At 41.8% G+C, this 538,051-nt stretch overlaps 3 protein-coding genes and 7 long non-coding RNA genes across 24 annotated transcripts in view; 2 read left to right on the top strand and 8 right to left on the bottom strand.

Annotated features, from left to right (window-relative positions):
- LOC309474331 (SEC14-like protein 1) overlaps nt 1-102,948 on the bottom strand; it is a 332,477-nt gene extending 229,529 nt beyond the window's left edge. The window contains exons 1-3 of one of the 5 annotated variants that reach the window (XM_082136816.1): nt 102,895-102,924; nt 102,361-102,575; nt 101,119-101,208 (exon numbers count right to left, since the gene is read on the bottom strand). In XM_082136816.1, the coding sequence (XP_081992942.1) occupies nt 101,119-101,181 (63 nt within the window). In that variant the 5' untranslated portion in view covers nt 101,182-101,208; nt 102,361-102,575; nt 102,895-102,924. Of the gene's footprint in view, nt 1-22,865; nt 22,963-96,011; nt 96,075-101,118; nt 101,209-102,360; nt 102,870-102,894 lie in introns of those variants that run through there. The other 4 variants (XM_082136817.1, XM_082136815.1, XM_082136819.1 and 1 more) reach the window with 4 other exon arrangements.
- On the bottom strand, nt 51,916-54,993 carry LOC309474478. The gene is made up of 3 exons (XR_014197310.1): nt 54,459-54,993; nt 52,836-54,256; nt 51,916-52,046 (listed from the first exon to the last, which is right to left on the bottom strand). It is a non-coding gene; the product is annotated as an uncharacterized lncRNA (long non-coding RNA).
- LOC309474833 (uncharacterized protein) lies at nt 81,697-88,717 on the bottom strand. Its single transcript, XM_082137456.1, has 2 exons — nt 85,731-88,717; nt 81,697-85,684 (listed from the first exon to the last, which is right to left on the bottom strand). Exon 1 carries the CDS (start codon nt 88,223-88,225, stop codon nt 87,218-87,220), a length of 1,008 nt encoding a protein of 335 aa, XP_081993582.1. The 5' UTR covers nt 88,226-88,717; the 3' UTR covers nt 81,697-85,684; nt 85,731-87,217.
- A 16,012-nt stretch (nt 102,949-118,960) lies between the features above and the next one.
- LOC309474036 lies at nt 118,961-119,627 on the bottom strand. The gene is made up of 3 exons (XR_014197197.1): nt 119,549-119,627; nt 119,391-119,465; nt 118,961-119,323 (listed from the first exon to the last, which is right to left on the bottom strand). It is a non-coding gene; the product is annotated as an uncharacterized lncRNA (long non-coding RNA).
- Nucleotides 119,628-146,027: 26,400 nt separating this feature from the next.
- Nucleotides 146,028-516,467, top strand: LOC309474430 (endonuclease V-like). 11 transcript variants are annotated; one of them, XR_014197286.1, is made up of 11 exons: nt 146,028-146,152; nt 284,973-285,144; nt 329,196-329,330; nt 353,374-353,413; nt 353,551-353,663; nt 401,988-402,051; nt 490,624-490,752; nt 505,175-505,247; nt 514,125-515,468; nt 515,610-515,699; nt 515,891-516,467. XR_014197286.1 is itself a non-coding variant. In XM_082137015.1 (9 exons), the coding sequence occupies exons 1-8, from the start codon at nt 146,115-146,117 to the stop codon at nt 505,232-505,234; spliced, it is 756 nt and encodes a 251-aa protein (XP_081993141.1). In that variant the 5' UTR covers nt 146,028-146,114; the 3' UTR covers nt 505,235-505,247; nt 511,224-512,060. The 11 variants fall into 11 exon arrangements, 8 of the variants coding, with proteins under 8 accessions (XP_081993141.1, XP_081993143.1, XP_081993139.1 ...); XR_014197287.1 differs by having other exon boundaries at nt 401,988-402,056; XR_014197285.1 differs by lacking the exon at nt 490,624-490,752.
- LOC309474475 lies at nt 193,508-210,551 on the bottom strand. Its single transcript, XR_014197307.1, has 3 exons — nt 208,136-210,551; nt 206,459-207,068; nt 193,508-194,955 (listed from the first exon to the last, which is right to left on the bottom strand). It is a non-coding gene; the product is annotated as an uncharacterized lncRNA (long non-coding RNA).
- LOC309474473 lies at nt 214,395-299,063 on the bottom strand. The gene is made up of 4 exons (XR_014197305.1): nt 298,972-299,063; nt 298,297-298,872; nt 297,786-298,235; nt 214,395-215,573 (listed from the first exon to the last, which is right to left on the bottom strand). It is a non-coding gene; the product is annotated as an uncharacterized lncRNA (long non-coding RNA).
- On the bottom strand, nt 473,088-490,258 carry LOC309474523. Its single transcript, XR_014197360.1, has 3 exons — nt 484,825-490,258; nt 475,702-476,963; nt 473,088-473,245 (listed from the first exon to the last, which is right to left on the bottom strand). It is a non-coding gene; the product is annotated as an uncharacterized lncRNA (long non-coding RNA).
- Nucleotides 516,468-522,430: 5,963 nt separating the features above from the next.
- On the top strand, nt 522,431-526,836 carry LOC309474468. Its single transcript, XR_014197299.1, has 3 exons — nt 522,431-525,424; nt 525,946-526,047; nt 526,672-526,836. It is a non-coding gene; the product is annotated as an uncharacterized lncRNA (long non-coding RNA).
- Nucleotides 526,837-534,738: 7,902 nt separating this feature from the next.
- Nucleotides 534,739-535,011, bottom strand: LOC309474041. The gene is made up of 2 exons (XR_014197200.1): nt 534,892-535,011; nt 534,739-534,859 (listed from the first exon to the last, which is right to left on the bottom strand). It is a non-coding gene; the product is annotated as an uncharacterized lncRNA (long non-coding RNA).
- Nucleotides 535,012-538,051: the final 3,040 nt, after the last annotated feature.

Genomic DNA, 538,051 nt, shown 5'->3' with positions numbered 1-538,051 from the left:
TAGCTATGGCGAGACGGCTCGCTCGCTCATTGGCTGCTCTGCAGCAACTGCATAAGCCTATCGAGCGAGGCCTGAGGTGACGTCAGGCCAATGAGGACGCTTCGCGCCCTCCTAGCCATTTCCCGCCGAGATGGGTGTGGCTAGCCTCTATATAAGGAGCTCGAGAAGGCTGATTCACTTGATTTTCATCTCTTCAGCGAAGCTCACGCATCGCTGGATCACGAGGAAGCAAGCGTCGTTTGAGGCAAGCATTTCAGCGGGACGAGCCACTCGAAGCTGCTGGCAACGCCGCCTTCTACAGCCGTACCTGCTGCGCTTTCCGGCGCTATATATCCTTTATTACTCTGTTTGTGTGTGTGTGTGTGTGTTCGCCGCCGCGACACTCACCCCCTAAAAGAGCTGCGTCTTTTTAAAGATGCCTTCATGTGGCTCGTGCCGAGCCCCACTCGCCCAGGGAGACCAACACGTCATCTGCGTTTCCTGTTTGGGTGAGAACCATGCAGCACTCGCGCTCGCTGACGGAGGCTGCCCTCACTGCGACCTTTTGCCGATGGTGACTCTGCGGACTCGCCTGGCATCCTTCTCAGAGTCTGCACTCCCCGCCGCGCTGCCGCGCCGTAAGAAGCGCCGCTCGCAGCGGGCCCCGGAACCCGCTCCAGCTCGACCAAGCTCGCCGGTTTGCCCGCCTGCTTCACCGGCTTCTCCTGTTTCACTTCCTGATGCTCAGCGCCCGCAGTCTGCCGCTGCTTCATCAGAGGAAGTCATTTCTGAGGCCGCGTCGAGAGAGAAGGATTCCTGCTCTCTGCTAGCTTCAGGCAGCGAGGACTGGGCGAGCTCTGAGGACCTCGCGCCTCCTGCCCGCAAGCCCACTACGAGAGCCAACATAGAGAAGGAGCTCATGCGAGTACTCGCGCTGGCCGCGGCGAGCCTCGGCCTCGAGTGGTCTGCACCGGAACTCCCTTCTCGTACCCGGCTGGATGGTAGCTTCCTCCCTGGTGAGCGCACTTCTCCGGAATCTAAGCCCGCCCCCTTTCTTCCTGAGCTTCATGAAGAAGTGGCGAAGGCTTGGAATGCGCCCTACTCTGCGCGAACGCGCTCGTCTCTGTCGCCAGCATTTTCCTCCCTGGATAATGCGAAAGACCGAGGCTACCTTTCACTTCCGCCGGTGGAACAGGCGATAGCGACCCACCTTTGCCCGCCCTCTGCTGGACGGCGGACTAAACCGGTGTTGCCTTCTAAAGCCTGCCGCATGACGTCGACGCTGCTCGAGCGAATCTTCTCCGCCGCTGGGCAGGCTGCGTCAGCGCTACACACCATGGCTAGACTGCAGATTTTCCAAGGTGATCTCCTCCGTAAGCTGGACGAGATGGGACCGGAGGCTATCTGCATCGCGGATCTGAGGAGCGCTTCGGATCTAACACTCCGCGCTACCAAGTCTGCTGCACAGGCCATGGGAAGATGTATGGCTTCCGCCACTGTTGCTGAGAGGCACCTATGGCTTACGCTCACGGAAATGGCTGATTCCGAGCGCAACGCGTTTCTCGACGCCCCGCTGTCTTCCGCTGGCCTTTTCGGTTCTTCTCTCTCCGAGTTCGTGGAGAGATTTACCGAGGCCCAGAAAGCGTCTCAAGCCTTTAAGCACTTCCTGCCGAAGCGCTCCGGTTCTGCAGCGAATCGCGAAAAACAGAATCCGCGAAGCTCTCAGCATCAGCCCCCGCCTTCCGCCACACCTTCTCAGCAGCGACAGCAGCGACAGCAGCACAGCTCTAGGTCCCGCTCTCGCTCTACCAGCCGACGCCCTGCTCAGCGCGGGCCTCGGCCGAGGGTTGTGGTGAAGCCGGAAGCCCCGAAGAAGTCCTAGCACTCCTAGGGAAGCGCAGGTGTGTGAGCCCCGCTGCGGCCGGTCTCTCACCCAAGCGCACCGCTGTTTCAGTCCCAAGACTTGCGACTGTTCCAGCGTTTTCTGCAAGACGCAAGCCTGCACAGTTGCCCGCTCGCCTGCACACAAAAGCCGTTTTACATTTACATTTACATTTATTCATTTAGCTGACGCTTATATCCGAAGCGACTTACAATTGCTATATATGTCAGAGGTCGCACGCCTCTGGAGCAACTAGGGGTTAAGTGTCTTGCTCAGGGACACATTGGTGTCTCACAGTGGATTCGAACCCGGGTCTCTCACACCAAAGGCATGTGTCTTATCCATTGCGCCACCACCACCCCAGCCGTTTTCACGGCTACCCAGATATATCCCGAAAAGAGTGTATTTTCTGGTGTCCCGGCCACGGCCGTTGGTGCTATAAATGTAGTGTCGATGCCCACTCCTCAGTGCCCATCCCTACACACAAGCACAGCCCTACACTTAGGGCTCGCGCACATAAAATCGACTCAGGTCGATTGCGCTTCCAATATAGTGAAAGTGCCCACTCCCCAGTGCCCACACACACTATGTCTCACAGACCACAGGCTCTCTGTAAAAACGAAACCTGTGCGCGCTCGCTCTGCTCAGACAGGCAGCGCGACCAAAGCAGTAAATGTGCCCGCTTCCCGCCCACGTTTACTCGCAGACATGAGTCCCGCGGGGCTCGCTCAGACCTCCCTCACTCAGTTAAGCACTGTAGTAAGGTCGAGGACGAGCGCTCTGCCCGCTGTATTAAGCGCGCCCCCGCCTCGAATGCCACAGGCATAACGCCTATGTTATCGCACCTCGAAGCACCTCTGTCGCACGGCGAACAGAGCGCGCTTCGTATCCAGCCCTTAGCCAGCCATGCAGAAGCATGGGCAGCGCTTCCAGGGGTGTCGGACTGGGTGCTAGGCATTATAAAGAGAGGCTTCTCGCTACAGTTTTGTCGACGCCCTCCCCGCTTCACAGCGCGCGTCAAGACTACGGTGAATTTAGAAGTAGCACACCTACTTCGCGCCGAAATATCAAAACTGATATGCAAAGGGGCGATAGAGCATGTACCCCTGGCTCAAAGCGAAGGGGGGCTATACAGCAGATACTTTCTAGTCCCCAAAAAGGACGGTGGTATCAGACCCATACTGGATCTAAGACGGCTGAACAAAGCATTAGTGAAACGCAGTTTCAAAATGCTCACGACCAGGAAAATTCTCGCGCAGGTTCGCCGAGGAGACTGGTTCATGTCAATAGATCTGAAGGACGCGTATTTTCAAATACAGATAGCGTCACGTCACAGGCGATACTTGAGATTCGCCTTCGAGGGTCAGATATACCAGTATACAGTCCTTCCGTTCGGCTTGTCCCTGGCACCTCGTACATTTACGAAATGCATGGACGCGGCGCTCGCTCCTCTCAGACTCAGAGGCATGCGAGTGCTGAACTATTTGGACGACTGGCTGATCCTAGCTCAATCACGATCACAGCTCGTGGAGCACAAAACCATTTTACTCGACCACCTCGAGAATCTTGGTATCACGGTCAATTGGACGAAGAGTTCACTGAACCCCAGTCAAACGATTTCGTTTCTGGGTACCATTCTGGACTCACAGTCTATGACAGCGCGGCTGTCGCCACAGCGCGTGCTGCACATTCAGCGCGTGGCGAGATCTTTCCGCTGCGGCGCGTCTACCCCGCTCAAGACGTTTCAAAGGATGCTAGGTCTCATGGCCTCAGCATCAACGGTTCTCCAGCTGGGCTTGCTCCGCATGCGCCCTCTGCAGTTCTGGTTGAAAGTGCGAGTACCGCGCGGAGCGTGGGTGTCCGGCCGGTTGCGTCTCAAGGTCAATCAGAGCTGTGTCACAGCCCTGACACCTTGGTTGGCAGACGACTGGTACCGATCAGGTGTAAGCCTGGGGACTTCCTCGGGAGTGAGGATGGTGTCGACAGACGCATCCACCTCGGGATGGGGAGCGCTGCTCGAGGGCAGACCGTTCTTCGGCCTGTGGTCGAAACGAGAAAAGCTCCAACACATCAACTGCCTGGAAATGCTGGCAGTGCACAACGCGCTAACGCGCTTTTATCCCCACATCAAGGACCAACACGTCGTAGTCCGCTCGGACAACACGGCCGTGGTGTCCTATATAAATCGCCAGGGCGGTCTGAGATCCACATCCCTGTACAGGCTGGCGAAACGCCTCCTAATATGGGCTCAGCACAGTTTGCGCTCGCTGAGAGCAGTGCATGTGCCTGGGCTCCAGAATGTGGGCCCAGACAGACTGTCCAGGAACAACATTCCCCTGGGCGAATGGTCTCTACACCCACAAACAGCCCGGCTGTTGTGGGAGAGATTCGGCAGAGCGGAGGTGGACCTATTCGCGTCCCGCGAAAACGCTCATTGCCCCGTGTTCTTTTCCAAGAACGACAGCGCGCTGTCCCACATGTGGCCGCGCTGCCCGCTTTATGCTTTTCCCCCCGTCTCCCTCCTGCCTCAGGTGTTAGAGCGGGTCAAGGAAACGAAATGCTCAATGCTGCTTGTAGCACCGTTCTGGAAGAACCAAGCATGGTTCCCAGTCCTGATGCAGCTAGCAGACATCGCTCCATGGCCAGTGCCATTGAGGAGAGATCTCCTCTCGCAGGCCGGGGGCTCGATTTGGCACCCGCACCCGGAGCTGTGGTCGCTTCACGTGTGGGCGCTCAACGGTTATCCGTTAACCTCGCAGAGTGAGTGATAAACACCATCACTCAGGCCAGAGCGCCGTCGACTCAGCGGCTTTATGCCTCGAAGTGGTCGGTTTTCTCCGGCTGGTGTACAGCTCGGAGCATATCACCTCTCAATTGTGAGGTGACGGAGGTTCTCTCCTTCCTACAGGAGCTGTTGGATAAGGGCAGATCCCCTTCCACGCTCAAAGTTTATGTGGCGGCTATTACAGCGTTTTCCAGAACAAAGCTGGGGCAGTCTCTAGGAAGGAACGATTTAGTCATCCGCTTCCTCAGGGGAGCTAGGAGGCTAAATCCTCCCAGACCTCCTTCAGTTCCTATGTGGGACCTTTCTACGGTTTTGGCGGCCATGAAAGGTGCCCCTTTCGAGCCTATCCAATCTATTAGCCTCAAGCATTTGTATTTCAAAACAGTGTTTTTGATGGCTCTCGCTTCAGTGAAGCGCATAGGCGACCTGCACGCGCTCTCTGTGAGCCCAACGTGCTTAGAGTTTGGACCTAATGACTCTAAAGTCATACTCAAACCTAAGCATGGATATGTGCCAAAATCCCTCAACACACCATTTCGGGCTCAGGTCATCTCCCTGTCTGCCCTGCCGGGATCAAGTGAGGAAGGGGACTCAAGTTTTCTCTGCCCCATTAGGGCTTTAAGAGCTTACGTGTCCCGCTCTGCTGTCTTCAGACAGACTGAGCAGCTCTTTGTCTCGTTCAGTGGACGTTCCAAGGGAATGGCTGTTTCGAAACAGAGCCTATCCAGATGGATAGTTGACGCCATAGCGCTGGCTTATACTGCCAAGGGCCTCCAGTGCCCGTTGGGAGTTAGAGCGCACTCCACGAGGGGTGTTGCCTCCTCGTGGGCTTGGTCCAGCGGGATTTCCTTACAGGATATATGTACGGCGGCGGGCTGGGCCTCGCCGTCTACATTTATTAGGTTTTACAACCTAGAGGTTCCCGCCTTGCAGGCTAAGCTACTATCGGTGTAGCCGATTCAGCTGTCTAACTAGAACACTGAAATCGCATGCGCAATGCGCTGCCGACTGTCTTATGGGCAGAATTGTGTAAGACCCACATTTCCCGCATTTAGCTCAGGTTTCCCCACCCTGTCTATGCTATGTCATATTCGCGTCTGCTGACGCAACCTTATAAGGACAGAGGAATCCCCTCTTGTCTCTAGACTCTCTCTGTGAGGTCATGTTTTACGTCCGTGGACGTTACAATATGGGGAATTATGTAATCAGACTCTTTGTGAGTCTATCTGGTGATTATGCACTGTACACCTGGTTCGCTTCCAGTGATTGGTGTCTTTATCCCAGCACGCACGGCGTTTTACAAGGGGTTCCCGTAGCGTTTTTACAAAACGCAGTACGAGAGGACTCTCGTAAGAGAACGTACTCGGTTACTAACGTAACCTCGGTTCTCTCTAGAAGAGGGAACGAGTACTGCGTTCTCTGCCATGCGTACGGTTCACTCTGGTTCGCTTCGGCGATGAAAATCAAGTGAATCAGCCTTCTCGAGCTCCTTATATAGAGGCTAGCCACACCCATCTCGGCGGGAAATGGCTAGGAGGGCGCGAAGCGTCCTCATTGGCCTGACGTCACCTCAGGCCTCGCTCGATAGGCTTATGCAGTTGCTGCAGAGCAGCCAATGAGCGAGCGAGCCGTCTCGCCATAGCTAAGCACTGCCGCAACGCGCTTTACATGTATGAAAATTAAGGATAATTTTTTGCTTCAGTATTTCGTGAAAAGAGACTTTTCCCGTAGCGTTTTTACAAAACGCAGTACTCGTTCCCTCTTCTAGAGAGAACCGAGGTTACGTTAGTAACCGAGTATGATTTTCTGCACTGAAGAAAATAGATACAGTATATGTGTATGAGTGAGACATATTCATCAGATATGTGGTATCGCTAGTGTGCATAATGGCATGATATTTACAATAAATGGAGATTAAATTTGAAATTGCACATTCTTTCCAAATTACTGTATAACTCTAGAACTACATGAAAAAGTTCATCAAGTCAGACTTGAGAGAGCCTACATTTTTAAGTAGTTTAAAAAGATTGAAGTTTGAAGCAGTTTTAGTTAAAAGACATAGATCATCCATATATTTTCTAAGTGTGAGGCCTTGTCTCAAGCCAACACAAACACTCACACTCTTGTAAGCAGAACTGCTGTGAAGTTTTTGCCCAACACATTGTGTCCTCTGGAAAAATCACTCCTCTCTGCTGCACATGAATTATGAAAAGCTCTAGGCTGTCCCGTGCAGCTTAAGGGTTTGAAGTACTTTTAAAAGTTTGAAATTTGAAGCAGTTTTAAAGGGATAGTTCATGCAAAAATTTAAATTATGTCATCATTTACTCACCCTGCTCCAGTTGTGAGTAAAAGATGACTGAATTGAATGACAATCATTTTAGGGTGAACTATCCCTTTAAAGGAGCTGTATGTAAGAAATGTATTTCAATTAATCATAAAATGGCCCTGATATGTCACTAGACATTAAGAAATCATGTTCATTGCAAATACTTATATCACTGACAACAGTAGTCCGGCCAGTATATTGTCATTTAAAAAGTGAAGTTGCAGCCCTCAACTGATGTTGATGTTGTCATCTTGTGTTTTGGCCTGAAGCGCCACCCGCAACCTATCTACCAATCACAAAGTCAGTAGTGTTTTGGCATTGGGGTTGCCAGCTCTGCTCTAGTTACCACAGCTACGTAGCAGCCTACGTTCCTGCTGGATCCTGCAGCCTATCTGGCAACCTCGAGTCAGGGGGGAGGGGGAGGGGATACACCGCTCTACAGTAATTTGAAAGTGATTGCAGTACCAGTTTTGGCCACAATCTTACATACGGCTCCTTTAAGTTTAAAGTATAAAGCAAAACGTTAGATTAAACTAAAGCATTGACGTCAAACAGTGCCGTTCATTTGTGCTGTTAAAATTAACAAATATATTTTGGGGCAGTAACGTCACAGTCAATACTGTGGCCATCCAAATTTCTGCTTGGTTTGTGCTGTAAAAAAAAACCTGTAACTATGACCCCTTTCTTAAATATAATGAAAAACCTCACTCTCCACTCCATTTCATCTAATACATTCCAAAATGGAGCCATTTGTTTGTGTTTGATTTGTGCCATTCAAATGAACATTGCATTCCCCCTTCTTAGAAAAAAACAAATGGCTAATTCGGGGCAGTCTCCACCCTATGCCATCCAAATTGCTCCAAATCGGTGCAGTTAATTTGTGCAAGTTTTGTGATGGTTCAAAGAAAATCTACCTGTAACTAAAATAAATTATTCTTAAATATTTATTTTAAACAGTTAAGTCATCCCATGTGGTCTAAATAGTTACTGGTGCAGTTCGTTTGTGCTAGATTTACGCCATTAAAGGTACAATATGTAATATTTTTGTAATAAAATCTCCAAAAATCACTTGTACAGTGTGATATATTTCCTGCAGTTGTGTACTTACAATATCCCAACAGTTCCCAAAGATTTTTAATTTCAGAGAAATTCAAATTTTAAATAATGGCTCGTAGGGTTGTGCCGATAGACGATAGTATCCAGCAGCCATATCACCCTGTAGCCCAAGACTGGTTGCCCACTGAAGCTAAGCAGGGCTGAGCCTGGTTAGTACCTGTATGGGAGACCTCCTGGGAAAAACCAGGTTGCTGCTGGAAGAGGTGTTAGTGAGGCCAGCAGGGGGCGCTCACCCTGTGGTCTGTGTGGGTCCTAACACCCCAGTGTAGTGACGAGGACACTATACTGCCAAAAGAGCACCGTCCTTCGGATGAGACGTTAAACCGAGGTCCTGACTCTCTGTGGTCATTAAAAATCCCAGGATGTCCTTCGAAAAAGAGTAGGGGTGTAACCCCGGCATCCTGGCCAAATTTGCCCCTTGGCCCCTGTCGATCATGGCCTCCTAATCATCCCAATATACTGATTGGCTTCATCACCGTCTCCTCTCCACCAGTAAGCTAGTGTGTGGTGAGCGTTCAGGCGCAATATGGCTGCCGTTGCATCATCCAAGTGGATGCTGCACATTGGTGGTTGGTTGAGGAGATTCCCCCCTTCTATGTAAAGCGCTTTGAGGTCTCAGAAAAAGCGCTATATAAATGTAACAAATTATTATTATTATCGTGTATTGATTATAGTCAGAGATATCGCTGATGGCAGATGTCTTTGACAATATCAGTACGATAATTGGCTCGTTTTACCATCAATGTATTAAATTATTAAATTATTGTTATTATAAAGCTAGTATTGTTATTAAATTAATATTAGGAACTACAATTAATTTGCCTTGCCTAAATTCATAACGACAAAAACGGCATCGTTGTTCGTCAGTATTTTGTTTCCATAGCAGATTAACAAAACATATATATAATAACTAATAACACTAAAAACAATACAATTACAAAATATTAATAATAACAATAATATCACTAAAATGATATAGGCCTAATAACAGTCTTTAGTTCACGAACGCAGCACAACTCTGCCATCTGTGAAAATCAAAAGCAGCTTCCAACACTTGTATAACAAGAAATATTCTTTACATTTTTTCACTGTCATTAATGTAGGTCCACAAGAGAAATATTAAGCCAGTAAATTAAGATAGTTGCTATACCGTTATATCCATCGTTGTCTCTGAGTGAATGCGGCGTTAATGCAGCTACAGATGCCGAAAGCTCAGTCCGTTTCTGCTTTCACTTTCAGGGAATGAGCATGTTTAGCCTACATGCACGTTCTTAACCCGATTATGCTGAATAAACTGACAATGTATGTTGGTCATGTAAACGCATTAACCCATTTTCCTTTATCGGAGTGAAGTCATAAGTTTAAGTATAAACCGATTGACTAAGCTATATTTTTGCCCCTTACTCTGATTTCTCCCGGCATTTAAAACACATAAACCCGCGTTCTTTGGGCTTATTGAAGTTCGCATACAGTATGTGAAATGCATCCAGACAGAGAGAGCACTGGTAGGAGGACATATATCACAAACTCCGACTCTTTCTTGACCAAAGAAATTATTAAAACGTGTTCTCATCTCGTGCAGAAGTACAGTCAAAATGCTGCATCTGTAACGGCATGAGAGGATAATGTGTGTCCGTACATTTCCCGCTGACATGTTGAAATACTCTTGTTGATCTTTTTTTACCTCACTATACTGGGAAATAACCTGATTTAGCCTATTAATAAACACTCCACCTTTGCTAGCTAAATAGAAAAAGTTTCTCATATATAAAACAAGTAATAAAACAAGCAAATTAATGAGTAAATAAGCAAGTTAATAGTCAAATAAGTAAGCCCCGCCCCCCTCACGATAATATCGTGTATCGCCGATCTCACAGGTGACCAAATGTACATAAAACTAGTCAATGTTAAATAGCTCAACATGATGAAATGTTAGAATATGATCAGTATGTTATTCTAATGTTGATCTAGCTTACTGCTAGTCTCATACAGCCAACAAACTAACACAGAATAACATTATAACTTTCAACAGGCTGCATTACCTCACAAGTTTAATTCGTCAAATAAACTGACCTGTGCGAGTAGTAATTCTGCACTTGCGGGTAGTTCGGTAGAATGAAATGTCCTTATTCCTTTATATCCACGTGTGGCGCTGATATCTGTCTCTCATTAGCAATCTTGCCATGCTTCATACCACAGTCATGTTAAAAACATCAATGTATTCACTCAAACATTATTAGATCCATCAGCATGACGACAAGTTCCATAATTCCGTTTAAGCGTCATCAACCTACGCCTTTGTTATTGTAAGAGGTTAGCGACCTAGCGGTGAAAAAAATGACATATTGTAGCTTTAAATCAAAATCTGTGATCTAACTGTTCCAAATTAATAGTTATTTCTGAGGGGAAAAGGTTCCCCTCAGAAATAACTATTAATTTGGAACAGTTAGTCTCCATCCTATGCTGTCCAAAATGCTCCAAACCAGTTCCGTTCGTTTGTGCTCGATTTGTGATTGTTCGTGCCGTTAAAGGTGAAGTTGGGTGAACACTGTTGATATTTGAAATCAACCCTCCCTTCATTGCTCTGCCCTCAAAATGCAATACAAGAGTGTCTCTTTTATCATAGAAGCGAAGCAAAAATATTCGCGAAAAATAAAGTGAAGATAACGAACGAACGACATGTAAGCACAAAAAAAATAATTAACATACAGTACACAGGAGTATACAGACATCCCAACCTGCAAAAAGTCATTTCAGGGAGGTTGAAAGAGGATCGGACCACAACAAACTTGTCAATTACTCCATACGTGAGTAACATTGGTTTTGAGTGTCAAGTCTGGAGCTGGTGTGCTGCTGGCGACTGACAACAAGCTTTTGCTTGTATATACTCAAGCATATGACATTTCACCACATTATAATCACTTATATCACTAAAAGATATAAAAGCATATAATTATTAGGGCTGTACCCGAATAATCGAATATTCGTTCTGTGGGTTGGTATTCGATTTGAAAATTTGACATTTGAATATTCTTTTTTTTTTCTTTTTTTTTCTTTTTTTTTTTGCACACCTGGGATCCCCCGCGAAACAGTTCTCATTCGCGCTTGAATAAGGCCGGCGACACACTAGCTGAGCGTCTGCGTGGCGTGTCCGTTTTTTTTTCGGCTCCCATGTTAAGGTTGGAGTTTGCATGCATTCTAGAAATAGAACCGACGTCTATGTTCCAGCAACGGGAGTGTTCTCTGGCTAGAGCGCAGAACAGCGGCATACGTTTGTATGGACCGAAGTTCATGCCTGAGCTTGTGTTTTGGGTTAAGCTGCGTTGCTTTGACATTGTGGAAAATAGAATAGGCTAATATAAACAAAAAGTATTAGCCTTTTTACCCGTTATTATCAATCTAAATTAATCTCGTTTTTAATTTAACTTAATTTCGTTTTTCTTTATTTAAATTTAGTTTTTCTTTATTTAAATTTAGTTTTTCTTTATTTAAATTACGTTTTACTTTATTTAAAATTCGTTTTTCTTTATTTAAAATTCGTTTTTTCTTTATTTAAATTTCGTTTTTCTTTATTTAAATTTCGTTTTTTCTTTATTTAAATTTCGTTTTTCCAAATGTTGCACCAAATGAGACACTGCACTCCCTTGTGAAGTCGATTGGATGAACGGTTCTCGAAATAATCAAAATGCAAACGGACATACAGACACATCGAGATTTCTGCCTTTATTAGAGAGAAGAATATTTTCAGCACCCTCTCTCCGAAGCTTCGAATATTCGATGTTCATTACTACCGAAGCTTCGAAGCTCAAAAAATGGTATTCGGACCAGCCCTAATAATTATATATATAATTTCTATAGGCCCATGAAATTACTTGTTAATTATGTTAAAATATGTAGATTACAGATTACTTTTACTATTTATATAAACTGCTTGTACTATTAATGTAAACTGCTTTTATTTATATTCCATTGCAGCTTTAAACAGGTCTAAGGAGTTTGTTGTTTTCATATAGCCTTGGCAACCAGCCAGCCTGAATAATATGCACATGAAATGAAACTTGTTGAACTCACCTCAACATGTCTTTTACAACCATTTAACCCGCCATGGGCAATGCTGAAGTCACTGTTACAAACTGTAAAGCGTGCAAGACTGTCATTATGTTTTACTCTTATAAGACAGGGGTACACTTTTGTGTAGTCTGGCGTAAATTGTGTCTTATACTTTCGTTTTTTTGTGGCACTCTCCCTCGGCCATGGCGCTCCTGTTTCTAGACACACTGAACTGATTATTAATTCGGTTCGGGAGAAGAGATAAAAGCCCGCCCACACTGACAATTGATTGGTTGATTTACCGAACCAGGGCAATCAGATGCTCTCTATCACATGCGCTTCATGATGAGGCACACTAGCACACACACGCAAGGTCTCTCGCTCCCTCTCCCTCTCTGCCGTGCGCGCGCTACACTGTCTTTGTCTCGCATGCGCGCTCTTGCTCGCTCGCTCTAGATTCCGGGAGATTTGAACTCATTTGCGGGCATCAGGGAGCCGCTATCAATATGTGGGAGACTCCCGGAACTTCCGGGAGACTTGGGATGTCTGAGTATATACAAGCAAAAGCTTGTTGTCAGTCGCCAGCAGCACACCAGCTCCAGACTTGACACTCAAAACCAATGTTACTCACGTATGGAGCAGTTTCCAGGCCTTCCTGCTTGTGTCTCTCCAGCACTGGAAAGCTTTTCTAATATTAAAGCTCTTGCATGATCAAAGCCTTTCTTTTCCCAGTGATATTCATCTCAGCTTTCTCTTTTGCAATGTCTCTCAGCCATCTCTCTTTCTAAAGTATTTCTTGAGATCTCCCACTCTCACTCCTCTCCAATCATGAGTGGACACGCCGCCTACTACTGATTGACAAGTTTGTTGTGGTGTTGTGGTCCGATCCTCTTTCAATTCATTTTACATTTAACCCTACTAATGCATTAGAGTCAGTTTTTTTTTTTTTTGTAAGAAAATACAACTTTGGATATGTGATAAAGCTGTCAAAATTTACATTTCTTATTATTTTTTTATATTTATAAAAATAATGAAAGGGACGCAATTTAAAGATCAAAAGTTCATAGACCAAATAGTCTACATTTGAAAAGGAAAGAGGGTTCGAAAAAGTCCACATTTCACCAATTTCACCTAAACCGCCACCTATTGATGAACCATTGCTGCATGAAAAGGATATTCAGGCTGTTTATCTTTTTTTTTTTTCATCTGAAAGTAAAAGTTATGCTAGTAAATTTAATATCATTTGTATGAAGAAAAAAAAAAAGCATTTTCATTAAAGTCAATGGAGTTTAAATCGTAATTTCTTATATAATATGCTCCGATAAATTTCAAATAATAATAATAATAATAATAATAACTTTTTATTTGTAATGCGCTTTTCTTAAACCCAAAGCGCTACAGTAAAGTAAACAAACAACAAGGGCAATACAACAATTAATTAAAGAAAAACAGCCTTAAATAGATGTGTCTTAAATCAACTTTTTAAAGTGTAACGTTGGTGCATTTCTGGTGGTAAGAGGAAGCACATTCCATAGCTTGGGGGCTTTGTATGAAGAGGCTCTTTACCCCATTGTTTTGAGCTTACATGTAGGCTGATGTAGCAAAAGAGAGTTAGCAGAATAGAGAATTAGCAGAATGGAGAGAACGTGATGGAGTGTAAGGGCTAATGAGATTACAAAGAAACTCTGGTGCAGTCCCATATAGTGCCTTGTATGTTAAAATAAGAATTTTAAAATCAATTCTCACATTTATGGGAAGCCAGTGCAACTGTGAAAGCACCGATGTAATGAGTTCACAAGGATAAGTACGAGTGAGCACACGGGCAGCAGAATTTTGAATATACTGTAGCCTGCTCAGAGATTTAACTGGAAGGCCAGAGAACAAGGCATTACAGTAATCTAACCTAGTTGTAATGAAGGCATGTATGAGCCTTTCTGTGTCTGCAAAAGAGAGAAAAGGTCAGAGTCGAGCAACGTTTCTCAGATGGTAAAAAGCAGTTTTAGAGATGTATTTTATATGTGCTTCAAATGTTAACTGAGGATCAACAATTACACCAAGATTCCACACCTGAGAAGTGGGAATTACCATGCTGGAGTCAACAATTAAACTAATCTGCTCGGCCTCACGAGTAGCCGCCACTGTACCAATCTGCATCAATTCAGTTTTGGAGCCATTCAGCTTCAGGAAGTTATTCTGCATCCATACTGATCTCTGCTAGACAACTACGCAAAGCTATTAATGAGCAAAGGACATCAGGACTAGTGGTGATGTAAATCTGTGTATCATCCACGTAGCAGTGATATCCAAGACCATATTTCCTGATGATCAGCCCAAGTGGAAGCATGTAAATGTTAAATCAAATTGGACCCATCACTGAACCCTTAGGAACTTCCTGTCAAACAGGCATGGTATCAGATTTGTAATTACCCAAGCTTACAAACTGGGCACGATTCGTTAAGACTGAAACCAACTGAATACTTCTCCAGAAAGACCCAGCCAATTTTCCAGCCTATCTACAGAAGAGAGTGACATATAGTATCAAAAGCAGCACTGAGGTCTAATAAGACCAAAATACTGCATGCACCAGAATCTGCCGCAATAAGAAGATCATTTACGACACTCACTAGAGCTGTCCCAGTACTATGCCCTTTTCTGAACCCAGATTGAAAAGGTTCAAAAAGACTGTTCAGTGCTAGGTGATGATTTAACTGAATAGCCACAACACGCTCTAGAACTTTAGCCAAGAAAGGAAGGTTTGAAATAGGCCTGCAATTGGACTAATCAGAAACATCATAACCAGGCTTCTTAGGGACTGGTGAAATGGCAGCTATTTTTAAATCTGGAGGAATAATTCCAGAACTCAATGATAAATTCACAATTGAAGTCATATGAGGGCAGATTGATGCAAGGCAGTTCATAATAACCGAGCAGGGAACCGGATCTAAAATACTGGTAGTTGAGTTCATGGACTTAACTGTACTTAGGGCTGGGCGATAAAACGATAACGATAATTATCGCGATATAATTCTTTCTCAATAAAACGATATCAAGAGTTCGATAAATGTTCGATAATGTTTATGCGCCAAAAGTGGAACGAAACTCATTTTAACAGTGCGCCACACGGACCATTTATCCGCTCGGCTCAAAGTCCAAACATCAGCGCAGCACAAGCTCACTAGAGCAGATGCGTTTACTCTGATCGGTCTCGGTCACGAGATCCAGTGAGAAGCACTTGAATTCAGCGAAGAACACAAATGTCTCAGTGATTTAAACCAGTTTAAAGGCAGATGAAACAACGCTGACAAACAGGAGAAACACTGTGTGCAACGATACAGTCAGAAGGCTTTTCCGTCTACAAAGTCCCATCATTTACCATGGATTTACTGTAACGTCAGCCTAGTAATATTAACTGCACCATGAAATGTGGGATATACATATTGAATTGTATTATTAATGTAGACAATGTATTAAAGGACTAATGGAATATAATTACAGTATTTAATAATGTATTTAGGCTACTGTTTTTCATAAAAATACCATAGAAACCATAAAGTTACATTTTGCCATGATAGTGAGGTGCTATAGGCTATGCCTGGTTTTATCTGTGGTTATCATGATCTAAATGCATGATACTGGATAACCAATGGTTAATTTTAATAAAACTCAAACATTCTGAATATTTTATTTTACCAAATAAAAATGAGGTCGTTAAATTTTTTTTTTAACAGATGTTACTGTTTTTGTTACTGAACATAAATTTAACAGTAAATCTGCATAATACTACTGTCAACTCACTGTCAAATATGCGTTTCGAGACAAAACGTAATATTAATATTGCAGCCTGCACTGCAAACTGTGCTGAAGATACATGCCATCAAAGTCAGGCAACACAAACCTGTTTCAAGACTTGAAACAATATCCCCCCCATTAGCACATGCAGAAACTAAAAAAATATATTTTCCAATAAAGATATTTATTTTGTTAAGGAAAAATGAAAAATGTTTGAATGTTCTACCTCAGATTTGTGAAATGTTCACCTGTTTGACAAGTGTTTGTCATGATATGTTCTGACAATAAAGAGTAGTTTAACCCTCTGAGGTCGAGAAACGCGCCGACGCGTTTTGCTGGATTTTTTTCACATAGCAGCAACATAAACTTAAATTACTCCGTCATTTATGGTTATACAGAAAAGAGAAATATAAAAAAATTATCTGTGATATTTCTACTTTTGTATGTGTCCACTTACAATCAAATCAAAACATTGTGCTTTTGTAAAATAAAGAAAACAAACAGGGTTTATTACCTCTCCGTCGCGGTGAACTTTTTTTCTTGAGCACGTCTATAAACTGAATCAAAACTCAGCGAATACTTCTCACACATTTATGAGCCATATACCTTTATACACATTTAAGTGTGTACTTTTAAATGATCGGATTCAAACTGAAAACAAATATTCTCTGTTTAAGTCATTTGTATAAAACCAACAGGATGTCCAGTATCTCAAACGCTTGCTAATTACTTTTTAATTCGACACGCCCACTCGTGCAAAAGAGATTCACATGCAAATCTCCACATGGGACGCGAACGCCCTCGTTACCTCAAACACAAAACACCAAAACACTTCACAAGTCTCTGCTTTTCGTCGAGTATGGAAGACACGTCTGAGCTTACATTGGATTTACCTAAGAAGAAGAAGAAGAACGCGATTTGAAGACAAGAAAGATGTAAGGTAAGAAATTCTTACTTATTAGTTTATGGTATTGTTGCATAAACTTCACATTGCAGTTGAACTGTTGCTAGATATATGGTGAATATTATACTATTTAGACCCGTGTTTACTGTTAAATACTGTTTGTGGATATCTGCTCAAACATAGATATGTATAACCATAATGTTTAATATTTTAGAGCGCGATGGCGTTTGAATGTATCATATTTTGGAGCGCGCTGTGGGTTTTAATGTATCATATTTTGGAGCGCGATTGCGTTTGAAAGGAAAAATGCACCAAACATTAGGCTTTATGTTTTTACTATTATCTCATTTCATATCATCATAACGAATGGAAACATTTGAAGTAACATATGATAATCAATATATTTTTCTCTAGCGTAGTTGTTCTTGAAATCTTTTGGAAGATTTAATTTATTGTTATTATTATTTTATGCAGCACTGCGTAGCCTATGCCTACAAGGCACAACAAACCTGGTGTTCATTATATATTGTTGGAAACGTGTGTGTGTATTCTGTGAATTTTAAAAAGAAATTTTAACCAGAAAAATCTCAAATCTATTACCAAAATCGTGCAGCCCTATAGTTTCTCTTGATATCAGTATGTTCACAGTTTTTTCTTTTTTTTTTTCTTTCAGGGACCAGATGCAACTGAGTCCTGCTGACTTCAACATTCACATGAGTCTCTGTACATGAACGTGGTAAAGTGAATATCAAACACCTTGGAAATGAAAGGTATGTACAATGTTTTTAGGAATGGCACAAAGGTCTCTGTCTTTGGATCAGTGACTACGTTTACATGCTGTCAAATATCGGGTTATGGTCGGGTTAAGGTCACTATTTGGGTTTCTGAAACATTCGGAATAACCCGTTTACATGCGTGAGTAGAGAGAGTTACTCCTCTATACATGGAATTTGTAATCAATTGGCAATATCCCGATGTAAACGGCGACGCACGGTTAGCATCTGGACGTACGGACAACGTTAAGACGCAATGTGCGTCATTTCCGATTCTTTTTCCTGTATCCAAAGGCAACAACAACAGCAGCAGCACGCGGATAATGAATAGGTCGGGGCAGATAGCGATCGCCTTTGTTTGCGATTTCCTCCTCGCTCCAAAAGTCTGGTGCTGTGCTGCGTCTCGCCATGTTTACCTCTACTTCTTGTTTACTTCCGGTATACTGCACGCGGGTTTTTGTATGCGCCGTCTCTACTCAAAATACCAAGATTCCTTGCGAATAGAACATGCGCAGAACACAAATCAATGTTCCTTTTGATGGGGATATGCCGATACGCGTTTACATGACCAAATATTCGGGTTAGAAAAGGGGTACCCCAGGGATAATATCCGGGTTTTTAAAAACCGGGATATGAGCATATCCGGGTTTTTGCCGGTGTTTACATGGCCGTGCGCGACCGGGTTATTGCTAATATCCCGGTTTTGAAAGGGTTATTGGCTGCATGTAAACGTAGTCATTGTTTTCAATGTGCTCTTTTGTCATTTGTATTTTTGGATTGTGTTGTGTTGTAAATAAATCCAAACAATCTAAAAGCCATTCTTTTTTAAATCTCCTCATTCTTTGTGCAAGGTTGCTCTGAATGACAGGGCCTGATCGCTCCTAATAGGGCAGTTAGGGGAGTGTCTTTGTCTTTCTCAGGTGTGAAAAGCTTACATATTCATGAGATGATCACGCCTTTTCGCATATGGCTTTGTCGCACAAAACACGTCTTAGAAATTTTAAATCAATATATTGTCTTATCTGAATGAGCAGTCAGGGTGATTTTCACATAGTTTTGGAGCAAATATTCTAGGCTATGTCATACAATTTTCAAAAGTCTTGTGAAGAAATAATCAGTATGGGTTTCATGGCCTTATTTCAGTGAGAATTTTTTTTTGTATTTTCACAAACCACGCATAAATGTGATTATCTCAAAACTACAAACTTGTACATACATGCTGCTGATATATTATTGTAGCAGAGTTTGTGCTAAATACAGTGTAATTAGACTTTAGCCATGAAAATATCACTAGTAACAGAAAAAAACACAAATGTCAGAGCATGTCAGACCACCTCCAGGGCCCAGAAAACAGCTCAGACCTCAGAGGGTTAAAACCACAATTAACACTCTGGTTTCTACAAATTTCACTTAGGAGCAAAAATCTGCCTTTAAACTTGAAAGAAATAAAGATTTGACATTTATCATGATAATTATCGATATCGACTGATATAAAACAATTATCATGATCCATTTGTTTGGCCATATCGCCCAGCCCTAACTGTACTTATAATAAAATCAACTCCAACCATGTCAAAGTTCGAAAAGGTAGTGGTCGGAGGATTTAAAGGCTGAGTATCAACTAGATCAACTGGGGTGATGGTGATTAAAGAGCTGTATATGCCCTCAATCTTTTCAGTGAAATAATAAAGAAACTTATTACACTGGTCAACAGAGGAGTTAAAAGATTTAGAATTAGTTGCACCCTTACCAATGATGCTTGAATAATAGTTCTTATGTGCAATATTCAGAGCAGAGTGGTAAGCAGACTGATGTTGAGTGTGGAAAAGCCTATGTACCGCCAGGTCAGATTTGTTGTACTGCCGTTCTAATTGCCTTCCAGCAGCTTTCATTAAACGTAACTCTGGAGTATACCATGGACAGGGTTTCCTAAATGTAACAACCCGTTCTAGCACAGGTGCAAACTCGTCCAGAAGTGCAGATAGCATGGAATTATAGTGCTCAACGGAGTTAGTTAGTAATGGGAAGCCAAATTGATATCACCAGTCAACACCATAGCAGGACAGAGTGGACTAAGAACAGAGTGTCAACAACTCAGTAAACTCAGAGAAAAATACATGATTTGGTTTTGGTGGACGGTAAATGAGCAGCACAAGAAAAGATGAAACACCATTGATTTTAAAAACCAGACATTCAAATGATGAAACACTAGGAGCATCAATAACATTAACTGATACAGTAGATCCAAATATTACAGCCAGGCCACCACCTTTACCAGAAGCTCGAGGCACGTCAATGTATTTATATCCAGATGGGACACACATATTTAGATTTAGATAGTCATTGTCTTTTGGCGCTTTTCCACTGCATGGTATGGCTCGGTTCGGCTCGGTACGGTTCGACTCGGTGCGGTACGGTTCGGCTCGCTTTTCCACTGCGTGGTACGACTCGACTTGGTACAGCACGGTTCGGTTCGCTTTAGCTCGGTTGCTTTTCCACTGCAGTTAGTACCGCTTCAAAAAGTGGGTGGGACTGATCGTTATAGTTGCCATCTCTACTGCCATGACATCATCATATTAAATGCGAATTTTTCATTCCGTGTTGCCCCATCCGCTCCTCGGCAACCAACGAGAGGAACGTCTGCACCTCGTCCACTGACCACGATTCAGCCATTTCTTTTTTTGAAGTTTATACTCTTTTTTTTTTTTTTAAGCAAATACTTTTAAAACAAGTGCTACAGCGTTGGCTACTGGCTATTTAAATCTAGCGGGTTTAGTGTCTCGTGTCGTAAATACAATGATGCTGGTAGTGATGATTCTGTCTGACCAATCAGTGATCTGCAGTGTTTTCACGTCACATTTTAGTATCGGTACGGTACGCTTGGAATCTCAACAGAGGTGGTACCATTTAAAGCGAGCCGTACGGTACCGTACCATGCAGTGGAAATGCGTCATAAGTGAGCCGTACTGAACGGAGCCGTACCGTACCATGCAGTGGAAAAGCGCCAAAGCGTGCCGTACCGAACCGAACCGAGCTGTACCGTACCATGCAGTGGAAAAGCGCCATTTGTGCCATGTTTCAGTGAGAGAAAGAATGTATATTTTTCTATCGAGAATAGTGTAAGTGATAAGTGCCGTTTTATTGTTTATTGACCTCGTGTTAAAATGAGCAATTTGCATAGTGCTGCAGAACACATTCGCCACAAACTTTTGAGAGAGAGCCTCTGGATAGCATAGATTCCCATGACAGATTCCACGGCGTACAAAAGTACGACGCAGTGTGCGTATGGAAGTAAAATAATGCCAAATGTTTTTGAAACAAAAAAGCCTGTTGAATTGCACTACTTGGAAAAAATAGGCATTGCATTAAGTACTAAATGGTTTAGCTCCCCAGTACTTGAGCGAGCTCTTAAAGCATTATAGTCCTTCACGTCTATTACAATCTCAAAACTATGGCCAGTTGATAATACCTAGAATATCAAAATCGACTGCTGGCAGTAGATTATTTTCCTATTTAGCACCAAAACTCTGGAACAGTCTTCCTAACACTGGAAGCAGACACACTCTGTCAGTTTAAATCTAGACTATAAACACATCTCTTTAATCTGGCATACAGATAGAAAATTATACATTCCTATTATTCAAATCAGTTAAATGATTATTAACCCTCTGAGGTCTGAGCTGTTTTCTGGGCCCTGGAGGTGTTCTGACATGCTCTGACATTTGTGTTTTTTTCTGTTACTAGTGACATTTTCATGGCTAAAGTCTAATTACACTGTATTCAGCACAAACTCTGCTACAATAATATATCAGCAGCATGTATGTAAAAGTTTGTAGTTTTGAGATAATGACATTTATGCGTGGTTTGTGAAAATACAAAAAAAAATTCTCACTGAAATAAGGCCATGAAACCCATACTGATTATTTCTTCACAAGACTTTTGAAAATTGTATGACATAGCCTAGAATATTTGTTCCAAAACTATGTGAAAATCACCCTGACTGCTCATTCAGATAAGACAATATATTGATTTAAAATTTCTAAGACGTGTTTTGTGTGACAAAGCCATATGCGAAGAGGCGTGATCATCTCATGAATAGTGTTGTCACGGTACCAAAATTTCAGTATTCGGTACCGATACCAGTGAAAATCCACGGTTCTCGGTACCAATTTCGGTACCAAAGCTTAATTTAGATTAAATTTACATAATTATATTAAAGTGTATATCACAAAGATGGAAACTGTAGTATTAAAAACACTTTACAATAAGATTCCATTTGTTAGATAACATTAGATAAAATGACCTAACAAAAAAAAACAATAGTTATATACTGTCGCAATTATTCTCCTTTAGGGGTTAATTTAAAAATACATTTTTAAAATCAAAAGTTAACATTATTTCTGTTAACATTATTTAATGCACAATGAATGAAGTGAACAAACATGACCAATCAAGTGTTTTGTATTAAATAACATTCACAAACATTAATTAATGTTGTAAACATATATTGTTCACTGCTTTTCTGACGGACTGATATTAATGACGGCTTTTTATTTCTCATCTCCATAAATATATCTAGTAGTAAAGCTAATGCAAGGGTTAGAAATCAATTAATAGGCCTATGTCACACTTCCTCGTCGTCATGGAGAGCGCAGTTCGCACAAGCGTTTGTACTCCCGTGGCGTCTGTCGTTGCTATGCATCCATGAACGCACATGGAAAAGCGAGCGCGCCGCTTCTATTATGAGCGCGCTTGACGCGCGCCATTTGAAATAACCATAGACAGTATAAGAAATAACGTATCTGCACGCGCAAAAACATCAGCACCACATCAGCAGCAGCACCGCCGATCGCCATCAGCGCTTTTATGAAGAGGACGCAACTGCACGCGTTTCGGGCATGCACGCGCATCAAGTACCGGGTTTGAGAAAACCTGGTACCGTGACGTTAAAAAAAAATTAGTACCGACTTGGTACCGAAGTACCGGGTCTTTTGACAACACTACTCATGAATATGTAAGCCTTCAACACCTGAGAAAGACAAAGACACTCCCCTAACTGCCCTATTAGGAGCGATCAGGCCCTGTCATTCAGAGCAACCTTGCACAAAGAATGAGGAGATTTAAAAAAGAATGGCTTTTAGATTGTTTGGATTTATTTACAACACAACACAATACAAAAATACAAATGACAAAAGAGCACATTGAAAACAATGATCCAAAGACAGAGACCTTTGTGCCATTCCTAAAAACATTGTACATACCTTTCATTTCCAAGGTGTTTGATTTTCACTTTACCATGTTCATGTACAGAGACTCATGTGAATGTTGAAGTCAGCAGGACTCAGTTGCATCTGGTCCCTGAAAGAAAAAAAAAAAGAAAAAACTGTGAACATACTGATATCAAGAGAAACTATAGGGCTGCACGATTTTGGTAATAGATTTTAGATTTTTCTGGTTAAAATTTATTTTTAAAATTCACAGAATACACACACACACACACGTTTCCAACAATATATAATGAACACCAGGTTTGTTGTGCCTTGTAGGCATAGGCTACGCAGTGCTGCATAAAATAATAATAACAATAAATTAAATCTTCCAAAAGATTCAAGAACAACTACGCTAGAGAAAAATATATTGATTATCATATGTTACTTCAAATGTTTCCATTCGTTATGATGATATGAAATGAGATAATAGTAAAAACATAAAGCCTAATGTTTGGTGCATTTTTCCTTTCAAACGCAATCGCGCTCCAAAATATGATACATTCAAACCCACAGCGCGCTCCAAAATATGATACATTCAAACGCCATCGCGCTCCAAAATATTAAACATTATGGTTATACATATCTATGTTTGAGCAGATATCCACAAACAGTATTTAACAGGAAACACGGGTCTAAATAGTATAATATTCACCATATATCTAGCAACAGTTCAACTGCAATGTGAAGTTTATGCAACAATACCATAAACTAATAAGTAAGAATTTCTTGCCTTACATCTTTCTTGTCTTCAAATCGCGTTGTTCTTCTTCTTAGGTAAATCCAATGTAAGCTCAGACGTGTCTTCCAAACTCGACGAAAAGCAGAGACTTGTGAAGTGTTTTGGTGTTTTGTGTTTGAGGTAACGAGGGCGTTCGCGTCCCATGTGGAGATTTGCATGTGAATCTCTTTTGCGCGAGTGGGCGTGTCGAATTAAAAAGTAATTAGCAAGCGTTTGAGATACTGGACATCCTGTTGGTTTTATACAAATTACTTAAACAGAGAATATTTGTTTTCAGTTTGAATCCGATCATTTAAAAGTACACACTTAAATGTGTATAAAGGTATATGGCTCATAAATGTGTGAGAAGTATTCGCTGAGTTTTGTTTCAGTTTATAGACGTGCTCAAGAAAAAGTTTTTCTTGAGCAGGCAGAACGCACACCCTGTTTATTTTCTGTATTTTACAAAAGCACAATGATTTGATTTGATTGTAAGTGGACACATACAAAAGTAGAAATATCACAGATTATTTTTTTATATTTCTTTTTTCTGTATAACCATAAATGACTAAGTAATTTAAGTTTATGTTGCTGCTATGTGAAAAAAATCCAGCAAAACGCGTCGGCGTGTTTCTCGACCTCAGAGGGTTAAGGCCAATTTATACTTCTGCGTCGAGTGTACGCCGTAGTGTACGTCGTAGGCTACGCACGTAGGTGACGCCATCGTGAGCATTTATACTTATGCGAATGTCTGTGTTGCTCTGCAGTTACACCGCCGAAACGCTAGTTGGCGCGGGTGGGTTTTAATGTTCCACTGTGTTTACATTCCTCGCGGCTGTTTTGAGTTTAGGTTTCTACGAGCAATGGCGACTGAAGGAGTCATACAGATGGCTGTATTTCCGCACTTCTTCAAGTAATCTCTCGGTCACTTGGTCTATTTCCATGGCTCTTCACTGATCTTCGGAATTTAAAAATGGCGGGCGGGCGGTGCAGAGTGCAGAAGATCATTCCGGAAATGCGTAGGAGGAAACGCGATGCTATCCAGCCGACCAATCACAGATCTTGCGGTCCGCGTCGCCGCGGCGCGTAGTTACATTTTTGAGGAGGTGCGCGTCAGGGTACGGCGAAGGGTACGACGTATGGTACACGTCAATGCGCATGCTACGCCGTACCTTCTACGCGCACCCGACGCAGAAGTATAAATTGGCCTTTAGGCTGCATAAATTAGGTCAGCCGGAACCGGGAACACTTCCTATAACACCCCATATATCCGCTACATCATAAGAAGAATGGCATCTACGCTAATGTTAGTCTTTCTGCTTATTCCGAGGTTCACTGTAATCAGCTGGATCCAGGCCATATCCAGATCAAATGGTTGACCTGCTCCTAGACACGACCACAACGCATCCCTGAAGTGTCAGCAGAGGTTGTGTCAACTAAACTCTCCTGTGAAGGCCTCATCGACACGACAGCCATCGTCACTGATCCTCAACAAACTCGTCCCATGCCGGCGTGACTCCGATCTTCAACCAGATGGAACTGGATAATATTCTGATTGGTCCAAATCAATCTGACTTCTGACCTATAATGCTGCCTGAATCATAATCATACACTGTTCGGTCATTGGCCAGAGGAAACTGGCCCCCTGACTGAGTCTGGGTTCTCCCAAGGTTTTTTTCTGTAATCTGATGGCCATCTGATGGAGTTTTGGTTCCTTGCCACTGTCGCCTTTTTCCATCTTTGTTGCCAATGGTTTTGGCTTGCTTAGTTGGGGACATTACATTTTACATTTAATTTAATATTCAACAATAATATTGATCTGCCTGCATTGACACTATTATACAAGAACTGAACTGAGCTGGACGATGACATCACGGTTTACTCCAGAGCGGCTATACATATATAAATTAACTAAATTAATAACTTTTTTAAAACAAAAATTAAACATCACTGAACTTACTTAAGATGGACTGTGATGCTATTTTCTTCTGGAAACAAACTTTTTTGCATTATTTTCCTGTTATCTCTGTAAAGCTGCTTTGAAACAATCTGTATTGTAAAAAGCGCTATATAAATAAATGTGACTTGACTTGTCTAAAACAAAATAAAAACGATTTACAGAGTTTCTATTATGCTTTAATAACAAATAATTTATCGGAAGCATTTAATGCTGATGTGTAGGTTGTGGCTAGGGCGACACAGACTAACTTGAAAGTATGGACGTACAGAAAATACATTATTTATACATTTATGCAGGCTTTTAACGCAGGAGCAGGACAAAACATGAATGTTGCGGGCGGGAGAAGGTAAAATTTTTGCGGGAGCAAGACAGAATCCTTCGGGAGCGAGACTGAAAAATTCGTCTCTACCCTCAACTGGTGTCACTAACACAGAACAAATTTTTTGCAAATTTGTTCATTAAAATCAATTCAGCCACAATGCAGAGAAAAAAGTGGACAGCAATGAAGGTGTTAAATTAAGGCCGTGTTCATTCATAAACACATGATTCATCCATATGTGGTGTTACACAACGCGATTAGAAGAGCAGATGGCAGAGAGGAGGGACTAGGTCAAATCAAAATCCCTGGGGGGAGTGGGATACATCGTGGAGAAAACATTTTATTTCAGCTCTATTTGTGAGCAAAGTAGGTCACTTATAAAACTAAGGCTGTCTGAATGAATGCAAAAACTGCTGCATCATCTGAACACGCCATCTACTTGTGAGAGGAATGTGAGAGGATTGACCAGTCTTCACCTAAACCTTTCCAAGAAAATTAAGTTTAAAACCAAGTTTAAATGAACAGATTGTTTAAAACGGATTATAATTCAGGCCTGTGAAGATTGATATATTTCAGAGGGCTATTCAAAGGAATTTTGTTTTTATTTTCTTTAAAGAGCATTAGTGTTTGTCAACATTATGGCATCAGTTGAAGAAACAGCATTTAGTCATGGAAAAAAAAATGAGACCACTACAAAACTAGCAGTTTATTATTATTATTATTATTATTCTACAAATTATTAACAACATTTCTTCTAAATTTCAAATAAAAATAGTCATTTAGAGCATTTATTTGCCAAAAATGACAGGGGTCAAAATAACGAAAAAAGCCATGTTTTCAGACCTTTAATAATGCAAAGAAAACAAGTTTATATTCATTTTAAACAACACGCTAATGTTTTAACTCAGAGAATTCAATATTTGGTGGAATAACCCTGATTTCCAATCACACCTTTCATATGTCTTGCCATGCTCCCTATCAGTCAGTCACATTGCTGTTGGGCGACTTTATGCCACTCCTGGTGAAAAAATTCAAGCACCTTGGCTTTATTTATTGGCCGGTGACCCTCTTGCTTACATTTAGGGCTGAACGATTAATCGCACTTTCCATGTAATCGCACTTAAATCGAGATGGCTTATCGCGATTTTAAAATCGCAAAGGCTGCAATTATTTTTTATGCGCAGCTTGTCATTGATGTACGGCTATATAAACGCTGCTCCATCTGAAATCACTGTGAGTTTGAGTCACTTATAACGTGCATTTGAAAAAAAACACGCGTCAAACATCTTTCCAAAACATGAGAAGCATTTATGAACCTCTTGTTCAACAACAGACAAGATTTAATAACATGCATTTACTCCAAACTCACTTCATAACGACAGTTGAGCATCCTTCTGTGAGATGTGCCTTCTTACACAGAATAAGGCAGTCGTGTATTTATAAGTCATGTTTAATCAAAGCGTTTCAATCTTCTGTTTATTCAGCTACAGCGATAGGGACTTCCTGGAATGATGCGCATTATTGTACTTCTGCGGTGGGGCATATTTATCGTGTTTGCATTAGAGCGCCCTCTGGCGTTCAAATGGGGCAGTATTTACTACCAATCAGCCGCACTCCACTGACAAGCTGCGCATAAAATAATCACAGCCTTTGCCAAATCACGTGCAGTTTTATTGCGATTAATCGTTCAGCCCTACTTACATTACAGAGGTTTCTAGTGGGGTTTAGGTCAGGAGATTGTGATGGCCATGACAGGGTCTTGATCTGGTGGTTCTCCATCCACACCTTGATTGGCAGGCTTTGTGGATTAGAGCATTGCTCTGCACAAAACTACCCAAACCTTCGAGTTGGGGAACATTGTCAGAGCAGAAGGAAGCAATTTTTTTTTCAGGATAATCTTGTACGTGGCTTGAGTTCCCTTTCAATCAGGCATGTTCGACGTAGTGATTGGGATCACGCTAGGGTGTCATCTTCGAGTACTGTAAAAATGAGCCAATGCACATTGGTGTGCGAGATTTGCATCTCACGCTCCGCAGCGTGGGTATAAATACAGAAGTGGATGCACGCGCCACTTGTCTTTCGCTTCGGAGCCGATCGGTCTTCATGTCGATGTATCTGAAGAGTGTGTTGTATTACAACGAGCGAGTGTGTCGGTGCTTCTTCAGGAAGTCTTTCCCGGTGCTGGTGTTTACAGGGCATGACAGAGGTGATTGCGAGCTTTCTAAGCTCTCAACTGCTGTTTTAACAGCAAAGCAAATCTGTCTGAAAGCCGGTTGAGGGTGAATAGAGTGAGTGCTTCACTGGTACAGGCTGCACCATCCCAGTCAGTGTTGCCTCAATTATTCCCCTGTGTGCTCCGGCACTGGTCAGAGCATTTATTTCCTGAAAGAGCAACAACGGATGCGTTTACGTCTTTTTCAAGATGTCATTCCGCCCATGCATTTCTGGATGCGGTCGTTCCCTGTCCCCCTGAGATGGTCACAATTGTTGCATCACGTGTTTGGGCTCAAAGCACGCTGAAGCAACTTGCATAGTTCGTGTTCTCATTGCGGGAACATGACTGTCTCGGAGTTGAGATCTAGACTCGCCTTCGTCCGCAAAGGTGGAATCCCCACTTCTACACCCCACCCCCGGGTGCCGTGTGATTTGGCTGATCGTAGGATAGTGATGGAGGTTCTGCCCGGTAACCAGTCCCCGTGGACTCCTCACGATTCCATCACACCGATACTAATGGATTCCTTTGTTGAGCGCACTGGCCTGTATGTAATGGATGAATGAATGAATGAATGAATGAATGGAGGCATTTATATAGCGCTTTCAAATGTACTACTGTACACCCAAAGCGCTTCACAATCATATCAGGGGATCTCTCCTCAACCACCTCCAGTGTGAGCATCCACTTGGATGATGCGACGGCAGCCACAGTACAACGGCGCCAGTGTGCTCACCACACACCAGCTATAGGTGGAGAGAGGAGAGAGAGTGATAGAGCCAATTCAATGTAAGGGGATTATTAGGAGGCCATGATTAGTAAGGGCCAATGGGTGGAATGTGGCCAGGACACCGGGGTTACACCCCTACTCTTTACGAGAAATGCCATGGGATTTTTAATGACCACAGAGAGTCAGGACCTCGGTTTTACGTCTCATCCGAAGGATGGGCCAGAGGTTCCATTGGAGGTACCCCAGGAGGATAGGATGCCGATTGCAACATCGAAGTGCTGAGCTGGACTCTGGAGATGAAGACTCAGCTGAGTTGTCGAGTACAACGTTGCCTGAGCCGGATCCACAGTTATCAGCTATGCTGAAATGGGCCGCCGCGGCTGTCGGGCTCGAGTGGAACCCTCCACCGTATCCCGCTCAGTCGCGGTTGTATGATTTGTTTCTCTGGGTGGGTCGTGCTGGTTCTCAGTCCGCCGCCCCAGTGCCTTTCTTTCCCATGGCATGCCGTTGCTCCAACATATCAACCAGCTGGGTCTTCGGGTCAACTGGGAAAAGAGCAAACTCATCCCCGGACAGAGGATCTATTTTCTCAGTATGGAGCTGGACTCGGTCAAACAGACGGCACGCCTCACAGAGGAACGTGTCCAGTCGTTGCTGAACTGCCTGAACACATTCAAGGGCAGGACGATGGTCCCAGTGAAATTTTTTCGGAGGCTCCTGGGGCATATGGCAGCCACACTAACGCTGCTCGGATTGCTTCATATGAGGCCACTTCAGCTCTGCCTTCATGGCCGAGTCCCGAGGTGGGCGTGGCAGAGCGGCCCGTGGTTAGACCCTTCGTTTCTCTGGGCCGGAGTGCCCCTAGAGCAAGTGTCCAGGCACGCTGTGGTCTTCACAGATGCCTCCAACACCGGCTGGGGCGCCACGTACAACGGGCATGCAGTAGTGGGGTTCTGGACAGACCCTCATCTGCATTGGCATATCAGTTGCCTCGAGTTGTTGGCAGTACACCTTGCTTTGAGACGCTTCAAAACACCGCTGCTCTGCAAGCATGTACTGGTCTGTACGGACAACACTGTGACCGTTGCAAACATCAACCATAAAGGTGATGCCATCAACCATCACAACTCGCCCGCCACCTCCTTTTATGGAGTCAGAAGCGTCTGAGGTCGCTTCATGCCACTCACATCCCCGGCCTGTTCAATCGTGCCACCGACGAGCTCTCACGACAGCATGTGGCCCCCGGAGAGTGGAGACTTCATCCCCAGGTGGTTCAGCTGATCTGGGACGACTTCTGAGCCACACAGATCGATCTATTTGCCTCTCCGGACTCGTTCCATTGCCAGTTGCTTTATTCCCTGACCGAGGGCACTCTCGGCACGGATGCACTGGCACACAGCTGGCCCCGGGGCTTTCGCAAATATGCGTTTCCCCCAGTGAACCTTCTTGCTCAGACACTGTGCAAGGTCAGGGAGAAAGAGGAGCAGGTCTTGCTAGTTGCCCCTTATTGGCTCAAACGGACCTGGTTCCCCGAACTTGTGCTCCTTTCGTCAGCCCATTCATCTGAGGGAGGACCTTCTCTCTCAGGGACGGGGCACCATATGGCACCCGCACCCAGACCTCTGGAAACTTCATGTCTGGTCCCTGGACGGGACGCAGAGGTTCTAAGTGATCTACCACAATCAGTCGTAGACACCATAGCTTCTGCGAGAGCCCCCTCTACGAGGGAGGCTTACGCATTGAGGTGGAACCTGTTTGTTGATTGGTGTTCTTCTCACAGGAAAGACCCCTGAAGATGTTCGATCAGGACCGTGCTTTCTTTCCTGCAAGAGGGGTTGGAGCAAAGACTGTCTCCCTCCACCCTCAAAGTGTATGTTGCCTCTATTGCCGCAAATCACGATGCAGTGGATGGGAAATCCGTGGGAAGGCACGACCTGGTCGTCAGGTTCCTTAGGGGAGCGAGGAGATTGAATCCGCCTCGCATCCCCTCCATACCTTCTTGGGACTCATTTCTGGTGCTGACCGCACTTCAGAGACCTCCCTTTGAGCCTCTGCAGTCAGTTAGGTTGAAAACTGTCGTTAAAGACAGTTCTCCTGCTTGCATTGGCCTCCGTCAAGAGGTTAGGGGACCTGCATGCATTTTCAGTCGGTGAATCTTGCCTGGAATTTGGGCCGGCCAACTCTCACGTTATCCTGAGATCCCAGCCTGGATATGTGCCCAAGGTTCCTGCCACTCCCATTCGGGACCAGGTGGTGAACCTGCAAGCACTGCCCCTGAAGGAGGCAGACCCCGCCCTGGCTTTCCTCTGTCCCGTCCGTTCCTTGCGGATATATTTGGACAGAACGCAAAGCCTCAGGACCTCAGATCAGCTGTTCATCTGTTCTGGAGGCCAGCAGAAGGGAAAGGCTGTCTTCAAGCAGAGGTTGGCCCACTGGATAGTGGATGCCATCATCTTGGCGTATGAATCCCAAGAGGTGTAGCGGCTTCATGGGCGTTGGCCCAGGGTGCATCGCTGACAGATGTATGAAGAGCTGTGGGCTGGGCGACACCTAACACGTTCGCTAGATTCTATAGCCTACGTGTCAAACCAATTGCTTCCTGTGTCCTCTCTTCGCATAGAAGCCAGTTAACACAGTAAGCACGCTCGATGTGTCGCTGCACCATTCCCCTCCTTGGACCGGATACGTGCGCCATTCTTGCTCCAGTTGAATTCTCATTAGAAACCTGTGAGTTCCTCCAAAACCCCTTTGGCATGTAAGCTAGTGGAAATTGTGCTAGGCTGGGTCCATATGTTGTATCGCTACGGGGATCCATATGTGTGTTTCCACGGTACGTCTCCCTAAAATTCGAGCCCGTGTCTGTCCCTCAGCAGTGTTTGCCCTGCCACTTCCTGATGGTTCGGTCTCCCCCGTTATGGCTGGAGCCACCTCAGTAAAATTCCATATGTTATACTGCCCGATAATTTGCTCAGTCCATATGTGTATTCTCCACTCAATTCTGGCTTTACTGGCAGAGGGATAGAGTGAGCGTCAGGTTGCTTCCATCCTTAAAATTTCAAAAGACATTGGTTCATAAGAACAAGGTCAAGCAGCAGACATTGGGGACAACAAAGCTACAGACCAGCAGAGGGTGAAAATGACTCTCTACTGACTGGGATGACCGCCAACTAGGGATGCACCGATCCACATTTTTTCACTTCCGATACTATTCCAATACCAGAGCTGTGTTTGCTTTAATATTATTATTATCATTATTGTTTATTTTATGATGCTGAAATAAACTCCTCTCAACAGGCAAGTATGATATGTACGTATGTATGCATGAATGTCCCAAAAGGCAACTTGAGGTAAGTATAAGGTCAGAAAAGGAAGTCAGAAAAACAGGAAATCCTGTTAACATGAAAAATCCCATTCTGAAAACAAATATGCAACTGTAAGGGTTTCAAATATATTGTCATGTCAATATTTATTGCATTCCCAAAATGTCAAATATTTGACTCTTGAAATATAAGAAAAGTGCAAGTGTAAACATCTCACACACACTATCTAAAGGGTGATCCTCGCTCCGATGCGGTAACTCTCTCGATGAATGCTCGATCAACATCAGCCATCTTGCAAACAGACAAGCAGATTTCGCCTCAGATGCGCGTCAATTTTGCTTCAAACTTTTGCTTTTTACGCGCGTCAATTTCGCTCTGGATGCGCGAATGGATTCAAAATATTCAAGCGTCCAACTAGACGCGGTAGACGTGAATTTGACGCGCTATTCTCGTTTGGTCTGAACGCACAGTAACATGGTGCGTTCGATGTGTTGTACGACGCAAGGGAGCTTCCGCCTCTCTGAATTACGACTTAGCAAACATTGCATTTTGCTGTCTTGCTCTGCGGTGTTTCCAGTGTGAAGTATTTCCACACAGTGGACATGTTGGCTAGCCACAATGCTGCTCAATGTTATCCTGCAAACTGCGGAATAGATTTTCTGAGCGTGTCTCATAACTCTATGTCTCATTGAGCCGCACCTCCGTTCAGGAAATCCATTCCGCAGTTTGCAGCCAGCTAGCAGACAAGCCGGCGGGAATCACTTTTGTTGTCATTTCAGCAGACAACGTTAAAGCGCAGACATGACTCATGGATATCGGAAATATCCGTAGGTTGGATCGGGAAAATCTGATACGTGAATTACGCTGGTATCGGTCCCGATACTGGATCGGATCGGCCCCATCCCTACCGCCAACTCATTCGAATGTCACTCAACAACCGCAGGATGACATCAAGTGACCTACAAAAAGAATGGCAAATGGCAGCTGGGGTGAAGTGCACGGCGAGGACTGTTCGAAACAGGCTCCTAGGGGCAGGGCTGAAGTCGTGCAAAGCCATTCATCAATGAGAAGCAAAGAAGAGCCAAGCTGAGGTTTGCAAAAGACCATAAGGATTGGACTGTAGAGGTGGTCATCTCTGATGAGTCCAATTTTCAGCTTTGTCCAACACCTGGTCGTCTAATGGTTAGACGGAGACCTGGAGAGGCCTACTAGCCACAGTCTCACACCTACAGTGAAATTTGGTGGAGGATCGGTGATGATCTGGGCGTTCTTCAGCAAGACTGGAATCAGGCTTGATTCATGCGTCCTTGGAACAACAAGGTTGTCGTGGAAGAAAACTTAATTCCTTCTGCTCTGACAATGTTCCCCAACTCTGAGGATTGGTTTTTCCAGTAGGACAATGCTCCATGCCACACAGCCGGGTCAATCAAGGTGTGGATGGAGGACCACCAGATCAAGACCCTGTCATGGCCAGCCCAATCTCCAGACCTGAACCCCATTGAAAACCTCTGGAATGTGATCAAGAGGAAGATGGATGGGCTTGAATTTTTGCACCAGGAGTGGCATAAAGTCACCCAACATCAATGTGAAAGACTGGTGGAGAGCATGCCAAGACGCATGAAAGCTGTGATTGAAAATCAGGGTTATTCTCTCCCTAAGTTAAAACATTAGTATTGTGTTGTTTAAAAATGAATATGAACTTATTTTCTTTCCATTACTCGAGGTCTGACAACACCTTTTTTGTTGTTTTGACCAGATGTCGTTTTCTGCAAATAAATGCTCTAAATGACAATGTTTTTATTTGAAATTTGGGAGAAATGTTGTCAGTAGTTTATAGAATAAAACAAATGTTAATTTTACCCAAACACATACCTATAAAAAAGTAAAAGTAGTAAAAAAAGTAGTAAAACCAGAGAAACTGATAATTTTGCACTGATCACTTTTTTTTTTTCAGAGCTGTATATATATATATATATATATATATATATATATATATATATATATATATATATATAAATATAATAAATATATAAAATATAATATAATATAATATATATATATATATATATATATATATATATATACACATATATATATATATATATATATATATATATATATATATATATATATATATATATATATATATATATATATATATATACAGTGAGGAAAATAAGTTTTTGAACACCCTGCTATTTTGCAAGTTCTCCCACTTGGAAATCATGGAGGGGTCTGAAATTGTCATCGTAGGTGCATGTCCACTGTGAGAGACATAATCTAAAAAAAAAAATCCAGAAATCACAATATATGATTTTTTAACTATTTATTTGTATGATACAGCTGTAAATAAGTATTTGAACACCTGTCTATCAGCTAGAATTCTGACCCTCAAAGACCTGTTAGTCTGCCTTTAAAATGTCCACCTCCACTCCATTTATTATCCTAAATTAGATGCACCTGTTTGAGGTCGTTAGCTGCATAAAGACACCTGTCCACCCCATACAATCAGTAAGAATCCAACTACTAACATGGCCAAGACCAAAGAGCTGGCCAAAGACACTAGAAACAAAATTGTACACCTCCACAAGGCTGGAAAGGGCTACAGGGAAATTGCCAAGCAGCTTGGTGAAAAAAGGTCCACTGTTGGAGCAATCATTAGAAAATGGAAGAAGCTAAACATGACTGTCAATCTCCCTCGGACTGGGGCTCCATGCAAGATCTCACCTCATGGGGTCTCAATGATCCTAAGAAAGGTGAGAAATCAGCCCAGAACTACACGGGAGGAGCTGGTCAATGACCTGAAAAGAGCTGGGACCACCGTTTCCAAGGTTACTGTTGGTAATACACTAAGACGTCATGGTTTGAAATCATGCATGGCACGGAAGGTTCCCCTGCTTAAATCAGCACATGTCAAGGCCCGTCTTAAGTTTGCCAATGACCATTTGGATGATCCAGAGGAGTCATGGGAGAAAGGCATGTGGTCAGATGAGACCAAAATAGAACTATGGAGAAGAAGAATGATGAGTACCATCCCAAGAACACCATCCCTACTGTGAAGCATGGGGGTGGTAGCATCATGCTTTGGGGGAGTTTTTTCTGCACATGGGACAGGGCGACTGCACTGTATTAAGGAGAGGATGACCGGGGCCATGTATTGCAAGATTTTGGGGAACAACCTCCTTCCCTCAGTTAGAGCATTGAAGATGGGTCGAGGCTGGGTCTTCCAACATGACAATGACCCGAAGCACACAGCCAGGATAACCAAGGAGAGGCTCTGTAAGAAGCATATCAAGGTTCTGGCGTGGCCTAGCCAGTCTCCAGACCTAAACCCAATAGAGAATCTTTGGAGGGAGCTCAAACTCCGTGTTTCTCAGCGACAGCCCAGAAACCTGACTGATCTAGAGAAGATCTGTGTGGAGGAGTGGGCCAAAATCCCTCCTGCAGTGTGTGCAAACCTGGTGAAAAACTACAGGAAACGTTTGACCTCTGTAATCGCAAACAAAGGCTACTGTACCAAATATTAACATTGATTTTCTCAGGTGTTCAAATACTTATTTGCAGCTGTATCATACAAATAAAGAGTTAAAAAATCATACATTGTGATTTCTGGATTATTTTTTTTAGATTATGTCTCTCACAGTGGACATGCACCTACGATGAAAATTTCAGACCCCTCCATGATTTCTAAGTGGGAGAACTTGCAAAATAGCAGGGTGTTCAAATACTTATTTTCCTCACTGTATATACACAAACACACTCGAAACAATTGACGTCACTTTCCCACTGGAACACTCCCTCAGACGGACTGAGTGGCAGAAGAGTGTAACGACTGAGACAATCAGACACAACTATTTTTTACATTTAATAAATAAGCTTTAAAGCCCACTCTTAGGAATGAAATATCCCCCCAAAAGAGGCAAGAGAGCAGAAAAGGGCCAGGGCGACCATCGGATAGCCTTACGGTACGTTCACACGGGGCGTCAGCGTCAACGCTTGACGGAAGGCGTGGCTGAAGTTTGGCACTGACGCCATGGTCATAGCAGCGTCAGCCAATGAAATTAGACAGGAACTCAACAACAAGCTTCATTGTCGTGATTGGCTGCCGCCTGGCTACTGTATTTGCATAGAGCGATCCTGATTGGCTGACGCTTCCGTCTGCAGCGCTTCACTGGCGTTGCTCGCGGCAGAAGTTGAAAAATTCTCAACTTCTGCCGCGAGCAACGCCAGTGAAGCGCCGCCGACGGATCCACAATTCTTTTCGGCAACGCTTGACGTCACCCATTCAAAGTCAATGGGAAGCGTTGACGCTGACGCCCCGTGTGAACGTACCGTAAGATGGTTTTATTGCTCTGAAAAATGTGGTCATGGGATAAGACAGAGGGCATAAGAAAGACAGAAACAGACCTTAAAACAGACTTTCCTGCATTCATTTATAGACAAACAGATCTATAAATGAACATGCATCCCAGAAGATTGTGTGAATGATTTACTGTCTTGTGTAGTGTCTTTTAAAACTATTCGTATTTGTCATACTGTGTATTTTACGATAGAACCAATGGTCAATGTAACCTCACCTATACCACGTTTGGTCTCTATAAATTGGTACTTTGAAGATCAAAATGATCGTGTATATTTGTTATGTTGATAGCTGCACAACATATTAGTATTACAAGAATCTTTCATAGTTTCTTCATCAGCAACCAATCCAGCTGCACATGCAAATGAGCACGCTTGAAACAAAGATCCATAAATCGCCAACAAAGGCAACAATCTGCACTCCAGCCATGTGAACAGAGTCAAACAAACCATGCAAGTTCATCACTATTTCTTCATTCAATGCAGAAGAAATCGATTCAGACTCATGGAATCATCAAAATCCTTCTTCAGGAACTTCACGAAATGCTTTCACTGCAAAGGCCATGCAAGTACACATTTAATAAGGTGATCTGAAAATAATAAGCTGATGGTTCTTTTCATTGTTAAATGGATCTTTCCCATAGTTCCATTTCCTGCTCCCGGTTTCATTCTGTCACTTACCATTTTACCAATGTATGTGTGATTGTATGCAAGTTGTGTGTTTAGATTAGTCATGTTTGTGATTTAGTTAATAAAACTAGTGCACAATACGTATTTGGTTCTGATTTTCTGCTTGCAACAAGTTTATTTTACAATTTAGATTTTGACTACAGGCTCTTAGTAGTACTGTACAGTAAGAAAGACATTTCCCTCCCCGGAAATGAACATTTCTTAGAATTAATGAACAATTAACACTAAGTTTCCATGGGACGAACGGGTTGATTGATTGTAATATTCATTTTACTACATTAAATTAATTATATTAACTGATCCAAATATTCATAATTAATTATTGCAAGTTATGATTAATTAATAATATTTATTTTGAGCTAATTTGCTACAAGAGCTGCTGTATGACTTTAATAGGGGAAACTGTAAAAACGCAAGTAAAAAAAAAAAAAAAAATATCAGTTTAAACTAAAGGTTGGACTCGTTATATAGGAAATATAGGACTACATATATGGGAAAAAAAACACCTAACCCTAAAAAAAATTCTAACAAAAGGTTTCGCAGCTGTTTTTTGTAGTATTAGGTGTCCTTAATAACATACTAAAAGTTTACCAAAGTTTGACCACTAGAAAGGTGTAATTTTCAAGATGGCGTCCAAGATGGGCAGGAAGCCCTTAAAATATCCTAACTCCTTCGTTATTTGACCTAGCCAAGTAATCTTGGTGTCTAACCCCATGTTTTCTGGGTCTATGAATCCATTGGACTTGTCTAAATTGCACTGACATGATTACATACTTATGGAATACATGATTTTGTGAGATAACTGTAAGGTTTTATCTTTGTTTGGGGTTAACCAGAGATGTAAACGATTTAGCCTATGTCATGTAACTCCTACTCAATACGTGTTTTTGGACACATACCCTTTTTTTTGCTAAAACACAGACTTGACATTCAATGTAAAAATGATTGCACCCAAAAGTAACTTAAATTGGAGTTGTATAACTTTGATCATAAACAACTCTGAATTAGCCCGAACAGAGGCCTGTGTGTGAACCCTCTAAAATGGTCACTCATTTCAATTTGAATAAGGTAATACATATGTAATACATCCTCTATAGATGTTTTTGAGTATAAAGGTGGCATTATACTAAACCTCAGGTTAGATACGCCTTTGGGGGAAAGGCGTATCAGTATCGGGTCCTTCCATTTGGTCCAGCTTTGGCTCCGCGGACATTCTCCAAGTGCATGGATGCAGCTGGCTCCAGGGCATCCTTGTACTAAATTATCTAGACGACTAGCTCATTCTGGCTCATTCCACAGAGTTGGTGTTTCGTCACAGGGACGTCATTCTCCACCACCTCATTCTCCACCACCCTTGGTCTCAGGTTGAATGCTCAGAAGAATGTCTTAACTCCTTCTCAGCAGACCACTTTCATGGGTGTCCAACTCGATTTTCTCCCGATGCAGGCCCGTCTGGCCCCTGTTCCAGTTTCCAGTCTCCGTGCGTGCTTGGCCCGTTTCAGGCTCTGCCATCATGTAGCGGTGGGCATATGTCGCAGGCTTCTGGGGCTCATGGCAGCAGCCTCTCCTGTGCTGCCCTTGGGTCTCCCTCATATGAGACCATTCCTGTGCTGGATGAAACTCAGGGGCATCCGCCCTTCTTGGTCTGCCTTCCGCCTGCTGAGAGTGTCGTGCAGTTGCCTTCACGCTCTTTGGAGGTGGAAAGACTCCCCCTTTTTACTTCAGGGGGTCAAGATGGGTGTAGTTTGCCGTTGGCAGGTTGTCATGACGGACGCCTCTTTGACTTGTTGGGGAGCAGTCTTCGAGGGCAGACCAGCGTACGATGTTTGGATGGGCGAGCTTCTCTCGTGGCAAATAAATTGCCTCAAGTTGCAAGCTGTCTCTCTGGCCCTGGATCAATTTCTCCCGGCCATGATGGACTCATGTCATTGTCAGGAGGGACAACATGGCAGTGGTGTCCCATGTAAATCGGCATGTAAAAAATGGGGGGCTCGTGGTCGCGCACCCTCGACAAGCATGCCCACCACCTCCTCCTTTGGGCTCAAGACAGGTTTCTTTCGCTGAGAGCAGCTCACGTTCCAGGGGACCTGAACATCGCAGCGGACTTTCTGTCGAGACAGAAGCTCAAGTCGGGGGGAATGGATGTTGCACTGCTAAACAGTGGCTCTAATTTGGAGCATGTTTGGCGAGGCAGACCTCTTTGCGTCGCAGAGCTCGACACAGTGCCCCCTATGGTTTACCCTGTCTCAGCTCATCCGACACCTCTGTGGAGAGATGCCCTCGCTCATCCATGGCTGGAGTTGAGACTGTATGTATTCCCTCTGGTCAAGCGAATCCCTGCAGTCCTTTGCAGTGAAGGAGTGTGGGATCCGCCACCTCCTGGTAGCCCCATTCTGGCCATCCCAGACGTGGTTCTCGGAACTGAGCTCCCTGGTGGAGGAGTCCCCTTGGCAGATTCCTATCAGGAGAGATCTGCTGTCTCAGCTCCAGGGCAGGAATTGGCATCCTTGACCCGAGATATGGAGGCTGTGGGCGATAAGAGGCAATTGCTAGCGACAGTGGCGTCTGGTCTTCCCGCTGATGTTTGGGAGACCATTGATAACGCTCGTGCGGCTTCTACTAGACTGCTGTATTTCTCTAAGTGCAAGGTTTTTGAGTCTTGGTGTTCGGCTCATGCAGTGGACCCTGTCAGCTGCCCAGTCGGTTCAGTGCTGGAATTCCTGCAGGATAAATTTGTGGCTGGAGTGGCTGCAACTACCTTGAGAGTTTATGTCAGCTATCGCTGCCTATCGGGAGTCAGACGAGGTCCCCTTAGGTAAACACTGTCTGGTCTCCTCGTTTAAGCGTGGAGTTAGACACTTGAGGCCTGCACGTCCTATTAGTGTCCCCACCTGGGATTTATCAGTTGTTCTGGAGGGGTTATTAGAGCCTTCCTTTGAACCCTTGGAGTCAGCTCCGGACCGGATTCTTACTCTCAAGGTGGCACTTTTGTTAGGGTTGGCCTCTCTCAAGCGTGTGGGGGATCTGCAGGCTCTTTCTGTGAGTGAGCCTTGTATGGAGTTTGCCAGGTCTTGTGAAGGTGTTTCTATGGCCTAGACCTGGTTATGTCACCAAAGTTTTGTCCACGTCATTCCGCTCTCAAGTTGCGCCACTGAGGAGGCGCCCACGCCATCAGCCAATGAATTGGTGTGATTCTATACGGGTTCAGACAATCAGCACATGCCTTCACGTGGCAGCCCTGTTTTGACTAATTTGACAGTACCACACAGTTCTAATGAATTTATTCTTTATTGGAATCAAAAGAATGGTTATGAATAGGGTTGGGTATTGGTTGGGTTTTATCCGATACCAGTACCTACTCGGTATTTTTCAAATGGTTCCGGTGCTTAAACGGTTCTTAAACCGGTACTTAAGAAAACGAAACCGCACACACTTTATAAAAAAAATTAATACCTGTGTGTGTTTTCTGAAAAAGATTTTCTGATTTCTGATTAAATAAAAAATTGTGCCATTTAAAAGGCTACTGATGTTAAGATAAAAATTTTGTCTTCTCATATTATTTATATATATTATATATTATATTACGTATTATATATTATAGACTTTTACAAAACAGAGAAATATCTGACACTGAGCAGAAATATTTAACACACATAGTATAGCCTCATATAAATATACTTGATATACTTCATACTTGATATGCAAGATTTGCAGTTGGCATTAAAATACTAGACTTACCCGAAGAGGAACACTGCAGCTGAACTTGAACTTTAGTCAAGAGTGTCAGAGGTTTTGGGTTCTAATCCGCATTCGTAGTTTTTTGTTTGTTTGTTTGTTGTTGTTGTTTTTAAACCGATTATGCTCATCAGTGGTTGTATATCAAGCAGAGACACTTTGTGTGCATTAGGCTATATTTTTTTATTTCACCAGAACTAATAGATATGAGGCGCCGTCTAGGGCTTAAATCGAACTTCATTCACGCACACATAAAACGCTTGCATACACATATACTAAGTAGTCACACATACATGTAGCAGTATACTGCTGAATGCTCCAACTATATGAAATGCACAACGTCACATCTAAAGTCGCTCACGCACACACACACAAACTCTACACACACGAGACGCGCGGAACTCTCCGCACACATACTCATCTGAGACGCGAGCACGCACACACACACACACACACAAACTCGCGCACATACTCATCTGAGACGCGAGCGCACACACACACACACAAACTCACGCACATACTCATCTGAGACGCGAGCACACACACACACACACAAACTCGCGCACATACTCATCTGAGACGCGAGCACGCACACACAAACTCTCCGCGCACATACTCATATAGACGACGCCTCATAAATAGATCGATCTCTGCAACGTATTGAAGCGCGCGTCCGAGTGAAGAAAGTGCGGTGTGCGCGAGCCACAAGAGAAAACACTGTATCCGCGCCACTGATCGCAGCGGCAACGAACACTTTGATCATTTAAAAAAACACAGCTCAGCGCTAGATCGTCTCTTATTTAACAAACGAACTAAATGAATGCTCTGCTGGTTAACTGGAGTTGTTTTGTTATTGGATCATTCGTGCCGCGAGATGTTTTATAGGGGGCGGTGAAAGTTGCGTTCTTATTCGGTCTCGATACTACCGTTTACGTCGGAACCGGTTCTCTATTGGAACTGGGTTTCGGTACCCAACCCTAGTTATGAACCACAGAAACCACCAACACTAGGCAAAACGATATGAGAAAGGAGAAATATGCAATTACTTAAGGCGAGACACGGCAGGCAAAAGCATGTTTTTTTTTTCACTGGTCAATTTTAAGATTTTGGGATATTTGTCTTCAATAACATGTCTTCTTTCAGACTTGTGGCGAAAAAGAGTCTGAAATACACATTTAGGTCTTTATTTTACTACACGTTGTCTGTTTGCGTCTGTAGATTTCTCATAAATGCAACAAAAGTTGGCGTTCTAAATCATCCCGCTGCTCCGCGATTGCTGGAGCACCCTACACCCTGTCATCACATACACCGTAATTTTTTTCCCATCTAATATGTGAACACAATGAACAAATTATTTTGCACCTGGCTTTATCCAATACTCAGATTTCGTTTTATTTTTTTATATATATGCAAATAAGCGCATATTTAATTAGATAATGCCTAATTTGCATATTTAAACATTAAATTACAGAAAACTTGTAATACATTTTTTTCTCATCTTAAAGTAGACAATCAACTGGGAAAGTTTCATGGTGATATCTGCTAGTTAAAAATGTTACCCTATTCACCTGTAGTGTCTCGCCTTAAGGGAAATTTTACTTATTTTCCGCATAAATATGCTTGTAACCAATTACTTTAATATATAATTGTACTTGTAATCACTTATCTATCATGCAAATATGTTAATTAGAATATTACATGGCCCAAACATGTATCAGGCACCAGTATTCCTGGTCTAGGAGGAATACAAAGGAGTAATGGTCATTTTGGGTCCTGACGGCCGCCATTTTGAAAATGGGGCCTTTCTTGGAGTCAAACTTTGGTAAACTTTTAGTATGTTTTTAAGTACATCTGATACTACTGTAAACCACTGAGAAACCTTTTGTTAGAATTTTTTTGGGGTCAAGCCATATTTGCAGCTGACTAATAGTGTTCCTTACAACTTACCAAAGATCCAGTGATCTGTGGATATTGACATGCAGCCAGGAATCGCGTTTCCTGACATTTATACAGTGGAGAAAATAATTATTTGATCTCCTGCTGATTTTGTAAGTTTGTAGTTTCATGGTAGGTTTGTTTTAATGGATAAAGACAGAATATCAACCAACAAATCCAGTATATTGTATCCAGGATTATTCTAGATTGATACAATGCCAATTTAAATTTTATTTTCATGAAGATATTTCAATTTTTTTTATTTCTAATAACTTTACCAAACTTTGAAGCTATTTATAACTATTTTCTTCATTATGAAAATAATTAATTCTAAATTTACAATAAACTGCCAAGTGTCAGCTTTCAAATGAGATCTTACTTGTCCTTTTAGTGCAAAGGGTTCATGTTTAGTTTGGGTATGCCATTTCTGGGGATTTTTCAAAAGTGACTAACAGGTTAAGTTCTTGACTAAAAGAATTGTCCACACAAAAAAAAGTCAATATTTACTCACCATTAAATTTGTAATTGAAATATTAAAAATGAAATATGCGAGGTTTATCTTTTTATAAAAACTTTTTTGTCAAAACTTTATTTGAACTTGTACATGTTAGTAGATAACATGTTGCAAGACACTCCTTTAAAATCTGGCCATCATTTTTAATGTTATTATTTTAATGTTTATGTAAACAAAAAGTGCATATTGATGCTAAGTTTATTTGTTATTTGCTGGTTTTAGACATAAAACTTGGTGAATTGATTTTATTGTGTAGTATTAGTACTTTTTGAACAGGATTCTGTGATAACCGTGATCAGTTTGGTCACTATAATCATGAATTTTCATGCCATTTCATCTCTAGTTATCATGCACTATAAAAATGTGTTTTACAGTATAATATGCAAAGTACAATTTTCTATAATTTTTTTTTATCTCTGATTCTGTTCTTTTCTCTGACATTTAAGGGTGACATATATAGGCCTACAAAAACTATTTTAGGTCTAAAACAGTTTGGATAGTTGTTAATATGAGAGTTATGAGACATTATTTAAGAGATTTAAGTATTGTATTACATGAGTAGCTCTCGGCCACTTTCATTTTTAAAAAGTAGCTCTCAAATGAAAAAAGGTTGGAGACCCCTGCCTTAGCGGGACCTAAAATGCCATAGTCCAGGGTGTGTTATAAGCCTATTTAATTTGACTTTATAATTTGAAAATCCACCGTGTTGAGCAATATTGTTTTATAGAGTGACAACATAAAAAAAATAAAATAAAAAAAAATAATAATAATGACAATAATAATAATAATAATAATAACAGTGATACTGTAAATATTGTAAAATATATTATTTTACTGTGCGTTGAAAGCTTCTGGGTTGTCCTTTTATTTTACAGCACATGCACCACATGTACTTACAGCGTTCTTACCTACGAAAGTACTGGGTAATATAAGGCAACTATATGGGTTAAGGTTAGGTTTAAGGGTGGGTTCAGGGTTAGTACCTAGTTATTACACAGTTATTGTTATCACTATAAAAAGTACATAATGTGAAAATGTGGAACAGGACTGTAAAATAAAGTGCTACCAACTTCTGCCATCAAGAATTCTTCCTTGTGTGCAAGCACACTCGGCAATAAAAGCACATTCATTCATTAACTCATTGTTATGTATTTAGTATCTAGTCTAGTGTCTCCATTATAGTGTACAGCTGTCACAACAAATTAAAGTAGGGACTTGAGAGGTAAACTAATAATTTCTATTTCCTGTACATAGCCTAAGCATCTGTCATGTGACAAACAAATGACTCGGACCAGAAGACTACATTCCTGTACAGGAAACAGAATAAATAAGTTAAATAAGTTAAAGTGAGATAAATCTCTCTTTTGGCCCATTTTAACTGTAAAAGAAAACCTGCTTAACCCCCTGAGGTCGGCTATCGCGCCGGCGTGATAGGCTCGTTTTTTTTTTCAGATCAGTGCAAAAGAGACTCAAAATACTCTGTTGATTTTGATCTTACATGCTTGTGTTGTACATAATTCAAAACTGTTAAATGTCTTCTTTTATTTGTGTACACTCATAATAAAAACAAAATGTTGTGTTTTTCGTAAAACAAAGAAAATAAACATGATGCGCGTTCTGCTGTCTCTCTCAATGTGAAACTCATTCTGAAACGTGAAAGAAAATGACCTGTAACTCAGCGAATGTTTGTCACATAGACTTGAAACGCATGTCTATACAACGCTTGGAGTCTCTATTTTTAAAGTATGTAAATTATTTAAAAAACAAATATTCTCTTTTTAAGTAATCCGTATGAAAGCAGCGGCATGTACAGTTTCTCAAACGCGTCCTAATTAACTCTAATGTGACCACGCACACGAGCGATTGACATGCTAATGATCCACGCGGACGAAGGCAGACCTGTAAACGCCCTCATTACCTCAAAACAAAGAGGCTTCGGTAACTTACTCTGCTTTTCATCGAGTTTGGAAGACTGTGTTTGTGCTGTGCTCTGCTGTTTCACTTGGATTTACCTCAGAAGAATTAGAAGAACCCGATTTGAAGACAAGAAAGATGTAAGGTAAGAAATTCTTAATTATTAGTTTATGTTATTGTTGCATAAATTTCACATTACAGTTGAACTGTTGCTAGATATAAGGTGAATATAATAATATTTAGACCCGTGTTTACTATACTGTGTTTGTGGATATCTGCTCAAACGTAGATATGTATAATATGGTAACCATAATGTTTCATATTTTGGAGCGCGCCGTGCGTTTCATGTATCATATTTTGGAGCGCGCTCTGCGATTGAATGTATCATATTTTGGAGCACGCTCTGCGTTGAATGTTTCATATTTTGGAGCGCGCTCTGCGTTTGAATGTATCATATTTTGAAGCGCGCTGTGCGTTTGAATGTATCATATTTTGAAGTGCGCTCTGCGTTTGAATGTATCATATTTTGAAGCGCGCTCTGCGTTTGAATGTATCATATTTTGAAGTGCGCTCTGCGTTTGAATGTATCATATTTTGGAGCGCGCTCTGCGTTTGAATGCATCATATTTTGGAGCGCGCTCTGCATTTGAATGTATCATATTTTGGAGCGCGCTGTGGGTTTGAAAAGCAAAACGCACCAAACAAAGGCTTCATGTTTTTACTCTAATCTCATTTCATATCATCATAACGAATGGAAACATTTGAAGTAACATATGACAATCAATATATTTTTCTCTAACGTAGTTGTTACTGAAATATTTTGGAAGATTTATAGGCTGCTTAGGTTATTGTTATTATTATTTTATGCAGCACTGCGCGCTACGCCTACAAAGCACAACAAACCTGGTGTTCATTATACATTATTGGAAACATTTGTGTGTGTATTCTGTGAATTTTAAAAAGCAATTTTAACCAGAAAAATATAAAATCTATTCCCAAAATCGTGCAGCCCTATAGTTTCTCTTGATATCAGTATGTTCAAGGTATTTTTTTTTTTTTTGTGTGTTTTTTTTTACAGGGACCAGATGCCCCACGGATGAGTCCTGTTGACTTCAACATTCACATGAGTCTCTGTACATGAACATGGTAAAGTGAAAATCAAACACCTTGGAAATGAAAGGTATGTACAATGTTTTTAGGAATGGCACAAAGGTTTCTGTCTTTGGATCATTGTGTTCAATAATGTGCTTTTTTGTCATTTGTTGTGTATCTTTGGATTATGTTGTGTTGTAAATAAATCCAAACTATCTAAAAGCTTCTTTTTTTTTCTTTTTTTCTCATTCTTTGTGCAAGGTTGCTCAGAATGATAGGGCCTGATAGCTCCTAATAGGACATTAGGGGAGTGTCTTTGTCTTTCTCAGTTGTGAAAGCCATACATATTAATGATGTGATCACGCCTCTTCGCATAAAGCTTTCTTACAGAAAACACGTCTTACAAATTTTAAATCCATATATTGTCTTATCTGAATGAGCAGTCAGGATGATTTTCACATAGTTTTGGAGCAAATATTCTAGGCTACGTGATACAATTTTCAAAAGTCTTGTGAAGAAATAATCAGTATGGGTTTCATGGCCTTATTTCAGTGACAATTTTTTTTTGTATTTTCACAAACCACGCATAAATGTCATTAACTCAAAACTACAAACTTTTACATACATGCTGCTGATATATTATTGTAGCAGAGTTTGTGCTAAATACAGTGTAATCAGACTTAAGCCATGAAAATGTCACAAGTAACAAAAATAAGCACAAATGTCAGAGCATGTCAGAACACCTCCAGGGCCAGAAAACAGCTCAGACCCCAGAGGGTTAAAGGGATACTCCACTTTTTTTGGAAATAGGCTCACTTTAGCCAATCTCCGGGTCTGGCGGTACCACTTTTAGCATAGCTTAGCATCGGTCATTGAATCGGACAGGACCATTAGCATCTCTCAAAAAAATGACCAAAGAGTTTCGATATTTTTCCTATTTAAAACTTTACTCTTCTGTAGTTACATCGTGTACTAAGACCGACGGAAAATTTTAAGTTGCGATTTTCTAGGCTGCTATGGCTAGGAACTATACTCTAATTCCTGCGTAATAATCAAGAAACTTTGCTGCCGTACCATGGGTGCAGCAGGCGTAATGATATGACGCAGCGCCTGGATTCGAAAATGGTAAGACTCAACTGTTTAACTCTGGGGGAGTTGTAAAATGAGCCTATTTCCAAAAAAAGTGGAGTATCCCTTTAATAATTATGCACACCTGAATATAAAGCGTTTTTCACTTCCGGCCTTCAGTAACAATTACATATCACTTATAAATGATTAAATACAAAATTAATAGTAGTTATCAAGATTAATGTGGTTTGGAATGGGTAAAATGTGCTTGGGAACTAAAAAATATGATCAGAATATCTACTTGCATAATAATTATGGATGCACTGTAAGCGCGACAACAGCCAGTCAGCTTTTTAGCTTGCACTTCAAAGTATGTCATTTCCTACTGCACATTGTAAACTACTGGCAAAGAGAACTCAAACACGAGGAGGAAAAAATTTGTGTATGCAGTGACGAAATAAAAGCGAAAGTGAAACTAACCTTGAGTTATCATCCAAAGATAAAAAAGGTAGCACAAATTCAGTTATATACTCATTTGAACCGCACCAGACAGACTATTTACAAGTTTGTCCGACTGCGTCCGACAGTACTACAAACCACGCCCCTACAAATTACACCCCCTACAATGCCATCAGAGCCCCTACCTCTGGGGCGTTTCTCAATATCAAGTACGCAAAGTTCATTTGCGTCCTGGTTAGTTTGGACTTGACAAGTTTGACTCAGGAGAACAAACTCCCGAGGACGGAAGGATGCAAGTCCGGTAATTCTGCAAATGGAACAACATCATTTTTTAAAGCGTCATTCAACTCGCTCTGGCTACTCCAGTTATGTCCATGTACAGTGCATACAGAATTATTAGGCACATTCATTTTCTGATCTTTTTTTTTTTTTTTTTGCCACATTTGACCAATTCCAAACCACATTAATCATATTTTGGATTTTTGATTTATGAGATCGCCGTTAGATACACACATACCAGTATCGGTACCATGCCCGATACTGCGCGCGTGTACTCATAAAAATGCTCGCAGAGTGTGTACAGTGTTTGTGTCCAGACAAAGAAACACTGACAACAAAGAGTATAATGGGGATAAAAGAGAAGATTGTCTATGAGGTAAATGTATCTAATAAGTGAAATATGAAACAAAATATAGTAACACTTATATAACGGTGCTGCGTGAGCTGATAAGTGAAAAACGCACAGTGGATTGATCGCGCAGCGACACAGACGTGCAAGCTTGTCGAGCGCATCCCTTTTTCACAGACATCAGTGGGAAGTTTGTAGTTCGGTCGGATAAATACATAGTAGGGGTGGGCGATATAGCCTCAAAATTATATCACGATATTTCAAGAATATTTGCGATAATGATATTTATGAAGATATAAAAAAAAAAAAAATGTAGACAATTTTTTTTATTACATTTATCTCACCTAAATGTTTGCTCACTCATTGTGTTTTTACAATTGGGTAATTTTGTTTTTAAGAGTTTACACAACACAAGGAAGCTTGATTTCAATCTTTGAATTAAATTGAAAAAAGTAGCAAAAAATATATACAAAATAATAAAGATACAAATAAAGAGAAAAGTTTTTGGGTAGGTCTAACACTATTCAGAAATACTACAGAAACTGAATAAGGTAATCAAATGTAAAATAACACTAGTCCTGAGTCCTGACTAAATTAAATACATAGGCTATTAATTCTGATTCCTTACAATGAAAGCTATCTTTTGTTGTTTTGATAACAACATTAATGACAGACACATGGCTGCTGTCACTTTTAGAGCTAGTGCCCGGATCCATTACTGTTTTACTGTCTGTCACACTGTCACACGCGTTTTATGCTTATTTCAGACATAACCGACTGTTTACGAATATACTAACCATGACCGGAATTTTTACAAAATTTTGCGTGTTTTTTCCCCCGTTAAAGCGATATAATCCGCGAAAAAGAACTTTTGTTACTCGCGAGCTGTTTGTGAGACGGCTTTACTGTATGTATGTACGCAGAGTAAACATCTCTCCGAGAGCGTGCGAAAGTACTGAATAGTTTAAAATCGCAAATGTTTAAACTGATAAGACTTAAAAAGAAGTGAAAATGATAAACTTTAGTTACGATGCAAGTGACAAAAGACAATTCCGTCATGTCCTGACTGCTAAACACAAGAGTGTGGTATTGACGCTTGACTTGTGCAACCCATTTTGAGAGCGAGAGAGAGAAGACACGGCACCGCTGAACACTCACGCGGTTTGTAAAATCAATGTTTGAGGGGGAATTTCCCGCATTATAAGTGGTAGACCTGCGGGAATTATTAAAATACTATTGAAGTAGCTCCTTTTTAGGTACTAAGTCGTCATTGGAGGCTGACTTGCTGCTCTCACGCTCAGACAGGTGTTGTTATTGTGCGTGCTAGGGAACGTAATGCGCCATACGTCATTGCGTCACTATATCAGTGATTTCACGATATGACACTTTTTTATCATGTAAAAATGTATACCGGTATTATCGTGGACGGTATGATATGGCACACCCCTATAGATATTTTAACTTTTCTTAGACACCAATAAAACACATTTTTCAAGTTTCCAGACACAAATATAATGCTATTCATTTAAAATGAAGAGACAGTTTGCTTTTTTTACTTAAATTTTTTTTATTTTGATATAAAATTTCTATAAAAGACATTTATTGTTGTGGTATGAATAATAAAACAAACATTTGTGTGTTAAAACTGCAGGCATAAGCATATATCTCTATCAGTGTTGTTTTTGGCAGCCCTTTTAGTTTTAGTCTTATGGACGAAAATGCTTTTTAGTTTTAGTCACATTTTAGTCACTTATAAACTTGATAGTTTTAGTCAAGTTTTAGTCGAGGAAAACACAAAAAGGTTTTAGTCAAGTTTTAGTCAATTTTGGTAAAAAAAAAAAAATAGTCTTTAACAAATTAATTTAGGTTAAAAAGTATTGGAAATGGGCTTAGGTTTGACAGGTTGTAGCAAGTGTTGCAATTCGAGTGTTGTAACTCAATTCAATTTGAGCTACTACAACATTACACACAGATAAAGTGGTAACAGTGGAATCACTGTTTTACTCCAAAAAAGCCAGGAATAAAAACATTCTTACTTTGGCAATTGTGGCTTTATTATATAATTAGTTAAATAATAATTTATGTTATAATCTAAGTTATATAATAATTATATATTACTTTGTACCAATTAGCATACTAAAATAATGCTCGGACACACTCGGTCTCTCTCGCGCGCAGACACACTCGGTCTCTCTCGCGCACTGTCGCTCGCTCGCGCAGTTCGTTTCGCTTTTGTCCAGTCCGGCGCCTCATATCGAAGATGTGTGGCGAGTGACTAGCCGCAGCCGCAGTGTTGTTGTGTGGAATCTGGTGCGCGGCATGGCGGCAGCCGGGTGGTGGGCGTACCCAAAACAAGGATAGGAAGCGGCAGCATTGCTGATACTTTTTTAGCTCAAAACAGACAGATTTCACGCAAAATAGGCAGAAATGACATGCATTGTGAACGTCAGACTTAAAATCATTTTCGTTCCGTCTCGTCTCGTCAACGAAAACGTCTCGTCGTGTTTTAGTCACCTTAGAGCCATTTTTAGCTAGTCATCATCGCGTTATCGTCATAAAAAAAAAAGATGCGTCACGAAAACAACATTGATCTCTATAGCCGCAAGTGCCACAGAGACAACGAACGCATGCAAAATCTGAGGTAAAATTAAATTTGGTTTTCCGCTCCAGATACTTTTCTAAAATAATATTTACATTTTAAAATGTAACATTAAAGCAATAGTTCATATTTGTTTTATGAATGAATTTCTTCTGGTGAACACAAAAGAATATATTTTGAAGAATATTTTCGGTAACCAAACAGTTGATGTTGTACATTGACTTCCATAGTATTTTTTTTCCTACTATGGAAGTCAATGGGGTCCATCAACTTTCTGGTTACCTACATACTTCAAAATATCTTCAGGGCTCTCAAGTGTCACGCATCGACCGTGACAGTCACTCATTTTGGTCTTATGTCACGCACTCCCGCCACACATTGTATTTCTCACGCGGAAAAACTATTTATAACATATTTTAACTCTCTGTGGTCATTAAAAATCCCAGGATGTCCTTCGAAAAAGAGTAGGGGTGTAACCCCGGCATCCTGGCCAAATTTGCCCCTTGGCCTCTGTCGATCATGGCCTCCTAATCATCCCCATATACTGATTGGCTTCATCACTGTCTCCTCTCCACCAGTAAGCTGGTGTGTGGTGAGCGTACTGGCGCAACATGGCTGCCGTCGCATCATCCAAGTGGATGCTGCACATTGGTGGTGGTTGAGGAGATTCCCCCCTTCTATGTGAAGTGCTTTGAGGTCTCAGAAAAAGCGCTATATAAATGTAACAAATTATTATTATTATTATTATTATTATTATTATTATATTTAATATGCCGCAGCGCCCAAAATTTATCTGGCTCTCACTATGGAACCGGCAGGAATCAAAGCGCGTCTCCCCTGGAATTCTTAGTTGACCCTGCCACTTATCAGCCTATCAAAAAAAAGAAAGGGGCTACACAATAGCCAATCAGAAAATAGCACTATTGTATCTAGTGATGCTCCGATCAGCATTTTTGGGGCCGATCACCGATTACCAAAATCATGATCTGCCGATTGCCGATCACTGCCGATCACAGAATGGAAATATGCTAGAGTCAAGAAAATCTTGAAGAACCACCAATATTTATTTAATTGTAGTTAGAAAACAAGATAACATAAGGCTACTGTAGGCCACCTTTTCCAAATAAGGCACAGTATAATTTTTCAAAACAAAGAGGGGTCAGGCAGACTACAATGGATGTAGTTGAGGAACTAACTACATCAGATCCAAAAAATAAAATAATGACAATGACATTTGAGGTTATTAAAACAGTAAGTCCCGCCCCTCGACTGCCAAAAATAAAAGGGTTCGAGCGAGCAAAATCAGCAGGCGAGAGGAGATCAAGCGCGAGAGTGTGGGGAATGATCATGCGTGCGCGCGAGGGCAGAGATGTCATGCGCCTGCGCAGGGTTTGAATGAGCTCGCGAGTTCCCGTTTCCTCGCGCGTAGATCTCTTATCCTCTCGCGAATGTCATTTACCGCGCGCGCCAGCATCAGTTGTGCGCTCGTTTATAATTGCCATTGAATTGCCGTCATTGGAGAACTCATTTTGCCACTGTTAAGCAAGCTCTGCTCTGCTGTTGTGTTGCCGCGCATGCGGAAAAGTTGCGTGAGTTATTTACGTCACGTGATCGGCTTTTTTGATCGGCGCTTTTGGGGGTTGCCGATCAAGCAATTTTTTGCCAATATCGGCCGATCATGATCGGCGGCCGATCAATCGGAGCATCACTAATTGTATCTGGGTAAGATTTAACGCAACAACCAATGAAAAAAAAAAGCATATCCTGGAATTGTTCATGTGATTCTGCTACAGTCTTCTGAAAGTTTCGTTCACAGAGGAAACCACTCCGAGCATCACTTTGAGCAGAGTAAGCACAGGATCTCCTGTTTTAATGTTACAACAAATTCACAACTTGTTTGACACAAACAGTGACAACTTGACTGCTGTTAGAGAATGTTTCCCAGATAATTAGCATCAGTTTTTCATGACTGTCTGTAACTTAGCCAACAGTTTTACAGCCTGTTCTCTGACAACACCTGCTCAGAACAAATAGTCTAGGCCTAGTCATATTTTCGTTATCACATGATGACTGACATATTGTCACATTATAAACATCTCTCTCTCCAAATAGGCTTAATAATTTTATTAGCACTAAATAAATAAAAGTTTATTGCATAGTCGATGTTATAGGTCACTTTTAAAATCATGTCATATTTTATAATTATATCCTGGTCATGGATGCATTAATCATTGCATCTGTCTTTCAAAGATGTCAGGTAAAAAACAATTAAGCATCCTCTTATTCGCCCTCAGAGGAAAGTCCCCTAAAAAGGCCAGGTTAGAGGATGCTGGCCCAGAGAAGGTGGCGAAAAGGGTAGGCCCATTAGAGGAGGAGACAGAGGAATAGACAGTGCAGGTGGAAGGCAACAAGTCCAAAATGGCAACAAACACTTACAATAAACAACACCAGTCATTCTCCCTCTCCCTCTCCCTCCAAAATATCCAAAAATCACCTGCACAGTGTGATATATTTCCTGCAGTTGTGTACTTACAATACCCCAAAAGTTCCCAAAGATTTTTAATTTGTCAGAGAAATTCCTATTTTAAATAATGTTTCGTCCCTGGTCATTGTCGCCTGTCAATGACGTAATATCCGCGTTACCCCTGGTTTCTGCTCGTACTGCCAAAGTAACCATGGCGACAGATGTGGACAACTGCGTTACGTCTAGCGGCACACTCACGCTGTTGTTGTTTCGTTCAAACATTATGGACCATGGCAAGCAGACTTTGGGACAAAAGGAGAACTAAAACGAGGATCAATATTGCTGTGGCGTTTTCGAGTTGCTGACACTAACTTAGACTTGACAGAGATGCTGTTCTTGCATGTACTTTATTAGACAGGTGAGCAAATGTACATAACACTAATCAATGTTAAATAGCTCAACATGATTAAATGTTAGAATATGATCAGAATGTTATTCTAATGTTGATCTAGCTTACTGCTAGTCTCATACAGCTAACAGCTTAAACTAACACACAGAATAACATTATAACTGTCAAGACACTCAAATGCAGTTTAGTGTGATAGTGTAGACCAAGTGAAACAGCGCTGCGTTACCTCACAAGTTTAATTCGTCAAATAAACTGACCTGTGTGAGTAGTAATTCTGCACTAGCGGGTAACGTTCAGAAGAATTAAATGTCCTTATTCCTTTATAGGAATCGCTTTATAGGAAAATTCCTTTATAGGAATTCCTTTATAGGGACTTGCGTGTTGCGCTGATATCTGTCTCTCATTAGCAATCGTGCCATGCTTCATACCACAGCATGTTAAAAACATCAATGTATTCACTCATCCATAAAAAATATTAGATCCATCAGCATGACAACAAGTTCCATAATTCCGCTTATGCGTCATCAACCTACGCCTTTGTTATTGTAAGAGGTTAGCAACCCATAGCGGTGAATTTTTTTAACATATTGTAGCTTTAACTTAATCAACATCCACAATTCGACATATAGGCATCCACAAAAACAAGTTTATGTTTTTGCTGAGACAGAGAGAGGATTCAGGAAGAGAAATCTGAATGGAGTGTACACATCAGACAGCATTCTCACTGACATCAGCATTTTGGAAAAGCCATGACAAACTGTAAATAATAGGGCTGTTTATATCAGGTTAACAATAATGACCATTGTTTCAGCCTTATATGGGCTTCAACACATGCTGGACATCTCTGGCTCAATCTGAGGACAATCTCACACAAACCATTCCACAAAAAAACAAAAAAAAAACAGGACGAAATCTGACACCATTTGCCCATTCCATTCCTTCTTAAAAGCATACAGATAAAAAAAACGGTCAAAATGCATGTATTTGAAATGGGTACTGTAGCAACAATGACATCCGGCCAGCTGCTTTTCACATTAAGTGAATCATGAGGGTGTCGAACACATCTTCTTTGTCCTTAGGAAGACGAGCTCTGGTTATTATTACTCCCTACGGGGCAATTCACCAGCCCAGTGTGACTGGGATCCCCCCCAGTTCAGCGTGAACTCCCCGTGACTTTATAGACTCGTGACTAGGGATGTCCCGATCCGATCCACGGCATCGGTATCGTGCCGATACTGGCCCAAAACGCTAGATCGGATATCGGAGGGGAGAAAAAAAAATTATCCGATACCTTTGATCCGATACCCATTAGGGGTGGAACGGTACGTATTCGTACTGAACGTACGTTCGGTGCATGGATTTACACAGAGCTTTGGACGCGCGAATGGATTCAAACTGTTCAAGCATCGAACTAGACGCGATAGACACGAATTTGACGTTCTATTCGCGTTTGGTGTGAACGCAGCAAAATGAACAGGCTGCGATGTCAAGATTGCAATGCTGGTGTGTGTGTGTGTGTGTGTCAGAGAGAGAGAGGCACGGGCGCGATCGAACAGTGGAAACATAAAAACATACTCCGTCATTTTCATACAGGACATCATTAAAACGGCAAAAAGTGTTTAGCCTACTTATATTTGTGTAAAACACAACATTGTGCTTTTGTCAAACTGTAAACTCTTGTCAAACTGACTGTCACCCAAAATCACACACACACACACACACACACACACACACACACACACACACACACACACACACACACACACACACACACACACACACACACACAGTTTAAAAGCAAAAATGATCTCATCTTTTGGACATTCATCATATTGCATTGGTTTTCATTTCTTGTCCTAAAACAGCACAAATCTGTTTATTTTTAAGTTACACATTCTACATTGAATAAAACAGAAAATCAAATCATGTTTTTAATGGTAGTATTATTTTATACAGAAATAAATTATTTATAATTCAGATGAGAATAAAGTTAAAGTTAATTAAAATTTTAAGGAAACAAATATATTGATCTGAAATATAGCAAATTAATTTTAAATTCATTCAGGTTAACAAACATATCTCAAGGTCTTTTGAATAAAGGGTGGCAGTCTTTCATTATCAACTGTTGTTGTGGACTATATGGAGAAGTATTTGTTCTCCATTTGAGTGAGATGTTTTTATGTGGCTAATTGTGCAAAGTGCTTCCATATATTTTCCATATATTAGTAGTATTAGTTCAAGAATAAAATAAAAATATCGGATTGATATCGGTATCGGCAAATAGCCAAAGCTGCGGCATCGGTATCGGTAGTGAAAAAGTGGTATCGGGACATCCCTACTCGTGACATTCCAGATACTCCACACACACACACACACACACACACACACACACACACACACACACACACGGACTTTGAAACTGACATTTCCACACATGTGATCCAATAGCAATGTTTTTGATATGTATTTTTATGTGTGTATAATTGGCCAGATAATGTCTGAGGTATCTATGCAACGTTATTATGATAATCAAAATCACTATGCTAGTGATTATGAGGAAATTATGTAACCCTGTATTTCTCTCATGCAAAAACGTCATTCGAGGTGTCAATGTAATGGGAAAAACATGTCTGAGTCGAATCTTGACTGCAAAGTACAATAATATGCATTTATTCCAGGAAATACCATATTTCTAAATATGAATGTTATTTTCAATCTCTCACATGACAGTCAAAGTAGGCGTTTCTTCACAAACAAAGAAACCTCTTTCCCGCTTCAGATCAGAAGATCCGATTCGCTGTTGCCACGAAAAAGGGGGCGTGGGACACTGCTCACGGGACACTGATAAAAGTCCAAACTTTCAGTTTGCTCTCAACTCTCAACCCTCATCATCTTCTTCTCCACGCGCAGCGCTTCTCCTCCCAACGCAACCAGCTGGACAGGCCTTGCCTTCTCCTCTGGGACGCATACCCTCGCGTCTTGTAGAAGCTGCCGTTCTTTTGCAACTAAGTTCCTACTCGCCTTTCCCCTCCACAAGGGAAATGATCGGAACTTTCTCGGTAACGTTAAATTCAAGTGAGCCTTTACATCGTCTTGCGAAACGACCCAGAAGACGAAGCTAGACGCAAACCAGCCGGACACGCGCACACGCGCGCCCCCTCTTCAGCACCACACTGAAAGAGCACAGAATCTTGCAAGTAACGTTATCTCTCTCTAAAAGCTGATTTCAGGTGTCCAGCTCTTAGGTCTGTGAATTAAGTTACCCTCTATCTCTTCTTTCTCTCTTTCTTTCTTTCTTTCTTTCTTTCTTTCTTTCTTTCTTTCTTTCTTTCTTTCTTTCTTTCTCTCTTTCTTTCTCTCTTTCTTTCTTTCTTTCTTTCTTTCTTTCTATTTATTCTGACCACGCGATGTTTTATGTTTGGTTAAATGTTGGTTTGTTTTATTGTTTGCATTCTTACGTACGTTTATATTTGTAGCCCATATAATCTCTCTAGTTTACATCTATTAAAATCCATTTATACTTTAACTGTCTCTGTGTGTGAAAACCCACCTTATAAGTCAATGAAATCAAAGATCTAAGCTACAAGCTCGATATTATAGACTACCTTGAGTAGTTTTCAATTCATAAACTCAGAAAGTTTGATGTTCGTGGCCAGAAGATAACACTTTCTTGGAGTTTGTAAACAGGGATACTCCTTCTTAACTGTGATAGTCTTACATTTATTCGCTGGACGAATATGACCGATGACGAGACCAGTTACAGAACGAGGTATTTCCGAAAATTGATAAAGTAATGTATATGCGATTTATGAATTATGACCATGAGTTATGATTAGTAATATTTCCCAAATTCCCTATATTCTTGAGCTAATTCGCATTGACCCAGAGTAATTTACGTTACAGTACTGTGAAATTTATTAATTTATGACAGAATTCATTGAAATATTCATTAAACAATGAAATGGGATGAACTAATATTGGATGAATTTAGTTTCAATATTATTCATAAATAAATGCATAATAGTAGCCTGGTTAAAACCAGACCATTCTCAGTAGTAACTGAGTTATGGTCTGGCAAAGCTCCATTAATAACTCATTTCCAAAGCGGCGTCACCAACGGACGTCGCTCAAATGCCTCTGGGCACAATTGGATAGACCTAAAACCAATCAGAGTGATCGTCATCGTGTAAAGCCATATGCTGCGTCCCAATTCGCCTAAGTTACACTACGCCATAAAAGTATGTACTCTTTTTGTGAAAAGGTATTTACTTTTGAATGTGTAGCAAAAAAGTAGGCAAGCTTTGGGACATACTACTTCGTCATCTTTATCGGACGGATCTGTCGCGTGCACCCTGTCACGTAAACTGCCCTGTCAATCATCTTGTCACAGTTAAAATCCTCTATTAAATCTAATTTCATTTCCTACCGTTTCGGAGAGAAATGTAGTAGCACGTTCATCTGCCAGTGGGTCTTTCATGGAGACTGTCCTCATGTGTTTGCAATTTTAATATAATAATGCATTTAAAAGTTGCTGCGCTTCACCAACGAACGTCGCTCAAATGCCTCTGGGCACAATTGGATAGACCTAAAACCATTCAGAGCAATCGTCATTGTGTAAAGCCCGCCCCAGCATTTCTGATTGGTGCCGCGATTTCGAGGGATTAGAAATGGGCTTGAATAGGCTCTTTGCCAGACTACTTGCAGAGCAAATCTAAATTTGCCGGAAGTTGTCTGGGTTTTCCCAGGCTAGCATAATAGCCCATGAAACTAACTATTACACAGGCTGTTTATTTAATTTTTTTCATTAAAATGTCTGAAATTAATGTGTTCATTGAACAATTTTACAATTGATCAGTTTAAAAAAATAGTTGACTGACAGCCCTTTCTGATATGCATAAGAACTACACATACTATACATACATAATAACAAAACATTAACATTAAAGGGCACCTATTATGCAAAATTCACTTTTACATGGTGTTTGAACATAAATGTGTGTTGGCAGTGTGTGAGCAAAACCACCCTAGAATGATACAAATCCGCCCAGTGGTTTTTTTACAATCTCAATAAATCATAAGCACTGTCTCAGAATTCAGCGCAATGTGACGTAGAATTGTGCAGGCCCCTCCCACGACTGTTGAGTGAAACTTCAGTTTGAGCATAGACCCGCCCTGAGTGAGCTGGACACAGTCCGCCATTGTTCGACGCTTGAGCAGCTGTAGACAAGAATGTCTCCTAAGCGATTGAGGTGTTTTGTTGTTGGATGTCAGAATGAACATATCAGTCTTCATTTACTCTCGTTCTTACTCGAGGATGGATCTGTACCAACTGTTCGTGATCCAGATTACACTCTCCGGAGCGACAGGACTAACGTTACTGACCACGGCAGAAATGAAAGTGAGAGCGCGCACTTTATGACAGCTCATCGAATAGTTTTACGGATTTACAGTGTACCAGTTTATTAAGCACAGACTGAAAAGGTGTGTATATATTTGTTTGCTGTTAGTTGTAACGAGTGTTTTGTGTACTTCGCTGTGTATGTTCCATGATAATGAAAGGGAGAGAGAGAGAGTTTATGGATAAGACTTTAATGCTCACATCTTATACTGTGTTTATTTAGCTGTTCTTACAGTGATTCTCTGGAGTAAAACTAACGCTTCATCTTTTGTGTGATGTACAATAAACTTAACTGAACTCATCAGTATATTTTGGTCATCATTCGGACGAGGTCTGCTACAGCAGGCTTGTATTAATAGTGGATAAAAGCAGATGACAAATAAGTTATAACCATAATTAAGCTAAACTATACCTGTTTAATCTCCATACAATATATATTCTCTGGCGCTGTGGGCATTATTGTCCGACTCCGAGTCAAAATGAACACGCTACTGAGAGTTTCTGTTTTGATATTATCAGATGAGATTGTCCTGACTGAAGCGCAAGCTTGTGAGGCTCCGCCCCCTGGGCCGGCAGCAGCAGTTAATTTGCATTTAAAGGGATACACACTAAAACAGCTCGTTTTTCTGAGCCCCAAAAAATGACAATTTAAACATGCTGTAAAAAAATATCTGTTTGGTATTTTGAGCTAAAACTTCACATACATACTCTGGGGACATCAGAGACTTATTTTACATCTTGTGAAAAGGGTCATAATAGGTGCCCTTTAAAGGTGCAATGTATTATTTATGTGTTGCTAGCAGTATCAAATGCGATCAGAAAAAATTATAATTTTTTACAACTATACAGAAAACCAAAGAAGCCAAACATTATTTTATTGACTTGATTGCTGAGGTTCACAATTTATTGTATGTCCTCTAGCTTCGTATGTCCTCTACCTTTATATGGTTTGGAAACAATCTTTAATTGTGCTGCTATTGCCATTGCTGCTAGTGGGGCTCTGTCTACACTGGGGGATTTGACAAAAAAAGGGCACAGATCAGGTTTTTCCTGGTGCACATGCTGTACTAAGGGTATTAATTTTGGAGCCAATGGTGTGGTCTCTTTGAAGATTAGTGAGGTCTCATATGGGTGGGTGAGGAAGGCTTAGGGAGGTAATGCTTGGGATTGTGGGATGATGAGAAACACAGGATAGGGGCCTGTGTCTGGACACCATGATCCACAAGATGCTGGGATTCCAACTGAAAGCCATGCTCAAAATACAGTTGTGATCTAAATTCACACAGGTGAGAAGCTTGACACAGAGCAAATTGGGTTTTGTTCTAAAACAAAAATGAGTTTTCAATTTAATTCAATTAATAATAATAATAATAATAATCTTTATTTTATAAAGCGCCTTTAAAAGCAGATTCTCAAAGTGCGTTACACAAAATAAGCAACACATAGCTTAAAGGGCACCTATTATGCAAAATTCACTTTTACATGGTGTTTGAACATAAATGTGTGTTGGCAGTATGTGTACACAACCACCGTATAATGATAATCCACTCAGGGCTATTTTTTTAAATCCCCATAAATCATTAGCAGTGTCTCAGAATAAGCCATTTTCAGATTCTGGGCAATGTGGCGTCCTTTTGCAAAAGCCCCTCCCACAACTGTTGACTGACACTGCCGTTTTAGCATAGACCCGCCCTGAGTGAGCTGTACACAGTCCGCCATTGTTTTGATGCCGGAGCAGCTGTAGACAAGAATGTCTCCTAAGCGATTGATGTGTTTTGTTGTTGGATGTAAGAATGAACATAGCATTCATCATTTACTCCTGACATCTCAGCTGCTGAAGACGCACGCGGTGGATTACTTTTGTTTTTGAAGGAAATGTGCCCCCCAATCTACCTAAATGCGTTTATGTTTGCGCAAATCATTTTACACCAGACTGCTTTGTGAACGAGTGTCAGTACAAAGCAGCCTTTGCTAAAAAGTTGTTACTCAAGGATGGATCTGTACCAACTGTTGTGTTCATATAACAAATAAGTTATAACTGTAATTAAACTAAACTACACCTGTTCTATCTCCATGCAGCATATATTCTCTGGCTCTTTAGGCATCATTGTTCGACTCCGGTTCGATCTGAACACCGCTACTGAGAGTTTCTGTTCTGATATTTTCATTCCATGAGATGAAATTGTCTTGACAGCATGAGCCCTTGAAGCTCCACCCTCTTCTTGAAAGTGGGCCAGAGGCACCAGTTCATTTGCATTTAAAGGGACAAACAAAAACAATAGGTTTTTGCTCACCCGCCAACAGCTGCAATTTTAACATGCTGTAAAATATATATCTGTGGGGAATTTTGAGATAAAAATACTATTAAGGTAAATGGCAAGCTTTAAAGCAGAATTATCTTAAGGAACACGCCGACTTTTTGGGACTTTAGCTTATACACCGTATAACAATAGGATTTTTAAGAATAGCAAGCGTGTATGCAGCATTGTTGAACTGCTTTAGCCATAACCTCTGGTTATCTATCAGACTGGCGAGTTTGTGTTCATGAGATCCGCGTAAACGCCCGGCACGAGACTCTCTGAGACATAGCTTCCTAATGAACGGGTAAAATATAAAAATAAAGAGTGAAAGGGTTAGTTCACCCAAAAATGAAAATGATGTCATTAATGACTCACCCTCAAGACCTCCGTTCATCTTCGGAACACAGTTTAAGATATTTTAGATTTAGTCCGAGAGATTTCTGTCCCTCCATTGAAAATGTATGTACGGTATACTGTCCTTGTCCAGAAAGGTAATAAAGACATCATCAAAGTAGTCCATGTGACATCAGTGGGTTAGTTAGAATTTTTTTAAGCATCGAAAATACATTTTGGTCCAAAAATAACAAAAACTACAACTTTATTCAGCATTGTATTCTCTTCCGGGTCTGTTGTCAATACGCGTTCACGACTCCGCAGTGACGCTTCTGACGTAAGACGCTGCTGACGTGTTATCTGGTGCGCCCGAGCGAATTTTTATATAAAAAATATAGCAATACCAAAATACAAACAATGTAGAATAGCTTGAATACAGCGTGCGTCTCCCTCAGACTGTAAACGAAGCTCGGGCGCACCAGATAACACGTCAGCAGCGCCTTACGTCAGCAGCGTCTTACGTCAGCAGCGTCACTGCGGAGTTGTGAACGCGGATTGACAACAGACCCGGAAGAAAATACAATGCTGAATAAAGTCGTAGTTTTTGTTATTTTTGGACCAAAATGTATTTTCGATGCTTCAAAAAATTCTAACTAACCCACTGACGTCACATGGACTACTTTGATGATGTCTTTATTACCGTTCTGGACATGGACAGTATACCGTACATACATTTTCAATGGAGGGACAGAAAGGTCTCGGACTAAATCTAAAATATCTTAAACTGTGTTCCGAAGATGAACGGAGGTCTTACGGGCTTGGAACGACATTAGGGTGAGTCATTAATGACATCATTTTCATGTTTGGGTGAACTAACCCTTTAAATAGAACAATCAAATGTATTGCTAAACTATTATATAATTGACCAATAACCAATTGGCAGTCTAACCTAAATTCGAGGTCTTTATAAAATGGAGTCAGAAAAAAGCTTAAATGGAATTAAATTACTTTGCCACACGGAAAGACAGTAACGCACAGAGACCTTCACCCGTTCTATCAGAAACCGCCATTAGACCGATTTAGACGGGCTTACAGCAGCTCTACAGTGTGTTCATGCTTTCATTCGCAAGTCACGTCTGACCTCAACATACTGAACAGGAGAAATTAACTGGAAAAACATTTCCATGTGAAAGAAGGCGGAGCTTCCATGCACATCTACCTAATATGTAATCGCCACGAACCAATGGTAGAACATAAGGGTTGAACAACTTCAGATTTGTTCTACATTTATGTGATGAAAGCCGAATCGAAGTCAACTAGTTGCTGATGACTTCATTAATGAACAAAAAAAAGCCTGAACCTCGAGCTGAGACCCCAGTGTGGTGATTTGGACACTATACTGTCAAAAAGCACCGTCCTTTAGATGAGACGTTAAACCGAGGTCCTGACTCTCTGTGGTCATTAAAAATCTCAGGATGTCCTTCAAAAAAAAGTAGGGGTTTAACCCGTGCATCCTGGTCAAATTTGCCAATTGGCCTCTGTCCATCATGGTCTCGTAATCATCCCCATATATATATATATACACTGATTAGCTTCATTACTCTGTCCTCTCTCCACTAATAAGCTGGTGTGTGTGGTGGGCGATCTGGCACAATATGGCTGTCGTAGCATCATCCAGGTAGATGCTGCACATTGGTGGTGATTGAAGAGATTTCCCCCTTCCATATGTAAACCGCTTTGAATTATAATAATTATTGAATTATTAAAACAAATTATTATTATTTATGTAATCACTCAATCAGTGTTTCAACCACGGAAAGATGTCAATAAAACAGCTTGTGAACAATGTCCCTTAAAGATTAACTGAACTGGAATTTGAGTAAAGGTGATATAACAGATGTATTTTATTTATTCTCATTGGTACAATTATTAAAATGGCAGAATTTGTTAAAAGGGATAAAATGGTACGTTGAAAATGTTGTTGTTGTTACACGGGCGGCGCCATGTTGGATTTCAACATTCGGCTACGTCACTGGCATGGTAAGCTACTCCGTTGCTAACCAACACTAGCAGAGCAGCCATAGCATGTACATAGTCTGAGGCTAGCTGACATGGCTGAGGAAACAGAAACCAACAGGTCTAGGGGGGGTTCATACTGTATTGCCCCTGGCTGTAGTAATGAACTGTATAGGGCTAAGGCAGCTGGGGTTACGATACATTTTCACAGGCTACCTTTGACAAGGAAACCAGCCCTCAAGTCATGGCTAGCTGCCTTAAAACTGGCTAGCCCTCCGACAGCCCCTGGATTTTGAGTCTGTAGTAAAGGGTTACAAATTTAAGAATCTATTTCAGATATGCTTCCTTACATAACATCACAGTGAAGAATACTGATTTTAGCATTTGAGGTTTTAATTTAGATTCCAATATAAACTGAGAAAGTTTAGCAGCTGTTATGAATGTTATATCAAGAGATTTCCTCCTGTTTCTCTAAATGAGTAAATTCCTGAGACTCTCACCCTCACCCTTTGTCCTTATGCATTTCCTGACCAGTAAGCTCAATGTACAGCTGTGCTTTTGTCTCTATGATAATGTTAATGTATGGGCGATCTAGTCAGGCTGATTGGATCACTGTTATGCTGATGAGATCAGAGCTGCGGAAATTCTGGTAACGAGCTGACGCCTATATTGTATTTGCATACTTTGTAAAAAGAAGGTCTCCACCCCCAAAAGTCCCTCCTCCTAAAATGCCTATAAGATACCATGTACCGTTACATACTTTAGATTATGTTGGACGAAACCGCAGCCACGTACAGCAGAGTTCTCAATAAAGAATAACTTCTGTTGAACGCGATCCCAACTGTCTCCTGGTCTCTGCTTCGATAAAAGAAAACTTTCCAACAGATGGTGCCCTGTGACCCGGATGGAGAAAAAGGAAACTGAATCTTGAAACTTCAAGCTCAAAGATCTCAACAAAGCCTGACTAAGTTCCAGACTGAATCTTCTGAATCCAGATTGAAAACTTCAAGCTCCAAAAAGATCTCAAAGACTGAATTTTTCCAGACGGAATCTTTCTCTACAAACGAAAGACTTGGTGAGTTTCACTCCATTCAAAGAACCTTTGCAGACCAGTACAAAATAGTTTTCCTCTGCGACGACAGAGAAGTAGTTAACAAACAGCTGCAGGGTTTTGTTAACTAAGTTATCCTCTAAAGTTGTCTTTTAGAGATGAAATTTATCCTTTGTTGTTCAGGCAGGGAAGTTTAACAGTTACATGTTAATATTGTGTGTATCCTCTTGCTAGAGAAGGCCTGTCCTTTGTAAGCTAGAGAAGATTAGCGTCATGTGCTAATAAGATTGTACCCTCTGTTTGTAAGACAGTAGAGAGAAGTTTAGTGTTTGTTTGTGTGGTAACATAGAAATTCACAAAATGTTTAGGAAAAGTACTAGACTGATTCCCACAACTGAGAAAGCTGGACTAGCTACACCTTTAACAGATAGTGAATTCAAGTCTTTGTTATCAGAGCACATGGACTCCATCGTGACTGAGCAAGTCGGATTGAATTTAACAAAGATATTTAGCATTGATGCCGACAAAGTGTGGTCAATTGAAGATTGTAAGAAGGTACTAGGAGAAAGTATTCGCAAGAACGATGTGAAAGCCATTATCTGTTGTCACAGAGAATTTAGCTTATCCATTGCACAAGAACAAGCTCGTTGTATTGCTACGTTAAACGATCAGAACAAACAATTGCAGACTCACATGTCCTGTCTCAAGACAAAGGTGGGCCAAGACAAAGGTGGGCCATAACAAAGCCTCAACCAAATGTGATTTAGAAGACCAACAGTCAGATGAAAGCTATCCTGATTTACAGTCTTTTGATAGTATAGAGGACAATGTCAATGCAGATGTAAATGCAGTTGAAGTGTGCGTAGCTAGACAAAAGCCTCAGGGAAAAGGTATTGATACAGTTTCATTTGCAACCCCCATATTGCAGCCACAAGCAGTCAAATCATCTTTAGGTCCTAAAGATATTGAGAGAATTTCTGAAAGTTTACCATCAGTGCAAAGAAATTTTTCTGAGTTTAGCAGAGAGTTGTCCAAAAAGATGCGGCTCTATGATATGACTTTAGCTGAAGTCACTCAGCTAATATCACAGATCTTGACTGAGTCAGAATTCAATGATTTTGAAAGTGCTGTAAACCATTCTGAACTGCAACAAGCCAGTAAAGATGAATTGAGAGAGGAAGTTCTGAAAGTGTTAAAGGACATTGTTGGACCGAAAGTGGACTGGTCGAAAAAGTGGACTGTTTTTTTGCAGAATCTGTTAGTTGAGATCACGAAGAAGCCTCTCCATGTTTGAGATAGCAGTATTGGTATATTTAAAAGCGTACATTTTGATGTTGAAATCAGCTTGTTTTTCGGAGATTCTAGCACGCAGTAGGGGCGTGTCATTGTCGGTGTGTATTTCCATACTGAAGCCGGCGTGGCTACTTATTATGCAGCGCTCTGGCCGGCTCTATCTGATTTCAAAATTCAATGAAGATGGACGCCAATAACATTACGATGTCCAGCAATCGATTTAAAGAATAGGTTACATGGGGTTTAATTTGAGATGTAGCCTAATACATGTTGTCAGTGTCAATATATAGATCCGCCTATGTGATTAACGTGCATATGAATGGTACAGTTGGTAGAGCGTTCGCCAGCAGTGTCAGAGGTTGAGAGTTCGAATCCGCCCTTGTATAGGTTTTTTTTTTTCTCGTAGTTTTTTTCTCTCATCAAAACGATTATGTTCATCAGTGGTTGTATATCAAGCAGGGACACGCAAACGTTTGAATTATTTTGTTATTTCAACAGAACGAATAGAGAGTATCCGCAAGCAACGCAACGGATTGAAGCGCGCGTCGAGTGAAGACAATGCAGTGTGCGCGCGAGCCACACAGCCCCGTTCACTGTATCTGCGATCGCCGCGGCAACGAGCACTTTGATCACTTGATTTAAAAAAACACATTTCAGCGCTAGTATCTTATTTAAAAAATTAACGAAATGAATGCTCTGCCAGTTAACTGGAGATGTTTTATTTAGAGAATTTGTAGAATTGGTACATTCAGGGGGGAGGGGGAGACGGGGGAGCTTTACAGGGGGTATGACTTATCTTAATGAGATGTAAATGAGCCCTATTGTCACTCCCAGCAGGAGAGAGAGGTGAGAACAATTGGCAATCTTTAGAAGCAGATTTCTACCATTTCAGGTTTTTTTTGAGTGCCTACCTTCAAATGGCCACAACTTCTCCAAATATTATCAGATTTCCATGTGTTACACATCGTTGGAAAGCTTGAATACTACACTTTCAGAATATGTGAATAACTCAAAATGCCCCAGAACCGACTTGTGTCCCTACTTTCCGTGACTGGTCACATATACTGAGAGGTTCTGTCAGGTAGCTGCAGTGTACAGTGGAATTGCAGATACTCCAGAAAAAGTGCTAGGTGATAATGGTCCCCTAGTTCGCGCATGGTTTCAGGGTCTTCTGTCAGAACATAAAAAGGTGTTGCCTTACTTAAACATCACATGGTGTACAAGAACCCTGCAAGACAACTTGGACAGTTTAGTTACTTGGGAAAGAGACTCTGATGTCAAAGAGAGAGTAAGAATTGCAGCAGTTTCTGTTATGGTCAACTCAGAGAAGAACAAGAAACGCAAATGTCCTAGAGAAGCCAGTTGTTCTTACTGTGGCAAGCACGGACATTTTGGAAAAGAATGTAGGAAAAACAAAAATAACTTAAGACAAGTTAGCAATGTTATGCAGCTTTTACTACATTTGTTTGCTACTTTGAAGCAACCCCTCCCCTCGTCATTGGACTCGTGGGTAAGCTTTTTGAGGTGTTAACCATTTGGGCTGTGATTGCTTAATCTCCCCAGTAACTTACAACAAATATGAAAGACTTATTGACTGTCACAGCCTTTGTTTGGGGGACATTCAGTACACTCACAGCCTTAAATGTTATACTGCAGAACATTACAATCAGACACCATCCTCTGTTATGATGCCTACTAGGACTGATGTTTCTCTGGAGAATGGAAATGTGCCAATTTTCTCACACACTGTACAGTGTGCACTAGGGGTGACCCCGAATAGTCGAAGATTCGATGCTTCGATAGGAGGAGCCTGATTCGACTACCGATCTCACGGTCGAATCTTCGCAGAGGTGTTATGAAACGAGGATCATGCCACTTTGGCTATATGAGGGCGCTCAATGTCTGATTTCACATAAAACTAGCTTTTATGTCAATACGTTAATATTCAGCCTATTATGATAATGCTGTAGGCCTATATAAAAATGTGCAAAGAAAGAAGCTTTTAATAAATATTTTTTAACGTGCGTGAATAAATCCAAACTCCCCGTGACAGATTTAAGTTTCACTTTCAATCCGTGACCGACAGGAGCGTCTTCGCGGCAAGGATTTAAATCTTTAACAATGTCTGGGATAAGAAAATCTAAAGTGTGGATGTACACCATCAGAAAGGATATTCTCCAAGGCTGGATATAGCATTAGGAAAACCATGATCGCACTTCTGCCGGCCAACGTTAACATGTTTCACGCATAGACTGGGTTTCACGTTAGAATGTATTTTATCTGCGCGCACAATTTGAAAAGACTCCAACGGACAGACAGAGTGAAAGACGTTCAGGATTTGTTCTCTCGATCAGGTAGGCTACAAGTGATTTCAAAACTTTTCAGCCGGTTCTAATTTTATTTTTGGATGCTGTGAACATTTTTAGCTAAAAAGACTGCCTCTCCAGTTTAGCATTTATTGTTGTTTCAGTTAAAAAGACAAAGTTGAAAATTCTGGCTACTATCGTTATTTTAATAATTTCTTTATTTTTATTTTATTTATTAATCTGTCAGGGTTATCTAATCTAACTATTTGTGGCTTGTGTTTTGAATATATGTTCCCCTGCACTTTAGGCATTTTGCACACATTTGCTCCTCATCTTGTGACTTGATTCTGATTTATTTCGTTTTGTATTTTTATTTATTAGAAAGGTATATTCTGTTCTAATTTAATTTAGTAAATTAATTGTTTATTTTTTCGGTGCATCGATGTTGTGCTGTAGGCTGGCCTGCTCGCATAGGTAATTTAGCCGATTTAATTTGATTTGCATGTGAAATGCAAATCTGCAGTGTGGCCTTTCTGGAGTTATTTATGTTATTTCTTAGTTTTATTGATCAAAAATGTTTTTATACATTTTCTTCTATATCTTTGTGTGATTTTCTGTACATCGCGGCTTTGAAACGTTAAAGCCCCGCCCCCAGCCCCACCCCCATACACATGATTCGACTATTAGTCGACTATAGGCAAGACATGACGATTCTGATTCGACTATGAAAATCCATAGTCGGGGACAGCCCTAGTGTGCACACAACAGGGACAGAATAGGACACAGACCAGTGCGGTGCCCTGGGAAGAACTGAACGCAACAGGCTTCGGGGGTGAACCCAGGGTGAAGACACTACCTCATAGGCCTTTCCCCATTTAGTCCATCCTTACCTCACTGGTCCATAGGTGTCAAATAAATTAAGAAATAGGGAAAGAATGAAACAACAAAAGCAGACTCTAAAAACCATACAACCCTAGTGTTTGAAGAAATACTGCTCTGTTTTCTTTCTTCCTCTGTACAGATACCACTTGATGGCTGGTTCCAAAAATCCATATGCAACGACGTCTCACCTGCATATGAAGCCACAACCTCAAGAAGACAACTAGACCTACTGCTGAACGAACTATCACAAAAGAAAAAGAAAAAAAATACACAACGCGGACCCTAATTGCATGTTTTGTTTCTGTGTCAGCATGCAATTACAGATGAACAACACAGATCATGCTTGTGCCTGTAACTTTTTCAAGTTACAAGAATGAACTTTTAAGTGTACTTTGATAAAAGTTAGACTTAAAACCACTATACGATCAAATGACTTATGGAAGAATGAAGTCTATGCATGAATATTGCTGTTCTGCCGTTTCTTTGTTTTCTACAGGAAACAGATTTCACAGCTATTCAGGAGCCATGGACTTTCAAGACTTCCACTCTTATGCTACATGGTTTTCTGTGCAATCATGTAGTTTATACGACATTTTACACCCTGCGTCGTATGTGTCAACAGTTATGGTTTTGAGAAGAACTATGACACAGAATAAGTTATATGTGCCTGTGACGATCAAAAGTTACAAGAATGAACTTAAGTATTTAAATTTGTATATTATGTGAGTTTTTTTAAGAACTCTCAATCGGGGGACTGAAGGGCTACAAATTTAAGAATCTATTTCAGATATGCTTCCTTACATAACATCACAGTCAAGAATACTGATTTTAGCATTTGAGGTTTTAATTTAGATTCCAATATAAACTGAGAAAGTTTAGCAGCTGTTATGAATGTTATATCAAGAGATTTCCTCCCAGTCCTGTTTCTCTAAATGAGTCAATTCCTGAGACTCTCACCCTCACCCTTTGTCCTTATGCATTTCCTGACCAGTAAGCTCAATGTACAGCTGTGCTTTTGTCTCTATGATAATGTTAATGTATGGGCGATCTAGTCAGGCTGATTGGATCACTGTTATGCTGATGAGATCAGAGCTGCGGAAATTCTGGTAACGAGCTGACGCCTATATTGTATTTGCATACTTTGTAAAAAGAAGGTCTCCACCCCCAAAAGTCCCTCCTCCTAAAATGCCTATAAGATACCATGTACCGTTACATACTTTAGATTATGTTGGACGAAACCGCAGCCACGTACAGCGGAGTTCTCAATAAAGAATAACTTCTGTTGAACGCGATCCCAACTGTCTCCTGGTCTCTGCTTCGATAAAAGAAAACTTTCCAACAGTAGTGAGCATTTTTTAGCGACAGACTATTTAGAGAGTTGTACTTTCGATACAACAGGTTCACTGGTGAGGGTTAAGTACAGGGCAGACCGATAGATCAACGACGAGTACTAACACCACCGACGCTATCTATGTTACCGCAGAGACAGGGCACTGAAACGCTCACGTCAGGCAGAGAACAGATAAGTATGTTAACTGTTATCATGCTAGCAAGTCTAGTAAGCAAAGGGCTGGATGTAACGTTGTCACATAAACAAAACATGTACATATTCACATTCAGATATAACGTGTAACGTTAGGCTTTATAGAGTTCAACAAAACTGAGACTGACACACTTGGCATTAATTGAAATTGAGTCACAAAACCAAGCTAGATACCAAACAATCCAACCTAGGTAAAGGGCTAGCAGCTAAACACGTTGGAATCCCTTTTATCAAACTCCACAAGCTAGCCACCACTGCGACCATATAAACTGTATAAATAATTCATGACTCCGAGGATATCACAGATCGATAATAATGCGTTTACTAGCTGCTAACTAAACCACAGCAGATCTGTAAACAGAATCCAATGTCCCTCTCTACTCACCCTGAAGCTAGCTGATGTTCATCGTCTCAGGGCACATTGTTGATGCAGAGGGAGTTAAACTCGCAGAACTAGCTGCTAGTTCCATAGTAAGAGGTATCTGTGCAGTATCCATCCGTGCAGTATCCATCAACATCCACAAGGAACAAATCTGCTAACTCTGCACTAGTCTAAAGTAAACGGCAAAACTGGTGAATCATCCGTGCATCTATGGTCAACCTGGGGTAACTCCTACGCTCAGCTAACTTTTTTTTTTTTTTCAACTTTATTTATTTTGGTTTTAACATTTTGCGTGCAGTTAACTTAACAAGCGATCCCATTGGATGAATTCGTCCAATCACTTTTTCCCTTTATCTGCCTCAATTTTCTAAAACGCACAGGACCTCAACCATGTTTTTGTATTTTCTCTAAATGCACACGACATATATACAACATATATAAGCAGTCTCTATTTCCTAAAATTCATAATGTGCTTGGATTAGAGCTTAGATTCTCTGCCCGAGCCCGAACTTGACCGGGCTCCGCTCGCATGCATCACACCGGGCCCGGGATAATAGGCTTTAAAAATATTTATTTTGTTTAAAAAAATATTCTTTATTCTAAAACCTTGTTGATTTATATTAGAGTAGTAGCCTAGGCCTACTCCTCCTAGGCCATCCAAAGTTCATTCTTGCTCATTTTCTGTGTTCATCATTGTTCACTTTTTTTTCTTCTTTTTACGTTTCTTTATTCGGATCCATTTGCGATCCATTCCATTCTGAATAAACAAACAACGCAGTTTACATGCTTCGTCCTTGTTGCATTATTCATTAAGATAATAATTAATAAATGCACGCACAATTATCCGTTAACTTGATAAATGTTGCAGATATGTTTTACTATGCACAAACAAATGCCTTTCAACTTATGTGTGCAAAATTCAGAAGTAAATGTGCAGCAATTTGTACAAATAGAGAGTCTGTAGGCCTACTATACGTGTTGCAGCCATTAAATAAGCTCATTTAGTTTCATATTTGTTAAAGGTCCCATGACATTAAATTTCCACTTTCTGAGGTTTTTTAACATTAATATGAGTTCCCCTAGCCTGTATATGGTCCCAAAGTTTCTAAAAATTTTAATCGGTGTAAATCGAGCTTTTGCTATTTTTCTCTGCCTTTGAGAAAATGGATGCTCAACCGGGCTGATCTTGAATCTCCTCCTTATGACGTCATAAGGAGAAATGTTACCTCCCCTTTCTCTGCTTTGCCCGCCCAGAGAATATTTCTCGCCCATGAGAAAATGAGCTAGGAAGTAGAACGCGCGTGCGCGATTTTAGTTTGTCCACGAGAGATATCATGGCTTTTGAGCGAGCGAAGCATAATAATTGCTCAATAATTGGATGTACAAATGAACATCGAATGGTCAATACAGAGCTGGGCTTGCTGAACGTCAGACAAGTAAGTCAACAAATTATATATAAGTGTGTTGCTTTACTGTTTATGGTTACCTAGCTTCTTACACGTAGAATGTGGCTGTCACATTAGCTATGCAGCTATGCAGTTACTTGTGCTAATGTAAAGGTAGACAGCATCAAGTTACACATACTGTAACGCGAGTGTTGTACATTTCTTTGTTATTTGGATAACCGTTTTCCTGTTGGTTATATGGCGCTCGCGATATCCGCATTTCAAGATCGCAGAGCTTGATGTAATTGTAATAAGATAAATTACAGACGTTACAGATCTCTCATGAAAAGGCAACAGTAGGTTCGCGTTAGCTACATGATGATAACTGTAAACCATCCGAATAAAGTACCGTATCCAGACATTATATTTTAAACGAACCATTCGGAAACGTCCTGCTGGAGCCGCTGAGTTGCAACTTCTTCATCCGTTGCTTCTCCATCTGGATCAGATTCTGGGTCAAACTGAAATGCTTGAACGACTGCGTGTCTTCGTGCCATTGCAATATATCCAACATAAACAAACATGCATGGTATTGTTGCGCAAGATGGTCAAGGCCACACCCACCCTCCACCTTGCGCCGCCTTTCTCCTCCTCATTAGTATTTAAAGCTACAGACACCGAAACGGCCCGTCTGAAGGAAGCTCATTCTGGGACTGGCTTGTAGTGGCTATAATTCTGCACCGAGGCTGAATTTTTGGAAAGAGATTTCAGATACAGTACTAAGGACCACTAAGGACTATATTAAAGCCTACAAAAAGTAGCATGTCATGGGACCTTTAAAATATTATAATGTTATTTTTTTCCATCTTTGTTGAATATGAAAAGTGAACAGCATGAGTAAGATATGATGCGCTATATATCGAGAGACATGGAGTGGGTCAGACATGATTTTGACCACTTTATTAAGTTTTGTTTTATAGAAAACCTTTCTTTAAAGTGAATTTCGTTTTGTATAAATTGTATCTTAATTTTAATAAATTTTTCATCAACGAATTGCCTGTATTTTATAAATAAGAAGCAAATATAGCAGACAATATAATCATGGAGGCGCCGGAGCGCCACGTCACTTGCATTGCACTTGAACTGGAGCGCATCTCATCATAAATTAACCAAAACTCAGTGTATGCCTCACAGACATGAGAAATATATCTAAAGAAAGCTTGAAAAATGTCTTTAAACGAAACAATTCAAAACTAAAAGAAATAGGTTACTCTCTGATTATGTAATCCATGATGTGCATTTCTCTCTATAGGCGTGTTCACTACGAATATGGCGATCGTCAACTTCATCTTTGCAGCCGACACTGTTTATTAATATAAATCAATGCACGTGTGTCACCGGATATACACAAATGCACATCTTGCTTGTTGCACGCACACATATTATGTACATATTACGAAAGAACGAGATATTATGTTGAAATAACATTATTAATAATAATAAATCTTTAAGAATATTTGATTGAATGCTGAATGTTGTGCTTGTTCAATTTAATAAAATACTTTAATTGTGATAATTAAAATAATTGAATATTAAATATTAAGTGGCCTATGCTTGCTCATTTATTAATACTATTTATATATAATATATCTAGCACCCCCTCAGCACCTGCATAAAAAAATAAAATAAATGGCGCCACCCCTGGTTATAACGGCCCACGTATTAAAAAATGGTCGGGTTTAACCCTCTGGGGTCTGAGGTGTTTTTGGGGTCCTTGAGATGTTCTGACATGCCCTGACATTTGTGCTTTTTTCAGTTGCTTATAAACATATTAATGGCAAAGGTGTAATTACACTATTTAGCACAAACAGGGCTACCATTATATGTGAGCAACATGTATGTACATGTTTTCATTTTTGAGAGAATAATGTTTATGCATGGTTATTGAAAAAACTAAAAACTAAAGTTTCTGAAATAAGGCCACAAAACACATACTAAATATGTGTCAATAAGACTTTTGACTAATGGATGTCGTCGCCTAGAGTATTTTCTTCAAAAGGATGTGAAAATTTCATGAAAAGTTGTTGTAAGTTGTTGTGAAAAGTTCACACCCATAATGAGCCTTTCATTCAGGTGTGTCACTGAGCCACAGGAATATATATATATATATATATATATATATATATATACACACACACATACATATATATATGTATGTGTGTGTGTGTGTGTGTGTGTGTGTGTGTGTGTACACATATACATACACACATATATACATATATATACATACATACATATATATAAGAAAAAAAATAAGTATTTGAACACCCTGCTATTTTGCAAGTTCTCCCACTTAGAAATCATGGAGGGGTCTGAAATTTTTATCGTAGGTGCATGTCCACTGTGAGAGACAATCTAAAAAAAATAATCCAGAAATAACAATGTATGATTTTTTAACTATTTATTTGTATGATACAGCTGCAAATAAGTATTTGAACACCTGAGAAAATCAATGTTAATATTTGGTACAGTAGCCTTTGTTTGCAATTACAGAGGTCAAACGTTTCCTGTAGTTTTTCACCAGGTTTGCACACACTGCAGGAGGGATTTTGGCCCACTCCTCCACACAGATCTTCTCTAGATCAGTCAGGTTTCTGGGCTGTCGCTGAGAAACACGGAGTTTGAGCTCCCTCCAAAGATTCTCTATTGGGTTTAGGTCTGGAGACTGGCTAGGCCACGCCAGAACCTTGATATGCTTCTTACAGAGCCACTCCTTGGTTATCCTGGCTGTGTGCTTCGGGTCATTGTCATGTTGGAAGACCCAGCCTCGACCCATCTTCAATCCTCTAACTGAGGGAAGGAGGTTGTTCCCCAAAATCTCGCAATACATGGCCCCGGTCATCCTCTCCTTAATACAGTGCAGTCGCCCTGTCCCATGTGCAGAAAACACCACCAAAGCATGATGCTACCACCCCCATGCTTCAAAGTAGGGATGGTGTTCTTGGAATGGTACTCATCATTCTTCTTCCTCCAAACATGTTTAGTGGAATTATGACCAAAAAGTTCTATTTTGGTCTCATCTGACCACATGACTTTCTCCCATGACTCCTCTGGATCATCCAAATGGTCATTGGCAAACTTAAGACGGGCCTTAACATGTGCTGGTTTAAGCAGGGGAACCTTCCGTGCCATGCATGATTTCAAACCATGACGTCTTAGTGTATTACCAACAGTAACCTTGGAAACGGTGGTCCCAGCTCTTTTCAGGTCATTGACCAGCTCCTCCCGTGTAGTTCTGGGCTGATTTCTCACCTTTCTTAGGATCATTGAGACCCCACGAGGTGAGATCTTGCATGGAGCCCCAGTCCGAGGGAGATTGACAGTCATGTTTAGCTTCTTCCATTTTCTAATGATTGCTCCAACAGTGGACCTTTTTTCACCAAGCTGCTTGGCAATTTCCCCGTAGCCCTTTGCAGCCTTGTGGAGGTGTACAATTTTGTCTCTAGTGTCTTTGGACAGCTCTTTGGTCTTGGCCATGTTAGTAGTTGGATTCTTACTGATTGTATGGGGTGGACAGGTGTCTTTATGCAGCTAACGACCTCAAACAGGTGCATCTAATTTAGGATAATAAATGGAGTGGAGGTGGACATTTTAAAGGCAGACTAACAGGTCTTTGAGGGTCAGAATTCTAGCTGATAGACAGGTGTTCAAATACTTATTTGCAGCTGTATCATACTAATTAAATAGTAAAAAAAATCATATATTGTGATTTCTGGATTTTTTTTTTTAGATTATGTCTCTCAGGGTGTACTCACACTAGCCAGTTTGAACCGTGTCCGAGTGCGTTTGACCACCAAAGCGCGGTTCGTTTGACTAGTGTGAGTGCTCCGAACCGTGCCCGGGCGCGGCTCGATTAGCCGGCCCTGGCCCGCTTGGAAGAGGTGGGCCAGAGCACGGTTCAGTTGGACTCGGGCGCGGTTCGCATGCAGTGTGAGCGCTAACCGTGCTGGACTCCATTGTGTTCAGTGAGAGCGCCGCTCTTCCTGTTTATCCCGAAACCGTCGCACCATAATGAAGTAAGCGTGCTCCGGCACGAATGCTGAAACCCTATGTGAGTGCAGGCCAGAGGGGGAGTGGGGAGGGGGGACAATCGTACTCGGGCCCGGTTCATGGCAACCGTGCCTAGTGTGAGTACACCCTCACAGTGGACATGCACCTACGATGACAATTTCAGACCCCTCCATGATTTCCAAGTGGGAGAACTTGCAAAATAGCAGGGTGTTCAAATTATATATATATATATATATATATATATATATATTAGGGGTGTAACGGTTCACAAAATTCACGGTTCGGTTCGATACGATACACTTGTGTCACGGTTCGGTACGTTTTCCATAGGCTACAGCAAAAATAAATAAATGCCAGAGAAATTTCCTTGAAATATTATTTTTTATTTAATGAAACTAACATCATAAAGTAATTTTTTTATTTATATTTTTTGTTGCTTTTTTTACTGAGCAATAATGGAGCTATACTTGACTCTTCTTATGAGCATATAAAACAAAACAGCTCCTTGGACAAAATGAAATGTAATATTGTAGTAGTAGGCTAGTTATAAAACAAAGGTTTATTTTAGTTCAGATTAACATTTGAGGGCAGCAATTGTATTCATAATGTCAAAATAAAACAGACGTAACGTTACTTGAAAGCATTATAGCCCACTATTCCTGACAAACTTCCATACCTTGCAGTTAGTGTTACTACAGCAAATCCATTCCACGGTGAATGTTGCTGATCTGTGGACACCAGCCAGTTCATTCATGGCACGATGTTTCTTCCTGGTTTCCACGTCAGCGCTGTTTGATCCGTTAATAACAGAGAAATGTGCATGTTTCTCACTAGATCTCGCAGCGATGTTATTACTTCAGTGGCGAATTCAAAAAGCATTTGAAATTCAAATGCTTTCTTTACTGGTCTGGATCTCTTAGCGCTGTGTGGTGTTGCTTGATCAGGCTCGCGAGTCCCGCTTCACAGGTCAAAACTGATAAACGGTCCACACAAACACAATAAGAGTAGCTCAGTTTCGTTCCTTACATTGCATTTGCCAGTTGATGTTGTGGTCGTGCCAGCCTCTATGAGCGCGCTTGCCACCCGCGACGCGCCTTCATTTGAAATAACGAAATTTTGGTCGGCAGAAAATATATATATAAAATTGGTTCACAGTTGGAAACACAGTTGTTATTGTTTTTTTTTCACAAATTGTGCTTGCAAATTGTATAATATCCAAGGTAAACATTTCTAGTAATTGTGCAGTTAATTCTCATGCTGTATTTTCAGAAAGTTTTGGAATATATTCTCTACCCAAATGTGTCACTAATAATACATTAACAATAATCTGCTGGACGGCGGACTAAGACGGCGCTACCATCAAAAGCCTGCCGCGCTACTTCTACCCTGCACAGTCGCGCTTACACCGCCGCTGGGCAGGCTGCATCAGCGCTACACACTATGGCCACTCTCCAGATCTTCCAAGCTAACCTTCTCCGAAAGCTGGACGAGGAAGGCACGGAAGCAGTCAACGTGGCGGATTTAAGGAGCGCTACGGACCTCGCTCTCCGCGCTACAAAATCCGCTGCACAGGCCATAGGGCGGAACATGGCCTCTCTCACCGTTGCTGAGAGACACCTCTGGCTGACGCTTTCAGAAATGCCGGACTCGGAGCGCTCTGTGTTCCTCGACGCCCCCGTTTCTGCTACTGGCCTCTTCGGATCGTCCGTCAAAGATTTCGCGGACAGATTCGCCGAGGTACAAAAGACGTCGCAGGCCATGAAGCACTTTTTGCCAAAGCGCTCTAGCTCCGCATCAGGCCGCTCTAAACAGCCGTCTGCCCGCAGCTCGCAGCCGCCGCCCCCCGCCGCCGCCTCACAGCGTCGACAGGCCCGGGACCAGAGACCACGCTCTCGCTCTGCCGGCCGCCGCCCCCCACCGCGTGGGACTCGGCCGAAGATTGAGATGAAGCCCGAGGCCTCAAAGTCTTCCTAGCCAGCTTAGGAAAACGACGGTGTTCAAGCCCCGCTGCGGCCGGGCTTCCACCAAAACTTCTCGCTCGTCCAGTTCCATTACATGGAACTGTAATATGGAACTGTAATATGGAACTGTAACATGGCTCTCTGTTCCAGTGTACTCTACAGTAAACAAGTCGGTTACATTACCCGCTTGCCTGTACACAAACGCCGTTTTCACGGCGACCCAGATAAATCCTGTAAAGAGTGTATTTTCTGGTATTCCGGCCACGGCCGACGGTGTTATGAGTGTAGTAAAAATGCCCACTGCCCAGTGCCCATTCCTACACACAGACACAGCCCGCCCCACAGGGCTCGCGCACATAAAATCGACTCATGTCGATTGCGCACAGAATGTAGTGAGCGTGCCCACATCCCAGTGCCCACAAACACTACACACTGCATGTCTCTCGGTTTCTGTAAAAACGAAACCAACACACATACAGCCGACTCAGGTCGATGGTGTGTTCAGTGCAAATGTGCCCGCTGTCCTGCGCCCACATTCACACACACTTTCCCCCACGCTCGCCGTCTCTCAGCTACCTTCCGTGAGAGAGCCGAGCGCGGGCGAACCGCCCGCTGTGATCAACACACTCCCCGCCTCGAGCGCTGCAAATGCGGTGTCTATAATACAGCATACCGAAGCTCCCCGGCCGCCACTATGTCACGGCCAGAGCTCGGATCTCATTCAACCCTTAGCTATGCATGCAAATGCGTGGGCAAAGCTTCCCGGTGTATCAGAATGGGTGCTGAACATTATAGAAAGAGGCTATTCGCTACAGTTCGCTCGACGTCCCCGCCGTTGTGCGGCGCGAATCGAAACCACGGTAGAAAAGGAAGTAGCAAACGTACTTCGTACCGAAATTGCGAAACTGTTGAGCAAAGGGGCAATAGAGCCTTTATCTCAAGCTCAGTGCGAAGGGGGGCTATACAGCAGATATTTTCTGGTTCCGAAAAAAGACGGGGGTCTCAGACCCATTCTAGATCTAAGACAACTGAACGAAGCGCTTTCAAAACGCCGGTTCAGAATGCTCACAACCAAGAAAATCCTCGCGCAAATTCGCCACGGGGACTGGTTTGTGTCAATAGATCTGAAAGACGCGTATTTCCAAATACAAATAGCGTCACGTCACAGGCGATTTTTGAGATTCGCCTTCGAGGGCCAGGCTTATCAATACACAGTCCTACCGTTTGGCCTGTCCCTAGCACCCCGTACATTCACGATGTGCATGGACGCAGCCCTCGCTCCCCTGAAACTTCGGGGAATGCGAGTTTTGAACTACTTGGACGATTGGCTGGTTCTAGCTCAGTCACATACAGAGCTCATAGAACACAGAACCATTTTACTCGAACATCTCGAGAATCTGGGTCTCAAAGTCAACTGGGCGAAAAGTTCACTGTCTCCCAGTCAGAGAATATCTTTTCTGGGCACAGAACTGGACTCGCTGTCAATGACAGCTCAAATATCGCTACAGCGCAGATTCAGCGCATGACAGAAACCTTCCGCCGCGGCACTATAGTCCCGCTAAAGAAGTTTCAAAGGATGCTCGGTCTCATGGCAGCAGCATCTACAGTTCTCCAGCTGGGTCTGCTTCGCATGCGCCCACTGCAGTTCTGGCTACAAGCGCGAGTACCGCGTCGAGCGTGGACTTCAGGTCTCTTTCGCCTCAAGGTCGATCAAAAATGCGTCTCAGCACTGATACCCTGGAGAGCGACCGACTGGTACCAGTCAGGTGTAAGCCTGGGGACTTCCTCGAGTGTGAAGGTGGTGTCCACGGATGCCTCCACCTCGGGATGGGGAGCACTGCTCGAGGGCAGACCGTTTTTCGGCCAGTGGTCAGAACGGGAAAAGCTTCTGCACATAAACTGCCTGGAAATGATGGCAGTCGACAACGCGCTGAGGCGCTTTCGTCCCCAAATAGCAGGACACCACGTCTTGGTCCGCTCGGACAACATGTCAGTGGTAGCCTACATAAATCGCCAGGGAGGCATCACATCCCGAAACCTGTACAGGTTAGCGAAACGCCTCCTGGTATGGGCTCAGCACAATTTGCGCTCGCTCAGAGCAGCGCATGTGCCTGGCCACCTGAATGTGGGACCAGACAGACTGTCCAGGAACAATGTTCCAGCAGGAGAATGGTCACTGCATCCGCAGACAGTCCAACTGCTGTGGCAGACATTCGGCAGAGCAAAGATAGACCTGTTTGCGTCTCAAGAAAACGCTCACTGCCCGGAATTTTTCTCCAAGAGCAGGGATGCGCTGGCCCACGTCTGGCCCCGCTGCCCGCTCTATGCTTTTCCCTCCGTCGCGCTCCTACCTCAGGTATTAGAGCGGATCAGGGAAAGCAGATGCTCAGTGCTACTGGTGGCTCCGTTCTGGAAGAACCAGGCTTGGTTCCCAGTTCTTATGCAGCTGACGAGCGCTGCCCCATGGCCAATACCAGTGAGGAGGGACCTCCTCTCTCAAGCCAAGGGCTCGATCCGCCCCCATTGGTACTGACGTCACGATAGGGCCTTATCGATAGGCTGCTGCAGTTGCCGCAGGGCAGCCAATAGGCGCGCAAGCTGTCTCGCCTATGTCTGCATGCTGCCGCAACGCGTTTTACATTATTTCAAAATTAAGGATAATTTTTTGGCTTCAGTATCTCGCGGAAAAGAGATTTTCCCCTAGCGTAAGACTTACGCAGTACTCGTTTCCTCTCTAGAGAGAACCGAGGTTACGTTAGTAACCGAGTACGTTTTCTTCTTATTATTATTCCGTAAATGGAAGTCTATGGCAGCCCTATGAACCGTACATAGGAAAATGATGAAATTTGGCACACTTGTAGTGATGGTAATGAAAAGTAATTGTAGCAATTTTTGAGTCTCTAGGACCAACTCTATAGCGCCACCACCAGTACAAAAATTCAACATTGAAATGGTTATAACTTTTGAACCCTTTGATCTACAGAAATTAAACCTGATTCCTCTCATCATGCTGATCACAACCAATATTACATTAAGACTCCGCCCATTACAGTAGTAGCCATTTTGAAAAGTACAGTATTCTGTTTTTTCGCTACTCCTCCTTCAAATTGTGTCCAATTTTGTCCAAACATGTGCTCAAATGATCTTCGGACTGAGCCGCATAGAAATGACTGAACAGAATTTTTTTTTATTCTGGAAAAAAAAAGTTATGATGTCGCAAACTTAACGAGGTCCACCCAAAATCGTCTAAGAGGCTGTATCTCGGCCAAAGTTTGATCAAGCGAAACGAAAATTGGTACACTTCAACGGAAGCATGATCTGAGGTTCCATGCCAAAGTTGGGAACAGCACCACCTACGGGTCATGAGATATGGAAAAATGCTATTTTTGTCAATAACTTTTGAACACTTTGTCAGAAAATCATAAATGTGGTATCTATGGATTCCTTGGGTCATGCCGAATCCGTCGATACTGATTTTGCCAGGATGAGATGGACCACGTGTCCGCCATTTTGAATTTTGTCATAATTTGCAATAACTTTTAAACTATTTGACATATCTTCACAAAATTTAGTATGGATCATCGACACAATGTCCTAAAGGTACATGAGAAGATTGAACACAGCACCACCTAGTGTTCCAGAGATATAAGGTCTTTTGCAAATAACGCTTCTAACTTTTGAAAACATTGTTCAAATTTTGATTTCTTTATGTCATTATATTCCTTGGCTTATGCCGATTCCGACGATATCTCATTTGTCATTTTCCAACAATGTGACTGTCCGCCATATTGGAGCAAATGAAAAAACGTTTTTTCGCTACTCCTCCTTCAAATTTTGCTCAATTTTGAACAAAATTTGATCAGATGTTCTTTGGACCGAGCCGCACAGAAGTGAGTGAACAGATTTTCGATACTCGCTACCGTTCCTGAAATATTTGTCTCCAAAGTTGACCTAGCCTGTGTTTGTTGCCTTATGCTAGTTAGCTTAGCATAATAATTGGTAAGCATGCTAACCAGATGCCATTCTTTCTAATGTGGCCCTTCAGCTATCAGGTTAACCATAAGCTACATTAGCATTAAGCTATCTTAGCATGCTAATCTAGTTAACATGCTTTTTTGTGCTTATTCTTACACTGAAGCCTCTCCTCTGCAGCTTTGCAATTCACATCCTCTGAGTGGTGCAATGTGCTAAACCACGCGTCATGAATCCCGAACCATTCTGGTCGTGGGTTCGAGTCCTGTGTGGGACAACTTTAAAATTTTGTATAAAGTTGTCATTTAAATTCCTTCTGGCTCTGCACTGCTGTTGGTGCTTAAATGCTCGCTGCGCTGCTGTGCTTGATGTACATGTATATTCAATTTGTGCTGTTTTTGTTCTTGCGGCTCTGCACTGCTATTGGTGCTTAAATGCTTGCTGCACTGCTGTGCTTAAAGGACTTGATGTGCTGCTGTGCTTGCTGTACTTGTAGCTTGCTGTACCTGTTCTGCTTGCGGTGCGTTTAAGGGCTTGGCCCCTGTATTGCTGCTTGCAGCTATATTCTGAGAATGTGATTGCAATGCATAGTAGGGTTGGGTATCGAGAACCGGTTCCATTTTAGAACCGGTTCCAAAATGCCAAAAACCGGGGATTCGATAAGACGCGCACATTTAAATTCCGCTTATTGATTCCTGACTTGTTCAGTGATGCTCGCACGGTGAATGGCAATGAGCGCTTTTTTAAAATTTATTTTCTACAGTTGTATTGATCTGCCGGGACCTGGTTACATTTACCATGGCGGAGCGAAGCCAACGTTCGAACGTTTTGGTTAAGCTTTTCAAAAAAGATGACAATACAGCAAATTGCATCATATGCAACAAAGAAATTTCGTGCAAGGGAGGAAGCACCTCCAATATGATGAAACATTTGCTTCAACACAGGGTTAATTTGAAGTAATGCACCGCATTTGATTCGGTGCGATCTCTCAGCAGCAACAACACCATACAGCTATTAGCAGCAATAGCAGTCTCTCACACTCAAGTACAAAACACAGATGAGCGGACATTCATCTTAGAATTAGAGCCGCATAATTCTGGATAAATAGAGAACCAGTTTTGTTTAAAATTGTTTGTTGATTTGTTTTGTTTAAAATAGAGATCATGATTAAATATATCAGGCAACTACACAGAATAACATATAACATGTTCGAGTCTATTAAAAAAAAAAAAATCTTTTGAATCATTCATTCAAAATGTATTTATTCAGAGTCTCCATAAATACTTGCTTAGTTAATGGATGATTCACCATTTCTGAACAAATCTTTTGAATGAATGATTCAATGAAAAAAATACACTCACAACACTCACTTGCTGCCACCTACTGGTGTAATGTAATCAACACAATGTTTATTTGAAGAGACTCCATTCAATTTAGCCATGAAGGGGAAGATGAGCAAGGAGAAAGTGGATGAATGTCACAGGGCGGTGACAAGATTTGTGGTGAAAGGGTTACATCCTTTTGCTATGGTTGAGACGCCTTCATTTAGGTATGCAAAATACTTTCTTGATTAGGTTCTCAGTTTTTCACAGCAATATCAATGGATTTGAGCCTTCTTTGATATTCTCCTGTGTCTCAAAGCACATCAGAAACAGAGCTAGCAGAACATTATATTCTACAGTAAACTATGATTAGCAGGGATGCAAACACAAGTATGGTCAAAAAAGAGAGAGGTTATCGAAGCCCTCGCCCCGCGGCAAATATCCAGATACTTACATAATTGTGATGAATTTAATCATTTGTAAGTTATCATTTTGCAGTGTAAGTTTACAGTTAACACCATTAAATATTACATAAATGTATTATATATTTTTATTAAACTTAGTGAGTGTATAAATCAGCAGTAGGGGTGTCCCCGACTATGGATTTTCATAGTCGAATCAGAATCGTCAAGTCTTGCCTATGGTCGACTAATAGTCGAATCATATGTATGGGGCGGGGCTTTAACATTTCAAAGCCGCGATGTACAGAAAAATCACACAAAGATATAGAAGAAAATGTATAAAAACATTTTGGATCAATAAAACTAAGAAATAACATAAATAACTCCAGAAAGGCCACACTGCAGACAGGATTTACATTTCACATGCAAATCAAATTAAATCAGCTAAATTACCTGTGCAAGCAGGCTCTAAGTAGGCTACAGCACAATATCGATGCATCATGCACCGAAAAAATAAACAATTAATTTACTAAATTAAATTAGAACAGAATATACCTTTCTAATAAATAAAAATACAAAATGAAATAAATCAGATTAAGTCACAAGATGAGGAGCAAATGTGTGCAAAATGCCTAAAGTGCAGGGGAACATATATTCAAAACACAAGCCACAAATAGTTAGATTAGATAACCCTAACAGATCAATAAATAAAATAAAAATAAAGAAATTATTAAAATAACGATAAATTTTCAACTGTCTTTTTAACTGCAGAAACAACAATAAATGCTAAACTGGAGTGGCAGTCTTTTTAGCTAAAAATGTTCACAGCATCCAAAAATCAAATTAGAACCGGCAAAGTTTTGAAATCACTTGTACCCTACCAGATCGAGAGAACAAATCCAGTCTTTCACTCTGTCTGTGTCCGTTGGAGTCTTTTCAAATTGTGCGCGCGGATAAAATACATTCTAAAACACTTAACGTGAAAAACGTTTAACGATATAATCTCCTAAAATAGTTAAATTAAAATATGAAAACGCATTGCGTTCATATTCTGGGTTCATCTGCTTATCTGCACATAGTATGGTTTCTTAATAAAGTGTGTACTGTGTACATACATTAAGCCACATTAAAGTGCCTTTTAAGCGTTTTAAAAGCTTTTTTCACGTTAAGCATTTTAGAACGTCCTGTGGAAAACCAACTTGTTAACGCTGGCCGGCAGAAGTGCGATAATGGTTTTCCTGATGCTAAATCCAGCCTTGGAAAATATGCTTTCTGATGGTGTACATCCACACTTTAGATTTTCTTATCCCAGACATTGTTAAAGATTTAAATCCTTGCCGCCAAGACGCTCCTCTGTCAGTCACGGATTGAAAGTGAAACTTAAATCTGTCACGGGGTGTTTGGATTTATTCACGCACGTTAAAAAAGATTTATTAAAAGCTTCTTTCTTTGCACATTTTTATATACAGCATTATCATAATAGGCTGAATATTAACGAATTGACAGAAAACGTACTCGGTTACTAACGTAACCTCGGTTCTCTCTAGAAGAGGGAACGAGTACTCGCGTAAGATATCTTACGCTAGGGGAAATCCTCTTTTCCTCGAGATATTGAAGCCAAAAATTATCCTTAATTTTGCAATAATGTAAAACGCATTGCAGCAGCATGCAGACATGGGCGAGACAGCTCGCGCGCCCATTGGCTGCTCTGCGGCAACTGCACCAGCCTATCGATAGAGGCTCCTCATGACGTCAGAACCAATGAGGGCGCTTCGCGCCCATTACGTCATGTCCCGCCGAAATCGGGTGGGGCCAGGGCTATAAATACGGCCAAGAGAGGCTGGTTTGGTCAGTTTTTCATCGCTGAAGCGAATCAGAACATGACGCATGCACGGCAAGATACGCAAGTACTCGTTCCCTCTTCTAGAGAGAACCGAGGTTACGTTAGTAACCGAGTACGTTCTCTTACGAGAGGTCTCTCGTACTTGCGTAAGATATCTTACGCTAGGGGAACACAATGTAAAACGCCGTGCGTGCTTGAGACATAACACTAAAGTCCCAAGGGCAGGTGCCCGGGGCTCATACAGTGCCTAATCACAAGGGACTCACAAAGAATCCGGGAAGAGGGGCTAGAATAGCATCATTCCTGTAATATTGAGCTCTGATAAGAGCATGTTATATCAAGTGTTCCACACAGCCAGGGCGAACTCAGCCTGGACTGGTAAATATGGGGGACTTACGTACTGCCCACAGAAGTATATAGGCGATCAGTGATCGACGCTCTAGCAGTTTCAGCATCCCGAGCCGATAGCATCGGGCGGGCAATACTGAAAAATTAAACCGAGAGCAACCTAGCTTGCAAAGCGGGAACCTCGAGGTTATAAAACCTTATAAATGTAGACGGGGAGGCCCAGCCTGCCGCCATACAGATATCTTGCAAGGCAATCCCACTGGACCAAGCCCACGACGAGGCCATGCCTCTTGTGGAGTGCGCTTTGACACCTATCGGGCATTGCAGGCCCTTGGATGTGTAAGCTAGCGCTATAGCATCAACTATCCATCTGGATAGACTCTGTTTTGACGCAGCTAGTCCCTTAGAACGTCAGCTGAACAAAACAGAGAGCTGCTCCGTCTGTCTGAAAACAGATGAGCGAGACACATAGGCTCTTAACGCCCTGACCGGGCAAAGGAAGCCTGCGTCCCCTTCCTCCTCAGATACCGGCAGGGCCGACAGGGAGATAACCTGTGCCCTAAACGGTGTGTTGAGGGATTTAGGAACATATCCGTGCTTTGGTTTGAGTATGACTCTCGAGTCATTCGGCCCAAACTCCATACACGTCGTGCTCACTGAGAGCGCTTGCAAATCCCCTATGCGCTTCACTGAAGCGAGAGCCAGAAGAAACACTGTTTTGAAAGACAAGGGTTTCAGGTCTATTGACTGTATTGGCTCGAATGGGGCACCTTTCATGGCTTCCAGAACCGTGGAAAGGTCCCAAACGGGAACTGAGGGTGGTCTGGGAGGGTTCAGCCTCTTAGCTCCTCTAAGGAAGCGAATGACCAGATCGTTCCTTCCTAATGACTGGCCAAGCGGTGGTTCAGCGAACGCTGCTATGGCCGCCACATAAACTTTGAGCGTGGATGGGGTTCTGCCCTTATCCAGAAGCTCTTGTAAAAAGGAGAGAACCTCCGGCACCCCACAGCGTGAGGGTGAAGTGCCACTCGCTGTACACCAGCTAGTGAACACAGACCATTTTGAGGAATAGAGCCGCCTCGTAGATGGAGCTCTAGCCTGCGTGATCGTGTTTAACACTCCCGCTGGGAGGTTAACGGGTACCCGTTGATGGCCCACACATGTAGGGACCAAAGCTCCGGGCGAGGATGCCAGATCGAGCCGTTCGCCTGCGAGAGGAGATCCCTCCTCACCGGTATCGGCCACGGGGCGGGACTCGTCAGCTGCATCAGGACTGGAAACCAGACTTGGTTTGTCCAAAATGGGGCGACGAGTAGCACTGGGCATCTGCTCTCCCTGATTCGCTCTAACACCTGGGGTAGGAGCGTGACAGGGGGAAACGCATAGAGCGGGCAGCGGGGCCAGCGTGAGCCAGCGCATCCCTGCTCTTGGAGAAGAATTCCTGACAATGAGCGTTCTCTTGAGACGCAAATAGGTCTATTTCCGCTCTGCCAAATGTCCTTCATAGCATTTTGACTGTCTGTGGATGAAAAGACCATTCTCCTGTCGGCAGATTGTTTCTGGACAGTCTGTCTGGTCCCACATTCAGATGGCCGGGCACATGCGCTGCCCTGAGCGAGTGCAGGTTGTGCTGAGCCCAGACCAGGAGGCGTTCCGTCAGCTTGTGAAGGATTCTGGATCTGATACCTCCTTGGTGATTTATATAAGCCACCACTGACATGTTGTCCGAACGGACCAAGACGTGGTGTCTTTTTATCTGGGGACAAAAAGCGCCTCAGCGCGTTGTCGACTGCCATCATTTCCATGCAGAAGCTTTTCCCGTTCCGACCACTGGCCGAATAACGGTCTGCCCTCGAGCAGCGCTCCCCATCCCGAGGTTGAGGCGACCGTAGACACCAACTTCACACTCGAGGAAGTCCCCAGGCTTACACCTGACCGGTACCAGTCGGTCACTGTCCAAGGTTTCAGAGCTGCGACACATTTCTGATCGACCTTGAGGCGCGCGAGACCAGAGGTCCAAGCTCTGCGCGGCGCGCGCTTTCAACCAATACTGCAGCGGGTGCATGCGAAGCAGACCCAGCTGAAGCACTGAGGATGCTGAAGCCATGAGACCCAGCATCCTTTGAATCTTTTTGAGCGGGACTAAAGTGCCGTGGCGAAAAATCTCTGTCATGCGCTGAATACTTAGTCTGCGCTGCGGCGACAGCTGTGCTGTCATAGACAGCGAGTCCAGATCTGTGCCCAGAAAAGATATTTTCTGACTGGGAGACAGTGAACTCTTTGCCCAATTGACTGTGAAACCTAAATTCTCGAGGTGATCGAGTAATATGGTCCTGTGTTCTATGAGCTCCGACTGTGATCGAGCTAGAACCAGCCAATCGTCCAAATAATTCAGCACTCGTATGCCTCGGAGCCTGAGGGGTGCGAGCGCTGCATCCATGCACATCGTGAATACGCGAGGTGCCAGGGATAGGCCGAATGGCAGGACTGTGAACTGATATGCCTGGCCCTCGAAGGCGAATCTCAAAAATCGCCTGTGACGTGACGCTATTTGTATTTGAAAATAAGCGTCTTTCAGATCTATTGACATGAACCAGTCCCCTTGGCAAATTTGCGAGAGGATTTTCCTGGTCGTGAGCATTCTGAACCGTCGTTTCAGAAGTGCTTTGTTTAGTCGTCTTAGATCTAAAATGGGTCTGAGACCCCCGTCTTTTTTTTTTTTTTTTTGGTACCAGAAGATATCTGCTGTACATGCCCCCTTCGCTCTGAGCTTGTGATAGGGGTTCTATAGCCCCTTTGCTCAGTAACTTCGCTATTTCGGCCCGAAGTAGGTGTGCTACTTCCTTTTTCACCGTAGTATCGATTCGCGCCGCTTTGCGTTGCGGGCGTCGACCGAACTGTAGCGAATAGCCTCTTTCTATAATGTCTAGCACCCACTTCGAAACCCCGGGTAGCCTTGCCCATGCGTTTGCACGAATGGCTAGGGGTTGAATGCGAAGCGCGCTCTGGTCGCTCAGCGACAGAGGGGCTTCAGTGTGCTGCAACATAAGCTTATGACATTTGAGGCAGGGGGCGCGCTGATAACAGCGGGCAGATTGCCCGCGCTCGACTCCTCTGCGGTGGTCAATCGAGAGGGGGAGGGCTGGGCGAGTCCCGTAAGACCTGTTATGTCTATGTGTGAATGTGGGCGTGGGATAGCGGGCACATTTACAACACTGAGAGCATTGTCTGCCTGAGCAGAGCGAATGCATGTTGGTTTCGTTTTACAGAAACCTTGAGACATGCAGAACGTAGTGTTTGTGGGCACTGGGCAGTGGGCACATTTACCACATTTAATGCGCAATCGATCTGGGTCGATTTCATGTGCGCGAGCCCTGTGTGACGGGCTGTGTTTCTGTGTAGGAATGAGCACTGGGCATTTTGTCTACACTCATAACACCATCGGCCGTGGTCGGAACACCAGAAAATACACTCTATGGGATTTATCTGGGTAGCCGTAAAGCGGCGTTTGTGTGCAGGCAAGCGGGCTGTGTCGCCGACTTGTTTACTGCAGAATACACTGGAACAGTCGCATTTACTGGAACTGAACGAGCGAGAAGTTGCCATAGAAACAGAGAGCGTCAACACGCTGGCGTTTGTTTGCAGGTGTGCGTGTATTACAATAGACTCGTCCACTGCAATATTGACATTTTCCAGAGAAATGTGTGAGAATGGAGGTAGTGACGCACGGAAACCATAGAAACGGTGCTTGGGTGCAGGCGAGCGGGTTGTACAACGCGCTCGTTGGCTGCAAAAATACACATCTGCAGTCGCCTTTTCAGGGAACTGACAGAGCGAGCATTGACGGTAGACCCGGGGATCGAACACGGGTCTCTCGCGTGAAAATCGGAAAATCTGCCACTGGGCCACAGGGGAAGACACAAAGGCTTTTATATAGCGCGAATATTATCAGAGAAACCTGTGTTTCTGTGTAGGAATGAGCACTGGGCAGGCAGTGGGCATTTTGTCTACACTCATAACACCATCGGCCGTGGCCGGAACACCAGAAAATACACTCTAGGGGATTTATCTGGGTAGCCGTAAAGCGGCGTTTGTGAGCAGGCAAGCGGGCTGTGTCGCCGACTTGTTTACTGCAGAATACACTGGAACAGTCGCATTTACTGGAACTGAACGAGCGAGAAGTTGCCATAGAAACAGAGAGCGTCAACATGCTGGTGCGTGCATTACAACAGGCTCGCTCACTGCAGTATGACATTTCCAGTCGCCCGAACTTCAGAGGGGAATGAGAAATAGAATTCGGCCCGGCCGCAGCGGGACATTAACCCCCTGAGGTCTACGGTATCGCCGGCGATACCAGCTCGCTTTTTTTTTATTAGTGTAAAAGAAACTCATAAATACTCTGTTGACTTTGATTTTCCATAGGAGTTTCATACATCAATCGATTCTGTTAAATGTGTATTATTTTTGTGTATACTCACAATAAAAACAAAGTGTTGTGCTTTTTGCCAAATAAAGAAAAATAAACATGAAGCGAGTTCTGCCTTCTCTCTGCCAGTGAAGTCCATTCTGAAACGCGTCCGAAAATTAACAATAACTCAGCGAATACTCAGTCAAACAGACATACAGGCACACAGGCATGAAGCTTGAATTATCTTCTTTTAAATGAAGTAATTTATATAAAAAGCTAATATTCTCATCTTGTGAAATCTGTATTAAAAGAGAGCGATTCCAGTCGAGCTCATCTCATCTCATTACGTTATAATCGGCCCCGCCCACGGAGAGCGCGCGCTATTCAAACGCAAATGGCTGAGGCAATCCTGTGAACGCCCCCATCAGCTCGAGAAAACACACAAGTTTATTTAGATCATTGTTTACACCGTCTTGCAGCGCTGTGAGGAATAATACTAATGGAAAATGTCCCTCAGAAGTGCGGGTATATCGAGGAGCGAGCTGAGGAATACTAGTAAGTTTTTTCCTTCTCACGTGAATTTCTTCACGTGGGTTTCTGTTTATGAATGAATGAACGGCACAGATGCGCGCTGTTTACCACAGCTGGCAAAGACAGTTTAAATTTAAATCGCGTGTGTGAATGAATGATGATGTTTTAGCAAACTGCATTGCTATACTGAGATAAGTAAACATCGACTGAATGTTGAAATAAAATGTAGGCTATTTGTATAAGCAACGTATTAAACTGCAAATTAACAATATGCCCTAATATTTCATGAAAACAACGTTACAGTCAGACGAAATATGAAAGACAACATTTTGTTGACTAGATTTGGGTACAGTTTTTACTGTAGAATATACTGCCTCATCAAATAAGCTTTTGTTTAGCAATTTCTATATATAAAATACTATTTTTGTCAAAAATAAAGTCATCAACTAAGATGTTAGCTGTGCCAATGTTGGTTATATTCAAACTAATGAATACATAGATAAAATGTAGGCCTAATCATTTTTTTTACAAAGAAAGAGTACACTTGAAATATTGTTGAAATTGTAATTATTGTTGTAATTGTAACCGTTTTAATAAAATAGCAAAACATATTTACAAGATAGATGTAAGCAAAATCTTAAATGGTCAATATAAGTCTTCTTCTAAATATATCTTTTGTCATTGCATTGTGGCTCAGTCAGTGTCACACCTGAGTGAATGGCTAATTATGCAGAGTGGGTGTATTCTAAGGTGTAAACCACTCCTCGTTCACGCCCCCCTCGCATATTGGCTTTCCAAGCAAAACCTGTTTTACATCAATTTAAATCAATGTATGGTTTTATGTGAACGATAAAGCAAGACTATTTTCACATAATTTTGAAGAAAAAACTATAGGCGAGGACATCCATTAGTCAAAAGTCTTATTGCCACATATTTAGTATGTGTTTTGTGGCCTTATTTCAAAAACTTTAATTTTTAGTTTTTTCGATAACCACGCATAAACATTATTCTCTCAAAAATGAAAACATGTACATACATGTGGCTCACATATTATTGTAGTCCTGTTTGTGCTATATAGAGTGATTTACACCTTTGCCATTAATATGTTTATAAGCAACTGAAAAAAGCACAAATGTCAGAGCATGTCAGAACACCCCCAGGGCCCAAAAAAACGCTCAGACTCCAGAGGGTTAACACTCTTTTCTCCTTTCGCCAGTGACGCACGGGAACCATAGAAACGGTGTTTGGGTGCAGGCGAGCGGGTTGTACAACGCGCTCGTTGGCTGCAAAATGCACATCTGCAGTCGCCTTTCAGGGAACTGACAGAGCGAAGCATTGGAGGCATAATTAATCTGCCGTTAGACCGAGATTCGAACTCCGGTCTCTCGTGTGAAAAACCAAAGATTCCGCCACTGAGCCACAGGGGGGAACACAAAGGCTTTCAGATGCACGAGCATATAATAGCGTCAACATGTTTTCTTCGGCGTTTGCTTGCCGGCGCTGCAATATTTATATTTCCAGTCGCCTGATCAGGGAACTGAGAAATGTGTGAGAAGTTTCAGGTCAGTCCAGCCTCGGCGGGACTAAAACGCTATTTTCTCCTTTCGCTGGTGATTGACGCGTGAATGGGGCGCAGAGGCAGGGTAGCTTTCTTGTACGTAAAGAAAAACTAACCCCGACCGTCCGCTTCCAGCCTCCCCTGTGAACGGCGCATTTTGCGCGGCTCGAACAGAGGGAGAGAGAAAGCTAGCCCCGTGACCGTCCGCTCCTGACATCCCCTGTGAACGGCGCGGTTTGCGCGGCTCGAACAGAGGGAGAGCAGGTATCATCCTCCAAGCAGGCAAGGCAAGCGGGCGCACCGGCGAGCTTTGCGGGTTGGGGGGGAAAGGGGGCGTCTTGAAAAAGACGCCCGGCTCTTTTAGTGCAATGAGAGTGTGTGTCGCGGCGGCGAACACACACACATACACAAAACACAGTAGAAGAGAAAAGGATATGTACGCCGGAAAGCGTCAGCAGAAACGGCGACTGAAGGCGGCGAGATGTCGACCAGCAGCTTCAGATGCACTAATCCCGCTGGGTGCTTGACTCAGACGGCGCGGCTTCCTCTCAGGATCCAGCGATGCGAAGGCCCGCTGAAGAGATGAAAAACTGACCAAACCAGCCTCTCTGGGCCGTATTTATAGCCCTGGCCCCACCCGGTTTCGGCGGGACATGACGTAATGGGCGCGAAGCGCCCTCATTGGTTCTGACGTCATGAGGAGCCTCTATCGATAGGCTGGTGCAGTTGCCGCAGAGCAGCCAATGGGCGCGCGAGCTGTCTCGCCCATGTCTGCATGCTGCTGCAATGCGTTTTACATTATTGCAAAATTAAGGATAATTTTTGGCTTCAATATCTCGAGGAAAAGAGGTTTTCCCCTAGCGTAAGATATCTTACGCAAGTACGAGAGACCTCTCGTAAGAGAACCGGTAGTTCTATGTGAAATCACATTGAGCGCCCTTATATAGCCAAAGTGGCATGATCCTCGTTTCATAACACCTCTTCGAAGATTCGACCGTGAGATCGGTAGTCGAATCAGGCTCCTCCAATCGAAGCATCGAATCTTCGACTATTCGGGGTCACCCCTAATCAGCAGCAAAAAGTAATTCTTGAAAAAATCTGCACAGTAATTTTATAAAATCTAAACATGTAAATAAAAACAAAATACTTATAAAATTCAATCAGTCAATTATACATTTCACAATTTTATATTTATATATGAATGTCAAGAATTCAGAAGTGTATATATTTATATAGCCTACACTACACTACACTACACTACACAGAAATAATATACAATTAAATTATGCTTATTTTAAATGTATTGAGCGGGCTAGGTATAAAAAAAAATATAGGCTTTTAATAATCTTTCAGTGCGCAAAACCATGATAATATGAAACGCTTCAAACCAGAGCGCACAAAGCGCGTATGCGCATCGCGGGTGCAGAATGATGTGCTCAAAGCAACATAGAGTCAGGAGAGCTGCGCTGCACAAGTGCGCATTTAAAAGTTCACGGCACAAAGCGAAGAAATGTCGAGCGCACAAATCCTAGTGTATATCTGTCCAACAGTTTATTGATCATTTGTTTCTTCACAGTTTTAAATTCCAGTTATTGTGCGTTTGTATTTATAGTCCTTGTGATGTGTGTGATCTAACAGGCACACGGTAGCGAGTCGTTTAAAAACAGCAACAAACTCCAACAAAATAAAGTCATTTTATGCAAATTCACAGCCTTTTCTCTACAGATCAAGCATTATAATGTGAATATATCATATTGGAGAGAGTTTTACCGTGCATCCTGCTGTAACCGGAGGAGGCGCGCGCTGTTTGAATACTGAATGGAGAATGATTGACAGCCGCAGAGGAGGGAAAACGAGTTTCCGTAAAATTTAATGATGTAAATAGACTTCTGTCCCTCACATTAAGCTTTGGAATGGCTTCAGATGACTGTCACCCAAACTGACGTGAAAAAAGCGTGAGGCGCCGAAAAGCGCACTTGTTTGCATCCCTGGATTAGGCAAGGGAGATGAAAAAGGCCCTAAATCACAAATACAACCCGTCCTCCAGGGATACTCTGTCTAATCATTTGATACCAGCCTGGTACAACATAGAAAATAAAAAATTAAATCAGAACTGGAAAAGGTCAGCAGAATCGCAGTTACCAGTGATTGCTGGACAAGCATTTGCCAGGACCATTACATTACAGTTACATCACATTATATCACTGAGGGAAAGATGAATCAGAAAGTCCTTAAAACAAAAGCTGTGTACAAAGCACAAACAGGGGCAGTGGTAGCAGAAGAAATTGGGGATATTTTAGATGAGTTTGGGATAAGGAGCAGAGTTGCAGCTATTACAGTGGATAATGCATCCAACATGAAAGTGGCAGTACAAAAGCTTCACCTCATTAAAATAGGCTGCTTTGCGCACACACTTAATCTTGGGGCCCAAAGTGTGTACAAAATTACCTCAGTGGCAAAATGTACAGCAAAGATTCGGGACGTGATTGTGTGGATGAAGAGGTCAACCATGGCCAAAACTGTGCTCCAGGAGAAGCAACACATTCTGAGTAAGAATCATTACTCATCATCATCATGATTTAGTTAATTAATATTAGATATTTTTGTGTATGTGTTAGTAAGATAGACTTATAAGAACTGTTTTTGTTATAGATCTGCCCCAGCACTCTCTCCTTCTCGATGTCAGAACTCACTGGAACTCTCTTTACCTCATATTTGAAAGGTTCCTTGAGCAGTATCCAGCAATTCAGGCAGCCTCTTTGGATCTACGGCTAAAGAAAAACAATGGAGGGGGAAGGTATATGACAGCTTTTGGAATGCTGATTGAAGAATAATTCATAATTTTCTGAACTTTTTTTTGTCCTAAACAGACTTGCAAGAGTAACAGATGAGGACTTTAGAAAAGCAGAGGACTTTGTCCAACTCATGCGAGTTATGTACACATCCACACTCTGTGTCTCAACTGAAAAGAGTCCAAACTGCAGCCAGATCCTAGCCCATACTGCAAAAGTTAAGAGAACATTTCACTGTGCATGAAGGAGATACAGTGTTTGTGTCCACTCTTAAAGGGAAAATTTTGGTATGTTTTAGCTTACCTCAAGGGCATCCAAGATGTAGGTGTCTTTTTTTCCGCAGTAGTTTCAATTTTGATATTTTTAGGTCAAACCGTTCTTGTCTGTCAGTCATATAATGCAGGTCTATGGTCACCGCCTCAAAGAGCATGCACAGAGTCCAAATTAAAAACCCCTTAGCGGTCACCCCCCTTTTTGAGAATGGACATTAAAATGCACTATTCAAGCTTAAATGGTTGTAATTCAAGAATGCTTTGGAGTATAGACCCAAGTTTGGTCTTGTTTTAAAGGGGGGATTATTACTGAGGTGAAAGCACTTCAAAAAATTAAAGTATGAAAAAGTTATGGAAGTTTAAATTTACATTAAATAAAATATAATTTATTTAATATTTTTCTTTTATATAAAATATAGATTTTACAAAATATGTTTTACAAAAAAATTACTATAAAATCAAAGCCATATATCTAACCAAGTTGTGTTCCAAATTTGAAGTTGATATCACAAAAATTGAAGTTCCCATGAGATTTTGTTTAGGCGTATTACCAAAAATAGCCACCGGGTGTTATTGAATTCCATTGAATTTAACTGTATGCATTCTACCATAACAAATTAATACATTTCTGTCCAAATATCACTTCTGTCACAAAATATGCAACCTTGAGACTCAGACCTTTCTGACAATATGTGTTTTGTCAAGATTAGAAAATATTTTGATCATAAATTATGAAACATGACGACGCCCAAAAGGGGAGGAGCCTGATAAAATAATTTAGAGTACCGTTTCTATGGTAACACAATGTCCAATTTCAAAACAGTTTTCACAGGATGAATTCTGAGATCGTAAGCTTTCAAATGATACCTAATTTATGATAACTACTAAAATATGTGATGTAATAAAAAAGGCAATAAAAAATATATTATATTTTAGAGGATAATATGTATATTATACTTTTTAGAGGATAATATTTTATTTTATTTTTTTATTGACAAATACTAGATTAAATGTTTTATTATGAACTTTTAGCATGAAAACCAAAGTTTCAATTATTAAAAGTGTGTGTGTCGACTTTTTGTGACAAACGTCAGAAACGCCTGTTATGATGTAGATTTTTTGAGGTGCGCTCTTGTCATAAATTCATCTATTACTGTTCCGGCATAAATTGTAACAAAAAACAATGCTGAAATATCTATTAAGGAGTCTTAGACCTTTCCAACGATATATAGTTTGTCATGACTAGATTAGGATTTAATAGTAATATAGTGAAGTAAATTTAGGTTGCCCGTATACGGGCAGGTGACAGTTAAGGGGTTAAAACAATTCCCCATCGTCCAAATTAAACAATTCCCCATCGTAAGTACACATTGATGGCCTAAGACACGAAACGAGCGGTTTGTGTGAGAAAACGAACAGTATTTATATCGTTGTTACCTCTTGTACACAGCCACGTCCAAGTGATCTGAGAGCACGGGCGGGTATAGATATATACAATAGAAGTCGCCTTGGCTACTGCAGTTCATTGGAACGAAACCGTAGCCAGGGAGACATCTAGTGTATATGTCTATACCCGCCCGCGCTCTCAGATCAATTGGACGTGGCTGTGTACAAGAGGTAACAACGATATAAATACTGTTCGTTTTCTCACACAAACCGCTCGTTTCGTGTCTTAGGCCATCAATGTGTACTTACGATGGGGAATTGTTTAATTTGGACGATGGGGAATTGTTTTAATTTGGACTCTGTGCATGCTCTTTGAGGCGGTGACCATAGACCTGCATTATATGACTGACAGACAAGAACGGTTTGACCTAAAAATATCAAAATTGAAACTACTGAGGAAAAAAAGACACCTACATCTTGGATGCCCTTGAGGTAAGCTAAAACATACCAAAATTTTATTTCAAAGTGAACTATCCCTTTAAGACAACAGTCTGGTCTGATCTGTCACAGCGTTATCAGGTAAAAGAATAATTAAAATGAATACCACTTATAACAAGAATTGTGTTATGTTTTGTTATTCTAATTATATATCTACATTTCATAGAGTGTCAATGTCAGAGCCTTCCTTGAAGAGGCAACTGCATTGGATCCTCGGTTTAAGCATAAAGTGGAGAATGAGACAGTCTGGCACCGAATAAAGGACAAAGTACTGGCAGCAGCACATCCTATGGAAACAGAGCAGGTATTCATTATGAACATGAATGTAGTGTGAAATTAATTTAGACCTTAAGTTATCAAATACTAATTTCCTGCATCATGTTCTATGTATTTAGTCCTTTGTTTCTTCAAATTGCTTATTACATTTTCAGCTAACAGAGCATGGCGATGGAGAGAGGGACATGGGGACAGTCAAGCAGGATGAAGAGGAGACTCTACTGCTGGTGAGCACAGCATGGTATAAAATTGCAGGGATAAACTACGCAAATGGCTAAAGTTTTTAATTGTTTTCTTTTGTTCATTGTAGATTCAAAAGTGCAAGAAGACCAAGATGACTCCCTTGGAGGAGCTTTTTGCTGAAGATGATGACCTTAAGGAGAACCTAATTCAGAGCACCTTGTCCATCCAGGAAAAAACTTCCAAAGAACTGGAGATGTATAGGGACATGCTGCCTCTAATGACCGCTGAAGACCCTGCACTCTGGTGGTGGAACAGGAGAGACACATATCCTTTCCTGTCTGACCTAGCCCACTCATACCTTTGTGTACAGGCCTCCTCTACCCAGTGAAAGTTTTTTTTCTACTGCTGCGGATACAATTAGCCAAGACAGATCACGTATACTTGTCCATTGCATGTCTGTTACATATTTTATGTTCTATTTTTTGTGTTAAAATGAAATAGTTTTGTAATTGTTTTTATTGATAATTCCTCAAAGTGTTATATATATTTTTGTAAATTAAGACACATTGTCACAGTTTTATTGGTAATAGCCTAAATGTGACAAGAATAAAAGGTAGAATTTTTTTTTCTCTCCAAAAAATATTGGAATCGGAACCAAGAATCGTTAAAGGGGTGGTTCAGGATTTTCGACATCGGACCTCATTTTCAAGTGAGCCTGGTTGTTATTCATCAGTGGAGACAGTTTTCAAAAAAATTCATCCAGTCCTTACTTTTGGATAGTTCGCCGGTGCTAGGCTAGCGCAAGTCAACGGTGCACGTTAGCCTGCCATTAAAAACAGTTTTACCCACTCCACAGTACACCAAAAGCAAATAAATTATAACGCCAGACTATCGATGTAAATGTCTGTTGAGAGAATAATGTTTGAAATCAAACTACCCTTTCATCACATTGCATTAGTTATAATTTGTTCCCTGTATTTATAAGCAGTCTACAGCAGCGGCTGTAGGTATTTGTTTACCTAGGAAACCGAGAGAGCCGGTCCACATAACAATCACGCAAGTGTATTTACCTGCCGATGATGATGAGACTTTTGCCTGAGATGCAAGAGTACTTTGATTTCAAACATTATTCTCTCAACAGACATTTACATCGATAGTCTGGCGTTATAATTTATTTGCTTTTGGTGTACTGTGGAGTGGGTAAAACTGTTTTTAATGGCAGGCTAACGTGCACCGTTGACTAGCCTAGCACCGGCGAACTATCCAAAAGTAAGGACTGGATGAATTTTTTTGAAAACTGTCTCCACTGATGAATAACAACCAGGCTCACTTGAAAATGAGGTCCGATGTCGAAAATCCTGAACCACCCCTTTAAGAACCGGATTCGATAAGCGGAATCGGAATCGTTAAAATTGAAACGATACCCAACTGCATAGTAACCTCTGCAAAACAGAGCACCTTCTTTCACACTTCACATTCATGTGCATAGACTGCCAAAACAAGACAGAAGCTACATTTATATGGACACTTTTTGTTTCAATTGGAATAAAATAATTTTGATTGATGAATCCGAACATAGCCTTTACATGAACGCTAAATAAAGTGATCGGGTTGATGTGCGCATTTATATGAGACAAGCTTCAAATCGGATTTTGACATAAAGGGAAAGCATGAATATAGACTTTCCTGCTGTTGGTACATACTAACCATCATCCTGTCATCGCTTCTTTTCTTTGTTTTAAAAAGCAGACTTAATATTTATCTACTTCGGGTCCTGATTATGAGACAACAAGCAAATGAAACTTTGTGCCATGCTGCTTATATTTATCAAGCAGTAAAAACACCCTTCCCTCACTCAAAACAAGGCACCTGTGGATGAGAGTCCAAAGCAGACGACTGCTGGGATGACACTGTCCTGCAGCACTCCACAGACGATGAGTGGAATGAGAATTTTAGAATGAAACGACATTTATTACACTGTATTCAACAACAACAGCTTGTTCCGTGTGTCATATGTCATTAAGCCATTTCAGTTTTTCAGTCCAATCAAGTGTTTAGAAAAACTATCGAATGGATTAGAAAAGGTTTAAACCAGCCCTTACAATCCGAATGAGATTTCAATCGGATTTGGCCAAATCATTACTATTGACATGGTTACATGTGACTTTTTTTTTTTTTTTTGGACTGTGCTACTAGTCTGATTACAAACAGATTATTAGGGTCCATGTAAACGCAGTGATCCAGCTTTAGGGAAGCTTTAAATTCAAGGAAAACAGATTGATGTTTTGCCTGTAGCTTGGTAGCTATAAAATATATAATTATCATTGTTGTGGCCACAATAAAAGTAGATAAAAAAGTTTTTCAACAATAAAATTAACTGTTGAGTGTTAAGACTGTTTTACACTTACTGCCATGACCAGTTCAAAAGGATGTTTGTACACCCTCACAGGGGACTGATACTTCTGCACCATGGCGAAGACTACGGCGGTGCTGACAATCTAAAAACAAAAGACAAAGCCAGGAAAGCAGTCAAACATTCCATCTTATGTAATGAACCCAACAGATTTGGGCAGATTTCTCACAATTAGTAATATTACATCACACATGCAAATCAGCACAAAGTGGACAGACACAAATCACTTTCTATAAACAAATCTGACTACACATTACAAAAGTCTTAAACTTCAATATGTAAAGAATAGTATAGAGGCATGTGGGTAGGAATTCCAGGCATGTCCAGTTCATGCAGTCAATTATACGTTGATTCCGCAGCCTGAATACACAAACATTCAGAATAAGAAAATGTTGAAAACATCTTTAGGGGGTTGTTGTTTCCCAATGTATTTAGACACAGAGAATGCAAAGTATCCTCTAACGTGTCCTTTACTAATTTACAAGTAAATGCTGTTCAAGTTTTAAACTGTTTTATTTTTTACGTCTGTCCCATTAAATAACAAACCAAGGTAAATGTTATAACAGCAATCCTACTTGCCGAATACATTACCAACACGTATCATTCTGTAATAAATAAAACCCATATGCACTGACATTAAACTAGATTAAATTGTATTTACCAGCATGTTAATGGATGTGTTGTGTAAGTTATAATACACAACACAAAACAAAATGACAATTACATTAAATCATAATTAAAACGTGCCTTCTCTAACCTAGAGGCGAGAAACATCTATAAACAAACTATCCAAAACACTTGCTTATCGGGTATTAAAATAGTGTCTCTGGATAAATGTAACGTTTGCTTATTTCTTCGCATTTAAATGTTTTGTCTTACGAATGACGTCTCTGATCTCTGCAGCTAACGTAATTAGCATGTTAGCACAACCATTTACGACTCACATTAAACTCAAACACGCCAATACCTTCACATTAAACTAAATATAATACTCCTTTAATCCAAATTACTCTATAATTTAATTTATTATTACCAAAACAAAGAATGTAAGTTACATGTATAAACGGTTATTATAGGAGACGGCCGACGTAACTTAACTTACAGTGTTAGCAAACAGTAACGAGTTTAGCGCTAATGACAAAATGACGTTATTAACATTGTTCGATCATTATCTAATTCTAATTTCAGACACATTCTGTAGCGCATTTTAGAAAGTGTGTTTTGTAAATGTACTTACTAAAACAAACTGAATAACTGAAAACAGATTCGTAGCAGCAGATAAAGCAGTATAGTTAAGACTGTAAAGGTTGTTCTTCAGGTTCTAAATGCTGGAATTGGTTGGTTCTGGATCTGCATGATATGAATATGATCTCTCTGAATCAATGCCGAACAGTGACTCCGATCAAACGCGGTCCGGACTCTCTGACGCTGCCGAATCTTCTCCATCACAAACTGCAGAGGACAGAAGAACAGTCTGCGCCTCCTCCTTATCTCTGTATTTTTCCGAACAGTATGCTGTTGGGACACCACAACCATATTTACCCCCTGAAAACCTTTTAAAATGTACATTTATGCGCTCACCCATCCACATTCATTGAAAGAAATATAAATTATTGAGGACATTTTAAATGTGATTTTTGAGTAAAAAGGGGAATGAAGCCTTGACTGATTGTGGGGTAAAAAAAAATGTACAGGGGTGTATGAGGTTCCACTTGTGTCAAAAATTGCTTTGTACTAGGCTATATATTTTTCCTTGTCCGTAATTGCCTACCTGTTCAGATAAATATGTTGATGTGTATGTTCTCCGTGTGTTTCCGGAAGTCCCGTTCTCTTACGAGAGGTCTCTCGTACTGCGTAAGATATCTTACGCTAGGGGAAAATCCTTTTCCGCGAGATATTGAAGCCAAAAATTATCCTTAATTTTGTAATAATGCAAAACGCGTTGCAGCAGCAATGCAGACATAGGCGAGACAGCTCGCGCGCCTATTGGCTGCTCTGCGGCAACTGCAGCAGCCTATCGAGCGAGGCCGGGCGTGACGTCAGACCCAATCAGGGCACTTCGCGCCCGCTGCGTCACGTCCCGCCGAAATGGGCGTGGTCTAGGCCTATAAATATCGCTGGCAGGCAGCTATTATCTGATTTTTCATCCTTCAAGCGAAGCACACGCATCGCTGGAGCTGGATAAGAAGCCGCGCCGTCTGAAAGAGAGCACCTTCAGCGGGACGAGTCACTGAAGTCGCTGGCCGCGGCGCCTTCCTTGCCTTCCTGCTGCGCTATCCGGCGTTATATCCTTTCTCTACTACTGTGTTTATGTATGTGTGTGTGCTCGCCACCGCGACACACACTCCCATTGCACTAAAAGAGCTGGGCGTCTTTTTCAAGACGCCCCTTTTCCTGATCACGCAGCTCTCGCACTCGCTGACGGCGACTGCCCGCACTGCGAGTTAGTTACTGCCTATGGTGACTCTGAGGACTCACCTGGCATCCTTCTCCGAGACTGCTTCTCCGCCCCCCCCCCCCAACCCGCAAAGCTTGCCGGTTCGCCCGCTTACCTTGCCTGCTTGGGGGACGATACCTGTTCTCCCTCTGTTCGAGCCGCGCACACCGCGCCGCTCACAGAGGATGTCAGGAGCGGGCGGTCACGGGGCTAGCTTTCTCTCTCCCTCTGTTCAAGCAGCGCAAACTGCGCCGCTCACAAGGGAGGCTGGAAGCGGACGGTCGGGGTTAGTTTTTCTTTACGTTATAAGAAAGCTACCCTGCCTTCTGCGCCCCATTCATGCGTCACTCACCGGCGAAAGGAGAAAGGTGTGTTTTTAGTCCCTCCGAGGATGGACTGACCTTCAATTTCTCATACATTTACCAGTTCCCTGATCATGCGACTGGAAATATCAATATTGCAGCAGGCGAGCCTGTTTTAATACAAGCGCGCCTGCAAGCATACGCCGAAGAAAGCATGTGACGCTCTTATATGCTCGTGCATCCGAAAAACCTTTGTGTTCCCCCCCTGTGGCTCAGTGGCGGAATCATTGGTTTTCCTCACGAGAGACCGGAGTTCGAATCCCGGTCTAGCGGCAGTTAAAATTATGCCGCCAATGCTTCGCTCTGTCAGTTCCCTGAAAAGCGACTGCAGATGTGCATTTTGCAGCCAACGAGCGCGTTGCACAACCCGCTCGCCTGCACCCAAACACCGTTTCTATGGTTTCCGTGCGTCACTGACCAACCTCCTTTTTCCTATACATTTCCCATTCCCCTCTGGAATTCAGGCGACTGGAAATGTCAATATTGCAGTGAACAAGCCTGTTGTAATGCACGCAGGCCTGCAATAAACGCCAGCATGTTGACGCTCTCTGTTTCTATGGCAACTTCTCGCTCGTTCAGTTCCAGTAAATGTGACTGTTCCAGTGTATCCTGCAGTAAACAAGTCGGTTCTGTCACCCGCTTGCCTGCACACAAACGCCGTTTTTACGGCTACCCAGATAAATCCCATAAGTGTGAATTTTTCTGGTGTCCCGGCCACGGCCGATGGTGCTTTATGTGTAGAAAGAATGCCCACTGCCCAGTGCCCATCTCTACACACAAGCACAGCCCGTCACACAGGGCTCGCGCACATGAATCGACTCAGATCGATTGCGCTTCAAACATGGTGAATGTGCCCACTAACACCACGTTATGCATGTCTCACGGTTTCTGTAAAAACGAAACCAACGTGCATTCGCTTCACTCAAGCGAACGATGCTTTCAGTGTGGTAAATGTGCCTGCTGTCCCGCGCCCACATCCACACATAGACATGACAGTTCCTACGGGAACCGCCCAGCCCTCCCCCTCGCGGTTGACCACCGCAGAGGAGTCGAGCGCGGGCAATCTGCCCGCTGTTATCAGCGCGCCCCATGCCTCAAATGTCACGAGCGCGACGCTTGTGTTACAGCACTCCGAAGCCTCCCCATCGCTGAGCGAGCGGAGCGCGCTTCGTATTCAACCCCTAGCTATTCATGCGGACGCATGGGCAAAGCTGCCCGGGGTTTCGAAGTGGGTGCTGAACATTATAAAAAGAGGCTATTCGCTACAGTTTCGCCGACGCCCTCGCCGCTATGTGGTGCGCGTCGAGACCACGGTAAAAACAGAAGTAGCACATTTACTTCGAGCCGAAGTGGCGAAACTATTGAGCAAAGGGGCCATAGAGTTCAGAGCGAAGGAGGGCTATACAGCAGATACTTCCTGGTACCGAAAAAAGACGGGGGTCTCAGACCCATACTAGATCTAAGGCAACTGAACAAAGTGCTTGTGAAGCGACAGTTCAGGATGCTCACGACCAGACAAATCCTTGTGCAGATTCGCCAAGGAGATTGGTTTGTGTCAATAGATCTGAAAGACGCGTATTTTTCAAATACAGATAGCGTCCCGTCACAGGCGATATTTGAGATTCGCCTTCGGGGGCCAGGCATATCAGTACACAGTCCTGCCGTTTGGTTTGTCCCTGGCACCCCGTACATTTACGAAGTGCATGGATGCGGCGCTCGCACCCCTCAGAATGAGAGGCATGCGAGTACTGAACTATTTGGACGATTGGCTGATTCTAGCGCAATCTCGCGCAGTGCTCATAGAACACACGACCATTTTACTCGATCACCTCGAGGATTTGGGTCTCAGTGTCAATTGGGCGAAGAGCTCTCTGTCACCCAGTCAGAAGATATCTTTCCTGGGCACAGAATTGGACTCGCTGTCCATGATAGCGCGACTATCACCACAGCGCGCGGTAGACTCGTTTCGCTGCGGCGCGTCTGTCCCGCTCAAGAAATTTCAGAAGATGCTAGGTCTCATGGCCTCAGCATCATCAGTGCTCCAGCTGGGCCTGCTCCGCATGCGCCCGCTGCAGTTTTGGCTGAAAGCGCGAGTCCCACGCAGAGCGTGGGCATCCGGTTCGCTTCGCCTCAGGGTCAATCAGAAGTGCGTCACAACTCTGAATTTGAAACACCTGTCTTTCAAGACGGTGTTTTTGCTGGCTCTCGCTTCAGTGAAGCGCATAGGGGATCTGCACGCGCTCTCTGTGAGCGCGGCGTGCATGGAGTTTGGCAGAGGTGGACGAAGTACACAACTTCCTTACTTGAGTGAAAGTACAGATACTACTGGTCAAATATTACTCCGTTACAAGTAAAAGTTGTAAAGACCTATTTTTACTTAAGTAAAAGTACAGAAGTACTCGTTTTTAAAAATACTTAAGTATCAAAAGTAAAAAGTAAATGTCAATGCATTGTTTTATTATTGTTGCATTGTTGTATGTAATACTTAAAGTACCGTATGCCTCTGAATCTATGCCTGCATACCTACCCTCATATCAATATCACATTTATTTCTAGAACACAGTTCCAGTAGTGGGATTGAATGTGAGACTGAATAAGTGCACTCAATAACGTCCACAATGGTTTCGGACACCCAAATGGCTGTTCCCTCAAATATTGCCCTATTTAAAGTTTTTTGGCTTTTAGTATGAATATGTTAGCCTTACTGTTATCTATAAGCTAGTGTGCTCCAAAAAAGTGAAAAAATTCGCATTTAGAAAACTAAACCCAACGTTGAAAATGAAAATCAGGTTTATGTCAGAATCCAATGTCAGATTGACGTTGATCTCCAACATTGGACAGACGTTGTATTGTGGTTGAAAATGAAAATCGGGTTGACGTCAGAAACCCACATCAGTCGGGTTCTGACGTCAACCCGACTTTTATTTTCAATCAATATCCAACGTCAATCTGACGTCGGGTTCTGATGTCAATCAGATGTCAATCAGAATTCTGACGTCAACCCGACTTTAATTTCCAACCAAAATGCAACCCCTGCAACCAAAATCATCCACTGACTGATGTTACTTTCTACTCAAGGACATTGACAGAATTGTAGTGGAGTAAAAAGTACGATATTTGTCTTTCAAATGTAGTGAAGTTAAAGTAAAAAGTTTCCAGAAAAAATAATACTCAAGTAAAGTACAGATACTCAAAAAGTGTACTTAAGTACAGTACTCAAGTAAATGTACTTTGTTACTGTCCACCTCTGGAGTTTGGGCCCAATGACTCAAAAGTTATACTCAAACCTAAGCACAGTTATGTTCCAAAATCCCTCAACACACCGTTTAGGGCGCAGGTTATCTCCCTGTCAGCCCTACCGGTCCCTGATGAGGAAAGAGACGCGAGCCTCCTTTGCCCAGTCAGGGCATTACGAGCTTATGTGTCTCGCTCGTCTGTTTTCAGACAGACGGAGCAGCTTTTTGTTTCGTTTAGCGGACGTTCTAAGGGACTAGCCGCGTCGAAACAGAGCCTATCCAGATGGATAGTTGATGCTATAGCGCTGGCATACGCCTCCAAGGGCATGCAGTGCCCATTGGGTGTCAGAGCGCACTCCACGAGAGGCATGGCCTCTTCGTGGGCCTGGTCAAGTGGGATTGCCTTGCAAGATATTTGTATGGCGGCAGGCTGGGCCTCCCCGTCTACATTTATAAGGTTTTATAACCTAGAGGTTCCCGCCCTGCAGGCCAGGCTGCTGTCGGTCTAAATTTACCAGTATTATCTGACCTGATGCGATCAGCTCAGAATGCTGCGTCTGCTGAGCACAGCTCAATGTTCGACAGTATAAAGCTGGGCAAACTGTGTAAGACCCACATTTCCCCATCAGTTCAGGCCGTACCCCGCCCTGTCTGTATGATGAAATTTGCGTCCCATCGACGCTACTATATGTGGAAGAGTGAGGCTGCACCCCTCCCTCTTCCCGGACTCCCTGTGAGTTCCCTGAGTGATTGTGCACTATATGTACCCCGGGTTTTCGCCCTTGGGTTTTTTGGTGTCAGATCTCAGCATGCACGGCGTTTTACATTGGGTCCCCTAGCGTAAGATATCTTACGCAGTACGAGAGACCTCTCGTAAGAGAACGTACTCGGTTACTAACGTAACCTCGGTTCTCTCTAGAAGAGGGAACGAGTACTGCGTATCTTGCCGTGCATGCACACGCTCTGGTTGCTTCGATGATGAAAAACCAGATAATAGCTGCCTGCGAGCGATATTTATAGGCCTAGACCACGCCCATTTCGGCGGGACGTGACGCAGCGGGCGCGAAGTGCCCTGATTGGGTCTGACGTCACGCCAGGCCTCGCTCGATAGGCTGCTGCAGTTGCCGCAGAGCAGCCAATAGGCGCGCGAGCTGTTTCGCCTATGTCTGCATTGCTGCTGCAACGCGTTTTGCATTATTACAAAATTAAGGATAATTTTTGGCTTCAATATCTTGCGGAAAAGGATTTTCCCCTAGCGTAAGATATCTTACGCAGTACTCGTTCCCTCTTCTAGAGAGAACCGAGGTTACGTTAGTAACCGAGTACGTTTTCACTGTTGCACTGTTGTTCTTGATTTTTTTTTTTTACTTTTTCTCATTTAGGGTCATGAATGCATGCAAACTTCAATACACTTATGTGTTTTGACATATACACACAAATGTACTATTATGTTCATGATGTTCGCGGGTCAAAGGCAACTGTAGCCTACAGACCCAAAATAATAACATTTCTTGATTATATATTATTTTATTTTATTTATTTTTTACTACCCAATAAAGCAAACAAAATAGCTTTTCCCCACATTTCAATGCAGAAAATATTTTGTCAGCCACGTATGGTAAAAAATTTGATATAGGCCTAGTTTATTTTTTCAATCTATCTGAAATACAATTAAACCTATGTTGTTTTCATTGAAATTTTGTGACTTTTTCTCATTTAGAGTCATGAACATGCTTGCAAAGTTTCAACACGCTGATGTGTTGTCAAATGTGCATACAGAAATTTTATATGATTTTACTCTATGTGGGTCAATTTGAAAAAAGCAACTGTACAGACCCAAAAATATGAAACACTTCTTTGTTGAATGTCTGAGCTCTCCAACTAGTCCTGAGATGCCAGTGTCTTGCTGAGTTTAACAACTTATTATTTTCAAAGTTTGTGAAAATAAAAAATGTTTTACCTGTTAATTGTCTATCCCATTTATTGTGCATAGACTTGAAAATGCCTTTTCAAACTTAAATTGTTAAAAATCTTGATTACTTCAGAGCACAGACTTAAAGGCCCCTAAAGTTTTTTTTACCTCTTAGTATGAATATGTGACAAAACAATGACAACATTTGCACTTAGGAGATATAAGAATTCAAAACTTACAGTCTCTCACTTCCGCTAAAATGTATCACAGATTTTTATGACATCATTGCGGACTTCAGCTTCTCATCACATCTTTCTGTCCAATCAAATGCTCTCTAGAATGTAAAGCGTCCCACCCCCTATGCTATAAATACCACCTGGCCAAAGCGACTGTGGCCTGTACCTGTACGTTCGGAAGTACACGCATGCTCAGTATCAACTACTCGTGCTCATCAGTTCTCTCAGTATATCTTTAGTTGGACCTCAGTACTATTTCTGGATAACTAAAATGCATTAAGCATACAATTATTTGTTCCAATTTAGCAGACTTTAAGTATACCAATTTAGTATACCAACAGTACAATTTCAGGGTATTTAGTACATAAATATGTAAATGTATTGGTACGTAGCATAAAATAAATGTATTTCAGATATGGCCAGCATCCATATCACCCTGTAGCCCAAGACTGGTTGCCCACTGAAGCTAAAAGCAGGGCTGAGCCTGGTTAGTACCTGGATGCTGGATGGGAGACCACCTGAGAAAACCAGGTTGCTGCTGGAAGAGGTGTAAGTGAGGCCAGCAGGGGTTTCCCATGGCACCCATGGCACTTCTAGTAAAATTATGTTTCATAAACAAAGTTTGGAAGGAGCATGTTCAAATAATCAATCCAATCAACTTGTCATCAAACAATTGCCAAAAACAGATATAATACAGATGAACAAATGATAAAGCTTGGGTTGCTGAATATTCAATCCCTTTCTTCAAAAGCACTTATTTTTAATTATATGATTTCAGATCATAACCTAGATGTGCTGTGTTTGACAGAAACCTGCTAAAACGTACTCGGTTACTAACGTAACCTCGGTTCTCTCTAGAAGAGGGAACGAGTACTTGCGTAAGTATCTTACGCTGGGGAAAACCTCTTTTCCTCGAGATATTGAAGCCAAAAATTATCCTTAATTTTGCAATAATGTAAAACGCATTGCAGCAGCATGCAGACATGGGCGAGACAGCTCGCGCGCCCATTGGCTGCTCTGCGGCAACTGCACCAGCCTATCGATAGAGGCCCCTCATGACGTCAGAACCAATGAGGGTGCTTCGCGCCCATTACGTCATGTCCCGCCGAAAGCGGGTCGGGCTAGGGCTATAAATACGGCCCAGAGAGGCTGGTTTGGTCAGTTTTTTCATCGCTGGAGCGAATCAGAACGTGACGCATGCACGGCAAGATACGCAAGTACTCGTTCCCTCTTCTAGAGAGAACCGAGGTTACGTTAGTAACCGAGTACGTTCTCTTACGAGAGGTTCTCTCGTACTTGCGTAAGTATCTTATGCTAGGGGAACACAGTGTAAAACGCCGTGCGTGCTTGAGACATAACACTAAAGTCCCAAGGGCAGGTGCCCGGGGCTCATACAGTGCCTAATCACAAGGGACTCACAGAGAATCTGGGAAGAGGGGCTAGAATAGCATCATTCCTGTAATATAGAGCTCTGATAAGAGCATATTATATCAAGTGTTCCACACAGCCAGGGCGAACTCGGCCTGGACTGATAAATATGGGGGACTTACGCACTGCCCACAGAAGTATACAGACGATCAGTGATCGACGCTCTAGCAGTTTCAGCATCCTGAGCCGATAGCATCGGGCGGGCAATACTGAAAAATTAAACCGAGAGCAACCTAGCTTGTAAAGCAGGAACCTCGAGGTTATAAAACCTTATAAATGTAGACGGGGAGGCCCAGCCTGCCGCCATACAGATATCTTGCAAGGCAATCCCACTGGACCAAGCCCACGACGAGGCCATGCCTCTTGTGGAGTGTGCTTTGACACCTATCGGGCATTGCAGGCCCTTGAATGTGTAAGCTAGCGCTATAGCATCAACTATCCATCTGGATAGACTCTGTTTTGATGCAGCTAGTCCCTTAGAACGTCCGCTGAACAAAAACAAAGAGCTGCTTCGTCTGTCTGAAAACAGATGAGCGAGACACATAGGCTCTTAACGCCCTGACCGGGCAAAGGAAGCCTGCGTCCCCCTCTCTTCAGATACCGGCAGGGCCTACAGGGAGATAACCTGTGCCCTAAACGGTGTATTGAGGGATTTAGGAACATATCCGTGCTTTGGTTTGAGTATGACTCTCGAGTCATTAGGCCCAAACTTCATACACGTCGCGCTCACTGAGAGCGCTTGCAAATCCCCTATGCGCTTCACTGAAGCGAGAGCCAGAAGAAACACTGTTTTGAAAGACAAGAGTTTCAGGTCTATTGACTGTATTGGCTCGAATGGGGCACCTTTCATGGCTTCCAGAACCGTGGAAAGGTCCCAAACGGGAACTGAGGGAGGTCTGGGAGGGTTCAGCCTCTTAGCTCCTCTAAGGAAGCGTATGACCAGATCGTTCCTTCCTAATGACTGGCCAAGCGGTGGTTCAGCGAACGCTGCTATGGCCGCCACATAAACTTTGAGCGTGGATGGGGTTCTGCCCTTATCCAGAAGCTCTTGTAAAAAAGGAGAGAACCTCCGGCACCCCACAGCGTGAGGGTGAAGTGCCACTCGCTGTACACCAGCTAGTGAACACAGACCATTTTGAGGAATAGAGCCGCCTCGTAGATGGAGCTCTAGCCTGTGTGATCATGTTTAACACTCCCGCTAGGAGGTTAACGGGTACCCGTTGATGGCCCACACATGTAGGGACCAAAGCTCCGGGTAAGGATGCCAGATCGAGCCGTTTGCCTGCGAGAGGAGATCCTCACCGGTATCGGCCACAGGGCGGTACTCGTCAGCTGCATCAGGACTGGAAACCAGACTTGGTTTGTCCAAAAATGGGGCGACGAGTAGCACCGGGCATCCGCTCTCCCTGATTCGCTCTAACACCTGGGGTAGGAGCGTGACAGGGGGAAACGCATAGAGCGGGCAGCGGGGCCACGTGAGCCAACGCATCCCTGCTCTTGGAGAAAAATTCCTGACAACGAGCGTTCTCTTGAGACGCGAATAGGTCTATTTTCGCTCTGCCAAATGTCCTCCATAACAGTTTGACTGTCTGTGGGTGTAAAGACCATTCTCCTGCCGGAAGATAGTTTCTGGACAGTCTGTCTGGTTCCACATTCAGATGGCCGGGCACATGCGCTGCCCTGAGCGAGCGCAGATTGTGCTGAGCCCAGACCAGGAGGTGTTCCGTCAGCCTGTGAAGGATTCTGGATTTGATACCTCCTTGGTGATTTATATAAGCCAACACTGACATGTTGTCCGAACGGACCAAGACGTGGTGTCTTTTATCTGGGGACAAAAAGCGCCTCTGCGCGTTGTCGACTGCCATCATTTCCCGGCAGTTTATATGCAGAAGCTTCTCCCGTTCCGACCACTGGCCGAATAACGGTCTGCCCTCGAGCAGCGCTCCCCATCCCGAGGTTGAGGCGTCCGTAGACACCACCTTCACACTCGAGGAAGTCCCCAGGCTTACTCCTGACCGGTACCAGTCGGTCACTGTCCAAGGTTTCAGAGCTGCAACGCATTTCTGATCGAGCGCGCGAGACCGGAGGTCCAAGCTCTGCGCGGCGTGCGCTTTCAACCAATACTGCAGCGGGCGCATGCGAAGCAGACCCAGCTGAAGCACTGAGGATGCTGAAGCCATGAGACCCAGCATCCTTTGAAACCTTTTTGAGCGGGACTAAGGCGCTGTGGCGAAAAATCTCTGTAATGCTTTGAATACTTAGTCTGCGCTGCGGCGACAGCTGTGCTGTCATAGACAGCGAGTCCAGATCTGTGCCCAGAAAAGATATTGTATGACTGGGAGACAGTGACAGTGGTCCTGTGTTCTATGAGCTCCGACTGTGATCGAGCTAGAACCAGCCAATCGTCCAAATAATTCAGCACTCGTATGCCTCGGAGCCTGAGGGGTGCGAGCGCTGCATCCATTCACATCGTGAATGCGCGAGGTGCCAGGGATAGGCCAAATGGCAGGACTGTGTACTGATATGCCTGACCCTCGAAGGCGAATCTCAAACAATCGCCTGTGACGTGACGCTATTTGTATTTGAAAATAAGCGTCTTTCAGATCTATCGACATGAACCAGTCCCCTTGGCAAATTTGCGAGAGGATTTTCTTGGTCGTGAGCATTCTGAACCGTCGTTTCAGAAGTGCTTTGTTTAGTCGTCTTAGATCTAGAATGGGTCTGAGACCCCCGTCTTTTTGGGTACCAGAAAATATCTGCTGTACATGCCCCCTTCGCTCTGAGCTTGTGATAAGGGTTCTATAGCCCCTTTGCTCAGTAACTTCGCTATTTCGGCTCGAAGTAGGTGTGCTACTCCCTTTTTCACCGTAGTATCGATTCGCGCCGCTTTGCGTTGCGGGCGTCGACCGAACTGTAGCGAATAGCCTCTTTCTATAATGTCTAGCACCCACTTCGAAACCCCGGGTAGCCTTGCCCATGCGTTTGCACGAATGGCTAGGGGTTGAATGCGAAGCGCGCTCTGGTCGCTCAGCGACAGAGGGGCTTCAGTGTGCTGCAACATAAGCGTCGCGCTTATGACATTTGAGGCAGGGGGCGCGCTGATAACAGCGGGCAGATTGCCCGCGCTCGACTCCTCTGCGGTGGTCAACCGAGAGGGGGAGGGCTGGGCGAGTCCCGTAAGACCTGTCATGTCTATGTGTGAATGTGGGCGTGGGATAGCGGGCACATTTACAACACTGAGAGCATTGTCTGCCTGAGCAGAGCAAATGCATGTTGGTTTCGTTTTACAGAAACCTTGAGACATGCAGAACGTAGTGTTTGTGGGCAGTGGGCACATTTACCACATTTAATGCGCAATCGATCTGGGTCGATTTCATGTGCGCGAGCTCTGTGTGACGGGCTGTGTTTCTGTGTAGGAATGAGCACTGGGCATCAGAAAATACACTCTTATGGGATTTATCTGGGTAGCCGTAAAAGCGGCGTTTGTGTGCAGGCAAGCGGGCTGTGTCGCCGACTTGTTTACTGCAGAATACACTGGAACAGTCGCATTTACTGGAACTGAACGAGCGAGAAGTTGCCATAGAAACAGAGAGCGTCAACATGCTGGCGTTTGTTTGCAGGCGTGCGTGTATTACAATAGGCTCGTCCACTGCAATATTGACATTTCCAGAGAAATGTGTGAGAATGGAGGTAGATCCAGCCGCAGCTGGGACTAGGAACACACTCTTTTCTCCTTTCGCCAGTGACGCACGGAAACCATAGAAACGGTGCTTGGGTGCAGGCGAGCGGGTTGTACAACGCGCTCGTTGGCTGCAAAAATGCACATCTGCAGTCGCCTTTTCAGGGAACTGACAGAGCGAATATTGACGGCATAATTTGATCTGTCGGTAGACCCGGGATCGAACATGGGTCTCTCGCGTGAAAAACCTGAGAATCTGCCACTGGGCCACAGGGGAAGACACATAGGCATTTAGTTAGCGCGAGTATTATCAGAGAGCGTCAACATGCTGGCGTTTGTTTGCAGGCGTGCGTGCATTACAACAGGCTCGTTCACTGCAGTATTGACATTTCCAGTCGCCTGAACTTCAGAGGGGAATGAGAAATGTGTGAGAAATAGAATTCGGCCCGGCCGCAGCGCGACATAAACGCTCTTTTCTCCTTTCGCCAGTGAGCCATAGAAACGGTGTTTGGGTGCAGGCGAGCGGGTTGTACAACGCGCTCGTTGGCTGCAAAATGCACATCTGCAGTCGCCTTTCAGGGAACTGACAGAGCGAAGCATTGGAGGCATAATTGATCTGCCGTTAGACCGGGATTCGAACACCGGTCTCTCGTGTGAAAAACCAAAAGTTCCGCCACTGAGCCACAGGGGGGAACACAAAGGCTTTCAGATGCACGAGCATATAAGAGCGTCAACATGTTTTCTTTGGCGTTTGCTTGCAGGCGCTGCAATATTTATATTTCCAGTCGCCTGATCAGGGAACTGAGAAATGTGTGAGAAAATTCAGGTCAGTCCAGCGGGACTATAAACACTCTTTTCTCCTTTCGCCGGTGAGTGACGCGTGAATGGGGCGCAGGGGCAGGGTAGCTTTCTTGTACGTAAAGAAAAACTAACCCCGACCGTCCGCTTCCAGCCTCCCCTGTGAACGGCGCAGTTTGCGCAGCTCGAACAGAGGGAGAGAGAAAGCTAGCCCCGTGACCGTCCGCTCCTGACATCCCCTGTGAACGGCGCGGTTTGCGCGGCTCGAACAGAGGGAGAGCAGGTATCATCCTCCAAGCAGGCAAGGCAAGCGGGCGCACCGGCGAGCTTTGCGGGTTGGGGGGGGGCGGAGGCGCAGTCTCGGAGAAGGGTGCCAGGTGAGTCCGCAGAGTCACCATAGGCAGTAACTAGCTCGCAGTGAGGGCAGTCGCCGTCAGCGAGCGCGAGAGCTGCGCGTCCTCAGGAAAGGGGCGTCTTGAAAAAGACGCCCGGCTCTTTTAGTGCAATGAGAGTGTGTGTCGCGGCGGCGAACACACACATACATAAACACAGTAGCAGAGAAAAGGATATGTACGCCGGAAAGCGTGAGCAGGAACGGCGACTGAAGGCGGCGAGTTGTCGACCGGCAGCTTCAGATGCAGAACAAATCCCGCTGAGTGCTTGAATCAGACGGCGCGGCTTCCTCTCAGGATCCAGCGATGCGTAGGCTCGCTGAAGAGATAAAAAACTGACCAAACCAGCCTCTCTGGGCCGTATTTATAGCCCTAGCCCGACCCGCTTTCGGCGGGACATGACGTAATGGGCGCGAAGAACCCTCATTTGGTTCTGATGTCATGAGGGGCCTCTATCGATAGGCTGGTGCAGTTGCCACAGAGCAGCCAATGGGCGCGCGAGCTGTCTCGCCCATGTCTGCATGCTGTTGCAATGCGTTTTACATTATTGCAAAATTAAGGATAATTTTTGGCTTCAATATCTCGAGGAAAAGAGGTTTTCCCCAGCGTAAGATACTTACGCAAGTACGAGAGAACCTCTCGTAAGAGAACCAGACAATTACATTACTTTAAATAAATCCACCCCCCAAGATTATTGTAATAAACATGAGCCTCGTCTGAAAGGCAAAGGGAGAGGTGTTGCTGTAATTTATTGTAATATCTTCAGTATTACCGAGAAGTCTAGTTTCAAATATAATTCTTTTGAAGTGTTGGTGCTTAATGTAACACTAAATCTAGTGTAAATGATAAATCCTGTTTGACATTTGTGCTGGCTACTGTATACAGACCACCAGGGAACCATACAGACTTTATCAAAGAATTTGTTGATTTTCTATCAGAGTTAGTACTGGCTGCAGATAAAGTCATAATTTTTGGTGATTTTAATATCCATGTAGACAATGAAAAAAACGTATTAGGGTATGGCATTTAGAGACATTCTAAAGAGTTAGGCAACACGTGTCAAGACCCACTCATTGTCGTAATCATACTTTAGATCTAATATTGTCACATGGAATCAATGCGGATGCCGTCGAAATTCTGCAGCAGAGAGATGACATCTCAGATCATTATCTAATCTTGTGTGTACATTTAGCCAAGGCTGCAAAGCTGGCAAGATGTCTCGGTAGACCTATCACTTCTGCCACTAACGATTACTTTATAAATAATCTTCCTGATCAGTTTAATCTCCTCAGAATCTCAGATAGCTTAGAAGAACTCGATATTGCAACAGAAACCATTGAATCTCTCGTTTCCAGCACTTTAGGCACAGTTGTTTCTTTGCGTTTTATTTATAAAAAAAATTTCAGAGGGAAAATACATACATTTATCAAGGCAGAAATGCTTCTTTACAATAAAACAAAAAATATACATGTCAATACAAAGACAGCATTACAACCCATCATCTCTGCCAATGGTCATGGAAATTAAATACTCAAGTATTATTTTAATCAGTCCATTTTCTCCATATTGAACAAAAATCTTCTATCTGGGTTCTTAAGGAAAAGGAAAGCTTTTCCATCACATATATATTGTGTAATATGTCAATCCATTCATCAAGTGTAGGTGGCTCTGGTTTTAGCCATTTCCTTGTAATTACTTTTTTACTGGCCACCAGAAGCATTAACTTCAGCTTCTTATCTTTGTTATTCCACCCCTCAAAAGAAACATTAGCCAGATATAAAGATTCACAATTAAAAGGAATCGACACCTCAAAAACTGCCTCCAAATCTCTTTTAATCCCTAGCTAAAACTGGGTTAATTTCTGAGACTCCCAAAAAAATATGATAATGGTTAGCTTCCCTATCCCCACAAAATCTCCAACAGCTAGCACCCTTCCCTTTGTATCTTTTCTGTGTTGGCGTAATAAAAAACCTAATAACATTCTTCCAACAAAATTCTCTCCACATGGCTAAGCTTGTAGATTTCCATTGTATCTTACAAATTGTTCCCCAATCGTCATGTGAGATATTTAGAGATCCCTCCCTCCTCCATTTGTCTTTAACATATATTGTATTATCAGGCATTGCTTGGAGAAATCCTTCATATAATATTGAAATAATTTTACTTCATGATTCAGCCTTACTTACTGCTAAGAACACATTTAATATTCCTGTCTCTGCGATTTCTAATACTGGTTTGATATTACAATCAATATAATGTCTTACTTGAAGGTATCTATAAAAATCATTTTGATTAAGCCCATATTTTACCTTTAATGATTCAAAATTGGATTTTACCTTTACTAAAGAAAGTGTAATAATTAGAAAACCACTTAACCCTGATTCAGAATATATCATATTATGTAGGTGATTACATGATCCTGCTTGAAAACAGGGGCTATGCCTGCAGCCAGTATTTTGACACCATTCCCTGACCCAAATCCTTTACAACGCAGCTCTGGCCAGGACAAGGACATGAATTGAAATTGACCTTGGGCAACAAAAGGGAAGATTTCAGTGTCTGAAAAGTCTGAGGGTTGCACCTGACAGGGCCTGTGACATTATTGTTGCATGTGCCATACTCCACAACATTGCCACCATCAGAAAGGAGAGGACTCCTAGGGTGGAGGTCCAGCAGGATGATGACCTCCAGTCAGTGCAATTGGACCAACCTAGTGGCAGAGCTGCAGGGGACAGAATTGTGTAACACCATTTTTTTAATTCATTAAATGTTTAATAAAAGACAAGACAAATATGCTTAGTTCCTTTTTTATTTCTGTGACCTAAACTTGGTGGCTGTTAAATTGTCGACCAAATTGACTACGCCACCCCCACGTTCTGGGATGGGGGACCCTAACAATGATCTTTTTGCACAGGCAGTTCAAATAAATGATCTAGAAGCCAGAGTACAAAAAAAAGTTGATTTACTTTATTAAATGACAAGTACTGTTCTTCTCTTATGGCTGAAATGACTTGGTTGGTAACAATGTTATTCATAACACAAAAAAACTAAAGAAAAATAAACAAACCACAACAATTCAACTTTATGGATTTAAAGTAAACTTAACCAAAATAATTTTCAAAAGAAATGAAAACAATGCTCCAATGCTTCAAATTAAAGGAATACAATTAAAGAAATAAATCATTAATCTAAAATTCAGATTAATTAAACAAACAAATCACAATTTAGATCAAATAATAAAGAAAAGACAATGATAAGAATGACACCCAATAACACAAATCAACCTGGAATCATAAAATGGGAAATACACCACATGGGAGGAACAAATCAAACCCCCCAAAAATCAAAACCAATCAAACCATAATATGTAAAACACAAAACCCAACAAGACCTCCCATACAGTGATATACCACTAAATAAGACAGGCAGACCTCGCAAAAAAAATGAATGCCACAAAAATCAAAGTATAACAAATAAACAGAAAATAAAGCAACCAAATCCCAAGTTCGGTGGGGGAAAAAACGATGGTCACTTGCCAAGAAGGTTTTGACCTGTAATCGAAACCATTTAATTTTTATTACACATACAACATTCTACATTTAAAAACAATCATATAAAAATACTCACGTTGCTCACTTAATGGATGATTAAGATGCATAAGTCTCAATGAAAGGCAGAAGTATTGCAACGCAGTCGTAACTCGGCCAACTAATAATGCTCCTAAAAATACACATTTTTATATTTTAACAATTTAAAATAAAACAAACAAACTTGATCGTTCACTCACGTCAGGTGGCCGAAGCCAAGCGCAAAATGACACGCGCGCTATGTTCTCACATCAGTCATTGGTGCAGGAGAAATCCTAGAACACATTTACTATAGTGAATGCAATTTATACTAACATACATCTCCTTTAAGATTGACTATTAAAACTTGTTTACTCACTCTGAATTGTCGGGCACAGTGGGTCAAACTGTTCTTTCAACGCGCCAGCAGAGGAAGAAACAAACTCGCTCAGAGCGTAGAACGAGAGCAAACGCTGTTTCCTTGACACCATCATAACCATTCTAATCCCAAGGTCTAAAAAGGGCCATAGAGGGAACTTACTGAGGCTGAATTTGGGGGCACTTGATTTTCCAAGGATCGTACCGGCCTTGGTAGATTGAATAAATTTGAATACTGGCCGGCCCTCTTTCTAACCGACCGGCGTAACCAAAGTTCTGCCCATTCCGGCTCGGATTCTCGTTCTAGGTGATCGTGGGAGCCAGGTGCCGGCTCTAGGGGGCCTGATGAATCAAGTACCTGCTCCACTGGACACTGGAAATCTGGGGGATCAATGACTTCAGTTAAACACTGGTCCAACTCCAGCTCACCCAAATCCTCCCTAACAGCTTCTGCTGGACCTCCCTCCTGGGCTACATGTAAAACCACAGTCTCCTCCTCTGACATTTCCTCTTCCTCAGCTAATGGTCTCTGATGGCCATACTCTAGCAGCAAGCCTGCCGGAGGCGGGGTATTTACCTCACCCTCACTTTTATCCAAGGGTACATACCCATCAGGAAGCTCTCGCAAGTCCGAGCGGTGGACATTCTTCACATGCGCCATTGTGTCTTGCTGTCTTACCTTATACACAGTGCCTACCGCATCCAAACACTCTACCACCTCATACACCTTGGAGCCCCACACATCTTGGATCTTATGCCGGCCTGGGAAATGATTCTTACACAGAACCAACGTACCAACTGGCAAAATAGGCACAGACTCTGGATGGTGACGTGCTCACTGGGCTGCTGCCACTCCCAGCTGTTCCCTAGTCTTAACATATACAGAGGCCAAATGGTTCCGATGACTCACCACCCAATCTTGGGCAGTCACTGGAATACCTCCTTCCTCCATCCCTAAAAGGGCATCCACAGGAAGCTTTGGCTTCTGGCCAAACATAAGTTCATAAGGGGAGTAGCCAGTGGATTGATGGGCGCAGGTATTATAGGCAAAAAGTAACTGAGGTAAAGACTGCGGCCATACCCTTTTCTTTTTGATGGGCAAAGTACGCAATAGATCATGCAAAGTGCGATTAAACCTTTCGCACTGCCCATTTCCCTCGGGATGATATGCTGTAGTCCTACTCTTCTGAACCCCATAAAGGTGGCACAGTCGTTTAAGCAATTCTCCTTCAAAATTCCGCCCTTGATCCGAATGGATGCGTTTTGGCACACCATAAACCTAGAACCATCTCTCTGTCAGGATGCGGACCACAGTACTCGCCTTTTGATCTCGAGTTGGGTAAGCTTGGGTAAATTTAGAAAACACGTCAGTAACTATAAGCACATTCTCACATCCGTTATTTGCCCGCTCCAAAAGTGTAAAATCAATTGCGAGAATTTCCAAGGGCTTTGAAGCCATCAAATGCCCCATGGTTGTACGAACTTTAGGGCGTAAGGCTTTAGTGACCACACAACGCTCGCATTTGATACACCATTGCTCAACATCATGGCGCAAATTAGGCCAAAAACATCTCTCCCTCACCAAGGTGGTTGTCCTCTCTATACCTTGATGCCCGTGATGGTAATGAAGGCCCTCCAACACTTCCTTCCTTAAAACCCCAGGCAATAAAACCTGAAGCACTCTAACCTTTCCTGGAGCCAAGAAGACTTCCCTATACAAAACTCCATCTACCTGTCGAACACGTTTCCACTGGCGAACCAACTCCATTACTTCCCTAGACTCTCTAGCCCTTTCATAACGAGTAGGGACCACTCCTCTTTGCCAATATTTCAGAAATGCAGCAATATGCATGTCTGCTGCCTGAAGAGCTTGCATATCTGCCTTCTCACGAGAGGGCAGAGCTGCTATTTCTGAAACTAGAGTACAGTTCGAAGCAGAGCTTAAACACTGAACTAATGAAAGTTTGTGGGGCAAGGTTATACCAGAAGCAATTTCCCTGACCCTTTTAGGAGCTGGATTCACAGGAAGGTGGGAGAGTGCATCCGCATTGCGATTGGCTGTACCAGGACGATATTTCAGCTCAAAATCAAACAACGCCAACTGTGACGCCCACCGCTGCTCTACGGCAGCCAACTTGGCAGTCTGCAGATAACTCAAGGGATTGTTATCTGTAAACACCACGAACTTGACACCCAGCAAATATTCCCGAAACTTCTCGGAGACAGCCCACTTAAGGGCCAGGAGCTCCAGTTTCATTGAACTGTAATTTCACATATTTCTTTCTGCAGGGCGCAGGCCCGACTGGCGTAAGCGATAGGCCTCCGCTGCCCGTCCTGTTCTTGAGACAATACGGCACCAAGACCGACCTGACTTGCATCTATCTCTAACACGAATGGCTTAGTGAAATCAGCATAGCCTAAAACTGGGGCCTGTACCAGCAAAACCCTCTACAAACCTTCTGTAGTATGATGCAAAACCCAAAAAGGAGCGTAACTCCAAAAGATTACTGGGTCGCTTCCAGTTGGCTGATTTTCTCTGGGTCAGTGGACACTACCTGGGAGGAAATTATGTGACCAAGATACTTAACCCTTGTAACGACAATGACTATGACATGCGGTCACATGCTGTTCAAATGAGTAAATCCCGATCTCCAAACACGGCGCCTCCAAGTCTGCTTGAACGGTCACAATTGCATCTTTGTGGCTCCCCCGAGGGACATTTGAGTCACATAAGGAAACCCTGTTTTGGAGAATACCCTCTAAAACGTACTCGGTTACTAACGTAACCTCGGTTCTCTCTAGAAGAGGGAACGAGTACTGCGTAAGATATCTTACGCTAGGGGAAAATCCTTTTCCGCGAGATATTGAAGCCAAAAATTATCCTTAATTTTGTAATAATGCAAAACGCGTTGCAGCAGCAATGCAGACATAGGCGAGACAGCTCGCGCGCCTATTGGCTGCTCTGCGGCAACTGCAGCAGCCTATCGAGCGAGGCCTGGCGTGACGTCAGACCCAATCAGGGCACTTCGCGCCCGCTGCGTCACGTCCCGCCGAAATGGGCGTGGTCTAGGCCTATAAATATCGCTCGCAGACAGCTATTATCTGGTTTTTCATCATCGAAGCAACCAGAGCGTGTGCATGCACGGCAAGATACGCAGTACTCATTCCCTCTTCTAGAGAGAACCGAGGTTACGTTAGTAACCGAGTACGTTCTCTTACGAGAGGTCTCTCGTACTGCGTAAGATATCTTACGCTAGGGGACCCAATGTAAAACGCCGTGCATGCTGAGATCTGACACCAAAGACCCAAGGGCGAAAGCCCGGGGTACATATAGTACACAATCACTCAGGGAACTCACAGGGAGTCCGGGAAGAGGGAGGGGTGCAGCCTCACTTTCCCACATATAGTAGCGTCGATGGGACGCGAATTTCATCATACAGACAGGGCGGGGTACGGCCTGAACTGATGGGGAAAATGTGGGTCTTACACAGTTTGCCCAGCTTTATACTGTCGAACATTGAGCTGTGCTCAGCAGACGCAGCATTCTGAGCTGATCGCATCAGGTCAGATAATACTGGTAAATTTAGACCGACAGCAGCCTGGCCTGCAGGGCGGGAACCTCTAGGTTATAAAACCTTATAAATGTAGATGGGGAGGCCCAGCCTGCCGCCATACAAATATCTTGCAAGGCAATCCCACTTGACCAGGCCCACGAAGAGGCCATGCCTCTCGTGGAGTGCGCTCTGACACCCAATGGGCACTGCATGCCCTTGGAGGCGTATGCCAGCGCTATAGCATCAACTATCCATCTGGATAGGCTCTGTTTCGACGCGGCTAGTCCCTTAGAACGTCCGCTAAACGAAACAAAAAGCTGCTCCGTCTGTCTGAAAACAGACGAGCGAGACACATAAGCTCGTAATGCCCTGACTGGGCAAAGGAGGCTCGCGTCTCTTTCCTCATCAGGGACCGGTAGGGCTGACAGGGAGATAACCTGCGCCCTAAACGGTGTGTTGAGGGATTTTGGAACATAACCGTGCTTAGGTTTGAGTATAACTTTTGAGTCATTGGGCCCAAACTCCATGCACGCCGCGCTCACAGAGAGCGCGTGCAGATCCCCTATGCGCTTCACTGAAGCGAGAGCCAGCAAAAACACCGACTTGAAAGACAGGTGTTTCAAATCGATTGACTGTAAAGGCTCCAATGGCGCACCTTTCATGGCTTCCAGAACCGTAGAAAGGTCCCATACGGGGACTGAGGGAGGTCTGGGAGGATTCAGTCTCTTAGCTCCTCTAAGGAAGCGGATGACTAAATCGTTCCTTCCTATTGACTGACCAAGCGTTGTTTCTGAGAACGCTGCTATAGCCGCCACATAAACTTTGAGCGTGGAGGGGGCCCTGCCCCCATCCAACAGCTCTTGTAGGAAGGAAAGCACCTCCGTCACACCACAGTTTGTGGGTGACACACCACGGGCTGTGCACCAGCCCGAAAACACCGACCATTTCGAAGAATAGAGTCGTCTTGTAGACGGAGCTCTAGCCTGCGTGATCGTGTTTAATACTCCTTTAGGGAGTCCAACATGTACCCGTTGATGGCCCAGACATGAAGGGACCATAGTTCCGGGTGAGGATGTCAGATCGAGCCGCGGGCCTGTGAGAGGAGATAATAATAATAATAATACATTTTATTTAGAGGCGCCTTTCATGGCACTCAAGGACACCTTACAAAATTCATAAAAAAGACATTAAACAATCAAACCAGTACAGCAAAAACATTAAATCACATAAAAGCCTGCCTAAACAGATACGTTTTAAGACGAGATTTAAAAACTGAGAGACTAGAACTGTTGCGAACTTCTACTGGAAGAGAGTTCCATAAATGGGGAGCAGCATAGCCAAAAGCTCGTGAACCCATAGAAGTTGTCCGAGTGCGTGGCAGAACAAGTGAAAGTGCAGAAGCAGATCTTAGAGTGCGGGAAGGAGTATGTATATGAAGAAGATCTTGAAGATATGAAGGAGCCAAGTTATTAAGTGCTTTGTAAGTTAAAAGTAAAATTTTAAAATTCACACGGAATTTAACTGGAAGCCAATGCAACATCTGTAAAACAGGAGAAATGTGTTCAAAGGTGGAAGTTTTGGTAATGACTCGAGCTGCAGCGTTTTGTACCAACTGTAATTTATGAAGAGATTTGGAGGGAAGCCCATAAAACAAAGCATTACAATAGTCTATTCTTGATGTTACAAGAGCATGCACAAGCGTAGCAGTACTCTTGAGTGAAAGGACCGGGCGCAGACGATTTATATTGCGAATATGGAAGAATGCAGAACGGGTAACTCTATTAATGTGAGATTCAAAAGACAGAGTTGTGTCAAAAATGACACCCAAACTTTTGACCTGATTCGACAGAGGAACAGAACAGTTATCTATTTCCACAGAAGAGATATTCGACTTACTTAATGTATTTTTTGAACCAACAAGAAGAATTTCTGTTTTACTGCTGTTCAATTTTAGAAAATTACTTGAAAACCAATTTTTTAATTCACTTAAGCACTCACCAAGAGCAGAAGAGGGAAACTTTGAAGAAGGTTTAGAAGACAGGTAAAGTTGGGTGTCGTCGGCATAACAATGAAAATGGATATCATATTTCCTAAAAATGCTGCCAATAGGTAAAAGATAAATAATAAACAGAAGAGGTCCTAAAACAGAGCCCTGGGGAACACCAGTGACAACATAAGTGGGTTTTGATTTAAACTGTTTAAGTTGTACAAATTGAATGCGATCTGTGAGATAAGAACGAAACCAGCTTAAAGCCATACCAGTAATTCCAATAGATTCCAGCCTGCTCAGAAGTATGGGATGTGAAATGGTGTCAAACGCTGCACTAAGGTCAAGTAGTACAAGTATTGATAGAAGACCAGCATCAGCCGCTAGTAATAGATCATTAGAAATCTTTACAAGTGCAGTTTCAACACTGTGGAAAGCACGAAACCCTGATTGTAACTGCTCATATAAACTATTGCAAGAGAGATGTTCGCGAAGCTGAAGAGCAACAATTTTTTCCAGAATTTTTGACAAAAACGGCAGATTTGAAATAGGTCGAAAATTAGCAAAATTCTTTGTGTCAGTCCCAGGTTTCTTAAGAATAGGTGTTATAACAGCAGTTTTAAGTGCAGTAGGGACAGTACCAGTAAGAAGTGATGTATGCATAATATCAGTGATTAAAGAGGAAAGAAATGATAAACCAGCTTGAACCAAGTGAGTCGGTAATGGATCCAGTTGACATGTGACAGATTTAGATTTTTGTACAATGGAACAAATGTCCCCAACTGTTGGAATTTTAAAAGCAGAAAATGAAAATAAGGGAGATGGCGCAAAGCTAGAATGAGTTTTGTTCCGATCAGGGTTTGGTGAAACCAATTGCTGGTGGATGTGTTCAATTTTCTTATTAAAAAAGAGCATAAATGCTTCACACAATTCTGTGGAGTTTATATGCCAGTTAGAACATTCAGGTGGCTTTAAAATAGTGTTAACCACAGAGAATAGAGATTTTTGGTTTCCTACACCAGATCCAATTAAACCTGCATAATAATCTGATTTCGCTGTGGAAAGTGCAGTCTTATAAACTTGCATGTGATCAGCATACAAATCTTTATGAACTACAAGTCCAGTCTTGGAATACAATCGTTCTAAACGACGCCCCTTGACTTTTAGCAGGCGAAGATCCGATGTAAACCAGGGTGCAGAGTTGACAAACGAAACATTCCTGGTTTTCAGTGGGGCACAAGTGTCAAGGATCATTTGAAGATTGTCATTGTATTGCTTGATTAAATCATCAAGATTCCCAGAATGGTCTTTGTAGGGAAGTGTGGACAAACATTCCCCAAGAATTGAGGGATCAATGTTCTTAATATTACGAAATGTGATTGTACGACTCAGATTAGGCTTAAACACAGATAAAGAGACATTGAAAGACACCAGCAAGTGGTCTGACAATGATAAGTCAGAAGTAGTGCAATTTCCAGGAAACACCCCTGAACAGCAGACCAAATCAAGAGTATGACCTTTTGAATGAGTTGGGACATTGATAAATTGCTGTAGTCCAAAACTATCTAGGCATGATAAAAACTCTCTAGAACATGAATTTTCAGTATTATCCACATGGATATTAAAATCACCAACCAAAACCACGTTTGGAGACAATGAACAAAGAGAAGTTAAAAATGTTGAAAATTCCTGTTGGAATACAGAATTGGCCTTCGGAGGCCTGTATACAATAGCTATGATAGTTGGTATGAATCCATTGATTTGCAAAGCAACAGATTCAAAGGAAGTATAATCAGTTTCAGGAAGAGTTGTAACTTTCCATTTTTCCTTATATAGTACTGCAAGCCCCCCGCCCCGACCAACAGTGCGTGATTTACAGATAAAAGTATATCCAGGAGGAACAGAATGATTCAAATGGTAAAAGTCATTACTTTTTTGCCAAGTCTCAGTAAGACAAAGAAAGTCGAACTTACGATCAAGCAGCAGATCATTCACGAAAGGACCTTTATTAGAGATTGATCGAATATTCCATAGTCCAAATGAAAGATCGTTCTTACCGTTGATAGAGGTGATCGTCTTTGTTGGCTTGACTAAGACACTGTGATCGATAGTCCGAACATGTTTCCTTGGAGGACGAGGTTTCTTAGACCAAATGGAAGAAATTCCACTTGGAGAGACAACCTTAAAACTCCGGCGAGATCCACGATGAACATATTTACGGCGTGGTGTAAAAGCAATATCCTGATGTAGGTTTAAAGCAGACGGAGGCTCGCCAAAGTGCACGCGTAGCTGCAACAATTCCGCTGCCGAGTAGTGATAAAGCGGATACACAGGATGGAAGATTGAGCAGAGGACAATCCACACAATTGAAATCCAGATAGACAGTTTGACGATCATCATTGCCGCAGCTGAAGGAGGATAGAAGAGAAGTCCGGCAGCCTCGAACCAAATTGACAGGTGAGCAGGAATCCAGCAGTGCCGGCAACAGTCTCAGGTAGCAAGTGAATCTCGGTGAATCCAAAATCGTGTACAGACGTACAAAAAAATTGTATGCAGTCCAGGCAGGTGAATAAAACACAGTGAACTAAAAAGGTAATCTAAAAACTAGAAACGTTAAAAACGTTCAATCGTTCAAAGTTCCTCAGAGCAGCGGCTGCTAACAGCGCCAGCGTTCGCTCCACCGGAAGATCTCTCCCCATTGGTACTGGCCACGGGGCAGTACTTGCTAACTGCATCACGACTGGGAACCAAGGTTGGTTTTTCCAGAACGGTGCTACCAGCAGTACTGAGCATCCTTCTTCCCTGATCCGTTCCATCACCTGAGGCAGGAGAGAGACGGGGGGAAAAGCATAGAGCGGGCGGCGGGGCCACACATGGGCCTGCGCGCTCCTGCTCTTGGAGAAAAATTCTTGACAGTGAGCGTTTTCTTGAGACGCAAACAGGTCCACTTCCGCTCTGCCAAATTTCTTCCACAGCAGATGGACTGTCTGTGGGTGTAGAGACCACTCGCCTGCCGGAACATTGTTCCTGGACAGTCTGTCCGGTCCTATATTCAAGATCCCTGGCACGTGCGCTGCTCTGAGCGAGCGCAGGTTGCACTGAGCCCATACCAGGAGGCGTTCTGCCAGCCTGTACAGTTTCTCGGATCTGATGCCGCCCTGGCGATTTATGTAGGACACCACAGACATGTTGTCCGAACGGACCAAGACGTGGTGACCTTTTATTTGGGGACAAAAACGCGTCAGCGCGTTGTCTACTGCCAGCATTTCGAGGCAGTTTATGTGCAGGAGCTTCTCCCGTTCTGACCACTGGCCGAAGAACGGTCTGCCCTCGAGCAGCGCTCCCCATCCCGAGGTGGACGCGTCCGTGGACACCACTTTCACCCTCGAGGAAGTCCCCAGGCTTACACCTGATTGGTACCAGTCGTTCGCTTTCCAGGGTTTCAGAGCTGTAACACACTTCTGATTGACCCTGAGGCGAAGCAAACCGGGTGCCCACGCTTCGCGTGGGACTCGCGCTTTCAGCCAAAAACTGCAGCGGGCGCATGCGGAGCAGACCCAGCTGGAGCACTGACGATGCTGAGGCCATGAGACCTAGCATCTTCTGAAATCTCTTGAGCGGGACAGACGCGCTGCAGCGAAAAGAGTTTGCTGTGCGTCGAATGTCTACCGCGCGCTGTTGTGATAGTCGCGCTATCATGGATAGTGAGTCCAGTTCTGTGCCCAGGAAAGATATTTTCTGACTGGGTGACAGGGAGCTCTTCGCCCAATTGACACTCAGACCCAAATCCTCGAGGTGATCGAGTAAAATGGTCGTGTGTTCTATGAGCACTGCGCGAGATTGCGCTAGAATCAGCCAATCGTCCAAATAGTTCAGCACTCGCATGCCTCTCATTCTGAGGGGTGCGAGCGCCGCATCCATGCACTTCGTAAATGTACGGGGTGCTAGGGACAAACCGAACGGCAGGACTGTGTACTGATATGCCTGGCCCTCGAAGGCGAATCTCAAATATCGCCTGTGACGTGACGCTATCTGTATTTGAAAATACGTGTCTTTCAGATCTATTGACACAAACCAATCTCCTTAGCGAATCTGCACAAGGATTTGCCTGGTCGTGAGCATCCTGAACTGTCGCTTCACAAGCACTTTGTTCAGTTGCCTTAGATCTAGTATGGGTCTGAGACCCCCGTCTTTTTTCGGTACCAGGAAGTATCTGCTGTATAGCCCTCCTTCGCTCTGAACTTGAGAGAGAGGCTCTATGGCCCCTTTGATCAATAGTTTCGTCACTTCGGCTCGAAGTAGATGTGCTACTTCTGTTTTTACCGTGGTCTCGACGCGCGCCACATAGCGGCGAGGGCGTCGGCGAAAACTGCAGCGAATAGCCTCTTTCTATGATGTTCAGCACCCACTTCGAAACCCCGGGTAGCTTTGCCCATGCGTCTGCATGGATAGCTAGGGGTTGAATACGAAGCGCGCTCCGCTAGCTCAGCGATGGAGAAGCTTCGGTGTGCTGTAACACAAGCGTGGCGCTCGTGACATTTGAGGCATGGGGCGTGCTGATGACAGCGGGCAGATTGCCCGCGCTCGACTCCTCTGCGGTGGTTAACCGCGAGGGGGAGGGCTGGGCGGTTCCCGTGGGAACTGTCATGTCTATGTGTGGATGTGGGCGCGGGACAGCGGGCACATTTATCACACCGAAAGCATCGTTCGCTTGCGTGAAGCGAGTGCACGTTGGTTTCGTTTTTACAGAAACCGTGAGACATGCATAACGTGGTGTTAGTGGGCACATTCACCATGTTTGAAGCGCAATCGGTCTGAGTCGATTCATGTGCGCGAGCCCTGTGTGACGGGCTGTGCTTGTGTGTAGAGATGGGCACTGGGCAGTGGGCATTCTTCTTACACATAAAGCACCATCGGCCGTGGCCGGGACACCAGAAAAATTCACACTTATGGGATTTATCTGGGTGGCCGTAAAAACGGCGTTTGTGTGCAGGCAAGCGGGTGACAGAACCGACTTGTTTACTGCAGGATACACTGGAACAGTCACATTTACTGGAACTGAACGAGCGAGAAGTTGCCATAGAAACAGAGAGCGTCAACATGCTGGCGTTTATTGCAGGCCTGCGTGCATTACAACAGGCTTGTTCACTGCAATATTGACATTTCCAGTCGCCTGAATTCCAGAGGGGAATGGGAAATGTATAGGAAAAAGGAGGTTGGTCCGTCCGCAGCGGGACCAGAAAAACTCCCTTTTTTCCTTACGCCAGTGACGCACGGAACACCATAGAAACGGTGTTTGGGTGCAGGCGAGCGGGTTGTACAACGCGCTCGTTGGCTGCAAAATACACATCTGCAGTCGCCTTTTCAGGGAACTGACAGAGCGAGCATTGACGGCATAATTTTATCTGCCGGTAGACCCGGGGATCGAACGCGGGTCTCTCGCGTGCAAAAACCTGAGAGTCTGCCACTGGGCCACAGGGGGAGACACATTGTAACTCAGTTAGCGCGAGTATTATAAGAGAGCGTCAACGTGCTGGCGTTTGTTTGCAGGCATGCGTGTATTACAACAGGCTTGCTCACTGCAATACTGACATTTCCAGTCGCCCGAACTTCAGAGGGGAATGAGAAATGTACGAGAAAGAGGAGGTCGGTCCGTCCGCGGGGGGACCAGAAAACGCTCTTTTCTCCTTTCGCCAGTGACGCACGGAAACCATAGAAACGGTGTTTGGGTGCAGGCGAGCGGGTTGTGCAACGCGCTCGTTGGCTGCAAAATGCACGTCTGCAGTCGCTTTTCAGGGAACTGACAGAGCGAAGCATTGGCGGCATAATTTTAACTGCCGCTAGACCGGGATTCGAACTCCGGTCTCTCGTGAGAAAAACCAATGATTCCGCCACTGAGCCACAGGGGGGGAACGCAAAGGTTTTCGGATGCACGAGCATATAAGAGCGTCACATGCTTTCTTCGGCGTGTGCTTGCAGGCGCGCTTGTATTAAAACAGGCTCGCCTGCTGCAATATTGATATTTCCAGTCGCATGATCAGGGAACTGGGAATATGTATGAGAAATTGAAGGTCAGTCCATCCTCGGAGGGACTAAAAACACACCTTTCTCCTTTCGCCGGTGAGTGACGCATGAATGGGGCGCAGAAGGCAGGGTAGCTTTCTTATAACGTAAAGAAAAACTAACCCCGACCGTCCGCTTCCACGTGACCGCCCGCTCCTGACATCCTCTGTGAGCGGCGCGGTGTGCGCGGCTCGAACAGAGGGAGAACAGGTATCGTCCCCCAAGCAGGCAAGGCAAGCGGGCGAACCGGCAAGCTTTGCGGGTTGGGGGGGGGGGGGGGGGGGGCGGAGGAGCAGTCTCGGAGAAGGATGCCAGGTGAGTCCTCAGAGTCACCATAGGCAGTAACTAACTCGCAGTGAGGGCAGTCGCCGTCAGCGAGTGCGAGAGCTGCGTGATCAGGAAAAGGGGCGTCTTGAAAAAGACGCCCAGCTCTTTTAGTGCAATGGGAGTGTGTGTCGCGGCGGCGAGCACACACACATACATAAACACAGTAGCAGAGAAAGGATATAATGCCGGAAAGCGCAGCAGGAAGGCAAGGAAGGCGGCGCGGCCAGCGACTTCAGTGACTCGTCCCGCTGAAGGTGCTCTCTTTCAGACGGCGCGGCTTCTTATCCAGCTCCAGCGATGCGTGTGCTTCGCTTGAAGGATGAAAAATCAGATAATAGCTGCCTGCGAGCGATATTTATAGGCCTAGACCACGCCCATTTCGGCGGGACGTGACGCAGCGGGCGCGAAGTGCCCTGATTGGGTCTGACGTCACGCCAGGCCTCGCTCGATAGGCTGCTGCAGTTGCCGCAGAGCAGCCAATAGGCGCGCGAGCTGTCTCGCCTATGTCTGCATTGCTGCTGCAACGCGTTTTGCATTATTACAAAATTAAGGATAATTTTTGGCTTCAATATCTCGCGGAAAAGGATTTTCCCCTAGCGTAAGATATCTTACGCAGTACGAGAGACCTCTCGTAAGAGAACCCCCATTTCAGCATGGACTCCCTGTGACTTTGCAGCCTCATGACATTCCAACGCAGACACACACACACACACACACACACACACACACACACACACACACACACACACACACACACACACACACACACACACACACACACACACACACACACACACACACACCAAGAGACCAACATTTGTGTGAAACTCAGGATAAGCAATATTTCTTTTAAATATATGTACAATTCCATTATGCATGTGTGATTAATGTTGTTTTGATCATATAGTTATGATCTTCGAGTGTTTGGCTCTGAAATGTATTTCTGAAGAATGTTCTCCCAGTAGAATCGCATCCCGTAACCCGAGCTCATTGGCAGGTCATAAAATTTGACCACAGAGCTATCCAGCCCTATGCATGAGATAACAGGGTCGCAACATTCCAACACACACACACAAACACACTCTGGACTTTGAAACAGAAAGCCCCTACAGAAAAGGACTTTTACCCATAAAGTCACTCTTAAATGTAATAAATATATATATTTGTGTGTTAAGAGGTGTGTGTAAACCATAGGAAAGCATATGTCCTATTTGTAACATTAATAGAACTGCTAATGCCCATATTTCTGCATATCTCACTGTAACTTTGCATTGCTACAACCTTCATGTGATGCGTTTGATATCTCTGTAATCCTCTCCAGCAAACGGAGTTGAATTCCGATAGCAGAATTCAGTGATGCGCATTGTTTTATAAGTTCATATGTCTGGAGAAAATCCTCTCCAGTTAAAGTCAATCATGACTCATTCGAGTGGGCGTGTCTAACCGGACAAAGGAATCTTCCCGCTCGAAAAAATCTCGACAGCTGATTCGTCCTACACGAAGGAGGGGACGGCACATGGGACACTGATAAAAGTCCAAACCTTCAGTTTAACACTCTCTCTCTTCCAACTCAACTTCCTCTCTTCGGACCTTCTTCTCCCCGGCGCAGCGCTTCTCCAAGGAACATCTGGAGGAGGCCCTGGCCTTCTCCATCAAGCGAGCACATGTTCGAGTCGTAGCTGCGTCCCTTGCAACAAAGACCTTAAACCTCTCCCATCCCAGGAGATGAACTTTATTTTCCGGTAACATTACATTCAGTGAGCCTTTCAAGCTTCCCGCGACACCGGAAGACGCAGCAGAAACAGGACACCATCCTCGCTTCCTGCATCAGCTTCAGCCTGACCAGAAAGAGCACTCGCAAGTATATTGATTCCTATAAAAGCTGTTCCAGGTGTCTAGGTCTTAGGTCTGTGAACTAAGTTACCCTCTATCTTCCCTCTATATCTTTCTCTCTTTCATTTCATTTTCATTCTGATCACGCTATGTTTATGTTTTTGTTCGGTTAAATGTTTATTTGTTTGTTTGCATTTTTACGTACGTTTATGTTTGTAGTTTATATAATCTCTAGTGTGTGCCATTTTATTAATAAATCCATTTATACTTTTAATTGTCTCTGTGTTTGAAAACCCACCTTATAAAGTCAATGAAATTTTAAAGATCTAAGCTACAAGCTCGATATAAACTACATTTAGTAGTTCTTAATTCAGAAACTCAGTAAGTTTGATATTCGTGGACAGAAGATAAAACTTTCTTGGAGTTTGAAAAGGGATACCCCCTTCTTAACTGTAATGATCAGACAGTACAGAACAAGGTAATCTCGATAATTGATAAAATAAATGTACATGCGACTTATGAATTATGACCATGAGTCATATTTATTAATATTTCCAAAATTCCCTATATTCTTGAGCTAATTCACATTTACCCAGAGTCGTTATTGTTACACCCTTTTTTGGAAAAAATTGCATTTTTGGAACTTCAATTTCAGATTATTTTGTCGAAGACGCCCCAAAACCATCTCAAACCACTGAAGATGTTGTTCAAAGGAACCAGAAAAGATGACGATGTCATCCAAATATAACAGAAGGGACTGGAAACGTTGGTCACCGAAAATCCTCTCCATAAACCTCTGGAAAGTACTGGGTGCATTGCACAAACCAAAAGGCATTCGATTGTATTCAAAGAGGCCAAAAGGAGTGCAGAAAGCAGTCTTCTCCTTATCCCGTTCAATCACTGGAACTTGGTTGTACCCACTCGCCAAGTCAAGAGTAGAAAACCACTTAGCACCTGTTAGCGCATCAAGCGATTCCTCAATCCTTGGAAGTGGGTAAGCATCTTTCCGTGTTTTTGCATTGAGTTGGCGGTAATCAACACAAAGACGGATACTCCCATCACAATAGGTGATGAGTAGGGACTACACTAGGCCAAACTACACCCTGTTCAAGCAGCTCACCAATATGAGTTTTGACTTGCTCATACTGAGAGGGGGGCAACCGACGATAAAGCTGCCGAACAGGAGCATTGTCTAGCACTGGAATCTCATGTTGGACTAGGTGAGTACACGCCAAGTCACCCTCTTTTTTACTAAACACGGAACTAAAACGTGTCAAAAGGCATTTAGCCTGCTGAGACTGTGCAGCGGATAACGATGGCCATGACGCCTCATTGAAATCCAAGGATGGCCCGCTACCTGCCTCCATGACCTGATTACAACTCACCATATCCTGACTATTCACACTCTCCTCCAACTCAGGTTCCAGAGCTGACTGCAGATTGACCATATACAGCTGGCCAAAAAAAGTTTTTGGCCTAATCCATTGGTCCTTCTCTCCCAAATTTACCACAGGAACATGAACTACACCCTGCTCTACTGGTAATAAACACTTTGAGATAAGGATATTCGCAGGTAGTGCACCTCTCTCACCTATTGGGGGCTCCAAGAATACAGAAGTAATAACACGTGCCATACCTTGACAACCATTTATAGGAACCCATTGAAGGGAACCCGCTGGCACTCGTATAGCCGATCCTGCCCTTACAACTGCCTTCCCTAAGAACCCAGACTCACCAGTAAGTCAGTAACAATAAATATGAATTATTGTTATGAACGTCTCTGAATGGTATTAAATAAGGAAATTAGTAAATACGGACCCAAAAGTGAAATGCATAGTAGAACTAAACAAAGGCAGTATAAAATCAAACAGCCATACTGGAATAATGAACTGCAGAGTGTGTGGCAAAGTCTTCGTATGGCTGAGAAAAAATACTTGAAATGTAAAGATCCCTCCTCAAGGCAGGAGTTATACAGAGCTTTTAGAAGTGGTCAATCTGAATTTGATAAAAAGCTCAGAGCTTACAAAAGGAGCTATAGGAGGGGGAAAGTTCTTCAGTTGGAACAGTTTCATAATAGTAATTCTAAATACTTCTGGCAAGAAATAAATAAGCTTGGACCTAAGAAGAAAAAAACTATCCCACTCGAAATTATCACAGAGAGTGGAGAATCTGTCTTTCAAACTGATCAGGTGTTGGAAAGATGGGAGGCAGATAGCAACTTGTTTGCTGGTAGCTGCTCCTATCAGTTTGATGACCAGTTTTTTATAAATACCTGTAAGGCCAAGGCAGTTCTCGAAGGGAACAATGTTAGTCCACCACTGCTTTTAACAAATTACTTGTTAAACAGTGATATTACAGTGGCGGAGGTACAGAAGGTAATTGAAAAAAAATTATTACAAAAAGCTGTGGGAGAAGATGAATTGACAAATGAAGTTCTTAAATGTCCCAAGCTTTTGAATACTCTGCACTGTTTGTTTACCAATTGTTTTTGTAGTGGTGTCATTCCATCAGGATGGTATAAATCAATCATCAAGCCAATCCCTAAGTCTTGTCAGGCCGACCCTAGAATACCTCTAAATTACAGAGGCATAAGTTTATTGAGTACAGTTTATAAAGTTTATTCTGCCATTTTGAATAATCGGCTTTGCGAGTATATTGAAGAGAATCAAATATTGGTTGATGAGCAGAATGGATTTAGGAAAAATAGGGTATGTATTGACCATATTTATGTCCTATCATCCGTGATGAGAGCGCGGCTACAGGTGGGAAAAAGTACATTTGTTTGTTTTGTTGATTTAAAAAAAGCGTTTGATTGGATAAACAGAGACCTCCTGGAGTATAAATTAATTAATTATGGGATTAATGGTAAATTTTATAAATCAATTAAAGCCCTGTATAAGGCACCAGTAGCTTGTGTTCAGGTGAATGATTTAAGGACTGGTTGGTTTCCTACTCCGTTTGGGGTAAAACAAGGAGATGTTCTCTCTCCAACGTTATTTGCTCTTTGTGTTAATGATTTAGCACAAGAAATTAAAATGGCAAATCTGGGAATAACTATTGAAGACCTTAATCTTAGTATTCTTTTATACGCTGACGATATTGTATTGATTGCAGAAAAAGAAATTGATTTGCAAAATTTTTTGAATATTATGAATGATTGGTGTACCAAATGGAGACGTACTATTAATTTAGAGAAAACACAAATTGTGCATTTCAGAAAGCCATCTACTTGCCAAAGTGATTATGCATTTTATTTTGGTCAATCATTGTTGAGCTATTCTGCAACATATAAGTATCTTGGCTTTGTTTTTCAAGAAAAGATGAGGTTTTCTGTGGGCAGGAGAATTTTGGGGGAATCTGCTGGAAGGGCATTGGGGTCTGTGGTTAATAAGATGAAGGTATGTCCTGATTTGAGTTTCCCTATATTCACGCGGCTGTATGATTTTATGGTTGCACCTGTGTTGTTTTATGCTGCTGGGGTGTGGGGATTTATGGAGAGTCCTGAGTGTAACTCTGTTCAGCATAGAGCTTTACGTTGTTTTCTCGGTGTTCATAGGTTCGCCCCTAAGGTAGCTGTAGAGGGAGACATGGGTTGGGAGCCTTGTGTGGTGAGGCAAAGGGTTGAAGTGATTAGATTGTGGAATCGTTTGGTGAGCCTACCTGACTATAGACTTACCAGGAAAGTCTTTAACTGGGATAAAGTCAATGGGCATCCCTGGACTAAAGATGTTCATGAGATCTCATATAAAGTAAACTGTCAAATTTTTTTTCAGAATAATTTACAATTTAAAATACCTACTATAAAAGACACATTACTTGATATTTATAAAAAGCAGTGGGAGTTAGAAGTGTTAAATAAACCTAAACTGAGAATTTATGTGCAGTTCAAGGTCTGCTTTTCCACAGAGCCCTATGTGAATTGTTATATGAAAAGGAGACAGAGATCCCTGTGTGCACAGCTCAGAGCAGGAGTGCTGCCTTTGGAGGTGGAAGTGGGTCGTATAAAGGGGTTCCTGAGGAAAACCGGCTTTGTGCTGTCTGTGATTTGAGTTTGGTTGAGGATGAATTTCATTTTATGTTTTACTGTCCTTTGTATAATGATTTGAGAAATGTTTTGTTTGAAAAGATTCAATGTAAGAATCCTGATTTATTTTGGTTATCTGAAGGGGATATGTTGAGCTGGTTGTTTAGTAATGACTGGTTTAGTGTGGCAACATTTGTGGAGAAAGCTTGGACTTTAAGGCAAATAACGCTCTATCCCAAGATGTAATGGTATTGTCTATAATGGTATAAGGTCCGCTTTTTATTTGAAATGTCAGTGTCTTATAAGCCATGTGGGCTGGGCACAAATTCTGTGCATGACACTTAAATAAAATAAAATGAAAATGAAAATGAAAATGAAAATGAAAATATAAATTTCTGAGCAACTTCAAAAAAATCATGACCAATAATAGTCCAAAAACTTTTATAAAAATTCGGCAGGAAGTCCATCAATTCCTGGTGCCCGCCCTGATGAGAGATCCATTACTGCTGAGGTCAGTTCATTAGAAGTAAGTTGTGCTTCCAAAAGTGTTTTTCTTTTTTCTTTTTCTGTAGATAGCTCAGGAAGATCTTCTAAAAGTTCATGTCTACATTGATCATTTAAGGAATCAGCAGAATATAGTTCAGTATAAAAGTCCACTGCAAGTCTACGCATCCTTTCCGGGTCTGAAACAAGGTGTCCATCCTTATCTTTTAAAAACAACATATTTTTTCCATGTTTAGTTTTCCGTTCTAAATTAAAAAAGAAGGACGTAGGAGCATCTATGTCTCTTTTTGTTAGAAAACGATTTTTTTACAAGTTCTCCTTTGACTTTTTCATCAAGGATTAAATTCAAACAGTCTTTCTTTTCAGTCCACATATCCTTCAAGTTAGGAGAAGCATTTACAATCATATTCCCTTCAATAGTCTTAAGTTCTTGCTCCAAACTCTCTAATGTTTTCTTTAAACACAAAGCAGAATGAGAAGAATATTGTTGGCAATACTCCTTAATAAACACTTTCCCAATCTCCCACCATTGAATAATATTGTCATATCTTCCTTTCTCAGTCTTCCAAACTTCCCAAAAATTCTTAATTTTCACAAAAGAATGTGTCTTCCAACAATTTAACATTAAAATGCCAATAAGAACTCTTATAGGTTTTTGTTATGAGACTACATTCAATTGTGATTAGTTTGTCGTCTGAAAAAGGGACAGGAGTAATAGTTGAATTCAGGGTCCTGTTCCTCATATTATGAGATAGGTAAAACCTGTCTAAACGAGCAGCAGAAAGTGTGTCATTATTAAAACTCACCCAAGAGTACTGTTTAACTAAAGGATTGTTTTCTCTCCTTACATCTGATAGGTGAAATTTTTTTACCAATCTTGCAAGACAAGTGGCTGACATTTGATGTGGTTCTTCCCCATTCCTATCTATTATGAAATCTAAGGTGCAGTTCCAGTCTCCACCAAAAACAACAAAATCTCCATCATGTTGTTGTCTTAAAAACTGTTCTAATTTAGAAAAGAGCCTTATTCTCTCAATGCCTAAATTTGGAGCATAAATGTTCACAAAAATTAAATTCATATTATGTATTTCAGCTCTAACAATCAAGAGTCTTCCAGGTTCCAATTCATTTTTCCACAAAATATTGAAATTGAGAGAAGGAGCAAAGAAAAACTGAGTTTTAGGCAGCCGACATCACAGTATGCGACAGAACTTGCACCTGTGTCAAAAGTGCGACCAGAAAGAGGAAGTGATTCGTTGCTGTTGTTGCTATTTTCGGGATTCTGATTGGCTAACGTGGGCTTGAGTTTTTCGTTACACTGTCACTAACAGATTTGGCATGCTCTTGATGGCATATATACATGGGTTCGTGTAAACGAACACTTTTCTGAAAACGTACAGGTGTGCACAATGTTATTTTTGAAAACAGAGAGGGTGAAATGTACGTTTATGAAAACGTACTCGGTTACTAACGTAACCTCGGTTCTCTCTAGAGAGGAAACGAGTACTGCGTAAATCTTACGCTAGGGGAAATCTCTTTTCCGCGAGATACTGAAGCCAAAAAATTATCCTTAATTTTGAAATAATGTAAAACGCGTTGCGGCAGCATGCAGACATAGGCGAGACAGCTCGCGCGCCTATTGGCTGCCCTGCGGCAACTGCAGCAGCCTATCGATAAGGCCCTATCGTGACGTCATCACCAATGGGGCGTTCATACGTCATTTATAAAACCTTATAAATGTAGACGGGGAGGCCCAGCCTGCCGCCATACAGATATCTTGCAAGGCAATCCCACTAGACCAAGCCCACGACGAGGCCACGCCTCTCGTGGAGTGCGCTCTGACACCTAATGGGCACTGCAAGCCCTTAGAGGTGTAAGCCAGCGCTATAGCATCGACTATCCATCTGGATAGGCTCTGTTTCGAAACGGCGAGTCCCTTAGAACGTCCGTAGAGTGAAACAAAGAGCTGCTCCGTCTGTCTGAAAACAGACGTGCGGGACACATAAGCCCTTAGCGCCCTGACTGGGCAAAGGAAGCTGGCGTCCTTCTCCTCGTTAGAGACCGGCATGGCAGACAGGGAAATTACCTGGGCCCTGAACGGTGTGTTGAGGGATTTAGGGACGTACCCGTGCCTTGGTTTGAGTATGACTTTCGAGTCATTTGGCCCAAACTCCATACACGTCGCGCTCACTGAGAGCGCTTGTAAGTCCCCTATGCGCTTCACTGAAGCGAGAGCCAGAAGAAACACCGTTTTGAAAGACAAGTGTTTGATATCTACTGACTGGATAGGCTCAAATGGGGCACCCTTCATGGCCTCCAAGACCGTAGAAAGGTCCCATATGGGGACTGAGGGAGGTCTGGGAGGATTTAACCTCTTAGCTCCTCTAAGGAACCGAATGACCAGATCGTTCCTTCCTAGTGACTGACCAAGCGTTGGTTTGGAAAACGCTGCTATAGCCGCCACATAGACTTTGAGCGTGGATGGGGCTCTGCCTTCATCCAGTAGCTCTTGTAGGAAGGAGAGAACCTCCGTCACTCCACAGTCCAGGGGTGAAAAGCCGCGTGCTGTGCACCAGCTGGAGAACACTGACCATTTTGAGGAATAGAGCCGTCTCGTAGAGGGAGCTCTAGCCTGCATGATCGTGTTTAACACTCCCTCTGGGATATCAGAGGGTACCCGTTGATGGCCCACGCATGTAGGGACCAAAGCTCCGGGCGAGGATGCCAGATCGAGCCCCTGGCTTGAGAGAGGAGGTCCCTCCTCACTGGTATTGGCCATGGGGCAGTGCTCGTCAGCTGCATAAGAACTGGGAACCAAGCCTGGTTCTTCCAGAACGGAGCAACCAGTAGCACTGAGCATCTGCTTTCCCTGATCCGCTCTAATACCTGAGGTAGGAGCGTGATGGGGGGGAAAAGCATAGAGCGGGCAGCGGGGCCAGACGTGGGCCAGCGCATCCCTGCTCTTTGAGAAAAATTCCGGGCAGTGAGCGTTTTCTTGAGACGCAAACAGGTCTATCTTTGCTCTGCCGAATGTCTGCCACAGCAGTTGGACTGTCTGCGGATGCAGTGACCATTCTCCTGCTGGAACATTGTTCCTGGACAGTCTGTCTGGTCCCACATTCAGGTGGCCAGGCACATGCGCTGCTCTGAGCGAGCGCAAATTGTGCTGAGCCCATACCAGGAGGCGTTTCGCTAACCTGTATAGGTTTCGGGATGTGATGCCTCCCTGGCGATTTATGTAGGCTACCACTGACATGTTGTCCGAGCGGACCAAGACGTGGTGTCCTGCTATTTGGGGACGAAAGCGCCTCAGCGCGTTGTCGACTGCCATCATTTCCAGGCAGTTTATGTGCAGAAGCTTTTCCCGTTCTGACCACTGGCCGAAAAACGGTCTGCCCTCGAGCAGTGCTCCCCATCCCGAGGTGGAGGCGTCCGTGGACACCACCTTCACACTCGAGGAAGTCCCCAGGCTTACACCTGACTGGTACCAGTCGGTCGCTCTCCAGGGTATCAGTGCTGAGACGCATTTCTGATCGACCTTGAGACGAAAGAGACCTGAAGTCCATGCTCGACGCGGTACTCGCGCTTGTAGCCAGAACTGCAGTGGGCGCATGCGAAGCAGACCCAGCTGGAGAACTGTGGATGCTGCTGCCATGAGACCGAGCATCCTTTGAAACTTCTTTAGCGGGACTATAGTGCCGCGGCGGAAGGTTTCTGTCATGCGCTGAATAGTCAATCTGCGCTGTAGCGATATTTGAGCTGTCATTGACAGCGAGTCCAGTTCTGTGCCCAGAAAAGATATTCTCTGACTGGGAGACAGTGAACTTTTCGCCCAGTTGACTTTGAGACCCAGATTCTCGAGATGTTCGAGTAAAATGATTCTGTGTTCTATGAGCTCCGTATGTGACTGAGCTAGAACCAGCCAATCGTCCAAGTAGTTCAAAACTCGCATTCCCCGAAGTTTCAGGGGAGCGAGGGCTGCGTCCATGCACTTCGTGAATGTACGGGGTGCTAGGGACAGGCCAAACGGTAGGACTGTGTATTGATAAGCCTGGCCCTCGAAGGCGAATCTCAAAAATCGCCTGTGACGTGACGCTATTTGTATTTGGAAATACGCGTCTTTCAGATCTATTGACACAAACCAGTCCCCGTGGCGAATTTGCGCGAGGATTTTCTTGGTTGTGAGCATTCTGAACCGGCGTTTTGAAAGCGCTACGTTCAGTTGTCTTAGATCTAGAATGGGTCTGAGACCCCCGTCTTTTTTCGTAACCAGAAAATATCTGCTGTATAGCCCCCCTTCGCTCTGAGCTTGAGATAAAGGCTCTATTGCCCCTTTGCTCAACAGTTTCGCAATTTCGGTACGAAGTACACTTGCTACTTCCTTTTCTACCGTGGTTTCGACTCGCAACCGCACAACGGCGGGGACGTCGAGCGAACTGTAGCGAATAGCCTCTTTCTATAATGTTCAGCACCCATTCTGATACACCAGGAAGCTTTGCCCACGCATGTGCATGCATAGCTAAGGGTTGAATGAGATCGGAGCTCTGGTCGTGACATAGTGGCGACCGGGGAGCTTCGGTATGCTGTATTATAGACACCGCATTTGCAGCGCTCGAGGCGGGGAGTGTTTTGATCACAGCGGGCGGTTCGCCCGCGCTCGGCTCTCTCACGACAGGTAGCTGAGAGACGGCGAGCGTGGGGGAAACCGAGGGATTCGTCATGTCTGTGAGTGAATGTGGGCGCAGGACAGCGGGCACATTTGCACTGAAAACACCATCGACCTGAGTCGGTTGTATGTGTGTTGGTTTCGTTTTTACAGAAACCGAGAGACATGCAGCGTGTAGTGTTTGTGGGCACTGGGACGTGGGCACGTTCACTACATTCTGTGCGCAATCGACATGAGTCGATTTTATGTGCGCGAGCCCTGTGGGGCGGGCTGTGTCTGTGTGTAGGAATGGGCACTGGGCAGTGGGCATTTTTACTACACTCATAACACCGTCGGCCGTGGCCGGAATACCAGAAAATACGCTCTTTACAGGATTTATCTGGGTCGCCGTGAAAACGGCGTTTGTGTACAGGCAAGCGGGTAATGTAACCGACTTGTTTACTGTAGAGTACACTGGAACAGTCGCATGTAATGGAACTGGACGAGCGGGAAGTTTTGGTGGAAACCCGGCCGCAGCGGGGCTTGAACACCGTCGTTTTCCTAAGCTGGCTAGGAAGACTTTGAGGCCTCGGGCTTCATCTCAACCTTCGGCCGAGTCCCACGCTGTGGGGGGCGGCGGCCGGCAGAGCGAGAGCGTGGTCTCTGGTCCCGGGCCTGTCGACGCTGTGAAGCGGCGGCGGGGGGCGGCGGCTGCGAGCTGCGAGCAGACGGCTGTTTAGAGCGGCCTGATGCGGAGCTAGAGCGCTTTGGCAAAAAGTGCTTCATGGCCTGCGACGTCTTTTGTACCTCAGCGAATCTGTCCGCGAAATCTTTGACGGACGATCCAAAGAGGCCAGTAGCAGAAACGGGGGCGTCGAGGAACACAGAGCGCTCCGAGTCCGGCATTTCTGAAAGCGTCAGCCAGAGGTGTCTCTCAGCAACGGTGAGAGAGGCCATGTTCCGCCCTATGGCCTGTGCAGCGGATTTCGTAGCGCGGAGAGCGAGGTCCGTAGCGCTCCTTAAATCCGCCACGTTGACTGCTTCCGTGCCTTCCTCGTCCAGCTTTCGGAGAAGGTTAGCTTGGAAGATCTGGAGAGTGGCCATAGTGTGTAGCGCTGATGCAGCCTGCCCAGCGGCGGTGTAAGCGCGACTGTGCAGGGTAGAAGTAGCGCGGCAGGCTTTTGAAGGTAGCGCCGTCTTAGTCCGCCGTCCAGCAGAGGGCGGGCAAAGATGGGCTGCTACTGCCTCCTCCACTAGAGGGAGAGCGAGGTATCCTCTGTCTTTGGCACCGTCCACCACGGAGAATGCCGCCGAAGCAGAGGAACGCAGCCTGGCTGAAAAAGGGGCGCTCCAAGACTTTGCCAGTTCTTCATGAAGCTCAGGAAGAAACGGGGCGGGTCTTGAGGGCGTGGAAACGCGGTCCCCTTGCAGAAAACAGCCGTCCAGACGGTTGCGTGTAGGCTCGGCGGGCGCGGACCACTCGAGGCCGAGGCTCTCTGTGGCCTGTGTGAGCAGACGCATCAGCTCAGCTTCAATGCTGGCCCGTTTTCCTGACGACTCGCGGGCAGAAGAAGGGGCGAGGTCCACAGAGCTCGCCCAATCCTCGCTGTCCGAAGCCAGGATAGAGCAGTTGTCCTCCTCGAAAACTGCCGCTTCTTCCTTGTCATCTCCGGCGGAAGCGGCGGCCAGCGGCGGCCACTGTCCGGGAGTGAGAGACTCGAGAGAAGCAGACGGCGAAGCTGGCAGGCGCACCGGCGAGCTTTTCTCGGTGGGAGGCTCAGGGATCCGCTGAGCACGGCGCTTTTTACGGCGCGGCGTCGAAGCGGGAGGTGCAGGCTCGTGGAAAGTTGCCATGCGAGTCCTCAGAGTCGCCATAGGCATAAGCTCGCAGTGAGGGCATCCGCCGTCAGCGAGCGCTAGAGCCGCATGTCCTTCACCCAGGCAGGAAACGCAGATGACATGGCGGTCCCCGTCGCTGAGTGGGGCTCGGCACGAGCCACAGGATGGACGAGACATCTTGAAAAAGACGCTCTGCTCTTTTAGAGAAGGAGTGTGAGTCGCGGCGGCGAACACACACAATGCAATAAAAGGATATAACGCCGGATAGCGTAGCAGGAACGGTGGTTGAAGGCGGCGCGGCCAGCGACTCCAGGTACCGAACTCGTCCCGCTGAAATGCTGTTTCCACGGCGCGGCTTCTTCTCTCTGGATCCAGCGATGCGTGAGCTCCGCTGAAGAGATGAAAAATCGGTAAGCTAGCCTTTCGATGCTATATTTATAGCCCCAGGCCACGCCCGTTTCGGCGGGACGTGACGTATGGGGCGCGAAGCGCCCCCATTGGTGATGACGTCACGATAGGGCCTTATCGATAGGCTGCTGCAGTTGCCGCAGGGCAGCCAATAGGCGCGCGAGCTGTCTCGCCTATGTCTGCATGCTGCCGCAACGCGTTTTACATTATTTCAAAATTAAGGATAATTTTTTGGCTTCAGTATCTCGCGGAAAAGAGATTTCTCCTAGCGTAAGATTTACGCAGTACGAGAGTACCTCTCGTAAGAGAACAGTCTTCCACATGTAAACGTAGCCATATGTCACTATTGCATTTCTGAACCCTCAGTTTCCCGGATTTCCCTGAGTTACCTGCCTTTTATTTGTTTTTGGATGGTTTATGTGTTTTGACCCTTTGCTTGCTGTATTGACTACGATTCTGGACTACCCTCAAATAAAGCTGCCCTTGGATCTTCACTCTTCGTGTCTCCATGCAGAATGTGACATCATAGTATAATTTTATCTTTCAGATAAATCTCTTTTACTGGGATTCTGATTTGTCTGTCATTAGTTATTTAATTCAACTAAATTGTCAAAATAAAATTTTAAATAGAATAGATGATTTAGTATTTTACATTAATGAAATGGATAAATATTAACAATTATATCAAAAGTAATTTATACATTCTGTAAAAGTTTATTCAGGGAGGGCTACTTACCTTAGTAGGGGCCACCCAACCCCTCTTTTAATATTTTACATTTTGTGCCATAACTAAATTATCAAATTATTCTATTTATTTCCTACACTATTGGTTGATGCATCATCATCCTGCATATGCTAAACTTATTTCTAAATGTTACAGCTTAAATGTAAATCCACATTGTTCTTAAGGGGTATCTTAAGAACTATCTTTCCTAAATGTGCACCTACAGCACATATTGATGCACACACTCTGATGTTCTGCATGTCTAAAATACATAGAAAGAATAAACCTGTCTTATAAACTCCTTGATTTAGCTTAACAACTTAAAATATAATCTGCATGCACAATAAATCATAATATAATGTTACATATATTGACAGAAAGATGCAGGTTTAAATAAATTACATTTTATAATAGTAGGCATAATAATCATAATTCCAGAACGTGCCGCCCTCAGGCTTGCGTAGTATCGTCAATTCCCTCATCAGACTCGGCAATCCTCGGCAAACTTCGACAGATGGTTTTACTGGTGTCATGACAAGTTCATTCGGTTCTTTTTGAGTCTGACGTGCAACTTCGGCTGTGCGTCTTGCGTCATCAACCCGGAACTAAAGTTTGATTACGGCTCAAAAGAACGATACATTCAAAAATCGGACATCACAATGGCTGTTGAAGGAGAGATGGTGTTGAAATGGGAAAGGTTAGAAAATCATGAATGTATTGTATTGCTTGCGTAATTATAACTGATCTACGGCATGCCACTGAATCATTTGCTCAAGCGATTACAATAGCGAGCAATACGTCAACATCATCACTTGGCTCACTGTACAGGGAAATAGTTCGCTATCTTGACAATGTGGAGCCAGAACAGATCACTATCATTAAGTTAACCAAATTAACTATTTAGGATATATATATATATATATATATATATATATATATATATATATATATATATATATATATATATATATATATTAGCCATAAGATTGAGTTTAGTGAAATGTTGCTGAATTATTGCTAAATTAAAGTAGTTTAAAACCTAGTGAGACATAGAATGCATTAATGGGCACCATTATCCTCATATACATAGACGCCATGTTTTGGACCCTGCAACTTGTTAACTTTCATTAGTGGACCAAAGAAAAGATGCCTGACTAGTTTGGGTTAAAAAAAAGAAAAAGAAAGAGGTGGCACAATCCAAAGCAGATATCTGGGAATAACCTTTCACAGGTAAGCCTGCCTGGAAATGCCAAAGCTGACATAATAATAAATAAATACATTAAAAAAAATACTAAGAAATGTAAAAAAAAAAAAAAAAATACATAAATAAATAAATATAGCCAACAAAGAAATGTGAAAAACTAAAATAATAAATAATTATTAATATTAACAATAATAAATTAGTATTTATTATTTATAATTTTACTTCCTTATTTATGTATAATTGTATTATTTCCACATTTATTTCTTTTTCCATTTATTTCTTTATTTATTTCCTATTTTTTCTCCCCACATTTATCTATATGTATTTATTTATTTCCACATTTATTTACTTATTTCTACATTTATTTATTAAGTTGGCTTGAGAAAGCCAACTTACTGAAATCCTATTTAAACGTATTAAGTTGGCTTGAGAAAGCCAACATATTGAAATCCTATTTAAACTTATTAAGTTGGCTTGAGAAAGCCAACATATTGAAATCCTATTTAAACTTATTATTATTCTTCTTACTAAAACTGTTGACTCAAACTCGCCCTAGAGCTTTAACTCTACATACTCCAAACTCGGCTCAGACACTCAAACTGATCTGAAGTTATATGCTATATCTTTTCAGACTGATCGGACTTACGGTTTTCCTACAAATGACGATCAAAACTCGGAAAAACTCCCATTGACTTAACATTGGGCATTCTAAAAAAATTCAAACTCACCAACCGACAAAAATTTAAATCTAAATCCCTTGAAGACTAATTCAAACTGCCATTCTATATATATTAGCCAATGAAACTCATTTAAACTAATAAACTCTAATCTCATACACTTATAAACTAATTAACTTAAATTTAATAACTAATTAACTAATAAACTCATGAATTCATAGACTTATGAACTCTTAAACTCATAAATTAATAAACTCTGAACTCTAAACTCATTTAAACTTATAAACTCTAAACTCAAAAACTTGTACACTTATAAACTCATCAATTTATACACTTATAAACTCTAAACTCATAAACTCTGAGTGTGTGTGTGTGTCTGAGTGTCTGAGTGAGTGTGTGAGCGAGGTAGTCTGTTTGAGTGTGTGTGTGTGTGTGTGTGTGTGTGTGTGTGTGTATCTATCTATCTAACTTATTTATCTATCTATTCTCTGTCATAAACTTCAAACTACTTTAAACTTTAAACCAATTTAAACTTCTTAAGTTTAAAGCTTCCAGCTCCCAAGCAACTCCATAGCAACCAAACTTGAGTATCCTAGCAACCGTTTTGCAAGACCTATATCTCTGTATCAGAACATCGTATAGAGATGAGGTTTGGCTCTTTTGACTCATGCTAGCAAACAGCACTTTCAACATGCTACACATGCTAGCAGTGAATAGCTACATGCTAATAGCGATTAGTTAAGTAAGAACTCTATAAAAACTCCATAGTAACCATCTTTGACAACTACCAACCACCTAGTAACACCATATCAACCGCTCTGAATACCATAGCAACCACCCAGAACACCCTAGCAACCACCCAAAAGACCCTAGCAACCACACAAAATATCCTAGCAACCACCCAGAACATCCTAGCAACCACCTAGCAACCACCCAAAACACCCTAGCAACCGCCTAGCAACCACCCAAAAGACCCTAGCAACACCATAGCAACCACACAAAACATCCTAGTAACCACCCATAACACACTAGCAACCGCCTAGCAACCACCCAGAACACCCTAGCAACCACCTAAAACACCCTAGCAACCACCCAAAATATCCTAGCAACCGCCTAGCAACCACCCAGAATACCCTAGCAACCACCCAAAACACCATAGCAACCACCCAGAACACCCTAGCAACCGCCTAGAAACCACCCAAAAGACCCTAGCCACCACCCAAAATACCCTAGCAACCGCCTAGCAACCACCCAAAAGACCCTAGCAACCACCCAAAATACCCTAGCAACCGCCTAGCAACCACCCAAAAGACCCCTAGCAACCACCCTAAATATCCTAGCAACCGCATAGCAACCACCCAGAACACCCTAGCAACCGCCTAGCAACCACCCAAAAGACCCTAGCAACCACCCAGAATACCATAGCAACCACCCAGAATACCCTAGCAACCGCCTAACAACCACCCAAAAGACCTTAGCAACCACCCTAAATATCCTAGCAACCGCATAGCAACCACCCAGAATACCCTAGCAACCACCCAAAACACCCTAGCAACCACCCAGAACACCCTATCAACCGCCTAGCAACCACCCAAAAGACCCTAGCAACCACCCAAAATATCCTAGCAACCGCCTAGCAACCACCCAGAATACCCTAGCAACCACCCAAAACACCCTAGCAACCACCCAGAACACCCTAGCAACTGCCTAGCAACCACCCAGAACACCCTAGCAACCACCTAGCAACCACCCAAAAGACCCTAGCAACCACCCAGGACACCCTAGCAACCACCTAGCAACCACCCAGAACACCCTAGCAACCTCCCAAAATACCCTAGCAACACCATAGCAACATCCTAGCAACCGCCTAGTAAAAAATGTTCTGCTCCAAACTTTCTCAAGCCAACTTAAAGTTTGTCTCGACGAACTTTCGCATCTAGTTAAGTTGGCTTGAGAAAGCCAACATATTGAAATCCTATTTAAACTTATTAAGTTGGCTTGAGAAAGCCAACATATTGAAATCCTATTTAAACTTATTAAGTTGGCTTGAGAGAGCCAACATATTGAAATCCTATTTAAACTTATTATTATTATTATTAAGTTGGCTTGAGAAAGCCAACATATTGAAATCCTATTTAAACTTATTAAGTTGGCTTGAGAAAGCCAACATATTGAAATCCTATTTAAACTTATTATTATTATTCTTCTTACTAAAACTGTTGACTCAAACTCGCCCTAGAGCTTTAACTCTACATACTTCAAACTCGGCTCAGACACTCAAACTGATCTGCAGCTATATGCTATATCTTTTCAGACTGATCGGACTTACGGTTTTCCTACAAATGACGATCAAAACTCGGAAAAACTCCCATTGACTTAACATTGGGCATTCTAAAAAAATTCAAACTCACCAACCGACAAAAATTTAAATCTAAATCCCTTGAAAACTAATTCAAACTGCCATTCTATATATATTAGCCAATGAAACTCATTTAAACTAATAAACTCTAATCTCATACACTTATAAACTAATTAACTTAAATGTAATAACTAATTAACTAATAAACTCATGAATTCATAGACTTATGAACTCTTAAACTAAAAAATTAATAAACTCTGAACTCTAAACTCATTTAAACTTATAAACTCTAAACTCATAAACTCTGAGTGTGTGTGTGTGTGTGTGTGTGTATCTATCTATCTACCGCTCTGAATACCATAGCAACCACCCAGAACACCCTAGCAACCACCTAGCAACCACCCAGAACACCCTAGCAACCACCCAAAAGACCCTAGCAACCACCCAAAATATCCTAGCAACCACCCAGAACACCCTAGCAACCACCTAGCAACCACCCAAAACACCCTAGCAACTGCCTAGCAACCACCCAAAAGACCCTAGCAACCACCCAAAATACCCTAGCAACACCATAGCAACCACACAAAACATCCTAGTAACCACCCATAACACCCTAGCAACCGCCTAGCAACCACCCAGAACACCCTAGCAACCACCCAAAACACCCTAGCAACCACCAAAAATACCCTAGCAACACCATAGCAACCACACAAAACATCCTAGTAACCACCCATAACACCCTAGCAACCGCCTAGCAACCACCCAGAACACCCTAGCAACCACCCAAAATATCCTAGCAACCGCCTAGCAACCACCCAGAATACCTTAGCAACCACCCAAAACACCCTAGCAACCACCCAGAACACCCTAGCAACCGCCTAGCAACCACCCAAAAGACCCTAGCAACCACCCAGAATACCATAGCAACCACCCAAAAGACCCTAGCAACCGCCTAGCAACCACCCAGAATACCCTAGCAACCACCCAAATCACCCTAGCAACCACCCAGAACACCCTAGCAACCGCCTAGCAACCACCCAAAAGACCCTAGCAACCGCCTAGCAACCACCCAGAATACCCTAGCAACCACCCAAAACACCCTAGCAACCACCCAGAACACCCTAGCAACCACCCAGAACACCCTAGCAACCGCCTAGCAACCACCCAGAATACCCTAGCAACCACCCAAAAGACCCTAGCAACCACCCAAAAGACCCTAGCAACCGCCTAGCAACCACCCAGAATATCCTAGCAACCACCCAAAACACCCTAGCAACCACCCAAAAGACCCTAGCAACCACCCAGGACACCCTAGCAACCACCTAGCAACCACCCAGAACACCCTAGCAATTGCCCAAAACACCCTAGAAACACCATAGCGACCACCCATAACATCCTAGCAACCGCCTATCAAAAAACTTTACGGTCCAAACATTCTCAAGCCAACTTAAAGTTTGTCTCGACGAACTTTCGCATCTAGTTATTATTAATATTATTATTATTCTTCTGTGAAAAACCGTTGACTCAAACTCCTCCTAGAGCTTTAACTCTACATACTCCAAACTCGGCTCAGACACTCAAACTGATCTGAAGTTAGTTGCTTTATCTTTTCAGACTGATCGGACTTACGGTTTTCCTACAAATGACGATCAAAACTCGGAAAAACTCCCATTGACTTAACATTGGGCATTCTAAAAAAATTCAAACTCACCAACCGACAAAAATTCAAATCTAAATCCCTTGAAGACTAATTCAAACTGCCATTCTATATATATTAGCCAATGAAACTCATTTAAACTAATAAACTCTAATCTCATACACTTATAAACTAATTAACTTAAATTTAATAACTAATTAACTAATAAACTCATGAATTCATAGACTTATGAACTCTTAAACTCATAAATTAATAAACTCTGAACTCTAAACTCATTTAAACTTATAAACTCTAAACTCAGAAACTTGTACACTTATAAACTCATCAATTTATACACTTATAAACTCTAAACTCATAAACTCTGAGTGTGTGTGTGTGTGTGTGTGTGTGTGTGTGTGTCTGAGTGTCTGAGTGAGTGTGTGAGCGAGGTAGTCTGTTTGAGTGTGTGTGTGTGTGTGTGTGTGTGTGTGTGTGTGTGTCTATCTATCTAACTTATTTATCTATCTATCTCTCTGTCATAAACTTCAAACTACTTTAAACTTTAAAGGTGAACTAAGTAACTTTTTTACCTTAACCGAACAGCTTTGGAGTCATTGTAATGGTTATATTACTGATTTCGGGTTGAATGGTGGTCGTCTCGCACCCCCCTGGTGCCTGTGAGCCGCAAAACCACCCTTGCAACTTTGGGCCGGCGGGCCGCCGGCCTCAGTGTTAGGAAGTATCGTGTGATATCAGGTCTCGCGAGGTAACGAATTGCTTTACGGCACTGCACACGTACACGCCCTCATCCATCCAGTATCCGGCTAGCTATAAGAACAAGGTAACACTAGATATTGAGTTCTTCAAGTTTTCATAATGGCTGAACATGTAAAAAAGAAGCAGAAAGCTAGGAAATCTTTGTCAGAGGACCAAAGAAAGAGGAAACGGGAGACTGACCGAGCGTGAAGTCAGACTAGAGTTAATATTGGACCGGCTTTTTCAGAATGGAGAGAACTGAAAGAAACCGAAGCCTGCAAAACCGATGCTGACCTGGCCTTCTTGCTGTTGCACTTGTATCTTTAGAATAAACTGTGTTTAATGTTTGTATTTCTTGTAATTGTGACCTCAGGATGTTTGTTATTGTCTGTTTAGGTTTTTATTATGGTCGCTGTCTGTTACGGGCTTACTAGTACGCTACTGTAACTTAGATGTTAGCATTTTCAGTAGTAAACAAACGTGTTTGTTTTCTGTAGTGTTTTGTCCGTTCCTCTATCAGGTTTTATTTGTGTTACTGAGATCGCCTATAAATCGATATGAAATTCTTCAAATTATGCTTTAGTTTAGCTTGCCGCCTGCCTCAGAATTAGTAACGTTATATGTTGCATGTTCACAGATCTAGCATGTTAGGATGCTAGCTAGCAATACAACTTATTATGAAATTTCAAACCAAACGGTATGAACGAATAAATTATAGCCTTATACCATACACGTATTCTTGCAAAATAAATAAACAAACTAGGCTACGTGTTTGACTTCGTTTGGTCAATCGTTATGATGGACAACTCGGATCACCGTCAAAATTATAAAAGAATGTAACGTAACATTTATTTTGATAATGTATAATCTAAGTGTCTATAGCTATAGTTCAAACTTAAATAGAAATAAATAGCGGAATATTTCTTATAGTATTGTTTTTCGCCATAATGTTACTGATTACGTTTGGCAACACTATACAAATATACACTATCTCAACATTTATATGATATTCTTCTGAGAATCATACATACTTCAGTTGACATGGCTCCGTTTGTTCGCCGGCTTCTCTGAAAACAAATGCACATGGCCTGAGCGAGATGGGAGGGGTGAGTGTTGACAACGAGTTTACGACAGTTTTCTCATAATATATATATACTCCGAAACTGTAGGGGGAGCTCGAGAGAGAAACCTGCGAGAAAACAGCCAGTCTTACTGAGCGCTGCTTTAAACCAATTTAAACTTCTTAAGTTTAAAGCTCCCAGCTCCCAAGCAACTCCATAGCAACCAAACTTGAGTATCCTAGCAACCGTTTTGCAAGACCTATATCTCTGTATCAGAACATCGTATAGAGATGAGGTTTGGCTCTTTTGACTCATGCTAGCAAACAGCACTTTCAACATGCTACACATGCTAGCAGTGAATAGCTACATGCTAATAGCGATTAGTTAAGTAAGAACTCTATAAAAACTCCATAGTAACCATCTGTGACAACTACCAACCACCTAGTAACACCATATCAACCGCTCTGAATACCCTAGCAACCACCCAGAACACCCTAGCAACCACCCAGAACACCCTAGCAACCACCCAAAAGACCCTAGCAACCACCCAAAATATCCTAGCAACCACCCAGAACACCCTAGCAACCAACTAGCAACCCCCTAAAACACCCTAGCAACCGTCTAGCAACCACCCAAAAGACCCTAGCAACCACCCAAAATACCCTAGCAACCACCCAGAACACTCTAGTAACCACCCAAAATACCCTAGCAACCACCCAAAACATCATAGTAACCACCCATAACACCCTAGCAACCGCCTAGCAACCACCCAGAACACCCTAGCAACCACCAAAATACCCTAGCAACCGCCTAGCAACCACCCAAAATACCCTATGAACCACCCAAAATATCCTAGCAACCACCCAGAATACCCTAGCAACCACCCAAAACACCCTAGCAACCACCCAGAACACCCTAGCAACCACCCAAAAGACCCTAGCAACCACCCAAAATACCCTAGCAACCACCCAGAATACCCTAGCAACCACCCAAAATACCCTAGCAACCGCCTAGCAACCACCCAAAAGACCCTAGCAACCACCCTAAATATCCTAGCAACCACATAGCAACCACCCAGAATACCCTAGCAACCACCCAAAACACCCTAGCAACCACCCAGAACACCCTAGCAACCGCCTAGCAACCACCCAAAAGACCTTAGCAACCACCCAAAAGACCCTAGCAACCACCCAAAATATCCTAGCAACCGCATAGCAACCACCCAGAATACCCTAGCAACCACCCAAAACACCCTAGCAACCACCCAGAACACCCTAGCAACCGCCTAGCAACCACCCAAAAGACCCTAGCAACCACCCAAAAGACCCTAGCAACCACCCAAAATATCCTAGCAACCACCTAGCAACCACCCAGAATACCCTAGCAACCACCCAAAAAACCCTAGCAACCACCCAGAACACCCTAGCAACCGCCTAGCAACCACCCAAAAGACCCTAGCAAACACCCAGAATACCATAGCAACCACCCAAAATACCCTAGCAACCGCATAGCAACCACCCAAAAGACCTTAGCAAACACCCAGAATACCATAGCAACCACCCAAAAGACCCTAGCAACCACCCAGAATACCCTAGCAACCACTCAAAATACCCTAGCAACCGCCTAGCAACCACCAAAAAGACCTTAGCAACCACCCTAAATATCCTAGCAACCGCCTAGCAACCACCCAGAATACCCTAGCAACCACCCAAAACACCCTAGCAACAGCCTAGCAACCACCCAAAATACCCTAGCAACCACCCAAAATACCCTAGCAACCACCCAGAATACCCTAGCAACCACCCAAAATACCCTAGCAACCGCCTAGCAACCACCCGAAAGACCCTAGCAACCACCCTAAATATCCTAGCAACCGCATAGCAACCACCCAGAATACCCTAGCAACCACCCAAAACACCCTAGCAACCACCCAGAACACCCTAGAAACCGCCAAGCAACCACCCATAACACCCTAGCAACCGCCTAGCAACCACCCAGAACACCCTAGCAATCACCCAAAACACCCTAGCAACCACCCAAAATATCCTAGCAACCGCCTAGCAACCACCCAGAATACCCTAGCAACCACCCAAAACACCCTAGCAACCACCCAGAACACCCTAGCAACCACCCAGAACACCCTAGCAACCACCCAGAACACCCTAGCAACCGCCTAGCAACCACCCAAAAGACCCTAGCAACCACCCAGAATACCATAGCAACCACCAAAAATACCCTAGCAACCGCCTAGCAACCACACAAAAGACCCTAGCAACCACCCAAAATACCCTAGCAACCACCCAAAATACCCTAGCAACCACCCAGAATACCTTAGCAACCCCCCAAAATACCCTAGCAACCGCCTAGCAACCACCCAAAAGACCCTAGAAACCACCCAAAAGACCCTAGTAACCGCCTAGCAACCACCCAGAATACCCTAGCAACCACCAAAAAACACCCTAGCAACCACCCAGAACACCCTAGCAACCGCCTAGCAACCACCCAAAAGACCCTAGCAACCACCCAAAAGACCCTAGCAACCGCCTAGCAACCAACCAGAATACCCTAGCAACCACCCAAAACACCCTAGCAACCACCCAAAAGACCCTAGCAACCGCCTAGCAACCACCCAAAAGACCCTAGCAAACACCCAAAACACCCTAGCAACCGCCTAGCAACCACCCAAAAGACCCTAGCAACCACCCAGAACACCCTAGCAACCGCCTAGCAACCACCCAAAAGACCCTAGCAACCACCTAGCAACCACCCAAAAGACCCTAGCAACCACCCAGGACACCCTAGCAACCACCTAGCAACCACCCAGAACACCCTAGCAACCTCCCAAAATACCCTAGCAACACCATAGCAACATCCTAGCAACCGCCTAGCAAAAAACGTTCTGCTCCAAACTTTCTCAAGCCAACTTAAAGTTTGTCTCGACGAACTTTCGCATCTAGTTAAGTTGGCTTGAGAAAGCCAACATATTGAAATCCTATTTAAACTTATTATTATTATTATTTTTATTCTTCTTACTAAAACTGTTGACTCAAACTCGCCCTAGAGCTTTAACTCTACATACTTCAAACTCGGCTCAGACACTCAAACTGATCTGCAGCTATATGCTATATCTTTTCAGACTGATCGGACTTATGGTTTTCCTACAAATGACGATCAAAACTCGGAAAAACTCCCATTGACTTAACATTGGGCATTCTAAAAAAATTCAAACTCACCAACCGACAAAAATTCAAATCTAAATCCCTTGAAAACTAAACCAAACTGCCATTCTATATATATTAGCCAATGAAACTCATTTAAACTAAAAAAACTCTAATCTCATACACTTATAAACTAATTAACTTAAATTTAATAACTAATTAACTAATAAACTCATGAATTCATAGACTTATGAACTCTTAAACTCATAAATTAATAAACTCTGAACTCTAAACTCATTTAAACTTATAAACTCTAAACTCAAAAACTTGTACACTTATAAACTCATCAATTTATACACTTATAAACTCTAAACTCATAAACTCTGAGTGTGTGTGTGTGTGTGTGTGTGTGTGTGTGTGTGTGTGTGTGTGTCTGAGTGTCTGAGTGAGTGTGTGAGCGAGGTAGTCTGTTTGAGTGTGTGTGTGTGTGTGTGTGTGTGTGTGTGTGTGTGTGTATCTATCTATCTACCGCTCTGAATACCATAGCAACCACCCAGAACACCCTAGCAACCACCTAGCAACCACCCAGAACACCCTAGAAACCACCCAAAAGACCCTAGCAACCACCCAAAATATCCTAGCAACCACCCAGAACACCCTAGCAACCACCTAGCAACCACCCAAAACACCCTAGCAACCACCCAAAAGACCCTAGCAACCACCCAAAATACCCTAGCAACACCATAGCAACCACACAAAACATCCTAGTAACCACCCATAACACCCTAGCAACCGCCTAGCAACCACCCAGAACACCCTAGCAACCACCCAAAACACCCTAGCAACCACCCAAAAGACCCTAGCAACACCATAGCAACCACACAAAACATCCTAGTAACCACCCATAACACCCTAGCAACCGCCTAGCAACCACCCAGAACACCCTAGCAACCACCCAAAAGACCCTAGCAACCACCCAAAAGACCCTAGCAACCGCCTAGCAACCACCCAGAATACCCTAGCAACCACCCAAAACACCCTAGCAACCACCCAGAATACCCTAGCAACCACCCAAAACACCCTAGCAACCACCCAAAACACCCTAGCAACCACCCAAAAGACCCTAGCAACCACCCAGAATACCCTAGCAACCACCCAAAACACCCTAGCAACCACCAAAAAGACCCTAGCAACCGCCTAGCAACCACCCAGAATACCCTAGCAACCACCCAAAACACCCTAGCAACCACCAAAAAGACCCTAGCAACCGCCTAGCAACCACCCAAAAGACCCTAGCAACCACCCAAAACACCCTAGCAACCACCTAGCAACCACCCAAAAGACCCTAGCAACCACCCAAAAGACCCTAGCAACCACCCAGAACACCCTAGCAACCGCCTAGCAACCACCCAGAATACCTTAACAACCGCCTAGCAACACCATAGCAACCACCCAGAACACCCTAGCAACCGCCTAGCAACACCCTAGCAACCATCCAAAATACCTTAGCAACCGCCTAGCAACAACATAGCAACCACCCAGAACACCCTAGCAGCCACCTAGCAACCACCCAGAATACCCTAGCAACTGCTTAGCAACACCATAGCAACCACCCAGAATACCCTAGCAACCGCCTAGCAACACCATAACGACCACCCATAACATCCTTGCAACTGCCTAGCAAAAAACATTCTGGTCCAAACTTTCTCAAGCCAACTTAAAGTTTGTCTCGACGAACTTTCGCATCTAGTTAAGTTGGCTTGAGAAAGCCAACATATTGAAATCCTATTTAAACTTATTAAGTTGGCTTGAGAAAGCCAACATATTGAAATCCTATTTAAACTTATTATTAATATTATTATTATTATTCTTCTGTGGAAACCGTTGACTCAAACTCGCCCTAGAGCTTTAACTCTACATACTCCAAACTCGGCTCAGACAATCAAACTGATCTGAAGTTAGTTGCTATATCTTTTCAGACTGATCGGACTTACGGTTTTCCTACAAATGACGATCAAAACTCGGAAAAACTCCCATTGACTTAACATTGGGCATTCTAAAAAAATTCAAACTCACTAACCGACAAAAATTCAAATCTAAATCCCTTGAAAACTAAATCAAACTGCCATTCTATATATATTAGCCAATGAAACTCATTTAAACTAATAAACTCTAATCTCATACACTTATAAACTAATTAACTTAAATTTAATAACTAATTAACTAATAAACTCATGAATTCATAGACTTATGAACTCTTAAACTCATAAATTAATAAACTCTGAACTCTAAACTCATTTAAACTTATAAACTCTAAACTCAAAATCTTGTACACTTATAAACTCATACATTTATACACTTATAAACTCTAAACTCATAAACTCTGAGTGTGTGTGTGTCTGAGTGAGTGTGTGAGGGAGGTAGTCTGTTTGTGTGTGTGTGTGTGTGTGTGTGTGTGTGTGTGTGTGTGTGTGTGTATCTATCTATCCACCGCTCTGAATACCATAGCAACCACCCAGAACACCCTAGCAACAACCTAGCAACCACCCAGAACTTCCTAGCAACCACCCAAAAGACCCTAGCAACCACCCAAAATATCCTAGCAACCACCCAAAAGACCCTAGCAACCACCCAAAACACCCTAGCAACCACCCAAATGACCATAGCAACCACCCAAAAGACCCTAGCAACCACCCAAAACACCCTAGCAACCGCCTAGCAACCACCCAAAAGACCCTAGCAACCACCCAAAAGACCCTAGCAACCACCCAAAACACCCTAGCAACCGCCTAGCAACCACCCAAAAGACCCTAGCAACCACCCAAAATATCCTAGCAACCACCCAAAAGACCCTAGCAACCACCCAAAACACCCTAGCAACCGCCTAGCAACCACCCAAAAGACCCTAGCAACCACCCAAAACACCCTAGCAACCACCCAAAATACCCTAGCAACACCATAGCAACCACACAAAACATCCTAGTAACCACCCATAACACCCTAGCAACCACCCAAAACACCCTAGCAACCACCCAGAACACCCTAGCAACCGCCTAGCAACCACCCAAAAGACCCTAGCAACCACCCAAAACACCCTAGCAACCGCCTAGCAACCACCCAAAAGACCTTAGCAACCACCCAAAATACCCTACCAACCGCCTAGCAACCAACCAAAAGACCCTAGCAACCACCCAAAATACCCTAGCAACCGCCTAGCAACCACCCAAAAGACCCTAGCAACCACCCAAAAGACCCTAGCAACCACCCTAAATATCCTAGCAACCGCATAGCAACCACCCAGAATACCCTAGCAACCACCCAAAACACCCTAGCAACCACCCAGAACACCCTAGCAACCGCCTAGCAACCACCCAAAAGACCCTTGCAACCACCCAAAATATCCTAGCAACCGCCTAGCAACCACCCAGAATACCCTAGCAACCACCCAAAACACCCTAGCAACCACCCAAAACACCCTAGCAACCTCCCAAAATACCCTAGCAACACCATAGCAACCACCCATAACATCCTAGCAACCGCCTAGCAAAAAACGTTCTGGTCCAAACTTTCTCAAGCCAACTTAAAGTTTGTCTCGACGAACTTTCGCATCTAGTTAAGTTGGCTTGAGAAAGCCAACATATTGAAATCCTATTTAAACTTATTATTATTCTTCTGTAAATAACTGTTGACTCAAACTCGCCCTAGAGCTTTAACTCTACATACTCCAAACTCGGCTCAGACACTCAAACTGATCTGAAGTTTTATGCTATATCTTTTCAGACTGATCGGACTTACGGTTTTCCTACAAATGACGATCAAAACTCGGAAAAACTCCCATTGACTTAACATTGGGCATTCTAAAAAAATTCAAACTCACCAACCGACAAAAATTCAAATCTAAATCCCTTGAAAACTAAATCAAACTGCCATTCTATATATATTAGCCAATGAAACTCATTTAAACTAATAAACTCTAATCTCATACACTTATAAACTAATTAACTTAAATTTAATAACTAATTAACTAATAAACTCATGAATTCATAGACTTATGAACTCTTAAACTCATAAATTAATAAACTCTGAACTCTAAACTCATTTAAACTTATAAACTCTAAACTCAAAAACTTGTACACTTATAAACTTATCAATTTATACACTTATAAACTCTAAACTCTGAGTGTGTGTGTGTGTGTGTGTATCTATCTATCTACCGCTCTGAATACCATAGCAACCACCCAGAACACCCTAGCAACCACCTAGCAACCACCCAGAACACCCTAGCAACCACCCAAAAGACCCTAGCAACCACCCAAAAGACCCTAGCAACCACCCAAAACACCCTAGCAACCGCCTAGCAACCACCCAGAACACCCTAGCAACCACCCAAAACACCCTAGCAACCACCCAAAATACCCTAGCAACACCATAGCAACCACACAAAACATCCTAGTAACCACCCATAACACCCTAGCAACCGCCTAGCAACCACCCAGAACACCCTAGCAACCACCCAAAAGACCCTAGCAACCACCCAAAAGACCCTAGCAACCGCCTAGCAACCACCCAGAATACCCTAGCAACCACCCAAAACACCCTAGCAACCACCCAAAACACCCTAGCAACCGCCTAGCAACCACCCAGAATACCCTAGCAACCACCCAAAACACCCTAGCAACCACCCAGAACACCATAGCAACCGCCTAGCAACCACCCAAAAGACCCTAGCAACCGCCTAGCAACCACCCAGAATACCCTAGCAACCACCCAAAACACCCTAGCAACCACCCAAAAGACCCTAGCAACCGCCTAGCAACCACCCAAAAGACCCTAGCAACCACCCAAAACACCCTAGCAACCGCCTAGCAACCACCCAAAAGACCCTAGCAACCACCCAGAACACCCTAGCAACCGCCTAGCAACCACCCAAAAGACCCTAGCAACCACCCAAAAGACCCTAGCAACCACCCAAAATATCCTAGCAACCACCCAGAATACCCTAGCAACCACCCAAAACACCCTAGCAACCACCCAGAACACCCTAGCAACCGCCTAGCAACCACCCAAAAGACCCTAGCAACCAGCCAAAAATCCCCTAGCAACCACCCAGAACACCCTAGCAACCGCCTAGCAACCACCCAAAATACCCTAGCAACCGCCTAGCAACCACCCAAAAGACCCTAGCAACCACCCTAAATATCCTAGCAACCGCATAGCAACCACCCAGAATGCCCTAGCAACCACCCAAAACACCCTAGCAACCACCCAGAACACCCTAGCAACCGCCTAGCAACCACCCAAAAGACCCTAGCAACCACCCAAAATATCCTAGCAACCGCCTAGCAACCACCCAGAATACCCTAGCAACCACCCAGAATACCATAGCAACCACCCAGAACACCCGAGCAACCGCCCTAAATACCCTAGCAACATCATAGCAACCACCCATAACATCCTAGCAACCGCCTAGCAAAAAACTTTCCGGTCCAAACTTTCTCAAGCCAACTTAAAGTTTGTCTCGACGAACTTTCGCATCTAGTTATTATTAATATTATTATTATTCTTCTGTGAAAAACCGTTGACTCAAACTCCTCCTAGAGCTTTAACTCTACATACTCCAAACTCGGCTCAGACACTCAAACTGATCTGAAGTTAGTTGCTTTATCTTTTCAGACTGATCGGACTTACTGTTTTCCTACAAATGACGATCAAAACTCGGAAAAACTCCCATTGACTTAACATTGGGCATTCTAAAAAAATTCAAACTCACCAACCGACAAAAATTCAAATCTAAATCCCTTGAAAACTAATTCAAACTGCCATTCTATATATATTAGCCAATGAAACTCATTTAAACTAATAAACTCTAATCTCATACACTTATAAACTAATTAACTTAAATTTAATAACTAATGAATGAATAAACTCATGAATTCATAGACTTATGAACTCTTAAACTCATAAATTAATAAACTCTGAACTCTAAACTCATTTAAACTTATAAACTCTAAACTCAAAAACTTGTACACTTATAAACTCATCAATTTATACACTTATAAACTCTAAACTAATAAACTCTGAGTGTGTGTGTGTGTGTGTGTGTGTGTGTGTGTGTGTGTATCTATCTACCGCTCTGAATACCATAGCAACCACCCAGAACACCCTAGCAACCACCCAGAACACCCTAGCAACCACCCAAAAGACCCTAGCAACCACCCAAAACACCCTAGCAACCACCCAAAAGACCCTAGCAACCACCCAAAACACCCTAGCAACCGCCTAGCAACCACCCAAAAGACCCTAGCAACCACCCAAAACACCCTAGCAACCACCCAAAATACCCTAGCAACACCATAGCAACCACACAAAACATCCTAGTAACCACCCATAACACCCTAGCAACCGCCTAGCAACCACCCAGAACACCCTAGCAACCACCCAAAACACCCTAGCAACCACCCAAAATAGCCTAGCAACCACCAAAAATACCCTAGCAACCACCCAAAATACCCTAGCAACCGCCTAGCAACCACCCAGAATACCCTAGCAACCACCCAGAACACCCTAGCAACCGCCTAGCAACCACCCAAAAGACCCTAGCAACCACCCAAAAGACCCTAGCAACCGCCTAGCAACCACCCAGAATACCCTAGCAACCACCCAAAACACCCTAGCAACCACCCAGAACACCCTAGCAACCGCCTAGCAACCACCCAAAAGACCCTAGAAACCACCCAAAAGACCCTAGCAACCACCTAGCAACCACCCAGAATACCCTAGCAACCACCCAAAACACCCTAGCAACCACCCAGAACACCATAGCAACCGCCTAGCAACCACCCAGAATACCCTAGCAACCACCCAAAACACCCTAGCAACCACCCAGAACACCCTAGCAACCGCCTAGCAACCACCCAAAACACCCTAGCAACCACCAAAAAGACCCTAGCAACCGCCTAGCAACCACCCAGAATACCCTAGCAACCACACAAAACACCCTAGCAACCACCAAAAAGACCCTAGCAACCGCCTAGCAACCACCCAAAAGACCCTAGCAACCACCCAAAAGACCCTAGCAACCACCCAGAACACCCTAGCAACCGCCTAGCAACCACCCAGAATACCTTAGCAACCGCCTAGCAACACCATAGCAACCACCCAGAACACCCTAGCAACCGCCTAGCAACACCCTAGCAACCAACCAAAATACCTTAGCAACCGCCTAGCAACAACATAGCAACCACCCAGAACACCCTAGCAACCGCCTAGCAACCACCCAGAATACCCTAGCAACTGCTTAGCAACACCATAGCAACCACCCAGAATACCCTAGCAACCGCCTAGCAACACCATAACGACCACCCATAACATCCTTGCAACTGCCTAGCAAAAAACATTCTGGTCCAAACTTTCTCAAGCCAACTTAAAGTTTGTCTCGACGAACTTTCGCATCTAGTTATTATTATTATTCTTCTGTGAAAAACTGTTGACTCAAACTCCTCCTAGAGCTTTAACTCTACATACTCCAAACTCGGCTCAGACACTCAAACTGATCTGAAGTTAGTTGCTTTCCCTTTTCAGACTGATCGGACTTACGGTTTTCCTACAAATGACGATCAAAACTCGGAAAAACTCCCATTGACTTAACATTGGGCATTCTAAAAAAATTCAAACTCACCAACCGACAAAAATTCAAATCTAAATCCCTTGAAAACTAAATCAAACTGCCATTCTATATATATTAGCCAATGAAACTCATTTAAACTAATAAACTCTAATCTCATACACTTATAAACTAATTAACTTAAATTGAATAACTAATTAACTAATAAACTCATGAATTCATATACTTATGAACTCTTAAACTCATAAATTAATAAACTCTGAACTCTAAACTCATTTAAACTTATAAACTCTAAACTCAAAAACTTGTACACTTATAAACTCATCAATTTATACACTTATAAACTCTAAACTCATAAACTCTGAGTGTGTGTGTGTGTGTGTGTGTGTGTGTGTGTATCTATCTATCTACCGCTCTGAATACCATAGCAACCACCCAGAACACCCTAGCAACCACCTAGCAACCACCCAGAACACCCTAGCAACCACCCAAAATATCCTAGCAACCACCCAAAAGACCCTAGCAACCACCCAAAACACCCTAGCAACCGCCTAGCAACCACCTTAAAAGACCATAGCAACCACCCAAAACACCCTAGCAACCACCCAAAACACCCTAGCAACCGCCTAGCAACCACCCAAAATACCCTAGCAACCACCCAAAATACCCTAGCAACACCATAGCAACCACACAAAACATCCTAGTAACCACCCAAAACACCCTAGCAACCGCCTAGCAACCACCCAAAAGACCCTAGCAACCACCCAAAATACCCTAGCAACACCATAGCAACCACACAAAACATCCTAGTAACCACCCATAACACCCTAGCAACCGCCTAGCAACCACCCAGAACACCCTAGCAACCACCCAAAACACCCTAGCAACCACCCAAAATATCCTAGCAACCGCCTAGCAACCACCCAGAATACCCTAGCAACCACCCAAAACACCCTAGCAACCACCCAAAACACCCTAGCAACCGCCTAGCAACCACCCAAAAGACCCTAGCAACCACCCAGAATACCATAGCAACCACCCAAAATACCCTAGCAACCGCCTAGCAACCACCCAAAAGACCCTAGCAACCACCCAAAATAGCCTAGCAACCACCCAGAATACTCTAGCAACCACCCAAAATACCCTAGCAACCGCCTAGCAACCACCCAGAACACCCTAGCAACCACCCAAAACACCCTAGCAACCACCCAAAATATCCTAGCAACCGCCTAGCAACCACCCAGAATACCCTAGCAACCACCCAAAACACCCTAGCAACCGCCTAGCAACCACCCAAAACACCCTAGCAACCGCCTAGCAACCACCCAAAACACCCTAGCAACCACCCAAAATATCCTAGCAACCGCCTAGCAACCACCCAAAACACCCTAGCAACCACCCAGAACACCCTAGCAACCGCCTAGCAACCACCCAGAATACCATAGCAACCACCCAAAAGACCCTAGCAACCGCCTAGCAACCACCCAGAATACCCTAGCAACCACCCAAATCACCCTAGCAACCACCCAGAACACCCTAGCAACCGCCTAGCAACCACCCAAAAGACCCTAGCAACCGCCTAGCAACCACCCAAAAGACCCTAGCAACCACCCAGAACACCCTAGCAACCGCCTAGCAACCACCCAGAATACCCTAGCAACCACCCAAAAGACCCTAGCAACCACCCAACAGACCCTAGCAACCACCTAGCAACCACCCAGAATATCCTAGCAACCACCCAAAACACCCTAGCAACCACCCAAAATACCCTAGCAACACCATAGCAACCACACAAAACATCCTAGTAACCACCCATAACACCCTAGCAACCGCCTAGCAACCACCCAGAACACCCTAGCAACCACCCAAAAGACCCTAGCAACCGCCTAGCAACCACCCAGAATATCCTAGCAACCACCCAAAACACCCTAGCAACCACCCAAAACACCCTAGCAACCGCCTAGCAACCACCCAGAATACCCTAGCAACCACCCAGAACACCATAGCAACCGCCTAGCAACCACCCAAAAGACCCTAGCAACCGCCTAGCAACCACCCAGAATACCCTAGCAACCACCCAAAACACCCTAGCAACCACCCAAAAGACCCTAGCAACCGCCTAGCAACCACCCAAAACACCCTAGCAACCGCCTAGCAACCACCCAAAAGACCCTAGCAACCACCCAGAACACCCTAGCAACCGCCTTGCAACCACCCACAAGACCCTAGCAACCACCCAAAAGAACCTAGCAACCACCCAGAACACCCTAGCAACCACCTAGCAACCACCCAGAACACCCTAGCAACCACCCAAAATATCCTAGCAACCACCCAAAAGACCCTAGCAACCACCCAAAACACCCTAGCAACCGCCTAGCAACCACCTTAAAAGACCATAGCAACCACCCAAAACACCCTAGCAACCACCCAAAAGACCCTAGCAACCACCCAAAATACCCTAGCAACCGCCTAGCAACCACCCAAAAGACCCTAGCAACCACCCAAAATACCCTAGCAACACCATAGCAACCACACAAAACATCCTAGTAACCACCCATAACACCCTAGCAACCGCCTAGCAACCACCCAGAACACCCTAGCAACCACCCAAAACACCCTAGCAACCACCCAAAATATCCTAGCAACCGCCTAGCAACCACCCAGAATACCCTAGCAACCACCCAAAACACCCTAGCAACCACCCAAAACACCCTAGCAACCGCCTAGCAACCACCCAGAATACCATAGCAACCACCCAAAATACCCTAGCAACCGCCTAGCAACCACCCAAAAGACCCTAGCAGCCACCCAAAATAGCCTAGCAACCACCCAGAATACCCTAGCAACCACCCAAAATACCCTAGCAACCGCCTAGCAACCACCCAGAACACCCTAGCAACCACCCAGAATACCATAGCAACCACCCAGAACACCCTAGCAACCGCCTAGCAACCACCCAAAAGACCCTAGCAACCACCCAAAATATCCTAGCAACCGCCTAGCAACCACCCAGAATACCCTAGCAACCACCCAGAATACCATAGCAACCACCCAGAACACCCGAGCAACCGCCCTAAATACCCTAGCAACCGCCTAGCAACCACCCAAAAGACCCTAGCAACCACCTAGCAACCACCCAAAACACCATAGCAACCACCCAGAACACCCTAGCAACCGCCTAGCAACCACCCAAAAGACCCTAGCAACCACCCAGGACACCCTAGCAACTGCCTAGCAACCACCCAGAAGACCCTAGCAACCACTCAAAATATCCTAGCAACCGCCTAGCAACCACCCAGAATACCCTAGCAACCACCCAGAACACCTTAGCAACCGCCTAGCAACCACCCAAAAGACCCTAGCAACTGCCTAGCAACCACCCAGAATACCCTAGCAACCACCCAAAACACCCTAGCAACCACCCAAAAGACCCTAGCAACCGCCTAGCAACCACCCAAAAGACCCTAGCAACCACCCAAAACACCCTAGCAACCGCCTAGCAACCACCCTAAAGACCCTAGCAACCACCCAGAACACCCTAGCAACCGCCTAGCAACCACCCAAAAGACCCTAGCAACCACCTAGCAACCACCCAAAAGACCCTAGCAACCACCCAGGACACCCTAGCAACCACCTAGCAACCACCCAGTACACCCTAGAAACCTCCCAAAATACCCTAGCAACACCATAGCAACATCCTAGCAACCGCCTAGCAAAAAACGTTCTGCTCCAAACTTTCTCAAGCCAACTTAAAGTTTGTCTCGACGAACTTTCGCATCTAGTTATTATTATTCTTCTGTAAAAAACGATTGACTCAAACTCGCCCTAGAGCTTTAACTCTACATACTCCAAACTCGGCTCAGACACTCAAACTGATCTGAAGTTTTATGCTATATCTTTTCAGACTGATCGGACTTACGGTTTTCCTACAAATGACGATCAAAACTCGGAAAAACTCCCATTGACTTAACATTGGGCATTCTAAAAAAATTCAAACTCACCAACCGACAAAAATTCAAATCTAAATCCCTTGAAAACTAAATCAAACTGCCATTCTATATATATTAGCCAATGAAACTCATTTAAACTAATAAACTCTAATTTCATACACTTATAAACTAATTAACATGAATTCATAGACTTATGAACTCTTAAACTCATAAATTAATAAACTCTGAACTCTAAACTCATTTAAACTTATAAACTCTAAACTCAAAAACTTGTACACTTATAAACTCATCAATTTATACACTTATAAACTCATAAACTCTGAGTGTGTGTGTGTGTGTGTGTGTGTGTGTGTGTCTGAGTGAGTGTGTGAGCGAGGTAGTCTGTTTGAGTGTGTGTGTGTGTGTGTGTGTGTGTGTGTGTGTGTATCTATCTATCTACCGCTCTGAATACCATAGCAACCACTCAGAACACCCTAGCAACCACCCAGAACACCTTAGCAACCACCCAAAAGACCCTAGCAACCACCCAAAATATCCTAGCAACCACCCAGAACACCCTAGCAACCACCTAGCAACCACCCAAAACACCCTAGAAACCACCCAAAAGACCCTAGCAACCACCCAAAATACCCTAGCAACACCATAGCAACCACACAAAACATCCTAGTAACCACCCATAACACCCTAGCAACCGCCTAGCAACCACCCAGAACACCCTAGCAACCACCCAAAACACCCTAGCAACCACCCAAAATACCCTAGCAACACCATAGCAACCACACAAAACATCCTAGTAACCACCCATAACACCCTAGCAACCGCCTAGCAACCACCCAGAACACCCTAGCAACCACCCAAAAGACCCTAGCAACCGCCTAGCAACCACCCAGAATACCCTAGCAACCACCCAAAACACCCTAGCAACCGCCTAGCAACCACCCAGAATACCCTAGCAACCACCCAAAACACCCTAGCAACCACCCAGAACACCATAGCAACCGCCTAGCAACCACCCAAAAGACCCTAGCAACCGCCTAGCAACCACCCAGAATACCCTAGCAACCACCCAAAACACCCTAGCAACCACCCAAAAGACCCTAGCAACCACCCAAAACACCCTAGCAACCGCCTAGCAACCACCCAAAAGACCCTAGCAACCACCCAGAACACCCTAGCAACCGCCTAGCAACCACCCAAAAGACCCTAGCAACCACCCAAAATATCCTAGCAACCACCCAGAATACCCTAGCAACCACCCAGAATACCCTAGCAACCACCCAAAACACCCTAGCAACCACCCAGAACACCCTAGCAACCGCCTAGCAACCACCCAAAAGACCCTAGCAACCACCTAGCAACCACCCAAAAGACCCTAGCAACCACCCAAAAGACCCTAGCAACCACCCAGAACACCCTAGCAACCGCCTAGCAACCACCCAAAAGACCCTAGCAACCACCCAGGACACCCTAGCAACCACCTAACAACCACCCAGAAGACCCTAGCAACCACCCAAAATATCCTAGCAACCGCCTAGCAACCACCCAGAATACCCTAGCAACCACCCAAAAAACCCTAGCAACCACCCAGAACACCCTAGCAGCCGCCTAGCAACCACCCAAAATACCCTAGCAACCACCCAAAAGACCCTAGCAACCACCCAGGACACCCTAGCAACCACCTAGCAACCACCCAGAACACCCTAGCAACCTCCCAAAATACCCTAGGAACACCATAGCAACCACCCATAAAATCCTAGCAACCGCCTAGCAAAAAACGTTCTGGTCCAAACTTTCTCAAGCCAACTTAAAGTTTGTCTCGACGAACTTTCGCATCTAGTTATTATTATTATTCTTACTAAAACTGTTGACTCAAACTCGCCCTAGAGCTTTAACTCTACATACTTCAAACTCGGCTCAGACACTCAAACTGATCTGCAGCTATATGCTATATCTTTTCAGACTGATCGGACTTACGGTTTTCCTACAAATGACGATCAAAACTCGGAAAAACTCCCATTGACTTAACATTGGGCATTCTAAAAAAATTCAAACTCACCAACCGACAAAAATTTAAATCTAAATCCCTTGAAGACTAATTCAAACTGCTATTCTATATATATTAGCCAATGAAACTCATTTAAACTAATAAACTCTAATCTCATACACTTATAAACTAATTAACTTAAATTTAATAACTAATTAACTAATAAACTCATGAATTCATAGACTTATGAACTCTTAAACTCATAAATTAATAAACTCTGAACTCTAAACTCATTTAAACTTATAAACTCTAAACTCAAAAACTTGTACACTTATAAACTCATCAATTTATACACTTATAAACTCTTCTGAGTGTGTGTGTGTGTGTATCTATCTACAGCTCTGAATACCATAGCAACCACCCAGAACACCCTAGCAACCACCCAAAAGACCCTAGCAACCACCCAAAATATCCTAGCAACCGCCTAGCAACCACCCAGAATACCCTAGCAACCACCCAAAATATCCTAGCAACCGCCTAGCAACCACCCAGAATACCCTAGCAACCACCCAAAACACCCTAGCAACCATCCAGAACACCCTAGCAACCGCCTAGCAACCACCCAAAAGACCCTAGCAACCACCCAAAATACCCTAGCAACCACCCAAAACACCCTAGCAACCACCCAGAACACCCTAGCAACAGCCTAGCAACCACCCAAAAGACCCTAGCAACCACCCAAAAGACCCTAGCAACCGCCTAGCAACCACCCAAAATACCCTAGCAACCACCCAAAACACCCTAGCAACCACCCAGAACACCCTAGCAACCGCCTAGCAACCACCCAAAAGACCCTAGCAACCACCCAAAAGACCCTAGCAACCGCCTAGCAACCACCCAGAATACCCTAGCAACCACCCAAAACACCCTAGCAACCACCCAGAACACCCTAGCAACCGCCTAGCAACCACCCAAAAGACCCTAGCAACCACCCAAAAGACCCTAGCAACCGCCTAGCAACCACCCAGAATACCCTAGCAACCACCCAAAACACCCTAGCAACCACCCAAAAGACCCTAGCAACCGCCTAGCAACCACCCAAAAGACCCTAGCAACCACCCAAAACACCCTAGCAACCACCCAGAACACCCTAGCAACCGCCTAGCAACCACCCAAAACACCCTAGCAACCACCCAGAACACCCTAGCAACCGCCTAATAACCACCCAAAAGACCCTAGCAACCACCCAAAACACCCTAGCAACCGCCTAGCAACCACCCAGAATACCCTAGCAACCACCCAAAACACCATAGCAACCACCCATAACATCCTAGCAACCGCCTAGCAAAAAACGTTCTGGTCCAAACTTTCTCAAGCCAACTTAAAGTTTGTCTCGACGAACTTTCGCATCTAGTTATTATTATTCTTCTGTGAAAAACTGTTGACTCAAACTCGTCCTAGAGCTTTAACTCTACATACTCCAAACTCGGCTCAGACACTCAAACTGATCTGAAGTTAGTTGCTATATCTTTTCAGACTGATCGGACTTACGGTTTTCCTAAAAATGACGATCAAAACTCGGAAAAACTCCCATTGACTTAACCCTCTGGGCGCCACGGTCGAGTTTACTCGACAAGATGCGGCACTGAATAAAACGGCCGATTTTGTCAAATAGGGTGTCAAATTTCGTTCGACCTCCCCTCCACTAGTTGGCAGACATGTCATACTTCATCCCCGACTCAAAAAAAAGTCATGCTTCTATACAAAATATTCGAGCTAGAGCGCATTGAATCAGTGCGAACAAAAGCGGAGCTAGTGTGCGAGTGAGCCATTTTATCAGAGCAATATTGTCAACGTCAGCGAGTATTTGCATTAGATTATTATTATTATTATTATTATTATTATCTAATGGCATCAATAAAGCTTACCCGCAATGAAGTGTTGGGTCTTCTATTCGCGGACCCTGATTCTGAAGGGGAATAACGTTATCTGCCTTCAGAAAATGACGGTGATTCTGAAAGTGAAAGTATAGCCCTACACCAAGCACAAACGGTGAATCCTTTGCCCAATATAACGTTAGATGGTCCTTTGCCCAATGTCAGTGGTGGGAACAATGTTTCCCGGGGTCGGAGTGTTCATCGCGAAGTTAGCAGGCGTGTTAGTGTTGTGGGGAACGAGGCGGCCGCGGGAGATTTTAACCGCGCGAGCCATGGTGACCGTGTGCCTCTCCGCAATCGCGGCGACAGTATTGTGGTGGAGACTTTGTCTAATGCCACTGGGTATGTTAGACGAGGTCGAAGTATTCATAGGACAGTTAGGGGGCAACGTGGAGGCAGGGTGGGGAGTCGCAATGACAATGACAGTAGTCCGAGCTGTGCACACTCTGCGCGCGCGCGAGACAGATCTGGCCGCGCCCGCGCTGCTGCTCGTAGCAGGAGAAGAGGCGATGTGACACGGGGCAGAGGGGCTATTATGCATAGTCTATCGCAAGACCACACCATGAAACACTACAAAAAATGTCACCTGGATGAATAGGGAGTCATTATCTCTACAGCAAAAGCCCTGCAACAATTGTTTTTGTCTGCCATTTATTACACTGTTGATTTACTATCTATTTCCCTGACCATTTAGTAGTGTACAATATGTGTTCTTTTTTGTGTGTTCATGTCCTTGTGATGTGTGCGTCTTTGTCAGCTAAAAAACAAAAAAAAACAACCAAATAAACATCAACAAAAACCATAAAAATTCTATAATCCAAGATGACCGCCACCATATGACGTCATAATATGCAAATTAGATGGGAAAATGTAATCCCTACATAAACTTTGGGTCATCCTTAATATTTCTCTAATTTACAGAAAGTCTCTATCTTTTATCACTTTTAAGATAAAGCCTTTTGAAATTAAGATGTCAAAATCGAACGTTTTAGGAAAAAACGTACTCGGTTACTAACGTAACCTTGGTTCTCTCTAGAAGAGGGAACGAGTACTGCGTAAGATATCTTACGCTAGGGGAAAATCCTTTTCCGCGAGATATTGAAGCCAAAAATTATCCTTAATTTTGTAATAATGCAAAACGCGTTGCAGCAGCAATGCAGACATAGGCGAGACAGCTCGCGCGCCTATTGGCTGCTCTGCGGCAACTGCAGCAGCCTATCGAGCGAGGCCTGGCGTGACGTCAGACCCAATCAGGGCACTTCGCGCCGGCTGCGTCACGTCCCGCCGAAATGGGCGTGGTCTAGGCCTATAAATATCGCTCGCAGGCAGCTATTATCTGGTTTTTCATCATCGAAGCAACCAGAGCGTGTGCATGCACGGCAAGATACGCAGTACTCGTTCCCTCTTCTAGAGAGAACCGAGGTTACGTTAGTAACCGAGTACGTTCTCTTACGAGAGGTCTCTCGTACTGCGTAAGATATCTTACGCTAGGGGACCCAATGTAAAACGCCGTGCATGCTGAGATCTGACACCAAAGACCCAAGGGCGAAAGCCCGGGGTACATATAGTGCACAATCACTCAGGGAACTCACAGGGAGTCCGGGAAGAGGGAGGGGTGCAGCCTCACTCTTCCACATATAGCAGCGTCGATGGGACGCAAATTTCATCATACAGACAGGGCGGGGTACGGCCTGAACTGATGGGGAAATGTGGGTCTTACACAGTTTGCCCAGCTTTATACTGTCGAACATTGAGCTGTGCTCAGCAGACGCAGCATTCTGAGCTGATCGCATCAGGTCAGATAATACTGGTAAATTTAGACCGACAGCAGCCTGGCCTGCAGGGCGGGAACCTCTAGGTTATAAAACCTTATAAATGTAGACGGGGAGGCCCAGCCTGCCGCCATACAAATATCTTGCAAGGCAATCCCACTTGACCAGACCCACGAAGAGGCCATGCCTCTCGTGGAGTGCGCTCTGACACCCAATGGGCACTGCATGCCCTTGGAAGCGTATGCCAGCGCTATAGCATCAACTATCCATCTGGATAGGCTCTGTTTCGACGCGGCTAGTCCCTTAGGACGTCCGCTAAACGAAACAAAAAGCTGCTCCGTCTGTCTGAAAACAGACGAGCGAGACACATAAGCTCGTAATGCCCTGACTGGGCAAAGGAGGCTCGCGTCTTTTTCCTCATCAGGGACCGGTAGGGCTGACAGGGAGATAACCTGCGCCCTAAACGGTGTGTTGAGGGATTTTGGAACATAACCGTGCTTAGGTTTGAGTATAACTTTTGAGTCATTGGGCCCAAACTCCATGCACGTCGCGCTCACAGAGAGCTCGTGCAGATCCCCTATGCGCTTCACTGAAGCGAGAGCCAGCAAAAACACCGTCTTGAAAGACAGGTGTTTCAAATTGATTGACTGTAAAAGCTCAAATGGCGCACCTTTCATGGCTTCCAGAACCGTAGAAAGGTCCCATACGGGGACTGAGGGAGGTCTGGGAGGATTCAGTCTCTTAGCCCCTCTAAGGAAGCGGATGACTAAATCGTTCCTTCCTATTGACTGACCAAGCGTTGTTTCTGAGAACGCTGCTATAGCCGCCACATAAACTTTGAGCGTGGAGGGGGCCCTGCCCCCATCCAACAGCTCTTGTAGGAAGGAAAACACCTCCGTCACACCACAGTTTGTGGGTGACACACCACGGGCTGTGCACCAGCCCGAAAACACCGACCATTTCGAAGAATAGAGTCGTCTTGTAGACGGAGCTCTAGCCTGCGTGATCGTGTTTAATACTCCTTTAGGGAGTTCAACATGTACCCGTTGATGGCCCAGACATGAAGTGACCATAGTTCCGGGTGAGGATGCCAGATCGAGCCGCGGGCCTGTGAGAGGAGATCTCTCCTCATTGGTACTGGCCACGGGGCAGTACTTGCTAACTGCATCACGACTGGGAACCAAGGTTGGTTTTTCCAGAACGGTGCTACCAGCAGTACTGAGCATCCTTCTTCCCTGATCCGTTCTATCACCTGAGGCAGGAGAGAGACGGGGGGGAAAAGCATTGAGCGGGCGGCGGGGCCACACATGGGCCAGCGCGCTCCCGCTCTTGGAGAAAAATTCTTGACAGTGAGCGTTTTCTTGAGACGCAAACAGGTCCACTTCCGCTCTGCCAAAATTCTTCCACAGCAGATGGACTGTCTGTGGGTGTAGAGACCACTCGCCTGCCGGAACATTGTTCCTGGACAGTCTGTCCGGTCCTATATTCAAGATCCCTGGCACATGCGCTGCTCTGAGCGAGCGCAGGTTGCACTGAGCCCATACCAGGAGGCGTTCTGCCAGCCTGTACAGTTTCTCGGATCTGATGCCGCCCTGGCGATTTATGTAGGACACCACAGACATGTTGTCCGAACGGACCAAGACGTGGTGACCTTTTATTTGGGGACAAAAACGCGTCAGCGCGTTGTCTACTGCCAGCATTTCGAGGCAGTTTATGTGCAGGAGCTTCTCCCGTTCTGACCATTGGCCGAAGAACGGTCTGCCCTCGAGCAGCGCTCCCCATCCCGAGGTGGACGCGTCCGTGGACACCACTTTCACCCTCGAGGAAGTCCCCAGGCTTGCACCTGATTGGTACCAGTCGTTCGCTTTCCAGGGTTTCAGAGCTGTGACGCACTTCTGATTGACCCTGAGGCGAAGCAAACCGGGTGCCCACGCTTCGCGTGGGACTCGCGCTTTCAGCCAAAAAGTGCAGCGGGCGCATGCGGAGCAGGCCCAGCTGGAGCACTGACGATGCTGAGGCCATGAGACCTAGCATCTTCTGAAATCTCTTGAGCGGGACAGACGCGCCGCAGCGAAAAGAGTTCGCTGTGCGTCGAATGTCTACCGCGCGCTGTTGTGATAGTCGCGCTATCATGAATAGTGAGTCCAGTTCTGTGCCCAGGAAAGATATTTTCTGACTGGGTGACAGGGAGCTCTTCGCCCAATTGACACTCAGACCCAAATCCTCGAGGTGATCGAGTAAAATGGTCGTGTGTTCTATGAGCACTGCGCGAGATTGCGCTAGAATCAGCCAATCGTCCAAATAGTTCAGCACCCGCATGCCTCTCATTCTGAGGGGTGCGAGCGCCGCATCCATGCACTTCGTAAATGTACGGGGTTCCAGGGACAAGCCGAACGGCAGGACTGTGTACTGATATGCCTGGCCCTCGAGGGCGAATCTCAAATATCGCCTGTGACGTGACGCTATCTGTATTTGAAAATACGCGTCTTTCAGATCTATTGACACAAACCAATCTCCTTGGCGAATCTGCACAAGGATTTGCCTGGTCGTGAGCATCCTGAACTGTCGCTTCACAAGCACTTTGTTCAGTTGCCTTAGATCTAGTATGGGTCTGAGACCCCCATCTTTTTTCGGTACCAGGAAGTATCTGCTGTATAGCCCTCCTTCGCTCTGAACTTGAGAGAGAGGCTCTATGGCCCCTTTGCTCAATAGCTTCGCCACTTCGGCTCGAAGTAAATGTGCTACTTCTGTTTTTACCGTGGTCTCGACGCGCGCCACATAGCGGCGAGGGCGTCGGCGAAACTGTAGCGAATAGCCTCCTTTTATAATGTTCAGCACCCACTTCGAAACCCCGGGCAGCTTTGCCCATGCGTCCGCATGAATAGCTAGGGGTTGAATACGAAGCGCGCTCCGCTCGCTCAGCGATGGAGAGGCTTCGGAGTGCTGTAACACAAGCGTCGCGCTCGTGACATTTGAGGCATGGGGCGCGCTGATAACAGCGGGCAGATTGCCCGCGCTCGACTCCTCTGCGGTGGTCAACCGCGAGGGGGAGGGCTGGGCGGTTCCCGTAGGAACTGTCATGTCTATGTGTGGATGTGGGCGCGGGACAGCGGGCACATTTACCACACTGAAAGCATCGTTCACTTGAGTGAAGCGAATGCACGTTGGTTTCGTTTTTACAGAAACCGTGAGACATGCATAACGTGGTGTTAGTGGGCACATTCACCATGTTTGAAGCGCAGTCGATTCATGTGCGCGAGCCCTGTGTGACGGGCTGTGCTTGTGTGTAGAGATGGGCACTGAGCAGTGGGCATTCTTCTTACACATAAAGCACCATCGGCCGTGGCCGGGACACCAGAAAAATTCACACTTATGGGATTTATCTGGGTAGCCGTAAAAACGGCGTTTGTGTGCAGGCAAGCGGGTGACAGAACCGACTTGTTTACTGCAGGATACACTGGAACAGTCACATTTACTGGAACTGAACGAGCGAGAAGTTGCCATAGAGACAGAGAGCGTCAACATGCTGGCGTTTATTGCAGGCCTGCGTGCATTACAACAGGCTTGTTCACTGCAATATTGACATTTCCAGTCGCCTGAATTCCAGAGGGGAATGGGAAATGTATAGGAAAAAGGAGGTTGGTCCGTCCGCAGCGGGACCAGAAAAACTCCCTTTTTTCCTTACGCCAGTGACGCACGGAACACCATAGAAACGGTGTTTGGGTGCAGGCGAGCGGGTTGTACAACGCGCTCGTTGGCTGCAAAATACACATCTGCAGTCGCCTTTTCAGGGAACTGACAGAGCGAGCATTGACGGCATAATTTTATCTGCCGGTAGACCCGGGGATCGAACGCGGGTCTCTCGCGTGCAAAAACCTGAGAGTCTGCCACTGGGCCACAGGGGGAGACACATTGTAACTCAGTTAGCGCGAGTATTATAAGAGAGCGTCAACGTGCTGGCGTTTGTTTGCAGGCATGCGTGTATTACAACAGGCTTGCTCACTGCAATACTGACATTTCCAGTCGCCCGAACTTCAGAGGGGAATGAGAAATGTACGAGAAAGAGGAGGTCGGTCCGTCCGCGGGGGGACCAGAAAACGCTCTTTTCTCCTTTCGCCAGTGACGCACGGAAACCATAGAAACGGTGTTTGGGTGCAGGCGAGCGGGTTGTGCAACGCGCTCGTTGGCTGCAAAATGCACATCTGCAGTCGCTTTTCAGGGAACTGACAGAGCGAAGCATTGGCGGCATAATTTTAACTGCCGCTAGACCGGGATTCGAACTCCGGTCTCTCGTGAGAAAAACCAATGATTCCGCCACTGAGCCACAGGGGGGGAACGCAAAGGTTTTCGGATGCACGAGCATATAAGAGCGTCACATGCTTTCTTCGGCGTATGCTTGCAGGCGCGCTTGTATTAAAACAGGCTCGCCTGCTGCAATATTGATATTTCCAGTCACATGATCAGGGAACTGGGAATATGTATGAGAAATTGAAGGTCAGTCCATCCTCGGAGGGACTAAAAACACACCTTTCTCCTTTCGCCGGTGAGTGACGCATGAATGGGGCGCAGAAGGCAGGGTAGCTTTCTTGTAACGTAAAGAAAAACTAACCCCGACCGTCCGCTTCCAGCCTCCCTTGTGAGCGGCGCAGTTTGCGCGGCTTGACCAGAGGGAGAGAGAAAGCTAGCCCCGTGACCGCCCGCTCCTGACATCCTCTGTGAGCGGCGCGGTGTGCGCGGCTCGAACAGAGGGAGAACAGGTATCGTCCCCCAAGCAGGCAAGGCAAGCGGGCGAACCGGCGAGCTTTGCGGGTTGGGGGGGGGGGGGGGGCGGAGAAGCAGTCTCGGAGAAGGATGCCAGGTGAGTCCTCAGAGTCACCATAGGCAGTAACTAACTCGCAGTGAGGGCAGTCGCCGTCAGCGAGTGCGAGAGCTGCGTGATCAGGAAAAGGGGCGTCTTGAAAAAGACGCCCAGCTCTTTTAGTGCAATGGGAGTGTGTGTCGCGGCGGCGAGCACACACACATACATAAACACAGTAGCAGAGAAAGGATATAACGCCGGAAAGCGCAGCAGGAAGGCAAGGAAGGCGGCGCGGCCAGCGACTTCAGTGACTCGTCCCGCTGAAGGTGCTCTCTTTCAGACGGCGCGGCTTCTTATCCAGCTCCAGCGATGCGTGTGCTTCGCTTGAAGGATGAAAAATCAGATAATAGCTGCCTGCGAGCGATATTTATAGGCCTAGACCACGCCCATTTCGGCGGGACGTGACGCAGCGGGCGCGAAGTGCCCTGATTGGGTCTGACGTCACGCCAGGCCTCGCTCGATAGGCTGCTGCAGTTGCCGCAGAGCAGCCAATAGGCGCGCGAGCTGTCTCGCCTATGTCTGCATTGCTGCTGCAACGCGTTTTGCATTATTACAAAATTAAGGATAATTTTTGGCTTCAATATCTCGCGGAAAAGGATTTTCCCCTAGCGTAAGATATCTTACGCAGTACGAGAGACCTCTCGTAAGAGAACCTCTGGCGCCTAAAGGGTTAACATTGGGCATTCTAAAAAAATTCAAACTCACCAACCGACAAAAATTTAAATCTAAATCCCTTGAAGACTAATTCAAACTGCCATTCTATATATATTAGCCAATGAAACTCATTTAAACTAATAAACTCTAATCTCATACACTTATAAACTAATTAACTTAAATTTAATAACTAATTAACTAATAAACTCATGAATTCATAGACTTATGAACTCTTAAACTCATAAATTAATAAACTCTGAACTCTAAACTCATTTAAACTTATAAACTCAAAAACTTGTACACTTATAAACTCATCAATTTATACACTTATAAACTCTAAACTCATAAACTCTGAGTGTGTGTGTGTGTCTGAGTGTCTGAGTGAGTGTGTGAGCGAGGTAGTCTGTTTGAGTGTGTGTGTGTGTGTGTGTGTGTGTGTGTGTATCTATCTATCTAACTTATTTATCTATCTATCTCTCTGTCATAAACTTCAAACTACTTTAAACTTTAAACCAATTTAAACTTCTTAAGTTTAAAGCTCCCAGCTCCCAAGCAACTCCATAGCAACCAAACTTGAGTATCCTAGCAACCGTTTTGCAAGACCTATATCTCTGTATCAGAACATCGTATAGAGATGAGGTTTGGCTCTTTTGACTCATGCTAGCAAACAGCACTTTCAACATGCTACACATGCTAACAGTGAATAGCTACATGCTAATAGCGATTAGTTAAGTAAGAACTCTATAAAAACTCCATAGTAACCATCTGTGACAACTACCAACCACCTAGTAACACCATATCAACCGCTCTGAATACCATAGCAACCACCCAGAACACCCTAGCAACCACCTAGCAACCACCCAGAACACCCTAGCAACCACCCAAAATACCCTAGCAACACCATAGCAACCACACAAAACATCCTAGTAACCACCCATAACACCCTAGCAACCGCCTAGCAACCACCCAGAACACCCTAGCAACCACCCAAAACACCCTAGAAACCACCCAAAATATCCTAGCAACCGCCTAGCAACCACCCAGAATACCCTAGCAACCACCCAAAACACCCTAGCAACCACCCAGAACACCCTAGCAACCACCTAACAACCACCCAAAAGACCCTAGCAAACACCCAGAATACCATAGCAACCACCCAAAATACCCTAGCAACCGCCTAGCAACCACCCAAAAGACCCTAGCAACCACCCAGAATACCATACCAACCACCTAGAACACCCTAGCAACCACCTAGCAACCACCTAGCAACCACCCAAAAGACCCTAGCAACCACCCAAAATACCCTAGCAACACCATAGCAACCACACAAAACATCCTAGTAACCACCCAGAACACCCTAGCAACCACCCTAAATATCCTAGCAACCGCCTAGCAACCACCCAGAATACCCTAGCAACCACCCAAAACACCCTAGCAACCACCCAGAACACCCTAGCAACCGCCTAGCAACCACCCAAAAGACCCTAGCAACCAACCAAAATACCATAGCAACCACCCAAAATACCCTAGCAACCGCCTAGCAACCACCCAAAATGCCCTAGCAACCACCCAAAATACCCTAGCAACCGCCTAGCAACCACCCAAAATACCCTAGCAACCACCCTAAATATCCTAGCAACCGCATAGCAACCACCCAGAATACCCTAGCAACCACCCAAAACACCCTAGCAACCACCCAGAACACCCTAGCAACCGCCTAGCAACCACCCAAAAGAACCTAGCAACCACCCAAAATATCCTAGCAACCACCTAGCAACCCCCCAGAACACCCTAGCAACCGCCTAGCAACCACCCAAAAGACCCTAGCAACCACCTAGCAACCACCCAAAAGACCCTAGCAACCACCCAGGATACCCTAGCAACCACCTAGCAACCACCCAGAACACCCTAGCAACCTCCCAAAATACCCTAGCAACACCATAGCAACCACCCATAACATCCTAGCAACCGCCTAGCAAAAAACTTTCTGGTCCAAACTTTCTCAAGCCAACTTAAAGTTTGTCTCGACGAACTTTCGCATCTAGTTATTATTATTCTGACCCAAAATGTTCTGACACTAACTCCTCCTAGAGCTTTAACTCTACAAACTCCAAACTCGGGTCAGACATTCATACTGTTCTGACTTGAGTTGCTATATCTTTTCAGACTGATTTGACTTTCAGTTTTCTTAAAAATTAATATTAAAAATCATAAAAACCCCATTGATTTTCATTGCAGACTGCTCAAATTGAGCCAAGACTACGGTGGCCCATTAGTGCACAACCCAAAAACTCAAATCTAAATTCTCTGAAGCCCTAGACTCAATTAAACTACCATTCAATGTACTTATAAACTTATCTATCTATCTATCTATCTATCTATCTATCTATCTATCTATCTATCTTTCTTTCTTTCTTTCTTTCTTTCTTTCTTTCTTTTTAACTAATCTATCTTTCTTTCTTTCTAACTAATATATCTTTCTAACTAATCTATCTATTTATCCTTCTATCAAATCTATCTTTCTTTCTAACTAATCTTTCTTTCTAACTAATCCATCTTTCTTTCTAACTAATCTTTCTTTCTTTCTTTCTTTCTTTCTTTCTTTCTTTCTTTCTTTCTTTCTTTCTTTCTAACTAATCTATCTTTCTTTCTTTTTAACTAATCCATCTTTCTTTCTTTCTTTCTTTCTAACTAACCCATCTTTATTTTTAACTAACTAACTAACTAATCCTTTCTTTCTTTCTTTCTTTCTTTCTTTCTTTCTTTCTAACTAATCAATCTTTCTTTCTAACTAACTAATCCATCTTTCTTTCTTTCTTTCTAACTAATCAATCTTTCTTTCTTTCTTTCTTTCTTTCTTTCTTTCTTTCTTTCTTTCTTTCTTTCTAACTAATCCATCTTTCTTTCTTTCTTTCTTTCTAACTAATCCATCTTTCTTTCTTTCTTTCTTTCTTTCTAACTAATCAATCTTTCTTTCTTACTAATCCATCTTTCTTTCTTTCTTTCTTTCTTTCTTTCTTTCTTTCTTTCTTTCTTTCTAACTAATCAATCTTTCTTTCTTTCTAACTAACTGTTCCATCTTTCTTTCTTTCTTTCTTTCTTTCTTTCTTTCTTTCTTTCTTTCTTTCTTTCTTTCTAACTAATCAATCTTTCTTTCTTACTAATCCATCTTTCTTTCTTTCTTTCTTTCTTTCTTTCTTTCTTTCTAACTAATCAATCTTTCTTTCTTACTAATCCATCTTTCTTTCTTTCTAACCAACTAATCAACCGTTCATTCTTTCTTTCATTCTAGCTAATATATCTTTCTTTCTAACTAATCCATCTTTCTTTCTTTCTTTCTTTCTTTCTTTCTTTCTTTCTTTCTTTCTTTCTTTCTTTCTTTCTTTCTAACTAATCCACTTCTTTCTTTCTTTCTTTCTTTCTTTCTTTCTTTCTTTCTTTCTTTCTTTCATTCTAGCTAATCTATCTTTCTTTCTAACTAATCCATCTTTCTTTCTTTCTTTCTTTCTTTCTTTCTTTCTTTCTTTCTAACTAATCAATTTTTCTTTCTTTTTAACTAATCCATCTTTCTTTCATCTAAATAACTAATCCACCATTCTTTCTTTCTTTCTTTCTTTCTTTCTTTCTTTCTTTCTTTCTTTCTTTCTTTCTTTCTAATCAATCAATCAATCAATCAATCAATCTTTCTTTCTTTCTTTCTTTCTTTCTTTCTTTCTTTCTTTCTTTCTAACTAATCAATCTTTCTTCCTCTTTATTTCTATCTATCTATCTATCTATCTATCTATCTATCTATCTATCTATCTATCTATCTGTCTGTCTGTCTGTCTGTCTATCAAACTATTTAAAAAAAAAAATGTATCTGTTTCTTTTTTTCTAACTATTCTTTCTTTCTTTCGAACTAATCTATCTATCAAACTTTAACCTACTTTAAACATCAAACTACTTTTAACTTCTTCAAACTCTCTGGTCCGGCTTTCTCAAGCCAACTTAAAGTTTGTCTCAACAAACTTTTTTTTCTAGTTTATTTCTACATTTATTTATTTCTACATTTATTCCTCTGATTTCCTCCTCGCCGTGCATTAAGACAATATAGACACACTTCCTCTTCCAGGCAGATTTGTAACATCTTTAGTTGATTGGAACTTCTTAATTATTGTCCTGATGGTCGAAATTGGAATTTTCAATGCTTTAGCTATTTTCTTACAGCCACTTTCTATTTTGTGAAGCTCAACAATCTTTTGCTGCACATCAGAACTATATTCTTTGGTTTTACTCATTGTGATAGATGATTGAGTGAATTTTATGGGATTATTTTTGTGCCTTTAAAATTAAACAAACTTTTCAAGAAATGAATGAAAATATAAATTGAAACTAGGGATGGGGCCGATCCGATCCAGTATCGGTATCGGGATCCGATACCAGCGTAATTCACGTATCGGATTTTCCCGATCCAACCTGCGGAGATATCCGATATCCATGAGTAATGTCTGCGCTTTAACGTTGTCTGCTGAAATGACTCCAAAAGTGATTCCCGCCGGCTAGTCTTCTAGCTGGCTGCAAACTGCGGAATAGATTTCCTAAACGGAGGCGCGGCTCAATGAGACAGAGTTATGAGACACGCTCCAGCTCAGGAAATCCATTCCGCAGTTTGCGGCTAGCCAACAACGTCCGCTGTGTGGAAATACTTCACACACTGGAAACACCGCAGAGCAAGACAGCAAAATGCAATGTTTGCGAAGCCGTAATTCAGAGCTCTTTGAAGCTCCCTCGCGTCGTACAACACAACGAACGCAATCAAACATTTACAAAAACACCACGTTACTGTGCGTTCACACCAAACGCTAATAGCGCGTCAAATTCGCGTCTACCGCGTCTAGTTGGACGCTTTAATATTTTGAATCCATTCGCGCGTCCAGAGAAAAATTGACGCGCATAAAAAACAAAAGTTTGAAGCGAAATTGACGCGCGTCTGAGGCAAAATCCGCTTGTCTGTTTGCAAGATGCTGATGTTGATCGAGCATTCATCGAGAGAGTTAACGTTACTGCATAGGAACGAGGATCACCCTTCAGATAGAGTGTGTGTAAGATGTTTACACTTGCACTTTTCTTATATTTCAACACTCAAGTATTTGACATTTTGGGAATGTAATAAATATTGACATGACAATAAATTTGAAGCCCTTACAGTTGCATATTTGTTTTCAGAATGGGATTATTCCTGTTTTTCTGACTTCCTTTTCTGACCTTATACTTACCTCAAGTTGCCTTTTGGGGTATACATGCATACATACGTACATATCATACTTGCCTGTTGAGAGAAGTTTATTTCAGCATCATATAAAATAAACAATAATGATAATAATAATATTAAAGCAAACAGCTCTGGTATCGGAATAGTATCGGTATCGGCCGATATCCAAATTCAGGTATCGGGATCGGATCGGAAGTGAAAAAATGTGGATCGGTGCATCCCTAATTGAAACTTAATAAAATGTCTTTGAAACTGTAAAAGAATAAATCGCAGGCAAAAATTGACTTTGTTTTTAATACACTGCATGTTTTTACAATTGTTTTCTCTTTTTTCTTTCGCTGATCTGTACTTACAAATGCGCTTCCAGAATTTTCATTTACGCTTTTGAAGTTTTCATTTCACCATTCAGGCACATAACTCTCGTGGGGGCGGGGCTAACAGTGGTGTGTTCTCATTGGCTACTGAGTTTTAGTTGGTTGACGTACAACCTCTAGAGCAGTTTCAGTTTACTCTCAGTTTCGTTTCTGCCGCCATCTTCTACAAGTGGTAAATGTGCGTGCATGAGTGTATGTTTATTTATCCTTATATTAACACTTTCATGTCGCAGCTGTATATCCGATTGTTGTTATGTTCATATCGTGATTAATGTGTTAGGAAGTGAGTGATGCCAGTGTAATTCACGTGCACGTTTAGCGCCAGTTGCCGTGCTGTGGACAATATAAACATGTATAGATGATGTATACTGAAGTGAATCTTTATGTTTACTGTATTCAGATATATTCTGATATATTTATTTGTTTATTTCATACTAAACCACATTTTACCACCTCAGTTATGGCCAGGCACGGCGCCAGGATTCCAGTTTTGGATGGGCCAGACCAATTGTGGGTGGGCCTTAAATTAAAAACGTTATCCAATCACTGTTTAACCTAATAAAAAAATATTGACTAATATACTGTTATATTATCTGTGCGTATACATAATATAGATTTTTATAGCTTGATGCTCTTTAAATTTTTTGTTGCATTGTAAAAAGTTTCGGTGCATAGGACGGACCTCTCCGCGATCGCTCTCCGTGGTTCTGACCAAAGAAGAGCGCTTTAGAATCTCCATTACGCATCATCATACACATCATTCCCGGGCTGCATTTTCCGATAACGTTGTCTCTTAGCGCGCTACGAAAGACTCTAAAGGTATAACTTAACTAAAGGTATACTTCCACTAAAGGTATACCATTGCTAGGCGTCTTCAGGGCTATCATCCACTCGCGAGGCAGAGGTGCTGAGAGGCAGAGGCGCTGGCGCCCTCCTAGCAACGGAGCTGTTTTTGGTAAAACATGATTTTGACCACTTCATTAAGTTTTGTTCCCTTTCAAGGGAACTCGCGTTGCGTCGAAACTGACGCTATGGGGAACGCTTTGCGTGATGACGTCTTGAAGCACATGTAAAATCAGTCCAGTGGTGTGGCGGAACGTCAGAGGCGGGTGACGTCACGTACCAGGAAGCTATAAAAGCCAGCCCGAAACAGAAAACGAAAGCTTTCTGAGTCTTCAGTTGCGCTCTGTGTGAAATCTGTCCCTGTTATTTGGTGTTGTCTGTCTATATTATATTATATTATATATTCAGTATGGCGAGCAAGCAGCAGTTTAGAGTGTGTGTCCATCCCTGCCCGCGTTATTTAACGGGAGGTGATACTCACACTCTTTGTGTTGTTTGTTTGGGTAAGGAGCATGCCCAGTCAGCACTCGAGGGTGGTGACTGTGTGCATTGCGAAGCGCTTCCATTGCGTACGCTCCGATCCCGCTTGGCTCGGTTCAATCCCGATCACGTTCCCCAGGGCTTTGGTCCCGCCACTGCTGAGGCACGGCGTCGATCTCAGACCTGGGGTTCGCAAATGGATTTATCAGTGGATGTTGAGACGGGCTCTGCCTTATCTCAGCCTCCTTCTGATAGATCCAGTGCCTCTCATCAGGGTGTGGAAGCACGCGCTGCGGTTTCTTCCCCCCCCCCGATGGAGGCACCAATACTGCAATTGTCCAGCTCTGAGGAGCTGGACGTTGTTAGTATTGAAGCTGAGTCTGAGGATTCGCCACCTCAGTCTCATGCTTTTGAGGAATTGCTTGATGTTCTCACGAGAGCAGTTCAGAGATTATCTATTGAGTGGCCAGAGGATAGGCAGGACGTTCGTTCGAAAAGTAAGCTCGACGAACGCTTCCTGCCATCTCGTACACAGCCTCAGCGCAGAAGCCTTCCGTTTTTCCCCGATCTCCACACCGAGGTGTCGAGATCGTGGGAGAAACCAGTGTCTTACAGAGTATACACACCACAAACATCTCACTATTCTTCCATTTATAAATATAAAGAATATGGTTATGGGGAGATGCCGAAGGTGGAGGAGACGCTTGCGAGCTATCTCTCTCCAGCAACGGCATCTTCCTTGAAGGCTCCTTCACTTCCCTCTAAGCCAGTTAACCCCCTGAGGTCTACGGTATCGCCGGCGATACCCGCTCGCTTTTTTTTTATTAGTGTAAAAGAAACTCATAAATACTCTGTTGACTTTGATTTTCCATAGGAGTTTCATACATCAATCGATTCTGTTAAATGTGTATTATTTTTGTGTATACTCACAATAAAAACAAAGTGTTGTGCTTTTTGCCAAATAAAGAAAAATAAACACGAAGCGAGTTCTGCCTTCTCTCTGCCAGTGAAGTCCATTCTGAAACGCGTCCGAAAATTAACAATAACTCAGCGAATACTCAGTCAAACAGACATACAGGCACACAGGCATGAAGCTTGAATTCTCATCTTTTAAATGAAGTAATTTATATAAAAAGCTAATATTCTCATCTTGTGAAATCTGTATTAAAAGAGAGCGATTCCAGTCGAGCTCATCTCATCTCATTACGTTATAATCGGCCACGCCCACGGAGAGCGCGCGCTATTCAAACGCAAATGGCTGAGGCAATCCTGTGAACGCCCCCATCAGCTCGAGAAAACACACAAGTTTATTTAGATCATTGTTTACACCGTCTTGCAGCGCTGTGAGGAATAATACTAATGGAAAATGTCCCTCAGAAGTGCGGGTATATCGAGGAGCGAGCTGAGGAATACTGTAAGTTTTTTCCTTCTCACGTGAATTTCTTCACGTGGGTTTCTGTTTATGAATGAATAAACGGCACAGATGCGCGCTGTTTACCACAGCTGGCAAAGACAGTTTAAATTTAAATCGCGTGTGTGAATGAATGATGATGTTTTAGCAAACTGCATTGCTATACTGAGATAAGTAAACATCGACTGAATGTTGAAATAAAATGTAGGCTATTTGTATAAGCAACGTATTAAACTGCAAATTAACAATATGCCCTAATATTTCATGAAAACAACGTTACAGTCAGACGAAATATGAAAGACAACATTTTGTTGACTAGATTTGGGTACAGTTTTTACTGTAGAATATACTGCCACATCAAATAAGCTTTTGTTTAGCAATTTCTATATATAAAATACTATTTTTGTCAAAAATAAAGTCATCAACTAAGATGTTAGCTGTGCCAATGTTGGTTATATTCAAACTAATGAATACATAGATAAAATGTAGGCCTATAGGCCTAATCATTTTTTTTTACAAAGAAAGAGTACACTTGAAATATTGTTGAAATTGTAATTATTGTTGTAATTGTAACCGTTTTAATAAAATAGCAAAACATATTTACAAGATAGATGTAAGCAAAATCTTAAATGGTCAATATAAGTCTTCTTCTAAATATATCTTTTGTCCTTGCATTGTGGCTCAGTCAGTGTCACACCTGAGTGAATGGCTCATCATTATGCAGAGTGGGTGTATTCTAAGGTGTAAACCACTCCTCGTTCACGCCCCCTCGCATATTGGCTTTCCAAGCAAAACCTGTTTTACATCAATTTAAATCAATGTATGGTTTTATGTGAACGATAAAGCAAGACTATTTTCACATAATTTTGAAGAAAAAACTCTAGGCGAGGACATCCATTAGTCAAAAGTCTTATTGCCACATATTTAGTATGTGTTTTGTGGCCTTATTTCAAAAACTTTAATTTTTAGTTTTTTCGATAACCACGCATAAACATTATTCTCTCAAAAATGAAAACATGTACATACATGTGGCTCACATATTATTGTAGTCCTGTTTGTGCTATATAGAGTGAATTTACACCTTTGCCATTAATATGTTTATAAGCAACTGAAAAAAGCACAAATGTCAGGGCATGTCAGACCATCTCAAGGACCCCAAAAACCCCTCAGACCTCAGAGGGTTAAATTTACATCAGCACTGGTTCATAAATCGTATGCAGCCGCTGGTCAAGCTGCAGCGTGTCTGCATACGATGTCCCTTATGCAGGCTTATCAAGCAGAATTATTGGGGGATTTAGAGGAGGGCGGGGGAATTGGTCCTGACACGGTGGCCGAACTACGCAGAGCCACAGATCTGTCTCTCAGGGCCACCAAGGAGACCGCTAAATCAATCGGGCGGTCTATGGCAGCCCTGGTGGCCACTGAGAGGTATCTGTGGCTCAATCTGAGCGATATAAAAGATAAAGAGAAACACGTTCTCTTAGATGCTCCGGTCTCCACTGTTGGTCTATTTGGTGATGCAGTTAACAGTGCTGTAGCTAAATCACAAGAAGCTTCTAAACAGGCAGCTGCACTGCAAAAACTTCTCCCCCGCCGTTCTTTCATTGAGGCTGCTGAGCGGGAGCAGCCTCACTCCTCTAAAAAGAGCGCTGAACATCGTGCCACTCAAAAACAGAGTGTGTCCTCCCGTGCTCCCCCACAAAAATCTCGGGGACACGGAGGGCGCTCTCAAACCCAGCAGCCTTCGAGGGGTAAAACGGATCTGCGGACCGTTATTACCGCCAAGAAGGCTGCTGGGAAAAAGTCCTGACGTCCGAGGGCTCAGGACAAATGAGGGTAGTCCCCCCCGAAGCAGAGCGGTTAACACCTCTTTTCACGGTGCCCGTCTCTCTTCGGTGCCCTCAGGGGACCGTTCTGCCAACCCTGCCGCCTCCGGTGTTACAGGGCGCAGCGGTCTCCGGCGAGCACATATCTCAAGGTCCACCCAGAAACGTAGTGGCCTCGGGATGCCCGCCCCCTCTGAGGAGGGTGCTAGAGCAGTCTGTTCGGTCGTCCCCTGCCGGTGCGCCGTTACAGAGAGGCTGGTACCTCTAGTAGAATCTTTGACAGCGTGGAAGCTACTGTCAAATGTTTCTCGTTGGGTCCTGCAGACCGTGGAAAAAGGGTATCGGATACAATTCAAGAAACGCCCACCGCGGTTTATGGGGGTCCTGCCCACAGTGGTGGGCCCCGAGCAGGTTCTGGTTATGGAACAGGAAGTAAACACTCTGTTAGAGAAAGGGGCCATAGAATATGTACCCCCCTCCAACAGGGAAACCGGGTTTTACAGCCGGTACTTCATAGTTCCAAAGAAGGACGGGGGATTGCGTCCCATTTTAGATCTTCGGGTTCTGAACGAGTCAGTCATGCAGCTCAAGTTCAAAATTTTAACATTGAGACAAATCGTGCCACAGATCAGGTCCGAGGACTGGTTTGTCACGATAGACCTCAAGGACGCATATTTCCATATTTCCATATTTCCATCTGTCCGTGTCATTGGAAGTTCCTGAGGTTTGCTTTCGGGGGCAAAGCATACCAATATCGAGTTCTTCCATTCGGCCTGGCTTTATCACCCCGCACTTTCACCAAATGCGTGGATGCAGCTCTGGCGCCCTTGCGCCTTCAGGGTATTCGCATATTGAACTACATCGACGATTGGTTGATTTTAGCTCAGTCGCATCAGGAGGCGATTCGGCATCGAGATGTCGTCCTCGCCCATATGAAAGAGCTGGGGTTACGGCTGAACGCCAAGAAGAGTGTGCTTTCTCCACTTCAGACTTTTTTAGGCGTGGTTTGGGATTCAGTGTCGATGCAGGCGCGCCTGTCACCGCCACGTGTAGATTCCATCCTTGCAGCTGTGAAAAGTGTAAAGCTAGGCCAGCTACTCACTGTCAAGCAGTTCCAGAGACTGTTGGGTCTCATGGCAGCAGCTTCCAACGTGATACCTTTTGGACTACTGCACATGAGGCCCATGCAGTGGTGGCTCAGGACCAGAGGGTTTTCCCCGAGGGGCAACCCATTTCGCACAATCAAGGTCACGCGGCGATGCCTACGTGCCTTGGTTATGTGGAAGAAACCTTGGTTCCTGTCCCAGGGCCCAGTGCTGGGAGCTCCTTGTCGTCGCAAACTGCTAACGACGGATGCTTCCCTCACGGGTTGGGGAGCGATCCTAGAGGGTCGCTCATCTCAAGGTCTGTGGGAAGACCATCATCGTTCCTGGCATATCAATCGCCTAGAGATGTTAGCTGTCTTCCGGGCTCTGAGGAGCTTTATCACAGATCTCAGGGGACACCATGTGTTAGTGCATACGGACAACACGTCGGTAGTCGCCTATATCAACCACCAAGGGGTTTTGCGCTCGCGCCCATTATCCACTCTGGCACGCCATATCCTCTTGTGGTCCCAGGGGAAGTTGCTGTCACTCAGGGCAGCCTACATCCCCGGGGTCCAGAATATAGGAGCAGACACTCTGTCGAGACAGGGGCCGAGGCCCGGGGAATGGAGGCTCCACCCCGAGGTGGTGGAGCTGATATGGAGGGAGTTTGGCCAAGCACAAGTGGATCTGTTTGCGTCTCGAGAGACGTCTCACTGTCCACTTTGGTTCTCCCTCACGCATCCAGCTCCTCTGGGACTGGATGCTATGGTACAGACGTGGCCGAGGCTACGTCTGTACGCTTTTCCCCCAGTGGCTCTGCTCCCGGGAGTTCTGGAGAGAGTTCGCAGGCACCGGATTTGCCTGCTTCTTATAGCCCCGCGCTGGCCGGGCAGAGTATGGTTTCCCGATCTTGTGTCCCTCCTCGACGGTCAGGAGGGACCTTCTGTCCCAAGCAGGGGGCTCGATTTTTCACCCCCGGCCAGAACTGTGGAACCTGTGGGCTTGGCCTCTGAGGGGGCCCAGCTCATAGAGTCAGGTCTCTCAACTGAGGTTGTTGAGACCATTCTACAGTCCAGAGCTCCCTCCACGACGAAACTTTATGCCCTGAAGTGGAGAGTATTCACTTCTTGGTGTAGTGACCGTCGGTTGGATCCAGTCAACTGCCCAATTGGTACAGTTCTGACCCCGTCCACTTTAAAGGTCTATGTGGCGGCCATAGGTGCTTACCACATTCCTTTGGGTGGAATGTCTGTGGGGAAAGACCCTCTGGTATCTCGTTTCCTTCGTGGCACTTGGAGGCTGAGGCCTGCAGTTCGCTCTAGGGTGCCACCTTGGGATTTGTCCATTGCGCTGCAAGGCCTTTCCCTGGCCCCCTTTGAGCCTATTGAGGAGGTTCCTGAGAAATTCTTGACTTTGAAAGCTCTGTTCCTTCTAGCCATTTCTTCTCTAAAGAGAATAGGGGATCTCCAAGCATTGTCGGTTGCTCCGTCATGCTTGGAGTTTGCTCCGGGTAAGGTCAAAGCTTTTCTTCACCCTAGTCCGGGCTATATCCCCAAGGTCCCCACTAATGTGGCTAGACCTATTGTTCTGCAGGCCTTCGGTCCTCCTCCCTTTCAAAATGCGGACCAGGAGGCGAATAATTTGCTTTGCCCTGTTCGGGCGTTAGACGCATATGTCCACAGAGCTGCCCTGTGGCGTAAGAGTGATCAATTGTTTGTTTGCTTTGGGTCCCCTAACAAAGGAGGTCCAGTGTCTAAGCAAAGGATGAGCAAGTGGGTGGTTGAGGCTATCTCACTTGCTTATGAGGCGGCTGGGCAGCCTTCTCCTTTGGCTGTCCGGTCGCACTCTACTAGGAGTATGGCGGCCTCTAAGGCCCTTATATCAGGAGTATCTTTGCAGGACGTTTGTGATGCTGCAGGCTGGTCCTCACCGCACACCTTCGTCAGGTTCTACTCTTTAGACCTAGACTCTACTCCAGGGTCTCAGGTTTTGTCTTTCTAGTGCTGCTCACTTGATTACACACAGGACAGACATTTGTAGCTATGGTGGCGTTGGTATAGACGTTCCCCATAACGACGCAACGCGAGTTCCCTTGAAAGGGAACGCCTCGGTTACGACTGTAACCTCGGTTCCCTGAAGAGGGAACGAGCGTTGCGTCGCCTTGCCATATCTCCTTCATGCCTGTCAGCACGACTTCAGACTCTACGAAGCTTTCGTTTTCTGTTTCGGGCTGGCTTTTATAGCTTCCTGGTACGTGACGTCACCCGCCTCTGACGTTCCGCCACACCATTGGACTGATTTTACATGTGCTTCAAGACGTCATCACGCAAAGCGTTCCCCATAGCGTCAGTTTCGACGCAACACTCGTTCCCTCTTCAGGGAACCGAGGTTACACTCGTAACCGAGGCGTTTTGTAGAAAGACTCTTTTTAAAAGATTTTCGTTTTGTACAAATTGTATCTTAATTTTGATCAATGTTTTATCAACCAATTGCCTGTATTTAATAAATAAGAAGCAAATATATAGCAGACAATGTAATAAGGCGCCGGCACGATTACTTGCATTGCACGTGAACTGGAGGGCGCCGACACTCAGCTTGTGCCTCACAGATTTGAGAAATATAGGCTGTCTATAGAAAGCTTGAAATGTCTACTTTTAAAGCAACACTATGTAGCTTTTCAACCTTCAAAATATATTTCCAAGACCCTTGTGATGGTACATCGACTTACAATAGGTTGAATGACACGTCTGCCATAGCCTGACGGGGTCTGTATCGCTTTTACTGGCACTACGTAACTTCAGGGTTCGGGTAGTAACCCGAGCACAAAAAGAACTACAAAATTCGACTGCTTTACGGCATACGTCACTTCCCCCACCACTTCGTCAAATTTGGACGTGAGAGGCTAACCAGTGTTTGTTTTCCGGCTTTCGTGCGTATGTTTTTGTCACACGGACACAAAAAAAAGTCAGAAGTAAGCCTATGTCTAAACAGCGTGTAGGAGTTTGGTAGGAGCTACATTCTTGCAAGTAAATAATACATGATTAGACTAACAAAATTATACTTTAGGCTAAGTAGCCTAATGACTGCAGACTGATAGTCATGTTTGTTATTTATTTTTCTGGTGAAAGTGTCTTGCCTCAGGCAAGCGGTGGCTGCATATCTCTGCCCGCCCATCGCCATCGGATAGAGGTCTAAAGTGATGCATCCATCTAAGCCATCAGGACCACTTCAGCTCTCGTCGGCCGAGCTTACACTTCCGCTGGTCAAGCTGCCTCAGCCCTGCACACTATGGCGGTCCTCCAGGTATTCCGGGCAAAACTCCTCCGCTCCTTGGACGAGTCTGGACCGGACCCCACGGCCTGCACGGATCTGCACAGCGCCACTGACCTGGCCCTGCGCGCCACGAAGACAACCGCCCAGGCCATTGGAAGAAGCATGGCCAGCCTGGTAGTACTAGAGCGCCACCTGTGGCTCAATCTCACGGAGATAAGACTGCCTTCCTGGACTGCCCTATATCTACCACTGGTCTCTTCGGTCCTGCGGTGAAGGGTTTTGCTGAGCGTTTCACTGAAGCACAGAAGTCCCACCAGGGCACCATACAGACTTTATCAAAGAATTTGCTGACTTTCTATCAGAGTTAAAAACGTGGTCGAATCATCGGTAAGGAGCAACATGGCTCAAGTCCTCCGCACCGAATTGTCAAATCTAATAGCGAAAGGAGCTGTCGAGACAGTTCTCCTGTCACAAAGCGAGTCAGGCTTTTACAGCCATTCCTTCCTGAAAAAAGATGGTGGCCTCAGGCCTATTACAGATCTCAGACACCTGAACAAGGCCCTCATGAAACGGCCATTCAGGATGCTAACAACCAAACAAATCCCTGGCAGGTTCGCCCAGGAGACTGGTTTTTGTCAGTGGATCTGAAAGATGCTTACTTTCACATCCAGATAGCCCCCCATCACAGGCCATTCTTGAGATTCGCTTTTGAGGTGCGGGCTTATCAGTACACAGTCCTACCATTCGGACTGTCACTGACACCTTGTACATTTACGAAATGCATGGACGCAGCTCTCTCCCCCCTGAGACAGCGGAGAATGGGCATTCTGAACAACCTCGACGATTGGCTCGTTCTGGCCCAGTTACAGATACGGAGGCCGAGTTACAATCCCACAGGCCTACTGCATATGTGTCCCCTTCAGCGCTTGCTGAAGCCCCGAGTCCCGGCTCATGCGTGGCGGTTCGGCCTCTTGCGCATCAGGGTAAACCACTGTAAACCATTGTAAACATAGCTGCAGAGGACGCTTATTGGCTATTTTCACTCCCTAATATCTATTTTGTCACTCATTTTGCTTTTGAATTAATATTAAGACATTATGAATGATAATAATTAAAGTTAAAGGGATACTCCACCGTTTTTTAATATTAAACTATGTTATTCCCTTAACTAAGACGAGTTGATACATACCTCTCTCATCTCAGTGCGTGCACTTAATCGCTCTGGCGCGCGGTGACACTTTGATAGCACTTAGCTTAGCCCAGTACATTCAATGGTATCTAACAGCAATACATTTAGAAGTGACCAAACACATCAACGTTTTCCCTATTTAAAAACAGTTACACGAGTAGTTATACGACCAAGTATGGTGACACAAAATAAAACGTGGCGCTTTTCAAAGCGGGTTAACCCTCTGGGGTCTGAGCTGTTTTCTGGCCCTGGAGGTGTTCTGACATGCTCTGACATTTGTGCTTATTTCTGTTACTTGTGACATTGTCATGGCTAAAGTCTTATTACACTGTATTTAGCACAAACTCTGCTACAATAATATATCAGCAGCATGTGTGTAAAAGTTTGTAGTTTTGAGATAATGACATTTATGCGTGGTTTGTGAAAATACAAAAAAAATTGTCACTGAAATAAGGCCATGAAACCCATACTGATTATTTCTTCACAAGACTTTTGAAAATTGTATCACGTAGCCTAGAATATTTGCTCCAAAACTATGTGAAAATCACCCTGACCGCTCATTCAGATAAGACAATATATTGATTTAAAATTTCTAAGACGTGTTTTGTGTGAAAAAGCCTTATGCGAAGAGGCGTGATCATCTCATTAATATGTAAGGCTTTAACACCTGAGAAAGACAAAGACACTCCCCTAACGGCCCTGTTACGACCTGTGTTTAGCTTGTTTTTTATTGTTCTGTTCCTTTTCTCTTTCTTGTTTTCTCTAATTTCAAACAGGTTATCCAATCATGGGTTGTAAGCAGCCATTGGTTGCCCAGTCGGGGCGTGGTCTTTATAAGGACGCTGCTAGCACTCATCGAGGAGCTCATTGTTGGTTCGGTCGCACGTGGGTTGAGAGCTCCGGAATCCCTCCTCCGGCCGATGATCAAATTGTGTATTAGAGACTTTAATTCGTTTAAGTGAAGGTGCATCTGGTGATAACCTCTGAACCGTTCTCCTATGTTTAAACCATCTTAACAGTGTGGAGTGTAGGGGTGTCCTGCCTTGTTTATTTTGTAATTGTTTGATCTCTGTTTTTTGGGCAGGGAGTTAGGTAAGATAAATGTATTTTCTTTTGGTATTTGATTAGGTTATTCATTTCTCCTCTTTTCTTTTTATATTCGTTTTGTTTGTTATTTTGGCCTTTTGGACACCCTGAAGATTTGCTCTTTATTTCACTTGTTATTCTTTAATAAATGTATTACTTTTTGCTTTAATTTTTTGTATGAGTTTGATTATCGACCGGAGTGATGCGTGCTGGGATTCCATTTCCACATCCCAATTATTATTTATTACGCCTCTTTAGTGATTTATATTCCCCTAGAGTCGGGGCGTAATAATTGGGGGCTCGTCCGTCCAATTCCATTTGGTTGATTTGGAAATTTGCCCGATCCAAATTGAGAAGTTTTCGGCTTTGCTGGTGAGTACCATTTATATTTTTATGTTTTGATTGGCAGTTTTTCATGTGTATTGGGGAAGTGGTAGGTTAATAGATGGAATTTAGTATTGAGGCGTTTAGACAGGCTCCTTCATGTGATGTTTTGGAGTCCTGTCGGAAAATTGATTTATATTTAATCGCTGATTTCTATGATATTGCGATTATTAAAACTGATAGAAAGAAGGAACTGAGAGACATAATTCAAGCTGCATTAATTAAGCAGGGTATTTTGCAGTCTAGTTCTAACGTTGAGGTAACTGATGAAGATCACGTTGATGTTGCGAGTTCAGATCCCGTGTTACGCTCACTTAGTGGTGTAAACTCTGAGGATTTAAAACTAGCTATTCAGTTAAAGCAATTAGATCTCGAAATAAAACGTCAGGAACATACCACTCAACTGTTACGTTTTAGGCAGTGCGAACTAGAAATGTGTGCTGATGATCGTCGTCCCAGTTCAGTTAAGACTCCTTTTGATGTACCCTCTACTAGTGTTGACTATCATTCACCCTCTGTGCCTTTGTCTGTGGCTCCTGGTCATTCTGCTGATTTTGATGTTAGTCGTCATCTAACCCTAGTGCCCGCATTTAGAGATAGTGAGGTAGATTCATACTTTGGCGCATTTGAGCGTATAGCTGCTGCGTTGCGCTGGCCGAGAAAGGTTTGGTCTCTTTTGATACAGTGTAAATTAACTGGGAAAGCCCAAGAGGTTTGTTCTACCTTATCTGTGAGTGATAGTTTGGACTATGATAAACTGAAAAGTGCGGTACTAAGGGCGTATGAATTAGTGCCAGAGGCGTTTAGGCAGAAGTTTCGTGCACATGTTAAAAATGCCTCTCAAACTTATGTGGAATACACGCGGGAGAAAACTGTGCTTTTTGATAGATGGTGTCATTCCAGCAGAGTCGCTAACTTTGAAAATCTCCGTGAGTTGATTTTGATTGAAGATTTTGAAAATTCATTGCCAGACAGAGTTGTTGTCTATTTGAACGAAAAGAGAGTTTTGACTCTTGCCGAGGCTGCCGTCTGTGCAGATGAGTTTACTCTGACTCACAAAAATGCGTTTGTTGTACGTCGTGAATTTTATTCTCCGTCCTCAGAGAAAAACGCTCAAATCTCTAAAGTAGGTCTGCCTAAGCAAGCAATGCCGGTTGAAGCCCGTGAATGTTTTTACTGCCACGGACTTGGTCATTTGATTGCGAATTGCCCTTCACTGAAAAATAAAAATAAAGGGAAGTCAGGTCCCTGTTGGTTTTGTTGAGAAAATAGGCAGTCAACTTAGTTCGAATATTGATGCCGCGTATGATCCTTTTGTGTGTCAGGGGATGATTTCTCTTAGTGGATCTGAGCGAGACTTGGTTCCTGTAACCATGTTGCGGGATACAGGGGCCAATCAGTCGTTTGTGCTGGCTAGCATGTTGCCATTTTCTGAGAAAAGTTATTGTGGATCTGATGTTCTCATTCAAGGAATTGAGTTGGGGGTGTTGAAAGTACCGTTGCATAATGTGTACATTCGATCCGGTTTAGTAACAGGTTGTGTAAAATTGGAAGTGCGACATAAGTTACCTGTGAATGGCGTGGCCTTAATTATAGGTAACGATCTCGCTGGAGGGAAAGTACTCCCATTTCCCGAGGTCATTGAAAACCCTGTGTATGATTCTGTTACTTCCGGTGAGTTGGCATCAGAGTTTCCTTCAGTGTTTGCGGCGTGTGGTTAGTTACGCGGGCTCAAGCGCGTAAATTTGGTGATTCGATTGGTATTTCGGATACCTTCTTGGCAGCTGAGGACCAAGTAAAAGGTGAAGTTCGCATTGTACAACCTGAGCTGTCTGATTCCGAGTCGCTGTCCGCGACTAGTGGTGCTGAACTAGAATCAGCTGATTTGTCGTTGTCCATTAATAAAGATGTGATTTCCGCTGAACAGAAAAAAGACATTTCTCTGTTGCGTTGCAGGAATGCAGCGTTCAATTTGAAGGAGATTGAGAATAAATCGATAGGTTACTTTTGGGACAACGAGGTGTTAAAGAGAAAGTGGACTCCAGCAGGGTCTGATGGTTTAGGTTGGGATATTGTTTTTCAACTGGTTGTGCCTAAATGCTTTCGAAATTTTTTCTGGCCCGGCATTAAATCTGATGTGGCGCAGTATTGTCGCTCGTGCCACGTGTGTCAGGTTGTAGGAAAACCTAACCAGATTATACATCCTCCACCACTTAAACCTATCCCTGTTATGGGAGAGCCTTTTGCACGAGTAATCTTGGACTGTGTTGGACCGTTACCGCGAACAAGATCTGGACATGTTTATCTGCTTACGCTTATGTGCGCGACAACTCGCTATCCGGAGGCAGTCCCGTTGCGTTCATTAAAAGCGAAGGCTGTGGTGAAAGCCCTAATCACGTTCTTCTCTACCTTTGGCTTTCCACAGGTGATCCAAACGGATCAGGGAACAAATTTTATGTCACGACTATTTAAACAGGTACTGTCCCAACTGAAAATTAAGCACATTACATCTAGTGCCTATCATTCAGAGTCCCAAGGTGCTCTCGAAAGGTTCCACAAAACCTTGAAGTCCATGCTGGGTAAATATTGTGCCGAGTCAGAGAAAGACTGGGATGAGGGGTTGCCTTTTCTTATGTTTGCTGTCTGTGAGAGTGTTCAGGAGTCATTAGGATTTAGTCCTGCAGAATTGGTTTTTGGACGCACGGTAAGGGGCCCACTCAAAATGTTGAGAGAGAACTGGCTGACTGAGGAAAAATCGGATTGTAATCTACTAGAATATGTCAGTTCTTTTAGAGAGCGATTGCATAATGCTTGTAAATTGGCTCAGACCGCACTGGAAAGTACCCAAGTGAAAATGAAAAAGCGTTTTGACAAGAATGCTGTTTCTCGTTCGTTCTCTGAGGGGGACAAGGTCTTGGTTTTATTGCCAAGGGTGCTGCATTACAGGCTAGATTCTCTGGTCCGTATGTCATTGATAAGAAGCTGAATGAGACGAATTATGTTGTTCGGACTCCTGATCGGCAAAGAAAAACTCGTGTGTGTCATGTAAACATGCTGAAGTTGTATGTGAGTCGTGGGGAAAATATGGAGTTAAAAAGCTCTGTTATCACTCCAGTAGCCTCGATCGTGATTGCTTCTGACAGTGATGTTGATGAAGATGGACTGAATCTACAGAGTACTCTGATGTTGGGTGGTAGATTGAATAATTCCATGATTTTGGAGAATTTAAATTCTCATCTGGCGCATTTATCTGACTCTCAGCGCACTGATATAGTAAAGTTGATTAATTCATTCTTGGGGTTGTTTTCAGACGTTCCTACCTGCACTCAAGTCCTGAAGCATGATATTGACGTAGGTGATCATTCACCGATTAAGCAACGTGCTTATAAAGTGAACCCAGTTAAACGTAAAGTCATGGAGGCTGAGGTAAAATATTTAGTTGTGAATGGATTTGCAGTTCCGAGTTTCAGCGCCTGGAGTTCACCCTGTTTATTAGTTCCGAAATCGGACGGAACACAACGGTTCTGCACGGATTATAGAAGAGTAAATGCCGTGACAAAACCAGATTCGTTTCCCCTCCCGCTTATGGAGGATTGTATCGATAACGTAGGCTCTGCGCGCTTCGTCACGAAACTCGACATGCTAAAGGGGTACTGGCAAGTTCCCTTGACGGAGCGCGCGGCCGAAATATCTGCGTTTGTTACTCCGGATGATTTCCTTAATTATAGGGTGATGGCGTTCGGACTGCGCAACGCTCCGGCTACGTTTCAGCGCTTGATGAGTCAAGTGCTGGGCGGTGTTTCAAACTGTAAAGCTTACCTCGATGATATTGTTGTTTATTCGAATAAGTGGGATGAGCACTTGACAACATTAAGTACTGTTTTTAATCGTTTACTGGATGCATCTCTTACTCTTAACTTGTCTAAGTGTGAGTTTGGCAAAGCGACAATTACCTACCTAGGGAAACAGGTGGGGCAAGGGCAGGTTCGACCTGTTGCTTTGAAAGTACAGGCTATTACAGAATTTGCAGTGCCCCGTACGAAACGTGAACTCAGGAGATTCCTAGGAATGTCTGGCTATTATCGGGGATTTTGTAAAAATTTCTCAGATGTTGTGTTGCCTCTAACAAATCTGCTTCGTGTATCACAAATTTTTGAGTGGACTGAGGAATGCCAGACTGCATTCGATTCTGTTAAAAACCTTTTGAGTAGTGGTCCTGTATTAACGGCTCCAAATTATTCATGTGCATTTCAGTTGGATGTTGATGCAAGTGCTACTGGTGGTGGTGCTGTCCTTCTGCAGGATGATGAAAATGGGATTGAGCATCCTGTTGGGTACTTCTCAAAGAAATTCCTGAAACATCAGTTAAATTACAGCACCATTGAGAAGGAGGCGTTAGCCTTTTTAATGGCTTTACAACACTTTGAGGTGTACATTGGCTCTAGTTCGCTTCCGGTGGTTGTATATACAGACCACAACCCATTAGTCTTTTTGTCTCGGATGAAAAACTCAAATCAATGCGCTGGTCTCTCTCTGTCCAGGATTTTAACCTGGAAATTCGTTTTAAGAAAGGCAAAGATAACGTGTTGGCTGATGCACTATCACGGTCGTTTGATTCCGAGTAAATCTACTGTACTTTATTGTATGTAGATTCTTTGTGTGTGAGGGTGTTACGACCTGTGTTTAGCTTGTTTTTTATTGTTCTGTTCCTTTTCTCTTTCTTGTTTTCTCTAATTTCAAATAGGTTATCCAATCATGGGTTGTAAGCAGCCATTGGTTGCCCAGTCGGGGCGTGGTCTTTATAAGGACGCTGCTAGCACTCATCGAGGAGCTCATTGTTGGTTCGGTCGCACGTGGGTTGAGAGCTCCGGAATCCCTCCTCCGGCCGATGATCAAATTGTGTATTAGAGACTTTAATTAGTTTAAGTGAAGGTGCATCTGGTGATAACCTCTGAACCGTTCTCCTATGTTTAAACCATCTTAACAGTGTGGAGCGTAGGGGTGTCCTGCCTTGTTTATTTTGTAATTGTTTGATCTCTGTTTTTTGGGCAGGGAGTTAGGTAAGATAAATGTATTTTCTTTTGGTATTTGATTAGGTTATTCATTTCTCCTCTTTTCTTTTTATATTCGTTTTGTTTGTTATTTTGGCCTTTTGGACACCCTGAAGATTTGCTCTTTATTTCACTTGTTATTCTTTAATAAATGTATTACTTTTTGCTTTAATTTTGTGTATGAGTTTGATTATCGACCGGAGTGATGCGTGCTGGGATTCCATTTCCACAACCCAATTATTACTTATTACGCCTCTTTAGTGATTTATATTCCCCTAGAGTCGGGGCGCAATAGGCCCTTTTAGGAGCGATCAGGCCCTGTCATTCAGAGCAACCTTGCACAAAGAATGAGGAGATTTAAAAAATAATGGCTTTTAGATTGTTTGGATTTATTTACAACACAACATAATCCAAAGATACACAACAAATGACAAAAGAGCACATTGAAAACAATGATCCAAAGACAGAGACCTTTATGCCATTCCTAAAAACATTGTACATACCTTTCATTTTCAAGGTGTTTGATTTTCACTTTACCATGTTCATGTACAGAGACTCATGTGAATGTTGAAGTCAGCAGGACTCAGTTGCATCTGGTCCCTGAAAGAAAAGAAAAAAAGTGAACATACTGGTATCAAGAGAAACTAGGCCTGCACGATTTTGGGAATACATTTTAGATTTTTCTGGTTAAAATTGCTTTTTAAAATTCACAGAATACACACACACACACACAAATGTTTCCAACAATATATAATATAATGAACACCATGTTTGTTGTGCCTTGTAGGCACAAGCTATGTGCAGTACTGCATAAAATAATAATAACAATAACCTATAGCAGCCTATAAATTTCCAAAAGATTTCAGTAACAACTACGCTAGAGAAAAATATATTGATTATCATATGTTACTTCAAATGTTTCCATTCGTTATGATGATATGAAATGAGATAATAGTAAAAACATAAAGCCTAATGTTTGGTGCATTTTTCCTTTCAAACGCGATCGCGCTCCAAAATATGATACATTCAAACGCGATCGCGCTCCAAAATATGATACATTTAAACGCGATCGCGCTCCAAAATATGATACATTCAAACCCACAGCGCGCTCCAAAATATGATACATTCAAACACGATCGCGCTCCAAAATATGATACATTCAAACGGGATCGCGCTCCAAAATTTTATACATTCAAACGCGATCGCGCTCCAAAATATGATACATTCAAACGCGATCGCGCTCCAAAATATTAAACATTATGGTTATACATATCTATGTTTGAGCAGATATCCACAAACAGTATTTAACAGTAAACACGGGTCTAAATAGTATAATATTCACCATATATCTAGCAACAGTTCAACTGCAATGTGAAGTTTATGCAACAATACCATAAACTAATAAGTAAGAATTTCTTACCTTACATCTTTCTTGTCTTCAAATCGCGTTCTTCTTCTTCTGAGGTAAATCCAATGTAAGCTCAGACGTGTCTTCCAAACTCGACGAAAAGCAGAGACTTGTGAAGTTTTTTGGTGTTTTGAGGTAACGAGGGCGTTCGCGTTCCATGTGGACGATTTGCATGTGAATCACTTTTGCGCGAGTGGGCGTGGTCGAATTAAAAGTAATTAGCAAGCGTTTGAGATACTGGACATCCTGTTGGTTTTATACAAATTACTTAAACAGAGAATATTTGTTTTCAGTTTGAATCCGATCATTTAAAAGTACACACTTAAATGTGTATAAAGGTATATGGCTCATAAATGAGTTTCAGTTTATAGACATGCTCAAGAAAAAAAAGTTTACCGCGATGGAGAGGCAGAACGCCCTGTTTATTTTCTTTATTTTACAAAAGTACAATGTTTTGATTTGATTGTAAGTGGAGACATACAAAAGTAGAAATATCACAGATTCCTTTTTTATATTTCTTTTTTCTGTATGACCATAAATGACGGAGTAATTTAAGTTTATTGTGCTACAATGTGAAGAAAATCCAGCAAAACGCGGGGGCGCGTTTGCCGACCTCAGAGGGTTAAAAAGGATAACTATAATGTATGGCGGAATAGCACTTTCGGGAGTTCTTCGACTCGGCGCAGTAAAAAGTCACGCCTGATCCTCTTCTCACTTCTAGTGGGAAGAGGATCAGGCGTGACTTTTTACTGCGCCGAGTAAGAAGAGGATCAGGGGTGACTTTTTACTGCGCCGAGTCAAAGTACTCCCGAAAGTGCTATTCCGCCATACATTATAGTTATCCTTTTTAACCCGCTTTGAAAAGCGCCACGTTTTATTTTGTCTCACCATACTTGGTCGTATAACTACTCGTGTAACTGTTTTTAACCCTCTGAGGTCGAGAAACGCGCCGACGCGTTTTGATGGATTTTTTTCCACATAGCAGCAACATAAACTTAAATTACTCCGTCATTTATGGTTATACAGAAAAAAGAAATATAAAAAAAAATCTGTGATATTTCTACTTTTGTATGTGTCCACTTACAATCAAATCAAAACATTGTGCTTTTGTAAAATAAAGAAAATAAACAGGGTGTGCGTTCTGCCTCTCCGTCGCGATGAACTTTTTTTTCTTGAGCACGTCTATAAACTGAAACATAACTCAGCGAATCCTTCTCACACATTTATGAGCCATACACCTTTATACACATTTAAGTGTGTACTTTTAAATGATCGGATTCAAACTGAAAACAAATATTCTCTGTTTAAGTAATTTGTATAAAACCAACAGGATGAACGCCCTCGTTACCTCAAACACAAAACACCAAAACACTTCACAAGTCTCTGCTTTTCGTCGAGTTTGGAAGACACGTCTGAGCTTACATTGGATTTACATCAGAAGAAGAAGAACGCGATTTGAAGACAAGAAAGATGTAAGGTAAGAAATTCTTACTTATTAGTTTATGGTATTGTTGCATAAACTTCACATTGCAGTTGAACTGTTGCTAGATATATGGTGAATATTATACTATTTAGACCCGTGTTTACTGTTAAATACTGTTTGTGGATATCTGCTCAAACATAGATATGTATAACCATAATGTTTAATATTTTGGAGCGCGATCGCGTTTGAATGTAGGCTATCATATTTTGGAGCGCGCTGTGGGTTTGAGTATCATATTTTGGAGCGCGCTGTGGGTTTGAATGTATCATATTTTGGAGCGCGATTGCGTTTGAAAGGAAAAATGCACCAAACATTAGGCTTTATGTTTTTACTATTATCTCATTTCATATCATCATAACGAATGGAAACATTTGAAGTAACATATGATAATCAATATATTTTTCTCTAGCGTAGTTGTTCTTGAAATCTTTTGGAAGATTTAATTTATTGTTATTATTATTTTATGCAGCACTGCGTAGCCTATGCCTACAAGGCCTATATTCATGTTCATTATATATTGTTGGAAACGTGTGTGTGTGTGTGTATTCTGTGAATTTTAAAAAGAAATTTTAACCAGAAAAATCTAAAATCTATTCCCAAAATCGTGCAGCCCTATAGTTTCTCTTGATATCAGTATGTTCACAGTTTTTTTCTTTTTTTCTTTCTTTCAGGGACCAGATGCAACTGAGTCCTGCTGACTTCAACATTCACATGAGTCTCTGTACATGAACATGGTAAAGTGAAAATCAAACACCTTGGAAATGAAAGGTATGTTTTTAGGAATGGCACAAAGGTCTCTGTCTTTGGATCATTGTTTTCAATGTGCTCTTTTGTCATTTGTATTTTTGGATTGTGTTGTGTTGTAAATAAATCCAAACAATCTAAAAGCCATTCTTTTTTAAATCTCCTCATTCTTTGTGCAAGGTTGCTCTGAATGACAGGGCCTGATCGCTCCTAATAGGGCAGTTAGGGGAGTTTCTTTGTCTTTCTCAGGTGTAAAAGCTTACATATTCATGAGATGATCACGCCCCTTCGCATATGGCTTTGTCACACAAAACACGTCTTAGAAATTTTAAATCAATATATTGTCTTATCTGAATGAGCAGTCAGGGTGATTTTCACATAGTTTTGGAGCAAATATTCTAGGCTATGTCATACAATTTTCAAAAGTCTTGTGAAGAAATAATCAGTATGGGTTTCATGGCCTTATTTCAGTGAGAATTTTTTTTTGTATTTTCACAAACCACGCATAAATGTCATTATCTCAAAACTACAAACTTTTACATACATGCTGCTGATATATTATTGTAGCAGAGTTTGTGCTAAATACAGTGTAATTAGACTTTAGCCATGAAAATGTCACTAGTAACAGAAAAAAACACAAATGTCAGAGCATGTCAGACCACCTCCAGGGCCCAGAAAACAGCTCAGACCTCAGAGGGTTAAATAGGGAAAACGTTGATGTGTTTGGTCACTTCTAAATTTATTGCTGTTAGATACCATTGAATATACTGGGCTAAGCTAAGTGCTATCAAAGTGTCACCGCGCGCCAGAGCGATTAAGTGCACGCACAGAGATGAGAGAGGTATGTATCAACTCGTCTTAGATAAGGGAATAACATAGTTTAATATGAAAAAACTGTGGAGTATCCCTTTAACTTTATCTACACGCCTCAAATTAAGCTCCGTGCTTTGTCATCCCACAGTGCTACCAAATACTTTCTGTAGAACTTAGTGCTGCTGCCCTCAAATGTTAGTCTGGTGCCCTGTGAACTTAAAATAAAAATGCACATTGTAATTTCTGTACGTTAAGTCTATTTATTATCAAAGCATTTGTCAGTAATACAGTTATTTTTGGGGAAAATGTGAATAATTGCATTGCAAGGTGATTTAAGGTGTGCCCCTATATTTCCTGCTTGCGCTCCTAAAATTTTAAGTCAGGGGCTACAGCGCTCCTAATCAAAAAAAGTCATTCTGGAGCTCTGACGCTTTCTGCCTTGAGTTTGGGCCCAACGACTCCAAAGTTGTCCTCAAACCAAGACATGGCTATGTACCCAAGGTGCTCTCGACTCCGTTCAGAGCCCAGGTCATTTCGCTAGCGACCCTTCCCCTATCGGAAGACTATAGAGAATCGAGTCTACTCTGCCCTGTTAGGGCTCTCAGAGTTTATTTAGAGCGTTCTGCCCCGTTCAGACAGTCGGAACAGCTCTTTGTATGATTCGGTGGCCGCACCAAAGGGCTCCCGGTCACGAAGCAGAGATTGTCATGATGGATATTGGACGATATCTCTTTAGCCTATGCCTCAATGGGTCTTCAATGCCACATAGGCGTCAGGGCCCATTCCACAAGGGGCATGGCCTCTTCATGGGCATGGTCCAGTGGCGTACCAATTGAAGACATTTGTGCGCCGGCTGGTTGGTCTTCACCGTCTACATTTGTAGGATTTTATAACTTGGAAGTGCCGGCTCTGCAGGCATGAGTCCTTTCTATCTAGGAGATCTTGGCCCCTGGGATCAGGCCTACGTTCTGACGTACAACCCAGAAGCGCTGCGCTGTTACACTACGTGAATTCACTCAGAGGCCCACACAGAAGAAAATGGATAGTTAAATAAAGTCGCCACTGTAGTCACTTGGACTATTTTAACGATGTCTTCACTAACTTTTCTGGGCTGGCAGATATCAATTACCTAGCAGCCTATGAAGGAGTGAGCCAGCTCTCAGATTTCATAAAAAATATCTTAATTTGTGTTCCGAAGATGAACGAAAGTCTTACGGGGTTGGAACTTAATGACAGAATTTTCATTTTTGGGTGAACTAACCCTTTAAATGCATATTACCTAGGGATGCACCGATCCACATTTTTTCACTTCCGATCCGATCCCGATACCTGAATTTGGATATCGGCCGATATCGATACTATTCCGATACCAGAGCTGTGTTTGCTTTAATATTATTATTATCATTATTGTTTATTTTATATGATGCTGAAATAAACTTCTCTCAACAGGCAAGTATGATATGTACGTATGTATGCATGTATGTCCCAAAAGGCAACTTGAGGTAAGTATAAGGTCAGAAAAGGAAGTCAGAAAAACAGGAAATCCTGTTAACAGGAAAAATCCCATTCTGAAAACAAATATGCAACTGTAAGGGCTTCAAATTTATTGTCATGTCAATATTTATTACATTCCCAAAATGTCAAATACTTGAGTGTTGAAATATAAGAAAAGTGCAAGTGTAAACATCTTACACACACACTATCTGAAGGGTGATCCTCGTTAACTCTCTCGATGAATGCTCGATCAACATCATCATCTTGCAAACAGACAAGCGGATTTTGCCTCAGAAGCGCGTCAATTTCGCTTCAAACTTTTGTTTTTTTATGCGCGTCAATTTTTCTCTGGACACGCGAATGGATTCAAAATATTAAAGCGTCCAACTAGACGCGGTAGACGCGCTATTCGCGTTTGGTGTGAACGCACAGTTTGATTGCGTTCGTTGTGTTGTACGACGCGAGGGAGCTTCAAAGAGCTCTGAATTACGGCTTCGTAAACATTGCATTTTGCTGTCTTGCTCTGCGGTGTTTCCAGTGTGAAGTATTTCCACACAGCGGACGTTGTTGGCTAGCCGCAAACTGCGGAATGGATTTCCTGAGCTGGAGCGTCTCTCATAACTCTGTGTCTCATTGAGCCGCGCCTCCGTTTAGGAAATCTATTCCGCAGTTTGCAGCCAGCTAGCAGACTAGCCAGCGGGAATCACTTTTGGAGTCATTTCAGCAGACAACCGCAGACATTACTCATGGATATCGGATATCTCCGCAGGTTGGATCGGGAAAATCCGATACGTGAATTACGCTGGTATCGGATCCCGATACCGATACTGGATCGGATCGGCCCCATCCCACCTGTCATGCACAGTCTCTCTAAAGCCTCCGAGGGGGGCGGTGGCGCCGTGGCTTGGGCCAGTCATCTCTGCTTGCAGCTATATTTAATGTCCAAGCCCTGAAAGGGTGAAGGCCATATTTTTTTTCCTTAGGATTCTTCTTCTTTTCCGTCAAGGTTTTGGGGCGCTCCGCCCAACAGAAGGTGGGTGTTGGAAAATGTTCCTTCGTCGAAGCAGAGACCAGGAGACGTTGGGATATCTTTCAAGCAGAAGTTACTCTTTATTGAGAACTCGCTGTGCGTCGCTGTAGTCATCCAAGTCTGACTAGGGAACTTTACATTGTAGTTTATATAACTTTCAAGGGGGAGGGATTTACATAGAGATGGAGACACTCTGAACAAAGCATGTAAATTAAGTACATGAGTCAGCTCGTTACCGAAATTTCCCCAACCCTGATCTCATCAGCATAACAGTGTCATTAAAATGCATTGATGCTAATCCAATCAGCCTGACTATTCAATGACTGGAACAGGGGCTCCAAGAGCCATTAAAGACAAAGGGTGAGAGTCTCAGTAATCTGACTCATTTAACTTACAATAGAGAGAACAGGAACGGGCAGGAATCTCTTTGCTGGACACTCTGTTTAACAAGTCAAGTCAAGTCATCTTAATTTATATAGCGCTTTTAACAATGTAGATTGTTCCAAAGCAGCTTTACATTGATAATAGGAAATTTAAAGTAAAGTGTTTTGGCTTTATAGCAGCTCTAGAATAAAGTTATTGTCTAGCTAAAGTTAGTTTGATTGATTCACTTCTGTCGCAACGATCATTAGTTATTGACTTAGGGGCCGGGCCGTTAACACGACACCGTTTTAACAGAAAACTCTTAAGTTCTTTCTGCGCAAACTTCAAAAACACGAACCAGTGAGAACACAGATGGCGTGCACATGCGTATTACGAGTTCAGTCTATAAGTCTGTGCGTTTGAATATATGCACGCAGGCATGTAGTCCTTCCCTTACAAATCAACCCTCAACATACAACTTGTCTGGCCTTAAAATGAATAATACAGAATTTTTATCGCTTCCATGTAGCCACACAAACCGGAATTATCCCGACAACGCTTTATCTCTAGATAGGTAAAGGGAGGGGAGGGAGGCCTTCACAGGGAACAGCCTAGTTGACATTTCAGGACTGCACTGTCGTGATACCAGGCGATTCCAAGCGCAGGTCCTTCATCAGATTTGGATACAGCCTGGATCCGTCGGACTGCGGTAAACCTCGGGATAAACAGAGAGACTAATATTAGCGTAGATGCCATTCTTCTTATGAATGTAACGAGTACATCAGGATTTATGGGAAGTGTTCCCGGTTCCGGCTGACCTAATCTATGCAGCCTAACATTGAATTATAAAAGTCTATAATGTGTTATGTGTATGCTAGGTCAAAGAGATGTGTTTTTAGTCTAGCTGAATGTGACAGAATGTGTCTGCTTCCTGGACAATGTTAGGAAGACTGTTCCAAAGTTTTGGTGCTAAGTAGGAAAAGGATCTACCGCCAGCAGTCGATTTTGATATTCTAGGTATTATCAACTGGCCGGAATTTTGAGATCGCAATAGACGTGAAGGACTATAATGTGTTAATAGCTGTTAACCCTCTGGGGTCTGAGCTGTTTTCTGGCCCTGGAGGTGTTCTGACATGCTCTGACATTTGTGCTTATTTCTGTTACTTGTGACATTTTCATGGCTAAAGTCTGATTACACTGTATTTAGCACAAACTCTGCTACAATAATATATCAGCAGCATGTATGTAAAAGTTTGTAGTTTTGAGATAATGACATTTATGCGTGGTTTGTGAAAATACAAAAAAAAATTGTCACTGAAATAAGGCCATGAAACCCATACTGATTATTTCTTCACAAGACTTTTGAAAATTGTATCACGTAGCCTAGAATATTTGCTCCAAAACTATGTGAAAATCATCCTGACTGCTCATTCAGATAAGACAATATATTGATTTAAAATTTGTAAGACGTGTTTTCTGTAAGAAAGCTTTATGCGAAGAGGCGTGATCACATCATTAATATGTATGGCTTTCACACCTGAGAAAGACAAAAACCCACCCCTAATGCCCTATTAGGAGCTATCAGGCCCTATCATTCTGAGCCACCTTGCACAAAGAATGAGGAGATTTAAAAAAGAATGGCTTTTAGATTGTTTGGATTTATTTACAACACAACATAATCCAAAGATACACAACAAATGACAAAAAAGCACATTATTAAAAACAATGATCCAAAGACAGAAACCTTTGTGCCATTCCTAAAAACATTGTACATACCTTTCATTTCCAAGGTGTTTGATTTTCACTTTACCATGTTCATGTACAGAGACTCATGTGAATGTTGAAGTCAACAGGACTCATCCGTGGGGCATCTGGTCCCTGTAGTGTTGTCACGGTACCAAAATTTCAGTATTCGGTACCGATACCAGTGAAAATCCACGGTTCTCGGTACCAATTTCGGTACCAAAGCTTAATTTAGCTTAAATTTACATAATTATATTAAAGTGTATATCACAAAGATGGAAACTGTAGTATTAAAAACACTTTACAATAAGATTCCATTTGTTAGATAACATTAGATAAAATGACCTAACAAAAAAAACAATAGTTATATACTGTCACAATTATTCTCTTTTAGGGGTTAATTTAAAAATAATTTTTTTAAATCAAAAGTTAACATTATTTCTGTTAACATTATTTAATGCACAATGAATGAAGTGAACAAACATGACCAATCAAGTGTTTTGTATTAAATAACATTCACAAACATGAATTAATGTTGTAAAAATATATTGTTCACTCAATGTGTTATGTTAGATAACGCATTAAGTGATATTAATGAATGGTATCTTATTGTAGCATTACCAAACTATACAGGAGATAAAATATGTTTTATTTGACTTGACTATACTTTTATTTAATCCAAAACTGTATTCATATTTAACTTTAAAAGGGCTTTTTAAACCTGCTAAGAGTTATCCAGCCAAGAATAAGACTAGAACTGCTTTTCTGACGGACTGATATTAATGACGGCTTTTTATTTCTCATCTCCATAAATATATCTAGTAGTAAAGCTAATGCAAGGGCTAGAAATCAATTAATAGGCCTATGTCACACTTCCTCGTCGTCATGGAGAGCGCAGTTCGCACAAGCGTTTGTACTCCCGTGGCGTCTGTCGTTGCTATGCATCCGTGAACGCACATGGAAAAGCGAGCGCGCCGCTTCTATTATGAGCGCGCTTGCCGCGCGCCATTTGAAATAACGTATCTGCACGTGCAAAAACATCAGCACCACATCAGCAGCAGCACCGCCGATCGCCATCAGCGCTTTTATGAAGAGGACACAACTGCACGCGCATCAAGTACCGGGTTTGAGAAAACCTGGTACCGTGACGTTTAAAAAAAAATTAGTACCGACTTGGTACCGAAGTACCGGGTCTTTTGACAACACTAGGTCCCTGTAAAAAAAAAAAAAAAAAAAAAAATATATATATATATATATATACCCTGTGAACATACTGATATCAAGAGAAACTATAGGGCTGCACGATTTTGGGAATAGATTTTATATTTTTCTGGTTAAAATTTCTTTTTAAAATTCACAGAATACACACACAAATGTTTCCAATAATGTATAATGAACACCAGGTTTGTTGTGCCTTGTAGGCATAGGCTACGCGCAGTGCTGCATAAAATAATAATAACAATAGCCTAAGCAGCCTATAAATCTTCCAAATATTTCAGTAACAACTACGTTAGAGAAAAATATATTGATTATCATATGTTACTTCAAATGTTTCCATCCGTTATGATGATATGAAATGAGATTAGAGTAAAAACATGAAGCCTTTGTTTGGTGCGTTTTGCTTTTCAAACCCACAGCGCGCTCCAAAATATGAAGCATTCAAACGCAGAGCGCGCTCCAAAATATGATACATTCAAACGCAGAGCGCGCTCCAAAATATGATACATTCAAACGCAGAGCGCGCTCCAAAATATGATACATTCAAACACAGAGCGCTCTCCAAAATATGAAACATTCAACGCAGAGCGCGCTCCAAAATATGATACATGAAACGCACGGCGCGCTCCAAAATGTGAAACGTTATGGTTACCATATTATACATATCTACGTTTGAGCAGAGATCCACAAACACAGTATAGTAAACACAGGTCTAAATATTATAATATTCACCTTATATCTAGCAACAGTTCAACTGCAATGTGAAGTTTATGCAACAGAAAGCACACCCTGTTTATTTTCTTTATTTTACAAAAGCACAATGTTTTGATTTGATTGTAAGTGGACACATTTCTTTTTTCTGTATGACCATAAATGACGGAGTAATTTAAGTTTATTGTGCTACTATGTGAAAAAAAATCCAGCAAAATGCTCATAATATGAAACATGAAACATAATATTCAACATAGTATACACTCATACTAGCCTACTTTTATCATGCTGTGTTTTATTATAGAATATAAAAACATCCTCGTGTCGAACATGTACATTTAGCACTGAAAGGTTTCCTACCGGTCTAGTTCACATTTCAACATGTTTCTGTCTATATATAGATACATATACATGTACGATATTAGGCTTAGTTCATGTTTTTACTCCAATCTCATTTCATAACATACATTTTAATCTGGCACCACCAGTTTAACATCTTACCTTAAAAATCGTCTCATCTTCAAATCGCGTTCTTCTAATTCTTCTGAGGTAAATCCAAGTGAAACAGCACAGCACAGCACAGCACAGCACAGCACAAACACAGTCTTCCAAACTCGATGAAAAGCAGAGGAGTAAGTTACCGAAGTCTCTGATTCTTTGTTTTGAGGTAATGAGGGCGTTTACAGGTCTGCGTTGGTCCGCGTGGATCATTTGCATGTCAATCGCTCTTGCGCGCGGGCGTGGTCACATTAGAGTTAATTAGGACGCGTTTGAGAAACTGTACATGCCGCTGCTTTCATACGGATTACTTAAACAGAGAATATTTGTTTTTTAAATAATTTACATAACTTTAAAAATAGAGACGCCAAGCGTTGTATAGACATGCGTTTCAAGTCTAAGTGACAAACATTCGCTGAGTTACAGGTCATTGTCACATTTCAGAATGAGTTTCACATTGAGAGAGAAGGCAGAATGCGCATCATGTTTATTTTCTTTGTTTTACGAAAAACACAACATTTTGTTTTTATTATGAGTGTACACAAATAAAAGAAGACATTTAACAGTTTTTATTGATGTACAATACAAGCATGTCAGATCAAAATCAACAGAGTATTTTGAGTCTCTTTTGCACTGATCTGAAAAAAAAAACGAGCCTATCGCGCCGTCCTCAGGGGGTTAAAGGGATAGTTCACTTTGAAATTAATTTTTGGTATGTTTTAGCTTACCTCAAGGGCATCCAAGATGTTGGTGTCTTTTTTTCCGCAGTAGTTTCAATTTTGATATTTTTAGGTCAAACCGTTCTTGTCTGTCAGTCATATAATGCAGGTCTATGGTCACCACCTCAAAGAGCATGCACAGAGTCCAAATTAAAACAATTCCCCATCGTCCAAATTAAACAATTCCCCATCGTAAGTACACATTGATGGCCTAAGACACGAAACGAGCGGTTTGTGTGAGAAAACGAACAGTATTTATATCGTTTTTACCTCTTATACACAGCCATGTCCGAGTGATCTGATCTGACGTGTACGCAGACTGGTGCATAGATATATACACTAGATGTCGCCTTAAAGACATTCGTTCCAATGAACTGCCATAGACAAGGCGACATCTAGTGTGTATATATCTATGCACCAGTCTGCGTACACGTCAGATCAGATCACTCGGACATGGCTGTGTATAAGAGGTAAAAACGATATAAATACTGTTCGTTTTCTCACACAAACCGCTCGTTTCGTGTCTTAGGCCATCAATGTGTACATACGATGGGGAATTGTTTAATTTGGACGACAGGGAATTGTTTTAATTTGGACTCTGTGCATGCTCTTTGAGGTGGTGACCATAGACCTGCATTATATGACTGACAGACAAGAACGGTTTGACCTAAAAATATCAAAATTGAAACTACTGCGGAAAAAAAGACACCTACATCTTGGATGCCCTTGAGGTAAGCTAAAACGTACCAAAAATTAATTTCAAAGTGAACTATCCCTTTAAGTACTGCGGAGCTAAACCATTTAGTGCTTTGTAAGTAATCAGGAATATTTTAGAATGTATACGATGTTTAATAGGGAGCCAGTGCAGTGTTGACAGAACTGGGCTAATATGGTCAGACTTCCTGGTTCTGGTAAGAACTCTAGCTGCTGTGTTTTGGACCAGCTGTAATTTGTTTATTAAGCGTGCAGGGCAACCACCCATAATAGCATTTCAATAATCTAGCCTTGATGTCATGAACGCATGGACTAATTGTTCCACATTTGTCAATGAGAGCATATGACGTAATTTAGATATATTTTTAAGTTGAAAAAATGCGGTTTTACAGATACTAGACATGTGACTTTCAAATGAAAGATTGGTATCAAAGAGCACACCCAGGTTCATTACCGACGACGAAGACTTGACAGAGCAGCCATCAAGTGTTAGACAGTGTTCTAGATTATTACGTGAGGACGTTTTTTGTCCAATAATTAGAATCTCTGTTTTTTCAGAATTAAGTAGTAGGAAATTACTAGTCATCCAATTTTTTTATATCACCTATGCATTCCGTTAATTTTGTGAATTGGTAGTTTTCGTCTGGGCGTGAAGAAATATAGAGCTGAGTATCATCAGCATAACAGTGAAAACTAATTCCATGCTTCCTAATGATATCTCCCAAGGGTAGCATGTACAGAGTGAAAAGCAACGGTCCTAGTACTGAGCCTTTTGGTACGCCATACTGAACTTGTGATTGATGAGACATCTCTTCATTTACTGCTACAAACTGATAACGGATAACGGATAACTGATAACCATGTTAATGCAATTCCACTAATGCCAACATCATTTTCAAGTCTATTTAAAAGAATTTTGTGGTCAATAGTATCAAATGCAGCACTAAGATCGAGTAACACTAATAGAGAGATACAACCACGATCGGATGATAAGAGCTAATCATTTGTGACTCTGATGAGAGCAGTCTCAGTACTATGGTATGGTCTAAATCCTGACTGAAAATCCTCACAGATATAATTTCTTTCTAAAAAAGCAACATAGTTGTGAGGATACCGCCTTTTCTATTATCTTTGACAGAAAAGGTAGATTCGAGATCGGCCTGTAATTGACTAATTCTGTACGATCAAGTTGCGTTTTTTTAACAAGCGGTTTAATCATAGCCAGCTTAAACGTTTTTGGAACGTATCCTAATGACAAAGATGAATTAATGATATTAAAAAGAGGATCTATGACCTCTGGAGGCATCTCTTTCAGTAGCTTAGTTTGTATAGGGTCTAACATACATGTTGTCGATTTAGATCAGTGGTTCTCAAAGTGTGGTACGCGTACCACTAGTGGTACGCAGGCTCTGTCTAGTGGTACTCAGAGGAATCACTGAATTTCGCACGCAAGATCAAACCGGTGTGATCTTTTACTGTCTATTTTGTGATCAGTCTTGGCTGGTCCCTGGAGCGTACGATACGATTACACCGGTGTGAGTAGAACGGCCAGTGCATCCCGTGATCAACTGCTAAATTCAAATGTGCTTTCGCAGTTGGCTGGCGCTGAGCCACAGACGGACGCGCGCCACCCAGGCGCTGTCAAATATCACAATTATTCAGTGTTAAACCACATGATGTTAATTTTAGGTTTCAGACATTTAAATTCACATAACTATTAAAAAAACAACAATACATTTAGAATTTGTAAAATACACACTGATGTCTATGGAAGCGGAAATAATAATAATTCCCATTATAATTTGACGACACATTTGATTCATATCAAATTGTGTAAGTAACTTTAAAGTTAACTCTATTCTTTTCCCAGTTCACCGGCCACTTACTTTCATGTATTTCGGGAGAAGTGGATGAATTCACGTTCTGTAAATCCAACAGATCCGATTCTCTGAACAGTGGCACAAACTAACATGACGACGCATGTAAATAACCATAAGTTTGTTACAGAAGAGGTGACAAAAAAAAAAAAGGTATTTTATTTTGAAATTGTGTTGAGGTGGCTGACTTCCGGTTTTGAGCTGCGCGCTTTTGTTTTTCTTTTTGAACGCACGCTCTCTAGCTAGCGCAGTTTATAGCATATAGCAGCTTGTCATTCCAAATAGCAGCTACGGCACTTCGACACGGAGACCTGATAAACATTGATTTTCATGCTTGCAGCCCCTCCGAAGAGGCAAAAGGTGTGTTAATGTAAATCAGTTGAGCAATTTGTCTGTAAATATGTTCGTTTTTGCACAAATGTAAGACCATATGAATGTGAACAATGTTAGCTGATCAGTTATATCATTTGTATACATTTCAGCTCTTACGTTGGTGATATGGTGAACGGAGTAAAGTTTATAAAGGATTAAACATCATAAAACCATCAGTAAAAGTCTCATCCTTGTTCGGGGGGCATGCTACAGTAAGAGCTTCACCTCAGAGTGCTAACGTTACGTCGAGCGGCCCGTGAATTCAAAGGACAACGGCAACAGCACAGGCAGCGAGCTAACGTTACGACAACACGGAAAATGGACGACATTGAAGAGCAAACACGTAAGCTACAAACTGAAATCAATGAAACGAGAGCTTTATTACATCAAGGAGATACAGAGAGCAGGTCAAGGCAGGAATTAAAGGACGATATTGAACGCAAAGAAAAACAATTAGCTGAACTACATAAAATGGAGGCTGCGACCGAGTTATCATTACCCAGGCGTTCAGAGCGGCCTAGTGTGTTAACGGAGAAAATGCTAGTCTACCAAAAGGACGAACTGATTAAAAAGGACAAAAAACTGCTAAGTCTCTATGAACAATGGAAAGGGCTAATCAGAACATCCAGAGAAAGCCTAAAGACTGACTTATCAGAGCACGAGTTGTGTGAAATGGCCGATGACATTGAAAAGGGTCTGAACAACATGATGAAGGTGTACAATGAAATAAGGGAACGTACTATGCCATCTTCTGACACAAGACGCAAAATGGACTCTTGTGAAGCAGTAACTAGAGACATTATGAAAATACTTAATGAACGTATAACAGCAATAGATGGTGATTTTGAAGCAGATAGAGAAAGACAACGCCTTCATCAGCTACTGTCACACCAGTACGCCCGCTCCATCTACGGTACCGCCTCTCAGTCTAGTGTCGGTAAGCAGTCAGACACTTCAAGCATCGCAGCCAAAAGGATTGATGCAGCTGCGGAGTTGGCTGCAAAGGAAGCAGAATATAAAATTGTGCAGGAGGAAATTAAACAAAAGGAAAAAATGAAAGATATAGAATCTGAACTTGAGCGTTTAAAGGCAGAAAGGGAAATGCAAGCTGCTCGCGCAAAACTTGAGATCTACGACAGAGAAATGAACATGGATATGGACAATCCGCAAATTCAACCAAATAATATGCCTTTCTCTGTTGACCACCAATCTGTTAATGAAGCACCAGCTCTCTCTAGTGGCTTACCACCATTAATGCCACAAAACATGTCTATCCATATGTTAAATCCCACGGTGAACAATCCAAACCCTCAAATTGTCACTCAAGCACCTCCCACGGACATTTCCCAGTTGGCCCAAGCAATTCAAAACAGTATAACCATAAACAGAATCCCGGTGCCAATGCCCACAGTGTTCAGCGGAGATCCAATTAACTACATTGAATGGAAGGCTTCATTCTCTTCACTTGTGGACTGCAAAAGCATCTCACCTGCTGATAAGCTTCACTTGCTCAAAAGGTATGTCACAGGCCCAGCACAAAAATGTCTTGAGGGCATATTCTATCGCAGTGATGAAGAGGCATACAAGGATGCATGGCGAAAGCTTGACCAACGTTATGGACCACCCTTTGTTGTCCAGAGAGCTTTCAGAGACAAGCTGTCAAAATGGCCTAAAATAAGCTCAAAGGATGCGGAAGGATTAAGGACATTTTCAGACTTTCTAAATGCATGTCTCCAAGCCACACCATATGTAAAAGGTCTAGAAATACTAAGTGACTGTGAGGAAAATCAAAAGATGTTGCAGAAAGTTCCTGACTGGCTGGCAGCCCGTTGGAATCGACAGGTCACAGTTACACTTATGGATGGCAAGGATTTTCCCTCTTTCAAAGACTTTGCACAATTTGTGGCAGTCGAAGCAGAGATCGCATGCAACCCGGTCACTTCTTCATATGCTCTTCACTCATGCAGCTCATCCTACGAAAAAAGGACCACAAAGGACTTTAAACCAAACAGATCCTCACAAGTCTTCACAACGCAAACCACGGTACAAAACAACAAGGCAAGGACAAGCAACACAAAATTAAAGGTACCCTGCATGTTTTGCAAAGATGAAAAACACCAGTTGTCAAAGTGCCCTAACTTTTCAGATCAGCCCTTAGAAGAGAAGCGCACATATGTTAAGGACAATAAACTGTGCTATGGATGCTTAAAGGTGGGCCATAACGCCAAAGATTGTTGCCATCGCCACACTTGTGACATTTGCAAAGGAAGGCATCCCACTTGTCTGCACAATGACAATCACAAGGCATATGAAAGATCTCGCAGCTCTGGCAACACCGCTCCAAGCACTCCAAATGAAACCGCGACAGTCACAGCTCTCAACGTTACTAAAGTGGGTGAGTCAAGTAGCACATCCATGATTGTTCCTGTTTGGGTGTCTACAGTTCAGAGCCCGTCTAAAGAGCAGTTAGTTTATGCACTATTAGACACACAAAGTGACAGCACATTTGTCTGTGAAGAATTAAGCAACCAGCTACGCGCGGACACTCACCCTGTAAAGTTAAAATTAACTACCATGCTGGGTGTTCACTCTATTGTCAAGAGTAACAGAGTATCTGGTCTGCGTGTGAGAGGTTATGACTCAGACATTTGTATCGACCTACCCCTCTCATACACCAAAGACTTTATTCCAGTTAACTATGACAACATTCCCACTAGTGACACAGCAAAACAATGGCCCCACCTGACCGAAATTGTTGATAAGATACCACCTCTTCTGAGTTGTGATGTTGGACTTCTTATCGGATTTAACTGTCCCAGAACTTTAGCTCCAAGACAAGTTCTATTAGGAGAAGGTGAGGAGCCATATGCCATCCGCACTGACCTAGGGTGGAGTATCGTTGGAGGCTCCACACCAGCGCTCAATGAAACTCAGTCAAGTTTGTGTCATAGAATCACAATAAAGGAATTACCCCCTGTAACTCCCATGGACGTGATTAACGTGCTAGAGTTAGATTTTAAGGACACAAAGGCAAGCGACAAAACAGTCTCACAAGAGGATCTCATCTTTTTGGACAAGCTCAAGGAGGGAATAAGGAAAAACGAACAAGGACACTGTGAGATGCCACTACCATTCAGACAAAGGCCACACTTACCCAACAACCGAAAGCTTGCTGAAATCAGACTCGAACACTTAAAGCGAAAGTTCAACAAAGATGAAAAGTACAAAAGAGACTATATAACCTACATGAAAGACATTATTGAAAGGGGTGACGTCGAAGAAGTACACAATGAAGGGAAACAAGGTGAACAATGGTACCTTCCCCATCACGGGATTTATCACCCCAAAAAGCCCACTAAACTTCGTGTTGTATTCGATTGTTCCGCCAAACACAATGGTACAAGTCTAAACGATCATCTTCTCCAAGGGCCAGACCTGATTAACAATCTTACAGGCATCCTCCTACGGTTCAGACGACATCATATTGCTCTAATGTGCGATATAGAGAAGATGTTCCACCAGTTTCACGTCCAGCGGTGCGACAGAGGTTACCTGAGTTTTCTGTGGTGGAAAAACGGCAACACAGAGACACAGCCACGGGTATACAGAATGAAGGTACATCTTTTCGGTGCGACATCATCTCCAGGGTGTGCAAATTACGGTCTAAAGTATTTAGCTAAAGAACACTGTCACACACATCCTGTAGGATCTGAGTTCATGGAAAGGGACTTTTATGTGGACGACGGAGTCACAAGCACAGACACAGTTGAAAAGGCAATACAGCTCGCACAAGAGGCCACAGAGATATGCAAGCAAGGAGGGCTCCGTCTACACAAATTTATCTCAAATAGCCCTGCTGTTCTACAAAGCATCCCTCCGTCTGAATGTGCAGTAGAGACAAAAACAAAGGACTTAACATTCAAAGACATGCCACAAGAAAGGGCCTTAGGCATCCAATGGAACGTTGAAAGGGACTGCTTCAGATTTGACAACACTTTAAAAGACCAACCAGCAACACGTAGGGGCATCTTATCTACTGTTGCATCCATCTACGACCCCCTTGGCTTCCTGGCGCCATATGTGCTTCACGGAAAAAGGATCCTGCAGGAAATGTGTCATCAAGGTATCAACTGGGATGACTCTCTGCCAGAAGCACTGAGGCCAAGGTGGGAGAGCTGGCAACGTGACTTTGCCAACTTAGACAAGGTAAACATAACTCGTTGTTACTTTCCTGCTAGTTTTGGTGAGCTTAAAGAAATAGAGTTGCACCACTTTTCGGATGCGAGCACGAGTGGTTATGGACAATGCACCTATTTAAGAGCCAAAAACGTTAAAGAGGAGATTCACTGTTCGCTGGTAATAGCCAAAGCCCGTGTTTCTCCTACCAAGTTGACTACAATTCCCCGACTTGAGTTAACTGCAGCTGTAGTTTCAGTCTCAGTTAGTAACATGTTGCGAGATGAACTCTGCTACGCTCAAGTCAAAGAGTATTTCTGGACTGATTCGAAGGTAGTTTTGGGCTACGTAAACAATGAGGCGCGTCGTTTCCATACCTTTGTAGCGAATAGAGTCCAAAAGATTCGCCAAAGTACAAACCCTCAGCAATGGTTTTATGTGCCATCGGAAGAGAACCCAGCCGATAGTGCGTCTAGGGGTAAATCGGTCACTGAGCTTCTCTCATCCAACTGGTTCACCGGCCCCTCCTTTCTCTGGGAGAGGGACCTGCCCACAACACAAAGTGTAGAGCTGGAACCGTCCCTTGGAGATCCAGAAGTCAGAAGAACACAGACAATGTTAACCAAAGTTACAGTGACATTTAGCATTGCAGAAAGTTTGTCCAAGTTCTCGTCATGGTCCAAAGCAGTCAAAGCTGTAGCACGTCTCATAAGAAGGGCCAAGAAAGTCAAATCAAATGCACCGGCTACAGTGAGTGAACAAGAAAGTGCAGTGCATGTCATCATTCAGGATGTACAAAAACAAACATATGGAAAAGAGATAAAACTGTTAACCAAAGGCAACCAGCTTCCACATCACAACAAACTGTTCCACTTAGACATTTTCAGGGACACGGACGGTCTCATCAAGGTCGGAGGGAGACTTTCATCTATCAAGGACTCTTTCAAACACCCTATTGTGATTCCAAAGGAACATCATGTGACCAAACTCATAATAGCTCACTGTCATGACAAAGTAAAACACCAAGGAAAAGGATTCACCATTAACGAAATCAGATCCAGTGGCTACTGGATCCCAGGGATGAGCAGAACCGTTGCTTCTTTCGTCCGCCAGTGTGTCATCTGTCGCAGACTCCGCAAAGCTCCGGAAGGTCAGAGAATGAGCGATCTACCTGCAGAGCGCGTAGAGCCCTCTCCTCCCTTTACATATTGCGGCATGGACTGTTTTGGCCCTTTTGTAACCACAGAAGGCCGAAAACAACATAAACGGTATGGACTTTTATTCACTTGCTTTTGCTCTCGCGCCATTCACATTGAGCTATTAGAGGACTTATCCACTGACACTTTCATTAATGCATTAAGGTGTTTCATTGCTATCAGAGGTGCAATTCGCCAAATCCAATGTGATCAGGGAACAAACTTTGTTGGTGCAAAGAATGAGTTTAAGGCTGCCCTAAGTGAACTGGACACCCAAAGACTGAGTACTTATCTGTCCCAAAAACAGTGCGACTTTGTGATGAATGCACCACACTCCAGTCACGCAGGTGGAGTGTGGGAGCGTCAGATAAGAACTGTCAGGAGTGTATTGAATACTACTCTGTCCCTTGCGCATGGCAGACTTAATGATGCTTCATTAAGGACTTTATTCTATGAAGCGATGGCCATAGTCAATAGTCGCCCACTGACTGTAGACAACCTTAACAACCCTGACAGCTTGGAACCACTTACCCCCAACCACCTGCTCCACATGAAATCCAGCACAATACTACCTCCACCTGGTGCCTTCCCAAAGGAGGACCTCTATGGAGCAAAGAGATGGCGTCGTGTTCAGTTCTTGACTGAGCAGTTCTGGTGCCGGTGGAGGCGTGAGTATCTGCACAACATTATTGCTAGGCAGCGCTGGCACTCCCCAAAAAGAAATCTAAGAGTAGGTGATGTTGTGTTGGACATTGATGAACTGTCACCCAGAGGTGAATGGAGACTTGCCAGAGTCCTGGAGACTGTTACCGGAAAGGACGGTCTCGTGAGAAGAGTGAAAATCTCCTTTGGAGATAAGAGACTGAATAACAAAGGTCAACGCAGTAATAAGCTTTCTAGTGTAGAGCGTCCTGTGCAAAAGCTAATTCTGATATTAGAATGCTCATAAGTTGATTTAAGAGAAATGGTTATTTCATGTTGAAAATTCTTCGTTGTTGTTATCCTGATATAACAAACTCTCATAATTTGGTGGGAGTGTAAATAACCATAAGTTTGTTACAGAAGAGGTGACAAAAAAAAAAAAGGTATTTTATTTTGAAATTGTGTTGAGGTGGCTGACTTCCGGTTTTGAGCTGCGCGCTTTTGTTTTTCTTTTTGAACGCACGCTCTCTAGCTAGCGCAGTTTATAGCATATAGCAGCTTGTCATTCCAAATAGCAGCTACGGCACTTCGACACGGAGACCTGATAAACATTGATTTTCATGCTTGCAGCCCCTCCGAAGAGGCAAAAGGTGTGTTAATGTAAATCAGTTGAGCAATTTGTCTGTAAATATGTTCGTTTTTGCACAAATGTAAGACCATATGAATGTGAACAATGTTAGCTGATCAGTTATATCATTTGTATACATTTCAGCTCTTACGTTGGTGATATGGTGAACGGAGTAAAGTTTATAAAGGATTAAACATCATAAAACCATCAGTAAAAGTCTCATCCTTGTTCGGGGGGCATGCTACAACGCATATAGCTTAACTAACGCGATCGTTATAAAGGTGTTTAAACAACATAACACTTCCACTTGCATATATTTGACAATCGGAATATCAAATATTTCATGCCATAGCTAACAAATTTGTGAATATTTAGAATGAAAAAAATGAAATAAAAGCAGATCATTAGTCATTCAGCGCTATTGTGGCTGCGGTGTGTCACGTGACAAGCAATGACGCGTCACCATGGAAAAAATAAAGTGATCAGTTCTAAATAATGATCGCCTTGAAAAACTCACAGGGGTCAGCCAGAATATTTTAAATGTACGTTTAAAAATGTTAAATATCAATACACAGCCTGTGTTTTTTTTTATTTTTTTTTATTAAGTACAGTACTTTTTTTTACTTAATATTTTAAGTACAGTAAGCTACAGTTTTTATTTCACTTTTAGGTGCAATACATTTGAATTGAATCATTATTCAAGTTTTTTATTTACCTGTATGCAAGCAGCACAGTGCAGTGTTAATTAGGGCCCGAGCACCGATGGTGTGAGGACCCTCTTGGAATTGCTCTGTTTATTATTATTAGGGCCCAAGCCCTGAAAGGGCGAAGGCCCTATTGTTTTCGGTAGGATTATTAGGGCCCAAGCCCTGAAAGGGCGAAGGCCCTGTTGTTTTCGGTAGGATTATTTATTATTATTATTATTAGGGCCCAAGCCCTGAAAGGGCGAAGGCCCTATTGTTTCCGGTAGGATTATTTATTAGGGGTTCAAGCATGAAATGCTGAAACCCTATTGTAATTGTAAGGATTCGTAAAACGCATCGTGCAGGACAAACCGTAAGGCCTAGAGACGTGAAACCTGGCCAGATGGTAGGCCTCAATTTGGGGACAACCTATCAGAGTATGACCCCAATTGGCCCATAGGTGGCGCTACAGCAACCAAAAGTACTAAATCGCTCATAACTCTTAGACCGTTTGTCCCAGGATCAAGTGTCTTATATCGTTGGAATCCTTGGCTCAAGGCGGACAAGATGGCTATCTCCGATTTGGATGTAGGCAGGGGAAATTTTCTGCTATGTCGGATTTTGTCCAAAACCTACTTTTGCGAACTAGTCCCTGGTTTTTGGCCCGATCGGAACCAAACCAGTCTAGGGCAATTCTCTGGACTCTCTAGATCAATAATTATCGAAAAAAAGTTGAACTTTTGCATTTGGGTGGCTGTAACAGGGTCATTTAGAAAAGGGGCGTGGCAAAATACACTAAAAAGCCTATAAATCCCAAATGAAAACTCAGAACTTCACAAAAATTGATGAGCATATGTGTCAGAACATGGTGAGGAAGCATGCAGAGTTTCATGGAGATCGGACCATAGGTGGCGCTATAACTGGCAAAAAGCCTTCATTCTTATTAGGGGTTCAAGCATGAAATGCTGAAACCCTATTGTAATTGTAAGGATTCGTAAAACGCATCGTGCAGGACAAACCGTAAGGCCTAGAGACGTGAAACCTGGCCAGATGGTAGGCCTCAATTTGGGGACAACCTATCAGAGTATGACCCCAATTGGCCCATAGGTGGCGCTACAGCAACCAAAAGTACTAAATCGCTCATAACTCTTAGACCGTTTGTCCCAGGATCAAGTGTCTTATATCGTTGGAATCCTTGGCTCAAGGCGGACAAGATGGCTATCTCCGATTTGGATGTAGGCAGGGGAAATTTTCTGCTATGTCGGATTTTGTCCAAAACCTACTTTTGCGAACTAGTCCCTGGTTTTTGGCCCGATCGGAACCAAACCAGTCTAGGACAATTCTCTGGACTCTCTAGATCAATAATTATCGAAAAAAAGTTGAACTTTTGCATTTGGGTGGCTGTAACAGGGTCATTTAGAAAAGGGGCGTGGCAAAATACACTAAAAAGCCTATAAATCCCAAATGAAAACTCAGAACTTCACAAAAATTGATGAGCATATGTGTCAGAACATGGTGAGGAAGCATGCAGAGTTTCATGGAGATCGGACCATAGGTGGCGCTATAACTGGCAAAAAGCCTTCATTCTTATTAGGGGTTCAAGCATGAAATGCTGAAACCCTATTGTAATTGTAAGGATTCGTAAAACGCATCGTGCAGGACAAACCGTAAGGCCTAGAGACGTGAAACCTGGCCAGATGGTAGGCCTCAATTTGGGGACAACCTATCAGAGTATGACCCCAATTGGCCCATAGGTGGCGCTACAGCAACCAAAAGTACTAAATCGCTCATAACTCTTAGACCGTTTGTCCCAGGATCAAGTGTCTTATATCGTTGGAATCCTTGGCTCAAGGCGGACAAGATGGCTATCTCCGATTTGGATGTAGGCAGGGGAAATTTTCTGCTATGTCGGATTTTGTCCAAAACCTACTTTTGCGAACTAGTCCCTGGTTTTTGGCCCGATCGGAACCAAACCAGTCTAGGACAATTCTCTGGACTCTCTAGATCAATAATTATCGAAAAAAAGTTGAACTTTTGCATTTGGGTGGCTGTAACAGGGTCATTTAGAAAAGGGGCGTGGCAAAATACACTAAAAAGCCTATAAATCCCAAATGAAAACTCAGAACTTCACAAAAATTGATGAGCATATGTGTCAGAGTTTCATGGAGATCGGACCATAGGTGGCGCTATAACTGGCAAAAAGCCTTCATTCTTATTAGGGGTTCAAGCATGAAATGCTGAAACCCTATTGTAATTGTAAGGATTCGTAAAACGCATCGTGCAGGACAAACCGTAAGGCCTAGAGACGTGAAACCTGGCCAGATGGTAGGCCTCAATTTGGGGACAACCTATCAGAGTATGACCCCAATTGGCCCATAGGTGGCGCTACAGCAACCAAAAGTACTAAATCGCTCATAACTCTTAGACCGTTTGTCCCAGGATCAAGTGTCTTATATCGTTGGAATCCTTGGCTCAAGGCGGACAAGATGGCTATCTCCGATTTGGATGTAGGCAGGGGAAATTTTCTGCTATGTCGGATTTTGTCCAAAACCTACTTTTGCGAACTAGTCCCTGGTTTTTGGCCCGATCGGAACCAAACCAGTCTAGGACAATTCTCTGGACTCTCTAGATCAATAATTATCGAAAAAAAGTTGAACTTTTGCATTTGGGTGGCTGTAACAGGGTCATTTAGAAAAGGGGCGTGGCAAAATACACTAAAAAGCCTATAAATCCCAAATGAAAACTCAGAACTTCACAAAAATTGATGAGCATATGTGTCAGAACATGGTGAGGAAGCATGCAGAGTTTCATGGAGATCGGACCATAGGTGGCGCTATAACTGGCAAAAAGCCTTCATTCTTATTAGGGGTTCAAGCATGAAATGCTGAAACCCTATTGTAATTGTAAGGATTCGTAAAACGCATCGTGCAGGACAAACCGTAAGGCCTAGAGACGTGAAACCTGGCCAGATGGTAGGCCTCAATTTGGGGACAACCTATCAGAGTATGACCCCAATTGGCCCATAGGTGGCGCTACAGCAACCAAAAGTACTAAATCGCTCATAACTCTTAGACCGTTTGTCCCAGGATCAAGTGTCTTATATCGTTGGAATCCTTGGCTCAAGGCGGACAAGATGGCTATCTCCGATTTGGATGTAGGCAGGGGAAATTTTCTGCTATGTCGGATTTTGTCCAAAACCTACTTTTGCGAACTAGTCCCTGGTTTTTGGCACGATCGGAACCAAACCAGTCTAGGACAATTCTCTGGACTCTCTAGATCAATAATTATCGAAAAAAAGTTGAACTTTTGCATTTGGGTGGCTGTAACAGGGTCATTTAGAAAAGGGCCGTGGCAAAATACACTAAAAAGCCTATAAATCCCAAATGAAAACTCAGAACTTCACAAAAATTGATGAGCATATGTGTCAGAACATGGTGAGGAAGCATGCAGAGTTTCATGGAGATCGGACCATAGGTGGCGCTATAACTGGCAAAAAGCCTTCATTCTTATTAGGGGTTCAAGCATGAAATGCTGAAACCCTATTGTAATTGTAAGGATTCGTAAAACGCATCGTGCAGGACAAACCGTAAGGCCTAGAGACGTGAAACCTGGCCAGATGGTAGGCCTCAATTTGGGGACAACCTATCAGAGTATGACCCCAATTGGCCCATAGGTGGCGCTACAGCAACCAAAAGTACTAAATCGCTCATAACTCTTAGACCGTTTGTCCCAGGATCAAGTGTCTTATATCGTTGGAATCCTTGGCTCAAGGCGGACAAGATGGCTATCTCCGATTTGGATGTAGGCAGGGGAAATTTTCTGCTATGTCGGATTTTGTCCAAAACCTACTTTTGCGAACTAGTCCCTGGTTTTTGGCCCGATCGGAACCAAACCAGTCTAGGACAATTCTCTGGACTCTCTAGATCAATAATTATCGAAAAAAAGTTGAACTTTTGCATTTGGGTGGCTGTAACAGGGTCATTTAGAAAAGGGGCGTGGCAAAATACACTAAAAAGCCTATAAATCCCAAATGAAAACTCAGAACTTCACAAAAATTGATGAGCATATGTGTCAGAACATGGTGAGGAAGCATGCAGAGTTTCATGGAGATCGGACCATAGGTGGCGCTATAACTGGCAAAAAGCCTTCATTCTTATTAGGGGTTCAAGCATGAAATGCTGAAACCCTATTGTAATTGTAAGGATTCGTAAAACGCATCGTGCAGGACAAACCGTAAGGCCTAGAGACGTGAAACCTGGCCAGATGGTAGGCCTCAATTTGGGGACAACCTATCAGAGTATGACCCCAATTGGCCCATAGGTGGCGCTACAGCAACCAAAAGTACTAAATCGCTCATAACTCTTAGACCGTTTGTCCCAGGATCAAGTGTCTTATATCGTTGGAATCCTTGGCTCAAGGCGGACAAGATGGCTATCTCCGATTTGGATGTAGGCAGGGGAAATTTTCTGCTATGTCGGATTTTGTCCAAAACCTACTTTTGCGAACTAGTCCCTGGTTTTTGGCCCGATCGGAACCAAACCAGTCTAGGACAATTCTCTGGACTCTCTAGATCAATAATTATCGAAAAAAAGTTGAACTTTTGCATTTGGGTGGCTGTAACAGGGTCATTTAGAAAAGGGGCGTGGCAAAATACACTAAAAAGCCTATAAATCCCAAATGAAAACTCAGAACTTCACAAAAATTGATGAGCATATGTGTCAGAACATGGTGAGGAAGCATGCAGAGTTTCATGGAGATCGGACCATAGGTGGCGCTATAACTGGCAAAAAGCCTTCATTCTTATTAGGGGTTCAAGCATGAAATGCTGAAACCCTATTGTAATTGTAAGGATTCGTAAAACGCATCGTGCAGGACAAACCGTAAGGCCTAGAGACGTGAAACCTGGCCAGATGGTAGGCCTCAATTTGGGGACAACCTATCAGAGTATGACCCCAATTGGCCCATAGGTGGCGCTACAGCAACCAAAAGTACTAAATCGCTCATAACTCTTAGACCGTTTGTCCCAGGATCAAGTGTCTTATATCGTTGGAATCCTTGGCTCAAGGCGGACAAGATGGATATCTCCGATTTGGATGTAGGCAGGGGAAATTTTCTGCTATGTCGGATTTTGTCCAAAACCTACTTTTGCGAACTAGTCCCTGGTTTTTGGCCCGATCGGAACCAAACCAGTCTAGGGCAATTCTCTGGACTCTCTAGATCAATAATTATCGAAAAAAAGTTGAACTTTTGCATTTGGGTGGCTGTAACAGGGTCATTTAGAAAAGGGGCGTGGCAAAATACACTAAAAAGCCTATAAATCCCAAATGAAAACTCAGAACTTCACAAAAATTGATGAGCATATGTGTCAGAACATGGTGAGGAAGCATGCAGAGTTTCATGGAGATCGGACCATAGGTGGCGCTATAACTGGCAAAAAGCCTTCATTCTTATTAGGGGTTCAAGCATGAAATGCTGAAACCCTATTGTAATTGTAAGGATTCGTAAAACGCATCGTGCAGGACAAACCGTAAGGCCTAGAGACGTGAAACCTGGCCAGATGGTAGGCCTCAATTTGGGGACAACCTATCAGAGTATGACCCCAATTGGCCCATAGGTGGCGCTACAGCAACCAAAAGTACTAAATCGCTCATAACTCTTAGACCGTTTGTCCCAGGATCAAGTGTCTTATATCGTTGGAATCCTTGGCTCAAGGCGGACAAGATGGCTATCTCCGATTTGGATGTAGGCAGGGGAAATTTTCTGCTATGTCGGATTTTGTCCAAAACCTACTTTTGCGAACTAGTCCCTGGTTTTTGGCCCGATCGGAACCAAACCAGTCTAGGACAATTCTCTGGACTCTCTAGATCAATAATTATCGAAAAAAAGTTGAACTTTTGCATTTGGGTGGCTGTAACAGGGTCATTTAGAAAAGGGGCGTGGCAAAATACACTAAAAAGCCTATAAATCCCAAATGAAAACTCAGAACTTCACAAAAATTGATGAGCATATGTGTCAGAACATGGTGAGGAAGCATGCAGAGTTTCATGGAGATCGGACCATAGGTGGCGCTATAACTGGCAAAAAGCCTTCATTCTTATTAGGGGTTCAAGCATGAAATGCTGAAACCCTATTGTAATTGTAAGGATTCGTAAAACGCATCGTGCAGGACAAACCGTAAGGCCTAGAGACGTGAAACCTGGCCAGATGGTAGGCCTCAATTTGGGGACAACCTATCAGAGTATGACCCCAATTGGCCCATAGGTGGCGCTACAGCAACCAAAAGTACTAAATCGCTCATAACTCTTAGACCGTTTGTCCCAGGATCAAGTGTCTTATATCGTTGGAATCCTTGGCTCAAGGCGGACAAGATGGCTATCTCCGATTTGGATGTAGGCAGGGGAAATTTTCTGCTATGTCGGATTTTGTCCAAAACCTACTTTTGCGAACTAGTCCCTGGTTTTTGGCCCGATCGGAACCAAACCAGTCTAGGACAATTCTCTGGACTCTCTAGATCAATAATTATCGAAAAAAAGTTGAACTTTTGCATTTGGGTGGCTGTAACAGGGTCATTTAGAAAAGGGGCGTGGCAAAATACACTAAAAAGCCTATAAATCCCAAATGAAAACTCAGAACTTCACAAAAATTGATGAGCATATGTGTCAGAGTTTCATGGAGATCGGACCATAGGTGGCGCTATAACTGGCAAAAAGCCTTCATTCTTATTAGGGGTTCAAGCATGAAATGCTGAAACCCTATTGTAATTGTAAGGATTCGTAAAACGCATCGTGCAGGACAAACCGTAAGGCCTAGAGACGTGAAACCTGGCCAGATGGTAGGCCTCAATTTGGGGACAACCTATCAGAGTATGACCCCAATTGGCCCATAGGTGGCGCTACAGCAACCAAAAGTACTAAATCGCTCATAACTCTTAGACCGTTTGTCCCAGGATCAAGTGTCTTATATCGTTGGAATCCTTGGCTCAAGGCGGACAAGATGGCTATCTCCGATTTGGATGTAGGCAGGGGAAATTTTCTGCTATGTCGGATTTTGTCCAAAACCTACTTTTGCGAACTAGTCCCTGGTTTTTGGCCCGATCGGAACCAAACCAGTCTAGGACAATTCTCTGGACTCTCTAGATCAATAATTATCGAAAAAAAGTTGAACTTTTGCATTTGGGTGGCTGTAACAGGGTCATTTAGAAAAGGGGCGTGGCAAAATACACTAAAAAGCCTATAAATCCCAAATGAAAACTCAGAACTTCACAAAAATTGATGAGCATATGTGTCAGAACATGGTGAGGAAGCATGCAGAGTTTCATGGAGATCGGACCATAGGTGGCGCTATAACTGGCAAAAAGCCTTCATTCTTATTAGGGGTTCAAGCATGAAATGCTGAAACCCTATTGTAATTGTAAGGATTCGTAAAACGCATCGTGCAGGACAAACCGTAAGGCCTAGAGACGTGAAACCTGGCCAGATGGTAGGCCTCAATTTGGGGACAACCTATCAGAGTATGACCCCAATTGGCCCATAGGTGGCGCTACAGCAACCAAAAGTACTAAATCGCTCATAACTCTTAGACCGTTTGTCCCAGGATCAAGTGTCTTATATCGTTGGAATCCTTGGCTCAAGGCGGACAAGATGGCTATCTCCGATTTGGATGTAGGCAGGGGAAATTTTCTGCTATGTCGGATTTTGTCCAAAACCTACTTTTGCAAACTAGTCCCTGGTTTTTGGCCCGATCGGAACCAAACCAGTCTAGGACAATTCTCTGGACTCTCTAGATCAATAATTATCGAAAAAAAGTTGAACTTTTGCATTTGGGTGGCTGTAACAGGGTCATTTAGAAAAGGGGCGTGGCAAAATACACTAAAAAGCCTATAAATCCCAAATGAAAACTCAGAACTTCACAAAAATTGATGAGCATATGTGTCAGAGTTTCATGGAGATCGGACCATAGGTGGCGCTATAACTGGCAAAAAGCCTTCATTCTTATTAGGGGTTCAAGCATGAAATGCTGAAACCCTATTGTAATTGTAAGGATTCGTAAAACGCATCGTGCAGGACAAACCGTAAGGCCTAGAGACGTGAAACCTGGCCAGATGGTAGGCCTCAATTTGGGGACAACCTATCAGAGTATGACCCCAATTGGCCCATAGGTGGCGCTACAGCAACCAAAAGTACTAAATCGCTCATAACTCTTAGACCGTTTGTCCCAGGATCAAGTGTCTTATATCGTTGGAATCCTTGGCTCAAGGCGGACAAGATGGCTATCTCCGATTTGGATGTAGGCAGGGGAAATTTTCTGCTATGTCGGATTTTGTCCAAAACCTACTTTTGCGAACTAGTCCCTGGTTTTTGGCCCGATCGGAACCAAACCAGTCTAGGACAATTCTCTGGACTCTCTAGATCAATAATTATCGAAAAAAAGTTGAACTTTTGCATTTGGGTGGCTGTAACAGGGTCATTTAGAAAAGGGGCGTGGCAAAATACACTAAAAAGCCTATAAATCCCAAATGAAAACTCAGAACTTCACAAAAATTGATGAGCATATGTGTCAGAACATGGTGAGGAAGCATGCAGAGTTTCATGGAGATCGGACCATAGGTGGCGCTATAACTGGCAAAAAGCCTTCATTCTTATTAGGGGTTCAAGCATGAAATGCTGAAACCCTATTGTAATTGTAAGGATTCGTAAAACGCATCGTGCAGGACAAACCGTAAGGCCTAGAGACGTGAAACCTGGCCAGATGGTAGGCCTCAATTTGGGGACAACCTATCAGAGTATGACCCCAATTGGCCCATAGGTGGCGCTACAGCAACCAAAAGTACTAAATCGCTCATAACTCTTAGACCGTTTGTCCCAGGATCAAGTGTCTTATATCGTTGGAATCCTTGGCTCAAGGCGGACAAGATGGCTATCTCCGATTTGGATGTAGGCAGGGGAAATTTTCTGCTATGTCGGATTTTGTCCAAAACCTACTTTTGCGAACTAGTCCCTGGTTTTTGGCCCGATCGGAACCAAACCAGTCTAGGACAATTCTCTGGACTCTCTAGATCAATAATTATCGAAAAAAAGTTGAACTTTTGCATTTGGGTGGCTGTAACAGGGTCATTTAGAAAAGGGGCGTGGCAAAATACACTAAAAAGCCTATAAATCCCAAATGAAAACTCAGAACTTCACAAAAATTGATGAGCATATGTGTCAGAACATGGTGAGGAAGCATGCAGAGTTTCATGGAGATCGGACCATAGGTGGCGCTATAACTGGCAAAAAGCCTTCATTCTTATTAGGGGTTCAAGCATGAAATGCTGAAACCCTATTGTAATTGTAAGGATTCGTAAAACGCATCGTGCAGGACAAACCGTAAGGCCTAGAGACGTGAAACCTGGCCAGATGGTAGGCCTCAATTTGGGGACAACCTATCAGAGTATGACCCCAATTGGCCCATAGGTGGCGCTACAGCAACCAAAAGTACTAAATCGCTCATAACTCTTAGACCGTTTGTCCCAGGATCAAGTGTCTTATATCGTTGGAATCCTTGGCTCAAGGCGGACAAGATGGCTATCTCCGATTTGGATGTAGGCAGGGGAAATTTTCTGCTATGTCGGATTTTGTCCAAAACCTACTTTTGCGAACTAGTCCCTGGTTTTTGGCCCGATCGGAACCAAACCAGTCTAGGACAATTCTCTGGACTCTCTAGATCAATAATTATCGAAAAAAAGTTGAACTTTTGCATTTGGGTGGCTGTAACAGGGTCATTTAGAAAAGGGGCGTGGCAAAATACACTAAAAAGCCTATAAATCCCAAATGAAAACTCAGAACTTCACAAAAATTGATGAGCATATGTGTCAGAACATGGTGAGGAAGCATGCAGAGTTTCATGGAGATCGGACCATAGGTGGCGCTATAACTGGCAAAAAGCCTTCATTCTTATTAGGGGTTCAAGCATGAAATGCTGAAACCCTATTGTAATTGTAAGGATTCGTAAAACGCATCGTGCAGGACAAACCGTAAGGCCTAGAGACGTGAAACCTGGCCAGATGGTAGGCCTCAATTTGGGGACAACCTATCAGAGTATGACCCCAATTGGCCCATAGGTGGCGCTACAGCAACCAAAAGTACTAAATCGCTCATAACTCTTAGACCGTTTGTCCCAGGATCAAGTGTCTTATATCGTTGGAATCCTTGGCTCAAGGCGGACAAGATGGCTATCTCCGATTTGGATGTAGGCAGGGGAAATTTTCTGTTTGCGAACTAGTCCCTGGTTTTTGGCCCGATCGGAACCAAACCAGTCTAGGACAATTCTCTGGACCCTCTAGATCAATAATTATCGAAAAAAAGTTGAACTTTTGCATTTGGCTGGCTGTAACAGGGTCATTTAGAAAAGGGGCGTGGCAAAATACACTAAAAAGCCTATAAATCCCAAATGAAAACTCAGAACTTCACAAAAATTGATGAGCATATGTGTCAGAACATGGTGAGGAAGCATGCAGAGTTTCATGGAGATCGGACCATAGGTGGCGCTATAACTGGCAAAAAGCCTTCATTCTTATTAGGGGTTCAAGCATGAAATGCTGAAACCCTATTGTAATTGTAAGGATTCGTAAAACGCATCGTGCAGGACAAACCGTAAGGCCTAGAGACGTGAAACCTGGCCAGATGGTAGGCCTCAATTTGGGGACAACCTATCAGAGTATGACCCCAATTGGCCCATAGGTGGCGCTACAGCAACCAAAAGTACTAAATCGCTCACAACTCTTAGACCGTTTGTCCCAGGATCAAGTGTCTTATATCGTTGGAATCCCTGGCTCAAGCCGGACAAACTGGCTATCTCCGATTTGCTCGCCCTTCAGGCGCCAATTTCGAGTAAATTGCATTTTTTTTAAAAACCTATTTTTGCGAACTTCTCCTAGGTTTTTGGCCCGATCGGAACCAAACCACTGCAGGGATATTCTCTGGAGTCTGACAATCAATAATCATCCAAACAATTCAAAATTTCAATTAACGGTCGATAAGGGGAACCAAAATATTTGATGGCACCAGGGCCACTTTCACTAAAACGGTTATAAATTGTGAACGGAAAGATATTTTTTTGCTAAACTTGGGGTACATCTTCCTGAGCTCAATCTGAGATCACTTGAAAAAAATCGCAACAATTGGCCACTTGGTGGCACTATAAAACGGTTATAACTTGTGAACGGAAAGAGATATTTTCGCAAAACTTGGGACACATGTTCATGAGCTCATTCTGAGGTCATGTGAAAAAAATCATGACAATTGTCCACTTGGTGGCACTATAAAATGGTTATAACTTGTGAGCGGAAAGAGATATTTTCGCTAAACTTGGGACACATGTTCATAAGCTCAATCTGAGTTGACATGAAAAAAATCGTGACAATTGGCCAATTGTTGGCGCTATAACAGTGAAAAAAATCATGAAAATAGCTATAAGCGCACCCAACTGTTAGTCTACTGAAAATTGGCACGCAGTGTCTTTGTCCAGGGTGCCATAATAGTCTATGAGAACATTGGTGTATCTCAAAAAACTCAGTATACGTCATTGACACAATGCCAGTGTTTTTTCACAGGAGTGACCTCCTAAGACTCCTGAATCCTTGTCGAGTCCAACAATACCAAACATGCCAGGTTTCGCCTAATGGTTTTTGTAAGTGTCATTTAGAGCTTTAAAAAATTGTGTTTATCTTCAAAGCCGTTAGTCCGATCGAGACAACAACAAAAAAACAAAGGAAATTTGAAAACATAGGTAAATAGCTAAACAATAACGCCAAAATGTTAAAATTATGATAGGAACTGACAAAAAAAAAGATTTCACCCATGGATCATTTTGATGCTCTCACATGTTTGAAACGAACAATGATTGGAAATTTGTTTTGAATTGGGACTGGCGAATCCCCGTCCATACTGTCAATGACCATTCGCAAAGACCCGCTCACTTTAGTTACTGTTGCTATGTCTGACAAGCGACGCCACTCTCACACCACACCAAGTTCTCACGCAGTGAAAAATACATTGCGGATCAGAGAGGAGACTGCGCGCTGACAGACAAGTACTTTTGATATGAAACAAATGGCGCTTTTCCACTACACAGTGTAACACAGTGTACTTTTTCCACTGTGTAAAAGTTGTACCTGTACCTGCTTCCAGGTACTCTTTATCGTACCACCTCCGGCGAGGTTCTAAGCGAGCTGAGGCGAGCTGAGGCAATACTAAAATGTGACGTGAAAACACGGCAGACTGCTGACTGGTCAGAGAGAATCGTCACTATTCACTGTGTCATCATTGCACGCGCCAGACGGAGTATCCTGAATAAAAAACAGCAAAAACAAAAACATCCAAAAACAGCATACACTCGATTTCCTCCTTTGTCCTGTGTGTGTGGCAGCGGATGTATCTCGCGTAGAAGATGAAGTCACAGCAGTTTCCTGCGGCGTCGCTGTGACGACCAGGTACTATTGTGGAGGTACTATCTGCAATGGAAAACGGAGCGAAAAGCGAGGCGAGTTGAGCCGAGTCGAGTCGAGTCGAGTCGAGTTGAGCTGGTACTGGTGGTACTGGTAATGGAAAAGCGGCAAAAGTCTCACCTTTCAAATGTAGTCACTTTTTAGAGACATTTAAACAATAAATACTGTTTTGTGACTCTTTAATGTGTCTGACAGATCGCTGTAGACTCGAGGCTCAGTTAAAGCTGCTCGTGAACCAATCATCTCTTCCTTCTAGTTAATTTAACATATCATCAAAATAACATATTTACAACAAATTTGACATATATATATGGGCACACTTTGAGTACTACTAATAAAAGTGGTGGAGATCAGGCAAGACTGTAAGAAGACTCAGGCAAAAAGGTGCTATAACTGTCAAAAAGCTTTGAAAACCATATATTTCCTATGTTAAATGGCCTGTATTGGCTGTAAATGGTCTTTTCCATCATATATGTCAGTGGTTAAATGCTTGCTAAATAAAACTTAATAACTTTTGATGCTTTTGTTCTTAAAGGCCTTAAAGGCCTTAACTGCTTGAACCCCGATAAATGCTGCTTGCAGCTTTAATTATTATTAGGGCCCGAGCACCGATGGTGTGAGGACCCTCTTGGAATTGCTCTGTTTATTATTATTATTATTATTATTATTCTCCGCATTTAATCACATTTTTGAGGGCCTAAACATGCTCGAAAACTCACGAAACTTTGCACACGCGTCAGAACTGGCGAAAATTTACATCTGATATAGGTTTCAGAATTGGGCGGGGCAAAATGGCTCGATAGCGCCACCTATAAAAGTTCAACGGAGTGCGCCTCCCGCTATGTTCCACGTACGTTTACGAAATTCGGTACATACATGTAAGGACCTAATACCTACAAAAAAGTCTCTTGGAGCGTAGCCCTAAACACAATAGGAAGTCAGCCATTTTCAACTTCCTCTCAGATTTTTGTGCAGTTTTTGCCATTTTCATGCCTCGTACTTTAACGAACTCCTCCTACAGTTTTAATCTGATCATCTTCAAATTTGGTGAGTGTAATCTTAAGGCCTTTGCGACGTTAAATTGCGAAGATCTTGAGTTTTCGTCGAAGGGCGGGTCCTCGGCGGCCTGACAAATTTCGATGTTTCGCCATGAAACAGGAAGTTGCTGAAACTCAGGCATGGAATGTCCAATCTGCGCCAAACTTCACACGTTTGATAAGCGTTCTGTCCTGAACACATGACCATGCTCATATTCAGTTACAGTCATAGCGCCACCTGCTGGCAACAGGAAGTGACATGTTTAACACTGTTGTGAACTCCTGATAACATATAAAAAAGTGCCAGCAAGTGCTAAGCATGCTAACAACATATTAGACACATGCTAAAACATGCTAGCAAACACTTAGCTAATTGCTAAAGCATGCTATTACTGCAATTAAATAGGAATTTGCTGTAACTCAGGCACGGAATGTCCAATCTGCCCCAAACGTCACACGTTTGATAAGAGTCATGGCCTGAACACATCTACATGAGAATATTCAGTTATAGTAATAGCGCCACCTACTGGTAACAGGAAGTGTCATGTTTAACACGTTGATGCCGTTCTAGCAACATGTTAAAAATGCCATTGACTTCTAAACATGCTAGAAACATGTTAAAACATGCTAGCAAAACTTAGCTAAGTGCTAAAGCATGTTAATTCAATGAAACAGGATGTTGTTGTTACTCAAGAAGGCAATGTCCAATCTGCGCCAAACTTCACACTTTTGATAAGTGTTCTGTCCTGAACACATGACCATGCTCATATTCAGTTACAGTCATAGCGCCACCTGCTGGCAACAGGAAGTGACATGTTAAACACTGTTGTGGACTCCTAATAACATATAAAAAAGTTCCAGCATGTGCTAAACATGCTAACAACATACTAGAAACATGTTAAAACATGCTAGCAAACACTTAGCTTAGTGCTAAAGCATGCTAATACTGCAATTAAATAGGAATTTGCTGAAACACAGGCACGGAATGTCCAGTCTGCCCCAAACGTCACACGTTTGATAAGAGTCATGGCCTGAACACATCTACATGAGAATATTCAGTTATAGTAATAGCGCCACCTACTGGTAACAGGAAGTGTCATGTTTAACACGTTGATGCCGTTCTAGCAACATGTTAAAAATGCCATTGACTTCTAAACATGCTAGAAACATGTTAAAACATGCTAGCAAAACTTAGCTAAGTGCTAAAGCATGTTAATTCAATGAAACAGGATGTTGTTGTTACTCAAGAAGGCAATGTCCAATCTGCGCCAAACTTCACTCTTTTGATAAGCGTTCTGTCCTGAACACATGACCATGCTCATATTCAGTTACAGTCATAGCGCCACCTGCTGGCAACAGGAAGTGACATATTAATCACTGTTGTGGACTCCTAATAACATATAAAAAAGTTCCAGCATGTGCTAAACATGCTAACAACATACTAGAAACATGTTAAAACATGCTAGCAAACACTTAGCTTAGTGCTAAAGCATGCTAATACTGCAATTAAATAGGAATTTGCTGTAACACAGGCACGGAATGTCCAGTCTGCCCCAAACTTCACACGTTTGATAAGAGTCATGGCCTGAACACATCTACATGAGAATATTCAGTTATAGTAATAGCGCCACCTACTGGTAACAGGAAGTGTCATGTTTAACACGTTGATGCCGTTCTAGCAACATGTTAAAAATACCATTGACTTCTAAACATGCTAGAAACATGTTAAAACATGCTAGCAATACTAAGCTAAGTGCTAAAGCATGCTAATATAATGAAACAGGATGTTGTTGTTACTCAAGAAGGCAATGTCCAATCTGCGCCAAACTTCACACTTTTGATAAGCGTTCTGTCTTGAACACATGACAATGCTCATATTCAGTTACAGTCAAAGCGCCACCTGCTGGCAACAGGAAGTGACATGTTAAACACTGTTGTGGACTCCTAATAACATATAAAAAAAATGCCAGTAGGTGCTTAACATCCTACCAACATACTAGAAACATGCTAAAACATACTAGTAAACACTATAAGTACTAAACCATACTATTACTACAATTAAATATGAATTTGCTGTAACTCAAACATACAATATCCAATCTGCCCCAAACTTCACATACTTGATAAAAGTCCTGCACTGAACACATCTACAAAGCAATATTCAGATGTATAACCCCACCTACTGCCAACAGAAACTGAACTGGTTAACACAGTAATGCAGTACTAGCGGCAGTGGCTCAGTGGTTCATGTAGATTGTCTACAAACCGGAAGGTTGGTGGTTCAATCCCCGGTTCCACCTGACCAAGTGTCGAGGTGTCCTTGAGCAAGACACCTAACCCCAGCTGCTCCCGACGAGCTGGATCGCCTTGCATGGCTGACACCGCCGTCGGTGTATGAATGAGTGAGTGAATGGGTGAATGTGAGGCAATATTGTAAAGCGCTTTGGTGGCCATTGGGTCTGTGAAAGCGCTATATAAATGCAGTCCATTTACCATTTACCATTACTAACCACATACCTATTGTGTACTAAGCATGCTAAAAACATACTAAACATGCTAGCAACTACTATATACTGTATACCTCCTTAAATGCACATTGCCCAACCATGCTCTGTCTTCCTAAAGCCAACGAGTGACGATGGCACGGGTGCGAGGGCCCTTTCATCGCTGCTTGCAGCTTTAATTATTATTATTATTATTATTCTTATTTTTCTGTCAACCTTTCGGGCATTTTTGGGGCCTTTAACATGCTCGAAAACTCTTGAAATTTTGCACACAGGTCAGAACCTGCGGCCATCAGGGCCGGGCTGAAGCTGGTACCCGGGCGTGGCAGGGGGGCTCAACAGCGCCCCCTTGAACGGGGTCCGAAAGTTTGGTCCATAAATCAGACACGCTTGCATGTAATAATATGAAACTCAATACACATATAGATCTCATCGGGCCAAACAACTTTCGTACTTTTACTTTTTACGCCAGCCCAACAGGAAGTCGGCTATTATGGGTTGTTTGGAAACGCATGCTGTGGAATTGAATGTACTCCTCCTAGGGAATTCATCCATTCGCCTCCAAACTCAGTCAGCATGAAGTCAAGACATTGAGGATGCTAAATTGCGAACAGATTTTTGATATCTCGAACGGTTTGGCCGTGGCGAGGACACGAATTGATGGCGAATAATGGAAACAGGAAGTGTGTTATAACTTCTGCATACATTAACTGATCTTGATTAAACTTCAGCAGTGTGTTCGTTGTAAGAGGCCGATCACATGGATGTGACTATTGTGAGTCAAAGTTAGATGCTTTTGAGACTCTTAACATACTTGAAATTGGATGAAACTCGACAGACACATCACATTTATTAGCCCGTAGACATGTGCAAAGTTTCAGAAACGGGCGTGGTGAGGGGCTCAGTAGCGCCACCTTTAGTCATAAGTGGGGGGGTTAGTTTTATCAACAGCAACAAAACTTGGTATGTGTATTGTTCTCATCAAGACGGACAACTTTTTAATTTACATTAACGATCTCCGACCAACAGGAAGAGGTTTGAATGTGGATTTTCTGAAGAATTTTCTCTCCCTCTCTCTGTGTCTCTGTGTGTGTGAGGGGAGGGGGGATTTGACTATTGCTTTTATATTGTTAATCAAGGTTTCAGGGGCTTTTGGGGTCCTTAACGTGCTCAAAAACTCTTGAAACTTTACATACAAGTCGGAACCCACGGCCATCAGGGACGGGTTGAAGCTGGTACCCGGGCGTGGCAGGGGGGCTCAACAGCGCCCCCTGGAATGGGGTCCGAAAACTTGGTCCATAGATCAAACTAGCTTGCATGAATTAATATGAAACTCAGCACACATATAGATCTCATCGGGCCGAAGAACTTTCGTGCTCTAAGTTTTGCGCCAGCCCAACAGGAAGTCGGCTATTATGGGTTGTTTGGAAAACGCTTGCTGTGGAATGTGAAATACTCCTCCTAGAGAATTCGTCCAATCCCCACAAAACTCGGTCAGCATGAAGTCAAGACATTGAGGATGCTAAATTGCGGACGGATTTTTGATATCTCGAACGGTTTGGCCGTGGCGAGGAAACGAATTTATGGCGAGAAAAGAGAAACACGAAGTGTTGTAACTTCTGCACACATTAACTGATCTTGATTAAACTTCAGCAGTGTGTTCGTTGTAAGAGGCCGATCACATGGATGTGACTATTGTGAGTCAAAGTTATAGCGCCACCAACTGGCAGCAGGAAGTGTGTCACTTTCAAAATGCTTTGAAATCACCCTCTTATTTTTACCCGATTTGCTTCAAACTGTATGTGTATAATGTAAACACACGGCAGATGTAGACCTGTGAAAGGATTATTGATATCTTTAATAATGTTGCCGTGGCAACGCATCAAACTTTAATATTCTTTTCGGATGCTTTTGAGACTCTTCACATACTTGAAAATGCATGAAACTCAACAGACACATCACATTTATTATCCAGTAGACATGTGCAAAGTTTCAGAAACGGGCGTGGTGGAATGGCTCAGTAGCGCCACCTTTAGTAAAAAATGGGGGCTTAGTTTTACAAAGAGTCACAAAACTCGCTACGTATATTGTTCTCATCGAGCCGGACAACTTTCTAATTTACACTCATTAGCTAAAAGCAACAGGAAGTCAGATATTTTTGTTTGAATGTGATTTTTTGGAGAATTTTCTCTCTCTCTCTCTGTCTCTGTGTGTGTGAGGGGTGGGGGTGATTTGTCTGTTCAGTGAGATTTACTTTTTCATTTGTTTTTCAAGGTTTCTGGGGCTTTTGGGTCCCTAAACGTGCTCGAAAACTCTTGAAACTTTGCACACAGGTCAGAACCCACGGCCATCAGGGCCAGGCTGAAGCTGGTAGCCGGGCGTGGCAGGGGGGCTCGACAGCGCCCCCTGGAACGGGGTTCGAAAACTTGGTCCATAGATCAAACACGCTTGCATGAATTAACATGAAACTCGGTACACATATAGATCTCATCAGACCGAACATCTTTCGTGCTCTAAGTTTTACGCCAACCCAACAGGAAGTCGGCTATTATGGGTTGTTTGGAAAACGCATGCTGTGGAATGTGAAGTACTTTTCCTAGAGTATTCACCCGGTCCCCTCCAAACTCGGTGTGTATGAAGTCAAGACATTGAAGATGCTAAATTGCGGACGGATTTTTGATATCTCAAACGGTTTGGCCGTGGCGAGGAAACGAATTTATGGCGAGAAAAGAGAAACAGGAAGTGTGTTATAACTTCTGCATATATTGACTGATCTTGATGAAACTTCAGCAGTGTGTTCGTGGTCAGAGGCCGATCACATTGATGTGACTATTGTGAGTCAAAGTTATAGCGCCACCAACTGGCAGCAGGAAGTGTGTCACTTTCAAAATGCTTTGAAATCACCCTCTTATTTTTACCCAATTTGCTTCAAACTTTATGTGTATAATGTAAACACACATCAGATGTAGACCAGTGAAAGGATTGTTGATATCTTAGATACTGTTGCCGTGGCAACGCATCAAACTTTAATATTCTTTTCAGATGCTTTTGAGACTCTTATCATGCTTGAAATTGGATGAAACTCAACAGACACATCACATTTATTATCCAGTAGACATGTGCAAAGTTTCAGAAAGGTAGGCCAATATTGTATTTAAATATACATTTATTATGTGTCTGAGGATATTTTCCACCGGTATTTCCGACATTGATAATGGTCACACACAAATCACACACACGTTGGAAAGAATGATGCTTTTAAACAACACTAAACCGCCATTAGGTGTCGCCAAGCAGTGTTGGGTAAGTTACTTAAAAAAAGTAATTAGTTATAGTTACTAGTTACTTCTCACAAAAAGTAACTGCGTTAGTAACTGAATTACATCATTACAAAAGTAACTAATTACCAGGGAAAGTAACTATTGCGTTACTTAAAAAAAAAAAAAAAAGTTTAAATATAAGAAATTTCTTGGATACCCCCAATATGAAATGTTAAATGAATGAAATTGACACTAAATAGAACATCTTATTATTATAAAACATTGTACACTAATCTACACTATTTAAATGTTGCTGTGGGACAATGTGAGAGACACCTATTAAGGCTACGTTCACACTGCAGGGCTAAATGCTCAATTCCGATTTTTTGAAAAAATTCGATTTTTTTGCAAGGCCGTTCACATTTCCAATTAAATGCGACCTTTTGTGATCTCCTGTGTGAACGTGAAATGACCCAGAAGTGACCCGCATGCGCAGAAGAGTACTCAACGGTCAACGACGTCACTTGTTGTTTGCGGAAGTAGGCAAGTAGCTAAACTTTAACTGTGATTCTCTCTCACACACACACACACACACACACACACACACACACACACACACGAGCACGCGCAGCGACCGTTACACAAGAGCCAGACAGCAGCCGCTGACCTATCTAATATCAGATTCAGCACAAATAAGTTAACATAACGTATATATAATGGCCGTGGGATTTTTTTTTTTATTATTAACGGGCTCGTCGAGGTCGACCCGTTCGGCAGATTTACCTCAGCTCGACGAATATGCAGTCCGTTTTCAAACCGACGACTACTTCAACGCAGAATTATGACGTTTTCCGCGTATCAATGACGTGCGGGTCGGATACATGCGACCTGGCCGTTCAGACTGAAGTCGCATTTCAAAAGATCGGATATGTATCGGATTTGGGACCACATACCCAAGTGGCCTGGGTCGCATTTGAAAAGATCGGATCTGTGTCGTTCAGACTGTCATGAAAAGATCAGATACAGGTCGCATAGGGGCAAAAAAATCGGAATTGGGTCGTTTCAGCCTGCAGTGTGAACGTAGCCTAACTTAAATATTAAAATATTATCATTACTATAGTGCAACAATAAAACAATATGGTTTAGAACTTTTAATATTTATTGCACAGACCACAACTGGCCAACAAATAAGTCTAAAAATAAATTATGCTTCTTAAGAAATGTACCAAAAATAAATAAATAGTAGCCTAATAAAAATATACATACACATACACTGGTGCATATAATTAAAATGATAAAACTCACACACCTTTACAACTGGTAGACATTCTGTATAGCCTACTTCAAGTATTTTCTTCCTCACAATAGTAAGTTTAACAAAAAGTGCTCTCAATATAATACTGAACAATGTATCAACATAAATAATAATAATACAATATAATCTTTTGAGGGGTTTATTTTTATAACCTACAGAGAACTTCATCATCAGAGGTTATTTTAGCCAAATTAGTCGTGTTTGCCACAGGAGCTCACAACCGTCAAACAAATATGTTTGAACGTTCCCTGCAGGTTATTTTGGAGTTTATGTTATATAAACTAATTAAAATATTGCATATGATACCATATGCTACAGAGATTATTCAAATGCTGATATGTGTAATTTATTTATAAATAAAGTATTTATGCTCGGACACATTCGGTCTCTGTCGCGCACTGTCGAGCGCGTTCTCGGACACACTCGGTCTCTCTCGCGCACTGTCGAGCGCGTTCTCGGACACATTCGGTCTCTCTCGCGCACTGTCGAGCACGTTCTCGGACACACTCGGTCTCTCTCGCGCACTGTCGAGCACGCTCGCGGCATTCGCCTCGCTTTTGTCGAGTCCCGCGCCTCATAAACACTCACAACACCAGAGAAAAAACTTTGCAGCTCCTATGGCTGAGAGAGAGCCTACTCGGATGAAAACCGCTTCAGTGAGCTCAATTATAGTAACGCCGCATTTTTATTGACAGTAACGGTAACGGCGTTGTAATGGAGGAAGCAGTAATTAGTTTGATTACTCGTTACTGAAAAAAATAACGCCGTTAGTAACGCCGTTTATTTATAACGCCGTTATTCCCATCACTGTCGCCAAGTGACCGTCTTAATGAGCGAGTCATTGATTCTTTCGTTCAAACGATTCGTTCGAATGAGTCATTCATGATTAAGACAGATGTTTATGGATTGATCATTCAATCTTTGAGTCAACCGATTCGTTCAAAATGCTGAATCATTCAGTTATGAGAAAACACGTTCCTGTGAGATGCGTTCTGCTGTGATCTTTGTTTAACTATTTTCGCTGCTGAAACAGAACAAAAACAGGCAATATTGCATCTAAAATGTAAGTGACTTAATTTTAACTGTTTATTAACCTGTTGTATGAAATCAATGTCACAGTTTGAGAGCGAGCGATTTCAATGAATTCCTATGGAAATACGAATGAACTAAAAAAAACGTACGCTCTATTCTGTTCGTTCCTCGCTGTGGATGCGCACCGTTATGAATGCATGTTTAGCCGTAAACACACATCAGATGTAGACCTGTGAAAGGATTGTTGATATCTTAGATACTGTTGCCGTGGCAACGCATCAAACTTTAATATTCTTTTCAGATGCTTTTGAGACTCTTATCATGCTTGAAATTGGATGAAACTCAACAGACACATCACATTTATTATCCAGTAGACATGTGCAAAGTTTCAGAAAGGTAGGCCAATATTGTATTTAAATATACATTTATTATGTGTCTGAGGATATTTTCCCACCGGTATTTCCGACATTGATAATGGTCACACACAAATCACACACACGTTGGAAAGAATGATGCTTTTAAACAACACTAAACCGCCATTAGGTGTCGCCAAGTGACCGTCTTAATGAGCGAGTCATTGATTCTTTCGTTCAAACGATTCGTTCGAATGAGTCGTTCATGATTAAGACAGATGTTTATGGATTGATCATTCAATCTTTGAGTCAACCGATTCGTTCAAAATGCTGAATCATTCAGTTATGAGAAAACACGTTCCTGTGAGATGCGTTCTGCTGTGATCTTTGTTTAACTATTTTCGCTGCTGAAACAGAACAAAAACAGGCAATATTGCATCTAAAATGTAAGTGACTTAATTTTAACTGTTTATTAACCTGTTGTATGAAATCAATGTCACAGTTTGAAAGCGAGCGATTTCAATGAATTCCTATGGAAATACGAATGAACTAAAAAAAACGTACGCTCTATTCTGTTCGTTCCTCGCTGTGGATGCGCACCGTTATGAATGCATGTTTAGCCGTGAGCTTTTTACTTTCATTTTAAAATTAGGGAGTATGTTTTACGTGTCTACTGTTCAATCGTGCCCGCGCCACACACACACACACACACACACACACACACACACACACACACACACACACACACACACACACACACACACACACACACACACACACACACTGACATCGCAGCCTGTTCAGTATAGCCTTAATAAAATATAAAAATAAAATCTCAAACGGTTTTGCTATAGTGAAGGATTAAAGTAATTTTAAAAAAAGGAAACACTAAAAGCCTCATATCTTCTAAAAGTGTAATTATACACCATTTATTTCTCTATAAAATTATACAAATATCAGAACTAAACCCAATTTTTTATTTTTTTTTTATTTAAGAATTATGTTTGAGTTTAAAAACAGCCAGAATGTTTTAGTCCAGAATATAAATAAATCATGTCATGTCATGGATTGCTTGAATTTTTTTTTTTTTTTTTTTTGCTTGTTTATAGTTATTTTTCTATTCTTGTTCCGTTTTGAATATCATTACATTTAAAGGATTTGTTGTGGAATTATTTGAGTGTATCATATAATCAAAATAATTCTCCCGATTTAGTGATTCCCTAGTTATCTTTTTTTTTTTTTTTTGTTCTAATCAGGTCAGGCAAGTAAAATTCTCTGTGTCTTGTCCCTTATATATATATATATCCATTATTTATATATGTACATGTGTACGTGTGTATATATATATATATATATATATATATATATAAATATAGCTGCGAGCAGCGATGAAGGGCCAAAGCCGGCGGCACCGCCACCCCGGTGCCTTTAGGCACCAGGGTGGCGGTGCCACCGGCTTGGGCCCGCAAGAAGCCCAAGGCCATTAGGGCCGGGCTGAAGATGGTACCCGGGCGTGGCAGGGGGACTCGACAGCGCCCCCTGGAACGGGATCCGAACACTTGTCCATAAATCAAACACACTTGCATGTAATAATATGAAACTCGGTACACATATAGATCTCATCGGGCCGAACAACTTTCGTGCTCTAAGTTTTACGCCAGCCCAACAGGAAGTCGGCTATTAAGGGTTGTTTGGAAACGCATGGTCTGGTATTTGAAACACTTCTCCTAGGGAATTCACCCAATCGCCACCAAACTCGGTGTGTATGAAGTCAAGGCATTGAGGATGCTAAATTGCGGACAAATTTTTGATATCTCGAACGGTTTGGCTGTGGCGAGGAAACGAATTTATGGCGAATAATGCAAACAGGAAGTGTGTTATAACTTCTGCATACATTATCTGATCTTGATGATACTTCCGCAGTGTGTTCGTTGTAAGAGGCCGATCACATGGATGTGACTATTGTGAGTCAAAGTTATAGCGCCACCAACTGGCAGCAGGAAGTTTGTCCCTTTCAAAATGCTTTGAAATCACCCTCTTATTTGTACCCGATTTGCTTCAAAGTTTATGTGTATAATGCAAACACACGGCAGATGTAGACCTGTGAAAGGATTTTTGATATCTTTAATACTGTTGCCATGGCAACGCTTCAAACTTTAATATTCTTTTTTTGATGCTTTTGAGACTCTTAACATACTTGAAATTGGATGAAACTCGACAGACACATCACATTTATTAGCCCGTAGACATGTGCAAAGTTTCAGAAACGGGCGTGGTGAGGGGCTCAGTAGCGCCACCTTTAGTCATAAGTGGGGGGGTTAGTTTTATCAACAGCAACAAAACTTGGTATGTGTATTGTTCTCATCAAGACGGACAACTTTCTAATTTACATTAACGATCTCCGACCAACAGGAAGAGAGATATTTTGGTTTGAATGTGGATTTTCTGAAGAATTTTCTCTCCCTCTCTCTGTGTCTCTGTGTGTGTGAGGGGAGGGGGGATTTGACTATTGCTTTTATATTGTTAATCAAGGTTTCAGGGGCTTTTGGGGTCCTTAACGTGCTCAAAAACTCTTGAAACTTTACATACAAGTCGGAACCCCCTGCCATCAGGGACGGGTTGAAGCTGGTACCCGGGCATGGCAGGGGGGCTCAACAGCGCCCCCTTGAACGGGGTCCCAAAACTTGGTCCATAGATCAAACACGCTTGCATGAATTAATATGAAACTCGGTACACATATAGATATCATCGGGCCGAACAACTTTCCCCCGGTCAAGTTTTACGCCAGCCCAACAGGAAGTCGGCTATTATGGGTTGTTTGGAAAACGCTTGCTGTGGAATGCGAAGTACTCCTCCTAGAGAATTCATCCAATCCCCACCAAACTCGGTGTGCATGAATTCAAAACATTGAGGATTCTAAATTGCGGACGGATTTTTGATATCTCGAACGGTTTGGCCGTGGCGAGGAAACGAATTTATGACGAGAAAAGAGAAACACGAAGTGGAATAACTTCTGCATACATTAACTGATCTTGATGAAACTTCAGCAGAGTGTTCGTGGTAAGAGGCCGATCAGATGGATGTAACTATTGTGAGTCAAAGTTATAGCGCCATCAACTGGCAGCAGGAAGTGTGTCACTTTCAACATACTTTTGACAAAAGTGGGCGGGTTAGTTTTAACTACAGTAAAAAAAAAATAGTTTGTATATTGTACTCATCAAGCCGGACAACTTTCTAATTTACATTCATTAGCTCCGGCCATCAGGAAGTCAGATATTTTGGTCTGAATGTGGATTTTTTTGCAAAATCAGCCTCTGAATTTTTAGCCACTCCTCTTAAACTATTTATTTTATTCCCACCAAACTTTTTCAACATGATGAAAATACATTAAATATGCTAAATTGTGTACAGATAGTAAATATCTCAAACGGTTTTGCTATGGCGAGGGATTAAAGTAATGTCAAAAAAGGAAACACTAAAAGCCCAATATCTTCTAAAAATTTAATTATACACCATTTATTTCTATATAAAATTATAAAAATATCAGAACTAAACCCATTTTATTCTTATTTTAAAAAGATTTTTATTCTAATTTTATTCTAAAATTAAAAACAGTAAAGTAAAAAAAAAAAATCAAGTCATACATAGGGCTATACTGCCCTCTTGTGTTCAAAATCAGGTAGGCCTATTGGATCTATATAAAAAATATACTAGGTATGTGACGGTGAGAATATTTTACCACCGGTTAATCGACGTGTGACACCGCAGGGGGCTTTTGAATCGCTAACTTAACAACGAAAGTAAAATATGTTTGTCTGCACAGACATTGATAATGGTGCAGAGTAGAGCGAGTGTTGTCAATGAATTCCTATGGAAGTTGGAATGAAATAAAAAACGTTGACTGTTCTGCTCGTTCCTCGCCGTGGAAATGCAGTCGCACACCGTTATGAATGCCCATGCAGCCGTGAGCATTTTAGTTTCATTTTAATAAAATAGTCAACCTATTTGCAGCGAATTATAGTAGATTTCAGATCAATATATTTGTTTTCCTTTCAATTTTAGTTAACACTAACTTTATTCTCATCTGAATTATAAATAATTTATTTCTGTATAAAATAATACTACCATTAAAAAATACATTTGATTGTCTTTTTTAATCAATGTAGAATGTTTGACTTAAAAATAAACAGATTAGTGCTCGGTTTGAGGACAATCAATTAAATCCAATGCAATATGATGAATGTCCAAAAGATGGCAACGACAGACTGTTTTTAAATGGGGTTGGATACATTTTTTTTTTTTTTTTAAACTGTGTGTGTATGTGTGTGTGTGTGTGTGTGTGTGTGTGTGTGTGTGAGAGAGAGAGAGATTTTAGTTGGGTGACAGTTGTAGGTTACAGTTTGACAAGAGTTTATAGTTAGACAAAAGCGCAATGTTGTGTTTTATTGCGAGTGTACACAAATATAAGGAAACACTTTGCAGTTTGAATGATATCCTGTATGACAGACTATGTTTTTATGTCTCCATTGTTCGATTGAGCCTCACACACACACACACACACACACACACACACACACACACACACACACACACACACACACACACACACACACACACACACACACACACACACACACACACACACACACACACACACACACCAACAACAACAACATATTGTGCATTCCAGCATTGCAATCTTGACATCGCAGCCTGTTCATTATAGCCTTAATAATAAAATAGTCAACCTAACATATAAAAACACTGCTCTGTTTAAATATTCAGTGGTACAATTCATACTATTCACAGTAATCACCGCTCAACTGTGATGTTTCCAAGCACATTTTTGCGCATGTGAAGAGGATAATTTTTCCCTTCAATATTGGAACGTGAGTGAAGTACAAAGCTTATAATAAACAATAGTTTAGCATCCAAAAAATATAATAAAATATATATATTATTATTATATGTATAATAATAATATATATTAAAAATAGGCGAAAAAATAATATACATATACATATATATATACATATATATATATATATATACACACACACACACACTTAAATATATATATATATATATATATATATATATATATATATATATATATATATATTATATATATGTTCATTAATTTATATATCTATATCTATCTATCTATCTATCTATCTATCTATATATCTATATATATATATGATATATATATATATATGTATATATATTTTTATATATATATATATATATATATATATATATATATATATATATATAAATATAGCTGCGAGCAGCGATGGAGGGCCCAAGCCGGTGACACCGCCACCGCGGTGCCTTTAGTGTAACTAAAGGCACAAGGGTGGCGGTGCCACCGGCTTGGGCCCGCAATCGCTGCTCGCAGCTATATTTATATATATTTATTATTATTATTATTCTTCTCCGCATTTAATCGCATTTTTGAGGGCCTAAACATGCTCGAAAACTCACGAAACTTTGCACACGCGTCAGAACTGGCGAAAATTTACATCTGATATAGGTTTCACAATTGGGCGGGGCAAAATGGCTCGATAGCGCCACCTATAAAAGTTCAACGGAGTGCGCCTCCCGCTATGTTCCACGTACGTTTATGAAATTCGGTACATACATGTAAGGACCTAATACCTACAAAAAAGTCTCTTGGAGCGTAGCCCTAAACACAACAGGAAGTCAGCCATTTTCAACTTCCTCTCAGATTTTTGTGCAGTTTTTGCCATTTTCATGCCTCGTACTTTAACGAACTCCTCCTACAGTTTTAATCTGATCATCTTCAAATTTGGTGAGTGTAATCTTAAGGCCTTTGTGACGTTAAATTGCGAAGATCTTGAGTTTTCGTCGAAGGGTGGGTCCTCGGCGGCCTGACAAATTTCGATGTTTCGCCATGAAACAGGAAGATGCTGAAACTCAGGCATGGAATGTCCAATCTGCCCCAAACTTCACACGTTTGATAAGCGTTCTGTCCTGAACACATGACCATGCTCATATTCAGTTACAGTCATAGCGCCACCTGCTGGCAACAGGAAGTGACATGTTAAACACTGTTGTGGACTCCTAATAACATATAAAAAAGTTCCAGAATGTGCTAAACATGCTAACAACATACTAGAAACATGTTAAAACATGCTAGCAAACACTTAGCTTAGTGCTAAAGCATGTTAATACTGCAATTAAATAGGAATTTGCTGTAACACAGGCACGGAATGTCCAGTCTGCCCCAAACGTCACACGTTTGATAAGAGTCATGGCCTGAACACATCTACATGAGAATATTCAGTTATAGTAATAGCGCCACCTACTGGTGACAGGAAGTGTCATGTTTAACACGTTGATGCCGTTCTAGCAACATGTTAAAAATGCCATTGACTTCTAAACATGCTAGAAACATGTTAAAACATGCTAGCAAAACTTAGCTAAGTGCTAAAGCATGTTAATTCAATGAAACAGGATGTTGTTGTTACTCAAGAAGGCAATGTCCAATCTGCGCCAAACTTCACACTTTTGATAAGCGTTCTTTCCTGAACACATGACCATGCTCATATTCAGTTACAGTCATAGCGCCACCTGCTGGCAACAGGAAGTGACATGTTAAACACTGTTGTGGACTCCTGATAACATATAAAAAAGTTCCAGCATGTGCTAAACATGCTAACAACATACTAGAAACATGTTAAAACATGCTAGCAAACACTTAGCTTAGTGCTAAAGCATGCTAATACTGCAATTAAATAGGAATTTGCTGTAACACAGGCACGGAATGTCCAGTCTGCCCCAAACTTCACACGTTTGATAAGAGTCATGGCCTGAACACATCTACATGAGAATATTCAGTTATAGTAATAGCGCCACCTACTGGTAACAGGAAGTGTCATGTTTAACACGTTGATGCCGTTCTAGCAACATGTTAAAAATATACCATTGACTTCTAAACATGCTAGAAACATGTTAAAACATGCTAGCAATACTAAGCTAAGTGCTAAAGCATGCTAATATAATGAAACAGGATGTTGTTGTTACTCAAGAAGGCAATGTCCAATCTGCGCCAAACTTCACACTTTTGATAAGCGTTCTGTCTTGAACACATGACAATGCTCATATTCAGTTACAATCAAAGCGCCACCTGCTGGCAACAGGAAGTGACATGTTAAACACTGTTGTGGACTCCTGATAACATATAAAAAAGTGCCAGCAAGTGTTAAACATGCTAACAACATTCTAGAAACATGCTAAAACATGCAATTAAATAGGAATTTGCTGTAACACAGGCATGGGATGTCCAATCTGCCCCAAACTTAATATGTAACATGCAAGAAACATGCTAGCAACACATAGCTAAGTTCTAAAGCATGTTAGAAATGCTAAAGGAAGTTGTTGTAACTTAAGCATACAATGTCCAATCTACCCCAAACTTCACACGTTTGATAAGCGTTCTGTCCTGAACACATGACCATGCTCATATTCAGTTACAGTCATAGCGCCGCCTACTGGCAACAGGAAGTGACATGTTTAACACTGTTGTGAACTCCTGATAACATATAAAAAAGTGCCAGCAAGTGCTAAACATGCTAACAACATACTAGAAACATGCTAAAACATGCTAGCAAACACTTAGCTAAGTGCTAAAGCATGCTATTACTGCAATTAAATAGGAATTTGCTGTAACTCAGGCATGCAATGTCCAATCTACCCCAAAATTAATATGTAATATGCTAGAAACATCATAAAACATAATAGAAATGCTAAAGGAAGTTGTTGTAAGTCAAACATACAATATCCAATCTGCCCCAAACTTCACATACTTGATAAAAGTCCTGCACTGAACACATCTACAAAGCAATATTCAGATATATAACCCCACCTACTGCCAACAGAAACTGAACTGGTTAACACAGTAATGCAGTACTAACCACATACCTATTGTGTACTAAGCATGCTAAAAACATACTAAACATGCTAGCAACTACTATATACTGTATACCTCCTTAAATGCACATTGCCCAACCATGCTCTGTCTTCCTAAAGCCAACGAGTGACGATGGCACGGGTGCGAGGGCCCTTTCATCGCTGCTTGCAGCTTTAATGTTCAAATTGTGTTCTTACAATGTTTAAAGTGGCTGACAATAATAAATATTCTTATTAAAAATTAAGCTGCCTCATTTTTGAGCTGTGCATAACCGTAGCTGAATAGTTTGGCCTACTACGCTACTGTATTTTCATATTGGTCATTATGGTGGTACTTGGAGAGCCAAATATTTTCTGAGGTGGTACTTGGTGTAAAAAGTTTGAGAACCACTGATTTAGATGATTTAACAAGTTAAAGAATTCTTCCTCTTCTATAGCAATGAATTAATAAAATGTTTCCTTAGGGACACTACAATGCACTGCCTGATGCGATAATTTAGTAGACGGTTGCATTATAATTTTCTCCCTGATATTATCAATCTTATAAGTGAAGAAGTTCATAAAGTCATTACTGATGTGCTGCTTGGAAACCTCTCGGCTTGAAGCTTTATTTTTCGTTGGTTTAGCCACTGTTTCAAATAAATACCTTTTAAGTTTGTTTGTTTATTTTCTTCTAATAGGGTTGAAAAATAAGCAGATCTAGCAGCTTTTAAGGCCTCTCTGTATGCAATCGAGCTCTCTTTGCATGAAATGCGAAATACCTCTAGTTTTGTTTTCTTCCAGTTGCGCTCCATTTTTCTGGCTGCTCTCTAAAGGGCCCGAATGTGCTCGTTGTACCACGGCGTTGGACTATTTTCTTTAATCTTCTTTAAGCGCAATGGAGCAACTGTGTCTAAAGTGCTGGAAAAGAGAGAGTTAAAAGTTTCTGTCGTAATATCGAGTTCTTCTAAGCTATCTGGGATGCTGTGATGATGAAACTGATCAGGAAGATTATTAATAAAGCAATCTTTAGTGGCAGAAGTGATTGGTCTAACATATTTGTAACACAGAGTCGGCTTTGCAGCCTTGGCTAAATGAAGTTTACACAAGACTAGATAATGATCTGAGATGTCATCGCTCTGCTGCAGAATTTCAACGGCATCAACATTGATTCCGTGTGATAATATAAGGGCGTTTTTCCACTGGGTTCGTTTGCTGCGGTCCGAACCCGAGTGCGCTAGTTCCCGGCGCCCCCCGCAGCGTTGGTCTGGTTTCACACTCAATTAGTTGTATCGAACCCAGGTGCGTTTGCAGTGATCTTACGTCATCGCAAACGCACACGGAAAACGCATGGAGAATACAACTCGACTGAGCATAGCTGTAATTTGTCTGTTTTTTTGGTGCTATTATGCACAACATAGTGAGAGACAACTACGTTTATGTTCATTACATGGTGTAATTCAGCACATATCCAGGGGACGCCGTGTTTCTGCTGCTCGCAGAAGATTTTTCACTGATGCGACAGTGATACGCATGCGCAGGATACTATACTTCCTGAACAAGCACGCACCCGAGTCCGTGTTGCTTGCACATTAACGCGAACCGCGCCACGGTTCGGGAGCAACCGAGCTCAGACCACCTCTTCCAGGTAGTCTCGGGTTCGGTACTCTAGTGCGCACCCGGGTCCGATGACAGCGTTCACATTAGCGATTTTTCATGCGAACCGTGCCCCGGTCCGCACTAAACTGCCAGTGTGAAAGCGCCCTTAGATCTAGGGCAGTGGTTCTCAACTCCAGTCCTCGGGACCCGCTGCTCTGCACATTTTGTATGTCTCTCTTATCTGACACACTCAAATCAGTTCATGGAGTCTCTCCTGATGAGCTGATGATCTGGTTCAGGTGTGTTAAATAAGGGAGACATACAAAATGTGCAGAGCAGCGGGTCCCGAGGACTGGAGTTGAGAACCACTGATCTAGGGTATGATTACGACAATGAGTAGGTCCTGACACATGTTGTCTAACTCCAATAGAGTTAAGAATGTCTTTAAATGCCAGTCCCAATGCATCTTTTTCGTTATCTACATGTATATTAATTATGACTTTATCTGCAGCCAGTACTAACTCTCAAACGTGATTTATCATTTACACTATATATTGCTATATTAAGCACCAACACTTCAAAAGAAATATATTTGAAACTATTCTTCTTAGTACTTATTACTATAAATTACAGCAACACCTCCCCCTTTTCCTTTCAGACGAGGTTCATGTTTATAACAGTAATCTTGCGGGGTGGACTCATTTAAAATAGGGTGACCATATTCCAGGTCATGTCCGGCCGGGATTTCGAGATCGCCCAAAATATCCGCGATTCGGCTTTTGCTTTCTCGTCGCCATTCATTTTGTTTACATGTACACCTTTTGATTCAGTAGTACTGAATTAATTCCGATTGGTTAATCTGAATGTAGTGTTTACATGAACGCTAAAAACAAGTGATCGGTTGATGTGCGTGTAAGCATTGCTAAGAAAATTCCTGTGTTTTCGTCTCGATCGGGATCCGTGTGAATCAGAATGCATGACCTGCAAAGCTGGCACGTACGTGTCAGTGTCAAATAACGTAATAATGTAAACATAATGAATGGTGACTGTAGAAAGCAAAAGCCGAATCCCGGGCATCTTGGGCGATCTCGAAATCCTGGCCAGATATGTCCTGGTTAAACAGGACGTATGGTCACCCTATTTAAAGTAATGTAATCGTTTGGTTTTAGCCAGGTTTCTGTCAAACACAGCACATCTAGATTATAGTCTGTAATCATATCATTAACAATAAGTGCTTTTGAAGTAAGGGATCTAATATTCAGCAACCCAAGCTTTATGATTTGCTCATTTGTATAATATCTGTTTTTTATTTGTTGAACATCAATTACATTTTTACCCTTAGATGGGTTTGGAAGTTTTTTGTATGTCCTAATTCGGGGAACAGACACTGTCTCTATATGATGATATCTAGGTGAAAGAGGCTCTATGTCAGTGGTTCCCAAACCTGTCCTGGAGGACCCCCAACACTGCACGTTTTCTTTGTCTCCCTAATCAAACACACCTGATTCAACTCATCAGCTCATTATCACATGGGTTAATGAGCTGATGAGTTGAATCAGGTGTGTTTGATTAGGGAGACAAAGAAAACGTGCCGTGTTGGTGGTCCTCCAGGACAGGTTTGGGAACCACTGCTCTATGTGATGGGATTTATCTGACCTTGGTGACGTGAGACAGCTAGCAGATGGTCGGTTTAGCCAGTCTGTCTGCTTCCTGACCTGAGCCCCAGATTGTCATGTTTGAGCTCTAAGACTATGTGCCATATTACTAGAGAGAAGAGCAGCACCATCCCAGGAGGGATGAATACCATCTCTTTTTATCAGGTCAGGTTTGCCCCAAAAACTTTTCCAATTGTCTATGAATTCTATATTGTTTTGCGGACACCACTTAGACAACCAGCCATTGAGTGAGGACAATCTACTAAGTATCTCATCACTCCTGCGAACAGGAAGGGGGCCAGAGCAAATTGATTCTGTCAATTTAATATAATTGTAGCGACAATGGGTATGAACCAATACGCAGACTAATCTTCGTCCAGAATATTAATTCAAACTCTCTGTGAACAAAGAGGAAGATTTGGTCAGGACTTCTCCATCCTCATCAATCTTGTCATGGGGTCCAGGCGCCAACCAGTCGGGCTATTTAAAAGAGCCCCCAGCACTAACACATAACTGGTCAATGACTAGCTTTGTTGCCAAATTACTGATTGGTTAAGAGCTATAAATCACCCAGGCTCCAGAGAGTCTGTAACCAAAGACTTTTATTGTTTAACTGAAGGCAGAACTGGTCAACTTTGATAGTTTGCAAGATGGATCGATACCAGCAGATGTTGTTTTCCCCCACAACATTCCTGACCCCTTCCCCCTTAATGGTGCGTTCACACCGGACGCGAATAGCGCGTCAGGCGCGAGTGATTTCAATGTTAAGTCAATGCAAAGACGCGTTACGCGCGTAAAAAATTCCTGCGGCGCGAATGAGGCGTAGAGCGCGGCGCGCAAGACGCGAATACGCCTCATTCGCGCGTCAAGTTCGCGCGAATGGCGCGAATTTAGCGTCTGGCGCGTTAAGCGCGAATGTTTTATGTAGTGCTTTTTGTGCATTCTCGTGTTTGACGCGAATTCGCGTCTGCCGCCCGAGTTGAAAAATCTGAACTTCTGCGTCAATTCGCGCCGCGTTAACCAATCAGGAGCCTGCTTGCTGCTGTCACGTGGTGAAGTGACAGTTTATAATGTTATTTTATGTTTGGTCTCGATAAATTATTTTGTAATATGACTAAAATGCTTGGTGTGCAAAGCAAATCTTTCACATAAAAACTCGATTTCAATATATGAGAGATACTCATTTTGTATTGAAAGCTATTTATTCCATCTATTCTAGATTATATGAAACATTATTCTAATGTAAAGACAACAAACACAATTTAGTGTATTAAAACTTTAAAAAAAATCACAGGACAGGTTTCACTTTTGGAGGCTGGCTCCATTTATTATCAAAACAAACATAAATGACAGATTAGGTGGGTGCGGGCGAGGGGAACCTCGCGCCGGGCTGTAGAGCGCGGGCTCGACAGGCAGCGACCACTCGAGGCCGAGGCCTTATACGGCCTACGCTGTCCTCGTCAGCGTCCTCACCGTTAGGTCCACCAAACCTAGCTCCTGGAGCAAATTGTGAAACTCCTGAAACCCTCCGGAGGGTCTGGTGGACCCGAGTACAGCGACGATGTCCCCTACGCAGCTGTTTCTGCTCTCCAGAGCATATACGAGCGGTGACTCTCTCGATTAATGCTAATGCTAATGTTCGATAAACATCTAAAAAAGATGGCCGGCAAAACTTTCACCTCTGACGCGCGTAAATTTCGCTTCAAACTTTTGTTTTTACGCGCGTTAGACACGCGAATTAACACAAAGTGGTCAAGCGTCAAACTAGACGCGGCAGGCGCGAATTTGACGCGCTATTCGCGTCCGGTGTGAACGCAGCATCAGACCTCTGAACGAACAAACAGAGTCCGTTTCTCTCTAAACCAGAAAACGGAGATTTTTCCTACAGTATGTATAAAACTCATTCAAGAACAATTTTCAATGGACTTACAATCAAACATCATGCAACTACATAACTCTATTTTGTGTCTGCAACTTATATGTGTGTTTAATATGCTTAGATACCCTATAACTCATGTAATGTTATAACTATTAGAAGTATGAATGAAAGTGTGTACTGTTTCATATCAATGCTATCTTACGAACACAACTAGCAAGATGACTTGATTGAAATCTGTGTAAAATGTTTCGTATTCTTATAATACTGATCATGTCTAAACTGTGGCATCTGTTCTCTCTGTTAGCAAGAAAACCTCCCAGATAAGATAATTTACGATCAGAACTGAAAAGAACGCCACCTCTTAAAGTTAGCCAGTGTCTAATTGGCCAGAACTCATCCTTGGAGGTCGGACAACTTTGAGTTTAAAATCTTAGACCCAAAACAAAGTTCTCTCTCTTAACTCTTCTCTTAACTCTCTCGGCTCTCTAACTCTAGCTCTCTGGGTTCACCCCCAAGAAACGCTCTGCTACCACTCTCAAGAGAGATGGGCAGAAAAAGGATGAAGATCTCAATCAGACGAGTAACCATGTAAACGCAGAGACAAAGAACCCAAATTAAGATCAGAAGAACGGGTTCAACAGCTTTATTCAAGCCATCTTACTACTCTCGTCTAAGTTGTCTTTTCTTTTCTAAAGTTTTCCTTTAGTTTCCGTTGAGAGTCTCGGTTTTAAGTTAAGTTTTGCTGCAAAGTTTCGGTCCACGATTCATGGCTGCAACACACGCTTTCAACTTCAAAGACTTTTCAACCATCCGACATCAACGCCACAGACATTTATCCAAGCACGAGGAGGCCAGCCGACGAACGGACCGGGAAAACCCCTTTCACGCAACAAAAGGGAATCCCCAAAGCAAAGACCAGCAAGTATAGTACCTCCAGACTAAAAGCTGAACTGGTGTAGTAGGCTACTGATATAAATTTAATAACCTGTCTAAGAAACGATAGAAGGGTTAAATTAATGATTTGATGGTTCGTTCCAGGTCATGGCTTATAAGTGCATAAACTTGAGATTTCATCATCTCACTCTTAAACTCACTCTTGACACTTAATCTTTCCTTACTCTTTTTCCTTCTGCAACTCGTATGAATGTGTGTGTGTGTGTGTGTTTGTGTTAGATATTAGCTTTTATGTTAGTATATAATCAATAAAGTATTGTTTGTATTTGAACAGAGAGATTACTTGTGTTAATTTGTTTAATACATTTTATTGTCTTGAACTTCGATCTAAGCTACCGATGCTTTTACCCGTGATTATTTCTTATTTTATTGTTAGCTGGGGATTAATTCTTTCTTGGCCAGGAAGATATTATATTTCCTAGAGTTAATAACTGTTTATGCTTTCTGTTCATGGGATGAACTGATAGACTAATCATACAATTGATTCTGCTACAGTAAATTCTGAAAATAATTTAAAATAATTAAAATATTAATTATTGATCATAATCCGTTATGAATAATCATTAATTATATTTATACGTGGGCGTATAAACGCTGCATGTTTGGTGGAGACAAATGCGGGAAGTTTAACCTAAAATTGTAAGCATATACGAAGTAATTTATCTGTTCATATTACGCGGATGAGAAATCCGAACATCTGAGAGTCTGTGTGTGACGTATGGAGAGCGCGCCGCGCGCGCCCTGTTTGAATGAATGCTGCCCGAGCTGTCTACTCTAATCTAGTCTGCCTCCCTTCCCATGTTATTTTAATTTAACTGCAGTAAAATAACCCAAGATATAAAATCTCCCACTACGATAAGGTAAGAATTGAGCGTGTCCCTCAATTTCTGAAATACTTCGATTATAGCCTACTGACGTCTGCATGTTCCAGCGTTTTTCAAAGCTATATGTGTGTGTATCAGCCAGAGTGCTTAATGAAATTATACTGCAGTAATTAAAATAATCATATAAGAACGAATATTCTCCTCACAGAGCGACGAGCGTGTTTCTAACGTTATATATCTGATTCACCGTGCGTGTTCCACGGCGATCAGCGATAAACATCATAGCCGCGTTTCCACTGTCGGGCCAGGGCCGGGCCGTGCTAGTGCGTGCCAGGGCCAGACGCGTTTCCACTGTCACTTCCGGGGCTTGATCGGGGCTTACTCGGGGCCAACGGCCAGGATTTCTGGCCCATCGAATACCTTGGGCCAGCTCGGGCTAGAGGCGTGGTCAAGGTAAAAGGCGGAGTTTATCGGTGTTAGGGAAAGTTATGGTCTGCGGCAAGATGCACATTTCACTTTTTATATCGCGAAAATTAAACGCTGCTCGAAATGGAGAATCGCCTGTACTGGTCTGTCGAAGATACCAAAGCTCTTCTGAGCATTTGGGCAGAAGAAAGGGTACAACGTCAATTTGACGGCGTGTGCAGAAACGAGGACGTTATAAAATACATCATTGCTGAACTTGCTAAGCTAAGCATTCAGTGAACAACGCTTCAAGTTCGGGAAAAAATAAAAAAAGTTGTGGGCGCAGTACAAGGCGATTAAAACGCACAATGGACAAAGCGGTGCCCAGAGAAGGAACTTTCCATGGTTCGACTTGATGGACGGTGTGCTGGGTCACCGTCCATCTGTTAGTGGAGAGACAAGTCGGGACACTATAGCAGCCGCGGACGGTGAGTTAATACACGCTATCTTCTTAAAATCTAAGTTTTCTAACTTCCTGCCTGAATGAACATCATAATTCCCGCTGAAATGGGTGGGGTTGTATGACGTTTGATCCAGGAAGGCGTGTTAAGGGCGGGGGTTTAGGGCAGCGCTGCAGGGCTAATGGCCCGGCAGTGGAAACGCAAGCCCGGTGCTTGAGGCCCGAGGCCACTGGCCCGGCTCGGCTCGCTGTTAGCCCTAGCCCGGCCCTGGCCCGACAGTGGAAACGCGGCTATAGAAGCCATATACTTTGTCTTACTGGCAGTGCGAGTTCCACTGCTAAGACAAATATTCCCTTCAGTTAGTTTTAGTTCTCAGGATTGTCAGTGCGTGTCCCACTACAATCCCCGTGAAAACTATAACTGTTAAGCTTATCTGTTTGTGTCTGTAAAATGAATCCTCGTGTAACACTGCGCGTCCAAGTGTAACGGTTAAATTGAATAACGTTAGTCATTTAAAGTCGTGTTCAAGTAAAGCTTGACATTGGAAACCTAACCAACAGTTAAAAACCCTGTTGTTTTAGTGTGCTCAGATAACATTGCACAGAGACGATCCGCCGAGATCGCTATTGTTCCATCTATTACAGCGCAGAGCTGTCCTTTAAAGTTAATCACTCTTAAACAACCGAGTTAAGCCCCACGTCGTAAAAACAGCTACGAGTGGTGTCTGTCCTTTATTTGTAGTTTTGAAATGCGCCGACATTTCACGTAATATGATCGACTGTACGTGCAATATTCTTTAAACAGTGTTGAAATGCGCCGACATTTCATGTAACACGCATAACTGTTTACAGAACTGCAATTCACAAGTTCGCCCACTAGCGTTTGTTTTGTCGCCATAGTTACAATCGTGACACGGAAGTCTTAACCAACGCTTCCGGGGGAACTCTGACCCCTCGCTTGATTACACAGTGTAAACAAACTGAAACAAACCCTTGTGGCTAAGCTAAGCTAAAGCTAAGCTAGGTAGTTGTTTACATTGAGGCCTAACCTATATGCTAAAGCCTTAAGCATTAGTTACGGTTATCATTGTCATTAACATCAGTGGTTAAATACAGTGTCTGTTTGAACAACGTTAAAGTGATTTAACCATTTAAACACCTTGATTTTTACACCTGTTGGTCTTTTCTTCTTTCCTATTTTTCCTGTCTCATATTATACTTTACCCATATTTTTTCTGTGAAAAGGAAATTTCGGTTCACAATTATTAATTTCATTTACCTGCATTTTACTTGGGAAAAGAAAATACTGGTTTATGATTATTAATTGTCAAATTCTAATTTGATTTAAAAAAGGGAAATACTAAATTAAAGGCACAATATGTATTTTTTTTTATTTAAAAATATAAAAAATCACTATATCTATGTTATATATTTTTTAAAGTTGTGTATTTACATTATCCCGACAGTTCCAATTAACTTCTAAATCCAGAGAAATTAATATTTTAATTCGAAGACACGGACCGTGTCTTTATTTCCGTTTTGTCGCCGTCAATGGCGTCATATCCGTGTTGTCTCTGGTTTCCGCTCGTGCTGCCATGGCAACCAGAGCTATGAACCAGAGCCCTCTGATAGTAACCAAACTGACGCGGACAACTGTGTAGTTCGCAATGTCTATTTGCACGCTGTTGTTGTTTCGTTCAAACATTATGGACCATGGCAAGCAGACTTTGGATAAAAAAGGAGAACTAAACCGAGAATCAATATCAGCGCGGTGTTTTCGAGATGTCGAGAGCTCCCATGGACACTATATAAACGAGAGCTCCACGTCCGAGACTTCGACAACTCCTACATGTACTTTATTAAACAGGTGAGCACATTTACATACAACTAATCAAGGTTATATAGTTCAACAATGATAAAATGTTAGAATAGGATCTGTATGTTATTCTAATGTTGATCTAGCTAGCTTACTGCTAGTCTCATACAGACAAACTGACGTTAACACATACATTTCAACACATTCAAATGCAGTTTAGAGTGATAGTGTAATGTTAGAGCAAGTGAAACAGCGCTGCGTTACCTCTCAAGTTTAATTTGTCTAATAAACTGACCTGTGAGTAGTAATTCTGCGTGTAGTTCGGTAGAATGAAATGTCCATATTCCTTTTATATCCGCGGGACTCGCATCGCGTGTGGAGCTGATAGCTGTCTCTTAGCAATCCCGAACTGCTTCATATCACAGTCATGATAAAAGCATCGATGTATTCAGTAATCCATATACATTATTAGATCGGTCGGCTTGACGTTGACGACAAAATCCATAATTCATAGCAAATGTTGCGTCATCAATCTACGCCTTTGTTATTGTAAATAGGTTAGCGACCCCTTGTGGAGAAAAAATCCCATATTGTGCCTTTAAGATGGAAGTTTTATTATCCTAAACAGGTAATTTCTAATGATTTCTAGATTTATTTTTAATAAATCTAATTTCATCATTTTCATAATTTCTAAATTTCTCTTTTAGATTTAATCACTTCAGGTGAATAAGTCTTAAACTTTGAAAGTTAAGTAAACTTATTCAACCAACATTTCCCTATTACAAATATTGTTAGACTCATACATGCTCATTTATTGTTTTTGCGTTATATCCTCCGTTTCTCCTTTCTTTTGTTACGGTTATAAACTTAACCATTCTATTTGATTTATTCACTTACCTCTTATTGTTGCTGTGGAGCGACACACCTGAGCCTCAATAGGAGACATTGGTATCTCACTACAAGTTTCAAATAAACCAGAGATAACCCTCTCTTACAAAGTTTTATTTTTGAATGTTTAGTTGTTGGCAACTATCAATTCTATACTCGTAGTTCGACAAAGGCTCCAGAGCCATTTGTGGATCCAATCTCCTTCCCTCCTTTCCTTCTTACATCTTTCCTGTTCTGTCCTGCTTTATCCCATCTCATTCTTCACATTTGTAGGGAACAAACCTGGAAGAACCATTTAATCGAGTCTAAAGAAAGAGAAAGATAATCTTTCCAAAGAAAACAATCATTAGGTATTTGATTTTTAATCAAACCCTCTCAGTTCTCCATACTCTCCCTGCATCTGTAAACGCAATTTACAATTTGACATCTTATCCAAGACCTATTAACAGAGACAAGCGTTGAGCAACCGTCGCCTTCAAAGCATCCCAGCTGTAAGCGGTCCAACTGACGGCGTGTGTTGTCAAAACTCAGAAAAGAGGTATCAGCATTATTATTGTATTATTTTACCTTGTAAACATAAACAATAATATTGTTTACCTTGCTGGAAACAGATTCTCACCGATAGGAAGCATTTATGAGAAAAATAATATTTCTCCTACTTAAGAATTTTCTTTCCTGTTTTATTGAAATTGTTTTAACCTCTCTCTCTTTTTCCCTTACGCAGTGAGTGACGTAGTCCTCACATCACAAGTTGAAACCAGCTTTTCATTGATAGAAAATATTTCTAAAAAAATATTTCTCCCATTGAAAAACTTTTCCTTTCAATTGAGATTTGTTTGAACCTTTTTCTCTCTTTCCCTCACTTAGTTGAGTGACAAAGTTTACACATCACTAGCCTACCTGTCTACACTGAGACCAACACTTAGACATTACAACACTTCACTATTGTTGTACAGTCACTGAAACGACACTTAGCTGTTCAACCACCTAGGCTTACACCCCACACAGATCTGTGTCAGTCTCTTCACCCCAGCGTGCCAACATGCCGTGGACGACGAACCCCACTGACGTGGACGCCTGGCTCAGAGGCATTACAGACTGCCTCACACCAAAGACAATTGAACTGTTATTATTTTTAATAATAATCATAACGCTGAGAAGATTCCTGACACATGATTCAAGCCAGAATCAGAACCACAACCAAGTGGAACTAACCAAGATTATCTGTTCCCTAAGCAATGCCTTCACAGCCCAGCTGACACTAAGCGACAAGCACATCACCCACCTTCAGGAGGAGCTGACATGTGCCCAGAGCCGCATAGACAAGCTGGAAGTGAAAGTCCAGGACGACTTCAAACGTCAGACCACTGAGTTCCTGAGAGAGCTGATGCACACTCAACACTGCACAGACCAGCTCAAAGCGAAAACTCAAGTGCCTGACAAAGTGGAGCAAGAAACAAAGAACCAAGTTGACAAGCTCCAAGAAGCCCTTGCAGTCACTGAACGTGACAAACAAGAATTAAAGACTGTCCAGAAACACCTGGTAAACCAACTCCAGTCTGCTGAACATCAGCTAGAGAAAGCTAAAGCTGATATTAAAGATAAGAACTCTGAAATCAATGCTCTGAAAGACCACCTGGAAAGGTGCAGTGCTGAAATCGACCATCTGACCCAACAGCGAGATGACGGCAACGACGAGCTCTACGTGGTCAGAAATGAACTCCAGCACATTTTCCAACAGGAACCAGAGCCAAGAAGGGAGAGACCTCCCTCAGCATCACCACTGCTGAGCAGAACAGAGTCCTCCATCCAAGAACTGCCATACAACAGAACAGGTGAATGGCCGCAACCCAAAACATCACCAGCCTTCCCCACAGAACTGTTCACTGCCAACAAACAAAGAGAGCTCATCCAGGCAGACTCCAAAGCTGCACAGGGGATGACCTTTAAAGATCTCAACCAGCTGATTAAGAATATCACTCAGTTCCACCCGAACTCCATGGAGGGCCAAGACATTGAAGCCCACATCCGAGATATCAACTTCCACCTAGAGGTGAGACCTCATGTGACTGACAGAGACAGGTTCTACCTCCTCCGATCCACATCCAGTCCAGAGGTAAGAAGCTTCCTAGACCGACAACCTGCTCATGTAATGTCAAACTACCAGCTACTATGTGAGACACTGATAAAAGAATTCACAGGCCCAGAGTCAGAACATGGTGTGTTAATCGCCTTGGAAACCAAACAAGGTCGACACGAGACTCCCCAAGCCTACTACCACCGTTTTCGACAAGCCTTCTTTGGTGCACATAACTCACCTGAACATGAAGAGGATGTGAACTTCAAAACCCTCTTCCTGAGAAACCTGCACCCCGGATTAAGTCATCATCTTGGTCTCGAGGCCTGCGCAGACACAATGACAATCCAACAGCTACGTGACCTGACACACAAGGCCCACATCAAACAAAAGATGTCCTCAAAGAAAGGTTTGAAAACATCCACAGTTTCAAACTCCTTCAGCCAAGACACAAGCCTTGCACTGGAAGACAACCAGTGGCATGACAACACCACAGTTCTTCGTAAGAAGCACAGAGAACATGACTCCCATGCTGATGACAGATACCACACCAGCCGCATGGAAAAGACATGGGACCAGCCACGCTTCTCAAGTAACCCGCCTCGGCACCACTCAGTTAAGCACAGCACTGAGTATGCCCAAGAACCAGACAGTTTACCCTCAAAAGACATGGAGCAACTAATGAGGCGACTGGAAGTGTTCCTAGAAAACAGGCTGAACACGGAAGACCACTGATTCATCTGATACACCTTCATAAGGAAGATGACAACCACTTGTTCTACAACAACACAGAACAAAGTGGTCTCTCACAGTCAACCACTGACAAACACCCAGAGGTACCAGGAAACACCATCCTGGCTACCCATCACTCATAAAGAAACCACCAAACGAGCTCCAAACTCAAGAACCGTATGTGTGCTACAGCAACAACAGTAAGCACAGAAGGTCAGAAAGTCTGTCACAACCAGAAGGCATCATCGGAGGAATGCAACAACGGAGACCAAGTTTTGCACCACAGCTTCACGCAGCCATGCCAAACTGCCTCCCAATGTCTGCCAGAGAACTTCCTGCCTTACTGGTTTGACCCCCAGCAGATCACAGAAGACCCCTTTTCCAAGGCAAAGAGGCAACAAGCTCATCAAAGCTAAGCCATCAAGCAAAGGGGGGAGCGAAACAGACTGAAACAGATCTGACCATACATACATACATACATGCATACATGCATACACACATAAATGCTCTACACAACACCCCTAACATACTCACTAACATACAGAAGTTAACCGCCTCTACTGTGCAAAACATGCAACAAACATGTTTTCCCCCACAGGTAGAAACTAACTTCAGAAACTAGCTTAACAACTTAGCTACACTTACCATAGGAAACATGGTAACTAACTACCCATCCAACAAGTACACCTGAGAACAACTCTCATTACATCATGATCCCTGACACCTTAGCTGTGCAACGGTAGTTACAAGTCATATCCGGAGGAACACTCAACTGCTTTGTTTTGTTTTACCTCTTCCTTCCTTCCTTTCCTTCTTTTATTAGGTAAAATGCCTGTCCGCCCCATAAGGGTCATAGGTCACAATAATAGGATTGACACACCACGCCTAATATTTGTAAGTCACCTCAAAACGAATGTGAGCCAGAGAACTCCCTGCATCATTCGTATCACAAATTGAAAGGTAAATTGGTCTAAACCTAGAACAATTTAGAAGAGAATAAATCAAACAAATCAAACTTAGTCACAAAATTGATTAATCACCGTCCCAAAACAAATTAGGATAACGGTCCTAAAATTGAACTAAACTTTATTCAACGTGATTAACTATATTGAGAGAGTGAACCTGTTTATGCCTAGGTAATCTAATGCCCTGCACCAGTAAAGTGACCAGTCATGGAGGTGTTGTCTTGTTGTTTGCTGTGTTGTTTGCTTCCTCTACCCATTTCTCCAGCGTTCACCGATGTCTTCTACTCAACACATCGTCGACCGAAGGGGGGATATGTAGCGACAATGGGTATGAACCAATACGCAGACTAATCTTCGTCCAGAATATTAATTCAAACTCTCTGTGAACAAAGAGGAAGATTTGGTCAGGACTTCTCCATCCTCATCAATCTTGTCATGGGGTCCAGGCGCCAACCAGTCGGGCTATTTAAAAGAGCCCCCAGCACTAACACATAACTGGTCAATGACTAGCTTTGTTGCCAAATTACTGATTGGTTAAGAGCTATAAATCACCCAGGCTCCAGAGAGTCTGTAACCAAAGACTTTTATTGGTTAACTGAAGGCAGAACTGGTCAACTTTGATAGTTTGCAAGACGGATCGATACCAGCAGATGTTGTTTTCCCCCACAACATTCCTGACCCCTTCCCCCTTAAGACCTCTGAACGAACAAACAGAGTCCGTTTCTCTCTAAACCAGAAAACTGAGATTTTTCCTACAGTATACATAAAACTCATTCAAGAACAATTTTCAATGGACTTACAATCAAACATCATGCAACTACATAACTCTATTTTGTGTCTGCAACTTATATGTGTGTTTAATATGCTTAGATACCCTATAACTCATGTAATGTTATAACTATTAGAAGTATGAATGAAAGTGTGTACTGTTTCATATCAATGCTATCTTACGAACACAACTAGCAAGATGACTTGATTGAAATCTGTGTAAAATGTTTCGTATTCTTATAATACTGATCATGTCTAAACTGTGGCATCTGTTCTCTCTGTTAGCAAGAAAACCTCCCAGATAAGATAATTTACGATCAGAACTGAAAAGAACGCCACCTCCTAAAGTTAGCCAGTGTCTAATTGGCCAGAACTCATCCTTGGAGGTCGGACAACTTTGAGTTTAAAATCTTAGACCCAAAACAAAGTTCTCTCTCTTAACTCTTCTCTTAAAGCCCATGTTGCAGGTTTTTTTACATTTTTTTTATTAATATAACCTTGTATGAAAATACCATATGAAAAGTAAATGCAGGATTAAAAATTGTTTTGCAAGACATAAGGGCACAAATTTAATAGAAAACGTGACAGTTTCCTTGACCGTGTTGAAAAAACGCTTTTTTTCACCATCGCGTCATATGACGCCACATGAGGTAGTCGTTTGGCTCTGCGTTCGCGCTCAGTGCAGAGATAGGTTGGTATTCAGTTGGAGCGGTCATGATTCAGTGTGTTTTCGGTGCTTATTGTATTTCAATTAATCATCGTCGTGGTAAATGATTGTGAATTATGGCCTGTCAGGACATCGAGTCCACAGGTTTCCGAATAAAAGGACGGTGCGATCTTCCGTGCCTGTGTGCGTTTTGTGCCGGGTAAGAGACGGGACTTCACTTCTGCTTCTGCTTTGAAAAACGCGGTAGTGTGTAGCGTTCACCATAGACCGGATGATTATAATCCCGGCGATATGTGGACACTGTCCCGGCTCCTTCATCGGGTCGCCCGCGGTGACGGTCCGCCATCAGCATGTGGTTCGGCCGCCGGCGGGAAACATGACGCTCACGGATCCGTCAGACATTGTACATCTGTTTTACACAATGTGCCTTGTCTTAATTTAATTAATTAACATATCCTACATAAACTTGTAATGTACTGCATTTATGTGTTTGTTATTAGTCTGCAGAAGACACTATTATTATTATAAATATAATATATTATGTTCTATAATTCATTTTCAATCTGTAAAAACCGACTTTAATGTTTGTGTTGGCTGTTTCTACATATAAAGTTTTTGTACAGTAAGACAGTTGTGATTGTGATCATTTTTTTTATTCATCGTCACCAAATGGGTCAATTCAAAGCCTTTATAAAGTCCCCCTTCCTCTGGAAACTGTCTCCTAATGGCTGACACACATAACACATGCAGGTAAGGGTCTAAGTACTAGCTTTGCTATTGCCTGATACATGATGATAATAATCTGGACAGTATTATGATCTGAGCATAGTGTTGTACATATCGTCGGCTAACGTGAATACATCTATAAGCTAACACTGTTCTCTCGCCCTGTTCTCCTCACACCACAACTCACAGTTGTTCTGTCTAACCCTGGCCTGTCCTTCTCACTTGGCTTCATTTCAGGCTCATAATTATATGATATCATCATATATATGAATTATATATACGTTATATATATATATATATATATATATATATATATCATACGACATACGAGTAAACATTTAGACTACAATTCCCCCAGCTTTCCGAGCTGTCATGGCGATCCATTGCTTTCCTATTGTTTACTTTGACCGCTCTACCTCATGTTACGTCACTTCCGGTTCGGCGGTTTTCAAATGCGGAAGTAAAAATTTCTCACAAAAACGACTCCAGAAGCCTAAATAGCGTTTTATAAGTATATGTTTATATTTAAATATAGTTCCTACATAATTTTTCTATACATTGGCTTACTGGGTACTCTAACCTGCAACATGGGCTTTAACTCTCTCGGCTCTCTAACTCTAGCTCTCTGGGTTCACCCCCAAGAAACGCTCTGCTACCACTCTCAAGAGAGATGGGCAGAAAAAGGATGAAGATCTCAATCAGACGAGTAACCATGTAAACGCAGAGACAAAGAACCCAAATTAAGATCAGAAGAACGGGTTCAACAGCTTTATTCAAGCCATCTTACTACTCTCGTCTAAGTTGTCTTTTCTTTTCTAAAGTTTTCCTTTAGTTTCCGTTGAGAGTCTCGGTTTTTAAGTTAAGTTTTGCTGCAAAGTTTCGGTCCACGATTCATGGCTGCAACGCACGCTTTCAACTTCAAAGACTTTTCAACCATCCGACATCAACGCCACAGACATTTATCCAAGCACGAGGAGGCCAGCCGACGAACGGACCGGGAAAACCCCTTTCACGCAACAAAAGGGAATCCCCAAAGCAAAGACCAGCAAGTATAGTACCTCCAGACTAAAAGCTGAACTGGTGTAGTAGGCTACTGATATAAATTTAATAACCTGTCTAAGAAACGATAGAAGGGTTAAATTAATGATTTGATGGTTCGTTCCAGGTCATGGCTTATAAGTGCATAAACTTGAGATTTCATCATCTCACTCTTAAACTCACTCTTGACACTTAATCTTTCCTTACTCTTTTTCCTTCTGCAACTCGTATGAATGTGTGTGTGTGTGTGTGTGTGTTTGTGTTAGATATTAGCTTTTATGTTAGTATATAATCAATAAAGTATTGTTTGTATTTGAACAGAGAGATTACTTGTGTTAATTTGTTTAATACATTTTATTGTCTTGAACTTCGATCTAAGCTACCGATGCTTTTACCCGTGATTATTTCTTATTTAATTGTTAGCTGGGGATTAATTCTTTCTTGGCCAGGAAGATATTATATTTCCTAGAGTTAATAACTGTTTATGCTTTCTGTTCATGGGATGAACTGATAGACTAATCATACAATTGATTCTGCTACAGTAAATTCTGAAAATAATTTAAAATAATTAAAATATTAATTATTGATCATAATCCGTTATGAATAATAATTAATTATATTTATACGTGGGCGTATAAACGCTGCATAATATAATATAATCAGCATGATAACAGCTGATATAATCATCTATACCTCAAAATGTAAAATTCAATCTACTTTATATAGGATTGCATTGGAACCTAGATTTAACATTTTATAAATTTGTAATACAACATGGGCTATTTAGGGTTGTTTGAAAAACGCGTTCTCTGGAATTTGATATATTCCTCTTAGGGATTTCATCCAATCGCCACCAAACTCGGTCAGCATTAAAGCAAGACATTAAGGTTGGTAAATTGTGAGCGGATTTTTGATATCTCGAAAGGTTTAGCTGTGGCGTTGAAATTAATTTATGGGGATAAAAGGGAAACAGAAAGTGTGTTATAACTTCTGCGTCCGTTAACTGATTTGGATGAAACTTCAGCTGTGTGTTAGTTGTAGGAGGCTGATCAAATAGATGTGACTATTGTGAGTCAAAGTTTTAGCCCCACCAACTGGCAGCAGGAAGTGTATCACTTTTCAAAATGCTTTGAAATCACTCTCTTATTTTTACCCGATTTGGTTCAAACTTCATCAGTATAATGTCAAAACACAGCAGCTATAGACCTGTGAAAGGATTCTTGATATCTTAAATACTTTTGCATAGGAACGTCAAACTTTAATAACATTCTTGGGTGTTTTTGAGGCTCTTACCATGCTTCAAATTGCATGGAACTCGACACACATGTCAGAGATGTCAGCCCCATTAGACATGGGCAAAGCCTTAGAAACGGGCGGGGAGTAGGGGCTCTTTTGATAAAAGTGGGGTGCTTAGTTTTACCTACATTCACCAGACTCGGTACACATACTGATCTCATCGAGCCGGACAACTTTCTAATTTACAGTTATTAGTTCCGACCAAAAGGAAGTCTGCTAATTTGGTTTGAATGTGCATTTAAAAAAAAAATCAGGCTCTGACTTTTTAAGCACACCTCTTAGCGGATTCATGCAATCACCACCAAACTCGGTCAACATTGAAACAAAGACACTGAAGATGCTAAATTACTAACGATTATAGGATATCTCAGATGGTGTTGCTATGGTGAGGGATTAAAGTAAGGACAAAAAAATGGAAGTGTCTCATACGTCGTAAAATCATAGTTTGATTTAAATTAAATTAAGATGGCATATTTGGTAATTGAACCTGAATGAATTTAAAATGTACTGTATTTCAGATCAATGTATTTGTTTTCTTTACAATTTTGTATTTTAAGATTAATTCATGACACTAAACAAGGTTCTCCTCTGAATCATACACAATTTAATTCTATATAAAATAATACTTACATTAGAAAAAAACACATTTGAGTTTTTTTGTTTTTTTCAATCAATGTAGTATGTGTAACTTACAGATGGCAGCATACAGATGGTACCCAACCAGAATGCCTATTACCGCCGCGAGAAAATAAACCAGCCGCAATTCAAAGTCGTTCCCGAAATGACCGCCAGGTGGCGCAAAGGGACATTGTGCAAAACAGCAGCAATTGCCGTATTTTAAAATGTAAGTTGGTTAAATATAAAACCCTAAGCCTAATAGGCATATTTTTCATATATATAAATAGGCCTATTAGGCTACAACAGAATAGAACCAAAGATAGAATCAATTTTAGAACTGAAAAAATAGAATCAAAAGTTAAAAATAGAGACGATATTAGGAGCAATGACGCTGAATATTTTTACTATTCTATTGAGGAATTAGATAAATGAAGAGCTCTCATGAGCGATACAATTGCATAGTAATTTATAGTGATTTCAAAAGCAGTCCTTAAAAAAAAAAACTACATGGAGTAGTGTGGCATAATTTTTGAGAGATTACGCGGAATGCGTTTTAGTTAAGATCCTGGTTTCAATGCCCTTAATGTATATAGGCTAGGCTACTGCTTTAAAAAATGTCACAACGTGTTTTGAGATTGTTTTGAATTAAACATTGAAGTTTAAAATGTAGTGTTTTGGCACACCAGGCCGAGTGGCGTTACGCATTGTTCAAAAATCAGGTTTTATTCTGGCATGTTGAATTGGCGTTAGAATTTTTTTTAGATTTATTAGATTTAGATTTTAGATTTCGTTAGATTTATTTTTCTCATAACAGCTAAAATAACTTAATATACGCCTTGTCTTAATATGACCTTCTTAATATAGGCAATAGGCATATAATAGCCTATATAATAAATTAGCAAAACTTGGCCACTAAATATTTAATTTTTAATTATCACAATTAAAGTTTTAATTTTATTAAATTGAACAAGCGCAACAATCAGCATTTAATCAAATATTCTAAAAGATGTATTATTAATAATAATGTTATTTCAACATATCTCGTTTTTTCGACATAATATGTGTGCGTGCAACAAGCAAGATGTGTATTTGTAAATCCGGTGATGCGTGCATTGATTTTTATCAATAAACTAGTGTTTTCTGACAGTGTCGACTGCAAAGATGAAGTTGATGATCGCCATATTTGTAGTGAACGCACCTAGAGAGAAATGCACATAAAGACATAATCAGAGCGTAGCCTTTTTCTTTTCGTTTTGAATTATTTAGTTTGAAGACATTTCAAGCTTTGTGTATTTTATGTATTTATCATGTCTGTGTGAGGCATACGCTGAGTTTCGTTAAGTTAGGAGGATGAGATGCGCTCCAGCTGACGTGCAATGCAAGTGACCGTGCGGGCGCCTCCATGATTAGTGTCTGTTATATTTGCTTCTCTTACTTATTAAATCCAGGCAATTGGTTGATGAAAAATTGATTAAAATTAAGATACAATTTATAGAAAACGAAATTCACTTTAAAGAAAGGTTTTCTACCAAACAAAACTTAATGAAGTGGTCAAAATCATGTCTGACCCACTCCATATCCATCTCTCGATATAACGCATCCTATCTTACTCGTGCTGTTCACTTTTCATATTCAACATAGATGGAAAAAAATAACATTATAATATTTTAACAAATATCATACTAAATGAGCTTATTTAATGTCTACAACAGTATAGTAGGCCTATAGACTCTATTTGTACAAATTGCTGCACATTAATTTAATTTAATGAAACCTTGTAGTTAAACGAATTCACACTGTAGACTGTGTACAGTTGAGACACCTTAAATAACTTGCGTTCGCAGCAAGCACAATTGTGATTTTTGCTGTGCACTTGCATATTAGTGTCAGCTGGGAAGGAAATATAGAGACCAGACCTCTTGGAACTTTAATTGAATACATAGCGTTGGTAAAGCATACTGAAATTACATCCCTACACATTTATTAGGCCCTACTGAAAATAAATGTATCGAATTTAAGCAAAGTAGCCTAAATGTTAAGACTGTAAGCCCTTTGCTTTTTTACGTAGCCTATAAAGGACTCTTATAGCCGACTTTGTGTTAATTTAATTTGTAGAGGATTTTTTAACTCAAACATTAACACTGAAATAAATGAAACTAAATTATTGTAAATTAATTCAAACATTGACTTGCTATTATTTAACATATGCCAGTAAGCAGCATTTGGATTTTGCGTTATGTATGATATTTAAGAATGAAATACAGTAGTCCCGCGTTGTTGTGGTCAGCATAGGTTTCTTTAATGAATGAAATATAAAAATACAACACATTTCAATAGAAAAATATTGAAAACAATTCAATAGGCCTATTTTACATTTCTACATTCCAGTAGAACCCCCTACGGCTGTACCACCGCCGGCAAAACCTTCTGAAGGTGATCGATGTAGTTACTGCACGCTGTTTTTGTCAGGCGATCTCTCCAGAAAGTCACTATGGCCTGAAGAATGTCTCCAGAAAGTCACTATGGCCTTTGGCTTGCTCAGTTGGGGATATTTTGGGGATATTTAATTTAATTTTATCAATCAATAAATTCCTCTTGAAACAAACTTTGTTGTATTATTTTAATTTAATACTGTGAAGCTGCTTTGATACAATCTGTATTGTGAAAAGCGCTATACAAATAAACTTGACTTGACTTGACTTGACTTGAAGAAGCTCGTCTTTGTTCCATGGCTTAGCCTCACGTCTGACGAACTCTTTTAGTGCGAACCAAACCAAGCCAAACCAGTTCGATTGGGTTGAGATCTGGTGATCTGCGGGCAAGGTACAAGTCAGAGGATATTTGTCTTGTGCACATTTCATAGAAAAGTTAATCTAAAATAACTCAGGATGTTAGAAACATACTCTGCAGGGGTTTTCACCCAGTTGATCCCCGCCTCGGCAATACACTGTCTCGATGCTGCATGTTTTGGGTCATTGTCTGTGTTATAGAAATGGCAAAATGTCACAAGCTCGTTATTATTTTTTACTTTGGAAGAAGCGATGAGGTCCTTCGAATGTTTTCTGAATGTATGGCGCCAACGCAGATTTTATTATGCTGTCTTGATAATAGTAACGGTCCATAATTCCTGTAAAATTTAGTGTATTAATAAACAATTCAGCTAAATTGTGAAGAAAAAAATCAGTTGTGCTATAGGCTAGGCTATAACTCACCTTCGAATACAACTATTGGTCCTGGTCCCTGACGGGATATGGCCCCCCAAACATGAAGTTTAATGGGATGCTTGGCCTTAGGTTTTGCGATGTGCCGACCCTTTTTCTTGTAGCACATCAAAGCAAATCGCTCCAAAGCAACAGTTGTTTCGTCTGCAAAGATTACGTTGTCAAAGGTCTCTTTGTCAGCCATCCACTGCTGAACTTGGCTAATACGCAGTGTCTTGTTGTTATCCCGGATCATAGGGTCTGTACTGTAATTAAATAAACAGCATTATTACAATAATAAAACCAATTACTCTGTTAAACTATACATTTGCAATATAGCCTACAGCTACTAATAGTCACTTACCGGGCTTTTCCATAAGTCCATCCAAGTTTCTTTATGGACCTTCTGATCGTGCTGATTGATACTTTTAACTGCATTCGGGACTGAAGCTCTTTTTGAATTTTTTTTGGAGACTGTTCATCGTCCTCATGTAGTATTTCTTCAATGCATTGAAGTACCGCACTATACAAATAAGAATTACATTTTATGCGATGTCAGCTTAATGTAGATTTTATATGAAACAAAAATGAATATGATAATAGCTTAATGTAGATTTTATCTGAAACAAAAATTAATAGGATAATAGCCTACCTGGTAACTTTCAACACAGTTGGTTATAGCCTAAAAAGAGACCGCCCCTGTCATTTATTATGTTTTAATTTCCTGGATTTGTGTTAATAGGGCGATTAAATGGCGATTTGTGAGCTAATGTTAAGCGATTAAAACGTAATGGCCTAAAGTAGAGGTGTTTGTTTAACAGTTATGCAACTATCTAGCTATTAAATAGGCTATAAAGCAAACATGATTGCAATAACAACCCAAATCATGCTAATGATCAGTTAATTTCCCAGGTACTGTATAGGCTATTATGCACTTTGAAATAATGGTTCTTATATGGCTCTTTGTCTGGCTGAATGGTTCCATGACAACCCTGTAAATGTACATGTAAAATGTACATGTTTTGTATTTTGTAATGTATCATGAGCTATTAGTCATACAATTGGTGGTCTTTTCCCCCTTTTTAATTTAACAAGAATAATTAGCGAGTGGGGCTGATGTATCTCCAATTGACTAAAATATGAATTACATTCCTTTGTGTAACATAAGATGCGATATGGCCCTGAATGTGTTTTTTGAAATCATGAAAAGTGTTGGCGTTGCCGCTATCAGTTCAGTGGCAATGGCTCATCATCACAGACGAGCGCCTCACAGATGGGGTAAAATCACAATACCAAATGCACACTGTCCCTGTTCGTGAAAAAAGTGTGTATCAAATGCACGCGAAAACTGCGTCATATGCACGTTAAAACTCATTTTCGCGTATAAATTGCACGATAAACACAATGCGTGCAATCACACACACTTAAAACACACATTTTACGCACATTTTACGCCATTGAGTGCATGTCACACATTAGGAAAGAAGACTTTTGAAATATGTACGTTAATATTAATGTTAGTAGGCCTATATATGGTGATCCTTCATCCATGTGCTTCCAATGAAGCATGCTTGGGAGCTCAGTTGTGAGTCGGAACCCGAACAGTATTTGTAGCCAATGCGACATCTAGTGTATATAGCTACTGTATACCCGCCCGCGCTCTCAGATCACTTGAACGCAGCTGTGTTAAAGAGGTAAAAACGATATAAATACTGTTCGTTTTCTCACACAAACCGCTAGTTTCGTGTCTTGGGCCATCAATGTGTACTTACGATGGGGAATTGTTTAATTTGGACGATGGGGAATTGTTTTAATTTGGATTCTGTGCATGCTCTTTGAGACAGTGACCATCGACCTGCATTATATGACTGACAGACAAGAACGGGTTGACCTAAAAATATCAAAATTGAAACTACTGCGGAAAAAAAGACACCTACATCTTGGATGCCCTTGAGGTAAGCTAAAACATACCAAAATTTTATTTCAAAGTGAACTATCCCTTTAACGTGTGTCTACTTTGTTTAAATTTAATGAATTTGAATTCGTTTAAACGGACAGTATGGAATTTTTCGCCACTAGGGGTCGCTAACCTATTTACAATAACAAAGGCGTAGTTTGATGACGCAACATTTGCTAAGAATTATGGATCTTGTCGTCAACGTCAAGCCGACCGATCTAATAATGTTTATGGATGACTGAATACATCGATGCTTTTATCATGACTGTGATATGAAGCAGTTCGGGATTGCTAAGAGACAGGTATCAGCTCCACACGCGACGCGAGTCCCGCGGATATAAAAGGAATATGGACATTTCATTCTACCGAACTACACGCAGAATTACTACTCACAGGTCAGTTTATTAGACAAAACAGCGCTGTTTCACTTGGTCTAACATTACACTAGCACACTAAACTGCATTTGAATGTGTTGAAATGTATGTGTTAGTTTGTCTGTATGAGACTAGCAGTAAGCTAGATCAACATTAGAATAACATACAGATCATATTCTAACATTTTATCATTGTTGAACTATATAACATTGATTAGTTTTATGTAAATGTGCTCACCTGTTTAATAAAGTAACGTTACATGTAGGAGCGGTCGAAGTCTCGGACGTGGAGCTCTCGTTTATATACTGTCTATGGGAGCTCTAGGCATCTCGAAAACACCGCGCTGATATTGATTCTCGTTTTAGTTCTCCTTTTGTATCCAAAGTCTGCTTGCCATGGTCCATAATGTTTGAACGAAACAACAACAGCGTGCAAATAGACATTGCGAACTACAAAGTTGTCCGCGTCAGTCGCTTTGTTTGGTTACTATCAGAGGGCTCTGGTTCATAGCTCTGGTTGCTATGACAATACGAGCGGAAACCAGGGACAACGCGGATATGACGCCATTGATGGCGACAAAACGGAAATAAAGAAACGGGACGTTTCTTGAATTAAATTACAAATTTCTCCTGGTTTGAAAGTTGTTGGAAACAGTCAGGATAATGTAAGTACACAACTAAAAAAAATATATAACATAGATATAGTGATTTTTGCTATTTTTAAAGCAAAAAAGATACATATTGTGCCTTTAACCACAATATTTATCTTGAATTTATCTGTGACCTCAGCTCAGATTACTGCCGCGGCAGATTACGTCATAAAGAGAAACTGACACTTTTCAAAGTCTGTGATTACAGCGCCACTCAGCGGTAAAAGGCAGCAAATACACATCCCAATTTTGCCGCCACGGGAACGGCGATGTATTTTTATTTTTAGACGTTCACATAAAGGTCTAAAAACGCGTGGAAAGCGCGACTGTGCCGCTGTGTCCTTCTTTTCCAAAGCGCTTGCGCTCTGTGGCGTCTGTCGTTGCTATGCAACCATGAACTGCACACTCCACATCATGTTGTCTGAAGGTGCGTTCCATTCGACCGTAAGTGGACTGTGAAGTTAAAGATGGCGCGATCACCACAACGTTGCCCAACATCAAATGGCAAACGTAATGAAAGCAGAACGAAACTGCGCTACTCATTTTTTTGTGCTTCACGGACCGTTTATCAGTTTGGAGTCGGACCAATGTCAGTGCAGCGCGAGCCGATCTTGATCAAGCGACACTGTTACTACACAGCGCTAAGAGATCCAGTAAAGAAAGCATTTGACCATTTGAATTCGCCACAGAAATAATAACATCGCTGCGAGATCTAGTGAGAAGGTCTTATTAATGGATCAAACAGCGCTGACGTGGAAACCAGGAGAAACATGCATGAATTAACTAGTTATAGGCTTTAAGTCCATAGATCAGCAACATTCACCATGGATTTAATGTAGTAACACTAACTGTATCCATGGAAGTTTGGCAGGAATAGTAAAATGCTTTCAAGTAGGTCACACATCTTTTACCATCACTCAAATATTAGGCTATCATATTTAAATGTTATTTTTAATGTGATGATCAAAACATTATTTGTTCATCCTTTAAACATTACCCCCATTTATAAAACTAAAAGTTTCAAGATGTAGGAAAACTAACACTTATTTAAAAAAAAATTTTAATCAAGGAAATTTATCTGTTATTTCTTTCTTCTTCTGTATCGAACGTGTAACGTGACACCAACCGAACCGTTACACCCCTACTTATTACAGATTTTGATCTACCTCAAAGTTTGCCTTGATTGTTCTACGTTTACACTTTTACATAGCACACATTTTGTAACATTTTATTGAAGTTCAAGAGTTCCTTTAACACTTACTCTTTTATCTTAATATAAGACATAAAGAAGATATGTTTTGCTAAAACTAATATAATTGGTTGTTTGCCATAATAATGTGGATAAAAAAAACAAAAAAAACAGGGGTTTAAATTCAAACTTTTCTACTTGTCAAAAAAAAAAAAAAAAAAAATTATAAAAAATGTCCATAATTATCATACCGAACGATATGAAACATATCGTGATATATTTTTTGGCTATATTGCACAGCCCTAAGTTTAATTATTAATAAACAATTAAAATGCCTCCTTGTTACTTTTTTTTTCACATTTATTATCATTAGACTACTTTTACCAGTGCTTTGCGGCAAGCTTTATGCATGTGCTTGAGCGCGGAATAGGCTGTATTCCTCCATGCACCCAGTATTGAAGCAGCCTAATTAAATTAATGTGTGCGATTAGTCGACTAATTAATTGCTTAATGACCATTAGTCGACTAGAAAAATCTTTAGTCTGGGGCAACTCTAATTAGTTGTTAAACTAATAAACTATATAAGATAAAATAAAATAAAGATGAAATTAAGATGTTAACCATATGTCTCTATCTATAGCATTGCTTTTTCCCTTTCACCTCCACACAAAGGACTGTTTTTAAGGTGACAATCTGTTAAAAATATGAAGATTGTACTGTGTCTTGAAGATTGTTGAATTGTATCTTCTATTATAAAGATGAAGATTGACATTTCGTTAATAAAAAAAAAAAAGAAGCACTTTAATGTTATAAAAAATTAACAACTTGTTGTGTTAGATGTGTTTTGACTACTTTTTACTAGGAGCAAGAGAAAGAGCTAAAATAATGAGGTTAAAGACAGAAAAATTCATTTCCGCAATGAAAAATGTTATGCATGTACAGTACATTTCATGTAAGTTAAATTATATTACATTTGGAATGACTCCACAATTATCAACAAAGAAAAATAAACCAATTCTATGCTTTACAAGCACAAGTTTTCACAGTTCTATGACAATGAATAATTTATCTAAATCTAAATACCAAGATTCTAATTAATTGAAGACAGAACTTTTTTTGTACTCCACCCTGGATATAAACCAAAATTAGTTGAGAAATGTAAAAATGTTGTTGGGCTTTTTTTCTAGAAAAAAACTCACCATTTTCTTGCATTTGTTTAAAGGCCTGCCATATGGTGGACAGACTTGTTGGAAGTATCGAAGAGTCTTTGTATTTATATGTCTATTATTAACCTGCCTGTGAAGCTCAGAAAAAACTTTAAATTAAACATTCATTATACCAGTGGTTCCCAAACTTTTTGAAAGCATGGCACCCCTTTGTAGTGTTTTTTTTTTCCACGGCACCCTAACCCAATTAAACTAAACAGACATATGTGCATACATATATACAATTATATCCAGATGAGCAAACAACCAATGAAGCATAAACAGCAGCATGAATTTATTATGAATGCATTACAACAGACATAATATGAGGCGAAACAACCCCTTCAGATGAATCATCAGTCCATTAATAACTGGACACACGTCAACAGACTGATTTTAACCAATAAGGCTACTGTATGTGAGAATCATTGGAATAAAACAGATTTAAAGATACTTAACTCTTTAAATAATAATAAACAACTCCAAATATTTTTGCATATGTTGGTGTTTTGATATGATTTTAAAATATGCTGTAAACAGGGTTAGCCTATTATAGGTTTTGCATTTTTTCATTAGTTTTTATTTTTATTTCGTTTTGACTTTTTGTTTTCAAATTCAGTTTAGTTTTAATTAGTTTTTAAAGTGGGTTTGCTAGTTTAGTTTAGTTTTTAGTTTTTGAAAATGCTTAGTTTTCGTTGAGTTTTTATTAGTTTTAGTCTTTTTTTTTGTGTGTAATTTGGGTTATTTGTCAGGGGCAAGATTCAAAAAGACATAATGACATAACATTATTTAATATTTGAATCACAGCTTATATAGTGTTTTGACATCGACAACCACAACCAAAAAGTGCATTTTTCCTCAAACTTGCGACTAGTTAACCTTCCAAAGAAGGCGCAATCGCTTCTCGGGTCGACAATAACACACTGACAAAATTATATTCAGAATTTAAAATATTTTTATACCACTTTTTAATGTGTGATTGTGTAAAGGTGTTCACGAGATAGAGAGACCAACCTTTCGCGAACTTGCTTTCAACGTTGAACGAACACTCGTTCTCATGGAGACGCGGTGTGCACGGAGGGGAGGAGGTGTGTGTGTGTGTGTGTGCGCGCGTACCGTGCGCATGTGAGAGACGCATGAGTGACAGAGAGAGCAGGGAAAGGAAATGCAGCTGAACGAATACGCTGCTTTTTAAATAGCGTTTTTTCCCACCTAGTTTTCGTTTTTTCGTTAACGATTATAACCTTGGCTGTAAAAGGTTATTATATGGTACGATAGTTATTTTAGGCTGTTTAAATTGGAAAATAAAGCTGAGATTCTGCGGCACCCCTAGCCAGTTGTCACGGCACCCACTTTGGGAACCACTGCATTATACTATTAGGGCTGTTAAATGATTGATTCTGATTGGTTCATGAATGTTCTAAGGCAGGGCTATTCAATTGGCGGCCCGCCAATCATCTCCATCCGCCCCAAGGGACCCCAACCTCCCTCCTTTCTTTTTTTTCCTGGCAGTGCGGCTAAATTTGGTTTAAATGCGCGTGGCGGTGGCAGTGGCGTCGGCAGCTGTACGGTTATACCAGGCGGGTAATCCATCGACCGGAAGTTGAAGCCGGCCGCGTGCCGCCATCTTGTAGCAGAACTTCACTTGCGTTAGCATTCCATTGACTCCCATTCATTTTGGCGTCACTTTGACAGCGAATAACTTTACATCTGAGGCGTTTAAAGCCCATAGATATATTATACTGTCAAAATAATTAATCAGAATACTTACTCCTGCTCACTCACGCCAAAGAACTCTTTGCTGAAGCTCGCCGTCTCTGCAAGATTAACGTTGGCAGTTTGCACGCACAGCTACTAGAAGATTTACATCTGTCAGACAGGTTGCTCAAGTCATCAAGCTTAGTTTGAGTCTGCGCGTCAGGAACGGAAGTGCTAAAAAATCGCTAAAAAAAAGGGCTTCACTGGTCTCAATTGAGTTGCAATGAGATGGCTCTGTCCACTTCTTATACTGTCTATGGGTTACACGCACTGTGCGTAACATGAGCGCTCCGACTGACCTGAGAAACATTTCCGTGCAAATATTTCAGCAGTTATGTGTGTCCTGAATTTCTGTCGGCTGAACCAGCGATACCAGTCATTTGTGAATTAATTTGATTCGATTCTTTTCTTTCCATGAACTGGCCAAACGCGCTTGCATAATGGTCTGAAACTATTCGGGTTCATTCGGACCGCTCTGTCACTAGCTGCGTTTACATGGACACTTATAATCGGATTGACGGCTCAATCGGACTAAAAAACCTTCATGTAAACACCTTAATCGATCCGATTGAGCTCGATCCGAATGAAATTTCGATCGGATTGAAAGGGGTGGTTTATTCCTTTTGTAATCCGATTGAGAGAACATGTAAACACTTGATCGGATTGAAAATCGAAACTGAAAGGACTGCGCATGTGCAACATTCCCAACACGAAGCTAGAAGACTTTAAATCCCTAAGCACCACCCTTATAAACATTTACCATGAATGTACTGTAGTAATTTACCATGGTTTGTGCAGAAATGTGGAATATTTATATTGAATACTATGTTATAGTCATTTATATTGCATTAGATTTATTAGGTGGGTACTAGGAATATATAATTAATTGTATGTATAGTTTTTACCTGTTTAGGCTTTTTGTTTTTTTTGTTTTTTTGTACAGTGGTAGTGAGTGAGTAGCCATGCATGGTTACCAAGCCAAACCAAGCCATGCACCTGTGGTTACCAAGTCTCACTGTCAGAATATTTTAATTTAAGCCTATAATAATAATAAATAAAGTAATTCCAATCGCTGTGATCTTGTATAATTCATATTTGTACATAGCTGTAAATAAGTTATTTATTATGGTCTTATAAATCTGCATACTGTTGGGCAGGCTACCACATTTTCAAGTAAATACAATACTTTTTTTTTTAGGTTTACTTTAGCTTATTTATTGATACTGTTATGTTTCAATAAGTAATAAATAATTTTTCAATAAATAAGCTAAACCCACCGGCCCTTCTCAACTTTTCGATTTAATAATCCGGCCCTCGAATTAAGCTCGAATAGCCATGTTCTAAGGTATTAGAAAAATTGTTTTAAAAAGAAATAAAGCACAGCTCACTTCGCTTCGTGGCTGCATTACCACCTCTAGTGTGCATTATTTTTCTTAGATTTAAACGGCCCAGTGTCAATTATTCCTTACACAATATTTGTTTAAATATCTCTACAATGTATGTGTATTTGTGTGTGTGAAGGGAGCAGGCACGCCTTAGGGAGAGTGTGAAGGAGGAGGACACAGAGGATTGGCAGAGGAGTCCAGACTTCAGTGGGCTGGAGCGAGTGGGAGGAGTCGATCTGTCATTCATTAAGGACAATGATATCAATGCCTGTGCTCATCTTGTGGTGCTCACATACCCACATATGAAGGTACATATTTTCAATCCACATTGCTCCAAGCCTCCAACTGTAAAATTCTTAGCAATTGCCCATTGTTGACATTTACAAGCATGGCCATATGGATGGTTTTAGAAATACAGAGGTCAAAAAACTGAGCAAGCTTTCTGTATTTCTAAAACCCTCCATTCTACTTGGGGGTTCTATTGATCTACATGTGCATTTTAAGACATCTTGGGCCTGTACCATGATGGTAGTTCAACAAACTCAGGGTTACGGGATTAGTTTCGAGTTGACATAACCAAACCAATCCAACCAGGCTTTGTTGGTACCATGATGCTGATCATCAACTTTCTCTGTCAACTCAGGCTTTGATCCTGAGTTTAGGAGTTTAGGTGTGACATCAGTAGCGAACAGCCAATCACATGCTGAGAAAGAGTGAAACTGCGATTCATTTTTTTGCAAGAGAAGCAGCGCAATTCACTTCTCTCTTCTGCAGAATATTACGAGATTGAAAAATATGACTAATTTAAACAAATTTGCACAGCAAGAAGAAAATAGCTGTCTCTGAAAGAGGACAACTAAAATAAAAAGTCTTGCTATATCAGTGCAAGTAAAAGCTGTGAAGTTAGTTTATACAGTTGATAATGGTATAGAGAGAATTGAACATTTAAGTCAAGTCAAGTCACCTTTATTTATATAGTGCTTTTTACAATAGAGATTGTATCAAAGCAGCTTCACAGTGATAACATGAAAATAATACAACAAAGTTTGTTTATAGAATAAAATTGTGTCATCGTCCACCTTAAGTAAGGCAGATCAATAATATTGTTGAATATTAAATGTCACCAACTAAGCAAGTCAAAAGCCAAGGCAACAGTGGCAAGGAACCAAAACTCCATCAGGTGACAGAATGGAGAAGAAAACCTTGGGAGAACCCAGGCTCAGTTGGGGGCCAGTTCTCCTCTGTGTCATGGATGGGTCCAGGTGCAGGTCCACCATCTGATCTGGATACGGCTGGGATCCAGCTGACTTCAGTAAACAGGGAGGGACTGGTTGACACTTCAGGACTGCGTTGTCATCATGTCCAGGCGCAGGTCCTTCATCGGATCTGGATATGGCCTGGATCTGGTGGACTGCGTTAAACCTCGGATAAACAGAGTGTCTAATATTAGCGTAGACGCCATCCTTATTATGATGTAACAAGTACATCAGGATTTATGGGGGGTGTTCCCGGTTCCGGCTGACCTAAAATATGCAGCCTAACATTGAATTATAAAAGTCTATAATGTGTTATGTGTATGCTAGGTCAAAGAGATGTGTTTTTAGTCTAGATTTGAACTGACAGAGTGTGTCTGCTTCCCGGACAATGTTAGGAAGATTGTTCCAAAGTTTTGGTGCTAAATAGGAAAAGGATCTACCGCCTGCAGTCGATTTTGATATTCTAGGTATTATCAACTGGGCAGAATTTTGAGATCGCAATAGACGTGAAGGACTATAATGCGTTAAGAGCTTGCTCAAGTACTGTGGACCTAAACCATTAAGTGCTTTGTCACAGGGTAAGCCTGTGACTATGCATGGACTGAACACGCGCACACACACACACACACACATTTCATACATACACCGGCGTCATGTTAACACGGTCTGTTTGCCGGCACTGACAATCATGTATACACGGACTTGTGTAGAATTTGATGTTATTGTATGTTTAAAGGTGTGTTGTGGTGTATTATGTCCTGTATGTTGATATTACCTGGTTTACGCGAGATATATGGGGAATCAGTGGCTGTAACATCAGCGCATATAACATGATAGGATTGTTGTCTTATGTACAGAAATAAATCACCCCACCATTATTATTTGATTTATATAGTTTATTAAGTACAGTGTTAAGAGTGATACAAATATACTTACAACATTTAACGAGTCATTTGCCAAACCTGTTCAGTTAAAAATCCGGTCTAGTTATACATGGTGTTCGCGCCATCTTGGTAGCGCGTGCGTCCGGGTGTGTGACGTCACCGGGGGTTCCATCCGTCATAGCTGTACAAAAGAAATGTTTTAGGAGTTATTTGTTTTATTATTTGTGTGTACATAATGTGTGTGTTATGTGTGTATCTGCAGATATAAGTTATTGTATTTATTATTGTTATTATTATATGTATATGTGATTTATGTGAAACATAGTTACCTTTCAAATGGTATGTCCCGGACCAGGGGAGGAGTTAGGCCTATAAAAAGGCTCCAGAAATTTAGCATGGAGTTGGGGAAGTGCTGTTTGTGTCGTGCGATTGCACGTACAGCGTCTCATTGTGTGGCAAATAAAAAAAAAAGCTCTCTTGAACTTGACCAATGGCTTCCTCTGTCACTTTGGGCCTCCATCCGCTACTGCTATCGTAACAGTTGGTGTCAGAAGTGAAGGAAACAAATAGCGGTAAAAGTGACAGTGAATCAAAATGCCACCGAAGACCAGGGGTCAGGTGACTACAGATGTGGAAACGGAAGATGAAGGTGCAGTGGGTGGCGTTCCAGAGGAAAGTTTCCAACCTGCTGAGGTTCCAACCACCACAGGTGATGCAGCTGTGACAGCCCTGGCAGGGATGTTTCAGGCCTTCCTGCAGTACCAGAAGGAGAGGGATGAGAGGCAAGAGAAAGAGTCAGCTCGACGGGAGCAGCAATATAAGGTCCTCAATCATCAGGTTACGCAGATACAGATGGATGTGGAGCGTACCAGGCATAGAGCTACCTGTTCAGATCAGCCAGTTACACGAGTGCTGGATCATGTGCCTCCATTGCCAAAGCTACAAGACAGTGATGATGTTGAACATTTTCTGACTACGTTCGAGAGACTGGCAGAGGTGTACAGGTGGCCAAAGGAGGACTGGGCTGTTCATCTGATTCCTTTGCTCACTGGAAAAGCGAGAAGTGCTTTTGTCGCCATGGCGCCTGCCTTTACCTCTGACTATGATAGAGTGAAAGAGGTAATTCTCAAGAAGTATGAGATTAGTCAAAAGACTTATAGACTGAGATTTCGTTCATTGAACACAGCCTTTGATGAGTCCCCGACGGAGTTGTATATCCGCTTAAAGGACTTGTTCTCAAAGTGGGTCCAGCTGGAGGTGAGCAGCAAGACAGAAGTGATGGAGACCTTGGTGTTGGAGCAGTATATGAAGGTGCTGTATCCAGAGGTGAGGACTTGGGTGAAGGAGAGAAACCCCAGCACTGGAGGAGAAGCAGCCAACCTGGTAGAATCCTATCTAGCAGCGAGGAAAGGATCTTCTGGGACCTTTCGGTATTCTGGTATCTTTCCGGCAGCAAGAGGTAAGTCTGTGGGGTCAGGGGGTAGTTCGTTCTCTCAAAGTCAAGCCCAAATTTTGAAAACCACTCACCTGAAGCCCACACTACCGGTAGCCACACGCCAGACTTTGTCTAAAGACGATATAGTATGTTACAATTGTGCAGAGGTAGGGCATACTAGTCCACATTGCCCTTTGAGAAAACCTAAATCTGCTAGATTGTGTTATGTGCCCCAATCCAGTCCTAAGGTAGTAGTTAAGCCAGATAAGGAACCCATCATTTCAGTGTTGTTGAATGGTAAGCCACTAACAGCGTTGGTAGACACAGGTTGTGTACGTACTCTAGTACAGTCACAGTATATAGCCAGAGAGTCATGGACTGAGGAGACTGTAACAGTTTGTTGTGTACATGGAGACAAGTCAGAATTGCATACCGCTGAGGTGTATTTGGAGGTTAACAATCAGCTATTTTTGATGAATGTAGGTGTTGCCACAAATCTGCCATATCCAGTGTTGCTAGGGACTGATATGCCCATATTAGCAGACTTAGTGCAGGAGACAGCTTGGTGTGGAGTAGTTACTCGAGCGCAGGCTCAAAAGTTCACCCAGGTGTCCCAATCTCAAGATTCTGTAGATAGCACCCTTCAAGAGATGGTATTTTTTATAGAGGAAAGTTTAGGTGAAGAAGGGTTGTCCGAGGAAGATAGATTGGACAGACGCAGAAAAAGGATTGCAGACTTGATGGATAGCACAGAACAGACAAAGTATGAGTGGGATGAACCTGAGATTGGTGAGTCAGATTTGGCCATACCCAGTGAACTAGGGCAGCTTCAGAAAGAGGATGTCACCTTGTCTGCATGCTTTGAGAAAGTTGGCAAAGATGAGACTGTGTGTTCATTTTATGGCGAGAGGTTCCTGGTGAAACAAGGTCTTCTTTACAGACAGAGTGAAGAAGGCACACAGTTAGTGGTACCCAAAGCACAGCGCAGGAAGGTGTTAGAACTCAGCCATTCTATTCCCTGGGCAGGTCATATGGGATTCATGAAAACGTTAATGAGAATTTCCAAACGATTTTATTGGCCCGGTATGTATAGCGAAGTGAAGGAATATTGCAAGACTTGTCCTGAGTGTCAGTTGACAGTTGGCAGAACACCTGCAAAGGCACCTCTTATTCCGATACCTGCAGTTGATACACCTTTTGAGAGGATAGGGGTTGACATTGTCGGACCTGTAGAGAGAAGTCAAAAAGGGAACCGGTTTATTCTGGTAATTTGTGATTATGCAACCAGATACCCAGAGGCCTACCCCTTGAGAGAGGTCACTTCAAAACAGATTGCATCCGCACTTTTAAACTTTTTCTCGCATGTAGGAATCCCTAAAGAAGTGTTAACTGACCAAGGTCCCAATTTCATGAGTCGCACCCTGCAGCAGGTCTATCAGTTACTGGGCATTAAGAGAGTTCGAACTACTCCATATCACCCCCAGACTGATGGTCTGGTAGAAAGATTTAATCAGACCTTAAAAGGCATGTTGAAGAAGTTTGTGTCTGAAACCGGAAAAGACTGGGACAAGTGGCTGCCTTACCTTTTGTTTGCTTACCGTGAAGTTCCCCAAGCATCCACTGGGTTTTCTCCTTTCGAGTTACTTTTTGCTCATCAGGTTCGAGGTCCATTGGATGTCTTGAGAGACAGTTGGGAAGCTAGTGGCAAGCTACCCAAGAAAAACATCCTTTCTTACATCCTCAAAATGAGAGAACAGTTACAACTGGCATCTACCCGAGCACGAGAGAACTTGCAACAGGCACAAGTGAAGCAGAAGGTATGGTACGACCAGAAGGCCAGGGCCCGAACATTTCAATCAGGAGAGCAAGTTTTATTGCTGCTACCGACATCAGAGAACAAACTGTTGGCCAAATGGCAAGGTCCTTACCAGGTGAGGAAAAAAGTTGGTCCTGTCACGTATGAAATCGAAATGCCATCTAGAAATAAACCTTTGCAAACTTTCCACGTCAATATGTTGAAGAAGTGGCACAGTCCGTCTTCACTGCCAGAACCAGCAGGGGCAGCCGTGAAAGAGCTCTTGGTGAGGGCAGTGCTGGAGGAGGACGAAGTAGAGGAGCAGTACTTACCTGTTCATCAAAGTGAGTGCCCTTTAAATCTTCAGCATCTGACAACTGAACAAAGAAATCAACTTCAAGAATGCATACCTGACAAACTGTTCCTGGACACACCTGGGAAAACAGACCTAGTACAACATTACATCTACTTGAAGGATTTGAAACCGATCCGACAACCAGTTTACCGAGTTCCAGAAAGGCTGTTGCCCATCATGAAGCAAGAATTGGAGATGATGCAGAAACTGAAGGTTATAGAACCATCGTTCAGTGAGTGGAATAACCCCATCGTGCTAGTACCTAAGAAAGATGGGTCCATCAGATTCTGTTTGGACTTCAGGAAACTCAACTCAGTGAGCAAATTTGATCCTTACCCTATGCCCAGAGTGGACGATTTGATTGAGAAACTTGGTAGTGCAAAGTATCTTACAACTCTTGATCTGTGCAAAGGCTATTGGCAAGTGCCCTTAAGTCCAGATAGCAAAGAACTTACAGCATTCAAGACACCGTTTGGGCACTATCAATTCCGGGTCCTTCCTTTTGGGCTGCATGGGGCACCTGCGACCTTTCAGAGGATGATTGATCAGATCCTTCGGGGAACTGAGAATTTCGCAGCAGCATATTTGGATGACATCATTATTTATAGTAGGACATGGCAGAGTCATCTGGAACATCTCAAGGAAGTGTTAACCCGAATAAAGAATGCTGGACTTACCATTCGCTCAGACAAGTGCACTATAGCTAAGACGGAGACCTGCTACCTTGGTCATGTGCTGGGGCATGGAATCATACGCCCTCAGGTTGGGAAGGTTGAGGCCATTAAACAGGCTGAGCGGCCTGTAACAAAGAAACAGGTGCGATCCTTCCTTGGCCTGGTGGGGTGGTATAGACGCTTCATCCCAAACTTCTCTGCGAGGGCCGTAGCCCTTACTGAGCTGACAAAAAAGAACAAACCTAATAAGCTTAATTGGACGACAGATTGTGACCGTGCTTTCATGGATTTGAAGGATGCTTTGTGCAAACAGTCGGTGTTGCAAAGTCCAGATTTTGAACAACCCTTTACAGTTCAGACTGACGCTTCACAATTTGGCCTTGGGGCTGTGCTTTTACAGGGAGAGCAAGGGCACTTGAGACCCATTGCTTTTATCAGCAGAAAACTCCTTCCACGAGAAACACGGTATTCAACCGTAGAGAAGGAGTGCCTAGCTGTCAAATGGGCCTTAGACTCTTTCAGGTATTACCTCATGGGTAGGAAGTTTAAGTTAGAGACTGATCATCGGGCACTGGTGTGGCTTGGCCGAATGAAGGACACAAATGCCCGTATAACACGGTGGTTCCTGGCTGTGCAGCCATTCGATTTTGAAGTTTTGTATCGGACTGGCCCTGAGAACTGCACGGCAGATTTCCTCTCCAGGACACCACGAGTGGTGTCTAGGGAAGGGGGAGGAAATGTCACAGGGTAAGCCTGTGACTATGCATGGACTGAACATGCGCACACACACACACACATTTCATACATACACCGGCGTCATGTTAACACGGTCTGTTTGCCGGCACTGACAATCATGTATACACGGACTTGTGTAGAATTTGATGTTATTGTATGTTTAAAGGTGTGTTGTGGTGTATTATGTCCTGTATGTTGATATTACCTGGTTTACGCGAGATATATGGGGAATCAGTGGCTGTAACATCAGCGCATATAACATGATAGGATTGTTGTCTTATGTACAGAAATAAATCACCCCACCATTATTATTTGATTTATATAGTTTATTAAGTACAGTGTTAAGAGTGATACAAATATACTTACAACATTTAACGAGTCATTTGCCAAACCTGTTCAGTTAAAAATCCGGTCTAGTTATACATGGTGTTCGCGCCATCTTGGTAGCGCTTGCGTCCGGGTGTGTGACGTCACCGGGGGTTCCATCCGTCATAGCTGTACAAAAGAAATGTTTTAGGAGTTATTTGTTTTATTATTTGTGTGTACATAATGTGTGTGTTATGTGTGTATCTGCAGATATAAGTTATTGTATTTATTATTGTTATTATTATATGTATATGTGATTTATGTGAAACATAGTTACCTTTCAAATGGTATGTCCCGGACCAGGGGAGGAGTTAGGCCTATAAAAAGGCTCCAGAAATTTAGCATGGAGTTGGGGAAGTGCTGTTTGTGTCGTGCGATTGCACGTACAGCGTCTCATTGTGTGGCAAATAAAAAAAAAAGCTCTCTTGAACTTGACCAATGGCTTCCTCTGTCACTTTGGGCCTCCATCCGCTACTGCTATCGTAACATGCTTTGTAAGTGATCAGCAATATTAAAAAATGTATACAATGTTTAATAGGGAGCCAATGCAGTGTTGACAGAACCGGGCTAATATGGTCATACTTCTGGTTCTAGTAAGAACTCTAGCTGCTGCATTTTGGACCAGCTGTAGTTTGTTTATGGTGTGCAGTGCAACCACCCATAATAGCATTACAATAATCTAGCCTTGATGTCATGAACACATTAACTAATTGTTCTGCATTTTTCATTGACAGCGTATGACGTAATGTAGATATATTTTTAAGTTTTTACAGATACTAGACACGTGACTTTCAAATGAAAGATTGATATCAAATAGCACACCCAGGTTCCTAACCAACGACGAAGGTTTGACAGAGCAGCCATCAAGTGTTAGACAGTATTCTAGATTATTACGTGAGGAAATTATTTGTCCAATAATTATAATCTCTGTTTTTTCAGATTTAAGTAGTAGGAAGTTGCTAGTCATTCAGTTTTTTATATCAGCTATGCATTCCGTTAATTTTGTGGACTGGTAAGTTTCGTCAGGGTGCGAAGAAATATAGAGCTGCGTATCATCAGCATAACAGTGAAAACTAATGCCATGCTTCCTAATGATATCTCCCAAGGGTAGCATGTACAGAGTGAACAGCAAAGGTCCTAGTGCTGAGCCTTGTGGTACGCCATACTGAACTTGTGATCGATAAGACATCTCTTCATTTACTGCTACAAACTGATAATGGTCAGATACAGTGGGGAGAACAAGTATTTGATACACTGCCGATTTTGCAGGTTTTCCCACTTACAAAGCATGTAGAAGTCTGTCATTTTTTATCATAGGTACTCTTCAATTGTGAGTGACGGAATCGAAAACAAAAATCCAGAAAATCACATTGTATGATTTTTAAGTAATTAATTTGCATTTTATTGCATGCCATAAGTATTTGATACATCAGAAAAGCAGAACTTAATATTTGGTACAGAAACCTTTGTTTGCAATTACAGAGATCATACGTTTCATGTAGTTCTTGACCAGGTTTGCACACACTGCAGCAGGGATTTTGGCCCACTCCTCCATACAGACCTTCTCCAGATCCTTCTCCAGGTTTCGGAGCTGTCGCTGGGCAATACGGACTTTCAGCTCCCTCCAAAGATTTTCTATTGGGTTCAGGTCTGGAGACTGGCAAGGCTGAGATGCTTCTTACGGAGCCACTCCTTAGTTGCCCTGGCTGTGTGTTTCGGGTCGTTGTCATGCTGGAAGACCCAGCCACGACCCATCTTCAACGCTCTTACTGAGGGAAGGAGGTTGTTGGCCAAGATCTCGCGATACATGGCCCCATCCATCCTCCCCTCAATACGGTGCAGTCGTCCTGTCCCCTTTGCAGAAAAGCATCCCAAAAGAATGATGTTTTCACCTCCATGCTTCACGGTTGGGATGGTATTCTTGGGGTTGTACTCATCCTTCTTCTTCTTCCAAAAACGGCTAGTGGAGTTTAGACCAAAAAGCTCTATTTTTGTCTCATCAGACCACATGGCCTTCTCCCATTCCTCCTCTGGATCATCCAGATGGTCATTGGCAAACTTCAGACGGGCCTGGACATGCGCTGGCTTGAGCAGGGGGACCTTGCGTGCGCTGCAGGATTTTAATCCATGACGGCGTAGTGTGTTACTAATGGTTTTCTTTGAGACTGTGGTCCCAGCTCTCTTCAGGTCATTGACCAGGTCCTGCCGTGTAGTTCTGGGCTGATCCCTCACCTTCCTCATGATCATTGATGCCCCACGAGGTGAGATCTTGCATGGTGCCCCAGACCGAGGGAGATTGACCGTCATCTTGAACTTCTTCCATTTTCTAATAATTGCGCCAACAGTTGTTGCCTTCTCACCAAGCTGCTTGCCTACTGTCCTGTAGCCCATCCCAGCCTTGTGCAGGTCTACAATTTTATCCCTGATATCCTTACACAGCTCTCTGGTCTTGGCCATTGTGGAGAGGTTGGAGTCTGTTTGATTGAGTATGTGGACAGGTGTCTTTTATACAGGTAACGAGTTCAAACAGGTGCAGTTAATACAGGTAATGAGTGGAGAACAGGAGGGCTTCTTAAAGAAAAACTAACAGGTCTGTGAGAGCCGGAACTCTTACTGGTTGGTAGGTGATCAAATACTTATGTCATGCAATAAAATGCAAATTAATTATTTTAAAATGTGATTTTCTGGATTTTTGTTTTAGAAAAAAAACAACAACCGTCTCTCACAGTTGAAGTGTACCTATGATAAAAATGTGCTTACTGGTGGAGAGGAGACATAGCGATGAAGCCAATCAGTATATGAGGATGATTAGGAGGCCATGATAGACAGAGGCCAAGGGGCAAATTTGGCCAGCATGCCGGGGTTACACCCCTACTCTTTTTCGAAGGACATCCTGGGATTTTTAATGACCACAGAGTCAGGACCTTGGTTTAACGTCTCATCCGAAGGACGGTGCTCTTTTGGCAGTATAGTGTCCCTGTCACTATACTGGGGCATTAGGACCCATACAGACCACAGGGTGAGCACCCCCTGCTGGCCTCACCAACACCTCTTCCAGATAGTGTCAAATGCAGCACTAAGATCGAGTAACACTAATAGAGAGAAACAACCACGATCGATGATTAGAGCAAATCATTTGTAACTCTAATGAGAGCAGTCTCAGTACTATGGTACGGTCTAAATCCTGATTGAAAATCCTCGCAGATATCATTTCTTTCTAAAAAAGAACAAAGTTGTGAAGATACTGCCTTTTCTAGTATCTTTGACAGAAAAAGTAGATTCGAGATCGGCCTGTAATTGACTAATTCTTTAGGATCAAGTTGTGTTTTTTTAACAAGCGGTTTAATCATGGCCAGCTTAAAAGCTTTAGGTACGTATCCTAATGACAAAGATGAATTAATGATATTAACCCTCTGAGGGGTTTTTGGGGTCCTTGAGATGTTCTGACATGCCCTGACATTTGTGCTTTTTTCAGTTGCTTATAAACATATTAATGGCAAAGGTATAATTACACTCTATTTAGCACAAACAGGGCTACCATAATATGTGAGCAACATGCATGTACATGTTTGTATTTTTGAGAGAATAATGTTTATGCATGGTTATTGAAAAAACTAAAAACTAAAGTTTCTGAAATAAGGCCACAAAACACATACTAAATACGTGTCAATAAGACTTTTGACTAATTGATGTCTTTGCCTAGAATTTTTTCTTCAAAATGATGTGAAAATCATCCTGCCCTTATCATTCACATAACACAATACATTGATTTAAATCTTGTAAAACACTTTTTGTTTGTAAAGGCAATATGCGCAAGGGGCGTCAACCATTCAACAGCATCATGCATATGTAGTGGTTCACACCTCAGGAGACAATGGGGCCCGCATACCTAATGAGCCATTCATTCAGGTGTGTCACCTATAGCCACAAGAAAGAATGCAAGAGCAATATATATACAGTATATATATATATATATATATATATATATATATATTCTACCAAATTGGTTCACAGTTGGAAGCATGTCAATTTTTTTTTTTTTCACAAATTTTGCTTGCAAATTGTATAATATCCAAGGAAAACATGTCTATTAATTGTGCAGTTAATTCTCATACTGTATTTTCAGTTTTGGAATATGTATCCTCTCCCCAAATTTGTCAATAATAAAACACAATAAAAATTATTTAAAGAAAATGCTTATATTTACCTTTTAAAATTTGTTTACATCTACCTTGTAAATATATATTTTTTTATTAAAAAGGTTACAATTACAACAACAATTGAAGTGTAATCTTTCTTTGTAAAAACTAAAGTATACATTTTATCATACATATTTCAAACTTCGAATATAGCCTACATTGACAAAACATACTATATTTAACATATTAGCAAAAATTGGCAAACAAAAGCTTATTTGAGGTGGCAGATATTTTACAGTAAAAATGTGTAATCTATCCAAAACTAATCAACGAAATGTTGTCTTTCATATGTCTGTAACATAGGTCTTTCGTTTTTATTATAAGGAATATAAATGTTAATTTGCAGTTTAATACGTTGCTTATACAAATACATTTTATTTCAACATATTTCAATCGATTTTACTCAGTATAGCTAAATAGTTTGCTAAAAGCAGATCATTTATTCACACACAGAAACGCAATTCAAATTTAAACCGTCTTTTTGCGAGTTGTGGTAAACAGCGCATCTCTGCGTTCATTCATTCACACAGAAACGCGATTTACTTGAGAATGAAAAAAAAAAAACTTACTACATTATTCCATCCGTTGCTCCTCGAAATACCAGCACTTCTGAGGTAAGTTTTCCATTATTATTATTCCTCACAGCGCTGCGAGACAGTGTAGACAACTACACTTATCTGAATAAACTTGATGTGTTTTCTCGAGCTGATATGGGGGCGTTCACAGTTTGTATGGGATCGTCTCAGTCATTTGCGTTTGAATAGCGCGCGCTCTCCGTGGGCGGGGCCGATTATAACGTAATGAGATGAGATGAGCTCGACTGGAATCGCTCTCTTTTAATACAGATTTCACAAGATTAGAATATTTGTTTTTTATATAAATTACTTCATTTAAAAGAAGAAAATTCAAGCTTCATGCCTGTGTGTCTGTATGCCTGTTTGACTGAGTATTCGCTCAGTTATTGTTCATTTTCGGACGCGTTTCAGAATGGACTTCACTGGCAGAGAGAAGGCAGAACTCGCTTCGTGTTTATTTTTCTTTATTTGGCAAAAAGCACAACACTTTGTTTTTATTGTGAGTATACACAAAAATAATACACATTTAACAGAATCGATTGATGTATGAAACTCCTATGGAAAATCAAAGTCAACAGAGTATTTATGAGTTTCTTTTACATTGACAAAAAAAAAGCGAGCTGGTATCGCCGGCGATACCGTAGACCTCAGGGGGTTAAGAAGAGGATCTATGACCTCTGGAAGCATCTCTTTCAGTAGCTTAGTCGGTATAGGGTCTAACATACATGTTGTTGATTTAATTACATTGTTTGATTTAACGAGTTTAGGAAATTCTTCCTCTCCTATAGCAATGAATGATTCGAATTTTTCCTTACGGAGACTACAGTGCACTCCCTGATGCGCAACTGTAGTAGACGGTTGCATAGTTATAATTTTCTCCCTGATATTATCAATCTTATAAGTGAAGAAGTTCATAAAGTCATTACTGCTGTGCTGCCTTGAAACTTCTAGGCTTGAAGCTTTATTTTTCGTTAGTTTAGCTACTGTTTCAAATAAATACCTAGGGTTTTGTTTATTTTCTTCTAATAGGGTTGAAAAATAAGCAGATCTAGCAGCTTTTAAGGCCTCTCTGTATGCAATCGAGCTCTCTTTCCATGAAATGCGAAATACCTCTAGTTTTGTTTTCTTCCAGTTGCGCTCCATTTTTCTGGCTGCTCTATTAAGGGCCCGAGTGTGCTCGTTGTACAACGCCGTTGGACCAAGCGCAACGGAGCAACTGTGTCTAAAGTGCTGGAAAAGAGAGAGTTAAAAGTTTCTGTCACATGATCGAGTTCTTCTAAGCTATCTGGGACGCTGAGAAGATGAGACTGATCAGGAAGATTATTAATAAAGCAATCTTTAGTGGCAGAAGTGATAGGTCTAACATATTTGTAACATGGAGTCAACTTTGCAGCCTTGGCTAAATGAAGTTTACACGAGACTAGATAATGATCTGAGATGTCATCGCTCTGCTGCAGAATTTCAATGGCATCAACATTGATTCCGTGTGATAATATTAGATCTAGAGTATGATTACGACAATGAGTAGGTCCTGACACGTGTTGTCTAACTCTAATAGAGTTACGAATGTCTTTAAATGCCAATACCAATGCATCTTTTTCGTTATCTACATGTATATTAAAATCACCAACAATTAGTCCTTTATCTGCAGCCAGTACTAACTCTGATAGAAAATCAGCAAATTCTTTGATAAAGTCTTTATAGCTCACATGTAGTTCATTTTATAGCTTTATTTATTGATTCTAAAGCGTATTTATATTACCTTTATATATTAATTTATTTAAACTGTGCGTAATGATTTAAGCTCACATGTAGTCATTTTATAGTTTTATCTATTGATTCTAAAGCGTATTTATATTACCTTTATATATTTATTTATTTAAACTGTGCGAAATGATAATTGATTAACTAAAACTGTACATGTGTGATTGATTTAAGGGTATGATAATTACATAATATCTAAATCATACAAAATTATTATTCTAAATAAGCATTACTTAACCTTTCACGCATACAGTGGACAGCTATTAAAAAAGCATTTTCTTGAATTTGCACGGGTTTTTATGGCAAAGTTGCACTTCAGCCTCTTCATTGGACCCTGGTGCATCATCCTATAAATTGCAACCAAGTGGCAAGCCGTTGTGTTTCGATTTTTTCCCCCTCCACACCAAGATGGCCAAGGGTCAGTCAGACATGCCAAGTTGCTCCGGAATTAGGCCTGTCGCGATAGTCAATAAATCAATTGAATCGCACGATAAAAAAAAATGAGCTCGATAATTTTTTCCGGCCGCGATAATTCCATTTGCATGCTTGTTTGTTTTCCTCGTCTCTCTCTCTCTCTACCAAATAGACTGGATGACCACTCTCGGTTCCTTAGCGTATAGGAGGAGTGAACCCTCTTGTAAGTTGCATGGTCTTTGTGTGGGGAGGCGCCGGCGGGACTGCTTGCGGCGACTGCCGGGAGAGAGAGAAGACGCTAGTTGTGAATTGGAGAAAAAAAAAAGAAGAAAAAGATGGAATTGGTTTCAAAGCCAAACGCGACAGCGAGCCCGATCTCATGAAAATGCGTATCTATACCACGAATGTTATTTCTCGTGCCATTTAAACACCAAAAATAGTTTTTGCGTGCATATGATACGCACTTTATGGCGTGTAATACGCACGCACTCCTCACCCCTAATCCTAACCAAGTGTTTTCAGTGCGTAGCATATATACGCAATAAAGTGCGTATCCGTCTTCCCGACAGTAAGTTACACAATCACTCAGGCGTTTGTTTAGTCGACAAAGTAACAGGAGGACAGTGCAAAATGGTGTGATATGGCCTGTTGAGGCTTTTTTCTATTTGTTTACAAAAGTCCTAACCTGCAGTTTTGCCTGTTATGGAATGCATCACTATTTATGTCTGAGCCTAATGTTTAATATTTTTTGAAGTGCAATTTTGTTTACATCCATTTTATTTATTGTTTTTGGTATTTATTCAAGTGAATTTTTTTGTTAACAGACACTGAGAGTCCATTGCTTTTATTGTTTTTGGTTGTTTTGTTCATTTTTTGTGGATATTTAAAATGTTTTCCGTTTTCAATGTTTAATATTCTTAAGAAATACAAGTTTATAGATCTTTGAAAAGGTGAACCTGCATTATTATGCCATTATCATTATATTAGATGAAAATGGCCTCGAACGACAATATTATCGTTTATCGCAATCATTTCTTGGACAATTTATCGTCCAGCAAAATTTGTTATCGTGACAGACCTATCCAGAATATCCACCCATTCCTTCTATCCTAGGAGACTCTAGGTAAAAAAAATATTGCAGCATCAAGCAATATCTAATGAGTCATATCACAGTAAAATTTTCCAAGTTTTGATTTTAGATTGAGAGAAAACTCTGATTAATCACATGTCCACTGTAGTGGACGTCATGCATCAATTGCTATATTTCAGCTACAATTCATAATTTTAATGTGAATATTGTTTTTGAAACTTAAAACTTAATCTGCAGTGACTTTTTTTACTGTAAATAAATGTATTTGTATTATTAGAATGTAATTTTCATTGGCATCGAAAAAAGTCATGTGATTACATAATGTATGACACTTGTAATGCATTACTTTACTTGTTAGATCAAAACGTAATCTGATTTCTTAATGCACGTTATTGTAATGCGTTTCCTTACTCATAACATCAAAAAGTAATCTGATTATGTAATGCGCGTTATTGTAATGCGTTTCTTTACTCATAACATCGAAAAGTAATCTTATTGTGTAATGCATGTTACTTGTAATGCGTTTCTTTACTCAACATCAAAAAGTAATCTGATTATGTAATGCATGTTACTTGTAATGCATTTCTTTACTCATAACATCAAAAAGTAATCTGATTACGTAATGCATGTTACTTGTAATGCGTTTCTTTACTCGTTACATCAAAAAGTAATCTGATTAGGTAATGCACATTACTTGTAGTTAATTACTTGTTAGATCAAAAAGTAATCTGATTAGGTAATGCATGTTACAATACATTACTCGTAACATAAAAAACAAATCTGATTACGTAATGTATGTTACTTGTAACACATTACTTTACTTGTAACATCAAAAAAGTCATCTGAATGTGTTATGCATGTTACTTGTAATGCGTTACCCCCAACACTGATAATTTCAGATGAGATTGAAAAAACGTATCGCTAGGTTTTCTCAGAGGAGGGCTATGATAGAAATGTGCATGTCCATCTTAAACATAATCAGAATTATCAGCTAATAAGGGTAAATCTCAATACTCTGGTGCACTGGAGGGAGCATCTGAGTGGTTTTCACAGTTGTACCTTGACAGGCTGTAGAAAATTCTGATGGAATCACGTCCTCATGTTCTGATATCAAAGATACGCGAAGTGCAACTTGTATGAACTTGCATATATTTTATAGTTTTCACATGATTTGATATAATTGTATTGATTAGTTTGTTAAATTCACATACTTTATCTGTTTGATTATTGTCTTATATTTAATACAGTATATCTTCAGTTTAAACCATAACCGCATGCTGTCCACTCAAGTGGACATCTGAAGATCTCTTTGAAAAATGTGTAAAAACATAAAATAAAAATCAATTCTTGTTTTTCATGTCCTAAGAGCAATACAAACACACAGGGAAAAAATCCTGACTGAGGTTATCATAATTCATGCATGAAAGGGTTAAAGCCAGACGATTTTGTCTTTAAAAAATTATTTATGTAGTGACCCTTAACAGGTGGAGTGACTTTATCGCATCAGACGTGTCACTTTGCTCACAGCCGATTGGTCCAAGTTCGGTTTGCAACACCTTACCTGGAACAAAACCTGCCCCGGACCAGGTTAGCCATGGAGTGTAAGGGCGGGCGTACACGGTGTGCGAGTTCGGACACTCGGGAGGTCGTGAGATATTGCACACGTTGCGAGTCAGTTTAACTGATAATCGCGTCAAAGCAGCTGGTACACGGCACGACAGCCCGATCTCACGGGAAAACGTACAAATTCTACAAAGTGGCTTATTCGTACGAATTCATACGACCTGACTCGTACGAATTAGTACGATTTTTGCAAAATCGTACATATTTGACGAATTGGCCAATTCGTATGAATTCATACGAATGACCTACCCCTGACCCCGCCCCTAAACCTACCCATCACGTGGGTTTAGACAAATCGTACAAATTCGTACGAGTGAGGTCGTACGAATTAGTACGAATTAGCCAACTTTTTATCATTCGTACGAATTCGTACGAATTGGTCGTGAGATAGCGTTGGGCACGACTGTCCTGCACGAATTTTATCCCGAGCCGGCAGCAATCACGTGAGCTTTCGCGCTAAACACAGAGACCGTCAATGTTGCATGCAGGCAAAGCTTCAGATAGAAAAATGACAGAAATGTGTGTGCAAATGATTTGTTGAAAAGCAGAGAACAGTAGCCATTCCTTTCAACATAAAAACGAGAGAGAGGGAGAGGTGTGTGTGTGTGTGTGTGTGTGTGTGTGACAGTGTATGCGCACGCTGTCAGGGTTGCCAGATTGGGCGGTTTAGCAATCTATTTTGCGGGCAAAAATGGGTTTGGGCGGGTGGATAAAAATTGGGCTGGTTTCGGATCAGTTCGGCGGGTTTTTGTTGCCGAAACACCGGCACTTCAGATCCTTATTCCTGCGACCCAATGTTCAGCAGGCAGTCTCACTCACTCACACACACGCACGCACACACACACTACAACTCTGGCTTATGGCGCTCACTGGCTGAAGTGAGTTCACAACAGACAACAGACACTCCCTCCCACTACCTTAAAGTGACGCACGCCGGCATCGCCCGCCCCTCAAACAACATAGTAGATTGCGGGGTTTTCAAACTTAGGTAGCTGTCAATGCGGTTCATGACCTGTTCATGACACTCTTTCTTGGTCAGCGGCAGCGCCAACACAGATTTGAATATGATTTTGTCAAAGGTTTAATAGACAAACGAATATGATTTTGTCAAATAAGGAATAAGATCGCTTGGGTGTTTGAATCGAGATCACAGACTTTTAAAGATGAATCGTGCAGCTCTGTAATGACACATTTCATCCTCTATTGAATCGAAAGTGGCTAACTTCTGTCAACCTCATCTATAAGCAAGGGCAAAAATAAAGCAATTTAATTTGAATTAATATCTGTAATATTATGTAAAAAACAAAAAAAAAATCGATTAAAAAAAAAACAAAAAAAAACGCGATATCTAGGTGAATCGATTTTTTCTCCCAGCCCTAATATGCATGTTTCATGTTGCCATTTGAAATAACTGAAATGTTAAAGTGGGTTATTTTTTATGTCCATATCTACTCTATGTTTTTATGTTACTGAATGCTTTTGTTCCAAGCGAGTTTTAGTGACAATAAACAGACTCATTGATAGCCTAAGTTGATCGCATTATTTTCCATAACATAAGCTTATAGTTTAATAGTAGGCCTAGAATAGTCTGTCTGAAGTCAGTGTAGCCTACTTTTGCGTTCATTTAATTGAATATTGTTTCTAAAATCGGATAGGCTACACCGTGTCCTAACTACACGCGACGCCGCGACACGCGATAAAAGATATCTTTTCCATATCAGAGTTCTCTTACGAGAGGTCTCTCGTACTGCGTAAGATATCTTACGCTAGGGGAAAATCCTTTTCCGCGAGATATTGAAGCCAAAAATTATCCTTAATTTTGTAATAATGCAAAACGCGTTGCAGCAGCAATGCAGACATAGGCGAGACAGCTCGCGCGCCTATTGGCTGCTCTGCGGCAACTGCAGCAGCCTATCGAGCGAGGCCTGGCGTGACGTCAGACCCAATCAGGGCACTTCGCGCCCGCTGCGTCACGTCCCGCCGAAATGGGCGTGGTCTAGGCCTATAAATATCGCTCGCAGGCAGCTATTATCTGATTTTTCATCCTTCAAGCGAAGCACACGCATCGCTGGAGCTGGATAAGAAGCCGCGCCGTCTGAAAGAGAGCACCTTCAGCGGGACGAGTCACTGAAGTCGCTGGCCGCGCCGCCTTCCTTTTGCCTTCCTGCTGTGCTTTCCGGCATTATATCCTTTCTCTGCTACTGTGTTTATGTATGTGTGTGTGCTCGCCGCCGCGACACACACTCCCATTGCACTAAAAGAGCTGGCCGTCTTTTTCAAGACGCCCCTTTTCCTGATCACGCAGCTCTCGCACTCGCTGACGGCGACTGCCCTCACTGCGAGTTAGGTACTGCCTATGGTGACTCTGAGGACTCACCTGGCATCCTTCTCCGAGACTGCACCTCCGCCCCCCCCCCCCCCCAACCCGCAAAGCTTGCCGGTTCGCCCGCTTGCCTTGCCTGCTTGGGGGACGATACCTGTTCTCCCTCTGTTCGAGCCGCGCACACCGCGCCGCTCACAGAGGATGTCAGGAGCGGGCGGTCACGGGGCTAGCTTTCTCTCTCCCTCTGTTCAAGCCGCGCAAACTGCGCCGCTCACAAGGGAGGCTGGAAGCGGACGGTCGGGGTTAGTTTTTCTTTACGTTATAAGAAAGCTACCCTGCCTTCTGCGCCCCATTCATGCGTCACTCACCGGCGAAAGGAGAAAGGTGTGTTTTTAGTCCCTCCGAGGATGGACTGACCTTCAATTTCTCATACATATTCCCAGTTCCCTGATCATGCGACTGGAAATATCAATATTGCAGCAAGCGAGCCTGTTTTAATACAAGCGCGCCTGCAAGCATACGCCGAAGAAAGCATGTGACGCTCTTATATGCTCGTGCATCCGAAAACCTTTGCGTTCCCCCCCTGTGGCTCAGTGGCGGAATCATTGGTTTTTCTCACGAGAGACCGGAGTTCGAATCCCGGTCCAGCGGCAGTTAAAATTATGCCGCCAATGCTTCGCTCTGTCAGTTCCCTGAAAAGCGACTGCAGACGTGCATTTTGCAGCCAACGAGCGCGTTGCACAACCCGCTCGCCTGCACCCAAACACCGTTTCTATGGTTTCCGTGCGTCACTGGCGAAAGGAGAAAAGAGCGTTTTCTGGTCCCCCCGCGGACGGACCGACCTCCTCTTTCTCGTACATTTCTCATTCCCCTCTGAAGTTCGGGCGACTGGAAATGTCAGTATTGCAGTGAGCAAGCCTGTTGTAATACACGCATGCCTGCAAACAAACGCCAGCACGTTGACGCTCTCTTATAATACTCGCGCTAACTGAGTTACAATGTGTCTCCCCCTGTGGCCCAGTGGCAGACTCTCAGGTTTTTGCACGCGAGAGACCCGCGTTCGATCCCCGGGTCTACCGGCAGATAAAATTATGCCGTCAATGCTCGCTCTGTCAGTTCCCTGAAAAGGCGACTGCAGATGTGTATTTTGCAGCCAACGAGCGCGGTGTACAACCCGCTCGCCTGCACCCAAGCACCGTATCTATGGTGTTCCGTGCGTCACTGGCGTAAGGAAGAAAAAGGGAGTTTTTCTGGTCCCGCTGCGGACGGACCAACCTCCTTTTTCCTATACATTTCCCATTCCCCTCTGGAATTCAGGCGACTGGAAATGTCAATATTGCAGTGAACAAGCCTGTTGTAATACACGCAGGCCTGCACACAAACGCCGTTTTTACGGCTACCCAGATAAATCCCATAAGTGTGAATTTTTCTGGTGTCCCGGCCACGGCCGATGGTGCTTTATGTGTAAGAAGAATGCCCACTGCCCAGTGCCCATCTCTACACACAAGCACAGCCCGTCACACAGAGCTCGCGCACATGAATCGACTCAGACCGATTGCGCTTCAAACATGGTGAATGTGCCCACTAACACCACGTTATGCATGTCTCACGGTTTCTGTAAAAACGAAACCAACGTGCACTCGCTTCACGCAAGCGAACGATGCTTTCGGTGTGATAAATGTGCCCGCTGTCCCGCGCCCACATCCACACATAGACATGACAGTTCCCACGGGAACCGCCCAGCCCTCCCCCTCGCGGTTAACCACCGCAGAGGAGTCGAGCGCGGGCAATCTGCCCGCTGTCATCAGCGCGCCCCATGCCTCGAATGTCACGAGCGCCACGCTTGTGTTACAGCACACCGAAGCTTCTCCATCGCTGAGCGAGCGGAGCGCGCTTCGTATTCAACCCCTAGCTATCCATGCAGACGCATGGGCAAAGCTACCCGGGGTTTCAAAGTGGGTGCTGAACATTATAGAAAGAGGCTATTCGCTGCAGTTTCGCCGACGCCCTCGCCGCTATGTGGCGCGCGTCGAGACCACGGTAAAAACAGAAGTAGCACATCTACTTCGAGCCGAAGTGACGAAACTATTGAGCAAAGGGGCCATAGAGCCTCTCTCTCAAGTTCAGAGTGAAGGAGGGCTATACAGCAGATACTTCCTGGTACCGAAAAAAGACGGGGGTCTCAGACCCATACTAGATCTAAGGCAACTGAACAAAGTGCTTGTGAAGCGACAGTTCAGGATGCTCACGACCAGGCAAATCCTTGTGCAGATTCGCCAAGGAGATTGGTTTGTGTCAATAGATCTGAAAGACGCGTATTTTCAAATACAGATAGCGTCACGTCACAGGCGATATTTGAGATTCGCCTTCGAGGGCCAGGCATATCAGTACACAGTCCTGCCGTTCGGTTTGTCCCTAGCACCCCGTACATTTACGAAGTGCATGGATGCGGCGCTCGCACCCCTCAGAATGAGAGGCATGCGAGTGCTGAACTATTTGGACGATTGGCTGATTCTAGCGCAATCTCGCGCAGTGCTCATAGAACACACGACCATTTTACTCGATCACCTCGAGGATTTGGGTCTGAGTGTCAATTGGGCGAAGAGCTCCCTGTCACCCAGTCAGAAAATATCTTTCCTGGGCACAGAACTGGACTCACTATCCATGATAGCGCGACTATCACAACAGCGCGCGGTAGACATTCGACGCACAGCGAACTCTTTTCGCTGCGGCGCGTCTGTCCCGCTCAAGAGATTTCAGAAGATGCTAGGTCTCATGGCCTCAGCATCGTCAGTGCTCCAGCTGGGTCTGCTCCGCATGCGCCCGCTGCAGTTTTGGCTGAAAGCGCGAGTCCCACGCGAAGCGTGGGCACCCGGTTTGCTTCGCCTCAGGGTCAATCAGAAGTGCGTTACAGCTCTGAAACCCTGGAAAGCGAACGACTGGTACCAATCAGGTGTAAGCCTGGGGACTTCCTCGAGGGTGAAAGTGGTGTCCACGGACGCGTCCACCTCGGGATGGGGAGCGCTGCTCGAGGGCAGACCGTTCTTCGGCCAGTGGTCAGAACGGGAGAAGCTCCTGCACATAAACTGCCTCGAAATGCTGGCAGTAGACAACGCGCTGACGCGTTTTTGTCCCCAAATAAAAGGTCACCACGTCTTGGTCCGTTCGGACAACATGTCTGTGGTGTCCTACATAAATCGCCAGGGCGGCATCAGATCCGAGAAACTGTACAGGCTGGCAGAACGCCTCCTGGTATGGGCTCAGTGCAACCTGCGCTCGCTCAGAGCAGCGCACGTGCCAGGGATCTTGAATTAGGACCGGACAGACTGTCCAGGAACAATGTTCCGGCAGGCGAGTGGTCTCTACACCCACAGACAGTCCATCTGCTGTGGAAGAAATTTGGCAGAGCGGAAGTGGACCTATTTGCGTCTCAAGAAAACGCTCACTGTCAATAATTTTTCTCCAAGAGCTGGAGCGCGCTGGCCCATGTGTGGCCCCGCCGCCCGCTCTATGCTTTTCCCCCCGTCTCTCTCCTGCCTCAGGTGATGGAACGGATCAGGGAAGAAGGATGCTCAGTACTGCCGGTAGCACCGTTCTGGAAAAACCAACCTTGGTTCCCAGTCGTGATGCAGTTAGCAAGTACTGCCCCGTGGCCAGTACCAATGGGGAGAGATCTCCTCTCACAGGCCCGCGGCTCGATCTGGCATCCTCACCCGGAACTATGGTCCCTTCATGTCTGGGCCATCAACGGGTATATGTTGGACTCCCTGAAGGAGTATTAAACACGATCACGCAGGCTAGAGCTCCGTCTACAAGACGACTCTATTCTTCGAAATGGTCGGTGTTTTCGGGCTGGTGCACAGCCCGTGGTGTGTCACCCACAAACTGTGGTGTGACGGAGGTGCTTTCCTTCCTACAAGAGCTGTTGGATGGGGGCAGGGCCCCCTCCACGCTCAAAGTTTATGTGGCGGCTATAGCAGCGTTCTCAGAAACAACGCTTGGTCAGTCAATAGGAAGGAACGATTTAGTCATCCGCTTCCTTAGAGGAGCTAAGAGACTGAATCCTCCCAGACCTCCCTCAGTCCCCGTATGGGACCTTTCTACGGTTCTGGAAGCCATGAAAGGTGCGCCATTTGAGCCTTTACAGTCAATCGATTTGAAACACCTGTCTTTCAAGACGGTGTTTTTGCTGGCTCTCGCTTCAGTGAAGCGCATAGGGGATCTGCACGCGCTCTCTGTGAGCGCGGCGTGCATGGAGTTTGGGCCCAATGACTCAAAAGTTATACTCAAACCTAAGCACGGTTATGTTCCAAAATCCCTCAACACACCGTTTAGGGCGCAGGTTATCTCCCTGTCAGCCCTACCGGTCCCTGATGAGGAAAGAGATGCGAGCCTCCTTTGCCCAGTCTGGGCATTACGAGCTTATGTGTCTCGCTCGTCTGTTTTCAGACAGACGGAGCAGCTTTTTGTTTCGTTTAGCGGACGTTCTAAGGGACTAGCCGCGTCGAAACAGAGCCTATCCAGACGGATAGTTGATGCTATAGCGCTGGCATACGCCTCCAAGGGCATGCAGTGCCCATTGGGTGTCAGAGCGCACTCCACGAGAGGCATGGCCTCTTCGTGGGCCTGGTCAAGTGGGATTGCCTTGCAAGATATTTGTATGGCGGCAGGCTGGGCCTCCCCATCTACATTTATAAGGTTTTATAACCTAGAGGTTCCCGCCCTGCAGGCCAGGCTGCTGTCGGTCTAAATTTACCAGTATTATCTGACCTGATGCGATCAGCTCAGAATGCTGCGTCTGCTGAGCACAGCTCAATGTTCGACAGTATAAAGCTGGGCAAACTGTGTAAGACCCACATTTTCCCCATCAGTTCAGGCCGTACCCCGCCCTGTCTGTATGATGAAATTCGCGTCCCATCGACGCTACTATATGTGGAAAAGTGAGGCTGCACCCCTCCCTCTTCCCGGACTCCCTGTGAGTTCCCTGAGTGATTGTGCACTATATGTACCCCGGGCTTTCGCCCTTGGGTCTTTGGTGTCAGATCTCAGCATGCACGGCGTTTTACATTGGGTCCCCTAGCGTAAGATATCTTACGCAGTACGAGAGACCTCTCGTAAGAGAACGTACTCGGTTACTAACGTAACCTCGGTTCTCTCTAGAAGAGGGAACGAGTACTGCGTATCTTGCCGTGCATGCACACGCTCTGGTTGCTTCGATGATGAAAAACCAGATAATAGCTGCCTGCGAGCGATATTTATAGGCCTAGACCACGCCCATTTCGGCGGGACGTGACGCAGCGGGCGCGAAGTGCCCTGATTGGGTCTGACGTCACGCCAGGCCTCGCTCGATAGGCTGCTGCAGTTGCCGCAGAGCAGCCAATAGGCGCGCGAGCTGTCTCGCCTATGTCTGCATTGCTGCTGCAACGCGTTTTGCATTATTACAAAATTAAGGATAATTTTTGGCTTCAATATCTCGCGGAAAAGGATTTTCCCCTAGCGTAAGATATCTTACGCAGTACTCGTTCCCTCTTCTAGAGAGAACCGAGGTTACGTTAGTAACCGAGTACGTTTTTGTCCTTACCAGGTGCGACGGCGACACGCGACGATTCTAATTTAGAAACGGTTTCTATTTTTCTGCGACGTCGCGCTGGAACATCAAACACAAAGTGTGGAAATGATAATCTCAGGTACTGTTTATGTGCTTTATTTAATTTTAAAAGCGTGAAATGTGACTTTGAATATAATTTAGTGCTCCAGCTTTGTAGCTGTAAAAGCAACAATGGATATAATTCACCTCAGATCTTGAAATTAAACAAATGGAAACATGAACGTTCAAGCTGTGAACAAACAAGTGTATAATTTGACAGATTGTTTTAGTAACTCAGTAGCCTATGTATTTTTTAAATGGTGTCATTAAATGGTGTCATATTGCCAGATTGGGCGGTTTAGCAATCTATTTTGAGGGCAAAAATGGGTTTGGGCGGGTGGATAAAAATTGGGCTGGTTTCAGATCAGTTCGGCGGGTTTTTGATGGGTGAGAGAGTTTTCTGTCAGCTAACGTGTGTCCTCACTTCAGAATCGATTATAAAGATCTTCGGGAGATCTTCGAGAATAACCTGGAAACGGTGCGATCGATACTGTGATGTTTGTGTTGATTCGACATTGACCCGAACGCTTGTGTTTGAGGAGCATGCAACGTGACAACGTGCCCAAGGAGGGTTTGTGTATTCAGCCAGAGGAAACAGGATTACTGAACTCAAAGGATTGGATGGTTTTTGAAAGAGCTGATATTTGACGGATCATAATCAGCCTTGGCCTTCCTCCTATTGAGTGATTTTGCCTGAGTGGATCACCTGGCCAGGCCTCTGGCCTTTCTACAATCCACAATAATCCAACAAAACAGGTAATCATGTCACGAAGTAGCAGTAAGAAAGCACTTCATAATGAAGAAGACTATGTTACTATGGACATTTTGAAAGATATGTTGGAAGAACAAAGGAAATTTTACACTAATATGCTCGATAGACAAGAATCAAGCTTCTTGTCTTTTACAAAAACAATGCTGGATTCTGTAAACACTAGAATTGATGGGATCATTAAAGATGTGCAGGAGGTGAAGACCAGCCTTCAGTTCTCTCAAGCTCAAATTGACGATCTTAGGGCAATAGAGAAGAAGGCGGATTCATTTGAATCTCAATTGCAGCAACTGTCCTCACTGTGCACTAACTCTGAAGTGAACGATCTTGCCTTAAAAATTGATTCCCTTGATAATCAGAGTCGCAGAAATAATCTGATAATTGATGGCTTAACCCAGGATAACGCATTTGAATCGTGGCCAGACTCTGAGAAGAAGGTGAGGGAATTTTTTAATGACAAGCTTAAAATTTATCCGAAATGTATTGAAATTGAAAGAGCTCATCGTATTGGAAACTTGAAACAGCAAATAACCACAAAACCAAGACCAATTGTTGTAAAATTTCTACGCTACAAGGACAAAGAACTTATTCTCACAAAGGCGAAAGCTCATCTCAAAAACACTGGTGTCTATGTTAATGAAGATTTTTCTGATCGCATTAGGAAGAAGAGGGCCGAACTGTTTCCAGCTATGAAGGAGGCCAGAGAGAGGGGAAACTTTGCTGTTATTAGCTATGATCGGCTCATAGTTAAACCCCGTCAATAACATCAGATGGCAACTACCAGTGAAGTTCAAATAATTCCTCCTATGTACATGCATGACGATTTATTTTGATCTAGTCCACATGCATGATGATTTCTCCTGATCCAGACCGAAACAATATTCTCCAACTACAACAGAATTATTTTGGCACCTCTGAATACTATTGTGAAAGTACTTTTAAAACTTTGATAAATTCTCTTAGTACTGGAAATTATCTTTCTTTCCTTCATATTAATGTTCGTAGTTTGTCTAAAAACTTTGAGGGTTTATCCACTTGCCTTGAAAATTTAAATTATACCTTTAATGTGATAGGGCTTACTGAAACATGGCTGACTGACAAAACAGCTGGGAATTTTCATTTAGAAGATTACAAACATATTTTTAGATGTAGAGAGGGAAGGGTGGGTGGAGGGGTTTCTCTGTTTATCAATTCTAGTCTACATTATAAAGAAAGATGTGACTTTGAAAAGCTTTTTAATTCTTCTTCGGAAGTAGTAGCAGTAGAAACTAAATTAGCAATAATTTTATGTATCTATAGACCACCTAATTGTGACCTCTCTGCATTTATTACAGACATCTCAAATGTACTGGATATCATTTCTAATGAAAGGAAAAATTGTTACATAATGGGTGACTTTAACATTAATATTGAAAATAGTCAGGGAAATATGTTAATTAAAGAATTTACTGATACTATGTATTCTTATAGCTTTAATCCTATGATTTCAGTTCCCACCAGAGTGACTAATACCTCAGCAACTCGTATAGATAATATTTTTACTAATGTGTATAATAAGACTTTGAAATCCGGTGTCCTGTGCATTGATGTGGCTGATCACTGTCCCATATTTTTGATCACTGTTGATGAGACTGAAAATTGCCCCCCTTTACAAAACGTTAAATATAGACGAACTTTTTGTGATAGAAATTTGATAAATTTCAGACATGCTGTAAGGCAAATATCATGGAGTGAAATCTATCAAAAAGTAGATACTCAGAAGGCCTTTTCATTGTTTATAAAAAATTTTACTCAGGTTTACAACTCATGTTTTCCACTCCAATCAGTGCCTTTGAAGCGCAAATTGTCCAAACCGTGGATAACTCCAGTTTTTATAAAGTCCCTGAAAATCAAAAATAAATTATATAAAAAATACATTCTTTGTCCTACTCCATTTCATCTGTTGCAATTCAAAAAATACAGAAACAGATTAAATCATGTCATAAGAGGAGCAAAAACCCATTATTATAATAGGAAATTAGTCGAAAATAAAAATAATGCATCTTCTTTGTGGAGAACCATTAATTGTATTCTTAATAAAACACATTCTAAAAAGCAGTTACCAAATGAATTTAAGATTGACGATTCTATTGTTTCAGATCCGCAACAAATTGCCAAAAGATTTAATGCCTTTTTTTCTGATGTAGGTCCAACGTTAGCTTCTAAAATTCCACCTAGTCATTTTGGACCACTAGAATACATGAATTTTCCAGTGTCTGAGGATTTTAACTTTACTTTTGTTACCGAGGATGAGATCAGAGATATAATTATCAATTTAAAAGACTGTTCACCCGGACATGATATGATTGACAGTAAAATATTAAAAGCAATTTATCCTGATATCATTCAACCATTACTTTATATTTATAATCTTTCCCTAGACCAAGGAATTGTACCTGTAGAGTTGAAAATAGCAAAAATTACACCAGTTTATAAAGAAGATGACCATGCTATTTTTAACAATTATAGACCAATTTCTGTGTTACCAGCCCTGTCCAAAGTTCTTGAAAAACTTGTTTACACAAGATTAATTAAACATCTGGACAAAAATAATATTTTATATGCACACCAGTATGGTTTTAGGAAACAACATTCCACTTACATGGCACTCGTCCATTTTTTGACTGAGATATATAAAGCAAAAGATAGAAATGAAAACACTATAGGTATTTTTCTGGATCTTTCAAAAGCATTTGATACCATTGACCATTCCATCCTGTTAAAAAAACTTTCACATTATGGTATACGAAACAAGTCACTACTCTGGTTCACCAGTTATCTTTCAGACCGATATCAATCTGTTAACTATAATGGGACAGAATCCCCTTTCCTTCTCCTTCAGTGCGGCTTACCACAGGGCTCCATCTTGGGTCCTTTGTTATTTTTATTATATGTTAATGACCTCCCTAATGTCTCAGATAAACTTTCTAAAATTTTATTTGCAGATGATACAAGTGTATTTTATTCTCATAAAAATCCAGAAATTTTAATAAAAGTAGTTAATGAAGAACTTGACAAGTTATCTACTTGGTTCAAGTCCAACAAATTGTCACTTAACATAAAAAAAACAAGTTATATATTGTTTGGTATTAAGTCTGACACATTTAAATTTTCAATGAAAATTCAAATTGATAATATCTCCATTAACAATGTTAGATCTGCTCGTTTCCTCGGCGTTATACTAGATGACTCTTTATCTTGGAAACCTCAAATTAGTGCCATAAGTACAAAAATAGCCAAAGTGGTCGGTATATTAGGAAAAATCTGGCACTTGATTAACAAAAAAGTTGCAATTATGTTGTATTATTCAATGTTGTATCCATATATCAATTACTGTAATGTTGCTTGGGCTAGTACCCATCCAACTAAACTAGAATCTATTTTTCGACTTCAGAAGCGAGCTTTAAGAATAATATTTTGTGTAAATCGTAGACACTCCTCCCAATCACTGTTTGCTCAGGCAAGTATTCTTAGTGTTTACCAAGTGAATCAGCTTCAAATTGCTTTATTCGTTTATAGCTCTATAAAAAAGTTATTTCCCCAGCATTTTTGTAATATTTTTATTTTTAATAATGAATTTCATCAGTATCCGACTCGTAGTAGTCGTCTTATTAGGCCTCCCTACTCTCGTACGACTCAAACACAGTTTAGTATATTATACAGAGGGTCAAAGGTATGGAATAGTCTCCCCCCATCATTTGTTGAGGTTTCTAAAGAACAGTTTAAACAGAGAGTAAAATTATTGTTACTAAGTTGTTTGAATTTTCCATATGGGTTTGTGCTTTAAATCCAATTTTAAATTGTATTACAATATGTTTTTAATTTGTTAAATATAATTGTTTCTATGGAAATTGCCACTAATTAAGCCCCTTGAGGGTTTTTTGGCAATTGTCCATCACATTCTTTTTGTGAAATGTATAACACTGTTTTTTTCTTGTTTTTGTTTTTGTTTGTTTGTTTGGTTTTTTTTTAATGTTTTTGTTGTGAAAATAAAATAAATCAAATCAAAATATTTGTGAATTTGATTATGTAGCCTACGTTAGCTACTTATCCATTTTCTTGCGAGTGCCGTCAAGTTTACTCTCTAGTGCTGTGCACTTGCCGCGAGACTCCGCCCACACGCTGTTCTGATTGGCTGTGATTTTTGATTGACGATTGACGCGTCGCACCTAGTGTGGACAGACACACTGCCTGTTGCTGGAATTTTATTACACGTCGCGTGTAGTTAGGACACGGTGTAAGTCGAAAAATGGGTCATTTTAAAGCTTGTTAATGATTTCAATGTGTTTAAACGAGAAACAAGCCACAAAAAAAATTGGGCGGTTTTTTGTGCTTTCTCGCGGTTTTTGACGAGGTTTTGGGCTGGAAAACCTTGCTGGCACCTGGCAACCCTGCACACTGTATGGTTGCTGAGGTATAGCCCCATCGACGTGGTTGTGTATGATTTGGCAATAGGGGACAGCTGGTGAAAATCGGGCCGACTGCCCACATTTTTTAAACATGTTTAAAAATTATCGGGAGGTCTGGATGGTGCTCATAACGTGCTCAGCTCGGCTCGTAATTCCTCTCACATGCTGCGAGCCGCGACCATGTGAGCATCACCGATTCCACTCGATTTCTCCCGAGTGAAAAAAATCATCTGCGAGCTCGTAAAAACAGCAAAAATCGCACCGTGTACGCCCGCCATAAGTTACTATAGCGATGAACACTGCTAAAAGCCAAACCACTTTCATGGTGTCTAAAACCCAGGGTTGGCGCAAACTAAACTGAAACATACCTGGCTAGCCACCTTAACCGGCTTCATGGTATAGGCCCCTGGAGGGCAAAGATTGGATGACAATGGCTTTTCAGTGGGGGAAAAAGATTTCAGTCTTTGAATTAAATTGAAAAAAGTAGCAAAAAATCTATATAAAATAATAAAGATACAAATAAAGAGAAGTTTTTGGGTAGGTCTAACATAGTATTCAGAAATACTACAGAAACTGAATAAGGTAATCAAATGTAAAATAACACTAGTCCTGAGTCCTGACTAAATTAAATACATAGGCTATTAATTCTGATTCCTTACAATGAAAGCTATCTTTTGTTGTTTTGATGACAACATTAATGACAGACACATATGCCTGCTGTCACTTTTAGAGCTGTTTACGAATATACTAACCATGACCGGAATTTTTACACAATTTTGCGTATTTTTCCCCCCGTTAAAGCGATATAATCCGCGAAAAATAACTTTTGTTACTCGCAAGCTGTTTGTGAGACGGCTTTACTGTATGTGTGCACGCAGAGTAAACATCTCTCAGAGAGCGCGCGAAAGTACTGAATAGTTTAAAATCGCAAATGTTTAAACTGATAAGACTTAAAAAAAAGTGAAAATGATAAACTTTAGTTACGATGCAAGTGACAAAAGACAATTCCGTCATGTCCTGACTGCTAAACACAAGAGTGTGGTATTGACGCTTGACTTGTGCAACCCATTTTGAGAGCGAGAGAGAGAAGACGCGGCACCGCTGAACACTCACACGGTTGGTAAAATCAATGTTTGCGGGGGAATTTCCCACATTATAAGTGGTAGACCTGCGGGAATTATTAAAATACTATTGAGGTAGCTCCTTTTTAGGTACTAAATCATCATTGGAGGCTGACTTGCTGCTCTCACGCTCAGACAGGTGTTGTTATTGTGCGTGCTAGGGAACGTAATTCGCCATACGTCATTGCGTCGCTATATCAGTGATATCGCGATATGACACTTTTTTATCATGTAAAAATGTATACCGGTATTATCGTGGACGGTATGATATGGCACACCCCTAATATCCAGAAAACGGCTCAGGTTGAGTTGTTTGCTTTTAGACATTAACATTTCTATCATTACACAGTTGACAAATATTAAATGTTTAGCTACATCTTGCATCTCACTTTTTGACCGTTAATTCTAAAGTGTAGTGAATTGACTCTTGGCTTCGATAAACAGTAATGGTAAATGCCTGCCCACTTTCATTTAATTGGCTATATCAGTCATTTTGACAGTGACGAGCATTGTTAAACTACTGATCAGCTCATTTGACAAAGATGATTATTTTTGCGTTGTACGATAACTTTGCAATACAGTTATAAGTAGGCAATTATTTCACAACTTTTATTATACACCTTGGAAAAATACTAAAGTTAACGGTGGGTATGACCATGTATGCAGGGTGCCTTGCTATTTTTGGTTTACAGAATAAATATGAGATGGGATGCATAGAGTTAAAGCCCCACTTTCACTATACAGAAGGAGACAACACAGGTCGTAATGAACTGGTATTTATTGATATAGCAGGTACTGGAGAAGAAACCATGCGAGTAGAACAGGTAGGTGGTCAGGCTGGTGTGGGGTAGGAACGACGAGAGCAGACAACTGTGGTGAGGATGGTGACTGCTGATATAGGGAGTGCTGATGAGTGATAACGAGGGTGATGGTTTGCAGGTGATTGAGGAGTGTGTGCAGGTGGTGAGCAAGAGGGATTCTGGGAAGTGTAGTGCTGAGGATGACTGAGCTGGTGACTGTGACATTACTTCCCCCTCCCGTAAAGCGCCATTCAGGGTGGGAGTGTCCTGGATCTGTGTCAGGTGGCAGGCAGCTAATTTGGGATACCTCCAGGACGGCACCGGCAACCCAGGAAGCCATGGCGGTGCAGGTAGCTCAAGAAGCCCTGGCGGTACAGGTAGCTCAGGGGCCCATGGCGGAGCAGATAGCTCAGGGGACCATGCTGGTGCAGGTAGCTCAGGATAGCATGGCAGGTTGGCCTTCCTGACAATTCGGAAGAGCATTCTGGAGTGGACTCGGGAGAGCATTCTGAGAGAATGAATTCATTATTGAACTCAGGGGCTTTCATAGCCACTGGACTCAGAAGTGGTGAACCATTAACGGAAAACGCAAAGTGAACATAGTCAATAAATCTCCCTTAATGATCATTTTGTCTTTTAACTGTTCATTCAACCCTGCATGAAAAAAGGAAATAAATTATTTGTCAGAAAAATGGGTCTGAGGGGCAAGTTCCAAAAAGTTTGCAGTGTGGGTTTCAAGAGGACGGTCATCCTGCGTGAGGAGGATTAGATGGAAGCAGGCTGTAGTTAAATCCTGAACTTGCTGGTTCATGGTGACTGGAGCGGACTCTAGACTGAGTTGTAGGGTAGGAATGAACTCAGGAATTTCACTCATGGGAACGGACTGGGGAAGAGGACTCCCTGGAAATGACTGGGGAAGATTTCTCAATGGAACAAACTGGTGAGTTTCTCTCACAGGGACTGATTCTGGACATGAGGATCGAAGATGGGAAATATTCTGAAGGCCGCCTTCTCATGTCTTGAAGGCCATGATAGGTGGGTCCGTTAGCTTTGCCTGAAGGTCAGCGCTGTTTGAAACAGCCTGCCTTGCCCGAAGAAAAAACAAAGGACTTGCCGTGATGGAATTGGAAGCTGCAATTGCATAATCGTGAGAGGTGAAGCTGGGGTTGGTTTCACCCACAGTGAAGGACGAACCACTAAGCAACAGAACATAATCAAGATAATACTCCAGGGAAAAGGTGGTAGCTGAAGTCTGCATTTTTTGATAAAGATGATCATCTAAGCCGCCCCATAAGATGGTTTTCAAGGTTTTATCACTCCTTTGCATGGTGGCTGCTTCCTCTGACGAAGCTTCTTTCACAGGGTTTTGGCTGTTTTATTTTTGCTAAACACCAGATGGTGCTGTTTTCAACACTCAAAGCTTTGAATCTATTCCCGAAACAATCAGGGGGAAGCCTCAGTGCTTCATGAGGCTTCTTTTTCCCATTCCTAATCACAGCAGTCTGATAATTTGATGATGACTTAGCTGGATGATAATGGGGATCTTACTATAGCAGATGGAGAATGGAGTCCCACAGGAACCAGAGGATGAAGACTGAAGACTGAAGATGGCGATCACTGGTAAGTAGAACAGGTAGGTGGTCAGGCTGGTGTGGGGTAGTAACGGCGAGACCAGACAACTGTGGTGAAGACGGTGACTGCTGATATAGGGAGTGCCGATGAGTGATAATGAGGGTGATGGTTTTCAGGTGCAGGTGGTGAACAGGAGGGATTCTGGGAAGTGTAGTCCTGAGGGTGACTGAGCTGGTGATTGTGACACACATACGTAAAGTTTTTTCAAAATCATTATTAATAGATTATGATTATGATTCAGGCTAGGGATGAGCATTTTTGTCAATTTCTCATTTCGATCATTGATAGGTCTCAAAATACTGGGGGATAGGGCATGTGCGAGGGAAGGGACGTAGTCAAAGAGATAATGAAAATATTTTTAAACTGTGTAGCGTTTATACGCCCACGTATAAATATAATTAATTATTATTCATAACGGATTATGATCAATAATTAATTATTTAATTATTTTCAGAATTTACTGTAGCAGAATCAATAGTATGATCATTTTATCAGTTCATCCAAGGAACAGAAAGCATAAACAATTATTAACTCTAGGAAATAAAATATCTTCCTGGCCAAGAAAGAATAATCCCCAGCTAACAGTAAATAAAGAAATAGCCTAAATCAAGGGTAACCGCATAGGTAACTTAGATCGAAGTTCAAGACAATAAATTCTTAAGCACATAACACAAGTAACACTTCTCTTTAAAATACAAACAAGACTTTATTGATTATTCTAACACATAAAACTAATATCTAACACAAACACACGCACACACACATTCATACGAGTTGCAGAAAGGAAGAGAGTGAGGAAAGAGTGAGATGATGAGTGAGATGATGAAATCTCAAGATTCTATATGCACTTATAAGACATGACCTGAACTAACCATCAATCATTAATTAACCCTTCTATCGTTTCTTAGACAGGTTATTAAATTTATATCAATACACCAGTTCAGCTTTTAGCCTAGAGGTTACTTGCTTGTCTTTTGCTTTGGGGATGTCTTTTGCCTTCGAAGTTTGTTAAGAGAAAGGGGTTTCCCAGGTCCGTTGGTTGGTGTCCTCGTGCTTGAATAGATGTCTGGGGCGGCCAATCACGTGGTGTTGGCGGATGAATGAAACATCTTTGAAGTTGAAAGCGTGCGTTGCAGCCGTGAATCGTGGACCGAAACTTTGCAGCAAAACTTAACTTAAAACCGAGACTTTCAATCGGAAAAGAAAAAGGAAAACTCAGAAAAGAAAGAAAATTGAGATGAGAGTAGTAAGATGGCTTGAATAAAGCTGTTGAACCCGTTCTTCTGATCTTAATTTGGGTTCGTTGTCTCTTCGCGTCTACATGGTTACTGTTCTGTCTTAGATCTTCATCTCCCGCTGCATTTTTGTTCTGCTCTCAACATTGTTGCTTTTTTCTAAGAGCACGCAGAGAAAAGAGAGCAAAACTTAACTTAAAACCGAGACTTTCAATCGGAAAAGAAAAAGGAAAACTCAGAAAAGAAAGAAAATTGAGACGAGAGTAGTAAGATGGCTTGAATAAAGCTGTTGAACCCGTTCTTCTGATCTTAATTTGGGTTCGTTGTCTCTTCGCGTCTACATGGTTACTGGTCTGTCTTAGATCTTCATCTCCCGCTGCATTTTTGTTCTGCTCTCAACATTGTTGCTTTTTCTAAGAGCACGCAGAGAAAGAGCAACGAGCTTTGTTTCGGGTCTAAGATTTTAAACTCAAAAGTTTGTCCCACCTCCTGAAGAGATCGGACCAATTAGACACTGGCTTTATTTGTTTCATCGTAAATCATGCATTATCTGGGATCTCAGTCTGCAAGCTCTAGCAGAGAGTACAGAGGCCACAGTTTAGACATCATTACTATTATAAGAATACGAAACATTTTACACAGATTTCAATCAAGCCATCTTTTGAATTAAGAACATACGATCGTACTGATAGGAAGCACGACACACTTTCATTCAAGCATCTAATAGTTATAACAATTACATGACTTACATGGGATCTAAGCTTATTAAAAATGCATATAATTGGTAGAACAACGTAGGATTATGTTGTTGCATGATGTTTTATTATAAGTCCATCGAAAATTGTTCTTGAATGATTTTATGTAGTTATAGGTAAAACCTCAGTTCTGTGGTTTGAAAAGATTTTACACCCTGAGGTCATTCAGAGGTCCTTAAGACAGATGGGGTCTGTTTTGTTCATTGCTCATGGGACCTTGATCCTTAAGAAAGACGGGGTCTGTTAGTCGCAGGGGTCAGGTGACCTCTTGGTAGGGCCCTGAGCAGTACCATTTCTGAACAGATCCGTCTTGCAAAATTATCAGACGTTGACAACGTTCTTCCTTAAAGTTAACCAATAAAAGTCTTTGGTTAGCCGACTCTCTGGAGCCGGTGGGTGATTTATGGCTCTGGGTTGCTGATTTGAGTTTGGAATGTGAAGACTCTGTGTGGGACCTTGGTCTCTGTCTTGTAACGACAATGACTATGACATGCGGTCACATGCTGTACAAATTAGTAAATCCTGATCTCCAAACACATCCTTCGTTGTCTCCTTAGACAACGAGTTTGTTCATGGCGCCTCCAAGTCTGCTTGAACGGTCAAAATTGCATCTTTGTGGCTCCCCCGAGGGACATTTGAGTCACATAAGGAAACCCTGTTTTGGAGAATCCCCTCTAAAACCCCCATTTCAGCATGGACTCCCCGTGACTTTTATAGACTCGTGACATTCCAGATACACATACACACACACACACACACACACACACACACACACACACACACACACACACACACACAAACATCCTTTGTGTAACTTAACATCCTTTAATGTATGTAACTCAGAGTTGTATCTGAACTTCCTGTATGCATGTGTGATTAATGTTGTTTTGATCATATAGTTATGATCTTCGAGTGTTTGGCTCTGAAATGTATTTCTGTAGAATGTTCTCCCAGTAGAATCGCATCTCGTAACCCGATCTCATTGGCAGGTCATAAAAGTTGACCACCAACCCACACACAAACACACTCTGGACTTTGAAACAGAAACCCCCTACAGAAAAGGACTTTTACCCATAAAGTCACTCTTAAATGTACTAAATATATAAATTTGTGTGTTAAGAGGTGTGTGTAAACCATAGGAAAGCATACATGTCCTATTTGTAACATTAATAGAACTGCAAATGCCTATACAAATGCATAATAATGTATCTTTGCATTGCTACAACGCCTATATTCTATTTTTGATATCTCTGTAATCCTCTCCAGCTAACGGAGTTGAATTCCGATAGCAGAATTCAGTGATGCGCATTGTTTTATAAGTTCATATGTCTGGAGAAAATCCTCTCAAGTTAAAGTCAATCATGACTCATTCGAGTGGGCGTGTCTAACCGGACAAAGGAATCTTCTCGCTCGAAAAATCTCGACAGCTGATTCGTCCTACACGAAGGAGGGGACGGCACATGGGACACTGATAAAAGTCCAAACCTTCAGTTTCCTCTCTCTCTCAACTCAACGCTCTCAACCCTTCCTCCTCTTCTCCCCGGCGCAGCGCTTCTCCAAGGAACATCTGAAGGAGGCCCTGGCCTTCTCTATCGACGAACACGTTCGAGTCGTAGCTGCGTCCCTTGCAACAAAGACTTTAAACCTCTCCCTGCCCGGGAGATGAATCTGAACTTTCTCGGTAACGTTAAATTCAAGTGAGCCTTTACATCGTCTTGCGAAACGACCCAGAAGACGAAGCTAGACGCAAACCAGCCTGACACGCGCACGCGCGCCCCCCTTTTCAGCACCACACTGAAAGAACACAGAATCTTGCAAGTAACGTAACCCTCTCTAAACGCTGATTTCAGGTGTCCAATTCTTAGGTCTGTGAATTAAGTTACCCTCTATCTCTTCTCTCTGTCTATCTTTCTTTCTTTCATTTCATTTCATTCTGATCACGCTATGTTTTATGTTGTGTTTCGGTTAAATGTTTGTTTGTTTGTTTGCATTTTTATGTACGTTTATATTTGTAGTTTATATAATCTCTAGTGTGTGCCATTTTATTAATAAACCCATTTATACTTTTAATTGTCTCTGTGTTTGAAAACCCACCTTATAAAGTCAATGAAATTTAAAAGATCTAAGCTACAAGCTCGATATAAACTACATTTAGTAGTTCTTAATTCAGAAACTCAGTAAGTTTGATATTCGTGGCCAGAAGATAAAACTTTCTCGGAGTTTGAAAAGGGATGCCCCCTTCTTAACTGTAATGATCTTACATTTATTCGCTGGACGAATTGAATGGTGATTAGACAGTTACAGAACAAGGTAATCTCGATAATTGATAAAATAAATGTACATGCGACTTATGAATTATGACCATGAGTCATAATTATTAATATTTCCAAAATTCCCTATATTCTTGAGCTAATTCACATTTACCCCGAGTCGTTTATTGTTACAGTCTTTCTCTTAACCAATCAGTATTCGGCAACAAAGCTAGCATTGACCAGTTATTTCGTCAGTGCTGGGGGCTCTTCTAAATAGTCAGACCGGTGATGCCGGATCCGATGGCAAGATTGATGATGATCATGAGACGTTCTGAACAAATCTTCCCCCTTCATTCGCGAGAAGCAGAGAGTTTGAATTAATCTTCTGGAAGAAGATTAGTCTGTGTTTGGTTCATACTCGCAGTCGTTACAACTGTTACGAAAATTGATGTTGACAAATAAAAATATTACATTAAAACATGTCTATGAAAATATGACCATGTGACTAGAAAAAATAATACTGCTAGATTATAAAGCATCAATGTTTTTGACTGTCTCAAATAACCCGGTCAAAAATATAATAAGCAGTTGAAACTGAATAAACACCACCCTGCAGCGATTTGCTAGAGGGTAAATAAACTCAACCAAACGCATCCTATATTAGATTAATCAGATATATACCTTTTACAATTTACAACTTACATATGCACAAAAGGACGCGAATGCGCACGTGAACTTGACCGTGCTAGTTTGAAAGGGTTAACTCATCATTGTGGATTTGCTCTTCCCTTAATAACAACACTGATACACGGGCAACTAAAGCACAAATAATTTACAACATTCTATTACAATTTTGTTCTCATTATAATGTGATGTATATGTTAGATATGTGCCGCACATCTTGCGCGGTATTTCACTGTATTTCATGATCAAAGTGATTCCAGGCATCACTGCCTTTCAAATACAGTTTCACTTTATTTCTGCGGTCTGAAAGGTGTGCTGTCTAACTCTAACCAGACAAATATATTTTTTGTGTATAAGTCAGGGCAATCATCGTTTTCATGATCGATCATCGCTGTCACGTCCAAAGGACTTGAGTACTCGTGCCCATACCTAATTCAGGCAGCATTACTGGTCAAAAGTCAGATTGGGAGTCACGATTTAGGGGGGAAAACAAATTGCAATCTTTCTGGTTAAAATTGTGATTTGATGTCCCCTTATATTGATACACATCTGATATTGTCTTAACTGTTTATGTTCACTTAAGATTGTGTTTACGTAGATAATTAGGGGCCAAGCACTGAAAGTGCATATAGGCACCTCTTGAAATCCTTAGTGTTCTTCATCTTCTTCCGTTTGGAGGTCTATGGCAGCCCATAGAACTGCTTGCGGGAAAGTTTTGAAATTTGAGCACTGATAGAGGACAGTCTGAACAGTCACCATAGCAAATTTGGAGTCTCTAACTCAATCCCTCTAGCGCCACCAACTGTCCAAAGTTTCACTCATGTTTATGCTAATAACTTTTGAACCGTAAAGGCTAGAATAAAAATCTTGTTTCCTCTGATTACGTGACTCATGCCGATTCGAATGCACCCTATGACTTCATTTTCTGTCATGGAAATCTTTCCGCCATTTTGAATTCTCAGAAAAAACTACTTTTTTCGAATTCCTCCTAGACGGTTGCTCAGATTTTCACGAAAATGTAACCAGATCATCTTGAGACCATGCTGACGAAAAGTTCTGGAATTCAAGTTGATTCGTCAAACCGTTCTCGAATACCGCGCAAACAAATATTACGTAGCGCTTGCAAAAACAGTCTTAAAGCCCATGTGCAGGTTTTTTTCTTTTTTCAAAACTAATATAACCTTGTATGAAAATACCATATGAAAAGTAAATGCAGGATTAAAAATTGTTTTGCAAGACATAAGGGCACAAATTTGATAGAAAACGTAACAGTTTCCTTGACCGTGAAAAACCGTTTTTATTTTTCACCATCGCGTCATATTACGTCACGAGAGGGAGTCGTTTGCCGGCCCTGCATTCGCTCAGTGCTCAGTAGGTTGGTATTCAGTTGGAGCGGTCATGATTCAGTGTGTTTTCGGTGCTTATTGTATTTCAATTAATCATTGTCATGGTAAATGATTGTGAATTATGGCCTGTCAGGACATCGAGTCCACAGGTTTCCCAATAAGAAAAAGGACGGTGCGATCTTCCGTGCCTGTGTGCGTTTTGTGTAGGGTAAGAGACGGGACTTCACTTCTGCTTCTGCTTTGAAAAATGCGGTAGTATGTAGCGTTCACTATAGACCGGATGATTATAATCCCGGCGATATGTGAACACTGTCCCGGCTCCTTCATCGGGTCGCCCGGTGACGGTCCGCAGTCAGCATGTGGTTCGGCCGCCGGCGGGAAACATGACGCTCACGGATCCGTCAGAGATCACTTATTGTACATCTGTTTTACAAAATGTGCCTTGTCTTAATTTAATTCATTAACATATCCTACATAAACTTGTAATGTAATGCATTTATGTGTTTGTTATTAGTCTGCAGCCGACACTTATTATTATTATTATTATTATTATTATAAATATAATATATTATGTTCTATAATTCATTTTCAATCTGTACAAACCGACTTTAATGTTTGTGTTGGCTGTTTCTAAATATAAAGTTTTTATACAGTAAGACAGTTGTGATTGTGATAATTTTTTTTATTCATCGTCACCAAATGGGTCAATTCAAAGCCTTTATAAAGTCCCTCTTCCTCTGGAAACTGTCTCCTAATGGCTGACACACACAACGCATGCAGGTAAGGGTCTAAATACTAGCTTTGCTATTGCCTGATACATGATGATAATAATCTGTACAGTACTGTGATCTGAGCATAGTGTTATACATATCGTCGGCTAACGTGGATATATCTATAATAAGCTAACGCTGTTCTCTCGCCCTGTTCTCCTCACACCACAACTCACCGTTGTTCTGTCTAATCCTGGCCTGTCCTGCTCACTTGGCTTCATATCAGGCTCATAATTATATGATATCATAATATATATCAATTATATGAATTATATATATATATCATACGAGTAAACATTTAGGCTACAATTTCCCCAGCTTCCGAGCTGTCATTGCGATCCATTGCTTTCCTATTGTTTACTTTGACTGCTCTCCCTCCCGTTACGTCACTTCTGGTTAGGCGGTTTTCAAATGCGGAAGTAAAATTTTCTATCAAAAACGACTCCAGAAGCCTAAATAGCATTTTTATAAGTATATGTTTATATTTAAATCTAGTTCCTACATTATTTTTCTATACATTGGCTTACTGGGTACTCTAACCTGCAACATGGGCTTTAAGGCTGTATATCCACAACGCTTTATCGCATTCAGACCAAACTTGGAACACGTCATCACAAGCATGCTTTTTGCTTATAACTTCTGAACGATTTGTCCAAAAATCATAAAAGGGGTCTCGTTAGATTCAGGGCGTCATGCTGAGTCGACTGATATCCAATTTTCCCATATCAACCATTTTAGGCATTGGCCATTTTGAATTTTGTACTTAAATGCTGTATTTTATTAACGTATCGTTACGAAGCTCAGTATGGGTCATCAGTACGATGCCCTGAGGAGCCTGAGAAGTTTTGAACCAGTGCCACCTAGTGGCAAAAAATATTTTTCAAATGCTTATAACTCTGTAGTTGACTTATTTTCACGGGATCATCTCCTTAGGTTCCTCAATCTTTTCCGAGTCCAACAATACCAAACATGCTAGGTTTGGCCTTACTGTTTGTGTAGCGTTGTGATTTAGCGCTTAAAAAACATTTGCCAATATCTTCGAAACCGTTTTTTGAGACGAAACCACCGTCAGAAGTTTGGAAACATAGGCCGTTGGCTAAACGTTAAAGGGATACTTCAGGATTTAGCATTAAGCTTTGTATTAGTAGAAAACCTGTAGTATTTTCGAATTACCATGCTTTCCACCCTCATATCCCCCTGAGACAAGAGATTTATGTATTTTTTGTCTGGAAAAAATCCTCCGATGACGCAAAAATCGTCATTTTGCGTCATCTGAGGATTTTCTGGCCAGAGGCAAAAGACTACAGCCAGTAGATGGCGTTGTTCCGCATGTTTTCAGCCCGCCCATAGAGGGATCTCACTCACAGAATGTACACAGTATCAGCCGTCTTTCTTTGGAAGCTAAGCTAGCAGGCTCTTGTTCTGTGGAGAAAGCTGAATAGTAGGAGAAAGCTGAGTAAGTAGGGGTTACCATCCTCCTTTTCCCGGACTTGTCCGGCGGGCGAGATCGTTCAAAATGTACGGGATTCAGCTTTTGCGTTCTGCAGTCGCCATTCATGTTTACATGCACACCTTTTGTTTCAATCTAACTGAATTCATTCCGATTGGTGAGTCTGAATGTAGTGTTTACATGAACGCTAAACAAGTAATCGGTTGATGTGCGTTTTACCATTGCTAAGAAAATTCCCGCTCCTCCGTGAGAGATGCAAGACCCGGCGCGTCTCAGTAATGACGCCACCGGCCTCGCGCCGTTCTCCCGCGGCCGTCAGCCTCGTCCTGCTCGCCACAGTAAACATAATGAATGGCGACTGTAGAACGCAAAAGCCGAATCCCAGACATTTTGGGCGATCTCTAAATCCCTGGCAAACTCATCACGTAGGCTAGCCTAATAGCCTTGTTGTTTTCAACTGCGCTCTCTTACCGGTAGGCGTGGCCTCCTAGGGCAGCGAAGCAAGTGCATACTGGGAGTTGTTGTCTTTCATCCACATAAGCCAAAAATACATTTTCTGGCTTTTCTCAGTCTAGAAAGCTCCAAATTCAAAAATTTCTTCACATTTCTTCTACTTAAATGACCTATTTTAAATACACATTCATCTTCCCAGAGGTGAAGTATCCCTTTAATGCCCAAATGTCAACATTTTGACAGTAAGTGGCAAAAACATCCAATCAAAGTTGCCCATGGGTAATTTTTTATGCTCTCATACATATAAATGTCTATAACTCTAAAACAAAATGAGATATTTTCACCAAATTTGACACACACATGTATGGGCTCACGCTGAGAACACATAAAAAAAGCGGTGGAACTGCACCACTTGGTGGCGCTATAATATAATAAAACAAGAACATTGCCATTAATTACAATATAATATCATGATATGAAATGCTACACTTTAATGAATGCATCGTGGCTCTTCAGCTATCAGGTTAACCATAAGCTACATTAGCATTAAGATGTGTGTGTTAATTCTTACATTGAAGCCTCTCCTCGGCAGTTTGGTAAGTCAGCGTCAACTAAGTGGCGCAAGCTGCTAAACCACGTGCCATGAGCCCCGAACCATTCAGGTCGTGGGTTCGAATCTTGTGTGGCACATTCCCAGACCGCAATAGGTACTGTGGCCAGAAGTGGTCCAAAGATGCTTCAGTTCCAGACATGGCATCTATCTGAGAAGGAACTCAATAAATAAGATTAAAATACATGTGGCGCATATAAAAATTATTCATTTTGAGTTGATTCTCATTTGAATTATGGAACATTGGCATCTTGGTGAATGCACCTCTTCCCAGTGGCGCAACGAGATAAGTGACAGGCATCTGATCCAGAGATAGTGGGTTTCAGTCCTGCATGGGATGACTTTAGAAAAATTATGTGGAATATTGTGTCATTTCGATTCCTTTATTTTTCAGCTATATTTTTGTGTGTATTTGCTTAAGAAGACGCAAATGATAACTCGGTACTTGTGTGCTGTCTGAGAGGCGTGCTTCTGGTGTAAAAATGATAAACTTTCTTGAGGAAGCACCACTGGCCTGATCATTAGATATGTGATTATAGTTTTAGGGGGGGCTGAGACGACTGATATGCGGGCTGAAACCCCCATAAAAAGGGCCTAGAACCGCCCCTGCTTCACTGTATTCACAATGGCCTCTCATAGCTTATTTCTTACATATTTACTTACATACTGTATATTTTCACTAAAACATCTTTAGTAAATGAAAAATACCACACAAAAACTTGTAAACATTTTCGAGTGAACCAGTTCAGTGAAACAGGCTAAACAGATTAAAGGAAACTCACTGTTTTGGGGGAAAAAAACCTTTACTACTTATAATGTGATTACATTATGAATATGAAATATATTTAATAGTTTGTTTTCCCAAATACTAACTCAATATAATTTTTTTCCCCCCATAGCTTCTGTATGAGGATTGTAAGATGGTGACTCTTAATGTCCCCTATGTGGCTGGTTTCCTGGGCTTCAGAGAAGCACCACCTCTGCTGCAGGCCCTGGAGAAACTGAAGAATGAACAGCCAAATCTTATGCCACAGGTTAGAGTCATGATCATATCTATTGCCTCAGCTTAAACCTGATATAGCGTCATTTACTTTTCCTGCAAAACATGCCCTGGTGAAAATGACCATTATCCCAATGCTTGACTTCAGTGATGTTGTCTATAGAAGTGCTTCAAATTCCCTTCTCAAGGAATTGGATGTTGTTTATCATAGTACCATTTGTTTTGTGTCTAATGCCCCATACAACACTCACCACTGTGTCCTCTACTCACTAGTGGGATGGCCTTCGTTGCACACCCGGCGCCTAAATCATTGGTATAATTTAATCTATAAGTCCTTATTAGGCAAAACACCATCTTACCTAAGCTCTTTAATATCTATAGCAGTACCTACACTCAACCAGAGACAATTTATATAAGAGACATGCCACTTCCTCAATCCTCAATACAACTATATAAGGAAAACCTGTAACGGCAAAGATGGCGGTTGTATGCACATGTCCCGCCCCTCCCGCTGGAAAGCCAATCATCTGCTTTTAACAGTCAAGCCGGGAAACATTTAAGCCTATCGTCTGGTTCCACTGACGCATGCGCACAGTTGAGGTTTTGCGACAGTCAGTTTTTTGGTTTTTTTCCCCGGTCGCGCGCGCGCACTCTCACTCTCACTCTCACTCTCTCTCTCTCTCTCTCTCTCTCTCTCTCCGGAGCCAGGCGAAAGTGTAAACAAGACTTCACCGTCTCCAAATTAAGCTCTGTCTCCCGCACGCATATTAGTCAAAATAAAACGACATGATGGTAAAAGGTCGAAAGACCAAAGTTTCATGTGGAGCATTCTGAATTTTTTCCCCCCTGAATTACCGCTGGGTGTGAATTGTGCTAAAATACGTTGCCTTATCTTCTCTGAAATGCGTTCCGCACATTCAGCTGACATAAAATTACTCTCTAAATAAACGAAAAAACGTATCCAGTGATGTAATGTTTTCTGTGTTGACACTAACCTTGTGGGATGTCCATGTCCTAACTGCTGGGATAATCACACAACCGTATGACACGTCCAATTCGCGAACTAATGACTCCTTTGAACCGATTCATTTTAATGAATAGTTAAAACAACTGATCTATACAATACATTGTTATTACTGATAAAGTGCAAACCTGCTTATATTTAAATAATGGTGAACAATATTGACATTGAATATTGCACAACACTGGCATTCTGGATAGAGACATAAATGAAGCTGGTGTCGTGAACCCTTGCGCATGCGTAGTAAAAGTATAACCTGTGGGGAAAAAGGCGTTTTAAACCTTATTTTGGGGCAAAGTCATCAAACTTTACTGCTATTTCTATACATGTAGTTTTTATGTCCCGGTGACCAGTGAAAGTGCAGTTCTGACTCTCTCATTCATTTAGATAGGAGCCTGGTCTTGTTAGTCCGAAATAGCTGCCCGGAGGCGTTGCCAAGATGGCGGCCGAGTGGCACGACTTGCCTAAAAGGACTTTGACTCAACCTACGCTCAAGTAGATACATATCCCTAGTCGCTACAAAAGCCCATACCTCATTTGGCCGCCTCTTTCCAATTTTCTGCTGCAAATGCCATCCATCCATCTTCTTCCGCTTATCCGGGGCCGGGTCGCGGGGGCAGCAGTCTAAGCAGGGATGCCCAGACTTCCCTCTCCCTAGACACTTCCTCCAGCTCTTCCGGGGGGACACCGAGGCGTTCCCAGGCCAGCCGGGAGACATAGTCCCTCCAGCGTGTCCTAGGTCTTCCCCGGGGTCTCCTCCCGGTGGGACATGCCCGGAACACCTTCCCGGGAAGGCGTCCAGGAGGCATCCGGAAAAGATGCCCGAGCCACCTCAGCTGGCCCCTCTCGATGTGGAGGAGCAGCGGCTCTACTCTGAGCTCCTCCCGAGTGACTGAGCTTCTCACCCTATCTCTAAGGGATCGCCCAGCCACCCTGCGGAGAAAGCTCATTTCGGCCGCCTGTATCCGGGATCTTGTCCTTTCGGTCATGACCCACAGCTCATGACCATAGGTGAGAGTAGGAACGTAGATTGACCGGTAAATCGAGAGCTTCGCCTTGCGGCTCAGCTCCTTCTTCACCATGACAGACCGGTACAGCGACCGCATTACTGCAGAAGCTGCACCGATCCGTCTGTCAATCTCCCGTTCCATCCTTCCCTCACTCGTGAACAAGACCCCAAGATACTTGAACTCCTCCACTTGAGGCAGGAACTCTCCACCAACCTGAAGCGGGCAAACCACCCTTTTCCGACTGAGAACCATGGCCTCGGATTTGGAGGTGCTGATTCTCATCCCAGCCGCTTCACACTCGGCTGCAAACCGTCCCAGTGCATGCTGAAGGTCCTGGTCTGATGGGGCCAACACGACAACATCATCCGCAAAGAGCAGAGATGAAATTGTGTGGTCCCCAAACCTGACCCCCTAGAAATTCTGTCCATAAAAGTTATGAACAGAACCGGCGACAAAGGGCAGCCCTGCCGGAGTCCAACATGCACCGGGAACAAGTCTGACTTACTGCCGGCAATGCGAACCAAGCTCCTGCTCCGGTCGTACAGGGACCGGGTAGCCCTTAGCAAAGGGCCCCGAACCCCATACTCCCAGAGCACCCTCCACAAGATGCCATGAGGGACACAGTCGAATGCCTTCTCCAAATCCACAAAGCACATGTGGATTGGTTGGACAAACTCCCATGAACCCTCCAGCACCCTGTAGAGGGTATAGAGCTGGTCCAGTGTTCCACGACCGGGACGAAAACCACACTGTTCCTCCTGAATCCGAGGTTCTACTATCGGCCGGATTCTCCTCTCCAGTACCCTGGAATAGACTTTCCCGGGGAGGGTGAGAAGTGTGATCCCCCTATAGTTGGAGCACACCCTCCGGTCCCCCTTCTTAAAAAGAGGGACCACCACCCCGGTCTGCCAGTCCAAAGGCACTGTCCCCGACCGCCACTGCTGAGTCCCTGGACGCTGCTGCAAATGATTGGAATAATTTACAAACATCTCTTAAACTCGAATCCACCATTCCTATCACTACTTTTAAAGCATCTCTTTCAAAATGACTGACGGACCGCTACACATGTTGACATTCTATGCCCTTTAATTGCCCTAGCACTTTCAACAAAGCTTTAACGCATCTTGCACATATCCAAATGAATAGCTGTCTTTGAAACAATTTGCACATTACCATATTAGTTATGTTGCTTCATGCTATCTATCTATCTATCCTTATGTTATTCCGCTTGTACTGCCATTTTATATTTTTAAAAATGTATCTTTCAAATTTTAAATTTTTGCACTTAATGTCCGGTACCTTCTAATTTAATCTGAATATTTTTATATATGTGACTGCATATTTGAATGTTTGTACACTATGTGTCATTTTATGTTGCCTTGCACCTTTCGCCTTATCTTGGCCAGGTCGCGGTTGCAAATGAGAACTTGTTCTCAATCGATTAACCTGGTTAAATAAAGGTGAAATAAAATAAAATAAAATAACTGAATAAACCACTTTTGTGAGGCAGCACCTTATCATTTAAGTAATCGACAGCCTGTATGCTAATGCTCAACATGTTTTACACTAAACAATACTTTTGTTGGGAACGATATGTAGTTTTTACTATAATATGAATGGTTATTTTATAAGGGAAGGCAGAGAAGGTAATATCGCGACAGGCAGGACTCATTTACGGCATTACCATAGTATTTACCGTTTTTATTTATTTATTCGCTTTGGTACTATTTTCACAAGTAAGGGTTTACATTTTCAAAACTCTTAGTACAAAAATCTAAACTGATCACACTTGTAACACAGCTAGTCATTGTTTCAAAACCTGATCCCATGTTTTCATTACAGTTTTACACTTTTTAGTCCACATAATCATTGTTTCAAACACAAGATTATTGTAATATGTAATGAGAACATTTGGTTTAATCACCGAAACACAACAATATGGTCTTCTTTCAATTTAGTACTTTTAACAATCAGAGGTGGGTAGAGTACCCAAAAACTGTACTCAAGTAAAAGTACAAGTACTTATAGAAATATTTACTCAAAGTAAAAGTTAAAGTAAAAGTAATAATCTTAATAGTTACTTGAGTAAGAGTAAAAAAGTATCCAATGAAAAAACTACTCAAGTAGCGAGTAACTTACTTCGGATCATATAGGCCTCTATTTTATATATATATATATATATATATATATATATATATATATATATATATATATATATAGGCTACAGTATATATATATATATATATATGAAGACTTCAGATGCAAAAGCCTCTGAGTGCCATCTGAAACTTTCTTCTAAAACAAGCATTTTTATCAAGCTTGTATATTTAAGTTCAGTAATTTCACTTTAATGACAATTAATAGGTACTTTTCATTGCCATTTAAGTGAAATAACTGAACATAAACATACAAACTTGATAAAAATGCTCTTTTAGAAGAAAATTTCAGATGGTACTTAGAGGCTTTTGCATCTGAAGTCGTCATATATATATAAAATAATATTATTTAGATTTTTTTTATTTAAATGACTATTATTTTCATAAGTAGATTGGCTCTCTTTGCAACAAAAAACATTATTTCTGCCATCTGTAGCCCGAAAATCATTGCCTGTCCTTTGGTTTGTATAATAGTAACTTATACAACTACATTTGGATTATTAGACAATGTCGAAATAAAGTGAATCTGCAGAGTGTTGCATTCAAAGGCATGTAATTGACACAGAGAAGAAAGAGTTAAAACTCTTCACATGTGCTCGCGCTCATGACTGCTACTGAACATCTGAACACAAAAAAACAAACACAAGTACATCGACGGATCTTTTTCTGTCTGTTCTCCAAAATATAATCAAATGTTTATTTCTGCAAGCATGTTTAAACTGGTTAACTGTGTGTACGGCAGGCAAAGGCATTCGTTTTCAAGTCGAGTTCGTACGCCACTGCGCAACAAACACACAAATACCGCAGGATGGCGGGTGTTCATAAACTGTGAACAATGGTAGCTTATTTAATGTAGAAATTAATGTATTATGTCCAAAAAACGGGTAATGTCATCCTTTCTAGTAGTGCTATCATGGCATAATAATCTGTTTGGTTGTAAAATGTATTACCTGAGTTAAATGAAATCGAATGTATCGTCCTGTGGAATCATTCATTCACAGACAGCTTACGAAGATGTTCAACTAATAAAGATCTTCATCGCTGGCAAATATATGATGCATTTGAAGATTTGCTCTCACTTGACTGTACTGTAGGTCCACGGCCACTTCATCCAACGCTCTTGATGTCCTTAAATCTTCCTGTTACGACTCAGAGTCGAGTGTGAATTGCAATCGCTTCAGACGATTCAGTGCATGCAGGAACTGAACAGAATCAGGAACTGAATCATTCAAACTGATTCGCGAACCGATTTAGACAGATCTACCAACTTGTTTGATGAAGTCTTTGAACAGAATCGACTCAAAAGAGTGATTCATTTGTGAATTGAGCATCGCTCAAGCCCAGAAAAAAAAGATACATCGCGCTTGGAATAAACTACGCATTTAACAACACATTGCATTAAAATAAAGTAACGAGAAGGACGTCGCCCAACGTAACGAAGTAAAAGTACAGTTTTTTCATTTGAAATGTACTCGAGTAAAAGTAATAAGTACCCACATTCAAATCTACTCTTAAAAGTAAAATTTTTCCAAAAAAATACTCAAGTAAATGTAACGAAGTAAATGTACTTCGTTACTACCCACCTCTGTTAACAATCAATTAATTCAACAGCAAACAATGCAAGATACTGTCACGAATCACCAGAGGTGTCAAAAGTATTCACATTCATTACTCAAGTAGAAGTATAGATACTAGGGTTTAAAAAGACTTCTGTAGAAGTTGAAGTATCAACTCAAGCTTTTTACTCAAGTAAAAGTATAAAAGTACTGGTTTCAAAACTACTTAAAGTATAAAAATAAAAGTAATGTAAGGAAAAAAATGCCATTAAGGACAAAAGCTTAGGCCGCGCCACAGGGGCCTATATAGTTTGGCCCCACACACAACTTTCTAAAGGCCATATTTGAATATAATTATATTAAAACGTTGATGTTGAAAAATTTGGGATGATGCACTAGGCTACCTGTTTCAGGCCGTATATATGTTCAGGCCCATAGAAAATTAATTTTCTAAATAAATAAGCTAAATAAGCTGAGGAATCAGGAAATTAATAGGGTAATGTATTAAGGTTTTTAGTATACTATAGCACTACCCCAGCTCCTCAAAAAAACACAACTTTCTAAAGGCCATATTTGACTATAATTATATTAAAACGTTGATGTTGAAAAATATGGGATGATGCACTAGGCTACCTGTTTCAGGCCGTATATATGTTCAGGCCCATAGAAAATTAATTTTCTAAATAAATAAGCTAAATAAGCTGAGGAATCAGGAAATTAATAGGGTAATGTATTAAGGTTTTTAGTCTATATTGACCTTAACAATACGTAAATTATTTAATTCTGTAATGTTACAAATAACTAATAAAGACATGGTGACAGTTTAACAGAGACTTAACTTTACTCCGCTCATAGTGCAATGCAATAGTGCAATACTGTCTTGTTCCTTGCTTTTTGAAGAAGCCAAACACATGTCTGCATCTTTCATTAAGGGATATAGTTATAGGAAAAAAAAAAATACAATGGAAGTCAATGGCTACCATCAACTGTCTGGTTATCGACATTCTTCAAAATATCTTCTTTTGTGTTCAGCAGAAGAAAGAAACTGGTTTGAAACAACTCAAGAGTGAGTAAATGATGACAGAATTTTCATTTTTAACTAAGTGAACTAATCATTTAACAGAAATGAACTGTTGGCATATATTTCACATCAATACTGTCCAGTTTGTCCTGTTGGACACGACACACAGCAATACTGTCGTGTCACTTGTGACCTCTGAGCCATGTTTTCAGTGTCCTAAGAGCACTGAAACTTCTTTCAGTCCAGCTGATGAGACTGGGATGATTTGATCAACAGGCCTCTCATTTCAACAAGACCAGCCTTCAACAGACCAAGCAATGCTATTTTTTCATGTTTTATGGGGACTTTCCATAGACATAATGATTTTTATACTGTACAAACAAACTGTGTATTCTACCCCCCTATAGACTAACCATACCTATCACAGAAAACGCCTCGGTTACGACTGTAACCTCGGTTCCCTGAAGAGGGAACGAGCGTTGCGTCGAAATTGACGCTATGGGAACGCATTGCGTGATTGCATCATGAAGCACTTGTAAAATCAGTCCAATGGCGTATAGGCGGGTGACGTCATGGCAGGAAGCTATAAAGCGCACCCAGACCAAACATTGTCAACTTCTGATAGGTCGAAGCAAGTCGATCACAGGCACGCCGGAAGTATGGCAAGGTGACGCAACGCTCGTTCCCTCTTCAGGGAACCGAGGTTACAGTCGTAACCGAGGCGTTCCCTTTCAAGGGAACTCGCGTTGCGTCGAAATTGACGCTATGGGAACGTCTATACCAACGCCACCATAGTGACCAGTGCCTGTCTTGTGTGAAATCAGGCGAGCACAACAAAGACAGAATAACCTGGGACCCAGGAGTGAAGCCCAGAAATAGGTTTTAAACCCGATGAGTGTGTGCGGAAAGGAACCGCCCGCCGCATCTAGCACCTCTTGTAGGGATACCCCTAATACAAGGCTACAAAGCCGCCATACTGCTCCTGCTTCAACGCACCATGGAGGAAACCGGTTTGTTTCCTGTGCAGGGAGCTCTAGAGAGATCGTGGCCTCAACAACCTCAGTTGAGAGACCCGAGTCTATGAGTTGGGCCCCCTCAGGGGCCAAACCCATACTCCCATAACTCTGTTCTCCAGAACTCCCGGAAGTAGAACAATCAGGGAAACCATGTACAGATGCTGAACTGCCACGTCTGCAAGTCCATATGAGCTCCACCACCTCGGGGTGGAGTCTCCCTCCCCTGGGCCTCAGCCCCTGCCTCGACAGGATGTCTGCTTCCTGAATCTGGTGCCCAGGGATGAAGAGCCTGAGCCATCATCACCAGGTGATTAAGTGCCAGGTGAGATGATGACCCGTCCACGGGCACCGAGCGACCATCCATGATCGCACCCCAGCCCGTGAGGGAAGCATCCGTCGTAAGCGTTAAGCGACGACAATGAGCTCCCAGCACAGGATCCTGGGGACAAGAACCAAGGCTTCTTCCACATAACTAGGGCACGTAAGCATTGCCGCGTGACCCTGATCATGTGAAAGGGGTTGCCCCTCGGGGAAACTCTTTGGTCCTGAGCCACCACTGCAGGGGTCTCATGTACAACAGGCCAAAAGGTATCACGTTGGACACTGCTGCCATCAGACCCCATCAGACCCCTGTTGAGATATGTTTGGCAGAAGTTCCCACGCTGCCAAAAAATCTACTAAGAGAACCAGTCTCTCAAGACTGGTGTAGGTGTTATTCGAGCGACCAATTCGGTGCCCTGTACGGCGAACCGGCAGGGAACGATCGAACTGACTGCTCTGGAACCCTCCTTGGAGGGGGCGGGCATCCCAGGACCACTACGTTTCCGGGTGGACCCTGAGATATGTGCTCGCTGGAGACCGCTGCGCCCCGAAACACACAAGGTGGCGGGGTTAGCATAATTGTCCCCTGAGGGCACCGAAGGGCAGCGTGCACCGTATAATGAGGTGTTAACCGCTTCCCTTCAGAGGAGATTGCCCTCATTGGCCCCAGCCCGTGAGGGAAGCATCCGTCGTAAGCGTTAAGCGACGACAATGAGCTCCCAGCACAGGATCCTGGGGACAAGAACCAAGGCTTCTTCCACATAACTAGGGCACGTAAGCATTGCCGCGTGACCCTGATCATGTGAAAGGGGTTGCCCCTCGGGGAAACTCTTTGGTCCTGAGCCACCACTGCAGGGGTCTCATGTACAACAGGCCAAAAGGTATCACGTTGGACACTGCTGCCATCAGACCCCACAGTCTCTGAAACTGTTTCACAGTGAGTGACTGGCCTAGCTTTATTCTTTTCACAGCTGACAGGATGTACTCTATGCGTGCAGGTGAGAGGTATGCCTGCATCAACATTAAGTCCCAACCACGCCTAGAAAAAGTGGTCCTCTGTAGTGGAGAAAGCACATTATTTTTGGCGTTTAGCCGTAACCGCAACTCTTTCCTGTGTGCGAGATCGACATCTCGATGCCGAACTGCCAACTGATGACACTGATCGTGAAAGTTTGGGGTGATAGTGCTAGGCCGAACGAAGAACTCGATATTGGTATGCTTTGCCCCCAAAAGCAAACCTCAGGAACTTCCTGTGATATGGAAGGATGGAAATGTGGAAGTATGCGTCCTTGAGATCTATCGTGACAAACCAGTCCTCGGATCTGATCTGTGGCATGATTTGTCTCAGTGTTAACATTTTGAACTTTAGCTGAATGACTGACTCGTTCAGAACACTCAGATCCAAAATGGGACGCAACCCCCCATCCTTCTTTGGAACGATGAAATACCAACTGTAAAAACTGGTGTCCCTGCTGGAGGGAGGTACATGTTCTATGGCCCCTTTCTCCAACAGGGTTTTCACTTCTTGTTCCATTACCAGAACCTGCTTGGGGCCCACCACGGCGGATAAGACCCCCATAAACCTGGGCGGGTGAGACCCGATGATAACCCTTTTCTATGGTCTGCAGGACCCAACAAGAAATATTTGGCAGCATCTTCCACCTGTCAAAAATTCTAGCAGAGGTACCAGCCTCTCGAGACCGGCTTCTGGATTTAGTTGTTGTTGAACAGTCAGTCCGTCGTCCTGTAACGCGAACCGGCAGGGAACGACTGAACTGACTGCTCTGGGACCCTCCTCGGAGGGGGCAAGCATCCCAGGACCACTACGTTTCCGGGTGGACCCTGAGATATGTGCTCACCGGAGACCACTGCGCCCCGAAACACACAAGGTGGCGGGGTTAGCATAATGGTCCCCTGAGGGCACCGAAGGGCAGCGGGCACCGTATAATGAGGTGTTAACCGCTTTACTTCGGGGGAGACTGCCCTCGTTGGCCTGACCCCTCAGGCGTCAGGCCATTTTCCCCACAGCCTTCTTCGAAATAATGATGGTCCTCTGATCTGTCTTACTCCTTAAAGGCTGTGGTTGAGAGTGCCAGCCCGAACCCCAGTCCTTTAGTGGGGGCTCGGGAGCAGATGCTCTGCTACTGTTGAGATATGTTTGGCAGAAGTTCCCACACTGCCAAAAAATCTACTAAGAGAACCAGGCTCTCCAGACTGTTCTAGGTGTTACTCAAGCGACCAATTCGGTGCCCTGTACGGCGAACCGGCAGGGAACAACCGAACTGACTGCTCTGAGACCCTCATCAGAGGGGGCAAACATCCCAGTGCCGCTACGTTTCCGGGCAGACACGGAGATGTAGGCTCGTCAGAGACCGTTGCGCCCCGACGCACACGAGGTGGCGGGGTTGGCAGAACGGCCCCCCAAAGACATCGAAGGGAAATGGGCTCCTTATAATGAGGTGTTATTAATTTCCCCCCAGGAATTTCACCATTTATTTCCTCAGAATTAAATGCAGCCAAAGATCAACCAGACAAGTCAACACGGTCTGGATGAAAGGCTGAATAGTATATTAATACCGAAATCTACCTCCTCAGAGGTCAGATAAGTACATATTTAATTTTCTCAAAAATGAAATGCAGCCAAATGTCAACCAGACAAGTAGAAACGGTCTGGATGAAAGGCTGAATACTATATTAATATAGACATAACTCCTCAGAGATCAGAAGAGTACATATTTAATTCTCTCAAAAATTAAATGCAGCCAATATCAACCAGACAAGTAAACACGGTCTGGATGAAAGGCTGAATACTACATTAATATAGACATCTAACTCCTCAGAGATCAGATATAGAACTTGGTCTGGATGAAAAATAGAATATATTATTTTCATACATCTTCTTTCAAAGCCAGACAAATATTTAATTTCTCCGAATTAAATTCATATTATATTCTCAAACAAAAAGAACCACAATAATAGTCTACAAACACATGATTAGTTTGCAAACAATCATAATAGAGAAAGAGAGAAAAGGAAATTCCCGTCTGCTCAGTTCCCTGTGTGTATAAATATATCAGACCTATTAATCTACACGTTGCCTCGGCAAACGCGCGATCTGAGCTACTAGATTCTTATTGCAGAGATGCAGACTCATAATCTACGCGCTGCCTCGGCAAACGCGCGATCTGAGCCACTAGATTCTTATTGCAGAGATGCAGACTCATAATCTACGCGCTGCCTCGGCAAACGCGCGATCTGAGCCATTAGATTCTTATTGCAGCCCCGTAATCTACGCGCTGCCTCAGCACACGCGAGATCCGAGATCGAGTCACAGAATCTTTATTGCAGACCCGTAGCCTTAATCTACGCGCTGCCTCGGCAAACGCGAGATCCAAGCCAAAGAATCTTTCTCGACTTTCTTCCCTCGAGAAGAAAGCCAACAGGAGCAGAGCTAAAACTCTCGAAGTGCATATGTTACACGTCAGGAATTATGAATGAACACTGTCAGCCCCATTTTACTAGAGCTGACCGTGCATGCTCTTCTCCCAAACAAACAACACATAAATCGCGTGTATCCCCACTCGTAATGAAGCGAGGGCAGGGAGGAACACACGATCCAAAATGCTGTTTGCTCGCCATTATATTCCTGTCTAGATATATAATATGCTTGAGGACAAACAACAATAAATAGACAGAGACAGATTTCACAGAGAGCGCTTGCTGAAGACACAGAAGCTGACAATGTTTGGTCTGGGTGCGCTTTATAGCTTCCTGCCATGACGTCACCCGCCTATACGCCATTGGACTGATTTTACAAGTGCTTCATGATGCAATCACGCAATGCGTTCCCATAGCGTCAATTTCGACGCGACGCGAGTTCCCTTGAAAGGGAACTGTCTGCATTTTAAAATTTTCAATAAACAAAAGTCTGATTTATAAGCTGTTTTCTGAAGAAAAAGAAAAAAAATCCCCAAAAGGACAAGGATTTCGGATATTGACATCTTTGTGGGGATATTTTGACCCTATAATGTAGAGTTGCACACACACACACTCTTCTCTCTCTCTCTCTCTCTCTCTCTCTCTCTCTCTCACGCACACACTCACTCACTCACACTCACTCTCTCTCTCTCTCTCTCTCTCTCTCTCTCACGCACACACTCACTCACTCACACTCACTCTCTCTCTCTCTCTCTCTCTCTCTCTCTCACACACACACACACACTAACGATTATGTTAGTGTTATTTTACGATTGTCATTATATTGTAAAAACGTCTGTCCCCAAATCAATATTTGACGCGATTTGCCCCGTATTCTTGAGCACAGAAATGTTGATTTCTCCCTCGCTTACCGCATCTAGGTTTCCTTAGGACTCGGAGGAGTTTTGGCGCTTCGCACAACCAAATGTGACTACAGCCTCTCACAAGTTAGAAAGAAAACACAAAGCCAATCAGTTTAGCGATGTGTGTTCAGGAGGCGGGACTCAGATCTATTAACCGTTTGTGTAATTGGCCAATTTTTTTTTTTAACGACGACAAGCCGGAATGAAAACAAGCCGAAATGAACTAGGAGTAACGAGGCTATTTTTAAAATGTAAGGAGTAGAAAGTACAGATAATTGCGTGAAAATGTAAGGAGTAGAAGTAAAAAGTCGTCTGAAAAATAATTACTCCAGTAAAGTATAGATACCCAAAATTTCTACTTAAGTAATGTAACGAAGTATTTGTACTTCGTTACTTGACACCTCTGCGAATCACACACAAAAGGACTCCGTGACAAACACTGAAACTGACAGGGTATATATACACAAGTGCTAAACGAGGTGACGAGAAACAGCTGAACACAATGAACACTCAGTGACAGACAGGATCATGGGAAATGTAGTAACAGAGTGTAGGACACCGTGCGGGAAGAGGACCTCCAGTGGACACCCAGGGAACACAAACCAGACACTGTGACATAACCCCCCCTCTACGGAGCGGCTACCAGACTCTCCATAAGACCAGGGTGGGACGGGAGGGACAGGCCAGGGCGGGACAGGGGAAACAGGAAGGACAGTTCGGGAGGCCAGGGCAGAAATGTCAGTCCATCGGGAGGCCAGGGCAGAAATGTCAGTCCATCTGGCGGCCAGGGCGGAGACTTTCCCTCGGGCGGCCAGGGCGGAGACTTTCCCTCGGGCGGCCAGGGCGGTGAAACCCCTTCGGGCGGCCACGGCACAGGAACAGACACCAGCTCAGGAACAGGAACAGACACCACCGGCCCAGGAACTGGAACAGACACCACCGGCCCAGGAACTGGAACAGACACCACCGGCCCAGGAACTGGAACAGACACCACCGGCCCAGGAACTGGAACAGACACCACCGGCTCAGGAACAGACACCACCGGCTCAGGCACTGGAACTGGCACCACTGGAACTGGCACCACCGGCTCAGGCACTGGAACTGGCACCACCGGCTCAGGCTCAGGAACAGACACCACCGGCTCAGGCTCAGGAACAGACACCACCGGCTCAGGCTCAGGAACAGACACCACCGGCTCAGGCTCAGGAACAGACACCACCGGCTCAGGCTCAGGAACAGACACCACCGGCTCAGGAACAGACACCACCGGCTCAGGCTCAGGAACAGACACCACCGGCTCAGGCTCAGGAACAGACACAGGCTCGGCAGGCGTGACGTGAACAGGCTCGGTGGCGGCCATCTTGTCCGAAGACGCAGGCGTGACGTGAACAGGCTCGGCGGCGGCCATCTTGTCCGAAGACACAGGCTCGGCAGGCGTGACGTGAACAGGCTCGGCGGCAGCCATCTTGTCCGAAGACCCAGGCTCGGCAGGCATGACGTGAACAGGCTCGGCGGCGGTGGCCATCTTGTCCGAAGACATAGGCTCAGGAACAGTCTCTGGCTGGGCAGACGTGACGTGAACAGTCTCTGGCTGGGCAGACGTGACCTGAACAGTCTCTGGATCGGCAGATTGTATAAGAGGAACCGATAAGGCGAGACACTGGGATGGCGCTGGCAGAGCGAGGCGCTGGGGTGGTGCCGGCAAGGCAAGCCGCTGGATCGGTGCCGGCAGGGCGAGACGCTGGGATGGCGCCAGCAGGGCGAGACGCTGGAATGGCGCCGGCAGGGCAAGACACTGGGATGGCGCTGGCAGAGCGAGGCGCTGGATCGGTGCCGGCAGGGCGAGACGTTGGGGTGGCGCCGGCAGGGCGAGACGCTGGAGTGGCGCCGGCAAGGCGAGACGCTGGGGTGGCGCCGTCAGGGCAAGACGCTGGAGAGGTGCCGTCAGGGCAAGTAGCTTGGGGACGGCCTCTGGGACGACAGCGGGCTGCTCTGGGACGACCTCCAGGGAGACAGCGGGCTGTTCGGGGACGACCTCCAGGGAGACAGCGGGCTGTTCGGGGACGACCTCCAGGGAGACAGCGGGCTGTTCGGGGACGACCTCCAGGGAGACAGCGGGCTGTTCGGGGACGACCTCCAGGCCATTGGGAAGGCAGGAAGTCTTCCTCCTCCTCCGCCGTTTCCGGACCACCGGACTCGAGACCACCGGTACTGGGACCACCGGCACTGGGACCATCGGCACTGGGACCACCGGCACTGGGACCACCGGCACAGGCATGGAGGAATTCCTCCTTCTCCTCCCCCGTTCTTGCGAGGGAGTGGATGCTGCTGTCCTCCCGGAATCTACCGGGTACGCAGCACTCTGCTTGGTGAGATGATCCCACCAGGAAAAACATTCCACTAATGTCATTGAAGGCTCTGGGCTGGACGGAACCAGCGGCGGATGGGGCTCTGGGCTGGACCCCACCAACCCAGGGTTGAAGAGTGGCCAGAGTGGAGAGTGGAGTCGTGATTCCGTAATCCAAATGTATTAAAATGAATGAAAAGAGATGAAAATCAAAAGTTTGATAGTAATGGCATTATGAAAGGTAGTTACTGTGAATTAAACATTTATATAAATGAAACAGTTATTTTTTGTTGTGAAAAGGATACTTTGTGATTTTGTGTATTGTACTAACACAATAAAAAAGTGCACTTTTGATGATCTGTTGTGATATTAGTACTAAGAGTTTTGAGAATGTACACCTTACTTGTGAAAATAGTACCAAAGTGAATAAAATAAATTATATTAGTCATATTGAGTGATATTGTATATTGTCTAAAGAGAGTAAAAAATACAGATGTTTTCTTTCTTTTGCTTTCAGGTTTTACCGGTTATGATAAGACTTGGGTTGTAATGACTATTATAACTGCATGTATGCATATGATATGACGCTGATACTATGCACTTTAATGAATAAAGACAAAATGAGTAATTTAATTATAAGTATTGTGTTATATTGTATGTTGTTTAATTAAAATAAAACATTAAGTGTTGTGTCAACTACTGTGTGCCTAATGATGATGATATAACGCTTTTCAATGAATGATAGTAAAAATGTATATAATTTTAATGAATTAAATATGTATTAAATTATAATTAATTATTTAGTGTAATCTTAAATGAAGTTTTTTTGTGCCCTGCAGTGACTAGTACTTTGCAGCTAATTTACATATTCCAACTTTTTTCTGCAGTAAAGCACATTCCACAAACAATGCAGTCCTACTGTAACTTTACCAACGATATAACACCAAATATAGAATATTTATTCACAAGACCAAAGTGCTAATAATGATTAACTGATTAACGTAAGCTGTAACTGACTGTCATAAAACTTTGAACTGCGTGCTCTGACGTCACTGTCATTACACGATAAGCTGAGGTGCCTCATGTGATCCAAGTTGCTTTCTCCAATGGTAAGAGATACAGACCCTCTCATCTCCATAATATAAGACCATCTCTGATTCCTCAGAGGAACTACGGCAGGAAGTGTAGGATAGAAGTCTTTGAATGCGGGATTAATATCCATGGCCTTAGTTACAAGGCATCTCCCAGGGGGTTGAATTGCACATATTGAGGCAGAAGATTCCCTGTTTAATATATCTAGCCAGTATTTTCCCTGCTTTATCTCCAGATTCAAAGCATTTTTGTCTAATTTCCGAACAGGTCAAATTCTATCTTCTGAGTAAGGATATTATTATATTGATACTTTAGCTGTACTGAGTCTTAGGTTACATTTATTATTCTCTGTTTAAAATTATTTTCTGCTTCTTTGATCCACCCCTCCAGTTCAGACAACTTATTACGCTCTGACTTTTTCTTAGCAGAGGCATAATGTATAATGACCCCTCTAACATATGCTTTTAGTACCCCCCAAGCCACCCCTACTGATGGAGCTGAATTTAAATTAGTAGATAAATAAAAATCAATTTGGTCTTTGAGTAGATCTTTAAATGCTGGAAGATGCAACAAAGCTGAATTGAACCTCCATCTGTATGATCTTTTAATAGTGTCCAATGGCATTAGATCCAGAAATACTTGTGCGTGGTCTGAAATCAATATGTTGCCAATTGTACAGTTTAGCATGGAGGGTTAAATATTTTTAGAAATAAAAAAATAATCAATACATGAATATGTGCTTTGTGGAGATGAAACGAAAGTATAATATATGCCAGATGGATTAAGCAACCTCCAATCATCAACGAGGCTCAAGGATGTACACACTTGCTTTAACATAATGACTGATCTAGGGGTCTGTGTGCTGCCTGGATGGCTGCAATCTAAAATAGCATCTACTACCAGATTCATATCTCCCGCCCATATTACTGGATAGTCACCTAAATCACCCAAAATACCCTTTAAAGTGGCAAATAAATTAGGGTAATCCCTATTTGGAGCATATGTATTGGTCAGAATGTGTGGTCTTCCGTGTAACTCTGCCAGTGTAACTATGATCCTACCCTCCTTGTCATGCTTCTTCGTTATACATTTAAACTGCAGGTTTTTACTCACCAGAGTGATTACACCCCTACTCTGTCTCGAGCCGGGGCTGTAAAAAACATGACGAACCGAGTCTTTACATAAGTGGGTTAATTATTCCCTTTAAAAAAGGGTAATTTGGCATGAAGAAAATTGTACTATAGGGGAGATACAGCAGAACCCTGTAATATAACATGGAGGCTGCAAGCATAACATCCAAACGTAACTTATTTGCTTAGGCCTAATTCAACAAAAGTCCATTAAAGGGTAACTAAACCCCTGGTCAGAGCCTGCCTCCACCCACTGGCAATATCAGCAGAGGGGGACGTGCATCTGAGATGTGTCTCTCTGTTGGTAAGGGGGTGGTTAGCTTGGTACAGGGTACCACAACTTCCAATAGGAAAATTCAACTGGAATAGCCACCGCTCAACCTGAAGAGGGCAGCACTCAGACGTTTTTACACCATATATTGTAGACTTAAAACACTTTAAACCCAAATGTCAAAAAAATTACTTGAATCAATGAACAGCATTAATAAAGCCCCAGTCTTACAGATCATTAACTAGATTAAATCTAGTTAATCATTAACTAGATTAAATCTAAACAGATTAAATCTAAATCTTTATTGCTAGCACAACACGCTTGAAATTCACTAGCCTGTTAGCGTAGGCTACCATCCGTGCGCTCTTTATTTATTATTTATTCTCTAGCGCGCCCGCACCTTCCGTTCGCTTTTTATTTATTCTCTAGCGTGCTCGCGCCTTCCGTGCGCTCTTTATTTATTTATTTTTTTTTCTCTCGCGCCTTTTACGAGTTCATCAAAAAACTGTGGTGAGTATCAGTCAACAAACACAGTGAGTCATGTCAACTTCTCCTCTTATTGTCACCTGCACCTCATGTAACATATATAGCATAGCCTTCTCTGTCAGCACAGGATTTACATATGATAAATGCAGAGAGATAGTAAAGCTGACGGGGAAGATTCCAGAACTAGAGACACGCATCCAAACTTTAATCGAGGTTAATTGTAAGAGTGCAAGGACTTTAAATACTGTTTTGGATGCGACTAGCTTAGTGAACTCTGTACACTGTTCGGTTCCGGCTGAAGTAGAGCCCTCGCAGCAGGGCAATTGGGTGACGGTGAGACACTCTCGCGGGATAAAACACCGCTCTTCCGTTCCGATAACAACATCAAACTGGTTCTCTCCACTCAGTGAAACACCCACTGAGAATCCTGTTGATTGTGCCCTAGTTATTGGCGATTCTATTACACGGAACGTGAAAATAGAGACACCAGCCACCATAATCACATGTTTGCCGGGAGCCAGAGCCCCTGATATCAGAGCAAATTTAAAAGTGCTGGCTAATGCTAATCGTAAATTCTCTAAAATTATTATTCACGTCGGCACTAAAGATGTTAGGCTCCGCCAGTCGGAGATCACCAAAATTAACATTAAAGAGGTGTGTGAACTTGCAAGTACGATGTCAGGCACTGTAATTTGCTCTGGCCCCCTTCCTGTTCGCAGGAGTGATGAGATAGTCAGTAGACTGTCCTCACTCAATGGCTGGCTGTCTGATTGGTGTCCGCGTAATAATATAGAATTCATAGACAATTGGACAAGTTTTTGGGGCAGACCTGACCTGTTGAAAAGAGATGGTATTCATCCCTCCTGGGATGGTGCTGCTCTTCTCTCTAGTAATATGGCACATAGTCTTAGAGCTCAAACATGACAATCTGGGGCTCAGGTCAGGAAGCAGACAGACTGGCTAAACCGACCGTCTGCTAGCCGTCTCACGTCACCAAGGTCAGATAAATCCCATCACATAGAGTCTCTTTCACCTAGATATCATCATATAGAGACTGTGTCTGTTCCCTGAATTAGGAAATACAAAAAACTCCTAAACCCATTCAAGGGTAAAAATTGTATTGATGTTCAACAAATAAAAAACAGATATAATACGGATGAACAAATGATAAAGCTTGGGTTGCTGAATATTCGATCCCTTACTTCAAAAGCAGTCATTGTTAATGATATGATTACTGACTATAATCTCGATGTGCTGTGTTTGACAGAAACCTGGCTAAAACCAGACAATTATATTACTTTAAATGAGTCCACCCCGCAAGATTACTGTTATAAACATGAACCTCGTCTGAAAGGCAAAGGGGGAGGTGTTGCTGTAATTTATAGTAATATCTTCAGAATTACTGAGAAGTCTTGTTTTAAATATCATTCTTTTGAAGTGTTAAATGTAACACTATCTAGTGTAAATGGTAAATCACGTTTAACATTTGTGCTGGCTACTTTATACAGGCCACCAGGGCACCATAAAGATTTTATCAAAGAATTTTCTGATTTTCTATCAGAGTTAGTACTGGCTGCAGATAAAGTACTAATTGTTGGTGATTTTAATATACATGTAGATAACGAAAAAGATGCATTGGGACTGGAATTTAAAGACATTTTGAACTCTTTTGGAGTTTGACAACACGTGTCAGGACCTACTCATTGTCGTAATCACACTCTAGATCTAATATTATCACATGGAATAGATGTTGATGCCGTTGAAATTCTGCAGCAGAGCGATGACATCTCAGATCATTATTTAGTCTTGTGTAAACTTCATTTAGCCAAGGCTGCAAAGTTGACTCCGTGTTACAAATATGTTAGACCTATCACTTCTGCCACTAAAGATATTAATAATATTACTGATCAGTTTCATCATCTCAGCATACCAGATAGCTTAGAAGAACTAGATATTACGACAGAAACTATTAACTCTCTCTTTTCCAGCACTTTAGACACAGTTGCTCCTTTGCGCTTAAAGAAGATTAAAGAAAATAGTCCAACGCCGTGGTACAACGAGCACACTCAGGCCCTTAAGAGAGCAGCCAGAAAAATGGAGCGCAACTGGAAGAAAACAAAACGAGAGGTATTTTGCATTTCATGGAAAGAGAGCTCGATTGCATATAGAGAGACTTTAAAAGCTGCTAGATCTGGTAATTTTTCAAACCTATTAGAAGAAAATAAACAAAACCCTAGGTGTTTATTTGAAATAGTGGCTAAACTAACGAAAAATAAATTTCTAAACAACACAGCAGTAATGACTTTATGAACTTCTTTACTAACAAGATTGATAATATCAGGGAGAAAATTATAACTATGCAACCGTCTACTACAGTATCGCATCAGGCAGTGCATTATAGTCTCCTTGAAGAAAAATTTGATTCATTCGTTGCTATAGGAGAGGAAGAATTTACTAAACTTGTTAAATCATCTAAATCGACAACATGTATGTTAGACCCTATACCGACTAAGCTACTGAAAGAGATGCTTCCAAAGGTCACAGATCCTCTTCTAAATATCATTAATTCATCTTTGTCAATAGGATATGTACCGAAAACTTTTAAGCTGGCTATGATTAAACCGCTTGTTAAAAAAACGCAAATTGATCCTACAGAATTAGTCAATTATAGGCCGATCTCGAATCTGCCTTTTCTGTCAAAGATACTAGAAAAGGCAGTATCCTCACAACTATGCTCCTTTTTAGAAAGAAATGATATCTGCGAGGATTTCCAGTCAGGATTTAGACCGTACCATAGTACCGAGACAGCTCTCATTAGAGTTACAAATGATTTGCTCTTATCATCCGATCGTGGTTGTATCTCTCTATTAGTGTTACTCGATCTAAGTGCTGCATTTGACACTATCGACCATAACATTCTTTTAAATAGACTCGAAAATTATGTTGGCATTAGTGGAATTGCACTAGCATGGTTTAAATCATACTTATCTGACAGTTATCAGTTTGTAGCAGTAAATGAAGAGATGTCTTATCGTTCACAAGTTTAGTATGGCGTACCACAAGGCTCAGTACTAGGACCGTTGCTGTTCACTCTGTACATGCTACCCTTTGGATATATCATTAGGAAGCATGGCATTAGTTTTCACTGTTATGCTGATGATACTCAGCTCTATATTTCTTCACGCCCAGATGAAACTTACCAATTCACAAAATTAACGGAATGCATAGCTGATATAAAAAATTGGATGACTAGTAATTTCTTACTACTTAATTCTGAAAAAAACAGAGATTCTAATTATTGGACAAAAAACGTCCTCACGTAATAACCTAGAATACTGTCTAACACTTGATGGCTGCTCTGTTAAGTCTTCATCGTCGGTTAGGAACCTGGGTGTGCTCTTTAATACCAATCTTTCATTTGAAAGTCACGTGTCTAGTATCTGTAAAACCGCATTTTTCCATCTTAAAAATATATCTAAATTACGTCATATGCTCTCATTGACAAATGCGGAACAGTTAGTCCATGCGTTCATGACCTCAAGGCTAGATTATTGTAATGCTCTACTGGGTGGTTGCCCTGCACGCTTAATAAATAAACTACAGCTGGTCCAAAACGCAGCAGCTCGAGTTCTTACCAGAACTAAGAAGTATGACCATATTAGCCCAGTTCTGTCAACACTGCACTGGCTCCCTATTAAACATCGTATAAATTTTAAAATATTGCTGATTACTTACAAAGCACTAAATGGTTTAGCTCCGCAGTACTTGAGCAAGCTCTTAACGCATTATAGTCCTTCACGTCTATTGCGATCTCAAAATTCCGGCCAGTTGATAATACCTTGAATATCAAAATCGACTGCTGGCGGTAGATCCTTTTCCTATTTAGCACCAAAACTTTGGAACAATCTTCATAACATTGTCCGGGAAGCAGACACACTCTGTCAGTTCAAAGCTAGACTAAAAACACATCTTTTTGACCTAGCATACACATAACACATTATAGACTTCTATAATTCCATATTAGGCTGCATAGATTAGGCCAGCCGGAACCGGGAACACTTCCCATAAATCCTGATGTACTCGTTACATCATAAGAAGAATGGTGTCTACGCTAATATTAGTCTCTCTGTTTATACCGAGGTTTACCGCAGTCCGTCGGATCCAGGCCGTATCCAGATCTGAAGAAGGACCAGCGCCTGGACGCAACGACAATGCAGTCCTGAAGTGTCAACTAGACTCTCCGTTTCCTGAAGTGAGGTGGACCTCGGCCTTATCCAGATCAGATGGTGGATCTGCACCTGGACCCAACCATGACACATCCTGAAGTGCCTGCCTCATCAGCCTTGTGAAGGCCTCATCGGCACGACCAATCTGACTTCTGACCTGTAACGCTGCCTGGATCATAATCATACACTGTTCGCTTGTTGGCCAGAGGAGAACTGGCCCCCGACTGAGCCTGGGTTCTCCCAAGGTTTTTTTCTCCATTCTCTCACCTGATGGAGTTTTGGTTCCTTGCCGCTGTTGCCTTGGCTTTTGGCTTGCTTAGTTGGAGACATTTAATATTCAACAATATTATTGATCTGCCTTATTATGGGTGGACAATGATGCAATTTTCTTCTAGAAACAAACTTTGTTGTATTATTTTCATGTTATCAATGTGAAGCTGCTTTGATACAATCTGTATTGTAAAAAGCGCTACATAAATAAAGGTGACTTGACTTGACTTAAAGAAAGTTGTTTTAGGGTTTAGTTACCCTTTAAAGTTGAAAAATGAACTATAATACACATATACAAGTCTTTTTTGTGACATTGGGTTGCATAGTTTTCATTTAGGACACCTTTTTTCCTACACGCACACTTACAAATGCACACTTTCTTAGATATGTGAAACAGTAATGGCCATCCGCCTCCAAAGTTTCCTTAAAAATCATCCCAATCCCCTCTTCTGCTGTCTACCACTTCTTTTGCCATGTATTTGTTCATTTCTTTTATATAATGCAATCCAAAACCCTCTAACCTGCCTCGATTTGTATCTCTCTGTTCAAATCCTTCCTTCCTGCGCTGCTGTCATTTGCAGATGGAAAGCATGAAATTACCGTAATAAGGGGTATATTGCCGAAAATCGCATGTTGTCTACTGTCAGGGCCAATTTGAATGGTTTTGATGGTGCAAACGGTTGAAGAGTTACGGTCGAATGAATACAGCTTGCTGGTATGTGTCGGCGACGACACAGCCGGTTCTAAAGGGTGGTATAATGCCATTTTCACAAGATGTAAAATGTGTCCTTGATGTCCCCAGAGTGTGTATGTGGAGTTTTAGCTCAAAATACCCCACAGATATTTTTATATAGCATGTTAAAGTTGTCACTTTTTAAGGGGGAGCAAAAACGCACCGTTTTGTGTCTGTTCCTTTAAATGCAAATGAGCTGCTGCTCCCGGCACAGATGGAAAGACTCAAGAAGAAGTGACAACGTAGAATGCAACAGGACATCTCTGAATTGTTAGTTGATGAATTTATGTAGCTGATGTGTAGTTATCTTCTAGTCATTGATTAGCGTATTCTGTCTTGATAATATATAAATCGTGTTCCAAGGGCGGGGTTTATGTAAATTCTAGGGTTGGTGATGTCACTAACCCGGTAGGAATGTTGTGAAGTAGTCCCTACCAGCTGTTTTTTGTAGTCCTTAAAAAGCAATTTCTTTAAAAGCAAATATCTTCCTTTGCTTTGAACTTTGAGCATTGTAACTTTGCAAATGTTGTTTATGCTCAAACAGCAACATTACACACTAACTAAAGTTAGAAAAGTGAAATCATAATCAACCACATAATTGCAGAATGAGAGGCATAGGTTACTATATATCTAATGGCAGAGCGATGTCTCTTACAGACCTTTACAGACACACATAGTCACACTTAACCATCATAAATACTGTAATTGTAGAATAAAATGGCTATATTCACATAGATTATGCATGATTCTTTTATATTCAGCCTAATAAAAATCTTCCACGGTAACAAGACTAACTAGAAACAGCTAGAAACAACAAGACTAATGAGGGACAAAACAACACTGAGATCTCTAGTCTCTCAAAAACTTTGCAAAAAAATTCTCTTATTTACATCTGCACATGTACAATAATTTATATTACATAGAAGAATAAGTAAATAGAAGAGTAATAAAAACTTACTGAGAAGGAGCATTATACAGTTGTCTTATGGGTTTGAAATGACATGAGGGTGAGTAAATGATGACAGAATTTTTGGGTGAACTCCCTTTCTTAAAGAAATGTAAAAAAAAAATTCCTTTGCAGGTGCTATTTGTGGACGGGAATGGATTGTTCCACTATCGGGGTAGGTGAAACTCTTCTGTCTTCTGACTAAATCTGTTACTTCAAATGACAGGTTATGGTTTTACCCATTTTAAATAATTTTCAAGACCAAAAAGGCAGTCCTCTCTCTCTGACCCTTTCTTTCTGTGATTTTTATAGAGTTTGGTTTGGCCTGTCATCTTGGTGTTCTGTCAGATCTGCCCTGTGTGGGTGTTGCCAAGAACCTTCTTCATGTAGAGGGAGTGTTGAGAAGTGAGGAGCACCATTCACAGGTCAGAGTCACACCTGAGTGCCAGGGAACAATGTATCTACTATCCAAACAGTTTGGTTCCAAAATGCGCACGAGACAGTGCACAAGACAAAATGAAAGCTTATAGGTTACAGCAGGGGTGCAAAACTCAGTTCCTGGATGTTCACGGTCTTAAAGAGTTTAGTCCCAACCCTGCCTCAACACACACACACACACACACCTGTAGTTTTCAAATAAGCCTGAAGGACTTGATTAGCTGGATCATGTGTGTTTAATTACGGTTGAAGCTAAACTCTGCAGGGCTGTGGCCCTCCAGGAACTGAGTTTTGCACCCCTAGGGCAAAGCTTTAAGATGGTATTAAACTACAACCTATAATTTTGCTAATATTTGGTAGCCCTCATAATATGTGGGTACACCAGTAGATTTAATACATATATTATTTGACTGGATATGCAGATTTTTAATAATCGAATATTTACATAATATTGTAATATTAAGTTGTAAAAATAATAATTTTAATATTACTTCTGTAATATTCTATGACATTATTACAACAATAGACAACAATATAACAGTTAAATTGTAAAAAACATTAAATCATTTTAATTTAAAATGTGCTGTATGTAATCAGTAACTGCAAACATCTGTGTTGAACACAATTCTGTATTTTCAGCTAAATGGAATTATGAATATTTCTATCAAGTCAAGTCAAGTCATCTTCATTTATATAGTGCTTTTAACAATGTAGATTGTTCTAGAGCAGCTTTACATTGATAATAGGAAATTTAAAGTAAAGTGTTTTGGCTTTATAGCAGCTCTAGAATAAAGTTATTGTCCAGCTAAAGTTAGTTTGATTGATTCACTTCTGTCGCAACGATCATTAGTTATTAACTTAGGGGAACATGCTTAGATACCATAGACTGTAAAAAATATGGACAAAGCGTCTGTGACGTCACCCATAGACTTTCTGAAGAACGGTTTTGAAGCCGTTTATGGGGGGTATGGGCGGCGCCATCTTGGAAAATCTTGGGAAATCCTAACCCCGCCCACCTTCTAACGCAGCGCGCGTCACTCAGCTCGCTCTGCTACTCCGGTTATCTCTGTGTACATTTTAGGCAATGAAATATGTTATAAAACACCATACTAACTCTTTTCGTTTTCATTTAAAGAAATCTTAAACATTATAGCCACACAAATGTGGTTCAGGCAACGCATATTGATTATATTCACTGCACATAACGTTTGCCTATTTATGAAAAAACAAAATATAAAACACAAACCTGCCTCTTTTCATTTTAAATATAATATAAAAATATTAAACATTTTATGGTCCAGGCAATATGTGCATTTGTACTAAACAACAGATTTTGCAGTAAACAACATTACAGATCATCTTCGTTGTATTAAAATGACAAAACTCAACCCAGTCTTTTTTTGTTAAATTTCAGTTTTATCAATATTAGCCATTATAAAAGTATAAGTAAAAGGTATAGGAAGCTATACAAATAAAGCAAACAATTCAGTCAAACATACAAAGTCAGTGCTCTAGTCTAACCATAAGTTACATCGCCATCGGTAAAGTTAAATAGCTTATAAAGTTATGAAACTTCCCCTCAGCCAAAACGATTGCCCAGGAAAAAAATTATAGATTCACGAGACCAAAACTCGCCCATTAGATATACACAAGACGAATTATATCTCATGTTTAACCACTACAGAGACGCCAGAGTCCGCGGCATTGGCGGCAAACCTCAGAACGTCTAGCCGAGGAAAGGCTGCTCCAGGCGGGGTACATGAATGCCGAGCGCCCGGTCATCGCTCGATCAACTGGATAAAATTGTCCTAAATCTTTAAATAAACCACAGATTTGAGCTTTAAACAACTACATTCTCGCCTGAAAAACTCTTAAAACTACATTTCATGATACAGAAACAGTAGTATTATATGTCAACTGTATTAAAAAATGGCGCTTCTTATGTTGTCATTCTCCGTGGCGCTGCCTTGTCAGCTGTCAATCAAGCTGTCAATCAAAGTTACCCACGCCCTTATTGTCATACATTTTATATCTAAATACGATCTAAACTAACGAGTTAGAAAAAAATTCACCCCCCTCACAGTTGTCAGGCACTCGGAAGCTATCGAAAAATACAATAAAAGTCCATGGGACCAACCTGTAAAAACATGAATTTATGCTGTGAAAACGGACATTTTAACATGGGGGTCTATGGACATTTGCTCCCTTTTGGGACCTCCCTCTAGCGGATTTTCGATGTATTGCAGTTTTTCGCACTTCCGGGTAGGCTTCATTTTTCAGATCAGAATGTTGCCGCTTGTTAGATACGCACACGACACGTGTAACACGACACCGTTTTAACAGATATCTCTTAAGTTCTTTCTGCGCAAACTTCAAAAACGCGAACCCGTGAGAACGCCGATGGCGTGCACATGCGTATTACGAGTTCAGTCTATAGGTATGCGTGTTTGAATATATGTGCGCAGGCGTGTAGTCTTTCCCTACAAATCAACCCTCAACATACTACTTGTCTGGCCTTAAAACTAATACAGAATTTTTATCGCTTCCATGTAGCCACGCGAACCGGAATTATCCCGACAACGCTTTATCTGTAGAGAGGTAAAGGGAGGGGAGGGAGGCCTTCACAGGGGAGATACTAGTTGACATTTCAGGACTGCGCTGTCGTGCCATCTGCGTTCTCACGGGTTCGCGTTTTTGAAGTTTGTGCAGAAAGAACTTAAGAGATTTCTGTCCAGGCGCAGGTCCTTCATCAGATCTGGATACAGCCTGGATCCGGCGGACTGCAGTAAACCTCGGGATAAACAGAGAGACTAATATTAGCGTAGACGCCATTCTTCTTATGATGTAACGAGTACATCAGGATTTATGGGAAGTGTTCCCGGTTCTGGCTGACCTAATTTATGCAGCCTAACATTGAATTATAAAAGTCTATAATGTGTTATGTGTATGCTAGGTCAAAGAGATGTGTTTTTAGTCTAGCTTTGAACTGACAGAGTGTCTCTGCTTGCCGGACAATGTTAGGAAGACTGTTCCAAAGTTTTGGTGCTAAAAAGCAAAAGGATCTGCCGCCAGCAGTCGATTTTGATATTCTAGGTATTATCAATTGGCCGGAATTTTGAGATTGCAATAGACGTGAAGGACTATAATGCGTTAAGAGCTCGCTCAAGTACTGCGGAGCTAAACCATTTAGTGCTTTGTAAGTAATCAGCAATATTTAAAAATGTATACGATGTTTAATAGGGAGCCAGTGCAGTGTTGACAGAACTGGGCTAATATGGTCATACTTCCTGGTTCTGGTAAGAACTCGAGCTGCTGCGTTTTGGACCAGCTGTAATTTGTTTATTAAGCATGCAGGGCAACCACCCATAATAGCATTACAATAATCTAGCCTTGATGTCATGAACGCATGGACTAATTCTTCCGCATTTCTCAGTGAGAGCATTTGACGTAATTTAGATATATTTTTAAGATGGAAATGCGGTTTTACAGATACTAGACACGTGATTTTCAAATGAAAGATTGGTATCAAAGAGCACACCCAGGTTCCTAACCGACGACGAAGACTTGACAGAGCAGCCATCAAGTGTTAGACAGTATTCTAGATTATTACGTGAGGACGTTTTTCGTCCAATAATTAGAATCTCTGTTTTTTTCAGAATTAAGTAGTAGGAAATTACTAGTCATCCAATTTTTTATATCACCTATGCATTCCGTTAATTTTGTGAATTGGTAAGTTTCGTCAGGGCATGAAGAAATATAGAGCTGAGTATCATCAGTATAACAGTGAAAACTAATTCCATGCTTCCTAATGATATCTCCCAGGGGTAGCATGTACAGAGTGAAAAGCAATGGTCCTAGTACTGAGCCTTGTGGTACGCCATACTGAACTTGTGATCGATGAGACATCTCTTCATTTACTGCTACAAACTGATAACGGTCAGATAAGTATGATTTAAACTAGGGATGTCCCGATCAGGTTTTTTTTGCCCTCGAGTCCGAGTCATTTGATTTTGAGTATCTACCGATACCGAGTCCGAATCCGATACTTCTATAATACATAAAAAAAGAATAAAGAAGAGCAAAAAACAGATCCAGGATGTTCCTTATTTTTTATTTAATTCACCTTATTTTAACATTCAACAACTCTGTTAACAAACAGAGCACTTCTGTGAGGTAGCTTGAACAATCAAGTAATAAATAACATAAATTCTTCACTTTTGGACTTAGTCTAATAGTCTAATATATAAACAAATAGCACCTCAACTTAAAATACCCAACAGGCATGTAAACAAATAAAAAAATAAAGTGCCACAGTGTTTGCAAAGCCAGTAATGTGCTTTTAGGAACTGCACTCGCCGGTTTCACACTGCACGCGTCAGCAGAGCGTGCAGCGCGTATTTTTTTCGGCGCCCATGTTAACAGATTAGAGCATTCACACCGCACGCAGAGGCAGCGCGGCAGCGCGTAGCAGGAACAGAGCAGAAGCAGCAGTGCCGCGATCGTTTCGGCGCAGAGTCTATTTTTGCTGCGCCGCTTACGCTGAATTAAAGTGACTATGCATTGATCATGGCCAAAATACACCGCAGTTTTATCCAAAAAGTACATTGATGATATCTATTGTGTTTTAAACAGTCGATCAAATGACCAACATCAATTTAAAAAGAAAACAAATGTCCAAAAACAAACTTGTTGCCAGAACAATAAAAACAAAGATGAACCAAAAGTTATATTTATGAAATTATTAATAAAATAAGCTTCTTGACAAGTATTTTCTCTTAAATGTATTTGAAAACGAAATAAAGCAATGCCAACTTATCCATTATAGAGTAGGCTACTCTGTCTGTAGGCCTACACAACCCGCGGTTCAGCCGCACGTGACGAACGCTGCCAGTGAAAGCAAAACGCGCGTGTCCTGCTCCTGCTCACCATACGCACTGCTCCTGCGCTGCTTACGCTCTGCTAACGCGTGCAGTGTGAAACCGGCGTAACTCTGTGTCACCGCATAACTATAGATGTGTTAAAAAATGTGTTAAATGAGAATATATATACATATATATCCGAGTCCTGATCTGGAGGTAACGTCCGATTCCGATCGAGTCTGAAACCACGTGATCGGGCCCGATTTCCGATCACGTGATAGGATCGGGACATCCCTAATTTAAACCATGTTAATGGTTAATGCAATTCCACTAATGCCAACATCATTTTCGAGTCTATTTCACGAGTTCACACTTACAAATGATCAGAGAATAAATAGTTATGCGTATTTGGCGTGCTGTCCGGGGGGAGGGCTCCGAGCTCGGAAATTGGGCCCGAACCCAGAGTACTCCCCCCGTATCTCTTGGTTAGGAAGATAACCAGGTAAGTGTGAGGAGATGGGGTGGTGGAGGGATGCTGAAAACTGTCAAGGATAATGGGTGAGTCGACTGTGAGTATTTATAGGCCTTTAATCATGCTGATTGAGTGGACCTGTTGATTACTGATTGCTGACAGCTGGTTGGAATGACTTGATTGTTTGATCATTAGAACGTGTTCCTCCCGAACTTTGTTAATAAAACATCATTTAAAAGAATGTTGTGGTCAATAGTATCAAATGTAGCACTAAGATCGAGTAAAACTAATTGAGAGATACATCCACGATCGGATGATAAGAGCAAATCATTTGTGACTCTGATGAGAGCAGTCTCAGTACTATGGTACGGTCTAAATCCTGGCGGAAAATCCTCGCAGATATCATTTCTTTCTAAAAAGGAACATAGTTGTGAGGATACCGCCTTTTCTAGAATTTTTGACAGAAAAGGTAGAATCGAGATCGGCCTGTAAATGACTAATTCTGTACGATCAAGTTGCGGTTTTTTAACAAGCGGTTTAATCATAGCCAGCTTAAAAGTTTTTGGAATGTATCCTAATGACAAAGATGAATTAATATTATTAAGAAGAGGATCTATGACCTCTGGAAGCATCTCTTTCAGTAGCTTAGTTGGTATAGGGTCTAACATACATGTTTTCAATTTAGATGATTTAACGAGTTTAACTAATTCTTCCTCTTCTATAGCAATGAATGAATCAAATTTTTCCTTAGGGTGACTACAATGCACTGCCTGATGTGATACTGTAGTAGACGGTTGCATAGTTATAATTTTCTCCCTGATATTATCAATCTTATAAGTGAAGAAGTTCAAAAAGTCATTACTGCTGTGCTGCTTGGAATCTTCTGGGCTTGAAGCTTTATTTAGTTAGTTTAGCCACTGTTTCAAATAAATAGCTAGGGTTTTGTTTATTTTCTTCTAATAGGGTTGAAAAATAAGCAGATCTAGCAGCTTTTAATGCATCTCTGTATGAATCGAGCTCTCTTTCCATGAGATGCGAAATACCTCTAGTTTTGTTTTCTTCCAGTTGCGCTCCATTTTTCTGGCTGCTCTCTTAAGGGCCCGAGTGTGCTCGTTGTACCACGGCGTTGGACTATTTTCTTTAATCTTCTTTAAGCGCAACAGAGCAACTGTGTCTAAAGTGCTGGAAAAGAGAGAGTTAAAAGTTTCTTTCGCAATATCGAGTTTTTCTAAGCTATCTGGGATACTGTGATGATGAAACTGATCAGGAAGATTATTAATAAAGCAATCTTTATTACTATACTGGTGTCTCCATTTGATATCAGTAATCATGCACAGAAAAGAACATATTTTACAAATGCCTATGACTGTTACATAACAGGATGTGTTAAATCTGTCATTCAGATATCCTCCTGTTGGCATATTTTGGAGACATTTTTTAGCCTCAATGTTCCTCATAGTAAAATGATTCCAATCAGTTGGCCCTCTATTAGATTAGTCGTGAATGTATATGTAATGGATCCATAATATAAGTGGACAGTGATTTCAGGACTTTCCTGTGAAATTCCAGCACAGACTATGTGCCAGATTTACTAAAAAGGGCCAATTAGCGTGAGAGCGCTATTCTAAAAAAGGGCATATGGGAGTGGAAGTTCTCCACGTGAAATACTGACGACGCATAAATTAAAGAACGACCATTTACATAATGACCAACTCAATCTACAAAGAGCAGCCCAAACAGCGTCTGCTTTAAGACATGCTTTTTTGGGGCAGTAAATAATGGCGCAAATACTTGTAAATTGACTAGCGCAAACCTTCGTAAATCTCCTTGCATGATTAATTTAAATAGAGTCTTAAAAAATCACATACATTTTGCGTCTGAAAGGGAAACTCCTACAAATGCATATGCAATAAGGCCAGCCGCAAAAATAACTGTGTCCATGACATTTCAACGCTAATATTTCACTGCGTGACTTTAGTAAATCCTGACAGTAGTTTTTTAACTGCAAAATTAGTGCTGGCTCAAGCTGTTAGTAAATCTGGCCCTAAAGCTTTTTCTTTTATCAAATGAAACAGAGGAAGGCAAGAACAGAAGAGATATTACTAAGCAGTTGATTATTTTGAGATGGATCAATCCCTAATATCTCCCGTAATACCAATAATAACACCCAAATCTTCTTCTCTTCACTAATTCAAATCTTGCCAATTCAATTGTACAGTGCGTGCAGAATTATTAAACTGTAAGGCTGGAAGCTTACCCTGCTAATTTGAGCCAATAATCGAAGAAAAAAAAGGCATGTTGAAGGATGACGTGTATATTTCAAATATTTATCTGACTCCAATAAAATTAATCTGACTCCATTAAAGTTGTTTTTATTCTTTAACCTCTTATTCTTTAAAGGTAAAGGCCTTTCTTAGAACTGATAGGAAAATGTAGGATTTAACCTGAACGTTTAGATAACGAAAGTTATAATCACTTTAGCTTTCAACATCATCAGTGATAAAAGGAAAGATTCTCAAATCCTTTAAAGCAGGCAAAGTCATTTATTAAGTTACATGTTTAAATATACAGACAGTAGAATGGAACAACATAGTGTATAGAAAACTTAGTTGTAACAAATAATGCACTGTTGTGCAAACAAGGCCGTAAAAGCCTTTTTCATAGTATGAGGTTACGCACTGGTGTGCGGGAGTAGCAGGGTTAAAGCCTTTCTCCAAGATCAACATTTACCTTTCCTTCTTATACCCTGCGCAAAGCATTGTTAAACATGAGTGGAATACCAACACCGAAACCGACCGACAGGTAACCAGAAGATGAGGCAAATGTTTGGTGATCAAGAGGGGGAGAAGAACATTAACATATTCTCCGCAATGCATGTTTAACCAATAGTACCTAGATTGTACATTAGGATACTTTAATATCTCTATTAAGTTCACCACCATTCATTTCAGTTTATAAGCTGTCAGATGAGACCAAACATGACATAGTTACGTATTAGAACACACTAGTAAATAAACAGTATGTAGCTGAAAGCATATGTCCTGTGAAGCAAATGGTACAGACATGCCATTGAGGAGCAAATGACTCTGTCTGTCCCGACAGAACCATCCTGTGCCTGGAGTGTCCCAACAGTCCTCAATCAGCATATTGATGAAATCCCTTGCACTAATAGGCATTAGCATACTGTGATGATGAAGGCCATTGTGTCACGTTTAATTCACATGTATACGTTTAAAAGGATTTCTGAAGTACTAGGGCAGTAAAGAGTTCTGCCCATATTTGCTCAGCCCTAGAGGCACATTGATTTTCTGATCATTTTTTTTTAAGGCAAATTTGACCAATTCCAAACCACATTAATCTTAATAACTACTATTAATTTTGTATTTAATCATTTATAAGTGATAAATAATTGTTCATGAAGACAGGAAATGAAAAACGCCTTATATTCAGGTGTGCATTATTATTAGGCACGTTTTCTTTTACAGATAAAATAAGCCAAAAAAGAGATTTAACTCAGACTGAAAAGTCAAAAATTATTAAATGCCCATGAGAAAGATGCAATACTAGAAATTGCAGTTAAGGCATGACGATGGGTCAGTAGGGTCAGACAAAAACAGGTGGAGAAGAAAAGACACATGTTAACTGCAAAATAATTAAGGTGAAGAATTAACTGTGAAACCATCAGGAACCTTGTAGTCTCCAGCACCACCATTTTCCAGACCTGCAACCTACCTGGAGTCAAGGTGTCAGGAAGGTGTCAGGATCTCTGACTTAGGTAGGTACAGAATCCCCCCCCCCCCCAAAAAAATGACCCCCACTTAAAGGTTTAGTTAGCCCATGATTTACTCACCCAAGCCATAGGTGTATATGACATTCTTCTTTAAAGGGATAGTTCACTTTGAAATAAAATTTTGGTATGTTTTAGCTTAGCTCAAGGGCATCCAAGATGTAGGTGTCTTTTTTTTGCGCAGACTGGTGCATAGATATATACACTAGATGTCGCCTTGGCTACTGTTCATTGGAAAGAAACCGTAGCCAAGGCGACATCTAGTGTATATATCTATGCACCAGTCTGCGCACACGTCACACAGCAGGATGCGCGCGCGCCCTCAGATCACTTGGACGTGGCTGTGTTCAAGAGGTAAAAACTATATAAATACTGTTCGTTTTCTCACACAAACCGCTCGTTTCGTGTCTTAGGCCATCAATGTGTACTTACGATGGGGAATTGTTTAATTTGGACGATGGGGAATTGTTTTAATTTGGACTCTGTGCATGCTCTTTGAGATAGTGACCATAGACCTGCATTATATGACTGACAGACAAGAACGGTTTGACCTAAAAATATCAAAATTGAAACTACTGCGGAAAAAAAGACACCTACATCTTGGATGCCCTTGAGGTAAGCTAAAACATACCAAAATTTAATTTCAAAGTGAACTATCCCTTTAAGACGAAAACAATCGGAGTTATGTTAACTTAAAGTCCTTAAAGTGGTTAATAAAGTCCTTCTGAAGCAAAGCCATGGGTTTTTGCAAGAAAAATATTCATATTTATAACTTTATAATCTAAAATAACTAGCTTGCGCCAGACGACCGTACACATACTACGCAAGTTGAATTGCGCCACAAGAGAAACCCGTGGCGCATGTATGACGTAGGATGTAGGAGTATCGTAAGCTTAGTCGCCTCTAGCGGTTTAAACAAATAGGGCTGTGCAACAAACTGAAGCTTCTCTTCTATTATATAGAAATCCTCTGACATTTCTCTTCAAAATGGCTAATTCACGACCGGTGTTTTGTTTTGCTCTTTCCCCTGAGCTTCCGCGTTCGTCATTACGCTGTGCGTCGGGTCAGGGGTTAATCTTCCACCGTAAAATGATGCGTACGGCCGTCTGTCGGAAGCTAGTGATTATAGTTTATAAAATTTGAAATATGGGTATTTTCCTTACACAAATGCATGGCCTCACTTCAGAAGGCCTTTAGAGTCCCCCTGGAGCTCCCCCTGGAACCATATGGATTACTTTTATAATAGATGGATGCACTTTTTTGGTCTTCAAATATTCTCTAGCCATTCACTCTCATTATAAAGCTTGGAGGAGACAGGACATTTTTTTTTTATATAACTGTGATTGTATTCATCTGAAAGAAGAATGTCATATACACATAGGATGGATTCAGGGTGAATAAATCATGGGTTAATTTTCCTTTTTGGGTGAACTATCCCTTTAATAAGAATCACAAGCTGAAGTGTTTTTTATAGGCTTTATAGACAGACAGATTGAGAATGACTCTTGAAGGACCAGCACCACATCCTCTTGTCCCACTGTTTGAAGAATTCATCTTCTAGAATCTGGCAGTAAGTTTTGGGAGTTCATTTTTAGTCCATCTTAAACTCGCTTGAAAACTAAAGGGGATCGGGCTTTTTCTGTTTTCAGCCCAAGACTGTGGAATACCCTTCCACCTGACATCAGATCTGCACCCTCAATTAAAAAATTTAATCTCGATTCAAGACACATTTGTTTTCTGACATTTTGGCATTGTTTTTTGTTTTTTTTGTTACTATTGACTGTTGTCTTTTGTTCTGTTTTATTATAATTTGTTATTATCTGTAGACTGCTTTTAATTGTACAGCCCTTTGGTCTACTTTGTAGTGGAAACGGCTCTATAAATAAACTAGACTTGAGACTTGAGACATCTCTGCAAAACGAACTCCCAAATGAAAATGAACTCCCAAAACTTACTGCCAGATTCTGGAAGATGAATTCTTCAAACAATGGTACAAGAGGATGTGGTGTTGGGTCCTTCAAGAGTCACTCTCAATATGTCTGTCTATAAAGCCTATAAAAAAACAGTTTTCATGTATTATACTACACTTCAGCTTGTGATTCTTATTAAGTGGGGGTACTTTTTTAGGATTCTTTACCTAACCTAAGTCTCTGAGATCCTGACATCTTGCACTTCTACCAGAAAGACTCGGGAGACTAAACACTGTAACAATTATACATTTATTAACAGCCCAGCAAGCAATATTATGATATAAAGTTCTTTGGCGTAGGCCCTGTCCGTAGCTCGCAATCCGAGGGTCCAGACTCTGCATTTCCTGCCTGAAGACGAAGGCAGGGGCGCAGCCGACCCCCTGTGAGGTATGGGAAGGGACCATCCGTGTGGTGGTGGGGAGGATGGAGGGGAAGGAACCATCTTGGTGGTGGTGGGGAGGATGGAGGTGAATGAAAGCGTCAGCATCTGCGAACTCAGACATGTGTAAGTACCGATCTTTTATACCACAAGTATTAGAACATGATTGGATAGATGAGAAGGTAATAAGTGACGTAACAATTGAGTCTTCCCGGCAGAACTTATGCTAAAGCTTTCATTTCTGGAGACTCCAGGTAGGTTGCAGTTCTGGAAAATGGTGGCGCTGGAGACTAAAGGGTTCCTGATGGTTTCACACTTAATTCTTCACCTTAATTATTTTGCAGTTAACATGCTTTTTTTCTTCTCCACCTGTTTTTGTCTGACCCTGCTTACCCAATGAGCATTTCAGTGTCCAGTGGTCATGCCTTAACTGCAATTTTTAGTATTGCATCCTTCTCATGGGCATTTATAAATTTTTGTCTTTTCAGTCTGAGTTAAATCTCTTTTTTGGCTTATTTTATCTGTAAAAGAAAACGTGCCTAATAATTATGCACACCTGAATATAAGGCGTTTTTCATTTCCAGGCTTCATGAACAATTATATATCACTTATAAATGATTAAATACAAAATTATAGTTATAATACAAAATGTAGTTATTAAGATTAATGTGGTTTTGAATTGGTAAAATATGCCAAAAAAAAAGAAATATGATCAGAAAATCAACGTGCTTAATAATTCTTCACGCACTGTATTATAATGGTTATTATAATGGTCACTTAGAGCATTTACGGTAATTTGAAATACAATGAAAACTGTGCATGTGCTCTGTAATGTGCCGATGTGTGTCTGTAATAGATATGAAAGGTAAGCAGGAGAAGAGTTAACCGCTCTACCGACTTTTGTACGCTTTCTTTAATTTCCCTTTCTATTTGTGGCAAGAGTTGAATGCTTATATGTTTATTCGTATGCTTTTTCTCACTCAATCCCCATGTATGCGGATGAGTGTGACGTTTAAGTCATTTATTAAACCCGGGGAAAATACGCCATCTCTCGTCTCTCATGCATCTTTTCCTCCGACACCACATATTGTTTACCTCTCTGGGCAACAACATCTCAACTTTGCATTACAGTATGTGTGCACAAGTAACAGGATCCAACTTGAGGCACCCAAACACTACAAGAAAGCTTAAGGAAGAGGTTAAGGACCATGTTGATCCTTGTCAGTTTGCCTATCAAATCAATAGGAGCACTGATGATGCTATCCTTAATGTGGTGCATCATGTTTTAAAACATCTAGAGGATCTTAAGGCAGTTAACAGTTAAGCCAGTTTAGGCCAGGTTGTTCTTTCTTGATCTGAGCTCTGCTTTTAATACCGTGCAGCCACACCTTATGCTCTCCAAACTGAATAGCATGGCTGTTAATCCATATAACATTAAAATGGTTCCATGCATTTCTTATTGGTAGGATTCAGCAAGTTAGAGTCAAGCAGACTCTTTCTGAGTGTAGGTCCATTAGTATTGGTGTCCCCCAGGGGTGTGTATGTTCACCACTCTTATTTACACTGGACACCAATGAATATAGGAGTCACCGTCCTGGGAATATTGTCGTAAAATTCTCAGATGATACTGCCATTTTTGGTCTTCTGTATAAGGATAAGGACATTCAACATTATACTACAGAGATTGCTAACTTTGTTACATGGAGTAAATAACACACATTCAATTCGTAAGCACATACATGTAACACAAGAACACTTCTCTTTAAAATACAAACAAGACTGATTATTCTAACACATAAAACTAATATCTAACACAAACACGCACACACACATTCTTACTAGTTGCAGAAAGAAAGAAAGTGAGGAAAGAATGAGTTTTAAGAGTGAGATGATGAAATCCCAAGTCTCTAGCAATATATACACTTATAAGACATGACCTGAATGAACCATAAATCATTAATTTAACCCTTATATGGTTTCTTAGGTGGGGTTATTCAATTTTGTATCAATTCACCCATTTATTTAGCGTCCGGAGACTACTTGCGTTTGTCTTTGCGTTCCTTTGGGGATTCCATTAGTCAGCGAACTTTGCTCGAAAAGGAGGTTTTGGGGTTTTGTTGATTGGCTGGCGATCTCGTCGTGTCTGGATTGATGTCTTGGGCAGCCAAACATGTGGTGTGTTGGCGGATGGATGGAAAGCCTTGTGGATGAAGTTTGAAGTTGGAAGCTTGCCTTGCTGTTGAATCGACCAAAACTTGGCAGCAAATCTTAACTTAGAACCGAGACTGTCAACAGAAAAGAAAAGAAACTAAGTATAAACGAAAGAAAAGTGAGACGAGAGTAGTTACATGGCTTGAATGAAATTGTTTAACCCATGTTCTTCTGATCTTGATCTCTCTCTTCGTCTGCCCGTCTACTCGTCTGTTCGTGTCCTGAGATTTTAACCTGAAGAGTCTTTCCAGCCTCTCATGGGAGTTCTGACCAATTAGACTCGGGTCTTTAGTTCAGAGGTTTGTGTTTCTCCTCCTCTCACCATAAATTAAACGTTATATGTGGTCTCTTAACTTCCCGCTCTAAGCAGAGAGTACAGAGAATACAGTTTAGACATGATTCCTATAATAAGAATACAATACATTGTACACAGATTTCATTCAAGTCATCTTCTGAATTATGAACAGACACACAGTAGCCACGTTTCCACTGTCGGGCCAGTGCGAGCCAGGGCATTAAACGGGCCGTGCCGGGCTAAAAGCCTCGGTCCTGTAGAACAGAGCCCAAACATTTTTCAATTAAAAAATGAAAAGAACACTAAATTTTAAATTCTGTTTAAAACTCCATTTCACATTTCAAGGTTTAAATAAAGTGTTGGGACAGTTTTATTTATTTAAAACAGGCTTGCATCGAGTTAAGTGTTTATTCCCTGTGTGATGCAAAATGAGGAATACAGAATCGTATTCTTATTCTTGCGACATTTCAGATGTGTATTGCCAAAGAAATAAACCAGTTGAAACAATTGGATTGAACACGACAATTGATTCATGTGAAAAACCTTTAAATACATTTCAATTTATTATCCTGAAAGGAACTTTGTCTTCGCCTGCTCTTTAAGTTAAAAAAGGCTGCTATCCTAGACTGGGTAAACCCAGCCCGATCTGCCGGCGATTTGATTTCGCCCTGCAGCTCAGGCTGGAAACCTGTACATTTTTCTATCCTGCTTCCATTACAAATATGCGGGGACCAATCACAAACTGGCTTATCCACCTGGCACGCTATTGGCGGGTTTAACACAATGACGATAGAGAAGCGACGGCAAGCAGTCTCTCGCACGACCGTCAATCCAATTCCTTCAACCTCTCGACAATGCTCAATGGCTTCTTTAGTTTAGCAAACAAATCGCTAGAGTGGGTGTAAATACCACTCACTTTCATGTTTTTTATTTTTATTTTTTATAACCTGCAAAAATCAATTGATGCCATTGCTGCTTCTGCAAACTGCTGATCAATGCTAAAAACCAACACGTTTGTTGACACGTTTCCTGCCTGGAGTTTTCGCGTCGCTCTGCAAAGTACGTCACCCGGATCATTGGTCTGATTGGTTGAAGGACTATCCAATTGCGTACAGAGTCATTTGAACTATGCCCGTTGATCAGTAGATCAGTAGACGCCTCTTGTGCAGTAGAAAATACAGAGCAGACTCCCCAGACTAATGTTCAATTTTAAAAGATTGAGCTTGGACTGGTTATCACCTAATGCTATCCGACACTCTCCAGCGATTCATATCTCATTGTCCGAACTGCCCCTCCCAACCCCCCACATGCTATCAGAGAGGAGAGGAGCGTCTGAGACTGAATTGAAACAAAGAGAAGTCGCAACTCAGACTTAAATCGCTATTCTAGACATTAGCATTATTAAAGTGTTTATAATGAAGGAATTAAATCATTTAGGCTACATGTCGTAGTATTTCACTCATAGTGTATACTATGAAATTCACTCATAGTGTATCGGTCACCAGCTGGAGTGCCCTTGAGAGCCGACAGACGGTACTCCACATCAGACTATTGTCATTCCTTCACAAACTACATTTCCCATAACTCACTGCCCGGAATCTTCATCCATTGTCACATTCACCTGTGTCTCATTATCTTGTTTAGTTCACCCCATATAAGCCTGGTTTTCTCATTCATTATCTGCATTAAACAAGTCTTGTTTAGTGTTACACTGCAATTCCAAGCATTCTCCCTGGTTTCGGATTTCTTGCCTGTTCCATGGATTACTTGTGTTCCCTGCCTTGTTGTGTTTGTTTGTATGAACTGCCTGCCTGTGTTTGACCTTGCCTGTCCTTAGTGATGGCAAAATGAGGCTTCCTGAAACACTGAGACCTCGCAGCCCATTGCTTCAGCTAAAGGTTCATTACTCGAAGCTTCATTCAGCATTGCTCACTAGTGACACCTAGCTACTGTGCAAAGAAATAGCAGACAAATTAATTCATTTTGAACCAGTGTTGAATGGTGAACCAGTGCTGAACCAATTCTGAATCCCCCCTCCCTCCCTCCCTCCCTCTCTCTCTCTCTCTCTCTCTCTCTCTCTGTTTTATTTATTTTTATTTTATTTATTTTCTTCTCACTATTAATGTCTGTAACCTTTCATTTGCAATAATAAAAAAGACCTGAGCAGACATTTGTCCAATGCCTGGGTATAATATAAAATACGTATCTTTCTCTGTCTGAATTTACTTGTGCAGAGACAACTGTCACACAGACAGTTAATTAATAATTCATAAATTGGTTGGATAGTGTTGTAAAGTTTTCTTTCTTCGACGCAAGACCAGGAGACAGTTGGGATCGCGTTCAACAGAAGTTATTCTTTATTGAGAACTCCGCTGTACGTGGCTGCAGTACTTCCAACATTATCTGACTAAGGGAAACTTTACATGGTTTCTTTATAGGCATTTCAGTGGGCTGTCCTTAAAGGTGCTTAACTTGCACACAGCCTTTAGGGATGACTACTGAATCTAATCATCTAAAGACAATAGAGGCAATTACCCCCAACTGAGATAATGGTACCCCCCAAATTGTATAAACAACACATGGTCACGAGAACTAAGACTAGGTAAACATTCACACATAGTTCAACTCTTAGTAGAAAGATTAAAGACTAACAAAACCCCTTCAAAGGAAACTGTTCAATCTAATCAGTAAATGGATGCCCTCATGTTCACCTTGAATGCCCAATACAGTATAGTTCACCTTAGTTTTTTATGTGATGTTATGTAAGGAAGCATATCTGAAATAGATTCTTAAATTTGTAACCCTTCAGTCCCCTCTTTGAGAGTTCTTAAAAACTCTCACAAAATACAAATTTAGACACTTAAAAGTTAATTCTTGTAACTTGAAAAAGTTATAGGCACAAGCATGATCTGTGTTGTTCATCTGTAATTGCATGCTGACACAGAAACAAAACATGCAATTAGGGTCCGTGAAGTCTTTGAAGTCCGTGAAGATTTTTTTTTTCTTTTTCTTTTGGGATAGTTTGTTCAGCAGTGGGTCTAGTTGTCTTCTTGAGGTTGTGGCTTCATATGCAGGTGAGACGGTCGTTGCATATGGATCTCGGAACAGCCATCAAGTGGTATCTGTACAGAGGAAGAAAGAAAAACAGAAAACAGAGCAGTATTTCTTCAAACACTAGGGTTGTATGGTTTTTAGAGTCTGCTGTTGTTGTTTCATTCTTTCCCTATTTCTTAATTGTTTTGACACCTATGGAACAGTGAGGTGAGGATGGACTATGGTTGGGAAGGGCCTATAAGGGAATCTTCACCGCAGGGTGGGCCCCCGAAGCTTATTGCTTTCGGTTCTTCCCCGGGGCTCCTCACTGGTCTGTGTGTCCTATTCTGTCCCTGTTGTGTGCACACTGTACAGTGTGTGAGAAAATTGGCACATTTCCATTCTCTAGTGAAACATCAGTCCTAGTAGACGTCATAACAGAGGATGGTGTCTGATTGTAATGTTCTGCAGTATAACATTTAAGGCTGTGAGTATACTGAATGTCCCCCAAACAAAGGCTGTGACAGTCAATAAGTCTTTCATCTTTGTTGTAAGTTACTGGGGAGATTAAGCAATCACAGCCCAAATGGTTAACACCTCAAAAAGCTTACCCACGAGTCCAATGACGAGGGGAGGGGTTGCTTCAAAGTAGCAAACAAATTTAGTAAAAGCTGCATAACATTGTTAACTTGTCTTAAGTTATTTTTGTTTTTTTCTACATTCTTTTCCAAAATGTCCGTGCTTGCCACAGTAAGAACAACTGGCTTCTCTAGGACTTTTGCGTTTCTTTTGCTTCTCTGAGTTGACCTTAACAGAAACTGCTGCAATTCTTACTCTCTCTTTGACATCAGAGTCTCTTTCCCAAGTGACTAAACTGTCCAAGTTGTCTTGCAGGGTTCTCGTACACCATGTGATGTTTAAGTAAGGCAACGCTTTTCTGTGTTCTGGCAAAAGACAATGAAACCATGTGCGAACCAAAGGGCCATTATCACCTAACACCTTCTCTGAAGTGTCCGCAATTCCACTGTACGCTGCAGCTGACTGACAGAATCGTTCTGTGTACTCACAAACAGTTTCACCCTTCTTCTGTACACAATTGGTAATTTTCGACCAATCGATTTTGGGTCCTAAGATATTCTTTAGGATTTTCAAAACACCTTCTCTCAAATCGCCCTTACTGGCATGTTGTAGTTCAGAATTATTTACAGCACTTTCAAAATCATTGAATTCTTACTCAGTCAAGATCTGTGATATTAGCTGGGTGACTTCAGCTAGAGTCATATCATAGAGCTGCATTTTGCTGATCAATGCTCTTCTAAATTCAGAATTTTTTTTGCGTGCTGAGGGTAAACTTTGGGATAGTCTCTCTACATCTTTAGGACCTAAAGCCGTGTTGACTGCTTGTATTGGGGTTGCAGATGGAACTGGTGCATTAACCCATTTTCCCCTACTCTGAGCCTTTTGTCTTGCTCCACAGACTTCAACTGCATTTACATCTTTCATCATTGCATTGACATTGTCCTCTATTCTATCAAAAGACTGTAAATCAGGATAGCTTTCATCTGACTGTTGGTTTTCTGAGTCACATTTGGTTGAGGCCTTGTTATGGCCCACGTTTGTCTTGAGACAGGACACTTGAGTCTGCAATTGTTTGTTCTGTTCTTTTAACTTATCAATACACTGAGCTTGTTCTTGTGCAATGGATAAGCTAAACTCTCTGTGACAAAAGATAATACCTTTCACATTTTTCTTCCTGATACATGCACTCAACACTTTCTTGCAATCTTCAATTGACCATACTTTGTCTGCATCAATGCCAAATTTCTTTGTTAAATTCAATCTGACTGGCTCAGTCACGATGGAGTCCATGTGCTCTGATAACAAAGACTTGAATTCATTATATGTCCATAAAAATGTAGCTCGTCCAGCTTTCTCAGTTGTGGGACTCAGTCTAGTACTTTTCCTAAACATTTTGTGAATTTCTATGTTACCACACAAACAAACACTAAAACTTCTCTCTACTGTCTTACAAACAGAGGGTACAATCTTATTAGCACATGACGCTAATCTTCTCTAGCTTACAAAGGACAGGCCTTCTCTACATTTACATTTACATTTAGTCATTTAGCAGACGCCCTTATCCAAAGCGACTTACAAAGTAGGACTAAGTTCAGCGAGTCATCATAAAGAGGCAAAAGCAACAACAACGCAGGAAGTGCTCAAAATACGAAGTTCAGGTATTATTCAGAGTAGCATAAGCCTGATAAGTGATGTTTCAAAGGGAAAGGATTTTTTTTTTTTTTTTTTTTTTTTTTTTTTTTTCTATAAGGTTAAGTGCTCGCGGAAGAGATTGGTTTTCAGCTGTTTTTTGAATGTTGTCAGGGATTCTGCATTCCGGATGAGGGTGGGGAGAGCGTTCCACCAGCATGGAACTGTAAATGAGAATGTTCTGGAAAGTGATTTTGTGGCTTTCTGTGATGGAACCACGAGACGTCGCTCGTTGACCGATCGTAGGTGTCTGGTAGGGATGTAGACTCGTAGGAGTGAGTGAAAGTAGGAGGGAGCTGAGCCTGTGATAGTTCTGTAAGCAAGCGTCAGTGCCTTGAACTTGATGCGAGCAGCTAGAGGTAGCCAGTGCAGAGAGATGAACAGAGGAGTGACGTGGGCCCTCTTGGGCTCGTTGAAGACAAGACGAGCTGCAGCATTCTGGATCATCTGTAGGGGTTTGGTCGCACATGCTGGGAGTCCAGCCAGAAGGGCATTGCAGTAGTCGAGCCTAGAGATGACCAGGGCCTGGACGATAAGTTGTGTTGCATGCTCAGTTAGGAAAGGCCTGATCTTCCTGATGTTGTGCAGTGCAAACCTGCATGATCGAGCTGTCTTTGAAATGTGATCTGTGAAGGTCAGCTGGTCATCAAACGTTACTCCAAGATTTCTGACCGATCTTGATGGGGTGATTAATGATGACTCTAGCTGGATGGTGAAGTCGTGCTGTAGAGACGGATTGGCAGGGAGGACGAGAAGCTCAGTCTTTGCCAGGTTGAGCTGCAGGTGGTGTTCCTTCATCCATGTGGAGATGTCCGCCAGACAGCTTGAGACCCGTGCAGCTACTGTGGGATCATCTGGTTGAAAGGAGAGGAAGAGCTGTGTGTCATCAGCATAGCAGTGGTAGGAAAAACCGTGTGCCTGTATGATGTGTCCCAGTGATGTGGTGTAGATGGAGAAGAGGAGGGGACCAAGAACTGAACCCTGGGGAACCCCTGTGGTCAGCTGATGTGCTCTGGATACCTCGCCTCTCCATGCGACCTTGAAGGACCTACCTGTGAGATAGGACTCAAACCAGTGGAGTGAAGTTCCTGTGATGCCCAGTGATGAGAGGGTGGACAGAAGGATCTGATGATTCACTGTGTCGAAGGCAGCAGACAGATCCAGGAGAATGAGGACTGAAGATTTGGAAGCAGCTTTTGCGATCCGTAGGGCTTCTGTGACTGACAGTAATGCAGTCTCAGTTGAATGTCCTTTCTTGAAGCCAGATTGGTTGACATCCAGCTGGTTGTTTAGAGACAAGAAGGATGTTAGTTGGTTGAAGACAGCTCTTTCAAGTGTCTTCGCAATGAATGGTAGGAGAGAGATAGGTCTGTAATTCTCTACCAATGATGTGTTTAGCGTTGGTTTTTTGAGCAGTGGAGTAACCCGAGCCTGCTTGAATGCTGTAGGGAAGGTGCCAGTGTGGAGGGATGAGTTGACGATGTGTGTGAGTGATGGTAGAAGTGTGGGACAGATGGCTTGTAGAAGGTGTGAGGGGATGGGGTCAAGCGGGCAGGTGGTAGGGTGACTGGAGAGGAGAAGTGTAGATACTTCTTCCTCGGTTAGCGAAGAAAAGGAGGACAGAGGGGTATTGGCTGTGGAAGGGGTCGGTCTGGGTTCCTGTGTGTGTGGAGCTGAGAACTGACTGCTGATAGCTGTTGTTTTGTTGGTGAAGAAGGTCGCAAAATCGTCAGCAGTTAAGGAGGAGGCGGGAGGTGGTGGAGGTGGACAGAGGAGAGAGTTGAATGTCTTGAAGAGTAATCGTGTGTTGGAGGAGCTGTTGATCTTGTTGTGGAAGTATGAAGATTTTGCAGCATGAACATCAACAGAAAAGGAGGAGAGGAGAGATTGATACATACTCAGGTCAGATGCGTCTTTTGATTTGTGCCATTTCCTCTCCGCTGCCCTGAGTTTGGTCCGGTGTTCCCGAAGAACCTCAGATAACCAGGGGTTAGAGGGAGTAGTGCGTGCTGGCCTGGAGGAGAGAGGGCAGATAATGTCTAGAGAAGAGATTAGAGTGGAGCATAAGGTGTCCGTTGCGGTATTCACATCCAGAGATGAGAATTATGAGGGTGGGGGAAGAGAGGATGACACGGCAGAGGAGAGATGGGAGGGGGAAAGTGAGCGCAGGTTTCGTCTGAAAGTGACTGGTGGTGGGGGTGGTGGTGCAGGGGTAGAGAGTTGTAGACTGAAAGTAATGAGGAAATGATCTGAAACTTGGAGAGGTGTCACCAGGATGTTTTCTGTGGTGCAGTTGCGTGTGTAAACCAGGTCCAGTTGGTTGCCTGATTTGTGAGTAGCTGTGGTGATGAGTCGTTTGAGATCGAAAGAGGCTAGGAGAGAGGTGAAGTCTGTTGCATGTGGCTTTTCGAGATGAATGTTGAAGTCACCGAAGACTAGAAGTGGGGTGCCGTCCTCAGGGAAAGTGGACAGCAGCACATCCAGCTCATCTACAAAGTTACCCAGCTGACCTGGGGGGCGATAAATGACTACAATATGGATTTTAATGGGGGTTGTAAGTGTAATAGCATGATATTCAAATGAGTTGTTGTTGCATAGAGAAGAGAGCGTGGAGTATTTGCAATTGTTAGAAACGAGAAGCCCTGTACCCCCACCTCTCCCAGACTGGCGAGGGGAGTGGGAGAAGGAGAAATTGCTAGAGAGAGCAGCAGGGGTTGCTGAGTCTTCTGGACGAATCCAGGTCTCAGTCAGCCCCAAGATACTAAGAGTAGAATGAGATGCAAAGGCTGGAATGAAGTCAGCTTTATTGACTGCTGACTGACAATTCCATAGACCCACGGAAAGAGAGAGAGGAGTATGTGAGGATGTGAGGATGGGACGCAGATTGGCAGTATTGCGCTGCCTATTGCGCGTGATGAAAGGACGGTGCCGAGAGATAACAGGAATGTATTGAAAGCACATGTTGATTAAGGTGAACAATAAGGTAAGTAGAGGGAAGAGAAAGGGAAGAGGAGATACTTAAGTGCCTTTCTGGTGTCCTTGCTCGGTGGAGTCGCGCAGGTAGAGTCGCTGGTCTTTTCCCGAGTCGGTCTTCACACGAGGAGGCTGAACACGAGAGCTGAACGCTTCCGCTGACGCTTCCGCGACAGCGCGCAAATTACACAGATATACGGATAATGCTTTCACCGCTTGAGTGAGTACAGCTGTTTCGGTCGGGCAATTAAGTGTAAATAACGCGAAAATGTGGCAATTCCAACCTGCTAGGAGCAAAGGCTTAAGGGCAAATGTAACAATAATTTTAATTTTCACTCGCGGCTGTTGTTAATTGTGCCAACGCGTCTCTCTAAAATACAGAATTATGTGAAGTTAAAAATACAAAGTAACAATAGGATCGAAGATAGGCTTACCTTGACTAAAAACAACAATGAAATAACAGGGTGAACACAGTATTCTGGCAAAAGCACTTGCGCGTTCTAGCTGTGCCTCTAGTATGCTTGTCGCTGGTCCTGCTGGAATGATCTGAAATGTCTCTATTTAAAGCTATTCTTACAGATGCTGTTTCGGTCGGGCAATTAAGTGTAAATAACGCGAAAATGTGGCAATTCCAACCTGCTAGGAGCAAAGGCTTAAGTGCAAATGTAACAATAATTTTAATTTTCACTCGCGGCTGTTGTTAATTGTGCCAACGTGTCTCTCTAAAATACAGAATTATGTGAAGTTAAAAATACAAAGTAACAATAGGATCGAAGATAGGCTTACCTTGACTAAAAACAACAATGAAATAACAGGGTGAACACAGTATTCTGGCAAAAGCACTTGCGCGTTCTAGCTGTGCCTCTAGTATGCTTGTCGCTGGTCCTGCTGGAATGATCTGAAATGTCTCTATTTAAAGCTATTCTTACAGATGCTGTTTCGGTCGGGCAATTAAGTGTAAATAACGCGAAAATGTGGCAATTCCAACCTGCTAGGAGCAAAGGCTTAAGTGCAAATGTAACAATAATTTTAATTTTCACTCGCGGCTGTTGTTAATTGTGCCAACGCGTCTCTCTAAAATACAGAATTATGTGAAGTTAAAAATACAAAGTAACAATAGGATCGAAGATAGGCTTACCTTGACTAAAAACAACAATGAAATAACAGGGTGAACACAGTATTCTGGCAAAAGCACTTGCGCGTTCTAGCTGTGCCTCTAGTATGCTTGTCGCTGGTCCTGCTGGAATGATCTGAAATGTCTCTATTTAAAGCTATTCTTACAGATGCTGTTTCGGTCGGGCAATTAAGTGTAAATAACGCGAAAATGTGGCAATTCCAACCTGCTAGGAGCAAAGGCTTAAGTGCAAATGTAACAATAATTTTAATTTTCACTCGCGGCTGTTGTTAATTGTGCCAACGCGTCTCTCTAAAATACAGAATTATGTGAAGTTAAAAATACAAAGTAACAATAGGATCGAAGATAGGCTTACCTTGACTAAAAACAACAATGAAATAACAGGGTGAACACAGTATTCTGGCAAAAGCACTTGCGCGTTCTAGCTGTGCCTCTAGTATGCTTGTCGCTGGTCCTGCTGGAATGATCTGAAATGTCTCTATTTAAAGCTATTCTTACAGATGCTGTTTCGGTCGGGAAATTAAGTGTAAATAACGCGAAAATGTGGCAATTCCAACCTGCTAGGAGCAAAGGCTTAAGTGCAAATGTAACAATAATTTTAATTTTCACTCGCGGCTGTTGTTAATTGTGCCAACGCGTCTCTCTAAAATACAGAATTATGTGAAGTTAAAAATACAAAGTAACAATAGGATCGAAGATAGGCTTACCTTGACTAAAAACAACAATGAAATAACAGGGTGAACACAGTATTCTGGCAAAAGCACTTGCGCGTTCTAGCTGTGCCTCTAGTATGCTTGTCGCTGGTCCTGCTGGAATGATCTGAAATGTCTCTATTTAAAGCTATTCTTACAGATGCTGTTTCGGTCGGGCAATTAAGTGTAAATAACGCGAAAATGTGGCAATTCCAACCTGCTAGGAGCAAAGGCTTAAGTGCAAATGTAACAATAATTTTAATTTTCACTCGCGGCTGTTGTTAATTGTGCCAACGCACAATTGTTCTCTAGCAAGAGGATACACACAATATTAACATGTAACTGTTAAACTTCCCTGCCTGAACAACAAAGGATAAATTTCATCTCTAAAAGACAACTTTAGAGGATAACTTAGTTAACAAAACCCTGCAGCTGTTTGTTAACTTCTTCTCTGTCGTCGCAGAGGAAAACTATTTTGTACTGGTCTGCAAAGGTTCTTTGAATGGAGTGAAACTCACCAAGTCTTTCGTTTGTAGAGAAAGATTCCGTCTGGAAAAATTCAGTCTTTGAGATCTTTTTGGAGCTTGAAGTTTTCAATCTGGATTCAGAAGATTCAGTCTGGAACTTAGTCAGGCTTTGTTGAGATCTTTGAACTTGAAGTTTCAAGATTCAGTTTCCTTTTTCTCCATCCGGGTCACAGGGCACCATCTGTTGTAAAGTTTTCTTTCTTCGACCCAAGACCAGGAGACAGTTGGGATCGCGTTCAACAGAAGTTATTCTTTATTGAGAACTCCGCTGTACGTGGCTGCAGTACTTCCAACATTATCTGACTAAGGGGAACTTTACATGGTTTCTTTATAGGCATTTCAGTGGGCTGTCCTTAAAGATGCTGAACTTGCACACAGCCTTTAGGGATGACTACTGAATCTAATCATCTAAAGACAATAGAGGCAATTACCCCCAACTGAGATAATGGTACCCCCCAAATTGTATAAACAACACATGGTCATGAGAACTAAGACTAGGTAAACATTCACACATAGTTCAACTCTTAGTAGAAAGATTAAAGACTAACAAAACCCCTTCAAAGGAAACTGTTCAATCTAATCAGTAAATGGATGCCCTCATGTTCACCTTGAATGCCCAATACAGTATAGTTCACCTTAGTTTTTTATGTGATGTTATGTAAGGAAGCATATCTGAAATAGATTCTTAAATTTGTAACCCTTCAATAGTGACATTATGAACAACAAAAGTGACACTGTGTTGAGTGCAGTGCTTATGGTGGAGGGAGTGTAATAAAGCAAACTGCAACAGAATGGGGTGGTAAAAATTGTGGGGGTTATTGTGCAGTGAACTGTTACTAGTTTTAGTGCAGTGAACTGTTACTAGTTTTAGTGCAGTGTTGTGCTTATTGGACTGAGGGATATAGAGGAGCAACCTGCAACACTGCAGTTTGGGGTGGGTGAAGGAAGGATTACAATAGATTTTTATTGAGAAACAGAATTATTTTAAGTGTGTTGGGGTTTAGACGATTCCTCTTCTCGGACAAAATATCTCCAGCCTTGGAAAAAAGATCCTTTCACAAGGAACAGAGGATGCAGGGGAATATAAAAATGCCAGTGCCAGCTGGTACAAATGAGGACACTGATGCTTCTGTTGAGCCCAGACAGGGGAGGATTTCCTCTTTCTTGCTGGTCCATTACCAGGAAAAAGGAAGAGGTCACAAAAAGCAAACAAATCCAAAAGGGCAATCCAAATAAAAAAGCAGTCCAATCCAGATCCTAAAATCTAAAGCAATCCAAATAATCTTATCTAATTAATATAACAAGACTTTAATATAGCTACTATAATTAATAATAACAATATACTATAACTATTCTAACCTGATAAAATAATAATATACAGCCCTAACACATATATGACACAATAACGACAATGACAATGATAGTTATCTAACTCTCTGACACTGCTACAACTGCTTCTACTACTCCTGACAACACCTACAAAGTGGCGCGAGTTTCGAACCTCCTTTTTCCGGATGCGACACTCAGACCGAACCGATGACGTATCCACACAAACCGAGGCCTCGTTTGTCATTAGTCACGTGATTTTCACGTTAACAACACAAGCCTCGAATCGCGGCTTCATCTGGCACGCCCATTTTTTCTCGACACAAGCTCCGACGCCTCGCTTCAAATGTCACATCACTACCTGTACTTTGGATTACGTCTTTGGATTACTCTGTTCAATAAATACTGCATTTGGATCCTCAACCTTCTTGTCTCGGAGAAGTTCGTGACAGAAGACTTTGCTAATATGGATCCAGCAGTACGTCTCATCCTCATCCGCCTTCGTCAAGGAACTCGCTCGCTAAAGGACCACATTCAGGACTTCCTAGGTATTGCCAATTTCACTAACCTCCCAGACTATGCTCTCATTGACTTCTTTTGTAATGGACTCAACAACCCGTTACAATCCACATTAATCCGAGACGGTCCTCGAGGATCACTGAGCGAGTTCCTAGATTATGCCCTTCATTTGACTGGTTCCTCCTTCACTGTTGGGGAGTTTGAGGAGGACGTCTCCCTTAAACATTTTTTGGGAGGGGGCAGTGTGCACCAAGCTCCGGTGGCCGCGGAGGGGGCAGTGTGGGCACCAAGCATTTTTTGGGGCAGTTTTTGGGAGGGGCAGTGTGCACCAAGCTCCGGTGGCCGCGGAGCTTGGCCCACCAAGTCCACCACTGTGTCCAGTGAAGATGCCTGCCGAGCCCGAGCTTCTTCACGTCATGCCTGCTGAGCCTGAGCTTCTTCACGTTATGCCTGCCGAGCCTGAGTGTCTTCACGTCAGTCCTGCCGAGCCTGAGCTTCTTCACGTCATGCCTGCCAAGCCTGAGCTTCTTCACGTCATGCCTGCTGAGCCTGAGCTTCTTCATGTCATGCCTGCCGAGCCTGAGCTTCTTCACGTCGAGGCCGCTGTGCCTGAGTCAGCTCCGGACGATACAACGCTGATCATCATGGCCACGGCTATTATGTGTGTCTGGGCAGCACACACATCAACTCCATCCCGTAATCCCGCAGCCAAAATGGCTGACGCCACGCCTGTTTCTTCGGACAAGATGACAGCCTCTAAGCCTATGTCTTCAGACAAGATGGCAGCATCTATGCCTTTGTCTTCGGACAAGATGGCCGACTCTACGCCTGTGTCTTCGGTCAAGATGACCGACTCTACACCTGTGTCTTCGGTCAAGATGACCGACTCTACACCTGTGACTACGCCAGTGTCTTCAGACAAGATGGCCACCTCCGCCCTTCTTGCCTGTTCCGTGGATAACTATTTTACCCGTGTTCCCTGCCTTGTTGTGTTTGTTTGGACTGCCTGCCTGTGTTTGACCTTGCCTGTACTTTGATTACGTCTTTGGATTACTCTGTTCAATAAATACCGTGTTTGAATCCTCAACCTTCTTGTCTCGGAGCAGTTTGTGACACACAGCCTACTGTTGGATAATAGCCCATTTGTTCCTTAGTGTAAAATGGAAATGCATGGTCATTTTATTTTATAAATGTAAGCAAAAAAACAATATGGTGTAACAAATGTTTTAGAAATATAGCACTCATAACATGTCTGTAAGTTTATTTTTTATGTTTTGCCATTTTGCTTCCACATTGTCACGGGTTTTTGCTGGCAGACAGATGAGAAAGACATTTACGATTCAATTCAAAAGTTTATTCAAACGGATCCAAAAGAGTAGCGAACGGAGATCAACACACACACACTTAACATTGACAACACCGGACACTGAACTGAAACAGAACTGAACATATATACAGGTGTTAATGATGGTGACTGATGAGGCTGAAAGTAATTAGTGTCCGTGACAACATATGAGTGATGAAGGCAGGTGATGACAAAACATAACGAGTCCAAACTAACGTGAATGTGACACACATTGCTTGAAAGGTAATATATACTGTGGGGAAAACAAGTATTTGATACACTGCCGAATTTGCAGGTTTTCCTACTTACAAAGCATGTAGAGGTCTGTGATTTTTATCATAGGTACACTTCAACTGTGAGAGACTGAATCTATAACAAAAATCCAGAAAATCACATTGTATTTTTAAATAATTAATTTGCATTTTATTGCATGATATAAGTATTTGATCACCTACCAACCAGTAAGAATTCCGGCTCTCACAGACCTGTTCGTTTTTCTTTAAGGGCGCTTTCACACTAGCACTTTTGGTGCGCACCCGGGTTCGAATGACGTCAGAGTTTGGTTCGTTTGGATGATGTGAACGCTGTTTTCCGAACTCGGGTGCGCACCCGCGAACCGTACTCGGGTCCGCTTAAAAAGGTGGTCTGGGGTACGGTTCATGTGAACTCGGGTACGGTTCGCTGCTGATATGAACGCAATCGTACCAAATCGCGGAAGTGAACCGCTATTGATGACGTATAATCTGGTGCGTGCCTGCGTGCGTGTGTGTTTAACAACTGTAAAAGGGTCTATATACACTTACCTTGATGAAAAGCGGGATTGACGCACTGCAAGCAGAGAGATGATTTCTGCTTGCCTCCACAAAAATTGTCTTCGGCGGGCGGGCGGGCATCCCGCTGTCTTTGGAACGGTTTTAATACTTTTGCGGCAGACAGACGCAAGTGTGTTTCTGTATATTTTCTTTGAAAACAAAACCAAAGGTTCAAAAAAAGAAGAACAAATGTGAAGCGAGCAATTCTATCCATTTTGACGCCTTTTCATTGCGGTTACCAACCAACACGAGTACGCGCCAGCTGCATCTTGATGACATAAGCGTACCGCGGTTCGGATACAAATAATATAATGTGAACACAGTCCATCGGGGGCAGGGGGAGGGGGGAGCAATCGAACTCGGGTTCGGAACAGGCAATCGAACCAAGTGTGAAAGCACCCTAAGAAGCCCTCCTTTTCTCTACTCATTACCTGTATTAACTGTACCTGTTTAAACTTGTTACCTGTATAATAGACACCTGTCCACACACTCAATCAAACAGACTCCAACCTCTCCACAATGGCCAAGACCAGAGAGCTGTGTAAGGACATCAGGTATAAATGTAGACCTGCACAAGGCTGGGATGGGCTACAGGACAATAGGCAAGCAGCTTGGTGAGAAGGCAACAACTGTTGGCGCAATTATTAGAAAATGGAAGAAGTTCATTCTTTGGGGATGCTTTTCTGCAAAGGAGACAGGACGACTACACCGTATTGAGGGGAGGATGGATGGGGCCATGTATCGCAAGATTTTGGCCAACAACCTCCTTCCCTCAGTAAGAGCATTGAAGATGGGTCGTGGCTGGGTCTTCCAGCATGACAACGACCCGAAACACACAGCCAGGGCAACTAAGGAGTGGCTCCGTAAGAAGCATCTCAAGGTCCTGGAGTGGCCTAGCCAGTCTTCAGACCTGAACCCAATAGAAAATCTTTGGAGGGAGCTGAAAGTCCGTATTGCCCAGCGACAGCCCTAAAAACCTGAAGGATCTGGAGAAGGTCTGTATTGAGGAGTGGGCCAAAATCCCTGCTGCAGTGTGTGCAAACCTGGTCAGGAACTACAGGAAACGTATGATCTCTGTAATTGCAAACAAAGGTTTCTGTACCAAATATTAAGTTCTGCTTTTCTGATGTATCAAATACTTATGTCATGCAATGAAATGCAAATTAATTACTTAAAAATCATATAATGTGATTTTCTGGATTTTTGTTTTAGATTCCGTCACTCACAGTTGAAGAGTACCTATGATAAAAAATGACAGACTTCTATATGCTTTGTAAGTGGAAAGCAGGAAAACCTGCAAAATCGGCAGTGGATCAAATACTTGTTCTCCCCACTGTATCATGTGTTTTATTATTGAAATACATTATAGCATAGAAAATGTCCTGTTTCAAAACAAAACAAAAAAGTCTGAATGCAGATCAACGATGTGTGAGATGAGAATTTATATATATATACACTCACCTAAAGGATTATTAGGAACACCTGTTCAATTTCTCATTAATGCAATTATCTAATCAACCAATCACATGGCAGTTGCTTCAATGCATTTAGGGGTGTGGTCCTGGTCAAGACAATCTCCTGAACTCCAAACTGAATGTCAGAATGGGAAAGAAAGGTGATTTAAGCAATTTTGAGCGTGGCATGGTTGTTGGTGCCAGACGGGCCGGTCTGAGTATTTCACAATCTGCTCATTTACTGGGATTTTCACGCACAACCATTTCTAGGGTTTACAAAGAATGGTGTGAAAAGGGAAAAACATCCAGTATGCGGCAGTCCTGTGGGCGAAAATGCCTTGTTGATGCTAGAGGTCAGAGGAGAATGGGCCGACTGATTCAAGCTGATAGAAGAGCAACTTTGACTGAAATAACCACTCGTTACAACCGAGGTATGCAGCAAAGCATTTGTGAAGCCACAACACGCACAACCTTGAGGCGGATGGGCTACAACAGCAGAAGACCCCACCGGGTACCACTCATCTCCACTACAAATAGGAAAAAGAGGCTACAATTTGCACGAGCTCACCAAAATTGGACAGTTGAAGACTGGAAAAATGTTGCCTAGTCTGATGAGTCTCGATTTCTGTTAAGACATTCAGATGGTAGAGTCAGAATTTGGCGTAAACAGAATGAGAACATGGATCCATCATGCCTTGTTACCACTGTGCAGGCTGGTGGTGGTGGTGTAATGGTGTGGGGAATGTTTTCTTGGCACACTTTAGGCCCCTTAGTGCCAATTGGGCATCGTTTAACCCCCTGGGGTCGGCTGTATCGCCGGCGATACCAGCTCGCTTTTTTTTTTATCAGTTCAAAAGAGATTCATCTTGCTCTGTTGACTTTGATATTACAAACAAGTTTCATACATCAATCGATTCTGTTAAATGTGTATTATTTTTGTGTATACTCACAATAAAAACAAAGTGTTGTGCTTTTCGCCAAATAAAGAAAAATAAACACAAAGCGAGTTCTGCCTTCTCTCTGTCAGTGAAGTCCATTCTGAAACGCGTCCGAAAATGAACCATAACTTAGCGAATACTCAGTCAAACAGGCATACAGACACACAGGCATGAAGCTTGAATTCTCTTCTTTTAAATGAAGTAATTTATATATAAAAAAAATATTCTCTGTTTATGTTATCTTTATGAAAAGAGAGAGATGTCAGTCGTTCTCATCTCAGCTCATTACGTTTTAATCTGCCCCGCCCACGGAGAGCGCGCGCTATTCAAACGCAAATGACTGAGACGATCCCATACAAACTGTAAACGCCCACATATCAGCTCGAGAAAACACATCAAGTTTATTCAGATCATTGTACTTGTTTACACTGTCTCGCAGCGCTGTGAGGAATAATAATAATGGAAAATGTACCTCAGAAGTGCTGGTATTTCGAGGAGCAACGGATGGAATACTGTAGTAAGTTTTTTTTCATTCTCAAGTAAATCGCGTTTCTGTGTGAATGAATGAACGGCAGAGATGCACTGTTTACCACAACTCGCAAAAAGACGGTTTAAATTTGAATTGCGTTTCTGTGTGTGAATGAATGATCTGCTTTTAGCAAACTATTTTGCTATACTGAGTAAAAATCGACTGAAATATGTTGAAATAAAATGTATTTGTATAACTGCAAATTAACATTTATATTCCTTATAATAAAAATGAAAGACCTATGTTACAGACAAATGAAAGACAACATTTCGTTGATTAGTTTTGGATAGATTACACATTTTTACTGTAAAATATCTGCCACCTCAAATAAGCTTTTGTTTGCCAATTTTTGCTAATATGTTAAATATAGTATGTTTTGTCAATGTAGGCTATATTCGAAGTAATGAATCCTTAACTTTGAAATATGTATGATAAAATGTATACTTTAGTTTTTACAAAGAAAGATTACACTTCAATTGTTGTTGTAATTGTAACCTTTTTAATAAAAAATATATATTTACAAGGTAGATGTAAACAAATTTTAAAAGGTAAATATAAGCCTTTTCTTTAAATAATTTTTATTGTGTTTTATTATTGACAAATTTGGGGAGAGGATAGGATACATATTCCAAAACTGAAAATACAGTATGAGAATTAACTGCACAATTACTAGACATGTTTTCCTTGGATATTATACAATTTGCAAGCAAAATTTGTAAAAAAAAAAAAAAAAAAAAAAAAAAATTGACATGCTTCCAACTGTGAACCAATTTGGTAGAATATATATATATATATATATATATATATATACAGTGGTTAAATTGGGCCGGGGCTCTCCGGGGCTGAGCCCCGGCACATAAGCCTTCTCGTTTGTGTCCTGATGTGCCTGTTTACAGTCAGTTGCCTAATGGAAATTATGTCACATCAAATTTGATGAAAGTGATGCTTTTGAAAACATATTTCTGACAATAAATGAAAGATTTTTTAAATGGCATGTCTATTTTGTCTCGGCGGAACTGAGATGAGAACAATCGGAACACAGCCGTATTCTTGTTCAGCTGCTTAATCTCGTTGTCAGTCGACCATGATCGCGCACCGCTCGCGCATGCCATGCGCATCTTAGGCTACTACTCAAAACTCCGACACGGATAAATGTACGCAGCAATATATAATGAATGTTCCTGGGAGATCCGTAGTTGCGCGGGATGTGGAAGCGCGCAAAAGTTCCAGAACCTTCAACCGCCTTAAACAATAAATAAATAGAAACTCACGAGCTGCTGGCCGCCGCTGGAGATCAATTTTGTCAAGTTCAGCACAACGTTGGTTGTACAAAAAGTGCCCTGGCCTTGAACGACAAGGTAAGGAAAATATGTTTGGCACATTGTATGGGTCACTATATCATAACAAGGTAATACAATGTGTAATCAAGTGATGTCAATTCCAGCGTTATGGACGTGACATGCAGTAAAAACTTGAAATATAAATTCTCAGAAAATGCATGTAATACCAATAGGCTATATTAAAACTGTTTATATATCAATACTCCCTTAATAAAGACATTGGAAAAATATCAGTCTACACATGCGTTTAATATTTAATATGAGGGAAATAGGCTACACATGCCGTGGACGTGACACAAAAAATCTTTAACTTTTAGGTGGCAAAATATTTTTTTTGTAATTCTGTGAATTACACTGCGCAAACCAAAAGTAATACTAGGCTACCCACCGGATACTCTCCACAGAACATAACATATTCATTTTATTCAGGGCCGCGGGAAGTGGGGGTGCTGTTTTCACAGAATTGTAAATGCAACGCATATGTTTGTTCATTGAAATGTATAAATTTTTAGCATTTAGTCATTTATTTGTAATAAACACTTTAAGTGGGATATTTAAAAATGGTTATTTATATGTTCAATTATGTTTTTAAAAAATAACAGTCAAAAACCCTACTGTCAGTGTTTTGTAAGGAACAGGCAAATATGTAAAATATAGCAGGAGACATTTTAATTGTTTACTATTAAAACAGTTATTTTTTTATGTCAGTGTCGGCTAGACAGATGAAGTTGACGACTCGCGATCTTCGCAGCGCCAGAGAGAAATGCACATTTCATACGAATTACATAAGCAGCGCAGTCTGTTTTCTTTCGTTTTGAATTGTTCTGCTTAAAAGTAGACATTTCAAGCTATCTATATGTCTCAGGTCTGTGAGGCAATAGGCTACCTTATAGGCCCACGCTGAGTTTCGGTTCATTTATGAGACGAGCTCCAGGTTCGCCAGAGCCTCCATGTCCTGATTATCTATTTTCTAATAGCCTAGTATATTTACTTCTTATTTATTAAATCCAGACAATTGGTTGATGAAACATCGATTAAAATTAAGATACAATTAATACAAAACGAAATTGAATTTAAAGACAGGCTTTGTGCTTTCAGTTTGAGGTCTCTGTGAAAGTTTTAAAACATTCTTTTAGTGCCGCTTTAGAGCGCTCACGTCCGTAACGGAGAACTGTCTGTAACATTTTTTTTTTGTGTGTGTGTGTGAAATAAATTTAAAAAAAAATTCGACTTTGGCTATATATGTTTTTTCTTCCTCGTGGCGCATTTTTTGACTGATATGCGACTCCGGAGCGACTTATAAAATAGGCTACGGTAAGTTATTTATTCTTTTTGTGCAAATGTCCCATAAAGTCCCATCCTTTAAGGATTAATTTATGTCCCGTTTACCGGTCCATTGCATTACGAATAAAAGCAGAATCAATAAAGTCAAAAATGTGATGTGCAGAGTTTTATAGTCTTGATATTGTTTCTTATTCAAAAGTGGCGACGCCCCTTTTTTTCTCAGAATTGCGAGATATGAAGTCAGAATTGTGAGAAATAAAGTCGCAATTCTGAGAAATAAAGTCGCAATTCTGAGTAATAAAGTCGCAATTGGGAGATATAAAGTAAGAATTGCATGATATTCGTCGAAATTTCGTGTTATAAAATCAGAATTGTGAGATATAAACTATTCTGAGGTAAAAAAAAAAGTCTGCATACCCCCGGACCCCCCTAGGGAGAGCCCCCCCACATAATAAATCCCAATTTAAGCCCTATATATATATATATATATATATATATATATATATATATATATATATATATATATATATATTTATTGCTCTTGCATTCTTTCTTGTGGCTATAGGTGACACACCTGAATGAATGGCTCATTAAGTATGCGGGCCCCATTGTCTCCTCAGGTGTGAATCACTAAATATGCATGATGGTGTTGAATTGTTGACGCCCCTTGCGCATATTGCCTTTACAAACAAAAAGTGTTTTACAAGATTTAAATCAATGTGTTATGTGAATGATAAGGGCAGGATGATTTTCACATCATTTTGAAGAAAAAACTCTAGGCAACGACATCCTTTAGTCAAAAGTCTTATTGTCACATATTTAGTATGTGTTTTGTGGCCTTATTTCAGAAACTTTAGTTTTTTCAATAACCATGCATAAACATTATTCTCTGAAAAATACAAACATGTACATGCATGTTGCTCACATATTATGGTAGCCCTGTTTGTGCTAAATAGAGTGTAATTACACCTTTGCCATTAATATGTTTATAAGCAACTGAAAAAAGCACAAATGTCAGGGCATGTCAGAACATCTCAAGGACCCCAAAAACCCCTCAGACCCCAGAGGGTTAACCCTCTGAGGTCGAGAAACGCGCCGACGCGTTTTGCTGGATTTTTTTCACATAGCAGCAACATAAACTTAAATTACTCCGTCATTTATGGTTATACAGAAAAAAGAAATATAAAAAAATAATCTGTGATATTTCTACTTTTGTATGTGTCCACTTACAATCAAATCAAAACATTGTGCTTTTGTAAAATAAAGAAAATAAACAGGGTGTGCGTTCTGCCTCTCCGTCACGGTGAACTTTTTTTTCTTGAGCACGTCTATAAACTGAAACAAAACTCAGCAAATACTTCTCACACATTTATGAGCCATACACCTTTATACACATTTAAGTGTGTACTTTTAAATGATCGGATTCAAACTGAAAACAAATATTCTCTGTTGAAGTAATTTGTATAAAACCAACAGGATGTCCAGCTTCTCAAACGCTTGCTAATTACTTTTTAATTCGACACGCCCACTCGCGCAAAAGAGATTCACATGCAAATCTCCACATGGGACGCGAACGCCCTCGTTACCTCAAACACAAAACACCAAAAAACTTCACAAGTCTCTGCTTTTGGTCGAGTTTGGAAGACACGTCTGAGCTTATATTGGATTTACCTCAGAAGAAGAAGAACGCGATTTGAAGACAAGAAAGATGTAAGGTAAGAAATTCTTACTTATTAGTTTATGGTAGCCTATTGTTGCATAAACTTCACATTGCAGTTGAACTGTTGCTAGATATATGGTGAATATTATACTATTTAGACCCGTGTTTCCTGTTAAATACTGTTTGTGGATATCTGCTCAAACATAGATGTGTATAACCATAATGTTTAATATTTTGGAGCGCGATGGCGTTTGAATGTATCATATTTTGGAGCGCGCTGTGGGTTTGAGTATCATATTTTGGAGCGCGCTGTGCGTTTGAATGTATCATATTTTGGAGCGCGCTGTGGGTTTGAGTATCATATTTTGGAGCTCGCTGTGGGTTTGAATGTATCATATTTTGGAGCGCGATTGCGTTTGAAAGGAAAAATGCACCAAACATTAGGCTTTATGTTTTTACTATTATCTCATTTCATATCATCATAACGAATGGAAACATTTGAAGTAACATATGATAATCAATATATTTTTCTCTAGCGTAGTTGTTCTTGAAATCTTTTGGAAGATTTAATTTATTGTTATTATTATTTTATGCAGCACTGCATAGCCTATGCCTACAAGGCACAACAAACCTGGTGTTCATTATATATTGTTGGAAACGTGTGTGTGTGTGTGTGTGTGTGTATTCTGTGAATTTTAAAAATAAATTTTAACCAGAAAAATCTAAAATCTATTCCCAAAATCGTGCAGCCCTATTGTTTCTCTTGATATCAGTATGTTCACAGTTTTTTCTTTTTTTTTTTTCTTTCAGGGACCAGATGCAACTGAGTACTGCTGACTTCAACATTCACATGAGTCTCTGTACATGAACATGGTAAAGTGAAAATCAAACACCTTGGAAATTAAAGGTATGTACAATGTTTTTAGGAATGGCACAAAGGTCTCTGTCTTTGGATCATTGTTTTCAATGTGCTCTTTTGTCTTTTGTATTTTTGGATTGTGTTGTGTTGTAAATAAATCCAAACAATCTAAAAGCCATTCTTTTTTAAATCTCCTCATTCTTTGTGCAAGGTTGCTCTGAATGACAGGGCCTGATCGCTCCTAATAGGGCAGTTAGGGGAGTGTCTTTGTCTTTCTCAGGTGTTGAAGGCTTACATATTCATGAGATGATCACGCCTCTTCGCATATGGCTTTGTCACACAAAACACGTCTTAGAAATTTTAAATCAATATATTGTCTTATCTGAATGAGCAGTCAGGGTGATTTTTGTAATGGCAATTTTCAGAAGTTAATATCAAACAGCATCAGAGGTGTAAGAAAACTTTCAAGAGACAAAACTGTAATAAAGAGAAAAGGTTTATTTCAATGAGGATTCTTTTCACAAAAGCCGCAGCCACCCAGCTTTGAAATAAAATACCTATTAGACATAATAAAACATAGACATTTTATACAGTTCCTTGGCAAAAGAACTCCTCCTTCCAGGTTTCTTGTAAATTTCCAGAAAGATACCCCCTATCTTCAGCTAGTTCGGACTGGTTTCTACCCCCTGGTGCAGGTCACACTGTTCTTTGTCCCTGAGACACCCAAAGGCCTTCATCTACGACCTAAATTGGCCCTCTCGCTTCCCTGTCCCCCCTCAGCTGCTAGAAAACCTCACAGAAACATATGATTAAACAGTTTGGAAACGAATGATTATAAGAAACACTGAATTTTCCGCAACAAATTCCTCCTCTTTATCATTCTCTGATAAACGTATTAAAGGAAAATTCATCCTTGTCTTCTAATTTCTTGATCAAACATCATTACATCATTACATCATTTCATTTCAAGATCAGAATTGATTCACAGTTATACTCTTCATGTCTGAATTTCATATCACTGATCATACCCTTAAACTTAGTAGGCAAAAAGATTAAAATTAAAACTATTAGGCAAAAACATTAGAATTAAAACTAGTTTTAAAAAAGATTAAAATGAAATAAGCTCAGGCTATTTTCCCAGGGATAGACCCTTAATTTTACAGCAAGCAGATAAAGGTTTATTCTGGAACCGGGCTAGACGAACGAGCTCTGTCATTGAGCTCCCCAACACTATAGGTCGGACCCTCAGTCATTTCAGTATAAACAAGAAAAAGTTCGATTAATATTTAGTAGGAAAACAAAACATGCTATAAAAACACAGATAAAGTAGATACAAAAACTCCTCATATTCAAACCCTGTCCTTGTATGCCATCTCGTAACACGGATGGCTACTGCTTTTAACCCTCTGAACATATCATCATTCTTACAATGGAAAAAGAAATAAAAATAATGAAAACAATAATAATAATAAAAACAGTGAATAGAACAGTCAATCATTGACATCAAAACCTAAACAATCAAGGTTTAGAAAATCCCTTTCCTGGTCCCAGGAAGGCAACAAAAGGAAAGAAAACACATTTAACTCATGTCTGCATACATGTCATCGCTGTCATAATCATCACATTGCTCTCCATCAGTTATTGGGTACAGAGTCAGTTTTACTGCTTGGACTGACGTCACCTTGCTAACCGTCCCTGCCCTGATCAATCTCTGCACTGAGCTGGAAAGGCACTTCATAATGCATGGTAAACAAAACAGAATCAGCAATCCCATACCCACAATTGGCAAGACAGTTTGAATTATTCTATAAAACCACCCTGACCATGCAGACATCAGCCACCCCACCCACTCACTATCAGTAGCTTTAGGCGGCTCTTTCACAGCTTTTCTCATGTGCTCGATGATATTGGTTATGTTGTCACTATAATCAGGAATGTTAAAACAACATGATACCCCCAACATTTTACAAACTCCACATTTCTTTGAAGTCAAAGCTTCAGAGCACAGCTGCTTACAGCGTTTGCTCTCCTCTTTTCACTGTTTGTTTCAGGACTCTTCACAAAGTATAAAAATTTGTACTATATGCCATCAATTTCATTAAAACTGTGTTGAAACAGTATTCCTCTATCAAGTGGTTAGTCTGCAGATTCAACTTAATGTTATCAATATTTTGTCAGTCCCACTTATCTCTGCTGTTTCACAAAAAAACAAAATATCATATTACTCATCTCTCAATCCCTAAATCGCACAGGCTCAGTTAACAGCTTTTAGCTGATATTGAATGAGAGAGACTCTTAGGCATTTAGGACTGGCACACTGTACTCTCATAAACTTCTAAAATCAAACTTTATCTACCACTTAAACTTTTAACTCTAGCCCAGCAGTAAGGCATCTTTGCCAGAATTTACATATATTTTCAAATAAACATAATCTTTATATTTGTCTTTTGCCCACATCAGGGAAGTTAGACATTACATTACCACTAAAATACAATTCTTCCCCATTCTGCCTTTGTTCATTCCTCATCTTTATGCCACTTAACTTGACATAAATAGTTCCATAAATTCTATCAGAAATTTTATTTTCATAACATACATTTCACTATATTTCTTCTCATCTTTCCCTACATGCTAGTTCCTTCTGCATCCTCCAATCTTCTTGCGACTTCCATCTATCCACTTTCCTTTAACTTTCTTTTCTACCTCACTTACTCGTACGTTCTTTTCACTTTCTTTAACACTGCGTTCACATTCTTAGTTCTTTCTCAGACTACTTTCAAACACACATTAATACACGTCACTTTCTTTTACACCTTCTGAGTGTCCATTTACAATTACGGGCTAAATGGCCCCGCTGACCATAATTAAAACACTCTCTTTGCCTATAGTTTGATCATTGAGCTTGCAAACAGCTCCAACTTACTGCACACCCTTGAAGCAGTCTGTCCCCATCAGGAATGTAAAGAGCCACTGATAAGCAGTCCTCTGTATTCTTTTACAGTCCACCAGTGTGGATTCAATCACAACAGCCAAATCATAATCTTCATCATTATTATTGGCAGCACATTAATTTCCATAAGTTGTAAAGAAAATCATTCAACATATTCTAAAGGTTTTCACTAAACATTTTCTTTGTTAACTCCAACCACCTTGTTTGGCAGATACACAGAAGTTCCCACATTCATTAAAGCTGGATAACAGCACCCTGACCAGTCCTTTTTTGCAAACGGTGATATGATATTACCACAAACCCAAACTGCCGCCGGTGAACTTTGATACGGTTTATCGAATGGACACTTAAAGTTGATTTCTTCGTGGTTGGTTTTAATTCTGCAGTCTGACCACCCAGTTTTCAATTGTCTCGGTCTGACCTTTGCTTGTCCCCTCGTCTCTCATCCAGGCCAGCTCCTCTCCAGAGGCCCGTTCGATCTCGGGTGGCCCTGGCAGCACGAGAGGTTTCGCCGTTGTTGTTGTTTGTCGTCGGGGTTCCTCCTCCTGTTGCTCTCCTGATATGGGTGGAACTCTCCTGCAGTGATTGGCATTCACCCACGTGGCTCGCTCGCCGACCTTCACCGCCGTATGCGTGATCAGCAAGACTTGGAACGGTCCTAGCCACCGTTTCGCCCTCCAGCTCTTCCTCCTGAGGTCTCGAATCACCACGTAATCACCCGGTCTGATTTTGTGCAGGAACGTCTCTGCTACTTTGCCCCTGGTATTTCTTTCACCTGCACAGAACTGTTAGATCACAAACACGACATCTCTTTGCAGTAATTCAACATTTCATTCTCACACACATCTGTTGATGGAAGCCTCCTTCTTTCCCCCGTTATACCCATGAATGGTGGTCTACCAAAGAGGATTTCAAATGGGCTCAAATTTGTTTTGACTCTCTTTCTCATTCTCATGTACATTAACACAATGGGGAGTGCTTTCACCCACGAGAGCCCTGTTTCTTCACAGCATTTTGCCAATTTGTTCTTTACCGTCTGGTTTTCACGCTCAACAGCGCCCCCGCTGGCAGCGTGTTAGGCACAGTGTGTTCCATCGTGACCACATATCCACGACTACCAAACAATATTTCTGTTTTCCACACGGGGTTAGTTCAATGAAATCAATCATTAAATATTCAAATGGCCCGTCTGGGGCTGGCTGACTTGCCAGTGGTGTTTTAATGCCCCGTGCAATGTTATATGCGGTGCAAATCACACATCTTTTACAAAAATTTTCAGTATATATTGTGAAACCTTTGGTAAACCACAATTCCCTCATTTGCATAATCATCCCCTCTTTTAATGCATGGTCCCACCCATGCATTCATTTAGCGTAATGCAAGAAAAAAACAAAAAAATGACTAGGCAGACATGGCTGTCCACCAACAGATCTCCATACATCATCAACAAGGCTGCAGCCTGCCGTCTTCCATTTGTTTTTCTCAGCTCCTGTGGAAAAAGACTGCATGCTCTGTAAACAAGGAGAAATGTCATTGTTAAGGTTATTGTCAACTTGTACGCAGGTGGCGCCACTGGTATCAGCTTCAGTCTGGTTTGTTGCCGCTGCCTTCGCAGCCATATCAGCTCTGGCGTTGCCTGTTGATATGAAACTTTTATCATTAATATGCGCTGCGCATTTACAAATTGCAATCTCGTCTGGCAGCATAATGGCCTCCAAAAGGTCAGATACTAACGTAGCGTTCAGTATTGGTCGTCCGTCTGACTTAAAAAAATGTCTGTGCTTCCACAGAGCACCAAAGTCATGCGTGACCCCAAAAGCATAACGCGAGTCTGTGTAAATCGTTACACACTTGTCAGTCATCAGTTTACATGCTTCAGTCAAAGCGACTAATTCAGCTGCCTGTGCAGAGTAATGACATGGTAATTTGCCAGATCTTACAGTTTCAAATTCAGTCGTCACCGCATAACCTACGTTATTCTGTCCTGTTTGTGGATTCTTCGACGCAGATCCATCCACAAAAAGGACATTGTCACAATTATCAAGCGGAACGTCCAACAAATCTGGACGCGGTGTGCACACCTTCTAACAGTGACATTTGGCATGTCAAACAAAATTTTATGATACCTCAATCGAGCTGTAGACAAATGTGACGTTCTCTGCTCCTGCAAAATCAAAGACACCAAATGTGAGGCCCCTAAAGTCAGATCAGCATAGCCTACAAACTCTCTTGAGGCCATTGAGGGCCAGTTCAGCTACCACCACCGCCCGGAGACAGTGTGGCAATCCCGCTGCCACGGGGTCGAGTTTTGTTGAAAATAGGCTACCTTCTCATCGGTCACCATGCGTCTACAGGAGAACAGAAGTCATAAGGTCATGCTTTTCATCAACCATCTGCACAATGGATGGTCTACAACCAGAAGGCCTAACAATCGAGATATCTCATTGTGCTTTCATGTTATCAAATGCTGCCTCAGCTTCACTTGTCCAAACAAGTCTGTCACATGACTTCAACCCTTTCCCTGTTGTCAGGGCTCGTAAAGGCTGTTCTAAAATGGCATAATTGGGAATGAATGTACGACAGTAAGCACACATCCCCAAAAATGACAGCAACTGTTTTTTGTTACAGGCTTTGGGGCTTCTTTTATGCCCTGCACCCTTTTCTGTGACAGTGCTTTGCTGTTTGGTTTGATAACATGCCCCAGGAATGTCACTTCCTGTTTCACAAACTGCAGCTTTGAAAGGCTGACCTTGTGTCCCTCCCTTTCAAGATGCTTCAGGAGAGTCACAGTGTCAGCCCTGCAAATAGACTCACCTTCTGAACAGATCAAAAGGTCATCAACATAAGAAATCAATGCGGTTCCCTCTGTTAAAGTCAGATTCTCAATGCTCCTTCTCAGTGCCTCGTTAAATAAAGTCGGGCTCTCAGAAAAACCCTGACATAATCTCGTAAAAGTATAACCCCTACCATCGAAATCAAACTCAAACCAAAACTGGCTTTTTTCATCGACCGGAACGCTGAAAAAGGCATTAGCCAAATCAACCACAGAAAAATACTTTGCATTTTCTGGAATTTGAGTTAGGAGCGTGTATTTATTTAGGACGCGTGGGGCACGCGTAACGACAGATGAGTTCACCGCTTGGAGGTCCTGGACAAAACGCCATTCAATAGGTTGGTTACGATCTCGTATCTTTTTCACAGGAAAAATTGGAGTTCTGACAGGTGAATCATCACAAGGCCTAATTACACCCTCTTTCAATAAAGCATCAAACACCGGTTTTATACCCTCTATTGCTTCACGTTTCAGTGGATATTGTGCCTTACATGGTCTGAAATCAGATTTTGGTGTGATTACAACTGGCTCACAACCTTTTATCAGCCCCACATCATATTTGTTTTTTGCCCACAAGTTTGGTGATATTTGTGCCAAAGAAATATCAATTTCTGAGGCAGAAATATCCCCCTCTCCCTGTCCTGTCACATTTTTCCCAATAGCAGTCACATTTCTCTGAACCCCCACCTCAAAGTCACATTTTGATTTAAATGCCCCCATACTCTGACTCTCTGCTGTGTGTGTGTCAACTCTCACCCAGTCTGTGGCCGATAGACACTCTCTCACAAAAAGGCCCACATCTCTCCACTGTTGGCTTATGGCCTTGGAGACAGATAAGTGGCAGGCGGTGTTCTCTGACATAAGATAACAAGCTTTCTGACTCTGTCAACACTGCAGCCAATGCGCACACACACTTTCTGTCCAGAAAATCTGGTCAAATTTCACACTTTCATTCTTCACAGAATTAAACCAAATCTTTTCAAAATCTGAATCTCGCTCTGTTACGACATGTGATGTACAATGCATTTTATCATTTGTCATAAACTCTGTGTTGACTGGGTTTGTTCGAGCCTTTGCCAATTCCAAAATTTTCTCTGCCCAATCAACATCTGTCACCTGCCATTCATAAGCCCACTTCGGCTCGAATTTGGAACAAGTAATTTGTGATGTCTCCTCAATGCTAATTCCATAGGAATCAGCACAGAGGGACAAATTTAATCTACACATTAAATCACGAGCCATCAGAGGTGCGGGACAACCGGGAGACCACACAAATTCATGTTCGAAAAGGCATCCCCCCTCTGTTTCACACTCTAACGGCTCGGTTAACCGGTCAGAAATCAAATGGCCAGAGGCCGAAGTGCTCTCAAACACTTTCCCGGTTAAAATTGGAACACATGGTAAATCACATGGTCGTAATGTGCTCAGGCTTGCACCAGAATCTACTAAAAAGTCAATAACTACCCCTTTAACTCGTAAAGGATAAATAGGCATTTCAGAAAACCCTGTGCTTTTGTATAGTTTCACACGCTCATCACACACAGCACTGCTCAAATCATCAGTCACAGCTTTGCTCAAAGTATCATCAGACACACAAAAAGATTTGCAAGCAGTTTTTTCATTGCAGATAGCAGAAAGAAGATCAGTGTATGTGTTTGCGTGTGCGTCGTGTGTGTGTGTGTGTGTGTTATTAAAGATATTTTCACTTCCCTTTGCTGCAGCCAAAGATTGGCTCCCCAAAGCCAGACTCTTTCTGTCCCGCTCTCCAGCCCCCTCGGTTCAATCCGACTTCATGGTGGGACACGCGCTGCTCCAGTGTCCGTCCTGTTTGCACACTCTACATTTTGTACAGTCTCGGAGCGAGTGGGCATTTGTGGCACAAACATAACAGTTCCATTTTCCAGCTCCAGCAGCTCTTCCTCTCTGTCCTTTTCGGTTAGCAGGTTTTGACTGGGGAAACGCAGGCTTGTTATGTTGTTTCTGTTGTTGCACGACCACTATCGTGAGGGGTTCTTTCTTCTCCTTTCTGTCCTCTTCAGCGTGAGTAGCGTGCCGCAGCGTTGCACTCAAACGCCCGTGTAACTGTGCATGAAACTGCGCCGTTAGTCTTTGTGCCACTCGCTCTGCGGCCTCTGCCCCCCCTCGCGCTGCTCTTGCATCTGCCTCTGCCTGCGCTGCTCTTTGGGCTGCCTCTGCCAGTTCAATTTGTGCTCGTGCTTCTGCAAGTCGTGCTTCTTGGGCTTTCTCGGGGCTGGTGGAAAGCGGTCCAGATCGAGGTCCAGCCTGAGGGCCGGTATCGCTGCTACTGGGTAGTGAGCTGTATTGTAGGCAGGCGGCGGAGCCGTTGCCACCTCAGTCACATGTGGAAAAGCACATACATTCGGTTCATAAGTAGCATTCTGTTCCAGTGGAACTGTTTTTACACACACAACATTCTCAACATTACATGCCAATTCTTTTTGTATTTGCTCTCGTTCTCGCCTGTCAGCCTCTTCCACCCAACACATTATTGTCTGTTCACATTCTTTGCACTCATGTTTAACACACACACAGCAGCTACTCTGTTTTCCCTCGTTCTTTTCTACTGACTCTTTTACTATATTTAGTCTTATTTTACTCAAGGTCCCCGCTTCGGGAAAATCGTGATGTTTGATCAGTTTCTGTATGTCAACCATACATTTACCACCATAATTATTTCTCATTTGACAGAAAATTGGTGTATAAAAATGATCTAATTTACTGTTAGATGACCCCATTTTGGCTGAATCTCCCTTCTGGATTTTACTCTTTCGACACGTGTCTTAGTATCTGTCAAACGTCTTCGACAGACCCGATTTTATTTCACCCAAAACCGGTCGGGTTTCAGCAAATATGCCGTGCTTTTGTAATTATGTTTTACTCAAAATCTACTATTCACCTAATTAATCCGGCGTGGCTCTTCCGTCCACCTTTGCAAGATTTCTTCGGGTTACAGAGACTTTGAGCAAAACTAATTAACCAGCACCTGTGATTACCTGAATCACCAGTGGTACTTCCGTCCACTAACGAGCTAAGTGTGGCAGAAACCGATCCGAAGCTACTTCAATTTCTTCCCCAAAAATTGTGATTAATCAATCACCTCTCGCTCGTACCCAAAGCAAACTCAGCCAATATGGTTCATGTTCACTCACAATTATCAAATCACACTTAACATCAATAAAACAATTCTGCCGTTTCTTACCCAGAGATGCTTTCTCTTTTCTTTAATTGCCGCGGATTCTTTCTTGATCCTGGTGGGAGTTCTTCCACTGGTCCTGAATGCAGGACTTGGCTCTCTCTCCCTTAACCTGTTGAGTTACTATCTCAATCCGTCGGGGTATGAGACGGCCGCCTGATGCTGCCGGGTTGCGCTTCCGTCAAATCCGTTCTCAGGACCAGGAGAAGAAGATCCGCACAGGACCCCACGTTCTGACACCAAGTTGTAATGGCAATTTTCAGAAGTTAATATCAAACAGCATCAGAGGTGTAAGAAAACTTTCAAGAGACAAAACTGTAATAAAGAGAAAAGGTTTATTTCAATGAGGATTCTTTTCACAAAAGCCGCAGCCACCCAGCTTTGAAATAGAATACCTATTAGACATAATAAAACATATACATTTTATACAGTTCCTTGGCAAAAGAACTCCTCCTTCCAGGTTTCTTGTAAATTTCCAGAAAGATACCCCCTATCTTCAGCTAGTTCGGACTGGTTTCTACCCCCTGGTGCAGGTCACACTGTTCTTTGTCCCTGAGACACCCAAAGGCCTTCATCTACGACCTAAATTGGCCCTCTCGCTTCCCTGTCCCCCCTCAGCTGCTAGAAAACCTCACAGAAACATATGATTAAACAGTTTGGAAACGAATGATTATAAGAAACACTGAATTTTCCGCAACAATTTTCACATAGTTTTGGAGCAAATATTCTAGGCTATGTCATACAATTTTCAAAAGTCTTGTGAAGAAATAATCAGTATGGGTTTCATGGCCTTATTTCAGTGAGAATTTTTTTTTGTATTTTCACAAACCACGCATAAATGTCATTATCTCAAAACTACAAACTTTTACATACATGCTGCTGATATATTATTGTAGCAGAGTTTGTGCTGAATACAGTGTAATTAGACTTTAGCCATGAAAATATCACTAGTAACAGAAAAAAACACAAATGTCAGAGCATGTCAGAACACCTCCAGCGCCCAGAAAACAGCTCAGACCTCAGAGGGTTAAATGCCACGGCCTACCTGAGCATTGTTTCTGACCATGTCCATCCCTTTATGACCACCATGTACCCATCCTCTGATGGCTACTTCCAGTAGGATAATGCACCATGTCACAAAGCTCGAATCATTTCAAATTGGTTTCTTGAACATGACAATGAGTTCACTGTACTAAAATGGCCCCCACAGTCACCAGATCTCAACCCAATAGAGCATCTTTGGGATGTGGTGGAACGGGAGCTTCGTGCCCTGGATGTGCATCCCACAAATCTCCATCAACTGCAAGATGCTATCCTATCAATATGGGCCAACATTTCTAAAGAATGCTTTCAGCACATTGTTGAATCAATGCCACGTAGAATTAAGGCAGTTCTGAAGGCGAAAGGGGGTCAAACACAGTATTAGTATGGTGTTCCTAATAATCCTTTAGGTGAGTGTGTATATATGCGTTGAACACCTCTGAAGTAAACTAACCCTGGAACATAACCTGCTTACTGAGTAAACTGCTATGGCTACTTGCATACCCTGAAAGTTACCTCAGTTTTTGGAACCAAAAGTTGAAGTTATCCGCTTACCCTTAAACATACCCGGGTGCAAGGATGTGGATTATCATCTTTTGTTTACCAAATAAACCTGCTGCCTAGTACTCCTTGTGACTCAACGTGGAAGCTTAGTGCAATAGATTCATTTTTAATGGTTCAGTCCTAACTGACAACCCTGTTTCAACCAGACTGGCAATCTTTTCACTGCAGCTGTACCAGTAAAGTGCATGTTTGAAAGGTTAGTTTAAAATTCAAACATACAGACAGGTTCTTCACGTTTTGTTGTCTTTTAATAAAGCAGGTATTCAGCTGTTCAGATTGCACAGCAGAGGGGGTCAGAGGTTCAGCCTAGTGGGGACAGACTCATCAAAAAGTCTCTCACTTTCATAGGACAGCACTCCAAACAGATTGCTCACCTGGATCCTTTGCATAGTGTAGAGTGTAGTTTTTGTGGGGAATCTGAAACAGTTAATCATCTTTTTGTTGAATGTTCAAGATTAAGTAGACTTTTTTTGGTTATTAAAAGATGTTTGCCAAAGGTTAGGTTTTTTTGTTTTATAATGGGTTATTTATATTTGAGCCAAAATATAGTGCTACAAATAAACAAAAAGTTGTATTACTGAATTTTATTTTTGGTAAAGCAAAGATGGCAATTTGGTGTGTTTACTTAATTTAAGTGGAGTAGATCCAGTGCATATGTTAAAAGGTTTTATAAAGGGACGCTTGATGCTGGTTATGAAATTATCAATGATATTGAGACCTTTTTGTTGATATGGGGAACAGAAGGTGTGTTGTGTAAGCCCAGTGAAGGGCAAGGTTATCAGATAAGTTTTGGAGTGTTATAAAAGAGAAGTTGTGTTGTATTGTAATTTTTTTATTAATTTTTTTCTATTATTATTATTATTTATTTATTCCAGATTCTTAAGGTGTTTGAACAATGTTTTAAGGTGATGGATTATATCATATTTTTTTATTATGTTTTGAAAAATTTAATGTAAAATAAATCAGATTTTAAAGGTCTCTCTCTCTCTCTCTCTCTCTCTCTCTCTCTCTCTCTCTCTCTCACACACACACACACACACAGATCAATGCTCTACAGAAGAGTGGGGATAGTTTTCATCTGGCTACAGCCTCAGGGAGAGTTCTAGGTAAGGTAAGTGAAGAGAGAGGAATTATAAAACTAAATAAAAATGTATGGTTCTGCTTTTAAAGAGAAGCAATTTAGTTAATAAATATTTGCATTATTATCTCTTATTTAAGCTTACTTGATTTGTTCTAATCCATTAAACATGACATTACAATTTCTTAGAAGCCAATCTGAAACAAGTTTCGGTGTCCGTGTTAAACATGTTTCATGTATTAGTATATAACTATAAACTATGCAGAATTATATGCAACTAACCCTAAGCCAAACCCTAATCATTATTTTAATGCATTTTAATGAATAACATTACTGTTACGGTTTGATTAGAAAAAAAAATACTGTATTCTTTTTAACTTGTATTCATTAATTTATTAATTTATTGTATAATACTTTATACAAGAGCTTGAATAGAACTTTATACTAAATTCTTGTAAAAAGCTTGTAACTAAATTCTCGTAACTCCAGTGGATCCTCAAATTGTCAGCAAAACCATACAGTAGCTCCACCCGCCTTCATTTAGAATGAAGTGCCGCACACAAATAATGATTTTGGAGATGGTCTTTGCTTTTTTGCAGTGCAAGTCTAAATAAAGAACTGGTTGTTTGAATATGTACAGCATTTTCTTCACTTGAAAAAAATTATGTTTGTAAAGGGTAATGTTTTATGTATTATTATTATTATTATGAAATAAAACATATTTCAGCAGCTATAAATTTGACCTGTCAGATTCAGTGACCCTACTGTATAAATATAACAATATCCGATCAATATGCTTCATAAAATAGAATGGGGAGGAAGTGACATATTGAGTCACTTTATTAAACATTACTGTCAATGATTATGAAATAAAGAGGTGTACCATATTTCGGTAGTTGTAAATTTGGCCTGTCAGATTCAGTGACTGTACTGTATCTATATATCTGTTGTTCATTAAACTGATTTAAACATGTTCACTTGAAAATACAGTTTGAATAACAAGCATGTGAACACATCTTGATCAATAACATCAAAAACAAACAATGTTAAACTGAAATTAAACATACAGTGGGTACGGAAAGTATTCAGACCCCCTTAAATTTTTCACTCTTTGTTATATTGCAGCCATTTGCTAAAATCATTTAAGTTCTGTTTTTTTTTCCTCATTATTGTACACACAGCACCCCATATTGACAGAAAAACACAGAATTGTTGACATTTTTGCACATTTATTAAAAAAGAAAAACTGAAATATCACATGGTACTAAGTATTCAGACCCTTTGCTGTGACACTCATATATTTAACTCAGATGCTGTCCATTTCTTCTGATCATCCTTGAGATGGTTCTACACCTTCATTTGAGTCCAGCTGTGTTTGATTATACTTATTGGACTTGATTAGGAAATCCACACACCTGTCTATATAAGACCTTACAGCTCAGTGCATGTCAGAGCAAATGAGAATCATGAGGTCAAAGGAACTGCCTGAAGAGCTCAGAGACAGAATTGTGGCAAGGCACAGATCTGGCCAAGGTTACAAAAAAAATTCTGCTGCACTTAAGGTTCCTAAGAGCACAGTGGCCTCCATAACCCTTAAATGGAAGACGTTTGGGACGACCAGAACCCTTCCTAGAGCTGGCCGTCCGGCCAAACTGAGCTATCGGGGGAGAAGAGCCTTGGTGAGAGAGGTAAAGAAGAACCCAAAGATCACTGTGGCTGAGCTCCAGGGATGCAGTCGGGAGATGGGAGAAAGTTGTAGTAAGTCAACCATCACTGCAGCCATCCACCAGTCGGGGCTTTATGGCAGAGTGGCCCGACGGAAGCCTCTCCTCAGTGCAAGACACATGAAAGCACACCTGAAGGACTCCAAGATGGTGATAAATAAGATTCTCTGGTCTGATGAGACCAAGATAGAACTTTTTGGCCTTAATTCTAAGCGGTATGTGTGGAGAAAACCAGGCACTGCTCATCACCTGTCCAATACAGTCTCAACAGTGAAGCATGGTGGTGGCAGCAGGTTCACCTTCCAACAAGACAATGACCCTAAGCACACAGCTAAAATAACGAAGGAGTGGCTTCACAACTCCGTGACTGTTCTTGAATGGCCCAGCCAGAGCCCTGACTTAAACCCAATTGAGCATCTCTGGAGAGACCTGAAAATGGCTGTCCACCAACGTTTACCATCCAACCTGACAGAACTGGAGAGGATCTGCAAGGAGGAATGGCAGAGGATACCCAAATCCAGGTGTGGAAAACTTGTTGTTTCTTTCCCAAAAAGAGCTGTATTAGATCAAAAGGGTGCTTCTACTAAATACTGAGCAAAGGGTCTGAATACTGTGATATTTCAGTTTTTCTTTTTTAATAAATGTGCAAAAATGTCAACAATTCTGTGTTTTTCTGTCAATATGGGGTGCTGTGTGTACAATAATGAGGAAAAAAATGAACTTAACCTTTAATCACTGTTAAAAAAGGATAACACTTAAGGTGTTTGGGGTCATTTTGACCCCAAACTTTTAAAGAGCAATTGCATAAGGAAATATAATTTTTTTATATGGAAAACTATATATCTTTTTTTTATTTACTTCTAAACTATCCATTTATGCTGTGTTTTTGTGGAAATTTTGAAGTTTTTTACCTATTCACTGCACAAATACATAACTAGGCCATAAATTGTCTCATGAAAAATGATTTTTAAAAGAAAAAATCACTTAAATGATGATCATAATTAAATATAAATAGTTTCTGGACATTGCTCTATGTGTTAGGGATAGAACACTGCCATCTAAAGGTTAGTTGAAAAACTTTATTTCTTATAGGAAAGGAATTAAAGTGCAATGGCCAAAGATATCCAATAGAGGGCCATAGAGAATATTTCATTCATTCAATTATTCAACCTCCCCTCAGAACTTATATATTTTGTGATGAATATTTATGTAAACATTTTGCAATGCATAAAAAATCTGTATTTTTGTCAGAGTTAGAATTTGTTGTGGTTTTCTGATATATTTTGAATTATCTGCTTTTGCAAATGATTATATATTTTGTTATTTTGGGGGGGGGGGGGGGGGGGGGGGGGGGGGCAAGCTTGTTCCATGTTGCATATGTGACATTTTATAGATTTATGCCAGTTTAGTTGATTTTATTTGGCAATTTCTATAAAAATGCTCTCTGTTGCAGTGACATACATGTGTGTGTTTGTGTGTGTGTGTGTATGAGATAGAAAGTTCGTTCCACTTTGGGTTTATGCTCTAGGACCAGACCTTGATTTAAATGTAATTTTTTTTTAGATTTATGCCAGTTTTGTTTATTTTATTTGCCAATTTCTATAAAAATACTCTCTGTTGCAGTGACATACATGTGTGTGTTTGTGTGTGTGTGTGTATGCATGAGATATAAAGTTTGTTCCACTTTGGGTTTATGCTCTAGGACCAGACCTTGATTTAAATGTAATTTTTTTTAAAATTTATGCCAGTTCTGTTTATTTTATTTGCCAATTTCTATAAAAATACTCTCTGTTGCAGTGACATACATGTGTGTGTTTGTGTGTGTTTGTGTGTGTGTGTGTGTGTGTATGAGATAGAAAGTTCGTTCCACTTTGGGTTTATGCTCTAGGACCAGACCTTGATTTAAATGTAATTTCTTTTAGATTTATGCCAGTTTTGTTTATTTTATTTGCCAATTTCTGTAAAAATGCTCTCTGTTGCAAACACATACATTTGTGTGTTTGTTTATGTGTTTGTGTGTGTGTGTGTGTATGAGATAGAAAGTTCGCTCTACTTTTTATTTATGCTCTAGGACCAGACCTTGGTTTCTATGTAGAAATTTTCAGATTTATAATGGATTTACTTTTATTTTTTTGACAAAAAAAAAAAAAAAAAAGTCATTTTTTTCATTTTCCCATTCATTTTCAATGTGGGGTCATTTTGACCCCAAACACCTTAAAAGGTAAAAAAAAATGTACACACCTTTAGAACAACCAAATCAAGCCCAGTTTTTTTGTGCATGTTTAGATAGATTATTTAGGAAAAGTCACAGAGTTTCATGCCCCTGAGATGAAGTTAACACTTTTAAAAAATGAAGGAAAAATCCATTGGGGTCAGTATGACCCCAAACACTAATTGAATGATTTTAGCAAATGGCTGCAATATAACAAAGAGTGAAAAATTTAAGGGGGTCTGAATACTTTCCGTACCCACTGTATGTTTAATTTCAGTTTAACATTGTTTGTTTTTGATGTTATTGATCAAGATGTGTTCACATGCTTGTGATTCAAACTGTATTTTCAAGTGAACATGTTTAAATCAGTTTAGTGAACAACAGATATATAGATACAGTAGAGTCACTGAATCTGACAGGCCAAATTTACAACTACCGAAATATGGTACACCTCTTTATTTCATAATCAGTAGCCCCGTTTACATGTAGCATTGTATTCCGATTATAACCAGTTTAAAAGTCCAATCAGAATGAAAATGCTCTATGTCAACACCTCAATCGGAATAAAAATGCTCAAACCGATTGAAATTTCAGTCGGATTGAAGGGGGTGGAATAAACCTTTTCATGAACCGATCAAATGAAAGATTACACCATGTAAACAAGCTGATCCGATTACTTTGAGTGTACGTCTTTCTGCGCATGCCTGGTTTTGCGCCAGATAATTCTGTCAGCTAACATAATGCCTTCTGTTTGTGACCCGATGCAAAAAACAATGCAGGCTAACCATTACCATAGTAAACATGGTAAATTTGAACGCTTAGAAATCAGCGAAATCAGACAAATCATATAGGTTATCATAATCCTGTTTTTTTTTTAATCTGTCAGTAGCCTACGTCTCGTCTCTTTATACCGGACTAGGGATGGGCATTCGATTAAATTTTCTTAGTCGATCGTCGGGAGAATTAACGATCGACTATCGATTAATCATTAATATTTTTATATTGAAATTCATTATTTCTTTAACTTTTTATAAATTAAAAATGCAATGAAAATACAAAAATACAGTTTGTTTGTCCTCGATGAGATCTTTATTACAAGAAGATCAACTTGTGGCAGTGAAACTGGATGTTCGGTAGACTTGAAGATTCCTGCGGTGCTCTAAACCAGCGGAACCTGCAGCTGCGAGCCGGCGTTCTTAAACAGAGACCCATGGCCACTTCATCCGTTTTCTGTGATCGGATAGCTATCCGGTCGTGAAAAGACCAAATCTAAATGCCCTCCGAAACGCATTCGAGACGGATTTAAATCCGATCGCTCAAACCACTTCAGGAGGAGATCTGAGACGCATTCCAGACGAAACTGGACAAGAGTAAATGCATCTGGTTGTTGAAACCACATATGTAAATTTGACTTATCCCAAAAATGATAAGAAATAAACGTGTGAGAGCGTGTTATAGGCTATATGTCATGTTATATCCAGATATGACGACGCTACTTCAACACGCATCACCACAGATGAGCATCTATTCATCAAGCCAACGTGCAAACTATCGCAAATCAAAGTTAAAGTCATTCATCAACACACAATCATCTTCATTAAAAGTAAAGAACCGAAATGATCTTACCAGGGCTGTTGCCGCAATATCTTGCTGCAGTCTTTGATTTAGAAATTTTCGCTGATGATCAATAAAATGCAGCTCATATCATTTGCTTTCGATGACGTGCAACAATTTAAATATGCATATAGCGCGGGAATTCAAGATCGGATTTATATCCGTTTTGCAAAAACACATTTATGTGACCAGGTGTAAATGGAATCGTTTTGATAAATCAGATAGCTATCCGATCTGAGAAAACGCATGAAGTTCCCATAGAACTTCTGCACCAGTCTACTGATTTCTGTTGAGAAAGATAAGCATGTTGACATGATCTGGGATCAGACGCGACCGCAACCTGGTGACAGCCAGTCCAGCCGCCGAAAACACCCGCTCTGAGGGGACTGACGTTGCCGGGATGCGCAGGTACCTCCGCGCTAAAATTAATTCCATTGCTTCAAGACTCACACTACGCAACGCAAACTGCATTAGTTTAATCGATAACAAATAAACGTGATCGACGAAATTCTTAACGATCAATTATCGATCGTCGATTAATCATGCCCATCCCTATACCGGACTATCCTCTTTATCTCTGACTGAAAATATGACTGTATCCTTCTGGGAGAGAGTGCTAAAGCTCAGGTAATATTTTTGGTGGCATATTTGTAGAAAGTATCATTCTTTCTTGCGTGTCCTCTTTCCTTTGTGAAATAGACGTTCACAAACATCATAAACGGTAAACCACTTTATTCCTGTGTGACTAATGTCAGAGACGATTGCTAATGTGCAATTTTGACACAAATTAATTCATTATGATCAATGTGTCGCTTTTTATTGTAAACCTGTGGTAAAACATTGATTCTTGGGTTTTAAATATTCAATTAAACAACAAAAATGCCAGCAAACGGTCGCTCTTGTTTTGCGATCACGCTGTTTCCAGTGATTTCTTTCTGATTAGTTTTCTGATAAAACTTCCATTTCGTTGGTGAAATGATAGGTTTGTGTGACGTTGTTCCAGAGAGGCGTGTTTCGGGCGTGTTTTAAGTGAAGCGCTGTGGAGCTTCTGGCCCGACAGTGGAAACGCAGCAGATTTTGGGCACGGTGCTATACTGGCCCGAGGATATTAGCCTGGCACGGCCCGTTTAAAGCCCTGGCTCGCACTGGCCCGACAGTGGAAACGCTGCTAATGCCTACAACTAACGCAACGATTAAGTGATGCACCATCTTGACAGGATTGAAAACGTGGGAAATAATGAGCTTCCAGATCCGGCAGACAAGTGTGCGCATGTCACAAAATGATTTCGATTGAAAGCGTCAGCACATGTAAACACCAGATCGGTTTAGATAACATCCCATGTAAACAGTCAACCGGACTCCGTCAATCAGAACAATCTTAATCAGAATAGCAAAAAAGTGTGCCTGTAAACGGGGCTATTGACTGTAATGTTTAATAAAGTGACTCAATATGTCACTTCCTCCCCATTCTATTTTATGAAGCATATTGATCGGATATTGTTATATTTATACAGTAGGGTCACTGAATCTGACAGGTCAAATTTATAGCTGCTGAAATATGTTTTATTTCATAATAATAATAATAATAATAATACATTATTATACATTATAATAATATCTCATTTTTTTTTCTGTTGAACATTTTTCAGAGTTCATAAATGCTCTGTCCAAGAATGACTTGTATACTCTAAATCAACTATGGGACTTTAATTACTCTTTTTGTTCCTAAATCGAGTATATCACATTGTTTGAGTTTCCATTAACTCTTTCCAAATACCACCGCTGCAAAACAATTTGCACAAAATGGCAGACTCCAAGTGTGTTACTGAACTCGCGTTACACTTAAATTATTAATTTACCCATCAAGATCACAAAATAACTTAATAAACATCACTGTGCATAATGTATTTTCATTTCTGTGCAAAATACCCATCCTTGTGTCCAGTATGGACTTGCACTACGGTTGTTTCTGCTCATGCTATATCCACGAGTAACTAAAATACTGTTTTGTGCTTAAAGCCGTTTTTATGACTGTTCTTCATTACACTAGTGCCACACTCGCATTTCCCACATAAGCACCCATGAAACGAAAATGTGTATCGGGAAAATGTTTATCTCCCCCTCTATCTCTCTCTTCCTCCCTCCCTCTCCTGTGGTGATGAGAAACCTATATCACATAACATTAGTGTGGACGGATATTAACGAGTGTGACATACGCCTGGTCAAAGCTTATTCGTTTTTGTTATTGGTAAGTATCAATACTCCTAGATGACCAATACTAGTTTTGAAAATGACTGATACATGATACTAATTTGTACAATATTGTGATCTGAGCATAGTGTTACATATCGTCAGCTAACTTGTATATATCTATAAGCTAACACTGGTCTCTTACCAAGACACCTGCCCTGTTCTCCACTGGTTCTCCTCCTCACACCACAACTCAATTTGTCTCCTCTGACTGTTTTTTACTGTCTAATCCTGGCCTGTTCCAGCTCTCTTGGCCGCATAGCAGGCTCATAATTGTATGGCTGTGGTCCGTCATATGAGTAAACATTTACAATTTCCTCAGCGTCCGAACTGTCATTGCAATCCTTTGTTTTCCTATTGTTTTCCAATATAATTGGTAAGTTTCATCTGGGCGTGAAGAAATATAGAGCTGAGTATCATCAGCATAACAGTGAAAACTAATGCCATGCTTCCTAATGATATCTCCTAAGGGTAGCATGTACAGAGTGAACAGCAACGGTCCTAGTACTGAGCCTTGTGGTACACCATACTGAACTTGTGAACGATAAGACATCTCTTCATTTACTGCTACAAACTGATAACGGTCAGATAAGTATGATTTAAACCATGCTAGTGCAATTCCACTAATGCCAACATAATTTTCGAGTCTATTTAAAAGAATATTATGGTCGATAGTGTCAAATGCAGCACTTAGATCGAGTAACACTAATAGAGAGATACAACAACGATCGGTTGATAAGAGCAAATCATTTGTAACTCTAATGAGAGCTGTCTCGGTACTATGGTACGGTCTAAATCCTGACTGGAAATTCTCACAGATACCATTTCTTTCTAAAAAGGAGCATAGTTGTGAGGATACTGCCTTTTCTAGTATCTTTGACAGAAAAGGCAGATTCGAGATCGGCCTATAATTGACTAATTCTGTAGGATCAAGTTGCGGTTTTTTAACAAGCGGTTTAATCATAGCCAGCTTAAAAGTTTTCGGTACATATCCTCTTGACAAAGATGAATTAATGATATTAAGAAGAGGATCTGTGACCTCTGGAAGCATCTCTTTCAGTAGCTTAGTCGGTATAGGGTCTAACATACATGTTGTCTATTTAGATTATTTAACGAGTTTAGTAAATTCTTCCTCTCCTATAGCAACGAATGAATCAAATTTTTCTTCAAGGAGACTACAATGCACTGCCTGATGCGATACTGTAGTAGACGGTTGCATAGTTATAATTTTCTCCCTGGTATTATCAATCTTGTTAGTAAAGAAGTTCATAAAGTCATTACTGCTGTGTTGTTTAGAAACGTCTGGGGTTGAGGATTTATTTTTCATTAGTTTAGCAACTATTTCAAATAAACACCTAGGGTTTTGATTATTTTCTTCTAATAGGTTTGAAAAATAAGCAGATCTAGCAGCTTTTAAAGCCTCTCTATATGCAATCGAGCTCTCTTTCCATGAAATGTGAAATACATCTAGTTTTGTTTTCTTCCAGTTGCGCTCCATTTTTCTGGCTGCTCTCTTAAGGGCCTGAGTGTGCTCGTTGTACCACGGCGTTGGACTATTTTCTTTAATCTTCTTTAAGCGCAAAGGAGCAACTGTGTCTAAAGTGCTGGAAAAGAGAGAGTTAAAAGTTTCTGTCGCAATATCTAGTTCTTCTAAGCTATCTGGTATGCTGAGATGATGAAACTGATCAGGAAGATTATTAATAAAGCAATCTTTAGTGGCAGAAGTGATAGGTCTAACATATTTGTAACATGGAGTCAACTTTGCAGCCTTGGCTAAATGAAGTTTACACGAGACTAAATAATGATCTGAGATGTCATCGCTCTGCTGCAGAATTTCAACGGCATCAACATCTATTCCATGTGATAATATTAGATCTAGAGTGTGATTACGACAATGAGTAGGTCCTGACACGTGTTGTCAAACTCCAATAGAGTTCAGAATGTCTTTAAATGCCAATCCCAATACATCTTTTTCGTTATCTACATGTATATTAAAATCACCAACAATTAGTCCTTTATCTGCAGCCCCCATATGAAAAAAACCTGCATGGTTCATATACAGCAACCATATATCTTCCTTACCTACATCGGCCAGAATTACCTTCTGTGTTTCATATAAGGCCAATACATGTCCTATACAAAATCAGACCGATTATGGCCCATTTCATACTAAATAGCACACATACAACTTGTAGGGGATTTTTGCATTATATATGAATACTGTTAAGACTTATATGAGTTTTACATGACAAAAGTATGAAAATGTGTATGGTATTAGTAGAAATATATAAAACTCATATAAAATTCATATATAAATCATTTAAAGTTCTTATATTGAATCATATGCTAGTCAAATTAAAGTCATATAGAATTTATACACATTTTGTGTCATTTGTTTGTGTTTCATACAGATTTCATGTTTTGATGACCAACACCTTATATGCAGTTGGCACATTTTTAAAGGGATACTCCACTTTAAAATGAAAATTCTGTCATCATATACTCACCCTCAAGTTGTTTCAATCCTTTATGAATTTCTTTCTTCTGCTGAACAGAAAGGAAGATATTTAGAAGAATATCAGTGACCAGACAGTTTCTGGTCTCATTGACTTTCATAGTATATTTTTTTCCTACTATGGAAGTCAATGGGACAAGAAACTGTCTGGTTACTGACATTCTTCTAAATATCTTCCTTTCTGTTCAGCAGAAGAAAGAAATTCATACAGGTTTGAAACAACATGAGGGTGAGTATATGATGACAGAATTTTCATTTTAAAGTGGAGTATACCTTTAAATTGTACAGTGCAGAAGCCGGTTCGAGGATTACTAGCTGTCAGAATATCACTGACCTTTATGAGGACTGTTAATTTCCCTACAGGATTTGAAAGAGCAGTTATAAAGCAATGACATTGTAAGACCGCGTATTTACATTAATTGTGAACTGTCTGGGCCTGTTGTTTGTGAACAAATCATAACATATTATTGCAAATGAACAAAGTTGAGTCAAATATGTTTCTAGAACAGTGATTAAAATGTTGAAAATTGGCTGGAATATGTTTTTGTATAGGCTATGTGACATGAACTCTGGTGGTGATGCACTCTAAAAACTTTTTATATGATTTACTACATTTTTTTGGTGAAACATATTTACACTTAGAATATTGATTAGAGATTGATTAGATTACACTGTATTAATTGAGTAAATGTAAGTAAAACAAATTAAATAGATCTGAGTAACTGCATTTGGTACATTAACAAATAAAATTGAGTAGAAATAATTGGGGGGGGACATTTAAAAACAAATATTTATGAGTAATATTAACTGTGTTTATATGCCAGTAATATTAACTTTTTTATTTCCTCTAAACCTTTGTAAAAATATTCCATACAACCACCAGTATAACTAAATGACATTGGTCTTTATTGTCAATGAGTAGCCTACAGCAATACAGCATATTTTACACTGTTTTGCCTACATTTAAACTCATGTAAGAAACATTTTCGAAGTAAAAATTAAACATTTAGGCCTTAACATTCAAGTAATTCAAGTGTAATCAACCGGTCTGTTATCTAATATCCACCGGATCAGCGCTGGTTCCGGTGCCGGAGATGGACTCGCCTCTGCGGGGGAACCTCTAACTTTACAACCCCGTCCTGCGTCACTCACAGACGAAATATGCTGCGACGCGACTGACTCAATCACCTGCCAATAAACAAACAGTGCACAGTTCTGAGGACTGATGGAATATCATCCAAATTAGTTATATTCATTATCTTTAGGAATATAGTCGTGTGTTTTTTATGCAAGGCGTTACAATCACGCGAAAAGACAGGCGCGAGTCGACACTCGTTTAACTCGTTTAAGGTGAGTAATGTCTCTGTATGTTCTTTCGCATTAAATAAAATGATTTAAAGCACATTAATGATTATACAGATAAAATAAAACATACACACACCTGAATTTCACAGAGCAAATGCACCAATTCTGCGCCGCTGAGAAGAGAAGAGGAGTTACTGTTCTGGAGACTGGAGAGAGTGACAGAGTTCAAACAGCGCGCGCTCACTCAACCGTTGAGTTGTCGTCACGTCAGAGTGTGGTGGGGGAGGGGTGCATTGTTTTAACTGAGTAAACTTAATCAATTTCTTATGCGTGTTAAATATTAATAATATTTATTTTATTTAAGTAATATCTGTGGTTCTTGAAACAAGTGTATTTAAACTAAATAATTGGTTAGTCAAATACTAAATTATTTTAGTGAAAAACTTCAAACTTAAATACAACTGTAAATTTCAGACAAAATTAATTGTTGGAGTTTTAGTCAATTATTTCGATATGTTCAACTCAAACTATCAAGTAAATGATATTCAGAGATTTTATTAAGTTAATTATTACTGTGATATTTACTAAGCCACTGAATTATTTTTTAGAGTGATAAGCATATAAGAATCACTTGGACATTTAGGAAAGTTTTATGTTTGTAGGTTAAGAATAGAACTGTTGTGTACTATAATAGTACTGTGATAAAGTTTAGAGAAATTGTCACAAATGAAAATGAAATCTGGCGATGCAGGATTTAATATGAAAACTATTGATATGTGAAATATGCAACTGTATCTTGTATAACACACTCTAATAAATAATTTTGTAATTAAAATGTGTGCTTGTGTGTGTAGTTTAAATGTTGTGTTTAATCTAAGGCTGATTATACAGTATATAACCATGATTGACTACAGGCATACTTAGGACAAGATAAGAACAAGCATGAGTGAAGTACAGCCTTATACTGATTGGTAAACTGCACTGTGTTTTATACACGTCCATGCTGGACATTCATATTAAATTAGCATTATTTTCCTATGTTTTTACTTCATGAAAATCTATATGGCTTTAGTTGTATAGGACATATATGACATAAAAATACATTAATATTACGCAATTTATATATGTGGTTTCTGCAGCATATATGTCCCTTACAATATTCTGTTGGAACATATAAGAATCACATGTGTTTTTAGCAAACCTTTTCCATATGGGCCAGTACTAACTCTGATAGAAAATCAGCAAATTCTTTGATAAAATCTTTATGGTGCCCTGGTGGCCTGCATACAGTAGCCAGCACAAATGTTAAACGTGATTTATCATTTACACTAGATAGTGTTACATTTAGCAACAACACTTCAAAAGAATTATATTTAAAACAAGACTTCTCAGTAATTCTGAAGATATTACTATAAATTACAGCAACACCTCCCCCTTTGCCTTTCAGACGAGGTTCATGTTTATAAAAGTAATCTTGCGGGGTGGACTCATTTAAAGTAATATAATTGTCTGGTTTTAGCCAGGTTTCTGTCAAACACAGCACGTCGAGATTATAGTCAGTAATCATATCATTAACAATGACTGCTTTTGAAGTAAGGGATCGAATATTCAGCAACCCAGGCTTTATCATTTGTTCATCCGTATTATATCTGTTTTTTATTTGTTGAACATCAATACAATTTTTACCCTTGAATGGGTTTAGGAGTTTTTTGTATTTCCTAGTTCGGGGAACAGACACAGTCTCTATATGATGATATCTAGGTGAAAAAGACTCTGGGCCCTATCTTGCACCCAGCGCAATTGACTTTGTACACCGACGCATGTATCATTCCTATTTTGCACCCGCGCAAAGCGGACTTTTCCCTCCACAGAAGCACGTCGGTTAACCAAGAAATTGTATCATTCCTATTTTGCACCCCCGCAAAGCGGACTTTTCCATCCACAGAAGCACGTCGGTTAACTAAGAAATTCACTTGTGCTCCCGGGGGCGGTTCAGCGCAAAGAGGAGGCGTGTTCCGGCGCAAACGTTCCTTCATGCTATTTTGCAGGTTTAGAAAACAATTGCGCCACTAACCAGGAAAAAATAGTTTAAAGTCAGTGGCGCGTTGCGCATGTTATTCATATGCTATTTTAAGGGCGCATGCTTGGCCATAATCAATGTTGCGTGTGCACAACGCGCACTTTGATTCTCTCATCTACACAGAAGCAGCAGTTTTCATTTTTGCAAATCATACATTATTACGATAGATAGATAGATAGATAGATAGATAGATAGATAGATAGATACATAGACAGACAATTTATTATAAAAGCATACATCTAACTTACACATTTACCCAAATTATTATACGCCTGTTTAACCGAAGTTAATTTGGGTGGGTTTCTCCATCCCCAATGTCCCTGACGAGAACGTCGGTCTCCTCGGCTGTGAACCGCTCCTGGCGCGCGCCTGGCAAATCCGCCGTTATAATAGGAATCCGCTTTAGAACAAGCGTGCCTGCTCTTAAAGGGAATGTGAGATGTCGCTCTGATTGGTTTATTTCACGTTACGCCCAAACCACACCTATGAATAATGAAGCTACTTCAGACCAACCCCTTTTAGATTTGCGCCGGGCGCAAGAGGCATTTATCCCGCCGGGAAAATAGCAACAGCGCCGGAGATCCGCCCACAAAGTTACTTGCGCTTTGCGCTTGACACTTGCGTTTCAGATCGTTAAAATAGGGCCCTCTATGTTATGGGATTTATCTGACCTTGGTGACGTGAGACAGCTAGCAGACGGTCGGTTTAGCCAGTCTGTCTGCATAGACCAGCTTGAGCGCTGGTCTATGACTGGAAAAAATAATAGTCATTGCAAAAGAAACGATACATAGCTTACATGTCACATTAAACTGGCAGATTTTAGAATGTTGTAGGCAATTATTTTGCAAGTAATTACGTTTAATCTTGTCTTGCCTGGATCTTTGGTGTAAACTCATGAACGCCCCTCAAGAACACCGGAATGCCCCCCTTTCAAAAATCTTGCTTCCAACGCTTCTCTGAACAACCTGATGAGAAACACTAAATTAGATGATGCTATGTAATTTTTTTTAAGTTGAGACTTTCTTTTTGTGCAAACCAAAGAAAATGTGAGGTATGAACTGAAGCATCTAGTTTGTTTCTGCTAACAGGTGCTGTAAGGGCAGAATTTCCAAAGACAACTTTTGCCTACAGCGCAAATATAACAATGAGCAATTTGCAAATAAAATTATTTAATTTGTTAAATATTTAAAGGTACAATATGTAAGAATTTTGCATTAAAATATCCCAAAATCTCAAGGCCAGTGTTATATATTTTGTTAAGTTGATTACTTACAATATCCCAAATGTTTCCAACTATTTTTAAATCGTGAGAAAATTGCGATTTTAACCAAGGAAACGGGGCGTTAGAGCAGGGGGGAGCTGGGAGTCGCCAGTCAATTGCGTCATATCCGCGTCACCCTCGGTTTCCGCTCGTACTGCGTGGAGTCCTGGACAAATGCGGAAGTTGTAGGCCTAGTTGTAGCGTCTATCAAGCTACAAACTTTAGCTTGTTTCTTGCAGTCGTTATGGGACACAATTATTCTTTACCGATTGCAGCTGGTTCTGTCGACAAAGCATGCTTAATTTTATATTTTCCAAATGTAGCATTCGGTAATAGTTATGTTTATGTAAGGAAAGTATTATTGCTTTAGATTTGTGTTTAGTTTATTGACATTGTTTATCACGTCTGGTGTTTATGGCCATGTAAATAAATATAGCATGTGTTATACATAAAGATGAATCAGTATTTTGGCAAATGATGTGGGCATGTTCGAATGTATTTTTCCAACAATTGTTTAGAACATGTAAAACTGCGCAGCGTTATCACAACAATGAATTCAACAAATACAGTAACATCTATGAAGTATTAAACCTTACTTTTCATGCGGTTAATTCATTTTAATGAAATAATAGTGTGATGAGGTTTAAGAGTCAGGAAGGAAGAAGACGGGTCGTTGTGACTGGGACTCGTACTTTATTAAAATAAAGCAAAACAAACAAAAGCCGCGCACAACGCGCATTCACTGTGGCAACCGCGACGGCACAAAACAGTTCAAAAATGAGAGCTTGGATCCACCGGTTTTCTTCCTCTGCGTCCAATTTTCTCTCCAGTCTCTCTCTCGTTCCAGCGCGGCTTATAAGCGGTCTCTCCACGCCGATCACTGCAATAAGACACAGGTGCATTTGCACTTGACCTACTTGCTCGTCTCTTTTCTCTCCCATCACAGACCACGCTGAACCACGCCCCCCTCGCCACAAAAAGCATGTCATTAAACGCAACATTTATAAAAATAGAACTTAGCCTCATCCATGAACATGATTTTTCGATTCCCGTCTGACTGATTTACATCCACGGTGGAGTTTAAAACGACAGTTCCCATCATTCCACGCTCCTTCACATCGTCATCAAGCTACGCCGTTGTTGTTGTTTGGAATGTAGCGCCCTCTAGCGGCAAAAATTCTTGCATATTGTACCTTTAAGTCCCACTTCAGTAATTTATTTTTGTTGAATCCTCTGTTGACCTGTTATGATTAAATCTACAATACAATTAACTGTATTTGAGTTATACTTGTTGAGTATAAAAATAGTATGGCCTAGATAAAAGTTTACAGGAAAGGTGTTTCAAGTTGCAAAAATTAATCAAAGTAAGTTTTATAATTATGACCTTTACCTTTTCAATAATTTACCCAAACTTTGATTATCAGGTAGCCTATTGCTAAATTCAATTCAAATTTACTTCTATAACACTTTTCACAATTTTTCATGGTTGCAAACCAGCTTTACATACATATAGAAAGTAGTTACAAAAGTAAATATATGTAATGACAAATAAATAAAACAACATATAGTCAGTTTGAAATGGTGAAAGAAATTCACGTACCTGATCAGAGGTTTTATTACTTTAATGTATTCCTAATACACTCCAATGCACCTATACTGTAATACACTTTTCCATTTAATGGTTCCTTAAGGGCCCGTTGTACTTCGAGATGTGGACTGCAGCCCTTTGTGCTATCAAAATATTATTAATTATTTAACAAATTATTCAAATGATCCTGACCAGTCATCAAAAATTACACAAAAATGTAAAAAGACAAATAATATCAGAAACGTTAACTGCATGATAAGTAACAATCTAAAATGTATTAAAATAATTTCAATTCATGTGACACATTTAAATCTGCAGCGTAATGCAAGACCGTAAAGCCAAATCATTTCATTGCATTTTAGGCTACATCAGGCGCAGTTGTGCAGTACATTGAGAGTTGAAGTGCGCAGAGATAATCGGCAGACGGATGGTTTTATTCCATCCGCACGCACTGAAACGCAAGCAGTTCTGCACGTTCACATTCTTCCACCAACATACGGAACTGTGTGTTTTAGTGCGTACACAAGAATAAAACTAATGTTATGCAGGTTTATATAATTGCTTCCTACAGCATTAATGAAAGATCATGTCAGGTTAAAGGGAAGCAAAACATTCTGCTGTTGATATTTAATGTTGTGTCTGCTGGCTTTATTTCTTCAACAGCTTGTTGTTGCACTTTCATGTTCTATACAGTTTCGTGTTTATTTTCACGCACCGCTTACTGCGCTTATATTGAGAATTCTCGGCGATTCACAGTCTTTAAATCCATGTAATTTGTGCTGTCATTGATGGAAAAATCTGTTTGCTTATAGTAGTACTTGTAACAGTATAGAAAGAACACAATGTGACCCCAGTTTTGCGTGAAACATATCTGCTTGGTGACGCAACTGGTAAAACGAGTGCGCTTGTGTTGCAGCGACCTGGGTTCAAATCCAGTTCATCGTGGTTCCACATTCAATTTATGTTCTCATTGTTTCACTGATATTCTCCAGATAAGCGAGTTACTGGTATACTGGGGGTGTCAGTAAAAGGCAAATTCTTAACCTGTGCCATTATTTGTAAAGATGACTTTATTGTAGCCTGTTTTAAGAACACGATAATGGCTCGAAAACCAAACCTTGAAATAGGTTTCAAGGTGCAAGTTTTGACATTTTTTTAAAAACTTAATCATCTCTGTGTAAACTTCAAAAACGTGAATCTGTGTAAATGGCCCCAGCGTGCACATGCATATCACGTGTTTAGTCTATAGGTATGCGCATTTGAATATATATGTGCGCAGGCGCGTAATCTTTCTTTACAAATTGACATTGCCAAAAAACTTGTCCGGCCTGCAAAATAAAGAATCTTTAGTCGTTTCTGCGTATCCATGCAAACTGGAATCATTTTGATAACGTTTCATCTGTATAGAGGTAAAGGGAAGGGAAGGAGGCCTTCACAGGGGAGAGACTAGTTGACACTTCAGGGCTGCGTTGTCATCGTATCCAGGCGCATGTCCTTCATCAGAGCTGGATAGGGCCTGGATCCGGCAAACTACAGTAAACCTCAGGATAAACAGAGATACTAATATTAGTATCATCATTCTTCTTATGATGTACATCAGGTGTTATGGGAAGTGTTGTAAGTCTAGTAAGAACTCTAGCTGCTGTGTTTGGACCAGCGACTTTGTTTATTAAGCGTGCAGGGCAACCACCCAGTAGAGCATTACAATAATCTTGCCTTGAGGTCATGAACGCATGACTGTTCCACATTTTTCATTGAAGTATGTTGTAATTTACATATATTTTTAAGATGGAAGAAAGCAGGTTTTACTGATGCTAGAAACGTGGCTTTCAAATGAAAGATTGGTATCAAAGAGCACACCCAGGTTCCTAACTGACGACGAAGACTTGACAGAGAAGCCATCAAGTGTAAGACAAGGTTAATCATGTCAGAGTTAGGTTAATATGTGCAAAGGTTTTTTGCCCAATAATTAGAAACTCAGTTTTTAAGAATTAAGTAATAGGAAATTACTAGTCATCCAATTTTTTATATGAGCCATGCATTCCCTTCATTTTGTGAATTGGTAAGTTTCGTTGGGGCGCGAAGAAATATAGAGCTGAGTATCATCAGCATAACAGTGAAAATGATTGCCATGCTTCCTAATGATATCTCCCAATTGTAGCATGTACAGGGTGAAAAGTAACGGTCCTAGTACTGAGCCTCACGGTACTCCATACTAAACTTGTGATCGATATGATATATCTTCACTTACTGCTACAAACTGATAATGGCCAGATAAGCATGATTTAAAGCATGCCAATGCAATTCCACTAATGCCAACATAATTCTCCAGTCTATTCAAAATAATGTTGTGGTCGATGGTATCAAATGCAGCACTAAGATCCAGTAACTCTAATTGAGAGATACGACCACGATCGGATGATAAGAGCAAATAATTTGTAACTCTAATGAGAGCAGTCTTAGTACTATGATATGGTCTAACTCCTGTCTGAAAATCCTTGAAGATACCATTTCTTTCTAAAAAGGAACGTAGTTGTGAGGATACTGCCTTTTCTAGTTTTTTTTTGACAGAAAGAGGTTTAATAATAGCCATCTTAAAAGTTTTCGGTACATATCCTAATGACAAATATGAATGAATGATATTAAGAAGAGGATCTTTGAACTCTGGAAGCATCTCTTTCAGTATCTTAGTCGGTATAGGGTCTAGCATACATTTTGTTGATTTAGATGATTTAAGGAATTTAGACAATTTTTCCTCTCCTATAGCAATGAATGAATGGGATTTTTCCTCAGCGACACTACAATGACCTGTCTGATGTGATACTGTTGTAGATGGTGGCATAGTTATAACTACTTGCATAGTTTTTCCCTAATATGATCAATCATGCAAGTAAATAGGTTCATAAATGCATTACTGCTATGCTGTTTGGAAACTTCAGAAGTTAAAGCTTTATTTCTTGGTAATTTAGCCTCTGTATCAAATAAATACCTAGGATTGTGTTTGTTTTCTTCTGAGAGAGACGAAAAATAAGCAGATCTAGCAGTTTTTAAGGCCTTTCTGTACGCAATCATGCACTCTTTCCACAAAATGTGATTGTTTTCTTCCAGCTACGCTTCATTTTTCTGGCTGCTCTCTTTAGGGCCGGAGTGTGCTCGTTGTACCACAGTATTAGACTATTTTCTTTAATCTTCTTTAAGTGCAAAGGAGCAACTGTGTCTAAAGTGCTGGAAAAGAGAGAGTTGCAGGAGTCCTTGGGAAGTGGCTGTGCTGCCGCCTTCGGGTGTGCCAGCATTGCCCGGCTCGTATCCCGAGCTGACGGCCATGCTTTCTCGGGCCGCCGCGAGCATTGGGATAGAGTGGAACCCTCCGCCCTGTCCTCGGTGCTCGCATGATTGGTTTTTGGGTGCGGCCGCTGATCCCCGTCAGCGTCCAACCCCAATACCTTTCTTCCCAGACGTGCATGAGGAGGTCTCGAGGTCCTGGAAGGCATCCCTGTCTTCCCGTGATCGCTCAACGGCCTTCTCCGACTTTCCGCCCCTCGACGGGGCTGCTGCTCAGGGGTACACTGGGGTTCCCTCGGTGGAACGTTCTGTTGCGATGCAGCTGTGTCCGCCGAGCACTTCCTCCCGTGGTGACCCAAAGCACCCGTCAAAAGCCTGCAGGTTTTCGTCTACTATGGTGGCGAAATCCTATAGAGCCGCGGGACAGGAAGCCGCCTCATTGCATGCCATGGCCATTCTGCAGGTCTACCAGGCCCAGATGCTCAAGGACATGCACAAGGGCAGGACTGACCCAGGACTGACCCTGCGTGCCGCCACTGACCTCGCTCTCCGGGCGATGAAAGTGACCGCACGCTCCCTGGGTCAGGTGATGACCACCAATGTGGTCCAGGAAAGACACCTCTGGCTGAACCTGGCCGATATGCGGAATGCCGAGCGAACCCGTTTCCTCGACACCCCCATATCTCAGACCGGCCTCTTTGGCGGTGCGGTTGAGGACTTTGCCCAACAGTTGGTAGTTGGCTACCATCACTTCCGCTAGAGCAGTGGTTCCCAAACCTGTCCTGAAGGACCCCCAACAGTGCACGTTTTCTTTGTCTCCCTAATCAAACACACCTGATTCAACTCATCAGCTCATTATCACACGGGTTAATTGAGCTGATGAGTTGAATCAGGTGTGTTTGATTAGGGAGACAAAGAAAACGTGCACTGTTGGGGGTCCTTCAGGACAGGTTTGGGAACCACTGCGCTAGAGCATCGTCCACGAGACATGCCTATGCATTGAAGTGGAACCTCTTCGTCAACTGGTGCCCCCCCCCCCCCCCCCCGGTGATCTGTATACAGTAGCCAGCACAAATGGCAAACAAGATTTATTATTTACACTAGATAGAGTTACATTAAGCACCAACACTTCAAAAGAATTATATTTGAAACTAGACTTCTCAGTAATACTGAATATATTACTATAAATTACAGCAACACCTCCCCCTTTTAGATGAGGCTCATGTTTATAATAATAATCTTGGGTGGTGGAGTCATTTAAAGTAATGTAATTGTCTGGTTTTAGCCAGGTTTCTGTCAAACACAGCACATCTAGGTTATAATCTGTAATCATATCATTAACAATAAGTACTTTTGAAGAAAGGGATCGAATCTGTATTATATCTGTTTTTTATTTGTTGAACACCAATACATTATATTCCCTTAAATGGGTTTGGGATTGTATTTCCTAGTTCAGGGAACAGGCACAGTCTCTATATGATGAAATCTAGGTGAAAGAGTCTCTATGTGATGGAATTTATCTGACTTCTGTGATGTGAGACAGCTAGCAGATGGTCGATTTAGCCAGTCTGTCTGCTTCCTGACCTGGGCCCAGATAGTCAAGGCTGGTACGACAGCCTCGCTTTCTTTCTTATCAGTGCGAAAGAGACTCAAAAAACTCCGTCGATTTTTGTCATACATATAAGTGTTATATATAATTCAAAACTGTTAAATGTCGACTTTTATTTGTGTGCACTCATAATAAAAACAAAATGTTGTGGTTTTCGTAAAATAAAGAAAATAAACATGATGCGCGTTCTGCCATCTCTCTCAGTGTGAAGTCCATTCTGAAACGCGACAGAAAATTAACTGTAACTCAGCGAATACTTGCCACACAGACATTAAAGATGTCTTTAAAAAAGCTTAGTGTCTTTTTCAAATGATATAAGTCATATAAAAAAAAAAAAATCTCTGTTTAAGTAATCTGTATGAAACCAACAAGATGTACAGTTTCTCAAGTGTCTGTTCATTATCTCTAATTTGAACACACACGCACAAGCGAATCATATGGTAATAGTCCACGTTAAGGAACGTGAACCGGTAATGTCAGGATCTGGGTTGCTTCTCTGTTCTCTCTCACTCTCACACTACCACACACTCATTTACGCACTCATTGACACTCATCTCTCTCACTCTCCAGCGCACACACACACTTTCATGTTTTCTCTCTGTCATCACCTGTTGATCATCACAATCAGCGCTCGCGCTGCTTTGCGCTCTCACCTGTGTCTTGTCTTGTCTGATTACTCGGTCTACTTCTGGTGTTTGTTCTCTCTGTCCTGTGTCGGATTATTGTGTGAGTACGCTCTCTCATTTTGTCAGCAAGAAGCCTTACCATTGTCTTGTCTTGTGTAGCAGCACTCGCCTTAGTGTGCCCTGTCTCCTGTTACCTGCTGTGGTGTGCCTCATCTAAGAGTTATCTCTGCTCGAGCTGCTTTCTTCATGGACTATTCCTACCGAAAGAGATTTTTTCTGTTCCACGTTTTCTCTCCTGACAAAGTCTCCACTGTGAAGCTGTCTTCCTGGAGAGCGTCTTTTGAGTTCCAGTTCTGAGCAATCTTTCTGCAACTGTTTTTTGTTGAACATTAAAGACTTTTAATTGAGTTACCTTTGCTATTGGATCCTTTTGTTGAAGACCTGACAGAATAATCCGACCACGATGGATCCAGCGAAGGAGGAATCTTTTTTTTCTGCTGTTGAGATCCAAGGAGTGATGCTGGGTCATCACGAGGAGGAATTATCTGCTGCCAGAAATGCGGTGGAAAGTTTGGCCGCACAGGTTAATGATCTGTCTGTTCGCCTTCTTCATGCACACCAGGAATCACCAGTTGTTCCGAGTCATCCATCCCTTCCTGAGCCTCGTGTGAACAATCCTCCATGTTATGCAGGTGAGCCGACTGAGTGTAGAGCCTTTTTGACTCAGTGTGAGGTGGCTTTTTCCCTGCAACCACAGACTTATGCGGGGGATCGCGCCCGCATCGCCTATGTGATTTCGTTACTGACTGGGCGCGCTCGTGAGTGGGGAACCTCCGTTTGGGAGGCTGGGACTCCCTGTTGCCACCGTTTTGATCTCTTTAAGGAGGAGATGATTAAAGTTTTCGACCAGTCGGTTTTTGGACGCGAGGCTTCGCGTCTTCTCACCACGATTCGTCAGGGGAGGAGAACAGTGGCCGATCTCGCGATTGAATTTCGCACCCTTTCCACCACATCCGAATGGAATGAGCCAGCCCTGGTTGCACGTTTCCTGGAGGGTTTGAATGTAGATTTGAAGGAGGAGATTTATGCTCGTGGTTCACCGGCCCAGCTCGACCAACTGATAGAGCTGGCGATTCGCCTTGATAGATGTTTTGAGCAACGGCGACGTGCTCGTGCAGCTTCCGCCACTCTTCGCGAGCCTTCTTTTTCTGTTACCCCTAGACCTGATCCAGAGCCCATGCAGTTGGGTAGTATTCGTCTCCTGCCGGATGAGAGACAACGTCGCATCTCCAACAGACTGTGTCTTTATTGCGGCGCGGCTGGCCACTTTGCAGCTTCATGTCCAGTAAAAGCCAGAGCTCGCCAGTAGACAGAGGAGTACTGGCGAGCGCGACTGTAACGTCCTCTTCATTCAAGTCCCGTACTACTCTGCCCGCGGTTCTTCGTTGGGCGGGTTCCACCGTATCATGTCCTGTGATGATCGACTCGGGGGCTGAGGGGAACTTTATTGATGAGAGATGGGCTCGGGAACATAACATCCCCCTGGTGGACTTAAAGGGAAACACCACCGTCTTTGCCCTGGATGGTAGTATTCTGTCTAATGTTCACCGTGTCACCAGTCCGGTGAGTCTTACTATCTCAGGAAACCATCAAGAGACTATTTCTTTTCTCATTTTTCAGTCCCCCTATACCCCCATTGTTTTAGGACATCCCTGGTTAGTCCAACATAATCCTCATATTAACTGGTACCATTTTGTCTTGGAGTCTTTCTTGTCATGTTAATTCTTGACACTAAACGTGTCTGCTATTCCTGTGGTCTCTTTTGTTTCTGTTTTTCAGGAGGAGCCTGGTGATCTGACCGGAGTACCACGATTTGCCGGCGGTTTTCAGTCGTTCCCGGGCTGTTTCCCTACCGCCTCACCGTCCCTACGATTGTTGCATTGATCTCCTTCCTGGCTCCATGCCACCCCGCGGTAGATTGTATTCTCTCTCTGCGCCCGAACGAAAGGCTTTAGAGAAATACCTCTCCGAATCTCTTGACGCTGGGATTATTGTCCCGTCCTCCTCGCCAGCCGGTGCGGGGTTCTTCTTTGTGAAGAAGAAGGATGGTTCGTTGCGCCGTTGCATCGATTATCGAGGGTTGAACGACATAACGACATAACGGTCAAAAACCGCTACCCCTTGCCCCTTAAGTCGTCGGCTTTCGAATCTTGCAGGGCGCAAAGATCTTCACAAAGTTGGACTTGCGTAACGCATACCATCTCGTCCGTATTAAGCAGGGGGACGAATGGAAGACCGCATTTAACACTCCTATTGGTCATTTTGAATATCGCGTTCTTCCTTTCGGGCTGGTCAATGCTCCCGCCGTATTTCAGGCATTGGTCAACGACGTCTTGCGTGACATGTTAAATGTCTTTGTATTCGTGTATCTGGACGACATCCTCATTTTCTCACCCTCACTCGAAGTACACGTTCAACACGTTCGCCGGGTTTTACAACGATTACTCGAGAACCGTCTTTTCGTTAAGTCTGAAAAATGTGTTTTCCATTATCGATCGGTCACTTTCCTTGGTTCGGTGGTCTCTGCTGAGGGTATCAGCATGGATCCCGAAAAAGTGCGGGCGGTTCTCGATTGGCCCGTTCCGGATTCTTGAGTTGCTCTTCAGCGATTTTTGGGTTTTGCTAACTTTTACAGACGATTCATTCGTAACTTTAGTCAGGTTGCCGCTCCTCTATCTGCCCTCACCTCGGCTAAGTCTCAGTTTGTTTGGTCAGACATGGCACAAGATGCGTTCGATCGACTCAAGAGGTTGTTCACTTCCGCGCCCATTTTAGTCACCCCAGATCCTGAGAGACAATTTATAGTCGAGGTTGATGCTTCCGACGTAGGGGTTGGGGCTATTTTGTTGCAACGTTCTTCTCTAGATGACAAGGTTCATCCGTGCGCCTTCTTTTCCCATCGTCTTTCACCGGCGGAGCGCAATTATGATGTTGGTAATCGGGAGCTTTTGGCGATTCGGTTAGCTTTGGGGGAGTGGCGGCACTGGTTAGAGGGAGCCAGTGTTCCCTTTATCATTTGGACTGACCATCGTAACCTCGAAAACATCCGCTCCGCCAAGAGACTTAACGCTCGTCAGGCCCGCTGGGCCATTATTTTTTGGTCGTTTTGACTTTTCGATCTCTTTTAGGCCAGGTTCCAAGAACCTTAAGCCTGATGCCCTCTCACGGCAGTTCGGCTCCACAGAGGAGGCTTCGACCAAGGAGGTTATTATACCCCAGCACTGCGTGGTCAGAGCAGCCGTCTGGGGAGTTGAACAGACTGTGAAGAGAGCTCTTTCACTCGTTGTCAGACCTCCTCGTGCCCCGAGTGGGATGTTGTTTGTTCCCGAGACTGCTCGTTCATCCGTTCTCCAGTGGGGTCACGCTTCTAAATTAGTCGCTCATCCTGGAGTTAGGGTTACTTTAGCCGTCAGAGATTTTGGTGGCCCACTAGAGAACGTGACATACGTCGGTTCGTAGCATCTTGTCCTGTCTGTGCCCAAACTAAGTCAAGCAATACCCCGCCTGCGGGTCTCCTCAGACCACTTCCTATTCCGTCACGCCCCTGGTCGCACATTGCTTTAGATTTCGTTACCGGTCTGCCGTCATCCGCCGGTAACACGGTCATTCTTACTGTAGTCGATCGTTTTTCTAAGGCTGCTCATTTCATTCCGCTTCCTAAACTACCATCCGCCCGAGACACCGCCCAGATAATGGTAGATCACGTATTTAGGATTCATGGTCTTCCTTCGGACATTGTGTCAGACAGAGGGCCCCAATTCGCCTCTCAGTTCTGGAGGGAATTCTGCCGACTGATTGGGGCATCCCCCAGTGCCTTCCCAGAACCCTGAATGGCCTGGTGGAGCTTGCGCTGATGGTCGATGCCCGTCTTAATCGTGTAACTCATCGTGCACGTCCGAGTCGACCCCAGTACTACTCAGAGGACCCACGGACCAACGATGGGAACGTGGTCAGCCCAGTTTTCGACCACGAGCCCATGCAGGTAGGGAGAGATCGGCTTTCCGGGAAGAGAGAGAAAGGCGGAGATCCCAGGGACTCTGCCTGTAATGTGGTAAGGCTGGCCACTTTCTCTATTCCTGCCCGGTAAAAGGAGCAAGCCTGTAAGTATGAGGCTACTATCGGGTGGGATCTCCGCCGAGAAGACCTCATCACCATCATCGACCCTCCTCCCGGTAAGACTGAGATGGCAACCTCCACGCACAACACTCAAGCACTACTGGATTCGGGAGCAGAGGGTCATTTTATGGACTTCAGTCTCGCACTCAAACTCCAGATTCCCATCACCTCTCTCACGCACAAGATATCTTTCAACGCACTCAATGGACAAGAACTTCCCAGGATTTCTCACTCTACTGAACCCATCACACTCATCACGTCTGGCAATCACACTGAAATAATATCCTTCCTTCTCATGGACTCCCCATTAGCACCAGTGGTTCTGGGGCACCCTTGGCTCACTCAACACAACCCTCGAGTCGACTGGCACAATAATTCCATTTCCACATGGAGTAACCACTGTCATGAGTCATGTTTTGGTGTCTGCCTGTTCGTCTGTGTCTGGTTCTGTGTTTCAGAAGGAGGCAGCGGATTTGTCTAACGTGCCCGCAGAGTACCTCGACCTGAAGGAGGTGTTCAGTAAGTCTCGTGCTGCTTCTCTTCCTCCGCATCGTCCCTTTGACTGTGCTATAGATTTACTGCCAGGTAAGTCTCCGCCATGCCATAAGGGCAAACTTTACTCTCTTTCCGTTCCTGAGAGGGAGGCCATGGAGAAATATATTTCTGATTCTCTAGCATCTGGGTTCATTCAGCCTTCCTCTTCTCCTGCGGGGGCGGGGTTCTTTTTTGTTGGAAAGAAGGATGGTTCTCTGCGACCTTGTATTGACTACCGAGAGCTGAATAACATTACAGTAAAGAATACTTATCCTTTGCCGTTGATGTCTTCAGCTTTCGAGGGGTTGCAGGGAGCATCCATTTTCACAAAATTGGACTTACGTAACGCTTATCATTTGGTTCGCATCAGGAAGGGGGATGAATGGAAAACCGCGTTTAATACCCCTAGGGGGCACTTTGAATACTTGGTCATGCCTTTCGGTCTTTCCAACTCCCCAGCGGTTTTCCAGGCACTTGTCAATGACGTGTTGAGAGACATGGTAGATCAGTTCATATATGTTTACCTGGATGACATATTGATTTTTTCTTCGTCTCTCCAGGAACACGTTCAACACGTCAGACGAGTGCTTCAGAGGTTGCTAGAGAATGGGCTTTTTGTCAAGGCGGAGAAATGCGCTTTTCATGCACAGTCTGTTTCTTTCCTAGGGTACATCATCTCCTCTGAGGGAGTGCGCATGGATCCTGACAAGGTTAAGGCGGTGATGGATTGGCCAAGTCCAGATTCCCGTAAGGCCCTACAGCGGTTTCTGGGGTTCGCCAATTTCTATCGGCGGTTCATTCGCAACTTCAGCCAACTAGCCGCACCTCTGACTGCCTTGACCTCCCCCAGAACTACGTGCAGGTGGTCCGATACTGCGGAGGCAGTATTCGTCAACCTCAAAAGTCGTTTCATTTCGGCTCCCATTCTTGTCACCCCTGATCCCACATGTCAGTTCGTGGTGGAGGTCGACGCGTCAGAGGTGGGGGTGGGTGCAGTTCTTTCCCAACGCGCTTCCTCAGACGACAAGATGTATCCCTGCACGTTTTTTTCCCATCGTTTATCGCCTGCCGAACGTAACTATGACATTGGTAACAGAGAGTTGTTGGCGGTCAAGTTAGCGTTGGAGGAGTGGTGTCATTGGTTAGAGTGGTCGGGGGTACCTTTTATCGTTTGGACCGATCATAAGAACCTTGAATATATTAGATCTGCTAAAAGACTCAACTCCAGGCAGGCTTGATGGGCACTTTTTTTCGGACGTTTTGATTTTGTTCTCTCGTACCCCCCGGGTTCCAAAAACATCAAACCCGACGCTTTATCTCGTATTTTTTATCCATTCGAACGCCCGGTTACTCCCGAGTGCATTTTACCTGAGAAAGTAGTTATCTCCACACTCACATGGGAGGTTGAGTCGAAGGTCAAGATGGCCTTAGAAGGGGTAACGCCTCCGCCCGGTTGCCCACCGAGTCGTTTGTTTGTTCCGGAGGGGTTACGGTCTGACGTAATTCGATGGGGTCATTGCTCCAACGTGGCTTGTCATCCAGGAGTAAATCGCACCAGCTGTTTAGTAAAGCAACGATTCTGGTGGCCGTTAATGGCTCGTGATATTCACGATTTTGTTTTGGCTTGCTCGGTTTGTGCCACGGGTAAGACGTCTAACCGACCTCCTGACGGGTTACTCCGACCGCTGTCTGTCCCTTCGAGACCCTGGTCCCACATCGCGCTAGATTTTGTCACCGCCCTCCCGCCCTCTAATGGCATGACGGTTGTTTTAACCATAGTGGACCGGTTCTCGAAGTCGGCACATTTCATCCCCTTGCCCAAATTACCTTCAGCCAAGGAGACAGCGTTCACTGTCGTGGATCATGTCTTTCGGTTACATGGCCTCCCGATGGATGTGGTTTCTGACAGGGGTTCCCAATTTGTGTCCAAATTCTGGCGGGAGTTTTGTAAGTTATTGGGGGCTACGGTCAGTCTGTCTTCGGGTTATCATCCCCAGAGCAATGGTCAGTCCGAGTGAGCCAACCAGGATTTGGAGAGAATGTTGCGAGGTTTGGTAGCCAAGAATCCTTCATCCTGGAGCCAACAACTTTCTATGGTTGAGTACGCACATAACTCGTTACCAGTGTCATCTATGGGCCTCTCTCCGTTTAAGTGTAGTTTAGGTTACCAGCCACCAATTTTTCCGAGTCTGGAATCCGAGATTGCGGTTCCCTCCGCTCACGCTCTGTGAGACTCTGGTCCAGGTGGGGAAGCGCATGAGGCCAAGGCCGATCGCCACCGGTCAAAGCCTCCCGTATACGTCGTGGGTCAAAAAGTGTGGCTTTCTACCAAGAACATTCCGCTCCGTTCCGTTTCCATATATATATACAGTGGGGAGAACAAGTATTTGATACACTGCCGATTTTACAGGTTTTCCTTCTTACAAAGCATGTAGAGGTCTCTAATTTTTATCATAGGTACACTTCAACTGTGAGAGGCGGAATCTAAAACAAAAATCCAGAAATAGACCCGTCCACACACTCAATCAAACAGACTCCATCCTCTCCACAATGGCCAAGACCAGAGAGCTGTGTAATGACATCAGGGATAAAATTGTAGACCTGCACAAGGCTGGGATGGGCTACAGGACAATAGGTAAGCAGCTTGGTGAAAAGGCAACAACTGTTGGCGCAATCATTAGAAAATGGAAGAAGTTCAAGATGACGGTCAATCTCCCTCGGTCTGGGGGACCATGCAATATCTCACCTCGTGGGGAATCAATGATCGTGAGGAAGGTGAGGGATCAGCCCAGAACTACACGGCAGGACCTGATCAATGACCTGAAGAGAACTGGGACCAGTCTCAAAGAAAACCATTAGTAACACACTACGCCGTCATGGATTAAAATCCTGCAGTGCACGCAAGGTCCCCCTGCTCAAGCCAGCGCATGTCCAGGCCCGTCTGAAGTTTGCCAGTGACCATCTGGATGATCCAGAGGAGGAATGAGAGAAGGTCATGTGGTCTGATGAGACAGAAATAGAGCTTTTTGGTCTAAACTCCACTCGCCGTGTTTGGAAGAAGAAGAAGGATGAGTACAACCCCAAGAACACCATCCCAACCGTGAAGCATGGAGGTGAAAACATCATTCTTTGGGGATGCTTTTCTGCAAAGGAGACAGGATGACTGCACCGTATTGAGGGGAGGATGGATAGGGCCATGTATCACGAGATCTTGGCCAACAACCTCCTTCCCTCAGTAAGAGCATTGAAGATGGGTCGTAGCTGGGTCTTCCAGCATGACAACGATCCAAAACACACAGCCAGGGCAACTAGGGAGTGGCTCCGTAAGAAGCATCTCAAGGTCCTGGAGTGGCCTAGCCAGTCTCCAGACCTGAACCCAATAGAAAATCTTTGGAGGGAGCTGAAAGTCCGTATTGCCCAGCAACAGCCCCGAAACCTGAAGGATCTGGAGAAGTTCTGTATGGAGGAGTGGGCCAAAATCCCTGGTACAGTGTGTGCAAACCTGGTCAAGAACTACAGGAAACGTATGATCTCTGTAATTGCAAACAAGGGTTTCTATACCAAGTATTAAGTTCTGCTTTTCTGATGTATCAAATACTTATGTCATGCAATAAAATGCTAATTAATTACTTAAAAATCATACAATGTGATATTCTGGATTTTTGTTTTAGATTCCGTCACTCACAGTTGAAGTGTACCTATGATAAACATTACAGACTGCTGCATGCTTTGTAAGTGGGAAAACCTGCAAAATCGGCAGTGTATCAAATACTTGTTCTCCCCACTGTATATATATATATATATATATCGTTAAGGATAAAAATATGAGTCACGTTAGTAGTGTTTAAAATATAAGTATACTGTAAATATAAATAATATAAATATAACTTAAATCAACCCTAAATGTATTCACAAAATAAATGGGCAGCTGTTTCTTCAACAAGACCACAAAATGAGCAAATTTTATAAATACCAAGATATTTACAGATAGATGTAAATCGTCACTTAAGTTGTTGCGCTTGTGATAACGTCGTAGGTCACATGATAACGTCAACATGGCCGATGTCTGGTTCGCATTCATACTTAACGAGATCAGGTTATATAGTACCTACTCTTTTAGCGCTCGTTAAGTACTTATTGAAATTAAGTACCTACTCAGTGAGTATGCGGTTTCGAACGCAGCCCTAGTTTCTCCTGATATCAGCATGTTCACATTTGATTTTTATTTTTATTATTTTATTTTTTTTACCACAAACACTTTGGAAATGACAGATATGGTGATCAGGAACTGTTTCAGGAATGGCACAAAGGTGTGCGACTGTTCAAGTCTCTTTCTTTAGATCAGCGTGTTGAATAATGTGCCTTTTTGTCCTTCATTATGTACTGTATCTTTGGATTATGTTGTGTTGTAAATAAATCCAAACAATCAAAAAGCCATTCTTTTAATCTCTCCACATTCTTTGTTCTAGTTCCCTCACACCTGATAGGACCATTATGGTCCAGTCTTTGTCTTCCCAGGTGTGAAACACATCAATATTCATGATGATTTATGCCCTCGTCACATACAGCTTTCTTACACAAAACATATCTTACAAATTTTAAATCAGTATATTGTTTTATGGGAATTAGTGGGCAGGATGATTTTAACATAGTTTTGAAGCAAATATTCTAGGCTACGTGATTCAGTTTTCAAAAGTCTTGTGCACAAATAATCAGTATGAATTTTATGGCCTTATTTCAGTGGCTTATTATTATTTTATTTTTTTTCACAAACCACGCATAAACGTCATTTTCTCAAAACTACCAACTTTTACATATATATGCTGCTTACATATTACTGTAATAATAATAATAGTAATAATTCATTACATTTATATAGCGCTTTTCTCAGCACTCAAAGCGCTTTACATAGAAGGGGGAATCTCCTCAACCACCAATGTGCAGCATCCACTTGGATGATGCGACGGCAGCCATATTGCGCCAGAACGCCCACCACACACCAGCTTACTGGTGGAGAGGAGACAGAGCGATGAAGCCAATCAGTGTATGGGGATGATTAGGAGGCCATGATGGACAGAGGCCACTGGGCAAATTTGGCCAGGATGCCGGAGTTACACCCCTACTCTTTTGAAAGACATCCTGGGATTTTTAATGACCACAGAGAGTCAGGACCTCGGTTTAACGTCTCATCCGAAGGACGAGTAGCAGAGTTTGTGCTGAATGCAACGTAATCAGACTTTAGCCATGAACATGTTACAAGTAACAGAAACAAGCACAAATGTCAGGGTATGTCAGAACACCTCCAGGTCGAACATCATTAGTGTCGACGTGAATAATAATCTTAGAAAATGTACGATTAGCATTAGCTAGCACTTTTAAATTTGCTTTGATGTCAGGAGCTCTGGCTCCCTGCAAACATGTGACTATGGTGGCTGGTGTCTCTATTTTCATGTTCCATGTAATAGAATCTCCAATGACTAGGGCATTTTCAACAGGATCTGAGTGGGGAGTGCATCACTGAGTGGCGAGAACCTGTTTGATGTTCTAATCAGAACAGAACAGCTGTTTTTTTGTCCCACCACTATGCCGTCTCACAGTCATCCAGTTGCCCTGATGCCTGGGCTCTTCAGCCAGAACCGAACAATGTACAGAATTCACTAAGCTAGTCACATCCAAAGTAGTATCTAAAGACCTTGCATTCTTACTATCCTCGATTAAAGTTTGGATGCGTGTCTCTAGTTCTGAAATCTTCTCTGTCAGCCTGACTATCTCCCTCCATTTATCACATGTGTAGCCCATAACGCTGACAGAGAAGGCTATACTATACACGTGGCAGGCAGTGCAAGTGACAGTAACAGGAGATGACATGACTCACTGTGTTTGTTGACTTATCCGACTCCCCACAGTTGTTTGATGGACTCGTAAAAGGTGCAAGCGTGGATGACAGATTAACTGGCTATCGAAATGCTAGCGTGTTGTGTGAGCGATAGCGATTTAGATTAAAGTTAGCGATGTCAGATCAATGTTACAGACAAAATAATAATAGATAATATAAGATATATTGTTATGATTAAATTATATTAAGCAATATAAACAAAAGGAAAGATAGAAGATAGAGTTTAAAAACAAAGCTATACGAAGCTACAACGTAAACTCAGGCAGACAGGAAACAGCTGTGCAGTAGTGAAAACGGGCCGTCAATTTGATGACATGTTTTATTGATATACAATATTCTACACAATGAATATAAACAACAAAGTTTACTCTAATCTTACAATATTACAGGTACAAAATGAAGAGTGCCCCAAAGTGGTGAATTTCTTAGTTTTGAAGCTAAAATAGTCATACAGCCTAAGCAATCAACTGCTAAATTCAAATTCAAATCTGCATTTGCACTTAGGCTGGCGCTGAGCCAGAGACGGACTTACCCAACATTCGTCATATCGAATGACATCTCACTTATAATAAACCCATCCAATGTATCTGCAATGGGGTCATTGACATGACACACCACAACTGTTTGAGGCTGTCTACACTGGACACAACCAGCATCAAAGTAAACATTATAAATTGGTACATTTGTCTTTGCAAGATGATACTATGATACTGTCCATCTTTATGCTGATGATACGGTCCTATATGCATCATATAACCAAAAGGACCAGGTACAAAATGCATTACAATCAGATTTTATCATTGTCCAAAAATGGCTTAGAGAGCACAACCTTTTTCTTAATGAGAAAAAAACATGCACTATGTTGTTTAAGCTGAAACCATCTAAAGTTACCACGAATGAAATACAAATCTGCATGAACGATGGAAGATCTCTTGTAAATGTAAATGCATTTAAGTACCTGGGACTGTGGTTAGATACTGAGCTATCATTTAATGCTCATATTGAAGCTACAGTAAAGAAAGTTAAACAATGCTTGTGTCAGTTGTACCGTTCAATTGATTGCTTTACATTTGGTACAAGAAAGCGTATTGCACAGCAACTCCTAATACCGCTAATTGATTATGCAGATATTGTTTACCACACATCAAGTGTTACTTCTCTCAAAGCTCTAGATCTTTTATTTAATTCCATATGTAGATTTGTTTTAAGGTATCCATTTATGACACATCACTGTACGCTCTATGAAAAATTGGATTGGCTCCAACCTAAAGAAAGAAGAATGTATCATTGGTATATGTTTATTTTTAATTGCACTAATTATGCCAATAAATGTCCCCCTTATCTTCAACAATACTTTGTCAGACACATCTCAGCCTATCCCATACGACATTTGCTACATCCATTTTTTGTTACACCAAGAATCCGACGGGAAATTGGGAGAAGAGCATTTTGTCATAAAGCTCCTATGGACTGGAATAACCTCCCACTGTCACTGAAATCTATTACATCTTTACATTTATTTAAATCAGCTTTATTTTCATATCTAAAGACACCATGCACATGTTTTAATTGAGGATTCCTTTTCTCAGTTCATTTTGTAGTAAATCTTGGGCACATTAGAATGCTGTAATGACATGTGAACATTCTATGAGGCCTTGTTATTGTTAATTTTATTTTTATTTATTTTATTTATTGTTTTGTCAATGTAAACCATGTAATTTATTGTATAATTTGGGAAGGTGGTGGGTCTTGTGGGGAAAATGCTGTGAATGATGTCCTGTTGAGTTTGGTCTTTATTTTTGTGCTGTTTTTCTTTTTACATGTGTTATTGTGTATTGTTATGTTTTGAGCATGTGTGGCTCTTGGTGTTATTTTCAATTAGTGATTGAAAGGACCCCCTTGAAAATGAGATGGTACATCTCAAGGGGCTATCCAAAATAAAAGAATAAAGAATAAAGAATACTATATGGTATTGATGCATCCGTTATAGTGTGTTGTATCGCAGTGGCCCGTTCGCTTTGAAGTGTTCATGACCTGTTTAAGGCGAGACACTACAGGTGAATAGGGTAAAATTGTTAACTTACAGATATCACCATCAAACTTTACCAGTTGATTACTCACATGAATAGGAGAAAAAAAATGCATTGCAAGTTTTCTGTAATTTTATTTTTAAATATGCTAATGAGGCTATATCTAATTAAATATGCGTTGATTTGCATATATTTTGAAGTGACAAATCTGACCCTTGAAAAAAACAAGGTTCAAAATAATTTTAGCATTTTGTTGATATATTCAATGAAAATACATTATCAGAGGGGATTATGAATATCCCCTTTTGTTACCCTGTAAATTAGAAAATACTGCCAATAGCCTTAAAAAAATGATTTCCGCCATATTTTTAGGCATAAAATGTCATATAAATCAGGCCAAGAATGATATATCAACAAATCCCTCTGGACAAACCTTCACAATATAGTTAGGAATACGACTGTAAAGTTTGGTGTATATAGGTGCTACAGAAGTGAAAAATCGTCACTAGGAGTGTAAGAAAAAACTCATTTTGAGAAAACGGCCTTTAAAGATTTTTATGGCAAAATTCCACCAATTTCTATTGAAAGCCATGAATTACAGACAAAATATGCTTTAGGTCCAAGTAAAATCCATGTATCACACTGTTTAACATCCAAAACTCATTATTGCTTCATCCATCACTGATCATAACATCCAAAACAACACATCAACAGTCCATCACACAGGTGGAATGGAAAAACTAAATACCGGTATATCACAATCACAGATACATATTTAGCTGTCAGTGGAGCTGCTGTACCCTCTCCTAGGAGAACTTCCAGCTTCTTTTCTGCTGCTAACTTTGGGAAGTTTTATTCTTTTGGCTATTTGTCCAAGGTGTAAATCTAAGTGATACTTTTTCCCAGTGAAGGAGAAAGTGTATCTCTGTCTGACCCAGTTGGTGGTCACTGAGCCTGTATTTAGTCAGGATCCGTCTCTTCTATTCTGACAGTGTGCAGATACTCTGTAAAACAACAATTTAGTCTACTTTGTTTGCTTTCTCCAATGTTCTAAATATTGATATTTTGAATGATTCATAATTATTTTTGTTCTGTTGAGTTGTTTTGAACCAGTGCTGAAGGGAGCCTGGTTGGTTAGCTTCACCATCAGCTGACTGAGGGGACTGTTTTCAGGATTTGGCTCGTGGGTTTTACATTTACATTTAGTCATTTAGCAGACGCTTTTATCCAAAGCGACTTACAAATTAGGACTAATTTAAGCGAGTCATCATAAAGAGGCAAAAAACAACAACAACACAAGAAGTGCTCAAAATACGAAGTTCAGGTATTATTCAGAGTAGCATAAGCCTGATAAGTGATGTTTCAAAGGGAAAAACATCGTTTTTTTTTTATGAGGATTTTTCAAAAGTGGCGTTGCAGCTTAACAGGTTAAGTGCTCACGGAAGAGATGGGTTTTTAGCTGTCTTTTGAATGTTGTCAGGGATTCTGCATTCCGGATGAGGGTGGGGAGAGCGTTCCACCAGCATGGAACTGTGAATGAGAATGTTCTGGAAAGTGATTTTGTGGCTTTCTGTGATGGAACCACGAGACGTCGCTCGTTGACCAATCGTAGGTGTCTGGTAGGGATGTAGACTCGTAGGAGTGAGTGAAAGTAGGAGGGAGCTGAGCCTGTGATGGATCTGTAAATACCAGTTTTTTTAAGTACCAAAGCACTTAAAAAAGGTTTTAAGTGCTTTGAAATGTAATGTGTCTTTTTGACTCATTTAGATGTGTTCAAAATGTTACAGCTTGTTCGTAACGCATCGACGCACTATGTCAGGGTTACTCATTGCGCGGCTCGCCAAGCTTTAATTTGTGGCTCGCAGTGTTGGGGAAGTTACTTTTAAAAAGTAGTGTTTGCGCGTTACTCGTTACTTTTTAAAAAAGTAATCCGTTACTTTACTTAGTTACCCCCTTTGGAAAGTAACTTTTTACGTTACTCGTTACTTTTACGTTACTTTTATGTTGCTTGACTTTGGGCAGAACCCAATATCTGTTCCTAAATGTGTAGACATAAAGTTATACTATGGAGGACATAACAGGTATTTCTTTTGTGTTCTTTATTATAAAAAATAGTATCAATTTCAAAAGAAAAAAAGTCCTTCTCATTGGCGCTGCTGTGTGTGGCAACTTCTCTGTTTTTATTCTCAGCCGGCTCTGCATCATGAGGTAGAGTGCGACACTCCGCGATGAGCAAAGCGCACGCGCCGCTTCTCTCCGCTCCGCTCCCCCTATCCACCGAACTTTAAATTTCGGCAATGTCAAGGCAGCCAATAAAGCTTCCCTGCTCTCCAACACCGGTGCGAATCGCGTCTTAATAGCCTAGGACAAAATTATATAGAAGACATACGCTTAGTTCTCTTACGAGAGGTTCTCTCGTATTGCGTAAGTTGCTTACGCTACGGGTAAAGTTGTCTTTTCTCGAGATCTGAAGCCAAAAATTATCCTTAATTTTGTATTTATTGTCAACGCAGTGCGGCAGCCAACAGACCTTAGCAGGCTGTATAAGCGTGCTCAATGGCTGTCCTGCAGCAACTGCAGCAGCCTAGCAGTGAGCCCTGCGTGACGTCACTCCCAATGAGGGCGCTTCGCGCCCTCCACGCGCCTCAGCCCGCCAGAATGGGTGTGGCTAGCGTGTATATAAGGAGGGCTCACAGGCTGAAATTCTGATTTTCATGTCTTCAGCGAAGCTCTTCGCATCGCTGGATCTTGAGAGCCGCTGCCGTTGAATTCAGCGACCAGCAAGCTTAGGAAGCGTCTATTATGCTTCTATTACGGATCTGCGTAGCGCGACGGATCTCTCCCTTCGCGCCACAAAATCTGCTGCCCAGGCTCTTGGAAGGTGCATGTCCTCGCTGACCGTCACAGAGAGGCACCTCTGGTTGACGCTCGCCGACATGAGGGAGTCCGAGCGGGCTGTCTTTCTTAACGCCCCGCTCTCCCCCACCGGCCTCTTCGGCCCAGCGGTTAACGGGATCGTGGACCGCTTCTCGGAGGTACAGAAAACCACGCAGGCTATGAACCTTTTCCTGCCTCGACGCTCGAGCTCAGCCGCACGCCGTCCTCGCGACCAGCCTGCGCAAAGCTCCGCCCAGCGTCCAGCTTGACCTCTGCCTCCGCAGTGACGACAGGGCGGCCGCCCTAGATCGCGCTCGACCAGCCGCAACAGGCCGCCTCCCCCGCGGGGACCCCGGCCTAAGATCGCGCTGAAACCCGAGCCCGCGAAGTCCTCCTAGCAGCTCGAAGGAGGAAAAGACGGTTAAGTTCCGCTGCGGCTGGACCACCGTCAAAGCTTCACGTTCTGTCAGTCCCCGTTGTCATGGCTACTGCAGATGTTTACCTCGCAGCCAACGAGCCGGTAAATCTACCCGCTCGCCTGCACACAACCGCCGTTCTCACGGCGACCCAGAGAAATCTCAAAAAGAGCATAATGTCTTGTTGTCCGGCTCACGCCGCATGTGTTTCAAGTGTAGAAAATGTGCCCACGTTTCTGTGTTCACCCCTACACACAAGCACTATAAACCCTGTGTCTCTCACAGAGCCCACTCTCATAAAGCGGACAAAAGCCGCTCGAGTGTTAGATGTAGGTCATGTGTCCACATCCCCGTGCCCACACCTACTCACTGCCCGCTCTGTTACACGGGCTCTCACTACCGGTCATATCCCAAATGTAAATCCTGTGCCCGCCCTCGAGCGCTCACACATATTGACAAACACTTCGCCCCCGGCGCCGCTTTCGCGCGCCGTTCCTCGCACGATATGTTCCCCGTCCAATGCCACCGGGACATTGTGTGTAAAACGGCCAGCCATCGTTGTATGTGAGCCGCCGTATTCAAGCACAGAGAGCGCCCGCGCCTCCGAATCGGGTTCTCGAGTCCGCGGAACGCGGCAATCAGAGCCCGGAGGCCATTCTGCCCCTAGCCGTACATGCGAAAGCGTGGGAAGCTATTCCAGGCGCGTCAGAATGGGTGCTGAGCACAGTAAGAGAGGGCTGTTCATTGCAGTTCGCTCGCCGTCCCCCGCGCTTTCGAGCGCGAACCGAGACGAGAGTGAATGGGGAAGTAGCACACCTACTTCGTGCAGAAATAGCGAAACTTCTGTGCAAAGGGGCTATAGAACCGGTACCCCCGTCTCTGAGCGAGTCAGGCTTTTACAGCCGTTACTTCCTCGTGCCCAAGAAGGACGGAGCTCTCAGACCGATTTTAGATCTGAGATACTTGAACAAGGCTCTTATGAAAAGACCGTTCAAAATGCTCACAACCAGACAGATCCTCGCACAGATTCGCCCGAGGGACTGGTTTATTTCCCTCGATCTGAAAGACGCTTACTTTCAGATCCAGATAATACCCCGTCACAGGCCATTCTTGAGATTCGCCTTCGACGGTCGGGTATATCAGTACACCGTCCTGCCGTTCGGCCTGTCTTTAGCTCTTTGTTTCGTTTGGTGGGCGCATCAAGGGTCTCGCCGCCTCGAAACAGAGCCTGTCCAGATGGATAGTGGATGCGATTGCAGCAGCTTATGCGTCCAAACACCTGCAGTACCCTATCGGTATCAGAGCCCACTCCACGAGAGGCATGGCCTCATCGTGGGCTTAGTCCAGCGGGATTTCTATTCACGACATTTGTATGGCGGTAGGCTGGGCCTCCCCCTCTACATTCGTGAGATTTTATAATCTGGAAGTTCCCGCCTTGCAGGCTAAACTGTTATCAGTTTAAGTGATATGTATGTTCTGCCCAGTCGTTTATGTGCAGACTACTGTCGTTTTACTATTAGCTTTCTGGTGAGCTGCACTAAGGGATGAGATTCTCTATATTCAGACCGGCGGAGCCGCTCTGTATTTTCCCCATCACGCGCTTGTGCACTGGTGCTGGCCCGCGTTGCTGGCCACTCAGCTGCGCTAGGGGTTGCGAAGCCCCATGCACATCAGCTGCGCTAGGAAGCCCCATGCATGGCATTTCAGTGGTGGACAGTAACGAAGTAAATGTAATTCGTTACTGTACTTAAGTAGCTTTTTTGCGTATCTGTACTTTACTGAAGTATTTCAATTTGGGAAGACTTTTACTTTAACTCCACTACATTTCAAAGTCAAATATCTTACTTTTTACTCTACTACATTTTCAAAATCAGTCGTTCCTTTTTATTTATGAGTGGATTAAAACTTAACTGGTCAAACGAGCCACCTATCACAGTAGCCTACAACGTGCGCGCTTTGTTTTGAACTTGCCTTGGCGGTATCTACTAAGCGCAAACCAGAGCCGTTAAATATGAGAGTTGCGACCATAGACAGTATATAGGTTGCGACACACACGGCTTGTTCGACTTGAACCGGCGCTGCACAGACCGATCAGTTTGTGACATCAAAGTATAGAGCGAAATCGCGAGAGCGATTGAAAAGCATACAGAGCCGTCTACTCTCTAATCGCTCTCGCGGTATTTTAATGTCATTCACCGATTGGTCTGTGCAGTGTGCCGTTTCAAGTCGAACAAGCCTACTGTGATCTCGCCACCGTGCGGTCACGTGATTCGTGTAGCTCTCAATAGTTCCAAACAATTTGTGTTGCCAATGATTTTAAGCGGGGCAGAGAGCGGCAGCTATTATTGCAGCAATTATCGGTAAATACTGACGCATAATGAACATTGCTTATTACGTTGACACTAAAATTACTTGCATATAATAGCATTTTTTTTTCTGAGGAGTAATAGAAACACTGCATTAATACGTTTTGGTGTTTAATTTTGTAGGGAAATGGGCTGCTCCCATAATGTAGAATATATATATATATGAAGAGTTCAGATGCAAAAGCCTCTAAGTGCCATCTGAAATTTTCTTCTAGAATGGTAATTTTTATCAAGCTCGTATATTTAAGTTCAGTAATTTCACTTAAATTACCTATTAATTGTCATTTAAGTGAAATTACTTAACGTAAATATACAAGCTTTATGAAAATGATCATTCTAGAAGAAAATTTCAGATGGCACTTAGAGGCTTTTGCATCTGAACTCTTCTCATATGTATATATATATATATATATATATATATATATATATATATATATATATATATATATATATATATATATATATAATGTGTGTATATATATATATTCAATGGCATTGTGCAGGTTTATGTTGAATGTATCATAACATTAGGATGTTTATAATTATGACCATAGACGCTCGTGAAAAATATGTACAGTAAATACTGTAAATGTATTATACCTTATGGGAACAGTCCCCTTCCGTCCAAAATTAAAACACACAAAAAATTTATTCAATTCAAATATATATATATATATATATATATATATAGACTAATTAATGTCATTTTATTAATAGATTGATGTGCCAAGAGTGACATTAGAGTCTTCAAGTAGACTGAGTTAAGCAAGAGTCTTGTGACAAAAATTATAATAGGACATTATAGCCATAAAAAAATCATAGTACTTGGATACTTAAGTACATTTGAAGGCAAATACTTTTGTACTTTTACTCAAGTGAATGTTTAAAGGCAGCACTTCTACATTTACTTGAGTAATATTTTACCTTGAGTATCTTTACTTTAACTCAAGTACATGGTATGTGTACTTTGTCCACCACTGTGGCATTTCATCATCTTTTGTCTTCGCTGGTAATCCCTTGTGTCTTCAACTGTTTTTGGCTTCTCTGAGAGAATTTTACACGCATATCTTTCGATATTTTGAACTACCGCGGAAATGTCAGAGCGCGTCACGTGACGATTCTGAACGAATCACGTTGTCAGAAATTGGCATCAGCCAATGAGATTGCGCATTTCGAGTTAAATCACCTGTTTTACTTTCATGATTGGTTGCTGATAGACAGGAAATGACCATATTTGGATCCGACAGCATTGCAAAGGAGAGAGAGCGCTTCCCAATGGTATATGAGATGAAGAGGTGTAGACAGCGATCGCGGAGCAGCGGGATGATTTAGAACGCCAACTTTTGATTAATTTAGGTGAAATCTGCACACTCAAACAGACAAAGTGTAGTAAAATAAAGACCTAAATGTGTATTTTGGACTTTTCTTCAGCACAAGTCTGAAAGAATACATGTTATTGAAGACAAATAACCCAAAATCTCAAAATTGACCAGTGAAAAAAACCCGATGTTTTTGCCTGCCGTGTCTCACCTTAATCTTTGAAGGTCTAAACGCAGTGAATTTTGGCTTGCACTTTTGTAACCGAAGCCATAGGCATCATCATTTTTGAGCCAAATGGATTTGAATGCAGCTTCCAAAAGACAATTTTTTTTTTTTTTTTTACATTTGATAATTAAATCAAGGAAGGAAACTTCAGTCCATCTTAAGTCCATGAGGCAGCAAGAGATTGAGCGACTTGTGAAAGAGAGAAGATGCCTGAGAAGACAGTGGAAGAAGGCCATAGAGGTGGAAAGGGTAGGAACTGAGGTGTTACAGGGTGACAGCAAGCAGCGCCTTGCAACGCTGCGAAGAGCAGAATGCTTGAGAAAGCAACGTTAGAAGAAAGAGCGAACAAGGACTACCTTCTATAGATATCCCTACAAATTCGCCAAAGACCTCTTTGTCATGGAGAAAATGGGGACTCTCAAAGTACCTGTGCGGGAACTGGAGGAGCACCTGAGAAACACCTACTCCGACAATCAGAGGCATGTGGCAGCCACCATCCCTGATGACATGCCACCAATCCAACCACCTAAGCACCAGTTGGACACAAGACCCCCAACATGGAGCGAAGTTGAGAACACAGTAAAGCGGGCAAGAACAGCATAAGCCCCTGGGCCCAACGGTGTTCCATACAGGCTCTATAAGGCAAGGCAAGGCAAGGCAAGGCAAGGCAAGGCAAGGCAAGGCAAGTTTATTTATATAGCACATTTCATACACAATGGCAATTCAAAGTGCTTTACATAGAAGAAATTAAATTAATAAAAAGAAACAAGAATAATTAAAACAGTTTAGAAAAATAAAATGAAATACAATACAGTACAGTCGGACGAACAGCGGCACAGTGCTCATTCAGTAAATGCATAGCTAAACAGAAGTGTTTTGAGTCTGGATTTGAATGTGACCACTGTAGGAGCACATCTGATCTCTTCTGGAAGCTGGTTCCAGCTGCGGCTGGCATAATAGCTAAAAGCAGACTCACCATGCTTAGAGTGAACCCTTGGTATTTCTAGCTGATATGATCCTAATGATCTGAGTGATCTGTTGGGTTTATATTCAGTGAGCATATCTGCAATGTATTGAGGTCCTAGGCCAGGGGTCGGCAAGTAACTTTGGCCGCGGGCCAATATTTTTTTTAGCCAGTAGATGGCGGGCCAGCTACACTGAGTAGGCCTATGGATACAAATTAAATACTCTTATATAGGCCTATAATTGTGGAATATGATGTGTCCGTCACCGTCCGTGGATCATTCATTCAATCTTTTTTTTTTTTTTTTTTTTTTATTAAAACCCAAAATAAAAAGATGAAAAACTACTTGTTTTTCCATTATTTATTTCCTGAACTGAAATGAAAAAGAAAAAAAAAACGAATAAGGACGGGTTTTCTGATTTTCTGATTGTGCTCAGATCAAAAATAGAAAAAATTTATAAGACAAATTTTAATTTTGATTTTTAATTTAACACCTTATGCATATATCAAGGAAATCATTTTAAACAGATCAAGTACTATTGTGGTAACAGATTACAGCCATTTTAATAAAGGTGTGAATAGCAATCATGCCTCATTCCGTACAGTCCGACTTTTGAACTTTATTCCTTTTTTTTTATTATTATTTATTCGGGGACACACACATACACACCTAAGGTTTAAGGAGGTCTGCGCGGGACTGTTTTTTTTTCCGTCCCGCTCCCACAAGGTTCTATTCAGCAACCGCTTAAAATATACTCGGTGTTACCCCCGCTTTATTTCCCGACCTGACGGGTCCACAAAATTTAGATCTCGTCTCCATAATCTCACATTCAAATGTCTCTAACGGAAAGAAGGAGATTAAGTAGCCTATAATAATTATAAATGCTATACAAAAATTGTGTTCGTGTCAATATAAATAGTAGGCTATTTTAACATTGTACTGTCAGCAGAGAAAAAAAATGCCACAGAAAAAAAGAAAGAAATATAAATAACATAAATTAAATAGGACAAAGCCTATCACTCAAATTTCTAAGCAACATAAACGAAAATCATATTGCCCTACTGACGAAATGAAGTAGGCTATTTTCTGCCGAACTATTTCAAACATCCTTGCAAAAAAATAATGTTGTTGACTGACAATGGTTTCAGTACCAAACAGCTCCTCAGAACTAGGTGTACAGGTGGTCAGAATTAAGTGCGGATACGCTGTCAAAAGATGTCGGGAGTGCGAGTGGGCTATTGTCAGTCAGACCGCCCGCTCCGTCCAAAGTACACCAGAGTTCTGACCGCTACCGTCTTTTGACGCGCGAACGGACACAAAGTGGTCAAGCGTATAACTAGACGCGGCAGGCGCGAATTTGACGCGCTATTCGCGTCCGGTGTGAACGCCAGTTATACTTTAAAATGTAATCCCGCGCTGCATGATTCCCTATGGGCGTTTCACACAGTATGCGGCGGTGAAATCGCCGCGCGACTACGGCTTTTCTCAAGTAGTGGAAGAGTTTTGTGCAGCATTTAGGACTACCAAAATAATCCGGCGGTCCAGAAAATATTGCTGGCGGGCCAGTTTTGGCCCGCGGGCCGCCAGTTGCCGTTCCCTGTCCTAGGCCATTGAATGATTTATATACCAGTAATAATACTTTGAAATCAATCCTAAATCTAAAGAACTATCCTATAAGAACACACCAGGTGTCTTGAAGGTCCTCTGGAAGCTAATGAAGGTGACATGGGAAAAAGGCATCATACCTGAGGCATGGCGAAGGGCAGGAGGGATCCTGATTCCCAAAGAAAATAACTCCTCAACCATCCACCAATTTCGCCAGATCCGCTTACTGAATGTGGAAGGAAACATTTTCTTCAGTGTTGTGGCCCAAAGACTCTCAGCATTCCTGCAAAAAAACAACTATGTTGACATTGCAGTGCAGAAGGCAGGGGTAAGTGGTTTCTCAGGATGCTTGGAACACTCAAATGTCATCTGGCACCAGGTACAAACGGCCAAGAAGAAAAAGAAAGACTTACACGTGGTTTTCTTAGACCTTGCCAATGCATTCGGGTCAGTGCCTCATGAGGTACTGTGGGCAGCCTTCAACTTCTTCCAAGTCCCAGAGGGCATCACAAGGCTGGTCAAAGCCTATTTCCAGGACCTCCAGTTCTGTGTTACAACTCAGGCTAGTACAACCACTGGCAGCACTTGGAGATAGGCATAATGGCGAGCTGCACCATCTCCCCACTGGGCCACCGTATGCAGTTAATACTGGGCCACCATGGCCCATCCATCTCCCCACTGGGCCACCATGGCAATGGAGTTAATAATTCGGGCATCTCGAAGGGTGGTTGGAGGGGAACGTCTGAAGAGCGGGCTCGGCTTCCTCCAATCAGGGCGTATATGGATGACATGACGACCATAACAACGACTAACGCATGCACCAAACGCCTGCTGTACAAACTCCAGTGAAACATCAGATGGGCACGAATGGAGATTAAACCCAGCAAATCCCGCAGTATCTCCATTGTCAAGGGCCAGATCATAAATGAGAGGTTCCACATCAATGACGAGCCGATACCAACTATCCTGGAGAAGCCCATGAAAAGCCTTGGTCGGTGGTACAACACAGATCTCAAAGACGCCCGAACAGGTGGAGCAACTGAAGCAGGATACCATCAGTGGCCTGAAGCAGATCCACAGCACTGCTCTCCCAGGGAAGCTCAAGCTCTGGTGCCTTCAGTTCGGACTGCTGCCCCGCCTAATGTGGCCAATTTCCATCTATGAGGTCACCCTATCCCACGCCAATCGGTTGGAGCGATTGGTGAATGTGCAGGTGAGAAAGTGGCTTGGACTACCCAGATGCCTCAGCAGCATAGGCCTGTACGGCCTCTCTCTGCCAATCTCAAGCCTGGTAGAGGAGTACAAATGCTCTAAAGCAAGGCTCGAAATGACCCTCATAGAATCCCGGGATCCCTTCATCAGAGGGGCTGCTCCCGCCTTAGCCACAGGTAGGAGGTGGAGACCAGGTGTAGCAGTGGCACAGGCAAAGTCCGCTCTGAGACACCGGGACATAGTGGGCCAAGTCCAACAAGGCAGAGGGGGCCTAGGGTTGGGAGCAACAACACCCACATGGCAGAAGGCTTATTCCAGCTGAACGCCGGTGCCTGGTGGTTGAGGAGGTGCGCCACCAGGAGGAAGCGGACAGGTGTGCCAGAGCGGTGTCCCAAGCTAAGCAAGGCCGCTGGATGAGGTGGGAAGGTGTGGAGAGGAGGAAGATCACTTAGAGCGAGCTGTGGAACACGGAGTCCAATATGCTGAGCTTTACCATCATTTACATTTTACATTTATTCATTTAGCTGACGCTTTTATCCAAAGCGACTTACAATTGCTATATATGTCAGAGGTCGCACGCCTCTGGAGCAACTAGGGGTTAAGTGTCTTGCTCAGGGACACATTGGTGTCTCACAGTGGATTCGAACCCGGGTCTCTCACACCAAAGGCATGTGTCTTATCCATTGCCTCGGGTGAGGGTGTATGGTGATAAAAGGCCGAAACACCCAATGAGGCCGGGGTGCACAACTGACGATGTGTCATATTGGAGGCACCATCCCCCAATCCAACCCCACCCAAGAGGACATCTCCAACAACAGCGCTTGCTGATTATGAAGGGATTCTAACATCTAGTCCTAGTAAGCATACTGATCCGGCTGTGTCTGTCTTCTGTAATATGCGCATTGTCAGTAGACCACGTGCAGAACTTTCCACTCCCATCTACCTTTTATGGGATTACGCTCTCACGCTCATGTTAAAGGGGTCATGAACTGAGAATTCAAATGTTCCTTGATCTTTTGACAGTTAAGAGTTCGTTATGCTATAAAAAATACCCTGTAAGTTTCAAAACTCAAAACTTCCTTGTTATTCCAAAAACTGCTTTTTGAAACCATGGCCAGAAAACGTCTAGTTACGACTATAACCTCTGTTCCCTGAGAACAGGAAACGAGACACTGCGTCAATGACGATATTGGGGAACGCCCTCCACGTGAACCAGTGTCTGAAAAACTATCCAATCATGGCAATCGAATTTGACCGGCGACATCCTATGACGTCACTACTAGTGTGACCCGGAAGTATAAAAGGGACGTCTAGAGCAGGAGTTTTCAAACTATGGGTCGCAGTCACTATTGGCTGCAGCTAAATTTACGTTTCATGAATGACACACACATACAAACAGGATGCACAATGTACCAGCGTTAAATAGAAATCTCGATATATTGCTTAGTGTGATTTTATTTAGATAAATATTTCAGCATTGTGTTTCATGAAGCGCGCGTTGGCGACTTGTTATGATAACAATTTTCAGCATCTCAGAGCGGCTCGGTTCATTAAGCGGTTCGGTGCGCATTATTAACAAGAATAAACTCGTTTACTCAAATCACTGCTCTGCATTCTGCATGAGATCGCATTACACCGGAGAATTCAAATGTCATGAAAGGCTGATTCAGGTCTGGGCTGCGTTTCCCAAAAGCATCGTGAGCTAAGTTGATTGTAGAGACCATTGGTGGCAATGGTTCTACAATCTACTTAGGTATACAATGCTTTTGGGAAACGCATTAATCTCTGTCGTCTGTTCAACACTTTCAGAGATATGGTCATCGCAAGAGTGCATTGTTTGCGTTCCCTCACATGCATTTTGCTACCTACCAACGTATAAGGAAAATATATATGTAAAAAGTAATTCACATGTACACACATGAGCACATAGCGCTTTCTGCGCTGAACAACGCGATGAGTTTAACAACACTCGCAGCATAAATATTAGTATTGAAATTCTAGATCCTCGGCCTACTGTCAAATAAAATTATTAGTCTATTTTTTTTTATTATTTTTATATTCTGATTTTTTTGTCATATCAAACCTTTTGTTAAGATTAAGCTTTCTTAATCTTTTTCATTTCTTTAAATTTGTTCTGCCATGTCTGGTTAAATCAGTTAAGGCAGCAGACAAAAACTACTCAGTATTCTTCACATTATTTCAACAGCCATTAGGCTGCTATTTTAATTCTCAAATGTTTGATAATGTACCATAAGTTTGTATTGCAATCAAACTTATATGCCATTCATACTATGAAAAAAAAATAAAAATTCTAAAGAGAGCTAACGCCTCCCACCCCACATTAATGCTTTAAAATTATTTTGGTGGCTCTTGAGATGGATTATTCTTGTCTAGGTGGGTCCTGAAATGGAAAAGTTTGGGAACCCTGGTCTAGAGAACATGTCATCCACTTTCGTCTGAAGGGACTGTTCAGCAGGCATCCCCGAGGCATGGCTAATGATGCAGTGTCTCATTCCCTGTTCTCAGGAAAAGAGATTACAGTCGTAACCTAGACATTCCCTTTCGAAAGAGAACGACTTTCTAAGTCGATGACGCTAACGGAATAAAAAATCCCACCATGCTGAGGGGAGTGCATGCCAATTGTGGCTCTTGACAAAACGCCGGAAATGGAGGCCTCAGCTATGAAGTCAACAACATTTTCACCTTATGACTTGAATATCAATTCAAGGGACCTAGATAACCAACCTAAAGACTAGCTGGGAATTTCTAGCTACAATATACAGCTCTGAAAGCAGAGACCTCAGCATTACTGCTTCCAACTCTCTCTTTCCAGAGAAACAGGTCTGACAACGCCCAGAATATACCCACATGGGAGGCTTAGGAATAGCCTGCTACCTATGCTGCTATTTATTCTACCCTTAACATCCACTATTATTATCGCCTAATGCACAGGCGGCCCTAGGCTACATGACTCTGTAGCCACTACCAGGGAAAACTAGACCTTAAACAGATAAGCTGTAGATGATCTAACTCTAAAGAGCCTACACTCAGATACTGAGGGACGAAAAAGCTTCTTAGCTGATCGTCTCCAACAAACTCCTAGTACACATGCCTAAGCCAGATATTAAGGCAGCCCTCGTGGGGATGCCACTTGAATATCCTTTGTCTGAAGTTCAAGGTATAGTCTCAAAACAACTCTCAGAAGTGAGAGGAGACCTACTAAACAAATACAACGTGTAGGATTATCCGTGAATAGGCAATTTTTATTTTTTTTATTTTTTTATTAGGTTTTTTCAGAGTAAACAACATACATGGAGTATTAACATTAACCAGTTTAAAAAAAAAGAAAAAAAAAAAGGAAGGGCAGCGTGGACAAATACAGAATTACAATATCCTCATGTGAGCATTTAAGGATACATGACAGACTTATATTCAATGCCAAGACAGTTCAAAGGAATTTTCCATAACTTCTGAAATTATTTAGATTTACCTTTTAACATACATCCAATCTTTTCCACAAGTATAGTTTCTTTAATCAGGATTATCCAGTCCTTAATAAGGGGTAGGTCAGATCCAACCCATTTATTCATAATTGTTTTCCGCCCCAACATCAGTAAAGTTCTAAAGACATCCGAATGTTCCAGAAAGGAGGGGGGCAATACACCCAGCAAACACATGAGTGGGGAGGCTGTAACCTTCTGTTTACATATTATAGATAGTTTATCACAAATACCATTCTAAAAAATAACAGTCAATGAACATTCCCAGAGACAGTGAAAGAATGTTCCAATATTGTTGTTGCATTTAGGACATTGGGGAGATACAGTTTTATTTATTTTGCTATATTTATTTTGAGATATATAAGCTGTATGTACTATATTAAATTGCATCTCTTTAAATCTGTTGCAGACAGAGACATTCAATGGTAGTTTGACAATATCTTCCCAGACATTTTCGTCAATGTCAAATTTCAAGTTCTTACTCCTTGCCCTCTGCAACAAAATCAGGTTGTCTGCTTTGTGATGGCTTATTATAGAGTACAATTTGGATATGAAGTGTTTAACTTAAGTATCCTTAAGAAAAAATCTATCTAAAAAGAAATCAGAGCTATTCAGGGTAAGACTAGTATTCCTGGTCCGGACGAAATGTCTTATCTGCAAGTATTTAAAGAAGTCCTTTTTGGGGATATTATGCTTTAAATGTAACTCATCAAATTACATAAAAACACCCTTATGGAATAGATCATATATCCTGTATATTCCCAAATTAATCCAGTTACCAAATTGAGAGCCCATATCAGTATGGTGAAAATTTGTGTTACCAGTCAGTGTGGATAGGATAGGCAAGCTACTTGAGAGACCTTCTAATCCTGTCAGTGTGGATAGGATAGGCAAGCTACTTGAGAGACCTTCTAATCTGTGACCATGTTTTGACAACTCTGATAATGAGAGGGTTTTCTTTGACCTTGTCAGGGATTTGGGTTTTCTGGTCTAATAAATTAATCAGAGAAACTGGATTGCAAAACAAAAGATACTGCTTTATGCAGATTATATTTTGTTAACTATAACCAAACCGCAAACATCATTACCTGAATTAACTGACTGTATTAAGCAATTTGGAGTCATTTCTGGATATAAAGTTAATTTTCACAAGTCAGAGATTATGCCATTAGGACCACAAAATATATCTGAGCCCAATTTCGTTAAGCCATTTAAATGGTCTCCTAAAGGTATTACATATTTAGGTATCCGTATTACACGCAAACTTTCACAAATTTATGACGCTAATATCAAAACATCAATACTCCGTATCAAGGAAGACTTCACAAGATGGTCAAAACTACCAATCTCCTTCTCAGGAAAGATAAACCTTATAAAAATGATAATCTTCCCAAAGATTCTATACCCGCTACCCATGACTTTTTCTAGACTTTTTCTTTACCCATACATCGCTAGTAAGATTCCAGGTATGGAGTTTTGGTCAAGGTGGCATATTACATTAAATAATCTTCTAGTGTTACAATAGGAGTGGCGGCCTTTTATAAACCCTGTTTGGTCTGGGTCTATAATGTCCAGAATTACATGCTCAAGACGTTTAGCCAAGATTTTAGCCAGAACCTTTAAATCTACATTTAACAAACTTATTGGCCTGTAGGAGCTGCATTCCTCTGGATCCTTTCCCTTTTTGTGTATTACAGTAATATTAGCTACATTAATATAATTAGGAAGTTTAGATGCATGAAACGAGGTATTGATAGCCTTCAGGAGGTAGGGACTTAATTTATCATTCATAACCTTAAAAAATTCCACTGGGTACCCATCAGGTCCTGGAGATTTCCCTGACTGTAAAGAGTTTATTGCACTTTTCATTTCTATAAGGGAAATGGGAGCTTCTAAGAGTTCTTGTTGTTTATTGTTTATTTTAGGAATGCAAAGATCTTTGAAAAAAGTATTTTCCGATGTAGTTTGTGTATCTATATCTGAGCTATATAGTTTTTCGTAATATTGTCTAAACATCCCATTTATTTTTTTGTTTTCTGTTATTCTGCATCCCAAGGGATCTTTATTCGCTGGGATATATCCTTTTATGGACATCTTTTTAACTATCCTAGCGAGTAGGCGGTTAGGTTTATTACCCATTTCAAAAAATCTTTGTCTCGCAAATAATATATCCCTATCTGCCTTCCTAGTGAGCAATTGGTTTAATTGAGCGCTCAGAGATTTAAGTTCAACAAGAAGTTGCACTGATTTAGAGGAGTGAAACTGTTTTTCTATTGTGATAATTCTCTTTTCCAGTTTCATTTGCTCAGATAATGCATCCATTTTCTTTTTACTGGTGTAGGCAATTATCATTCCTCTAAGAAAAGCCTTGTAAGCTTCCCATATTGTTCTAGGATCCGTTCCATCTGTATCATTTCATTGAAAATATACATCTGTCTGTTCTTTTAAATAATCAACTAATTTCTCATCAAGGAGATGGAAGGGATTGAGTTTCCATATCCAGGATTGATAATTAGGTCGAGGTGGTAACATAGTAACGGTTACAGGTGCATGGTCTGATAGAGTCATCAGGCCTATGTTTGATTTCTCAGCCAGTCTTATAATCTGATTTGAGAAGAATATGTAATCAATGCGTGAAGCAGTTTTATGTGGGTATGAATAAAATGTATAAGCCTTAACAGTAGGGTTTAAAAATCTCCATATATCAATCAGTCCAAACTCCTGACATGAGGTTTTAATAATATTAGCGATTTTAGGGGCTGTGTCAACTGCTGGTGATTTATCCATATCTGGGTTAAGATTACAGTTAAAGTCACCCCCAAGGATTACATTGTTACAGTCTAGATTCGCTATTTTATTATAAACCCGAGCAAAGTACTCTTCATCATATATATTTGGGGCATATATATTTGCTATCACAACCTCCTCTCCATACAATAGGCCCTTTATTATGACCATTCTACCTTCTTTATCAGAGTAGCTTGTTTGTAGTTGAAATGGTAATTTTTTGTGGATCAGTATTATTACACCACGCTTATTGGAGGAGAAAGATGAATAATAAAGTTGTCCAACCCAGTCTCTGCCAAATTTCTGGTGTTCCAGATCATTTAAATCCGTTTAACAACATTATTGACACCCTTTACATTCCAAGTACGTATCCTTATGCTTGAATTATAGGTACTACTCATTTACACTGCAAAGAGGAAATAAAAAGCACAGCAATAACTGAGTAAGAGGGTAAACCACAGCTGCTTGAAACATGAAACATAAAAAAAAAAAAACACCCTCCTCCTTTAAGGTACTACTAAACCATTTGGTAGACCACAATTTAAGTCACTATATTTCATTGAAAAATGCATCAAGCTTAACTCAACCTGAATGAGCCATCTCTATAGTTTGGTGTAGTTGTGCAATGCTAAAAAAATCCACTAGATGGCACTGTGTCTGTGAGCAGCATGCATTTTCAGTGTTCCTTCAAACAGCACGTGACGCAGCGAAAATTTACTCATCCTTTGATGACGCATATCGGCGGGACTTTTAAAGGTAAGACTATTTTGTTGACATATTATCGTTTCAGAGGAGTTGTTAAACAGAATTATGTAACTTAATTAAACAAAAATAAGTCTTATAAGGGTCAAATAATTTTTTCAAAGCATGCTCTACCAAACGGTTGAGTTGTCATTTTATGGTAGAGAAGCTAGCAAATGTTGGTAAAATTAGCTAATGTTGGTAAAATTAGCTATTTACAATGAACAAAAGGGTTAGTGTTGTTAAAATGATTAATTTAATATTATTAAATTACATATTTGATGAAAAATATTTGATCAATATCGTATTTGTTAACATAGTTAATGCACTGTGTATTTTAGTAACAAGTAACATTACCAAACAATGAACAGCTGTATTTTTAAAAACTGAGATAAACAAAGATTAATAAATACAGTAACAAAAGTATTGCTCATGGTAAGTTCATGTTAGTTATTAGATACATTAACTAATGTTAACAATTCAAACCATATCCTGAAGTTACAAACAAATAATTTACTCTAATTTAAATAATACTCAAAATGAGAATGTTAGTGTGCTTACCCCATTTTTGTTTATAAGAAAAAATTTGATTAGATTTCATATCGCAATATACTGTATATCGCAGAAAAATAAAATATCGCAATGTCATTTTTTTCCAATATCGTGCAGCCCTACTGTTTATGGTAAATATCAAGAATAAATTTGAAGAATTAATACCAATTCTGGTGTTACTATTAATTTCATAATTTAAAATTGACTATGTTTGTGTATTACTATATGACTAGCATTGTAAGAGTACATGGTTTGTAAAATATAATTTGTTTTCTTTATGTTTTAGACAAGATAGATGGACACCAAATCATTTTACAGTTCAAGACCACGCACTTTTCTGGCCCTTGTGCCAGAAAATCCTGAGGACTCAGATGCGGATCTGAGTGATGATGACCCCGTAGATGATCCAGATTATCTACCCACACCAGCAGAAGAGAGTGGGGACACTTCTTTTGATTCAATGGATGAGGAGGAGGTTGCCTCAACAAGTTCATCCTCTAAACCACCGTCCAAAAAGAAGAGGAGAATGGGGAAAAACTCCCTGATAACTGTTTCTTTGGCAGAGCTACAGGACACACCTGAACCATCACCCCCAGATGGAAAGGAAGGCAGAAGAAGATTGTGGAGGCATGAAGACATTGAGACATTCCAGGTTCCAGACTCAAGTTTTAACCTCCCTGATGCTGTAAAGACACCCTTTCAGTATTTTAAAATGCTCTTCACAGATGAGATGATTACACATATCTCTGAGCAAACCAATCTCTACGCTGCCCAGGAGCTGGGAGATCCAATCAGCACCAGTCCTGAAGAGATTGAAAAATTCCTGGCAATGCTTCTCTTCATGGGTGTTTTCAGTTTCCCAGCCATCGATGACTACTGGTGCATTGAGTCACGATTCAGTGTGATAGCTGATATTATGCCAAGGAGAAGATTCAAGCTGTTACGCCGGTACCTTCATTTTAATGAAAATCAGCAGTGCAATGGCAGTCCAGACAGGTTCTACAAAATCCGCCCCCTTTTTGACATGCTTCGTCAGCAGTGTCTTCTGATCTCATCCACTTACCAGCACAGTGTGGATGAGGTCATGGTGGCGTATAAAGGCACAAGGGCTGGCTCTCTCCGCCAGTATATTGCCAACAAGCCAGACAAGTGGGGCTTTAAATTGTTCTGCCGGGCCAGCTCATCTGGCATCATTCATGACTTTCTGCTCTATCAGGGGGCGTCCACATTCTTCAACGTTGCCCTAACTGAGCAGGAGGAGGCACTGCTTCTAGGGGCCAAACTTGTGACAACACTCTGCAAAACCATCACACTGCCAAGACTTTCAGTCGTCTTCTGTGACAACTTCTTCACCAGTTTCGACTTGGTCCAGAACCTGCAAGAGAACCTGGGCATCAGGTGCATTGGCACTGTCCGACCAAACCGCATGGGTGGAGCAACCTTAAAGAAGGACAAAGAGCTGATGAAGGAAGGACGTGGAGCTTTTGACTTCATGTCTGCTGAAGGGCTGCTCGCAGTGAAATGGTTCGATAATAAATGTGTGAGCCTTCTTAGCAGTGCCTGTGGGATCACACCTCTTTCCTCTGTCAAACGGTGGAGCAAAGAGGCCAAAGCAAAGGTCGCTGTCCCGTGCCCATCACTCATCCCTGCCTACAATCAGCATATGGGAGGCATTGATCTGTCTGACATGCTGGTACACATGTATAAGACCCCGGCGAAATCCAGGCGATGGTACCTTCCTCTGTTTGGATACATCCTAGACCTCTGCATCTCAAATGCCTGGCTTGTCTACAAGCGGGACTGCAGCCTCCTGAAAGAAGCAATGCTGCCTCTCAAAAAGTTCCGTCTGGCAGTCGCACACACTTTGGCTCAAGTCAACAAGCCAGCATCCAAAGTTGGCCGACCTTCATCATCCTCTCAACCACAGATGTCGTCAAACAAAAAGTCCAATACCCCAAGACCCTCCCACCCACAACTAGATGTACAATATGACAACTTCGGACATTTGCCACTACACTCTAACAAGCGGGGGCGATGCAACCTCTGTCCAAAGGGAGTGTCGAGATGGAAATGCCAGAAATGTCATGTATTCCTGTGTATGAATGCAAAGCAGGAATGCTTTGCAGCGTACCATCAGAAATGAATGGCCAAAGGCAAAATAAGTGCTGTTGCACCGCTGCTGTTGCACCCCTGACCAAAATCATTAGTGCAGTTGCACAACAGGTCAAAACCCATTTGTGCTGTTGCATGACCACCAAAAATATTTGGTGCACCAGCACACACACACACACACACACACACACACACACACACACACACACACACACACACACACACACACACACACACACACACACTCACTCACTCACTCACACACTCTCTCTCTCAGACACACACACACACACACACACACACACACACACACACACACACACACACACACACTCTCTCTCTCTCACACACACACACTCTCTCTCTCACACACACTCTCTCTCTCACACACACACACACACACACACACACACACACACACACACACACACACACACACACACACACACACACACACACACTCTCTCTCTCTCTCTCTCTCTCACACACACACACACACACACACACACACACACACACACACACACACACACACACACATACACGTCTATATTACTAACAGGGGACTATCGCTCTACACTGGCCAAGAGGGGACTAGTGTTTCTGGTCATTTTGAAGGAACAAAAATGACATACAAAATTTTCTTTTAAGCTCTTTTTTCATAATATAACTTCAAATATGCATTTTTTTATTTAAAAAAAAAACATGCCAAGTGGGGACCTGAAACTCTGAACGATCTCTATCTATACTAGTGGGGACTTGATAGCCTGCAATGGAGCTGTGTGTGTGTGAACAGTGAAGTGAACTGGCAGTGAAGTCTGCCTTCATTATGTAACTCTCTCTCTCTCTCTCTCTCTCTCTCTCTCTCTCTCTCTCTCTCTCTCTCTCTCTCTCTCTCTATATATATATATATATATATATAACCTATCAGTTATCAAAAAATTTTAAATACGATTTGTTTTAGGAAAGACCATTTAAAATCTACAACGGGGTAAAAAATACAGACGGCCCAACGGCAACAGTTCAAAAGCAGAGGCGAGAATATCCTTTTTCTTTTTTTTCTTATATTATTTTTATATTATTATATGATATATTATCTTATATTATTTATAAAATATTATTTTTCTTATTTAACGCTCTCTCTTCATAGATACTTTCTATGCTTGGTTATGCAGTCCCTAACAATTTACTTGTTACTACTTTTCTTAATAATTTCTTCTGTACCTCAGTAGCAGTTCCATACCAACAAATAATACAGAATATCATAACACTTTCAATGAAAGCACTATAAAACATAAGAAGCTTTATGTTGTGGACATTACAGCAAAGTTATTGCTTTAAGAAATTCATTCTCTGTTGTGGCCTATTAATTAAAACATAATTTCTACTCTAATAAAATCAGTAGACATGTCCTTATTTTTCTGTTTCCTTTGTTTCTAGGATGTTGATGTACAGAGATATTCAGTGTTTGAAATATTGCTCAATTTAAATGCAACCAAACATATGTCGTTCGTTACCATCCAACAGTGGACCTTTCTTTAAGATCTAATTCAAAACTTTTGAGTTGACTTGCTGCATCTGGTCATTTTGAAGAAACAAAAATGAAATCATTTTTTTCATAATATAACTTTTAAAAAAAATTAAAAAAAAAAAAATTAAAAAAATAAACATGCCAAGATTGAATCTCAACTCTGAACGATCTCTACCTATACAACAGTGGACTCACAATAGCCTGCAATGGAACTGTGTGTGTGTGTGTGTGTGAATAGTTAAGTATGTCTTTATTTTGTAACTATAAGTTATATATATTTATATATAGGCCTTCATAGATACTTTCTATGCTTGGTTATGCAGTCCCTAACAATTTACTTGCCATTGTTATGTGCCATTGCACTCACACATACATGTCTATATTACTAACAGACCAATGTCGCTCTACACTGGCCAAGTGAGGACTCAATGAACGATGTCTATCTATACAAGAGAGGACTTGAACAGTGTGTGTGTGTGTGTGTGTGTGTGTGTGAACAGTGAAGTGAACTGGCAGTGAAGTCTGTCTTCATTATGTATATATAGTATATTATATAGTATATTATATATTATGCCTTTTATCAGTCATAATATTTGTTTATTTTATTTAACACTTATTTTCTCTCTTCATAGATACTTTCTATGTTTGGTTATGCAGTCCCTTTAGGGTTTATAGGATTAATCAAACAGAAATAGCTCTTTAAGGTAACGATTTCAGGTCACTATAGTGACCTATATTTAGTATAGTGTAAAGCATACTTTATACAGTGAATAATGATTTTATTAATCAAAATGAACTTCGCGTCCCCAGTTGGATGGTAAAGAACGATACGTGTTTGGCTGCTTTGTATATTTCTTGCCATCACAAACACACTGTAAAGATTTTGGAGGTCAATCTCAAAATGTTATGTCGAAAAACTAAAGTGCAATAAATAATACACGCTTTAGGGTCTGTTTACACGACATCATTTTCAACTGAAAACTGAAAACGTTTTGGCCGTTCATTTCAACGAAAATGCCATTTTGGGGGCCTGACAATGAAAGCTTTTGAAAACGAGTTTTTGTGAGCTCATCTAAAGTGAGGACTAGTTATGCCTTGTAAAGCATTTATAAAGGAGATTTAAAGGCTGTTAATATTTCTATGTTCTCTATCGTGTTGTGTTTGTTTCCTTTTTCTGTTTAGAAGATAACTGAGTCTTTAAATCTCCTTTATAAATTATTTACAAAGCATAACTAGTCCTCACTTTAGATGAGCTCGCAAAATAGTGAACTGACCACTACTAAATGCTTTATAACTGCCTGAATCTACTACATTTACTCACACTTTCTAAGTGATCTTATTAATCACTGTAAACACCTAAATAACTGATTTGTAAATAATGCTATACTTCATTTAGAAATGATAAATTGATTTAATAAAGTATGAAAATGCAATTATTAAACACATTATAGATATGCTTCTAACTCAATAATACAGCGTTTAAAGGTGTATTTATAAACTGCTTACTAATGTCTGCTTTATGAATTATGAATTATCTGTTTACCAATGCTTAACTAATGATTAATAGGATGCAGTTTTTATAAAGGGTTACCATATATATTATATTATATTTCTCAAAATATAACTTCAAATTTGCATTTTTTTTTATTAAAAAAAAAGCATGCCAAGAGGGGATCTGCAACTAAATGTTATAATTATAATGTAATTATTATTATATTAAGATATTAATAATGCGACTGATAGTATTGGCTGCCTATTAATTAAAACATAATTTCTACTCTTAAAAAAAATCAATAGACATGTCCTTATTTTTCTGTTTCCTTTGTTTCTAGGATGTTGATGTACAGAGAAAGTCAGTGTTTGAAATATTGCTCAATTTAAATGCAACCAAACATATGTCGTTCGTTACCATCCAACAGTGGACCTTTCTTTAAGATCTAATTCAAAACTTTTGAGTTGACTTGCTGCATCTGGTCATTTTGAAGAAACAAAAATTAAATCATTTTTTTCATAATATAACTTTAAAAAAATCAAAATTAAAAAAAATTAAAAAAATTAAACATGCCAAGATTGAATCTCAACTCTGAACGATCTCTACCTATACAACAGTGGACTCACAATAGCCTGCAATGGAACTGTGTGTGTGTGTGTGTGAACAGTTAAGTATGTCTTTATTTTGTAACTATAAGTTATATATATTTATATATAGGCCTTCATAGATACTTTCTATGCTTGGTTATGCAGTCCCTAACAATTTACTTGCCATTGTTATGTGCCATTGCACTCACACATACATGTCTATATTACTAACAGACCAATGTCGCTCTACACTGGCCAAGTGAGGACTCAATGAACGATGTCTATCTATACAAGAGAGGACTTGAACAGTGTGTGTGTGTGTGTGTGAACAGTGAAGTGAACTGGCAGTGAAGTCTGTCTTCATTATGTATATATAGTATATTATATAGTATATTATATATTATGCCTTTTATCACTCATTTTGAAAACGATGCCTTTACCATCTGCATGTAAACAACATAAACGTGAATTTGTGAAATTGTTACGTCATTCCAACCCGGTCACACTAAATGCGTCTCTATAGCACACATTGTGTTTATTGTGCAATTTATACGTGCATATGATAGGCATGGGTGGGTTTAGGGTAGGTTTAGTAGTGGTGTGTAATATGTAATATGTATTATATGTTTGGTTAGGATTAGTTTTGTAGGATGTGTGTGTATTACACTCAATAAAGTGCGTATTATATGCATGTAAAAAAATATATTTTCGCGTAAAAATTGCACGATAAACACAATGCGTGCCATAGAGATGCATTTTCATGACATCAGGCAGGTCATGCACAAGTATATAACATGGTCACATGCGTACATATCATCACGTGTTCACATGTTCATGAGTATTTGAGTTTTTTTTTTTTTTTTTTTTTTTTTTTGACAAAGTAAGAAAGGTTTGGGGTGTGCTTTTAGATGGGCCTTTAAAATTTGACAAACAAATATCTTTAGTAACTGGATCTAGTTTCTATCAACTCCGTCTTTTGTCTAAAATTAAACACTTCCTAACTGACAAAACACTAGAGATGGCTGTTCATGCTTTTATTACTTCCCATTTAGACTACAGCAACTCATTGTATTGCGGTATTTCCAAGTCACAAATCGCTCGCCTTCAACTGGTCCAAAATGCTGCAGCAAGATTTATATATGTATTGTGCAGGCTAGGTATAAAAAATATAGGAAAAACCATGATAATATGAAACGCTTCAAAACAGAGCGCACAAAGCGCGTATGCGCATCGCGGGTGCAGAATGATGTGCTCAAAGCAACATGGAGTCACAGTGTTCAGCGCTGCACAAGTGCGCATTTAAAAGTTCACGGCACAAAGCGAAGAAATTTCGAGCGCACAAATCCTAGTGTAGCCTATATCTGTCCAACAGTTTATTGATCATTTGTTTCTTCACATAGTGAAGTTTTAAATTCCAGTTATTGTGCGTTTGATGCCGATTCATAGTCCTTGTGGTGTGAACAGGCACACGGTAGCGAGTCGTTTTAAAACAGCAACAAACATAAAATACAAATACACAAAATAAAGTCATTTTATGCAAATCCACAGCCTTTTATCTACAGATCAAGCATTATAATGTGTATATCATATTGGAGAGAGTTTTACCGTGCATATATATAACATAATATAAATTAACATTACAAAAGTTAATGATAGTACATTTCAAATACCTAAAAATTGACAATTAAGTGATTTTGTTCGAGTCAAAAATATTACTTAACATTAATGAACCAACGGTACACATTTTTTAATTTAGCAATCTTATGGGTTGTGGTCTCTCAGACATTGGCAGTAATAAAAATACAATAAAAACATAGTTTCCCTTTGGACTTAAATTACATATCTTTGTGGTATACGGTAGAAATATTGCACATTTCAGTCTAGCTTAGGTTTTTAAAATAAATAACACAGTCTTGGAAATAATATGTAAGCATGTGCAAATAAGCCTGTATAGTAAATCAAGTTCTGTTGGTCTTTGTGTTTAAGTGAGAAATTAATTCATTTAAATTGAAAGATCTCAATGTTTATAAGATCTTTCAATTATGTTTAACAGTTTTGAGCGTATAAAAGAGTGTATAAAAATGGGCTCTGAGTTTTGGCAGTGGTTGTGTCTAAGTGAAATATGTAGTTTGGAAGATGTAGTCACTGAATGCATTAATACAACATTGAATGACACAGACATTTGCAACACTTCTACAGTAATACCGTAGTAAAATATTTTCAGAATCTAAAAAATTAAATACTATCAAAACAATTAGATGTAGCTGAACACATACAGGTATTAATCTTTCAGTTTCATCACCATCTATAAAAAGGGGAAACTTGGGGGAAATGTGTACTGTACTGTAAACAATGACCATGTGACATAAAATGCTGTGAATTCTGAACAACAGAAAACAGCAGAAATATGTTAGAATTCTACCCGTTATTTGTGTGTTTTTTTATTTAACGTGTGTTTTTGGGGGGTAAAACCTTTTCTAGTGTTCTGGAAGAATGAGTTGATCTGAGAATGAAGTTTCAGTGCATTTTGAATGTGAAATGAACTACTGTCAAGCTGTAAGTTGGTTTGGAGAAGATATCATGGTCTTTTAACCTGATATCATTTAAGACATCATTTAAGACTGTGGTATAAATGATTGAATGATTTAACCATAACTCATTACTATCCTTGATATTCTAAAATAGGTATTTTTCATGTGTATGTAGACTAGGCTGTGTATATTGAGTTGTTGCACTTCCCCCCCACACGCAATTTACATATCAATGCAGGAAGGCCTTAAAGGCCAGTGTTTTTCTTAGGTGAGAAAACTGGCCAACAACCCCCAGAGTAGTGTTACCAATATCTGTGCAACTTCTCAAATACACTAGAATAAACTAGAGAAAACGCTGGGATTTACCCTGCCAAATTAAATTAAATTACAGGTTTTTACAATCGCTATGACACATTTCTCAATATTTAGGTACATTTTCAAAACTCTTCACTCAGTTCTCCTAACCAACTTACAGCTTGACAGCAGTTCATTTCACAATCAAAATGCACTGAAACTTCATGTCTCAGATCAACTCATTCTTCCAGAACATTAGAAAAGGTTTCACCCATACACTTAGTGATACACTTTGTCACACATAAAACAAAAAAACACAAACAACAGGAGCATTACACAATGTTTTCTTTTGTAAAATGCTTTCATAAAACAAGAATGACACTATCTACTGTTTATAATTCACTGCAGTTGATGTTACATAATCCTTTTTGATTACAGCCCAGTTATCATCTATGATAATATTGAGCAGGTGGATACCTATAAGTATCTAGGTGTGGTCATTGATCGTTCATTTACTTGGAAAGCCCACATTGATTATCTTTGTTCAAAATTCCGGCAACGATTGTATTTTTTTAAGAAGACTTAGGCTGTTCGGTGTAAATCAGAGAATTATGCAATTATTTCATTATGCCGTTTTAGGTAGTCTTTTAAATTATAGGATGCAAACTTCATATGGCAATCTTTCGGTCCAATTAAAATCACAGCTTGCATGTCTTGTGAAAACTGCAATGTAAGTTATGGGTGTAAGAGAGTACTCATCACTTCAATCAATTTACGAATCGTGGATTTTTTAAAAAATGCACAGACAATAGTGAGTGATTCAAGCCATGTTTTATTTCCAATGTATCAGCTTCTGCCATCATGGAGACGGTATAGAGTCCCACTGAGTAAGAGTAACCGTTAGAGTATCTATTAATATGTTAAATAGCAAGATGTAGTTATACATATATGTAGTTTTAAACTCTTTTTGGTTTGTGTGTGTATGTATATGTTGTGTACTAATGCAGCTTTGAGTCCAAGACAAATTTCCTGAAAAAGGACAATAAAGTAAAGTATACTAACAAACTAACTTTTTAACATTACTGTACTAAAATATTCCTAAGTTTCCCCTTTTGTATAGATGGTGATGAAAATGAAAGACTAACACTTACATCTAATTATTTTGATATTATTATATTTTAGAATCAGAATATCTATTTCAATGTGATATTACTGAAATTAATTTTTAACAGTTTAACAGTACTATTATTATTAACAGTTTTAAAAAGAGTATGTAAACGTGCAAATTAGCCTGTATAGAACATAAAGTTCTGTTGGTGTTTGTGTTTAAGAATAATTAATGTAAATGGAACAAAATGCATTCAATGACATCTTTCAAAGCAGTGATCCACAGTTTAGCTCACATAGACGGAAGGTGTGATCACTGTGTGAAGAGAGTTTTGAAAAAGTGACTTTAGAATTGGGAAACTTACATTTTATTTGTGTTTGGAATAATCATTAATTTAGTTTCATTGTAAACATAGTGCTAAACAAGTAAACAAGATTTTATATTTAAATATTATATTATAATATATAATACTGATTTCAGAATTGTGCAAGGTGTATTTTCCGGAATCTCTGTGTGAACGGAGCTTATGTGAGCCAAACTGTGGATCATTTATTATTGCTTTGGCAAAAAAAAAAAATGTATTTCTCACTTAACACAAACACCAACAGACATTTATGTTCTATACAGGCCAATTTGCAGATGTTTACATTCTCTAATCAAAACTGATGTTCAAAACCTAATATTTAAATTCTGAATCTAAAAAAAACAAAAACAAAAAAATTATATTTAACTAAACACCTATACAAGTGTTAATCTCAGTTTCATATTTTTGTACAGTATTGTAAACGTGGATAATGTAACATTAACTGCAGTGAACAGTAGATAGTGTAATTCTTGTTTTATTTATTTTTTAAATACATTTTTACAAAAGAAAACTTTACAAAATAAATTTGGCAGGGTAAATCCCAGCGTTTTCTCTAGTTTATTCTAGTGTATTTGAGAAGTTGCACAGATATTGGTAACACTACTCTGGGGGTTGTTGGCCAGTTTTCTCACCTAAGAAAAACACTGGCCTTTAAGGCCTTCCTGCATTGATATGTAAATTGCGTGTGGGGGGGAAGTGCAACAACTCAATATACACAGCCTAGTCTACATACACATGAAAAATACCTATTTTAGAATATCAAGGATAGTAATGAGTTATGGTTAAATCATTCAATCATTTATACCACAGTCTTAAATGATGTCTTAAATGATATCAGGTTAAAAGACCATGATATCTTCTCCAAACCAACTTACAGCTTGACAGTAGTTCATTTCACATTCAAAATGCACTGAAACTTCATTCTCAGATCAACTCATTCTTCCAGAACACTAGAAAAGGTTTTACCCCCCAAAAACACACGTTAAATAAAAAAACACACAAATAACGGGTAGAATTCTAACATATTTCTGCTGTTTTCTGTTGTTCAGAATTCACAGCATTTTATGTCACATGGTCATTGTTTACAGTACAGTACACATTTCCCCCAAGTTTCCCCTTTTTATAGATGGTGATGAAACTGAAAGATTAATACATGTATGTGTTCAGCTACATCTAATTGTTTTGATAGTATTTAATTTTTTAGATTCTGAAAATATTTTACTACGGTATTACTGTAGAAGTGTTGCAAATGTCTGTGTCATTCAATGTTGTATTAATGCATTCAGTGACTACATCTTCCAAACTACATATTTCACTTAGACACAACCACTGCCAAAACTCAGAGCCCATTTTTATACACTCTTTTATACGCTCAAAACTGTTAAACATAATTGAAAGATCTTATAAACATTGAGATCTTTCAATTTAAATGAATTAATTTCTCACTTAAACACAAAGACCAACAGAACTTGATTTACTATACAGGCTTATTTGCACATGCTTACATATTATTTCCAAGACTGTGTTATTTATTTTAAAAACCTAAGCTAGACTGAAATGTGCAATATTTCTACCGTATACCACAAAGATATGTAATTTAAGTCCAAAGGGAAACTATGTTTTTATTGTATTTTTATTACTGCCAATGTCTGAGAGACCACAACCCATAAGATTGCTAAATTAAAAAATGTGTACCGTTGGTTCATTAATGTTAAGTAATATTTTTGACTCGAACAAAATCACTTAATTGTCAATTTTTAGGTATTTGAAATGTACTATCATTAACTTTTGTAATGTTAATTTATATTATGTTATATATATGCACGGTAAAACTCTCTCCAATATGATATACACATTATAATGCTTGATCTGTAGATAAAAGGCTGTGGATTTGCATAAAATGACTTTATTTTGTGTATTTGTATTTTATGTTTGTTGCTGTTTTAAAACGACTCGCTACCGTGTGCCTGTTCACACCACAAGGACTATGAATCGGCATCAAACGCACAATAACTGGAATTTAAAACTTCACTATGTGAAGAAACAAATGATCAATAAACTGTTGGACAGATATAGGCTACACTAGGATTTGTGCGCTCGAAATTTCTTCGCTTTGTGCCGTGAACTTTTAAATGCGCACTTGTGCAGCGCTGAACACTGTGACTCCATGTTGCTTTGAGCACATCATTCTGCACCCGCGATGCGCATACGCGCTTTGTGCGCTCTGTTTTGAAGCGTTTCATATTATCATGGTTTTTCCTATATTTTTTATACCTAGCCTGCACAATACATATATAAATCTTGCTGCAGCATTTTGGACCAGTTGAAGGCGAGCGATTTGTGACTTGGAAATACCGCAATACAATGAGTTGCTGTAGTCTAAATGGGAAGTAATAAAAGCATGAACAGCCATCTCTAGTGTTTTGTCAGTTAGGAAGTGTTTAATTTTAGACAAAAGACGGAGTTGATAGAAACTAGATCCAGTTACTGAAGATATTTGTTTGTCAAATTTTAAAGGCCCATCTAAAAGCACACCCCAAACCTTTCTTACTTTGTCAAAAAAAAAAAAAAAAAAAAAAAAAAAACTCAAATACTCATGAACATGTGAACACGTGATGATAAGTACGCATGTGACCATGTTATATACTTGTGCATGACCTGCCTGATGTCATGAAAATGCATCTCTATGGCACGCATTGTGTTTATCGTGCAATTTTTACGCGAAAATATATTTTTTTACATGCATATAATACGCACTTTATTGAGTGTAATACACACACATCCTACAAAACTAATCCTAACCAAACATATAATACATATTACATATTACACACCACTACTAAACCTACCCTAAACCCACCCATGCCTATCATATGCACGTATAAATTGCACAATAAACACAATGTGTGCTATAGAGACGCATTTAGTGTGACCGGGTTGGAATGACGTAACAATTTCACAAATTCACGTTTATGTTGTTTACATGCAGATGGTAAAGGCATCGTTTTCAAAATGAGTGATAAAAGGCATAATATATAATATACTATATAATATACTATATATACATAATGAAGACAGACTTCACTGCCAGTTCACTTCACTGTTCACACACACACACACACACACACACACACACACACACACACACTGTTCAAGTCCTCACTTGTATAGATAGACATCGTTCATTGAGTCCTCACTTGGCCAGTGTAGAGCGACATTGGTCTGTTAGTAATATAGACATGTATGTGTGAGTGCAATGGCACATAACAATGGCAAGTAAATTGTTAGGGACTGCATAACCAAGCATAGAAAGTATCTATGAAGGCCTATATATAAATATATATAACTTATAGTTACAAAATAAAGACATACTTAACTGTTCACACACACACACACACACAGTTCCATTGCAGGCTATTGTGAGTCCACTGTTGTATAGGTAGATATCGTTCAGAGTTGAGATTCAATCTTGGCATGTTTAATTTTTTTAATTTTGATTTTTTTAAAGTTATATTATGAAAAAAATGATTTAATTTTTGTTTCTTCAAAATGACCAGATGCAGCAAGTCAACTCAAAAGTTTTGAATTAGATCTTAAAGAAAGGTCCACTGTTGGATGGTAACGAACGACATATGTTTGGTTGCATTTAAATTGAGCAATATTTCAAACACTGACTTTCTCTGTACATCAACATCCTAGAAACAAAGGAAACAGAAAAATAAGGACATGTCTATTGATTTTTTTTAAGAGTAGAAATTATGTTTTAATTAATAGGCAGCCAATACTATCAGTCGCATTATTAATATCTTAATATAATAATAATTACATTATAATTATAACATTTAGTTGCAGATCCCCTCTTGGCATGCTTTTTTTTTAATAAAAAAAAATGCAAATTTGAAGTTATATTTTGAGAAATATAATATAATATATATGGTAACCCTTTATAAAAACTGCATCCTATTAATCATTAGTTAAGCATTGGTAAACAGATAAATCATAATTCATAAAGCAGACATTAGTAAGCAGTTTATAAATACACCTTTAAACGCTGTATTATTGAGTTAGAAGCATATCTATAATGTGTTTAATAATTGCATTTTCATACTTTATTAAATCAATTTATCATTTCTAAATGAAGTATAGCATTATTTACAAATCAGTTATTTAGGTGTTTACAGTGATTAATAAGATCACTTAGAAAGTGTGAGTAAATGTAGTAGATTCAGGCAGTTATAAAGCATTTAGTAGTGGTCAGTTCACTATTTTGCGAGCTCATCTAAAGTGAGGACTAGTTATGCTTTGTAAATAATTTATAAAGGAGATTTAAAGACTCAGTTATCTTCTAAACAGAAAAAGGAAACAAACACAACACGATAGAGAACATAGAAATATTAACAGCCTTTAAATCTCCTTTATAAATGCTTTACAAGGCATAACTAGTCCTCACTTTAGATGAGCTCACAAAAACTCGTTTTCAAAAGCTTTCATTGTCAGGCCCCCAAAATGGCATTTTCGTTGAAATGAACGGCCAAAACGTTTTCAGTTTTCAGTTGAAAATGATGTCGTGTAAACAGACCCTAAAGCGTGTATTATTTATTGCACTTTAGTTTTTCGACATAACATTTTGAGATTGACCTCCAAAATCTTTACAGTGTGTTTGTGATGGCAAGAAATGTACAAAGCAGCCAAACACGTATCGTTCTTTACCATCCAACTGGGGACGCGAAGTTCATTTTGATTAATAAAATCATTATTCACTGTATAAAGTATGCTTTACACTATACTAAATATAGGTCACTATAGTGACCTGAAATCGTTACCTTAAAGAGCTATTTCTGTTTGATTAATCCTATAAACCCTAAAGGGACTGCATAACCAAACATAGAAAGTATCTATGAAGAGAGAAAATAAGTGTTAAATAAAATAAACAAATATTATGACTGATAAAAGGCATAATATATAATATACTATATAATATACTATATATACATAATGAAGACAGACTTCACTGCCAGTTCACTTCACTGTTCACACACACACACACACACACACACACACACACTGTTCAAGTCCTCTCTTGTATAGATAGACATCGTTCATTGAGTCCTCACTTGGCCAGTGTAGAGCGACATTGGTCTGTTAGTAATATAGACATGTATGTGTGAGTGCAATGGCACATAACAATGGCAAGTAAATTGTTAGGGACTGCATAACCAAGCATAGAAAGTATCTATGAAGGCCTATATATAAATATATATAACTTATAGTTACAAAATAAAGACATACTTAACTATTCACACACACACACACACAGTTCCATTGCAGGCTATTGTGAGTCCACTGTTGTATAGGTAGAGATCGTTCAGAGTTGAGATTCAATCTTGGCATGTTTATTTTTTTTAATTTTAATTTTTTTTAAAGTTATATTATGAAAAAAATGATTTCATTTTTGTTTCTTCAAAATGACCAGATGCAGCAAGTCAACTCAAAAGTTTTGAATTAGATCTTAAAGAAAGGTCCACTGTTGGATGGTAACGAACGACATATGTTTGGTTGCATTTAAATTGAGCAATATTTCAAACACTGACTTTCTCTGTACATCAACATCCTAGAAACAAAGGAAACAGAAAAATAAGGACATGTCTATTGATTTTTTTTTTTTTTTTTTTTGTAGAAATGATGTTTTAATTAATAGGCAGCCAATACTATCTGTCGCATTATTAATACCTTTATAATATAATAATAATTACATTATAATTATAACATTGAGTTGTAGATCCCCTCTTGGCATGTTTTTTTTTATTTTATTTTTTATTAAAAAAATGCATATTTGAAGTTATATTCTGAAAAATATTATATAATATATATATGGTAACCCTTTATAATAACTGCATTTAATTAATCATTAGTTAAGCATTAGTAAACAGTTAAATCATAATTCATAAAGCAGACATTAATAAGCCGTTTATAAATACAGCTTTAAATGCTGTATTATTGATTTATAAGGATATCTATAATGTGTTTAATAATTGTATTTTCATACTTTATTAATTATCAATTTATCATTTCTAAATTAAGTATAGCATTATTTACAAAGCAGTTATTTAGGAGTTGTCAGTGATTAATAAGATCACTTAGAAAGTGTGAGTAAATGTAGTAGATTCAGGGAGTTATAAAGCATTTAGTAGTGGTCAGTTCACTATTTTGTGAGCAAAAGTGAGGACTAGTTATGCCTAGTAAAGCATTTATAAAGGAGATTTAAAGACTCAGTTATCTTCTAAACAGAAAAAGGAAACAAACACAACACAACACAATGATAGAGAACATAGAAATATTAACAGCCTTTAAATCTCCTACATAACTAGCATAACTAGTCCTCACTTTAGATGAGCTCACAAAAAATTGTGAACTGACCTCTACTAAATGCTTTATAACTACCTGAACTACAGTAGAAATACATGTTAATAAAGCATTTATTAACACACTAAGTAACTATTACTATATGTCTGAATAATAAGTGTATGATGTATGAATGTACATTGAATTAGTTTAATCATTTACTCACACTTTCTAAGGGATCTTATGAACCACTGACAACTCCTAAATAACTGCTTTGTAAATGATGCTATACTTCATTTAGAAATGATAAATTGATCATTAATAAAGTATGAAAATACAATTATTAAACACATTATAGATATGCTTTTAAAACAGGAATAAAGCATTTATAACTGCATTTATATACTGCTTATTAGTGTATATTAATGCTTTATAAATGAATTAACTCTTTACTAATGCTTAACTAATGATTAATAGCGTGCAGTTATTATAAAGTGTTACTGAAGCAGTTAAACAGCAGCTCTACAGTCTCAGAGCCTCTCAAGGACAGCAGCCATTCAGACAATAGAGAAGTGTGAACGACGTGTGTTAATGGGCCACTGCAATTCCTGCTCCAGCCTACAGGAGCGCTGCTGAGTATGGACTTAAACACACACACACATGTAAGTCCCCACTTGGTCAAAAATGTACAAAATTAACCAGAGCGTGTTTTGGCTGATTTTAACATGTTTTAAAGCATGACCAACAGGGGACTTGAAAAATGTCCCCACTTGGCTCGACGGTCCCCTGTTAGTGAGTGTGTAACGACACCAAGGTCCCCAGTTAGATAGATAGACGAGTACACTCTCTCACACACACACACACACACACACACACACACACACACACACACACACACACACACACACACACACACACACACACACACACACACTCTCTCTCTCTCACACACACACACACACACACACACACACTCTCACACACACACACACACACACACACACACACACTCTCTCTCTCTCTCTCACACACACACACACACACACACACACACACACACACACACACACACACACACACACACACACACTCTCTCACTCTCACACACACACACACACACACACACACACACACACACACACACACACACACTTGATGTGTTTGGACTTGGAGCCATCAATAGCAGCCATCAGATTTTTTATTGGTCAAGAAATTGCACTTAATATGACTTGTTCTGAATGTTGTTCTTTTATTATGAACAGACGTCTCAACCGTTTGGTAGAGGACTGTATCTAAAATACTGTAGGGTCTAATTAAAAAAAAAAATATTATTGTTGTTATTGTTATCATAATTGAATAAAAAATGCAAATAAATAATTTTTCCTTTGCTTTTTTCATGGTGTGTACCTTAAAGGGTTAAAACAGAACTGTGCAGATATATAGTGTGTTTTTAGCCCCAAACTGGAACGGGGGATGTAACACTGTGAAAAAAAAAAAAAAAGCATTTTGGAACCTCTCACATTCGCTGGCTGATCCTGTTAAGGGTAACGTTAGCCAGGAAAACACAAGGCAGAGAGGTAACAGCGTGGGAGTCTTATTATACTGTAGCGACACTGACTTGGCGAATCCGGAATTAGCGAATCCTGATTTACAAAACACAGCTCGTTTCTTCTTGAGTAAACAAAGAGCATTCTGTTTACGACCCCCTTGGGGCATGTTGACCAGCGGGGGCGCCGCTCGGGCTAGGGCCTCCCTGGCACATGACACATTTATAACAAGCCGAGCGTTGAGCAAAAGGGTCGACCTAGTCCCTTGATTCAAATCTCGCCAACTCACGGGACTCACATCCTGAAAACCCCCGAAAGGGTGGGGGGAAAGGACAAGAGTTCACCAAAGCAGCCTGAATTCTGAATGACACACACACGTACATACACACACACACACACACACAAACATACACCCGTCCTTCGGATGAGACGTTAAACCGAGGTCCTGACTCTCTGTGGTCATTAAAAATCCCAGGATGTTCTTCGAAAAAGAGTAGGGGTGTAACCCCGGCATCCTGGCCAAATTTGCCCCTTCAAATTTGCCCCTCCATCATGGCCTCCTAATCATCCCCATATACTGATTGGCTTCATCACTGTCTCCTCTCCACCAGTAAGCTGGTGTGTGGTGGGCGTTCTGGCGCAATATGGCTGCCGTCGCATCATCCAAGTGGATGCTGCACATTGGTGGTGGTTGAGGAGATTCCCCCTTCTATGTGAAGCGCTTTGAGGTCTCAGAAAAAGCGCTATATAAATGTAACGAATTAATTATGAATTAATTAATTATTAAACATCCTTTGTGTTGAACTTAACATCCTTTTAATGTATGTAACTCAGACTTGTATCTGAACTTCCTGTATGTATGTGTGATTAATGTTGTTTTGATCATATAGTTATGATCTTCGAGTGTTTGGCTCTGAAATGTATTTTTGAAGAATGTTCTCCCAGTAGAATCGCGTCCCGTAACCCGATCTCATTGGCAGGTCATAAAATTTGACCACCAAGCTCATCTAGCCCTATGCAAAGGAGACAACGGGGGCGCAACATTCCAACGCACACACACAAACACACTCTGGACTTTGAAACGGACACCCCCTACAGAAAAGGACTTTTACCCATAAAGTCACTCTTAAATGTACTAAATATATCCCTTTTTGTGTTAAGAGGTGTGTGTAAACCATATGAAAAGCATATATGTCCTATTGTAACATTAATAGAACTGAAAATGCCTATACTAATGCATAATAATGTATCTTTGCATTGCTACAACGTCTATATTCTATTTTTGATATCTCTGTAATCCTCTCCAGCTAACGGAGTTGAATTTTGATAACCAATTGCAATAATTTGTATCGTTTGACACCTTTCATATGTCTGGAGCAAATCTTCTCAAATTCGATCTCTCACATGACAGTCAAAGTAGGCGTTTCTTCACAAACAAAGAAACCTCTTCCTGCTTCAGATCAGAAGATCCGATTCGCTGTTGCCACGAAAAAGGGGACGTGGGACACCGCTCACGGGACACTGATAAAAGTCCAAACTTTCAGTTTGCTCTCTCTCTCAACTCTCAGCTCTCAACCCTCATCTTCCTCTTCTCCACGCGCAGCGCTTCTCCTCCCAACGCAACCAGCTGGACAGGCCTTGGCTTCTCCTCTGGGACGCATGCCCGCGTCATGTAGAAGCTGCCGTTCTTTTGCAACTAAGTTCCTACTCGCCTTTCCCCTCCACAAGGGAAATGATCTGAACTTTCTCGGTAACGTTAAATTCAAGTGAGCCTTTACATCGTCTTGCGAAACGACCCAGAAGATGAAGCTAGACGCAAACCAGCCGGACACGCGCACATGCGCGCCCCCTTTTCAGCACCACACTGAAAGAGCACAGAATCTTGCAAGTAACGTTATCTCTCTCTAAAAGCTGATTTCAGGTGTCCAGCTCTTAGGTCTGTGAATTAAGTTACCCTCTATCTCTTCTCTCTATTTCTTTCTTTCTTTCATTTCATTTTATTCTCTCTATCACGTTATGTTTTATGTTTTTGTTTGGTTAAATGTTTGTTTGTTTTACTGTTTGCATTTTTACGTACGTTTATATTGTAGCTCATATAATCTCTCTAGTTTACATTTATTAAAAATCCATTCATACTTTAACTGTCTCTGTGTTTGAAAACCCACCTTGTAAGTCAATGAAATCAAAGATCTAAGCTACAAGCTCGATATTGACTACCTTGAGTAGTTTTAATTCATAAACTCAGAAAGTTTTATGTTCGTGGCCAGAAGATAAACTTTCTTGGAGTTTGTAAACAGGGATACTCCTTCTTAACTGATAATCTTACATTTATTCGCTGGACGAATGACTGATGACGAGACCAGTTACAGAACGAGGTATTTCCGAAAATTGATAAAGTAATGTATATGCGATTTATGAATTATGACCATGAGTTATGATTAGTAATATTTCCCAAATTCCCTATATTCTTGAGCTAATTCGCATTGACCCAGAGTCGTTTACGTTACAATACTCATAATTTTGTGACACTAAGATGTTTTCTCTGCGTATCATAGATTAAAGTTATTCGTGTCTACTTTGCTCCAAGCCAAACAAGCTAATGTTTATCATTGCCGTCCTATGCAGACAAAATGCAATAGTACTTTTCACGTTATGTACGTCATAAGTACCTGAGGGGGATATTATATTTGCGGAGTCGATTCCAAGAAGGTGTTCACCTCCGCGGTCGTAGACAGGTATGTGTCTTTACCAGCTGCGTTGAACACTCTTATAGTGGCAGGGTAGATGAAGGCATATTTGAATCCTGCTTCCCGCAGTCGCCTCCGGGCCTCTGCCGTCTCCGCTCTCTTCTTCAGCACGCCAGCTGAGAAATCTTGAAAAAACAACACTTTCTTTCCCTCAATATTTAGGTTGCTCAAACGTCTCGCTGCTTCTAGAATCATTGTTTTGTCTTTGTAATTGTGTAGTCGCATGATCACAGGTCTCGCTCTCGGATGTTCGCCCTCGTTTCTCAATGGTCCGGTGCGATGCGCTCTTTCCAGTTTGATCCGTCCGTCTTTGGCACTAATTTTTAGTGTGGTCGGGATCCATGATTCAAAGAAAGCTATCGGGTCGCTCCCCTCAGTGCCTTCCTTGAGACCAACAATTCTGATATTCTGGCGCCGGCTTCTGTTTTCAAGGTCCTCTACACGTTCGAGTGTTTTTTGCAGGGATGACTCTAAAGATGCAAAGCACGTTGAGCTATTAGCTTGGTTATCCTCGAGGTCAGAAATTCTCTGCTCGGCCTCCACGACTCTCTTGATCATGTTGTCCAACTTGCCTGATATTTCAGAAATTGGATCACGTATTGGATTGTTTTCAAAAACCATCGACACTTTTTCGACAATACAGTTCACTGCATCTCCCGATATCGTGGTCTCACTAGAGGCAACTTGAACTGGGCCTGAGTTTTCACCATCTTGCTTAGCGACCGTGCCCTTATTTTGGCGTGTGTTTCTTCTAGCTTGTTTGTTTGTCGAGTCTGATTGCGACCAAAAAGTTTCAAGGGACATCCTGATCCTTTAAATCACCACAAACCCAACCAGGGACACCTCCTTTCTGCAGCTGTAAATTCCAGAGACTTTTGTCTCCAAAACCAGTAGACTGAAATTAACCCACTTGTGGTTTAATACAAACAACGGTCTCAAAATTGCTTCCAATAAGCTGAATTGATCACCAGTATTTACCTCACATTTATCCTAAGTATCATGTATGTTTTATATAACCTGTGGAGTTCTCTTACGAGAGGTTCTCTCGTACTTGCGTAATATCTTACGCTAGGGGAAAACCTCTTTTCCTCGAGATATTGAAGCCAAAAATTATCCTTAATTTTGCAATAATGTAAAACGCATTGCAGCAGCATGCAGGCATGGGCGAGACAGCTCGCGCGCCCATTGGCTGCTCTGCGGCAACTGCACCAGCCTATCGATAGAGGCCCCTCATGACGTCAGAACCAATGAGGGTGCTTCGCGCCCACTACGTCATGTCCCGCCGAAAGCGGGTGGGGCTGGGGCTATAAATACGGCCCAGAGAGGCTGGTTTGGTCAGTTTTTTATCTCTTCAGCGAAGCTCACGCATCGCCATTCATGTGGTTTATAGTCCCGCCGAGGCTGGACTGACCTGAATTTCTCACACATTTCTCAGTTCCCTGATCAGGCGACTGGAAATATAAATATTTGCAGCAAACGAGCCTGTTATAATACACGGACGCCTGCAAGCAAACGCTGAAGAAAACATGTTGACGCTCTTATATGCTCCTGCATCTGAAAGCTTTTGTGTTCCCCCCTGTGGCTCAGTGGCGGAAACGTTGGTTTTTCGCACGAGAGACCGGTGTTCGAATCCCGGTCTAACGGCAGATAAATTATGCCTCCAATGCTTCGCTCTGTCAGTTCCCTGAAAGGCGACTGCAGATGTGCATTTTGCAGCCAACGAGCGCGTTGTACAACCCGCTCGCCTGCACCCAAACACCGTTTCTATGGTTCCCGTGCGTCACTGGCGAAAGGAGAAAAGAGTGTTTATGTCCCGCTGCGGCCGGGCCGAATTCCATTTCTCACACATTTCTCATTCCCCTCTGAAGTTCAGGCGACTGGAAATGTCAATACTGCAGTGAGCGAGCCTGTTGTAATGCACGCACGCCTGCAAACAAACGCCAGCATGTTGACGCTCTCTGATAATACTCGCGCTAACTAAATGCCTATGTGTCTTCCCCTGTGGCCCAGCGGCAGATTCTCAGGCTTTAGCGCGAGAGACCCGTGTTCGATCCCGGGTCTACCGGCAGATAAAATTATGCCGTCAATGCTCGCTCTGTCAGTTCCCTGAAAAGGCGACTGCAGATGTGTATTTTGCAGCCAACGAGCGCTTTGTACAACCCGCTCGCCTGCACCCAAGCACCGTTTCTATGGTTTCCGTGCGTCACTGGCGAAAGGAGAAAAGAGAGTGTTCCTAGTCCAGCTGCGGCTGGACCGACCTCCATTCTCACACATTTCTCTGGAAATGCCAATATTGCAGTGGACGAGCCTGTTGTAATACACGCACGCCTGCAAACAAACGCCAGCATGTTGACGCTCTCTGTTTCTATGGCAACTTCTCGCTCATTCAGTTCCAGTAAATGCGACTGTTCCAGTGTATTCTGCAGTAAACAAGTCGGCGACACAGCCCGCTTGCCTGCACACAAACGCCGCTTTTACGGCTACCCAGATAAATCCCATAAGAGTGTATTTTCTGGTGTTCCGGCCACGGCCGATGGTGTTATGAGTGTAGACAAAATGCCCACTGCCCAGTGCTCATTCCTACACAGAAACACAGCCCGTCACACAGGGCTCGTGCACATGAAATCGACCCAGATCGATTGCGCATTAAATGTGGTAAATGTGCCCACTGCCCAGTGCCCACAAACACTACGTTCTGCATGTCTCAAGGTTTCTGTAAAACGAAACCAACATGCATTCGCTCTGCTCAGGCGGACAATGCTCTCAGTGTTGTAAATGTGCCCGCTATCCCGCGCCCACATTCACACATAGACATGACAGGTCTTACGGGACTCGCCCAGCCCTCGCCCTCTCGGTTGACCACCGCAGAGGAGTCGAGCGCGGGCAATCTGCCCGCTGTTATCAGCGCGCCCCCTGCCTCAAATGTCATAAGTCTGTGCCATATCACCATCCATTCTTCTGTTAGGTGACTTCAACATCCATATTGACTCCACAGACTCCAAAACAACCACCGATTTCCTGGACATCTTACACTTTTTCAATATCAGCCAACATATTGATTTTCCCACCCACAAAAAAGGTCACACTCTTGACCTGGTTTGTTCATCTGGTACCACCATTAACAATATAACCCAAACTGACCTCACCATTTCCGACCACCTGGCTATTACCATTGACATCGACATCCCATCTCCACCCACCAAGCAAAAATGCACAATAACATTCAGGAACCTCAAATCCATTGACACCACATCTTTCTCCTCCATATTGACAACCACCATTGCAAAATCCATTGACCCCCTAAACACGTCCCCAACTGTCCTCGTCAACGCCTACAATGATGTACTCTCATCCTGTCTCAATACCATCGCCCCCCTTAAAACCAAATCCGTCTCCTTCACACACTCCGCACCTTGGTACACTAACCAACTCCGCCTCCTAAAAGCCAAATGCCGACAACTGGAACGACTCACCAAAAAAAACGGTCTTACTGTCCACCTGGAAGCCTACAAACTTCACAGACAACAATACAAAGACGCCCTCAACTCTGCCCGCTCCTCCTACTACTCCTCTGTCATCCAATCCGGCTCCAACAGTCCCAAGACCCTCTTCTCTACAATCAACAAACTTCTGAAACCCATGAACACAATCTCCAACTCCTTCACCACTAAGTGTGACTTGTTCCTCTCCTTCTTCAAAACCAAGATCGACATCATCCATAATCAACTAGCCCATAGCACCCCCTACCCAACCCCTGGACCTCCACCACCCTCCCCTCCATCCCATTCTCTCTCTTCATTCTCTCCAATCACTGAAACTGAAGTATCAACCATAATCTCCAGCATGAAGTCCTCAACCTCTCCGCTTGATCCTATTCCCACATTTCTTACCAAGGTTTGCCTCCCCTCACTTTCCCCCCTCATCACCAACTTAATCAACTCCTCTCTGGCCTCCGGTATTGTCCCCTCACCGCTCAAGCTTGCTGCCATCACCCCCATATTGAAAAAACCTGGTTTGGACCCAGACATTCCCGACAATTACCGTCCCATCTCAAACCTCCCATTTCTGTCCAAAATCCTGGAGCGTGCTGTTGCAACTCAACTTCAAACATACCTCAACTCCAATAATCTATATGAACCATTCCAATCTGGCTTCCGCTCTAAACACAGCACCGAAACTGCCCTCCTCAAAATCACCAACGACATTCTACTTGCTGCCGACTCTGGTCTCCTCACCATCCTCATCCTCCTAGACCTCAGTGCAGCCTTTGACACCATCAAACACTCCATCCTCCTTTCACGCCTTCAGCACCTAATTGGAATAACTGGCTCCGTACTAACCTGGTTCACCTCCTATCTCTCTGACAGACACCATTATATCTCTATAAACAACTGCATGTCTTCTGCCACTCCAGTCACTCATGGTGTCCCCCAGGGTTCAGTTCTTGGCCCCCTTCTCTTCATCCTGTACATGCTCCCCCTTGGACAGATCCTCCGTCAACATGGTCTCCACTTCCACTGCTATGCTGATGACACCCAACTCTATCTCTCCTCAAAGACCATCACAGCCTCCACCCACTCAACCCTTACAGCCTGCCTCACTGACATTAAATCATGGATGCAAGAAAACTTTCTCCAACTCAACTGCAATAAATCAGAGATTCTCATAATTGGTCCTAACTCCCTCACCCAACATGCCCAGACATTTTCCCTCAACATCGACGGCTCCAATGTCACCGCTTCCACCTACATCCGCAAGCTTGGAACCATCTTCGATCCTACCCTCTCCTTTGTACCACATGTCAACCACATCACCAAAATTGCCTTCTCCGCTGCTGCACCTACCCTCTGGAACGCCCTCCCTGACCACATCAAACAGTCAAGCACCTTAACATCCTTCAAACAGGCCCTCAAAACTCACCTCTTTGAGCTTGCTTTTCCCTGTTAACAGATTTTCCCGGTTCTTCATCTTCATCCCTTACATCGTCTCCTCTCTTGCTTTGCTTCTGCTTGTCCTTGGTCCTTCTTATATTTTTGTTATCCATGTAACCCTGTCTATATACCTTGTTTGTTTACTGTTTTAGTTTTTCTTTCAATGTAAACCAATTAACTGTAAAGCGTCTTTGAGTGTCATGAAAAGCGCTATAAAAAATAAATGTATTATTATTATTATTATAAGCGCAACGCTTATGTTGCAGCACACTGAAGCCCCTCTGTCGCTGAGCGACCAGAGCGCGCTTCGCATTCAACCCCTAGCCATTCGTGCAAACACATGGCAAGGCTACCCGGGGTTTCGAAGTGGGTGCTAGACATTATAGAAAGAGGCTATTCGCTACGGTTTCGCCGACGCCCTCGCTGCTATGCGACGCGCGTCGAAACCACGGTAAAAACAGAAGTAGCACACCTACTTCGAGCCGAAATTTCGAAACTGTTGAGCAAAGGGGCCATAGAGCCCTTATCTCAAGCTCAGAGCGAAGGAGGGCTATACAGCAGATACTCCCTGGTACCGAAAAAAGACGGGGGTCTCAGACCCATACTAGATCTAAGGCAACTGAACAGAGTGCTTGCGAAGCGACAGTTCAGAATGCTCACGACCAGAAAAATCCTCGCGCAGATTCGCCGAGGAGATTGGTTTGTGTCAATAGATCTGAAAGACGCATATTTTCAAATACAGATAGCGTCACGTCACAGGCGATATTTGAGATTCGCCTTCGAGGGCCAGGCATATCAGTACACAGTCCTACCGTTCGGCTTGTCCCTAGCACCCCGTACATTTACGATGTGCATGGACGCAGCGCTCGCACCCCTCAGACTACAGGGCATGCGAGTATTGAACTACTTGGACGATCGGCTGATTCTAGCTCAATCTCACTCGGTGCTCATAGAGCACAGGACCATTTTACTCGATCACCTCGAGAATCTGGGTCTCAGAGTCAATTGGGCGAAGAGTTCTCTGTCCCCCAGGCAGATAATATCTTTTCTGGGCACAGAACTGGACTCGCTGTCTATGATAGCGCGACTGTCACCACAGCGCGTACTAGACGTTCAGTGCGCAGCGAGCTCTTTCCGCTGCGGCGCATCTGTCCCGCTCAAGAAATTTCAGAGGATGCTAGGTCTCATGGCATCAGCATCATCAGTACTTCAGCTGGGCTTGCTTCGCATGTGCCCGCTACAGTTCTGGCTGAAAGCGTGAGTGCCGCGCCGAGCGTGGGCTTCCGGTCTGCTTCGTCTCAAGGTCAATCAGAAATGCATCGCAGCTCTGAAACCTTGGAAAGCAAACGACTGGTACCGATCAGGTGTAAGCCTGGGGACTTCCCCGAGTGTGAGGGTGGTGTCTACAGACGCATCCACCTCGGGATGGGGAGCGCTGCTCGAGGGCAGACCGTTCTTCGGCCAATGGTCAGAACGGGAGAAGCTTCTGCACATAAACTGCCTCGAAATGTTGGCAGTAGATAACGCGCTGACGCATTTTTGTCCCCAAATAAGAGGACACCACGTCCTGGTCTGTTCGGACAACATGTCAGTGGTGGCTTATATAAATCACCAAGGAGGTATCAGATCCAGAATCCTTCACAGGCTGACGGAACGCCTCCTGGTCTGGGCTCAGCACAATCTGCGCTCGCTCAGAGCAGTGCATGTGCCCGGTCACCTGAATGTGGGACCAGACAGACTGTCCAGAAAAAATCTTCCGGTAGGAGAATGGTCTTTACACCCACAGACAGTCAAACTGCTATGGAGGACATTTGGCAGAGCAAAATAGACCTATTTGCGTCTCAAGAGAACGCTCACTGTCGGGAATTTTTCCCCAAGAGCAGGGATGCGCTGGCCCACGTCTGGCCCCGCTGCCCGCTCTATGCTTTTTTCCCCTGTCATGCTCCTACCCCAGGTGTTAGAGCAAATCAGGAAAAACGGATGCCCAGTGCTACTCGTCGCCCCATTATGGACGAACCAAGCCTGGTTTCCAGTCCTGATGCAGCTGACGAGTACCGCCCCGTGGCCGATACCGGTGAGGAGGGATCTCCTCTCGAAGGCAAACGGCTCGATCTGGCATCCTTGCCCGGAGCTTTGGTCCCTACATGTATGGGCCATCAACGGGTACCCGTTAACCTCCCAGCGGGAGTGTTAAACACGATCACGCAGGCTAGAGCTCCATCTACGAGGTGGCTCTATTCCTCAAAAAAGTCTGTGTTCACTAGCTGGTGTACAGCGCGTGGCACTTCACCCTCACACTGTGGGGTGCCGGAGGTTCTTTCCTTTTTACAAGAGCTTCTGGATAAGGGCAGAGCCCCATCCACGCTCAAAGTTTATGTGGCGGCCATAGCAGCGTTCGCTGAACCACCGCTTGGCCAGTCATTAGGAAGGAACAATCTGGGCATTCGCTTCCTTAGAGGAGCTAAGAGGCTGAATCCTCCCAGACCTCCCTCGGTTCCCGTTTGGGACCTTTCCACGGTTCTGGAAGCCATGAAAGGTGCCCCATTCGAGCCAATACAGTCAATAGACCTGAAACTCTTGTCTCTCAAAACAGTGTTTCTTTTGGCTCTCGCTTCAGTGAAGCGCATAGGGGACTTGCAAGCGCTCTCAGTGAGCGCGACATGTATGGAGTTTGGGCCTCATGACCTTGGATACTCAAACCAAAGCACGGATATGTTCCTAAATCCCTCAATACACCGTTTATGGCACAGGTGATCTCCCTGTCGGCCCTGCCGGTATCTGAAGAGGAAGGAGACGCAGGCTTCCTTTGCCCGGTCAGGGCGTTAAGAGCCTATGTGTCTCGCTCATCTGTTTTCAGACAGACGGAGCAGCTCTTTGTTTTGTTCAGCGGACGTTCTAAGGGACTAGCTGCGTCAAAACAGAGTTTATCCAGACGGATAGTATAGCGCTAGCTTACACATCCAAGGGCCTGCAATGCCTGTTAGGTGTCAAAGTGCACCTCGTCGTGGGCTTGGTCTAGTGGGATTGCCTTGCAAGATATCTGTATGGCGGCGGGCTGGGCCTCCCCGTCTACATTTATAAGGTTTTATAACCTCGAGGTTCCCGCTTTACAAGCTAAGTTGCTCTCGGTCTAATTTTTCAGTATTGCCTGCCCGATGCTATCGGCTCAGGATGCTGAAACTGCTAGAGCGTCGATCACTGATCATCTGTATACTTCTGTGGGCAGTGCGTAAGTCCCCCATATTTATCAGTCCAGGCCGAGTTCGCCCTGGCTGTGTGGAACACTTGATATAATCTGCTCTTAATAGAGCTCTATATTACAGGAATGATGCTATTCTAGCCCCTCTTCCCGGATTCTCTGTGAGTCCCTTGTGATTAGGCACTGTATGAGCCCCGGGCACCTGCCCTTGGGACTTTAGTGTTATGTCTCAGGCACGCACGGCGTTTTACACTGTGTTCCCCTAGCGTAAGATATTATGCAAGTACGAGAGAACCTCTCGTAAGAGAACGTACTCGGTTACTAACGTAACCTCGGTTCTCTCTAGAGAGGGAACGAGTACTTGCGTATCTTGCCGTGCATGCGTCATGTTCTGATTCGCTTCAGCGATGAAAAAACTGACCAAACCAGCCTCTCGGGGCCGTATTTATAGCCCCAGCCCCACCCGCTTTCGGCGGGACATGACGTAGTGGGCGCGAAGCACCATCATTGGTTCTGACGTCATGAGGGTCCTCTATCGATAGGCTGGTGCAGTTGCCGCAGAGCAGCCAATGGGCGCGCGAGCTGTCTCGCCCATGCCTGCATGCTGCTGCAATGCGTTTTACATAATTGCAAAATTAAGGATAATTTTTGCCTTCAATATCTCGAGGAAAAGAGGTTTTCCCCTAGCGTAAGATATTACGCAAGTACTCGTTCCCTCTCTAGAGAGAACCGAGGTTACGTTAGTAACCGAGTACGTTCTTTCTGTGTGTTTAACCTTTATTACAACCTATTCGTAGGGTTTTCTTCCTCAGTTATAGGAACTAATCACCAGAAGTTGCATCATACATGTGTATCCTCTGTAATATTTATGCTTTATATTACCCAAGTTAATTTTGTGTGTTAAACACTTATCACAGATAAATCCTTATTTACTTCCACCTCAACTATGGGAAATATATTTATTTTGGTACCTACTTGATGGGTAAATAATTTCTAGAATTTTAATATAAAGTAGATGTGTGTAGGATGCACCATATTTAAACTATTAAGTTGGCTTATTAAAGCGTTTAACTAAACTCTCAGGAGTTTGGGCACACGCGATCACGTGGACATTACGCTAATTACATGCAAGAACCGGAGAACGGGGCGTAGGTCCCGCCCAAGACAATATCTGATTGGCTGTCACACTCGGAAGGACGGATTGCAACAGAGTGCCACCCGGCAAAGCCAACCAACCACTCACCATCGAGTGCTGTCCCTCAGAATGCATAATCGACCAACTGCCAGCCAATCAGCGCCGAAGAGATTCCCTCCAGCAACTTCGTCACAGAAGGGAACGCACGCGCTCACAGGAGCATCGAAAAGCAAGTACACAATCTCCTAATTCTGGCTGAACTGGTGCAAATCTTATTAAGAAAACGAACTAAGATTAAAGTGCTAGTAGATTGATTCTCTCAGGTTGCGGTCAAGAAATAGTGTCTAACGCTAGACATTTGGGACTCCACTCACCCTCCGTTAATAACATCACTTTTCTCTGTCACTGTTTTAATAAATGTTTGTGTGTTTTCGTTAGTTTAGTTTGTGTGTATTAGAGTAGTTCAATGAAGTCTTTTACATACAAGCGTCTTGTGCTGTGTGCTTACAAGTTACTGCCTTAAACTGTAGATTTTGTTACCTTGCGCATAATCAGTTATCATAATTTTATGATATTATTACCGTAGGCCACGGGATAATATTCTGTCCAGAATTGATAAAATACCCTAATCTCAACTTATCAGTGGACGAATAGTTGATAAAGTGCTAAATATTAATTCTGAATAATTTGCATATTAATTAGGTTCTTATTCACTGTCACTCAATCCCCGTTGAGTTATATTGATCTCAATTCCCTTATTAATCTTACAAACGCTTGGTTGGTCTACTGGAGCTTTATACAAAGCAGTGGCCTCAGGAGAAATCCCCAAATGGGAGGAAGCCATCTCACGCTAACAGAATCTGTTTGAAGCTCTCGTGCACAGTGGCCTCTCTAGAGATTTCTCTTTGAGATGAAGCCAACCTGTACATCACTGGGTGCCCAAGATTGGCACCACCTCCTACATAAACCTAACGACTCTAACACAAGAGGAGGCCTATGATAAGGTATGCAAGTCTACCTATAAAAAAGGGAACTTTAGGGCCCTAATTCCTAATTTTAATATCCTTTCCTATCAAACATACCCCTTAATACTTTCTAAACAGGGAACTGAGTTCTAAAGTTTAACAACCTTACATAAAGACCTACCAAGATCATCCTGCTGCTCATAGAGCAGCGACCTAAATTTTATTCTTCGAATGAAGGCCTACCACCCAAATCTAGAAAGGGCGCGCTCACTACCAAGCCCGACTCCAGACCTTCAGAAGCATTCCGTTTAATGGTAAATTATCATCATCGGTCCAGGCCTGATGTAAGAAGTGCCTGAGGTAAAGATAAATAGGGGGGAGAGGAAGAAGAGAGGAGAGGGTGGACGTTGTTCACCCTCAGAGGAAGGGGATCCTTCACTGACGCTGTGAGCGCCTGTGCTGGATCACCTCCCTCAGATCCCTCTTCTTCCTTGAGCCGCGCCTCCTTTGCGACCTACTCCTTGTAGGAGGAGGAGGAGGGCGAGAGGCGACGCTGAACCTCTGGCCCTGTCTCCGATCCTCGAACCGAGATGGGCCTGGCCACCCTGGCTGTCTGGGCGTGGATTTGGACCGCAGCGGAATGCATGATTTGAATGAACACCTTTCTCTCTCTGAACTTTTCCACCACCGTCTCAACGAAGGTGCCAAAAAGTTCAGATGTCGAAACCGGGGCATTGAGGAGAAAACTCTTTCCGTGGCCATGATCGCTGCCATCAACTTTCCAATCGATGCAGCGGTTTGTCGGGTGGCCCGAAGAGCCAGATCTGTGGTGCGGCGACCTGCTGTCGCGTATACCCTGCCATTAAAGCGAGATGTCATGCCGGAGCTATTAGTGCCAATGCCTCTCCAGCAGCGAGATCAGTGATTTCTGATGTGCAATCTTGTTCAGACAGATAATCTTTCTCTCAAAATCGTTCAATACTACTTATGCATCAGTAAATCAAGCCAGTGACTAAAATATCAACTTCATATCGTTTCTCTTAGTAGGATGGAAATAATCTTATTCAAACTATGATTAAAATATATACAGAAAGCGATCAAAGAACGACCCCTTTCCAATCACCCAAGCCGTTAATCACACTGTACGAGTTTTTCTGGACACTTGCCAAAAATGTTTCAAAATAAAAAATTCTGGCCTTCTGTTAAAATGACTTTTACTGATCGACCAAACTCAGCATATGCTAGTGGAAGATGTTAGGTATGCAGGACTTCAAATAACAGCTTCAGATTCACAAAATGCGCAGTACAACGCCAATATAATGTGTTGTTCTCCTTACGGTGTCAGTGCTTATATGCTTTAAATTCGTTATTCGTAATTTCTATAAGCTACAAAATACATGGAAGACTGAATCGATGCAGGACTTATAGGCCTAAAATTCTTAATATTCAGGAATAGCAAAAGTAAATGCTCTTGCTTTAAAAGTATAATCAGATATGTACATTGCAGAAATTATTATAGTGAAAACTAAGGTAAAGTTTTAAAGTTTTATTATAAATAATAATACTTTTTTATTTAGGGGTTAGTTGTTTTCCACATGAAAGAAAAACAGCTCTGCTGTCACCTGCCCATGGTGCACCCTCAACAATACTAAGTGCATGCCAAAGCTGAAATTCTTTTCCTATGTAACGTGTCAGTCATGGTCCCACACCTGCCAAACACCCTCTGACTCGGCTTGCTACAGTAACCACTGTTGTATACTAACTTAATGTTTACGTGGTAGCCATGGGTTACAAGGTGTGCCCCTACGTTGTGTTTTTGCAACAGCCCTGCAAAATTGCAACAGCCCTGCTCGTCCATCTGGGGCTACAACAGTTCCAAGATTGCAATGCTTGGTGTTCTCTGGCTTGGTGTTTATTTTTCTTTTTTATCCCCTTTAAACGCAAAGATTGCCAGGGGCCCCAGATTATTGTTGTTCAACGTTCAGTGCACATATTTAAACAGCTTTGATATTTGACCATTGTTTATGATAAAACTGTTGCAGTGACATTAATTTCTCAATTTATTCCAGGAGTGCAAAATATTCAATCAGAAGTGCACGGTAATCGGTCTGATATAAAATCCACTTAGTGTACAACGGGTTTGGGTCAGGACACAGATAATCAGTCCACTTAGAGCAGTGAATTAGGCATTGAATTAGGCACTTCTAATGTGGGGGATAAGATGTCATCAATATAAACATTTACATGTCTCAGAATTCTTTATTGACATAGGCTTGGAAGATAGCTCGGACATCATTCTTTGTGCCCTGTGCTTGTAGAAAAGATGATCTTCCATTTGTCTCCTTCTCAAATGCAAAGGTTGTATGCATTACGTAGGTCCAATTTGGAGAAGAACTTGGCGGAATTGTTCGAGGGCTACCGGCACTAGCGAAAGCAGATAACGTAATTTAATTGTGATGTCATTTAATGCCCAATAATCAATACATGGATGCAGACCTTCATCTATCTTTGGCCTGTGATTCAGGTTCAGGTAATGAATAAATACAACTGTGAGGATGTTTAGTGCCAGGCAGGAGATCTATGGCACAATCAAAAGACTGATGGGGTGAAACTGTGTGGCCTTTTGACTTTGCTGTAGGCCATTGTGGGCATAAAATGCAGGGAGTCCTGAAATCGCTCCTGTCAGAACATGTTGACCTGGGTGTTGTTCAGTTACTTAGGTTCAATAACCCTTAAGCAGTTCTGAAAACAATGCTGACTCAAACTTTAAATTTGGCCATCTCAACTGGTAGGGTCAGATCCTGAACTAAGTAAGAATCTTTCAAATTAATCTAAACCGTGTGCAACAGGTCAGGATCAGAGTACGGGTGATCAGTCCAATATTAAATCCACTTAGTGTAGAACAGGCCAGGGTCAGTGAATAGGAAATTAATAACACATTTTCACAGAGTTAAGCAGGCTTATATCAGAACACAGAGAATCAGTCCGAGACAGTAAACCATGCTAAAATCAAAAGACAGATCATCCAAATCCAAGGGAAAGCAAGGTCAAACATAGCCAGGCATTAAAAACTACTCAGAAATGTTTGCAATGGGCAGAACAAGACACATGGCCTACTCAGTTCTTAAGTAAGTCACCAGTAGTTAGGGAAATGAGAAACAGGTGTGACAGAATCAGAATTCGGATGAGTGAGACCTGATGGTGTTCAGGGGTAGCAACGCATTCGGCGGGTGTAATAATAACATTGAAAATATTTGTGGCTGAAAATTGTTCATGTGTTATTTTTTATTTTATTTTATAATGAGTAAATTCAGGATAGATTGTTTGTTTGGAAGTAAATCTATTAGTAAATATTAGGGGTGTAACGGTTCAAAAAATTCATGGTTCGGTTCGATACGATACACTTGTGTCACGGTTCGGTACGGTTCGGTTCGGTACGTTTTCCATAGGCTACAGCAAAAATAAATAAATGCCAGAGAAATTTCCTTGAATTAATTTTTTTTTTATTATTCTTTTATTTAATGAAACATCATAAAGTATGATTTTTTTATTTTTTTATTTTTGTTGCTTTTTTTACTGAGCAATAATGGAGCTATACTTGACTCTTCTTATGAGCATATAAAACAAAACAGGTCCTTGGACAAAATGAAATGTAATATTGTAGTAGTAGGCTAGTTATAAACAAAGGTTTATTTTAGTTCAGATTAACATTTGAGGGCAGCAATTGTATTCATAATGTCAAAATAAAACAGACGTAATGTTACTTGAAAGCATTATAGCCCACTATTCCTGACAAACTTCCATACCTTGCAGTTAGTGTTACTACAGCAAATCCATTCCACGGTGAATGTTGCTGATCTGTGGACACCGGCCAGTTCATTCATGGCACGATGTTTCTTCCTGGTTTCCACGTCAGCGCTGTTTGATCCGTTAATAACAGAGAAATGTGCATGTTTCTCACTAGATCTCGCAGCGATGTTATTACTTCAGCGGCGAATTCCAAAAGCATTTGAAATTCAAATGCTTTTTTTTACTGGTCTGGATCTCTTAGCGCTGTGTGGTGTTGCTTGATCAGGCTTGCACATATAGGGCTCGCGAGTCCCGCTTCACAGGTCAAAACTGATAAACGGTCCACACAAACACAATAAGAGTAGCTCAGTTTCGTTCCTTACATTGCATTTGCCAGTTGATGTTGCCAGCCTCTATGAACGCGCTTGCCACCCGCGACGCGCCTTCATTTGAAATAACGAAATTTTGGTCGGCAGAAAAAATGGTCCAACGAACCGTTCGGTACGTAATGTGTACCGAAAACCGAACCGAAAGCCTCGTACCGAACGGTTCGATACGAATACGCGTATCGTTACACCCCTAGTAAATATGTTTTGTTTTTTGTGTGTGTGTGTGTGTGTGTGTGTGTGTGTGTGTGTGTGTGTATGTGTTTCTTCAGGCTCTCCGCAGTTCTCAAAGCAGCACCAAACCTGTGTATGTTTCTGTGGGTCATCGGATCAATCTGGATACAGCAGTCAAACTTACACACACCTGCTGCCTGTATAGAGTACCTGAACCAATACGACAGGTACACACATTTGATGTCACTACTGCTAGCATTAACCAAATATTTAATAAAAATCATACTAAAGCCCTATTCGGATGGTAATTGTTACTCATGTGGATGCCTGTAAAAATTAATTTGCATCACAACTCTTAAATATTAATATTGATATTCAGTATCAATATTAATATTGAGTTTTTGGTCACACGTCATCTAAGGCGAGTGTGAGAGTTTCAGATGATTCCTTCCTATTTTAGGAATTAGCACTTCCTAGGAATAGGAATAGGAATCCTATTTTGGCACCAGCCAAGGAACTTCACCTTGCCAATAAAGAACAATCATGGAAGATTGTTAAAAGAATTAGAATTATATAAATTATCTGAAGGATTTAGTGAGATTCTGGCGAGCTTGTAGAGCCTCTGATTATCATCACAAGAATGACACAGTTTGCAATAAAAATTATTTTAACAAAAATATATGCAAGAGTAAAATATCACACTCACTAAATACTACTAAGGAAAATGACTAAACTAAATTTGATTAATAATCAAACAGAAACTACAAACTACTACACAAATGGACGTAGATGAGCAACGGATTGGACGAAGCAAGGAATGGGTAATTAGAAGTCTAAGGGGGAGTCAATTGTGGTCTTTCTGGATGCTGGTATGAAATAGTAAATAAGCATTTACTATGAATACAGATAATGTGTCTTATGTATCTATCTGAATACACTGACCCTAGATACAGTCTCTACACAAATAGCAATCTCATATAGCAACAACCTAATGCCAAGGCCTTTGGAAAGAGGTTTGGTTAACTTATATTTACGTTCCAAGTGGTCGGGTGATCAGTCCAGCGATGGGCTATGTCTTCCACTGGTATCGTTCCGCTCACAGTGGGGGTAAACTGGATTGCTTTCCAACAGTTGCAGAGCCGCACTTAGTGCTGGAGGTTCGCTGCTGATCCTTGTGGAATCCGGAGAACTGTAGGTCAGGCGGTGGCACAGGATCCTTTGCAGGCTAGAGGTTCCAAAGGCAAGGGTCGTGCAGGTCAATCGTTTATTGCTGGAGCCGAAGTCCTCTGCAGAAGCGGTTGAGCTGCTTGAAGGTTGGAGCGGGTGAAGGTTTACTTGCGAGATTATAAACTTGGTCGTGCTGTTGTTCCTTCCCTCGTCAGGTCTGAAACTGAGAACGAGGGTGTGTTCGCATGGGAAAGCTTTTATTCCTTCCAGTTGGAGAGGGGATTACTTATTCCCGCCTTCCTTCTGTAGTGGTGTGATTGGTTCTTTGCATTCCAAGTGTCCGCTCATCATGTCCCACCTTTCCACCCTGTGGAGCTTGTTGCATTGTCCCATAATACACAATTAAATGAAACAGTGTCTTTAGAACATTGGAAATGCTTTATTTCTTGGAAACAATATGAATAATAATAATATGAAAAATTCCCGAAAAAAAGTACAAACACGGCAGAGATGCCAAGTTCAGCGGCTGAAATGAGGTGAGGTGACATGACGGCTAACAGCAGACAAACGGCTGGTATCGTAACAGCAGCGGCAATCCACCTGTCTCTCAAGTGGCCATGCCCTTAAGACCCAAATATAGAAAAAAATGTGCAAACATTTTTTTGACCTCCCAGATATTGTTTTAGGAGGCCTCTGATGTAGAAATGAAAGAGTTTTCAGATTTTTTACGTTTTAGTAAGTTTTTAGGAAAATGTTGTAAATTTGCAACATTGGACATTGTTGGGAGCAGAACTTCTGTGTTTGTACTCACTTTGTCTGAACAGATACAGAACATTTAAGCATTCATTTGCAGGGTTGATTGCTTACTTAGCCCCATAACAGTATATATCATGAGTAATAACCACACAACAATCATAGTTTTATGAATAAGCATTTATTAATCAAAAATATTGGAAAAAAATATTTACGGTATTGGGACTGATAAAATCCTTTTTCAGCCAGCGAAACCTGTCCCGGGGCACAGTGTGTTTAATTGGTTGGGGCTTGATTTCCACATCATCATTGGCTGGGCAGTCAATGGGTTGGTGGTTTTCTTTGTCCATTTCACCTGCATCTTCATTCTCTGAGTCACTTGCATCAGTGTCGTCTGAGTCCATTTCAAAATCGCTCTCTCCATTTTGGACTGAAGCAATCACATCATGCACACTGAATAAAAGACCTTTCTGCGCTGGTGGCATTCTGAAATGGAAAAAGTAAAATGTAATGAAGTTAAATATGTGAACGTTAGCCTCATAGCATAATTGCCTAAGTCATATTTCAATGTTTTTGGTAAACAAGAAAAAACACATTTTTTAGAAATCACATTGTTATTTTTTATTGATATTTTAACAGTACATTCAACCAGATGCGTGAACAAGTATGCAAAAAGAAAAAGATCCATCATCAATTTCCTAACCAATAAAAGTGACTTAGGCAGAAAATGCCATGACTTAGGCATTTTTTCTCTTACATAAAAAATGTAAACATAACATAACAAAAGTTGTTTTACTCTCCTAAATATAACCAAGATGTGTAACTTGTGAACCCTAACCAAGTTGTTTCTTATTAATGTCTAACCTTAACCACTGTTTTCCTTTTCCACCCTTAATCGAAGTTCCACTTAGGTGCTGTGCAAACATAACATAACCAAAGTTTTTTTATTCTCCTAAATAAAACCAAAATGTGTAACTTGTCAACCCTAACCAAGTTGTTTCTTAATGTTTAACCTTAACCACTGTTTTCCTTTCCCACCAAGTTCCACTCAGGTGTTGTGCACACGCATTTTCACACTGTCTATTGATGAGGGAGGTTGTCATAGTACTGGTGGGCCACCACTCTTGGTAGTACTGGTTTCATTGCCTGCAAGTCATTGAATTTCCTGAGAGCAATTGGCAGTTGGGCAGGAAATAGTGGGACCCAGTGGAATGGTTCTTTGGGGATGTTGATTTGCTGAGGCAGGTCCTCCCATTCAGACTCAAAATCCAACTTGTACCGGATTCGACCATCAGCCAAGTACTGGAGAGCCCGGAGGCCATGGACTGTGGGGTCACCAACTTTTTTACCTGGTCGAATATTGGTGACATAGGCCCCAGATAACTTCATGAAGTCATTGTGGTATAGCTGGGTCACCTTGTATGGGGATGGATGTATTCGTGCAGTCTCAAAGATGACAATGTAATCACGTGGAGTGTGAATATCTTTGACGATGCGCCGCTCAATGAGGCTATGCATGGAGTCACACTCCATTTGTGTGTGCCCAGCAACCAGAAACTTTTGCTCTATGCTGACACCATGCTTCATGGCCAGATGAAGGTAGGTGTTGCTGATGGCACCACACCGATTTTGATATCCACAGCCATCACTCTAGACAATGACTTTCTCAATGTTTCCGTTGGCCTCTAGGATTGATTCGAAGTGTTTGGACTGCAGATGGGCAAAAACCTCACTGCTGAGGGAGCCTTCATGCTCTTCCCAAGCGTAACAATATCCATCTTTGTTGTTCATGTTGAAGCAAGTAAAGTTGTGCATCTGTAATTTAGTTTTGTAATACATTGTACTTGCTTTCGTCTTGGGGTACAGAAGAACGCATTGAAGGTCCATTGTCCACACTGAAAGTTTGTCACTGGATTCCTTTTTATCCTTAGCTTTTTCAGCTTGAGCCTGAGCCTTTAATTTCAAGTGAGTAGTAAGGGTATCCTGATCTGTATTTCCTACCTTGGCACTGACACATACATCACACTGGTCTTTTTTTGGTATGAACACGGAGTAATTCTGCTCGCTGAACACATTTCGAAAATATGTCTCACTCACAGCACGCACTCCATTTTCACCAGCAGCTTTCAGCTATTCCTTGTGAAGATCACTTAGAACTGTTCCCGGCTCCAGGAACTTCTTTTCCTGATAGGAGGGAACCTGACGGCAGTAATGGGATGGGACTGTAGGCAGTCCAGAGAGCCATTCTTTCAGGAAGGTCTGGTCAACATCTGATATGGGCACACATGGGCCAGTCTTGTTGATCTTGGGTTTACACGGATCAGGTTTGGATTTTAACCATGATCCGATGGTTCTGGGGGCGATGCCAAGTGTTGAACAGAAAAGATTCTTACACACAGGTAGTTTACATCTGTCTGCCAGTTGCAGGTGGTATAATAGGGACGTTGTTCTCCTTGATGCAACACCACCTTTCTTCTGTTTTATGGGCACATTTTGGACTAGAGTCTGGATATACAGCTTGCGTGTCTCCCAGAAAGGCATGGACCAGAAAATGTTGAAGATATCTGTTCTATGCTCTTCAGTCAGTAGTTCACAACTTCGTTTCTTTGACTTTAAGCAGTGCTGTGATGTGCAGGGTGGGCCCATGGTCTTTGGTGGTCTCTCCTGTCCCATTGGATTCTTGTAATTCTCCCCCTTAAGACGCTTCTCCTTTATCAGCTCTCGCTTCCACATATCTGGCCTTGGGCGCCTATGACGTTGAACAGCAGAAGTTTCAAGTACATCTCCTGCATCTCCTTCACTGACAGCTCCTTGAGCTGTGTCTGTATCACTACCATTATCTGGGCTGTCATCTTTCTCAGGTATATAGTCCTCATCCAAGACAGTGTCATCGATTTCACTATTTGACGATAAATCAGGATCTGATTCAGCTCTGGAGGCTTTACTGGCTGTTTCCTCTTCTATCTGTTGCCCCATGTCTACGTCATTACCTTCTTTCTCAGGTCTGCTCTCATCTAAATCCTCTAACTCCACTACATGGGTATCAACTTTATTTCCTGACAATAAAGCAGAAAATGGAGTGCTGTTGAGTATTTTAACTCAGTAAATCATGTTAAATTCATAGGTTCACTGCAAAAAAAATCTAAATCTTACCAAATACTTCTTATGTCCAGTCAAAATGTCTAATTTATATTAAAAAAACTATTTTACTTTTTTATTTGACTATTTTTACTTTTATTTGCACTTAAAAGAAAAAGAAAATGCTTGAAAAATTACTTCACTTGCCTAAAATTGCTTAAATGTCTTTTTATGGTGATATTTCTTAACTGTAAAGATTTGTTCTTACCAGAAATGAGGTAATATTTTGCTAGTGTTGGCTAGCTACTTCATCATATCTTGTAGCAAAAAAAATTCAAGTTTAAATACACAGTTTATAATCCCTTTATAATCCCTTTGATTGACTGTAATTACATTTAGTGTCTAGAAAATTGAAGAAATATGAACTCTTACCAGATGAAAACGAATCAAACAGAAGATCTAATACATCACTTCTGGACATCTGTCTTCCCATGTTTTCTGCCATTTTGTTTGTATCAAAACTGCCTAAGTCAAAGAGATGACTTAGGCAGGTAGTGTTTTTGGATTCTAATAAGTGTTGTGATTGGCTAAGGACATAGGCAGAAAGACAGGATGATGCAGCATTGGTAGGACAGTAAAGTTAGGCAGATATCACAATTTGGCCAAAAAATGACTTAGGCAATTATGCTATGAGGCTAATATGGGTCTTACATTGTAGCAGATAAACTGAAAGAATAGACAGGGTGGTAGACCATGTGGGTAGAAATCTAAGTATTTCCATTAGCATGGCCATAAGTATTATAATTTCAATGAAGTGATAATCAACATTTCACTAAATTCAAACAATACTGTCTATTGCAGCCTATCATGCTCTCTACTTATCATACTAAAAGAACACATGCATCCCCCCAGAGCACTTACAGGTTCACATTCAAGACCATTTGCACCTGTCCCTGGACAATGCAACAGGCATCCCAAGAATTCCAGAACATTCAGAATCTGTTTTTCTATCTCCTAATGCTACTAACGCTACTAACTGCTGCTTGGGCAACACTGAGAAAAAATGGCTCAGGATCATTTAGAAGTTAAAAAACAAACAAGAAAACTACAAAGATACAGGGAGTTTCAAATACTGCTATAGATGCTGAAGTTTCAAATATCCCATACAATTTATTCATGTGTTTAATAATGGTCTAAGCTAAACTAATTAAAAAATTAGCAGCATCCATATCACCCTGTAGCCCAAGACTGGTTGCCCACTGAAGCTAAGCAGGGCTGAGCCTGGTTAGTACCTGGATGGGAGACCTCCTGGGAAAAACCAGGTTGCTGCTGGAAGAGGTGTTAGTGAGGCCAGCAGGGGGCGCTCACCCTGTGGTCTGTGTGGGTCCTAACACCCCAGTGTAGTGATGGGGACACTATACTGCCAAAAGAGCACCGTCCTTCGGATGAGACGTTAAACCGAGGTCCTGACTCTCTGTGGTCATTAAAAATCCCAGGATGTCCTTCGAAAAAGAGTAGGGGTGTAACCCCGGCATCCTGGCCAAATTTGCCCCTTGGCCTCTGTCCATCATGGCCTCCTAATCATCCCCATATACTGATTGGATTCATCACTGTCTCCTCTCCACCAGTAAGCTGGTGTGTGGTGAGAGTTCTGGCACAATATGGCTGCCGTCGCATCATCCAAGTGGATGCTGCACATTGGTGGTAGTTGAGGAGATTCCCCCCTTCTATGTAAAGCGCTTTGAGGTCTCAGAAAAAGCGCTATATAAATGTAACAAATTATTAATTATTATTATTATTATTATTAAAATTAACAGAAAAACACATTTAGAGCTTAGTTACAATGAATCATGTAACACTACATTTCTACTACATTTTTTTTTCAATTTGTGATCATTTGAAAAGTGCAGTGTCCTTATGTAATGTGTAAGGTGCACAGGCTATTTTGACTACCACTCTGACCCAACGTTGTAGAATTACAACATAGACATAACAAGCTCTAAATCAAATTTGATGAAAGTTTTCCAAAATAACTAAATATGTACATGTTCTAGACACTGTAATAAACACCCAAAAAAATATTTAAGCAATTTTACTTTCTTTAATCCTGACAAATCCAGTCATGCAAAAAAAGGACATGAGCTCAGCGTGAAGTTTGCAGGTAGAGTGAGTTCATAGCCAGATGACCGGACCTATAAACACTTCTTCTATCCAATAGCATTGTGAGGAAAAACAGTAGGACCCATTAACTATGTAAATGTGGTTTTGAGAGAAAAAAACATTTGCAGGCATTTTTTTTGAATTGTTAAAAGTGATGTTGTAAATTTGCAACGGTGGGTCTTACCTCACGCTTTTTTCACGTCAGTTTGGGTGACTTGTGTGAATCGTGCAGATCCAAAGAGTTTTTCCAAACATACTGATTCTATACCTCCAGGTTATAGAATCTAACAAATGTGGATGGCGAGGACCAACCGGCCACCGCACAAATGTCATGAATTGGCACACCACTGGACCAAGCCAATGAAGAGGCCATGCCTCTCGTAGAGTGAGCTCTAGCGCCTATGGGACAAACCTGGCCCACGGAGGCGTATGCCAGAGAAATGGCGTCCACTATCCATCTGGACAGTCTCTGCTTCATGACCGGTAACCCTTTGGTGCGACCGCCGAAGCAAGCAAAGAGCTGTTCTGACCACCTAAACAGCGCAGAACTCTCCAAGTAGACTTTTAGAGCCCTGACAGGACAGAGCAAATTAGCCTCCCCATCGTTCTCCGAGGGTGGAAGTGCTGATAATGTAATAACCTGAGCTCTGAACGGAGTTGAGAGCACCTTAGGTACATAACCATGCCTTGGCTTGAGAGTGACCCTGGAGTCACCTATCCCAAATTCCAGGTAGGAAGGGCTCACAGAGAACGTCTGCTAATCTCCCACTCGCTTGACTGATGCGAGTGTGGGGCCTGGGGGGGTTTATCCTCCTGGCTCCTTTGAGGAAACGAACGATGAGGTCGTTTCTCCCCAGTGACTGGCCAACCACAGGAGCATGGTAAGCTGCTATGGCTGCCACATACACTTTGAGCATGGATGGGGAGCAACCCGCATCCAAAAGCTCTTGTAAGAAGGAGAGTACCACCGACACCTCGAATGACTGGGGCTCGAGGTCCCTGGCTGAGCACCAGCCAGTGAATACTGACCACTTCAGAGCATAGAGGCGCCTGGTAGATGGTGCTCTAGCCTCAGTGATGGTATTCAAGACCTTTTCTGGGAGGCCCCAGGATACCCATTGAGGGGCCACACATGGAGGGCCCATAAGTCGGGGTAAGGGTGCCAAATCGTCCCGTTCGCCTGTGTGAGGAGATCCTCCCTCATTGGCACTGGCAAGGGAAAAATGTCCATCATCTGCGCCAGCTCTGGAAACCACGCCTGGGTTTTCCAGAGGGGGACTACTAGAAGGACTGGGCATCCGCTCTCCTTGATCCATCTGATGACCTGAGGGATCAGAGACTGGCGGGAATGCATATAGAGGGCGTCTGGGCCAGGAATGGGTCAGCACGTCCTTATTCTTCAAAAAGAACGTTGCGCAATGAGTGTTGTTTTCCGAGGCGAAGAGGTCGACCTCTGCCATGCCGAATACACTCCATATCAGACGAACCGCCTGTGGGTTGAGAGACTACTCGTCTGGGGGAGTGTTGTTTCTCGATAGCATGTCCGCACCCAAATTTTGGACTCCCGGGACATGAGCAGCTCTCAGAGAGCGCAGGTTGGCATGTGACCAAAGGAGGAGATTTATGGCCATGACTGTGACAACGATAGGAGCAGGATGCAATTGCAAAATAGCGCTTTATTGAGAAGGTGATAAACAGCTGCCAGTCAGGCAAACAACACAGAAAGTCCACAACACAGATGATGGGTCAGACGATCACAAACTCAGATGGTGGGTGACGCAGGGACCTTGGTGGACAACCAGTGATGGTGCTCGGTGATCCAGTGCTGTATCCCTTGTGACGGTGCTCGTAATTCCAGTGCAGAGTGCAGGAATCCAAACGGAAGACACGACGAAGAACAGAGGGGGAATCCATGATCCAAACGAACAGCACGGGAACAGAACGGGAACACACCGGAGAACAACAACGATCTGACAACATGAGACACCAGTTACTGCACATATAAAGGCACAAACAATTGGTACCAGCTGGCGCTGCTGATCAGCAGTGATCAGTGACCACGCCCACAGACACACACACACACACACACACACAATACGCAAGACGAGAGAGAGACAGTGGATTCATGAACCGTGACAGTACCCCCTCCCCTAGGAACGCCTCCTGGCGTTCCTCGACGGACTTACCTGTCGATTGTAATCAGCGATCAGGGAGTGATCAAGAATGTCCCTAGCAGGAACCCAACTTCTCTCCTCTGGACCGTAACCCTCCCAGTCCACCAAGTACTGGAATCCGCGTCCCCTCCTTCTCGAATCCAGAATACGGTTAACCGAATATGTTGGTTCCCCGTCTACGAGACGCGGCGGGGGAGGAACCGGGACCGGCGGATTAATGCGTGCATGAGAAACAGGTTTTATTTTAGACACATGGAAGGCGGGATGAATTCTCCTGTACGCAGGAGGAAGTTTGAGTCGGACTGCCACTGGACTAATGATTTCTGCTCCAGGTGTGACGGCACCTCTGGACGAAGGCGTGAGCGGAGGGGACCGCGACTTTTCCATACTGGGAAAAACTGGTGGCTGGTAACCTAAACTACATTCAAACGGAGAGAGGCCCGTGGATGACACTGGTAACGAATTGTGGGCGTACTCCACCATCGAGAGTTGTTGACTCCAGGAGGAAGGATTCTTGGAAACCAAACACTCTCTCCAAATCTTGGTTGGCTCTCTCGGTTTGTCCATTGCTTTGGGGATGAAACCCCGAAGATAAACTGACACTCGCCCCCAGTAGTATACAAAAATCACACAAATTGGGGACCCCTGTCAGAAACCACGTCCATCAGGAGGCCATGTAAACGCCTTCGAGAACCGGTCCACGACGGTCAAAACGACCATCTTGCCCTGGGAGGGCAGGAGGGCGGTAATAAAATCTAGTGCGATGTGGGACCAGGGTCTCGAATGGACTGACAGCGGTTGAAGTAACCCATCTGGGGGTCGATTGGAAGTCTTACCAGTGGCACAAACCGAGCAAGCCAAGACAAAACTGCGGATATCGCGAGCCATTAATGGCCACCAGAATCGTTGCTTTACCAAAAAACTGGTGCGGTTAACCCCTGGATGACATGCTATGCTGGAACTATGTCCCCACTGAATGACGTCGGACCGATACCCCTCTGGCACAAACAAACGATTCGGTGGGCAATCGGGCGGAGGCGTTACCCCTTCTAAGGCCGACATGACCTTCGATTCGATCACCCACCTGAGAGTGGAGACAAATAGGAATTGAGTCTTTTGGCGGTTCTGATATATTCTAGGTTCTTGTGATCGGTCCATACTATAAAAGGTACCCCTGACCCTTCTAACCAGTGTCGCCATTCCTCCAGCGCTAACTTGACTGCCAACAACTCTCTGTTACCAATGTCATAGTTACGTTCGGCAGGTGATAAACGATGAGACAAAAATGTGCAAGGATGCATCTTGTCGTCTGTGGAAGAACGTTGGGAAAGTACTGCTCCTACCCCCACCTCTGATGCGTCGACCTCCACCACAAACTGGCCACCCTGGCGATTTATATAGGACACCACTGAGATGTTGTCCGTGCGGACTAAGACGTGGTGTCCCCTGAGGTCTGGCAGAAATGCGTTCAGGGCCAACCAAACTGCTCTAACTTCCAGGCAGTTGATATGTAAGCTCTTCTCCGGGCTCAACCAGAGGCCAGATACAGACTTGCCCTCGCACAGCGCTCCCCAACCTTGGTTGGATACGTCTGTGAAAATTACCTTCCTCCTGGAGGCCACACCCATAAGTACGCCCGACTGGTACCAGCTCTGGGCTTTCCAGGGAACCAGCACTGGTTTACCGTAATGTGGAGGCGTCCTGACCGCCACGCATGGGCTGGCAGACTGCGCTTTAGCCAGTGCTGAAGGGGGCGTATATGCAGTAATCCTAGCTGGAGTACTGACGATGCAGCGCCAATGAGACTGAGAAGGCTCTGAAACTTCCTGAGGGGCATGCGCGCACCTACCCTGAAGGAGGCTATCAGCTGTTGGATAGAGAGAGCGCGCTCTGGTGTGAGCCGTGCTCTCATCATTGTAGAGTCGATAACTGTGCCCAGATTATGTTCTGGCTGGGTAACAGTTTGCTCTTGGAAAAAATTTATCCTGAGCCCCAGGCATTGCAAATGGCTGAGGAGCATGGATCTGTGTATCAATAACTCGGTCTTCGACTGAGACATAATGAGCCAATCATCGAGATAGTTCAGCACGCCCACTCCCTGTTGCCAAAGGGGAGAAAGCGCTGTGTCCATGCACTTCGTGAAAGTACGAGGTGCTAGGGACAGACCGAACGGTAGGACCGTGTATTGATAAACCTGCCCCTCAAAAGCGAATCTCAAGAATGGCCTGTGATTGGGCGTTATCTGAATGTGAAAGTAAGCATCTTTCAGATCCACCGTAAAAAAAACAATCCCCCGGGCGAACCTGCGCAAGGATTTATTTGGTAATTTTCATTCTGAACGCCCGTCTCATGAGAGCTTTGTTCAGATGTCTCAGATCTAAAATGGGGCGGGTGCCACCGTCCTTCTTGATACAAGAAAGTAGCGGCTGTAAAGCCCTAACTGACTCAGCGCGGGGGGGACTAATTCTATCGGCCCTTTTGCTAGTAGGTTTTGTATTTCGATGCGAAGCACGTGAGCTACGTTGCTTCTCACCGAAGTCTCGCCGACCGCCTGAAATTGCGGGGGTCTGCGAGGGAATTGGAGCGAATAACCTCGCTTTATGATGTTCATAACCCAAACTGACACTTCGGGGATGGCTTGCCAGGCCTTGGCCTAGTGAAGGGGGACCGGTTACCCGTGGAGCTATCCCATTACATAAATGGGATAGCCTCAACCCATTTTGAGAAGTAGTCTGTGGCTGTTAGTATATACTGGAAGCCAACCACAGTCTTTTGGAGAGGTCCTGTCAAGTCAATTCCAATGAGCTCCCAGACAGCAGACACCTAAAAAAGTCAAATCAATTTATTTACTTTTACTTTTACATTTTCAATTTTGTTTATTAATAACTTGTATAATATCAAGATACTACTGCAAAAATGTACATTTATGCACTCTAATGGCTGTGGAGCAACTAAAGATTTTCCAACCCTCTGACATTCACTGCATTCCAAGACCTTTAAGAAACTAGCTGTTAATATTTATACAGCTACACAACCACATAACTCAAACACATACCCAGTTGTCAAAATCGATGGACATGCCAAGCCAGTAAAATCTGGAAGCTCTTTGAAGAGCTTTCTTGCATCTTCTTTGGACTTAATGACTATTCTACATCCAAAGAAGAGATCTCCTTCTGCAGTGAATATTGATTAAAGAACAACAATCATTAAAAGGCTGTCTTACCAAGACACATTTGCCTTTACTGTATTTCAGACACTGTATTTCAGATACTCACCCTTCATTGTGAATTTGGAAGCGTACCTCCTTAGGTTTAATTTTTGGGACTTACTATACACAGATGGGTATTTTCCCACAGAGACGAAATCAAACACAACTTTCTACCTTTTCTCCATAGCTGTAGAGGAAAGGGCTAATTTTATTATTGTATATAATAAAACTGTAGGATATATATATATATATATATATATATATATATATATATATATATATATATATATATATATATATATATATAATTTATATTTATATTTATATATTTATCTACTTTTTGCCGAAATTTGTACTACTTCATGTGCTCACGTGATATTGTAATGATGTTTTAATGATCCACGATTTGATCTTTAAAGGTTATTTATCGTTTTTTATTTTATTTAATCGAGACGTTCGAAGAAAAAAATATCAAGCATTTTCGATAAAGATATTCAAAATTCAAGCACATTTCAAACCTTGAAAACACACCGGTTAAAAATCAAGAATTTTCCAAACTTTCAAAACTCTGAAAGAAGTGAAACACACGCTGAACATAGGCCATCCATAGCTAATTGCTATATTATGCTGAAAAGGTGGTGTGCATGCTAATTTACACGTTCATAGGTCAAATAATGTAATAAAAAAGGATTAAAGATATCGCAATGCTCACTGTCAACCGAAGTCTCGACAGAATGCATGTCTACTATATTTACTTCTTTAAGTAAATCTTTATTTATTAAATCCAGCTGATTAAAATTAAGATACAATTCACTTTAAAGAAAGGCTTTGTGCTTTCTGTTTGAGGTCTCTGTGAAAGTTTTAAAGCAGTCTTTTAGTGCCGCTTTCAGAGTGGTCACGTCCGTAACTGAGAACTGTCACGTCCGTAACATTGTTTTTTCCTCATAAATGCGAACACGAAAAATAAAATAAAATGAATATATTATGTTCTGTGGAGAGCCAACCCTTATTCATCCGGTGGGTAGTATTACTTTTGGTTTGCTTAGTGTAATTCACAGAATTACTCAAAAATATTTTGCTACCTAAAAGTTAAAGATTTTTTGTTTCACGCATGCATGCATGTCTATTTCCCTCATTTAAAAAAAACGCATGTGTAGACTGATATTTTTCTAATGTCTGGACTCCTTTATTAAGGGAGTAGCCTATGGATATATAAACAGACGTTTCAATATATTGGTATTAAATGCATTTTCTGAGAATTTATATTTCAAGTTTTTACTGCAAATGCCACATCCATTACGCTGGAATCGGCCAATTTTAATTTTTAAATTTTAAAAATTTTAAAAATAATTTATCCTCAACTAGTTTTGTGGTGTAGGTCTACGTATTTTATAATGTTAACTTCAAATAATACAAATAGGAAAATAGAGATGTGGTAGCATTGGATCTGGATGGGAAGGATAACTCTGGGAGTTGGAAGTAACAAGTAATGTATAATGTATTACAGTTTGGAAATAACTTGCACAACACTGTAGATTTATGGGCGTGGTAACGCAGAACTAAACTGTGAGTCCGCACATGCGCAGAACCAAAAAGTAACACATCTCGATGGGTAGCATGAATCGACAGAACACCGAAAGCGCCGGTGCTGAAACATCCTCACCGTGTCCTCCAGTAAAATGTAAAACATAAAAAATGACAATAGCCAATTCTGGCTCCATAGCTGTTTACTCAATTATATCAAATGAATTATCAGGTTGGCTGTCCTCTCACACCGTTGCGCAATTACAGTGGTGGACAAAGTACACATACCATGTACTTGAGTTAAAGTAACGTAAGTAAAGTAAAGTGGAAACAATTGCACACAGCACCTAGTAAATAGGCCTAATAATAGGATTTACAGAAATTATTCGGCTCAAAATCTTTCCACAATATTTGCACTCATTTTTGGGGTAAATCTGCATAAATCTGTGGAATTTAAACTGTTGAACTATTGAGAATGTGTAGAAGTTTAGAAGATGTTTTGTTTGTGGAAATCTTCAGTTTTTTTCCAGGCACAGATTCCATGTGGGCCTGCCTGTGATTCAATCTCTTTCTGTCTTTGTACAGGCGGATATCCGTTCAAGAGAATACCTGCGCCGCCATGTCCTGACCTCTGACATGGGCTAGATGAACAGATGGGGTGAGAAGAGAGAGTGCTGTTGTAATTGTTACATGTATTATCACTGATGATTTCTAATTTAAACAGTTATTCTTGAATCAACAAATTGTTTTATAGCGCTTTATACAATATAGATTGTTTCAAAGCAGCTTTACAGTGATAAACAGGAAAGTAATGATTCAATGATGCAAACAGAATTCAATTCTACTGTAAAGAAGCTCTAAAAAGACATCTTCAGTAAACTGTCATTATTCAGTAATAAACTGTCATTATTTACAGTGATAAACAGGATAATAATCAATTATGTAAATATAATTCAATTCTGCTCTAAAAAGTCAATGGTATATAATTATTCAGCTGAAGTCAGTTCAGTGTTGATTCATTTCAGTTCAATAACTGTGTAAAGTTCATCAGTTCTGACTTAAAGTTGAATTCAAATATAAAGTAGCAAGATGTGTATTTGAAAATTCGATAACACTTTCTATGAAGACCATGCTTATAATAAATTATAGCGCCATTTATACTTATTTATAAGTATTACTATTCTACAAATATATTTATAAAGACTCATTAAGACCTATACTGCATCATAATAGTTATAATTACATTTATATTATTTTTATAATTACTTAAGTCATGCATTTGCTTTTTCAATGCACATGCTCATAATCCATACACTGATTTATAAATGTTCAAATCTAAAATAATTCCAGAGACTCTTGTTTGGTGTACCACTTAGTTATCAATTATGTCTTTTTTGGCTAATGTTTGCGTTAGAGGTCATGAATAATTTTGATTAGTTAAATATATCTGTCCTTAGCCATGTGCTTAGTATTGCTTATAGCAGTTAGAGTTCTCTTACGAGAGGTTCTCTCGTACTGCGTAATAGCTTACGCTAGGGGAAAAACTCTTTTCCACGAGATACTGAAGCCAAAAAATTATCCTTAATTTGTAATGTTGTAAAACGTGTTGCGGCAGCATGCAGACATGGGCGAGACGGCTCGCGCGCCCATTGGCTGCTCTGCGGCAACTGCACCAGCCTATCGAGCGAGACTGCTCATGACGTCAGACCCAATGAGGGCGCTTCGCGCCCACTGCGTCACATCCCGCCGAAATGGGCGGAGCCTTGAGCTATAAATACAGGCTCGGGAGGCTGGTCTAGCTGATTTTTCATCTCTTCAGCTTCAGCTCACGCATCGCTGGATCCCGAGAGGAAGAAGCCGCGCCGTCTGATAAGCCTTCTGCGGGACGAGCTTCTGCCTGAAGCAGCTGGTCGACTACTCGCCGCCTTCAGCCGCCGTTCCTGCTCCCGCTTTCCGGCGTTTATATCCTTTTCTCTGCTGTGTGTGTTCGCCGCCGCGACACACACTTTCTCTCTATCTTAAAGAGCCGAGCGTCTTTTTCAAGATGCCTCGCACATCCTGTGGCTCATGCCGAGCTCCACTCAGCGACGGGGACCACCATGTCATCTGTGTTTCCTGCCTGGGTGAGGATCATGCAGCTCTCGCGCTCGCTGAAGGCGGCTGCCCTCATTGCGAGCTTATGCCTATGATGACTCTGCGGACTCGCCTGGCATCCTTCGCCGAGTCTGCACCATCGCCCGCTGCGTTGCCGCGCCGTAAAAAGCGCCGCGCTCAGCTGGTCCCGGAACCACTTCCATCCCGCGAATGCTCGCCGGTGCGCCTGCCAGCTTCGCCGCCTGCTTCTCCCGAGTCTCTCACTGCCGGTCAGCGGCCGCGGTCCGCCGCCGCTTCCGCCACAGGAGACTGCGAAGAAGCCGTGTGTGTGGAAGAGGATAGCTGCTCTATCCTAGCTTCGGGCAGTGAGGATTGGTCGAGCTCTGCGGATCTCGCACCTTCTTCTCACCGACCCTCTGGGAAGAGAGCGAACATTGCAGCAGAGGTCATGCGTCTGCTCGAGCAGGCCGTCGCCAGTGTCGCCTTGAGTGGTCGACGCCCCCGGCGCCTGCACACAACCGACTGGACGGTTGTTTTCTGCAAGGGGACCGTGCTTCGCCGCCTTCGAGACCAGCGCCATTTCTTCCTGAGCTTCACGAAGAAGTCGCTAAGTCCTGGGGCGCCCCCTTTTCAGCCAGAATGCGTACTTCCACGTCTGCAGCATTCTCCGCAGTCGACGGTGCTAAAGACAAGGGGTACCATTCTCTCCCCCCTGTGGAGGAAGCTGTAGCTGCCCATCTTTGCCCGCCCTCTGCTGGACGGCGTGCTAAGACGGCGCTACCATCCAAAGCTTGCCGCACGACGTCAGCCTTACACGGTCGCGCTTACACCGCCGCCGGGCAGGCTGTCTCTGCACTGCACTCCATGGCCATTTTACAAATCTTCCAGGCCAACCTTCTCCGCAAGATGGATGAGGAAGGACCGGAAGCTGTTAGCCTGCCGGATTTGAGGAGCGCGACGGATCTCGCCCTTCGCGCCACTAAATCCGCCGCGCAGGCCATAGGACGGAACATGGCCTCTCTCACCTTGGCTGAGAGACACCTCTGGCTCACGCTTTCCGAGATGTCGGATTCGGAGCGATCCGCGTTCCTCGACTTCCCCGTCTCTCCCGCTAGCCTCTTCGGATCTTCTGTCAAAGACTTTGCAGACAGATTCGCTGAGGTACAGAAGACATCGCAGGCCATGAAGCTTTTTCTGCCCAAGCGCTCCAGCTCCGCAGCAGGTCGCTCTAAACAGCCGTCTGCTCGCAGCTCTCAGCCGCCGCTTCACAGCGCCGCCAGACCCGGGACCAGAGACCGCGCTCTCGCTCCGCCGGCCGCTCACGTCGATTGTGCACTAGATGTAGCGTATATGCCCACGACCCAGTGCCCACAAACACTACACACTGCATGTCTCACGGTTTCTGTGAAAACGAAACCAACGCCCAAGCAGACGGTGTTTTCAGCGTCATGACAGGGCCCGCTGTCACGCGCCCTCATTCGCTCACAGACATGGTAAACTCTACGGGCAGGCTGCCCACTGTTGTCAGCGCACCCCCGGCCTCACATGCTGCAAGCACGGCGCGTATGTTACAGCACACTGGGGCTCTCCGCTCGCCACTAGATCGCGACCAGAGCCCAGATATCATTCTACCCCTAGCTACTCACGCGAACGCATGGGCAAAGCTTCCCGGGATATCAGAATGGGTGCTGAACATTATAAAGAGAGGCTACTCGCTACAGTTCGTTCGACGCCCGCGACGTCAAGCGGCGCGAATCGAAACTATGGTGGAAAAGGAAGTAGCGCACCTACTTCGAGCCGAAATAGCGAAGCTTCTGAGCAAAGGGGCTATAGAACCCTTATCACAAGCTCAGAGCGAAGGGGGCATGTACAGCAGATATTTTCTGGTACCCAAGAAAGACGGGGGTCTCAGACCCATTTTAGATCTAAGACAGCTGAACAAAGCACTTCTGAAACGACGGTTCAGAATGCTCACAACCAAGAAAATCCTCTCGCAGATTCGCCAAGGGGATTGGTTTATGTCAATAGATCTGAAAGACGCGTATTTCCAAATACAAATAGATAAAAGGACACCACGTCTTGGTCCGTTCGGACAACATGTCGGTGGTGGCTTATATAAATAACCAAGGGGGTATCAGATCCAGAACCCTCCACAGACTGACGGAGCACATTCTGATCTGGGCCCAGCACAATCTGTGCTCGCTGAGAGCAGCGCACGTGCCAGGTCACTTGAATGTAGGACCAGACAGACTGTCCAGGAACATCGTTCCAGCAGGAGAATGGTCCTTACACCCACAGACAGTCCAACTGCTGTGGAAAACATTCGGCAGAGCGGAAATAGACCTATTTGCGTCTCAGGAAAACGCTCACTGTCCGGAGTTTTTCTCCAAGAGCAGGGATGCACTGGCCCACATCTGGCCCCGCTGCCCGCTCTATGCTTTCCCCCCTGTCACGCTCTTACCCCAGGTATTAGAATGGATCAGGGAGAACGGATGCTGAGTGCTACTCGTAGCCCCATTCTGGACGAACCAAGCATGGTTCCCAGTTATGATGCAGCTGATGAGTACCACCCCATGGCCAATACCAGTGAGGAGGGATCTCCTCTCGCAGGCCAACGGCTCGATCTGGCATCCTCGCCCCGAGCTTTGGTCCCTACATGCGTGGGCCATCAACGGGTACCCGCTAACCTCCCAACGGGAGTGTTAAACACGATCAGGCAGGCTAGAGCCCCGTCTACTAGGCGGCTCTATTCCTCGAAATGGTCTGTGTTCACTAGCTGGTGTACAGCTCGTGACACATCGCCCTCAGACTGTGGGGTGTCGGAGGTTCTTTCTTTCCTACAAGAGCTACTGGATAAGGGCAGAGCCCCATCCACGCTCAAAGTTTACGTAGCGGCCATAGCAGCGTTCGCCGAACCAGCGCTTGGCCAGTCACTGGGAAGAAATTATCTCGTCATTCGCTTCCTTAGAGGAGCTAAGAGGCTGAATCCTCCCAGACCTCCCTCAGTTCCCATTTGGGACCTTTCCACGGTTCTGGAAGCCATGAAAGGTGCCCCATTCGAGCCAATCCAGTCGATAGACCTGAAACACTTATCTTTCAAGACAGTGTTTCTTCTGGCTCTCGCTTCGGTGAAGCGCATAGGGGACTTGCAAGCGCTCTCAGTGAGCGCGACGCGTATGGAGTTTGGGCCCAATGACTCTAAAGTCATACTCAAACCGAAGCACGGATATGTTCCTAAAACCCTCAACACACCGTTTAGGGCACAGGTGATTTCCCTGTCGGCCCTGCCGGTCCCTGAGGAGGAGGGAGACGCGGGCTTCCTTTGCCCGGTCAGGGCGTTAAGAGCCAATGTGTCTCGCTCATCTGTTTTTAGACAGACAGAGCAGCTCTTTGTTTTGTTCAGCGGGCGTTCTAAGAGACTAGCTGCGTCAAAACAAAGTCTATCCAGGTGGATAGTTGATGCTATAGCGCTAGCTTATACATCTAAGGGCCTGCAGTGCCCTTTAGGTGTAAAAGCGCACTCCACGAGAGGCATGGCCTCGTCGTGGGCTTGGTCTAGTGGGATTGTCTTACAAGATATCTGTATGGCGGCAGGCTGGTCTACATTTATAAGGTTTTACAACCTAGAGGTTCCCGCTCTGCAGGCTAAGCTGCTCTCGGTTTAATAGTGCGGTGTTGTCTGCCCGATGCTATCGGCTCAGGATGCTGAAACCGCTAGAGCATCGATCACTGATCGCCTACATACCTCTGTGGGCAGTATGTAAGTCCCCTAATACTTTTCAGCTCAGGCCAAGTTTGCCCTGGCTGTTTGGAACACCTGATATATCTGCTCTTAATAGAGCGTTATATTCTGCAGGAATGATGCTATTCTAGCCCCTCTTCCCAGACTCTCTGTGAGTCCCTTATGATTATGCACTGTATGAGCCCTGGGCACCTGCCCTTGGGACCTTAGTGTTGAATCTTAGCACGCACAGCGTTTTACACTGTGTTCCCCTAGCGTAAGCTATTACGCAGTACGAGAGAACCTCTCGTAAGAGAACGTACTCGGTTACTAACGTAACCTCGGTTCTCTCTAGAGAGGGAACGAGTACTGCGTATCTTGCCGTGCATGCATCACGCTCTGGTTCGCTTCGGCGATGAAAAACCAGCTAGACCAGCCTCCCAAGCCTGTATTTATAGCTCAAGGCTCCGCCCATTTCGGCGGGACGTGACGCAGTGGGCGCGAAGCGCCCTCATTGGGTCTGACGTCATGAGCAGTCTCGCTCGATAGGCTGGTGCAGTTGCCGCAGAGCAGCCAATGGGCGCGCGAGCCGTCTCGCCCATGTCTGCATGCTGCCGCAACGCATTTTACAACATTACAAATTAAGGATAATTTTTTGGCTTCAGTATCTCATGGAAAAGAGTTTTTCCCCTAGTGTAAGATATTACGCAGTACTCGTTCCCTCTCTAGAGAGAACCGAGGTTACGTAAGTAACCGAGTACGTTTTTTCAACTGTTTGTAATAATGATTTCTGTTTTTCTTTTCATTATTTTATTACAGGATTATTCATTCATTTATTCATTATTGTTCATTAATTACATTTACAACTTAAAATGTATGATGAGCACATCTTCATGATTTCTTAACATTTGCTTTAGGAAAATTGCATCCTATTATTTTCAATACTATTCGATAATGTACTTTAAGGATACTTAACCTTCTGAGGTCGGCAAACGCGTTGACGCGTTTTGCTGGATTTTTTTCACATAGCAGCAAGGCAAGGCAAGGCAAGTTTATTTATATAGCACATTTCATACACAATGGCAATTCAAAGTGCTTTACATAGAAGAAATTAAAATAATGAAAAGAAATAAGAATAATTAAAACAGTTTAGAAAAATAAAATAAAATACAGTACTTTTAAAAAATAAAAAAAGAATATTATTATAGATCTTTCCTTCAAAGGATTCCCTTAAGACTTAAATCTTTCAACCTTCTTTTAACCTTCAATCTTCTTACGACTTCCATCTATCAACTTTCCTTTAACTTTCTTTTCTCCCTCATTTACTCACACGTTCTTTTCACTTTCTTTAGCACTGCGTTCACATTCTTTCTCAGACGAAAACTTTAATGTCGTCATTTAAATACTGTTCTACTTTCAAATCCACATTAATACTAGGGATGTCCCGATCAGGTTTTTTTGCCCTCGAGTCCGAGTCCGAGTCATTTGATTTTGAGTATCTGCCGATACCGAGTCCCGATCCGATACTTCTATAATACATAAAAAAAGAATAAAGAAGAGCGAAAAAACAGATCCAGGATGTTCCTTATTTTTTATTTAATTCACCTTATTTTAACATTCAACAACTCTGTTAACAAACAGAGCACTTCTGTGAGGTAGCTTGAACCATCAAGTAATAAATAACATAAATTCTTCACTTTTGGACTTTAGTGCAACAGTAAATATAAAAAAAAGTCTAATATATAAACAAATAGCACCTCAACTTAAAATACCCGGCAGGAATGTAAACAAATAAAATATAAAAGTGCCACAGTGTTTGCAAAGCCAGTAATGTGCTTTTAGGAACTGCACTCGCCGGTTTTACACTGCACGCGTTAGCAGAGCGTGCAGCGCGTATTATTTTCGGCGCCCATGTTAACAGATTAGAGCATTCACACCGCACGCAGAGGTGGCGCGGCAGTGCGTAGCAGAGCAGAGCAGCAGTGCCGCGATCGTTTCGGCGCAGAGTCTATTTTTGCTGCGCCGCTTACGCTGAATTAAAGTGACAATGCATTGATCATGGCCAAAATACACTGCAGTTTTATCCAAAAAGTGCATTGATGATATCTATTGTGTTTTAAACAGTCAATCAAATGACCAACAGGCAGCAATTTAAAAAGAAAACAAATGTCCAAAAACAAACTTGTTGCCAGAACAATAAAAACAAAGATGATAAGTTATATAAATGAAATTATTAATAAAATAAGCTTCTTGACAAGTCTTTTCTCTTAAATGTATTTGAAAACGAAATAAAGCAATGCCAACTTATCCATTATAGAGTACTCTGTCTGTACACACGCCGCGGTTCAGCCGCGCGTGACAAACGCTGCCAGTGTGAAAGCAAAACGTGCGTGTCCTGCTCCTGCTCACCATACGCACTGCTTCTGCGCTGCTTACGCTCTGCTCGCGTGCAGTGTGAAACCGGCGTAACTCTGTGCCACCGCATAACTATAGATGTGTTAAAAAATAATGAGAATATATATACATATATATCCGAGTCCTGATCGGGAGGTAACGTCCGATTCCGATCAGTCTGAAAACACGTGATCGGGCCCGATTTCCGATCACGTGATCGGATCGGGACATCCCTAATTAATACACGTCACTTTCACATTATCACCTTCTGAGTGGGCATTTACAGTTACGGGCTAAATGCCCTGCTGACATAGGAGAAATTAAAATAATTAAAAGAAATAAGAATAATTAAAACAGTTTAGAAAAATAGAGTAAAATACAGTACAGTACAAACAGTCGGACGAACAGCGGCACAGTGCTCATTCAGTAAATGCACAGCTAAACAGAAGTGTTTTGAGTCTGGATTTGAATGTGACCACTGTAGGAGCACATCTGATCTCTTCTGGAAGCTGGTTCCAGCTGTGGCTGGCATAATAGCTAAAAGCAGACTCACCATGTTTAGAGTGAACCCTTGGTATTTCTAGCTGATATGATCCTAATGATCTGAGTGATCTGTTGGGTTTATATTCAGTGAGCATATCTGCAATGTATTGAGGTCCTAGGCCATTGAATGATTTATATACCAGTAATAATACTTTAAAATCAATCCTAAATCTAACTGGGAGCCAGTGTAAAGACCTGAGGACTGGTGTGATATGTTCATATTTTTTTAATATATAAAAAATAATATTTTATAAAAAATAACATAAACTTAAAAAAATCTGTCATTTATGGTCATATAAATAAAATAAATACATGATTATAAACTATAGAGGGTCTTCTTTTTTTTGTGTACACTCACATTAACATCAAAACCTTGTTTTTATTTTTAAATAAATCAAATAAACAGGGTGCGCTTTCAGCTGACTCTGTCTCCGCAAAAATCTTTCTGAAACAAGTCTGGAAAATGAACTGAAACTCAGCTAATACTTATCACACAACCATGAAACATGCGTCTAAAGAAAGCTTTAAATTTCTACTTTTAAATAAAACAATTCACATTCAAAACAAATATTCTCATGCAATGTAATCTGTATGAAACTAAAGAGAAGTACGGTTTCTCCCGTCTCATCTAATTATCTGTAATGAGTTCACACCCACTCGCAGAGTTATTATGCTATTCATAAGATAATGTGCTGAGGTGATATATGCAAAATAGGTAAACGCCCCCTGAAATGCCTTAAAACCAGCAAGTTTCATTCATTCTCTTTCCTGCGCCGTTGGAAGATGGCACAAAGCGTTCACATTTTCCTCAGAAGAAGAGTGGGACTCTGACGACGAACGTTTTGCCGTGGATAATATTTCGGATGAGTAAGTCTTTTTAAATTTACTTGCATTAGTTGACAAGCTATTTTATATAAACGTAGGCTACATATTTTACTGGTTGGACCATTTCCATACTTGTCATTCAGAGTAATTTATATTTAAATGGTCTAGGCTATGCTGTATAAAGTAGGAGAGAGGCTTCATGCAGTCTGTTTTCTTTCGTTTTTAATAGTTTTGTTTAAAATAACACATTTCGAACTTTCTATATATTTCTCTGGTATTTTAGGCAAAGCTTATGAGTTTGGGTTCATTTATGAGGCAAGCTCCAGTTAAAATGCCGTCACGGAGCTCTATTGCCTGCTATTTTTAATTCTTATGTATTAAATACAGGCAATTGGTTGATGAAATAACGATTAAAATTAAGATACAATTAATACAAAACGAAATTCACTTTAAAGAGTATTTAAACTTTTCATGCTTTTTATGCACTTTTCATGCATAAATAAACGTATTTGCACAAACGCGTTTCGGCGCGTGCCTTCAGAAGACTTTATACAGCATAGCCTAGACTTGCTGTATAATATGTACAACGATGTTTAGATCATAGGCCTGTATGAAAGTTAGAATTTTGAAATTAATTTAGAAAATATTATGTATATTTAGATTATATTTTGACTAGTGTTTATGCTGCCTCATTATCATCAATGAAGAGTGCTTGCAAATATCTATTGCAAATGTGTGAATGTTCTGAAATGTGTAAATATGCCCAGCTGATGAATTGCAAATGTGTTAATGTTTGCGTTGTGCTATCTCCGTAATGGCCCATTGACACTCAATATATGCCTACAGAAAGTGTCTACAATTATTCGCATCAGTTATTCATATAGACTAATGGTAGGCTAATATACTTTGAAATATTTATAATAGTTTTCAACTTAAAAAAAAAAAGGAATGTAGCTGCATCTCCTTCATCTGCAACTCGGAGGGCGCGCAGCAACACAGTCGAACATCAGAAAGAGTAAGTACATATTTACCCATGTTCGTTCAATTTTGTTTATATAGCCTACTTAATACAATATGAGCCTGTATGACTTTATTTATTTTTGGAGGTTGGTTGATAATGTTACATATTTTTTCTTTGTGTTATCTTTTCAGCATGCTAATGCCCATCAGTTATGCATGTGCTGGAATAGTACTCTAAAATATATGATAATAATAGTTTTCAACTTTTTTTGAAAGGAATGATGTAGGTTCTGCAACTCGCACTAAGAGGGCACGCAGCAACACAGACAGAAATCAGAAAGAGTAAGTACATATTTACCCACTATTTTACAGATGTTAGACCTGATGTTGTTTTATCAACATGCTGACTGTCCATCAGTTATGCATGTGCTGGCATAGTACTTTGTTCAACCTTTATTAATATTAATATTATTATTTTTATAGGAATGTGGTAGCATCACTCTCAACCTCACCTGCAACTCGCACTGGGAGGGCACGCGACAAGTGTCATTCAGTTTTGAGAACAACTGAAAAGTAAGTACACTTATTCCCTTTCTTTCAGATATTAGTAAAATTCTGTTTACATATTCTGGTTTTACATAGTCCATACAAACATTATGTGTCTGTATGGCTTTGCATCTGGCCAATGTTACTTTTAATGATTGAAATGCAGTTGTTATATTTTGTGTAATAAACATGCTCACAGTTGTTTGTTTGTTTTACAGCTATAAAGGTGATGGTGATCATCAGACACCTGTTGCAAAGAGGGCCAAGACAAACATTCAGACAAGCAACAAGCAGTCTACTCTGTCATGGAAAACAGAGACTGACATTGATATGGTTCCACAGACTCTGAGATTCCTGCCTGCACGGAAACCTGGCCCACAGCTGAGTCCTGCTGATGCACACACTCCTCTGAGTCTCTTCAAAATGTTTTTTTTCTGAGAATGCAGTGTCAACTGAACATTTGAGAAGAACATTTGCACAGTTGGTCGCAAAATCTGTGTGCTTTGCAAAGGACAGCTTGGTAAAAGGCAGGACACACCTTGGAAATGCCAGGCATGTAATGTTCACTTGTGTCTTCAGTTGAACAGGAACTGTTTTCAAAAATGGCACCAAGACATGTAACTATATTCTATCTGCCTTTATTTTAGTTTATTTTGCTCATTTTGCATTATTTTGCTTTATTTTGCTTAGAGCCCGCATCAACTGGGCATAAGCATTTACTGTGATATACCTGCAAATTTAGAACATTTAGTTCCTCCACATAAGAGGAATTACAATAAAACAGTGAAAAACTCCTCTACTTTGTCCAGGCTGCCTCACTTGATGGGCCATTAGACATTGGGGGAGTGTCTGTCACACCCCTGGTCTGAATCTCATTAATATTGATGGGCCATTACCCCTCCCATGCATAAACCTCTTCTGACAAAAAAACTGTTTTACAAAGTTAAAATCAATGTATTGTTTTATGAAAACAATTAGGCAGGATGTTTTTCACATCATTTTGAAGCCAGAACTCGAAGCGACAACATACATTAGTCAAAAGTCTTGTGGACACATATTTAGTTTTGTGGTCTTATTTCAGCAACTTTCATTTTAATTTTTTCAAAAAACCACGCATAAACATTATTCTCTTAAAAATTCAAACATATAAATGCATGTTTTTCACATATTATGGTAGCCCTGTTTGTGCTATATAGAGTGAATTTACACCTTTGCCATTAACATGTGGAAAGGGCTACGGAAATTGTCTGGAAAGGGCTACGGGGAAATTGCCAAGCAGCTTGGTGAAAAAAGGTCCACTGTTGGAGCAATCATTAGAAAATGGAAGAAGCTAAACATGACTGTCAGTCTCCCTCGGACTGGGGCTCCATGCAAGATCTCACCTCGTGGGGTCTCATTGATCCTAAGAAAGGTGAGAAATCAGCCCAGAACTACACGGGAGGAGCTGGTCAATTACCTGAAAAGAGCTGGGACCACCGTTTCCAAGGTTACTGTTGGTAATACACTAAGACGTCATGGTTTGAAATCATGCATGGCACGGAAGGTTCCCCTGCTTAAACCAGCACATGTCAAGGCCCGTCTTAAGTTTGCCAATGACCATTTGGATGATCCAGAGGAGTCATGGGAGAAAGTCATGTGGTCAGATGAGACCAAAATAGAACTTTTTGGTCATAATTCCACTAAACGTGTTTGGAGGAAGAAGAATGATGAGTACCATCCCAAGAACACCATCCCTACTGTGAAGCATGGGGGTGGTAGCATCATGCTTTGGGGGTGTTTTTCTGCACATGGGACAGGGCGACTGCACTGTATTAAGGAGAGGATGACCGGGGCCATGTATTGCGAGATTTTGGGGAACAACCTCCTTCCCTCAGTTAGAGCATTGAAGATGGGTCGAGGCTGGGTCTTCCAACATGACAATGACCCGAAGCACACAGCCAGGATAACCAAGGAGTGGCTCTGTAAGAAGCATATCAAGGTTCTGGCGTGGCCTAGCCAGTCTCCAGACCTAAACCCAATAGAGAATCTTTGGAGGGAGCTCAAACTCCGTGTTTCTCAGCGACAGCCCAGAAACCTGACTGATCTAGAGAAGATCTGTGTGGAGGAGTGGGCCAAAATCCCTCCTGCAGTGTGTGCAAACCTGGTGAAAAACTACAGGAAACGTTTGACCTCTGTAACTGCAAACAAAGGCTACTGTACCAAATATGAACATTGATTTTCTCAGGTGTTCAAATACTTATTTGCAGCTCTATCATACAAATAAATAGTTAAAAAATCATACATTGTGATTTCTGGATTTTTTTTTTTTTAGATTATGTCTCTCACAGTGGACATGCACCTACGATGACAATTTCAGACCCCTCCATGATTTCTAAGTGGGAGAACTTGAAAAATTGCAGGGTGTTCAAATACTTATTTTCCTCGCTGTATAAGAACACAACATGGCGGCTATTAAAAACAATATATTCACTTATTTGACAGAAATAAATATGAATTACTAAAAAGTCATTGTAACTGGGGAACAACCTCAACCTACATTACAGCAATGCAGGTTGCATCTTTATAAATACACTCATGGAACCATACGACTGACTAATTAATACTTATAAATTAGTGTATAATGGATTATGAGCATGCACATTGAAAAAGCATGACTTATAAGTAATTAAAAAAATTATATAAATGTAACTAAGTGTTCTTGTAATGCAGTATAGGTCTTAATTAGTCTTTATAAATATATTTATAAAATAGTAATACTTACTTATAAATAAGTATAAATAGAGATATAATTCGTTATAAGCATGGTCTTCATAGAAAGTGTTACCGAAAATTATTTTTGCCAACTATCAATTATTACTGGCCAATCGATGATGAGTATTCCTCTCTACCATCCACCTGGATCCAGTGGAAGTGTCAAAGATTACCATGGCTGCTTTAGCCCTTCAAAATTACATGTGAGCCTAAGCTCCAGATACATACATCCCTCAAGCACTTATTACCACCAGATCATTCTTAGTGGATGGTGGTATGATATACCTCTCATGTCTCTACCTGCATCTCGAGTAAGAAATAGCTCCACAATTGCTAAAAATCAGAGGGACCTTTTGAAGGCATATTTTTTCTCCCCTGCAGAGTCAGTTCCATGGCAGGAACACATGTTGTGAACCATTTACACATTATGCATTGTGCAATCCATAAAGCACAACCAGCAAAAATGACTGAATATAGAATTGCATACAGTTTTTCATTTTGTCAGTTTTTTTCTTAAAAAAAAAATCTAGAATAGAGGATAACAGTTAACAGTCGCTATGTATAAAATGGTCACAACTCAATTGTTTGTATATTCCTATGATTTTACTGCTACTGTGTCTCAATGCAGTTAGTTGATAAAATGAAATCAGAAATAAATTTGTTTGAAACCATCTTTATTGCACATTTTATGAACATCAGAATAATTTCCAAACTGAAATGTTTGGTGCAATGTGCGCAATGTGCAAACATATTAGCCAACACTTGTTTTTAGAACAAGCCATCAGAACATGGAGAACCAAAAAACAATTATTTAAACCTCTGCTCCATCACAGTGCATTAATGTAGCTTAATGTAACATGAAACAGTAGTTCACCCAAAATGGCAAATTCTGTCATCATTTATTCACCCATGACCTTTCAAACCTTCTATCTTTCTTCCACTAAATACGGGCTACTTGTTTTCCAAAAATATCATCAGAATCGTCATTGTTGCTAAAGGCACAACTAGCAACCTGCCTAATGATGTCCACCTTCTCCAGCTTGTCTTGCTCTCTCAGCTTTGGCTTTTGGGGCTGCTTGTGCCAGATTGTTGTGCTCCATAGTTGTGATGGGCCATGTGAAGAGGATTCTGATGTGGCTGATTCCTCAAATTCTTCATTCTCCACTTGGCCATCTCCACTGTCATCTCATCCAGCTAGATACAGAACAGAGAAAAAAAGAAAAACATTACTATTGTAATGAAAAATCATTGTGTATTTAAGGTTATTATGCAATATATCTTAAAATGTATGATGGCACATTTTTACTAAAATTATTGTTATTATTAATAATTAACTACAAATAATATTTGTTATGGGTGCTTCTTTTTAGGTAACACTTTATATTAACTTTCATTAATAAATCATTAACAAACATTATACAATGCTTAACAGATTATTAGTTCATTTATATATAAATATGAGATAATATCCAGTTGTGGTCAGAATTAATGGCACCCCTTGATAATATTATCAAAAATGGCTGAAAAAAATGAATCTCCATTGTTTATCCTTTTTAACTTTCATTCAAAAAATTTGTTAAAATCTAACCTTTTATTGAAGTAAAAGAGTTGAAAATGAAATCACATTATGAAATAAATGTTTTTCTCCAAAACACGTTGGCCTCAAATATTGGCCCTTTTATTAAATACGTTTTGCAATCTCCTTTTGCTAAAATAACAGCTCTGAGTTTTCTCCTATAATGCCTGATGAGTTTGGAGAACAACTGACAAGAGATTAGAAACCAGTCCTCCATACAGAATCTCTCCAGATCCTTCAGATTCCCAGCTCCATGTTGGTGCTTCTTCTCTTCAGTTCAAAACTCATCAGGTCAGGGAACTGGGACGGTCATGGAAGAAGCTTCATTTTGTGCTCCGTAACACATTTTTGTGTTGATTTTGATGGGGTTTTTTTGGATCGTTGTTCGATGGAAGATCCAACCACGGCCCATTATAAGATTTCTAGCAGTGGCCGTAAGGTTTTGATTTTTTATCTGTTGGTATTTGCTAGAATCCATGATACCATGTATCTGAACAAGAAGTCCAGGACCTGGGCAAACAGGCTGCCTTTGCTGGCAAAAAGCTATTTTTTAAAGTTTCATCTGACCATAGAATCCAGTCCCTTTTGAAGATCCAGGGCCCTATTTTAACGATCTGAAACGCAAGTGTCAAGCGCAAAGCGCAAGTAACTTTGTGGGCGGGTCTCTGCGCTGTTGCTATTTTCCCGGTGGGATAACTGACTCTTGCGCCAGGTGCAAATCTAAAATGGGTTGGTCTGAAGTAGCTTCATTATTCATAGGTGTGATTTGGGCGTAACGTGAAATAAACCAATCAGAGCGTCATCTCACATTCGCTTTAAGAGCAGACGCGCTTTTTCGATAGCGGATTGCTATTGTAACGGCGGATTTGCCAGGCGCGCGCCAGGAGCGGTTCACAGCCACGAAGAGCAACACTCTCGTCACGGCCGTAAAAGAGAGAAGTTACATTGAAATGGAGAAACCCACCCAAATTAACTTCGGTTAAACAGGTGTATGATCATTTGGGTAAATGTGTAAGCTATATGTATGCTTTTATAATAAATTGTCTATCTATCTATCTATCTATCTATCTATCTATCTATCTATCTATCTATCTATCTATCGTAATAATGTATGATTTGCAAAAATGAAAACTGCTGCTTCTGTGTTGATGAGAGAATCAAAGTGTATGCGCGTTGTGCACACGCTACATTGATTATGGCCAAGCATGCGCCCTTAAAATAGCATGTGAATAACATGCGCAACGCGCCACTGACTTTAAAATTTTTTTTCCTGGTTAGTGGTGCAATTGTTTTCTAAACCTGCAAAATAGCATGAAGGAACGTTTGCGCCGGAACACGCCTCCTCTTTGCGCTGAACCGCCCCCGGGAGCACAAGTGAATTTCTTAGTTAACCGACGTGCTTCTGTGGAGGGAAAAGTCCGCTTTGCGCGGGTGCAAAATAGGAATGATACATGCGTCGCTGTGCAAAGTCACTTGCGCTGGGTGCAAGATAGGGGCCCCAGTCTTGTCTGACAACTGAATATCCTGGAGTTTGTTTTTGGACGAGCGAGGAGGATTTTTCTTGAAACCCTCCTAAACAATATGTAGTGATGTAGGTTTTTTTTTGTTGTTGTTTGTTTTATATGCTTTCTGACCCCAAGACTTAACTAATCTAAGCAATTCTCCATCTGTGATCCTTGGAGAGTCTTTGGCCACTCAATCTTTCCTCCTCACCATGCATTAAGACAATATAGACACAAGTCCTCTTCCTGTCAGATTCGTAACATCTTTAGTTGAACTTCTTAATTATTGCCCTGATGGTCAAAATGGGGATTTTCAATTATTTAGATATTTTCTTACAGCCACTTTCTATTTTGTGATGCTCAACAATCTTTTGATGCACATCAGAACTAGATTCTTTGGTTTTACTCATTTTGATGGATGATTAAGGGAATTTGGCCTTTGTGTTTCCTCATATTTAAATGCCTGTGAAACTGTAACGATGACTGACTCGGTTGGTTGTTCGAATCCATGTGCAGTGCTTTATTAACCACAGCAGTACAAACAAAGAGATAATCAGGGCGAGTATCGTAGTCAACAAACAAAAAATTCTAGGGGTGCCAATAATTATGGCCAACGTGTTTTGGAGAAAAATCATTTATTTCATAATGTGATTTCCCCCCCACTTTCAATTCTTTTACCTCAATGAAAGGTTAGATTTTTTATTTTTTTTAAAGATCAAAAGGATAAACAATGGCGATTTTTTTTTTACAGCCATTTTTGATCATATTTACCAATAAATTTGCCAATAATTCTGACCACAACTGTATGTTTACTAATGAACTTATTAAACATTACATAATGATTAACATCATTATTTAATGTAAATTGAAATGCTGACAAATATCATTAAACTTTCAATTCATATGATCATGCACTTTTTTTAAAATCTGCAAACGACAAATGTCAAAAGACAGATGGTTTACAATGATTAAAAGCTTAATTGATTAATCATTAAAAATGTAATGATTAACATTGTTATGGAACAGAGACTCAAGACAGGGATAAGGTAAATAGTAGTTTCTTCTTTTAACACAGATGAGCAAATAGCGATGCAGGTGAGTATATGCAGACTGTGATTGTAGTTTGAAGGTAAAAAGGGAAAGATACTAACAGTCTCTGTGTTGCAGGAGGAGTGGAGATAGTGGATTGATGAATTGATGACTGAGCACACACCTCAATGAGGAACAGGTAAGTATCCAATGGAACACAACATGGAACAGGAGAGCTGGAGAGCTAGAGACAACGAGGAACAGGAAGATGATGGAGAAACGCTGGAGACAGGTAACAATGCAACGGGGAATATCTGGATAATAGGTAAGTGAGTCCTTTGTTCAAACAAAACCAGACAAAGTGACTGTGTGAGGTGTTTGCTTATACGCAGGTGGAGATGATGAGGGAATTAACTGCAGGTGCGGGTGATTAGTATTCCGGTGATTGAGAATGTTGTGATTGGCTTACGATTGAGCCTGGCTGATCCGTGACTGTTCCCCCAGTAAGCCGAGCATGCACTGGAAGGGAATGAGTCCAGTGGCAGGCTGACGGAGGGAGTTCTGCGCATACTTCGCCCAGTCTAGGAATTGGTTCCAAGAGTTCTGGTGGCCATGGCAGAAGGTTCTCAGGAAGAGCCCAATCTCCTGGATCTTCCTCTCAGTTTGCCTGTCCGACTGAGGATGGTAAACAGACGAGAGACTTATAGTCACACCTAGGAGTTTAAAAAAGGCCTTCCATACCTGGGAGATGAACTGTGTCCTTCTGATACAATGTCTTAGGAGATTCCATAGTACCAGAATACATGGTTGAATAGGAGTTCAGCCATGACCATGGCCGTGAGACTAGACGACAAGACTTAGAGAAACAATCAACAATGTGTTACCATCAGAGGCAGGCAGGTCAGTGGCAAAATCCACTCCTAGGTGTGGCAAGATGGTAGATGGTGTGGGCTTTTGGGGATGGCACAGTCCGAACATCCCTGAACAAACCTTCTCACGTCCCTTGCCATGCAGGCCACCAGAAGCGTTCCTGTAGCAGTGAGAGGGCACGGTTGGCCCCTGGGTGGCCAGTGCCCACTGAAGAGTGTACAAAGTGGATGATGTTGGTGCATTGTGTCCTGGGATCATAGATGCGACCTGGAAGAAACTCTGGCGGAATGGGTTCAGAGGCATTGGAGGTGGTAAGTTGCTGGTTCAGATTCCACTGGATTGGACACATGATGAGTTGACGAGGCAAGACGGGTTCTGGTTCATCCGACTTCTCAGGAGCATGGAGACGTGACAAGGCATCAGCTTTAGCATTCTTAGTTCCTGGACAATAGGAAATAGAAAAGTTGAAGCGAGTGAAGAATAATGCTTACCTGTCTGGGGTTGAGTCTCTTTGCCTCTTGGAGATATTGAACGTGCTTGTGATTAGTGAGGACGATAAATGGTTCTTTAGCATGCTCCAACCAATGCCTCTATTCCTCCAGAGCTAGCTTGATGGCAAGCAGTTCTCTGTTTCTGATGTCGTAGTTCACCTCCGCCGGGGATAGTTTCTTGGAAAAGAAGGCACATGAATTCGAGCAGGAGTCCCCTGCTGCTGAGACAGCACCACTCCTACCGGACGCATCAACTTCGACAATGAAGGGCTTGTTGGGGTCTCGATGGATCAAGTGCGCTCGTAAAGGCTTCTTTGAGGCTCTGGAAAGCCTGGGTAGTGGCAGGTGTCCAAGACAGAGACTTGGGCTTGTTCTTGAGGAGGTTGGTTAATGGACTGGTGATGGAGCTGTAGTTTGCAAAACCTCGGAAGCGTTGGAGTTCTTTGACACTTGAAGGTGTGGACCAGTTACGTACCACATCAACCTTCCCCTCGTCCATTTGGACGCCATGTTCACATGTTCATAGTGCCCAGTAGGAGTAACAAAGGTGGTCTTCCACTTGTCCCCCTCACATATCCGGATGAGGTTATACACGCTGCAGAGGTTCAACTTAATGAAAACGGCTGCTCCATGGAGTTGTTGAAATTCCGCTGGGACGAGGGGAAGTGGATACCTGAACTTGAAAGTTATCTTGTTTAGAGCACTGACAGAGAACGGATCTCACTCAATGGACGTGCTTTATTCTCGTTTGGAAACACAACATTTTAAGTATTTATTTTCCAACACCAAATACCATAAAGACGTTAACCTCTCTGTTATTGTAGCTATTGCATTGTCCTGCCATCATAAAAATTCAGTTTGATTCTGTTAGCCTTAACCAAAGTCTCGTGATGGCACCACGGACCTCAACAACCTGACCTCACTCATGGACGTTGTAATGTTGCTGGCTTGTTTAGGAACTTAAAAGCTTTATGTCGACTGTGTTGCAATGGCATGTAATTAAGTTGACATTTTGTCTTGTCCTCTCATCATAAAATTCAGTTTGATGGCGTTTTACACCTATTGCTTGCTTGGCTATAGTCAGATCTAAAATCTGTGATAGGAGCACGGAGTGAGTCTGTGGTGAGACCACGGATAACTCCAACGCACGTCAGTTCGTGATATGGTCACGTAATTTAATCTATTGATTCGTGCCACGGACACGTTTATTTAGTTATTTTCGTAATACCAGCACGTTTTTTAAACTAATGTATTTTCAATGGGAAGCGTCTTTCGTGATCACAGCACGATTCTTTCTGCCTGTCGGCTGCAGCAGAGAAGCTGTTTAATCAACATTTATTCACGAGATCTTATCTTATGGTTTATGTATTTTTTTAATGTTATTATTTCTGTCTTATTGCCAGGGAAGCTGGATTGCTTTGCTGTTTATTGATATTTTTTTAATTATATTTTATCAGAAGGAAATTGCGCTGAAGAAGTCTCGTTCCGAACACATCACGATATTTGGCATCAGTTCACGTGTGTCAGATGTTGGTAAGTAGTAAATACCTAAAAACGCTGTCCTAATAATGTGTGATATAATGTTTTTTTCTGTTTGTCGATATTAATCTGCCATTATATCTGCCATCTCCACGGAGACTTTGCGTTTCATTGCTTTCTAATTCAAAATTGGGTGATTAAACACTGCCTGTCACGTGACGTGCTATAGGCCTAGATATTCATATCAGATTAAAAATAGTACAATTAGTTCCAAAGTTGTATTTGTAGTAGAAGCACAGTAAAAACAACACTTACCATGCTTTTACCACAGTAACATTGGTTTTACTGTGATAAGTGTAGTAAAAAGACAGTAATCACAAAACTTGCCATGCTTTTACCTCAGTATTGATAGTTTTAAAGTGATATTTGTTGTAAATGCATATTAACCACAACACTTGCCATGCTTTTAATGCTTTATAATGTAACATCCAATATTTGTAAGGTAAATCAGTACTTATTCCTTTAAATAATCCTATATATTATACATAATGATATTTTCTTTTCTCTTTTTTCAGCTGAAAAGACCAAAAGGGCCTTTCAGACTCAGTCAGCCCATTATTGTTTGAGGAGAAGTAAACGGAGGAGACGGACAGCTGCAAAGGCAAATATTCACAATGGTATGTATGTGTTGGTTTTAACCCTAAATCAAACATTTTATCAATCATTTGTTGTTTCTTAAAACTTTTCTCACAAAACCCATAGCCCAATCAGTACAAACATAGTCTGAAAGTCTTAATAATTCACAAGATTTAACAAGTTGTCAAATTCGTATGATACTCGTACATATTTGTATACTTGTACACAATCCTGCAGCTTTTACTCATAGTGCTGTCATTGGCTACTGCCTCAATTCCTGTACATATTTATCTCGATATTTGTAAATCAGTTGCGCCACTTCTTGGAAAGTTGTCGGATGTCACACACACTGTCAGAAAGTTTATATTAATTGCAAATTGGTCCCGTCTGTATTTGTTCTAGTGATACATGATGTCTCTGCAAGAGTGGAAAAGCTTATCTGACTTGTCACATGACAGCAGATACTCGATTATTTTGTCATAATCAGATCAGTAACACTGCTGATAACTGTCCCGTTTGCATGTAAATCATTTTCATATGATTATTGCTTGCTATTAAAGACATACTTTTATTCATAGAAATGCCCACATATCAGTGAACTTATAACATAAGAACTTATAACATAAAAGTGCTTTTTACATTTAATTATGCAACACTCTTTGCAGAAAACATATCCCACGCTTATGGATAAACTCACAACGTCATCATCAACTGCTGTGCTGGGCACATTGGGCAACAAGTGTCCTCCAACGTATTCGATCCATGGCCAAGTTCTTCACATCTTCCCATGGGACACTGACATTCTTCAGATCTTCGTGAAACATCTGTATCCGTGTTGTAACAACAATGGCATCTGCTTTTCGCATTAAGTGGATCATGTGATGGCAAAACACATCGTCTTTGTCCTTGCTGGTTAATAATTGCCCCACGAGGACCAATTTACCAGCACCCATGTGACTCGTATCCCCCAACTTTACAGCCTCATGACATTCCGCACACACACACAAACACCCTTTTGTGTATAACTGAGAATAAGAGAAATATCTGTTATTTTATTTTATAATATGTGTACCTTCCTATATGCACGTGTGATAGAGGTTTGGTTTGCTAGAGTATAGTTTTGAATTCTAAATGTTCATTGAAGGGAATTCCTCAGTCGTGTCTTGTTGTAACCCTACCTCAGACCATAAAACTTTACGACCCAGGAAAGCAGGCATTCCAGCATTACACACACACACACTCTGGACTTTGAAACAGATATTCCCCCACATAACAAGCCACTGAATGTTGATATGTATTCCTATGTTTCTCAAAGTGTCGTCACTTGCCATAACGGAAACACTGACAACTTTATTGTGTGTTTAATCAAACTTTATTTGTGTGTAATTATGCATATAAGTGTAACGTTATGTTTCCCCAATCTTTACCCGTCATAATTGATATCTCTGTAATCCTCTCCAGCTGGCGGAGTTGAATTCCGATAGCAGAATTCAGTGATGCGTATTGTTTTATAAGTTCATATGTCTGGAGAAAATCCTCTCAAGTTAAAGTCAATCATGACTCATTCGAGTGGGCGTGTCTAACCGGACAAAGGAATCTTCCCGCTCGAAAAATCTCGACAGCTGATTCGTCCTACACGAAGGAGGGGACGGCACAGTAGACACTGATAAAAGTCCAGACCTTCAGTTAACTCGCTCTCTTATCGCTTCCAACTCAACTTCCTCTCTTCGGACCTTCTTCTCCCCGGCGCAGCGCTTCTCCAAGGAACATCTGAAGGAGGCCCTGGCCTTCTCCATCGAACGAACCCATGTTCGAGTCGTAACAGCCGGTCTTTGCAACTAAGATTTCCAGCCTCTCCCATCCCGGGAGACGAATCTGAACTTTCTCGGTAACGTTAAATTCAAGTGAGCCTTTACATCGTTTTGCGAAACGACCCAGAAGACGCACGCACGCGCGCGTCCCCTTTTCAGCATCACACTGAAAGAGTACCACATCTCGCAAGTATCTTTCTCTCTAACAGCTGATTCCTGGTGTTTAGCTTGTAGGTCTGTGAATTAAGTTACCCTCTATCTCTTAACTCTTTATTTCTTTCTTTCTTTCTTTCTTTCTTTCTTTCTTTCTTTCATTCATGTCATTCATTCCGATCACGTCATTGTTTGTTTAAATGTTTGTTTGTTTTATTGTTTGCATTTTACGTACGTTTATATTTGTAGCTTATAATCTCTAGCGTGTGCCATTTTATTAATAAACCCATTTATACTTTTAACTGTCTCTGTGTTTGAAAACCCACTTTTTATAAAGTCAATGAAACAAAAGATCTATAAAGCTACAGGCTCTATATTATAAAACTACTTTGAGTAGTTTTAATTTATAAACCCAAAGAAGTTTTGTCTTCGTGGCCAGAAGATAAACTTTCTTGGAGTTTTGTAAACAGGAATACTTCTTCTTAACTGTGATAGTCTTACACTTATTCGCGGGACGAATAACGGATGACGAAACCAGTTACAGAACGAGGCATTTCCTATGATTGATAAAGTAAATGCATATGCGATTTATGAATTATGACCATGAGTCATAAATATTAATATTGCCAAAATTCCCTATATTCTTGAGCTAATTCGCATTAACCCAGAGGCATTTACGCTACAGTGTCTTCCTTGGTCTTCCCTGTCTCCTGCATCCTCCTGGTGGTGTCCACTTCATCACTGTGTTTGGGTGGTGTTGTTTGGGCATTTGTAGGATGTGTCCAGCGAGGTGCACCCTTTGTTCTGTCTCAGTTTCTGAAAGTCTTCATGTGGAGTCCCACTCCTCCTCAGGATCTCTTTGATATATGCAGAACCAATATTGAAAATAGTGATTTATCTTTTTCCATATTGTTAAAGCATTTTGTTTTCTCTTTTCAGCTTCATAAACTGTACTTGATTTCTGCCTAATGCCTTTATAAAAAAAGGGTCAGTGCTCATCAGGTGTTTTGCAAAAGGACATATTCATTGCCTAGTTACAATAAAAGTGACCAATAATCACAAAGATATTTACATTTAGTCATTTAGCAGACGCTTTGTGTGCTCAAAAAACAAAGTTCAGGCATTATTCAGAGTAGCATAAACCCGACAAGTGAGGTTTTAAAGGGAAGGGGAAGGATTTTTTTTTTATTTATTTTTTTTTATATAAGGTTAAGTGCTCACGGAAGAGATGGGTTTTCAGCTGTTTTTTGAATGTTGTCAGGGATTCTGCATTCCGGATGAGGGTGCGGAGAGCGTTCCACCAGCATGGAACTGTGAATGAGAATGTTCTGGAAAGTGATTTTGTGGCTTTCTGTGATGGAACCACGAGACGTCGCTCTTTGACCGATCGTAGGCTTCTGGTAGGGATGTAGACCCGTAGGATTGAGTGAAAGTAGGAAGGAGCTGAGCCTGTGATAGATCTGTAAGCAAGCGTCAATGCCTTGAACTTGATGCGAGCAGCGAGAGGTAGCCAGTGCAGAGAGATGAACAGAGGAGTGACGTGGGCCCTCTTGGGCTCGTTGAAGATAAGACGAGCTGCAGCATTCTGAATCATTTGTAGAGGTTTGGTTGCACATGATGGAAGTCCGGCCAGAAGAGCATTGCAGTAGTCAAGCCTAGAAATGACCAGGGCCTGGACGAGAAGTTGTGTTGCATGCTCAGTTAGGAAAGGCCTGATCTTCCTGATGTTGTGCAGTGCAAACCTGCATGATCGAGCTGTCTTTGAAATGTGATCTGTGAAGGTCAGCTGGTCATCAAACGTTACTCCAAGATTTCTGACCGACCTTGATGGGGTGATTGATGATGATTCTAGCTGGATAGTGAAGTCGTGCTGTAGAGACGGATTGGCAGGGAGGACGAGAAGCTCAGTCTTTGCCAGGTTGAGCTGCAGGTGATGTTCCTTCATCCATGTCGAGATGTCCGCCAGACAGCTTGAGATCCGTGCAGCTACTGTGGGATCATCTGGTTGAAATGAGAGGAAGAGCTGTGTGTCATCAGCATAGCAGTGGTATGAGAAACCATGTGCCTGTATGATGTGTCCCAGTGATGTGGTGTAGATGGAGAAGAGGAGGGGACCAAGAACTGAACCCTGGGGAACCCCTGTGGTCATTTGATGTGCTTTGGATACCTCGCCTCTCCATGCGACCCTGAAGGACCTACCTGTGAGATAGCCCTCGAACCAGCGGAGGGAAGTTCCTGTGATGCCCAGTGATGAGAGGCTGGACATAAGGATCTGATGATTCACAGTGTCGAAGGCAGCAGACAGATCCAGGAGAATGAGGACTGAAGATTTGGAAGCAGCTTTTGCGATCCGTAGGGCTTCAGTGACCGACAGTAATGCAGTCTCAGTTGAATGGCCTTTCTTGAAGCCAGATTGGTTGACATCCAGCTGGTTGTTTTGAGACAAGAAGGATGTTACTTGGTTGAACACAGCTCTTTCGAGTGTTTTCGCAATGAATGGTAGGAGAGAGATAGGTCTGTAATTCTCTACAGATGATGTGTTTAGTGTTGGTTTTTTAAGCAGTGGAGTAACCCGAGCCTGTTTGAATGCTGTAGGGAAAGTGCCAGTATGTAGGGATGAGTTGATGATGTGTGTGAGTGCTGGTAGAAGTGTGGGAGAGATGGCTTGTAGAAGGTGTGAGGGGATGGGGTCTAGAGGGCAGGTGGTAGGATGACTGGAGAGGAGAAGTGTAGATACTTCTTCCTCGGATAGCAGAGAAAAGGAGGACAGAGGGACATTGGCTGTGGAAGTGGTCAGTCTGGGTTCCTGTGTGTGTGGAGCTGAGAACTGACTGCTGATAGTTGTTGTTTTGTTGGTGAAGAAGTTTGCAAAATCGTCAGCAGTTAACCCTCTGGGGACCAAAAACGCGCCCGCGCGTTTTGCTCGTTTTTTTTTTTAGCAATGAAAAATAAACACAAAATGCTCTGTTAATTTTGATCTTTCATTTTCGTGTAATACATCAATCGATCCTGTTCAGTTTCTATTTTTTTTCTGTATACTCACAATACAAATAAAGTGTTTTGCTTTTTGACAAATAAAGAAAAACTAACATGATGCTATTTCTGCCTTCTCTCTGTCAGTAAACTCCCATTTGAAACGCGTTCGAAAATTATCTATAACTCCGCGAAAATTCAGTCAAACAGGCAAACAGACCCACGGGCATAAAGCTTGAGATCGCAGCTTTTAAATGAAGTAATTTATATAAAAAACAAATATTATCAGCTTCTGTAATCTGTATAAAAAGAGAGCGACTCCAGTCGAGCTCATTACGAGCCATTCAAAAGTAATGTGACCACTCCCCGGAGAGCGCGTGCTATTCAAACGCAAATTCTGAGAACCATTTCAGTCTGTGAAACGCCCCCACATCAGCTGTAAACAAAGAGGCATAATATAGCCTACCTTATGGAGAAAATTTTCCGTGCTGATATGAGGAGCAGATCCCGCTGAGGAGTGAGGTAGGCTAAGTTATCCTTTCTCAAGTGTTAATGTGGAATAACGTTATGGAATAACGTTGTAGGCTTATGTAAACAAAAAGATGAATCGCGTTTCTATAATATGAATCGCGCGTCTATTTGTAAAGAGTGTTTAGCCTAAATATGAATCGCGCGTCTGTGTGTGAAAGAATAAACTGCTTTTACAGTTACAGTTACTGCGTTACAGTCAGGCGAAGTATGAAAGACAACATTTTGTTGACTAGATTTGGGTACAGTTTTTACTGTAGAATATACTGTCACATCAAATAAGCTTTTCTGAATATATATAAAATACTATTTTGTCAAAAATAAAGTCATAGACTAAGATGTTCCAATGTTGGCTATATTCAAACTAATGAATACATATGATAAAATGTAGGCCTATAATCTTTTTTTTTTTTTTTTACAAAGAAAGAGTACTTTTTTGCAGAAATATTGCTGAAATTGTAATTATTGTTGTAATTGTAACCTTTTTAATAAAATAGCAAAACATATTTACAAGATAGATGTAAGCAAAATCTTAAATGGTCAATATAAGTCTTCTTCAAAATATATATTTTGTCTTTGCATTGTGGCTCAGTCAGTGTCACACCTGAATGAATCGCTAATTATGCAGAGTCATTATGCAGAGTGGGTGGGACTAAGGTGTAAACTACTCCTCCCCCTCGCATATTGGCTTTCCAAGCAAAACCTGTTTTACACCATTTAAATCAATGTATTTTTTTTTGTGAACGATAAAGCAAGACTATTTTCACATAATTTTGAAGCTAGAACTGAAAGGGACAACATCCATTAGTCAAAAGTCTTGTGGGCACATATTTTGTATGAGTTTTGTGGTCTTATTTCAGCAACTTTCATTTTTATTTTTTTAAATAACCACGCATAAACATTATTCTCTTAAAAATACAAACATCTACATACATGTTGCTCGCATATTATGGTAGGCCTGTTTGTGCTATATAGAGTGAATTTACACCTTTGCCATTAACATGTTTATAAATAACTGAAAAAAGCACAAATGTCAGAGCATGTCAGAACATCTCAAGGGCCACAAAAACAGCTTGGTCCCCAGAGGGTTAAGGAGGAGGAGGTGGGTGGTGGTGGAGGTGGACAGAGGAGAGAGTTGAATGTCTTGAAGAGTGAAGTGTCCGACTTCACGTCTCCGTTTGCAGCTCCTCCCCGCCTGCACGCGGCTACTCTCGCCGATCGGTTACATCCAGCCGCAGCCGATGTCGAACACACCTTATTAGTTGCCTGTGACGCAGCAGAAAATGGACGACGTTAAAGGTAGCAGCTACCTGAGGACGGATGGAAGAATTTGTCATTGAATAATCTAATCTGCGCGTGACGATAAGTGGGATTTAGAGTTTGAGAAGATGGAGAATTGTTCAACTGAGTGATACGGTAAGCCAATATATAAGTTTATTTATTTATTTATTTTTTCGCATTTCTACATTGTTTTCACGTAACGTTATTTGGTTTGATTTTGCGAACGCGGTTTACTACCGTGGCCGCGCAAGCAATTCACTGACTCTGTTCCACCTGTTTACCAAGTAACGTTAACTTCGACATTTCATATAATAGGCAACCTTTAATTACCATGCTATTTGCACGACGTGCATTTGATATATATTTTTTTCGTTTTAGGCTTTGTAATCTGATGGCCATTGTTAATGTAAGTGCTTTTAAGTAGTGTTACAGTTATAGTCTATGTGGTAAAAAAAAAATGCTGTCAAATTCTGTCAGGTCTGTGATCGTGCTTTTGAATCGTTGTCAGAATTTTGCTAGCACATGAAAATCCATGTTCCTAATGCTGTTTTCAAATGTAGTGGGCCTATTCCTGATTGCCATCCCATGGTCCTACAACTACTCCCTAATTCAAAGAAGTTAGACGGTGTTATCCTTCAAGCAGATAAATAGAGATTATTAAGCAAATCTCATTAATTTGTAATATGTTTTATGTTTTGGTTCTATTGATCAAGGTTGTGCTGTCCTTTTTAAAAATTGTTTTAGGAATTTGCATCGCTGATGTCCAGCAATCTACATTTGCCAGAAAGTCCACGACTTATTTCCTGGTAAACATTAAAGGGGTAGATGAAACCTAAAATGAAAAGCCATCATTTACTCACCCCACTGCAAAATATGTTTTTCTTAATTAGTGTTTTTATTTTGTTTCCAGTCCAGATATCTACAATTCTTACATGAAGAAGCATTTAATAGACACGTAAAAATGGTCTTGTTTTCTGAAAGAATAAGTCAAAATTAAGTGAGTTTATGCTTAAAACAAACATAATTATATGCCAGTGCATTTTAGCATTCTAACCAATTTTAATTTTTAGTTGAAAAATGTAATTCATAGAACTATGAATAGACAACTACATCGAACCACAGTGGAACCCACAGTAGTTATTTTAACTGTTTTTTTCTGCCTTTTAGACGCTTTCTTGACATCAATCCTGAACGTGGATCAAAAACAAAGAAAGGACAAGTAACTTCAAAGAAAACTGGCCAAGTTGTGCAAAACAAGAACACCACTGTAAGCCTACAGGTGTCCTCACTTCTGCAAAACCTTGCAGACTTTGAATGGGATTTCGTTTGCACTTTTATGGACTTCAAAAAAGAAACAGCATTTCACTGTCGTTATAAAGTTTGGAAGAGCCAGGACATTTTTTTATAGAACTCGGATTGTATTCGTCTGAAAGAAGAATGTCATATACACCTAGGATGACTTGAGGGTGAGTAAATCATGTGCTAATTTAAATTTTTGGGTGAACTATTCCTTTAATTAAGTGCTAACTGTTACCTGTTTGTTGTTAAGTGTTAAAATTGCATTTTATATTTAAAAAGTAATTCAGCCAACATGTTCACAGATGGCATTTTAACTAAATAAATGTTTTAAAACCCAGAAAATGTTGTTTTCTTTTTCCTAGTGTGACTACTCTTATGAAACCTTAAAGTATAATATTTTAATTATGTAATAATAAAAGCAGTATTCCCTGTAAAAATACAATTTATTGCTGTCGACAAGTTTAATAATGTAAAATGTGGTATAATTGGTAATTACAGTGGAGTACTGTAAATGCTGTTTACTGTAGTAGTGTTGGATGGCAACCCAGCTGCCAGTATTTTACTGTAAATTTACAGTGAAAAGTTTTACAGTGTACGCATGTGATACTGATGCATTTTTAAAGCTGTGGCATATGGTTATGGTACTTTGTGGATGTATTTGTCAAAAATGACAAAGAAAACACTGCATTATTGTATTAAAATACTATATTTGGTATTCACACAATAGACAAAATCTCCAACTATAGGCATTTAATTTCAAGGCATTCAGATATAAGATTTGTATCCCTAATATATGTGAAAGTATGTACTATAGAAATAAGTACATATATGCATGTATACATATATGCATGTATACATATATGCATGTATACATATATGCATGTATACATATATGCGTCATATATGCATGTATACATATATGCGTCTTACATATATTTCACATTTATGTGCATATACGGGACAATATATGGCACTTGCATGAAAACAGCCATTTTTGCTATATTTTGAAATATATGTTTCATATATGTCTATGTGTTTTACATATATGAATTTTGCATATATTCTCATATATGCAACTAACTAATGGGCACTAACATTATATATGTAATTTACATATATTGACATATATTACATTTCTGTATGGGCAGTTTACCCCAGCGGAAAATATGTGTTTGTTGGAGGAATATAACAGGTACAAGGACATTTTACTTGGGAAATTTAGCGAAGAATGTAGTTACAAGAAGAAATGTTTAAATTATGAGCCATTTTCCCTTTTCTTTTGGCTGTTTTTAATGTAACTGATTGTTGCTGCTGGTTGCCAAGGTAAAACATATTGTCTTAGACCTAAGTTAGCCTGGGGGTAAGGTGTTGTCACGATTTTGGGTTTGTTCTTGTCATGTTTCTAGGCTTGTTCGACTTGAACCGTCGCTGCACAGACCGATCGGTTTATGACATCAAAGTAGCGCGAGAGCAATTCAGAAGTAGTGGTGTGACATTTGAACCGAGGCGTCGGAGCTTGTGTCGAGAAAAAATGGGCGTGCCAGATGAAGCCGCGATTCGAGGCTTGTGTTGTTAACGTGAAAATAACGTGACTAATGACAAACGAGGCCTCGGTTTGTGTGGATACGTCATCGGTTCGTTCTGAGTGTCGCTTCTGGAAAAAGGGGGCTCGAAACTCGCGCCTCCTTGTGGGTGTTGCAGGAGTAGTAGAAGAAGTTGTTGTAGTGTCAGAGAGTCAGAGAGTTAGATAACTATCATTGTCATTGTCCTTATTGTGTCATATATGTGTTAGGGCTGTATATTATTATTTTTATCAGGTTAGAACAGTTATAGTATATTGTTATTATTAATTATAGTAGGCAGGGCTGGACTGGGAAAAAAATCGGCCCGGGCATTTTGGCCCAGACTGGCCCACTATATGATCATAAACACCACCCATCTTTGCATGCCCTTAATTATATGCATACCAACTCCTATTCCTTAAAACCACTAATGCCATGTAATGAGTGAGTCTAGGAACGAGTGAAAATTTGACATTTATTAATTAATACAGTTGAACTATACTCCACAGTGATGAATCCTAAAACAAGCTATAAGCTGCAATGGCATAGCAATACCAGTGTTTCTCACAGGATTTTTGGTAAAACTGTGGTGGGTGGACCTTTTTTCTTCTAGGGGGATCCGGGGGCATGCCCCCCCGTGAGAAAATTTTGTTAAATTCATCAATCTGGTGCACTTTGAGAGTTCAAAATTAAAAGCTCCAACCCATATTCACTGTGCAAATTAAACGAAAAATTCAAACCTCTTTTAGTTACAGTGTCTATTTACATTACACCTACTACATAATAATAGTTATAATATTAATCCAATGACAATAATAGCCATATTTTGTAAAACAAATGCACAAAAAAATAAAGGAAACTTTCATAATTAGTTTTGTACCAATTTCTATACTTGAAAGAGATAAGCACATGATCTTTTATTTTGACGCAAACTGCATCAAGCTTTTATTTTGGCGGAAAACATGGTTTACAAACGCCTCTCATTAAATTTCTAGTGAATTGCGGTAATCGTCTTTAAATACTGTCTATGTAATCGTCAACTATGCAATGTGGAAATAATCTGTAACTGGGTTATGGGTTCCTACACTCGATCATGACATAGCTTAAGTGTTTTGAAAGTAGTTCTGCTTACCGCAGGCTCTACACTTTCTCATCTCTCTCCTGATCCTCCTCACTATCATCATCATCACTGGAGCTGATGAAGGGCGGAAAACATATATTTTGACACATTTTACAGTGTCTGCTTTAAGGGCCTGGTTCTTTTTTTTCACGCTATTTCTCTGCACAATCCTTGCGTTTCTTCTCCATCTCGCAGACTATTTTGACAGATACACACTGACACTGATGCACGCTCGCTCACTCGTTTAAATTTGTGATTGGGCCAGTCCAGTGTCAATCAAGAAAAGAACCAATGGGCCGCTGATCTACGTGTTTCATGGGCTGGTCTGTCTGTCCAAAAAAAATAAACTAAAGGCCCGTACACACCGGGACGAATATCGGCGCGCGTTATTCGCCAGCGTTTCTCAACGCGTTTTTTGTGTTCACACCCAAGCGATTTTCGCTGACGATGAGCCGAGTGAACATGCAAATTCATTCCCTGACATTAGATGGCGCTTAATGTAAAACAGAAATACAATACCACTCCATAACAGTATATACTCTGCATAACACTCCATAACAGTTCTCTTTTAACAAGATTTTTGTAGTCGCTGTCGCGTTTGTCATATAGTTCTTCATTCCGACACCAACGAGACCAGCAGCTCTACATTCATCTTGCCTTGCATCTTCCTCGTCATTTCTTCCAGGCAGTGTCTGTCTATGGGCAGACGCTACTTGGCGTATATCTTCTTCGCTGTTACCGTAAAACTTCAAATAATAGCCGAGTCCCAAATAGACGCCTGTCTCTTTTAAACGCCTGGTGTGACGACAGGTTTGGGTAAATAAAGGCCGGTCTCAAATAGAGGCCTGGTCTGTTTTTTAGTATCGGGTTATACATGATATTCTAAAACCAGTCAGATCGTCTGTTCTATGTTTTGATTAGATTTCACGTGACAGACGCAACCGTTCATGAACGACTCATCACTATTCGCGCGCACGCGCGCGTGTGTGTATGTGTGTGAGGGAGAAAGAGGAGATAATATATTTCATTAACTTCGGGATGTTATCCTTAGGTATGTGGCCTGACTAGCTTCAGCGAGGATCACCTTATCCATTGTTTCAAAGAGGGAGAGCCGTGCGCATCTGGGCGGGAGCTGTTAGTGCAAGCAAGGCAGGCAGAGTTAGCGGAGGCCGGAGAGGGAGAAGTGGAGGAGAGCGACGTGGAGGAGGAATTCGCCAATGAACTTGTAATTGAGGATCGCGGGGATGATGATAGTGATGAATAGAGTAATTTTCTATCACATGATTGCAGTTGTTTTACAGGGTAGCCTTCATTCTTT

The sequence above is a fragment of the Leuciscus leuciscus genome (genome assembly GCF_965113295.1).
Source record: "Leuciscus leuciscus genome assembly, chromosome: 14".
Classification (NCBI taxonomy): Eukaryota; Metazoa; Chordata; class Actinopteri; order Cypriniformes; family Leuciscidae; genus Leuciscus; species Leuciscus leuciscus.
The sequence above is the reverse complement of the archived record's forward strand: the minus strand, read 5'-3'. Positions and strand labels throughout refer to the sequence as shown.

Coding starts and splice junctions, on each gene's coding strand:
- LOC309474833 (XM_082137456.1), bottom strand. CDS start 88,225: ATGCGCTGGCTCACGCTGGCCCCGCTGCCCGCTCTATGCGTTTCCCCC.
- LOC309474430 (XM_082137015.1), top strand. CDS start 146,115: ATGGCTGTTGAAGGAGAGATGGTGTTGAAATGGGAAAG. Junction 285,145..329,195: donor TCACATACCCACATATGAAG/GTACATATTTTC, acceptor TTCCCCCCATAG/CTTCTGTATGAGGATTGTAA. Junction 353,664..401,987: donor GTGAGGAGCACCATTCACAG/GTCAGAGTCACA, acceptor ACACACACACAG/ATCAATGCTCTACAGAAGAG.